General features: G+C 44.1%; 1 protein-coding gene across 1 annotated transcript; it reads right to left on the minus strand.

The window, feature by feature from the left end:
• Positions 1–12,403: 12,403 nt before the first annotated feature.
• SLC5A7 (solute carrier family 5 member 7) lies at positions 12,404–405,525 on the minus strand. The gene is made up of 8 exons (XM_078656154.1): positions 405,348–405,525; positions 203,507–203,620; positions 180,710–180,865; positions 113,871–114,019; positions 82,998–83,141; positions 72,810–72,963; positions 19,320–19,537; positions 12,404–14,268 (listed from the first exon to the last, which is right to left on the minus strand). The coding sequence occupies exons 1-8, from the start codon at positions 405,523–405,525 to the stop codon at positions 13,645–13,647; spliced, it is 1,737 nt and encodes a 578-aa protein (XP_078512280.1). The 3' UTR covers positions 12,404–13,644.
• Between the last annotated feature and the right edge of the window lie 171,191 nt (positions 405,526–576,716).

The raw sequence follows: 576,716 nt of genomic DNA on the forward strand, positions 1-576,716 counted from the left end.
ATTCCACCTCTCTCCAAGTGTTGTGCTCCATGTCATTCCCCAACAGACAATCAACTGGCACGGCAGGGCTTACGGCAACTCGAAGTGAACCTGCAACCCCTTCCCACTCAAAGGGAACCTCAGCCACTGGATAGTGGCCCATTCTGCCGTCAGCCATCGCGGCGGGGTGGAGTACATTAGGAACAACCTGCTCTGGAGACACCAGTTGACTTCTCACCATAGTCATACTGGCTCCTGTATCTCTCAGAGCCTCCCCTCTCTGGCCATTGATGGTAACCCATTGCCCATACTTTGTAGTATTTGGGGCACCTGGATCTTTGGTACCATCTCCCGCTCTCCCAGGGACACTAAGGTGACACCCGCCCACTCACCCCCCTTATCTAAGGGCAACTCCTCCCCGAGCGCTACACTAGCTACTCCCGGTGACTTTCCTCCGGTGGGAGGGGGTGGTCTCTTTGGGCATTTGACATCTCCCTTATAATGTCCAACACCACCGCATTCAAAACAGTGGAGAACCCTTGGCTGCTGGCTTTGGCCAGGATTAGGGTTTCTGGGCGGGTTTGCCCTAGGGGTGAAACCTGCTCCCTTACCTTGGAAATTATTTTGGGGACCTTTGGAGAACTCCTTCTTTTTATCTCCTCCCTCTTTCTTCTGGGGGGCGCCCTGTCCGGCTTTTTGAGAATCCCCTCCAGTCCCCTTTGAGGACACCCGGGTACTTGCCCAAGTGTCCGCCTCCTCTGCAAGCTTCCGGGGATCGGTCAGCTTGCTGTCCACCAGGTGTTGGCGCAACTCGGGAAAACATTTCTCGAGGAGGTGTTCTTTCAAAAATAGATTGTACAGCCCCTCATAATCTTTCACCTCGCTGCCCTTGACCCAACCCTCCAAAGCTTTCTTGGCGTAGTCTAAAAAGTCTACCCAATTCTGGGTACTCATTTTGTGACTTCCCCTGAATTTCTGTCTGTACCTTTCAGGGGTAAGTCCAAACTTTTTCACCAGTGCCACCTCCATTGCAGGGTAGTGGGTTTGCTCATCCTGCTCCAGAGCCAACAAGGTGTCTCTGCCAGCAGGTGGCATGTATTTATACAGCCCACCTCCCCAGTGAGTTTCTAAGATCCCGTGAGCCCTTAAAGAAACATCGTAGGCGGCCAACCATTTGGCAATGTCATCACCTGGGGTGTAGCTAGCAATGACATCTTTGGGTAAATAGGGTCTGGATTCCCTGGTGTTCACTTTATTTTCGCTGCCACCATTATCAGGATTGGGAGACCTTCTTAGTACGGCTTGTAGGTCCATCTCCTTGATGGTTCGCTCATGAGCTAACCTCCTTTCCTCCCTTTCCATATCCATCCTAGCTAATTCCAACTTCATTCTCCTCTCCTCCCTCCTATCTTCTAGCTCGGCTTCAGTTAAACCCCTGTCTGAGACGCTGCTGCTTGCCCTTGAAGGTATCCTGGGACCTGTCAGCAGATTCCCACTTCCCACTTGGTTCAACAATGCAGCCGCAGTGACAGTGTCCCCGTCACCCTCTTCAGTTTCTGGTTCCTCCCTTAAATGAGCTTCCACCCATGCCCTTATGCTCGTCAGCAACTCTCCTTTCTTGGCACCTTTATTAAAAAATACCCCTTGATGCTGACACCAATCTCTGATTTGGGCCACAGTATTGGCTTCCAGCTCTTTAAAATTCAACTCCATCTTTTACTATGGGATAGAATCAACTCACAGGAGAAAACCAAGAAGTGACCTGAGGTTAACCTCCACCCACCACCAGAAATAAATTTAGAAAAAACAAAATTCAAATTAGGAGGGCCGCAAGGAGAAAACTCCTGGTGTAGGTTAGTGTATTGCGTTAAATTACTAGTGAGTAGCTGCAACCAAGTCAGTATCCCACCGCTAGGCACCAAATGTTAGAACCTGAGATGCCAGGTCACCTAGGGTAGCCTGGCCTAGGGGTAAGACATGCAATTTCTAGAGGCACAGTGTGAAGGTTGCAGACCACCCAAAAGTAAAACCCCGCAATAGCACTCAAAAAGAAAACGCTACACCAAAAATGTGGAAAAATAAGTACTGCTTTATAAAAATAATATTCTCTTTGTTCTCAAAATATATATAGCTTAGAACATTTCAGGTTTCTTTAGAATCAGCAGTTATACCTTTTAAATTACTAGCAAATTATCAATTAGCTTCTTCAGTACTTTACATTTAGTTGTCTTCAAATCAATATTCCACTTCCTGAGATGTTAACCTGTTCAAGAATACAGTACACTTGGCAATAAATTATTAATAACACTTCAGACTTGCTTTCTCAAGTCCATGACCAACATCAATGGTACTTTTCATAAGACTCCAGAATCAATTTCAATTGGTTACTGTACTGTGCACAATACTGGTCTCTCACAGCACCAACCACCCTCACTTTCTAGTACACAGTTGCTGATTATCCCCTCAAGTTACTCCCTCCTGTGTGTCACTCAGCTGTGGCAATTACTAGGATGTGGGTTATTCCCAGATAACCTCTAGTGCCGCTCTCCCCCTGCAGTACACCTCCTTACTTGAGTTCAGCTGATACTGCAGTTGTCCTGCGCCAAAAGGAGGGGTAAAGCGGAAGAGGAGGGGGCCAAGGAACCGAGGCTGAAGAGGCTCCCTCACCTCAGCAGACTCCTCAGCTCGGGCCGACTCTTTAGGGAGGTTTCCTCTTATCAGGCGTTAAGGGCAGAAACCACGATGCCCCCCAGGCCCCTACCGGGCCTCTCTACTCCCCCTCCCTGCTCGGGCCAGCTCCTCAGTGTGGCGCTCGAGCAGGAGGAGAAGGCAGGATCACACGGCAACCAGACGGAGCCTCACCGGCGCCTCTCTTTGACGAAGACACTCCTTCGGCGGGCATACGCGGAAGCGCTCGCTCTGGTTCCGCCTCTCCCGGCGGCCACTCTCAGGAAGGACACTACTCGTCTGAGCCTGCTCGATCCTAGGCCCCTCCTGTGGGGATCGCGTTCACGACTGGGGCATGCGCGAAGGCGCTTTTGAGCAGAGACTCGTCCTCCCCTTTCCAAGTGAGGAAGTACGTTGCAGGCAATGCGCCAGAAGCGCGGAAGGCGCCCCCGGGGTCCCGTCCACAGAGAGAAGCCTCACAAAGCCTCTCAGGCTCAGTGGATCCCGGGGCAGGCGCTGTCACAGAACGCGATCAGCACCCCAGGGGTCCCGCTCACAGTGGGGACGGCGCTGCCTCAAGAAACCGGCTCCCTTCACCAGGAACTCCAGGGACCGGCCAACTGCACGAACAACCAGGGCTTCCCAGGAAACCAGGGCACAACCCTTCCCCAGCACCCAGGAAGGTAGGAGAACAGTGCTAGTTTGATTCTTCACCTCAGCTCCCACTCTGCAAAGTCCTTCTTATTACTCAGGTTTGGATGGAGGTTGGGGTCTAGGGATGAGGGCTATTCTTCCTGAGTCTCTTTCTGCTGGGCAGAGGACTGCGTACCGCAGCACTGCAGTCTCCTTCTCCTTTGACTTCCCCTGTATGGTTTGGACAAGGGGCAAGCTAGGCGCCCAGGGTCTCCAGTAACCCTTAACAGCGGGGTCAGGACAAGTAACCCAAAAGGGGATAATGAGGTGATACACTAAGGCAGCTTCCCTATCTAGGAGGTCAACCCTATGTCTAACCTCTTCCCACCCTTAGCTACAGCCTGTCCTCCAACTGACTCTCTCAGGTAGACAAAATGGCTGCCCCGCATTCCGCCTTTTATAGGCTGCCCTTCAGTGGTCCAGAATGGACCAGAAGGTTCTGGAATGCCCTATGCTGGTCTATGGGTGAGTTCTGGACTTGGCAGTTAGGGCAGTTGGCAGCCACCATTTTGTGGCTCCAACTTTCCCTGTCAGAACAGGCCTCTGGGCCTGAGGTAAAAGATTATGGGGGGAAAAAGAACACCTATCCCCTTGACCAACACCTATAAAAAGTAGTAGACACAAAAATATTAAGGGTATGAGGGGCAAAAAGGGGACAAAAATAAAGAATAATGAGGAGGGACTACGCAAAAAATCCAGACAGGTCTAACAACCAACAAAACACAAACACCCACACTCACCCAAACAACATACACCTAGGAAAAAAAAAGACACCCAAACGTGCAAAACAATCACCAGACCCACATGCAACTGCAACCTCAATAGACACATGCACATCATCCACTACCACTCCCTCTACCTCCCAAACCCAACCTACTCCCAACAATCATACCCATTTTCCCCATGAAGATGAGTTATTTGCCCTTGCCATGAACCCTTCCAACCCCCAACCCACCCCTCCCAAACACCAAGCCACGCCTTCCAAAACCCAACCCACCCCTCCCAAATCTAAACCCACCACTCCCAAAGCTAAACCTACCCCTCCCAAAGCCAAACCTACCCCTACCAAACCAAAACCACCCCTCACGAACCCAACACCACCCCTCCCAAACCCAATCCCCATCCCCACTCCCACGAAACATCATTGAGGTACCTGCTCTGTGCCCACTGGATGATCCTTCTTGAGGAGGTTCCCATTGGTAGTTATATGAAAATGGGTTTCTCTGACTTTGCACCAAACCTACTCATACCAAATTTTCTGCAATTTACCTTTTGATTCCTCAGGACTCTTTAATGACAACTGATAACCCAAACCCCTGTGGATTGGTCCAATCATTTACAGATCCCTTTCAGGCAAGCTTTCACACACTGAAAACGGTGCACTGACATAATATCGACTCCAAAATATCGTTTCGACAGAATATCGAGTCAAAAATATCGTTTGGACAAAATATCGACAGGACAGAATATAGACAGCCAAAATATCGTTTTTAAGGTAAGTGAAGTAATATCGACTGTAAATAATATAGAAAGTGAAAATATGTAAGTATATAATATAGATAGTAAAAAAAATCGTTTTTATTTTTAGGGTTCAGGGTCAGTTTTGGGTTTTTGGGTAAAGGGGTATTTTTAGGGTTCAGGGTCAGTTTTGGGTTTTTGGGTAAAGGGGTATTTTTAGGGTTCAGGGTCAGTTTTCAGTTTTTGGGTAAAGGGGTATTTTTAGGGTTCAGGGTCAGTTTTTAGTTTTTGGGTAAAGGGGTATTTTTAGGGTTCAGGGTCAGTTTTGGGTTTTTGGGTAAAGGGGTATTTTTAGGGTTCAGGGTCAGTTTTCAGTTTTTGGGTATTATTTTATTATATTTTGTTACTATATATATATGTTTTAATAAATATGAAATAAAAAGATATTTATTTAACTTTCATTAATTATTTAATTATTATAAGTTAATTTAAGTAATTTTAAGTATATTTTAGTAATTAATTATTAATATTAATTTAATTTAACACTGTTTTTAGTAAATACGATATTTTTTACAACTATATTTTTGTAAACGATATTTTTAACTCGATATTTTTGTACTTACCTGTTTGTAGATAGAAACTCGATATTTTGACTGTCGATATTTTGTCAACGATATTTTTGATGGTCGACATTCTGTCCCTCGATATTATTTCAGTGATCCACTGAAAACATTTAGGACAAGTAAAAAGGACGCTTTGTGGTTTTGTAATAGAAGTCTCTCATATCAACCCTAAAATGCCAATGTCTCCACAGATAATTGCAATAATAACCTTAAGGACTTTCTTAATGACTGCACACACTGGAAATGCAACAATGAAATATTGAAGCGCTCCACTCAATGGTTCTGAAAGGACATTTTTCAGGAAAGAAAATCCCAGAGATTTGGCAAATATATTCAAACAATATCTTTCTAACTTCCTCAGATTAGAGCTGTAGAAGGAACTACAAACATTCTATATATATGTCAAAGGCCACCCATCTCTGTTAGACACCTCTAACAACTGTTCAAAATAATTTTTGATGTAGTAAGTTTGGCCAACAAACAATCAGCTTTTACTGTTGATAACCCAGAATCAAATATGAAAATGCTGTGCAAGTCTCTACTGAAAAAGTAAATACTATTGAACTCTCTCTACTGCCAGCATCTGCCACTGGCAAATCGTAACTTAAAGTGCAATGCTCAGATGATTGGATCTCATGTTACTGAAAGGTTGGAGTGTGATTTATTTAACACTATTGTCAAGTTGAAACCTTTAAACCACTTTTTTGATGCACTTCCTGGAAAAGCATGCAAGGAGTGCCAGGAAGATCTTATTCTACTAGAGAACTTTAGTTAATACATCACTTGTGCTTCCTGATTGCCTTAGGATTGGAAAAGTCTTTCTGCCGTCTGAGGAAACTCTCTACTGATGTCAACTGACAATGGGTGGCCCGACATCACATCAAAAGCTTATACTTGAATACCTGAAGGCTTATTGAATTGTCATTCAATTACCTACAGCGGTATGATCTCCACATGCTAAACTGATCCCGCAATGACTACCCTTGCCTATGAGTCCGACGGTCCTCTAATTGATTACAGCTGACCGCATTAGACTTCTCATATAAAATACTCACCAGCTTCCGTATTGATCTACTAAGATACAGCACTTTGGTGCATGGCATATCCTTGCCTAACCGGGCACCCACTGCGTCCTCTCGACATCATATGAATTGGTTCTATGCAGAGCATCATCACATGTGCACATCTCTATGCAACTTATGTCCCCAGCAGCCTTGTCCTAAAGAGACCCTGTATCACGAGAGGATCAAAACGTCATCGACTGCATAAAGAGAGAGCCTGAAAATAATGAAAAATACAATTCACTGTATTATAATTGCCAAAACTCCTCTTTTTTTATCTCCAATAACCACTTTCCTTGTCTTATGTCACCTTTAGAGATTTTTTCTCCATCACTGTTAGGTTATAGTCACACCACTGGGGCTCATTAAAATCACGTTTGTATGGTACATAATGTATATACATTAAAAGTCTTCTCCACTCTATACTACCCTCTGTGGTACTTATGATTTCTATGTCTAAGAAATAAAGTGCATTCCCTTCGGCTGAAGTGATTATGAATATGATATACTGTCTTGTGGGCTTTTATACCTATCTAATAGTGTCAGACTGAATTGAATTAAGGTTACTACTTATATATCCCTTTACCTCTGTTTTGTTTTGATTAGGTTCCAGCAAGTTACATTTTCTTGCATGAATTGTAATTGTTTTACTTAAAAGATCTCCTTGTGAACACTGTTTCTGCTTAGTTGTAGCATTCTAAAAGCAGCTGAAAACCCTCCACTTTCAAAGGAACTTTGATTTTGCTCATAAGTCATCTTTAGACTTTGAATATACTTCTCTGTTGTATCATGCACCTGCTCAGGACCCTATGCATTTGCTGCCTGCTAGGGTAAACCTCCCCATCGTTGCTTCTACTCACTACTTTCTTAGCTCTGCCAACCTTTAGTTCTACTTATTAAATACTTCCGTAAGACAATTTGATCTTTTTTTATTTTGTTTATTTTATTGCTTATTACTTGCTAACTGCCATACATTTATATGAACTGATTAGTGTTTCTGTTTGTTCAATTATAATTCACCCATGGGTCTGCTATATATTACTGGCTGTGTCTTTTGTCAACATTTTTACCTTTTTATACTTTGCACACTGAATGATTCATTGTACAGTGCTTGAGACCCCAGTGCCACATTATCTCTATGGAAAACACCACAGATACAAAAAAGGATTGTCCATGCCATCTAGACTAATGAAAGAGGTGTTGCTGCTTCAAGAATCAGGTATGGCCTGAATCATGCTGTATACTTTTCCAAGCTGAAGGTTCTGAGAAGGTAAAAGGAGCAATGCATACTAACAAAGAAAGCAGATTTGAATTTAGAATATATTAGGAATTAAAGTTGGACGCAGTGAATTACCACATTGTCAATCTGATGTATGCTTTGTCTGTGCAGGGCTGAATGAATATGTTTACTTGTCAACTTTGCTTGCAGTGCTTGGCTGTTAGGCTATTTTGCCAATATGAAAAACATTAATCAGATATATACAATTAGAAAGGCAAAGCATTCTAGACATTAGTCGATGATTAAATATGAGGCTTTATTTCAGTAATGCCACACAGTTGGCATGAAGACTAATTTACTGTGCTTGCTAGTACAATCAACATGTATTTGATGGAAAGACAAAACATAAGTTACAAATAAAACAATGCTCTTCTGATTACCATTGGCATACTTTGCTAGCGCTAAACTACTTACTGCAAAATAGACATGTTAGTTTCTATTTGATTATGCAGCATGAAGTTTTCATATTTTATTTTTAGGGCACATATGTTTGATAGTCGTAAATGATCACAAAATGAATGCTTGTTTCAACAGTCGGTTTACATTACATTTGTTCTGTCCATATAGTAGTTAAATCTACATACCTTTGTTTAACTGTTGATGGGAACAAATAAGAATGCTCTATTTGATTTATATTTTGGCAAACAAACTGCATTTTACCAACACAAATATTTTTTATAGCTTATGACAACACACAGAGCTTAACTCCACAGTTAAATGATTGTTCTTTCAAGTTTACATTTTTTGGTAAAATTCATACATATCTAACAGATGACCAGCAATGATAATAAGCACATAGGTTTAGGAAACATAAAAGTACACTAATATTCTTGCACTTTGTCAACATATTTGTTCTTATTGTATAGTACAAAATACTGGTTTATTTTTCCATTTTTCAGCACATCAGAACTAAAGGTATTTTTATTCAGGATAAATCTGATTCACAAATGAGACTCACACAGGGTTTGAAATGTAAAAAAATACATTGAAATAGCTGAGCCCAATTCACAATGTACACACCATGTGATTTGCGATGCTTGCACATATTATATTCTGCATTTGTATTTTGTACACAAGAGATGGGTGTATTGCTACCACGTAATTTCTTATCAAATATGTAAACATTAGCTTTCCAATGGAACTGTAAGAGGATTGGTAAAGGACATGCAATATACATTTTTTAAAACTCATCAAATTAACACAAAAAAGATGCTTGATGACTGCTAAAATTGATGCAAATAACTTCAAGGAACCCAAGCACACTAGTTTTTTCTTTCATCTGATCTGTGATAAGGTGATGAGGGCACTTTTTTCTTAAAATTCGGTTTAAACATTCAACTTTGATCTTTTGATTTAGAAATACATAACACATGTTATGGACACTCTATCACCTTATTGAGTTATATGAAGTTCCTTTCTTAATGTAGTTATATATTCCTAATATATTTTAAAGAATCAGTTTACGGGCAGTGGCTACTTGTCAGCAATATTGGGATTCTATGAATATCTGGTAAGATTAAACAAATCAATAAACATTTTGATACTCAACTTGGCCCAAAACGGTCTGGTATAAATTGGGCAAGTGTGTGGCAAAATGGAATGCAATTATTTTAAAAGAAACCGGAAAATGAACTACAATACAATTCATAGCTATGCATTTTTCCTAATCCTAGCCATGCGAGACATACACATTGACTACAGTAATCAAAAGTGTGTTTTGGAAATTAGATATATGTCATCAGTGCATGTGCCTGCCCTACAGATCCACAAGTGCATTATGGAATAGGCACTTTACACTTGTTACAATGGAATGTACCCAAATGAAAAGCAATAAAGTATTATTAGTGTATTAGTGAGTGTACATTATGCAATGTGTAGTTTGCACTTTTAAAATAAATTTTATTTAGACAATCCCTGTCTTCCATGTCTGGATTCCTATAATCAGAACTGTATTGTCCCATTTTAGATAGCTGTGAAAAGTCATAAAGAGGCTTAGAGCCGGACAGTATGTGGCCATTGAAACATCTTATATAGTGCACACACTTTGTTTTCAAAATAGTTATTGTACAGCCAAAAATAGGCCTTTTTCATACATGAGAATTCCTTGATTGTAGGGACTGGCAATTCAACACATTTGTATTGGATGCAGGTCCACTGGTACTTCATGTGTATGAAAATATATACCCTTTCCTTTCCTCTTAAATACCCATTAGATGATTACATATTTGATAAAACTAATAAAAAAACTGGAGAATATTTGTACAGTTTTAGACACAGTCAATCACAGAAGCAGACAACACAGAAACAGCAGCAGAGGGCAGACAGGGTTATCAGCATAAAATGGAGAGAGAGTCTGCTGAAAATGACACCCATTACTGAATTGTTGAAATTGCCCTAATACTGTGAGTGCAGGTTTTCCTAAATGAAAGTCATCTCTCAAAGGGGAAGAGTTTACTACTGGGCTCTATTTCATTGCCTACTATTTGAGATGGGTAAGTAGAAATATACTTGTTCTGGACTACCTAAAGCTTGAGTGCGCAATCAACATGGCTGTTTAATTATCACTTTCATGTAAATAATAGCAGGAGAATCCAACCAATGCCATACAACTATTAGAAAAATTGGTAAAAATAATTAAATTAAAAAAAAATTAATTAAATGTTTTACGTAAGGGAGGAATCAAATCATATTACCACATTTCTTTTCTACTCAATGTTTGTATTTCTTTACCAGACAATAGAGGTCTGAATTGTCTGATAGCCAATCCTCAAATCTAGAACTTATTTTATGCCCAAAGGGGAAACAATGCATGGACCTGTTCCATTTATGTTCTTTTCTCTGCAGTCTCTTCCACAGCCCTCTTAAATATCAGAGACACAACATTTACCAGCTTTTAAGTATACAGAATATTAATCTTAGAAATGAAAAACTAAAAATTAATTTAGAAATACGTATACAATTAAATAAATAAATAAATAAATAAAATTCCACAGGATGACCTCTTCAACATGGGCCTAATATATGAACTTGCTTAGTGTTCTGTTTTTCCCTATGACAGCATTTAGAAGCATCATCCTCTCAGCCTTTCGTTTAATAGATGCTGTAATGGGAGCATTCTAAAAGCAAGGGGCATTGGATACATTGAATTGCAACCATTTTTGAACATGTATAAATAATACATGCCTAAAACACATAAAAGAAAGGAGGATTAGGACTCAAAGATTAAATAACACCTAGATTACAATGGAAACACTCATTACATCGAGTTGTTATCCTAGATACCTTCCTTACTTAAGAGGTACACTTTTTGGACGGGCAGCTCCTCCTTTACATTGTACCCATACCCAGAGAACACCTGGTCCTACCAGTCATATTATTTACCTGCATATTTCATCTTTTCACCCACTTATTTCCGACAAATGGAGAGGGTGGGGTGTACATTTGCTACAGAAAAGACGAGTCACTGTAATTTTTATAATGCCTAGTCCATGGCTTCTTTGATGTTCTTCCTAGCTACCCTGCTTACTCATTAGGCTATGCCCAGACCATTCACTGCCTCTTGATTAAAGAGGACAATGCAAAAACTATTGCTTTAGTTTCTGCATTTTGAATGAAGGAAACTGAAAATCAGTGTACTAAACAGTGGAACAGTGGAACAAAGCTTTTCACTTCCACAATTTTCAGTTCTAGAAAGGCAACATGAAAGATTATTAGCTGTGACATAATGAACAATGTTTTACCATCAATGAGTATATAAGAAACAGAGCCAATATAATCACAGTTTCATTCAGCACATTTAATGGAATTTCTACAAATGAAAACTGTGGTAAAAGCACCTTATTTCTGCTCTGCAGTTTTATAACAATTATTTTCTATGATTATAATTCTACAATTATATATTATTATTCTTGTTGTTCAATATTGCACACTTGCTTCAATAGAGTAGCAGCTTCTTAGCACTGAGTAACATGCTCAGAACTTGATGTAGTAAATGGTCTTAGTGATTTGGCAATATTATGTAGTAATGGACATGCTGCTTGACATTTATTGAATTATTTCATTAAGAGTATTTATTTATTTTATACATTGGATGCTAGCTTTGAACCTGCAGAATTTTCTGAGCTATCTATGTTGAAAGATCCACTGTGTTGTTCTAAATCTCGAACTGAGGTTTTGGAAACCAACTTATAGTGCTCTGGGAGTTATTCAATTATCTCAGTGTCTACTGACATATCACAAAATAGGGAGAACATAGTGAGTTATTTGCTTATGTTCACACTGCCAAATCACATATGTATGTATACTCCATTACCCCATTGCTTGAATGAGCAAAGTCAATGAATGAGTATAATGTTTTGATACAAAGGGTCTGAATGCTTAGACGTGTACTGAATATATCTACTAAAGGTAGCCTGGTCAGACTAGAAACCAAAATTCATTGTTGCAAATATTTTCAATTCAGCCCCATACTGCTGGAAAATACAAGTGTAGCATAATGGCAAACAGAGGCAAAGACTTGAGGCGGCTGCTTAGGAATGGAGTTGTATCTGTAATGGCACTGAGTAACCACTAATGTACTCCTTCTGGACCACATTTGCATGGACAATGAGAACAGCGTTTCACTAATGTCATTGAGTTTGCAGTTGCTGGTAGAACTATGGTTGAAGTATATGAAGGAGTCTATTCACAAAGGCATTTTAGAGTACATTTAGTAGAACTCCAGTAGTACTTTTTTAAATACTATTACCAGCCTTTGTGAATCATACTCAGCGCTTGGACGCCCATTGGGCAGCAATCGCGCTATATAAATAAATATACAATACAATACTAAAAAAATCTAAAATGGGAATAAAGTTGGAATATTCATATACAGTTACTGCAAATCAAATGGACCTTAATCTCTTTGCACTTTTACTAACTGGAAGTTGGATATTCAGGGGTCCATTCACAAAGGCATTTAAAAGTAAATGAACGAATGCCCTTATAGTACAACCTCCCATAAATAAATGCTTTTGTTCAAACAGCGATTTTTATTTAATGAAAAATCTCAAATTGTTCCACACGTGACTTCAACTCTCAGCACACAAGTTTCCTATGAAAGGATGTGCTTCCCATAGGTAAAGTGAACCATTGTCCTCCCTTCTTCCCTTACATCAGGCGGGCGTTCTGTTTTGAGTTATTCTATTTATCTTTTTGAGTGGCTCCAGACATCTCAGAACAAGTAATGCTCAACATACTTGCATCTGCATAAAGGCCGAAAGAAGGGATGTAACGTTTTAGGTTACTTAAATGAATGCATTTGCTTCCTCTAAAATTTACAATTTGGCAATTATTAAAAAAATAATTAAAGTAGAAAAAATACAAATAAAAAAATACTTAGTTTAGCAATATCAATAAACTCTACAATATACAAAACATGTTTGACTTCTATCTCCATCTTTATTGCTAAAACTCTGCTTAATGAAGTATTATTGATAAATACATTGCATTCAGACTATAGGAATTGTTTATGGCTCCATAAGGGTGAAATAATAAATACACATATATATTTGAATCTTCAAGAATGAACACATAATGTATTGGTCCATCAGCATAATGGCCAGTCTCCTGGTCACTTTTCAGGTATCTTTTTTTTTTTTGCTTTAGCTTGTGTTCATTTCAGCCACACTCGTAGAAAAACTACAATGACCGCAAATGAAAACCGTAATAGCAAAATAACACCATATTTCAGTTAATTGCACATTGCCTGATTCCTTCCTCCATAAATTGTGCCACAAGGCATTTGGTTAGCAATAGTATTTTTCCACTGAAATGCTGCATATTGCGACATGTCCGGTAGCGCTCACGCTGATCCTTGGGGCAGCATTTTGACCATAACAGTTTCTTACTCAATGTGGTTATCTGGCCCCTCTGGGCTTGAATCAGAGTCACTGAAGGCCTCTGCTTTTGTGAAATTGGGGTTAAGCGTCACACTTTGCCTGGGCTTCACCGGCGCCAACTCTGATAAAAGTATATTGTCACTTTTCACAAGGGTTGCTTTGTCCATGTTTTCTTCACTGTGTTTAGCAACCACAGCATCCAGCATGTCTAATTTGGGTGTCACACGCCCGCTTAAAAACAGGTATTTCACCAAATAGGAGACGGCAATGTTAGTTAGGAGAGAAGTGACCATAGAGAGGAATTTGAATGGGAATCTCTGGATATATATGTTGTTTTCATCTGCGTAGCAGCCAGGATAGCAGATAAGAGGCTGGAGGTAAAGGTAGGGTTCGCCTCCACTTATTCGGAGCAGGAATCCCAGGACGTAACCTGCGATTGAGCCGTATGTGTTGGTTCCTTTGATGAATAGAACACAAAGCAACTGAGGGAAAATGATGATGTAGACAAGGTCAGAGCTGAGGTACCAGAGTCCATAAACTGACTTTGCAAGCAGTGCCATCGCTGTCGCGGCAGCTCCAAAAACAAAAACTGTGGCTCGCATGACCCAAATGATTTCCCTCTCTGAGGCCTGAAAAACAAAATCATATTTTAGCAGACAAAAACTGACTACAAGGGCAATAAAGTAGGATGAAGCAAGTCTACAATGCAACCTAGAGTGGACAACTAACAAAAAGTGGGTGTATGATTGCAGTTTGTACACTTAGCACTCATTGCATACAATATTTCATATGCTATTCAAAGTTGTTTAAAACGTTATTTAAAATGAGGTGATCTTTGGGAACTACTGTTGAATATATAAGAAGAGATGGATGTGGTGCAAGAAGAACTGCATGGTGGTGGTGCCAAACAGCTAAGGAAAATGACTTCTCTCCTTTGGGTCTTCTAACTACTCTATGTAATCAAACATAATTTCTGCACAACGTATTCAGTGCTGATATCTCAATAATTTACCAAGGTTACACTTTGGAGCAAAATATAAATAGTTCTCGGAAAAAGAGCTTTAATTCTGAATTCGTCCACCTGTGTTACATAAAAGCCACCTCTTTGTCTTAAGGTTCTGAAGCAACCATGAAATGATTAAATTCAGGTATATTTTGTGTAAGATAAATAATTTTTGAAGGAATCCATCAATGGCTGAGTGCACAAACTATTTAAAATGTGTGTTCTCAAAGACATGGATTTGATGCTGGAATTCATCTCCTCTGCTCCATTGAAGCCCTCGTAGAAAATGTAACCTTCTCCAACCCACCTGAACCTCCCTGCATGTCTCTTATGATATATGGACATCACAAGCTTGCTTCAGAAATATTCTAATCCTTTCCAGACTGGGTTGTGTGTAGGGCTAAGCGCTAAGCACAGAGCTTGCGGTTTTATCAATCCTTAATGACCGTAAGATGTAGGTGAATTGCATCAATCTTGGTGTACTAGTACAATTGTACACGCCTGTTACATTTAACACAGTCAACCATCTTGTCACCCAAGGATTTTCACAGTTAGACATTTGAAGCATCACTTTTGTATGGACTGAGTTCATATTAAAACAGGCTTCAACTGTTGATCACCCATAATATTATTCTATACCTCAATTAATCAAGTGTGGCGACCCTGTGTGACTGGTCATTTCATTGCTGTCCTTTAATTACTCTTTGAAAGCCCTGGTGGCTAAATTACATCGATGGAACACACATTTCTATGTATCCTATTGAATCCTGGATCATCATTAGTCTTAAGAACAACAATAAAATCTGTCAGAGACAGTGGTAGATGTCTAAGAGTTTTCTGAATCTCAATTCTGGTAAGGCTGAGTAGCTGTTGGCCATCCCTGACTCTCCTCTTTGTGATGCCAGATTATGTGCTTTAAAGAAACAGCATATCTGAGGACCACTTTTATAGTTCTCCTTTGCTGGTAGATGCTCCAGAATACATCAGCCAGGTTAGTAAATGGACTATGAAGGTGTGAGCATGTGCCATCAACACAGACAGCTTTATCTTCAGTGATAGTGACTAAAGGGATAGTATTTTAATCTATGCTAATTGTTTACAGAGTTGTCTATGCAATGTCACCAGCCTTTCAGGCCTTTATGTTTATGTGGAATCTTCCCTCACAGGGCTTTACATTTATTTGGAATCTTTCCGCCCAAGGGCTTTAATCCTCTGGATTGTTTCCGCTCATGATACCCCAAATTAGGGAAGCAAAGTCATGAAGAAAAATCCTCAGAGTTGAGGTTGCTAAATACTAAAACACATTACCAGTCTTCAGAGTAAAGAATATAGACTATTAAATATTCAGGAATCACCTGAATACCTGGCTGTTGAATAAGAATTGGGACCCTCTTGAGCAAGCTTACTTCAATTAACATGTTATGAAAGTAATTGTAATATAAAATATCTCTGCAAGTGACGAAACGTAGTGTCGGATTGATTATTTGGCAGTTGTCCTATCCTCTGCCCTGATGGAGGTGCCAAATTTTGAAACGTCAAGCCGGCCCACCTGACATTTCTAGCATTGGCAGAAACCGTCATCCTTGCAATTTCTGCCAATGCATTGTAATTTTGCCATATGGCTCTTCCAACATTACAGAGCTTTATGGCAAGCTTTACAGTTTTTATTTAAAATTTTCAGTAAGAAAATCCCAAAGCAAAATTTTCCTTTTGAAGATAAAAAAACAATGCCTTTCTCACCAAGGGAGTTCCTCACATTGCTAGGTTTTTCCTGACAGTGACGGGCAAAGAAAAACAGCTATATGTTCTCCCTTCTAAATTAGGTGAGGGACATATAGTCAAACCTCCAACAGCCCCTACTTTGTCAAGCTATCAGAGAAGTTTGACCACAGTAGAGACAGAGTAGTCTCTGCTGTCTTCTACTATGAACCACCCACATTTGAATAGTGCGGGTAAACCTTTTCCTTGGCAGGAGGCAATTCCAATGCCATTGAGACGGAGTTCCCTCCCTGCCAAGAAATACAATTGGCCCATTGACTTACAATGCTGTTTACTGAGAAGGGCACTATATATGTGTGGTCTGGACTCAAGCCTTTGCATCTCTTGATCCACTCCGGCTCCCCTACCGACCCCTTCCCACACCACATCTACAACAAAGCCGACTCCATCATCGCACCCCAACTCCGGAACATCATCAACAGCTCCTTCGCATCCGCCACCTTCCCGGAGAGTTGGAAACATGCTGAGCTGAGCGCCATCCTGAAGAAACCCACCACGGACCCCACGGACCTGAAGAACTTCCGCCCCATCTCGCTCCTCCCCTTTCTGGCGAAAGTCATTGAGAAGACCGTCAACAGACAACTCTCTGCCTTCCTTGAGACCAACGGATCCCACGACCCCTCACAGTCCGGCTTCCGAGCGAACCACAGCACCGAGACCGCCCTCATCGCAGCCACATCAGGTCCCTGCTCGACAACGGGGAAACGGCTGCCCTCATCCTCCTGGACCTCTCAGCAGCCTTCGACACCGTCTGCCACCGCACCCTGATACAGCGCCTCAGCAACACCGGAATCCAAGGAGCGGCCCTGGAGTGGATCATCTCATTCCTCACCGGAAGAACCCAGAGAGTCCGCCTCCCCCCGTTCCGATCCGCGGCCACCGAAGTCATCTGTGGCGTCCCGCAAGGATTCTCACTCAGCCCAACCCTCTTCAAAGTCTACATGAGCCCTCTCGCAGCCATCGCCCGCCAACACAACCACAACATCATCTCCTACGCCGACGACACCCAGCTGATCCTCTCCCTCACCAACGACCCCGCCACCGCCAAAGCCAACCTCCAGGAAGGAATGAGAGACGTCGCAGAATGGATGAAGATCAGCCATCTGAAACTGAACTCAGACAAGACGGAAGTCCTCATCCTCGGACCATCTCCCTCCGCGTGGGACGACTCCTGGTGGCCCCCTGCCCTGGGCAGCGCACCCAAACCAACGGACCACGCACGCAACCTGGGCTTCATCCTGGACTCCTCCCTCACGATGACCAAGCAAGTGAACGCAGTCTCATCATCCTGCTTCAACACCCTGCGCAGGCTCCAAAAGATCTTCCGATGGATCCCCACAGAAACCAGGAAGATGGTCACCCAGGCCCTTGTCACCAGCCGTCTGGACTACGGGAACACCCTCTACGCTGGAACCACAGCCAAACTCCAGAAAAGACTCCAGCGCATTCAGAACGCCTCAGCACGACTCATCCTGGACATCCCTCGCCGCAGCCACATCTCTGCCCACCTGAAAGACCTGCACTGGCTCCCCATCAACAAGAGGATCACGTTCAGACTCCTCACCCACGCAGACAAGGCTCTCCACGACATGGGCCCAAAGTACCTCAACAGCCGCCTCACTTTCTACACACCCACCCGCCAGCTTCGATCCGCCAGCCTCGCCCTCGCCTCCGTCCCACGAATTCGGAAATCCACCGTCGGAGGAAGATCCTTCTCCTACCTGGCAGCCAAGACATGGAACACCCTCCCCACTCACCTACGGCTGACCCTGGATCACCTCTCCTTCAGGAAACAACTCAAGACCTGGCTGTTCGAGCAATAGCGACCCCCCCCCCTCCTCCCTCAGCGCCTTGAGAACCTTACGGGTGAGTAGCGCGCTATACAAATTCTTGTGATTGATTGATCTTACATTTTGGAGCTGCTGCTGTGGACAGGGAATTTCAGATTTTTGTAAAAGATTTGCTGGGCATGGGAACTGGTACACAGGATAAAATTAGTTCCATCAGCTTGATCCCAGGTTAGTTTCTTCAGCAGTAAAAGAACCACTGCAAATTTAAATTTCAAGAGCACTATTCCTGCGGTGAACAAGTAGTCAAATAAACCCTACAATCAATACCAACTTTAGGAACTATTTGCTGCGTCAGTTTAGCAGGTCAAGAATCATGAGGTAATCGGGTGACTACATGTTATCAATAAGCAAGTGCTTCCTGAAATTCTGATCAGTGGGAGTAGATTTATATTTCATGTCAATCAATAAAAGCTCTAATGGAATGGAAAAATTCCCTTTCTTGATAACAGCTCTAATTCTGGCCACCTTTCCAATAATGAAACATCCCAACATAAAACAGCTGAGGGTTCTATTATGGGGTTTTCAACCAAATTAACAATGGAATCATGGAATCCCTGGGCCAAATGTGGTTCATCTCTTCAACAAATAGATGTCTCTGTTTCGAGCTCAAGTTTGGAACATTGATCCGTTAACCTTTTTCTAATTTCTACATGATTAGCTAATCGCTAACATGGGCCTTAGCCATGAAGTGTCAATGGGAGAATAAACAAAGCATGTAAGCAATCTATTCCAATTTGAAGAAAGAAACATTTATTCTGTTTGCACCAGCATTTTTGTAGCATGCATGTCCTGTGGCCTTTCTGGGATTTTGCCCCTTCTTGGCTTTTGTTAGTTTATAGTTAATTGGCCTTTCTGGTTTTTATATTCATTTTACTCAAACAATATCTCAATTTCAATATTAAATGCACCATAATGTAATTTGTCATGGACACACACTATAACATTCTGACCAACGCTAGACATACATATAAATTGAAAGTCAGACAGTGGGTCTACTGAATTAACTACTGAATTAAATGATCCAATCTGTAATGTAGAAGAGACTCACATTTTGTCTAAAAGCAAGCTGATAGATATTCCGAGCAAACATTGAGCTGGCTGACAATATTGAAGAGTCAGCTGAAGACATCACAGCAGCAGAGACAGCGCCAAGCCCAAAGAAGGAAATGTAAGGAGGACATAGATACTGAAGCACAATAGGTAAAATCATGTCCGCTTCCTTTCTGGTCTTGGGGTCTGGATAACCGTACATCGTCTGGTTCCAGTCTGTGACATTAAACAAAAAACAAAAAACTCATGATCTCAGCATGTGATTTATATCAGATAATGCAACAGATTTTAGTAAGTATTGGCACAGTAGGATGTCTTAGAACATTCAATTCACAAAGCAGCAGAGGCACACCAGAGCACGTAATAATGTTCTCTTTTTTAATTCATGTTTCCAAGGAACTTTTCAGTCCTAAATTCCAAAGCAGGTCCAAATATATAAGTCAATGACTTTGTAGCATTATAATATAGCAACAACGGGGCGACCCTGTGTCCCTCAGAACCTGTGTATGTATATAGTAGGCTATAATAGTTCTGTGCTTGGCAGCAGTCTAGACTGCAGCCGAACACAGTTAAATCGAGAGCTTCAATCCAGGAATGTTGCCTGGCCCCCCTGAAGGACCTCATTAACTCTGTGTCCTCCACATTCTGGAATTGATTACCATATCGTGCTAGGGGTTTCACTTTATGAAGCAATCTTCACTCCTTGAGCTTATCTGACACGTGCAGATCCTCTGACGGCATTCACCAAGCAAGGGATGCCACAGCGATTCACCCCACCTTTTGGGCTGTCAACGCTTCCACTTGGCCTGAAGAAGACCCGCCATGACATTCTAATAACGCTCTGTCAGGGTCGAAACGTCGACAAATATACATGGTTCAGATCAACCAAATCTCTGGGTGTCAAATCAATAAGCAAACCTGCCAGAGTTATTGCATACCCTCGTTCTGACCGCATTCTAATTCTTTGTGTAAATACATTGTGCATAATATCACCTTGTATATATGCACTGCACCACTATCCCTGAGCACTTAATGTCACCATACCACTTGTCACCTTTGTCAGTATTTTTTTTATTGCCAGGCTTCTGATTACTTGTAAATATTGACTTAAGCTTAAATTGATATAAAAGAAGAATCTTTTGCAAGCATATTCTAGTAGGAGTTTTGCTTTAACCTGTGTTCCAACGTCATTTGATATGCGTTCCAACGTCATTTGATATGCGTTTCATGATTTATCCAATGTATATGCTAGACTTGTCATAGGTTTTTAATAGGTATCAAGCAACTCTCCCTGGTTATCTTTAATTTCATTTTTTCAAAGCAATTGGGTTCTCCCCGACAGAACCATTGTAGCCTGCAATATTTGTCTCATTATGGGCACAAAGACAGTTAGGACCTTATTACGAGTTTGGTGGACAGGGTTAGTCCGTCACAAACATCCCTATGGAACTTGTAGTACCCATCCGCCAAACTCGTAATCAGACCCTTATCTTAAATCTTTATTGCTACTACTTAACAATTATTTCTATTTACAGCCACCCCGTTTTGCCCTGAACTCAACAGGCCTTCCTCAGGGCTGTTCATAAACAGATCAAAGAAAACAAATATATTTAAATATGCTGAAAACAAATAGATCTAGATTCTATACTTCCACTTTGATATAATTTCCAGTCACAAAAGGACACATAACGTGTATATGCTCTATGAAAAAACTCTAAAGTGTACAAAAAATGAATAAATGGAATGCTTGAATTAATCTCAGCCACTGGTAATTACTTGGGCCGCTTCTCAGTCCATCATAATTTTGCTCTAATGGGTACAGTTCAGACCGAACTGCCATTCCAGGTCTTCCCTGAGCCTTAATACAAGCAACCCAGGACTAGTTTTGCCCTAGTTAGGGCTCATCAGCCAGGATTAGCTTGATTCCAATACTACAGTGTGAGCAGGACCCACTTCTGGACATACCTTTCCCACTTAGGGTGGCACACTAAAGTTTACAAAAAGTGATGAATGCAGTGCATGAATTAATCTCAAACACTGGTGAGACAGATGCATCCCAGTTCATTGTTATTTTGCACACCATGCCACATCAGTTTGGGCCAAGCCATATGCAAATCAGTCTTGAACCTGCTCCAATGGGAACATGCGAGCCCAAACAGCCAGGCCAGATCTTACCTGAACCAGAGTGAAAGCAACCCCGGACCAGTTTCCTCCTAGTTAGGGCTCATCAGCCAGGTATAGCTTGATTCCAGTGACACAGTTTGCACGGGACCCACATCTGGACATACTCGTCCTACTAAGGACTCACATTGTAGATTTATTGCTTTACATCTCAGAAAAGAAAATCCAAAGCACCCTTTTTTAGAAGAACAACTGCATGTAATAGTCAATTACAACCAGCAAGTACACAACCGGCTAGTATCATGAAGGCAACACCTGTCGGAGAAGTGCTTCATATTCAGGGAAGTTGTAGTGAGGACGTGAATTTTCATGAGAACTGCGTATTATTAACCCCTTGCCTGCGCTGAACGTTCTGCGCTAGTGCGGAACGTTCTATTGTGCGGGCGGGGCCGCGACATTCAACGGACGTGCGCAGCACTACCGAGGTAGTGCACGCAACGTCCGCTGAACGTCGGCAGCAGCGGTGGGGCTAATTGACCAAATGATCCTAAGGAATTACAAACCTTAGATTTTGAGGAAGACTAAAAATAGAGAGGATGCTATCCCTAGAAAGAGCCTTGTAAGGGGTCAAAACTAGAAAGAGAAGGGAGAAGTTTGGTTGGCTTTTATCACAACATACACTAGATCTAGCAAAGAAGTATACAGAATTCTCAACAAACTTTGGGATATCCTATCCACTGTATCAGGGTTAGAACACTATTAAAAAAGAAAGTCATGGCACACAATGCATCGCAACACCCAAAGAGGCTGTGCTGCATTGCATGACAGGAAGGGAACTAGAGAGCACCATATCTACAGACAAATGGCTCTCTTCTCCCCTTTCCCTAGCACCAGTGCTAATTTCAGCTGTGGTGCGCCAGGCACACACCTTAGCACCATAGCCCGAGGGTGCGTGCATTAGTCTAGCATAGGTTTTGTACAGGCAGGTTGCCCTTCCTGTACAAAATACTATGCCTAGCAAGTTAAACCAATTTTTCCAATGTGTATGTGTTCTGGACAGTGCAGCATGCATGCATGCAAAGTTGGAAAACAGATTAGAAATCAAAACATTTCTCCTGTTCATGCCTCTTTTGAAGTGGCGTTCACTTTTAGCGCTGCACCCTGTTAACAATTGTTTGTAAGAAGGGTTTTGTAACAAAAGGCATGGGTGGCAGCAAGATAATGTCCATGTACCACCCATGTAATGTCCCCTTGGTGCTAAGTAAAGCAAAGCAGTACTTCCTGTTGCCTTCCATTACTTACAGGGTACTTTCCAGCTCAAAAAGAATTTTGCACTGGAAAGTAAATTCAGAAATAATATTTTGTACTGGTTAGTGTAACTTTTGTGACGCTAACCCAATGCAAAACATTTGTAAATCTACCCCTCTGTGATGTAGTAAGCTCCCTTTAGGGTCTACTTTGGTTCTCCCTTATTTTAGCCTAATTGCACAGCCACACATAACACATTTATTTTTGTGACATGATATTATTTTAGAAATACGCTGTGCATGTAATTATTCAGATTTTTCCTCTTGGGATTCACACTGAACATTTCCTACAAGGCTGAACAACATGGTGCCCCAATTTTCTCTCCTCTGTAAAACAACAGTTTCTAACATTTTAGACAAAACACAGAGGCAGAGCTGCTGTTTTTCAACAGAGCACTTCTTATCATATAAACCGAGACTCGCCCTCTGGAAAACAGAGAGGAAGATTCTAGCAGAGGAAAAGAGCCTTGTGCAACCTGAGATACTGACTACCTAACTGCAAATGCCAGATTGGAGTCTGGTGCTAATCCCAGAGATCACTGCTATATCACTGTGTTCATGTGATAAGGGTAGGCTTAGATAGATATATCATTTACCATGGTAGGGCTTTTCATTGTATACAGTTTGCTCGTAAAACTAATTACCCTGCATAGTTGTATATGTTTTTTAATCACAGCACAGTTGCTTCAGAATAGAGCACAATAGTTTCAATAACTATTGTAAGCTTTCCTTGTGTCTTTCTTTTATTATGGAGATGCAAGAGTAAGAGAACGAAAGGTGATGATCTGTTTCCAGGGTCCCCTGGGAACAAGAGAGTTGTGTTATAGGTTGCAAATTCACCTGTTACTCTGGAAAGGTTAGGAGGGCAGGTAAGGCACTGTGAGCTAGACGGATTTGGGCCCATATGTACTGTTGTGTTATGGTGACTTAGCCCTTACATACATACTGACGTTATGTGATCAGAGGTAAAGTTCTGTTTCCAAACAGAATACCTGCAACAGTGACATATAGAAGAGGGTATATGATTTAAAAAACTTGTTATCCCCAGTGTTATTCGACTGATTTGCAATTCCAAAAGTACATGGCTACAAAGTCAGTCCTCAGGTTTCCACACATGTAAATGGGGTATGAACAAGGTGACATCTTTTAAATTTACCACAGTCTGGGAATACATGATCAGATACTTCATCAATTGCCATACCAGATCTGTGGTATATGTCATTCTTTGTGGCTGTAATAAGATCTAGGTACTTTGGAACAGTATGGACCCAGAGCTTTGACTTATTGAAAATGAACTCTCTTTTAAAAAGAGACTCAAGACTTGGTTGTTCCCCTAAATTAATGTGTAAATATCTTTCTGTCCTGTTTCGTTTCAGCGCTGGGATGCCCAAGGGTAGCTATGCGCTTTATAAATCCCTAGACCTATGTAGGTAACCGCACTAGAGAGCTGAGATATCAGGTCCTTGGACATGCAAGGATATACAGAAATGGTGATGCCACAAATCCACTGGTGTCACAAAATTGTGACATTAGAGACAAGCAGTTATTTCTTTTTCAAAGGATTGATGGAATATCTGCTGATCCAAGACGTGGTGATTGAGAACTGCTGTTGAGACAGAGTGAGGCAAAATAGATTTGTAGCTTAAGAAATTTGAAATATGATCTGAATATGGATCAGGAATTTCATCATTTTTATAGTTCATTGTTGGAAAATGGATTGGTGCAAAATACAAAGGGCCTTTATACATGTCACTGTAATTTTTGGGACAATATATATGCTTGGAATATTGTTCTGTGACTATGGATTTCCTGAGTGATCGATTAACTGTCTAATGAAGGTTGCCAATTTGGTTTTGACCTGAATGGATCATAAGAGGGTGAGACACTATAAGGATTTGAAATGTTTGTTGCTTTGGTTGTGGGATTGCTGTTGGAAAGTGAGGATGGGAGGTGATTCAGTTACCTCCTTCTCTTACTGGACTACCTTGATACAGTATCAGCTTGACTAACTAATCATTTAAAGATGGTGGTTACTCTGAACATTAATTCATGAGATGTCTGCTATTACATTGCTGGTGGTTGGTTACGTTTTTATGCTTGTTTGCATTTGACAGGGCCCAAGATACAGTGGCATGACTTACCTTATACATCTAAGGAGATTGTAGGTGGATGAGGCAGTATTTATCTCTAATGAAGTGTAGAATTAGTATTTGGTTACTTTATGTAGGTCATTGTAAAATGGTCAGTGTTTTTTACATTGTTGACATGTAGATGGATGTGGATGAAAATTTTAAGGTGAAACGTTTCTGATTCATGAGGTATTATTAGCTGGTTCATGAGGTATTATTAGCTGGGGAACGCAATATGGCCTTTAACCAGTACACCATTGCAATGCAACGATGTCCTATTACTACTGCTAGTGCAGGCATGTAAGCCTCTATGACCATGATAGGTCTCTCTAGTAGAATATCTTTGATGGCCTTTTTAAGAGAGCAATAATGTGAACTTTCAGTTTTACTGTTGTACAGGTTGTGGTAGGCTCTAACAAGAACTGGTGTTTCAATCAGCACTGTGAACAACTTTACTAAGATGGCCACAACCAATGGAAGATTGTGGATTGAAATATGTAGAAGTATTTTTTTCAGGTGTATGAGGTACTAATAGTTGGGGAATCCAAGATTATGCTTAACCGGCACGCCATTATGACATGACGATGTCCTGCTATAACTGTGCAGGGAAGGATCCTGGTACTTCCCAGATAGGTTCCTCGAGTAGACTATCTTTGATGGCCTTTTTATTAGGGAGGTAATCTGAACTTAAGTTTTCTCTATGCAACAGTTTGAGGGAGGCTTCAATAAGTCTGACGTTGGATTGGCACTCTTATAGACTCCACTAAAATGGCCACCTCCAGAGGATGGGTGATGCTTTCTGATGGTATCGGAATACTATAATTTGCATATGCATTATGCTTTGTTTTAACTCTTCTTTGATCCTTTATTACATTAGCATTCTATAGGCTGTTGCATGCATTTCCCTGGATAGCCATTGCTATGGGAATAATGTTGATCCCTGAAATGATTACACTGTTGTGACTTCTCTTTGTATGAGTTAGGAAACGCTATGGATAAAGGGAAAATGTTATTCTTGAATACGTTTTGTTTAACAATGGTTTGAGTTGAACGTATGATGTTAATTAATGTGTAATCAAAGGGATATGCTGCTCATTTAAATATGTATTGTGTTAAGTTAGGTATGTTATCTCTCCATCAGTTTGAGTTCCAGTGTGCAATCAAACTTCATTGGCTTTGGCTAGAAAGAAGAGATCAGCGTTTACAGATAAACCACATTGGGAGTCATGTAACACCTTTCCAAGACTGCAGACAACATATAACGCTATATCATATACACATGAATCAATTTATAAAATCTTCCATTTTCTTTGTACATAAGAACATCTGTCATTGTGTATCATAATTTGTGAATTCTAGCTGATAATTTGATTTGATGTTCAATGCATCAGTTTTTGTTATATGCTATCGAACATATAGGTATTACATTTCAAAATGTAGTCACATTGTTCACAGGGGACTATGTGATTGTATATATATATATATATATAAATATATATATATGTATATATATATATATATATATATATATATATATATATATATATATATATATATATATATATATATTTTTTTTTTTTTTTCTCTCGCCGCAGCCCAGTCACGGATACCTTTGGCGCAGAAATGAAGAGGAGACCCAACTGCAGGTGAGCAGTTTTATTAAGTCGTGGGGAAGGCGCACCTCAGCATAACGTTTCGGCCTTCACAGAGGCCTTGGTCACATGACGCATGCAAAAAGGGAGGCATTATTTAAAGTGCTAGTGCTAATGGTCTTTGTTGTGTCATTGGTTAGATCTCACCACATGATATTATCAACAATTGATGGATATGGAAGACAGATTACGGCAAAGATGCCACTCATTCCGGGATAATCCCTTAAATTTCAATGAGTAATGTGCAAATTAGCTATGTGCAAAAATATGCGGCGAATACCTTAAATAAGATAATACCTTAAATAAGATAATACCTTAAATAAGAATAAACACTGTGCAAATTAGCTAAGTGCAAAATGCAAACAATGATGGATTTGTGCAAATACTAATATTTACACACTATTCAAACTTCAAAATGCATCAGCACATATATGTACATTACTAATTAATATATTTACAATATTTACACTTCTTCTCAGATGGCCATGAATTAGCTATGTGCAAAAAATGCGGCTCATTCCGGGATAATCCCTTGAATAAGAATAGACACTGTGCAAATTAACTATGTGCAAAATACAATCAATGATGGACTAGTGCAAAACATAATATTTACACACTATTCAAATTCAGAATGCATCAACAACTATATGCACATTACTAATTAATGTATTTACATCTTTTCTCAAATGGCCATGAATCCACAAGTACTGAACAATATTGGGTTACGAATACTAAAGTATTCCAAAATCCCTAATAAAAACAGTCATTAAAAATTTTTTTTTGTCTATTATACAGCTTGCTCATGTATCAAATAAGAGAGGGAAGAATCATATCTGTCTATATACATAAAGTTGGCTGGGGAGGAGATAGAATTTGCTTAATTAAATACATTATCGCAGCCTCCCCTACCTTTTAACCAAAATCTACACAACATTACATAAGACACTAGCTAGCAGTGATTTAAAAAAACCGTGATATGTGCACTAATACATCATGTTCTCTCTTATATCCTTTTGTTTTCCCTTGTGGAAACTATTTTCAATGCCACTTTGTTTTCATCTTATCAGTTGTATGATTCATAGTGAATAAATTCACACTCCCTGAATGCTATACACTCTTATAGCCCAAGCCTGGGCTATAATGAGCTATATGGTCATCAGGCATATTGGGCATTCTCAGGACCTGGTTAGACTAGAACGCTGTTTTTAACCAGCAACATTGACTTGTAAAGACTATCCTGTTCCCTCGCATACCAACACCACTCATTATCCAAAGTCTAAACCCCACCCCAAAGGTAATGTTTGAGTTCTAATCAAATAGTATTTAGAGACAGGTGTAGAAATCTTCAGTGGAGTTTAATCCTCCCGGAGCTCTACTGTCCATTTCCAGTATGTACCTAGTCTCCAATCTTCTTAGGGCACCTTCTCTATTGCCTCCTCTTCTCAGTGGGCTCACATCATCAATGGCATAATATCTTAGTAGGGCACTGTCATTATTATGGCATTCCTTAAAATGACGAGCTACAGGATATGCCGGGTCACTAGTATTGATAGCCCTTATGTGCTGAAGTATCCTTTTGTGCACCTGTAGTTTGGTACTACCTACATAACGCAGGGCACACGGACACTCCAGCACATACACCACAAACTCACTTTTGCAGGTCAGCTGTTTCTTAATCTTCCTAGCAACAGTGGAAAATGCGACAACGAACTCTGTCTTGTTTAGTCCGTGTTGACAGGCTTTACAAGTGGAACACTTCCTAAAACCCTTACTTTTGTCCAGCCAATTACTGCGTGACACAATTTCTGGACTAGATTTAACAAGGGCATCCTGCATAGAATATGCCTTTCTATAGGTGATACTAGGTGTGGCTGGAAGTTTCTCACCTATTATTGGGTCGCATTTAATAAGATCCCAATGCTTTGTGATGATTCTCCTAAGTGCTCCGTGTTGCCTATTATAAGGCCAAATCAGCCTGGCTGATTGATCTTGAGAGGTGTCTAGTCCAGAAGTGTTTTTGCGTTTGAGGGATATATATATATTCTTGTAGATATTAACTGTGACATCCAGGGACAATGTGTTATATGCCAACAGAGAGTGGTAATTGATCAGTAATTAGGGGTGAGTGTGACCTATGGTATGGTATGGTCCATAATGCTGTAAAACCGGGGTCTTCAGCGTTGAAAATTATGTTTTGTAGATATTACAAGGTATGTTATTATGATAATTTGGGATCTCCTCTTGAACTGCAACTTGATAAAGTGAGTAATAGAGACTTACTTGCTTTAACACTTAAATACACTGCAAATTGAACAGGTCCAGAAATTACATAACAATTGTTCGAAAAACTGAGCATTTTGATCATGTATGGTTTGTGCTGAATTCTTTTCATTTTGCACTTAATATAGACGTTATATGTCCTTTTGTAATTGGAAATTACATCAATGTGTCCATAGAGTCTTGCACCATTTGTTTTAAATACATTTGTTTCCGTTGAGCTATTTATTAACAGCCCAGAGGAAGTACAATGAGTTGAGGATGAAACACGTTTGTTATATATCAAAATAACTGTTAAGGTTCTATAAAGATTTTATTTTACAGGACTAACTGTCTTCGTGCCTTTGATGATACAAACACATCAATTTATATATTTGGACCTGTTTTAGAATTAAGGACTATAAAATTCCTTGGGAACATGAATTAAAAAAAGATAAATATGTTACATGCTCTGGTGGGCCGCTCTTGCTTTGTGTATTGAATGTAATACTATATCAGGGTGTTAGAATGGTTAATTCAGAGAGGTGGGCACCCAGGATTTGGAACAACATCAGAGTGCAGCAATATACACCACAAACATTCAAGCTTGTGTTAATTGCAGCAAGACAATTTGCTAATTGTTAACTTTGGTAAGACAATACATTATTATGCCCTCCTCTTCTCTCATCCATTTCCCTCAACCTACCTGTTCTCCTAGACACACCTTGTAGATTAGAAAGCTGAACACACCCCTCCACCAGGTGCACCCACTTGCTAGTTACTGGGCAACCACTTGGCTGGACCTACATGTGAGCCTAAGAGTCTGAGAGAGGGTCACCTAACTTCACCACCAGCCTTTACAAGACCTCCCCCCAGGGTGTCTCAATGTCGAGGCTATGGGCAGAGAGGGCAAGGCAATTGCCTGTATGGGCCTGTGTGGGCTGGTGAGGGCAGAGGAAGGCTAGAAATGCTCTACATTGAACAATCTACACACACTCAGCAGCAAACATCCACAAACACAACCATGCATGCAAACCCATAACAAACAAGGTCACTCCACCCAACACTCACTCACCAAATGCTATCTACTCATTTAACACACTCCTACATGCCCAGCTACCCCTACATTCACACACTCCTACACAAACCACAACTCTATACTTCAACAAAATCATAAACACTAACACTTGGCTACAATCTCACAATGTATGTATCCTCAATCTAACCAGCACCCTCAGTTTCCAAACAAAATCCTTTTGCTGCCCTCTGCCAACTCCTAATATTCTCCTTAAACCCCCTCTCAACCCCTTCTTTAACCCTCTATCATACCGCTTCACCACATAACTCTCCTCTTTTTGCCATACAAAAGCAATGACAACACTCTTTTAATACTCTGCTCCAACAATAAGGACAAATCTTACCCCTACCCAGCCATCAACCATCGCTTCAAACTAATGTTCATACACTCTCACAGTCCACACTCTCTTCTCACACCCAATCCACCCCATCAACATCCACAATTTACCAGTCCTTCACTTTCAAATCCTACACCTCAAGTCACTACCAACATATTAGATACAACTATCAAACGAAAATATACCCAAACACACTTAGAACATTTATCTTACCCATTCAAAAACATCAAACCATCACAAATACCTACATGCATCCACTCTGCTCCGAAATACCAACATAAATAGCACACATTCAAACACATCTCTACCTCACAGATTTAAAACAACAGACAATTAACATCAATCTACAAACACGCAACAACACTCACAGACATGTCTATCTAATATTGCATAATTCATAGCCATAAAGCATAACCCTCATGCTCCACCACCACCCCTCACCCATACACCTTCCACCTTCAATTTACGTAAAAGAAAGCAACTTCACAACACTTTTCATAAGATTGCATGCCCTTGTCTGTCACACAACAAGCTTACCTTTCTCACCACCACCCACATGCATCCCAAACAAATGTCTTTTAAGCCTTTTGGAAGAAGATGGCAATGAACAAGAACAACACTATTGCTGTCCTGCAACAGTTAACTCCATCACCAACATCACCAATAGCACAGCATTTACAACTTCAAAAACCAATACACACTCTCCTTAAGCACAAAATGACATCACCTCCCAAAAACATTATTTAGACAACTGTTCAGATAAATGCTTGTCCCATTTCAAAAACCAAATACCACATTTTTGACCTACTCACAGATACAGTACCTGAGCTACTTTTTATAACTGAATCATGGCAGTGGGAAGACATCAAACCAGTATTGCATGAAGCAGTTCAACCAAGCTATCACACTGTGAACCAAAATTTCACAGGAAAAAGCAGAGGCAGCTTAGCCATCATATTTAGGGAAATAACAAATCTCACCAAAGGTGAGGATGGTTGTTTACAAGGTTGCAAGACCCTCCTTTTCAGATGCAGCCCTACCCCAACCTTTTCATGTAACTTTCTTCTTCTTTAAAGATCACAACCTAGCAATGGAGCATTCCCAGACATATTTCTAGACACAATCTCCTATCTTTTTACAATATGTTCAAACCTATACATCCTTGGTGACCTGAACATAAGGTCTGACAAACCAATATGCCACACCCCAGAACTATTCTCATTGGCCTAAACATATACAGCCTACAATAGCTCATATCCAATCCCATACACATTGCAAGGCCACCATACATGTAATTGTCAGCAACCCTTACATAGTCATTTTCCAAAGGATTACTCCAGTCACGTGGTCAGACAACTATCTATTTGCCTTCCAACACAAGACACCACAATTCGCCCAAGCTAAACACACCTACATTGAAACAAGATGTCTTGGTAGGAACTAGAAAACAAGCTTACCTCCTAGGAATATGTGGTCACAATAAGTTCTGTACAAACACTGTATGGATGGCTCCATGAAGCTTTTGATCTCTTAGTGGTACAAAATACATCTACACATAACAAAAGAAAACTTGCCCCTTAAACTAATGCAGGATTAAAAATAATTTTAAAACAATGCTACGCTTCAATGCCATTGCCTCATACCAAACAGCTCTCCTAACAAAATGTGTCTACACAGACATAACAAAATAAACAAGTCAACAATCAAAAAAGATTAAACAAATATTATTCCAGTTGAATCCACAATGCACAATACACCAATAAAGAATGTAATAGACTACTCAGAGAATTCTGCTAGCCAGAATACAGAAGGAAGCAGTCCATGTCTCCATATTTTGTGTTAAACTAGCAAATCATTACACAAATAAATCAAACATGTTGTATTCCTACTTAACCAACAAAGGACTCCAACAGGCCCAACTCGTTTACAACAACTCCCCCCACCCCCTGGGAAGCTTAACACAGCCTCTACACCACTTCAAAGAACTATCATCAACTTAATTTCTGGATCTTGTCAAAGTGAACAAGCCGACCGGCCGCCCCTCTGACCCTTGTCCACCTCAATGATTCAAAAACATTATTTTAACGACTTCATCAGCAATAAAAGGCATACATATGCCCATTATTAAAGAAAATTAACCTGGATACTCAAAACCCTGAAAACCAGGAACACATAGCAATCAGACCATTCCTGGACAAGCTTATAGAAAGAGCAGCCATCATCCAGATGTCACAATGTTTGGAAGACTATTCCATAATTTCTGACTTCAAAACTGGATTCCATCCAGGAAGATGCACTGAATCAGCTCTAATCTCAATCTGGTATCACCTTAAAAACACAGCAGACCAGAATGGAGTTGCTGCCCTACTTTTGTTGGAGGTTTCAGTGGCCTTTGACACGCTCAATCATGAGACACAAGCCAAAGACTCAAGGAAGCCGGATTAGAGGGCAATGGTGGGTCATGTCCTACTTACACAATAGAACAAATATCTGTACTCTTTGTTTCACTTCAACATCATACTGTATAAAAGCAGAAGTCCCTTAAGGCTCAATCATCTCACTTATGCTTGTCAAAATCTATATTAATTCATTACCAGAACTGATCAATGGTTTTCAATCCACCTGCTATAACTATGCAGCTAACATTCAGATACTCCTGAGATTGGAAAGTCCCAAGGACATTGGAAAATCCAAAATCTTAATTTGCCTTTGAGTCATTGCCTAATAGATGACATGGAGCACCACAAGCTGAATGCATCCAAAACTGAAATTCTCACCTGTGGCAACAGGAATACCTATGCCCCTCTCTGCACCTGGCCTAACGATTTTGTTATACTGCCACAAATATCTAAGGAGGGAGTAAATCCTTGGATTACAATAGACACCAAGCTGTCAATGAATGCCCAACTGAATAATATAGCCAGATTAAGCATTTTTACAATGAAAATGCTGTGACACGTTTTCCAAAACCTAGGATTCTGCATCAAGGTCCAAGCAACAATCTTTCTTGTTCTATGAAAACTTGATTATTGTATATCACTGCTCACCTTTATCAACTATGAGAAGATTACAGACAATTCAGAACTCTGCTTCTAAAGTACTACTACATGCAAAGGCACAAGCATAAGCACACCTCTCCCTTGCTTTGGGTCCCTACACTGGTCATGAATAAACACATCTTGGATAATTCGTAGTTGTTCTTTCAAGAACAGGGAATGAAAATCCATTTAATTACTATATGTACGGGCTCCCCCGGCCGTCCTCATACCGCTATGCCAAGTCACAGGAGACTGGAGAACTCTTGGCAATTGCATATATGTGTGTGTGTGTGTGTGTCTGTGTGTATGTGCACAATGTGCATTCCTATTTACGACCTTACACAGCACACATATAGATGTTTATATAAATAGTATGGGTATGTACATATATGAAGAAATATGGGTCTATACTTTGTATAGTGATGGCACTTTTATTTGTATGAGAACATGACCATATATATGTATATATATGTTTGTTTCCTCTATATAGAAATGCATACATTAAAACAAAACTATATATTGAAAAACACACATAAAAATATAAAAAACTATTTTTCAAGCATGCCATATAGAACAATTCATTTATGTTTATAAATTACATCCTTAAGTATGTCATTGTAAATGGAAAATATATATTCAGATGAACCTCTTGATATATATTTCTGGTCCTTTTAGGATTCCTCAGAGTATGTACATATGATTAGGGATAAAAGTAACTATAACATGTATATAACAATATATTTTAAAAATTAAAACATAGACATGGGTATGTCTGAACATGTAACTATTATTATATACATGTACATATGGAGACAGATTTATAGGCATTTATTCCTTATACATCAATATTAATATGTATAATATTTATATGTGTGTTTTTTATATATTTTGGATACACATAGATCTAGATGTGTGGGTATTTTTTACATGTATATATTTATTTTATTTTTGTTACAGTAAAAAAGAAACAAAACACAAATTACATAAAAAAATGTTAACACCAAAATCAAGTAATTTTCTAAAATGAATCTACATATAACAATACATATTAACAATAAATGTATGTATTTTGCGTTGCATATATATATAATGCATAATAAATACATTCTATTTACATAACATTTAAGTGGATGAGTGCATGTATATGGCTTTATGCTTCAGTTCATGAAAATAAATATAGGTCACAGTATGTAAATCTGATTATAGGGAAGGTACCCGTAAGCGTATTAGAATATTTTTTGATATGAAAAAAATCAAAGGCATACATATTACCCAGTGGCAGTTGCCACTGAGTACTTCTGGTTAGGCCCATGTTTCAATACGAAACGCATTTTTTGGGATTCCTAAAAACTTTGGCACTGTTTGATGAATCTTCATGAAACTTTCTCACAAACAAAGTTCATCCACCTCAGCTCTTTCCTGGAAGGTTGTGGGTGGTTCATCATCTGGGGGTTGAGAAAAAGAGAAGGTCCCAAACATGTTTTCTCCATGCAATTTTCCGTAGTAAAATTGAGTAGCTATACCACAAAAATGGCTGAAGGTAAATTAACCTAGTCTGGTAAGCTAGATCTTAGTCCTGAAAGTGTGCGTTTTGTTATTTGGTGTGAATTGTTCAATAATTTTTGAGAAATGAAGGTTGAAAATGTATATATATAACACACTGCAGAGAATTCGCAGATTTAACAGATTCAAAATATAAGATCTAATAGGCTGCCACCACATTACCAAAGAAGAGTTGAGGCCCAGCTCTGCATCTTCTCCTCGGCCTCCTCAGTGGAAGGCAACTCCTCGGGGCTTGGGATCGCTGGACCACCCCACACCACCACACCGGCCGAGAGCTTCTGCCTACATCTGATCCCTTATGTGTAGTGCGTGGCTTTGGGAAGTGGACCACTGCTGAGCTTGCGTTGTCTGCGGCTCCCGTGGCGCTCTGAGGCATGCGCCTTGCCTGCGGCTCACCTCCTTGGACCCTGGCACTGCTGGGGCTGGGGAGCTGGTTGATGCCCGGTGCCGTGGAATCCTGGGCCTGGCTGCTGTACCAGCGCTGCCATGAGGTGCGCCTGACTCTTAGCTGAACTTTCAACCTTCGCAGTGAGTACCCACGGCGACCCCCACTCCCCTCTATAGTGCTTTGGGCACTCGTGGGACTCAACACAAGGTATCCTGTCCTCGCGCACCACAGCCATTACTGTTCCTGCGCTGTGGCATGGCCTCGCCTGACCTTTGGATTCCTGGCCCTACGACCTGCTTGACCTTGGTCTACATCTCCTGCTGGAAAGGCTACCGTGACTTCCTGCCCCCCCTTTTACCTTCCACATTGCTTGCAACTCAGATGGAGGTGAAGTAACTGCAGTGCCTGACCCCAAGATGGCGGCTGGGGCTAGTCTTGACTACCGCCGCGGGGGACTCCTTAGGCCCCGGGGCACTCCCAAACTGAGCTGTTGGGGCAATCTAGCTGATCCCCCCTTACGAAGGTGCTCTATTCTGAGGGCATTTCGAGACCGGGGTGTCCAGTGTAAGGATGGGCCAGGACAACGCCTGACTTTAAGATGGTGCCCGTGCCCTGACTTCGTACTGCCTGCAGTCTTCTTCGGTTTTTGCAATCATTTTACTGACTGCGAAGACCGAGCAATTATGGCTGATGCCCGGTGGAGCTGCCATATGCAGCTATAGCAAAGTCTGGCTCTGGGTCACCCCATCAGCCGTCACCTACCCAGCCAGACATCGGACATTGTTTTTCACGGTTCTTCATGGTTTTATTTGGCTCTCTCTTCAACTGCCTTGACTGCTTTATTCCCCCTGGAGCACTTTCCCCCTTCAGATCTATCTGACTCTGTCTGCTTTCCTCTCCCCTGTTTACCTTTCCCCCACTACCTTCCATTCCCCATATGACGTGTGTCTTGTATAAGCAGCACGCTAATATCTTATATTATTGTGTAAGCTCACGCTTTTCTCCCAAGCATATACTGATAATTGCAACTGTAACTGTAACTGATGTAACTATGTAACAATGTTCTAATGCAATGTCTTATCTCATGTAAAGTGCTCTGATACCTCTGGGTCTGGCCAGCGCTATAAAAAACTTTTAAAATAATAAATAAAATAAATAAATGTGATTGTGGCCCATTTTAGGACTCAGGGGCTTTGTCCCCTTTCCTGCAAAATGACAAGAAAACATATAGGGGTGGGGTAGACATACCCTAGCCCCCAGGCCTAGTGAGGGGACCAAACACGTTTTTTTATTTCTAAATTACACTACAGATCTGTGTAGAATTTTTCTATTTTGGGCCTTGGAGATTGGTAAAATTATTTCTTTCTGGGGAAGGAGGCATGTGGCCCCACTCCCCGAGCATCATAGGGGCCATGGGGACCCCATTCTTGCCCACCATTCATATTTAGGGGAGGAGATGTGTGTCCTCCAGCCTCACAGAGGCCCTGGAGACCCCAAACTATGGGATTGACTTTGACATTTTGAGGAGGTGGCAAGGGGCCCAGTCTGAAAACTGTTCTCCGACCCAGCGACCCCACCCCTAAGGGGTCTGTGAAAGCAGTGTCCTGGGGATCCCATCCCCAGAACTGTGTTGTTCCCTTCCCAACAGAATGTGGACATTCCCTGTTTGCACTCTCCAGGAAGGAGAGTGCAAACATGTTCCCGCGTGGCAGGGGCACAGAAAAAAGCTGTCCTACCCAGGCGGGAGCAAAGGTTTGAAACGGTCTCCTCAGCCAGCACCGAGGATGGGTGGTGGCAGGGGAGTCACAAGGGCCACTGCAGCCTCCAACAAGTAGACATACTGTGGGTGTTCTGAGTGGGCACGGGGCACCCACTGTAAAAAACTGAATTGTTGGCTCCTTCCTGCACCAAGTATGGATGCTGGCTTAGGAGGTGGCAGGTGCTGCGGGCCTGGGGGCTCACCCACCAGCCCCCAACATTTTTCCATGTTGTGGGTGCCCCGGCTGGGCACCCACAGGGGGTTAGGTGTAGGACCAGGCCTTGCAACTTACCCCATGCCTTGCATGGTGATGAACATCTTACTTTAAGTTAAAAAACATAGAAATTCACTGAAAAAACAATGGTTAAGGTACCATTATACTTAGGAAATGTAATAATATCTTACATTACATTAAAAAACACAATCTTGGAAATTTACTGAAAAAGCAAAGGATAAAGAGATGTTAAAGTTAAGTAAAAATGTATTCTAAAATATTCCATTTTAAATGAACTAAGCCACTGAAATTCACCATTTGTAGTTAAATTAAGTAACTGTAACTCATGCCCTAAAGTAACTATAACTTGAACCCTCGCTAAGCACTGCCAATTACCTCATATATTACATCATTTATGACATGTTCTATGACATCAATCATAACATTCCTGTAACATCCAAAATGACATCATTGATAAAAGCACTGTGCATGGCAGGGACAAAAGTTATAGGTACAGGTGTTTGGCCCTACGGCTAAGCCATGCTGAAGTTGTAGTGTGGCTAGCAAGTTCACAACACTGTCAACAGAGGTGCATGAGTTGTAAGATGTTTTAGAAGGGGCACAAGCTAAAACTGTAATTTAGAACTATAACTCCAGAATTTCAAAGGTTTGTGTTGTTTATGTTTTTGTATAGAAAGAATAAAAAAGGTTTTGCTAACTATACCTAAACATTAACCGTTGGTTTTTCATTGAATTTCTTTTTTTTTTTAGATGTATGAAAAATTTTTTGGGAACATAAAGAAAGTAAATCCGTCATTGTTTCTCCTAGCAGCCATACAGATTGAAATGTACCTGCTTTATGAAGAAACACACATACATGGATATGATGAGGTATAATTTTACATTTCTCTGTTATATATTTAAAGAATAAATAAAACTGTATTGATGTCCAACAGCTAGCACAATCTCTAAGGTTTTTTCTGGTATTGGGCTGTGTTTATAGCTCATTCGGTGTTACTTTCTAACAGTCACCATAGTCTCTATGGTTGTTGGGTGATATTTAGTAGTATTGGGGTGAGGTTATAGCCCACTTGCTACTATTAACCAATTACATAATGAGCTGCAGTTGTTTTTGATTCTAAAATGAGGTTACTTTTGAAAACAACACAAAGGCTGTTGCAACAGCCAGGCTATATTATATTTTTGTTCATTTTGTGAAATCCAATGTTTTGTATGTATTTTGTAAGTACCGTGGTACCTCCTTTGTATCATCGCACTAGTATCACTGTACTTTCACATTTTGTTAAACAGCATTTAATTGGCTTAGAACTCTGTCTATTGTAGGAAACAGAAGGTTTACACCCCTTTTCCCCACTTCCATTCAGATCCTGAAGAATTGATATGAATCTCCAAGAAACTTTCCAAAATGTGCTCTTCTATGCCTTGTTTATATATGGAAAGTTTCGGGTTGATCTGTCCAGCAAGGGCTGAGAAAAAAGAGAGGGTCCCAAAACGCCAGTTCCTCATGCATTTTCCATAAATTTAGTTAAGAAGCACTACCACAAAAACTACTGAACAGATTTACATCAAATTTGTCAGGAAGGAGGAGGAGCTACGCACGCATCCAGGATGGCCGCGTGAGCACAGGGCTCCCGAGTCCCTCGCTGCCCTCCGCATATATCCTGAAAGATATCCTGACTTTGACTCTGGGTTCTTGCAGATGAACCTCAGCTGACACCTTAGCTGTTTTCAAAATTTTATTTGGACTTCGGGAACCGCAGATACGCCGATCGGAGTTTTGGAGGCCCACCCCACGGTGACACCGGGAGCTGGCACGCCAAGACGCCGGGGAGTAATTGAACAACAGCGGCCTGAGGGGTTTCCCCTGTTGCCCTGAGTTGACTTTCGGTTTCGTTTCTGGGCCGCTGTCTTCTCTGATTGCGTGATTGCCTCGCTCCCCCATCGGGGTCCAGCCTAACTCTGCCGCCTGACTATACGGCAACTGTTCTAGGGTTTGGGTGTTGGGCTGAGCTGTTGCTTCTGCGCCCTTTTGGCCCACCTTCGCTATTTGCAGTGGTCTGGGGGTGAGCGGCCATTTTCACCAGGTCTCGCAGGCCCCCTCGGGGCTCACCATTCAACATGACCACCAGGCCTGACAACGAGAAGCGGAAGACTAAAATGCCTCTACGCGGGGGACCGATTCAAACCAACGTCATGGATCGCTATTCCCAACCCAAGGGGTCCCCCGGTGGTGCCAGTCGAGCTTTTGAGGGCCCCACTGATGATCCGACTGCGTTGGCCGAATTGACTTTGCAGGACGTTATGGGCGCCATAGCCAACATGCAGACTTCCATTGGTCAGCAATATGAGGCTCTCGCGCTCAAAATAGACACTGTAGCAGTTGATGTTATTTTGATCAGAGCTGACGTGTCGAAGACCAATGAAAGGGTCAAGTCTCTGGACCTGAAGACTTCTAGCCTCACGACCGATGTCTCTGATCTGCAAACGGAAGTTGGACGCTTGCGCTCCTCCAACGATCTCATGGTCCATCGCCTGGAGGATTTTGAAAATAGGGCCCGGCGCAACAACATACGCCTTATTGGGGTCCCTGAAACCTCTAGCGCCTTGGTGACTGATCTTCTTGTGGAGGACATCGTCTTGAATCACCTGGCCCCCAGAGGCCAAAGTAAATTCTTTGCTGTGGAGCGTGCCCATCGAGTGCCGGGCGGGAAGCCGAAGTCGGGCGCCATGCCGAGACCAATCATCGCCAGGATCTTCAATTTTAGGGACAGAGACACCATCCTACAGGCTTTGAGAGTAAGTGGCCCCGTAAAATTCGAGAACACAACGGTGAGTTTCTACACGGACTTCACGCAGCTTGTTCAGAGACAAAGGATGGGGTTTCAGGGAGTGAAACGACGGCTGAGGGACTTGGGCCTGAAATATGCAATGCTCTTTCCAACCAGGCTGCGTTTCGAATATGGAGACCGGACATTCTTCTTTGATCGCCCTGACGGAGTTAGTGACTGGCTGGATACCCTCCCCAAACAGACTGACTCAACCGGGCATCCGGGTGGAGCCGAGGGCGGCGTATCGGAACAAGAGTGACATTATGTTTCCTGATCTCTGAACATTCACATATTATTCGGCTGGGTTCGATATTTCTTCTATTACTGTGTCTTATTGCTAAGCACCCGAGGGTGGCGGGGGGGGGGTGGGGGGGGGACTCTTTCCTCCTCGGGGGTTTCTTTCCGTAGACTAGTTTAATGATGGGGCGACAGGCACACTGCAAGTAAAATGTAAATGTCGGAATTTGTAAAGCGCACAGCTACCTCCACCGGAGGTGTCCCGGCGCTGTCCGTATACCGCTTAGGAACCCTTCCTGGCTTTCCTGGGAAATGTCCACTCCTGGGTACCCCCCAGGTGCAGCCAGGCATCCCAGCGCTTTTGGGGCCGTTGTGGAGGCTAAGTAAGCTATTGCCCAGAGTTGCAGCGTGGGACCCATGATCAGAACAGGCACTGAGGCGAGAATATCCAGTCTGGGGAATTAATGAGCCAGAGACCCGCCGAGGCGGGAATCGAACCCTGGTCCCTGGCCAGAGCTCTGCATCAAGGTCTGCCTGCTCTAACCATTGAGCCACACTTCTCCAGTTGGGGTGGCTTCTGAGTCTAACGCACAGGTGCAGGGTGGGGGGCGTTGTAACGGGTTCTCTTTGGGGGGTTGTGGGGGGTTCTTGGGTGTTTGTGGGTTTCTTTCAAGGCAACGTATCGTATTTCTTCTTGATTAGGTCATTGTGTTCATTGCGGGGTGGACTCTGTACATTTTTCTGGGATGGGGGTTAGTGGGTTGAAACTAATGTGTTGGAATGTCAATGGATTGGGAGATAGGATAAAACGGGGTGTGGTGTTGCAGCTTCTGCAGCGGCTCTCCCCCGATATTGTGTTGTTGCAGGAAACGCATCTGGTTGGGAACACGTGCCATGCCATGAATCGGCGAGGGTATCGTTTGGTGGCACACTCTGGCTTCACCTCTGGTTCTAGGGGTGTGGGTATCCTCGTTAGGTCCTCCCTCCCCTTGGCAATCGATGATGTGCTTCTTGACGATAGGGGGCGCTATGCCGCTCTCACTGGTAGATGGGAGGGGAGAACGGTCTCCCTTGTCACTGTCTATGTCCTGCCGGGTCTACAGACCTCGACTTTCGCTGATCTTGGGCGTGTAGTACTGGGGCTCCCTGAGGGCATTTTGGTGATAGGCGGAGACTTCAATTCGGTTGTCTCCGGTGACATAGATCGCTACCCCCCCAGGGATCTCCCCAAGTCGCAGTCCTGGTTGAGTGGGTTTCTGGAGACACTGGTGGACTGTTGGAGGTTGCTGCACCCAGATCAGGCGCAATACACCTTTCACTCTGGAGCCCATGGCAGTCTGTCCAGACTCGACTATATTCTGTTGGCGGCGGCGCTGTCCTCCTCCGTTGGGGAGGTGAGGCACCTCGCTCGGGGCATATCCGACCACTCCCCAGTCTGGCTTCACATAGATATTACTATGAATAATGAGGGACGGGTCGCCCCTATAAACCCCTGGTTTCTTCGCAATCCCAAGACCCGTAAGAAAAGAAAAAAATTGTCAGGAAGCTAGATATTGGTCTATAAATTGTGCTTTTTGTGATTTGGTGTAAATCCGCTCATTATTTTTTGAACATTTAAGTTTCAAAAATATTTTTATATCTGGACAGTTGGGTTCGAGGGACTCTCATGAGAGTCCTGTGAACCCAAATAAAATAAAACCGAGCCTTCTGATTGGCCTAGGGAGCATTTTTTAACTTGGGCTATATCTGTCTCCATTTAAAAAAACGGAGTATGCAGTTCCTAAGGAGACAAAAAGTGACTAAAGTAGATTGTGCAGGTGACTGTCTATCAGAAAGGAGGAAGGCGAATTCCTCCTTTCGGATTTAGGGCCACTGTGGGCCACTATGCAATCTTGCTATCGCCATCAATGAACACTGGGTCCACACGCCCCAGGCTTCCTAACGTGGAAATTGATAACTGGTTTGTCATTTTTAAACCTTTAGGCCCTACCGTCCCCTTCCCGCCCTCCCTCCTCCCCTTCCCCCCTCCCCCACCCCGTCTTTTATTGGCTATTTTCTTGCAGGACCTATTGTAGGACGAACGTGTCCACTTGCTGTCACAATCCCGAAGGGGAAAATCTTTCACTTCATTTAGGTGAGTGCCTACTTCTGCAGCTCCGCTACCACCAGCCAACCTCTGAAGCTGTATATTGTTTTTACTTCACTACATCTTATAAGCTCCACATTTTACGTATATACTGCATTTATTTGCATGTAATAGCATGCAGTACTGTGCAAGATACTTATGAGCATACTTGTACACTTGTGGGGCTTTGGACAACCCCACCACGTTTGTCAGACTATCAGTGACTACTGTTTTTATACTACTGTTTTTTATATATTTGTGCTTTCCCCTGGATTGTCCCCCGCACCCACTGACACTGGACACCACAGGTGCGAAGAAGACTGGTAATATACAGATCACTTTACCACATTATCAGACATTTAGTGTAGAATACTAACTAGGTCCTGAAGAATTGCCGCTTGATCCCGGATGGGACATACAAGGCAAGAAACATGTTGACCGCATGAGTTTTTATGAGCAACTGACTATAACATTACTGTAGTCAGTCGCCACCACTTCTCTTTTAATCAAGGTGGGAGACAGGATCATTAAAATAGTTACCCTGATCCTCCCGTCCTTGTTTTAATCCCTTTTTTCACACAACACCCCACTGCACTTCTACACTATAGGGCCCCTTACACGCACTCACCCTCACAGCAAGGATTACAAGATCTTCGCCAAACAGCCCTCGGTGGGGTATTGCAGCGCTGACCCGACGAGGAGCATGCCCAATGATGAAACATGACACCCAGCTGGCTGGGTGTGTGAGGGCCCTAAATCCGAAAGGAGGAATTCCCCTTCCTCCTTCCTGATAGACAGTCAACTGCACAATCTACTCTAGTCACTTTCTGTCTCCTTAGGAACTGCATACTCCGTTTTTCGAAACTGTTACATTGGGCACGTATGCTGGACCTCTGTGAAAAAAAGCCCTCCACTCTTGTCTCTCCTTTTGATAACTATATCTGACTCCCTCAGGAGCAGCACTCTATATGGCTTCCATCAAGATGAGAAAAATGTTGCTGCCAGCCATTACAGAGCTTTGCGACTTAGTCCCCTGTCCTGAAGTTTAAAAGTAAAAATAATATAAGAGTGCAGGGTAGGGATACCGTGCCCCCTTAGTTCTTGTGGGAGAGACCCAGAGGAATGCCCTCTGGGTCTAAAATAAAAAGAAATTGGTGGGTGTTGCTGCAATCCCATGGAACTCCTGCAAGATTTCAGCAAAGAAAAAATAAAATTGTCTTGCCATTTAAAAAAAATATCTGAGGAGGGACGTGAGTAGGGCACCCCTCCCTAGCCGATTTTGGGCACTGTGAACCTATTCCCCACGGCCCAGTACCTTAAGTAAGGCGAGAGGGGCTTGCACACTGTACACATTTGTTGTACATGTTGTTCTCTGATTGAACACAGAGGAGGCAACATGAAATCACAAACTTTGGGTATCTTTCAACAATGTTTCTGCTGTCTGATTAGACTTTTACCTACGCATAGAGTGTCCAATGCAAGAGCATTTAGAAGGAAGCAAAGTAAGAGTATAGCTATTCATCCGACTTCATGTGGCTAATTGAAAAGTCAGGAAAGATGTGGTGCGTCAGAGAGAAGGAATTCACCATTCACTGCTCTTTGAATAGTTGAAATCTAACATATAATCTTACAATAAAAATGAGGAGGGCAAGTCCTGCATAAACACAGGCTAACACATTTTCTACAAAATTCCTGCTCACTGTGACTTTATACACCTAATGTAGAGACTCAATAAAGTATTTGGGTCTGACTGAAAACGTTGTATTATTACTGTAAACATGTGGGTTACAAAATGCCAACACATTAACTGGCACAAAATTCCACATCAGCACCACACTTTTACAGAACTTACCCAAGAGCAAATTAAATGAATGTGAAAGACTGACAACTAGTAACATTAATGACTCTGAAAGTCAACATATTTTTAATACACTCAAAGATTCCTATGAACTTCAACTGTCCTGACTGGCCATAGAGCCCTAAAGTGACTCATACAAATGTGTGGAGAAAATCCAAAGAAATTGAAGTGGACGATATCTTTGCAAAATTTAGACTTCACAGACAAATATAAACTTGGGAAGGGGCATGTCATTTTAAAATGGATTTCAATATTTGTTGATCTTAATAGGAGAAAAAGCAGAAACTAGATATGGTGTCATTTGCAAGCTGGAAATGGCAAGATTCATCTGTTTTGTTGTCATCCCAGGAAATAAATTGCTTTTCTGCATACTTATACTTAAACTTTACTGAGGTCCGAGGACAGGGAGCCCTTATCACAAAGGTTAGCTATGTTATGTAGATCTCCCTAAGCGTGGATGTACACTTATACCTAGGTGTAAGTGTCTATATGGATGTTTACCATTTCCATGTGTAGATTAACACCTACATTTACACTTATAAGTCTGAACCCACTGAAATGAGGTGGAGAAAACTCCTATACCTGAATTTACAAGTGTCTGACTGTTTGTGTAAAGCTCTGCTTCTGTGATGGAGATCTCTCTTAGAAAGTAAAAGGGAACAAAAAATATTTTAAATTAATGAAAAATAAAAAACACATTTTCCTAACTCCTATTCATCCAGGACTACCAAGGTAACAAGGGGAAGCACCCATGCACTAAGACTTACATATTAACACATTTTAAATATTGTATATTTTACATATATATATTTTAATAAAATAAATGTAAAAGTTTATTTTCCCTTTCCAGCATTTACTGTATCAGATATGTAGAATGGGTCACGATATTGGATGCAAGTGACTTATTTTTTTTTTTTGTGATTTATGTTTTTTTTAAAATACCATTTGCATTATATTGCTAAATGCCATTGTGAAAATTTAAAAAGTGTATTTAGAAATAATTTATTTAAATATATTTATTAAAAATGTAATTTAGAGAAAGCTTTATTTAAAATGCTATTTAATTTATTTAATTTGTTTTATTTTTTGTTTCATTATGTGTTAGTGTTATTCCCTGTGTCCAATGATTTCAGTAAGAGTATGTTGCAGTACCAGTGGTTGGTCATGCATGGTACTTGAATTATCCGAGGCTGGGCAGAAGTACATTTAAACTGGTTTTATAAGTAGTACTACTTACAGTAAACTTAAATATGTATTTTGTGAATTGCAATTGTCTTACCCTTATGTTGGTCTGTGCTTGATATTAGCATGCTTCTCCTCAAACCTTTAACTAGACTAATTTTATAGTCATTATTTAATACAAGTAAATTAAATGCACCAGGGCAGAGATCTCAATATACAAAACAGAGGTGAGACTGTGATGGAGATCTCTGGCCGGTGGTTTATGAATTGCATTTTTGAGTGCATAAATACATACTACTCCACAATGTCAGTCAATCATTCAAAAGTAGCTCCCGTGAAAAGGCCCAGATTACCTGATTCTGCACTTATGTTCTTCTGTTGAAATACCAAACTGATTCTGATTTGAACAGCACACAGGTCAGGTTCAATGCTATGTACACCTAATCTTTCATTTTTTATAAAGTGTTATGTTATTATTCTTATAAAGCGCTCAAATACGAAAAGGCGCCTTGGCTCTATCTGAATGCTTACCATAAAAAAAAAGATTCTCCACACTTTAAGGAATTATTTAAAAGCCAAGTTTTCAAAGCCTTATGAAAAGCTAGAAGATTGAGCATGATTTCAATGTCCGAAGGAGGCATATTTCAGGCCTTAGTCACTACCATCACAAAGCTTTTGCCACCCCAGGACATACAATGAAACCTAGGTACATTCACCAGTTTCGCAGAGGCTGAACGGGGGGACCTGCCTGGGGTATACCAGCTGAAACCATTCTTAAGGTAGGCAGGTCCTTGACCATGTAATGCTTTAAATGTGTTGCAAATTGCTTTGAAGACAATTCTATGTCAAATCGGAAGCCATTGCAATTTTTTAGCGAAGCTCGAGACAGACTGGTATTTGGAGATTTTTAACGAAAGACAAGCTGCTGCATTCTGCAGCACCTGCAGTTTATTTAGTACAGATTGATGAGCATGGAGCTATAGTCCATTGTAGTGATCAATCTTTGCCATTACTAAAGCAGTGACAGCTAATTTCTGCAAATGGGCAGGAATGTACGGCAAGATATCTTCAAGAGCCTATGTGTGTGAAAAGCCACAGATGCGATCGCATATGCCTGGTCAGAGAGAGTTAACGTATTGTTGAAAATCATTCCCAGATTTCTTGCTGTCCTTACAGGCACAGGGAGAGGGTCAAGCTCAGGTGGCCACCAAGAAGGAGACCAAAAGGATGGGTTGGCTCTAAAAATAATACCCTCAGTTTTGTGTGAGTTTAATTTGAGGTAGTTTTGGCCATTCATAAACTGACAGCCTGCAAACAGTCCTTATATCTGTAGTCACTGCCTGAGTGCCCTTACCCAGTGAAATGGCAATTTGTATATTGTCAGCATAAGAGTTGAGGGAGAAGTCAAAAGATCTTATAAGCTTTGCCAGAGGAGTAACATATATATTGAATTGGGTCGGACTAAGTGATGATTCCTGAGGAAATAGTTTAGTAGTTCCCAGGCTGCTCCAGATACTCCTGTTCCAGTAAGGCGATCTTTCACCAGCCCATGATTAACAGTATCAAAGGCTGCTGATAGATCGAGCAGGATAAGAGCAGCTCTACCTCCTTGGTCCAAAGTCAATACTAATATATTTGGTGGTTTTAATGAGAGCCGTTTCCATATTGTGCTCCGTACGGAAACCAAGTGCAATCCAAGAGGTTTTTCTTCTGGAGCTGTGCATCTAATTGCAAATTCATCACTTTTTTCACTGGGAGGGGCAAAAAAGAAATAGGACGATAGTTCATCGTAATTTGCGGATCTAGAGAAGACTTCTTTTTTATTAGGGGTAGCACCAGCAAGTAGGGAAGATACCAGTGGCACACATCTTCTGATAGATGTCAGTGAAGATGGGGGCAATAGTCCCTGCTGCCAAGCTAATAACCTTATGTGGATGGGGATTGCCAGGAGATCTTAATTTTGCCATTTTAATCAGTTTAGTAACCTCCTCACTGGTAGGGGGAGTGAAGCTTACAAACTTCTTGAACGTAACTTAAGAATTCAAATTTAAGACCTCTGAACCAGTAGCCGTAGTGATATTCTTAAAGCTACTTAAAATGTCCTACACTTTAAGGCGGAAAGAATCAGCCAGAGCATTACAAAAGGATTGAGAGAAGTCTTTAAGAGAGTTAGTGTTAATAGTGCTTAGTTTTTGCATGGTTGAGAACAGTTCTTTAGAAGAATTACTGGCTTCTTCAATCTTTGCTATAAAATAAGTTGTCTTTTCCATACGAATTTGCGCCTTGTAGATAGTTGGGCATTTTTTATATTTGACATTTTCTGATTCACAATATGCGGAACGCCATCTTTTTTCTTGCTTCCTAAAGTCCTGCTTAAGGGTCTTCAGAGCTTCCAAAAAGCAAGGAGTTGACAGATTTTTCCTCTTTATCTGAGATCTTTTTACAGGAGCCAACATTTGGGTCTCATCATCAATCCAATGAGCGTATTGTGCAACTGCTCTTTCTGGGTCATCTCAAAGAGTTGGGCGGGAACTGGTTAACCTTGAGATAAGTTCCTCAGAGGGAATATTTTGCCATGCTCGGGATTCTATCCAGAATGCCCGGGAAGGAAAATCATGACCAGTGTTCATATACAGAATCTCAAAGAGTACTGTTTTCTGGTCAGACTAAATTAACGGCATCATATTTAAATTTACTATGGAAGAATTGTTTGTAAAGATTCCGTTGAGAGGATGGCCCGCCAAATGAGTAGGGCCCTCAACCAGTTGGGATAAACCGAGAGCTGACACAGAGGATAGAAAGGAAGCAGTATCTGGGTCTCCTTCCATATTCAGATGGAAATTATAATGCCCTAAAACTATTAGATTATTACGCAAAATATCTGCCTCTAATAGACTACCTATTTCATGGGTAAAATTGGCTCGTGGACCGGGGCCCAATAAATAAGAATCCCTCTGAGGGCTTGCGTTTTAGATATTTCAACATGACAAGAGTCTGCTACACAAATAGAAGATGCTAATGGAGTGCAATGAATAATGAGGTCAGTCCCAGTCCGGCTCTCCTGGACTGTCTACTCTAAGAATAGAAAAGCCATGTGGAATCACTCTGTTAATTTCTGGGCTTGAAATGGCTTCCACACAAGTTTCAGTAATAAAAGTAAGCAAGGGTTTATGGGTTTCAACAAACAGATTTAAATCTAGGGCATGCTTCATCAAGGACCTCGCATTGACAAGTGCACAGGCTAGCCCTATACTCAATTGTGGTGGTGAGGAGGGGACATATGAATCAAGATTTGTCAGTACGGCATTGGAGAAAGTGCTAAGAATGCCAGGCTGAAAACCACAGGCAACACATCTCGAACTAGCCTCACTATCAAAACACTTGCACCCGGACTTCTTACCAGAGTGATTTAACCCCATAAAGGAGCTGTGTGAATAACAGTGTCTTGGTGCTGAGATCAGGGCTGTAACTAACAGCATGGCCGGCGCTGTTTGCGATCCGTGCACAGATGGGCTTGCCTTCGGTGCGCCTTTGGCTTGTCCGTGAAAGCGTGAAGAGCCAAAGAAAAAACATGGGGGCAAAATAAACTCTAACTGGGGTCCAGCAATCCCTGAATTCCTATCCCAGGCTCCCCTGGGAATGGGAAATCTACTGGTAACAAAGCACAAGCTAAAATAAAGATGAGAAAGACAAGCACATAAAAGGAACGAAATGAATATAAAACCTCTTCCAATACGGCCCCACCAGATTTGGGAGCCAGCCACCTCCCAGAAAGTGGCAGGAACCACCTACAAGGAAACAAAATTGTCGAACAAGGTGGGAGCTTCACTGGCAGCTATCAGCAGTGCGGACACACTGTGCGCTTCCGTAAATAGGCCACTACGACCGGAAGAGCGTGACCAGAGGAGTGGATTGTTCATGAAAGTGCGACAACCAAAAGTATAAACAGGGTCCAGCAACCCCTGAAATCCTATCCCAGCCTCCCCTGGGAATGGGAAATCCACTGGTAACAAAGCACAAGCTAAAAGAAAGATGAGAAAGACAAGTCCTCTGTGGCCTGATCACAAGCAGTCTGAGCGCGGGGATACCCCGTATTGGGTGATTCAAGCGCTATACAAGACACATAAAATAAAAAATAAATATAATGAATAAAACGAGGATAAAACTTCTTCCAACATAGCCCCACCAGATTAGGGAGGCAGGCACCTCCCAGAAAGTGGGGGGAACAGCTTACAAGGAAATACAATTGTTGAACAAGGTGGGAGCTTAACTGTCAGCCTTTTGTAACATGTCACGGTGCACAAGGGCTACAGCAGTGCCAAAGTATTGTTGTACTTTTAAAGGGAAACTAAAGAGAAATTACATCCTGCGACCATATCTGGTGTTGCACTGGCAAAATATAAACACAACTTTGCCAAGAATTCCTATGTGCTCACTTTCGAAATGTTGAATCATTATATCATTACATAAATGTTTTTAATATCCTGCTTAATGTTAATCCCCTGCTCACTGCGCTCATGTACATGTGTCTGAGCTGCCCTGGTCCTTCTATAGTGGTTTAAAAAAATGATCATGTGCTGGTAAATGTTCCTGAGAGCCCAAATTCAATTCAGAATCCAGTATTGGATTGTTTATTGAAATTGTGATGAAATCGGGGTGTTTCACATCATCCGGTGAGCATTTCAACCCACCCCTTTGGTAAAGTTTTGCTTCAGAAAAGTAATTTGGTGCATAAGCATCTGGGCATAGCCTAACATTCATAGATTTGACAAAGTACACGTGTGAGTTATATTGATTTCACCCAAAGATTCCTGAAAAGTATATTAAAAACAGTTATATTGCTACCATGTTATGACTTTCTTATAGAACTAATTGTTTCTTAAGGTACCAATGTAAAAGGTTGGTTCTTCAATTTCTTATTAAAGCCACTAACCCTCTTTTCCCAATGTTCTATAGGAAAAAAATTGAAAAGTAAGCCTTACAACTCAGGCTAAACTTATTGAACATGGCACATTTCTGCCTTTGCAAAATGTTGGGATCACCTTTGTTTAGTATGTTGCCGAATCTTCATTGTAACATGATCATCTTTGGTCAACTTTGTTGCTCTTTGCCTGGTGAATGGGTAATTACATTGGTCCTAAACAAACTTTGGGGAATAGAGAAAATGATTGTATTGCACAATCTGACATGGTATGCTTTGACAGAGGAAGCATTTTACAATCAGCTGCTTGGTTCTTTTCACATCCAAGCTACCAAGGCTAATTGAAGTAGACTTGCGGATGTTTGCTAACTTGGATAAAGGGCAATAGTTTCATGAAATATTAGCAGGCTTATGATACTACAGGGATGTTGATTGTAAATCCCGTTGATGGGGTACGCCATCATTTTACAATATTTAATCTATACAATATAACTGGTCCCCTAAACGATAAACTTCTCTACCCATAGAGCTTTAGCTGGCTTAAATCTAATTAAAGTTACACAAGGGTTTCAAAGACAGGCCCAATCTAGTTTATAGAAGGTGAGATCAACATGTTTCAGCTCCCATTGGAGATGATTAGAGAGTTAGCATGGCATTTGTCAACAAATCGTGCTACATAAAGTCGGAAAATATAGAATTTCAAAACCACTATAGGACATGATGCTGAGTTATGGATTCACAGCATCTAATGGAAGTTTTTAAACAACTAGGCCCATTGTTTTTACTGTTAAGAAAAGGGATTGTATGAGTAGGTTTGTGGATATTTTTCATTGGGGATAATATTCAGAATTTAAAGTTTGATACTTGTTTTGAGACTTACCATGGTCCCCTGATTTTAATCTTCTTTTTTGAACTCATATATGATCTAGGAGATGCTGCCTCCAAGCTGTTCTCGCAGTACCTACGGTAGACAGAAATAGATTTGTGACAAGTTCATGGTACCTAAGAGCACCATGATATTGAAAAGATGGTAACACATTTTAGGAACTAGGTGTCATTAAGGAGTCTGACTCCGACCCTAATGATTTATGAGATGCTTTTGGATCAATTGGAGTCTTAAACTGCAGAACTGTCAGCACCATGTAGGGAAGTTCAAAGCAAACTGACTTGTGCATAGCTTGAAAGTAAATGACTTGAGGCAAAGTATAGCCTTTTAAAAGTGATTATAGGTTTAGACCTAGACAGATCCCATACTGAGACTATCTGTACAACTAATTTCAAGAAATTGTCAACTGAAAGTGGCAGCTGATAAAAAGAGATTCTTTGTGCCACAATGTTGAGAGGAACTACCGGAGGCCGTTCCGGCTAACAATTAGCAACATTTATGGGTTATGGTCGGCAGAGTGTTGGGTGATATAATGAGAGCACCTACATTTTTCATTAGTGAAGTGGAATGGTAGGAATGTAAAGCTGGTGGTTCAAGTCGGACCATGAAATTTTGGAGCGTTCGGTGGCACCAATATTCAGCTGCATCCTCTCACTCCCGCTGAAGTTGAGATAGCACTTACAACCAAAAAGAGGGGTGAGCTCCAGTTCCTGATTTTGTACCACTAGATTTATTTTCCCATAATGCCTCTATTCAGGTTATCATAGTGCCAATAATATGAAATCATTTTTGTAGGAAGGTGGCTACCTGACTATGGTTACCCCAGATTTTTTGCCTGTGTTTAGCTGGTTTTTTGACTTAGTTGACCTGGTTCCCTGCTAATCAGGGCCCCAGGCCATCTGCTCTCTCTGTAAAATGGATTCCATGTACCCTAGGTACATACCACAATTGAAAATGGACTCCTTGTCAGCCCCTGTATAATGCACTATAGGTGCCCAGGGCATAGGAGCCACCAAGGCCTACCAGGGGCTGCAGCATATCTTTTGCCACCCCTGGCTGGTTCTTAAATTGACACAACTGGCTGATCACTCAGCTGGGGTAAGGTGGTGTAATCACCCGTTACTTAGATATAGTATACCTATATCTAAACCTATATCTGGACACATATTAACCTGTGAGCCACTCCTATGGAAGGCCTCATCAATCCTGGAGGCAGAGTGCGTGGTTTAATGTGAGATGGAGCTCTAGCATGAGCTGAGCCTGTCTGCAGCTGTCGGGAACAACTCCCTAAGCTGTTTCAGGATAATGCCATACCATATACTCTTAAGTGCCTTATAATCCTCGCGGTTATATAGCAACTCTGGTTTGGCTTTATCAAAACATGTCGTATAAGGTGTCATACGATTTGGAATACTATCCCCTCGCCAGTTCTGGCGACGGGGATAGCATTCCACCCCTCTAGAGGGGTAAGACATGTTACTTTACTTAAATGCGGTTAATTTCTAAAAAGACCTTAGATCCACAAAATGGATGCCTCTGCCACAGACAAGAGTCTGACCCCCTGAAGCTGACCGAAACTCAGCCAAATGGGGCCTGGACAAAGGGTTTCCTGTCGCAGGGGGGTGTTACCACCCCTCAGACAGGAGATAGTGGATTGTAGCAGGGAGGTTTGAAAGAAACCAGACACTGCCTGGGGAGCACAAGGCTGCCCCTTGCAGGATCCGGCCAAACCGGTTCTGGGGCACTCCAGCCCTCGTGCCAGGGCGGCCTGGATCAAAGGAAAGGGGTGTATCCACCCCCTTCCTGGGTCCCACCCATAGGAGGGGACCTAGCAGGTAATCCAGCCCCCCAGATTCGAATAAGAGTGGGAGCAGTGCCAATGCACTTCAGATTTCCTGATGAAACATAAGAAACGAAACTCTGGACCCTTCGACATCCTACTCAACGTAGAAGACTGAAGAATCTCCCTTGTGGTCAAGGAGTGACCACCCTGTGCAAACAGGCACCATCCAGCCATCGACGTCTGCTTTGTCGCAGTTCCCGCCGGAACTCGAGCGACAGAGATCAACGAGATCAAGCTTGCCTGCCTTCCTACAGCCCGATCCACAGTCCCTGCAGAGCTGAGACCCGTGGAGGCGACCGGAAGCGTGGGGCACGCCATCTTGAATTGACCACGAGACGCTGACCGTGCAGCCCACGAGTGACCCTCGAAGCTGTACACCGGGGTTTGAGAAGCCCCAACCCTGAGCCACTCTTGCACCGAAGTTCAGCCCTCCACACTTGACGAGTGCTGCGTGGGGCCCTTCTGCTCCATTTGGCTCAACGCGTTGGCCCGGTCACTTGCCAGCCGGCTAGTGGCCCCTGTACCGACGAACTTTGAAATTCGACCTGCAAATCTGGTTGCTCCAGATCTGCACCAGCTCCCCTGAAAAGGAGCCCCCACTCTGACGCTCCTGGTTCGAGTGAGAAGCAATCTCCCGGTTCCGCGTGGATTGCTCTTGCCAAGTGTTGTTTGCTCCAAACTTGAAGCCGACTGCGCCGACGGTGAGAGCCCTCGTGGGACAGATCGTGACCTGCTCCTGGACGTCGCAGATGCCCCAGAGCCCACGTGACAGCGGAGAGAAGCTCCTCGACGACCACCTGATTGCGCCCGACATTGCCTGGTTCCGTCCTGGTTCCACCCTGGTCACTGCTGAGTGACCCAGACTCTGTCCCCTCTGCTTTCAGGTACTTTTCGACTCGAGTCCACCCTTGGACTCCACCGGACACTTCTCTTTCACCCCGCCTGCAGCCCTTTCAGCTCCAAGCACCAAGAGCCTGCGTGACGAAACCCGACTCAACTTCGACCCTGTGCACCCGCTTCCTGTGGGTGAGGTAACTTTGCTCCGCCGGTGTTCCCACACTGGTACACATCTCTAGGGTCTGTGTCTTAAGTTTTGTTCCTCTAGGTTCAGCGGAAGTGTCCTTAAACTTTAACTTTACAACTTTTACGCACCATTGGTTAACATTGGTGCATGCGTGCGCTTTCCGCACTGCTCCCGAATCCCGTGGGCCTCTCCCGACTTCAGCATTGCTTGTCCCGACTGCTCCCAGCGATTCCCTAGGCCCCAGGCCTAACCACTGTTCGATTGGTATCTCTTATACCACTTGTTTAGTATATGGTTTGAGTGGCCACCCGCCCTCATCCATAATTGTGCAACTTTGTATGTTTAAACTGTGCTTTTGATTTAACGCTTGTGCCCCTTTATTCATAAAGAATACTGGGGATTGTTTTTAGTAATAAATACATATATTTTTATAATATATACTTGTGTGGTGTCCTTTCATTTGATATTACAGGATTGTATGTGGTAAAACAGCTCGCTTAACACGACCTCTTAAGTTAAGCCTTTAGGCTGCTTAGTCCATGCTACCCCTAGGATAGCTTGTCTAATAAGGTTGACTTACAACCAGACACCATAAGGGATTGTTTGGTCTGATAACAGGTGGTTCCAGAATTGGAAACATCACCTATCAGGCCAACTTCTCACAATTTTTTAAAATTAAGATCATCAGCCCAGCTTCATAATAGCATGCTGTCGGAAATCCTCCTCTCTGCATGGTCGACCCAGATTTTTTACCTTTTTCTGGACCCTATATTTGTTTTCTGCCTTTAGCAGTCTATGCATTTTACCCCTGCAAACCAGTAGTAAACTGCATGTGCTCCCCCTTTAAAACATGGTTGAAATGGGATAGTCCTAATTGTCTTATTAAACTTGTCTATAGGTCTATAGCATATGGTGCCCGGAAGTTAAATGCCGCTAGTAGACTGCAGACTGGTATGGCAGTTTGGGCTAGACTGCTCCCCTTGGAGCTAGGTCAAGACTGATTTGTATATGGCTGGGTCCAAACTGAGAAGGCATGGTGTACATAAAACTATGGACTGGAATGCGACCCGAAGTAATTACCAGAGGCTGAGATTAATTTAAGCATTCCATCCATCACTTTAGTGCATGTCCTGAGTATGCCCAGATGCAGAATCCGGGCACACTTTGCCACTGGAACCAGGCTATATACGACTGATGAGCCCTAAAAAGAGAAAAAAGGGTCTTGGGTTAATTGTGCTTCAGTTCAGTGGGGCCTGCCAGTTCGTACTGGACTGTTCCTATTGGAGCAGAGTCAAGACTGATTTTCCTGGATGGCATGATGTGCCCAATAATGATAGGATGGGATGCTGCCCTGGGTAATTACTAGTGGCTGAGATTAATTCAAGCATTCCATCCATGACCTCTTTGTAAAATTCATTGTGACGTCATAAGTGTGACAAGTTTGACCATTTGGGGGTCCAGTGCACACTGTTCTACTGGAATCAAGGTATATCTGACTGATGACCTCTTATAAGGGCAAAACCGGTCTTAGGCTGCTCATGTTCAGGTTCAGGAAGAAGCTGGCCTGGCAGTTCGATTGAACTATTCCTATTAGAGCAGGAACAAGACGGTTTTGCATGTGACTGAGGCCAAAGTAAGATGGCATGGTGTGCAAAATACTGATGGACTGTCCGACCAGTGACTGAGATTAATTTAAGCACTCCAGCCATCACTTTTTATGTAGTAGTAGACTGCAGCACCTATTGTGCCATCTGTTACAATGGCACTACAAACATGGCTTCAAGCCTACCATTATAGATTGGCTGTAGCGTTGTAAAAAACGCACTTTGCCTTGTCAAAATAAACCAGTTTTGACAGATAACAACCTTCCTTTTAAGTACTAATAAGTCACTCATATATAGGCATTGTAGCCGAGAAGGCAGGATGCATGGTGTCTAAAAGTAGGACATGTAGAAATGCAAGATAACCTTACAGTGAATAACACCCAAAAGCTGTTTTCACTGTGTCCTATGACAACCAGAGTTTATTAAAATACTAATAATGTAGCTCGGGTAAGGGACCAACTAGTAAAAATTATTATGCAACTATTTTTAATAGGTATTAAAAATCTAATTCCATGGTAACGTCTGATTTACAATAAATATTAGGACAAATGAACATTTAGAAGGTAACAGGTTCCCTGTCTGAAGTTCCTGGATGCTTATTTGCATCAATTCTCCAGCTTCTCCCAGCCTGTACTTGGCCAGAATACAATTCCTCCGAGGAGCTACATAATCGGTTGCTGTGATAGACAAGTTGGCCTGAATCTAAAGGGATAACTAACTAATTTGAGCTCAATGAAAGAGTGGGACTGTACCCATCCGGTTGGCACCCCACTGTCAAATCCTCCTTGACAGGTCTGTTGAGCCACACATAACACTTTAAGCACCCTTGAAGGTAGAGAGAATAGGATGCCAAGAGAATTCTAGTGGATCCACTATCTAGTTACTGGATTTAGTTAGATGTGGGAGGACACTTTGACTACCCATAGTACACTTCACACATGCACCCCATTCCTCAGAGCCTAGGTTTAATGTAGCAAAAACCTGAAAATGCCCAAAGTGGGTAGATTGGCCCTGTGAACATCTATCCTGTTGGTTAAGGTATGCCCAGGGGTCATTCCCACCCACTAGCTAGTACTCTGAATAAATTGAGCACCTTCACACACCCACTCTAGAACACTTCTGGACCTGCAGACGAACAGAAGATTACTGGACACGCTGTCTGTGACCTGTGAGGTTCCCTGAAGGACTGGACCTGCTCCATCTTGTATCCAGGTCAAAAAGGCAGGCCAAAGAAGTGGACTCCAAGGGTCATAAGGCTGACCTCCTATACATGCTACTGGGGTACAACAAACTACAAAAGGTATTTTCCTGGAAGTACCCAGCTGACCAGGGACTAGACTGAAGTACTATGAGGGCTATAGAAGTGTAATCCTGTGGTGGACTGGGATTTACAGAACTAAGTCAGAAACTAAAATCTTGGATCAGGAAAAGACTGTTTGGTGTATGCGACCTGTGCTCCATGCTGATCAGCTTCAAACTGAGCCTAGGTTCTGGTGTATCTCGCCCATATACTGTTATGAAAGTTTTGTGTTTTTTTGGTGCTATTTTCCAATAATTTGTTATAAACTCATATCTTTGGTTCCTATTATTGGATTTTCATAATTGTGGTGGCATTTTGTATATTATATTATTACATTATTTGTCTAGTTCGATTTGGGATTTTTATTGTTTTGCATTTTGACTTTATTACTGTTTTGGTACTGCATAAATACCTTAAACATCCCCCTAAGTTAAGCATGTCTCCTCTATACCACAGCTACAAGGGGGTTGTGATCAGTTTAATTTTACTAACATTGAGGGTTCACCATGACAAGGGTTGTTATCATTTATTGAGGTGGTGTTAGACCTGTCAGCCTTAGGGTGATCTTCCTCCAAACCTTTAGTCTCACCTCCTCCATTTTTGCTGCAATTATTTTTGTTCACCTTAGGATTCTGTGCACTTTGCAACTGCTACCCAGTGCTAAAGCGCTTGTGCTCCTCCCCCAAAACATGGTTACATTGGCTTATACCCAATTGGCATACATAATTTACCTGTTAGTCCCTTGTAGAGTGGTTTACCACATACCCATGCTGCGAGTGGGCCTGCAGCACATATTGTGCCGCCTACTTATGTAGAACTTTAAAACATGTCCTAGGTCTGCCACTGCAGCCTGAAGTTAGTTTGAAGCTGCCACATGGACTTGGCATGTAAAAAACCTTGCCAAGCTTTAAAATCTCCTTTTATTGCATATAGGTCATCCCTTAGCTATGCCCTAGGCAGCTCAGAAGGCAAGGCGCTGTGTAATTGAAAAGGTGGACAAGTACTTCTAAGTTTTACATGTCCTGGTAGAGAAAAACTCCAAAATATCTTTTTCACTACTTTAAGGCCTATCCCCCCTATAGGATAATATTGGGGATTCCTTATTACATTTTAAAATCATGTTGTCCCTTCATGCACAAAAAGAATCCTGCCTACACTGCAGGCACCCTTGCACTATGACGCAAGGGTGCTTGAATTGGCGCTAGGTAACCAAAAGTGCGCCACCGCTAGAAAAGGACAGGAATGCACTGTATAATGTTAAATACGGTGCATTCCTGCCCTTTACCTTTCACGCAGTCTGCACTATAAAAATACCATATAAATACAGGACGTTATAATGGGAGATTTTTCTTCTTTAGTGCACCAGCCACTTAAGGACTGGAATGCACAAAATGTACATTACAAATAGCACCAGCTGTGTACAGAAATCAAGTGAGCTTGAATAAAAAAAATGCAATCCCACATATGATCCCATTCCAAAAACATTATTGAATGAAGCCAAACCCAACCATGACCTCAAATGGGTTTTGAATGAATATCAGGGAATCATTGCCCCATGCCCAATAACCATGATCACAACCATAAACACCCTAATTTTCCCTGTATTGAAGCGAGATTGGAGATTCATTATTTGGAGATTAATTCTGGACTATCACATTTTGAACCAAAACTGATGGACAAAAAGCACACGGTACTGGAATAATGATGCGGCTCACACACAAAAAGTACAATACAAGAATAGACACAGCAAACAGGTTGCATACCTAGAGCATAGCTTTTGAATCATACTACTTAACCTCATTCAGGTTTGGGGGAACACGGTACATTCTTACGAGATTACTTCAGGAGTGTACGAATAACCCAAGAATTGTCTCTGCCTGACTAACTGATATGATTCAAGTGTGGTCTCCTATGCTGATGACATGTACATCCCAGGCAATAAATTAGATGAACACCTTCAACATGTAGAACATGTAGAGAGAATAGTTACGACACTAGCCGAGGTGGGGTAGAAACTGAAAAAGAAATTACAAAAGATGCTTTCAGAATGTAATATTACTGGGATATTAGTAATCCAGTGACGGAAAGGGACTCATATCGGAGTTTCTAGAGAAGTATCGAATATTAAAGCCCTCAAACATTCTTAGGAAAATACAAGCATTAAAGTAATTTCTGAATCTTGGGTGAACATATCTTCAACATAATGCAGACTATATAATACCTTGGTACCAGTTGACAATCCGTTCATTTACAGGGGAAAACTGAATAGAAGAACACACTCAAACTTAAGGACTTGCAAAGGGACACGATTGCAATGGCATATTTACTAGCATGAGACAAGAAGCAAAAACGTAATGCAAATAGTTCCAAACCAGTCAGGATATGCATAAATGAAGTACAATGAAACACCAATTGCCCTCCAATCTCAATTGTATTCTACACCAGAAGAGTATTTTGAGCTATTGGCTAATGTTCTCACAGTTATACAGACAGCACTCATTAAAGAAAGACCCACCACACAAAGTAAGAAAATAATCATGGTGATGCCAATACAATCTCTGGGACTGCCAATAAAATGATTGTATCAAATTCCAAAGCTTTATATGTGTCCTGGGTCGTATGACCCCAAATCAAGCCAGTTTGGCAGACCCGTTTGAGGATGATCTAACATAAAACAAAGGGAATGCCTCCAGGATCATCAAACAATTTCCAAGACATTGTCAGTAGAGCTGTTACATGAATATTGTCATGGTTTTTACTTAAGTGGGTCAGCGTAGCCTGTAGTGGGCACCAACCAGCGGTACTCCGCAGTATGTGCAGTTGAGTGAGCAGTTTTTGATGATTCAGAATTTAAAATAAAACATATACATGTGAAGCCCTCAAATGCATAAACAATAGCATTAAATGTTCTCCTCCTACCCTTGCAAAAAGCTAATGCTTCATTTCCCACATTAATAGCATACGATATTTCATTTTGTGTTCACAGATGCAATGTAGATTTAAAACAATGGTAATTCAATGGTTAGAAAGTTTCATGGAGGGAGGAGATAGGAGGTAAACTGTTCTAGGCATGGATAGCTGGCTTCAAAAGACAACTTTCATTGGTTGATGAAATCTGTTGTACAGGTGCAGAAATACAAAGTAGCTACTGGTTGCAAACTAGGATCAAATCAGAAATATCCTCAGCAGTAATCACATATTAAAATAAGGTTGTCTCTGGCTTCCCGGGGAAGTAAAACCACTTCCTAGGAAAAGATAGTCTCCATAAAGTAATGATTCTGCAAATTGGTGATCGAGAAATATGCAACCAATCAAGTCGACTTACATGATTAAATCAACTCATGAAAGGATAGGCTCCATTCGATGACGCACTGTTCTGTTCCTGGCCTGCGGCTTGGCCTAGTAGCGGGCGCCGACGCTGTACACACATTATTATCATGATAGGGCCGGGCTGGCAGGCTGGTGTTAAAGTTAAAGGCCCTACCCGGCCCCTGCCTTTGAATTTAGTAGTAATAGTATCATCCGTAGCTCCAGCTCCACAAGACTCAATGACGCACTGTGCCTGCCCTGGCCTAGTAGCGGCTGCCGGTGCCGGCCCACATACACATTTAATATATATCACAATAGATAGGGCCGGCCGGGGTTACGAAGTTAAAGGCCTGCCCCTGCCCTTGAAGTATCCTCCATTCCTTCCCAAACAGACCACACTTAATAAATGAGCCCATCATAGGCAAATACACTGGGAAAGGAGCTCTTTAAGCGTGCCATGGTTTTTGTGCTTGTAATGTAAAATAAGTTGTAATCGTGCCTTATATGCAGATTAAGAAGACGATGTGAAAAAACAACTGACAGGAGTGGGTCTGTCAACCACCTGCAATGTCCTCAATTAAATCAATTCGAAGCCAGTTATATTGCGTGACGAGTAGTGGCTTCCAACCCTAGTCCTGGTGGCGGGAGGGGCTGTGGGGGTGGGAGAGTATGCTGGGGGGCTAATGAATACCGCGTCTGCGTGCCACCTGAGCTTAATAGCAGCACTCTTTTTAAAAGACTATTTCTAATCTGCAGGCTGCAAGTTTAAAAACTGGCATGGCAAACGCTTTGTTTCTTTATACTTAGCAATAAGTATCATTATCAGAAGTTTACTGGAAAGGCTGCTCGATTTCTGTTTGATGTTGTGCGCTGCCTTTCCAATTGACAACCTTTTCACATGAATGTTGACTTTCAAGCAGTGGAGGCCTTTCTCATTTGGGCATCATTCTGCATTGGACGAGTTGTCAAGGGTGGGGTCTTTATGGCTTCTTTTGGCTGTCATTCCATGTAAATTTAGAACGCCCACCCCTAAATTTTGCATCTCTTTGCTACTCCTGTGGGGCTCTGTGTGTGCATCCTCAGCATGCTCTGTAGGATACCACAGGTTTACCCCGCCATCACTGCCTGGAATGATCATCAGTAGTACTAGCGGGCATAAATACCTGGGTGACTTTACAGGCATTGTATAAACCGGCATTGCCATGTCCGTGCACCCAAGGATAGAAACAGCAGAAACAGCAGTGCAGAAGAATTCACGTTAGCAACACATAATGTATGCTTTGGTGCAAGGTGAAGATGCTTAGTTACAGTGGAGTGGATAAGGGCGCAATGGGCCCTAACGCAATAAGAAAAATTATCCTCCTATCCCTGGTTTTAGTAGCCAATTGGCATAACTGAAGTTCAGTGGTTCGACAACTCCCTGGGCCCCGTTGTGACCCTACCTGCAGTGCTTATGATTGCTACGCCCCTAAGCATGTAATGTCCACACTCACTTTGATTGATGTTTTTCCCCTACTCCTTTTTAAATGTGTTTCTATCACATGTGCTCCTTGACTAATTAAGACGAAGATGAAGTTGGTGTCTTACTGCACATGTGTGGTTTTCGTGCACAGCACAGTTGTTTTGGTGGCTCTTATGGTAAATGGTTCTCGAGGGGGCACGTTATTGGCGCATTTGTGCATAATAAGCAACACTTCCCTCTCTCAGTGTGAGGGGAAAGGGTTTGGATAAACATGCATTTCAAAGGTTTAAAGGGCAGTGCACGTCAGGACAGTGAAAGGTACTGAAGAGTACAGATGCATCCGTACCTGTAACCCTTGTTGCGGCTCTGACACAGGAGGCTGTCAGAAAAATTGCACTGTGTCCAGGTGGAAGCTGTGTGTCACCTCCAATCTATGTGGAGATAGGCTGCCACTGGGACAATGTGACCTCTTTCACTTTAAACAAAGTATTCACAAACACATTGTGCTCCACCTCTCTCAGTACAGATGACCTTTATGAAAACAGGCCCCAGGGTGACATGCTGTATGTATAGCACAACCCAATGGTGCGTTTTTATTGGTTTCATAAGTATGCAAGTCTGAATCACCCTTGCTTGGATTTGAACTTGTCACATGATGATTTGGAGTTGGGGCGGGTGCATTGTCACACAAACTCAGCTGTTTTATCAAAAGACAGTCCCAGGAAGTAGAGGTCCCTTGCTGAAATTCATCTGACTTTTCGCAGTGCCAGTTGAGGATGTGGGTGGGGCTAATAGAGGAAGTGGGTGGAGCCATTGGAAGAAGTGGGTGGAGCCAGAGTAAAGTAGGTGCGGCCTCAGGCAAAGATTTGAGCACCTACACTTCATATTTGACAAATCGAGAGTGTAACATTTGCCAGCAAAGAATACATTCCACCATTCTGAGGCCACCACAAACTCCCTTGGTGCAATTAGCGCAACACTTGCTTTTTGTTTACCTGGATCATTTCATTTCATCAAAGCCAATAACAAAATTACAAATGTATACAGATGGAGCTAGTTTCTTGCACACAAAATATGTGAGTGTGGCAACAGTGCAAGACTATGTTCATGCAGTTACAAAAGGCTTGCTGTACTTATTAGCAATCAGTGGAGTTTGTATCTTTCACTTAGAACAAGTGCTAGCTTTTATGTATAAGTCATTAGTGAAATTACTTTCTGAAGTGCCACTAAGCCTGCAATTCTCACACCCCTTTAGGCCTAGGTCTTCCGGTGTCATTAAGAGAGCCAAACATTTGCTTAAGCAAGCATTGACAGTGAGGGCGTTAAGTATTGGTGCACTCTTGCTAAAGAACTTAAATATTGCACAGAGAGCTTTAAATAATATGCCACACATTTGGTTGAACTGACCACCGTATGTACTGGATCTTTCAGAAGCAGGGAACCCAGATGATCTGCCACATTGTGATCTGTTAAAGGATTTACAGCTTACTTGGCAAAGCATGAGTGAATCCGCCACAGCCCCATCATCGTGTACTCAGATTAGCTGGTTACCGAAGGTCAGAGTACATGTAACAGATGGACTGGAAAAGGAGATACAATTTGACCCTGCCTATCAGACACCTGTGCAAGTGCTAGTGACAAAGGAAACATAGTTGGTGACTTTACCATCATTACTTGGGACAGATGCCCATTGATTGAGTGAAATGGTATCATGTGGTCCATTCTCCCCTACAGCTTACAAGTGCTGCCTCTGCAATTACTGGAAATCATGCAATTAACAACAACATAGCCAAATGTGCCCCAGTTAGAACCCCCTCTAAATGAAGAGCAATCAGGTACAGGCAGAGAGCACCAAGCTGCAGCTTAACCACAAACGTTGACATTAAGTTCAGAAAATATTCAAAACGTATTCCAAGCATTAGGGAGCTGCATCAGGGAGCTGCAAGGTTCTGATTCAGAAGTATTAGAATGTGAGACTTTTGATATCAATGTTTTAGCTATAGATTAGCCAAATTATAGGTTTTAAATAATTTGCCATAAAGCATATGACAACGGAAAGAGGTAGAATCTAGAAGTGTTATGAAGATGTATGTGAAGCCACCTGGACCTATATTTGGATAGTATTGACGCTGGTCTCTTTTCTGAGTAGGATAATGATAGTGGAGTTCTTAGTAAAGATGGTGCAAGGCAATGTATCTTCCAGAAATTGAGGATCCTGATCTGGAAGCAGGAAGGATTGCATGCAGTTACAAGCAGAGTGACAAATAATTCTCAAGGTACCCTGAGAGCCACCCCACTGCTAGATGGTCACTACCAGGAGGACTTTGAGCATCTCGTCCTCGTTATGTAGAGATGTTTGAGTGACACACTCTGTCTGTTTGAACCTCAATGCCATCTAACCTCCAGGGCCATTCACTTGTGACTGGGATGGGAATACTACAAGGAATTTGCTTGCAGGTCTGCTATTTGATGCTTTCATATATGATGCAGAACCTTATCTCACAGTGAAAACTACAAACATGTGTACTGCTATAATCAATATGCTGATTGTTCTTTGCCTGTATCTAAGTCCACAAGGATGTGGCTCCTGAATTATCAGTGAGAGCATTGTACCATGTCAATGTGTGAAAGCAAGCCCTAATCTTTTGCCAAATTCACATATTTCAGACATCCGTCAAAGTATAGGTTTGACCCTGACACATATTGCCATTACCGAAAATACTCAAATCTTACATGTGTGTTTCTTTGTTTCTTTCTAGACACAAAATGGTTCCTTAACTTGCTTTTTTGATGAACATACTGAATGGATTTCAGTGCATTCATGTGGTTTGGAATAAACAATAGAAATGAAGTATGCCATTTCATTGGGGATCCTAGATAGTATATTCAATATCCATATTCTAATGTTCTCAAGAAGCATTTGCTTAGTGGAGCACACGCCCTTAGCTACCCAAGGGTGACATGTTTCATCATCGGGCCAGGCTTCTAATGGGGCCGGCACTGCAATGTCCAATGGGCCCCATAAGGGGGCTCTTTGCTGAAGATCTTTTTATCCCTAATCGGGTTGCAAACGTGCAACTTGACTGCCTCCAATGTTGGAGGACACTAATAGGAATATCTAGGAAGATTGGTATGGGGTGTTTAAAATTGACTACGGATCTCTACTCATTGCTTTTATTCTATCTAAAAGTTAAAAACAGATTGGAGAATAAATGGGAAAATGATGCTCCTGTATTCTCACTTGGTCATATTTAGATGATAGTTTGTCTGTGAATTCTGAAGTCAATGAATAGGTCTACATATTCCATGCCTTTATTGTCCAAGAGGATCTATTGCAATTCTGCAGGACCCTATATCTGTTACCTAATTTTTTCTAGTGATCAAGCCCCCTTTCTAATCAGGAGAAAATTGAATCCCCAGCTTGGTGAAGAAAAAACACTGATAGTTTTTGTCTACAAGACTTACACCCCATTCATTAGGATTGTAGTCGACTCAACTACACTAGTGACCTATTAAAACACAGAAATAACAAAAGAGGCACATGAAAAGAACATTGAATTAGCAAGAAGCAGATACACCAAACATCGTGATCGATTCATTTTTGGCAATATAACCAGCATGATAGGAATATATGTGACCAGGCTCATCCAGAGCACAGTGTTGTTGTGGGTGGCATGCCTTCTTTAGTATAGAGTGTCATGTGCATTACAGACATCAATATTTGCATGTTTTAAATCCTCACGCTAATTTCCTAATTAGAAAACCACATTGGGTACGTGGATGTTGGACTGCTCCCTGGTCCTTCATAAAAAAATTAGGAGATGCACCCATTACTATAAGATCCACTTCCTACTTTGTCATGGGATGGCTTTCCCGGTAGAATGCACTTACTTCCCCAGAGGTGTGTCCCAGCTATTGCGCCTATTTGTCTTCCACATGTCACAGCTCTCACCAAAAGATCTTCTGGTTTTAGGATCTGAAGGAAACCTGGGAATCATGTGAAAAATTTACCCCATCTTCACTTAGTTTGTCTTGCCAAAGTTATGCAAAGATTATTTCTTTGTACCTTTGATCAATTTGAACTACATGTTCTCTTGTGGAAGAATTGCTGTTAATTAACTCAGAATGTCCCTTTAATCATTCTGAGATTTGCATGTTAAACTGTGGGTAAAATGCAAATATTTGTGGGTCATGTCCGAATCTAGAATGTTGCTGTAGGAGAATATGGGGATCATAGCCAAATTTGCCTCTTTTCTAAGCCGTTTGTGGGATGGATACCCATACAGAAAACATTCTTAGTTTTAACAGCGTAAGGGAGAACAGGCCATACAGGACAGTGCAGATGCTTTCCTTCCATTGTAAGCCCTGTAGGAAAGGATTGGCCGCTGCCTTAATCTTCCTATTACTGTGAGGGAAGACAGAGTTATTCACTACAATAAGACATTTTTCAGACAGATTGGATATGGCTTGTATGCTGCATCATAGAGTAAGCAAACCTTTTCTTTAAAAATGGTATTGGCCTGACTTCCCCCGCGGGCTTTATAAATTGACTGATTCTGTGTCTCCTCCCCGAAAAATAAGGGTAAAGTTTATAAAAATCAGTCACGTTCTTATAACCCAAATCCCCCCCCCCCAAAAAATATTTATAGCAGAAATTTCTTCATTACCAATCTCTCCCCCTAGCATTTGTTTGCCTATTTAGCTCTCGAGATCCTTAGACATTATCCCATGTATTTCTTCATCGTCACAGTCGCTGATTCTTCCACTTTACCACGTTGATGCTTGTTTATATGTAATGGAAGCAGTAATATTAGTTCATGAGACCCTTTAATCTGAATTGTGATTTCTGTCAGTCTTTGGTGATGTAGATCAGGCACAGTTTGGATACTCTCCAGAAGTGGCTTGATTAAGGGACAACTTATTATCATTATCCAACCACAAACTATAATAAAGCAGCTATGGTTCTACAACCACGATATGAACATTTAAATAGCGACCTGCCAAAATAGCATGGCTACAATGTCAACCAGAAGAATATTATGATGGTAGTTATACATAGGTAAGTATAGATTTACTATGCCAAAACCCATATATACGTATCTTCAAGATATATATCTTCAAGGTAAATAGATGTGGAGATATGAGTGGTAAATCAATCCCTAACTATATGTACACCCACCTTAAACTTATTCCTGTAGTTGATATTTTTCCATGATATTTTGAAAGGTCAATATTTTTATCTTTGATAATTTGGCATACAATAACAGCCTTGCTCTGCAGGCCTTCTAGGAATTGTGATACTCCTTATTACTTTCTGATCACGTTTCATGTCAATTCCCCTTCCCAATTTTCGTGCTAGCTGGTCAAATATATTTGCTCATGATGTATTCTGAGACTGAGCTCATTGCAGTGAAACTTTATTAGAATTATCAATTTTCGACATCATCATTCTTGGATTTTAAAAAAAACATTACCTTGTGCATTTTTCTAGTGGTGGCATTGCCCTAAAATCCACTAGAAAGCAAGTACTGTGCAAAAGAGTGGTGCAAAATCTTCAAGGATTTCCTCTTCAACGTATTGTTTTTCTACAATGTTGCAATGTTCATGAACATTTTAATTAACTTTATGAAGTTTGGAGTGCTGATGAACTTTATGACGTTTGTGTTTTTTTTTAATTGGCAAATAACAAATAGCAGGTGAAAAAAACATTATCATGCAAACCCTTTTGAACACTCTCTTAAAATAAATAATTTTGTGCATTAAATATTCATACTCTGACACTACATCCTGCATTCCAAATCCTATTCTGCACTCTCCAATCTGCATCTCTACATACCAGTCTCATATCCACCTTATTTTTAGGTTTCGCCTAGTCAGCGCATGTACTGCCTCTGCAAAGCATGTAGTTTACAATACAATGGGCTTACATTCTGCCCACAGCTTACCATTTGCTTGTTTCAGTGTTGCTTTAATTTCCTTCATTCCCATTTGCCATGGCATGCGTGGGTCAAGTCCGCTTCTTGTGTTAAGCCATCCCCTGGAGCATGCCCTTAGCTTACCGTTTGCTAGTTTCAGTGTCGCTTTCATCTCCTTCATTCCCATTTGCCCTGGCATGCTTGGGTCATGTCCTCTTCCTGTGTTAGGCCATCCCCTGGAGCATGGACCAAGCACTTTTGCCCATTCACTGCTCCTGTTTTTGGAGCTACTTTTTTTGTGTGTGTTCAACCAATCCATATGAGTGCTTGTGTATTCAGTTCATCTTCCATACCCCTGTCCATGTAGTTTCTATTCATCCGACCCACTCCCCTTCAATGTTGCTTCTTTTCCCTCCCACCTCTATCTTGTACTCTGTGCCAATGCACTCTACGCCACTGTACTTTATGGACTGCACTCTACTCTACGCCACTGCACTCTATGCCACTGCACTATGTGCTACTCGTCTCTACTCTGCACCACTCTACTCTATGCCAGTGCACTCTACACCACTGCACTCTATGCCACTGCACTCTACTCTCCACTACTGTGCGCTATGCCACCGTACTCTATACCACTGCACTGTACTCTATGCCACTGCACTAATGCCACTCTACTCTGCACCACTAAACTCTGCGCCACTGCACTCTATGCCACTGCAACACTCTACTCTACACCAATGCACTCTACGCCACTGTACTTTGCTCTACCCTAATCTACACCACTAAACTCTACGCCTCTGCACGCCACGCCGCTATACTCTTTTCTGCGCCACTCTACTCTACGCAACTGCACTCTACATCACTGCACTCTACTCCACAACACTCTACGCCACTGTACTCTGCACCACTCTACTCTACTGGCCTTCCAGGATATTGCGGCACAAATGACAAAATCTTGCGACACAAAAATTTAAATTTTGCAGTACAAAAAAAGGAAATTATGTAGCATTATTGTGCCACTTTATCTTACTCGTAATCTTTTGTTTTCGGCCATAAATCAATTGAAACTCTTTCATCAGAATATTCCACTTTGCAATAGGCAGATTTAAAGTATCTGGGAGTGTTTGTTTGTAATACATTCCTTTGTAAAAACATTTTAGAGCACAGACAGGGCCACTGGAACTATGCTAATCTGTATCTGAGGAGATTTTGGCATAATTATGGATTTGCCGCATTTGTCACGTAATCCACCATTTGCGGCATAATTAGCCAGTGATATAAAAAAAATTGTTTATAGTTCAGACGGATTTAAAGTTACTAAAATTATAGTGGCACGTGTTCCTGTGAATTGGAAGGACTATCACAAAGATTGACTGGTCATCTTTCAGTTGCTTACTGCTTTGTTAGGGTGTTTACTTGGTACAAATAAAGTGAGATTTTTCAGAGACAGTGTTACCATGAGTAGAAATTACAAAATATTTAAGTAGTACTATCACAAAATTTGTCACATTGCGCCACATAATTTTCCTTTTCTTCTGCATAATTTTCTCATCCTATACTGCATAATTCCAGTGACATAGGGTAAGAAGCACAATACTGCAGGGTGGCTACTCATCCTGTTTTTGTGAGATTGAGCAGACTTAGGGCTGTTTATCCCATGTCCCAGATTCATCTGATGTAGGACACAGAGGGGGAGATTTACTAAGATTTTGCGCTGTCTTTGCGTCACAAAAGTGACTCAAAACAGCGCAAAACCTTTTTTTTTTTTTTTTTTTAATTAACTTTCCAGCGCTAAACTTGGCTGGAAGTAATGTAAACGTAATGTTATTGATTGTGTGTGATGTAAATTATATTTTTGTCAGTGGTAAGTGGTAGAGAAATTCACATGCATCAAGGATATTTTCACTATTGAAGTGAAAAAAAGAAAGATGAACTCGGAGGGAGTTTATGATCTAAGGTGAAGCGTTCCAATATTGAAATTATGTAATTTCCAGAGGCTAAGGGACAGAAAGGAATAAGGCATCACAATTTAGATAGCCTAGAAGGGACACAGAGCCCTCTCGCTCACACCTTGATGATGGTAGTTTTTTTGTCGTATTGCATCAAAAAGCTTTTATCTGACAATGGCAATGTCCCTGAAAATACATTTATTTTTTAAAGGGTGCTAAATGCTGCAGCCTTTGGCATTTCAATGAACTGTAAAAAATAGATACTCACTTTACTGAGTTTAGTTCAAATTAGTTTATCGACTTTGAAGGTTGAAAGCCTGAATTGATTTTAGTGGGACTCAAAAACATAACCTGTTGGTGATACTAAAATGAAAGCAGTGAGTGCTTAGCTCCTTGAGTCGTTTGGCCCTAAAGCGCCTGATAATATATCTGGCCCCATCTTCTAATTGCCACCTTTGAGCATTATGCTAGCACCCTGTGGAATAAAAAAAGCATAGCTCTATTTTAAGAGATCAGAACTTCACTATATCGATCCCCATTTTACTTTAACTCTGAGACAAATGCTTCCACTGGTGAAACAGTAAATGGCAATGACGTGTTTCAAAAAACAGAATGCAACAAAAAATACCAACAAGTGCGACGAGTCTACTGAAATAATTGGAACAGTACTGCATGCCTCAGTCACACCTCTCTCCCAGCAGACTGCTACCTTCCCGCAGTTTCCTCCTCACCACTTTGTTAACTTTCAGCTTTGAGACCTTAATTTGCGGAGGTTCCAAAAACGGATTTTGGAGCCTGAGCCGGGTCACAGGCCTCCCTGACCTGCTCCTGACTGCTCCAGTGAACTGTAGTGTAAATCTGTAAATACTACAGCATGAAGCAGCTATCACAGCCAGGGCTCGAGTCGGGGTACCACGTAGGTGGACGGCGTCCCCCCAATTATTTTACCAGGTGGACGCCGTTCCCCCTGCCCAAAAGCTGGATCAATGATGGCATAACTTGCCTGCACGGCCGCCCCGTCGATCTCCCAAGTACAGGGCTGGCTGCCAATCTTGTGTGCTGTTGTGGTGGTGGTGCCTGGCGGTTGGAGAACGGTTCTGTTTATATTGGAGCTCGTTGGCGTGTGATTCAGTGGAATTGTTTCCCAGTGCTTCCGTGTACTAGGATGCGTGGTGCGTACGTAGCTAGTTGGCAACGCGCATTTAGTAAGTGATGTCAGTCCCCTGGTAGCCTGTGAGAAATCCAAAACTGGATGGCATTGTATCGAAAGGGAAGGATGTTCTGTAAACTGCTGGTCTGCGCATCGAGACTGTTAGAGAATGCGTCTACATGCCACAGTGCATTAACGTGGCCCCCCAATTGAAGCGGGTCTCCCTGTAATAAGAGGGGACTACCTTTCATGATGTCACTTCCTGTTGTGACGTCACTTCCTCTGACACCACCTAACTTGGAGAGTCCCCCTACTTCTTATTGTAGGACTTGTGCCCTGATCACAGCTGTTACGGCGGCGCATAGAGACAATAATCAGCCAATATTCAGTCAAAACGTTTTAAACAAGGAAGCAAATGCCGTAAATAAATTGTGAGCCTGTGAACCTCTTACTTTTTTGCTGCGTCAATGGTACATATCACAGACATCGCAACCCTTTCTTGTTTTTCCAATTTTATAGCGAATCACAAAATCGTAACATTCTGGAGGCTCTGACTCTGCGTCACTGCACTCTACCTCACTGCACTCTATGGTACGGGCAATGGGTGGTGCAAGCTGCCGTAGGGCTTGGCGCTTATATTTTTTCAAATTAACCACTGCCCAGTACTGTTTCTCCAAATTATGCGATGCTTGGAGGGCTACATTGCACATCCGAATACAATCATTGCTTTTATACTCAGAATGAACCCAGTCACAACACCACAAACAAAGGGGCTTATTTACAAGCCTCATACGCCACTTTTGCGTCATTTTTAACATTGGAAAAGTGATGTACTAGTGGCGCAAGGGGCTTGTAAATCTGCCCCAAAGGATGCGACCAGTGCAGACAGCATCAGCTGACAACCCGGAGTGGTCCCTCATAGGTTACTTTGACTTTCTGAATAATTTGGTAACTCGTTACATGTCTGTTGGTACATTAGATGTTGAAAATGTGTTCATCACTGCTCTGACCCATTTGTATGTGGGGTAGGCTGTCACTGACTAATGATGTGCAATGAATTGATAAAGGTTTTAGCAAATCAGAAATCGTTTCTGCACTTGCCAGAGTTCTATATTAAATTCAACTTAGCTTTGTACCTGTTAGAACAAGCAACTTCATGCTTCAACTTTTTTAGAAAACGGCAAAGCTAAAAATACCAATGACTCTAAATCTCAGATTCAGTAGAGTCCACATGGAACATTTTATTTATTTATTTATTTAATGCGATTTTATATAGCGCGAACTTTACCCGAAGGTGTCAGAGCGCTTTACATAAGAACCAGTTGCAAAACATAAGGATTTAGGATTACATAAAAGATACACACAGAAAAAAAATTGCAAATGTACAAGATGTAAAGTCACACAAAGAAGAGACTGGTGATTATAATTATCTCTATATACATAGGGAAGGGATATGAATGGATATACTCTAAGAGTCACATAGGAATGGTAGAGAGTGCAATGGTCTACTGCATATACTAGTGATTAGAGTTATCTCTATATACATAGGGAAGGGATATGAATGGATATACTCTAAGAGTCACATAGGAATGGTAGAGAATACAAAGGTCTACTGCATATACTAGTGATTAGAGATGCATACAAGATCCAGTCTGGCACCCAGGTCTCATTCATTTGTTGCTGTAATGTCTTATAAGTTTGCACCCCTCAATCTGTTATTACCCCCAACCCTCTGTTGCCCTCCTCACATTTTAACAGGAGATTTTAGCAGGCACAATCATAAACTGTTACCAAAGTAGAGAGGGAGGCAGAGGTAGAGGCTAGGTTTATCCTCCTGACAGTTACATAGAGAGACAAAATACAAGTATTTCAATTATAAACTGTATCATGAAAATGTTTTTTGAATAACTAAGACAGGAACAACAATAGAAAGGTGTGCTGATAGCTCCTTTCCTGTCAAATCAATACAACAAGGCAGTCAGAAGCGTGCATTTCCCTTGGCAACACTAATTCTAAAGAAACCTTTGCTTACCTGTTGATGCTCCCACTGCACCAATCAGCACTGATGGAATAGCAATCACCAGGCAGCCAAATGCCGCTAAGAAGGAAAGCACTTGAGCGTAAGTCGCTGAAGAAGCAGAAAGAACTCGCTGAAAGTAAGCTTGCCAAGGGATTCCGCCAAATACCTGTTAATAAAACATATAGAGCACTCACATTTCTGAATATTCAAGGTTGTACATCGCTAACATAAGATCACCAGTTTGCAGCACGTTTTAGGGTTTGATTTGTATACAATGGGACAAGATATGCAAATAATGCCATGGCAATGAAGACTTATTGATGTGGGGTGTAACACAGGCCCGCATCCCTGCGGTGCGGGGGGGGGGACCCCCGAGCTGCAGGGGCCCCTTCAGCACAGTACTCAGGCCTGAGCGCTCCGGATTAAATCTGTAGCGGGCCCCTCCGTGTAAATTGCGGGGGGGGCTTAAACTTTTGTTATGCCAAAAGAAGAGCTGTATTGTGAACTTTGATGCATTTGAAATCCAGAATGGAATGATAACTCATTTGGGAATGCAGAAGTGTCCAAACAACATGACTGCAATGATGAGCTCAGATTCAGGTTGCAATCTGTTTTTTTTTTCAGCATGACCAATATTTTTATTTTCCAGCCAGCGCAAAAAGTAGGATTGTCACTTAAAGAATGCAATTTTTCCCATAATCAGTACATGCTTACAACAGTATACGGAAGAAAGCAGTGGGGCAATGCCCCCATGGCCCAATGGGGGAGCCGCCACTGACAAGGAGATGATGAACGGAGCGGTGAAACTTTTCAGACACTCACCCCAGTCACAGATCTGATTGAATCCATCATCATTCTTTAACTCACTTCGCTACCCCCGTTCAGACCCAACTATATGCAAATCAGTCTTGATCTTGTTCCTCATGGGAACAGTGCAGTCTGAACTGCCAAGCCAGGTCATTCCTGGATCGGGAACAAGCATCCTGGGACCGGTTTCAGAGTGACACCCCTCCTCAGCCAGGCTAGCTTGAATCCAGTGGCAAAGTGAGCACTTTTGAGTGGAAGTTTTAGGTATTTGGCAATTTGGTCCTCCAAATCATTGATTACTTTACCATAGTTGTGGGGAAGGATCTTCTCCATATTTAGGCTTCTTCAAATACACAAATATTTAAATAGGGGATTGCACAAATCCCCACAAAGTCCTCAGCCTGGACTCCACCCCCTCTGCCTGGGATGACTTCTGGTGGCCCACAGATCTTGGATCCCACACCCATAGACCAAGCAAGAAACCTTGGAATCCTCCAGGACTCCTCACTCACCATGAACTGCCAGATCAATGCTGTCTCATCATCCTCCTTCCACACGCTGCGCCTGCTCAGAAAGATCTTCAAGCCGATCCCCACCAAGTCCAGAAAGACAGTCACCCACACACTCATCAGCAGCAGAGTCGACTTTGGCAGCACACTCTACGCAGGCATCACCCAGAACCTTCTCAAGAACCTGCAGAACATTCAGAATGCCTCAGCCAGACTCATCCTCAATATCCCCCGCTGCAGCCACATCACCAGCCACCTGAGATACCTCCACTGGCTCCCAGTCAACAAAAGAATAACCTTCAAGCTCCTCACACATGCCTACAAAGTCCTACATACACCATGCGGGACCTGCGTAACTTAACAACCGCCTCTCATTCCATGCACTCACCAGAGACCTCCGCTCCGCCCATCTGTCCTTGGCCACCATCCCACATATTCGCAAGACCATGGCTGGAGGAAGGTCCTTCTCCTATCTCGCAGAAAAGAACTGGAACACCCTGCCTTTCCAAATCAGACAATCACCGTCATTGCTTCAATTCAGGAAGGACCTCAAGACCTGGCTCTTCGACTGAACCACAGTGCCCTTCAGTGGATCAGCAGCCCCCCCAATGCCTTCAGACCCTTACGGGTGAGTAGTTGCGCTTTACAAGTCCCCTTATTGATTGATTGAAATTCAAATCTAGCTATTCTGATCATGAATGGGAAGAGCGCGGACTTACTCCAATTAATGACTAGGGCAGAAAGACCACCAAAATTAGTGTACTCTCTGAGGGTAGGGTTAAGGCTAAGCTGTGGATTTCTGCTATAGAGGATTATGTTGTCTGAATAAAGTGATATCAGTAGGGAGCTGTCTCTGAACAGCAAAGTGTGCTGGGCATGATGTGTTTAAGTTTCGCCACCAGTGGTTCCACAGCATAGAGGATAGGGGGCAGCCTTACCTGGTGCCATTCAATACTACAAACAAAGCCGAGAAGGCAACATCCATGTAAAGCTTAGCTGCAAGTTGTGTACACAGCAGCTTGATCAAGAATAGAAATGGGGGTATTTCCTTGTCGCTTAGCACAGCCATAAGATAGCTCCACTCTAGTGAGTCAAATGCCTTTATGGCATCTACAAGAAGCACAATGGCGTGCTCCTCCAGATTAATTGTATGTACTATTTGGAATATAGTGCAAAGATAATGCATTGTTGATGTATCCGGGACAAATCTTTCTTGATCTGGTAGGACCAATACTAACATCATCAAAATGATTGTATTGTTGATGGTCTTAGCGATAATGTTTTCCTCACAATTGATTAGTGACATTGGTCTACATCACTTGCAGCTTTCTGCAAGTTTATTGGGTTTGAGCAGAGTTATAATAATGGCTTCCTGCACAGAAGGTGGTAGTTTGCTGGTTGTCACTGCTTCGCTGAAGACCTCTAGAAGTGGCTGTGCCAGGATATGTATGCTCGATATATGTATTTCAACTGGGAGTCCATCTGATCCAGTGCCCTTGCCATTAGGCAGGCTTTGGATAACATCTTTAATTTTCTCGATCATGAGTGTGTGTACTAAGAATTCACATCGTGCATCACTCAGTCTTATTATTGCTGTGTCAGCAAGCTATTCAGGAGTCCGCTCAGGTGCATTCATATGTTTAGAAGCACAGAAATCCGTGTAGGGTTTATTAAATGCCTTGTGTATCCATGTAGCTTCATAGTGTAACTGTCCATTATCATTCAATATTTGGATCACATCCTTAGTGGCCCAGTGATTCATTCTAATGGAGGCTAGTGTATACCCAGGTCTCTCACCTTACCTAGGTACTTAGTTTCATGGTCCCATATTTCATTATATTCAGCGATTCAGCCTCTGAGTTTTTTTTCTTTGCTACTATTTTTCATAGTTAGGTTTATTTAATGCCCCTTTCTAATGTTGCAATGTAATGGAATAGTGTTCTAAGCACCCCATGCTGCTTTGTTGTGCAGTAGCCTCTAAATACCATCTAAAGGCCTCCCAAAGAGTGGTCCCCTACTTGATCGAGTCTTTGTTCTCTTTAAAGTTATTTAAATATTCTGCATGCATGTCCTCCCAGAACCCCATGTCCGAAAGTATTATTGGTGACATCCGAACAAACTCTCTTCTGGAGACATGTCAACCAGTATAAGGTCAAGAACCACCTGGGAAGGGTCAAGCTAAGTTTTCTGTATTTGTCACCTTTATACTTAAGTCACTTGTTGGAAGTCAGTAGTCATTTCTAGACCACAGGTTCTGTTTGGCCCAGTAATATGTTCCCTCTCTTAAATAGGGGTGTCTGTTTTGCCATACTTGAAGAAGTTCACTGTCTTTTATAATGTTTTAACGGTGTAAGCTCCCTGATCAATGTGTGCAAACTATCGGTGTGTGGATCCAAAATGGTTTGTAAGACCTCGCCCCATAACACTGCCTTAGGAGTAATCTTTTGAAGATGTGCCCTTAAGTTGTAGACACATTCAGGATCATCTATCTTGGGGATCCTAAAACTTTACTAGGGTTATATGTTTAGTCACAAGTATACCCAGTGCTATGATGTATCTGCCCATGGTGTCACTTACTGATCTGATTAAGCGAAGTGGAGTGACACATCTGAAAAGAGTGGGGAAACCCCTGGCATTGGTTGATTATGATACTATAATACTCATTGTGGGCCATTAAAAAAAATGGTGTAAGGTGCATTTCTTGTAGAAAGGCTATATCTAAGCTCTGTCTCTGTATTATGCAGTTATTACCACTTCTTCCTGGGGTTAGTTAGACACCACAAGCTCCATGTGAGGAATGTATAATCCCTGCCTGTAAGTGTGTTAGGTTCCATTTCTATGTCTCCTCAGAGCTGGATAGAGCTTGTGATCCAATGCAGGGTTAGATGCACATCCAAATGCGATGACAAGGATGAGCAAATCTGACGAGACCTGGAAATTTAAGTAAGTTTCCAATAGTAAATACCCCCTGCATCTCCCCTTCCCACACCAACTACCCCAACAACTGTTGAATTGGATCCTTCCACCCAAAAGCTCGCCCTTTCATCCCATCTCTCAATTGTAGCTGTAATGAAATTAAAATATAGTTAAAAACTATGAAAGTCACCATGGATTTTACCATATATGAGGTAGGAAGTAGCTGGACCACGAGTTTTACTAGCCATGAATAACCGGCCAAGGAAAAAAAGATTTATTTGAATCCCCCAGCTGGGATTAGCAGGTTCTACCCCTGCTGAGAGAAAAATACTAGTTTACTGATGTTCAGGTACCTCCATGGCCATTGTCAGGTCATGGCCAACCTGCTCCAGCCTTCTTTTCAGTCCACTTTTCCTAAATACGAGAACACACTGGTCTCTCCAAGGGTGAGGGAGCCGGGTACCAACAGCTTTTACTCATCATCGTCAGGGTTTACATTTGAACGTTCATAATTTATTTACAGTGGCTCCGCATGTATGTTCTTTAGGCATTAAAGGATTGCATTCACTCATTTTGGTTCTGTAAATATTGTGTGCTTTCCTCAGGGTGTAATTTTTAATCGTGTTACAATAGCATGCTGTGTGTGATGTCTAGTTGCTAAAGTATTTTTCACTAGTAGGCATGCACATCTGTGCTCCTGGGCTGCCATCATAAAGTCAGGGTATTATGAGAGCTAGCTTCCACACTATTGTTGGTCTTGTTTTTCTTTTACAAGTAGGTGCGCAGTGTCTTTGTTCTTGAAATTCAGCAGTCCGGCAATGATTGGCCTGGCTGGGGCATCTGTAATCAATGAGCTCTTTCTACGATTAATTATTTAGAGAATTTATCAGCTCTAAACAGTGCCACTGGAATTTTCTTGAGAAAGGTGTCCATCTTCCCAACTGCTGTAAACTCTGTGACAGCTATTATTCGTAGGTTATTTCTGTGTGATTTTGCTTCCAAATCATCATTTTTTGCCTTGATTATGGACAGTACTTTGTCCATATAGAGGTGTTTTTCATTGTCTGTGTGCTGCTTGACTTCCATGGTGAAGATTCTCTTTCCCGCTTCTGTGATGCGACCTCTATGCTTGTTTAGGTGTTGAGCAATGGTGTCCATACGTACGTTCAGTGTATACATGTTTTGATCTATGAGCATGAGGCTAAGCTGCATACGTTGCATGATCATCTTCATGTCAAGTTTGGCCTCAGCATTACACTGCCAGTTTGTTTCTTGTGCATTTTCTGCAGCCTTGAGATCAGCTTTTTTGCCCATTTGCCTTGTCTCAAATTGGATGTTTAGCTGCTTTGCATCCATGGTATTCCCCTTTCCCTTTGCCAGCAAGAGTCACCCGCTGCTTCATTTCTGCCTCCTGGCCGCCACCAGACAGACTGGGAGACGGTCTATTATCGAAGCCCAAACAAGAGACGGCCACGCACCAATCCCAAAGTGCGTAGGCGGTGTCTACAGATCAGTTTTGGAGAACCCGCACACCCCCCCCATCTGGGGGGGTCACAAGCAGTCCTAGCCTCCTTCTGGTGTATGTAAATGTAGCTCTTTATGGCAAGGACCTAGGCCCCGGCGCACATTGTCCTACCTGATTAAGCGAGGCCAGTCTCACAGACTCAACATGGTATGAGGTTGCTAGGGATAAGAGTGGAATATCATGTTATGCATCCGATTGCTTTCTAGTATGATTGACTTTGCATATATTTTTCAACTGTTCCTACAGGCGGTCACATTTGCCTAGTGCATTGACATATTTTCAAATAAATTTCAGCCACCCTTGGTTATCATGTAGGCACTCTAAGTATTTGGGACAAGCAAGAATGATCAGCACCCGCGTCCACCCTCTGCACCTGGACTGTGCAATTTGTCAGTCTACCCAGCCAAGTGGACCCAATGGACTCCTGGACCCTTGGAAATGGGCTTAAGGAGTTTCCCAGTGGAACCGACACATCATCTCTGCTGAGCGACACATCCCTGAGCGGAACCAACACATCTCCTTGGCTGAGAGGCGCATCCCGATCAGAATCAATGCATCGCTATTGCTGCAATGATTGGACCTTTCACAAAAGACTCACATCGCAGCTGCAACCTGCATCTTGGGACCAATGCATCACCTTGGGAACCGCCACTGCGCAATGACTTCCCAGGTACAGGCCCTCGCATCTGCTGTCAATGGCAGCCTCGACGAAACAAATCGGAATTAATGCATTGCCTCAGCTGTGTATTGCAGCCTAGATGGGATCCTCAACGTCGATGCAACAGGACCTCGCACCGCAGCCTTGCTGCCTCTTGGAACTGATGCAACACCTCAGCTACATAACGCATATTCAACCTGGATCCACTCAACGCTCAGCAACCAGGATATAAGGATCTCTGTTTAGTGGGCATAACTGTGTCCCTGTAGCCGGCCCGTGCTCCATCGCAGTAAACCTGAACTTGTGACTTTGTCCTGGTCTGGCGCGATCAGTTATACCCGGTAGTACTTTGTGCGTTTTGGCGCTATTTCTCACTCCAAACTTTAAAATTCAAGTATCAACCAATTCTACTAATTTAATCGCTGTCATCTTGGTCTTGTTTTAGTTAAAACTTTCAGATCTATTGTTCTAACCAGGTGTTAGATGTTTTTATGGTGTTTTCACTGATTTACTGTTTGAAGTGTTAAACAAATACTTTACACATTGCCTCTAAGTTAAACGTTACTGCTCTGTACCAAGCTACCAGAGGGTCAGCACAGGTTAATTTAGGGTTTGCTTGTGACTTATCCTGACCAGAATTGTGGCCGCTGCTTGATCAGGGCTCACACCCCAGTCAACCAGTAACCAAATTTCTAACAAGAGCGCTCACACATGAATTGACATTTTGTGACATTACGTATTAGAATATGGATTGCATTTCAAAACAACACAAAGCTCAAAAAAGTAAATGCACAATTAGCAACCCTTCATTATGTACATCAAGCCCATGGCTCTGTGCGAAATTTGGTATCATGGCAGATTGTCACAGTACTCATTTCAAAGATGATGGTATAGAAAAGGTTGTGTGACAGGAGAGATGATCATGCAAACCATGGGCCTTATTTATGAAAGCCTTGCGCTACCGGTACGTCACTTTTTCCCATGTTAAAAGTGACGCACCAGCAGCGCAAGGCCTTCATAAATAAGGCCCCATGACTTTGCATGGAAGCCAAGGAAAAGGCAGACTTACAATGGATAAAATGCATACAAAGCAAAAGAAAAAGTGACTACTCACATGGCTTGTCCACAGGAGTAAGAAAAGATGAAAAGGCAAATAAATGCACGAAAGTCAAACATCAGAGTAAATTGTTGTAGCTCACCGTAGATAAATGACTTCCTCGTTTTTTCACTGAATTAGTTCTAAGGTAAATAGGCATGGTTTCAGAGCCCTCAGAAATCAATGGGGCCTTTTGAAAAACTGCATTTTGAATTACTTTTGAGTTCTACAATAGTACTACTAAACTACTACAAAATGCTATTCACAAACCTACAAGTGTAAATCTCCACCTCCATCGCCCCTGTCTGCTGTATGGGTAGACAATATTTAAATTTACTTTGATTTATTTAAATGTATTAAAGATTGATCCAAAACTAGGTTAATAGTTCTGTACCATTTTCTTTCTTTTGTTGTACATTTAAAATACATATTTAAAGTGAATTTACAATATTATTTAGCATACAAATATTTTTACTAAATTATCCTAAAGTTTGATGAACTTTTAAACTTTACCATAGGGAGATCTCCACTCCAATGTGTAGTGTCCCTACGGTAAAGTATAGGGAATTGTGAAAAACGTTTATTTAATTAAACAAAACAACACAAAATAGACAATATGTTTATATTAAACAGTACTGGAAATTAAGCCTATATATCTATTTTAAATGTAGATTTAGAACTAAATAAAATAATGCTACACAAGCATTAACTTCATTTTGAATTAAATCTTTAATTAATTTAAATTAATTTTAAAATAATGTTCTGAAATTTAAATTGAGAAATAAACTCCCATCCAGAGAAAAAAGTACGTTTCCTTATGCATTAAAAATGACTAAACGTGATGTATAGAATTAGTTAAAGTAGTTTAATTATATGTTAATGGAAACAAATGCTATATTCATTTATAAATTCAAAGAAAGTTTGGCAAAATATTTTATAATTAAATATTAAACGATCCATTTTTTATAGTCTTCTAACATTAAATTATATGTATCTATGAGTGTAAATATTTAAAATAATTTAATTTAACATGATTTCCTATGGGTTTTTATATTAAGTTCCTAGCTCCATTATTTTTTATGGGAAGGTATTTCAGTACCATTAGTTGGCCATATGTGATTCTGGACTTACTCCAGCTCTGAGGGGGGAGTAATTTACTACTCTTTTCTTTCTTTATTCGGATGTAGTAACTTTAGAGGTGCAGTTTTTGAATAGCAGTTGGCTTACTCATCTATGAGTGGGTAGATGCCCCTCGCTTAACCCCTCTCTAACCCCTCCAAACCTCTCTGCACTCCTCCCTAAAGCCTTCCCATTTAGTTGGAAGTGTACCCCTTTTTCCAGTCACTCCCCAGGTCTCTCCCTCATTTACTACTAAGGGCCCCATTACGATGTTGTCCGGAAATCAGTCCCACCGAATCGATTTGAGAATGCTTTCTGAACGACTCGGGTTTGGGGAGTCCAACCAACTGATTACGGTGTATCCGAACACTGTTCGGTTGGACTCCCATTGACTTCAATGGAAGCCTGTGTTCCGATCGAGAACACAGGCTCTCACTGAGAACAGGAGTGGTTGGGGAAAAGCATGCACCCTGTGGCAGGCACACACTGTGCATGCAGGGAAAGGGGGGACCCATGGGTACCCCCACAGGCCTGATTCAGAGGGCCCCGGGTTAAAGGGGGCATGCTACGGGCCCCCAAAGATTCCGTCAGCCGATCCATGTTGGATCGGCTAGTCAATTCGTGCGAGTTGGTTCCAAACTACACCCTTATTCTAAATGCCGTTCAGAACCAAGTTGGACTGTTCGGACGCTTTCAGGACATCATGCACCATCATCCAAAAATGTGTCCTACTCTGTCTGAAACAAGGCTTCCGAATCGGTTTTGACCATATCGGACTGCGTTCAGAGCCTCTCCGGACGGCATCGTAATGGGACCCTAAGTAGTAAACGCACATGTGTGAGGATCTCACAGATAGGAGAGCTTTAAGTGGAGTTGTAGGCTTGTCGCTTAGTGAATAACTTTTTGTAATACTTTAGTGCTTCTACGGTAGTGCTACCAAGTGTACTATGAAATCCAGTTTGTGGATATGCCCCATCATGTTTTCAGTAGATTTGCAAATGTAGCCTTCTTGACAAATAGTAATGGACCATATCAGCACCATTATAGTTTACCACACACAGCTCAACTGAAGAATTTGCTTAGCCAGCAGAACCCTGCTTTAGCCTTGACATTTCACACAATGACCCACCAAGATGGTACCAGCTGGTATTAAAATAATAGCACATTTTGACGAATTAGTAAGTACAATTGTGAGATACACTATTTTCAAAGACAGACCAAGCAATAAGAGTGTTAAAAGCTTACCATGAACGGATAAAACGTTCTGCCTCTAGAGTAATACAACCTGGTCTGTTTCCGTACAACTTACATGTATTAAAGAGTTTGCAATATTCCTAAAGAAACACATTCACGCACATATCTACAATAACATCATTTTTTATTATTGGCCGGCTGGCACGGTGCACTTGTTTGTCACTGACAGGCAAATCCTTTTAAATTCTGCACTGCACAGCACGCTGTTAATGAGCCTCTTCTCAAAAGTAATTTCACATTTATTATTTATACCTCTTCCAGTGACTGCACCAAATAACTCAAACAGAACTCAATTAAAAAAACAACCTGAACTCACCAGCAGAAGAAAGCTGTCAATCCAAGACCAGATGTCAGCGTTGTTAATATTCCCGAGCCAGGGTGCCTGGTAGACTTCACGTACAGCCGTGGTCCCAATGTCGCTGACAGCCTTATTCGACATGGCGAAAGGCACGCTAATCCACTGCACGCAAAAAAATACACAGAACAAATGCTTTATTAAACTTTTAAAGGCGTGTGCTTACCAGCTACTGAAACAGTAGATTAAGGGTTCATTTTTGCAGTTTGTGTGTTTCAACTACAGTGTGATTAATGAATTACTTGTTGCGTTTTGTACGTACTCCTGCCTGCTGCATGGAGTATGTGGGCAATAAAAGATGTAGAAGAAGTTGTCTGACGAAAGTAACTTCTAAACAGTAGGCCTTGTTTGAGAATAGTGCGTTATGTGCAATTTCAAACATGTCAATTGCTCTCTCTAATTAGGGCGTTAATAACTCGATGGGGGCTCTAAACCTCCAGAATGGGTTAACCCACATGTTGCTTCTTAAACTTCAGGATCATGAGTGACTTGAAAGCGCAACCCCCCCTGCTCTTTCCAGGGGTCACATTTCACAATCTTCTTTCAGGGCCTAGACATTAATTTCCCCCTCATCCCACATCATTGTCATCATAATTATTTATGAGGCCTGACTAGTGCTGACATTGTTTCGGATCCCACTTGGTTCTAGCAGTATTCTTAGCCTAGAGCCGGGTTCTAACGAACCTCACTGTGTGCCAGTGTGGTATGCCAACACTGGGGCGCATGCTCTGTGCACAAGCAGTGATCTTCATATTCCATTCTGACCGATACCGGAAGGGAGCTTATTTTGAGGTTGGAGAGTGGAGTTCGCAGAAAGGTAGCAGGCATCTACTTCTCAATTGTATTAACAGTCTTTATTACCATATTCAAGAGCACTTATTTTGACCTTAGAACACAGAGAACTGGGCTCGAAATAATCTTCAGCATGCAAAGATAAAGCATGTATTGACAATATAAATGTAAGGTTGATCAGAAAAGGCATATTTGGGCCAGAGCAATGCTTTGAACTGTATCCAGACCTGGCAAAAAATGTTTAACCAGCCCTACTTCCTTCCTCCCCTCTTTATATCTCTCACTTTCCATCCACCCACAGTCTCTCTCTCTCTCTCTCTGTCTCTCTCTCTCTCTTTCTCTCCCTCTCATTCTATGGTCCATCTCTGTTCTCTCTCTCACCTGAAGATCCTCCATGCCTGTTGCACGCTTTGCAGCTGGATAAAGTGAGAGGCTTCAGCCGTGGACCTGGGCCTTCAAACAATGTCCCCTAATGCCTTGGGCTAAGGGGGTCATTACGGGTTTGGCGGTCCGAATGGTGGCAGTGTGGCTTGTGCTGCACTGGCAGTCCGACTGCCGTATTATGAGTTTGGAGGTAGGACGGCCACTTCTGCCGGGGATTCATGAGATGGAGGCACACAATATGCTGGTGGTGCCTCCGCAGCACCACCAAGCATATTATGAGTTTCCTCACCACTAGAGTTTGCATGGAGGTGAGCCCGCCATGAAAACTGTGATGGTGAGGAAACTAAAGGGGCATGGACTTCACAGTCCATGCTATGCTGGTACTTGCGGTGACGGTCCCACGTTGCTGCCTTTCTAAGGCTCACATATGAGCCTTTGAAAGGCACAGCCGTAGGCCAGCCGTCGCAGCACCACATGATCTGTATTCCAGTTGGAATACGGCAGGCGGCCAGCCTATGGGTTTGGAGATCTTGGAGCAGGGAGCTGGCATGGAGGCCTGATTCAAGACCGCCAAACTCGTAATCAGCTACTAAGTAATCTGTATCATATTTTATACTGCTATTCTATTAACAGGAATATGCTAGCTTTCCACAAAGTAAGACATTTAGGGCCTGATTAGAAGTCGGTGGTCCTGCTGCCCTGATTACAATGCAAAGGGAGTTGCAATGTGTATATTTGGATGTACGACATTACAACGCATGCTTTTACATCGCATGCTTTTACAACGCAGTTTTTACATTGCATACCATTACAACGCATAGTGCTTTTGGGTGTTGGATAGTGAATAGTTTAATTTACTATTCCAACTCCAAGTCCCCGTGGATAGTAGGGAAGGTTATTGGATAGTAAATTAACCTATTCCCTATCCTAGAGCGCCCCCCAGCGCAATGCGTTGTAATGGTATGCGTTGTAACAGTTGAGATGTAAAGGCACTGCGTGGTAAAAGTTGCGTTGTAAGTGATGTTTCCCGTATATTTTCTATTGAGGCGTGTGTTGAGGGCTGCAGCTCACGCCCCAAAAGAAAATAAACACTCTAAAAACATCCCTGCACCATGTGGCAGGCACCATGCGGTGCCTAAAACATGGTGCAATGATGGTTAGGGGGGCATCTGAGGTGCCCCCCCAGGCTCCATAGCAGAGGGCCAGGGGAGAAAAGGGCCCCCTAAAGTCACATCTGCCTACCTTTTCATGGCGGGTGAACCGCCATGGAAAGGCGGGGGAAAGGGACATTGTAATTCTTACAGCGATGCCAGAGCAGGCACCGCCCTTATTGCAGGGATTACTGACCCTCCGACAAACCGACGGGCTCCTTGAGGCCGTAGGAAGCACAGCGGACAGTCCCTCCGCCCGCCACACCGTAATGTGATGGGCGCACCACAGGGGCAGATGTCTGTGGATCCGACACTGACGACCCGTCGGTGTAAGACCCACCAACATCATAATGAGCCCCTTGTGGTCTGTTTTTGACCCATAAAGTAATGCAAAACATATTTACTGAAGCAATTCTCTTTGTTTTCAATTTTATTGGGCACAACGTTTAAGAATGTTGCTAATGTACTGGCAGGCCAGTCTGACTGTCCTTGATTCTGCACCTACTGACTTTGCCATTGCTTTCTCCTTCCCAATTTATGAGGTTACAATATTTTTTCCATGTTCAGCACCATGTCCATACCTCAAGCAGACCTTTGAATGGAACACCAAAACCTCCAGTGGGGTATGTCTGAAGCGTATTCAAGGAAGGTGCATCAAAATCTGACACTTTTGCTTCGATGTCACTTGACTGCTCCAGGGGTCTTGGAAGTACAAAAGCCTTCTTAGTTCTCTCTTTTCAGGGTCAACTCCAAACCAGTTCTTGGACAGCTGCCTTACCACTAGGTTTAAAGCCACCCTGGCTAGTGTGAGCCCTGGGGACAAAGGCTTTCCATTCTCCAAGTCTCCCTTTACAATATATTAGGAATCGACAGGCCCCACCTCTGTCCCTTTGAAGTTAATTAAGTTCTTGGGTTCACCCCAAATGTCGTTCCTTGGATGATATGGATCGATGCCGCACACCCAGTCCATCCTGTCCCAGGACTAAGCCATTGTTCTGACTCAGGGAGCAGTTTCCACACCTCACAGAAGGCAAGCACTGGTTGGGCAGCAGCTACCAGGCTAACAAAAACTTAGCCTCTAGGAGCTTCAAGCAGGGAAAAAAGTAACTTTCTAAAGTCTACTACTCCTTAATATTTATTACAAGTGTAACTTCACTAATGCATTGGACTTTTAATAAACACGAAAAATTAAATAACTATTTTACTATCCTTTTGCTGTCAAAAGTTACAGATTAAAGTTTATAATCTGTAAATTGAAATATTTTAGGAGGCAGCTACTGCTCTGCCAATGAAAACGAACTATAAGAATTTGCGCTATTAGTTGAGGTGGCAGTGAGTACCCACCTCAAGTAAAAACCACAACCCATGTCAGGGTGAACCACTAGAGTCACTACATACATCTGTGGTAGCTATGGCACAGAGCAGACATGCTTAATTTACAGGCAATGTATAAAGTATTTATGCAGTGGCAAAACAGTAGCTAAGTCAAAACATTACATATGGAAACTCACAAATCAATTTAGAAAAACTTACAATAAATAAAATGACACCAAAATGACAAAAATTCTATAGTTACAACCTGAGATATGAATTTTTAAATGTTAAGCTTCAAAATAGCACCAAAAAGCAATAGCCAAGATCATCGGGTTGCACTTGACAGGATACTAGGCGTAAGTTAAGGCTGGCCATGATGGAGTGCAGGTCGGCTCATGGAACCAGATACAACCCGGCTGAACAATGTCCTATTGAATTTAGTCTCTGAATCAAAAGTAAACAATCTTCAGTGGGTCAAGGCAAAAGCTGCTGTCTTTTGGTGGGAAATCTCTGAGTGGGAGAAATTTTAATTTCACTCCCAGAGAAGGGCCCTAGCCTGCCAGACACTTTTGGGGCCTTCGGCCTGTGAAGATATTTGCCTTCAGACTTTCTCGCTGTTGAGAACTTGGAATCTTCCAGTGGGACAAGGCTAAACTCTGTAACTGAACAGGGCACACCAGGCTGAAAAATTTCTCTGCAAAGTCCAGTTGAATTACATTTTCTGTTGTGGAAAAGCACTGACCAGGAGCAACCTTAATCTTTGGCTTAGTGGCAATGAATCTTGTTGGATCTAAGTCCCAGGTTTCAGAAAATGTTTGGAGGAGTACACTTTCTCACCAGCCAAGGGTCCAAGACCTTTGGGACAACACTTGGGGGTCAATACTCACTCCGGGTCGAGGGCAGGTCTGGCTGGAAATGGACAACTGCCAGAATAGGCCTCTTGTAACTTGTGTCCCTGTAGCTTGAAGAGGAGGTCAGACATATGACCTATGGACTGCAATTCTTTGTCCTGGGTACAAGAGGTAAAGCAGGTCCAATCTTCCAGGCTCTTCTCATGTTACAGATAGCAAGTCTAGTCCTCTTCTGTTCTTCCACAGAAAGTGTTCTGAGGAGGGTAATGTGGGTACCACATGTATGCCTGGCACCAACTCGTGGGTGTGGGTGACTCTTGGCTCCTCCCTAACCAATAGGGTAAAGGTTCCCGGGGTAGCCCTACCCACTTTTGCTGCATTTCCTGTGTGCCTAGTGCAAAAAATCACACAGTGCCGTCTCTACACCCTATGGTGCAGTACCGTTGCTCCCATGCGCAGAGCTTGGATGCCCACCCCAGAGGTGTGACCAGGGAAATGAGGAACCCCTCCTCTGTGGTCACTTTAAATCAGTTCTGGAGCTGCTGCTCTCCTACTCAGATTAGTATCTGCATGACTGGGGGAACAAAGGAGAATCCTGCCAAGGTGTCAGCTAGCATTAGCCTGTGACAGGGTGGACCGCTTTGAAGTGAATCGACTTCCTGGGTAAAGTCTATGTGGTTAGCCTGCCAGAAGAACAGCTACACCTCCTCACACCCAAGGAGTTTGTCCTGCTATGGGAGCAGTTTTCACATCTCATCATGTAGGGTTATCAAATTGCCAGATGACAGAAGCTTTAGGAAGGGAGACTTCTGAAAAGTCCCTTTTTCAAAATATGTATTTAAATTCAAATTATCCATTAAATTGGGGTTTTAATATATAGTTCCAATAGCCCAAGACTGAAATTTCTAGCTATTTCCTAGCCAGAGATAACTTTATCACCCTTAATATTGTATCGGTTTTCACTAAAACAGCCAGCCTTGCTCCATTGAAAATATCTTTTGGGGCTTTTTCACTGTAAGGACATGTGTAACATTAAGCTTTTACAAGTCCTACTTTTACATTCCATGCACACTCCCATATGGGTAATAAGGCCTACTTTGTGGTGACATACTGATATTTAAAAGAAGGTTGTGACCTGTCAAAGGTGCTATTTTGATGGGTTGAATTTGTATTTTAAAACGGTGTGCACAGCCAGGCATCAACTGGTAGGCCTACAGTCATATTTGCACTGGTTCTGCAGTGGGTGGCACAATGGGTATTGCAACCCGCTCGCAAAATTTAACATATGGGCCCTGGGTACCTTGGCAACATATATTAATGACTTATGGCAAATTAAATATACCAATCAGGGGTATGCCAATTGTCCCTATGTTAAAAGGGGAACACAGTAGCTTTACCACTGACTGGTAGGGGTAAAGTGGATAGAGCTCTACAGGAAGCAAAAACTGTAGAGCATAAATCGGGAGGCACACCACACAAAAGATGGTCCTTTCCAACAGGGTCAAGGATTTCCCTCCATCAGGTCTATCCTTAAACTGAATTAGGAATGGGCAGGTCACACCTCAGTCCTTATCATGTTACTGAAGTCCTTAGTTCTACCCTAACTGTCCTTCCTGGACTGACAGGGATAAAATGTCCATACCCAGTCCATCCAGTCTCCAGATCTAAGCCATTGTTATGCTTAGAGAGCAGATGCCACACCTCATTGAGGCCAAGCCCTGGCTGGGCAGCTGCTACCGAGCTAATGCAATTTAGGCTATAGGAGCTACAAAAAGGGAAAAGATAACTTTCTCAAAGCTACTTTTGCTACAGATATATTACAAATCTAAAGTCACAAATAAATTGGACTTAATGAATTTGAAAAATGGTCTCGCTGTTTCCTTTCAAAAGATACATATTAAAGTTTATAATCTGTAATTTGTCATATTCTAGGCGCTAGCTACCACCCTGCCTGTGAAAATAGTTGGAGTCTAGTCAGTGGAGGAACATGCCAACTTTAATTTCACACATGTTTCTCTTTTAAATAAGGCAGTCTACCTAGCAGGTGACAAGGTGAAGTTAGGAGTGACTTATTGATATTTAAAAGTATTGATTTCCACCTATTAAAAATGGGTTCTTTTGACAGGTTTGACAGACGGCTTTTAGGCTGCTGCAGTCAGGCTACACATGGTAGGCCTGTAGCCATGTTTTACAGCTTGTCCTTATGAATGGCACCATAGGTGCCAAAGTCCACAAGTGGCATTAACTTTTAGGCCCGCGTGGGTTTTCTACACCATATATCAATGTATCAGGGAACTGTAGGCAAATTAATTATGCTAATCAGGCATAAGCCAATTTAACAATGTTTAAAGGGGGAGCACAGGCATGTTACTCCTGTTTAGCAGGAGTACAGTTCACAGAGAATACTAACGCAAATAGGATCCTGAAAAGGGTGAAAAATCTGCTTTGACTATGCGGAAAAGGCAATTTGCTACAGGCACAGGAAAGACCCTGTAAATAGTTTTTTTTAAAGAGTGGGTTAATTTGCTGGAAACAGGGAATGCAGTTGCAAAATATCTTTCCCCACTAAACAAAATGACATCCAACAATCTTTAGGGGTTGTGTGTGATGTTACAGTATTAGGCAGGGTCAGGGTTTTGAGATACCCATCAGATACCTGGCAATTTGACACGTGGTACGAAGAGCCACCAGGATGAAGAAATGTGCAGGTACAGGCCTTATAAGACTATACTATTTCTATTCAGGCATTGTAACATCAATGGCGTATGCTACTCTTGCAACTCTTGGAGTGAGCCATCAGCTAAGCAATGTCTTATATGAGGTAGACATCTAAATATATCAGAGGAAGATGCTCAAAACAATATCTCTGTCTAGAGATCTCTCACTTAAATGGTAGGCAAGGTCATTTAGCAAGGTACAGATAGTCTGAATTACACTGATCTGCCCTATTCCAGCTATTAATGTATGTTTTCCTTGAGAGGAATGATTCAGTATATAAAGCATGAAACATTGCAACCAATAATATGATGTACTATTCATTTTTTATGATATTTTCTGACGTCATAATATCCATAAGAAAGTTGTGTGTATATATGTTGTGAATATTTTGTTACTGCTGATATTCAAGGGATTGTGTTTACATAAAGCACATTATACAGAAAACAAACTTTCCCCATCTTATTTGGGTACTGTATTCGTTTGCACATAGAGAAGCTCTTGAAAAAATATGTATATTGATGATATATCAATTTGTTTTTTTTAGCCTAGCTCCCACCTTTTTTATATAAGGTTTTAAAGTATTAAAATACAGCCATCAAATGTTTTACTATACAAAACTACAAAACATGTTTTGTTTTTCCTATTCGGTTTGTGTGATTTCTTTTTTGGGTCTTAAGCTCTATGCATTTTGACCCAATGTAAGCTTTAAAAGGATTTTATTGAGACTGGTGAATTGATCAAATTAGGTGAAGTAGTAATGCAGCAAGTTCTTGTAAACATTTTAGGCAAAGTTCAGGTTGGATGCATCAGGCAACATTTGCAGTTTGTATTTTAATTTGATTGACTGGTCAGCAGAAGGAAGAATTATGTGTGTGCCTGCTGGTGTCATGAAACTCGATTTACCTGATTTCTAAGGCCTTTGTGTGGTTATAAACTCAGTGATTCAGAAAGTCATAGGGTTTGCGAATGCGAAATGTTTTTTTGGTACATAAGAAACCCACGTTACGAGTCAGAAAAGTATTTTCATTGTTCAAAATTGGCTTACTGACTCACACCGAATCACATTTAAAAAGAAATGTAAGAGGGGCTGTGCTTTCTAATTAAGATTTGGTAATGTATATATCAATGATTTGACTGCATTTGTGGTTGGTCACTATTGACCAGTGACCTCCACCTTTCCAAAAGGAAGGCGCTGAAAGGATGTGAATTGTGTTGCCAGCCTTTTGGTGACCAGGCAATGGTTCCTTATCAACAGCTTGCTCTCCTCCATGTTTTTATAAATGGGAAACTTTTTTTAAAAAAGGAGCACCAGTTTTTTTAAGGGAAGTGGTTTCTTTAAAAATATTTGTGAGTGTAAACGCAGGGATTGTATCCTCCTGTTCCTTGCACGCCACCATCCCTATGCTTGTAGTCAATCACAGGGAGTCAAAAAGAACAACATGCCAAATTAAAATTCATTAGATAGTTTGTTTTGTAAACCCTTGAGGCTGGAGATTTTGCAACATGGTCTACTAGCAGATCGGTTGCATCGCAAATTAGCAGAAATGCTGTAAATAGTCAGTGTGAAATTTCCTAGCACTATTTGTGATCTGTCTCTTTGTAGATCAAATCCAAAATGTTTAGAGCAAAGGATAAACATTGGTATTTGATATACACTAGAGCTTTCCTGGTCTGAACTGGGTATGTGGTGGTGAGCTCAGACACCAATCAGGAGATCCCACTCTTCCCAGTGCCATGAGAGAGAAAATCCATAGCTCTTTATCAGCTTCATTTTTCAGTGGGAAATGATTGCCTTGTTGGTGGTTCCTGGACTGCTCCAATGTTTATGTTTCAGGGTGGAATAGGGGGCAATTGGCCAGAGGTAGTGGGCCTGGGTCATCAGTTGACATCACTCCAACAGACATGTGAGTGGCACGATTGACTGGTAACATGGATGAGCCAGACTACAGTGGGTGATATAGAAGGAAAACATTGCTTTCAGACTGGGAGGTGATATCGTTTCTTTCAAGGACTCCAGTTGAGAGCTTTCGCTAGAATGTAATGTAGGGCAGACCCCTGAACCTCATTTTACTATTTGTGGCAGGGTTGAATGTCTGTCCCTCAAATACATAAGTTTTTTTTCTCCTTATATTTTGGTAAGTTATTACTTGATAAAATCTAGGAAATGTGTTTTGGGTTTGACAGGTTTTAAAACGAATACATACACTTATTATGGAAGAAGCTAATGTCCTGAAGAAGGGGATGAGGGTTTACCACACCACTTAGAAGTATCACTTTTGTGCTATCAAAAGATGGTACTGGTCACCAGAAATACAGTGAAATGCAGGACACCAACAGTCTTCAAATATCTTTGAACTCTCTAAAGGTTTTCTGACAAACTATGAGTCCCATTATCTTTAATATTATAGACTTTGAGCCTAAGGTAAATGATTCTATGGTTATATTTGGTACATCTAGTTATAATGTAAGTCTTTACTCTTATGGAAGGAATATATGGTTTTAAATGTTGCTACCAACACTCCAAAATTCTCTAAGCTGTGGATCAAACAGACACCACCAAGGTTATTGACTGGGTAAATCCTGTGTGCTGGTGGCAGGTACTCGCCCTAAAAAACTCCCAATGTTTCATTTAGTGCAGCGCAGACTGACAGTGGTTGATACTTTTACTTATCTGGGGGGTTGTATTTGATAGAAAAAGCACTTGATTCAATATGATGCACAATAGAGCCCTTGCCATGGAGAAAAGAGTGAGGGGCATCTCTTCCTGTATTAAGAAGTTGGGTGCTAAGAGGATTGATTTGATTTAAAAAAGGTGTATGCCCCAAAAGCTGTTACTGCAGCATGTTATGGGGCTGAGGTCTGGGGGATGGTGGCAATTGACCAACTGCAAAGAATATGAGATTCTATAAAAGACTATTGGCACTCCCAAGCAACTGTGCTAATTACATCTGCCACAATGAGCTAGAGGCCCCATATATCACAGATATATTAAGACTTGCCCCGATAATGCTATGGCTCTTGATTTGGACGAGAGATACGGTCACTGTGACTCAAAACATCATTAAGGACTGTCTGGCCCTAGACAATGAACACAAGGTCCCTTGGTTGCAATATGTGAAATCAGTGATGGAGAGTCTGGGGCTGGGTGACATATTTTCTAATCTGTCTAGCTGCAGAACTATGTCCAAAGATAGAGTTAAACAAATATTCTTGGACAAATCTGCAAGTGAATGTGCTGATGATAGTCACACTAAAAACTCAGTAAAGCTATATCTAACATGTCCTCTTTCCACTTGGGTGAATTACATATTTGATATTCATGACAAACCCCCAACATCGTTTTATCTTAGCAAGATTCTGTATGAATTTTATTCCTGCTAATGATGGGCTTTCCAAAGAATACCTTTTCAAGAAATGATCTTCCAGTATGCCCCTGTGATAAAAGGTCTTTCTAATCTGATTTGCATATACCATTCTTCTGTGGATTTTATACCCCTTATAGAAAGAGGTACGTTCTCCTCCTTTCATGAAAGTTCCAATTTAAACAATGCCGTCTTGCACTTTACTGTATTAAACAACTATCTAATCCTTTCATCTGTAATAGTACGGCATCGTTTTTATGGTCCTCGTGGACTAAAAGGAAGGCTTTGACAGGATGGGACAGTGGAGGAGAAAAGGGAAATGCTGGACATTAAGGCTGATGGCATAATGTGGGTTTGCCATTTTAAGTATATGTTTTTATATCTATTTTGTTTAAATCCGTTCTTAATGATGTTTGTGATATGATATTTATGTATATCTGATGATAATATCAAATTATTGGTTAGATTTGATAGTTTAGACTAGCGATGTAAAAAGAGAATGATTGAAACTAATCAATGAGGGTGCAATGCACTTTCTATTATTAGGATGTTTAAGATCAAAGCAACAATGTACTTCAAAGTGGCGGTGTGGTGTTCATATATGTCGTTGATTTTTTAATGGATTTTTATTGTTACCCATGTGTTATTTTATTAGCGATTTTTTTCAATTATGTACTTTATATGCTTTGGAAGCAATGCAAAATAAAGAATATTGATTGATTGACTGGTGGGGGGCTTTAAAGTGTATGATATAGACATATATCACTCACGAAAACTGTTACAACAATAGTCCCCATATGTTAAAATGCTTGTGTTCAATTCAAGGGTTGGTTCGATATTCAGATAAAAGGAAAACTGAATGTATTCTTTTCCCACAATCAGAGGGACAAAATGGTCATAAATAGGGTACCTTCCCTAAAGTTGGAAGAAATGTTCCTAAGAACTGTAACTAGCACCAATTCTTTTTCTTTCTTCCAACTTAAAATCGATTCAGGTATTAAAACCTAGCCAAAGTGGCCATTAATACTGTGCCTACTATATTAAATTAAGCTTTCGCTCCCTTAACAAGAATTCTTACAGTTGGGACAGGTTCATGACATCTCCCACCAAGACTACAGGACTGCCTTGCAAGGAGGATTACTCAAAGCTTCCACCTCCCATTTTAGCAAAATACATTGGTATATACTGCTACCAATCTCATCTACAGCAATTGGAACATCACCTACGCCATCCAATCCTCCATTAAAATGGCTTCCCTTAGAAGCCTACTGCAGTACAATATTACTTATCTCACATAAAAAGCTGTACGGAGAAATACATCAAGGTACCTGCCTCAGAAACTGAACATGCTATGGGACAAATCAGCATACGTAAAATCCATCATTATGAATGCCCATTTCTTGCACAAGCTCCTGGCAGCCTTAATGACATCTGTTTTCTAAATAAGCTACCCTGAAAATCTGAAATAGTAAAGTCATTTAATACATGCCTACAGATGCTATAGCTGTGATGGACTTGTTTTTCGCCTTGTTGATCTTTTCTGATGAAATATTCATAAACTGTGCAGTACTGCATATAACTAAGCCTCAGCCTGATTGAAGCCTCCTTTTTTATTATTATTATTATTATTATTATTATTGTTATCATTACTATTATTTTGTTTTTTAAAGTCTTTCTTTAGTTCCTTCTTTTTTCTTTTTACTTTTTCTTTCTTTCCTTCTTTCTCTTTCTTTTCTTTGATTCTTTAATCGTTTGATTGCTTCTATCTTTTATTATTTGATCTCTGAGTGATTATTTTATTGTTTTTTGTTTTTTTCTTAGTTGCTTTTGTGGCAACTGACTTCTTAATTCTTGATCCTTTGATTATTTGCTTTCTTTATTCTTTTGTTGGCTATTTAATTCTATGGTTTTTTGATTTGTTCTTTAATTAATTCATTAATTTCTTCCTTATTTGATTTTCTGAGTCTTCTTTTTATTCTTTCTTTTGTTCTGCTAATCCTTGATCCTTTGTGTTCATTTTTTTCTGGCTTTCTTTCCTTACTTCTCTGCTTCTTTTTATCTTTTTTTAATTACCTTTTTTCTCATCTCCTCTTTTTACCTATTCCATCCATCATCTTTTCATTTCTCCCAAATCTTACACTCTCAAACACATTCTACACCTCATTTAAACCCTCCAAATCATACTTGTTCCCCAGGCTCCTATGACATGTCTTGAGTCAAATGATGTGTATCGCAGTAACATATTTTTATCACAGGGTATGTGAGTAAACTGCATGGATTGCTCTTTGTCGTCCACCAAGGTGTGGTTGATTATATATCAGTTTCAGTTTCAGTTTAAGTTTATTGTTTGATTAATTAAAATCATTACAATACCCCCCTACATAAATATATGAACTTCATCTAGACAAACAGCTGAGAGTGACGTTATGCAAGCTATTATAATTGCATCTGTGCTCTGATTCCCGTACATTTCGAGTATGTAAAATTGTATTATAAAAACATTCTAAAACTAATCATCAATCAAGTTACATCAGAAATGATAAAAAATTGTGTACCATCAAATAAAAGTATGGGGATGCGTTACATGCAATATAAATTAGAGATCTTTCGCTTGCAATAAGCAGCTGTTCACTAGTCTCATGAATTTGACTCCTCGGCAAGACAAGATACTTGACGAGCCCTCCAGCCATCTTATTACTGCTTGTCTGCTTAAGCGAATGTTCTGGTTGATAAAATTCGCTTTTAGATATTGTCTCCTTTGGGTTAGCATGGCTGGACAGGCACACAGCAAATGGGCCAAGGTTTCCCTTTGGAATCCGCATAAGCGACAACGTTCTGAGTTAAAATCTGTCGCCCATGAGGGGGATAAATCCTTGGCGACGTGCACCCCCATCCTGAACATTAGAAAGCACGTCTTTAAAAAGGAACTGAAATGGGCAAATAAATAGGCTTGTGGCTTTAGAGACCTGTATGAATTCATGACTGTCCATCCATGCCGTCTCTTTGTGAGCGCAAGTTTATCTTCCAATAAAGATTTCTTTTTACTTGCAGCGTTCACGGTTTTATTAAAGGATGCTCGATCCATCTTGTTATCCCAAACTGGTTGGAGTTCCAAAGTGGCCAAGGATGTGCTCAGATAACTCCCCCAAGAATTTGGGGATTCTTGCTTGTACTGCAACCTTACTTCATCCCAGCAGAGTCTATTTAGAGTATCCTCTTCGGATAACCGGAGGGTGTGGCAGAATTTAATGAAGTTGCTCATAGCCCTGTATTTAAGATCCATAAGCCCAAATTCCAGTCGTACCTGGGCGGGCGAGGCAGATTTTGGCAAGTCAAAAACTGATTTGTAGATTTTTGACTGCAATTCATTCAGGAAATGCGAATCTTTGCCACACCAGGGGACAAGACCGTATGACAAACTTGGTTGGATTTGGGCAGCCATTACTTTTAACAAGTGCAAATGATTAGGGCAGTCCAATTTTCTGCGCAAGGATCTGTAAGCGTAGATCAGGGACTGAGACTTTGCTTTGAGGGGCATTTTGTGTTCTTTGTGACTTGTGCCCTGCCTGATTGTCACACCCAGGTATTTGTATGCACTTTTTTCTTCCACGTGGGCCCCCTTTACCCTCCATTTGAATTTTAATTTCCTTCTGTCAACTAGACGAACAATTTTTGTTTTGTCTTTGTTTATCTCTAGCTGTTCCGAGTCCAGATAGGATGCCAGGTTGTTTATTGATCTTTGTAATCCCACTGGGGTTTGGCTTAACAAGACTATGTCGTCTGCATATTGGAGAATTGCGACTGGCTTGCTAGCCAGTTTTGGGGGGTGACAATCTGGGTTATCAATGTGCCGGGCATTATATATCATTTGTAGGAAGATTGAAACTATGTTGCAACATTTTAACTCTGTGGATCAGACATTGTTGTAAGCGCTTCTATTTAAATAAATAAAAAACTTAACACAAAATGTTCAATATGCATCAGCCAGTAAGAAAAATAATCCCTCAATTTCACACATCATTTTCTGACATACATGAATATAGACATATGGAGAAATAACATTTCACGCTGGAGGGTCTGTGCTGTGAAACAGTCTACCACCAGATATTTGGTAAGAAACTAGTTTGAAGATTTGAAAAACATTTATATATGTAATTTTGTTTCTAGAGAGGGTGCATATCCAGAGTTTTCTTTTAGTGCTATAATTATTACAGTTATTACTTGTTTACACGTCTGACTACAGACAGCCTTAATTGTTTCCCAGAGCCCTTATTGTTACTTTTTTCAGGCAATTTATCAACCACCATCATGTTTTTTTGGTATCAAATGTATCATTCCTCCTTCTGAAGTGCTTTCATTGCACTGTTTGAGATACGCTGATTTCAGGAGCAGCACCTGCCAGGGACGATTTGGTGAAGGCGGAGCCCAAACTAAAGACCCCTCCCCTACAAACAGTACATCCTGCTTGAAAAGCGAATGCCTACGTGAAGTCTGATGTTAAAAAGTTTATAAATGCACTGTAATATTTGTTAAAGTTATTGTTCATATACATACTAATTGTTTGTGGAAAAAACACAACATAAAAATAGCAAATTATTTTATTCCAGAGCACATCAAACAAGTACCATACAGTCTGTACAAGCTTATTTATAAATTACCTAGAGTAAACATGTTTTATTATGCAGCTTGTATTAGCATCTTTTCGTTATGGTTACACAGACTCATGGAATGCTTCTACAAGCATGGGGTAGTCAAAGATGACCTCACATGGTAAGGTGTTTGTCAATCTTGGAATGGGAAGTGCATTTTATTGTACTTCGTTGTTAAGTGCTATTCCATTGTATTCTGTCCCACCATTAAAAAAGCAGTAACATACTCTCTCCACAGAAGTTCTCTTGGTATTAGTTCAAAATTAGAGATCATTACAGCAAGAAGCATGGAACTAAAGCACAACATTTTCAATTTCTTTAGCAAAAAATATCAGTTACTGTTTCTTTTTACCTAACCATGGAAGAAGGGTTTTTCCTCTTAATGAGCAGGGAAGAGAGTTCCACAATTTGACTCATAAACAACTTGAAACAGTGCCTACCCACTTAGGCTTGCAAACGTTCTATGGTATGAACAGGAAGGAAGATAAAAAGTGGAGGGCACTTTATGGAAAACAATGCTGAAGCCTCCCACCCAGGAAAGGAAGAGATGCATATTGGAAACTTTTGAACATTGGACATGTAAATCAAAACAAGCATCTTATGTGCAATTGCTGCCAACACAGCCTCTTAATCATTCCAAAACCTGATTTATCTGTGTAGGACCAAAGATAAGTTGAGCTGCGGAGTTTTGAATGAGCGGACGTATATTTGCATCTGTCGATGATAAGCCTAAATGTATTTCAGAAATCCAATCAAGAGTACATGAGTGCATTCATAATCAGTTTATGAGACAAAGACAAAAGAGGCAGTAAGAGGTAAACATGGACAGATGGAAAAAAAACAAATGCTTACAAATGAAGAAATATTGGTCTCTAAAGATAGGTTAGAGTTGAACAGCCTACTACGATTTCTGTCTTAATTGATCGTCATAAGGTAAAGAACCATAAAAGGAGGACACCGAGAACTCCAAATTGTAAGGAGCGTTGTCAGATAGGAAGGTTTCAGATTTTAATTCACCTGGAGGATAAACCACCAACAATAGTTTGACTTCACTGGCAGATGTGTTGCCAAGTGTGATCTACATTTAAATTGAATACTCATATATGTAATTTGACTGTTAATGCCAAATTTAAAGTTTTTAGCAGCATAAAGCTCAGGCCTGAAGGAAATTTCAATTAAGCCAGAGTAATCGGAGTAATTTCAGTAATTACGCATTACTCTTGTTGTGAAAAATTACAAAAATTAAGTGATTATGCCGTCTTGAGTAATTACAAGTAATTTGGGACAGCAAGTAAATCTGAGTATGTACACTAGTAAGAATTACACCAGTTACACCAACCCCTAAAAAAGTTTTCTGATTTCTTTATGAAGCACTGAACTTCCGCTCGATTCCACCTATGGAATTTTATCCATTATAAGGGCAGTGTTTTGAAGGAAATTCCCTGAGGATTTGCATTTACACAGATAGAATCATTTTCTTTTACCATCAAAATGTACATCATGACCATTAATATTTATCTAATGTCTTCTTCACTGAAGTATGTGGTGGGTCTGTCAAAGTCACGTGGTAATCATTACATTAGATGGTGATATGACTGTTTTGAAGCCTCATTCTACTGTTGTGCATGTTGAACTGATACTTAGTAACATGTGGTGATCAATGTGGAGAAGTGTGGCTCACTGGTTAGAGGAGGCAGACCCGGACGCTGAGATCAGACCCGGGACCAGGGTTCAATTCTCGACGCGGCAGGGTCTTGAGCCCAAAACGTCCACGGACTCGGTAATTCTCGCTTCGGTGCCTACTCGAATCACAGGTTCACACTCTGCAACTCTGGGCAATAGCTTGCTTAATCTCCACTACGGCCCCCCGCGGCGGAATGCCTGGCTTTCACCTTGGGGATACCCAGTAGGGGCTATCTCACAGGGAAAAACCAGGACGGGTTCCCAATGCAAAGCGCTTTGAGACCTGGCGGTGATATTGCGCTATAAAAACCTATCCATCCATCCATCCATCCATCCATCCATCCAATGCCTGATATTTCCTGGAGCAACTGTTCCTTCACTGACCCAAAGCAAATTCAGGAGAAGTGCATGTCAATGATGCCTCATCAGGGCACAAGAAAGCCCCTTGAGGGTGTAGGCTATGTATAATCACATGAACAGATGCAGGGTTGAGGAAGAGATATGAGTACCTTTCTGCAAGAGAGGAATGGTGTATGACATGGCACTGATGTCACCGGAGAATGAAGAGCATTGCCGATGGATGGGCATGGCATAGGTGGTATTCCATTGTGAGGCAAGGTGAGGAGCTGATGGCGGTGGCATATTTGATGTCTGGGAGAGGGATTGTGTTTCGGCTATTTACCAGACAGAGTCACAGGAGGCGAAGTGTTCTGCATTTCAGAGGCTAGATGAGAGGTGGGAAAGTTGGAAAAAGCATGTGGTGGCAATGTGGTGCCAATAAGCTTCATTCCAGCTCCCACCCGCACCCTTTCTAATTTATAAATAGGTTCATGCAGCCTAGTAGTTTTGCAATGAAGTTCTTAAAACAGGTCTTATTCCGCTATCTTGGCATGGGAGTGTTATTCAGCCAATATATAAGAGTGGCCCACAGGATAATCTGGCTAATTATCATTCAATTACGCTCACTGATGTAGAGGCAAAAATTTTTGCTAGTTGCCTGTTGGAAGAGCTAGAGGCTTGGGCCACAAAGGAGGATCTTATCCCTAATTTTCAAACTGGGTTTAGAAAGGGAGACTCTACCCATACCAATTTGATTTTATTAACATTATTAGGTGAGAGAGCCAAGACCAGGATGCAAAGATTATATGTGTGCTTTATTGATCTAAAAGCCGCTTTTGATTCTGTGCCGCGAAATACTCTCTGGGGTAACTTAAGGAATTGGGGTATTTCGGAATCTCTCTTAAAGATGATTATACTTTTATACACCCACGCCTGGGTGCAGATCAAAATTGGCGATGGAAAGCATATGACCCGTCGATTGGATACAAATGTGGGATTGAAACAAGGCTGTGTATTGACTCCTTGCCTTTTTAATCTTTTTATGGCCGATTTGCCAGCTCATTTTAAACATAGTAATTCACATTCGTCTTTTATTCATGGTCAATAAATTAAATACCTGCAATATGCAGATGATACCATTCTATTGAGCCAAACAGAAATAGGGTTAAAAAGGTTAATTGACTCTTTTAATGGCTATTTCACTCAAAATGGACTAACAATTAATACAAAAAAAACAAAAATATTGACTATGGGAAAAGGGAAACAGCGGATTAAGGAGTGGGATATCAATGGCCTGGTAATCGAAAATGTGAAATCATATAAATATCTTGGGATCACGTATGACGAGGGACTGATATTTAGACAACATTTTAATAACCTGGAAGCCAGGGGCTGCTCTCTTGCATTTGCCTTTAGGAAATTAAGAGACAAATTATTATGCCCTAATTATGATCATCTGATGAAAGTGATGAGAGCAAAGTTAATTCCATCTTTGGACTATTGCTCACTCATCTTTCGGGGCAAAGACGCGAAAGTGCTCGACGATATAGAAATTGGAACTTATAAAGCTGTTTTTAAAATCCCTAAATATATCAGTCGAGCAAACATAAGATTGGAATTTGGATTGAAAAACCAAATTGTGGCGCGTCAATCAGTATTTCTGAAGTCCTTAATATCATTAGCCCACTCGGGGGAAGGATCTTTAGCAAAGCTTTGTTGGCTCGAAATTTCAGAAGGGGAATATTAAAAAAACTGGCAGCTGTACCTAACTGAATGCCTATGTAACTTTGATTGCTCTAATTTAGAAGATGAAATGAGGAGTAAAGTAGTTTTTACATAATAAATTAATCAAATGGCCGCACTACTAATGATTATAGCTGACAAGGAAGAATTAGGGAAAATAAATAATTTCTGGTCAATTGCTAATTCCTTTGGTAAGCTGACGCCTTAACCCTATTTAGCATATCATTTAAAACCAAGGTTTAAGAATAAATTCATGCACTTAAGGTTGGGAAGATATCCGACAAAGGATGGCATACCAAAATGGGAGAATCAATGGTCATCGAGCATCTGCAGGCTTTGTAGGCAAAGGGATGAAACAATAATTCATATAGTAACCTTATGCCGAGCTTTGGAAGATGCTCGGAAGTCCATCCTAAAACCGATCTTTAATGAATTAGGAATTAGAACATGTAGACAAGCAATTATCACCTGTTTGAGTGGGGCGATTGTTAAACTTACTTATCTTTTTGTTAAGTTTATCATTATTGCACAGAAGAAACTCAAAGGAGTAGAACGGGTAAATAACTGTATTGCGATATAAACTACGTAAGAAACATAATTTAATGTTCATTGGATGCAAAGTGTTAAGCTAGCTTAAGGGACCTGGAGGATATTTTAATATAGTTGCGCACATCGCACTTTATTATCGCTTGCACATGGAATACAGCTAAAATTTATATTTGTAACTGCAACTGCCAACAAAAGTCTTTTTTTGTAAATGCAGCTATAATATTTCCTGGGGCAATTATAAGGCATTTTAGTAAGTTTTATGTATTTTAATTATTGCATAATATATTAATGTTGCACTTTAGTATTGTTTGTACATGAAATACAGCTAAAAACTGCCAACACAAGTCACTTTATGTAAATGCTGCTATAATAGTTTTTGGGGGAATTATAAGGCACTTTAGTAAGTTTTATGGATTTTTAAATATTGCGTAATGTTTGAACGTTTTGATGGAATGGTCATCTATTAATGTATTTTTGGAGGATCACTTTAATAGGCTAATAACGCTGTGTATAGTATATGCTTGTTTTATTCGGTTGTTTTTATTTTTCCTTGCTTGTAATGATTTTAATTAATCAACAAATAAATACTTACTTACTTACTTACTTATGTATAATGAACTTACTTAAAGGGGCTTTCAGTCAAAGCTTTTCATCCATTGACCTGTTGTTGTGTCATTCATATTTTGCTTCCGTCCGCTACAGCATACAGCATGTGTTAGTTTCTCTTTGAGTGACTGCATTTTGCTCCGTCATGATGAGCACATCCACAGACAAGATAGTTCCTTTCAGTGGCAGTGTGTTTGTTTTTACTGTATAATTACTTTAGTGCTGCCTTTGTGTTTAGAACCTGATGCAATAGAAGGATGCTTTCTATCAGATGTGAGCACAGGGCATATTCCAACTATATCAGTTCCTATCTCCTGCCAATGCACTTGTAAATTCCTTTGAGACTGTCCTTTGTCTTTCTGACTGCTTCTGTTTCACAGAAAAACAGATTTCGTCTATTTAAAACTGTTCTGTCTTACGTTATCCTCGTTTTACTATGTATGAGACACACAAACTGAAAGCTTCAATATTATAGGAAGTGAGCTCATAGTGGACAATGCTTTAGAACACATTTATTCTGGACTCAGTTTCACCAATGGTTCTTTTTTTTTTTTTGATTTCAAGAAGATTTTATTAAGAGAAACAGTGATTCAAATAATAGCAAACAAAATACAAAGAGGCGATACATTCCAATATGAGAGGAACGCGAAACCATGGGCATCATTTGATCAATAACTAAGCTCAATGTAAGTAAAAGTGGAAAACAGGCAAACAATATGAAGGTAATGAAATGAGCCAATAAGGGAGTACATTGTTCAGAACTTAGAACGTATCAATCCCTAATATGGGGATAGGGGGAGGGGAAGAGAAAAAGAACCATAGGAAGAAGGAAGGAGAGAAAGGAAAAAAGCAACAGAAAGAAAGAACGGGATGAGAGGACAGGAAAGAGGAAGAAAGAAAGAAAGAAGGAAGGAATCCCACAGGAAGAACCCAGTACCGCAACTACCAGACAAAAATTAGGTAGACATAACAACAGGAAATTGAGGGACTAAACCTTTCGCAGAGAGTTCCATATATTCATCCAGAGTTGCCCAAACCCCCTTAGAGATGGAAGGCGACAGGTGTGCTAGATCTACTGAGGTGTGAGCACTGCGTAAAAAGGAAACCCATGCCCACCAAGTATGATATGAGACAGACGAGAAAGATTTCCATTCCATAAGGATAACTTTGACCACTACAGATAGAAGAAGGTCTAAGAGTTGTAATTGTAATGGATCAAGGGGAAGAGGCGTAGGAGCCGCCCAGGGGCCTAATAGAACTAAAGGAAAAGAGAGCTGGAGCTCAATGTCAAAGATAAGAGACAAATGTTGCTGAATAAGGACCCAGAAAGGTTTAAGTAAGGAACAGTTAAAGAACATATGTGGAAAGTCACCCGCCTCAACGCCACAACTCCAACAGAGGTCATCCTCTTTAAGGTTGAGGGAATGAAGACGTACCGGAGTCCAGTGGAGTAGATTGATCGAGAAAAACTTGGACTGTATTAAGGAGGGAGCTATTTTATTACGTAACGCTAATTTGCCAATGGATTGCCAAGCTTCGGTGGAAATATGATCCGTAATATTGTGATCAAAATGACGCAACCATTTTTGTTGTGCAACCGTCTGATCAGGAAGCAAAGTAGAGGATAGAAACCTATATATGTGGGAAGCAACATGACCCGCTTTGAGCCAAACAGAGAACAGCGAGACGGTGGAAGAGGAGGGGTGAAGACGAGTTTTCGAGATCGCAACCTTGATTTTAAGAAAAGTGTAAAAGTCTAGATTTGTTAGAGAATGTTTGAGCGCTAAAGTAGAGAAAGGTAAGGGCTCACCAGAATCATCATACAGATGTTGTACAAGAGAGATACCTTTCGTCGCCCAGTACGACATAAGTGTGGGAGTGATATTGAGTTTAATTTTGGAGTTGCGCCAAATGGAAGACCATCTAGTTTTGTGCAGAGGAAATGCCATCTTTCTATCCACTTTCTTAAGTGCGACAATTGTATCAATAATGATAGATCGGGAGAACAGAATATGGAAAGTGGAAGTAGTACAAAAAGAGGCAAGCGGTAGAGGAGCAGCTAAATCCTGTTCTATGAGTAGCCATAGAGGAATATGACGGGTTGGTGGAGAAAACCATAGGGCACCTTGGGAGGCCAAAAAAGCAGTCTGGTATTTTTCCCAGTCCGGGAAATTACAACCCCCCATATCACAAGGTCTACGTAAATATTTATATGCTAACCGAGCACGTTTGCCGCTCCATAAAAATTTGGAGGTGATACCATCAATTTCCCGAAAAAAAGAGTCAGATAATTTAATCGGAATCATGGAAGAGACAAAATTGATAATCGGAGTTATCATCATTTTAAGGGTTTGTAGGCGACCCCACCAAGAAATATGTTTTGGAGACCATGTGTCCAGAAGACGACGAACTTTAGCAAGAGTTTGAGATTCATTATAAGTAACCGTGGTATGGAGCGTAGAACAAAAATAAATGCCTAGATATTTGAGATGGGTAGCTTGCCATTTAAAGCCAGCCGAACCCATATGAGCAGGAAAGCAGTAGGCATTTAAGGGGAACAGTTCTGTCTTATCTTTATTTAGGGTATATCCCGAGACCTTAGAAAACAAAGAAATGGTGTCAGAGATAGCAGGAATGGCTAACGCGATGTCATCCGAGAAAATGAGAACATCGTCAGCGTAGGCTGCAGTTTTAAGACAATGAGGGCCAAAAGAAAACCCTTTGATATCAGGATGTAAATCAATCAACCGAAGGAGAGGATCAATAGATAACAAAAACAAAAGAGGGGATAAGGGACATCCCTGTCTCGTGCCCTGGCAAAGATTAAAAAAAGAGGATGTAGAACCATTAACTCGAATATTAGCTTTAGGTTGGGAGTATAAAGACATTACCATGTTGATAAAAGAGTCCCCAAGGTTATGTGCATGTAAGACAGCTCGAAGAAAAGGCCAAGAGACCTTATCGAAGGCCTTCTCCGCATCGAGGGCCAAGGCCGCGGCAGGTAGTTGGGATCGCTTAGCCGCCCCAATAATATGGCAAAAAGTGCGAATATTGTCTCTTGCCAGCCTACCTTTAACAAAACCAGTTTGGGAGGGATGGACTAGGTTGGGAATGAAAGATTCTAGACGTTTAGCCAGAATTTTAGCAAAGATCTTCGCTTCCATATTGAGAAGCGAAATAGGGCGGAAATTCTTAGGGTCCGAATGATCCTTCCCCTCCTTTGGAATCACTACTATGGTGGCTTCAGCAGCCGTACCCGAAACAGAACCATTACGAACAAACGCGTCAAAGACAGCCTGCAACTTAGGCACAAGCAACGGGAGAAAGGTTTTATAAAATAATATCGGGTATCCATCTGGGCCAGGTGCTTTCCCCGAACGGGTGGCCTTGATAGCAGAAACTATTTCCTCAGGTGAGATAGGTTCATTCAGAGTGGAGCGATCTTCTTCTGATACTGATTGAATCGGAATCGATTTTAGAAAATCTTGGCAGTTGTCAAAAGAAGCTTGGTTAGAGGGGGTATACAATTTATTATAGAAATCACGAAAAACTTCAAGAATGTCCTCAGTTTGAAATTTTTTAGAGCCAGTATGATCTGTAATAGAAGAGATCTGAGAGGATTTATAGGAGGAATCTTGGAATTTTAATGTAGCAGCCAAAAGTTTACCAGCCCGATTCTTTAAGAGTAATTTTTTGGACTTTTGTGCCTGGAAACCAATATGAGCTCTTTTAGTGACAATTGTATTATATTTGTATTTTAGAAGCTTAATTTGTTGCAGGATAGTCGGGTCTTTAGTATGTCTAAAGGAAGCCTCCAGAGTTTTAATCTCAGACGATAAATCAGTAAGTTCTTTTTTAATCGCTAAATTGCGTTTGGACATGCATGCAATAACTTGGCCCCGGAAAGTACATTTAAAAGAGTCCCATAAAACTATCGGAGAAGATACAGAATCCTCATTCTCACGGAAAAAATTGTTTATATCCGTTGAAAAATCTTCCACTTGGGCAGAGTCATGTAACACTTCTGTATTAAGTCTCCAAGAACGACCGCGCGGTTTCGGAGCAAAGGACGAAAGCGTAAAAGTGACCGCAGCATGGTCCGAGATAACAATGGGATGTATGAGTGGGGAAGAAGAAGCTGAGACAAGAGAAGAGTGAACTAAGAGATAATCAATACGAGAGAATGAGGAATGAGGGGAGGAAAAGAAAGAAAAGTCACTAGCAGTGGGATTATGGAGACGCCAAATATCATGCAATTGAGCAATGGAACACATGTTAAGCATCTGTTTGTGTGCTTTAGGTGGACGAAACTGAAATGCAGAATTCCTGTCCAATAAAGGATCCATAGGTAAGTTAAAATCACCACCAACAATAAGATTTCCAGCATGTGGGGTGTCATGCAATTTTTTAGAGATGGATTTCCAAAAAGCAGGGTTATCAACATTCGGAGCATAGATATTCATAACAAACAAATCATGTTGTCCATCCGATAATTTAGATAAGAGCCAGCGACCCTCAGAATCATGCTCAGAGGAGAGAATCGATAAACCTGAATTCCTCGAAACTAATGTAACCACACCATTGCGTTTACCAAGAGCATCCGAACAAGACACATCCAACACCCACTCTTTCTTTAAAAATAACGCTTCTCTACTAGCGATCTTAGATTCCTGAAATAGAACCAAGTCCGCCGAGAGAGATTTACAATAATCTAAGATTTTAGATCGTTTCACCGGGTGATTCAAACCCTTAACATTAAGGGATAATACATTTAAACCTGGCATATAACGGAAAGGGATACAAACGAAGACAACATTGATAACAAAGAAGGGGCGGAGCTCAAAAATATAGAAGACCAACCCCTAAGCAAAATAGACGGTACGGGAGCATCCATGTGGGAGAACCAGGAAAAAAGAAAAGCTAGAAGAGGAGAAGAAAGACTAGAAAAGAGAAAGAAACGAGGCAGAGGGGGAGGTCTAAAAGAGACCCATATCATGCAAGGGGGAACGTGGAAAAGGCGAGTAGGAGACCCGTACTAGGAGCAAAAGTTGGTAAAGACGAATAGCCCAATATTAAAAGACAACTGTCAGTGAGCTAAAAAGCAATAGAAAAACCATACTCATATAAATACATTTGATAACGAAGTACTAAATTGCTATTAGAAGACTAAAACCACTCAAAGTAGATCAACAATACCACACCGAGAGCAAGTTCGTGAAGTAAATAACAATAATATAAAATGTAAGCAAAGCGTAATTATGTACGAAACATTTTGAAAAAACATATATCAATTTGTGAATACAAGAACAGACATGTATTGAATCCGCATATGAATAATACAAAAACACCTAATTGTAACTATACTATATAGTGGAATGACATAAGAAAGAGAAAAAGGTGCATGAAAGCAGTATATAGAAACGAGGAAGAGACAGAGAGGGAAGATGCAGAAGAGCAGAAAGAAGAAGGAGAAATCTACACACCCATACTACAATGAACCATAGAATAATGCAAATGTAATACAAAAAGCTAGTGAAAGAAGCAACAATACTTAATTGATAGACAATAAATCTGCCACCAATATCTATAAAAATGCAGGTAGTCTGTAAATGGTAACAGCAACAATATAAGTGAGACACACCGTAAGAAAAATAGATAGGAGCAATAAAAAGGGAACAGAAAAAGAGGTACAAAAACTAAAGAGAGCAGAGAAGACGGGTAAAAGAAAAAGAAGAAAAAATTTAAAGGATCTAAAAAAGTTTTTTCGAAAGAAAAAGAAGAGAAAAAGAAAAAGACGGAAAGGCAGGATACGAGAAAGAAGGAGCACTTACAGAATAGTATGGAAAGGAGAAAAGAAATAGGACGAACAATAGCAGAGGATTAGATTAACATGGAAACATGGCTGGAGAAAAAAGAGGAGGTAACCATCCAGAAAAAAAGATACAACCAGAAGTAGAGAAAACAACAAATCAGGTCCCTGAGGCACCATGAGCCTGTGAAGTTGATCTTTGAATTTCCATCTCTATTTCCTCCTGGTTATCCAAGAACGTTGCCAAGTCCGCCGGTTCGTCGAAGATTCTGGAACGCCCTTTATATGTAATGCGAAACTTGGATGGACCAGAAAAGGAAAAAGGGATACCCAAGTCAGTGAGACGTTTTCGAAGATTCAAGAAACCTTTCCGTCGTATGACCGTGTCTCTAGCAAAGTCTTGGGAAATAGATATGCGATGGCCCTCCCAAATGAGTTGCTTAATCTTGCGCATATGAGACAAAATCAGCTCAGTGTGTTGATGCCGTAAAGGCTTAAAAATAATTGCTCTTGGCTGGGTAGCTGCTTTAGAACGGAACGTTGGAACACGGTGTGCTCTCTCAATCTCAAAATCTCTGAGGAAAGATAATTGAAGCGTATCCGGAATCCACTTAGATAAGAACTCAATCATGGAGGAGGATGTTTTCTCTGAGTCCTCCGGCATACCAAAAATACGCAGATTAGATCTCCTGTTACGGTCCTCCTGCTCCGTGAGGTCTCTGCGCAGCGCCGCCATAGAGCGCTCCATTTGAGAGAGGGACCTAGATTGCTTGTGGATACCATCCTCTGCAGAGCTAATCCGTGTTTCAGCCGTTGATACACGTAGAGAAAGGGCTTTAAACTCATTCCTGATAGCAGACACTTCCACTTGAAGTAAGTCAGTGTTAGTTTTAGTGGACTGCGCAATATCGTGAACCTCATTGAGGCGCGCCAAAATGGTGTCCAATGTGGAAGAATTGTCCGCCTGTGGAGATTCAGGAGACGGAGAGACTGACTTAAGTCTTTTCAAAGATGCGCCCTGGTCCTTAGAGTCTTTGGTGTTCATGGATCTATTCATATTGACAGAGTGGTAGCAGAAGGCTATCAAAAGACCCCTGGAGTAGAGAATAGCACTAAAGACACTCAAAATATTCAGGTACAGTGGAGAAAAAAACAAAAAAAGAGGCAGTTCACGCTCAAAACACGCTACGCAAATCTAGCGGATCAGGTATGAGCAGAGATAGGCGTGAGACCCCTTCAAGGAAGCAATAGAAACCTCTCACTGAGCCAATGAAGAAAAAAATAAAATAATAAAATAATAAAAAAACTGTGAGCAGCTTCAAACCCAGCCAAGCAGCAATAGAGTAACATTAGAAAAAAGAAAAAGCCTAAATGTTACCATAATAGACAGCGTGTGAAGAAACCTTCATTCAGACACTGAAGACTGCTAACTTGTATCCGCGGCGGCGCCTCAGAAGCCAGCTGTCCAGAACATCAGACGCCCGGAACATCAGACGCGGTAAAATGGCGGCCGCTCCTCAGGAATGCGGGCGCCTGTGAGGAATGAAGCCAAAGTCATAGTTCCGAGATTACAAACCGTGGAAAAACAGCGTCATGGAGGTCCGCACACGTTCCGCTTTTGTTGTGTGGTTTTCCCGGTCAGGAGGGCAAGAAGAGACGGAGATAAGCGCTCGACGGGACCAACTCTCCCCGGAGCTCAAGCGCGACCCGCCATATCACAGCGGCGCGCAAGCCACGCCCCCTTCACCAATGGTTCTTTAAAAAACTTTGACCAAATAGAAAACTGACCTTTATTGTGTTTAATTTGTAACACATGTAAAACTTGTTTTCGCTCTCTTTCTTTCTTTCTTAGATTGTTGAAAGCCCTGCAGCTTCTTAAACAATAACCGTTTACAAAACCATATCAACACAAAACAAATATTTCCAAAAGGCTGTTGGCCAGTGCTCGACCTACTGGCTTTGCCAATGCTTATATACACCTGTTATCTTGAACTATAGATACCTGCACTGACAGGGGAATGTGGTCGTTAGCATAAATCCACTCCCTTTTTTCCAACTTCTTTGTGTCTGTGGCCTACAATTTACATAAGGGATTTATTCTGCCATTATTAATTTTCTTATAAGCATATTGCAAACTGCTGGCTGGAACTGTGCTATTGAAAAAGAACAATAGGCACCCCAATACTGTAAAAGAACTGCTCTAGCAGCAGAGGTGGGGAGAGTGGGGGAGCGTTTGCTGAGGTCTGCCCTCCACTACAGGGCACTGAATTTAAACATTATTTAAAAAAAATGATGAGGAAACACAACCTAACAAACTTTTGAAAAGGTTGGCATGCTCCTGAACCCTGTATTCACCTGAAAATTCCGGTGATTCTGCGTTTGGGGGAAGAAGTTCACCATGGATTCATATTTATTGTTATTCGTAAAGGATTGTATTAAAATTATTAGGAAATCGTGAGGAATTGCAAGAGGAAAATCCCAGCACAAGGACACTAAAGGAGATTCTTGCAAATAATGTATGTAGAAATGGGGCTGGCAACATCCAAAATTAACTTGGAGCAGGAAACCCAATTTTGTTATGCAATCTAAACAAGTATAAACCCTTTGAAGGTAAGGGATTGAAGGAATGAATCGATACTGTTAACTGAAAAAAGGCATTAGTTTTATGCAGTGATATCCAATTGCCAACTTGACTACAATGTACAATTGTTAAAGTGTTGACAATCAAGGTTGCAGACACTTGAAAGCTATTAAGCTGTTTACAAGTTATTAAGTGACTCCTCCTTCTCCATTAGGTAAGGTACGTTTATTATGCATAGTTAATTAAAACCAGTACACAGCATTTTGCAGTAAAAAGATTTTTCTTTTAAAATTAAGTAAAAGAGTTTGGTAATTAAAATGGGTTCCTCTTTTCCATTAGGACACAGTTGCTTGAAAATTACCCTGTTAAATTGAGAGGAATATTCCTATACCTGCTCAAAAATTAGCACAGATTTGCTCAGCGTTTGGAATTGTGAGTAGTGAGATAAATATGTACCTGCAGTTTTCCTCTAACATATTTCACCAGCAAAAACTTGGTACACTTTATCAGGAGAAAAGTGGACGAGGAAAGAACCAAAATATGGAATTTGAAGCAGTCAATACCAAGGCCCAGATTTACAAAGTGCGTGTGTTGCCCTTGCATCACGCAAGGGGACACAAGACAATGCAACCCCTTTAGTGGGATTTACAAAGCCACGCAAAGCCACCTTGCATGGCTTTGTGTAGCTTAGTTGAACCAGAATAATGCAAGGTAGCTCAAATCACTGCCTTTCTTACACTGCATTGGGAAGGTGTTCCATGGGTGGAGCATGGGCGTTCCTATGCATCCATCCATGTTTTTGACGCAATCCCTGATTTACTAGGGTTAGTAAACCTGGGATTGTGTCAGCATGGTACACCTTCTGAATAGAGGCATATCGAGGAGAAATATCTGTATTTCTCCTCATTATTTTCTCTTTCTACGAGTGCTGCACTGTGCAGCACATGTAGAAAGAGGAAAATGCCGCTAAGGATTGTTTTTGTGCAGGAAGGTGTCTCTTCCTGCGCAAAAACAATCCTGCCTGTAACAAGGACAGCCTTTCATGATGGGGCAGGGGTGGCTGGGTTAGCACAAGGCTGCACTCAGTGCACCAGCTCAGGGATAGAGCTGGATTGTATCATATCATAGTTGATATGGATCATTTCTGCTCCCTCCCTGTCATGCAGTGCAGACAGTTGTCTTGCTGCATTACTGTGCGTGACTGTTTAATAAACCTGCCCCCAAGTTTTCTTGTTATGCCTCATTTCTTCCTAGAAAACCTAGGATATTGTGTATTTGTGTTAGCGGGTGCATGTCCACCCTAAGGTATTCGTTTTTAACAGGCGTTGCAAATGCCCTCTCATGATTCATAATTGTAAACAGATTGCTGCAAATACACACCTTGATCTGAAATCAGTAGAAGAATGTTGGAACAGATGTCCAATATGCTGGTCGCAAAATGTTGGTTGCATATTGCGTTCAGAGTGGAATTTGGCAAACCGACTTATGTATTAATAAGTCAGTTCACCAAACTACAAGTTATAGTGGGTCACAAGCTGAACTATCTTATCAAAAACGTTTTAAAAGTTTGAGTGTAGGCAGGAGACTCCATGACCACTGTATCCTCCACAACAAATTTCAAACATTATAACATTCATATAGGGAAAGAGGTCCCAAGTGATTCCCTGCCCTTTTACAAATGGGTTTAAATCCCAACTTGGGTATCGGTAACTTTTCAAGGGCTGAGACCGCCATTTCGTCCCTAAAGCATTTATACATATGGCTAAAAATCACTATTTGAAAGGGACTCATACCAGCCACGGCTCGTGCAGGGCGTTACACCGGGCAGTGACATCAGGCAAAGGAGGGGCAGGGTGGGGGGGTTGTAAAATTTGGGATATAGTCGATGTCAGGTAAGTACCGAAAAAAATAAAGAAAACAAATTTTGTTGCGCGCGCTGCAACTCCAGCGGGGGAGGGGGGGGCTTTATGTACTTTGCAGGGGGGCGCCCTCAAGTTTCGTTACTCCACTGCCCTGACCGTGGTGTGGTGATGATAGGTGATGCTGCATTGGACTTGCAGTAATACCCCAAATTGTCCCTTTCTGAAACAGGGTTTACAGAATTGGAATTTCATTACACTTCTAGTATATCAAAGCTGCAATAGTATGAACTGCCATTACACATTACACATACCAACCAGAAAGAGCCTTAAGTCAGCTGACAGGGGCTTCTCTTTGTGAACGCCCTCTCAAAGCCTGTGTGCACCGGTACAGTAGTGTAAGAAGTAGTGTAAAAATGCTCACATTTTGTATTCTTTACTTACTAGTCCAAAGAAGATGCAGAAGAGCTGAACCACGTCTGTGTAAGCAACAGAGTAAAGGCCGCCCACCAGCGTGTACAAAGTGGCGATCAATGCAGAAACAATAACGGCCATGGTGATGTTGATATCAACTATCACACTGATTGTGGCCCCTAGAAAAGAAAATATATGTTTATATACATCAAAACGTGTTTGGATTTAAACATACTTCACAGAACAGGCAAAAAACATAATTACTTAGTATGTATTTCCAATTAAAAGTCTGCAATATTGTAATGCTGCTGTATTTCTGCATGGTAATAGTGCCAAATGAATTGCATTTATTTCTGTATAACACTTACAAAGATGTAACATACACAGCCCTTGGATTCTCCATCTATTCGCCTAACAAATCAGGTTAATATTCTAGCATAAAATGTCCGACCAGATCATGTGAAGTGCATCAGTGCCAGCACTGCTGTTGGTCAATTTGGCAGGTGTATCGGGAAATTCTGCAATTGTGTAGGGCAATTTTACATTGATGACAGTCCATTTTCAACCAGCCTTGAAACAATATTTACATAGACATACCGGTATGACATTTTTTTTTGCATGTCTTTCAATGCAAATATGGTTTAGCCTTTACACTAACAACCAACGCTGGAGGAAATGTAATTACAGAATTAACTAGAACAATGGGAAAATATCCATTAGCTAGTGCAAATTGCTTCGCTCTGGTGCAATGTGCATATTTGTAAAGCCTGGGTGGAGTTCGCGGAGTTCCCTTATGAGGAACTCTGCGAAGTGACAAAAAAACTACACCGCGCTACGCGTAGTGCGGTTCGCGGTGTTTTACAGCAAGGGTGTTAGTCCCATCCTGGAAAATCATCGCAAATGGCACCATGCGTAGTGCAAGAAGGCTCTGCTGTCTTTCTGCTGCTCGGGTAGATTTTCGACCTGAGTGGAGGTTTCTCAACGCAAACAGAAGGTTTCTCCAACACGAGCGGTCATGAGCATACGCACCCACTCGCATTGCGAAATTCGAACGCCCGTATTGAGAAATCTCACCGGGAGGTCGATTTTCCTCACTCGCACACGTTAACTAGACCTTGACGAGCACGAGCGAGGAAAAATCTTGCCGGAAGGTCTATTTTCCTGGCTTGCGCTCACCAACTTGACGTTGACGATAACGAGCAGGGAAAAACACTCTGCTCCACGAGTTGTTCAGAAGTCTGCGAACTCTGCTTAATGCGGAGTGCGAAAAACTCTGCAAACTCCCTGAGCGGAGTGGAGTTCACTGCCCAGGCTTAATATTATGTGATCTGGGGCTTTGTTTCTGAATATCCAAAGGGAACAACCATTTTTTTAAATTTCAATTCTTTAATGTATGGGTGCTTTCAGTCATCACAACATAAACACCACACGAGTCTCCACCCCACCAATGAGAGGGTGCAGCCTCAAATGACTGAATTTACAGCCACAATTTATGTTCTTCATGGTTGACAAAGATGTCTGTGACTGGCTTGGAGACTTCAACTACATAGGTGCAGACCTTCTGATTGGAAGGTAATAGGCAAAGAGTATACACACCTTCTGAATAGAAGGTAATAGGCAAAGAGCATACATATGACCCAAATCGAACTCTAACCAGACACCCTTTCACTTAAAAAGCATAAATATTGCCCACCCCTATGCTCTGCCCTCCTCCCCTCTGACTACATGACCCTGCAGCCAAAAGGACCTACATCTAGTCTCCAGGCAAAAACACTGAAAAGGTAAACACATTTTATGAGTCGGCAACAGTCCTTGTAGTTGAATTTGTGGTAAACAAAATTACAAGCAACTACATGCTCTGCCTCCATAAAACGTCAGTAGAGCAAATAATTCAGCCTTGTGGAAGATGGTTACATGCTCTGTAAATGCACTGGGAAGGAGGCAAGCACCATGGGAGCATTACAAAGAAATAGCAGGATGAGAGGAGGCTAGTAAAGAAGTTTTCTAGGAATCAGATGGAAAGGTTATTCATGGAGGCAGACTTAGACACTCTCTCTTTCTCACACCCCTTGAGAAGAGTGTACTCTCCATAATACACACTGATGTGTTATATGGCCTGCCTATCGCAGACAACTGTAAGTTAAGGCCAGGTAATAACTAAACCAATATTCTGGCCATACAAGTTGTCCTAAAACCACTCAAAGAACTGTGTCCTCCACCCTTTACTGTTATGTGGACACAACACACATATACCTCATACACAGTCTCTAACACATACTTCCATCTAATACAATATTACTTAAATTAATTTCCTTTTACTCTTCCTTCATCTCTTACAGTCACCATTACAAGTAATTTGGTTGCTACAACTGGGACAGGATTACTTCCTAAAGTGGCAGGACAAACCACAGGGCCTTTCTCATATTCAACCTTACCATACACACAGGTATGTCGCTATGCTATCAAGTTCACTGACAACTTATAGTGATTTTCTACATTATTGAATGATGAACTAATTTTCTCAATTATACCTTATAGTTATGTTTTTAACTAACAACTGTGAGAAGTTGGCCTGGTATATGATGTCCACTATTCTAGTGGGCATCTTGCACCAGTCCAAACGACCCTTATTGATGGTAGGTTGTAAAATCAACCTTAAAGAAAGCTATACTAGTGGTATCTGTGGAGAGCAGCCTTCAGGCTAAGACTTAGAGGCGAGTTAAGCAAGTTGTTTTACCAATTATAATCTCTTGAAAGACCAAATAAAAGCACACCACACAAGGTATATATCAAATATATATGTATTTAATCTAAACACAACCCCTCTGGACTCTTTATGAGGTCAGAGGTAAAAGTACAATACAAGGAACTTAATTAGCATACGATAAGTTCCACAGTATACGTTATGCCCTAGGCGTCTCACAAACCATATATTAAATAGTGGTATAAGAACCATGTGAGGGTTAGAGAGCAGGCCTAGGGCCTGTAGAACCACTGGGGCTACCTAGAATCACTAAAGGTTAGGATGCAGGAGGCCCACAGGGGACGCGTGCAGTGTCTAAACACAGCCACGGATCACCATGGACTTTTTATGGAGAACGAACAAGTTACAATTTTAGAGGTTAAGGGCACTTCTAGGTGAACCACGATGGAACCCTTTTAGACTAGGACACTCAAGAGACAAGACCCACGGGAGCACCGGAATACTCTTGTTACCTTACCCAGGGAAGCCGGGTGCATAGGTGTCTTTTGGTGTTGGGTTTCGTCATCCATTCCTATGGAGAGCTGCAAAGAAATGCTGCAGGCGACCAGAGGAAAAGTGTCCGGGTGGATCCAAGGGTGGATCGGAGATGTAAAGAACTAGGAAGTAGAGGAGACAGAGTATGGGTCACCAGCCAGTGACCAGGATGGTGAGGAGAAGATTCCAGCCGATGTCGGGTGATTTCAGGTGAAAGAGGTGAAGCTTGCCTCATCTGCCACGAGGACGAGGAGGTGTCGACAACAACCAGGAGCTGGATTCAAACTGTCCCATGAAGGATCTAGTTGACTGCGGTGTCGGAACCCAGATTGAACCCAACAAGCCTTGGCAACGGCAACCCACGCAAGACGTCAAGATTGGCTTTGGTGCAGACCAGCAAGGTCTGAGGGACTCCTCCTTTGGAGAGGAGTGAGAGCACATCTGGAGCAACAAGAAAAGCTCAAGAAATCAAAGATGGCACTTCGTGGGGGCTCGCTAGCCAACGGACTAGGAACCGTGAAGGGGCCTCAAGCGGAAATGCACAAAGCAGGCCCACGGGAGTGTAGGCCTCTGTGCTTCGGTGCAAAAGGTGCTCGGGCAGGGGCTTCAAATACCCCAATGCACAACTTTAGGTTACCTCAGGAAGTAGGTGCAGTTGCAAAAATGCAAGATGTCCAGGAGTTCTGGTCCCACGTCTCTCGTATCCTCTACAGGTCTCAGCTTTGCTGGGAGCGCAGGTCAGCATCAGAGATGTCTGGAAGTCCATGTCCTGTGTCACAGATTCTTCAGGATCCAGCGGGAGCCTCGAAAATGCAGACCGGCAAAGATGCTGTTAGTGCGTGTTTGGACAGGGTGGTGGAAATGGTGAAGGCGTTTAGCAACATACCAGAAGAAATAAAAAGCTCTAACATGTAAAAAAACTAGGAAAAAGAGCCTGGAAAGGGGATGGTTTAATTCACCCTGTACAAAAGCAAGGAAAGCTTTGCTAAATGCCCTAAAAAGATAGCCCAGAAACCCGAATGAAATCAGGGAACTGCGGAGTTCATATAAACTCAACAGAAAACATAGAGAAAAGGCCATAAAAGAAGAGGATCTTAATAAAGCAGCAAAAATGGGCAATAGCCGCGACTTTTGGGGAATCGTAAATGCACCACATTTTAAAAATTTGGTAGATCCTTCATTAGATAATAACGTGGCCGAAGAGGCATGGATTGCTCATTTTGAGGATATCTTTGCGGCAACAATAGATCCCAAAATACTACTTGTTAATATGGAAACAGGCGAACAGGTTCCTCTTTCATTCTCACTGGGTGAAATTAAAGAAAGTCTAATGTCATGTAGTGCAGGTAAGGCCCCAGGACCCAATTGATTTTTTTCAAGGAGTACCAGAGCTTTGGGCGCCTCTGTTAACCAACGTTATGAATAGTATAGCCCGAGTTGCCTCCCCACAGTCCTGGTCAGCAGGCGTCATCGTTCCGATATATAAGAAAGGAGACAGATCTGATCCGAAAAATTACAGACCAATTTCCCTGCTGGATACAACAGCAAAACTTATGGGCCGGCTCCTCCTTTCTAAGTTAGAGGGTTGGGCGAAGGAAAATAATATCTTAATCCAGGCCCAATATGGTTTCCAGTCAGGAAGGGGTACTATAGATCAGTGTCTGAACATGGCGCTTATAACAGAAAAATATACCAGGATGAAGGGGGGTAAAATATATATGGCTTTCATGGACTTGTCTGCAGCCTTTGACTGCGTGGCCCATGAAAAGCTATGGGCAATAATGAGGGAGATGGGGGTCGACCCAGCCATATTAAACTTTATTAGACAACTGTACTCCAACGCGACGGCCTTGGTCAGATACACTAAAAATGGGGACTGCACACGCTCGTTCAAAATCGCCTGAGGAGTGAGGCAGGGATGTGTCCTTGCCCCGTTCCTCTTTGCCATCTACACAAATGGAGTAGAAAACGCTCTCTCTAAGGTTACGAGAGACGTTCCCATATTCAACTCACAACTCATACCAATTTTAGCATATGCAGATGACGCGATGCTGATCGCAAGGACAGGCCACGGACTACAACATCTGATAACTTCATATGTAGCCTTTATGGATTCAATAGATCTAAGAGTAAACCACACTAAGACCTTTGTAGTAATAGTGGGAGCGAGAAAAAGAGATAGAACTCTCTATTTACATGTGGAGAAGGAGAGACTAGAGGTGGTTGACTCCTTCCCTTACTTGGGGGTATTATTTGATAAAGATTTATCATGGTCAAGGCTAGTTGAAGGACGAAGGGGGGTAATGGAAAGAACCCTATCTGCCGTAAAATCATTTGCCAAAAAACTAGGGGATAGGCCGCTTGTGCTGATAAGAAATATTTACCAGGCGAAAGTCAAAGCAGCAGTTACTTACGGGGCAGGGGTGTGGGGCATTGCAAATACTAGCGTATTACAACCCATTGAAAATAAGTTTTTTAAATCTTTAGTGGGCCTCCCAGCCTCTGCCTCAAATTATCTTTTACACACAGAATTGGGTCTCCCTTATATATCAGATACACTGCAGCTGGCTCCTATCCTTCTGTGGCACTCAATATGGAGGAGAGACACGGTGCCACTGACTCAAACTATAATAAAGAGCTGTTTAAACATGGACAACTCAAGGATGTCGAGATGGTTGGGCTATGTTGAAACACAATTGAACAAAATTGGTCTTCCACAACTGTTCAATGATCCTCCTACATGTAATATAGTCTCCAAACAAAAGATTAAAGGCATGTTTCAAGAAATGGTGGAGAACGAGAGAATGGAGCAACATAGAAAGAAGCAGGCAGTCGTAATATACGGGTTAAACCCCCTAATCTCTGAGAGAGGCTTTTTTATTTGGCAGATATCCCCAATCATCAGCATAGATTTATATTGCTAAGGTTTCAACTAAACATGATTCCATTCATGCTAGGTTATCCTAATAAAACATATAAGCATGCAGATTTAATCCAGTGTCCATGTGACAAACTGTCTAGACAAACGGATTTGCATTTAATTTTGTTCCGTAGCCTCTATAAGAAGGAAAGGGATATGTATTTAAAGCCTTTGCTAAAGAAAATGAATTTTAACCAGTGCCGGGTGGCACTACACTTTGTAAAAAGTCTATCAGATCCACTGACATGTTTTTCACTAGCCTCATTTCTGTGGGCCAGTGTAAAAAAAAGAAATACGAGGACGAGGTTAATAATAAATGGCCCTGTATTCTAAAAATTGCTAAGACCTTTTTGGGGTTTGATAATGATAAAATAGATCAGCTGAAAAGAATTATATTAGGTGTCGTAAAAAAAGTAAATATTGTAATTAGGTTTATTTTAACATATATATGCATATGTATATTATCTACTGGCAATAACCAGTAGGTATATATAGTTAGGACCTAGCTACCATAGGAAATCTGCAACATTCTATTGGGAATAACTTTGGCGCCGGTTGAGGAACTTGCGTGTAATTTTCAAAAATTTTGGCCAGCACCGCTGCGCTCCTTCCCTGAAAGTTTCGGGGGGATTCGTGAAGTGGGGGCTGAGAAAAAAGGGGGGTCCCAAAACATGTTTTCCCCATGTTAATTTCCATAGGACGTTCTGACAAGGCTACAGCCCGAACCACTGAACGGAATTACACCAAACTTGGCAAAATTGTAGGGACTGGTACGCAGAAGTGCCTTTGCTATATTTGGTGAAAATTGCTCCAGTGGTTTTTATGAAAATTAACTTCAAAAACACATATATATCTCTGCGGAGCCTAACCACACATCTCATCGTAAGATCTGATTGGCTGTCAGCACTTCATCCAAGAAGTGTTGGCAGCCATCTTGGGACCAATATACATGATAGCACCTCATTAAAAAGCATTTTAGTTAATAGAGGGTTTTAGGACTTTAGTTACATTATAAATCATTTGTTGATGGTACCATACTCATTTTAGGAATTGTGGTGTGTTCTAAGGTGATTTTATCATGTGAAAAAACCTTCTGCTGGGATATCATGAATCATGTTTGAAAGAAAACTATTATCTCATGCTTTTCCCACAGTGGTTTGGAAGGGGATCTATAAGCTAAACTGAAAGCATATTTTCTGTAAATTCACATTATCTTTCTCAGTCATGTGAGAATGAAGTCTGACATTCTCAGTAAAACATGTACATCCAACAAGGACAGAGACTGTCAGTTGATTCCTTTGTGTTCTACTGCAGCCTCCTAGAGTGTTCTAAAGAACAACTAGAGCGCTAACAGTCCTACTTATTACAAAGGTATGGCACACCTGAAGCCATCTTGATTGGAATAAAGTGGTAACTCTTAAAACATTTAATTTGAAAAGGAACAAAATGAGGGGGTATATTTTGCCATAGAAAGTATGATTAGTGCTGCAGAAAGAAAAAGTAGGGCACATTTTGAGTGACTTCTCAAATCCTCTTCTATTTCATTAAATAATTCTGACATGCAGTCTCCCAAAATGGCCACCAGAGACAAAAGAGCCCAAATGTAGCCTAAATATCACCCAGATGTAGCCCAAGTATAGCCCAATGACAGAATGTCCCAGAGTGCTCTAAAGAACAACTAGAGCGCTAACAGTCTTACTTATGACAAAAGTATGGCACACCAGAAGCCATCTTGATTGAAATGAAGTGGTAAGTCTGAAAACATTTAATTTAAAAAAGGACAACATGAGGGGGTTCATTTTGCCATAGAAAGTATGATTAGCAGCAGACTTCCCTGGTGAGCAAGCAGTAGCTTTACTACAGTGATTTAATGAGCAACTAGAGTGCTAACATTCAGAATTTATGGCAAATGTGTGACACATCTGAATGCCTTCTTGATGGAACCAAAGTAAACAAGCATTGAAAATGCAATATATCTCGCCCTCGTTTAAGTTAAAATCATTCTGTTTGTAATGAGGTGGCTTTTTAGCTTTGCTTTTATTAGTGTTTTTATAACTTTCATGAAAATAACATGCATATGTACGCATATATGTATATGTATGCATGCATTTATATTTGTATTTATATAGATATGCAGATTAGATATGTTTATATATGTAAGTATATATATATATATACAAATACATAAATGCATATGCATATATATATGTGTATATGTGTGCGTGTAGAGAGAGGTAGAGAGGTAGAGGTGTAAAGGTAGAGAGGTAGAGGTAAAGAGGTAGAGGTAGAGAGGTAGAGACTAGTAGAGAGAAGTAGAGAGAGGTAGAGAGGTAGAGAGAAGAGAGTGAGTAATAGAGAGTAGAGAGTGAGTAGTAGAGAGTAGTAGAGAGCAGCAGAGAGAGTAGCAGAGAGTGAGTAGTAGAGAGTAGTAGAGTGAATAGTAGAGTGAGTAGTAGAGAGTAGTAGAGAGTGAGTTGTAGAGAGTGAGTAGTAGAGAGTAGTAGAGAGTAAGTAGTAGAGTGAGTAGTAGAGAGCAGTAGAGAGTGAGTAGTAGAGAGTAGTAAAGAGTGAGTAATAGAGAGTAGTAGAGAGTGAGTAGCAGAGAGAGAGAATAGTAGAGAGTAGTAGAGAGTGAGTAGTAGAGTGAGTAGTAGAGAGTAGTAGAGAGAGAGTAGTAGAGAGTGAGTAGTAGAGAGTAGTAGAGAGTGAGTAGTAGAGAGTGAGTAGTAGAGAGTAGTAGAGAGTGAGAAGTAGAGAGTGAGTAGTAGAGAGTAGTAGATAGTGAGTAGTAAAGAGTGAGTAGTAGAGACAGAGTAGTAGCGAGTGAGTAGTAGAGAGTAGAGAGTAGTAGAGAGTGAGTAGTAGAGAGTAGTAGATAGTGAGTAGTAGGGAGTGAGTAGTAGAGAGAGAGTAGTAGAGAGTAGTAGAATAGTAGAGAATGAGTAGTAGAGAGTGAGTATTAGAGAGTAGTGGAGTAGTAGAGAGTAAGTAGTAGAGAGTAGTGGAGAATATTCCAAAGTTTGGCACAGCACCACTTGCACAATAAGTCCAATCAAATCATATCTCTTAGAGTCCTTATTGAAGCGCTGAATCTTGGTGTATATTCAAATGCTTTTATTTTCCTTAAGTTTATGTTCCACAGCCAGCTGACGCGTTTCGTTCTGTACAACAGAACTTCTTCAGGGCGTTCTTATTTCCTTCAAGTTATGTCGGTATCCTGTTGTCATATAACTAGATATTTCTTCCAAATGTTAGACGAGACGTAAGTACATTCTTATTCAAAGTGACTAGGTATCAATTTTACCCACACACTTCGGGCACACTTGAGTAATTTATAGCATCCTCAAAGTCAGTCTTTCAAAAATTCCAAAGTATAGGGCATGATAATCCAAATCCAAATGTTTCTCAAGAAAAAGTCATTTTCAATCGTTCGGAATTTCAGCATTTGGGCAGATATGACCCAGGGACCCCCAGTATGCAAGGGGAATTAGTCCCCCCTCTGCAAACGCACCAGTGGCCTGCGTTGCAGAGAGGTGTAAAAAGAGGCATAGCCTCATTACACCTCTGTGCAATGCAGCCCCCTGGCGCATACTGGAGGTTCCAGGTGGGCTAGTTGGCCCCCCGGGACCCCAGTATGCAAGGGGAATTAGTTCCCCCTCTTCAAACATGCACGGGGGCTGCGTTGCAGAGAGGTGTAAAAAAGGGTGTGGCCTAATTACACCTCTCTGCAATGCAGCCCCCTGGCGCATACTGGAGGCTCCTGGTGGGCTAGTTGGCCCCCAGGGACCCCCAGTAGGCAAGGGGAATTAGTTCCCCCTCTGCAAACGCGCCAGGGGGCTGCGTTGCAGAGAGGTGTAACAAGGGGCATAGCCTCATTACACCTCTGCAATGCAGCACCCTGGCGCATACTGGAGGTTCAAGGTGGGCTAGTTGGCCCCCAGGGGCCCCCAGTATGCAAGGGGAATTAGTTCCCCCTCTTCAAACATGCACGATGGCTGCGTTGCAGAGAGGTGTAAAAAGGGGCGTGGCTTCATTACACCTTTCTGCAATGCAGTCCCCTGGCGCATACTGGAGATTCCTGGTGGGCTTTCAGGTCTTATATAGTTAGGAATTAGTATTAAAAAAAACCTTTGAAATTCACTGAAAAAAACATAGGTTTCAGGCCTTATATAGTTAGGAATTAGCATTTAAAAAACCTTGCAAATTCACTGAAAAAAACATAGGTTTCAGGCCTTATATAGTTAGGAATTAGCATTTAAAAAACCTTTGAAATTCACTGAAAAAAACATAGGTTTCAGGCCTTATATAGTTAGGAATTAGCATTTAAAAAACCTTTAAAATTCACTCAAAAAACTATAAGTTTTAGGGGTGTTATAGTTAGCTGGACATTTCACTCATACAAAACCATTGAAATTGCTCCTATATAGTTAGTTGTACTAACTATATTTCGCGCACCCGCTTAAGTTTTAAAACATTTGATTGGACAGCGGCGTCAATAAGAAAACACCATAGAAGACATACTTGTCAAGGCACATATTGGGATAATCCCAATAAATGAGCACATCATTCCAATTTATGTGACACATGCCTAGTTAGTTAAATCCGTTTTAACTCACATCATTAACAATTTAAGATATAAAAAGTTGCGATTTGGAGGCTCATTCCATAATAATATTTACAAGGTAAATACAAGTAACACAGTTTACAGATAAATCCATATACCGTAAATGAACAATCAGCTGACACCAGCTAATTCACTCCTTCTGGCATATGGTTAGCATGCTATCATCAGATGTGTAAGCACAAAGGGGAGGAAGATAATGAGAAAAAATAAATATAATATTCTTTCTCCTCCCCGCCCTCCAATAACTGTATAAATACAAACAATATATTTGCCTTTTTCCTGATGTGCCTAAGTGTTCTAAATAATCTAATAAACACACTTACTATGTCCAATTTCATGCGTGATAAGTGAATAAATGAAAATTCACAAGTTAAAAAACATTCAAATGATTTATGGTCTTGTTGTAGGCTGCTCCCAACCTACACATTTGATGTTGGTGACATAAGACAATACCAGGAACCGGACTAACTATATATATATATATATTTCTCTTTTATTTGTATTGTATTTTATGCTGTAAATTTGATCTTGTACTTTTATGATCAATTTGTATTTGATCGAATAAAGTTTATGACTATGACTATGACAGGGTGGTCAATCCTTGACCACAAGGGAGATTTCTTCCATCTTCCAGTCGAAATGGAATGTCGAAGGTCCAAGATTTATGTATCAGAGTTTCGTCCAGGGTAATCCTAGGGACTGGGGTTCTATACTTATAGTATGTGTAGGGGTTGGACTAACTCTAAGGTCCGTCCTATGGGTGGACCTGGGGAGGGGGCGGTTACACCCCTTCCCCTTTGTCCAGTTTTGAGCCAGAGCTGGGGCTGAGCGCCCCAGTAACCGGTTTGAACTGGGAAATGCATGGAGCACCTTGTGTGGCCCAGGCAGTGTCTGAAAAGCATTCACTGAATGCAACCTACCCTGCCCCAATACACTAAAGCCTGTCTGGGGAGGTGCCAGCACCTCCCTGGACAGGAAACCTACTGTCCAGGCCTTCCCTGCTGGAGTTTCGCCAGGAGGGCAGACTCGTGTCTGTGGCAGCAGAATCTATTTTGTGATGCTGGGGCTCTGTTTAACTTTAACCTGGTTTACCAGTAACTACATGTCTTCTCCCTCTAGAAGGGTGGAATGCTACCTCCACCGCCAGAACTGGCGGGGGGGGGATTATTCCAAAGTGTTTGACACCTTACACAATATGTTTTGATAAAGCCAAACCAAAATTAGCATTAACCGCAAGGATTATAATGCACTTAAGAGTATATGGTATGGCTATATCATAGAACAGCTATAAGGAGATGGTTCCGAAATCTGCAGAGGGGCTCAGCTCATGCTAGGGCACCCTCTCACACAAATCCAAGCACTTTGCCTCCAGGATTGTCAAGGCCTGCCTTAGGAGTGACTTATAGATTACTATGTGTCTATATATAAGGTAGATATAGATATGCTATATCTAAGTAAGGGGTGCTTACACCACCTTACCCAGGCTGTAAGTACAGACCTGTGGTGTTAGTTTGGAAGGCTAACCAGGGGTGGCACAATACATGCTGAAGCCCCTGGTAGGCCTAGGGTGCACCTATGCCCTGGGTACCTAAGGTACAGGGGCTCACAAGGGTGACCCAGTATTCAATCTGGTATGTACCTAAAGTACATGGTATCAATTTAGAGAGAGAACAGCCAGGCTTTGGGCCTGATTAGCAGGGCCACAGCCATACTAAAGTCGAAAAACCAGTGAAACACAGCAAAAAGTGGGGGTAATCATAGGAAGAAGACCCTACTCTCCTTCACAACCTCCCCCCCCCAATGCAGGGACATTAAACAAACCTTGACCAGTTGAGTCTTCATGCTCTAAGTGGAAATATCTGGAGAGACCATCTGCATTGGCATGGTTACTCCCAGGTCTATGTTCCACTGTATAGTCCATCCCCTGTAGGGAAATGGACAACCTGAGCAATTTGGAATTTTCACCCTTCATCTGTTTTCTCCACAAAAGGGGATTATGGTCTGTCTGAACTGTGAAGTGAGTACCAAACAAGTATGGCCTTAGCTTCTTCAGGGCCCAAACCACAGCAAAGGCCTCCCTCTCAAAAGCTGACCAGCGTTTCTCTCTAGTGGTCAGCCTTCTGCTAATAAAAGCTACTGGCCGGTCCTGACCTTCTTCATTCAATTGTGATAGCACAGCCCCTACCCCCAATTCAGAAGCATCTGTTTGAACAATTAATTCTTTGGAGTAGTTAGGACTTTGCAGAATTGGTGCAGTGCACATGGCCTGTTTCAGGTAATCAAATGCCTTTTGACAGCTGACTGTCCACTGAACGTTCTTAGGTATTCTTTTAGAAGTTAAGTCATTCCGGGGTTTCACAATGAAACCATACCCCTTGACAAATCTCCTATAGTACCGAGTCAGGCCCAAGAAAGCTCTGACCTGAGTCTGGGTGGTTGTAGCAATCCAGTCCATTATGACCTGGATTTTGCTCTGCAATGCTTGAACCTGGCCTCCACCTACAAGGTAGCCCAGGTACACAACCTGACTCTGCCCTATCTGGCACTTAGTAGCCTTGATAGGCCTGCTTTCTTCAGGGCCTCCAAACCATTTTTCAGGTGGATCAGGTGATCTTCCCAGGTGGAACTAAAGACAGCAATATCATCGAGATAAGCTGCACAGTAGTCTTCCAGGCCTGTGAGGAATTTATTCACCAACCTTTGAAATGTGGCAGGTGCATTTTGCAGACCAAAGGGCATCGCCACAAATTGATAATGCCCACTAGGGGTTGTAAATGCTGTCTTTGGCGTTGCATCATCAGCTAGTCTGATCTGCCAGTAGCCAGCTGTTAGATCAAATGTGCTCAGAAAGTTGGCAGAGGCCAACTTATCTATGATCTCATCTGCTCTGGGTATTGGATGGGCATCTGTCTTAGTGACAGCATTGGGACCTCTGTAGTTTACACAAAACTTCATCTCTCTCTTACCACCCTGGGTGTGAGGTTTTGGCACGAGGGCTACTGGACTAGCCCAAGGGCTATCTGAAGGTTCAATTACTCCCAATTCCAACATTTTCTGGACTTCAGTCCTGATACAGTCCCTGACATTATCAGGTTGCCTGTAAATCTTATTTTTAACAGGCAGACTGTCCCCAGTTTCCACTTCATGAGTGCACCAGGTAGTCTGACTTGGAGTCAGTGAAAACTTATGTCTGTACTGTTGCAGAACTTGTCTGTAGTCACTTTGCTGCTGGTCAGCGAGGCTGCCTACCAAGGCTACACCATCAACTGACCCATCATCAGGGTTCTGAGACAGCAGGTTTGGGAGAGGGTCACTCTCTTCCTCCTGTCCTTCATCAGTAGCCATGAGCAAGCCCATGTCTGCCCTGTCAACAAATGGTTTCAGTTTGTTGACATGAAGCACCCTATGGGGGCTCCTGGGAGTTCTAAGATCTACCAAATAGGTAACATCTCCCTTCTGTTAAACAATAGTGTGGGGTCCACTCCACTTGTCATGGAGAACTGCTGGGGTCACAGGCTCCAACACCCACACTTTCTGTCCTGGCTGGTAAACAGTCAGCACAGCCTTTTGGTCATGCCAGGCCTTCTGTAATTGCTGACTGGCCCCAGGTTTTTGGTTGCCTTTTTCATGTACTCAGCCATCCGGGAGCGGAGACCAAGTACATAGTCCACAATGTCATGTTTAGGGGGTTTGAGAGGTAACTCCCATCCCTCCTTCACTAGACAAAGTGGGCCTCTGACAGGGGGCTCAAACAGAAGTTCAAATGGGCTGTAGCCAACCCCCTTCTGAGGAACCTCCCTGTATGCAAACAAAAGGCAGGGTAGCAGGATATTCATCTCCGCTTGAGCTTTTCTGGGAGACCCTTAATCATACCCTTTAAGGTCTTGTTAAATCTTTCAACTAGACCATTGCACTGTGGGCGATAGGGTGTGGTGAACTTGTAGTTCACTCCACACTCCTTCCACATTGCAGTTAAGTAACTAGACATAAAGTTTGCACCTCTGTCTGATACAACCTCCTTCGGGAAACACACCCTTGAGAAAACTCCCAAGAGGGCTCTTGCCACAACAGGTGCTGTAGTGGTCCTAAGAGGTATAGCTTCTGGGTACCTGGTGGCATGATCCACTACCACCAGGATAAACCTGTGTCCAGAGGCTGTCTGAGGATCCATTGGTCCAACAATATCAATCCCCACTCTTTCAAAGGGAACCCCCACCACAGGTAGTGGTATAAGGGGGGCCTTTGTAGTGCCACCTGCTTTGCCACTGGCTTGGCAGGTTACACAGGAGTTACAAAACTCCTTTGTGTCTTCTGACATGTGGGGCCAGTGAAAGTGAGGGACAAGCCTGTCCCAAGTCTTGTTCTGGCCAAGATGTCCTGCAAGAGGAATATCATGGGCTAGTGTCAAAAGGAAGCCCCTGAATTCCAAAGGAATGACCAACCTCCTGGAAGCACCAGGCATGGGGTCTCTACACTCTAAATGCAGGAGCCCTTCATCCTAATAAACGTTATGAGTGCCACTAGCATTCCCTGCAGCCTCACCCCGCAGCTTGCTGTCTGAGGTGTTCAAGAGAAGGGCAGTCCAACTGCGCCTGCCTCAGATCTGCCCTGGGAGGGCCCCTGTCCCAAGAAACTCAACCTGATCAGGTTCAAGTTCTTCTAGGACAGTTCCTTCTTCAGGCTCACAATCAGCTTCCTCAGAAGGCTGATCCTCACTCTGAGGCAGGGGGAAGGCACTGCGTTAACCCTACTGCTCCTTTTCCTTGTAGGCAACTGGTCCATTCTTCCAGAATCCAGTGCCTGTTCAGTGTTAGACTTTTTGACCTGTGACCTAGTCACTGCAAGGACAGGTGCTAAGATTCCTAACATTTCTGCATGAGTCCTAAACTCCACTTCAGACCAGGGTGAAGTCTCTAGGTAATTGACAACAAACATTCTACAGGGAGGTCTGAACTAACAACAACCTTCTTAAGGCCAGTTACCCAATCCCAGGAGAAATTAACAACTGCCATGCTATGTGTGGTAGTGACATTGCTAGCATTGGTCACTTGGTAGGTTCCACCAAGTATGTACTGTCCAGGGTCCACAAAGGCAGGTATCACCATTGGTACACTGGCACCTGTGTCTCTGTAGGCCTGAACCTTTTTCTCATTGACTAAAGGAGTTTGTCAGTACTTGCCCAGGTTACTGGGACTCACAGAGGAGGACATATCCATGCCTCCATCACAGATCAAAACAACTTGAGTTGCTATTCTGACTAGGCCAGAATCAATCTCAGTTCCCAGGGTTAACCCTATTACACCCTTCTGTTGAGAACCACCACTTGAAGCTGAATTAGGGGGAACAGTTGCCTTAGGGGCAATGGTGGCTGGAGCTGTCTCCTTTTTGGTGCAAACACTAATCCAGTGACTATTATTCTTACACACTTTGCATCATGGTTTCTTAGGACTTTCTTTCTTTTCGGACAGGAAACCTATTGTCCAGGCCTCCCCTGCTGGAGTTTCGTCCAGCAGCAGGAGGGCAGACTCGTGTCTGTGGCAGCAGCATCCTTTTTGTGATGCTGGGGCTCTGTTTAACTTTAACCGGGTTTACCAGTAACTACATGTCTTCTCCCTCTAGAACGGTGGAATGCTACCCCGCCGCCAGAACTGGTGGGGGGGGGGTAGTATTCCAAAGTGTTTGACACCTTACAGGACATGTTTTGATAAATCCAAACCAAAGTTAGCATTAACCACAAGGATTATAATGCACTTAAGAGTATATGTTATGGCTATATCATAGAACAGCTATAAGGAGATGGTTCCAAAAGCTGCAGAGGGGCTCAGCTCATGCTAGGGCACCCTCTCACACAAAACCAAGCACTCTGCCTCCAGGATTGTCAAGGCCTGCCATAGGAGTGACTTATAGGTTACTATGTGTCTATATGTAAGGTAGATATAGGTATGCTATATCTAAGTAAGGGGTGCTTACACCACCTTACCCAAGCTGTAAGTACAGACCTGTGGTGCCAGTTTGGAAGGCTAACCAGGGGTGGCACAATACATGCTGCAGCCCCTGGTAGGCCTAGGGTGCACCTATGCCCTGGGTACCTAAAGTACCATGTACAGGGGCTCACAAGGGTGACCCAGTAACAAATCTGGTATGTACCTAAATTACATGGTATCAATTTAGAGAGAGAACAGCCAGGCTGTGGGCCTGATTAGCAGGGCCACAGCCATCCTAAAGTCAAAAAAACTGTGAAACACAGCAAAAAGTGTGGGTAACCATAGGAAGCAGACCCTACTCTCCTACAACAAATATACATTTTCACTTCTTGTGTTAAAGCACTTTTAAGGACCTGTATTCATGTTCCATCCACCACCTGCCATCACTTTTACTTCTGCTTCTAATAATAATAATAATAATAAGTAAATTTATAAAGCGCGTGGTTACACTCACAAATGTGTCCCTGCGCTGCGGCTAATAAAGACTCATTTGGGGCAGTATTGTACCCATCTTAGAGGGGAACCTACAGGCGGAAGAGCCATGTTTTCAGTCTTTTGCGAAAGAACGATTCCGATGGTTCCATCCGGAGGTCGAGAGGGAGGTCATTCCAGTTCTTAGCCGCCAGATATCGGAAGGATCGGCCACCCATTCTTGCTCTTTTAATATTCAGAATTTTGACCTGTCCCGTCCCCCGGGATCTTAAATGTGGGGTTGGAGTATACGGGGATAGCAGGTTATGCAGATAGGTTGGTCCTTTTACCTGCAGAGTTCGATGAGTGACACACAGGGCCTTAAAGAGGATTCTCTCCTTAATAGGGAGCCAGTGAAGAGTCGCAAGGGCATTCTTAGAGTAAGCGCACCTGGGCAGCATCAGCACAAGGCCGGTTGCCACGTTCTGAGTGCATTGAAGTCTCTTCAGACACTTGCTACTTGCTCCCAGGTACAGAACATTTCCGTAGTCTAGGTGTGAAGTCACTAGCGCATGAACTAAGGTTTTTCTGGCTGCCACAGGAAGTACATCTAAGGTCTTCCGAAGCCCTTTTATTACTCCAAAGCACTTCCCGGCCACTGATCTGGTGTGATTCTCAAACGAGAGCTTGGTATCCAGCCACATCCCTAAGTTTTTGACCTGATCGCTGGGGGAATGGAGTGGGGCCCGGGGTCTGCGGCCACGAAGAAGAGGACCATATCGAGGGAGCTTTGCCCACCACTAGTACCTCCGTTTTATGTCCATTAAGTTTTAAACAGTTACTCATCATCCAGTAGACAAGTAGAGAAATTGGTGGCTGCCTCTTCGTGGGATTGTGTCAGTGAACCCACCAATTGCATGTCATCCGCGTATGACACAACACTGATGCCATATTTGACAATAATCTCTGCCAATGGGGCGATATAGAGATTAAAGAGAGTGGAGCTTAGTATAGAGCCCTGGGGGACCCCTTGGGTCAGCTCGATGCTTTTGGAATAGCGTGGCTGCTGAGACACCTGAAAGCTATGCTCCTGTAACAAGGACCCCAGCCAGTCTAGGTTCTAGCTTCTAGAACTAGCAAAACACAGCAGACAGATGGTAGAAAGTAGTCAGTATACATCTGTTCTGTGGGATTTTGGTCAAACATATCTCTATCATCCTAAGTGACAGGATACATGTATGTCTACTGTCCTATGGCCGTGTATCCATCAGTGCTTTTTTTTATTGTCTGTCATATCCTTTGTCCTTTTTGTTAATGCTTTGACATGGCATGTTAATGACAGCACTATAAAATTCTCTCTAGCCCAGCTAAAAAAAACAGGGGAAGAACCTGTGTACTTTTTTTTACTGTGTGTCCAACACGTCACTGTAGCATCAGAATGTATGTCTTTGGATGTCTTACTACTCTGTATCTGCCTCTCTTGTCAGCTATAGTCAGACAACAGTCCCTGGTTTCCGCATTCTGGCCAACACCACAGATGACATCAGGGGGACATTCTGGCACCAGCAATTCGATCATCTATCATCCGTCAATTGGATAAGTCTGGGAACATCTGACGTCTAATACTACATCTCATTTGCACTTTATCAGTATAATTTATATGTAATTTCAAATGTCTGTTTTTTATTTGTATATATTTTCTATGGATTATTGCTTATCTTACATGTATATCTTGTTGCATTGACATCATTTGTTTCAAATGAATGCCACTGCTATGATTTGATTCATAACTCATTATTTTACTTCTCAAATGAATCTTCACTCTAGCTGTTTGATTCAGGGGATTTGTAACCACCACAATCTTCGAGGACATTGGCTTACATGGTGATATCAAGAGGTCCAACCACTAAGGAAGTTCCTGTGGGAGGGGTAGGTGTTTTACCATTACAAATATAAATATTCATTCTATGCATGGAGGAAGCCTTACAATCATATGCTTAGTACTCTCTCATGTCACTAACTGTTAGTATGATTTATTTTATTTATTGTGAGACATGTGTGGTGAAGTATTGAGCACAAACTTTATTATTTCATGCATTTCAACTTTTAACATCTTCCTCTTGCAGGAAATGGGAACACACTGAGCCTGACAATTATGTTGCACTATCCATAATGGAAGAATGACAGCAAGTCTAAGGCAAAAATTCAAATTACCTACAACCAGCTATCTCAGCATCTATCACTGCAAAAGAAGAGAAGGAGGAGGTGGAGGAGGAGGACACTGCTGGCCCCACACTGAAACCACCAGCCAAGATCAGTGGAGGGGCAGGACATTTTTGGCCCCACACAGATACCATTAGTCTAGACCACCAGATGGCAAACCAGCAGTCTTCCTCTACGATTTCTCCTGAAGATTGCTAGACCCCAGACATATGCTAAGAAGCCATGAAAGCTTGTCGGAGCTATGTAGGATCACCTCCATACAGATAAAGTTATCTCAGTTGCCTCCTCAACACATTCGTCCCATGCGTGTGCATCTCCGGCCTTCTCCCAACCATCTGAGGGAGAGGACACGTCTAGTGAAAAGTGCCCTCCTTCATCAGTCTCCCCAACAACCTCCCAGGCGGCAATCATCTTTATGACGTATAACCTTCTGGCCTTGTCGGATGACCATGCATAAGAATGGGGTACGTTTGGAAGGCCAAATCCTCTCCCCTAGAAAGATCAATGTTCCCAGCAGCATTTCACTTTGCAGGGGATGTTAATGGCTTGGGGCAATCTGACTGAAATTGGAGACCATCTTAAATGACTCCCTCAGATGGCTGACAAGCAGACCCATACCTGAATAACCTTTGGGAAATGTTACCTAACCATGGCAAAGACGCACTGTAAATATCTTTGTTTGCTAGGGAAGAGAATGAAAGGTAATGCGCTTTGACCATGAAAATGGTAGAGGCAATAACACGTATGTCTCAATGTCAGTCTATAGGGTCAAGGCATGGACGGGAGTCAACTGCAGCACCGCAACCTATGAGGCCCACACCACCCACAAACCCTTATGTAAAATTCCCTAAAATACCTACAAATCTACCACCTAAACTTCAAACTGCACATACATAAGCACCATCACAAGCACAGGCTCAAGCACCACCAACAGAATCACAACCATTACTGAGTAGCTGGAGACATGGACGACACCATCCCTAGGGATATTAAAATATTTACTGATTCCCTGCACAACTCTCTGATCCCCTCAACCTATGAAACACCAATTTAAACATATTTTCTCTGCCCTATTCAATATGCATTTGCATTGCAAACGGTCTTGCATTTGTGAAAGTTAGAGCTATTGGCACTGTAAATGACAATGTTTTACTTATTTTGTTTGTTTGCAGTGGAGTGAGCCTGTAGAAAAAATGTGCACTCTATACCATATTATAGTAAAAAAAAAGAAGACACACAAGTTTCACGAAAACTGTCAATGACATAGGGTTGACTTTCTCCTATATAATACTTCATTGGTAAATCTAACCAGGGATTTAAGAGCTATATAATTGCTCCACACTAGGTTAAGGCGGTGCTGATTTCGGCCATTATGCAGAATGCACCAGATGTGAAAGGTAAGCTTTTAATTTGCTGAGCCACCTTGCTGCTTAACTTGCTGAGCCACCTTACAGCTTAACTCATTGACTGGGCTGCAGCTTTTCCCCACTTTAGAACACTGGTGCTTCGTGCACGAATCTTGTTCTGCTGTGGAGGTCTCTCAATTGCTACCTTCCACAAGTAGCTTAGAGCACCGATACCCAATATGTTTGTGCGCTTTACAAAAAGTGTGCTTTCTTAATCAGGTAGAAAACATCGACCTTTTGAGAAAATAAACAGCATTTAACGAGACATGATTATTTTTGCCTCACGGAAGAACATTTGCCGGAGACGGGAAACGGCCTTTACAACGAAGCCGTTTCCCCGAAATCTTTAACCACGCATGCAGTACAACGCATGCGTGGTTACCACTAATGCCTTTACCACGCATACCTTTACTACGATGTTTGTAGTAAAGGCATATGTGGTAAAGGTAAAAAGAAAAAAAGGGGTGCTTGGGGGGGTTTCCCCCCCAAATAAAACAACTCACCATAAGTCACGTCGGCGTCAGCGTCGTTAATGAGAAATCGGAAAAAAATGCCATTTCTCTTAACGACGTATGACGTCACCACGCAATTATTCGAGGTAATGTTTATCCGTGGTAAACGAATTCCGTTGTAACGCATGCGTGGTAAAGGCATGCGTTGCAACGGAATTCGTTGTATCATCATATATTCCCGGAGACAGATGAAAACGTGAATAGAAACACGAATATTCATAAAACGAATTGTATGGCTTTATAAAACAAGAAATGTGGTGGGAGGGGTGAGGGACTGGGACAGGCGTAGTGGGAGAGGCTGAATGTGGTGCAAAATACAGAGCTGCCAACTTAGGGACTGCGGACCCGGGTTCGGGTCTCAGCATCGGCTCTCATCGATCGTAATAACTAAAATTAAAAACACGGAAGGAGGGGGGACAGACCTGCTCTCCTCAATCGTAATAAATGAAATCAAAAAATGTGGGGCAACATACAGAGCTGCCAACAAATAAAATAAGAACAGTAACACAGAATTTCCAAAATTACTCTGATTACTCCATTGTAATTAAAATTACTCCCAGGCCTACTCTCAATACAAGACGAAGAGGGGAAAATTGTATGAGCAGATGGATCTACTCTGAAGTAACCATGAGCTATAGATTCAAGCCAATCCACTTAAAATACATGCAACAATATATATTGCAACCCGAGGAAGCAGCGCAGAGTTGAGCCATCATTTTCTAGTAATTCAAATGACGTGTTGGGCCACGTTCAAGCTGATGTCAGGTCAGACATACCAAATGTGTTGTGATTTATTTTTTAGAATAGCCTGCAGTAGGAAATAAATCAGTTAACACTATCACCTTGGTACTTTGTGACCAATATTAGATTTGGCACTGTGGGTAATCTGATCACAATCGAATGTCTTCGAATTTGGGCTCATAACTCACCTAGTGTGAACTTTTTTTTTTTTTTACCAGAGTTTGCTTTTTCGCCATTAACAATTGGATGCAAATAAATAAAGTCAAATAAACCCACGAAAAATGAAGCCATCAATATTTAGAAAGAAACAAAGCAAATATATTCACTTAGGCTTGATTATCACATTGCAGAACATAATAAAAATCAAACATGTGACATATGAATCATGTGTGTTCAGAATTTTGATTAATTGTTTAGCACATGTAACTCAAGCAGGAGAATGCCAAGGATAGAAAAGACACAAGGCCTTATTTATGAAGGCCTGTGTCACTTTTGTGCCGCGTTACGTCACGTTTAGTGATGCAGCGGCAGCATAAATGATGCGCCATGTTGCGTCACTTTGCAAACCCATGCGCTATATTATACTTGCGTCAGGTATAACGTATGCAGGGTGGGCGTTCCCCCGCAAAAAAGGGTCACAGGAGGGGCGCAGGGAAATCTATGAGATTTAGCTGCATCACTTCTAGGATGCCAATGTGCCAAAACCTTACGCCTACCTCATGGCTGGTGTAAGGGTGACGCAGGCCCTTTCACATGGAGCTTGCCCCCATGTGAAAGGAACATTGCTGGAGTTGCATCATGCTTCCGACATAACACCAGCAATGCGCCACTTTTGCGACCACAGACATTCCTTGTGACATGATGCGTCATACTGTAGTCATAGTCATAGTCAAATCCTTTATTCGATCAAATACAAATGATCATAAAAGTACACGATAAACATACTATTTTCAGTATTCATTATCATTTTAAGCAATAAAATAGTTCATATCATCCATAATTAAAAATTAAAAACAATCAAGGCTTTGCCATATTATAAAACCAGTCATTACCCTATCAGGTCCCAAATGTTCTAAAATAATTATCAAGTGGCAAACCCAGTGATTAATGATATCTCCCTCTTTTTTCTTTTTTTCATGCAGGCCCATAGGAACAAAGCTAGCGAAAAACATATCAAGGGGTCAGATAAGATTTTAAAAAAATATAGTGCCACCCCCCATTGATTAAAATTAATTTTCCTTAATAGCGGTTTTAGGTAGTCATTCCTTTCCTTCTGATATAGCCTGCAAAAAAAAAACTATGTGCAAATCAGTTTGTTTTGACAATTTGTCACATTGGCACAAAATTAGATCAGCATGATTATATGTTTTATCAGGGTAACCTAACATGAGTGGGAGTATGTTCAATCGAAACCTCAACAGTATAAATCTATGTTGTGCGTTAGTGACATCTGCCAAATAAAAAATACCTCTCTCTGTCACTGGGGGGTTTGAGCGAAAGGTTACAACTGCATGCTTCTCTCTACGGTGTTCCCTTCTCTCATAATTCACCGACTTCAGAAACATGCATTTAATCTTTTTCTTTGAAACCTTTCTACATGAAGATGGATCCTTAAACAGTTGAGAAAGGCCAATTTTATTCAAGAGTGTTTCTACATAACCCAACCATCTGGACATCCTGCAATTATCCATGTTGAAACAATTCTTTATTATTGTTTGCGTCAGTGGCTCTGTATCCCTCAGCCAGATTGAGTGCCCCAGGAGGTTGGGGGGCCAGTTGATTTGTATCTGAGGTGTGAGGGAGGCCCAATTCTAAATGTAAAATAACATAGTTAGAGGCAGAGACGGGGAGGCCCACTAAGGATATAAAAAACAACTAATTTTCAATAGTTTGGAGTGCGCCCTTGTCTACAGTGCCCCACCCTCCAACCCCATACGTTCCTGCTGCCTTAACTTTGGCCTGATAAATATTTCTTATCGGTAAGAGAGGTCTAGCACCTAATTTTTTAGCGAATGATTTTACAGCAGAAAGGCTTCTTTCCATTACACCCTTTCTTCCTTCTACTAACCTTGACGACGATAAGTCCTTGTCAAAGAGAACCCCCAAATAGGGGAAGGAGTCAACCACCTCTATTCTCTCCTCCACATGTAAGTAGGGAGTTCTAAATCTTTTCCTTGCTCCCACTATAACTGCAAAGGACTTAGTGTGATTTACCCTCAGATCTATTGAGTCCATGAAGGATACATAGAAGGAAGTTGAAGAACGCGCCCCATCCTGGCGATCAACACCGCATCATCTGCATATGCCAGAATAGGTAGGAGTGGCAAATTAAATATGGCAACGTCTCTTGTAATTTTGGTGAGAGCATTTTCTACTCCATTTGTATAAATGGAGAAGAGAAATGGAGCAAGGACGCATCCCTGCCTTACTCCTCTGGCGATTTTAAAAAAGCATGTGCAATCCCCGTTTTTAGTGTATCGGACCGAAGCCGTGGCATTGGAGTACAGCTGTCTAATAAAATGTAATATGTCTGGGTCAACCCCCATTTCCCCCATTATAGTCTATAGCTTTTCATGAACCACACAGTCGAACGCTGCCGACAGATCCATGAAAGACATGTATATTTTCCCCTCCTTCATCCTGGTATATTTTTCTGTTATAAGTGCCAGATTCAAGCACTGGTCTCCGGTGCCCCTTCCCCGTTGGAATCCATATTGGGTCTGGATTAAGATGTTGTTTTCCTTGGCCCATCCCTCTAACTTAGAAAGGAGGAGCCGGCCCATACGTTTTGCTGTTGTGTCCAGCAGGGAAATTGGCCTATAGTTTTTTGGATCTGCTCTGTCCCCTTTTTTAGGTCTCCTGGCGTTTAACAGCGCGTCAGCGCTGTGCCTGCCAGGAGATCTTTTGTTACTGACTCTGCTTCCCAGGAGACAGCACCTGCCGCGCGCATTTCGCAAAAGGCGATCGGCGCAGGCCACGCGCGCGCGAACGCGCTCGCCGTGGCTGTCTCCTGGGAAGCGCAAGCATACCCAGGCACACCTCCCCCTGCACGCATGCGCAAACACGCACACATACACGCACGGAGAGACATCCCCCCCCTCCCCCCCGCCGTTGCACACACAGACACACACACACGCACACATACAGGCATCCCCCCCTTCCCCGCTCACCGGCACTCCGGACAGTTGCAGCCTCCGACCGCGGGGCTCTCCCATCGCGTCACCACTGCTCCTCGGCTCCAGGCACTCCGTGGGCGCGGGCTTCACAAAACGGAAGTCCCGCCCCCACCATAGGTTTCGTTTTTGGGAGTGCGCGCGCAGTAGCGTCCTCCGCCGTGTCAGCTGCTCAGCGTTTTCAGTAAAAGGTGCACTTTTTTGCAATTTATAAACTGCAGATTATATCAATTTTGTTAAATGAAACATTAAAGATTGCAGCCCAGTTTTTAAATTACCACTTTGTAAGCTTTGAAAAGTTCTTATCTGTGTTTATTTCTTAATTAGGATTTTGGCGTGCATGGAACAGAAAACCGAAAAGTAGCTTCAGAGCGATGTTTTTTTGTAGCAAGAAATGCAGTGCATTAGTCTGCTATTTAGTGCGTAGCGTGTTGACTTTGCGGGTGGGTGGAGTGGGAGGTGGAGGGGAGGGATCACAGTTCTGGCGCTTTGAAAAAGGCCATAAATATATAAAGTAAACAAGAAAACAGCCAACAAGTGTTCCGCTCTGCGGTCTGGAAGCTTTGTAGAGCTTTTTCAAGGGTTGAAATGTTTCTGGTGGTTTTATGTCTGTGCCAGTAATAAGTCCAAATTTGGAGAGACGGTTTTGTGTGGCAAGTCTGGTTATTAGCCTCGACAACCGTACATGGGGGATCTCTGGCTTGACAGTGTTAGTTAGTATTCGAAAGACTACTGCAGGAAAAGCTATTAAAACATGTCAATCATGTCTGCTGAATAGAAAGACGGCAGTGTCCTGTGCATTCATTGTGTGTGCGAGTAATACAAGCCACAATGCTACCATGACGGTAAAGTAATCCCCAGTGTCCACCCATGAGAGGTGAGCTGCCGTATGGCTTCGTGTGGCTGCTTGTTGCTTTTACTGTTGTAAGTGTGGTCCATGCTTTTTCAAGTGACCCTACCACCTGCTAGAAGCCACCTGTCAGATCTTGGAGCATGCCTGTATCTGACCCTCTTCTACAATAGAAGGCTTTGGCTAACATCACTTCGAGTGAGGCCGTTTTTCAAGGAGGACTTACACATTCAAAGTAGTTTCCTTCAGTGCCAGGGAGTACAATGGAAATATTTTCTTTTTTAGACGAAAAATGTTTTTAGCCTATATATGTATTTGTGTGTGTTTGTGTGTGTGTGTGTGCGTGCGCGTGTGTGTGTGTGTGTGTGTATGACAAGGGCCCCTCCAGGTTCTCCAACAATTGTTTTAAAAAAAAAAAGTCAAAACAAGCCTAGACAAAGCCAAAAGACTGGCAGCCAACACCAGGTCTGTTTGCTTTGCCGATGCTTGTTTATATTTTCAAAGTCCTTCCTTCAAGGGGCTGTTTGTTTTGCGGTTCAGTGGCCCGGAAGCTGTGAAAACTGCAGAGTGCAATACAGCATAAATCTCTTAACCCGTAATGTGTATGCGAAAGAAGAGTATCTCGCGCTCGTCCGTTGGTTACTTGAGTGATTGGTGACCGGCTGAACTCATTTCCCATTGAGTAGCTGCTCGGAAGCTCCTCGGCTGTTGCTGATGTCATGAGGGACTGTAGTGTCTTGTGCACGGCTTGCAGAAGCGACTGGTGTCTGCTTTGTTCTGCAAACGTACCGAAGGCATTCTAGTAAACTGTTCTCTGCAAGCCAAATTCGTCATGTTCTAATGTCACGTTGATAAATGGCTCTAAAACACGCATTTTTTTTTTTTGCACCAAAACTCTTCACGGATTTCTCCCTCCAAGCGTGTAAATATGACAATAGTTCCATTTAGTTTTTTGGGACATTTCCCCCTGACACCATAATCAGCAGTACGTTTAGCTAAAATTGGTAAAGTCTAAATGCATTCATTATTTGTCGCAATAAAAATTGGTCATTACCGTTTAGTTTACTTCTGCATCAGACTGCCTAAGCTATTAATTGCTGCTCATGTTATCAATAGAAATGGGCAGTGGGTCGGCCTCATCAACCCATGGGGCTCTTTTGCGTAAGCCCCCTTCAGCCATTGCGCCAGGAAAGTGTCTGACAAATGTACATAAGCTATTGCCATTATAAATTACAATAACTTTTATTTAAGTATTAATTATTAAAAAAAAATAAAAACCATTGTTATTTGTAATATCAATACATGTAAGTCACGTAAATACAACACATATTGCATTACAAATGCTATAGGTGTCACATTTGCGAAAGTGAGAACTATTGGCATGGTAAATGACAAAGCTATTAATTTCGCTATTTTCAAAAACAAAACTTAAATAAAAAATTTGCCATTTACAATACCAATAGCTCAAACTTTCCTAATAGGAGACCTATTGCATTCCGCCGTGTCTGTCTCCTGGGAAGCGCCAACATTTACAGGCACACCTCTCCCTGCACGCATGCGCACACAGAGACACACACGAGCACACCTACACACACGCACGCACACACACATACAGAGACCCCTCGCCGTCGCATACATACATACAAGCGCACCCCCCCAAACCCCACTTACCGCCAATTCTACACTTCTGCAGCCTCCGCGGGGCTCCCCCTCGGCCAGGGGAGCCCCGTGTCACCAGCACTGCTTCCTCTCCATGGGTGCGTGCGCGGGCTTCCGAGGACGGAAGTCTCGCCCCACGTAAGTCACGCCCCATGCAAGGTTTCTGTTTCGCGCTATAGCCTGATCCGACCCAGGGGAGGGCTCAAGCAGCGTGGAGAAGTATGTCGTCGTGACACAGCAAGGCAGGATTCACCTGCCGTGCCTCCAGAAGGGGGGTGGGGGGGCATATGGCAGCGGGCAGGGCCAGCTAGATCTGCCAGTGGCAGCTTCTCCTGGTGAATTGCATTGGAAATCTGCCTTTATTGTAAATGCCACTGACTGGCACAGGATTCGCAATCCAAAGACGTGGAAATACATTCAGAATATTGTTTAATTGAAATCCGCTCCGTGTGTTATGTTTTTTGGAGCACGTCTCCTTCTGAGGTTATCAGAATTTTGTCAGTGGAAATTCTAGCAACAGTTTTCTTTTAATCAGTAGGCCACAGATAAAGGCAGACCGTCTGTCCATTTGACCTGACATCTGTAACCCTAGGTGACATTGATCCGGTGCTGCCCTGTGAAATTTCGAGTTTTGGTCGGATGATGTTGCTTGATATTTGTGGAGGTTCCTGCGGCGACGTTGTGCAGCTTCTGTGAATCTAGGTCAAATTGGATAAGTGCTGCCAGGTTGTAGATGTGCATGCAGGCCGGGTGCTCCTATGTAGTACTTCTGGATGTTAGCTGGGTGCTCCCAAGTGTTAGTTGTTGATAAATCCAAGTGCTAGTTGTGTACATTGCGGGTACTTCCATGTAGTAGCTGTGACTTAGTGCGGTGATGCTATGTGATAGTTATGTATATTGGCAGGGTAGGCCATGTTGTGAATGTTGGTCCGTTGCTACCATGTGATTGCTGTGGATATTGACAACTGCTGTGGCATTCATAGTTGTGGCTATTGGCCTAGTGGTTACGTATGCTAGTTGGGGTTGTTTGAGTGGTAATTCTATGTAGTTTGAATGTTGGTCTGTTGCTACCATGTGACTGCTGTGGATATTGACAGCTGCTGTGCATCCGTAGTTGTGGATATATTGGCCAGGTGATTACATGTGGTAGCTGTGGTTGTTTAAGGGGAGATGCCATGCAGTTCTGATTGTTGGTCTGATGTTACCATGTTGTTGTGAATGTTGTCAAGTGCTTTCATGTGAGTGTTTGCGGAACAATGCCATGTGATAGTTGTTGAAGTTAGCAGGGAGATTTCATGTTGCTGTGGATGTTGGGCGGGTGCTACATTTGAGTTTTTTTGTGTATATTGATTGGTGCTGCCACATCGTATTTGTGGAAATTGACTTTGTTACTTTGTGAATACCAGGACAATGGGGAAGAGTGCCTGTATTTCTGGATGCTGGTTGTGTACTACCATATGAGTGTGAATGTTGGCAGGATCTTCCATGTATTATTTGTGGATGTTAGCGGGATGGTGTCAAAAGGTAGCTGTGGATGTTGGATCAGTACATCCAAGTGGTACATTTTTATGTTTGATGGGTAATCTCATGTAGTAGTTGTGGATGTTGGCTGGAACACCATGAGTAGTAATTTTGATATTTGTTAGGTGACCGCTTTGTTTTTTTAAATATAGATATTGGTCATAAATCCAAGCATGCCTGTCCTTTTAAGGCCTCATTATTTTTTTTACCTGTGAGAGGTAAAGGGGAGCCCCCAGAGCCGCTCACATTCCCCAGCGCGGCTCGCTGTCAGGAGCGGGGACGGTGGGGCAGGAAAATGCACCCAAGCAAAACTCTATTGCTCGGTGCAGAGCTGTTCTCAGGCTCACTGGTAAGTGGGGATCATTCCCATGGCCTTTGGCAAAATGGCAGGCGGGATCGTCTCAACGCGAGTTTAAGCTATTGGCATTGGAAATGACAATGCCTTTCATTTATGTTTTAAAAACCAAAACATAAATAAAAGGCCTTGTCATTTGCAAATCATCTTTATACAACAATTCAGAGTTTGATAAAAAATTAATGTAACACATTGTAATATACAATGCCAATAGCTTAAACTTTAAAGCTGGGAGACCTATTGCATTGTAAATGCTTGTTTATAAATTGGGACGATTACACCTGTGGACCAAGACTGTGGGGGACCTACTCGGACTATACTATTCATAACATTCATCAATAGGGGTGCCCATAGCTCTTTAGTTCCTTGAAAAAAATCTACTGGGCCACCATTTGGTCCTTACTTCCATGAGTGAGAAGGAAAGGGGAGCCTGATGGCTTGTTTCCATATTAACAGGTGGTGTTTGGGGCTCTATACTTAAGTCAAAGATGTTCTCAAAATGGGCTACCCATGCTTTCTCATCTATGTTGTTATCTGATTTAGGATCTACAGGATTTTTAAATGCGGTGCATTTACTAATCTACAGAAGTCACAGGTATTGCACATTTTTGCTGCTTTGTTGTGATCCTCCCACATTTCTTCTTTTATAGCCTTCTCTCTATTTCTCCTAGTGAGTTTATATGTAGCCCGCAGTCCCCTGATTTCGGCTGGGATTCTGGGTCTGCCTTTCAAGGCGTGCAGTAAGGCTCTCCTTGCTTTTGTACAAGGGGAATCAAACCAGCCCCTATCGGGTCTCTTGTTTGTTTCTTTTATACGTATAAGAGACAGTTTTACCTTCTGTAGGAGATCACTAAAGGCCTTCACAGTTTCTCCTGCTTCAGCCTCTGAGTCTACGCAAATTACTATCTTGCTCAGTGTAATTAATATTGTTTCTGCAGTCAGTTTAGGTTGATCAACGTAGGCCCATTTTAATTGTATGCCATTCCTTCTTGCCACTATTGGAGTATCAACATTTTAAATATGTAGGGGTACCCCTATAGATACTTTTATCCGTAGTGATAAAATGGCATGATCGCTAAAGGTTGTAAATTGATTTGGCGACCTGCTGGCTCTAGAGCTAATAGGAGCAGTAATCAACATATAGTCAATAGTTGACTCTAGGCCATTTCTTTGGAAGGTTCCTGCCATGTTACCTGATGATAGTTCTAGATCACCCATCATTACCATATTTCGCGATGTTAGCATCTTGTTTAAACAATTAACATATTCGTTGTGCGCAAAGTGATTTATAATGTTGCCCCCCAAATCCTCTAAGCCCCATATAGGGGCTACATTGTATTTGCAGGGATATATATTAAGGTCTCAAACCCAAACAACATTAAAAGCATAGTTTCTACTATTGCCCGTGAAGTGTTCTAAAGCCTTATCAACCTCACCAACAATAGCATGTCTATTTGGCCCGAACTCATTGTGATAGGTATTAATGGGAATTTGCCTAGCCTAGGTGCTGGTAAGTTCCGATTCTATTAAGAAATCGGAGGCGAGGATTATGCCTTATTTCTCCGCTTTTATTTTTACAGCAGCGAAAATAACAACAAACCACATTTCCCATGAACACTTGGGAAAGGTAAAAGGAAGTCCAACAGCAATAGTCCTTCTTCGCTGACAGCACCCCTGTCAGTCCTGATAGTACTACTTCAGTCATTCCTCATCCTCTTTCTTCGCGCGATGCACCTGTGGCGAATTTTCAGGCATTTTGCTTGGAACCATCATTTCCTGCAAAAGAGGTAGTGTCAGAGGCTGAGCTCGACCGAATGGTGTCACACAACACTAGGCACACCAACTGTGACCAGAGTTAACCAATCACCAGAACAAATAATCGCCATGAAAAGATTACTTACAACAATACGGGGAGGGTCCACTTCACCGAAGTCATTGGGAGAGATAATCCTCGCCTCCGAGTCCTTAATAGAATTGGAACTTACCAGCACCTAGGCTAGGCAAATTCCCATTCTATGGCAGGACCGGAGGCTTCGGATTATGCCAGTTCAAAGCTTGTCAACAACTAGCCTTGCCACCTCAACTACTGGCTTAAAATAGTACCTCTTAAAAGTCAATTCCGAGGACCAATCAGTGGCCCGCATCAGATCCTCCAACCGTGCCCCTAGGGCAAAAGCTTGAGAAGCCATTGCACCCCTTGCTGATTGCGCACCAAACTGCTTTGTGTCTATACCAGCTTCCTGCATCAGCCAACGTACCCATCTGCCGATCGTTGGGGAGGAAACTGCCTTGTACGGCTTGCGTAGCGCAATGTGTAGTTGCCTTTCGCCCGGAGGGCAAGACACATCAGTCATTTCTTGTAAGCACGGAGGCACTGAACTAAACACAGCTTAGGGGAGTCAGGAAACGCTGGGTATGAAATTACCCTTGTGTTAGACTTCGTCCTTCTGCTCACTGTGAAGGATACCCCATCCAGGGAAAAAACTCTGGCAGAAAAGTCCAAGGCACTTACGTCCGAGACCCATCTGCAGGAGACTAAACACAACAACATCGCCAACTTGGCCGTTAACTCCTTACGGGAGAGGAACCTATTTGGTTGCCAAGAGAGCAACAGGTTTAAAACTCTGTTCACGTCCCATAGGACAGAATATTGCGGCTCCGGTGGAAGCGATAGACGGATTCCCCTAAGGAGACGGCACACCAAGGGGTGTTTGCCAATGGGTGAACCCTGCACTGTCGCATATCCAGCCGAGATTGCGGATCGGAAGATATTAATTGACCAATAGGCCAGCCCGTACTTCGCCAAACTCGCCAAGAAATTAAGGACATGGACTACATCTGCCCCCACGGAATCGACACCCCGTCGCAAACACCAACGATGCCATCGGTGCCAGGCTGATCTGTATCTCTTTGTCGTGCTATCCGACCATGCCTTGGAGAGCAAGTTCTCAGCCTTTCCCAAAAGACCCAGGAGCGTCCAGCGACGCCGGAGATCCTCCAGGCCATTAGTCTTAACGTTCCGTCTTGGACTAGACGATGAGGAACGAGATCCAGATTGAGAAGGATGTGAGGAGAGTGGGGGAGTGGGATTGGAGAATCCCAGGAAAGTTCCAGTAGAACCCGAAACCAAACTTGAGACCTCCACAGCGGGGTGATCAACACCACCTCCGCTTGTTGGCGACGCAGGAGCGCCGATACCCTTGTGATCATAGAGCATGGGGGAAGGCATAGCCCTGTTCCCCCTGCCAGTCCTGGAGGAACGCATCCAGCGCCTCCACCAGAGGGTCCGGCCGCCAACTGAAAAATCTCGGTAGCTGATAATCTAGTCTTGATGCAAACAGGTCCACTGAGAATGGAGACCTGGGGATCCAGTTTCCACACGCTAGCATCCAGAAGATGATGGGAGTGGCAATTTGCCACCTCGTTCTCCCAACCCAGCAAGTACTCTGCTGTAACCGAAGTCTGGATGTCGAGACAAAAATGCAAGAAATCCCCGTTTAGGTTCGCTAACATTCTGGACCTGGTCCGGGAAGATGATTGATGTAGCAGACTGCAGAAACGTATCCATCCTTAGTAGGACACACAACTGCACTCTGTCCTTCGTCCAACACTGAACTGCGATGGAACCCGCCAGCAACTCCAAGCAGTTGATGTGTAATGACTGCTCTTAAGTGGACCAGGCGCCACCGGTGGAAAACTCCCCGCACCGGGCCTCCCACCCGGAGCGACTGGCGTCGGACTCGATAACCATATCTGGGGCGGACCTGAAAATCGCACGGCTGTTCCAGGCTTCCATGGGCGTAAGCCACCACCTTATTTCATCCCGTACTTCGTCCGACAAGGGGATCAACTGAGAATAGGTCATTCCGCGTCTGAGGTGATAGGCCTTCAGGGCGTTGCATGGCTCGGTAATGTAAGGGACCGCGAAAAAGCACCTGAATGGAAGAGGCGAGCAGCCCCAGCAGGCCCGCTAGCTGGCACAAAGAAATCTGACTCTTCACCAAAGTCTGATGTAACTCGTGTCTGATCTTCGCCATCTTCCTGGCGGGAAGACTCAGATTAGATGCCACCGAGTTGATGTTGAAACCCAAAAATGTTGGGCACTAGACGGGGGACAGCAGGGACTTCCGTTCGTTGATTACGAAACCCAAACCTTGAAGGATGCTGACTGTGGTCTGCAACTGGGACATCAACCTCTGAGGACATTGATCCAAAAGCAGCATTTCGTCCAAGTAGACGATCATTCTCACTCCCCTCACCCTGAGGAACTCCACCATAGGCCGAAGGACTTTTGTGAAGCACCACGGCGCGGAGGATAGACCGAAAGGGAGTGTGGTGAACTCGTAAACCTGACCTTCCCACCTGAACAGCAAATAACGGTGATGAGAGGGAAATATAGGCACCGTCCGGTACACGTGCTTCAGGTCTAGCCTGACCATCCAATCATTCGGTCCCAAAACGCCCTGGAGGAGGTGAATGCCTTCCATTTTAAAATGGCGGTACACCACCCACACGTTGAATTCCTTCAAGTTGATAACCGGGCGCTTGCCATCGTCGACTTTGTCGACCAAATAAAGATTGCTGACAAAACCTTTGGGATGCTCGGCTGAAACGCAAATCACCTCTTTTTGCAGGAGGGCGCAAACCTCCTCGCGCACCAACTCTGTGTCGGGCTTCGAAAAGGAAATGGGCCGGTGGCGATGTAGATGACAAGGACTGCCATGGAACTCAAGCCGGAAGCCCTGGACCGTCTGTAGCACCCACGCATCACTGGTGAGGGTAACCCAAGCTGGGAAGAACTGCACCAATCGCCCCCCCCACATGCAAGCTCGCCAAAGGCAGCACACTCACCTCGTCCAGCACCCTGATGCTGTCCTCTTTGATGGCCACGGCCATGGAACTTCTGGGCTCTTGTTGGATAGAAGTTATTGAACCTGGCGTTGTCCTGGGCCTGAACGCAGCCGGAGCCTCGCCCCCTGTCGGAGCTGTTGAAGCGACCGAACGAGCAGCCCCTGCCACGTACGGCCCTATCGAAAACCTGAGGGGTGAACACCTTCCGGATGTTGGCTTGCGCCCTGCCAAGGGAGGTGAAAGTAGCCACGAATTTCCCCAACTCCTTGACGAAGGGGTCACCGAACAACCCCCTTGGGCCACCGCTCCAGCCATGGATGAGGCGAGATCCCCCAGCTTGGGATCCACCTTGATCAGGAGTAACCTTCTCCGTTCTATCGAAAGTGAGCAGTTCGCATTTCCGATGAAGACTACTGCGCGCTGCGTCCAATTGTCAGGACCTTTGGGGAAATCACATCCCCGTCACTTTGGCCTCCTTAGCCATGTCTAGGATTTTAGTGACTGGCCCAACTGCATCAAGCAGTTTTTCCTGTCATGCACGCCAGGACCGGTCTATCCCCTTTTTCGGCTCCCTCACAAACTTGGCCAGGAATGTCGCCATCTTTTGATCTATCTCGGGCGTGAGAGCGACCTTCCCTTCCAGTGTAGGGCATCAACATTCCGCCCAAAAGCAGCTGCGGGCATTCTTATCTAAGGGCTTACGTAGGCGGGCCACCACATACTGGGCCACCTTATCCCCAGGAACCCAGTCTGAGGACCTCAGGTGGACTATATCATCCGGGTCCAGCATGTCAGAAGGCCCCGAAGGGGCAGGGACCGGGACCCAGGACCTAGAGGAGCATGCTTCCTCATCTGTATCTGGGGAATCTCCGTCGTCTAGGGTGTCAGGAGTTATGGGCCTGGGAGATGGAAGGGGCCCCTCTGCAGGAGCTGGTGGGGTGGGATTAGAAGGCGGTTGTGCCACAAATGCACTCTTAAAACGGGCAAAGGCCTCCGTATCAACCCCTTCAACACAAGGCTTCTTAGGAGGTGGAGGGGATGAAGCAGGAACTGGGGGAGGGGCAGGGGTAGTGGGAATGAAAGCAGCCAATTTTGTGTATGCCTCCTCCATTCGGGCTGACAGGCATTGTTCCACGGGCCCTATGGCCTGATCTACAGCCCTGTAGACAGAATCGTCCACCGCCTGGTAAAAATCATCATCCCAGGGGAGGTAGCTCAGTGGGTCCTCCTCCTGGTATTGATTCTGTTCCCGCTGCATGATGAGTTACAGTAGGCCCCGCAGGGACAGAAGGGCCAGGCAGCCTGTGTGCAGTAGCACAAGGTTTAAATATATATTGCCCTGAATAGGCGTAAATTTGGAGTTGGGAGGGAGCCCAGGCGAATGTAGGTGGCCAGAGGCGCACAATCAACGGGTAGAGCCCCAGGGACACTCCAGCCCTTCTTTATCCTAGGGCAAGCTACCCGGGACTGTGTCCCTGCAAACACACACACAGTACCAATTACGACCCCACAGGGTGTTTCAAGGGAAAAGCAGTTACTGAGCCAGAGGGTGTTCAGGCAAAAAATAAGGAAATTACAGACCTCACAGGGAGTAGAACCGAGTGGCTGGGAGCAGGCAACCTCAAGGGATCAGCGCCAGTGAGGAAATTCCGAAATTTTGCGCTCCCACTCGCTCTGCTCGCCGAGGTGAGAGTCTGCCCCCTGGTGGTGGGAGGACCACGCCGCACCTACAATGGGCCGAAATTTGCGTTAGGTACGCTTGCAGCGTTCCGCGATTTGTAGGGAATCTGTAAATGAACAAACATCACCGCGAGTCAAAACCTCAAGAAATATGCCCAATAAAACACTCCCCACCCAAGGAGATAAGTGAAAATGCGACTTAACTTGATGCTGGACAGCAAAGAAAGAGGATGAGGAATGACCGAAGTAGGACTATCAGGACTGGCTGGGGTGCCGTCAGTGAAGAAGGACTATTGCTGTTTGACTTTCTTTTTCCTTTCCCAAGTGTTCATGGGAAATGTGGTTTGTTTTTATTTTCGCGCTGCTGTAAAAATAATAGCGGAGAAAGAAGGCATAATCCAAAGCCTCCGGTCCTGCCATAGAATTAAAACCCATCTACCTTCTTGGTGTATCTCCAATGTACGAATATGGAAGTTAGCATTTGGGGATTCAAATTTTATTACCTTCCCTGGGAAATTGTTTGGGATCAAAGTCGAAATACCCCCCTTAGCCCTTCCTGAAGATGAAGGTTTAGCTGGGGTTTGATAAGAGAAATACCCATTTACATAAATTGGGTCAGTTGACCACGTCTCCTGAAAGCATGTGATGTCGTGACCTTGCCATATTTTTAACCAATTTTCCTCACTTCGGTTTTGGGTAGTGCCAGCCACATTCCATGAGGCCATCTGAAGGACCATTTTGGTAGCCCCCCTTTGTGGCTCGGGTGAGTAAGAGATCATTTCAATAGGACAAGCCAAATTAGCCTGGTTCTCACAGTTAGCTTGAGAGTTTTGTGGGGATGGATGCAGTCAATCACGCACTTCAAGGCCAGTCAGTGGGGCAAATCGATTCTCAAGGGTTAAGCTTTGCACCGTAGAAGAACCCTCTGGGGTCTTCCTAGCCTGATTCTCCCTCTGAGGTAAATTGCTCCTTTGGAGTAGCAGGGAAAATGGTTTATAAAAATAACCTAGCGGTAACACAACAATTTCAGAATTCTTTAGAGTGACATTACCTAGCTGTAAATATGATGCATCATTGGTGTCGCAAGGAGGGCGCACTGAGAAGTGTCACATCACTGCTTTCCTGCAGCAATGCGCCACTTCTCATAAATGAGATCCACAATATTCACGAATGCAGCTATTCAGCAAATTAAAGTAACACCCAATGGAAACATTTTCATATATATATATATATATTTTTATTTTTTATTTTTTATTTTATTTTATTATTTTTTTTTTTCAGGGCGCGATAACTGAGCATAGGAAGACTGATTGTCTATATATCACTTAAACTCTGAACTTTTCTTGAGGACTCATGAATGGAGTGTAATGAGTCGTGAGTTTTGAAGGCACTATAGGCGCCAACATACGACAATGTACGAGAATGTACATTATAAAGTACTGGGTAATTTCAATGATTGATTTTGTAAATAACAGGAGTATAATTCTCAATTGAACCCAAGCATCTGTACTATATACTTGTATTTAATGCAGCGTGAATATTGATTTACATTTTGTTTGGACCACTATAAGATAGCTGCCGTGTAAGCACATTTAAAATGACTAGTTTAGTGCCTTCTTTTATGTTGTTATGCATTGGATTGGGAACACGTGACAGATGGTCACCATGTTTTGTTTAAATAATGTTGAAAACAAACGCCAGTTTACACTGACGAAGGCGACAACGCCGAAACGCGTTTGTAAGCTGACCTTATCTGCAGAGAAATATCTATAATAAAATACTTGGCGAACCCACGATGTACTGGCTTTGAGTCCCCCCAATTGTGGAAAAACCCCGAGGACTGGGAGATTCCGGTGTTTTAAATATATATATATATATATATATCCCAAGACACACGGTCCTCGCTCCCGGAACCGTTCCACAATTAAGGGCACTCACAGCACTTTCACGTAGTTTATCAATGCCATAGTTTATTTTAGGCGCTGCACAATCGTATCAACAAACGCGTTTCGGCGTTGCCGCCTTCGTCAGTGTCACACTGACGAAGGCGGCAACGCCGAAACGCGTTTGTTGATACAATTGTGCAGCGCCTAAAATGGCATTGATAAACTACGTGAAAGTGCTGTGAGTGCCCTTAATTGTGGAACGGTTCCGGGAGTGAGGACCGTGTGTCTTGGGATATTTACGTACCTCACCGTGCGGTAAGGAGGCACCCGAGGCAAAGAGGAGCGACAGGTGGTGAAAAGGAGTAACTGAATATATATATATATATATATATATATATATATATATATATATATATATATATATATATATATATATATATATATACACTCTTCTTTCTACAAGACCGATTTGGATCTCCAACCCTCGTGGATAGAAAATATATCCTCAACTGTTAATCACTGAATATATAATTTAATGCAAAAAAAATCTGCATACTCAACTGTACATAATTATTAGTCAGCACACGCACATTAGGTCAGGACGCTTACCCTCAAACAAACTCACCTCTTACTGTTATACTAAAAAAACCTATACGGTTCCACTTTTAATAGTCAGTGCAAATGTGTTTAGTAAAGATGCCCACAAGCGTAAACTCACTTCAACCTACATCCAATAATATTTGCAGAATGGCATTTCTTTCGGGTGCTGCTACTGTTCCTCTTTATGCTTCCTGTTTGAACACATTCATTTAACACGTCCGGAGCCCTGTCTTTCGACTTAAATGAGCTTGGAGTTGCCGTCTTAAAATGAAAACATTCTTGCTAAAATGCTGACTGAGGCAATAACATAGACCACTTTGAGTAGACACAGCGAACTTTCGTCAACCAAAAAATTGTAAATAAGATGACCAAGAGAACGCAGACCTCACCTTTGTCATGAAGACCATTGAGTGTTAGAAGTAATTTGTGCCTCCACTGGCAGAAATCTCCCGGTAAAAAAATCTGTGTTGAGTTCAGTTGGTGTCATGGGCGACGAGTGAGTTGTTTCGCTGCGAGGCAGCAGGAGATTAGGATGTGTGTAGCCTAAGCGGCAGGGACTGTCATACTGCTATTCATGTGTGGGAACCATAACAAAGAGCATGGATGATTGCAGGAATAAACTTGCTCTATTTCTACCCAATGTTCCATTTGGCTGGACATCAACCATTCTGGAGAGCAGGCCTTAAAAGATGTGGAGTCATGACATAGAGTTCTATGTTGATGAATGGTGGTGTTCTTTCTTAGGGAGGCTCGGGTTCTCATCACCTACCAATCTAACCTAGCAAAAAAACGATGGATTTGGGCCCAGATCTTTTGACTGGGGGAGTGTGTGACATTGATCCACATTCAGTCCATCATTTGTTGTTTTTGCAATTGCCGCCCTAAGTGCGCTGGGGATGCCCAGACGTGGGTCCCAGGCACTCCACACCACTTGGAGTCAAGCTAGCCGGGCTGAAGAGAGGTGTTACCTCGAAACCGGTCCGGTCCTCGGATGCTTGATTCCGTTCTGGGAAGGACATGGCGTTTGTAGTTCGGACTGGACTGTTCCCATGGGGCAACAGGGTCAGAGCTGATTTGCATATCGCCATTGTCTAACCCAGGGTGGTGTGGAGTGCAAAAAAACGATGGATTTGGGCCCAGATCTTTTGACTGGGGGAGTGTGTGACATTGATCCACATTCAGTCCATCACTTGTTGTTTTTGCAATTGCCGCCCTAAGTGCGCTGGGGATGCCCAGACGTGGGTCCCAGGCACTCCACACCACTTGGAGTCAAGCTAGCCGGGCTGAAGAGAGGTGTTACCTCGAAACCGGTCCGGTCCTCGGATGCTTGATTCCGTTCTGGGAAGGACATGGCGTTTGTAGTTCGGACTGGACTGTTCCCATGGGGCAACAGGGTCAGAGCTGATTTGCATATCGCCATTGTCTAACCCAGGGTGGTGTGGAGTGCAAAAAAACGATGGATTTGGGCCCAGATCTTTTGACTGGGGGAGTGTGTGACATTGATCCACATTCAGTCCATCACTTGTTGTTTTTGCAATTGCCGCCCTAAGTGCGCTGGGGATGCCCAGACGTGGGTCCCAGGCACTCCACACCACTTGGAGTCAAGCTAGCCGGGCTGAAGAGAGGTGTTACCTCGAAACCGGTCCGGTCCTCGGATGCTTGATTCCGTTCTGGGAAGGACATGGCGTTTGTAGTGCGGACTGGACTGTTCCCATGGGGCAACAGGGTCAGAGCTGATTTGCATATCGCCATTGTCTAACCCAGGGTGGTGTGGAGTGCAAAAAAACGATGGATTTGGGCCCAGATCTTTTGACTGGGGGAGTGTGTGACATTGATCCACATTCAGTCCATCACTTGTTGTTTTTGCAATAGTTTATTTTAGGCGCTGCACAATCGTATCAACAAACGCGTTTCGGCGTTGCCGCCTTCGTCAGTGTCACACTGACGAAGGCGGCAACGCCGAAACGCGTTTGTTGATACAATTGTGCAGCGCCTAAAATGGCATTGATAAACTACGTGAAAGTGCTGTGAGTGCCCTTAATTGTGGAACGGTTCCGGGAGTGAGGACCGTGTGTCTTGGGATATTTACGTACCTCACCGTGCGGTAAGGAGGCACCCGAGGCAAAGAGGAGCGACAGGTGGTGAAAAGGAGTAACTGAATATATATATATATATATATATATATATATATATATATATATATATATATATATATATATATATATATATATATATATACACTCTTCTTTCTACAAGACCGATTTGGATCTCCAACCCTCGTGGATAGAAAATATATCCTCAACTGTTAATCACTGAATATATAATTTAATGCAAAAAAAATCTGCATACTCAACTGTACATAATTATTAGTCAGCACACGCACATTAGGTCAGGACGCTTACCCTCAAACAAACTCACCTCTTACTGTTATACTAAAAAAACCTATACGGTTCCACTTTTAATAGTCAGTGCAAATGTGTTTAGTAAAGATGCCCACAAGCGTAAACTCACTTCAACCTACATCCAATAATATTTGCAGAATGGCATTTCTTTCGGGTGCTGCTACTGTTCCTCTTTATGCTTCCTGTTTGAACACATTCATTTAACACGTCCGGAGCCCTGTCTTTCGACTTAAATGAGCTTGGAGTTGCCGTCTTAAAATGAAAACATTCTTGCTAAAATGCTGACTGAGGCAATAACATAGACCACTTTGAGTAGACACAGCGAACTTTCGTCAACCAAAAAATTGTAAATAAGATGACCAAGAGAACGCAGACCTCACCTTTGTCATGAAGACCATTGAGTGTTAGAAGTAATTTGTGCCTCCACTGGCAGAAATCTCCCGGTAAAAAAATCTGTGTTGAGTTCAGTTGGTGTCATGGGCGACGAGTGAGTTGTTTCGCTGGGAGGCAGCAGGAGATTAGGATGTGTGTAGCCTAAGCGGCAGGGACTGTCATACTGCTATTCATGTGTGGGAACCATAACAAAGAGCATGGATGATTGCAGGAATAAACTTGCTCTATTTCTACCCAATGTTCCATTTGGCTGGACATCAACCATTCTGGAGAGCAGGCCTTAAAAGATGTGGAGTCATGACATAGAGTTCTATGTTGATGAATGGTGGTGTTCTTTCTTAGGGAGGCTCGGGTTCTCATCACCTACCAATCTATAAGGAGTTGATCTGTCTGCTCATGGTTGTCTGTCATTTGTTTAAAAATCCCTCCAGTTTCTGTCTAATGGTTGTGAACTTGTGTCTGGATACTCAGAGAGGAATGGTTTGCACTACATATAGAAACCTTGGAAGAAAATTCACCATGACTCACACCATTCTGCCAAAGCAGGTCATTTCCAATTTTCCCTATCTGTAAAGATCTTTGAACATTATATCCAGCATATTGGGGAAATTGCAATCATAAATGTCTTTAGTATCACTAGTCAGATTGATGCTAAAATACCACAATGAGCCCTCTGTCCATTGATAAACATGGTTCTTAAATATATTGGCTCAGTGTTGAATTCTCAGTGTTTATTACCATTCTCTTAGATTTCCAATAGTTTATTTTGAATCTGGAGACCTCAGAGAAATCTCCTAAAGTGGACATGATCGCTGAAAGTGATGTCTTTTGATATTCTAAAAATAATGAGAATAGTAACAAAGAGAATGGACAATCTCCCTCCAGTGGGTTGAAAAGCTGCTACAGCAAGAACATGTTTAGGGAGTGCAAGTGGCTGCTTGCACTGCTATTTATATTCTGTTGTGTTTAGCACTATTTCCTTAGCGCAAAATGTGTACTGGTGTCCATTTTGGACTTGAGGGTATATTTTTTGCTTAGAGGGCTGCTAGTGCTGTTATTCATGTTCTGTTGCATTTAGCACTATTTCTTCACACAAAATGCATCCTTGCGTGAATGCAGAATTACTCTTCTCGTGTAATTCTGTGCAATCACCCTAAATGTTTAGGTAATGTCAAGTGATTTCCTCCGCTCCTCCTCTAAAAATCTTCTTCTAGTTCCCAGATTTGCAAAAGTTAGATGGGGAGGTAGAGCCTTTTCCACTCTGGCGCCCAAGCTCTGGAACTCCCTCCCTCCAGAATTGGTAGGACAACCCTCTCTGGTGCTTTTTCGGAAACAATTAAAAACCTGGCTCTTCTTGGAGGCGTACCCGTAGATCCTGGACCCGGTGTTTTGAGACTTTCTGTCTGTTCTGTCTGTCCATCTTGTTATGGCTGGCGCCTTGATGCCCTTGGGCTAAGTTGCGCGATATAAGTCCCCCCTCATTCATTCATTCATTCATTTTGCTATACGGAATTATGTTAGTTATGCCTGCCCCCTAATGAGACCTTTACACACACTTAGGGCCAGATGTACGACCGTATTTTGCGGTCGCAAACGGGAAATCGGCCCATTTGCGACCTCATAATTGGTCTGCCCCATGTACACACCCTATTTTGCGACTCAGTAACCTATTACTGACTCGCAAAATAGAGTTTGTGATTTGCTATTAGGGAGGGACGTGCCAAGGGAATTCCTTTCTAATAGCAACTCGCACTTCAATGTACAATTGATTTGCGACCAATATTGCGGTTGCAAAACACTCACGGTTTACCACCTACTTTAAGTAGGTGGTAAGCAACTCGCAAACAGGAAGGGGTCTCCAGGGGCCCCCTCGACTTTGTGAACAGATGCAAAAATATGTTTTAAGAGGAAGCAGTGGTCCCACGGACCACTGCCTATTCTTAAAAAATTAAACAGAAACGTTTCATTTTTCTTTTTTAAATGCATCCCATTTTCCTTTAAGGAAAATAGGCTGCATTTAAAAAAAGAAAAAACCTGCTTTATTTAAAAAGCAGTAATTGCAAACACAACAGTGATGGACAGAATGTGGATCAATGTCACACATTCACCCCAGTCCAAACATCTGGGCCCAAATCCATCGTTTTTCCACTCCACACCACCCTGGGTTAGACAATGGCGATATGCAAATCAGCGCTGACCCTGTGCCCCATGGGAACAGTCCAGTCCGAACTACAAAAGCCATGTCCTTCCCAGAACGGAATCAAGCATCCGAGGACCGGCCCGGTTTCGAGGTAACACCTCTCATCAGCCCGGCTAGCTTGACTCCAGTGGTGTGGAGTGCCTGGGACTCACGTCTGAGCATCCCCAGTACACTTAGAGCGGTAATTGCAAACACAACAGTGATGGACAGAATGTGGATCAATGTCACACATTCACCCCAGTCCAAAGATCTGGGCCCAAATCCATCGTTTTTCCACTCCACACCACCCTGGGTTAGACAATGGCGATATGCAAATCAGCGCTGACCCTGTGCCCCATGGGAACAGTCCAGTCCGAACTACAAAAGCCATGTCCTCAGACGTGAGTCCCAGGCACTCCACACCACTGGAATCAAGCTAGCCGGGCTGAAGAGAGGTGTTACCTCGAAACAGGGCCGGTCCTCGGATGCTTGTTTCCGTTCTGGGAAGGACATGGCTTTTGTAGTTCGGACTGGACTGTTCCCATGGGGCACAGGGTCAGCGCTGATTTGCATATCGCCATTGTCTAACCCAGGGTGGTGTGGAGTGGAAAAACGATGGATTTGGGCCCAGATCTTTGGACTGGGGTGAATGTGTGACATTGATCCACATTCTGTCCATCATTGTTGTGTTTGCAGTTATTTAAAAAGCAGTCACAGACATGGAGGTCTGCTGACCCCAGCAGGCCACCATCCCTGAGAGTGCTAGCTATTCACAATGGGGTTGCAAATTGCACCTGCCTCATGACTATCCATGAGGCATGCAATTTGCAACCCCATTAGGAATCCCAAACAGTGTCTGAGACACTGTTGTAAATTACATTTTGCGAGTTGCAAAACAACGCAATTTGCGAATCGCAAATTGTAAGGGTCGTACATCTGGCCCCAAAGCTCTGTTTGTTTGAGACTATGGGCCATATGTACAGAGCATTTTTAGGTTCTCAAATGGCCCAATTTCTGAATCGCCTGTTTGCAAAGGCAAAAATTGCATTTTTAAATATGAAAGGCCCAACTGCGAGCCGGTAACCTGCTACCAAATCGCAATTTGGGTTTGTGATTCAGTATTAGGAGGTAGTGTGTTTAGGGTGCCCCTTCCTAATTATGAATTTCAGTGGCATGTATGAATGTTTTGCAACTCAAATGCGGTCGCAAAACATTCACAAAGGGGAAGGGGACCCTGAAGGGACCCCTTCCTGAATGATTGTAACAACATTTTTTTGAGCAGGCAGTGGTCCAACAGACCACCGTCTACTCTTAAAAAATGAAAAGAAAACTTTACATTTTTTGGGGGGTAAAGTTTGCTGTACGGAAAAAGTACTGTATTTCAAAAAGAAACTGCTTTATTGGAAGGCAATCACAGACATGGTGGCTCGCTGACCACTGCAGGTCACCATCCCTGTAATTTTTGCAATTCCCAGTGGGTCGCAAACCGAGACCTACCTCAAATAATATTCATGAGGTAGGTCTGTTTGCGACCCACCGGGAATCGCAAAATGTGTGATACATGCATTTGTACATGGGTGTTTGCGATTTACAGATCTGGCCACTGCAGGTAAGAGTGGAGGAGCGGTGGGGACAAGTGAGGGAAGATTTCGAGAGACGACCATGAGGGAAAATTAAATAAATATTTAATTTTTCCTTGTGTTCGTCTCTCGAAATCCCCCCTAACCTAGCCCCACCGCCCAACCACTCTTACCTGCAGCGGCAGCGGCTTACAAATAGCCAATTGTAAAAATTCCCTATTTGATATTCACAAACAATTACCTAAGTACATCTGGGCCCCTAAATACCTACTTTCAACTAAGTAATTGGTATATTATATAACTCTAGAGGCTCGAAGGGGTAGGGTAAGCATGATAGCAAGAGTCAAAGATGTAGAGCAAAGGCATACCATTAATTGTTACACTTGGACTCTGAACTGCGATACAAATATGTATCATCTAGAGACAGAGCTCTATAACTCACAGTTTTGTGGAGTGAAGATTCTAATGTTACTCCTCTGCAAAGGCAAATGAGAGTTGTGCATTCACACTTTGCCACTATATCATTATTCCTTGCTGCCATTGTAGTGTACGTCCCCAGTCCTCCTTGCTGACCCTCCTGATAGAATTAATGATTAATGCATTCCAGGGTTTTGGGCAAGTCAGCATCTTTTCAATAAACAAACATGACCATTCTGAGTTGCGAATATGTATCATGTTGCTCTTGTTTCACAAGACAGTACCTTTACGGGCTCAAAAAATAATGATTTTATAGAAACGTTTAAACTGTTTATGTATGTAATGTTTTAGGGTACTTTCAAGCGCTTGAAGGTGTGTGTGCTTCAATGAAAATACATATATTTTGTGGTCGAAGAGTATCTAAATTGCTAGAGACATGCCTTTCTGGACCGAGAAATTTCAGGCCCTTTTGTGCATTTGTCCATGTCCAGAAGTAACCATGGGCCACATGTAGGAAGCCGATTGGGCCGTTTCTGACCACAAACATGCTTTTCCATATGAACAAAACTCAAATTGCGATTCGGTAATCACAATTTGTGTTTGCTATTCTGTATTTGGAAAGGGCGTGTTTAGGAGGTCTCTTCCAAATAACGAATCTGAATGGGATGTATGAATGTTTTGCGACTGAATTACGCTCCTAAAACATTCAGATTTTACTGACTCCTTGGAGGAGGTGGTAACCCATCCGCAAATGGAAAGGGGTCCCCTTGGGACCCTTCCCCTTTGAGAATGGAACACAAATATTTTTAAGAGCAGCAGTGGTTCCATGGATCACTGTCTACTCTTAAAAAAAGAAACTTTAAAGTTTCATTTTTTCTTTTAAAGCTCATACCATTATCCTTCAAGCAAAACGGACTGCATTTTAAAAAGAAAGATTGCTTTACTAAAAAGCAATCACAGACATGGTGATCTGCTGACCTCAGCAGGCCACCATCCCTGTGAGGGCGGCGATTCCTAAATTATGACCTATCTCATTAATATACATCAGGTAGGTCTATTTGTGACCCACTCGCAATCGCTAATCAAACTCAAAAGAGTTTCCTAGATTAGAAACACCGATTTGCTATTTGCTATTCAGAGAGATTTGAAATAGTTATACCTAATGTTAGTACATCAGGCCTCATATCATTATTGCTTCAAGAACCTTTACAGGAGCGCTCATATTTATATAAATACCATGATTTGGACATCGTCTCTGTAATAGGAATATCAGCTAACTGTGACTCTGATGAATGAACCTATCTCTCTATTTTTGCTTCGCCAGTTATAAAAGCTTTAAATATGTGATGTATTAGATTTAAGTGCCAATCACAGCCGGCATGACTCGTGGGTGGGGGGGCAGGAGTTGTGCGGGAAGGGGATCACATGGGGGTGTTAATTTTAATTTAAAATGAAAACTTACCTTTGGTGGTCCGGTCCCACGTCACCCTGGCAGGAAGCAGCCGCAGGCAGCCTCCCTCTCCTTCCCTAAGCCAATCACACTGCTGCAATGGCACAGGCATCTATGGGGAGGCCGTTTTCTCCATGGAGGCTGCATGCAGCCTACATGGAGAAAACAGGAGAATGTGCATGACTATTTGGCCGACCACACAGTCAGCGCCCACAACATTGGGCTAGCCATCCTCCCCGACCCGCCCACTCACCTGCCCCCAACCAAACCCTTCTTCTGCTTTCTCACAGTGCGAGAAACAGAAACTTAAAATGATATTTATACGATTTTATGTTTCTGCTTCTTGCACCAAGAGAAAGCAGTGGGGCTACGCTCCTCCACCCACATGGAGGAGCTGCCCATGTTAAGTGCTCCCTATTATAGATGCATCAACTAAAATATATTTATCATCGTAGACTACCTCAGCTGCATGGGTTTTCACTAGCTTTGATTAATCCACTGTCCAGCGTAGTTTCCAAAATCAACGACTGGCAGACTGGATCACCTATGCATAACATAAAATATCGTATTCTTCTAAGCATACCTATTCGTACTCCATTAGCATTTTGTTTTCGTTCAATGGTGCCAAAGGTTTGATAGTGCAAGGAAATAATAATCAAATAGGTGGACGCCTTTGTCTCGCCCTGACCTAGGGCCAATGGGTGCATTACAGTGTCATTAACATGGGTCAACAGACCAAAGTTGCACTGCGTGAGTACCACCCTTATTAAGCATCCATTTTTTCTAATTTTGTGTGGGTGAGAAATCCGGGTTGGAGAGTCCCGCGAAGTCAGAGGATTCTGAGCTCCAAATGTCCAAAGTGGGTCTTCCACATCTGGTGTCCTTTGGCCCCTGTCCTGGGTACCCCTAAACTGTGAATTAATTACGAATTTAGTACTTGACTTTCAGGTAGTAAGGCAGAGCAGTTCAATATTTATTCAGAAGAGGGGCTGTGGGGTAGAGACTTATAATGCAACAATAAAATAAAAACTCTTAAATCACTGTCCTGTCAGTGATTTTACTTTTAGAAAGAAATGACCACACATTAATCGGGGCTATTGCTGAAGAGAGGGTGGCACACCAGTCAAAGGCATTGGTCAAGGCTACAGGGACTCAGACTAAGGCACTTCAAGGGCAGGGTAGGAAGGCACTATAGGCACAGGAAGACGTCCGAGCGAGGAGAACTGTCAGGATAAAAATCCATGTCTCCTTGTTGCCTGGCAACAATGGTTGGTGGGTAATCCTACTATGCCCAGTTTTCACCAATATTGCTTACTTGCACCTTTTTTTTGCCCTGGAGCCATTTTGTAATTAGGGATTTTTGCTGTTTTTCCTCCTTCTACAGGTGTCTTTACTGGGCTTGTGTTCTGAAAGAAAGTTTTCTTCTTCACCTCATTGGTGGTATTGGAGACTGTGTTTCTATTCCACACTAATTAGTTTTAACAATGAGCCTTCTATACTCGATTCACTGATGATCTCCAGGTAGGCAGCAGACTAGGTATAGCAACTATCAGGTCTATAGCAAGTAAGCCCCTATTTCTATATATGCGGCCTGATTCACAAAGGTAAACGTACACTTTTAATACCAAGTTTATGAATGCGGTGACTCCACAGTCGGGGTGGAGAACTCTGCACATAAAAAGATGCAACACGCCTATCTTTTTATGTGCAGAGTTCTCTGCCACGACTGCCTTCATCTTCACATTCGTAAACTTCCTATAAAATTTAAATGCAGTTTGTCAATTCTAAAACAAATATAAACTTACACAAAAGTGTAAGTATACCTTTTTGATCGGGTCCATCATGTTTACTCTACCTGAATATTTTTATGGTATCTTTACAACTAATATGTGTCCATCTTTCATCAAATTAGATGGTATTGATGATCCTGCTTGTCCTGGCTGATTGTTTGCTTTTGCCACTCCTGACGCTGCCAGCAGTACCTACCTCTCTATAACTCTCTCTTCGTTAACCCTTTTTCCTCCCAAAGGGTCTTCTCATAGTCCTGCTTTGGTCATGCAACCATTGCAAAGAGGAGAGACTGGAATTCTTGTCTGCAGCTCGGAGTCACCCTCGGTCTAGCTTTGAACGTGTCCTACTTTTTAAATACATTGCACCCTGTCTTTGGGTTGTCCATGGCCTACCTTAGGGGGAACTTATATGCATTAAATCAGAAGGTTTGGGCCTGGCCAGAGGGTTAACTTGCCAGGTCGAGATGACAGTTTAAAACTGCATACACAGGCTCCATAATTGTAGGCCTGAGACTTGTTTAAAGGGGTACTGAGTGGGGGCACATTCAGTCCTGCAGGCCACTAGTAGCATTTAATTTACAGGCCCTAGGCATGAGTAGCGCACTTTGCTGGGGAAAGTAAATTTAATTTGCCAATTGTGAAGAAGCCAAATCTACTATGTTTAATGTAGAGAGCACATGCACTATATCCCTTGTTAGCAGTGGTAAAGTGCTCAGAGTCCTAACGCCAGCAAAATCAAACTCAACAAAACAGGACGTCAGAAGGCAAAAAAGTCAGTGGAAACCACACCAAGGATGCCAGGTCTAACAAGTCTCGATTACAGTACCAAAGATATTCACTTTCTTTTAGCTTCCAAAAGTTGCATACCATTCCTGCAAGTGTGAACAAATGAAAACAGTGAGCATTAAATTCAAGAGTCTTATTTGCACATTACATAGATTGGCTAACAACCATAAAGGACCAAACAGTAAAAGATATTGGAGTGGTAAAGCCAATGCTACTGGCTATGGTGGCAAAATCCAACAGAGTGCTGAGTTCCTCCACTCTAGACAGGGTTCATCAGTGAGCCAGTACATTATTCCTCTCCTGTAGTTCCACTCCTCTCAAAGTCTCAACATCACCTCTCCACCCCTGACATTTCCTAGAAGCAGTCCACAGGCTTGCCTAACCCCTGCACAGCCTTCTGAGATTCTTCAAGATGGCAGAATCAAGTGAGGGTCTATTAACTGACATCTTTTCACCCTCACCCAAAACTAGTTTTTTCACTCCAAGACGTCAAAGGGAAGACAAGGTGGCACTGGTGTCAGAGTTCTGCCTGTTCTTCTTTATTTTTGTTTGGAAAAGTCATGCCAAGGCTTGTTGGAGAGTTGCAGCTAATCATCCTATGCAGATTCCACCCCGCCCCATTCCTTCTCGAAGAAAAGCTCAGCTTCCCAAAATGGACTATTGTTCAGGGAGAGGCTTTGAACTGCGAGGTGGCCAGCAGAGTAAGGGAACTGACCCTGGAGGGTAGTTAAAAAAGTGGATCTCATTAGGGATGACTCAGGGAAATATTACAACAGCCAAAGTACTTATACAAATGCATATAGGTCAAAACTAATATCTTATATGCCTTTAGGACCTAGGGTGACACAGAAAAAATATGCCAATTGCTTTCCTTTATTATATTTTAACTGGTTTTACTCAACAAGTAAATAACAGTTAAGCATTATAATCATACACTTCAGCCAAAAAGAAAGGTGTTATTTCTTATTCCCAATTGAATGATAAGGTCTAATCAGGATATACAAAGTGTTCCTCATTCACATTCATGTGTAATCAGCACAGGGAGATGCTATCATTCCAAGCATGCTAACCTGCCACATCCCCTGTCTGGGTAATGAACATACAACCACCCTTCCAGCTATTCGTTACAAAACAAATAGTCTCACAGATGAACCACTGAGCCGTGCCAAGAAAGTGCTGCAAATGAACCACAGTAAAAATGATTTTATTTTTTTATACTTTTCCTCCTTAGGTCCTTATTTCAAAATTAAATAGTTCCATCGTTTAAAAAGTCTTGTGTCACCATCCACATTGCATTAGTCAGCTGCAGTGTTTCTGCTTCTATCAACTGAATACATTTCCAATGCATTTCAGACTAAACATTTCTTCTTCATCAGGGCGTGCACTGATGCATTCATTTCATAATTACTCATAGTTTATGCTTATTAAAATATGTGCCACTCGAGTGGTCATCTCCTCAGTTTCGTGATGTCCCCTGATGCCAAAAATTGAGCATTAGTGCGTGTGACCTTTACTGGCAGTAAACGTAAACGGCATCAAATCCCCCCATAAATGTACATTAATTAGGGAAGAGTTGTTACATCTATGCCCACATGTCTGTTTACAGGAGACTCATCTCTCTGGGTATGAAATCTCATTATTGGAAAATTTGCGTTAGCAAATGCTCTTCGAGGCTAATTTTTCTTCTGGTGGAAAGTGGAGTAGCTCTCTTGGCTTGCGACAAGAGCTTGTCTATTGGGGAGCAACATTCTGACCTGAAGGGTCGATGGCTTATTATGATAATTTTCCAGGAGAAAGTTACACTCAGGGTCTGTGTAGCATACAAGCATAACGAGGATGATTCTACTTTCCTCAGCCAGCTGCTGGCAGAACTGCATTTCTGTCCTGAACCAATTATACTTTGCATGGGCTTTAATGTTACTCCCCATCATGGTATGGACTCCTTCCAACTCGCCAGGCTGAGCGGAGCCCCCAAATCGAAAAAACATCTAATGGAAGGGTTGAGACAGGTCATCATGTCTTATGTACTGGTGGATGTATGGCAGAATTGTCATCCTAACAAACCTGGACATACCTTTTATTCTGTTCCTAATAAATCACTTTCTCAAACCGATATGTTTCTTGTGAGCCATTCATTATTTTCCTCTTGTAGGAGTCAACTGAATCGCTGATGACAATTCTCTATCCTTAATCCTTCTAACAGAGCAATCCGCTCTGCTCGGCTGGTCCAGTGATTGGACTTTTGATAGAAAATAGTTACAGATGAAGGATATAATAATTATATGAATAAAGAACTTAAGGAATACGTGCAGTTTAATGTAGGCTCCGCTTTCCCATCAGTTTCATGGGATGCACTTAAGGCTTGTTGTGGAGGCTGCACTTTGAAATATTCTGATCACCAACTAAAGGAGCAGATTAAGGAGGAGGTTCATATAATGTCTTCTTTTCGTGGCATGGATGGTTATCTAGCATGAAGTATGTTAAATCAGGACAGGGGAACCTTTACCGCTGTCTTGCAGCAACTTACAATTGCTCAGGCTACACTCAGGGAGAGACTTTGGGATAGGTTGATTAAGAAGATCCGAGCAAAGCAAATTAATGGCTTCGAGAATAATTAAGTGATGGGTTGTATACTGTCATTTAGGGTTAAGGTTAAAATTAGCATGAACAGCATCCAGGCAATCACTAATGAAAAGAGTGACCTGGTTACTGATCAAACCCATATTCACAAAGAATTCTGTGGGTATAATGGGGATGGGGCAGCTCCAACAAGCACTATAAACCGATTTATCCCCCAGCATTATCATACATCTACTCAGTCACAGTGGTCTTGATTGGAGGACCCAATCTCCTTGTTGGAAGTTGAAGATGCGGTAAGACAGCTAGCCAGGGGGAAAGCATCCGGCCTGGATCAAATTCCTCTCGCGTTCTCTGCAACCTTTTCAAAGGTTCTTGTGCTCCTCCTATGTCATCTTTTTAACTCTTTCAAGCAGTCTGGGCAGGTCCCCCAAACTTCGTCAGAAACTAATATCAGCATTTTTTCTGAGAAGAGGAAGAACCCTAAGTTATGTGGGTCAAATGAGCCAATTTCATTGATCAAAGCACATTCTAAAATGTACACTTGGATTCTGCAAATTGACTATTTTCTGTGATCATTGACTTGGTTGCCGAGAATCAACATGGCTTTATACCTGGGTGAGATACCACAGCCCCCGTGATCACATGCATTTCTGCCATAAAAGTTGTGTCGGCTGATGGGAACCAAGCCAGAATTAATATGCTAGATGCTGAAAAAGCATTTAACCAGGTTTCCTTGTCGTGTCTGTGGTCAATGAGGGGAGCAGCTCGCTTTAGTTCCCAGTTTATGAATTGAGTTAATCTGCTACATAATGGCATCAAGGCTTAGATTTTGTGCTCAGGTATTCTATTGTATCCTATTAGCATCACCAGGGGCCCCCAGCAGGGTTGCCCTCTTTCTCTCCAGTTATTCGCAATATATGTTGAGCCCCGTATCCAAGCCTTGAAAATGCCCAAGGATATCTCTCCGCCTCAGATACATAGGCTAGAGATCAAGGTTTTGGTCTACATGAATGATAATGCTATTTTGACGTCTGCTTCAACTACAATAGATACAATTGCCAGCATTTACAGTTCTGTCTCAGGGTACAAGCTTACCATCAATAAGACTCAAGTTTTGTCTAACGTTGCGGCACTGGGACAGGATCAACGTTGGGTACGCTCTACAACATATCTCGGGGTTGAGTTGCCGCTTGAAATGGAGGAGACAATACAATTAAATGATGGCCGATTGTTCATGAGAATGGAGGAGACATTTATTAAGTGGAATAGACTCCACTTGGGGTTAATTGGGAGGTGTTACCTCATTAAAATGATAATTTTACCTTGTTATCTATATTCGTTCAGATGCATACCTCTTTATCTCCCAAACAATTTTTTCAAAGGTGGAGGCGTCTTTGCAAAGATGTCTATAAAACTATTTGGAAACCTAGATATAATATACAGTTGTTTCACCTCTCACGGGAGAAGGGGGGGTCTCTCCTTACCAGGTTTGCAGGTCTATTATCGTGCTGTAGTTTTGTCTCGACTAAGGATGATGCTCGGTAGGGAACCTTGGCCATTGAGACATATGTTTTCTGGGTTTTTGCCATCATGCCCTGTGTGAGCATTATTGGCACAATTTATATCAAGCCGATTTGCTTTAAGACCCTACAGGTCTTTCACTTTATCTGGGCTTATCTTAAAACCAGATATTACCCTCTTTAATACCAATACATACTTGGGCTATAATCATAACTGGCCCTGGCAAATGAATGAGAGATTCCTGAGATTTTGGGAAGACTCTCAATTTTTTACACTATAGCAATTTTTTGAGGGAGGTGTTCTTCACTCTTTTGAGAGTTTGCAACAAAGGTTTTCTCTTTCCCGGGCCGGATTTATTTGGTATTTACAGCTGCCAAATGTTTTAATAGTGTTAGCCCAGAAGAAATATGCTGCACTTAGAGTCATTTTGTTGATTATTTTATTAAGGGTCCCTTTAAGGGAAATGTCACTCTGGCATAATGTATGATCTTTTCAAAAGAGGTTGTGGTAGGAGGGAGGACAGATTCCGTTCAGGTCAGAGTGGACATGTGGACCCGGCACGTCATGTCACAGATCACCGTGGATGATCTCAGGCTTAGTAATATCCTTGCACAGAGTGCCTTAAATGTTTCAAAAGTTAAGGTCGATAATTTCAAGCTTATTAACAATTTCTGTCTGACACCTTATCATTTCTAGATTATGAAGGTTAGACAAGATGCTAAAGGCTTTTAATCACTGCCGGAGCCAACAGAAGGGTTCAACATCTTCTCTACTTGCTCTTCAATTGAACCTTTTTGGAAGCCTGTCATGGAGAAGTTGAATCAAACCTTTTGGACCAATGTGTAATAGGCTTCTAAGTTAATATTATTAGGACATTCTTCAGTTATTCCATCACATTTAAAAGGTATATATTTTTGTGATATCACTGGTGAGATTAGTTTTGACCCAGTACAGTTTGTTAAAAGAAGCTCCCAATGCCAAGCTTTGGTAGCACACATTTGTGAATACTGGCTCTTTGAAAAATTATGGCGTACGGGCAGGTTGAGGAGCAACTGGGACCCAATGAGGGGGATGTTGAGCTGTTTTTGGACTGACTAGGTTTGGTCATGATTATTTTATCTTTTTAATCTAATAATAATTTTTTCTTCTTTTGACCTTGTTGCAGTTTTACATGAACAGTTGCACCCAGTATTGTATTATTTTAGTGTATCCCTTTGTTCCTCTATTTTTCTTTGTTTCTGTTATTATGTGTGACAAGATATGCATATCCTTCATAAAAAAGTAAAGATCTCAAAATGCATTATTAAGATCTACATGTTCTCAGCCTTTATGTGCCTTCAATTCTAACAACAACAGTGTAGACCTTGTCACACCTGCCAACACCCTTTTCAGTCTCCCTCGCTATACCATGTTGTTATGTTATCTGGATTTGTAAATCACAACTTATCAACCAAGGGGTAACCAGGTACTAGCTACCGGCTATCTGGCTACCTGGCTACTGGGTTACAAAACAACTTCAATCCCTCTTGATAATTCTGCAGAATTACCCTATGACCTCTTTGAATCTTGTCCAGTACTTAGCTGACACCAGTAATAACATATTATTCATTCTGGATTTAAGAGTATTATCAGCTATATTTTATACACGTCAAGATAGCCATTTTCTCCTCAGATGTACATGTATGTAAACTTAACACATGTCATACAATGCACCTTGGTTATAACAAATCAATTATTAACTTGATAACATGTCTATCTTTCTTCCAAAATACACCCTTGGGCCTCCTTTTTAAATCTCAGTTACTTTAGTATTCTAGTTATGTGTAGAATCTTGGCACAACACCGCTTCCAAAAAGCAATGTTGCAAGTATATACCAGTTGGTAGTACTCTACAACGGTCAACACAAATTGGATTTTAAAAGCAAATAATACAACCTAGAGCTTTTTTGTTTACTCATGTATTCACTTTTTATTATTCTTACAAGTTACAACACATCATCACTGAAATACCTGGGACTAGAAAAACCAGCTCCCAAACGATCCTGCCCATGGGAGAAATGTCCAATTAGATAAAAGGCCATTACGGCACTGGGTACAGATTCTTTCCACATGCAGCCAGTGCAGACAACTCTAACCATAACCACCAATGCTGGAGCAGACCCAGTGCGGCACCAATTCCTAATATCTTCTTCCCTTGTCTTCTTATTTGACAAACACAAACTTCAATTTCCGTATATAGACACCTTGAGGTAACTCAAAACAAAATAAACTGCAGAACGTAGAGTATAACCTTTTGCATATGTTGCATTGCTTAAAACTCCAAATTGTTTGAAACACTGGGGATACCCTGTCAAAGCATAACAATCTGTCTGAGTAGTGCTATGTGTAAACATAAAATCTCGCGTCAAACCTACCAACCTCTTACATCCACCAACTGTTAATGAAGCAAAACCTCCCAACCAACTAACAACCAAATAAATGAAGGCAAACACTGTAAGCTTTGCCTAGAAATCTGTGAAGGGCAAGAACACAACGACTTAGGTCTTCAGATTATAGTTTGGAAGTTAAGATCATATGGAAAACCTACATTAACTAAGCATTCTATTTATAAGGTTTACACTGGAAAAATTTGTTGTCTCAAACAGTTTAAGAGTTATCAAGACAGTTTAACAGTTAAAAGCTGGTACAACTGGTACTTAGCAGCTGATTCATAGTTATCATGTCATCTTACAGGCCTGCTCTTATTACTGTTTTGGGTTTTGTGGCCTTTGTTACAGAAAATAGGTATGGATTTGTAAACAATGTTTTACTGTTCATGCATTAGTATTAATTCAGCTGCAAACAACATAGAGTAATGTCTCACTTTTCCTTCTGCAGCAAGAACAGAAAGTGAATGGGGTTCTAAGAAGCAGCTTGCTTTCCAGAGTATTCACTTATTGGGGCACCTCTAGCCAAATGGGATGCTTTACAGCAGCTCCAGGTCCAACTGGGATACAATTCACCGATGAAATTGGTGACTAAATGATGTGTGATAACACTTGGGCTACTCTTGACTGTTTTCTGAATGGACATTTATGGTGTGTCCGCTCGATTATAAACAATTCTGAGAATGATGATTTATTTACACTCTCTCACATGGAATCGTCTAACAGTGTCTCTGTATGTCCTGAATGGTTTGAGCAAGGAATGACCACTATGCAGATATTTTTGCACAAAGACATCCAGTAAGTCTTACTTATTCTTCCAGATGTTTTGAGCATGGAAGGAAGAAGCATAAATCCTTGCTTTTCTTTGTCACACTTTACAATACATTTCTAGCATAATGGACATGCAAACAATAGCTCACACACCAAACGCAATACTCATGACCTCACTTTTGATGTGACAGATTTGATTGTAAATGCTACCCATATTCGTACAGATGAGATTACATACCACATTCCCATTCATACTATAAAAGATGTCTATAAATACAGTATTATGTATTGGTTGGAATATGTGCTGGTATTTAATTAAGTTGTGATTTTTGGTATTGTTATTTATAGGTATAAATATTGTGAGTTCTTAAGCATTGAATTGTCGTGCAAGTTATGGTTTGTATGGATGTTGTGCAATATTATATTGCAGAGCTAACTATAACTTTTCAGAAGTTTTTCAGTTTAAATTCATAACCATAACTGTACTTTAACTGTGGTGACTAAGTAAGTTTATGAGGTTTTTAAACATATATTGTGGTGAAATAACCAAAGCTAAACATAACTTCACTCAAAATTGTATTTTCTACTTGAATTTCAGTGGTTTGTTGATCATACAGGACATCTAACAGTTAGATGCAGGCTCTGCAGCCAACTTATCATGAGCAGACACACCTTACTGCCAGGGCCGGACTGGCAACCGGGCGATTTTGCTGGGGTGGCAGGGAGGGGTCCAGGTTCATTGCTGATGGGGCTGATTTTGTTGCTGCGGAGCTGCCGGCGCTTCTAAATGAACAATTCCAAACAAATAGCTTTAAAGAGTACTTTTTTAAACATTTGTTTTGCATTGTTTATTAAGAAAAGCCCGGTAGCCAGTCTGTCTCTGCCTGCTGCACACAGCTTTCATCGGTGTCCAGTTGGGCTTGGCCGCATGCTTTGCATGCAGCACACCGCTGATCACCAACTCCAACCATAGGCATACACAGTATGGGTTGGTCACAGGGCCTGGCACTCAGCAGTGTTTAGCAGGACCTGTGGTCATGAATCCTACCTCGAGGCCAATAAATCTGATCAAGATGAAACCTGGATCGAAGAGCTCATGTAATGTAAGGAGGATTTGTAGAGTGCTGCTTGTCACCTGCCAGGGTATCCAGGCACTGAGAAGTTGAGTGTAAGCATATGGTGAGGCTGGGGTCTGAATACAGGCAGTCTCAAAGGTCCCACAAGAAGATTAGTTGAATAGCTAGATCTTCAGCTTTTGAGGAATTCAAGAAGTGAGGAGGAGGCCCTGAAGTGTTGGGGGAGGTCGTTCCTAGATTTGGCAGCTTGGTAGGAAAATTATCGACATTCCATTCTGCTTCCGTGAATGTGGGGTGTGTGTGCGAGTGAAAGTGATATGAAGCGAAGTTGTCTTGTGGGTTGGTACAAGTGAAGTCGGTGATTGAGGTATGCTGGTCCGGCCTTGTGTAATGACTTGAATGCATGTGTGAGAAGTTTGAACTGACAGCACTTCTGAATGGTGAGCCAATGGTGCTCTTTGAGGAGTGGTGTGATGTGGGTTCGGGATGGGACGTCGAAGATAGATCTGGTGGCTGCATTTTAAATGGTTTGATGGTGGTGAAAGAGATGGGTTGGGATGTCAGTATAGTGTGTGTTTCCATAGTACAATCTGCTTGTGATTAAGGCATGCGTGATGTTAAATCTGGTGGTCAGTGGAAGGCACTTTAACATGTTACGTAACATTTGGAGTATGTGAAAGCATGAGGAGATGACGATGTTGACCTGAGACTTCATGGTGTGGTTGGTGTCCAGGATGAGGGCTAGGTTCTTAGCATGGTTGATTGGGGTGGGTGTGGGTCCCAGATGGATGGACCACCACATGAAGTCCCAAGGTGAGCTCTTAGTCCCAAATATGAACACTTCAGCTTGGTCAGGGTTAAACTTGAGGCAGTTTTCTTTCACCCAATTGGCCACACTGGTCATGCATTGTTTGAAGTTTGTCTTGGTGGGGATGGTGTCACCTGAGAGGAAACAAATGAGATTAGTGTCAATGGTGAAAAAGATGATGTTGATTCTGTGGGATCTGATGATGTCTGCCAGAGGAGTCATGCAGAGGCTAAAAAGTGTGGGTGTTGATTGATGATTCCTGTTGGACTCCATATATGAGGTCTTTGGTTTTTGATGTGAACAGCAAGAGCATGACTCCTTGTGCTCATCTGGAGAGGAAAGAAGGTATCCATTTGAGTGCTGGTCCTTGTATTTCCGCTGTGTGTAGTCTGGTGCTGAGTGTGTGGTGAGCGACAGTGTTGAAAACGGCAGAGAGGTTGAGGAAGATGGGGGCAGCGGTCTGCCCATGGACAAGGATGGAGCATGTGTTGCCTGTGGCAGCGATGAAGACTGTTTTCAGTGCTGTGTTTGTTTCAGAATCCTGATTGCCAGTCATCCAGGAGTTTGTGGAGTTCTAGATGGTCCGAGAGATGTCTGTTGATGGTCTTCTCGTGACTTTGGCTGTGAAGAGGAGCAGTGAAATGGGTTGGTTGTTGCTAAATACTTCCTGGTCGTCTGAGGGTTTTTTGAGAAGGACGGTGTTTCCAGCTATCAGAAAAGGTGACTGTTATGGGGAAGGTACCAATGATAAAAGTGAGTGCAGCGCTGATCATGGCCTTTCTCAGGTTGTAAATCTAGTGGCTGCAGGGGTCTGTGGACAGGTAAACAAATGTCTGCTCCCACTCGTTTGGGAGCATTTTTGCAGCTCCCGAACGGTGGGACCCGACAAGTTCCCAGGGTGGGCACCTTGGGACACCACAGTGAAGCCGGCCTGCGGAATGGAGTCCAAAGGGCCTTAAGAGACTCGGGGAGAGAGGTCACATGCACCTCCCCTTTACTATTTATGCTGGGCTCCAGGGAATGGGCTCCACAGGGCTATGATCAGCTCTGGGAGTGGTCCATGTACCCCCTCCCCTTTCTTAAAAATCCCGGGCCCTGGGGAACGGGGTCCCAGGACTATAATCAGCTCCGGGAAGAGGGGCCCCACACAAACCCGTCTCCAAATACTATCTAATACATTGACCGCCGGGTCCTGACCCACCTCAATAGTTATATTTAATTTTAAAAAAGGTGGCTGCCAGTTTGTTTTTTTCCCATGATCCCACTGGAGTACAGCAGGATTTCAGATTTTTTTTCAAATTCTATCCCCAGGGATCTCCCTCCACAAGAGGATTAGGGCCCACTTACATCTTTTTATAGAAACATTTTCAGAACAGGTGACTGAGTCCACGAATTCAGTAATGGCTGTAGCAATATTTTTGTTCATGTTGCTGTCAGCCAATCAGAGCGCTTGCTCCAGCTGGAGCCTCACTCCTGCGGGGCCGAGATGGCCCAAGGAGAAAAAAAGCCCCCTTGGTCAATCAGAATGTTCTATTGTTTTAAGTTGAGCTCGCGGTACTCTCGCAAGAGTCCCTTTAACTCAACGGTCCAGATAAACAAATATTTTTGCACCTTAATTTCTTCTAAACTACTGAACGGATTTACACTCAATCACAAATGCACGGTTCCTGGGCCAAGATCTAGCTTACTGCCAAATTTGGTGCATTTACATTAAAGCATTTCGGCTGTAGCCTTTTTAAAAAAAAGTCTATTAAAAATGCATAGAGAAATTTGGTTTTGGAACCCCTTTTTTCTTGGCCACCCGGTTGATGGATCACCCCAAAACGGAAGGAGCGAGATGGATGAACCTTTTTTTTTAAACGTTCGTGAAGATTCGTCAAATGGCATCAAAGCAATCAGCAAACTAAACAATGCTCTACCTATTGAAAAGCAAACCTAACTATTAATACCCACGGTCAAGTGCCCATGGGTAATATATTTATATAGAGACAGAGAAAGATACAATAGATATAGTATTTTGTTTGTAGCATGCTGTCACATTTGGATCACATTTGTCATGTGATCTACAACCACAAATGGTGTATCGAGCTGCAATCAACAGTGAGTGGAACTGACAGTCGCAGTAGTCATATCAAGGGCTGGACTGGACTGTGCTGGGAACCAAATTCATGTTGGGAAAAATATTCGTACTATTCCCACACTGCAGGATGCAGAACCTGGTGATGGGACATGGTACCATTGTTGGGCTGTGTGTGCTCATCCTGCTCTCAAAGCAGCTCCCTAGTCTGCAGGACATCAAGAAGATGCCAGAGGGGGTCAGTTTAACTTAGAGCAAGGAGGGGCAATGGACATCCTAAAGCATCTGTTGAAATCCACCCTCCATTCAGCAGATACTAAGGGGCAGATTTATAATAACGGGCGGATCCCTGCATATCAGCAGGGATGCGCAAGTTATTTTGCATCACGGCAGACACCTCTTGCGCCACCATGGATGCGCCGCATTTACAATGCGGAGCACTATGGCGCAAGAATAGACAGATGCGGGACGCATCTGATGCTTTAAAGGTGACGCAGTGCTGGAGTCGTGTCACAAGCGCAACACAACTCCAGCACTGCTTGACGGGGCCCTATACTAGCTGTGCTGCATCACTCCTTACGTCTGCTACAAGCAGGCGTAAGGTATTGACACAGCGGGGTCGCAAAAGTGACTGATTGAAATCTTGTAGATTTCACTCAGCCACTTTTCCGAGGCGTTCCTGCGCCGGAACGCCCCCCCCTGCGCCAACACGCCCACATGAAACCTGACGCAGGTTTCATGTGGCGCAGGGATTTACAACGTGACGCATCTTCCTAGATGCGTCACGTTGTAAATACCCCGCAGTATGGCGCTGGCTTTGCGCCGCCGCTGCATCACAAAAGTGACGCAACGGCGGCGCAAAAGTGGTGTACGGGGCATGTAAATCTGCCCCCTACATATTTTTCCCAAGGAGGTTTTAGCACCATCCTTTTTCAGGTACATCACCACGAACACACTGTACATAAGCGCATAGGACCCCTCGGTGAAGAGATGATAAACAAGCTCCCCCATGCTTTACAAGTAATCAGAGCACAGCTGGAAGAAATCTGTAAAAACAAATTTCGAAAATGAAGAATGCAGACCAGAGAGGTGGGAAATTAACAAGAAATATTAGCATTACCAACTCTGCCAGCAAACAAGACCGCTAATGATGAAAACCACGTGAATCCAGCCAAGTGCTTCTTTTATTTGAAGGGGAAAGCAGGCAGGAGGGTCTCTTGTTAGTTTCTAATTACAGGTGCTTGGTTGGGGGCTATTTGTTTCAGAAAAGTCTCTACGAAGAAACTGTAAACGTTTGTTTTAAAACAGTGGATCTTTTTTAGAGTTGTGCTTGAAGGTCTTGTGCAGTAGCCAGAGCTTACTTTGTTTGGGTGGTGAGCACCAGTACTTTTTTATGTGGTCAGGGCTTATTTTTCATCATCAGCCTTTGACAAAGAGGAAAAGAGACAAAATAGAGATAAAGGAGGTAGCGAAAAATAAAATAAGTGACGAAGGAAGAAAGCAGGGGTGAGAAAGAACTGAGTGAGATAAATAAAATAAAGTGTAATGTAGTCAAAAAATATGGGGTACAATCAAAACTAAGCAGCGTTGGAATTTGGAAACTGTGGCACTTGACGGAGCTGGGAGCAGGATCCTAACAAAAACTTAGGAACCCCGCACCTATATTTTGTAGGTCTTGTATTAGCCCTGACCTTTTAATTCTACTAAAAGTAAGACATAAAATATGCTCTTCATTGATTAGTCTATTATTGTACTATTCACATTTTTCTTCTGCTCACTGCAGCACACAGCATTAAGTTAGTCCACTCACTTTGCTGTGAGTGACTGCATTCTTCCATTTCACAATAGGCACATCCACAAATAAAGTACTTCCCATCAGTGCCTGCTTTTCGAGACCCCTCAAAAATATTTTTGCTTTTAGTCAGTTATAGTTTTAGCTTCACAAGGGCCCGGCAGCTGTTCGAACACTAAAGTTTTACAAAGACCATGACAAAACAAGCATTGACAAAATCAAAACTCTGGCAGCCAACAAAGGCCTATTCGTACTCCGTTAAATATCTGGGCTTTCATATACATCTGGACACAGCTCACATTATCCGCCTAAACTATGGCCAGGCTATCAACACCCTGGAGGCGCAGGTGGAGCGATGGTTGCGTTTACCGCTTTCGATTGCTTGTAGAGTGGCTCTCAGCAAGATGGTCGTGCTCCCTAAATTCTTATACCTCTTCAACAATATCCCCATTCCGCTGCCTAACAGTTTGTTCGTTACATTGCACTTGCATCTTATAAAATTGGTTTGGGGAGGTAAACAGCCCCGGGTGTGCTGGCAGATTTTGACCCTTCCATATGAGAGAGGGGGGTTCGGGTTGCCTGATCTACAGCTGTATTATATAGTGGCCCACTGTAGTTAGGCCTTCTCGTGGTTCCACCACAATGCTAGGATCCCATATATATGCCCTGAGGCAGATTTGGTACTGCCTGACACACTCTCAACAGTATTACCCTGAGCATTCCCAGAGACCCCAATGACATACAAACGGTTTCCACCACCAGCTGGGTATGGGAGAAGCTGAAGCGGATCACCGGCACACCTACTCCTTACTCCTCGATGCTCCTGCTTCCCAATGCCTGCTGGCTACCGATCACGGGAGAGAGACTGGTGCAGCGCACCTTGGCAACATTTTCCAACACCATACTTGGGGACTTATTCCCCGGTGGACACACCTTTTCTGTTATGGACGAAGACCGCTTCCATGATGCCACCTTCATGGATCGCTTTGTTCTGGCGCGAATCCGCTCGGTGCTTCGGGCATCTCTGCCTGGTTTTCCCATTGAACCACACTCATTTTCCCCTTTGTCCACAATCATTGAGAGCCCATGAGGGATACATCTTATATCCAAATTGTACAAGGCCTGCTCCGAGATCATTCCAGTACAGGATGACAACATTTGGACGGACTGGGAGGCAGATACATCTTATATCCAAATTGTACAAGGCCTGCTCCGAGATCATTCCAGTACAGGATGACAACATTTGCACGGACATCGGCCAAAGGTTGCACAGTAACAAGAGAAGTCTCTTTGAATAGTCGGCACAAACTGCTATATTTTAAGTTTCTGCTTAGAATATACATCACTCTGGCCAGATCCCATAGACTTGTTCCTTTCAGACCGCACAATTGTCGAAAGTGTAACGCCCCTCACGCGGACTTTGCCCACCTTTTGTGGACATGTCCCAAACTACTACCATTTTGGGAGGCGGTGCACGAAACACTGGGAGATATGATTGAGCTGACCCTCATCCCCACTCCTGAGATTGCATTATTGGGCTATTTAGTGAACTTTCCCAAGCGTACACGTAGGTTCGCCGCTCTTAGTTTGCTGCTTGCTAAAAGAGAAATTGCACTACACTGGGCCGGAAAACAGTTCCCACACTACAGGGATGGCTTCATAGCCTTGCCTTCTGCAACACCAATAGTGAACTTTACTCCACCACATTGCCACGTTCCTCTCCGCCCAAAGATATTTGGGGGCCTTTCAGGGCTTACAATCTGGCTAGCCGCCCGACTGCCGACTCTCAAGTTGAACAGGGCATTGTTCAAACCGGTGTAGGATAGCTACTCTTTGCACACTCACCTATTTCATAACGGCCTACACGGGTCACTCAAGAGTTGCTTTCTTGAATGCACGTATGTGCCTGGATTCGATCGCTTGGCGGGAGGGATATGCTGCGGACAGCTGGGGACAACCTATGTATTGATACATGCCATCTGGACTACACCTGCATACCTTAACGCTATTTCTTGTTTATAGAAGTATTGACATCATGACTACCATTACCTTACTCCTTTGTATTACTATACCAATGTAACAATGACAGTGAGCAATCATGTTTGTATTGCAGAATTGTGATACAACGGTAAATAAAGTAAACAAAAAAAAAACACACAAAAAAACCAAAGGCCTATTGGATGAGCTAGTACTTGTTACTAACTAAGAGCTGCCATTAACTGATTAAAGCTGCTTACAAAATTACTCGAAGGTCCTGATTATCTCTTGGTTTGGAAAATTCTGACCCCTGGACGAATCCCTATTTTCACAAACATCGGAATAACTGTGCAGAGTTTAACATACTCAGCAATAACAGGGAGCAGGAAAGAGCGTACAATAACAATTTTCACCAGGAACCAATCGCCAGATCAAATCTGTCAATCTATATCAGGGAAAATGCCCTCTAAGTTCGGGGACATGCATCACCACCCCCTTTTCTGAATCACGAATTTGGTGTTGAAAGCACCAGAATTTTCATGCAATTCCCATTTTGAAGGGGCTCCTCCTCTAAGGTGGAGGAGCATCGCCCCACTGCTTTTTTGTTTTTGCAGTGACACAAAGGGGAAATGAAATGATAACAACGTAAAATAACTCGCGTTATTATAATTGTATTTTCTTCTACTTCTGTCTTCTTTACGTTCGGGGGCGGGGGCAAGGGAGGAGTTGTAGCACACTCCTAAAGTGCGCAGTAACTGCTTGGCCGGCCCTCTCGGGCCGCCCAAAACAGTCTTGCGCACTACGCATGTTATCCATGCAGGCTGCATTACAGCCTACATGGAGAACATGCCCAGGCCCCCAGTCAGAGTCTGAGTGCCGAAATATGGTGCGCAGACCAGTCAAAATGCTGCTAAGGCAGCATTGTGGTTGGCTGACTGGTCGCATGGGTGTGCTTCCGGTAAGGCTGAGCGAGGGAGGACTACGGAGGTGAGGAAGCGGCGAGAAGGTAAGATTATTATTATTTTTTATCCCTGCTTCCTCCGCGTCCTCCCCCTTCCAGCTCCCGCCCCCTACCTCCAGCGTCCTCCTCTCATACTGCCCCTACCCCAAAACTCCAATCAGTGCAGGCCGCTGCTGAAACTCACACTAGAGGGTCTATTCATCGCACCTGTTAAATTCCAACCCATGGTATAGGTTTTTAACGATGTCATGAACAGCACACCACCCTATGAGGCCTTCGTAATCAGGACCCAAGGAGAGCAATTCACAACTTCACTGCTTTTAGGGTTAACACATTCCTTTTTCCGTCCATACCTGTCATTGGTTTCGGTAAACCACTTAGGTATAGATGCATCAACAATGCCATTTGCGATTCCTTATTAGCAAAAAATAAGGATTCGCTAATAAGGAATAGCAAAAGGCTATGCATGTAGGAATCGCAAAAATATTAGCGATTTCTAAACGTTCCTTAATTGCGACTCGCGACTCGCAATTTGCGAGTCGCAATTAAGGAATACCTCCCCAATTATTCCTATGGGCCTAGAGGCCCATAGGAATGAATGGGAAGACATTCTCAATTTGCGATTCTCAATTAGAGAATCGCAAATTGAGAATGCAATTTCAAGGGTGCCAGGGTGTCAAAAGGACACCCTGTTGCACCCCTGAAATCTGCATATGAGAACATCTTGCACACACACATGCCCTAAGGGCATGTGTGTGTGTAAAATGGAACTTTGAAAAATGCACTAACATTTTTCAAAGTTTTTGCAAATTACCATGAAGTTCAACTTCATGGTAATTTGCTCCCCCTAATAGCGAAATCGCATTTTTTTTTTACTTTGATGCATTCCATTTAAGGAATCTCAATTTACGATTCCTTAAATGCAATCGCAATTTAAGTAATCGCAATTTTGCGATTTCTTAAATTGCGATTTTTGCATTTGGGATGATGCATCCCAAATGCAAAAATACTGGTCGCAAAGGGGCAGATTCTGAGAATCTGCCCGTTTGCGACCGGTTATTCCTTTGATGCATCTATACCTTAGTAGTGAAAAATATGCGAGTATGAAAATAGTCAATTGATAAGTAGGTCGGTGTCTGAAATATATTTGTGGTTAATCTCCTTCAAATAATAGATGCCCGACTCTCTGACAGAGGAGAAAAATGCATATCTGGCCTCATTCTATTTCTCAGGATCTTTGTTGACTCACCTAGTGCAGAAAGGATCGCGGCAGCCCAAAACATTTCTCCCATCAGAGCAGGTATGAAGAGTAACCCTCCCATGCGCTTTCCGTAGATCTGCTGGAAAGGGTCGAGCATTGTTACGTAACCCCTGGAGCGCATGGGCTTGGCAAAAAACAGGCCGCCTGTGAACACACAATAACAAATGGAAAATGCAACAGGTGAACGGCATGAATTGTTTTTTAGGATAAGTAAAAAAACATATGCACAATAAAGGTGAGTTTGACAGACAATTCACTTGGGTCCTTATGTTTTAAAGCATTTCCCGTAGATACAGAAAGGGTCAATCCCTTTGATATATCAGGCCCTGCTTGGCACAGTAGGTGGTAGCAAAGCATATGCTCCTCCTGGCTAATACAATTAAGTAATATACAAAAAGTTTAAAACAAGCCTTATGTTCATTCCAGTTTGTGTTACGAAGCTGAAGACTTAAGGTTAAGACCGTATGTTATAATGATGATAAACTTCACACTGACTAATGGGAGCTCGTCTTGGAAAATTCATTTTCTGTTCAAAAAGCAGTCCTGGGTAACTCATTCTTTCATTCCATGCACACACTCATCTTCCTTTCATTTTAAGCGTAGTAGAAAGCACCTTCTACGATATATATTTTCGAAGTATATTCATATTTCCTTCGTCGGTCGGTTAACTTTGACCATCCAGGCCTTCTCTTTCTCCCTTGCATCCGTTTTTATTCTATTTTTTTCATCTGGGTACTCCTTCCACCAATACATGCACTTTATATACAGGCCACAATTCCTACTTCTTCTTCTCTCTTTTTTTTCTCTCTCCTCTTCCATACCCTGGACAAGTCCCAATCTTTTCCAACATGGGTCATGATAAATAAAGAAGACAGACTACAATAATAATTTTTTTAAATCTTAACCCCTATATCCATTTTTAGGGCTCGGCCTCCGCCCACGAAGGGGGTGGAGCTTCGAGCTCCTAATGCTAAAGAAGAAAGAAAGGATCTCTAGGGGTCTGAACAGACACATTCCTTAGTGTATTTTTCATCTGCCTAGTGATTCGTCTTCGCTGTGCTGTGTATGTATTAGCGTTGCCGTGATAGGATGTAAGTAATTTACGCGTGCCCGATGTGGCATATTGTGTGTGAGAACGAGCACGGCAGAGTGATTAATCTTAATTACGAGCTGTCAGAGTGCCCGTGTAATGCAATCCAGATGGTGCGCGCGCGTACACCATTGCATGCAACAGAACAGTGACACGGGAATCTTGCCCTTTATCTTTGCCCCCCCCCCCCCACTTCCTCCTTTTCAAATTCCTTTCGAGCTGAGCGGAGCCTGCGACTACGGACTGCGAGCCTGAGCTGCTCCTCCCGGCCCCAGCCCCTCCTCTCCTGTGAACTCTGCAGTCTGCAGATTGCACCGGCGGCCGTCCCCAGCAACTTTAAAGGTGAGTGTTGTGTCCTCATGTAACGTAACTGGTGCTCTGTAAAGCGCTCCGATACCCGATTCGGGTAAAGTTTGCGCTATATAAAACTCGGCAAAAAAATAAACGGACCTCAGTGATTTCTTGTTTATATTGAAATACACAGTGTTCAGCGCTGGGTTTTCTCAGATGCACTGGGATCCTTTCCAGCCATTTGCTCTTTCATTTCTCGGGCCTCCTCCCGCCTCACACATCGGTCCTTTGTGACCTCTGACCTAAGAAGCCCTCCAAAGATAGATGTGTGGAGATCGTCTCCTTCCAGAGCCTGATTTACCTCTGCTGCTAATTAACTGTAGAGCAATGGCCCTCAGCCATCCATTGAGAGATAAGCTTTGGCCGGTGAAAGGGATAATCTTGCACGTCCTCTTATTAAAGACTGCCCAGCTTATGTCCAATTTATTACGCACGAAATACCTTCCAGCATCGGGAGGTAGGCACTGCGCAGGCCACCGAGGCCACGGTGAGAGGCATAACCCGCCCCCTATTTCGACTGACAGTTGTGATGGCAAGTTCAGGTCTCTCAATTGCACCCTGAAGAGTAGGCCCTCCAGCTGGACACCACGAGGACCAGGAGGCACCGATCCTGTAGGGCTGCCCTGCCTATCATTCATCTAAGGTCGATAACATGACGCTCGTTGAAATGGGTAACAAGAAACTCCATTGCACAGCGCCAAGATAAATAATGTAATACTTGGGGCAGCCTCCGACATGGCCGGAAGGCGGAAGGGTTGCTAGCGGCCTCCGTAGTAAAAAAGCACAAGACAAATTCAAGACTAGGCAGCCTTGGTGTTGGGCTTGCGGATATTTAAATGCAACAGCCCCTAGTTTCTCAGTAGCGCTTTGGGTACTCTCTTGCAAATGAAACTCTCGGTGGAGTTAAACAAGAGGGAGACATGCTACTGTTGAAAGAATAATAAGCTTTTCAGTTCAAGAACTTACATTAAAGGATACGAAGTTCCCTTTCTTTGAGAACGGGATAAAGCATAGGGCCCGCGATTGAATTTAGACCTAAAAAATGGAGGGCATTCAATTAACTGTGGCCTTGTTTATCTAAGTGGCGCTTTATACCGATAGCCGGGTTTCAAGCACTTTATAAGGGAGTAATCCTTTCTCTCGTTACTCAGCCCCGGTGCTAATTACGGAGAGGCTTGTGACGGTGCCACACATTTCCGATTACACGGGATACGGAGGCGGAGAGTAGGCCGCACAAATGGGTTTTGAAAACCACAAGATGCTCCCCGCATGCCGCTTTTATAGCGGAGAGGAGGTGGCCTAACGGCTAGGGCGCTCGACCTCGGACCGAGAGGACCCGGGTTCGAGTCTCGGTCACACGACCCTAAGCAGAAATTGAGGGAAACGACAGAAATCGGGGGAAACGATCCAATTTTGCGTTCTTTCGCGTTCCACTTTCTTCGTATTGCGCACATGCTTACTGTCTCACGGGCTGCCTGATAAGATAATTGTTTTGCACAGGGGAACGACTTTGCTTTTAGGAGGCCTCTGCGATTCTGTATCTCAGCAAAAGAGTAACCCTTACCTCACACCATGTACAAAAAGTGCCACTGGTGATTCTGAAGAGGCAGAAATACTTGGCTGGTACCTCAGAAGTGGCTTAAAACCTTTGTGGAATGTTCGACTTCTCATAGTATTCTATGCAAGTGTAGTGCTGGTTATCTATACCCGTGACCGTGTAAGTGGAGCATCATTTACACATATGCTGGACAGTACGAATGTCCATACATTAAGGCTGAATCTTCGCAATGGTGCAGAGTAGTGAGTGCAGAGTGCAGAGTGCAGAGTAGTGAGTGCAGAGTGCAGAGTAGTGAGTGCAGAGTAGTGAGTGCAGAGTGCAGAGTAGTGAGTGCAGAGTGGTGAGTGCAGAGTGCAGAGTGCAGAGTAGTGAGTGCAGAGTGCAGAGTAGTGAGTGCAGAGTGCAGAGTAGTGAGTGCAGAGTGCAGAGTAGTGAGTGCAGAGTGCAGAGTAGTGAGTGCAGAGTAGTGAATGCAGAGTGCAGAGTAGTGAGTGCAGAGTGCAGAGTAGTGAGTGCAGAGTAGTGAGTGCAGAGTAGTGAGTGCAGAGTGCAGAGTGCAGAGTAGTGAGTGCAGAGTGCAGAGTGCAGAGTAGTGAGTGCAGAGTAGTGAGTGCAGAGTGCAGAGTGCAGAGTAGTGAGTGCAGAGTGCAGAGTAGTGAGTGCAGAGTGCAGAGTGCAGAGTAGTGAGTGCAGAGTGCAGAGTAGTGAGTGCAGAGTAGTGAGTGCAGAGTGCAGAGTGCAGAGTAGTGAGTGCAGAGTAGTGAGTGCAGAGTGCAGAGTGCAGAGTAGTGAGTGCAGAGTGCAGAGTAGTGAGTGCAGAGTGCAGAGTGCAGAGTAGTGAGTGCAGAGTGCAGAGTGCAGAGTAGTGAGTGCAGAGTAGTGAGTGCAGAGTGCAGAGTGCAGAGTAGTGAGTGCAGAGTGCAGAGTAGTGAGTGCAGAGTGCAGAGTAGTGAGTGCAGAGTGCAGAGTGCAGAGTAGTGAGTGCAGAGTAGTGAGTGCAGAGTGCAGAGTAGTGAGTGCAGAGTAGTGAGTGCAGAGTGCAGAGTGCAGAGTAGTGAGTGCAGAGTGCAGAGTGCAGAGTAGTGAGTGCAGAGTGCAGAGTAGTGAGTGCAGAGTGCAGAGTGCAGAGTAGTGAGTGCAGAGTGCAGAGTAGTGAGTGCAGAGTGCAGAGTGCAGAGTAGTGAGTGCAGAGTGCAGAGTAGTGAGTGCAGAGTGCAGAGTAGTGAGTGCAGAGTGCAGAGTAGTGAGTGCAGAGTAGTGAGTGCAGAGTGCAGAGTGCAGAGTAGTGAGTGCAGAGTGCAGAGTGCAGAGTAGTGAGTGCAGAGTTGTGAGTGCAGAGTGCAGAGTAGTGAGTGCAGAGTGCAGAGTGCAGAGTAGTGAGTGCAGAGTGCAGAGTGCAGAGTAGTGAGTGCAGAGTGCAGAGTAGTGAGTGCAGAGTGCAGAGTGCAGAGTAGTGAGTGCAGAGTGCAGAGTGCAGAGTAGTGAGTGCAGAGTGCAGAGTAGTGAGTGCAGAGTGCAGAGTAGTGAGTGCAGAGTGCAGAGTAGTGAGTGCAGAGTGCAGAGTGCAGAGTAGTGAGTGCAGAGTGCAGAGTAGTGAGTGCAGAGTGCAGAGTAGTGAGTGCAGAGTGCAGAGTAGTGAGTGCAGAGTAGTGAGTGCAGAGTGCAGAGTGCAGAGTAGTGAGTGCAGAGTAGTGAGTGCAGAGTGCAGAGTGCAGAGTAGTGAGTGCAGAGTGCAGAGTAGTGAGTGCAGAGTAGTGAGTGCAGAGTAGTGAGTGCAGAGTGCAGAGTAGTGAGTGCAGAGTAGTGAGTGCAGAGTAGTGAGTGCAGAGTAGTGAGTGCAGAGTGCAGAGTGCAGAGTAGTGAGTGCAGAGTGCAGAGTAGTGAGTGCAGAGTGCAGAGTGCAGAGTAGTGAGTGCAGAGTGCAGAGTGCAGAGTAGTGAGTGCAGAGTAGTGAGTGCAGAGTGCAGAGTAGTGAGTGCAGAGTGCAGAGTAGTGAGTGCAGAGTGCAGAGTAGTGAGTGCGCAGAGCAGTGAGTGCGCAGAGCAGTGAGTGTGCAGAGCAGTGAGTGCGCAGAGCAGTGAGTGCTGTTATTTATGATTTAAGGAAAAAAAAAGAAATGTCATGAGCAATGCCAATAGCTCTACTTTTAATGATGCCGAGACCATTGCATTGTAAATGCTTGTTAGTTTAAGGAAATGTTTTTTTTACAACTCTTTTAATTTTGGGGATAAGGACCTGCATGTGGGTATTTATTTGCAGTGATCCTGTGATTCCAGACTGGGTTTGGTGTTTTCTTGCCAAAAATGATCAGAAACGATCTACTTCAACTGGGGTGTTCCCCAAATAATTAATTAATACTATTTACTAATAGGTTCATAATTATATCTGATGTAATTTAGATCGCCAGATTTATCTCTTCTGTCCAGATTTAATAGCATATAAAGAAGAGACAAGCATACAATGCTCAAAACTGATCTGAAAATGAAGGTCGACATTTGTATCCTTAAGTACATTTCTGGGGAGAGTTTTCCAAGGGGGAAGTATGAGCATGAACTAAATGGTGTACATTTGTGGGTACAGATGTCTTTGGGGAAAGTATGAACATGCCAACAGCTGTGTGGCACTAGGAACGAGGCTGCGTTACTGTTTGTCCTCATACAGGGAGGGCAAATTGTGATGTGCTTACTTTTTTCGGTGACCCACTGGTAAGAGGAGTACACCGAGGAAGAAAAAAACACGTTTAGGGGGCTTGCAAATGCACACAAAGATAGTGGTGTAGTTACAGTGTTTAATTTGAAAAATAATAGGTGCCATGTTGCCCAAAGATTTTTCTCAGAAACCCATAGCTGGCACTGATGAATTTCACGATTGTTGAATACTAACGCTGCATGGTCTTGCCCCTGTTACTTGTGTGACTGTATTTTTGGCTGCCTCTGTTTATTTTCTGTACCCGTCCTGCCGTGAGTGCTGAGTGTTGCGTTTGTCTCCCCGCTGCTGCCCTTGCGGCCCTGCCCACCAATCCAGTCCACCCCCTACCTCTGCTCCTGCCCCCCTCCCCTTCTTATGAGGACCGCTGCGGGGAGCGCGTGTGAGACCTAGACTCCGGTCCAGGCCAGCAGTCTCCCCAGCAGCGCTGCCTCTACGCTCCAGCCTCTGAGCCTCCTCTGAGAAGGGTTTGTGCCTCCAGCCTGCCGGCAGCCCCCTACCTCCAGCGTCCCCACCGCGCCTCCTCTATCCCCGCACTGCATAATAGGTGCCATGTTGCCCAAAGATTTTTCTCGGAAACCCATAGCTGGCACTGATGAATTTCACGATTGTTGAATACTAACGCTGCATGGCCTTGCCCCTGTTACTTGTGTGATTGTATTTTTGGCTGCCTCTGTTTATTTTCTGTACCTGTCCTGCCATGAGTGCTGAGTGTTGTGTTTGTCCTGCCGCTGCTGCCCTTGCGGCACTGCCCACCAATCCAGCCCACCCCCTACCTCTGCTCGTGCCCCATCCCCTTCTTATGGGGACCGCTGCGGGGAGCGCGTGTGAGACCTAGACTCCGGTCCAGGCCAGCAGTCTCCCCAGCAGCGCCGCTTCTACGCTCCAGCCTCTGAGCCTCCTCTGAGATGGGTTTGTGCCTCCAGCCTGCCGGCAGCCCCCTACCTCCAGGGTCCCCACTGCGCCTCCTCTATCCCCGCACTGCATCTGTATCTGTCTGGGTGATTGTCTTTATCGTGGTCTTGGCCCTGTTACTTGTGTGATTGTATTTTTGGCTGCCCCTGTTTATTTTCTGTACCCGTCCTGCCGTGATTGCTGAGTGTTGCGTTTGTCCCGCCGCTGTTGCTCCTGCGTCCCTGCCCACCAATCCAGCCTGCTCTCGCCCCCTACCTCTGCTCCCACCCCCCTCCACTGGTTATGGCGACCGATGCATGGTGGCACAGCGGACGCGTCGCTAGCACGATGAAGGTGCACCTAAGGCAAGCCTGTCTGCGCCCGTCCGCGCCTGGATCACGCCCAGCGCCAGACCATTTGGCCCCCGCGGGCGCCACAACACCTGACGCCGCTACACCGCCACAACCTTCCACGTGCTCAACGCCGGCAGATCCCCCACCTCCTACCAGGCCACCCCGAAACTCACCCACGGACCCTTCACCACCGAAAGTGCAGCTACACCTGCCTGCGCACACCTGCACGTCCGGCCCACCCCAACACTGCTGGCCACAACCACCTCAGCTGTGTACTAATCAACACCCCCTGAGTCCACAAGCATGCTGTTGAATTCTGGGACCTGCTCAACTCCTTTGCCCGGACGGCGCCTTCCTGACAGGGACCTGGATGAACACCTCCTCAGCGCCCGACATAGCCATAAGCATCCCAGATGGCTACAAGATCACCCGCAGGGATTGCAAAAACAACAGACCAGGAGGAGGAATCGCCATCGTCCACAAGAACACCATCAGCATTTCAACTGACACGGAGACTCCCTCAGCACGGCCGAACACCTAAACTTCCAGATCCACGTCAATCACAACACCGCCCTCAGAGGAACACTCGTCTTCAGGCCCCCGGGACCCAGACTACAGTTCAGCGAATCCATTGCCGACCTCATGAACACGCACACCCTCGCTTCCACAGACTACTTCCTCCTCGGAGACCTGAACTTCCACCTCGAGAACGTCAACGACAGCAACACCACAATGTTGATCGAGAACCTTGCCCACCTCAGACTCAAACAACTCATCACGACACCCACCCACTCCGCCGGTCACATGCTCTAACCCATCTTCTCTGCCAGTGGCCACGTCACCTTCAGCCACACCACCGGACTCCACTGGACTGACCACCACTGCATCCATTTCTCCTTGGAGAAACACAGCGCACACAACCAACCACAACGTATCCCACACCGCAGCTGGAAAAAAGTCACAGAAGACCAGCTCACCACCACTCTCTCCCGATACTCCCCACCCAAGCCCTCCGATATCGACGCAGCAGCCAACAACTTCAGACAATGGATCGACGACTGCGCCAACACCCTCACCCTGATAAGGAAACCCTCCAAGAGGTGCACCGACACAAGAGCCATCTGGTTCAATGCCGACCTCCAAAACTCCAAGCACACCTGCAGAAGACTCGAGAAACACTGGCGCACTAACCAGACACCAGACAACCACGCAGCCTCATAAACGTAAGAAGCAAAGACCACCAACTCATCCGATCCACCAAAAGAACCTCCTTCAAAGAACGCATCGACAACAAGGTACACAACAGCAAAAAGCTCTTCAACATCGTGAAAGAACTCGCCACCCCCAGCTCCTGCTCCAATGACATACCGCCATCACAAGAACTCTGCAACTCCCTGGCTACCTTCTTCCACCGCAAGATCGCAGACATCCACAACAGTTTCGACACCGACGACAGACGCCATCACCCCTGGCTCCACACCCACCAAGCACATCGGCCCTCTACTCTCCTGGCACAACGTCAACGATGAAGATACTATCAAAATCATGACCACCATCCACTCCGGCTCACCCTCCGACCCCTGCCTCCACCACATCTTCAACAAAGCAAGCTCCATAATCGCACCCCAACTCAGGAAGATCATCAACAGATCCTTAGAGACCACCACCTTCCCAGAAAGCTGATAACACGCTGAGATTGATGCCGTTCTCAAATAACCCAAGTCAGACCCAAAGGACCTCAAGAACTTCTGACCCATCTCCCTGCTCCCGTTCCTGGTGAAAGTCATTGAGAAGACCGCCAACAGACAACTAGCCCACTTCCTGGAGGAGAACAACGTCTTGGACTCCTCCCAATCTGGCTTTCGCAGCAATCACAGCACAGAAACCGCCCTCATCTGTCGTAATTTGGCAGTATTGGGTTAGCATTTAGCTAAGCTGGTAGGTTTGAAGCGAGAGGTCGTGGTCAGGCTGATCATAATACTTTTGATTGTCAGAATCAGTATCAGATAGCTGAAGGAGAGTATACTGAGTCTCAGGATAACACGTATGCATAGGATTGCGTAGGATGGGGTGTGGAATCGGTTGAAGTACCAGTAGATCAAAGGGGACCATATATATCAGCACATGTTTTGGGTTCTACTGATCAGTTTCTGGTTGATACAGGAGCTACTCATAGCGCTCTGTCCAAACACTTGGTTCCAAGGGCTCCCCTGTCTGGCGGGATCGGGTTCGATGGAACACCTTCTCTTAGCCCATTGTCTCAACCTCTTACATTTCACATTGATAAGTTTACTGCCCCATGCCCGTTTTTGTTATCTCCAAATACACCAGATAATATTGTGGGACTTGATATGCTTAAACATTTTTGAGCAACCATACGCTGTGCCCCTGAAGGGGTACAGGTTATTTTGAATGAGAACTATCCGGAGGTTGAGAGATTGTGCCTCATGCAGGAGGCCGATGCGTTAGCCTCTCTTCCTAATACTTTGTGGGCTACTTCTGATACTGATGTGGGACAGATGATTATCCCTCCCGTACGTATTACTGTAAAGGAGGGAGTGTCTTTGCCCCGCGTACCACAGTATAAAATCTCCAGAGAAGGGGAAGTTACCTTGACACACATCGTAATGAGTTGATTGTGGCAGGGGTGGTGGAGGAAGTCCCCTATAATGTTTGTAACAGTCCAATTCTTCCGATCCTAAAGAAAGATACAGACACTAAAATCTATTGTTTTATTATTGATTTGAGGGAAATTAACAAGATAGTAGTACCCCAGTTTCCGGTGGTGTCTGATATTACCACTTTACTTACTTTGATTCCTTTTACTGCCACTACGTTTACAGTAATAGACTTGAAAAATGCTTTCTTTTCGATTCCCATTGATCCCGATAGCCGATATTTGTTCGGCTTTACATTAAATAACAAATCTTATAGATTTTGTAGAGTTCCTCAAGGCTACACTGAAAGCCCTAGCATTTATAGCCAGGCTTCAAAGAGACAGCTTGATTCTTTCGACTTACAGTCTGGGGTGGCTCTCATTCAATATGTTGATGACATTCTGTTAGCAGCAGACACGCAGGAACAATGTGAGGAGAGTACTCTTTCCCTGCTTTCTTTTCTTGCCAAGAATAATCACAAGGTTTCGAGGAAGAAGTTACAATATTGTAGACCAAAGGTGACCTACCTCGGTCAGCTTTTGTCTAAGGAGGGGCGTGCATTGACATCAGACCGAATTCAAGCAATTTTAGATACACCAGTCCCTTGCACTCAGAAAGATGTTCGTGCTTTCATAGGTTTGACGTCCTTTTGTAGACAGTGGATACTAGGATTTTCACACTTTATAAAACCTTTGTTAGCATTGTTGTCTAAAACTACACCGATTTCCATTGAAGGGACAGATGAATGTCAGAATGCTTTTGAACAACTGAGGCAAGCTCTTTGTTCTGCACCAGTGTTAGGTACACCGGATTATACAAAGATGTTTACATTATATGTTCATGAGAAGGATGGGTGTGCATTGTCAGTTTTAGTGCAGAAACACGGAGACAAACAGAGACCTTGTGCGTACTTCTCAGCAGTACTCGACGCTGTGGCTCGAGGACTGCCTGGTTGCTTTTGAGCAGTTGCAGCAACAGCAGTGGCTATACGACAGAGTGAAGGAATAGTTTTGTCACACAAATTGTTGGTGTTAGTTCCCCATGCGGTAGATGCTTTATTGAACCAAACGAAAACACAGCATCTAACTAGTGCTCGTCTAACAGGATACGAGCTAACGCTGTTGGCGCCACACATTACTCTGAAGAGGTGCGCCACTTTGAACCCCGCTACTTTATTGCCATATCCTGTTACAGAGACCCAGAAGGAAGAACATCATGACTGTGTTTTTCTGACTGAAGAACAAACAAAGGGTCGTATCGACTTACAGGATACGCCGCTTCCAGATGTAGATGGGGAACTGTGGGTTGATGGGTCGTGCTTAAAGTTGCCAGATGGTACGACTTCCGCAGCTTATGCAATCACGACGCTTAAGACAGTGGTAGAAGCAGCACGAATACTGCAAAAATCGGCACAAGCAGCCGAATTGATAGCCTTAACGAAAGCATGCGAGTTAAGTGCTGGATTATGTGTGAATATCTACACTGATAGTCGTTACGCTTTTGGAGTAGTGAACGATTTCGGCCTACTCTGGAAGGAACGAGGGTTTTTGACCTCGCATGGAGGGCACATTATGCATGGAGAATTGGTACGTGATCTCCTGAATGCGCTATTGTGTCCAAAGAAAGTGGCGATAGTCAAATGTAGTGCACATAAGAAGGTGACAGACAAAATAGGACAAGGAAACGCTTTTGCAGATCGCATAGCGAGAGAGACTGCAATGTTACAGAATGTCTCTCCTATGTATGTGGTGAAATCACAGGCCGAGCGATGGCATGATGCTAGAGAGGAAATATTAGACATACAGAAATCAGCATCTGAAGCAGAACTTGCAACCTGGGCAACAGAAGGAGTGTTGGATGATGAGGGTTGTTGGCGTAGCAAAGATATGGAGAGATGGAAATTGCCTGCCGCTTATTTGCAAGCAATGGTTCAAATGACACATGGGTTGGCACATGTTGGAGCTCTTGCAATTACTCAATTGCTTACACAAGTTTGGGAGCATCCTGAGATTGCCAGCACGGCTAAGAGAGTAGTGCAAACCTGTCTGATATGCTTACAGCACAATCCTGCAAAAGGGACTTATACTCCTAAAGGAGGGTTCGTTCCGCCTACTGCACCATTCGAAGTACTGCAAATGGATTACATCCAGCTGGAGCGCTGTAACAATCTCAAGTATGTCTTAGTGGTGGTATGTGCCTTTAGTAAATGGATTGAGGCCTACCCCACGAAGGATAATACAGCATTGACAACAGCTAAGGTGTTACTCAAAGAGTACTTCCCACGCTTTGGTGTTTGTAAATTTTTGTGGAATGACAATGGTCCTCATTTTGTTGGGAAAATAGTGGAGTATGTTCTAAAAGGATTGGGAATTAAAGAAAAGTTCCATGCTGTATTTCACCCGCAGTCAGCAGGTTTGGTAGAAAGGTATAATGCAACCTTGAAGTTGAAGCTAGCAAAGATCGTGGCATCCACGTCTTTGAAGTGGCCGGACCCCTTGCCCTTGGCATTATTGTCTGTTAGATCAGTGCCACATTCCCGATCTGGCCTCACACCTTATGAAGTGGTGTTTGGAAGGCCCATGAATATCTGGGGAGTTCCTAAGCCTCGCTTAATACATGATGTGCCTTGTATAATGATGAATGATTATTTGGCACGATTAACAAATGATTTACTTTCTATTCATCAACAAGTTCGAGAAGCGCTCCCCGATAACTCCACTGGAGAGGCTCACGATCTCCGTCCTGGGGACCATGTCATGGTCCGAGTGTTCGAGAGAAACAGCAGTCTAGAGCCGAGGTGGCGTGGCCCTGAACAAGTATTGCTGGCAACTCGAACGGCTGTGCGAGTCACGAACAAGAAGCGGTGGATACATTCCACTCACTGTCGTCGTGTCTCTCCGGACCTGGTGAATCCTGTGGTGCTATCTGATTATCGAGATATCCTGGATGCAGAGAAGAGCCCAGCTACTACGCCTCACGAATCGGAGGGAGCCTTCCCGGACCACACTGTTTCTGGTGGAGCGAAGTATAACCTACGTCCAAGAAAGTAGTCCTTTTTTTTGTGCGAGACTGGTTGAGTTACCGTTCTGAGGTTTGTGAAAACGGAAGCCGAGAATATCAAGGGGGGGGGATCAGTTCTGTCCAGTGTAGCGACACCCGTCTTGAATCTCAGAGAAGAAACCAGCGGCTACCTCGGATCTCAGCACTCATTTTTATTTTTTATTTTTTGTTTTGAAAAGGTTTGGTTTTTGAACTATGGCACCTACTACGATGAAAAGTAGAAGAATTCTGGGTGCAGTGTTTTTGTTATGACTATAGTGGTAATAGCAGTAATAGCTTGGATCACAGAACGATTGCTTCCTGCACGAGAATATTTACTGCCTACCACTCCAATTCCATCTGAACATTTTCATTTCACTCTGCCTTATCATGAAGAGAGACATAGACAGACTTATTTAAATAACAGCTTCATTCAAATTCTACATCATACCCATAATATGACGAACACTTCGAACTGTTGGGTATGTGGAATGTTGCCTGGACATCAGAAGAAAGGAGGAACTCCACTTATTCCTCTTCCGTTCTCTCATAATGGTTCTTGTAATGCTTGGTACACTCTTCTCTTTACTTTGAGATGGCCAACGAAAGGTGGACACTCTTTCGACTTAACAAAGTGTGTTACAACGACAGAGATGGCTACCCACAGGCAGAAGGAACTAAATTTGAGTGGGAAGAATATCGACCGGACAATGTATCTACACCTCGTATTTTCACTAATCAAAGAATTATAAATATGTCCAGTTTACATGTGATTACTGTTATTGATACCAAAGCTGACTTGTGCGTGCGTAATAAAGGAACTATTCCAGTAGGGAGAAGTGAATGTAATATCACTCTTACATTTGATACACCATATGGTATTGCCATTGTAGCCTCACAAAATACTTATTTTATTTGTGGAAATAAAGGATATCATCGTCTTCCCATTGGGTGGTTAGGAACTTGTTACATATCTTTTTTGCTACCCTCTGTATTCATTGCACCACCTATGTATCACAATGATTTTGTATTATATCATGATTTTATATTAAATAGGGTTAAGAGAACATTAGAAACTGAAAATGTCGATCAGACCGACACCTCCTTACAGCAATATGTAGATTTTAATTTAGGCCTGTTTCCCTTTGTTTGTGCTGCTCTAAACAGCAGGAAAATAAGACGGCTAACACGTGTTGTGGAAGCTGTTGCTAATGAGACTGCTTCTGCATTAGGGAACTTGACTGAGGAACTCCAAATTACGAGGATTGTAACTCTTCAGAACCGCATGGTTCTGGACGTAGTATTAGCTGATCGTGGGGGTGCATGCCGCATTATCGGTAGTAGTTGTTGTGTGTACGTTCCTGATAATTCACCTTCTGTGTATGATGCCATTTCTAAATTGCACAAAATTGCCGCTGAAATTCACCCTGACAATGGTACATGGACATTCTCTAATTGGTTCTGGACTTTGCTTAGTACCTGGGGTTGGAAATATTAACTATTCTGTGTATGATTATTGGAATACTTTTCTTTCTTTGTGTATGTATTCAATGTGGCCCTACCTTGTGTTCTGTATGTATTACAGCCTGCATTCCGTCCAAACGAATTATTGCCAAAAATGAGCAAATGATTAGTAAAGAGATAACGAATATAATGTTGATTAATATCGATGATGAATATCCTGATTACTTCCGTTATGAGGTAGCTTCAGCTAAATGCTAAAAGGGCCGTCTGTCGTAATTTGGCAGTATTGGGTTAGCATTTAGCTAAGCTACACGAACTTTCGTGTTTAACTTGACCAAACTTGCGGGGGCCATTTTGTATTCCCTGGCTTCCATTTTGTATGAACATGCGCCCTCGTGGTCAGCATGCCCTTTTGTCCTTTCTCTGTACCAATGACCATTTACCTTGCCCGGCAACAGGCTATTTTTAGCACTGGTCAAGCTCACGCATGCGTACTTGAACATTTAGATTAATGAGTGGTCACCTCTTAGGAATGTTCTTCAAACTGACCAGTGGTATTAAACTCCTCCCACATGTTGGCTGTGTTCCAAAAATGCCCTTATATGTACTCAAACTGTTTCAAAAGTATACCGCCTACTCTTTTTATTGCCATTAAACTGTATAAAAGAGGTCGCGCACCAATGTTCGGTGTGATACTTCTTGCATTACCGAAGGGTGCTGTAGGAATGTACCACCACCCCATGGGGTCTTAATAAACTTGTCTTTTGCATTTCCAGTTTCCGTGCCAACTTCTATTTCTATGGTGTTCGAGAGTTTTTGCAGAGTATGTAGACCTGACTAAATCCGATACCACACATCGCCGCCACTGACAACATCAGAACCATACTGGACAACAGCGAAACTGCGGCCCTCATCCTCTTGGACCTATCGGCCGCCTTCGACACTGTCTGCCACAACACCCTGCACACACTCCTCCATGATGCAGGGATCCAAGACAAAGCCCTGCACTGGATCACCTCCTTCCTCACCGACAGAACGCAGAGAGTTTGCCTCCCCCTTCAGGTCCGAAGCCACCACAATCACCTGCGGCGTACCCAAAGTTCATCCCTCAGCCCGACCCTTTTTAGCATCTAAATGGCACCGCTCGCTAACATCGTCCGAGCACACCACCTCAACATCGTCTCATACGCTAATGACACCTAGCTGATACACTCCCTCACCAAGAACCCGGCCAACACCAAATCCAACCGCCACAAGGGAATGAAGGCCGTCGCTCAGTGGATGAAGACTAGCCAGCTGAAACTGACTTGGACAAGACGGAGGTCCTCATCCTTGGCTCCACCCCCTCCACATGGGACGACTCCTGGTGGGTGGCCACGCTGGGTGTCGCCCTGACACCTACCAACCACGCACCCAACCTGGGAGTCATCCTGGACTCAACGTTATCTATGACCCAGCAAGTCAACACAGTCTCCTGCTTCAACACCTTCTGCATGCTCCGCAAGATCTACAGATGGATCCCTATGGAAACCAGAAAGATGGTCACCCAAGCCCTCGTCAGCAGCAGGATGGACTACGGCAACGCCCTCTACGCAGGAACCACGACCACACTCCAGAAGAGACTCCAACGCACACAAAATGCTTCCGCTCGCTTCATCCTTGGACTCCCTCGCCACTGCCAAATCACCCGCCACCTGAGAGATCTGAACTGGCTCCTGGTCAACAAGAGGATCACCTTCAAGCTCCTCACCCACACAAACAAAGCACTCCACAACACTGGACCAGCATGCCTCAATGAACGACTGTCCTCCTACACCCCGAACTGCCAGCTCCGTTCAGCCTACCTCGCACTTGCCACCGTCCCACGCATCCACCAAACGACCTCTGGCTGAAGATCATTCTCCCACCTTGTCGCCAAAACATGGAACACCCTCCCCATCCACCTGTGACAGACCCAGGACCTGCTGACTTTCAGGAGACTTCTCAAGACCTGCCTGTTCGACATGTAGCTGCTCCCCCCCTCCCTCAACACCTTGAGACCCTCAAGGGTGAGTAGCACGCTCTACAAATGTATTGATTGATTGATTGATTGCAATGCATGTCTCTTCCTTCCACTACCATACACCCGCTGCCTCTTTAGATTACACTTCCAGGTTCTTTTTCACCCTTGCTTCCTCCCAATGACACTGTTTTTCTGATTTTCTCGTCCTCCTCCCTTTGTTTTTCTCTCTACTGCTCTGGGTCAAAGTCTTATGAGCAAAGCAAGTGCCAGTTTCCAATAATGAGTGCGGCTTGTACCACCTGCAACCCCCAGCTCAATTAAAGCAAAGGAAGTAGGATGATAAAACAGAAGCAGGCAAGCTAAATGTAGCCCAAGCACTTCTAAATGAAACCTAAAGAAAAACCTAGATTAAGGATGTTAGTTCCATTTTCTACAATTGTGTCTTCATTTTTGTACTCTCATAGTTCCTATGCTGAGGCATCTATACACAATTTTACATTGTTGGATGTATGTTAACTATGAATTAGATACCTTGAAGTACATCTGCTGCCACCATTTCTTCTTGCTTTCGCCTCCTCCCACTTTTCTCTAGCATGTTCTAACTTCTTCTCTTCCACAGCTATGGAAGCAAACTGAGCCTCAAGCTCTTGCCTTCTGATGGCTCTATCTGGGTCATCTGTTGAGGAACCTACCCTCCCCCTATTAGCTGGAAGTATGAACCTGGTACTAGAAGAAATGGATGAGGTGTCATCATCCACCTCCTGGAGCCATCTCTTCCCTCCTCTCTTGATCCCTTGGAGCTGTCTGTGCTCAGGACTTAAGGTTCCTAATCAATTCGGCCTTCCTGATCATATTATTATTAGGTAGCCTGCTGAGCTGGCACTATACCCTAAGCTCAGCCACTGTGAATTTAGACGCATTAGGTAGCCTTATCTAGCTCCATGGTTTCCCTAGTTTTGGATCACAAAAGCTTACCAAATCGGAAATAGAACAAATTTAGAAAAATCAAAAATATGGATAAAAAGTCAGTTTAGTCCAAATTAAAACAATTCTAAAATCAAAAATGCTGTTCTAAGTCAATTGAGCCGATTTTTTTAAAGATCTTAATTTACTGTATGGTGTTATTTAAACACAGGTACGCATCCTCATCGCTGAACACCAAATGTTGGACAGTGTATTATTAGTAGTGGCAAGTCACTACTAATAATCCACTTTCCAACACGCATCATAAGACATGCTGCCTCTGAGTTTGGACTTTCTTTTCAAGAGGCGTACATTCCAAACCAGTGCGTCTAGGCCTAAAGTTCAATGACTAGGTTGGTGAAAGGTTTAAGAGCAAGGTGGACACTTTATGTAGTAATATGAGCCTTCTTACTTTTCTAGGGCTCCTATAGGTTGGCTCATACTTTTTCTCTTTCATATTCCCTGAGTATTTATTCTTGGTAAATTATTATTGACATAAGAAAAACTAAATCAATGAGCTTCGTAGTTTATTCATGCTGCTTCTGATTTTGTCAGCAATATTTAAATATTCCTGACAGTTTCTGGGACTGTTTGCACACATGCGCTTTCCTGATGTCCTAATGAGTGTTTCCTCTCACAATAAAGGAAAATATCACGTTTGCTCGGGAGTATGTAATCTTATTAGTGATCCCTCCTGGACATCACGTCAATCTTGCAGAGCTACATTCCCAGCCTCATTAGTAGAAGTGCTTCTAATCCACTTGCTATGTCCAGCAATGCAAAGCAGACTTGCCAATTTCAGTTATCTTGGCACAGTGTAAAGGTCTGCAGAAGATACTTTCTGTTATTAAATGAAGGGCCTTCATTATTTCAGACTACCAATTTTACGATTGGTTGGAATGTATATAAATGAATGCATTTATCTGAATGCCAAGTTAGTTGTGCTTTACACTTCTTAAGTCTATTTCTCATGTTATTGTTTAAATCATTGAATCAGAATTTTTAATGCAGGATGCATGTTATTTAAAGATTCACAGTGATCATTATGATACGAATATTATCCTGGAAAGCTATTCAACATTCACTTCCTTTATCAATATTATCCTTCTTCCCAATATGCACCTGTATGAGTTTGTAAATGCGGGAACTGAAAAGGGAGAATAAAAAGAATAAAAAGTGGAATCAGATAAAAGGGGTATAAAATCTCCATTAAGGCACAGATCTATCTCGTACCAATAATTTTGAAAGGAAAAAAAACATTTAAACTCAATCCCCAATATACTGCTGGATCAGAAAATCCAAACTCATAGGTCGAGCACCTACCAACAGCTGCAATCCCTGAAGCCACTCTCTTCTGTGGGCTGACTCAGAATGTCTCATTTTTCACCTCCTGCATATACTTCTCTCCTGTGATTTCTCTGCTCCAGCAGTGGGCTTTCACTCCAGAGACTCATGACCAAAGTTTCCCACTCAGTTATTGCTTCTGTTGTCTGGTCTAGTAACACATCCACTTTAGGTATGCTAGGCCTCCAAAATGTATTTCTGCCCGCCCATGAGCACTAGGGTATTCTGAAGTGTTGACTTGAGCATTAGCCATCTAGTTTTCTGGTGGGGGTATTAACCTAACCCAAATGCATCTCAGTATTAATATCAGGTATCCTAACCAGTTTTTAATTTGAGCCGGTGGTTTCCAGTGCTCGGCACCAGGACTTAATTGTCAACACCAGAACGTATGACTGTCTGCCACATGGTGGTGTTGTATATCTAATTTATAGATTAACCCAACAGCAGTTGTTTATTTATTCAATATACAGTAACATGACTAATATCTGCCACCTAAGACATTCATATAGCATTTGGGGCCTGGAATAGTCTTAATTGTCACTCTTGTAGGAGCGTAATGGTTAGTAGTTGTGTTGGTGCTGTCATTGGCAGCACTGGCAGTGGCAATACGTGTCACAAACTGCATTTGCCTCGTGACGAGGGCCCTGTCAGTTATTTTTTTTAAATCAAATCAAAAGAGACTTTATTCGGTTTCATTCAACCATAGAAATGCATCACATACAGTACATACATAAAATGACATTGTTAAAATATGATTACAGATTTTAGTTCGGGTGTCCGCATTAGATCCACGGAGCTCACACTCATTATAAAACATCATTCATTGGTCCAGACAGATTCGCATTTTAAGAGTCAACTTTAAAAATTCAAGAACTTGGAGGACACTGTCGCTGTGCAGCAATTGTAAGTATAAAAAGGCTGGTCGTATCTGATTAAAATTAAGTTTCTTTAAAAGAGCAATTAAAAAGCGTTTACGTGGGTATTCGTAAAATCTGCATAAAAACATAAAATGCAACATGTCCTGTGGAGACTTTCCGTCGCAGCCACAGGATATTGAATTTTTGCTAAAACTCTCCTTTTTGGGTCTGATGAGCAGATGCTGAAACAGGTTAAGTCTGAATCTCGTTAGTAAAAACTTTTCGTGAGTACTTAGAGTGCCAAGTAGGTAAGGCTCCGTTGTCAGACAGGTTTTGACCTTATACATTTCCTTACACTTGTTTTTTGTAACTCAGCACCCTCCCTCACAGCCTTCTTTCGCAGAAGAAAGGTCTGCTTGATTAGATCAACGTCCCCCCTCATAATTCCAGTTGGATGTTCGAACAAGTCGGGACGACCCAACTCCAAAAAACAGGTTTTTAAGTACTTCATCCAAGGGGTACCCAACGCCTTATCGTGAGCCATAAAATCATTCACAATTAAATGTGTTAAGGGGATATCTTTACACAGCCACATGTTCAACCAGCAGGTCAACGGTCGCAGGGATAGGATATCGCTCAAATATCCCACTCCTAACTCCTCGTGAACTGCAAAGTTAGAAGTGGCGGCCGGGACACACAGAAGCCGTTTGTAAAATACGTTTTCTGTGATCTGAAGTTGTCCTCCCGCCAAGTAACCCCAGAGCTCACTGCCGTACGCTGCAGTCGCTACGGATTTTGCATCGTATAATTTTAACATTGCGCTCGTGGGCTTTTTGCCTAGTTTTGAGGCAAAGTTAAAAATAGAGGCGTTAACCCTAGTGACAGCACATCTTTTCTTTGCAAGTTGAGGGCCCCACGACAGTTTAGAGTCAAAGAGTACACCTAGATAGGAGAATGTATTGGAGAACGGTATTACCGCCTCGTCTAATCTAAAGGTGTATTGTCTCTTTGGTTGTTTCCCAACTTGCATAATGAACGATTTGGAGTTCTTAACTAACAAATCTCTATCTTCCATGAATTTTTTAAAAGCATTAAGTAATAGTTGAAGGCCTTTTGCAGTTCTGGATAACAAAAACGCATCGTCTGCGTATAACAAGACAGGGATACTTCTTCTCCCTGCTCTCGGGCTATCGGCTTTCACCTCCTGTAAAACATCATCCAGCTCATTTATATAAAAATTAAAAAAGAAGGGAGCAAGTATGCAACCTTGGCGCACACCCTTCCCAGTTCTAAATTCATCTGTTACGCACAGGTCTTGGGAATACCTTATATTTGCGCTTGTGTTAATATGAAGGTCAACTAAAAAGTTTATAATCCCGTTGTCTACTCCCTTGTCCCACATGGACCCCCACAGCTTCCCCCTGTTCACACAGTTGAAAGCTGAGGATTGGTCCATGTAGGCAAGGTGGACTGTACCTTTTTGGGCAATGGTATATTTGCTAAGTATAAGGAAGAGGTTTAAACATTGTGTTGTGGTCGATCGGCCACTGCAGAAACCATATTGTGTAATAGACATGATGTTGTTATCCCGTGCCCACTCTGAAAGTCTCTGTAGTACAATTCTCCCCACCAATTTAGCCATGGAATTAATTAGGGAGATAGGCCTATAACAAACCGGGCTATCCCTATCCCCTTTTTTGAATATAGGCACAATAGTGGAAAGCCCCCAGGACAATGGGCAACCGACTCTTGCGGCTGCGTTAATAACCGCCACAATAATCGGCGCCCAGAAATTGGGATCAGATTTAAAAAGATCGGGAGGTATCCCATCGGGGCCTGGGGATTTTCCCACTGTGAGTCCCTCTATCCCCACTAGCACCTCTCCTCTACTAACATTAAAACATGTGCCCCCTTTAGTGGGCTCAAAATGTACAGTGTTAGCCTCGGTGCCCCCATACAGTTCTTTAAAATGAGCAACCCACTCTTCCTTTGTTATAACACCTTCTAATCCCTCTCCCGGATCTTGCACCAGGAAGGGTTTTTTAAGGACCGCCCAAAATCTAGCGCTATTTTTCAGAGTTTGCGGTTCCAGGATCTCAGGCCAAGCCTCATTCTTCAGAGCCTCCTTCCATGAGGCAATGACTGATTTATACTCTTTACGTGACCTTTGAACTATTTCTTTATTTCTTGGTTTTACTGATAGAGCAGCTCTGAGGTCACGGGCAGCTTTAGAGCATTCCTTATTGAACCACCTCGGGCCCTCCCTCCCCCGACTCTTTGCTGGTTCTGTCATTAAGGTAGCTATTTTAGCTGTTATGCTCTGAAAATCCGACAGAACCAGTGTTGGATCGGAGTCAGCCCGTGCGCATCTATTAATTGCATCACTACAGGTATCTTTAATGTTCTGATATATAAGGTTCGGGGTACACATAGACCATTTTAGACGACGTCTGCCATCAGTATCCGTTACCCTACCCCTGGACAGATTACAGTTTGCACTAACCACCCATTGTATTTTTTTTTACAAATTTAACACTGATCTTACCTGACACAGCAGAAGTGATGCCTTTATTGGAAACTCTTTAATCGGCCATCAGTCTCCTTGAATATGCTACCTGTTTTGCAGACCTCTGATCTTGGTTTTCCCCAACACCTCATCTGAGCTCATTGGTTTGCACACCATTGCGAAAGTACTCCAATTTAGCAGTCAACATGCCAACAATCATTATCCTTCACTATATCTTGCTCCCCACTAATTTTCTGGGAAAACACTACTCTAGCCTAGGGTGCCCTTGAACGGTCTGTTTTTACAGACAGCCCACTCAGTGGGTTTTCACTGACTCCTGTGTGTGCACATCAGCTACTTAAGGAAGAAGCTGGACTGGGCACTACAATGGTCACCACCTTCGCTTACCTCTGCCAGTTGAGGAGAGATAGTCTATGAGAACGAATTCTGAAAGGGTCCTTCTACCATGCACTTCATTTTTAAATATCCTGGTGCTGTCACTTTTTCTGAAGGCTTCCGATGTCTCCAGTATGTCTCCTGCATCTACTCCTACTGAGGCACATGTAAGAAAACCCAAGAAGTGGAACTGGCCAGGAGCCCCTCCAAGGTACATTCGCCATTTGAGGGTGGTTTGTTCTGCCCCACCCATTTATTGTTTTTGAAACCTACGTGATGGATGATACATTTATTTTCCTAAGGAAAATACATTATATTTTCCATTAGTTAATAACCAATGGTTTGATGAATGGTTGTTGCCTTTGCACAAATTTTGTTTAAAATTGTTACTATACACCTTCACAAAATTAGAAATGTAATGCTGACACATGATTGAGTCATGACAAATATATTTAGATGCTTTGTTGTGCTCGCAAACAATTGTGGTACATCATTGAGTGTGTCATAATTGAGTTTGTTCAATGGCAGTAAGTTACAAGAACAACTGTCCATGTATAATTTGGTACAGGGTGTTAAAGTAACTATGCATATTTCACATTTCTTACCTACAACCAGACTGAGAGAATAACCAAAAGGCGCTTGAGCCCATGCAAGTCCATTTCCTGGAAAATACACCGCCTCTGCTGTCCCATTGATGTATCCTCCACCAACCCAAGTAGCTGAAAGGGATTAAAAGAGCAGAAAAAGAAAACAGTAAATACGCAGGAAACGGGAAATATTGCGTATTTGTTCTGATGTACTCAAACATATTTGGGATAGATCAGAGACAAGAAAAATCCAATATTTTGGACTGAACAAAAAGGTTTGACATTTGATGTTTTGGAGCTACAGGGCAGTGGTGGAAGTGTGAGATTTCGTATCAAAGATTTAAAACATCAAAAGGGCATATACATATTAGGAAGGCAGATGTGTCAAAGACCAGACTGAATCTTTGACCTTGCGTTACTTCCTGCCAGGCTTTGCAAATATAGCTGAATAACGTAGAGTAAAATTGTGAACCAAAAGGCATCTAAAGCATTAAATTCAAAAGCCCTTTTGAAAACACTCCTACCCTATTAGACCCCAAACCCAATAGCTGAACTTCTAATACTTTGCAAAGAAATTGAAGTTGAGACAAACCTCTATTTTTTTCAAAATTGGATGAGGACTAGTGAAATTAGGTCATTGATGTAGACCTCGCACCACTGTGGAAAAAATAAAATATTTTCCAGATAGGATTGAAGAATGAATCTAGTGGGACACTACGTCCGTTTCTAACTTGGGAGGCCATCCTGACTATTTTTCTTCAAGTTGTAATGATTTAAAGTTCTACTTTTGAGGTTTATAACACAAAATAATACTATTAGTTGATACTGCATTATAAATGAACAGGTTCCGAACAGTGCTTCATTTGTAAAAGAACGTAAAACAACACTAGGTGGCTACTTGATTTTAACACATTTTTACTTTTGTATAAAGATCAATAAACATGACCTCTACCTTTTTTTAACACATGTGTATAACACTTTTCAAAGCTTGCATCTCATTTCAAAGAAGGGAGTGTTCCCAACTATCGATTCTGAAATATGCAAATTCTAAAGGGACATTGTGCTCAATAAAAAAATAACCAACACAAATTGAAATATATACAAAAGATAAATTAAAGCATGTGGTAATCAGTGTGAGAGCCAGAGCATAACATCAACAATAGATGCGCTTGGTACACAGTATGAGGTCCAGATTTTTCTAATATGGACTTGAAGAAATTGTGTTTCACTACAACTTAATTATATTGATCCATATTGATGTGTGTTGTACAAGAATACCCCATTGTTAATTGTCTACCCGTTTCAACCCCGACTTCCCTTATGGGTACTCCTCAGGACAAGGGCTGGGTGATTTCTTAAACACCAAAACTGGAAGTATATTTGGTGGTGTCTCAGTGATGTTTGAACCAGATTTCTACTAGCAAGACTTTGTTATATGCCTTTGAACTTTGTGGCTGCAGCATCTGAAATGAACAATCCTCTTAACAGGCTTTCATTCAAATCTTTTGAACTGTTGATTAGTTTCCAGCCGCAGTGTCTAAAATAAGCCAGTCCCCTTCTGTCGCTTGTTATTTTGAAAGATGCTTGCAAACACGGTGTCATTAGGACAGGCCTCTTTCAGGTTTTCGCATCCAAAAACGTATTAAAGAAGGCGTGCCGGTGCCCAAAGCTTTGCTTTGGTGTTGCTATTAAAAATCGGTAAGTTAAATACCAAGGCTGAGTAGTGTTGAATCCATCTCAGGTCTTTAATCCACTTCCAGACACCCCTGCCCCTGAATCTCACTCTTTCCGGCCCCTGCTCTTTCTCTTTATAACTGTTTTTCCCTCTCTCTCTTCCTCCTTTCCCGCCTGTTTTCTTTTCTCTCTCTTACTTGCAATGTATTGCGATGAAAAATAAATACCAGTCCCCAAATTTGAGGTCGAGTTGGCCCCACCAGCAACTACCGGCACAAATTAAACGTTGGCACAGAGTCAGGGGGAGATTTGCTAAGATTATACACCATATTTGTGTCACAAAAGTGACAAAAATCGGTGCAAAATCCTTTTTTTCTGATTTACTTTCCAGCGCTATACAAGTCAACGTGAAAGTAAAGCAAAGCAGTGCATAGCACTGTTTTTCATTACTTAGCGCCACAGGTGCGTACCTTAGGGGGAGCATGGGTGTTCCCATGCAGCCACCCAACTTTTCTGACACTACACCCAATTTACTAAATAAAGTAGGCAGGGTTCAGCATCATAAAACTGTGCCCTATTGAAGTAGGTACAAGGAAGGAGTAATGCTTTTATTTCTCCTTCCTTTCCCAACTTTGCATGTGTGCGGCACTGTACAGATCACATACGAAGTGGGATTTGTTTTTTAATGAGTCTATGCAAAGTAGTTTGTACTGAAAGGATACCCTTCCAGTACAAAACCTATGCTAGACTCACAGAGACACCTTTGCACCATGGCGCAAAGGTGTCGCTGTGGCGCATGGCAGCTGATTTCAGCGCTGGCGCTAGGTAAAAGGGAGGAGAGTGCCTTATTTTAGTAAACGTGGCACTCTCCTCCTCGTTCCTTTTCACACAGCACAGCATTTGTAGCTGCTGCACTGTGTGAAAAAGTGGTCAATCTGCCCAAAGTGTTCTACTGATATATGAAACATGAGTTGGCCTTACAGTTTTTTACATAGTACTAATTCATTGGATGGCACAAAAATGTGTAATGAAGACAAAAGTCATTTTAAAAGTTTTTGAATGAGTGTGTATGCATCTGGAATACATGATTCAAGGATCTCTTCACAAGATTTAGGTAAAATATCTCTGATTAGTTAAGTTAGTAGACGTAGAGGATGCATAGCAGCTTTCAGCAAATGTTTGCCATTACTTATATATTAAAGTAATCTGTATATGTTCACTAGTAACTGTTAATTGGAAACCAAATTCAATGTTTGCAGGAGAGGCACTAATTCAAGCATTTTGATTGACAATACATTTCTAGAACTAGTTCCCTTTACCCTGACATGCAAAAGACAGAAGTAAATATACACCAGTATAGTAAATGCAGTAGAAGCAGCGAATTACCATTGAGAGATACTAATTATCAGCCTGTGCTTAACATAACCGACTCAGGTAACTGACTGGCCGCTTAAGAAGCTGACCTAACGATCATGTTCAGGGCAGAAACACTAATTAATAGCCCATATAGATTTTGTTTTAAACATTAAACACGAGCCACAATTTAGTATTTACCGTTCATTAGAGGACAGGATGTGGCCTAACGGCTAGGGGGGTAGACTTCTGGGGAACCGCGTTCGAGTCTCGGCAACCACGCTCAACATCCTATGATTCAGGGCAAATCACTTAATCTCACTGTGCCTGACAAAAAAGTGAAAGTGACCTTCTGTAACACAACTTGTGCTTATGTAAAGGGCTCGGGTCAAGTTGGCGGTATATAAAACTCCTAAGAAAAAAAAACAAATTCAGTCTGTTTTAAGGCAATGCTCTTTCACGAGACACGGTTGTGTGATAGTTGCTTGTCTTCTGTTCATGCTCATCCACTTATGGTATTATTCAGGGGTGATTAAAGCACTGGGAAGGGCAACATAATAAAAGAACTGGACTCTCGTCTAAATGCCCAGCTGTCGGTTGCGAAGTCAGCAGCAGCCTCGTCCTTAGTCCTTGTAGGTGATTTTAACTGTCATATGTGCGCGAACTTAAGACCATTTAACAAGGATTGGTCCTGTTGCACAGTGGAGAAAGGGCCACACTTCCTACATTCACCTGAAGGGGTAGACCTAGATAGGGTGCTGAAAGGTCACAATTTGGTCCACACCATGGATCTGGTAGGACTGGGTAGCGGTGGGGAGCTTAATCCGACCTTTAAGGGGAGAGGTTGTCGATCCTATATTGATTACATTATGGTCTCTCCTGTACGTAAAGCTTGGGTCAACAGGGCAGATATTTAGGGACCATAACCCCCTGGTGTTAGAGCTAAAAGGCCGACTATTAAAAATGTGTCACAAGGGGTAGGTTCTGTAGAGAACATAACAGACCAGGGGAGGAGACTTAGATGGTCTAAAGTAGATGGGGACACCTTTTATAAAACTCTAATAATCACAGGGGCAGACGCATTTAATGTATGCCTCGACCCCACTATTGAGGGGGCTGCTGTTGTAAAGGCATTTGAAGAGATGGCGCACCTCATTGAAGGACTATTAAAGACCACTAAGACTGGGATTTTAACTACCACCCCCAGATGGTTTGATAAAGATTGTTCACAGGCACATAAAGTGCTCAAATCTAGCCTAAAATTGCTCCCTAGGGATAAGTTATATATTGCCCAATGCAGGCTCGCATATAGGAAGGCATTAAAAAAACGTAAATCTAGCCTCCAAACGCAAGCCTGGGAGGACCTTAGGGAGGCGGCGGACAGAAGAGACTTGACTGAGTTCTGGAAAATCATAAATAAACCGTGTTTCCAGGACTCAAACGCCCCACAGATTTTAAACACTATTTTGCCTGAGCAGTGGTATTCCCATTTTAAAAACTTATATAATCACACGGGCGAAAACAATAATGATGAAGGGCAGGGGCCAAAATGGATTGCAAGGTTAGAGATCACCCTGGCAGAAGTAGAAGGGGCCATCTCGGGACTAACTAAAAATATGGCGCCCAGCCCTGATGACATACCTCCCGATCTCTATCTTAGTAAAGTGGAGTTGTGGGCCCCCATTCTTACGAGGGTCCTGAACGCGGCAATGGAAGCTGGTCTGCCGTGCTCTTGGTCCTCTGCAACAATAGTCCTGATATTTAAAAAAGGAAACCGGGACGACCCCCAATGCTACCGCTCGATGTCCTTGATTGATGTCACGGCGAAGGTGCTGGGTCGTGTTGTCCTAAATCGCCTCACGGAATGGGCGGATACCCACCAGATAATAACGGACACACAATATGGGTTCAGGGAGGGAAGGTCAACTACGGACCAATGCTTGAACCTCTACTTATTGGTCGCTAAGTACACCATAGCCAGCAAGGAGGCGGTCTACTTGGGGTTCATGGATCTCTGTGCGGCCTTTGACCATGTGAACAGAGAGAAGCTATGGGCCCTGATGATAGGCCTAGGGGTGGACCAGGACCTAGTTGACATTCTCAAAGCTTTGTACTGGAATACCACTGCTTCTGTCCGTTTTAACCAAGACGGAAGCAGGACTTCACCATTTCCATGTACCAGTGGCGTGCGGCAGGGATGCATTTTGGCTCCTTATCTATTTTCACTTTACATTAATAACCTAGGTAGTGAATTAAGCAAACTAGGAGTAGATTCCCCTCAAGTAGGCACCCGCCCAGTCCCCGTCCTGCTTTACGCGGACGACGTGGTGTTGTTAGCCCGGACGTCGCGGGGGCTACAGAGGCTGATTAATGGATTTGTAAGCTTTATGAACACTCTTGACCTATCAGCAAATCTGGAAAAATCCTATGTCATGGTGGCGGGGGCTAGACCAGACAAAAAATGTTCCTCCAATATAGGCACCCACAAAATAGGACAAGTTCAGTCCTTCTCCTATTTGGGTTTATTATTTGATGGGTTTCTAAAGTTTAGACTCATTGTGGATAAACACTGTTCAAAATTGGTGGCCTCAACCGGGGCAATAATGAATTATGGTCGTAGGCTGGGAAGATGGTTCCCTGAGCAAGTGATGAATTTGTATAGATCAATCTGCTGCGCCAAAGTAGCCTACGGGGCTGAAGTTTGGGGCTTCGTAAATATTCATCAGGTTCAGGCAGAGGAAAACAAATTTTTTAGAAGGATACTTAAAATCCCTCAGAGCACACCTGCCTATATTACACATGAAGAATTGGGAGAACCCTATATTGAAGACCAAATCAAGGTCAGGCCACTTTTGGCCTGGGTGAAGATCTGGTCTAACCCTGAGCCAGGACTCAGTAGACAAATTATCACGGATTGTCTGAATAGAGATAAAGGGAGATTCACCCCCTTGTGGAAAAGTAAATTTTGCCATGTTCTGTGTCCCTACGTGTTCCCCATCCTATGTTGTATGTGCATGATTAATATGCATATGTATTCTCCGTGATCGATTAAAGATGCAATTACGGTTGTGTCCATCTCTAGTATGCCAGTTTCCAGTTCTCGTGAAAGCTACGAGTATTAGGCCTATGTAAAGTTACGTTGCCACGTTTCTCAGTGTGCACGTTATTTCATTGTAAAATCCCCGTTTCTAGGCCTCAAAAGGGCCCGGACACCAGATTCAGCTCCTGTCTCCTGAGCCCTCGCTGAGGAGCGATACAGCCCCCACCTGTATTCCTGACCCTTCACTTACTTCCTGCCTCACAGTGCCCGGCTCGGCCTGGCTCTCTGCCTGCTAGTCTGCCAAAAGTATGTTATGATTCTAGTTATCAGTCCAGCCCTCCTTCTCTGCATTCCTAAGCTACTGAATCGCATCAATAGTTTCCGTCATGGTCTAGCCTTTACGTCTCCATGTAAGAGAAATACTGTATTTATGGTCATTTAATATTCTTCAACACGCACTACATGTAGAATAATGCATGCACCAGTCTTAGTGTCTGTTAGCCTTTACCCCGATAACTTTTGGATTCTATCAACATGTTCTCTAAACATCAGATACTAGATAGTGTTTAGGTACATGTCGCCCTGACTCTCCAGACTTCAGTTTCTGCTCCTAGCGCAGAAGTCATAGCCCCCAGCTTCTCCTAGTAACACGTCATTGTCAGTTTGCGCGCACCACTAGGTTAGAGGTTCCAGCTCCTTAGGAAGCCCCCTCCATGTTTCCGCCCCATTTTATGACATATTCTGTTACGTTTACATCACATGTCTATGTTCACGCCTCTTGTTACACCTACTTTCACCCTTATCTTTCGCGACTGCTATTGACCACACCCACTGCTCCGCCTATTGTATGTACTGTAATGCAATTGTTTTAGTATATATACTTGTGCACTGTTATTAAATGTTACGCCGACTCCGATCCTGCCCCCGGCAGCGCTGCCATCCTAGTCCTGTGCAGGTTGTCCTGTTCCTGTCCTTATGCTGTATTAAACCTGCAAACTCCTACTACCTCGAATCTTGACTCTTATTTATTGAGCTATCTGTTATTACTATATCCAGTCAAAAATAGATCCGGTATTATTTATTTATATACCACATAATGGCGCCCGAACAGGAACTTGCCCTTTCCCCACGCGCCGGTGAAGCCACGCAAGCCCCCTGATCCTCTGCAGCCGTGACGGAACCATACCGGCCATGTGCAGATATTTCTGCTTCAAGTATCCCTCAGGCCCACGGAGGAGACGGAGGTTGCGGTCCAGCATCCAGACGAGGCGGTGGAGGAACGCGGCGAGTCCCGACCAGAGCCCAAGCCGAGAGTCCAAGGTCCGAGGTATCCGGAGGCCCACCCGTAACAGAAGTCCGAAGTGTGTCCGTCCGGCGTCGTAGCAGTCCAGTCCAGTCCGAGGCCTTCCGTTCTTGCTGCCCGGTGAGTACCGTTGCTGGGGTAGTATCTAGACAGGGTCAATCTAATTGACTCTGGTCCGTGGGTTTGGTGGTACACAGATCCAACACGAAGTGTCCACTTAGGTGGATGCGGGTCCTGACGCGTCTCTTTATGAGACCGGTAAGTTTCGTACTGTTTCAGCAGTGCATCTAGTTTCTGTTCTAGTCAGTTCTGTTCTCGAGAAAATTCATGTATTCTGTTTTCAGTATTCCAGGTAGTATTTTGTCAAGACTGTTATTTTAAAATGTCATTCATGTATTTTAATGTCGTGGAATGAAAGTGGTGTAATTATCGTGTTCATTGTGTATTGTATTGTGTCTAGATTACAGTCCAGTCATGCCTTTGTTTTCCAAACTACGTCAGTTAAAAACTAGAAAAGGTCTGTTAGAAGAAGCAGTTCCTGTCCCGCCTAGGGACAGTCCAGGTCATTTTATGTATCAAAAGCATGGCATAAGTGCCATATTGTATCTAGATTTATGGGTGGAGTACACCAAAGAGTTAGAGGAAAAGTATAGATGGCCCGTATCAGGTACGTGGGATGCCGAGTGCATCATGCGAGTAGAAGAAGCATTATGGAAAAAGAAAGCCAGACAGTCACAGAAAGATGCCATCGAGTTATGGCGCAAAGAATCTCATAAAAGAACCGAAAAAGAAATCAGGAAGTCAGAATTAAGTAGGGAATCCTTAGAAAGAGCCCAAGAAAGGGAATTAATCGAAATAGGTGAACGAGTTAAAACCGAACAGTCAGACAGACAGAGGAATGCCCTCATTAAGGGTATGTATCCTCTTCTTGCCGAGGGCTTGCCAAAAGCGACCCCGGAGGCATCCAGTAATTTTCCGCCACCATTAGTTCCGACCAAGCTACGTCACAAACCGACCGCAGCTGATATTTTTATCTCGTCCTATTTGGACGACACAGTCCCAGAATATGCAAATCCTGTTCCGTCAGTTCCTGTAAATGATGAAATTCCTGCTCCTCCAGTCACCAGGGCACCTGTTGCAGTACCTGCTACGGTACCCCCGGTCCAGCCCGTAGTACAACTTCCCGCCACATCAGTCACTCTGCCAGCACGAAGAGTATCAGTCGACGATTCCAGCTTAGGGGCCGCAGGAGGAGGTCCTCCTGGTACCCCGCCGCCATACCAACGTGTAACGTTAGTCGAGTTACATGAACGTGCGTTACAGCGTACGCCCAAATATAAGTCCGTTGCAGAAATCCGACGAGCTCTTACTGAATGCCGCTATGATCCAGTCACAGGCGATGATAGTACGGTTATATATTCTATACGTGTAAGACGGGTGACCGGGTATTTGGACACCCTACCGGATATGAAAGAAGATCTAGACAGAATATATCGTTTCATCCGTACAGGGGATGATCCAGAAAGTATTGGCGAAGCCATGTCTCAAAGGAAAGCTGAGATCCAGCTCATGATATTAAAATTTCTGATTAATTGTTTAATAAGGGAACAAGATTATCCGACCAAAGATCCGGCCGAAATGAGAACCCTGACCAGGTGGAGTGATAATATAGCCGAGGGTAAGCACAGAACCATCAGTAGTATAGAGAGTATGTACAAGAAAATTCGTAAGGAAATAATAAGGTTACACGAACAACGTAAAACAGCACAAGTAAGTGAGAAAGAGAATGACTCTCCTACCGAAGAGGTAGAGGACGAGAATCCCGCCAGAATAGCGTATGTAGGTAAATCTAGATTTCCAGGCCGACATTTACGCCTAGAACACAAGAAAGTCTTTCATCATCCAGCACCAGAACAAGGCTCTCTAGAACAAGTGTTTCAAGCTACCGATCACATTCTGAAATCACGAATCGGTTATAGTGAGTTAAGTACTATGCATAAACAAGAACTAGTCCGATCAGCAGTCCGATGGGTTACTGATTCTACCACTTTTCCAGACGAAATAGTGGCACAAATGTTTCTGAAACTGCCCCCAGCCGAGCAGCGACTGGTGGGTATGTATATGATTCAGCACCTCATTACATTGTATGAGGGACAACATTCTGATCCAGGTCCGTTACATGATGTCCTGAACGAGTTACTCCAGTATAGATGGAAAGGTTTAGGTACCGATTTAATTAGTGTCATTCTAGAACAGCGTCATAAATATAGTATGTTTTTGAACCCGCATTTTGTTCACGTCTCACCTCCAGAAAGTAAACCGTTTTACATAGATAGACAGAATCCGTTACGAGAAGTACACCCAGTCAGGACAGCAGATGGTGAAATGCAACGAGTATTTGTTTACACCCCGATTACAAAGATGGAACTCTTAGAGATGAAGAAATGAATCCCCTGTCACGACAAAGATCCAGCAGGGTTCCACCGAGAGTTAAAGGACATGCTCCGTATGGGAGAATATACGTATCCAGATATTATTAAAATGCTAAAGGTCCTGTTACCCGCAGGGGTATACGAAAAACTCAAGGAAAAAGAATGGGAGGTGGGAGAGAAAAAGATCGATTGGGCAGTTCTAGAAGCTGAAGATAAGATACGAGTACCAGGTACCGGTCTTGGAGAGAAATGTAAAGAATTACCAGAACTGTTAATACAAGTTTTGCCCAGATTGTTAGCCACTAAAAAGGAAGACTGGGATGCAATCTCAGCCTGTAAACAGAAACAAGATGAAGACACTAGTGATTTTTATTCTAGATTTGAAAAATGTTTCATTATAAACAGTGGATTGAAGACGAGTAGCGAGTCATACCCTCATCTTTTTGTTACTAAACTAGTCGAGAATTCAAGTCCACAAGTTAAGAATCGAGTTTTGAAAGTCGAAAGTACATGGCAAGCTAGTACCCCGTCCCAGATGTTACAGATGCTCCAGTATCACCAGAATAGAATCAGAGAAGAGCAAGAACACGAGAGAAGACGTATGAAAGACACGAAAATGAAAGTACTAGTTGCACAATCTGTGCCACAAGACAGTCAGAAGAGGGGTCCGAATCAAGGCAGTCATCCTGCAGCTCCCGTTAAAGGGACATGCAATTATTGTAAACAGCCAGGTCATTTTATAAACGAGTGTGCAGTTCTGAAACATAATATAGCCACTGGTAAGACTAAAGAAAGACCACGTCCGCCTAGACAAGAACAAGTTTCACAGACTTCTCAGCCACAGAATGCACAACAGACAGTTCCAGCGCCGCAGCCTATCGCTGCAACACAGCATGTTACACAGCAGATGTACCAGTATGCTCAGACAGAGTATCCAGAGTACCAACAATACTCATGAAACAGCCTAGAGAGGGAGGTAGGCTTGCCTCTCATCGAGATTCCTGTAGATCAAGAAGGTCCCTATATTCATAGTCAAGTATTAGGAAAAGACAGAAAGTTTCTGATTGATACAGGGGCAAGTAGGACTACCATAAGTCATGACGAGGTTCCAGGGGCTCCGCTCTCAGGCTCTAGAAATGTTTCCCTTGGATTTTCAGGAAAGCCTATTGTAAACGAGATTTCAAAGCCAGTTATTCTAGAAGTAGGTCCATTGTCCCGCACTACTGATCTATTACTTACAAAATCATGTCCAGAAAATCTGTTAGGCATTAAGACACTGAAAGAACTAGGTGCAGTTATTTGCTGTTCCCCAGAGGGAATACGTTTGTTTTTACGTGACTTCAAGGGTCACTATGTATTACGAGATTTTGATCCGAGATTGTCTAATGTCCCGCAGCATCTATGGGCGCAAGGTCCAACTGATGTAGGTTACATGCAAATCACACCCCATCGTGTGACTCTCAAGCACGGTGTAGTGTTACCACGAATCAGACAGTACAGATTACCACCTGAGGCTGTAGCGGCCTTATCTAAAATAATTGACGAGCTCATGGCTCAAGGAGTAGTTGTAGAAACTGACTCCAATGTATGTAATTCTTTGATCATTCCAGTCATGAAACGTACTGATCCAAATGGACCCCCAGTATATCGATTAGTGATTGACCTTCGAGAACTCAATAAATGTATTATTCCCCAGTACCCAGTTGTTCCAGATATTTCATCCCTGTTGACAGCCATTGATTCTGAGGCAATATTCTTTACCGTAATTGACCTCAAGAACGCGTTTTTCAGTGTCCCCATTCATCCGGACAGCCAGTACCTTTTTGGTTTTTGTTTAAATGGAAGGAGCTATAAATTCACACGAGCTCCTCAAGGTTTCACAGAAAGTCCTAGCATTTACAGTCAAGCACTTAAGAGACAACTAGACAACATTCACATGCCAACTGACACTGCCCTGCTCCAGTATGTCGATGATCTACTGATCACAGCCCGTTCTGAACGTGCTTGCGAGCGAGCATCACTTACAGTCTTGTATTTCCTTGCCGAGATGGGGCACAAGGTGTCCCCTTCAAAGCTTCAATTCTGTGTCCAGCAAGTGATCTACTTAGGCCACGTACTGTCCAAGTGGGGTAGACAGTTGACACCCGATCGTATCCAGTTAATAGCGAGTCTTCCTCAGCCCAAGACACAGAAGGAGGTACGTGCTTTTATCGGCCTTACTTCTTATTGCAGACAATGGATTCCTCAGTATGCATTTCTAGCCAAGCCACTGATACAGTTAACGACACAGGAGGCAGCCGTATCGACTGTCCTCCCTTGGACATCTGAACATACACTTAGCTTCAATGAGTTAAAGAAAGCTCTATGTCAAGCTCCTGTTCTAGCTACACCAAACTACAGTAAGCCTTTTACACTTTTTGTTACAGAACGTGATGGTACAGCATTATCTGTTCTCACACAAGATCAAGCAGGACAATACAAGCCCTGTGCTTATTTTTCGAGCACATTAGATCCAGTAGCCCAGGCTCTGCCTGCGTGCCTCAAGTCAGTTGCAGCCACAGCACTAGCTATCAGACAAAGTGATTCCATAGTATTAGGACACTCCTTGACAGTACAAGTTCCACATTCCGTGGAAGTTCTTTTAAACCGAACACAGACTCAGCACTTGACAGTTGCACGTTTAACAGGTTATGAACTGACACTGTTCCAGCCACACATAGAAATCAGACGCTGCAACGTTCTAAATCCCGCTACACTGTTACCGTCAGTTAATTCGAATCCTGCCACACACGACTGTGTGGAAGTAGTTAACACTATGACTAAGCCAAGACAAGATCTGACAGATATTCCATTACCAGATCCTGACCTGACACTTTATGTGGATGGTTCATGTATGAGAACAAGTACAGGAGAACTAGTAGCCGCGTATGCAGTGACTACTGACACTGAAGTTATAGAAACACACCGTATTGACACCCTGTCTGCTCAAGCAGCAGAGCTAGTTGCTCTGACACAAGCCTGCATACACGCCAAGAACCTGAAAGTCAATGTTTACACAGATTCACGCTACGCATTCGGAGTCGTACACGACTTTGGAGTGCTCTGGCAGGAGAGAGGTTTCATGACTTCTCATGGAACCAAGATTCAGCATGGTCTCCTTATTCAAGCTCTGTTAGATGCCATACATTTACCGACATCCATTGCCATCATGAAATGCAAAGCACACACGAAAGTTACAGACATTATTTCCCAAGGTAATGATCTAGCAGATCGAACAGCCAAGCTTACAGCACAGACTCCAGACATGTCAGTTAATCCGACACAGACACATACTCCAGATCCGACTACTAGTATGACAGTTAAGGACCCCACTCAAGATGTCATAGATATCCAGTTACATGCTACTCCCGATGAAATCAAGAAATGGTCCGAACAAGGAGGGGTCCAGACAGATCAGGGATGGGTAACGAAGGGAAAAGCCACATGGTTTCTCCCCGACTCAATGGTTCAAGTCATTATCAATACCGCACATAGTCCAGCACACTTAGGAGAAAAAGCCATGTTAGACAGTATCCAGAACATTTGGTTTAACAAGCATTTACGAGCTGCAGCCAAGCAGAAAGTCCGTACCTGTATGATATGTTGCCAGTTTAATCCAGGTAAAAGTGTCCCGGTGGAACAAGGTGGATTCCAGCCCCCTGACCACCCTTTTGAAGCCCTCCAGATGGATTATATTCAGATGGAGCGATGTCGAGGTTTCAAGTATGTCCTTGTAGTTGTATGCGCTTTGTCCAGGTGGACAGAAGCATATCCAGTCCCAGATTACACAGCCGCGACCACTGCCAAGCAGTTGGTTCGTGAATTCTTCCCCCGCTATGGACTCCCTAGGGTCGTATATTCTGATAACGGCCAGCCATTCTCATCTGAACTGATGAAACACGTTTCCCTGTTGTTAGGATACCAGTGGAAGTTCCATTGTGTACGCCATCCTGAAGCAGCCGGTCTAGTAGAGAGACATAACCAGACCCTGAAAATCCGCATTGCTAAAGTTTGTAAAGAGAAAGGTGTGGACTGGCTAGTAGCTCTGCCAGTCGCTCTGTTTTATATGCGCATGGTCGCACATTCCAGATCAGGTCTGTCCCCGTACGAGGTCATTTTTGGCCGCCCCCCGAATATGTGGGGTACACCTAGACCCCGAAGTATTACAGATGTTTCAAGTAATATGCTGACAGATTACCTAGCTTCCTTGATGTCTGCCCTACACTCTTGTCGTTCACAGGTTGCCGCCGCATTTCCAGACAATACCGAGGTGGCACCGCATGAAATCGTTCCCGGAAGTCTGGTTCTCGTAAGGAACTTTGATCGTTCAAGTCCGCTGGAGCCCCGCTGGAAGGAGCCCAAGCAAGTCCTCCTGGCCACCCGTACTGCCGTCAAGCTGGAAGGCAGGAAGGGCTGGGTGCATTTGTCGCATGTAAAGAAGTTTTATGGACTAAAGACTGTTTCCAAGAACATTTCCGAGGATTTTAAAGACTGCCAAAGTACTATTCTCAAGGACTGTCCCGCAAAAGACACTGATTCAAAACCCTCCCTGTTAGAGAAAACTCCGCAGCAGGAGTATAAGTTGAAATTAAGGTCTAGTAAAATAAGTCAGCCAGTTTGATTGTCTAAGTCCTCCCCTAGGTGAAACGGTTAGACCGGTTTCTGACATGTATAAAATAGACCCCCATAGAGAGAGAGTTAGTGAGAACTCTAAAAGTTGCATTATTATTTTATGTTTCCTGCTATATCTCAGCCTTATGATTACCTGCACGAGTTATGCATTGCATTTATGTTTTCCAATTTCTCATGTAAATAAGTCTTCTAATACTACAGTAGAGCATACGTTTAGTGATCTGCCTCCTCATGAACTATCTTATCGTCTTGCTATGCGAAATAATTCCTTTATCCGCATGTTACATTATTCACACCAGACCAGCAATGCCACTAATTGTTGGGTGTGTGGTCGACTCCCCCCTTTCCAGACACCGAAGGGAGTTCTGCCACTCTTTCCTTATCCATTTTCACATACTGGTTCGTGTGGAGCATGGTCCACGTTAACGTCATCCTCAACTGATATGTCCTTCCTGAACAGTACATGTTTTCCAGACAAGCAAGGTCTTCCCCGCAGAACAGGGTTAGATCTAGAAAATGAAGTTTATAATTTGGGTAATTATTCTTCGAATTTTATGGTCCTGAATGTTCAGTCTGATTCTACTCCAGACTTACCTGCTATGTCAGTACTACCAGTCAAAGGCGAATTATGTGTCAGAAATAATGGTTCCGTACATGTAGGACATAGTGATTGTACTACTATTGTCAAGTATAGTGACAGTGGGAAATCTATTTTCAAAGCTTCACGTCATTCTTATTTTGTTTGTGGTCAGACCGCATATGTTCGTCTGCCCCTCGATTGGGAGGGAACTTGTTACATTGCCTTCCTACTGCCACCAGTTTTTCTAGCCCCACCTGACTATCATAGGAACTCCCACCTAGTACATACTAGACACAAGAGAGACCTCCCGATTGTCGATTATACTGAAACTGCTCTAGAACAATACATAGATATCAATAAAGGTGTCTTTCCCTACTTAGGTACTGTCGTGAATAGTAAATTGATACGTAGATTGACCAGAACACTTGAAGCAGTAGTGATTGAGACTACCTCTGCTCTAGGTAACTTAACCGAAGAGCAATCTTTTATGAGAATTGTCGTGCTCCAGAATCGTCTCGTCCTTGACGTCATACTGGCCGATAGGGGCGGGGCATGTAGAGTCATCGGATCTAGTTGCTGCATTTTCATTCCTAATAACGCGCCGTCCGTTTATTCAGCTATAACCAGACTGCATAAAATTGCCCATCTGTTACACCAAACTCCAGGCACCTGGACATGGTCCGGTTGGTTCTGGAGTATAATTTCTACCTGGGGATGGAAAGTGTTGTCCTTTCTAGGTATTGCAGTGGCGATCACATTCAGTTGCTGCCTCTGTATACAATGTGGCCCTGCGATTTGCGGCATTTGTGCTACCTCTTGTATTCCTAGTCCCAAGTCCCGTCCTAAATCCCGTTCCAAGACAATTCGAGATGAGCAAATGATACTTTATGAGATGATAGATGGTATCATGAATATTGATGTTTCCTGATGGAAACGTAGTGACAAGGAGGGAATGTGGAAAAGTAAATTTTGCCATGTTCTGTGTCCCTACGTGTTCCCCATCCTATGTTGTATGTGCATGATTAATATGCATATGTATTCTCCGTGATCGATTAAAGACGCAATTACGGTTGTGGAGAAGCGTGGCTCAGTGGTTAGAGGCGGCAGACCCGGAAGCTGAGATCGGCCGTGGACCAGGGTTCGATTCCCCGCCTCGGCGGGTCTTGGGCTCAAAATTCCACGGACTCGACAATTCTCGCTCTGGTGCCTACTCGACTCACGGGGTCACACTCTGCGACTCTGGGCAATAGCTTGCTTAATCTCCACTACGGCCCCTCGCGGCGGGATGCCTGGCTTTCACCTTGTGGATACCCTGCCGGGGTATCTCACAGGGGAATACCAGGACGGGTTCCCTAAGCAAGCGCCTTGAGACCCCTGGGTGATTCGTGCGCTATATAAATCGAAATACATTTACATTTACATTTACATTTACATTTACATTTACATTTACATTTACATTTGTGTCCATCTCTAGTATGCCAGTTTCCAGTTCTCGTGAAAGCTACGAGTATTAGGCCTATGTAAAGTTACGTTGCCACGTTTCTCAGTGTGCACGTTATTTCATTGTAAAATCCCCGTTTCTAGGCCTCAAAAGGGCCCGGACACCAGATTCAGCTCCTGTCTCCTGAGCCCTCGCTGAGGAGCGATACAGCCCCCACCTGTATTCCTGACCCTTCACTTACTTCCTGCCTCACAGTGCCCGGCTCGGCCTGGCTCTCTGCCTGCTAGTCTGCCAAAAGTATGTTATGATTCTAGTTATCAGTCCAGCCCTCCTTCTCTGCATTCCTAAGCTACTGAATCGCATCAATAGTTTCCGTCATGGTCTAGCCTTTACGTCTCCATGTAAGAGAAATACTGTATTTATGGTCATTTAATATTCTTCAACACGCACTACATGTAGAATAATGCATGCACCAGTCTTAGTGTCTGTTAGCCTTTACCCCGATAACTTTTGGATTCTATCAACATGTTCTCTAAACATCAGATACTAGATAGTGTTTAGGTACATGTCGCCCTGACTCTCCAGACTTCAGTTTCTGCTCCTAGCGCAGAAGTCATAGCCCCCAGCTTCTCCTAGTAACACGTCATTGTCAGTTTGCGCGCACCACTAGGTTAGAGGTTCCAGCTCCTTAGGAAGCCCCCTCCATGTTTCCGCCCCATTTTATGACATATTCTGGTACGTTTACATCACATGTCTATGTTCACGCCTCTTGTTACACCTACTTTCACCCTTATCTTTCGCGACTGCTATTGACCACACCCACTGCTCCGCCTATTGTATGTACTGTAATGCAATTGTTTTAGTATATATACTTGTGCACTGTTATTAAATGTTACGCCGACTCCGATCCTGCCCCCGGCAGCGCTGCCATCCTAGTCCTGTGCAGGTTGTCCTGTTCCTGTCCTTATGCTGTATTAAACCTGCAAACTCCTACTACCTCGAATCTTGACTCTTATTTATTGAGCTATCTGTTATTACTATATCCAGTCAAAAATAGATCCGGTATTATTTATTTATATACCACACCCTGGCTAAAATATGTAAAGTGTACTCTAGAGGACATTGTTTGCAAGAATCTCTTCACTAATCCTGAAGCTGTTACTCCCCACGATAAAAGGAGAGTCAAGAAAATGTTTGGGGAATGGATAACTTCAAGCAGGGCGGCCATTGAAGAACGCAAATCCATAGCTGTTGCTTACAGACTATTGAAAACAGAGAGTGGAATGGAACCCTATCTCTCTCTGACCCACAACGAACAGGACAGATTTTTTTATGACCTGTTTTCGGTTTAACCTCCTGCATCACTTATTGGCCGACCCCCCAGGTTTTACTTTAACGGTTGAGCAGAAGGGTACCTGCGGCTGCGACAATAGGTCTCCGCAGGATACCCTTCATTTTGTTTTACTATGCTCATTTTATACATTACCTAGGTGCAAGTTCCTGGTGGGAATCTTGAAAAGAGCTAAGTTCAAACACGCCAAAGTAGCTTTATTGTTCTTGCAAAAGGCCAATGACGCATATACCCTGTCTTGTATTACGAGTTTTATCAAGATGGCGGTGAGGATAAGGTACTCGAGAGGGATGATTTGATTGCAATGTCCGTTAACCGAGAGATTCTCGACAAATGAAATGCTATGAACTGGATTGTTTTTTTAATGTTTTTAATTGGTTTTATGTACTTTTATGGTATCTTTTTAAGTGCCGAATAAAGAAATATTTTGATTTGATTTGATTAAAGCACTCCCAGAACAGCTCTTATAAACCCTAAGACATGAGTCACTGGATGTTCCCTGACACCACATTTAGCGCTATTTCTCTGTACTGAGCCCTGCTAAAGACAGAAGCAAATAGGTCAAAGATTTCATTTGAAGCAGAAACACCTTATTGCCACATACTCAGAGGAAAGAGATAAATCATCAGAATTTGCTAAAAAAAAAAAGGCAACACAACCTACTCTGAGCAAGCCAAATCAGCAGCAGCCCACACAGTAGAGCACAGGTGGCCGAAGACACTTGTACTGAATTTTCTGGGGTAAAACACTAACCACCAACCCATGTTTACAGAAGACTAAGCAACTGGACATAAATAGTTCCTGAGCATTTGCAGGTAGTTTAAATATGCCTTGTGTCCATGATCTGTCATGAAAGTATGCAAAAATGTGATTATGGAATGCTTGAATTAATGTCAACCACTTGTAATCACTGTGGGCCACTTCCCAGTCCATCGTTGTCACTCGCCATGCCACCTCAGTTTGGGCCCAGCCATATGTAAATCAGTCTTCACCTTTATCCAATAGGAACAGTCCAGGCTGAACTGACAGAGTAGTCACCAGTGGCTGAAATTAATTTAAGCATTCTATTCATCACTTTTTTGTATACTTTAGTGCGTCTCACTAAGTGACACAGATATGCCCAGAAGTGGGTCCGTGCACACTGTCACTGGAACCAAGCTATACCTGGACGATTAGCCCGAACTGGAGTGAAACAGGTCCTAGGTTGCTTGTGTTCTGATTCAGGGAGGACCTGGCCTGGCAGTTCAGACTAAAGTATTCCCATTGGAGCAGGGTCAAGACTAATTTGCGTATGGCTCGGCCCAAAGAAAGTGGCATGGTGTGCAAAATACCGGGATGTGACCAGAGTAATTACCAGGGGCTGAGATTGATTCAAGCATTCCATCATCACCGTTTTGTGTACTTTAGCATGATCTCTCATGAGATATCCTTTTGTGCTCAATGTATATCTCCTGTTCACGCTCATTCACTCCTGGCATTTGTTATATGTATGTATAGGTGGACGTATTTATTGTAGACAAGGCTCAAGGGGGTAGAGGAACGGTTTTGTATAGTAAAATACTAAACAATAATTAGGAAGAAATAATAATGCATTACAGTTACAGAATGGGAGAACAAGGATTTCAAGATGTTTATAAGTCAGAGATGGACACAGAGGGCATAGGTATGCATAGATTATAAAGAAGTAATTGAGTGCATATCAGTGGCGGCTCCTCGAGGGAGTGCTGCGGGCGGTGGGGTGGGGCGGGTGGCAGAGGGGCAGGATGGGGGGTAGTGAAATCCGGAATTCGGCCGAACGGAGTTGAGTAAAGAAATAAATAAATAAAACGAATTACATTGCACGCTGCATCGCTGATTTGGCATTGCAGCGCGCGCAATGTAATTCGTTTTGCTTATTTATTTCTTTACTCAATTTTGTTCGGCCCAATTCTGGAGTTTATGAACCCCCACCATGCCCCTCCACCCCTCCCCACCGCCCCGCAGCACTCCCTTGAGGAGACGCACTGGTGCATATGTAAATGCAGAAGAGCTGGAGGACAGAAAAGATCTCTGTATTTGAGAAAATGTCCCTCAATAAAGCTAGTTTCATTTAAATCTAATACGTTAAATAAAACACAACAGTTCAATTGCAAGGTATTTCTTGAACTATAGACATGAAGGGTCTGTTCTTTAACAGCTTATATGTGATTTCTAAGATGGATTGAGCTTTTATTACATTTTTTGCAGATGGGTGCTCAAGCATGAGAGTGCATCTTCATAGCTGGTATACCCTTCCTGGAACAACCAGTGTATTTCTTAAGTAATTTGGGGAGTCAAAGTGGGTAAATGTGTGATTAGTAGAGGCAAGTTTGAGAGGGCATCTGGCCTTGATCGGGAGTCAGTTAAAAAAAATAAGGATTGCTGTGACATGGTCCAAATTCTTAGTCCTAGATACCAGTCTGACTGTAGTAGTGGGGTGAGGTGAAGTTTTGGTAATCAACAGATTTTATTGTGCAGTCTAGATGATACTAGAGACTGGGTCTGATTCACAAAATACACTTTGTAATACTCTTTGTAATACCACAGTAGTACCACAAAACTTACCACAATGTGCAATTCGCAAAATGTACTTTTGTTTTAACTTATACTTTTAACTAAGTTTACTACTTTTCGGTATTCACAAACTGCACTTTTGTTGTTGATGTGCACATTTGTAGTAATTTTATACCTCCATTATTTTCTATGGGGGTGACTTGCAGTATCAGTGGTTGCCCAAGTGTAGTTATGGACTCACTACAAAAGTGTAAATTACTACAAAAGTGCAGATTGTGAATACCAAACTGTAGTAAGTTTACTCAAAAATGTAAAATTACTCCAAAGTGTAAGTTACCTTTGTGAATCAGACCCTTAGTTACTTGTTTCAATTATTCAACTGGAAGGAAGAGTTGGATTCACCACATGTATGATTTAAATAGCACCCTTTTTGCGAATATGGATTGAAGGCTCACGGCCAGATTCATCAAGCCAAAATCGGCTCGCAAAGGGCCAGATTCTGAGAATCTGGCCCTTTGCGAGCGCTATTTTTGCATTTGGGATTCATCATCCTAAATGCAAAAATCGCAAATCTAGAAATCGCTAAATTGCGAATAATTGCATTTAAGGAATCTCAATTAGAGATTCCTTAAATGCAATTCATGTACCATTTTAAAATTGCGAATTCGCAATCTGGGGCCGCTATTTACCGCGAAGTCTAACTACGTGGTAAATAGCGAAAACTTAGAAAAATGCACTTTAGTGCATTTTTCTAAGTTGTATGTTACACGCACACATGTCCTTTGGACATGTGTTTGCGCAACACCAGTGTACATTACCATTTCAGGGGTGCTACAGGGTGTCCTTTGGACACCCTGGCACCCTTGAAATCGCTTCCTTATTTGCGATTTGCTAATTGTTAATCGCAAATAAGGAATGACTCCCTATTCATTCCTATGGGCCTTTAGGCCCATAGGAATGAATGGGAAAGTCATTCCTTATTTGCGATTTGCAATTAGCGAATTGCAAATAAGGAAGCAGTAGAAATCGCAAAAAATGTTGCGATTTCTACATGCATCCCGTTTTGCGAGTCTTTAATAGCGATTAAGGACTCGCAAAACAGGACTTTGATGATTCTGGGGGTAAGTTTCTTATTCAATATGAAGGCCAGGGGTTTGATGCATTCTAGTATACTGACAGTGCTAAACCACAATTGAACTATTATAGTGCAGTTACGGTGCAGGATCAGAAAAAAGTCCATTTTTGAAGGATGAAGTTTGAAATGTAGTCGAATCATCCAGGACTGAATTGTTGTGAGAATATTAGACAGCATGGATATATCCTGTGTGATAAACTACTTTCAAATTAAGCTTTGCATCTTCATACTAAAAGCAGTAGGAGATGTACACTTTTTTAGATGGGAGCCAAGTAGTTCTATGTATAAATTAAAGAGAGGTGGAGAAGAAATTGAGCCTGGCAGCATTCCCTGTTGGACAAGAAGCAGGTTGGAGCATAAGTTCTCACCGCCAGTGCAATGTTAATTCATTGGCATTAGTTGTTGAGGTAAGAATGAAACCATCTAAAGAACACACAACTAAAGCATATTCTCTCTTCAAGAATCTTTAATACTGAAGCACGATTGACTGTTGTGAATGCTGTAGAGGGTCCATGAATAGTGCATCATCAATAGTGTGTAAGGTTCCAGTCTCACTGCTGCTTCCTAGTCTAAAATCAGATCAGAAGTCATCAAGCATGTTGTCTTTGACTTTGAACTGCTTGGGATGGTTTTTCACACAGCTTTCTGGAACTGTAGGCAGGAAGAGTAAGTTTAAAATTAGTCAATAGTTATTCTGATTTTCAGGATCCACTCCAGGGTAGTTCTACAGGATACAGGCAGACTACAGGCAGCTTTTGGCTATCCATTGTCAAACACCTACTTTTCACACTACCAATTTTTAGACTGGACTTTGGGCCTTTTCCACTGCTGATCATTGGTTGGCTTGCGTATCCATCTTTTTTCATTGCTTCGTATTTGATAGCTTTCCTTCCTCTTTCTGTGTTTATCCTGAATCACCATACTTATCATCATTTTAATTCGATCATTCGCCTCCATCCACTGCCTAAATTCTAGGAACTACTTTTTATGTTTTCATTCAGCAATCCATGAGAGTGCATATGTTTTATTGCTGCCTCCATCATTTGCTGCTTTCCCACTCAAATCCATGCTCTCTTTCTCTCATTGTTGTACCCTTAACTCCAAGATACAAAAGGGGATGATGGACGGAGCGTTTGAGCAAATCAAACACTCACCCCCAGTCAACTGATCTGGGTTTAATCCATCACCATTCTTTAGCCCACTTAGCCACCCCATTTCAGACATGGCTATATGCAAATCAGTCTGACCCTGTGCCTCATGGGAACAGTCCAGCCCGAACTGCCAAGCCATGTCTTCCATGGACCGGAAACAAGCATCCTGGGACCGGTTTCGGATTCATAATCCTCATCAGCCAGGCTATCTTGAATCCAGTGGCCAAGTGAGCAAGGGACTCACGTCTGAGCATACCCTGCCACACTTAGGGCGAACAAAAAGATACAAAAGGGGATGATGGACGGAGCGTTTGAGCAAATCAAACACTCACCCCCAGTCAACTGATCTGGGTTTAATCCATCACCATTCTTTAGCCCACTTAGCCACCCCATTTCAGACATGGCCGTATGCAAATCAGTCTGACCCTGTGCCTCATGGGAACAGTCCAGCCCGAACTGCCAAGCCATGTCTTCCATGGACCGGAAACAAGCATCCTGGGACCGGTTTCGGATTCATAATCCTCATCAGCCAGGCTATCTTGAACCCAGTGGCCAAGTGAGCAAGGGACTCACGTCTGAGCATACCCTGCCACACTTAGGGCGAACAAAAAGATACAAAAGGGGATGATGGACGGAGCGTTTGAGCAAATCAAACACTCACCCCCAGTCAACTGATCTGGGTTTAATCCATCACCATTCTTTAGCCCACTTAGCCACCCCATTTCAGACATTACTATATGCAAATCAGTCTGACCCTGTGCCTCATGAGAACAGTCCAGCCCGAACTGCTTCCATGGACCGGAAACAAGCATCCTGGGACCGGTTTCGGATTCATAATCCTCATCAGCCAGGCTATCTTGAATCCAGTGGCCAAGTGAGCAAGGGATTCACGTCTGAGCACACCCTGCCACACTTAGGGCGAACAAAAAGATACAAAAGGGGATGATGGACCGAGCGTTTGAGCAAATCAAACTGATCTGGGTTTAATCGGTCCTCGGAATCTTGTTTCCGGTCCAGGGAAGGCATGGCTTGGCAGTTCGGGCTGGACTGTTCCCATGAGGCACAGTGTCAGACTGATTTGCATATAGCCATGTCTGAACTGGGGTGGCAGAGTGGGCTAAAGAACGGTGATGGATCAAACCCAGATCTTTTGACTGGGTGTGAGTGTTTGATTGGTTCTGATGCTCCGTCCATCACCACCCCCTTTTGTACCCTTAACTCCAGCTCATTCTTGATTTCCCCTGCTCCTCTCCCTGTATGGCTTCATTTTTGTCTCTCTTCTTATATATGTAGCACCCCACCCTCACCATTTGCTGCTGGGTTGCTCCTTCCTTAACAAAATGTGCTGTGTTGCACTTTTTAAAAATGTTACCACTCCAAAGTGGATGTCCCGCCATCTTGGAATGGTAAATGAAAGCAAAAAAATATAGCAGCCATGTTATGGTGCATGCTCATTAATACATGGTGATGTTGGCCCCCATAGCTTCATGACATAGTTGTGTTCCTGTGTGATGATGCATGCATATCATAACACTGTATCCCCCAATGCTTTTCTTTTTGTCAATGCAAACGGCACTGGCAAAGTTAATAGGTCTGCATGTGCCAATGATTTTGTTTTCAGAAAATGAGTGACTGGCCAATTTTCTGCTAGCCTAGAACATCCTTCAGCTAGTGAAGCATTTATCAGATTGATTTAGGATGAATAAAAGAAGTGCTGGTTTGTTTGATGAGTAAAGCAGGTATGGGACCAGACCAATGTGAAGCGTGTCTTAGTATAGCATGGTTTTGTGCAATACTGCTTATGAGACTTCTCTAAATTCAGGCCAAGTCGAGGCTGAATGTGACTGGCAAGAGAGGGTTTGATTTTGTGTCTTTTCTTTTTGATGAAAAGAACAACGTTTTTGCAGTTTTCAAGAGTCGAAAATGGAGCTGGGATAACGGGAAACGATTCATTACCTGTTTGACTATGTCAAATCGATTTTTGGGACTATTTGTAGCGTGGTTCAGTTCTAGCTGAAAGAATGATGTTTTGGACTCGAAAATATTTTTTTTATACTTCTGTCTCTTACAATTGAGTTTTTTAATTAGGTTTTCAACATGTAGGGTATATTGCCATGTCAATTGCATCATTTTTTGATTTGCCTGTTTTCCCACAACTAAGCATTCACTTAGCATTCTCTTGTGAGTGTTAGTTGATGCTGGTAACTCACAAGCACTTTGAATGTGTGCACATACCTTGCTCAGCTTTTTAAAAACTTTGCAACTTTACACTCCTCAAAATAATGTGAGTATGCCAAGGCCTGTTCAAGTCTCTCTAGCAAAGCTTTTATTTAGAGCGTGGTTTGTTGATGTGCTACAATTTAGCCTAAACAGACGGCATTTCTAATGGAGTTGATGTTTTCTTGTCAAGGTACTGTGTTTAATAAGGCTGCTCACTTTTGCCTTTCCGTTGTTGCTCAATGCTTGTTTCAAAGAAGTTGGCTCACTGGATGGAGAGTCATGTGGAGCTAGGTTTGCAGGGATCCATGCCTTATCCATCTTCTACTTCCTGCATGTGCTTAGAGAGGTGCAGAGGAATGATCCTGAAGGATATCTGTCGGAGATGTCTGGCACAGATTCGTTGCAGCATGTACACACACTCGCTCTACCATTCATGTGCTTCTTTCCTCCGTTTCACCTTCCACCTCTGTTCTGTACAGTTATGCAGTTCCTTTGTGTCCTGACATGGATTTTGTATGCTTATTTATTTATTTAGAGTTTTTGTTTGTTTTTTTTCAGGTTTTTTTTAATCCTCATTTGCCGATACCCTAGTGCAAGAAACCACCGACCACCACTGTATGCCTCTATGTCAAGCCCCACGATCTAATATCGTGGCTCAGACACATGCACAAGAAACTTAATTGGCAGTAGAAGGAGACCAAAGCACAACAGGGAGACCTGCATCACTCCATCTAGGCGTATTATCACCTATTGGACCAAGATGAAACTGGAAAGACCCTTGCTACAAGTCCATGGAGCAGGAAAAAGGCATAATCATAGGACCCGGGAAAAAAAAAACGGAATTCCTACGTCCAATTTACCAGAAAGTCCCAGAAGGCAAGCCTTTTCCTACTACAGGATCTGGCAAAGTCCACTCTAGAAACTTCATATAGTGACGTCAACCATCCCACATAGGTTGGAGGCGCTGCATCCACCCAGAACCTACAAATCTGTCTCCTAGCCAGGAGAATTGCATAGAACAAAAAGGATCTGGCTTGCCCGGAGATGTTGTCATCTACTCCAAAGACGATCAAAGGAAGAGAAATGCACAGTGTGGTATTTAGAATAGAAGACAGGGCAACCATCACCTTCTCCCAGAAATGACTGATGGCGGGACAATCTTTGAACATATGCACATCCGAGGCCTCAGGCATGTCGCATTTATTTCATTTTTTACCAGGCTGGTATTTGGGTAGCTTATGGGGGGAGAGGTATGCTCGGTGTAGCGTGAACAGGTGGTTTCGTCTCAGCCATGTTGGTTTCACGATCTTGTATAAAAGACTAAATGAATTCAGACACTTCTGCTCACACTGATCTCCCACCTCCCCTTCCCATAGCACCTCAGGGAGTTTAAAGTCGCCATCTATTTCTTCTAGGATCACCCAGTACTAACAAGAGACCTCCTTGCCCCCCCTGGCCTTGTTACCAGTAGATGTTCCAGTTTGCTATATTTACCAAGGGGAACCTTTTCCTAAACAGTGCCTGAGCCCAGCTAGTCAGTTGCAGATACTTAAATCTAGAAAGACACAGCCCAACTCTCTCTCGCAGCTCCTCCCAGGTTATCAATGAGCCACCTGCCACCAAATCTCCCCAGGTCAGAATTCCAGCGTCCCTTATTGGACACGCCAGTCTGTCTTTGAGACACGATGGAGTGCCTGGCGAGTCCCACAATGGTGCTGTGTTAGAGAAGTAGCTGGACCCCAATCGCTTTCTGATTATAGACCAGCTTCTGGCCAATGATTGTAGAGATTTTAGTTTAACTTTTTTGAACAATTTTTGATCTCCAAACTTGAAGAGAAAGCCGACAGGTGGAAGACCGGCACCCTCTAGCATGGCTCGAAACATCCTTCCCCTAGCGCTATCTAGTGGTGTTTTAGTGGCATTCTAGTAGGGTTTTTGTTATGCACTACTAGCTGCCCAATTGGTGGCCACAGAGCACTCCTGAGGCGGCAGCAAAAGGTAAGCAGGAAGTAACTTCATATCATTGGGTCCCGTTTTGGCCTTCTGCTACATAGTCGTTTATTAGTCCCACCAAGAGTTCACAATGACATCAAAGCATTCAATGTTCAGGTGTCGAGAGCCCAGGTGTAAAGATTGGGACTAGTGCTTAATTTGAGCCGGTGGTTTCCGGAGCTCGGCACCGGCACTCAAGTGTCAATACCGGCCCTTATGACAGTCTGCCACACGGTGGCACTGTGTATCTATAGTTTTATAGCATTGGGGACTGGAACAATCTAAAATGTCACACTTGTAGTAGTGTGATGGTTAGTAGCAGTGTTGATACTGTCGTTGGCAGAGCTGGCAGGGGTAATGGGTGGTGCAAGTTGCTGTGGCTTCCTGACAAGTGCCCTGGCACTTATTTATTTACAAATTAAGCACTGTTTGGGACGATGTTAGTTGTCTGACTGGACTAGAATATATCTACGATAGGCTACTTCTGGAATGATGATACTATCAAATGTCAAGGTGAAGAGCTCTGTCTTCAGGAATTTCCTAAATTTGACATAGTCACTTTAAGTATCAAGTGGTTGGTTAGCGAATTCCAGAGGGAGGTTACCTGGTAGAGAAGAAAGGAACCATCCCATGTTTTGTGTCCCAATTAATGAAGTGAACAGGCCTCTTTTAGCTGATCTAAGACTCATTTGGTAGGGAACAAAGAGGCTAGCAAAGTAACTTAGAGTACGATCATGTATTCTGTTATGGGACTGAAAGAGTATTTTAGCCATGCCTGATCCATACCCTAATACTCTGTGCTTGGTGAGCGAAGCGAAGGGGATGCAAGTGTAGACAGTAATACAGGCAGGACACAACTACTATGAGGATCAAAGCAATTTTCTGCAAGGACCCTAACATCAGCAGATCATTTTAAGTTGAAGACAGAAAAATGCAGATGTGCAAACTGAATTTATGTGTGGGGAGAATGTTTGATTCACACCTAGATTGTGTGCTTGATTCACAAGGGTAGGGGGCAAACCCTCAAGCCAAAAAATGGGGAATAGTGATTGTTTTACCAAGCCATAGACACAATTTCAGACCATTCCCATGAAGTCAAAGGGAATTCTTTTGCATCCTGTGGATGTGAGATAGAATTAGATACCATGAGAAGATTGGCAGGGTTATCTTTGAGCTTTAACTGTAGCTGGGAATCATGTATATACATCTGATATGCAATCTTTTACAATTAAAGGATCATTAACAAGGGTGGCAGATAGGAATGGGAAACATACATTACAACAAATTCATTACAATGCATGCTATTAGATAGCATGCCGTTACAACGCAAGTGGCATTACATCACATGCTATCACAACACATGCCATTACAACGAATATGCTTTTACCATGCATGACTTTACAACAAAATTTGTTGCAAAGGGTTTAGAGTGGGTTTGGGTTCTGGGGTGGGAAGGGTCATTTTAGGGTTCAGGGTGTGGCATGGGTTTTGGGGTGGGAAGGTTAATTTTAGGGTTTAGATGTGGGTTTGGGTTTTGGGGTGGCAAGGGTAATTTTAGGATTTAGAGTGGATATGGGTTTTGGGATGGCAAGAGTAATTTTAGGGTTCAGGGTGGGTTTGAGTTTTGGCGTGCAACAGTATTTTTAGGGTTCATGGTAGGTATGGGTTTTGGGGTACAAGGTACTCTTGGGTTTCAGGGTGGGTATGGGTTATGGGGTGGTATGGGTATTTTTAGGGTTTAGGGTGGGTATGGGTTTTGGGGTGGCAAGGGTGATTTTTGGGCTTAGGGGGTATGGGTTTTGGGGTGGAAAGGGTATTTTTAGAGTTGAGTAAGGTATGGGTTTTGGGGTGGCAAACCTTTAGGGTTCAAGGTGGGTATGGTCTATGCGGTGGTAAGGATATTTTTAGGGGTTAGAGTTGAGGAAGGTATGGGTTTTGGGGTGGCAAACCTTTAGGGTTCAAGGTGGGTATGGTCTATGCGGTGGTAAGGATATTTTTAGAGGTTAGGGTGGGTATGGGTTTTGGGGTGGCAAGGGTAATTTTGGGGTTTGGGGTTATGGGTATTTTCCTGTAGTAAAGGTCATTTTAGGGTTTTAGGGGGTATTAAAATAAATATATATATATTTTTTTCTATGTTCATTATCAGCCTGATCAAATGAGTGTTTTTTACATCAGAATGTTGTCATGTGAGCAAGGCTCCTCGGAGCCGAAACGTCATGCGGCTGAGTTTGCACGAATAAATAATCCTCAGCACTAACTTGGTCCGTGTCCGTGTAGTTTCTATCGCGGTGGGAGAGTGTGCCACCAGTTGGAGACGCGGTTTACCGGATATATATATATATATATATATATATATATATATATATATATCAGTTCCACAGTCCTGAAGATACGCCAGCACAGAGGCAAAACGTCAAAGCAGGTACAGACCACAACGAGGGATGGTGAAAAAATAAGTGCTTTATTCCATGATGGGCAGCAGCATGACGCGTTTCGTCCAGGGAACCATGATCACATATATATATATATATATATATATATATATATATATATATATATATATATATATATATATATACTCTGAACTAGGTTTAGTGCCAAGAGGACTCAGAATCTTCACGTTGCCCAATCACCCCGACACGAGCCCGGAAATGCTCGAGGAATGGGGGCAAAATAATATAGATTGTTCAAAAAAATTATTTGAATCGTTATAAAACATGCTAAAAAGAATGTGGATGAATTATATATTACAATTAACGAACTGGAAAAACAGATACAAACTTTGGGTGAAAGAGAAGATACAATTAAAAGCCTGGGAACAACAATGGATAAAAATCTTGACAAGCACGATACCGTGATACAAGAGAGAAAACAACGCAAATTCCGGCGTGATGAAGCGGACTTTGAAAACGGCACGATCTTCACTTTTGCCAAAAGGTTTGAGGTCCTAAAAAACAAAAACAGGTATGGCCACAAACCTCAGACAGTGCAACATCACAGAGTGAGCCTGAATCAGAAGTTAGTTATGGAGAGCAAGCTGCAGTCGGAACTAGGAAGTTTTCTTTTTTAGAAGAGATGCAAATCCTCTACAAGGACCAACAGACCCCAAAAGCAGGTGGAAGAGGCAGAGGAAACCCGTCAACACGAGGAGGAGGAAGAGGACAAACGGCGAATACAGGCCAAGGCGGAAAACTAGGAGAAGCAACAAGCCGAAGATATCCGCTGCGCAACAGAGCAGCACCCAAAAAATACTAAAAACTAAAGTTCAAAAAGAGGATCCCAAGGTAATTGTCAATCAATCCGATTACCAACTAACAGAACCAGAAATAGCTGTTCTAAGTAAAGGACTCACGTTCTGTCCTGATAAACATCAGGATGAAGTTGAAACGCGAATTGACGTATATAAATATATACGCAAATTGAAATTGAAGAAGTTGTTCGCAAAAAAGAAATGAGAGGCAATGATAAATCCAACGATAGAAGGAACGACATTACAATCGGAAGTCGAGCCTTTCACAGTGGCGGATGCTGCAAGCCTACAAACTGCATATCAACTAATACATCAGATAGATGAGACAGATCTGACTAATACTCAAGTAATAACTGACATGGGAATCCCTATTGCATCACATTCCAAAACCAACTTTAAAAGAAAATCAAAATTCTGCCCCATAATACATCCTGGGAATCGAATAGATGTATATCATGACCTAGTATTATTATTATTATTATTTGGGTTTTGTAAAGCGCGTAGTAACCCGTAAGCATCCCAGCGCTAATAGTAGTGGCGGAACTTGAAACTATGAGCAATGTAAACAACAGTAAAGAAAATGTGAGTGAACAGGAACGAGCAGCTCTTAAAGCCCTTCAAGTTAACCCCCTAATTGAAATCAAACCAGCGGATAAGGGGGGTAACATAGTCGTCCAGAACAAAACAGACTATGTAAAGGAAGCCAACCGGCAACTTAATGATGTAGCTAATTACAAACTACTGCAGAACAATCCAACTGCCAAAATGATGCAAACACTACACAAACAAATCAGTGAATGGTATGAAAAGGGTTTACTAACAAAAGAAGAAAAAGACTTTCTGACAGTTTTATACCCAATAACACCCACAATATATTTTCTACCGAAAATTCACAAGACTTTACATAATCCACCAGCCAGACCAATCATTTCTAGCTGTGGCTCTCTATGTGAGAACGTAGCATCCTATGTAGACTATTTCCTGGCACCCCTTGTCCCATCGCTCAGTTCATTTATAAAGAACACTGGGGATTTCCTCAGAAATATAATGAACACGGAGTGGCACCCGGAATACTGGCTGGCAACAATAGACGTCGTGTCTCTGTACACGTCGATACAACATTACATAGGGCTGAAAGCAATCAAATACTTCTTGCAACAACGTCCAATCTCAGAAATTAGACATACGAACATGTTGATGGACATGATAACATTTTGCCTGACCAATAACATCTTTCTATTTCATAAAAACATGTATGCCCAAACATGTGGCTGTGCAATGGGCGTTTCTTTTTCCCCAAGCTATGCCAATCTCACCATGGGTTGGTGGGAGAAAAACATAGCTTGGGGAGAGGAAAATGAGCAATATACCACGGACGTGGTATTATGGCTTAGATTCATCGACGACCTCTTCCTCCTTTGGAAAGGTCCTAAGCAGAAACTAATCGAATACATTGACGCTTTAAATAAGAATAAAGTAGGACTTAAATTTACCTACAACATTCAGAAGAAATAAATAGACTTCTTAGACACCAAGGTTTACATAAAAAATAACAAACTTGAGACAACTGTCTGCAGAAAAAAGACTTCTACAAACAGTGTTTTGTACGGGACAAGCTTTCACCCCACTTCCTTGAAGCGAAGCATTCCGTACGGAGATTTCCTCCGTATTAGACAAAACTGTTCTGAGGATGAAGAGATGGAAAATAAATTTAAAGAAACCAAAGAACGATTCACTGCCCGTGGATACAAACACTCAGACATTGCCCATAGGGAACAAAGAGCAAGAACCAAAACGAGAACTGAAACACTAATACCCAAAAATAAAGAACTAAATGCGGATGATGATAAACCACGAATGTTTCTCACGTACTCCAAAGAAAGCTTTAAGATAAGACACATTTTGACCAAATACTGGAGCGTGCTGAAAAAAGACATTGAAATTGGACCAGTAATAGGAGAAAGACCGCTGATAGTCTTTCGTAAAGTTCCATCAATACAAGACACGGTGGTCAACAGCCACTTCCAAATAACTAAGCCTCTGACTTGGCTAGAAAAACGACAGCATGGATTTGCAAAATGCCAAACATGTAAAGCGTGCAAAATTGGTCAGAATTTGAAAAGCCTAAAAGACCCCAAAGGGCGGAAGTTTGAAATCAAAGAAAAAATAACGTGTGAGTCACAATTTGTCGTATACCAACTCCAATGCTCAATTACTAACAATGACTATAGATATGCGATTGCCAAATACCTAAAAACACACCCTGGCAAAACCTGGAAGGATGTCACATATGCAGGCATAGCTATGATAAAGGAGAATGAACGAGGCGGTGACCGAGTTACCAAACTACGACGTCTAGAATATAAACTAATAATCAGATTTAAAACCAGAACTCCGATGGGACTGAATGGGGATGATGAAATGTATGTGCACTTATAAATCCAGTGCACATTTGACATGAAAGCACACAATGGGCTATAATGTTGATTAATCTGTTTGAAAAGTAATAAGATGTGGTATAAACAAGTGTCGAAATGAAGTATGAGATAGACATGTAATTGAAGGAAATTAGTTTAAATCTTGAAAAAACTTTTCTTATCAAAGTGTGGATGGCCTGCAAGTAAAGCACATGCACAATTGGGGTAGTAGAATTAAGGCACTCAGCCATAAATCACCCAATGACCCTGTAGTCATTGGCGAGGGCATATTGCTAATTCCAGATGTTATTGTGAATTAACAATGTTTGTGACATACCATATGTCAACATTATATGCCTCATGTCACCCTGGCGAATCACCAGTGATATTCACCCAATAAATCTAAGTTGCAAAGTGCGCAGCTTGCAAGCCACCAACACATAGATAAAGCTAGAATAAATAGCATATAACTGCAATTGCCTACTGATCCCACAATGCATCTTAATCTGCTGAGTGAGACTTTCAGTATAAGTATGCAACACAAACGAGGGACTATTGTTTGTAAACCGTGACCAGGGACTTGTATAGTCCGAAACGTGTAGGTGGGGAAAACCTACAGGAGAATAAATACAACTAAACAGAATTGAAGTGGTGTGCGGTGTCTTCTTGAATGAAGAAAACTTGTTATAATGATATGTAGCGAGGTTGTCCCGATCCTCGCCGCCAGCGCCAGCTAAAGGACGCTCCCCCTGCTTGGGACATTTGCTCGTCAATATATATATATACGAGACGAGAGGTCTCATGTTATTATACTGGGACTTTCATTTCGGGGAAGGAGGCTGCAGCGTGTCTGCAGGGGCCCCATCAGGTATTGCAAATCCCTCTCCTAGTGTGCAGGAAACGGAGGAGTGCAACGCAGTGAGACAAGCCCCTGTGCAGTTGTCAGCCATTCACTGGATGGGCTGACACATTGGACTCGCTGTACCAGCATTCCTCTTGTTACATCACGTGCACAGGAGGCAGCACAACATCGAACAGAGGCGGGGAGGAACCAACAAAGGAGTGGCCAGAGACTGCTCAGGACACTTTAATTACCCCCAGGTGCAAGGCTCTGGAAAAAAGGAAACGGGAACCGGCACTGATGAAAGCGCACATCTCCGCTAGAAACGCGTCTGCCTGGCGTTTCCTGAACTCTGCTATATTTTTTTGCTCAAATAAATCCTGTTGGCAAGTCAGCACATGCCGGGCTCATTCCTAATTGAGTGGGCGTTGGGTGCAAGTTAATAGCCAGTATGCTGTTTCACTGGCTTTACCGGCATGCCCTCCTGGTCTGGTGTGAGGCGCCAAGTCATCAAAACTTTGGATTTGGTACGAAAATACAGCGCTCTCACCCCCCCCCCCCGAGAGGTCTCTTGTTATTATACTAGGACTTTCATTTCGGGGAAGGAGGCTGCAGCGTGTCTGCAGGGGCTCCATCAGGTATTGCAAATCCCTCTCCTAGTGTGCAGGAAACGGAGGAGTGCAACGCAGTGAGACAAGCCACTGTGCATTTGTCAGCCATTCACTGGATGGGCTGACACATTGGACTCGCTGTACCAGCATTCCTCTGGTTACATCACGTGCACAGGAGGCAGCACAACATCGAACAGAGGCGGGGAGGAACCAACAAAGGAGTGGCCAGAGACTGCTCAGGACACTTTAATTACCCCCAGGTGCAAGGCTCTGGAAAAAAGGAAACGGGAACCGGCACTGATGAAAGCGCACATATCCGCTAGAAACGCGTCTGCCTGGCGTTTCCTGAACTCTGCTATATATTTTTTGCTCAAATAAATCCTGTTGGCAAGTCAGCACATGTCGGGCTCATTCCTAATTGAGTGGGCGTTGGGTGCAAGTTAATAGCCAGTATGCTGTTTCACTGGCTTTACCGACATGCCCTCCTGGTCTGGTGTGAGGCGCCAAGTCAGCAAAACTTTGGATTTGGTACAAAAATACAGCGCTCTCACCCCCCCCCCCCCCGAGAGGTCTCATGTTATTATCCTGGGACTTTCATTTCGGGGAAGGAGGCTGCAGCGTGTCTGCAGGGGCCCCATCAGGTATTGCAAATCCCTCTCCTAGTGTGCAGGAAACGGAGGAGTGCAACGCAGTGAGACAAGCCACTGTGCATTTGTCAGCCATTCACTGGATGTGCTGACACATTGGACTCGCTGTACCAGCATTCCTCTGGTTACATCACGTGCACAGGAGGCAGCACAACATCGAACAGAGGCGGGGAGGAACCAACAAAGGAGTGGCCAGAGACTGCTCAGGACACTTTAATTACCCCCAGGTGCAAGGCCCTGGAAAAAATGAAACGGGAACCGGCACTGATGAAAGCGCACATCTCCGCTAGAAACGCGTCTGCCTGGCGTTTCCTGAACTCTGCTATATTTTTTTGCTCAAATAAATCCTGTTGGCAAGTCAGCACATGTCGGGCTCATTCCTAATTGAGTGGGCGTTGGGTGCAAGTTAATAGCCAGTATGCTGTTTCACTGGCTTTACCGACATGCCCTCCTGGTCTGGTGTGAGGCGCCAAGTCAGCAAAACTTTGGATTTGGTACGAAAATACAGCGCTCTCACCCCCCCCCCCCCCCTCCCGAGAGGTCTCATGTTATTATACTGGGACTTTCATTTCGGGGAAGGAGGCTGCAGCGTGTCTGCAGGGGCCCCATCAGGTATTGCAAATCCCTCTCCTAGTGTGCAGGAAACGGAGGAGTGCAACGCAGTGAGACAAGCCACTGTGCATTTGTCAGCCATTCACTGGATGGGCTGACACATTGGACTCGCTGTACCAGCATTCCTCTGGTTACATCACGTGCACAGGAGGCAGCACAACATCGAACAGAGGCGGGGAGGAACCAACAAAGGAGTGGCCAGAGACTGCTCAGGACACTTTAATTACCCCCAGGTGCAAGGCTCTGGAAAAAAGGAAACGGGAACCGGCACTGATGAAAGCGCACATCTCCGCTAGAAACGCATCTGCCTGGCGTTTCCTGAACTCTGCTATATTTTTTTGCTCAAATAAATCCTGTTGGCAAGTCAGCACATGTCAGGCTCATTCCTAATTGAGTGGGCGTTGGGTGCAAGTTAATAGCCAGTATGCTGTTTCACTGGCTTTACCGACATGCCCTCCTGGTCTGGTGTGAGGCGCCAAGTCAGCAAAACTTTGGATTTGGTACGAAAATACAGCGCACTCACCCCCTCGAGAGGTCTCATGTTATTATACTGGGACTTTCATTTCGGGGAAGGAGGCTGCAGCGTGTCTGCAGGGGCCCCATCAGGTATTGCAAATCCCTCTCCTAGTGTGCAGGAAACGGAGGAGTGCAACGCAGTGAGACAAGCCACTGTGCATTTGTCAGCCATTCACTGGATGGGCTGACACATTGGACTCGCTGTACCAGCATTCCTCTGGTTACATCACGTGCACAGGAGGCAGCACAACATCGAACAGAGGCGGGGAGGAACCAACAAAGGAGTGGCCAGAGACTGCTCAGGACACTTTAATTACCCCCAGGTGCAAGGCTCTGGAAAAAAGGAAACGGGAACCGGCACTGATGAAAGCGCACATCTCCGCTAGAAACGCGTCTGCCTGGCGTTTCCTGAACTCTGCTATATTTTTTGGCTCAAATAAATCCTGTTGGCAAGTCAGCACATGTCGGGCTCATTCCTAATTGAGTGGGCGTTGGGTGCAAGTTAATAGCCAGTATGCTGTTTCACTGGCTTTACCGACATGCCCTCCTGGTCTGGTGTGAGGCGCCAAGTCAGCAAAACTTTGGATTTGGTACGAAAATACAGCGCTCTCACCCCCCGAGTGAGGAAAAACAGCCCAATTTACAACCGATGCCCAGGCTGCTGGCACAAGACGCCTCTTAGTTCCCATCTTGATCAGTTACCAAATAAAGAGACGGGTGCTGGAAGCGGGAGTGCAAGAACAGAGTTTTTATTTCTCATGAGGAGAGCCTGTCATTTCGGACATACGCACAATGTCTTCAGGAGGTGCTCTAACAAGTTTTTCTGAGGCTCCGTCTTTTATACACAGGTTTATGATGCACAAACATTCCTTATTGCAATAAAGAAACTTTGAAGTACGAAAAGGCATGTTTGGAATACCAGCTTCAGGCCTATTCCCACACCCGTAGCTCGGATGTCATTTCCCCTCCCAAATGTAACATGTGATTGTAATCTTGCAGCCGGACATTCCAACAGGACACGAGGGCAAAAAGGGGGGTGGTCAGATATAAGGTTGGGCAGGCGATAAGATCGGGCACTTCGGTTGGTGTAACACGTTTTTCTATGCGGGGCCAGGGGGGGTACATCCATGAGGCTTTGTTTTATGACTTGGGACCGGGTCGAGAGGCCAGGTGTAGCCGGAGGGGGGGGTCATCAGAAGAGGGGAAGGGTGTTCCTGGGAGGAATGCAGGGGGTGTCGGTCAAGCAGGGGTGTCACTTTTAGAGCGGGGTCGCGCAGAGGGAGAGGGTTTTATGGCCTATGCATGAGAGACCGGGGGCTGTCGGGGATGCTTGCGAGGCTGGGGAGTGAGGGGGAGAGAGAGACGCTGGCTATCGGGAGTGGGCAGAGAGGTCTTGGTGCCTAAAATGGCTGTCGTGTACGTGCGTGCATGGGCCTATATTGGCGAGATGATGCGGTCAATGCTTCGTGGTATTCGTTCTGCTTACAGCGAGGGGTATGGTGAACACAAATAAACGCCGCTTATGTACATATACATTGTCATTTTCCACACGAGAGGTCTCATGTTATTATACTGGGACTTTCATTTCGGGGAAGGAGGCTGCAGCGTGTCTGCAGGGGCCCCATCAGGTATTGCAAATCCCTCTCCTAGTGTGCAGGAAATGGAGGAGTGCAACGCAGTGAGACAAGCCACTGTGCATTTGTCAGCCATTCACTGGATGGGCTGACACATTGGACTCGCTGTACCAGCATTCCTCTGGTTACATCACGTGCACAGGAGGCAGCACAACATCGAACAGAGGCGGGGAGGAACCAACAAAGGAGTGGCCAGAGACTTCTCAGGACACTTTAATTACCCCCAGGTGCAAGGCTCTGGAAAAAAGGAAACGGGAACCGGCACTGATGAAAGCGCACATCTCCGCTAGAAACGCGTCTGCCTGGCGTTTCCTGAACTCTGCTATATTTTTTTGCTCAAATAAATCCTGTTGACAAGTCAGCACATGTCAGGCTCATTCCTAATTGAGTGGCCGTTGGGTGCAAGTTAATAGCCAGTATGCTGTTTCACTGGCTTTCCCGACATGCCCTCCTGGTCTGGTGTGAGGCGCCAAGTCAGCAAACCTTTGGATTTGGTACGAAAATACAGCGCTCTCACCCCCTCGAGAGGTCTCATGTTATTATACTGGGACTTTCATTTCGGGGAAGGAGGCTGCAGCGTGTCTGCAGGGGCCCCATCAGGTATTGCAAATCCCTCTCCTAGTGTGCAGGAAACGGAGGAGTGCAACGCAGTGAGACAAGCCACTGTGCATTTGTCAGCCATTCACTGGATGGGCTGACACATTGGACTCGCTGTACCAGCATTCCTCTGGTTACATCACGTGCACAGGAGGCAGCACAACATCGAACAGAGGCGGGGAGGAACCAACAAAGGAGTGGCCAGAGACTGCTCAGGACACTTTAATTACCCCCAGGTGCAAGGCTCTGGAAAAAAGGAAACGGGAACCGGCACTGATGAAAGCGCACATCTCCGCTAGAAACGCGTCTGCCTGGCGTTTCCTGAACTCTGCTATATTTTTTTGCTCAAATAAATCCTGTTGGAAAGTCAGCACATGTCGGGCTCATTCCTAATTGCGTGGGCGTTGGGTGCAAGTTAATAGCCAGTATGCTGTTTCCCTGGCTTTACCGACATGCCCTCCTGGTCTGGTGTGAGGCGCCAAGTCAGCAAAACTTTGGATTTGGTACGAAAATACAGCGCTCTCACCCACCGAGTGAGGAAAAACAGCCCAATTTACGACCGATGCCCAGGCTGCTGGCACAAGACGCCTCTTAGTTCCCATCTTGATCAGTTACCAAATAAAGAGACGGGTGCTGGAAGCGGGAGTGCAAGAACAGAGTTTTTATTTCTCATGAGGAGAGCCTGTCATTTCGGACATACGCACAATGTCTTCAGGAGGTGCTCTAACAAGTTTTTCTGAGGCTCCGTCTTTTATACACAGGTTTATCATGCACAAACATTCCTTATTGCAATAAAGAAACTTTGAAGTACGAAAAGGCATGTTTGGAATCCCAGCTTCAGGCCTATTCCCACACCCGTAGCTCGGATGTCGTTTCCCCTCCCAAATGTAACATGTGATTGTAATCTTGCAGCCGGACATTCCAACAGGACACGAGGGCAAAAAGGGGGGTGGTCAGATCTAAGGTTGGGCAGGCGATAAGATCGGGCACTTCGGTTGGTGTAACACGTTTTGCTATGCGGGGCCAGGGGGGGTACATCCATGAGGCTTTGTTTTATGACTTGGGACCGGGTCGAGAGGCCAGGTGTAGCCGGAGGGGGGGGTCATCAGAAGAGGGGAAGGGTGTTCCTGGGAGGAATGCAGGGGGTGTCGGTCAAGCAGGGGTGTCACTTTTAGAGCGGGGTCGCGCAGAGGGAGAGGGTTTTATGGCCTATGCATGAGAGATCGGGGGCTGTCGGGGATGCTTGCGAGGCTGGGGAGTGAGGGGGGGAGAGAGAGACGCTGGCTATCGGGAGTGGGCAGAGAGGCCTTGGTGCCTAAAATGGCTGTCGTGTACGTGCGTGCATGGGTCTATATTGGCGAGATGATGCGGTCAATGCTTCGTGGTATTCGTTCTGCTTACAGCGAGGGGTATGGTGAACACAAATGAATGCCGCTTATGTACATATACATTGTCATTTTCCACAGTCGCCGCTTTTTAACATAAGTTAGTTCATTTCCGTGTTTATCATAACTGACGGGGTGTACATATAGCCATGTGTGGTCAATGAAATAGCGTTTGTCAATACTGGCAGATTGCATATAACCATGTGCAGTTGATGCGATAGACGAGGTGCAATACAGATGAATTTACATTTGTCGTGTTATATACACATTATGGAACCATGTTCTGACTCTTTCTCCGGCGGCATCAATGTACAGTTAAAAGTGACCGATGAAACATTTTGAAGGCAATACAAAGTGGTTGAGGGAGGAATTCAGTTCAATACAAGCAAGTAGTCAGGGGGGGCTAGAAAGTTCAGAAAGGGGAGGGGGTGGTCTTCGTCACAGTGTCTTTTTAGCAGTGAGCCATCACTGGTAGGCTCTAGTAGTTCGTTTTCTTCCGTTGGCGCTGTTGAGCACCGGCGGTGGAGCTATAGGTCCAGCTCGGATCCATCCTTACACGTCGCAGGGTGCGATCTGTCTTCTGCTGTTAGACCACAGTCCTGTTTCCTAACTAATCTTTTTAAGGGTGCCTCATGCTGGGCACCTGCATTTCTTTCTCCTTTCGTGGCAAACCCTATTTTACCTAAATGCTGTTCTTCTCAGAGTCAAAATCCATGTGAAAAAAAGGGGGTGTTGTCGGATAATCGAGGGAAGAGAGGGCGGAGTGGGATCAGATCTTTGAGACAAACCAAGGGAGCAAAGGATAACGAGCAGGCAGGCCCATCAATCGGGCTCAAAGGGGCGGGGACTTCTGGCACGCGTGGGTCAGCAAGCAGAGGGCTTCAAGGCAGCCCTCCATCCTTTCATTTTCCGTGTTTGAGAGTGGTGCCTCGTCCCGCGTCTCGTTGCTCTGCGGCTCCACCTTTGGTCGAGGTCACATGTGCTTCATGATCTGCAGCTAGGCTGTGCGTCACGTCCGGCCCCTCTCCTCCGGTGATTGTGTATCTTTGAATGGATACAAAACAAGCTTTAGAGAACTGGCAGGAGAAGACATTTATACATTTCAATTCCGCCCCCAATCTTAAGTAGTTGGGGATACGTTCATCGGTCACGGTCAGAAGTTATCACTATGGAGTATGTATGCGGGCATTTCTACTGAGTTTGTACTAAGTCTATTTGGCGTTCATTCATGACGTATATGGCGAGAAGTCAGACTCCTATCAACTGCGTATTTCCATCAAACTCGAAATCGGATCCTACGGTAGAGACTCGTCTTTCTAACCCAAGCCCTGGCAATCTTCTATTATCATGAGAGAGGGACAGAGGCTAAACATTCTTTTCTCGGGGAGCAACGGTTAATAAGGGTCATCAGTTATACTTCGGGATATGGAGCTGGGGTCAATCGGGAGAAACGAGGACGCTTTGGACATCCGTACTTGGGTGCAGAGAGGTGGGGCAATCTGGGCATTGGGGATTGTGTTTCTAACGAACTGAGAACAGAAGGCCACTGACATATAGTCCCTCTATAAAAAAGGGCCAGATTAGGGGACATCAGTCGTCTTACCTGTCCTTTCCTTCTTAGCCAATTCAAGTTCCATCATTTTACAGAAAGGAGAGGTAGTAATATGGCAAATTACAATTGTTTTAGTTTCTGTCAATTTTGCCGAACACCTTTGTGTTCAAAAACCAATTAGGCTTGTGCCGGCGGGGCACAATGTTACCACACAAAGGAAGAGGGAACAGGGGGACCCTCAGAGAGAGAGAGAGTCGTCCCCATTCTAAACGAACTATTCGGTACACGTACGACATGGAGAGAGAGAGAAAGAGAGAGAGAGAGACGTGTACCATAATAGGCCATTTAGTGCGCACACAACACAGAACAGCAGGGGTCAAGTTATATAGAAACACAGGCTGAGGGACGACGTAGATCCATACATTACGTACACATGAATTCAGGCGGGGGGGAATAGTACATGTATTATATACAAGAATCCAAGACAAAACATAGAACAGTACTTGGCCAAAAAGATTTCTTCCTGCATGCTGCGCATCCTTAGTATCCTACTTAATTCATCTGGCTGCCTTTGCTGGTGGCCTCGGTTGCAAATACTTACACCTTTGTCAATTGTTCGGGAACTAACCTGGTCGGGCTAATACTCACGGTGGGATCTCCGAATCATTTTTAGCGAATGGGTATCCAGGCTGAGGCAACGGAGGGTGTCAGTCGGGAGAACAATGGGGCAGCTTTAAGTTTCATGTCTATGAGGGTGCAAGAAGGAGGTGGTAAATCTTAAACATTGACAATATTCCTAGTCTTCCAGGAGGAGGGTACTTGGGTAAACCTCACCCCGGAATATTCCTGAACCTTTCCCTATTTAGTTACCGTATGAATTTACTCATGGGTGCACGTCATTCTTGGTTGCTTATTTGGGGTGCCGGTTGTAGTCATATTTTGTCATACTGCAATAACCCGCCAAGTTTCTGCTTCAGGCCACCCTCCCAGTCGCTGGGTTCAGAGAGAGAGACAGTCGTTTCTAAGTAAGGGAGTGCTATATCTTTGTTTGCTCGTCGTGTATAGGCACCATGTTCAGACCCCTTTTCCCCATTCCATCGGCCGTTCGATCATCACTTAAGTCATACATAAAACATTTCTCTCATCAATCCAAACGTGTGCAACGTATATTCAGTCGAGCTATACATATCAGGGCATACACGCGTGCATTCATATCACACAAATTCGTCACATTCTCAGGGGCAGTCCCCATAGACAATATGCAATTTTTCCGTGCGGAACCATGGCGTGTTGCTTAGGTCTTCTCCATACTCTAGTCGACGTTCCGATGTGACCTGCAGAAAAGAAGGGAAAAAAGAAGGGGTGGGGGCAGCGTTTTAAAACACATCAGCGCGCATAAACCCGAAAATGCTTTTACTTACCACATACTCGACCTATCTCCGCGGGATGCAGTCCCTTTCATCTCGGCGTTTAAGCCCAGAGGGACCGGTAGTGCGGGAGAGATAATCATTGATGGACTGTGTATTTGCATAGATCGCCCAAGTGTGGTATTACGGATCGTGTGTAGGGAAGGGTCAAAACGAAGGGCAGTCAGTGTAAAGTGGGGGGTGAACTCGTGCTCTCCTTCGAGGAGGAGGGAAGGTCTACAGTGGTACAGGGTCGTTTTTGTTCATCAGGCACGGAAACTAGAGGGGCTAGGTGGCATTCCTTCGGAGTGGCTTAGGGGCATCTGAAACAACTTCCCTGATACATGTGGCACATAAAGTAAAGGCTAAATACCGGGACCTTTATCGATTGCTTTACGTTGCACAAAAATAAAAATATAATAAAAAAAAACACACACACACAACAAACCTGGACCATTCATATTTGCAATATTTCTGTGTACTTTGCTTTTTAACCTTTAAGTAATCGAGTTGCTTCATTTCACCTGTATTTTACTTATATCGGAAACAGTGGTCATTTATTCGAAACTTACCAATCTAAGCGCTACAACTATGTTTGCTTTTCAAAAACCTTTATTTAAAAATGTTGGCGCACAAATACGGGTCTACAACCACGTGGGCCAGCCACGGAGCAGACTGGAACTGTACATGAGGGGATATTTATATGAGGAAAACGTAACGGAGTCGGTGGTCGTTGATTTCACAAAGGTGCGACAAGTGCAATAAAAATCATATCGAAAATTCATTGTGGGCAAGTACCATAAGTGTCGAAAATTCGAACTTTCAATAATACGGTAAACAGTGACGCGTCAGAACTTAATATCAATTCATTGTCCGAATGTTCGATCAGTACCCATCCCCTCCCGCCATGTGCTTCAAAAACTGCATACATATCTCATGATCTCAAGGCTGAGCACCCGGAACACAACAGGGAGTTGCGAGTTTCATTTGTACCGGCGCCATTTTGGGTGAGGTCAGGCAGGTCCAAGTATAGTCAAAATGTCTCCACTAACTCGTGGTTGGACCAGAGCCTCTTTCGGAAGTCCAAAAGTTTCGTTAAAGGGCAACAGAAGGGGCCGTCGATAAGAACCATCAGTCAAAGGGGGGAAGGAGGCAACAATCTTTCCTACCGGGTCATACTGGTGTTCCACCGGAACTGATCAAATTGGCAGTCTGCAGGATTTTGGTCATTCAAACTGAGGCTGGCGCCAGCATGAGAGCGCCGACGTCTCGTGGCTACGTCTTGGTCGTTCCGCGGGCAATCATGGCAGTCATTCCCCATCGGGGGGCCCGCGGGGGTCGGGGGCCCCTGCGGCTCTCATAGAATCTTCAAAGCTGAGGAGAACGCTTCTGGACGGGGGACTCATTTTCTAGCTGGCAAGCGACCTGGCCATCTTTACACGCCAGGTCCAATCTTGCAGAGTCGACCGTCATTTTACGAGTTCTGCGGCAACCGGCATTCGTTGCATCGCAAGGGCAGACGGACTCCAGCCTGTCGGGCGTGGCGTTGCACCGCAACAGTGGACAAACCCTTGTCGGGTGAGTGGAGCGTTGGGGGTGCAGCTGAGGGGCCTCCACCTGGGGAGGTGGGAGAGGCTCGTCCGCGCCGCCTCTCCCTCCCAGTGCACCCCACGCCGTCTTCTGGCGCTTGACATTCGTGATGGCCGGACCAGGCGATGAGAGAGGGGGGGGGTCGGAGGCATAAGCAAGACATCCCCCCCGTGGCCTGCAAGGCGCCAGAAGAGGAGGATGGGAATACCAGTACATTCCGGCCCATCCACCCCACGACCTCTCCGGCCGCTGACATTCGTGATGGCCGGACCAGGGCATGAGAGAGGGGGGGGGTCGGAGGCATAAGCAAGACATTCCCCCCCCCCCGTGGCCTGCAAGGCGCTAGAAGAAGAGGATGGAAAGACCAGTACATTCCGGGCCATCCACCCCACGACCTCTCCGGCCGATGGCGGCCAGCCGGGCCCCGCCCTGCACGTGTCGAGGCCTCGTCTTCCGGATGGGCGTGACCGTGGACCTGTTGCACTTCGGGAGCTTCCGGAATGGGGGTAGGTATCTGCTGACTTGTATCTATCTTATGTTACCGTTATTGGGCGTGGCGGGCGGTGGGACAGACATGTTTGGAGCAGTGAGGGGCGGCGGAGCCTAGCTACCTCGTGGCTGCCGTGATGTCAAGCTTGGCTTCTCTCACCACTTTCATGTTTCTTATTGCGGGCTATTTCTAACGTTTCTTATTTCTAGCGAAGTCAAAAAACTCATCAGTGGCCTACTGATTTTGCTCGATTTCTTTTTTCTTCCTTTTCTAGTGTGTTTTTGCGCTAAAGTTTCTGTTAACAGGATACGGTGGTTACTTCGTATTTTACATATGTCCTTTTTATTAGGGGCGCCCTCCGGTTGAGCCAGATGATCTACCTCTAATAAATGGTCCGGGTGGAACTAGTTTACCAATCAGTGGGGAGTAGATAGGCATGACAGATTACAACGGGGGACAAAGGTCCGCATTACCTACCCTTCACTACTTGCAAAGACTAGACAGAATATTTTTATTCCACGTTATTTGCAAACAGAGAATACCTCAAAAGAACTATTCCTTGAACAATAAATGTCCAGACAATCAATCAATCAGTGGGGAGAAAAACAGGCATGACGGATTACAACGGGGGACAAAAGTCCGCATTACCTATCCTTCGCTATCTGCAAAGGGAGACAGAATATTCCTATTCTTCTCTGTTTGTAGACAGGGAATATCTCAAAAGAGCGATATTCGATAAAAAATCGATAACAAACAATCAGTGGGGAGAAAGATAGGCATGACGGATTACAATGGGGGACAAAAGTCTGCATTACCTATCCTTCACTATCTGCAAAGGGAGACAGAATATTCCTATTCTTCCCCGTTTGTAGATAGCGAATGTCTCAAAGAGCAACAGAGCAACCAATCAATCAGTGGGGAGAAAAATAGGCATGACGGATTACAACGGGGGACAAAAGTCCGCATTACCTATCCTTCACTATTTGCAAAGAGAGAGGAACGTTCCTATTCGTCGCTGTTTGCAAACAGAGAATGTCTCAAAGAGAACCAGTACTTCAAGTATCAACCAAGGCTAAATGAACCAATCAATGAACAATACCAGTATTTAAATACCGATCCTAATATAAACAATCAATCAGACGTAAAGACGTCCTACTTAACCTTACCCGGACCGGACCGTGTGGACAGTTCTTCGCCTTCCCTTTCCAGCGCCCGATCGTTCTCTTACTCCATGTTTTTACCGCAGCATTCCTGTGGGATCCCAGTCAGGACAGTAGGTCACTTGAGAGAGGTCCGTTCGGAATCGGTGAAGTTCATTCAATCGGCAGCCGGACGAGGGCCCTCTCAAGGCAGGTATACTCCAATCGTTCAGATGTTCACCCCATCGTCTGGACCTCTCTTACCGGACCTTATGTCGCTGATGGGCCCCGCGTTGGGACACCAATTGAGGAAAAACAGCCCAATTTACAACCGATGCCCAGGCTGCTGGCACAAGACGCCTCTTAGTTCCCATCTTGATCAGTTACCAAATAAAGAGACGGGTGCTGGAAGCGGGAGTGCAAGAACAGAGTTTTTATTTCTCATGAGGAGAGCCTGTCATTTCGGACATACGCACAATGTCTTCAGGAGGTGCTCTAACAAGTTTTTCTGAGGCTCCGTCTTTTATACACAGGTTTATGATGCACAAACATTCCTTATTGCAATAAAGAAACTTTGAAGTACGAAAAGGCATGTTTGGAATCCCAGCTTCAGGCCTATTCCCACAAAAACCGTAGCTCGGATGTCGTTTCCCCTCCCAAATGTAACATGTGATTGTAATCTTGCAGTCGGACATTCCAACAGGACACGAGGGCAAAAAGGGGGGTGGTCAGATCTAAGGTTGGGCAGGCGATAAGATCGGGCACTTCGGTTGGTGTAACACGTTTTGCTATGCAGGGCCAGGGGGGGTACATCCATGAGGCTTTGTTTTATGACTTGGGACCGGGTCGAGAGGCCAGGTGTAGCCGGAGGGGGGGGTCATCAGAAGAGGGGAAGGGTGTTCCTGGGAGGAATGCAGGGGGTGTCGGTCAAGCAGGGGTGTCACTTTTAGAGCGGGGTCGCACAGAGGTAGAGGGTTTTATGGCCTATGCATGAGAGACCGGGGGCTGTCGGGGATGCTTGCGAGGCTGGGGAGTGAGGGGGAGAGAGAGACGCTGGCTATCGGGAGTGGGCAGAGAGGTCTTGGTGCCTAAAATGGCTGTCGTGTACGTGCGTGCATGGGCCTATATTGGCGAGATGATGCGGTCAATGCTTCGTGGTATTCGTTCTGCTTACAGGGAGGGGTATGGGGAACACAAATGAACGCCGCTTATGTACATATACATTGTCATTTTCCACACTAGAGGTCTCATGTTATTATACTGGGACTTTCATTTCGGGGAAGGAGGCTGCAGCGTGTCTGCAGGGGCCCCATCAGGTATTGCAAATCCCTCTACTAGTGTGCAAGAAACGGAGGAGTGCAACGCAGTGAGACAAGCCACTGTGCATTTGTCAGCCATTCACTGGATGGGCTGACACATTGGAATCGCTGTACCAGCATTCCTCTGGTTACATCACGTGCACAGGAGGCAGCACAACATCGAACAGAAGCGTGGAGGAACCAACAAAGGAGTGGCCAGAGACTGCTCAGGACACTTTAATTACCCCCAGGTGCAAGGCTCTGGAAAAAAGGAAACGGGAACCGGCACTGATGAAAGCGCACATCTCCGCTAGAAACGCGTCTGCCTGGCGTTTCCTGAACTCTGCTATATTTTTTTGCTCAAATAAATCCTGTTGGCAAGTCAGCACATGTCGGGCTCATTCCTAATTGAGTGGGCGTTGGGTGCATATATATATTACCTACTGGCGGTCGCCAGTAGGTATATAAAGTTAGGATTGATTTCCATAGGGAAATCGCAACATTCTATTGGGAATAACTTTGGCGCCGGTTGAGGAATCTGCCTGAAATTTTCCTCAACTTTGCCTCGCGGTGCTCCGGTCCTTCCCTGACAGTTTGGGGGGGATTCGTCAAGCGGGGGCTGAGATAAAAGGGGGGTCCAAAAACGTGTTTTCCCCATGTTAATTTCCATAGGGCGGTCGGTCGCACTTTTAGCTCGAACGGCTGAATGGATTTTCACCAAACTTGGCAAAATTGTAGGGACTGGTAGCCCGATGTGCCTTTGCTATGTCTCAAGATATGTGCTTCAGTGGATTTTGAGTAATTTAGGTTCCAAAAAATGTATATATCTATGGCAGCTTACCGGTGAGCTTACCGGTACGCTTATGGTACGCGTACGTGCGCGTACGGTACGCGTACCTCTAGTGCGAGAGCTGCATTCTGATTGGCTGCCAATGTCTGTCAACACTCCAAAACAGAAACTGTTGGCAGCCATCTTGTGCCTCGGTAGACTGAGGCACAGGAAAGCAGAAAAACAAATGTGTAGAACTCAAAAAGGGGGAAGGGTAGAAGCATCCTGACCCCCTAGGCCTGCTCAGGGGGTCCCACAAGGACCCCCAAGGCCCCAAAAAAAAAAAAAAAAATTCACGGTGCGCGTACCTCATTTTTTTACAAGAAAAAAAAAAAAGATTTGGGGGCCTTGTAGAAACACTCTGACCCCCCTAGGGCTGTTCAGGTGGTCCCATACGAATATTAACATATATAAAATGTTATCCGCTAATAGAATTAGCATTTAAAAAACCTTGCGAGTTCACTGAAAAAAACAAAGGTTTCAGGCCTTAGATAGTTAGGAATCAGCATTTAAAAAACCTTTGAAATTCACTGAAAAAACCATAGGTTTCACACCAGTTATAGTTAGGAATTAGCATTGAAAAACCTATGAAATTCTCTGAAAAAACCATAGGTTTCACACCAGTTATAGTTCGGAATTAGCATTTAAAAAACCTATTAAATTCACTGAGAAAACCATAGGTTTGACACCAGTTATAGTTAGCTGAACATTTTACTCATACATACACACACCCCACACACATACCCCCACATACACACACCCCACACCCACCCCTCCCACACACCACCCACACATACCTCACACACCTACACCTACACCCACACCCAAACACCCCACACATCCACACCCACGAACACACCTTACACACCCACACCCCCACCTATACCCACACACCCCACACATCCCTACCCACACACACCTCACTCCCCCCCACACACACACACCTCACAGACACACCCCACACATCCCCCACACACACCTCACCCCTCCCCCACACACACACCTCTGACACACACCCCCCCACACCCCCCACACACACACCACACACACCACACACACACCTCTCACACACACCCACACACCCCCCTACACACACACCGACACACACACCCCCCACACACACCCACACATCCTACACACACACACCCCACACACATACCCCCCCACACACACCCCACACCCACCCCCCTACATACACCCCCCACACATACCTCATACACCCACACCTCCACCCACACCCAAACACCCCACACACCCACACCCACACACACACCTTACACACCCACACCCCCACCTACACCCACACACCCCACACCCCCCCACCCACACACACCTCACTCCCCCCCCCCCACACACACACCTCACAGACACACCCCACACATCCCCCACACACACCTCACCCCTTCCCCACACACACACACCTCTGACACACACCTCTCACACACACACACACACCACACACACCTCACACACACACACACACACTCCTCTCACACACACACACTCACACACACCCCCACACCCCCCCACACACACACCCCACACACACACCCACACATTCTACACACACACACCCCACACACATACCCCCCACACACACACCCCACACTCACCCAGCCCCACACACACACACACCACACACACACACACTCATTATTTTTTTATTTTTTTGAGGGGGTGCCCCAAACACATACCCCCACACACACACCCCCTCACACACACACCCCACACCCACCCCCCACACACACCCCCCACCATACCTCATACACCCACACCTCCAACTACACCCAAACACCCCACACACCCACAACCACACACACCATACACCCCCACACCCCCACCTACACCCACACACCCCACACACCTCCCCCCACACACACACACACCTCACAGACACACCCCACATATCCCCCACACACACCTCACCCCCCCACACACACACACCTCTGACACCCCCCCCCCACACACACACACACCTCACACACACACACACCCACACATTCCTCACCCCCACACACACCCCCACACACCCACACACACACCACACACACACACACATCCTACACACACACACACCCCACACACATACCCCCCACACACACACCCCACACCCACCCCCCCAACACACACACCACACACACACACACTCATTATTTATTTATTTTTTTTGTTTTTGAGGGGGTGCGCGCCCCGGTACACGTATCGGTACACGTACCGGTACGCGTACCCTGGAGAAAAAGAGAAAGACAGTTTTTTTTAAATGTAGCATTTTTATATAAATTGGAGGTAGTTCTGAAAAGAACTGTTTTTTATTCTTATTGTTGTTTTATATTTTTTTATTGTTTTTTTGTACCCCGCGACTTTAAAAAAAATATATATATATTTTTTTGCCTTGGGGGTCCTTGTGGGACCCCCTGAGCAGGCCTAGGGGGTCAGGGTGTTTCTACTCTGGCCCCTTTGCGAGTTTCACACCTTTGTTTCACTGCTGTCTTGTGCCTTGGTTCTAACAAGGCACAAGATGGCTGCCAGGGACACCCAGTATGCAAGGGGAATTAGTTCCCCCTCTTCAAACATGCACGGGGGCTGCGTTGCAGAGAGGTGTAAAAAAGGGTGTGGCCTCATTACACCTCTATGCAATGCAGCCATCTGGTGCATACTGGAGGCTCCTGGTGGGCTAGTTGGCCCCCATTATGCAAGGGGAATTAGTTCCCCCTCTGCAAACACGCCAGGCGGCTGCGTTGCAGAGAGGTGTAACAAGGGGCATAGCCTCATTACACCTCTGCAATGCAGCCCCGTGGCGTATACTGGAGGTTCCAGGTGGGCTAGTTGGCCCCCAGGGGCCCCCAGTATGCAGGGGGAATGAGTTCCCCCTCTTCAAACATGCACGGGGGCTGCGTTGCAGAGAGGTATAAAAAGGGCTGTGGCTTAATTACACCTCTCTGCAATGCAGTCCCCTGGTGCATACTGGAGATTCCTGGTGGGCTTTCAGGTCTTATATAGTTAGGAATTAGCATTTAAAAAAACTTTGAAATCCACTGAAAAAAACATAGGTTTCAGGCCTTATATAGTTAGGAATTAGCATTTAAAAAACCTTTGAAATTCACTGAAAAAACCATAGGTTTCAGGCCTTATATAGTTAGGAATTAGCATTTAAAAAACCTTTGAAATTCACTGGAAAAACCATAGGTTTCAGGAGTTATATAGTTAGGAATTAGCTTTTACAAAACCTTTGAAATAGTGTATGAAAAGGTGTATGTGATTGTCACGTGGATGATGTCATCAGTGATGTCAATAGTGATGTCATTTGAGATGTCATCAGTGATGTCACTGACCATGTCATGAATGATCTAATATGTGACATCATCAGCAGTGGATTGCGGGTGCGCGATATATACTTAGTACAACTAACTATATAGGAGCAATTTCAATGGTTTTGTATGAGTAAAATGTCCAGCTAACTATAACACCACTAAAACTTATAGTTTTTTGAGTGAATTTCAAAGGTTTTGTAAAAGCTAATTCCTAACTATATAACTCCTGAAACCTATGGTTTTTTCAGTGAATTTCAAAGGTTTTTTTAAATGCTAATTCCTAACTATATAAGGCCTGAAACCTATGGTTTTTTCAGTGAATATATATATATATATATATATATATATATATATATATATATATAATTTGAACCTACTGTAATCACTTTTACCATGTGTATGCCTTTACCACGCATGCCTTTGCGTTGTAATGGCTTGCATGGTAAAGGTATATTCATGATAAAAGTTTGCGTTGTGATGCTAGGTTGTGGTAAATGTATTCGCATAGTAATACTCGCGTTGTTATGGCATGTGTGGTATTAGTACGAGTCATAATGTGCCCTATTTGATGGGAATCAAAGAAGATGGGACTCAAGGTGGAGCATTTAGAAACACCCCAGTGGATGTTGGCTATTCTTGAAAGGAAAGAGCCCACTTGATGCTTACAGTTATTTAAGAAGCACCGCATATGCATCTAAGGTGAATAGTTTATCATTGAGCGCCTGATGTTAGACAAGCAACAACTCACTCAGCACACTGATAAAATAATTTTGTTTTACATGAGTTTGAGTAAATCTTTAACAGTGTTAAATGGAATTCATTATAAGGGTGTAGGAAAAACTGTTAAATGTCTGTTGCTTTAGGAAAAAAATACTGTAACGTAAATGATTTGGAAACATATTAGGAACCATTTTAAATGTAAAACCTTATTGAGTGTTTCAAAGTGTACATTACATCACAGGTTTCTCTACAGATAATTCCTCCCACTTCACCTAACAGATACTGATAACAGTCCCTTATATATACCCTACATGCAATCCCCAGACCAGATGTAATGCTCAAACAATGTTCCCACTTCCTGTTTCCTGGCTAGAAGTCCTCCTCCTCTCAGATGTGGAGGTCACAGTTTAACACCCATCCTGGCTCCCTTAAAGGGTTTGATATCATTTAAAAAATGTAAGGTTGTTTCTAAGAAATCAGTTAAAGAGGAGATAAAAGTGAGCAGAATTGGAGTGAAGCTGTAAGAGTGCGAAAGATCGTAGGCAGGCCAGGATATGATGAAATGTATATACCTTAGCACATGGAGTGTGTTGTGTTATAATGTTATCTAGCAAAGTTAGAATGTAGAATGTGTAGAGGTCTCACTGGTGGGAACCTTCTCGGGCTGTTGGAGATGGAGACCTGACAGGGTTGGTCGCTTGTAAAATACTGAAATAATCTTTGCTTTATCCATGAATGGACTTGTATTGGAAGTATGTTCTTTTAGTGGGGACAAAGTTTGTACCGAGCCCTTAAGAAGACCAACCCTACCTATGTGTGTTTACTGGCAAATGTAACACTCAAAATGAGACAGACAAATTGGAGCATAGAATGGTCATGGTTCAAGCAGATAACCTGTTTGAAACTGAAGAGTGGGTGCGATGAGGTCTTTAAGGTGGATTTCGGGGATATTTCCTTCTTTTTTCCTCATAGTGTGAGAAGCGCCCCTCTTCAGCGATTGAACCCATAGGCCTGCACTCTAGGCAGTTGTGTCTCGTAACCTGGATGAGTCACAGAGCTGTGTGCCTCGTGCTCCACGTCAGTGGGAAACACCCATCACAACGAATGCATCGCATCGCGGTGCTATCTCAACGCGACTGTTACATCGCGGGCGGCTCCACACCGCATGCTATTACGTTGCTATTACATATACATCACCAGCGATTACATCACTAGCGATGGCAACGCGTGCAAATCGTCTGCCTGATCCCGTGTCTAAGCATTTTGAGTGTTCCTGCCAGCATTACTAGTGTGTAAACGGCGAACGTGTTCACGTTTGTGGCCTAATTAATAACCATTCCCAGCTGCCTCACAGTTTGCCAAAAGTCCCATTACCGGGTAAGACACTCAAAGGAAGCAAAAAAGCTGCATTTCTAAAAATGATCCCTTTTTGCCACCCCCTTCCTCAGCAGCGGTGAGTGGTTTGCCCTACCATTCACACCTGACATGCTTGACCCCTCCCCCCGTAAGGCTGTCACAGTGACCTTGTGCCAAGATCTATCAACCTTCCTCTTCCAGGCCTAACCCCATCAGGACATACGTAAATAGAAAAAAGAGATGCAAGGCTTCCTTCTTTCTTGCTTTGTTTTTTCTTTCTGCCTTCTTTCTTTCTCTCTTTCATAAATTTTAACTTCTTGTCTTTATTAATTCTTTCTTGCTTTATTTCCTTCTCTTGTACCTTCTTTCTTTTCTTTTTTCTCTGTTGTTTCTCTTCATTCTTTCCAGCTTTCATTCATTCTTTCCTTCTTTTTTGCTTTTATTCTGTCTTTCTTTCTCTTGTTTTCTGCATTTTTACAGCCTTTCTTTCCATCCTTCTTTCTGTACTTCTATCCTTTGTTCTCCTTCTTGCCTTTTCTTTCAATCTTTCTAGTCTTCCTTCTTTAGTTTTATCTTTCTTGCCTTTCTTTTATCTTTCCCCCATTTTTATCTCCTTTCATTCTTGCCCTCTTTCTTTTGTTCTTTCTTTCTCAAAAGCAAGAGGCCCTGAGCCAAGGAGACAAAAATTGGGTTTTTTAGTTCTGTGTGAGCCAATACCTTTTGATTTTACTACAATCATGTGAATGACTTAGTTACCTATAGGGGTTTTTAGCCGCACTTCATCAATTTGTCTGTGACCTTTCACAAGGAGCACATACACACAAAGTAGTTCCCTTCGGTGCCATAGAGTACTATGGGACTGGGTGCTTTTCTGAGACCAAAATAAATGTTTGCCTTTAAATTATTTTTTTAAAGATTTACAAACAGCCAGCAGCTTTCCACACAATCAACGTTTGGAAAATACATGGCAAAACAAAATAAGTATTGCCAAAAGGCTTACAGATGACACCAGAACTATTAGCATTGCCACTGCTTGTTATGGCTTTCATTTATCTTACAACAGGATTGCAGTGCCTTAAAAGTGCAGAGTCCGGGACAAAAGAAACCTGGTGGCTTCTCCTGGGAGCAGCAATGCCCGAAAGCGTCTGAAGGAAGACTGCCTGCATCTCTGCATGACTGCTAATGTCCAGTCTTGTTAGGTCACCCCCACTGCAGACTCACATAACTGTGGTACCACTAAAACTGCAGCGATGAGGAGAAAATCCAAGTTCTGCAAGGATTTCAACATTAAATGACAGTAGTGTGTGGACTAATTAACTTGTATATGGCACACCAATGAATGGCTGAAGAGACAGGGCTTTTTACCTATAGTCTAAATTCACATAATATAAGCTCCAGTGAAAAATACTTAAAGCTATCTCTAGCCAGACTTAAAACACGACTGAGCACAGTACAGGAGCACATACAAACAGATTGAACACGGGTACCTTTTAAAATGTTCCAATTTGCACACTTTGTGAAGCTCTCCATTTGTGCCTCTTGTACCCTGCACTTGCACAGGTGGTAATAGTTTGAAGAAAATCGTGCCCTGAGCTGTTTTCCTTCACATGCGGCAGTGCTCGAGAAAACGAGGCTTCCAGAGGAATCACAGTATCACCCTGGAGTGACAGAACACTTAACTGCTGTAATTTACCCTGTCCGATCCACCGTCCATTGCACTTTTCTGATTTCCATTACCAGTTACAATGCTCACTCCGGTGCTCGCCTAAGATCAGGCCTGAAGCTCAAGTAAAATCAATACCTCTTTTCCTCATGTTAAAACATCGTAGGGACGGAGGGGGTGGGGGCAATGGGGGCCAAGGGTTAGTGGCGGGAAAATGCATTTGGAGAACGAAAAGGCAAAGCACGCGTTGTCGTGACGTGCGATCTAGGCGCCTGCGATTTTTTAGCCTTGCCAATAGGAATGAACGCATTGCCGATGTAAATGCGTGCGATGTAACAGAGGGCGAAGTGTTGCCCTTTGTGATGTATTCGCCGCGGGGTTAAAGCCCGCGATGTGTTGGTGCGCGATGTAGGATCATACATCCACGTCCGCTATCCCATGCGAGAGGTGGTTTTGCGAACAACTCCTCCTCTCTCAAGGGGCTGTGAGCATGCATGTTCCTGATTGCTATACGAAGGGGAAGAGGTGGTGTTGAGTACCTTATACCATGGTAGTCCCTGAAACCATATGTGGTTTACAACCACATACCAGTCCCTGAAACCATGTGTGCTCAGTGGTGAAAGTAAAAACTATTGTCGCAATGTTTCCTATGGGATGTTTGTATGACAGTTCACTTTGGGTGTTGTGATCTGTGTGGGGATTGGGCAGTGCATTTGGTGCAGGAACTAAGCAGTGCAGAGGATTCACAGACTTGCATAAGAAGGGAGATTTCTCGATACTTAAAAAGCAAACTCCTTTAGAAGAGGAGTATATACGTAGATAGACAATGGAGTATGTCCAAAGGTGGTGAAGAGTGACAACAGAGACGACTTTTATTGTGTAAGTATTATTTTTCAGTGACAACAGTGACTACTTTCATTAATTTAGGTTATTTAAGGTGAAGATAGATTGTTGAGTGGGGTGTGAGTTGAGCCTGATAATTGTTTGGGTGTTAGTGAAATTTTGAAAATGCAATCTGTTATAGCACAGTTTAGGTGTAGAGGGTAGAAAAGGTTTAAAAACCTTACCTAGTAGTGAAAGACGAGCTGAGGGTGATAACAATGAGACCGATATGGATGAGTAAATGGACGATGAGTATGTGTCAGTGATAAAAGTGCTTGAAGAAAACTATGGAAAAAAGTTGAGTATTATGGTGGAGTGCAACACATTTTTTTCTCGGGCGCAATTACCAAATGAGACAGTGTATCGGTATGTGGTGGCATTGCAAGCCTTAGCTGCCACATGTAAATTTAAAGATCAACATGAGGAGATTATTAGGGATCAGTTGATTAATCACAATTCTAATGTGAAAATATTGGGAAAATTGTTGAGTTTGAAGGAGCCATCGTTAGAAAAATCTATTATTGTTGCGCAACGTACTGAAGACACCTCACGTTATGTTGAAGAATGAAAGAAAAAAGAAATTATGCACTACTATAAAAATGATCAAACTTTGCAGGTATCAGACAAGTCTATAAAAAGGAGTGTGGTTAAGTGGGGGAAAGTGTCAGAATACAATAAGACATGTTATAGGTATGGAAGCACAAAGGATGTTGCAACTAAAAGTAATTGTCCTGCTGTGAAAAGGACATTTTTCAAGTGCCAGAAAGTGGGACATTGCTCTAGGGTGTGTAATCAGGGAGTTGTGGATTCTAGGCACAGTGTGAATTTGTTAGAGCAAAGTGGGACCGAGGAGGAGGGCTGTCAGGAGGAGATTGTATAGGATGATGAAGTGTTGGTAATGTGTGATATTACGGAAAATGGTATTACGGATAAAGTAAATGATGGAGAGTGTAATTGGTCCATATCGCCCACTCAAATGTGTGGTAAATGTTGGTGGTATGGAGGTTGCCATGTGGACAGACTCGTATTCACCATATACCTTAATTGATAAGGACTGGTGCAGGCTGGGAAGAAAAGAACTATTACGAATGGATGTTGAGCCAGTAGCGTATTGTGGTACAAAGTAACCGGTGTTGTAGTATTTTCCAGCAAAATTGTTCTTCAAAGACAGGTGTGCTCTGAGTGAGTCGGGTGTATATAAGGGAGTAAGGGAATATTCATTTGGGTTGGCATGAACAGCAGGCATTAAGTAATGTGTTAGAACTTAATAGGGATAAACAAATTCTGGTGATGGATTGTAAAGATGCCGAAATGTGGCTGAGATTTTCTGTTTTGTTTGGGAAAAAACTAGGATGTTTGAAAAGGTTTATGCACAAAATAATTTTAAAAAATGAGCAAGGGCAATTGTGCACAAGGTTGGCTGAGTCCAGTTGGAATTGCTCACAAATCCAATGACAGATTTAGGATATGTGTGGACCTCAGGGATCGCAATAACAATATATGGGTGGATCGTCATTCCATACCCAATATTGGTGAAATGTTGTCTGGGGTCAAGGGTGGACAGTATAACTCCACTCTTGGTTTGTCTAGTGCGTATCACCAGATTCTGCTGCACCCACACTCTAGGCATGTGACATTGTTTTTAATGCCCGAAGGTGCTTTCCATTTTGACCCAATGCCTTTTGAGCTGGCCTCAGCTGTATCCCCAGCGTGTCATGTAGCATTTGGTAGGACGACTAGCCAATGTGATTTTTTTTCAGGGCAACATTGTTTTGTGGGCAGCTAGGAAGGAAGCTCATGATAGGTTACTGAGAACACTGTGTGTCATTTTGGAAAAGGCTGCCTCACTGTGGACAAGTGCAAGCTTACATTCAAGAAGTGGAGTATTTGAGTCATAGCATTTCTTATGGGGGCAGACGACTCAAGGCTAAGTTAATAAAGGTCATTGAAAAGGATGTATGATGATACAACGAGGGCCATTTCAACGCGGTCTGTTAGATCGCGGTTTTCACAATGCAATTCGTAACATCGACTTGCGCTGGAAGGGCGCTTAACTTAGGAATAGTGTGAATTACTATTCCAACTCCAGTCTACATACAGTAGGGAAGGTGTTGGAAACAGTGATTTACCTTATTCCTTAGTCAACAGTGCCCTCCAGTGCAAGTCGGTGTAACGACTTACGTAGTGAAAACCATGATGTAATAGTACCACGTTGAAATGGAAGCGTGGTAAACAATGTCTCCCCATTGAAAATAGCTCCTAGGCCACTGAATGAGGACCAGTTAAGATCTTTTCTAGGACTACTGCCATGGTTGTTGACCATTTTTCTGATAGAGTACAACACACAAGGGATCTCATGAAGAAAGGGCAAACGTTTGAATGGGTGTTGGAGTGTCAACTTGCATTTGATATTAAGAGGTGTGTAATGAATGCGTGGAATTGAAGTTAGTATGAATGTCGTAGGAGCTGTGTTAATGCAGACTTGCAAAACTAAAGAAAGAGAGGTGACATTTGCTTCTAGGACATTGAGGGATGTTGAGGTGTGTTACTCCACTATAGAAAAGGAGTTGGTGGGCCATTCAGCATTTCAGGTATTATTTATGGGGTGCTGAGTTTGAATTAAACACAGATCACAAGCCATTGGTGGATGTGTTTACCACGAAGGCAGCTGGTAAGGCATCACTGAGCATTGCTAAATGTTTGTATTGACTGCAGGAATTTTCCTTCAGTGTAAAGTATGTCCTGGGCATGAGCAATGTGAATGCCAATTATTTATTCAGGCTACTGAATATACAAGGTGTGGAACAAGAGGATTCGGAAGAATGGATGGTACCGGATATAGAGACTAATGTGAATGCGATTTCTGAAATCAAGAGGAAAGAGGCTGTGATTAAAGTTGTGGAGTTGCAAAGAATAATTAAGAGGTTGCCAGAGGAGTGAGTGGTCATCATTATGCAAAGATATGTATGTATGTTAACTAATTACAAAGAATGTGGTCGCAATTATCCATTCAGGACAGAGTGGTAAGAAGGGGTGAATCCTTGTTAGTACCTTTGGAATCGAAAGGAAGATTATTGGCGACATTTCACAAGGGACATGTTGGAATGTCTTTTATGAGAGGGAAGGGTTTTTGGTAGCCTGGAGTGAATCAGGATGTAGAAAGGTTTGTAAGACATTGTGTGAACTTCACTTTTGGTGAAAGTGTCATGTAGCTAAAGAGAATCCAGTGGTACCTATAACCTTTCCTCATACAGCACTGCAAAAACTAGTAATAGATGTGTGTGGGCTATTTGAATTGGCTATTGTAGGGAAAATATTTGCTATTTTTCCTATGGATTATTACTCAAAATGGCCTTAAGTGATTTTGGTGAGTAAGGTAAAATCTAGAGCTATAATTAAATGTTGTGAACTGATATGCTGTAGGGAAGGTTATCCCGAATAATTAACCGCTGACAATGATCCACAGTATGTGTCAGAAGAGTTTGAATCGTATCTGGTCCAGTGTGGAGTGAAACATAATAACACAGCTGTGGGACATCCACATTAAAATGGTTTGGTGGCGAGGTTCAACAGTGGCGAGGTTCAACAGAGTGTTGGGTGAAAATTCATATTTGTTTCAAAGATTGCAAGGAGATAAAAAAAATTGCTGTGGATTTATCATATTGCACAACTCCACATTCCACTGTGGGTAAATCAGTGTTTGTGCCAATGAAGAGTCGGACACCATGCCCTAAGGCACTTCTTGGATGTATGGGTAAGAGTAATAAAAGGAGTAATGATGAGAACGAGTTAAGAAAGAGGGAACAAAATAAGCAAATTTAGGGCCTCATTACAATGTTGGTCGGAAAGCATTCTGACCTAGTCCATGTCGGAATCGGTTCCAACCGACTTGGGTTCAGTGATTCCGACTGACCAATGATGATGTTTCCGAACACCATTCAGTTGGACTACCATTGAATTAAATGGGAGCCTGGGTTCCGACCGACAACACAGGCTTCCATTGAAAAATAGGGGTGTTGCAGAAAACCTTGCATCCTGTCGCAGGCACACTGTGCATGGTTGGAAAGAGGGTGCCCGTGGGTACCCCCGCAGGCCCCAACTGGATGCCTATGGGTGAAGGGGGGTCTGTCACTGGCCCCAAAAGTCAGTTTCCGACAGCTGTTTCATGTCAGAAAGACCAATTTGGAAAAGCTGTCTGAATCCGACATCGTAATACTTTGGCCAGAAATGCGGTCCATTGACGTGTATGATTCGCTTCCAACCAACTTGGAGTCTCTGAATGCCGGTCGGAACCGAGTTGGAAAGACCAAACGGTTACCTTCTATCGTAATCAGTCGGTCTGAAATGTTTCAGAGTTGGTTGGTAACATGGGTTCGGAAAATCTGAATGCCGTTTGGAGCCTTTCCGACCATCATTGTAATGAGGCCCTAAATATTCTGAGATGGAGTGTGACAAATTTAAAAGAAAGAGGTGCGGTTTGTAGTTGGAGATAATGTACATGTACGATTGGTTGTCGGTGTAAGGAACAGAATGTCAAGATGCTCAGGGCCTAAACGATCACTGAAAGTGGGACAACCTACATCTTCATTGGAGGATGCAAAGAAGTGGAATATGAGGCATGTGTTGAGGTGTAATGAAATTGAGGTGAGAAAATGGAAAAATCAGAATATGATAAGCAGTGGATTGGGTCAAGCTTCATCCTCACTGAGGATCTTTCACCAGTTTGAAAAAGTATACAATATAAGAGTATACGTGGAAATTGTCTGATTAGGTATTGTCAGTTGACATATTTGAATAAGGATAGGCTGATTGGATTGATCACCATACATTTAATGGTGCACACATTTTTGTTTTTATTATGTGGGAAATATATGTTGCATAGTAATGTTATCTGGCGAAGTTTGAATGTAGAATGTGTAGACGTCTGACTAGAGGGAATCTTCTAAGGCTGTTGGAGATGGAGAGTTGCCAGGGTTGGTCACTTGTACAATACTAAAATTAACTTTTATCCAAGAATTGACTTGTACTGGAAACTTGTTCTTTCAATAATAAACCCTGTCGTTTTGTAACTTGTCTCATTATTTATTCCTAGGGTGCAGATGTTTATGTGAAGAAAGATTATTTTATTTTGTCCTGTAATTCTTTTGTCTTGCAGGTTATGAGGAAGGGCTGCCACAAGAAAATTAAACCCATTAGCATATGCAGAAAGTAAAATGTTCTATTTGGTAATTCTGGATCCCACATAGTGCATATCACGTTTCCTGACTTATAGTGTGTTGGCACCTCCACCACATCTGCTTCTTGTCTTCACTGCACTGTTGGGGCAAAGGACACTGTCCTCCTTCTCTGATGCTCTTTAATTCACCCCTCAGCAATTACAATTCTTTCATTTTCCTGTCTCTTTTTGACAATACTTTTAACCCTCAATGATGGCCTTCTCCCCCTTTTTTTGTGTGATCGTCAATGGGAATTCCATGACATTTTTGTTATGCTGCTCTGCTTAGTAGGCTGCATTCAGCTTCTCATCTCTGCCGCTTCCCTAATGCGACATTTTCGCCTGAAAGAAACTCAGTTCAATATAATGAAAAATAATAAGTTAATCTAATTTTTCTGCTGGGCATCATTCATACAGGTCCAAGTAAATTGTGGAGAAAATATGAGACATTCATTTAAAAACTTAAATTGATTATTATTCATTGATTTAAACATTCTGCAGGTTTTACAAAAGATAATTACATTCCCTGATAAATATTAGTTAAAGTGAAGCTGAAGTTTGAAGCAAAACTCATTAAAGTTAAAGATAGAGCTGGGCAAGTGAATTAAACAACATCTCTCTTCAACAGTGCACGTACATACAGACACACAAAAACAAGTATAAATGCGCGTTTACATGCAAACACATCTACAAACCACAAAAAAAAACGATTTGCACCATTTGCGCCATTTTCAACCACTTAAACCGGAACCCTTCGCGCAATGCACCATTTGCGCCATTTTCAACCACTTAAACCGGAACCCTTCGTTGACTCTATACTGGGTTATGGTTAGCAGTCCAAGTGAGTTTTCTCTAGGCCTAGCCTCTTATTCAGTAAATGAGACAGAGAAAGATCATTCCCTGTGGGAATTGCCCACTAGTGGCTGAAGGTAGCTTAGATCAGACAAATCGGTTCTTTGGGACCCTAAGGGTCCACTCACTTCAAAAATGGAATATGTCTCACCTTGTATATAGCTTTTCAGAAAATAAATCATTCCTGTGAATGCAGATCCTGCGGACTTTCTCTTTGTTGTTTCAGAGATAACATTGCTCTTCCTACTTCATTCTGTCATCCTTCCTTGAGACAGAGTAAAAATTAATCCTGGGCGAAGTTTGTGTAGTAGCGATACGCGTAGCTACGCAAAGTGCACTTCGCACTACGCAAGCTATGCGAACTGCGTAGTGCGGTGGGGAAAATGCTGTTCGCACTGATTGCACAGTGGAGGATGCTTGTTCGCACTGTCCAATCATTGCAAACCGCATCCTGCACAGTGAAAGTGTCATTTTCTGCGGATCGAGTAGATTTGTACTCAAGCTGCAGCTATCTCAACGTGGACTGGTATTTTCTCATCGCGAGCATACTTGACCACTCGCAATGTGAAACCTGACCTCCCCGTGTTGAGAATCTCGCCGGGAGGTTTATTTTCCCGGCTCGCAATTGGCAACTTGATGTTGCTGATCACGAATGAGGAAAAAGTCTCGCCGGGATGGTGTTTGTACGCTCGCGGTCGCCAACTTGACGTTGAGGACCACGAGCAAGCAAGAAATGCCCGCTACGCCAAGGGACGCTATGCGTTTTTGCACTGTGCTAAGTGCAATACGTGTAGCGCGTAGTTGCCCAAACTATGCACGCTCTGCAAGAGTAGCGAAGTTCTACGCCTAGGGTTAGTACAAATAACAGACCGGACAGCTTCGAGAAACCTGAGACCTGGTCTCCAGACATCCACCGGCCTTTACTAGGCCCCTACAAGGGAAGTCATTTCTGCACAGGCCATGCCAATACAATTTACTGCCACAAACCAGGTAAATGATCACAGTAACACTGTTGGTAATGTCAAGGTAAAATGTTGCTACTTATGAAATCAAGCAGGGCCTTCAAAATACTATAAAAATGTAAAGTGTCAAATTCATTGGTATAGAGCAGGAGGGTCAGCAAGGTTTTGTGTAGGCTGATTCCATATAATTTCTGGGGCAGGTGGTATTACTATATGCCACTACTAATTTATAATATAATTTACAACATCAAAACAGTGGACAAGTAACACTGATGAGAGCTTGTTGAGAGGTGCAAGTAACTTTTCAATTTGTACATGTACATTATCACATAACCAATGATCATATGATCACAATAATAGATATTACACACATACATACACACACTTACACAGGAGGATAGGCAGGGAGCCCAATTCTGGGTAACTCAAAGGAGGGCCAGTTGGCAACATCCCCACCAGAGGTGCAGGTTAAAGGTTTTGTGCTCCATAACGTCCAATGAGTGACTCCCACAGCCAATCGTCTCATAGTCTCACACGAGGATTCCGTAGACATCCTCACTTCAGGGCGACCAGAATAATGCAACTGCACAGCTGGAGTGTTTTCTCACAATTATGGATATGCTACATTTGCCACATAATCCATCATCTGCTGCACAATTTCAGGGTTTTAGAAATATATGTTTCTAGCTCAAGTGGATCAAACGTTACCAAAACTGTGGCAACACGTGTCACCATGCATTAGAAGGCCATTCACAAAAGTTGACTGGTCAACTTTCAGTTACTTATTTTTGTATCTGAGTATTAAACTGGTACTTATGGGGAAGCCAGATATCCATTGACTTACTGACACAGCGCAGGGGCATCCTGTTGCTGCAACGAGTGCCGTGAGGGGAACGGCTTGCTACTTTGGAAACTCTCTGGGCAGACCGAGAGCGCCGGGAGACTCCCGGACCACATTTCCCAGCAGCCCCAGGGGCGTCGCGCCTTCCACACGCCACCAGAGCGCCCGGAGGCGCTTCAAAGGGGAGAGCGCCCTCTCGCCCCGCGAGTCGCGCGCGGGAGAAGCCCGGGACAAGGGCGGGGCCGTCTGTGGCCTTCTGGGGCAGGAGGAGGCTGGGCTGGGCCACCCCCCTAAGTATGCAAAATGGGCAAAAGGAAAAGTATGGCGCACACTGATCAGGGAGGTAAGAAAGCGAAAATTACTAATCATTCCGAATCCATAATATCATACCTCTCTTTAGCGGTGGGGGTCCTCTCTAAAGAAATAGCGCATGCCGATTTCGAACTGGGCATGCCATCTACCCCACTATCGCCACAGACATTTTCACCAGCCACGGCGCCACCAGTCCCTCTGGACCCAGAGGGGCTGATTGTAAGGCCCACTACAGTTGCGACATCAGTGGGGCCCACCTTACCCACCAGTACTCAGGTCCCTTCTGCACCAGAGCCGTCCCGGCCACGAGCAAAAGGCCAAAATCACATTGCGAAAAACAGGAAGAAAACGGGGGGCAAACTTTCTACACCTTCATTGTCTGAAAGCCCACTTGGTGATCAACTAGAAACTCTGTTTACCTCACGCATCGAACCATTAGTTCTGGGTATCGCTAAGGACATTGTGGAGACTCTTAACACCTGCCTTTCTGGCCTATTGGCTAAATGTTCCCTAGTCGATAAGTTGGTCAAAGACCTTGCTGCTATATCCTCACAGTTAACTGGGGGAACTGGTTTAAGGGACTTGGGATCATCTGACGCTATGGACACGGCGAACCCCTTACCATCTAGCAGCAGGAGCACCAATGACTCGAATGGGGCTTGCCGACAAACAGTCAATAGAACTCTCTTAATCTCAGCCAACCCTAAGCAAGCACCTCAGTCAAACGAAAGCAAAACCACAGTGACAGATGTTCATCGGGAGCAAAAGACTGGTTACCCAACTACTGAACTACCCCCAGAAGCAGCCCCGCTAGTAGCGGTTTTTGTGGGTGTTCCTCCGCTGATAGAAGGGGCGGTTGAATCTTCATCTCCCCTTGTGAATAAGGCAAAATCATGGTGTGATGGGGCATGCAGTGGTGGGTCTGACATAGCTAACAATGTGATTTTTGCTCGCAGGGTAAGATGGATTGGGAAAAGGCATGAACATATCAAGGGCGATTGTGTCATTGTAAATGTTAACATCCCCAATGTGGCCCATAGATTGTTCTGGGACGGTTCCAATATTACCAGCAAGGACTATCTGAGACCTATCCCCTTAGGGTACTTCTACCCGCCCTCACCACCGGTTCTGGGACCGAGGTATTTCCGCCCTGCCAACCGCAGGGAGACTAGTCGCCCTATGGTAGGCGGGCTTAGGCCCATGACACAGTCACACCTCATCCCTGGGAGCATCCCGTCCCCTACTACCACGCCGTTTGAGGCGCTACAGCCTACGGGGAAGGAGGCATCACCAGTGACCCAGACCAACCGTTTTGCCCCCCTCTCGAATATAGAGGAAATTGACTGACAACCAGCTCACATACAAAATACATGCCCTATGCCCAACACATTTATAGAAGCAGAGGTCTGCAAACTTATTAGTTGGAACATCGCAGGCTCAAGAGATAAGAGGACAGATATATCCTGGATGGAGTTTATTAAGGCACACGATATTATTGCATGCCAGGAAACGTGGGATAGCTCCCCTGAATTCTGAGTTGATGGATTCATTACCTTTACCACACCTGTAGTCCCAAGTCGGTCAGGTAGAGCTAAGGGGGGTTTAATGTCCCTGTTTTCCCTTAAACTGAAGGGTAGTTTTAGGCAGATTCATTGCGATTCGCCAAACCTTTTAGTTGTAGAATGGGTAGTTTCACCAGTTTGTACTATCCTTGTTATACATTTTTATAACGCTTGGGAGAGAATTAACGAAAGAGAACATCTGGTTGGGCTGGATAATTTCCTCTCACTGTTTAGTCTGAATAAATACACCAATTTCGAGTTGGTTTTATTAGGTGATTTTAATGTACATCCTTGTAATGAATTGTGTATAAGAGATGATATGGAAGATTTGCAGATCAACCAGGTGCCACATTTTGAACATTCTAAAGGGGGGGAGGCTCTCGAGGAGTTAATGGCATCTTATAATTTGTTTGAAGCCAATATTACGGAGAGGGGCGACAGGACAGTTACCTTTAAGGGTACATCCCCTGGTTCCATAGTAGATTACATTTTTGTGTCGTCGGGCATATTAGCCAGAGTTAAGATATATAATGCACTCTTTGCAGTTATGTTATGTTATGTTATGCACATTTATATTGCGCACAGCTGCCCCAGCTAAGGGGCGTCCTGGCGCATGGCAGGAAATGTGCAACAATTACCAAAACACAACACATAAAAACGGGAAGGGCATTTAAAAAAGAAAGGTTTTCAAAGCTTTGCGAAAAGCTAAAAGATCGTCTAATAGCCGCAGGTCCGCTGGGAGGGAGTTCCAAAGCTCGGCTGCCCTAACCCGGAAGGATCGGCCACCAACCCGACACAGCCTGTATCGAGGGATCATGGCAAGAGCTTGGCCTCCAGATCTCAGAGAGCGGGAAGGAACATACCAAGACAGAAGATCTGCAAGAATTGGCGGACCTACTCCCCTCAAGATCTTAAACGCCAGACACAGCACTTTAAACTGGATGCGTGACTTGATGGGGAGCCAGTGCAGTGATCTCAGGACACCAGAGACGGAGCTCGTACGAGGTAAGCCAACAATGGCTCTCGCCGCAGCGTTCTGCACGCGTTGGAGGCGGGTAGTCTCAGCCACATTGGTCCCTACCAGGAGAGAGATTGCGTAGTCCAGGCGAGATAACACAGTGGCCTGGACTATCAGCTGCCTGGTGCCACGGTCAAAGAACTTCAAAATGGGACGCAGCGACCGCAAGATACCAAAACAGCAGGCCGCGATTTTCTTCGAATGGCCCACAAAACTAAGAGCAGGGTCCATCCATACTCCCAAGTTCTTTAGTTCAGTGACCGGGCGAGGGACCGGCCCCAGTTCAACGGGCCACCACTTGTCCCCCCACAGTTCCGCCCTCCTGCCGACGATCATGATCTCTGTTTTCTTTGCGTTGAGCTGGAGACAGTTGTTCTTCATCCAGCTTGCCACCGCCCTAAGACCACTCAGAAACCTGGGGGCGTCCCGGTCCGCATCCCCGCTGATCGTAACCGCTAGCTGAGTGTCGTCAGCATACGAGACCATGGTCATGTCCCATTGCTTGACGATCTCAGCCAGCGGTCTCACGTATAGATTGAACAACGTGGGGCTCAGCGAGGAGCCTTGCGGGACCCCCTGTCTCAGCGGATGGAATTGGGACTGGAACAGTGGCAGGGCAACGCTAAAGAAACGATCGTTCAGGAAGGAGCGAAACCACTGGAGGGCAGTGCCACCCAGCCCGATCTCCTCCAGGCGATGCAACAGGATAGGATGGGACACAGTATCAAACGCGGCGCTCAGGTCTAATAAAACGAGCGCCGCTGTCTGCCCCGCATCCATCACTGTGCGAAGGTTTTCCGCCATGGAGAGAAGGGCGGTCTCCGTGCTGTGGCCAGCACGGAAGCCATTCTGGGTGGGGTCCAAGATGTTAACCTGGGTGAGGTGGGCCGAAAGAACTTTGTTGACATGGGCCTCCAATACTTTGGTAGGCCAAGGGAGCAGAGAGATAGGCCGATAATTTTCGGGCTTATCTGGGTCTAGTGAGGGTTTCTTTAAGATGGGAGAAACCACCGCCCGCTTCCAGCTAAGGGGAACCGTGCCAGACTCCAACGAGATGTTGATCAGGGAGTGCACCACGGTCCGACCCACGAACGACTGATCTCTGAAAAGAGTCGAACTAAGCGGGTCAGCGGGGGACCCAGATTTGACCTGCTTCGCCAAGATGTCGAACCCTTCAGATGTCAACAGGGGCAGCGCGTGCAAGGCAATATCCCCATAGATGTTGGTCGGAGACTCCACTGGGGGCCCTGTAGATGGAAAGGTCTTGTAGATGTTTTGGACCTTGTCCTGGAAGAACACAGCAAGGGCCTCACAGTGCGCGGTGGAGCCGATCGTCGGGGCACCAGGGCGTTTAGCTAAAAGATCCTTCATCAGTTTAAAAATAGTTTTCGAGGGGTTAGAGCTGTTGACAACTTCGGCGGTGTAGTAAATTGCCCGAGCTCGGCAAACAGCCCGGTGGTAAGATTTGACGGAGGCGAGATAAATAGCTTTTTTCTCCATATCGTACGCCTTCCGCCAAGCCCTCTCTGCACGCCTACAATTGCCCTTGAGTGCACGTAGGGCGCCATCGTACCACGGGCTAGAGTCTCTAGAACTGATCTTGCAGGCAGTAAGAGGAATAAGCGCGTCTAGCGCCTTGGAGACCCAAGCGCAGAACCCATCGTAACCTGAATCAACAGTTACAAACGGATCTAATGGCTCTGCAGCGAGGACACGGTGCAAATCTTCCAGCCGTAATTTACTCCAATGCCGCCTTACGACCAGTTTTGCAGGGGGGATAATAATCCTTCCCGGCAAGGGGGTACTGATGGCAACCAAAGAATGGTCTGTCCAGCCAAGGGGTGAGACGGCAGTGACAGAAGCATCTGCCAAGTTGGTAAAGAAGGGATCTAGCGTATGACCACCGGTGTGGGTGAACTGTTGAACAAGTTGCGTCAGCTGAAGGGCCTCCAAGTCCGCGAGAATGCCACTGACCGCGGGGATGTTAGGTCTATCGAAATGGAGGTTGAGGTCCCCCAAGATAGAGAAATTGGGACAGCCTACCACCAAGGAGCTAACCACATCAGGGAAAGCAGCACGAAACGCCACCTCACTCCCTGGGGGGCGATAAACCACCATCCCTGAGAGTGAAAAATGGGGGGTGACAAGAATCTTGAACACCGCACTTTCACATCCCGCAATGGTCAATGCAGACCAGCTGCAGGTGAAGCTGGATCGAGTAGCAAGGGCAATTCCCCCTCCCCTGGTAGACCGATTAAGGGTGAAGACTGTATAGTCAGAGGGGAATGCCAGATTGATGATGGCCGCATCGTCATCTTTCAGCCATGTCTCAGTGATGGCCACAATGCCTTCTTCCTGTAACAGGTCAAATACGGCCTGATAATGAGACACCAGAGACCTGGCATTGAGACTGAAGATGCGGAGGGCATGCTCAGGATGGTTGCTACAGACGTCCGCCACCGAGTGCATAGATACGATGGAGGTAGGTCGCTCCAGAGACCACTGGCAGCCGGCACAGTGGTAGGGGCCAGCTAAAGGATGTACAGGAGGAGGACTGCAACTTGCAGTCCGTCGTCCCAAGTCCCGCAGAATGTCACTGGAGTACACCAGCATGGCTGGAACAGGCAGCCCACAAACCACACTAGCAGGGCCTGGCCCGAGTCCTGCGCGTCCTAAGCGCGGACGGGCGCAGACGGGCAGGACTCAGGCACGACTCCGGCTAAGCGACGGCGTCCCACTGCGCGTTCCCGCTGCGCGGAGAGGACGACTTTAAATAGGCGTCCCCTGGACCGAAGCGAGCGTCAGTACGCTCAAAGATGGCGCCCGCCAAAAGCGCCGAAGCCCCAATCTAAGATGGCGCCTGAAGCTGATGAGATGAGCCACCCTCGGGACCCGGACCCGCCAAAGCGGCGGTGCGATAATCTTTTAAGTGCAGGTAAGAGGAAGGTGGGACCCCTATCCCCAGGTAAAGCAGAAGTCCAAAGAAAAAATTACACGCTGGCAAGCGCCAACAGGAAAGCAAATATTAAAACACAGCGCTGAAATGCGACGCGCTAAAAGCAAAAGTCACAGCAGAACCTGACCGCCGTCAGAGTGAACAAGTCCGCCTTAAATAGGCGTCCCCTGGACCGAAGCGAGCGTCAGTACGCTCAAAGATGGCGCCCACCAAAAGCGCCGAAGCCCCAATCTAAGATGGCGCCTGAAGCTGATGAGATGAGCCACCCTCGGGACCCGGACCCGCCAAAGCGGCGGTGCGATAATCTTTTAAGTGCAGGTAAGAGGAAGGTGGGACCCCTATCCCCAGGTAAAGCAGAAGTCCAAAGAAAAAATTACACGCTGGCAAGCGCCAACAGGAAAGCAGTCTATAGTGATCCTAACCCTGTTCTGCTTGTGGTACAGGGGGAGGATTGGCTGTATACAAAGCAACGGGGGGACGTCCCGGGTCCAGCAGTACGCCCCACAGATCAAGGACGCAGACTAAAATGGGCGAACGTGGTACTCGAGAACTTTATGCAGGAACTTTTACCAAAGATTGGGCCCCAAATAGCGACCTGCCAGGAGTTAGGCACACCTGTACAAACCAAACATGAGAAGCTTTGAATTAATTTGCTCAGAGGTTTCAACTGCCCTAACTGTTAAATGCACCCAAGGTTCCCCTAAACTCCATAGGTGGTTCGACGAAAGGTGCTCAAAAGCACACAGGTTATTAATGAGGGCACTGAAAAGCAGCCCGAGAGATAGGGGTAAAATCTTAGAAGCCAGAAGGGTGCACAAGGCAACCATTATGGGGAGAAAGAAAGCGCTCAAAGAAGCAGCTTGGGATAATTTAACTTCCTCAGCAGTAGTACGGGATAGCTCACAGTTCTGGGCCACTGTGAATCAACCTTTTCTTTCAGAATCAGATAACTGCATCATGGACTGCGTGATACCTGATGACAAGTGGTTAATCCACTTTGGCACAATTTACTGTCTCGGCGAGATGGCCAACCAAATTGAACCCTGTGAAGCTTTAGTGTGTGCACCATTGGTCTTTACTGCAGATGAGGTGGAAAGGACTATCCTAGAAACATCTAAAAGGAAAGCTCCTGGCCCGGACGGGGTGCCTGGCGATTTTTATTTGTTCGCACCAAAACTTTGGGCTGGGGTCTTAAGTCAGGTCTTCACAGCGGCCAATAGCAATATTTTCCCTAGAAGTTGGGCAACCGCGGTCATCGTGCCAATTTTTAAAAAAGGCCAGCGCGATGACCCAGGCTGCTACAGGCCCATCTCCCTTCTGGACTCTGCCATCAAGATCTTAGGCAGAGTCCTACTGTCCCAATTGAGAGAAAACATCAAGAAGGGGGAAACTTACAGTACGGGTTCAGGGACAAGAGGGGACCTGTGGACCAATGTCTCAACCTGCAACTGTTAATCTCCAAGTATACAGTCGCCAAGGAGGGGTCCCTGTTTCTTGCATTCATGGACCTCTCCTCGGCCTTTGACATGGTTAACAGGGCCAAATTGTGGCCAGCCATGCTGGAGATGGGGGTGGATGGCTCTCTGGTGAATTTCATAGCCTCATTACACCAGGATCTGTTTGCCAAAGTGAGAGTGACAAAAGAGGGCAGGTGTACTAGCTGTTTCAGATCGGAGAGAGGGGTGCGGCAGGGCTGCATCTTGGCCCCCCTCCTTTTTACGATCTATATAAATGGGCTTGAAAAACACCTGGTGGCCGTGGAGGGGGATGTTCTGCGTGTAGGAGAGAGAAAAATACCAGCTCTCCTGTACGCGGACTATGCTGTCCTGATAGCTCGCACTGGGGTGGGCCTTCAACGCCTGTTAGACTCATTTGGCACCATCATGGACCAGTTAGATCTTAAAATCAACACCAAGAAGTCCCACACCATGGTGGTGGCCCGAAAGAAGTATAAAACTATTTCATTGCACTGTAAAGGAGAGGTTGTGTCCCGAGTAACATCGTTCCCTTACTTGGGCGTTACTTTCGATGAGAAGGGCACCTGGGGTCCACAGATCAACCTAAAAAAGCTAGCCATGACTAGAGCCGCTTCAGCTCTTGTGGGGTTCGCGAACAGGCTGGGATCAAGACCCATGGAGGCTCTTCTAAAAATATATAACGCAAAATGCGTCGCAATAGCTACATATGGCGCACCTTTATGGGGGTACTTGTCCCACGATCTTCTACAAAGGGCAGAAAACAAATTTCTTCGACAACTTCTCTCTGTCCCTCAATCCACCCCTACTTTTTCGATGCACGCAGAGTTGGGTCTAGATTACATCACAGACAAATTGAGACTGGCTCCCCTAACGTGCTGGTTGAAGTTATGGATTAACGAGGAACTCTCTCTTAATCATGTCATCCTGGAGGACGTCATGTCTCTTGATCACAGGAAGAAAATCCCCTGGTTAGAATATGTACGACTAGCTTTTGAAAAACTAGGTCGCCCAGGATTATTTAATTTGTCATCTTCTATCAGGGTTGAGGATATCAAATGGGTCAAAAAACATTTCATGGAGAATGTAAGGCTGGCTCGGGAGGAACTCGAGCTGACAAAAACATCAGTAAGATCACACTACATGCTGTTATCCTCCCCATCTTTAGAGCCCTACTTCACCTTTGTAACTAAACCCTTACACAGACACCTCCTAATTAAATTTAGATTTAATCAAATTCCTTATGTGTTGGGCTGTTTCCAGCAATGGAGCACGCCGGAATCAGGAGTTCCATGTAAATGTGACGATTTTTCTACTCAGGACACGTTGCACTTTATGATGTTTTGCAGTGCATTTAGGGAGTCAAGAATTAAATATTTATTACCCATTTTAAAAGAAGCTGGATTTATACAAGTCAGGCCTGCCCTGTTATACTTACAGTCTTTAGGCAATATTTTTACTACATATTCTGTGGCTAGCTTTTTAGTTGCAGCATTTAGATCAAAATCAAGGCTCAATAAGGGTAATGCTGTAACATGATTGTTGATATATATGTCCTGTTATTTATGACTGTTTAATGCGTCGCTAAAACTGAAGATCTGTATGTATTCTTTTTAATCTGTATATATTATCGTGTTTTTATTGGCTTTTATGATTTTAATCAAATCGAATAAAGTGTATTTTGACTTTGACTTTGACTTTGGTACTTATGAGGATAAACATTTGCCAAGACCGTGACAACATGAGTAAAAAATGACAAAATAAGGAAGTAATACTATCACAGATTGTGCTCTGTTTTGCCATAGAATTTCCTTTTTTTGCCACATTATTTAGTCAACCCTGCAGCATAATTTGGTCCTCCTGTTCTGTCTATTCCATGGACCTAGGTAAAATATAGACAGTGGATGCGCTCCATCACCACAGAGTGAGGCTGTCTTGTGGAACATCACTTGATAGCTGGAGGTTCTCTCGGAGGATCGCAGATTGTAGAATCCTCAGGAGAAAAACATGTAGCTGGTTAGAAAAAGTTTCAGAGTCGAGCAGCACAAAGACACAAAAAGAACTTGTGAGCCAACAGGATAATTATAAATATATATTAACAATGTTTATTTTACATATATTGAGAAATATTCAAAGAAGGAGGGTGAAAATATGTTTGCAAGGGGGTATGTTGGCAAAATATTGAGTTGTAAATATCGGAATACAGAAATATCGAGAAAAAATAATGTGATGCAGAAATACTGCTGTCAAGAATATCGTAATTTTAGGTAAGTAATATCGTTAAGAAGATCATTGTTGTAAATATCTTTTTCAATTATATAGTTGTAAAGATTATTGTTTTTTAATTAATGTATTGTGTTTAGTTTAGATATGGATTTTATGTGTATAGTTTGTATAATTGACATTCATTTTTTTTAAATATCGTTTGTCATTTTAAGTGATTTTGGATTTTTAATTGGGTTGTTGGGTTTGTAGAGGGATAGGGTGGGAAGTTTATTAGGTAATAATTCATTATTAATTAATTAATAATTTTCAAGTAGCATGTGATTGATATTCATTATGTATATTATGCAATATTGATTTATTATACTTATATCTTAGCTGGGGGTTGGTACGTTTGTATGGCTATATGTTGGGAAGTTAATTAGATAATGATAATTAATAGGTAATCTATTATAAAACAATTGTAATTTATCACTAATTATTTAAATTGTGTAATAATCATATATGTTTGTTATATTTTAGGTGCGCCCCCCAGGTTTTTAGGGGTATAGGGTGCAAAGTTAATCAAGTAATAATTAAGTAACAATTATTTAATAATTTATTATTAATTATTTAATAGATTTTTAACTATGTATATTATTTAATATTGATTTATGTTATTTATAATTTAGTTATGGGTTGCTAAGTTTGCAGGAGTATATACAGTGGGAAGCAAATCAAAATATAATAAAAAAATATTAATGTATAATTGAATATTGAATTGATTCATAATAATGTGAATTGTGTAATAGTTATATATTTTAGTTATATTTTGGGTGCGGGCTGCTGGGTTTATAGGGTTGTAGGGTTGAAAGTAAATGGTCTAATATTTAAATAAGCATTATCTTTAAATTGAAAATTAGTTATTACATTGTTTATTAATTTTGTAAATTAGATAATTGTTTATTTATTTCTTATATATACATTTGTTGTATTACTAATGTTCTAGTTTTATATTTTTTCCAAATTAATAGTGCTATTGAATTTGTTTGCGCTGAAGAAAGTTACTGTTGCTTAAACTGGAGTGGGAATAGTGAATTGTACGCCTCCTAAGTCCAATGCTTTCTCTACTGTTGCACAGAGTAGGGTGGGAATAGTAAATGTAACCCCTCCCCAGTACAATGCTTTCCCTACTGATGCACAGAGTGGATTGGGAATAGTAAATGTATCTCCTCCACAGTACAATGCTTTCTCTACTGTTGCAGACTTGAGTGGGATCAATAAATCTTACCTCTCTAGAGTCCAATGCTTTCCCTACTGATGGACAGACTGGAGTGGGAATAGTAAATCTTACTCCTCCGAAGTCCAACACTTTCCCTACCTTTGTACAGATTGTAGTGGGTATAGCAAATCTTACCCCTCAGAAGTCCAGTGCTTTCCATAATGTTGCCTAGACTCGTTTGAGAATAGTACATTTAACCCTTCAAAAGACCATCGCTTCCCCTACTGTTGCTTAGACTGGAGTAGGAATAGTAAATTTAACACCTCTGCAGTCCAATGCTTTCCATACTGTTGCACAGACTGGAGTGGGAATAGTACATTTCAAATGTAATAGGGTTATTCATGTATGTAATGTGTTTGAAGTGAAGTAGGTTACCTACTGTTGCTCAGGCTGGAGTGGAAATAGTAAATCTTACCCCTCTAGAGTCCAACGCTTTGCCTACTGTCGCACAGACTGGAGTGGGAATAGTAAATGTAACCCTTACGAAGTACAACGCTTTCCCTACTGTTGCACAGACTGGAGTGGGACTAGTAAATCTTACCCCTCTGAAATCCAATGCTTTCCCTACTGTTGTACAGATTGGAGTGGAGCTAGCAAAACGTGCCCCTCTGAAGTACAATGCTTTCCTTACTGTTGCACTGAATCGAGTGGGAATAGTAAATTTAACCCTTCCCTACGATTGCTTAGACTGTAGTGGGAACAGTAAATGTAACCCCTTCAAAATCCAACGCTTTCCCTGCTGTTGCACACACTGGATTGGAAACAGTACATTTAAGAACTCTAGAGTCCAATGTTTTCCCTTCTGTTGCACAGAGTAGAGTGGGAACAGTAAATGCAACCCCTCTGAAGTCCAACACTTTCCTTATTGTTGGGTTGTTTCGAGTAGTAATAATCAGTCAGTCAGTAAAATACTTTATTCGATAAATCAATGCCATAAAAAGACATCGGTACAATTAAAAATATAATACACAATATATACAACAATATTATACAAGAATCATTAAAATGACAATAAAAATGGCAATCGACTATTTTGGCTACGTTGCTACATCACTGTCATTGTCTAAAATAAGTTCATTTTAATTAGAATCAACCAAGTTTATTGGGACACGATTATTCTTGTTCCTGATCCGGGCAGCGGCTACTGAAAAGGTAGCAACATGAAAAATTATATGGTGGGTATTTAATAATTGTAAGTACAGGAGAGCTGACCTTACTTGAAGAAACCCTGCCTCGCTCAGTATAGGAAGCAGGAACTTCTTCCTGATATCCGCATAATATTCACAGAACATTAAAAAATGTGTTGTGTCCTGTGTGGAAAAGTTGTCACAGTTACATGGGCTAGCCTTTTCCGGATTACACCATTTGGGAAAGTAGCCTAAAGTCAAATGAATCAAATTAAAACGAAAACGAGTTAAGAGGTGCCTATGGTAGGGGCGGTTCACCAAACTGAGATAGAATTCGGGTCCAGGTGAATTAACTAAGATAAAATTAGCTCTGACTGACTGACTGACTGAAACATTTATAGAGCGCTCGAATGCCGCGGCGTCTTGGCGCTAAGATGCAGAGAGAATGGTGTGAACGGGAGTCTACTGCAGAGAGAAAAGCCAGGTTTTCAGTGCCTTTCTGAAACACATTTTGGATTTTTGTGAGCGCAGTACGGGGGGCAGAGAGTTCCACAATCTAGAGGCTTGGTAGGAAAAGGATTTCCCGCCCCAACGAGCTCTCCTTACTCTGGGTTGGCAGATTAAGTCCTGGTTGGCTGATCTCAAGGTACGAGCCGGCGAGTACCGAGGAAGGAGTTTGATAAGGTCAACAGGTCCCTTGCCATACAAGGACCTGTGAACCAGGCAGAGGGCTTTGAACTTTATTCTGCTTCTAATTGGTAGCCAGTGAAGCTCGCGTATGGCTTTAGAAGTTGGATGGCGACGCGGTAGGTTCAACAGGACCCTGGCTGCGGCATTTTGGATTGCCTGTAATTTGGTCAGCTGCTTTTCTCCAGTGCCCAGGTAGAGTGCGTTGCAATAGTCCACTCGGGACATTACCAGGGCCCCCATCACCGTCTTTTTTAGTGCTGACGGAATGTATGGTAGCACTTTCCTGAGGATCTTGATGGTATAAAAGCAGGTGGAAGTCACCTGATTAATTTGCGCCTTGCAAGAAAGATCTTTGTCCAGCAAAAAACCGAGGTTCCTGACCTTCTCTGCAGGGTTAGGACAAGAGCCCGCCTCTGGGGGCCACCAAAGGTCACTCCAAATGGAAGGTTTTTGGCCGAACTCAATTATCTCGGTTTTATCCGTGTTTAATTTTAGGAAATTTCCGCTCATCCAGTTTTTTACACTACTGAGGCAAGTCTTAAAGCGCTCGGCTGTTGCTTCGATTGATTGGGATATTGACACTACAATTTGAGTGTCGTCTGCGTACGACACTAATTGTAGGCCATGAGCTTGGATTAGAGCGGCAAGAGGAGTGACATACAAATTAAATAGTGTAGGTGACAGTGCAGAGCCCTGGGGAACCCCACCCGGCAATGTGAATTCATCGGATTGTAGACCGTCCCAGTGAACCTGCTGGATTCGAGAATCCAAGAAAGATTTTAAAAGGGTGAACGCGGTGCCGGTAAAGCCAAGAGTTCTCAATCTGCTTATAAGGACCAGATGATTCACGGTGTCGAAAGCCGCTGTGAGGTCCAATAGAATCAAGGCCGTTCTGCCGCCTTCATCCATTGTCCTACGTATGTTTTCCGTTGCCATTATCAGGGCAGACTCAGTTGAGTGACAAGGACGAAACCCATGTTGTGATGGATCCAGTAGCTTGTTAGAGTCTACGAATCTCATCATTTCGTTATTCATAGCTTTCTCCAGCCTATACTAATTATCCCAGAATGTGTACAATAGAACAATGGATGATAACAAATAATTGCATCTAGTTTCACAAAAACTGATATTGATCGTATACAAAGAATGAGTCCACAATTTGATTATGATTATGCCAAAAAATGATGTAATTCAGAATCAATATTCAAACCATATTTCATCGTTCGGCATTTAATTATCCAACGTGCTTCAGTTTGGCGAATTCGTAAGTCCCAATCCCCACCCCTCACATGTTGAGAAACTCTCTCTATTCCATGAAATTTGAAGTCTGTGTTGGAACCATGTTCCTTCTCCATGTGTGCATACAGTGGGGATTTCGTATCATGATTTATGATCGCCCGCCTGTGCTCTTGTATCCTTATTTTAAGGGGTCTTTTGGTGCTCCCTATATTTACTTTGTTACAACTACAAATAATGGCATAGACAATTCCAAAATTATAGATCTATATGTATGTTTCTTGACGATTAAATGCTTGATTGTTTCTGAGATAAGCTAGCACTCCCAGCTCATTTTTTGGTTTACTTGAATTGAGATAACTTTAACATGGTTATTATTTGTAAAAAGGCCATCCAGAGTATGTCCTGCGATATGAGTGGGCTTTGAAATTAATTGAGTCATGCCAAAGCTCTGGAAATTATCAATTAGTGCAGTTGAATCGGGGTCCTTAATTGCTTCCAAGTGGAAGTTAAAATCACCCAGAATTGTATGAGTAATCGAGTCCGAGGTAGTTTCTAGGTAGGTATGTAATGCTCTGATAAATGGAGCTCTCGGGCCTGGTGGCCGGTAGATCAGCAGGCCATCGAAGATCAGGCAGTTATTGTTTTTAATTTTAAAGCTCATAGCTTCGGCTTCTAGGTCTTGTTGGGAGCATGCAAAAACTTTTAAGTGGGATTTATAGATTATCCCAATTCTACCTCCCACTGCTCCTCCTCTATTTACATATTCCACCGAATAACCTTCCGGGGTGGCCACATTCCAGTCCGGGCCTAAAACATCGGATGCCCATGTTTCTGTTAGAAACATTAGGTCAGCAGCATGGTCTGAGATCAGTGCTTCAATTTCATATTTATGTTTGACCATGGATCTGGTATTTAGCAAGATACATTTTAAAAATCTGTTCCCACTACCTGTGCACCCTGCCCCGGGTTTCTGATTGTTGTTTCGCCCCTGATGAGCAGTAGGGCATTCGTTTGTAGCTAGCGACAGGATGGGCAGTTTATATGTTAAGCAGGGGGAGTTATTAATCACCTGCAAACCACAGGTAGCACACTTGAGGGTAGAGGAAATATCTACCGGGTTTAATCTTCGCGGAGGTTTACAGGAATGCGTATCCAATTTGATCAGCTCCGCTCTGGAGTAGTGTCTATTTAACAAATGGGCATAGTCTCCTGCGCTAGGCGCGGGCTCGGCGCGGACGGGCGCAGACGGGCTTGCCTTTGGCGCGCCGCCGGCGCGCCCGCTGCGCCCGTCCGCTGCGCCTACGGAATGGAGGCTCCATTTTATAGTGGCCGAGGGCGGGTGGGCGGGAGGGGCGAAGCACAAGAGTGCTGAGTCTGATCCCGGTCCTCACCCAAGATGGCGGCCCCCCGAGCAGCGTCCAATCAGCTGCAAGAGGTGGATTCTGACGTGGATTTGCAGCCAGGAGAGCCCCTGTTCCAGGTAGCGAGTCTGTAATAAGGGGTTCTGCCACAAGTGCTGGGGTACAACTAAAATATCACGTGGGTAAAGTGCAAAGTACAATTTTTAACAGGTTTTAAAAGATAGTTGCTTTTAAAAAATCGGCGATTTTAAAATGATGCAGAATACAGGAAGTGCACAAACAGTCCCGGCTTTCCGCCTCAGGACGTGGTAAACTAACTCACACACACACAATCGCAATCATTAGTGGTGTGGAGGAAGCGGGCTTTTTGTAGTGGCCGAGGGCGGGTGGGCGGGAGGGGCGAAGCACAAGAGTGCTGAGTCTGATCCCGGTCCTCACCCAAGATGGCGGCCCCCCGAGCAGCGTCCAATCAGCTGCAAGAGGTGGAATCTGACGTGGATTTGCAGCCAGGAGAGCCCCTGTTCCAGGTAGCGAGTCTGTAATAAGGGGTTCTGCCACAAGTGCTGGGGTACAACTAAAATATCACGTGGGTAAAGTGCAAAGTACAATTTTTAACAGGTTTTAAAAGATAGTTGCTTTTAAAAAATCGGCGATTTTAAAATGATGCAGAATACAGGAAGTGCACAAACAGTCCCGGCTTTCCTCCTCAGGACGTGGTAAACTAACTCACACACACACAATCGCAATCATTAGTGGTGTGGAGGAAGCGGGCTTTTTGTAGTGGCCGAGGGCGGGTGGGCGGGAGGGGCGAAGCACAAGAGTGCTGAGTCTGATCCCGGTCCTCACCCAAGATGGCGGCCCCCCGAGCAGCGTCCAATCAGCTGCAAGAGGTGGAATCTGACGTGGATTTGCAGCCAGGAGAGCCTAACAGTTGGTTTCCTTAATTCTACCTCCTCTCTCTCTAGTGACAACAACTGCGACATAGCGTTTTTAGTTAAAGAGATGTCTTTAGGCGTGATGGACTCAGGGGAAGAAAAAAGCTCGGGTCGCCCTATTTTATGAAGACTGGTCTTAATATATGTCAGCCAAGGGATTTTGCTAACATTTTCCAGCAGAAGACAATCTTTCAGGATAATATGGTTCAGGGAAATTTCCTGATTTAGCCAGGTCTTCATCCAGCAGGTTAGGGGGGCTATTTTTATTATATCAGAAACGTACCTCACCCCCAGCTCAGTATGGATAGTATAGGTAGGTGTGGACTGCGGCACTGTTAAAACTGATCTCAGGAATTTATTTTCAGTCACCTGAATTCTGTCTTGGGGGCAGTAACCCCATATTGAGCTGCCATAAGTGGCAACTGCAAGACATTTGGCTGTATACACCTTCAATATTGCTTCTACTGGTCTAGCCCCTAATTGTTTGGTAAAACCCAAGAGTGCAGAGGTTGTTCTTGTAAATGCAATATTTCAGTTTTTTTGTTGCGGGCCCCAATTTCCCCTATCGTCAAAAAGAACTCCCAGATAGGGAAATGTGGGCACTCTACTAACTTCTTCTCCACAGCAGAAGAACATTTTAACTTTATTTTTCCTGCTGCACTTCCTCGTAATCATAATTTGGGATTTTTTGGCATTCGTTTTTAGATCCAAGGTCTTTATAAAACTCCCAAAAGCGTCTAACAACCTTTGAAGTCCTACCCCCGTGCGGGCCAAGAGAACAGCGTCATCCACGTACAAGAGAACCGGTATAACCAGGTCCCCTATACGCGGTATGTCCTGTGACGCCCCCCTCAATGCAGGCTCCAGGGCGTTAATGTATAAAGTAAAAAGAAGGGGGGCCAGAATGCACCCCTGTCTGACCCCCCTCTCTGAGTTAAAATGCCTAGTACAGCGTCCCTCAGAAGTAACCCTTACGGAGGCTAGAAGACCAGAGTGCAAATCAGCCAAAAGGTTAACTAGGGCCTGGTCAAAACCCATTTTTAGTAAAATTTGCCATTACTTTGACCTGTTCACTAGGTCAAATGCCGAGGAGAGGTCCATGAACGCCAGGTACATCGACCCCTCCTTAGCTTTGGTGTATTTATCAATTAAAAGTTGAAGATTAAGGCATTGGTCTAGGGTACTCCTTTTGGCTCTAAAGACGTATTGTACATTCGACAAGACCCCTCTACCGTCCAGCCACTCCGTTAGTTTATGTAGGATAACACGACCCAGTATTTTGACTGAGGAGTCTATCAGGGAGATAGGCTTATAGCATGAGGGGTCCTGCCTATCCCCCTTTTTAAAAACTGGGATAATGGTTGATTTCTTCCATGATACTGGGATGTTATTTGGGTCCAAACCATTAAACACGTTAGTCAAAAATTTTGACCGAAATTTCGGGGCGTATTTAAACATGTCAGCGGGGACCCCGTCAGGGCCTGGTGCCTTGTTCTTTAACGTCTGCTCTATCGCTTTTTCCACCTCTATTACCTCGAAGACCACAGGAGAAACCACAATTCCAGGAAAATTAATAACTGTGGAATTCTCGATGCCTGGGGAAGAGTATATTTTTTCAAAGTGAGCTATCCAATCATCGTCTGTTATGTTAGACTCGAGTGGCGAGTTCTCATCGTTCGAGAACAGTGGTTGGTTTATGGTTGCCCAAAATTTCCCACTGTCTCTCAGAACCTCAGGGGCTAAAAGTTGAGTCCAAGCCTCCTCTTTCAGCTCATGTTTCCTCGCTTGTATAGCTTGTTTATATGCTGTCCTTGTTCTTGCTATTTGTGCCCTATCTTTAGGGCTGGCCTTCAGAGCCTTAAGTAGGGCAGAGTGTGCCTTTGAGCAACTTCTGTTGAACCATCTTTTGCCTACTTGCCTAATCTGCTCTTTCCCTGCCAATAGACTATGATTAATTTGTAGGCAAATAGTATCAAAGGCGTCGACCACCTGAGAACCCAGGGATTCATTATTTAAGCATATAGCTACCTCAGGTTCAACGCTGGATAAAACATCCTGCAAGAAGGTTTCAGAAACCACTTTGGACCATTTTAATCTTTGGCCCTGATCTTTCAGTATCACATCCTTGCCGCCCTTGTGTGATACAATCTTAAAACCAAAAATGTCCCCTGACACCATCTCTATTATAACAGGATTATGATCACTGAAAACAGATACATCAGTCTTATATCTTAAAACCTTAGATAAAGTAAAATAAGTTAAAAAAATATAATCAATAATTGTACCCGCGTCTATCCCTTTAAACGTGGGGGCCCTAGGACCACCTTCCCCGCAACCTGACTCATAAAGGTTCCAGGACGCCAAGAAATTTTCGAGTACCTCCCCCTGCTTTGAGTGTTCAAAATATATGGGGATCGAATATAGGGGGCCCTCATCCACTGTATTGGCACAAAGTTGATTGCAGGGGTGAGTATTGAAATCCCCCATGAATATAATCTCAAAAGCATTTGCAGTTATGCTATATACTGACAGAAATTTCTCCACTAAATCCAAATTATGATTAGTGTTATCAATGGCACATGAGTTATAAAAATTCCTAAATAAAATGTTAGGAGTGTCAGGGCAAGACAGTTCCACTATTAAACAGTTTTGGCATCCTGAGTCACATTGTTTTAAGGAGCCCTTCAGATCTAATTTAAATAGGCTGATTAAGCCCCCTTTGGCTCTACCTGCCTTATTGCGTGTTGCTGGGATACAAAAAAAGACTATAACCATCCAGGGAAAAGCTGTTTATGGAATCCCAGGTCTCTTGGAGGGCTATTATATCAAAAGTTTTTAACATGTTTACCCAATTTACGTTTCCAGTTTTTGCCTTAACACCAGCAACATTCCAGCTCATGATCCTACAAGTAGAGGCCTGAGACTGTATATCAGGCTCTGGGTTGTCTTTTAGTCAGTCGTTCTCCTCCAATGTCATTAATGGGTTAAAACGATTAGACATCAAGGGTGTATCCCGTACCTAGTGTACTCTGTGTGTGGAGGGAGACATTCTGACGATGAGTAGACAATTTCCTTGTCCGAGCAGCAGGATACTATTGTTTTATGGTAGGAGGGGGATAAAAATACCCCAAAGGAAGTGGCCTTATACCAGGGTTTTGTAGATCGGACCCATCCCAAAATAGGTAGTCCGCAACATTATATTTGTCAAAATTTAAGACAATGCAATACCCTTCCAAATTCTTATGAGACGGTCCTACCCATCCTACTCTTCTCGCCATGTTGATACTGTTAGATATGTCTAAGCCCCCACTAGAGTACTGTCTGCATCACTTTTTAGATTTTTCCATGAGTTCCTGGGTACTCTCCCTGATATCCAGCCCCAGTGGTGGAACCCCTGTTAATACTGCCACTAGAGGGGCTGCATTGGGAGGGAGATGTAACTTAGTTTGGCATAAGACATAGGCCGGCTTGTTAGTAGACTGAGCAGTTTGAGCCGGTATTTGTGATTTTACCTTTACTAATGGGTTATCCAAACAGACGGGGGGCCTAAGAGTTATCTCCAAGATGACGGTAGTAGGAGATAAATCAGCAGTAGGTTGTGTGTTACTAATTGTAGCATTTGGGCCCTTGCTCACATTGTGCCCCACATTATTTGGATGTAATATCTGAGGGGATATCTCTGTCGCAGGCAACCCACGGTACTCTTGTATAAAGGCGTCAATAGTCTCACATCTCTTAAGTAGTCCTGCAACACAGGTGTTTAAAGTGTCTATAATATCCTTTGTGGTGGCTACCAAAGCAGGTTCTAAGAGAGAAATAAACATATCCTCGATTTTAGCACTATGTTTGTTCATAATTAGGTCTTCCATGTTAACCAATTGATTCATCACATTTTTGGTCTTTCTCAGGCACTTCTTGGTTGGACGACCCCCTCTCTCCTGTTGGTCCGTGATTTTAGAATTAAATTCTTGAAGAGAGTACAGTGTCACCAAAGTTTCTGACCCTACTACAGGGACTGATGATGTAACACAACTTAAACCTCCACTGAGCAATGAATGGGAGTGATCGGTAACTTGTTTCCCTCCTTCCACAACAGCATCAGGTGGACACGGATCAGCCGACAAAGCCACCATGGGTGGCATACCCAGCTCTTTTTCAGCGTCGTCATTTCTTTGATAATGGCACCCACAGCTGAAGTCAAATATGAAATAATTGAGTCTGCTTTCCTTGGTACTTTGGCTTTCTTACCCCCTTGGCCCTGGTTACCCAGTTGTTTTCTCTTACCCATTTCGTAGTTTTCAGGGGGAAGCCCGCCCTGGCCCCGGACGACCACAGACGGCCCGCCCTTTGCCCGGGCTTAGCCCGGCGCCGCCAATGCGCATCCGCGACGCGGAGGAAGCTGCCGATCTTTAAGCGCCTCCGGGCGTGCTACAGGGTGGAAGTGGGCGGTGCTGCCGCAAAGCAGCCTGGGAGCTGTAGTCTCCCCCCTCTGTGGCCGTGATGTGGTGATAGCGGCGGCAGGGGAGACCAACAGCGTCGGGGCCCCAGGAGCGGCTGTTATGGCAGGTGTGGCAGTGTGGCAGTCTCCTTCACAGTGGTGAGTCCGTTTTGCCCCCTTGCAGCGTCAGAGTAGTAATAATCTATTTAACCCCTCCAAAGTCCTACAATTTCGCAACTGTTGCATAAAGTGGAGTGGGAATAGTGTATCTGTTATTACCAGAATTTAATACATTTCCTAATATTGATCAAATATATTTTTTAGATATTTGTTTATGATTTTAACTTTATAGTATTTGTTTATATTTGTCTTAGTTTTTAAAAATATATATATTTTTCATAAATGTGTATTTTTGTTTTTTTATTTTATTTGTTTGGTAATTTAATGTTTTGTGATTGAATTGTTCATATATTTATATATATCCCTATGGTGGTGCCTGAGCAGGCACCGTATTCATTTCAGGGATCCGACTAATGCCCCAATGTGCTCCTTTAGCCTGTCGGAAGTGTTGGTCGGTCCCTTCGACTTCTGCGGTCCGACCGACTGCTATGCTGGACGGCCTGTCGTTGCGGTCCCAGTGACATTATAATCAGTTCCTATATCTTTGACATGATATTTCTGTTACACAATATTGTTGATTCTGATATTATGTTAGTGGTCATTGCATGGGTATGTTTGCTGTTTCTGCTGTTGGATAAGGTCTCAGTCACCATGGAATGCGGATAAAGCCATTGTGGTTCCTTCTGTGCTAAGGGAACTCTAACCGAAGAGCCGAAAACTCTTTTAACTCACGTCAGCTGCTCTCTAGCAATAAATTATTGTCTACTTCTCAAGTGGGTGTAAAAGCTCCTAGTATTTATTTAAAATTTTAAACAAGCTAAACAAAAAATATAAAAGGCCAAACGTTTGTTTGTCCTCAAGTAGCATGTCATTCTTTTCTTGTAGCTTGTCTGTGCTTGAATTAGACTTAAATATGGAACATATTCTGGCAGTTCATGAGATTCATGTCTCTTCTATCTCCATTTAATGACAGGAGTCAAACCTTTCTGTGGCTACTATCAACCACCTTCCAAACAGTACACTAGTCCCTAGCACTCATTTAGTATTACTTGCTTGTTGTTTTTACAAGTAGTAAAAAGGAAACACCTCTGGAACCTCACTGCTAAATAAGATGAACTTGATGTTTCACCTCGGCACTAATTAGCAACAGATTCACCTCTCAGTCTGCATTTCTAAAACTGAGAAAGTGAGGGTTGGTTACTAAAAATGTTTATGGTATCAGAAAAGCTGTGGCTTTTTCCTGGATAAAACAGAGAAACCATGGGGAATACTGTGAAACTAAAAGCTGCACATGGGTTACCTGTGCAAAGGTATCTTCAGGGTCCCTAGCATCAAACTGCAGCTCCTGGCCTCCACCCCTTCTCTCTTCCAAGTTATAGATTGGTTTAACTCTTGTCGGACCAATTCTCAACTGACTAACATGCTGCATCACTGCTGCACCAGCTCCGACTTCCTATGATGCTTTAGCTGGCACTAAAACATTTAGCAAAGCATCATTCAGACATACACATGTTTTACAGATAAATAAATGTTGAACACCTTGGTAAATAGGTACCCAATCAGTAAAACACAAGGTATGATGCTTGAATGCTGTTCAGGCTACACTACACCAAAACATATTGGAGTGCACCAGCATCACTCCTGCTAAATAAGGATTCCATTAAAGCAACTGAATTTTAGACCTCACAGAAGCTATATTTTCTCTCAGGCTGATATAAAAAAACATTGATGCCATGGTAAAGGCTTTTTGTGCCTACATTTATTCATGCGAGAGCATGAGTTAACACATTGCATTCAACCTGTACATTCATTTACACATACAATTCATGCAAATTTCAGAGGGCTCTAAAGAAAAACACGTTTTTCTTATTATTTAATTCACCCTATCTGAGTAACTATCCCACTTGAGCACTCTTTTGTACGAAAACATACATAACAGTACTCTCACTGGGGTATAACCCACGACCTTCTGTAATGACTGCTTATCAGATCATACTTACTTCTGTTATATGTACTCTCAAAAAATAAAAGGAAACTTTAGCCTTATTTAATAAAAGATGTGCAGGGACATACAATAGTAAGTGTGATCAGTGCCTTTGTAGTATGGGCTATTGCATGCTATTGTGCCTGAGCATATGCTTTATATTTATATATTGTATTACTTGTTCACCGCAAAGCAACACCATGTCCACTCCAATGCAGACATGGTTAACACTCTGACTTTACAAAGGCATCAGTAAAAGCTATTCTAAAGCGCTTGACCATCAGACCACAATCAACAGATGTATTACATCAACCACATCAATTAGGAGGACTAAGGGAGGGTTTCGAGTAGAGCGAGCCACCCGACGCCGATCATGTGTAGGACCTACAAGTGATTCAGGAGTGCAGTCGGAGAGAATCGCGAAAGCAGCCAGGTTCAGTCTGCTTGAGCACGGGCACATATTGGTGAGCTGGCGTGAATCCTACACATGACCCTGCATCGCGTGCTCGCTCCACTCAAATCCTCCCTTATGCCTCCCCTCTGTTTTTCTTCCAGAACGAAACGCAGCTTCCCCTGCTGTCACTGCGGTCCATGATTACCTCGTGTTGACCGATGCTTGGCTTTCTGCCAATTCAGGCCCGCACCAGCCCAATTCAGTAAGTGCCTGCTTCGTGCAAACGTGCACCCAGCCCCACTACCTCACCTTCCTTAACCTTTTCCCCCTTTTCCCCCCACTGTTTATTGTGATTCGAGCGACTCGCCATATGTCTCATAGGCACGCTGCCCCTCTTGGATTCGCACAGTGATAACTACCCTGTGAGTGTCCACCTTCCCACACGTGCTGTAGTTCACGTGTACCCAGTTTTTCTCATTCACCGCTGAGGGTTAAGCACAGGTTAATTAGGGACTAGTAGTTCAATCTGACAGGGATTGTGGCTGCTGCTTGAGCAGGGTTTACACCCTACTCAACCAACGACTGCCCAAACAAAACCCAAATGCCCCTGTATTTCTCCAGTCACCGTTATCTTTGTAGTGCATAACCTGCAATACAGCCATGAACATCATAATGCACCCATCAAATGTACCTCACCCTTGATCTGATAGATGTTGTTAGAAATGCCATAGATAATCTTACAAAGCAGATCACATATCTGAAACCTTAGAGAGTCCTGTCACCTTGGTGGAGCTCATGTGTGGGTCATGAACCCAGTCTTGGGACTTCAACCTAATCGAGGGGCTCAACAAGATTCCACAGCCTTTGCTGTGGAGTTTGCAGTGCCTCGTGAAATGTTCCCAGCCCTTAGAGCCTGTGTGTGTGTTTGTATATGTGTGTGAATGTAAATTGCGTCAGAATCCAAGAACATCTCTAACTTTTTTTAATTTACAGAAATAAGCATAACAAAAAATAAATAAAATGAACAGACATTTTGTGCATCTCTTGCAGGAGGTTCACAGTAAATCAAATGGGTTCAACATATATTTTCAATGAATGCAAGATTTCCATAAAACTTGAGCAGGAGCATGCCGTTTGTACCTCATGCCACTACCCGTCACCTTTAGTTAGATGTAACAGACTATTTGAGGCCACAGCCAGTTACAGTGTTCAACGTACCACACCACTATTCTCAGGGACATTTCTTATGAACTGTATATGTACCTACTGCAACAGATTCCATGGGGAAGTCCACTCTTCTGGTGCTTCAGGCTTTACAGAGAATACATAGTTTCGAAGTGGGCCCTCTAGGTATTCACTGTGGGATTTGCAGTTGTGCAAAGCCTGTCACTGTCATTACACTGGTGGAAGAATCCTTTTGCCAATCTGCCACCCTAGGCGCTGGTCTCCTCATCCATAACCTCAGCAACCTAGGTTGAGCCAGCAGAATGATCACTGCCTCCAGTCTTCTTGTTAGGTGAGGTTGGACTTTTTTAAATAATCTAAAAGCATAATCCTGAGGGTGCTCTCTACTGTTCTCCCCACTAGCTCTAGTCCAGGCAACCTCTGACCAGTACATCAGACAGCTCAAATTTGTAACCCTTTCAAGGTCACCCTAACACATTTTTGTAAAGTTATGTTTTTTCAAACTACTGAATGGATTTACACCAAACTAAGGTAAAGGTACTTCCTTGAGTAAAACTCTAATTTCATGCAACTCTGTTCAGTGTTTTCTTTTTCAGTGGAGAAGAGCATATAATGCTACAGAAGATTAAATTGGAAAAATCATTCCATTGGCACTCCCTTTATTCCAGCCGCTTCATGGATTTGCACAAAACTAGTCATGTCGAACCCAAATTGCATGAACATTTTTGGAATGTTCGGAGCAGATTCATTGGATGGCCCCAGAGCTGTTAAGAAAACATTAAACATACAGTTATATAGAGCAGAGTCTGAAATAATGCCTCTGTAGTAATGGTTAGGCTAGGGATTAAATTTAAAAGCCATCTCTTTGGCAACTTTTGATCACTCTGTAATCTGTATGAAACTTTATTAGAAAATACATCTGGTTTCGGTTCAGCATGTCAGCTTTGGTATAGTCCCATACGGGGGGGGGGGAATTAATTGTAGGGCTCTTTGCTATCCTCTACAGAAATTACATCTAACTTAGCATGCAAGTAGAACTTTACTCAGATGAGTGCCTTTGATTGGTTTGGTGTAAACCAATTTAGTAGTATTTGAGAAATTACTGGTAGAAGAATGTGTAGATGGGCTTCAAAGGTCTGCATTATAGAGGCATCTATACCATTAGTACACAGACAGTCCGCAAACTTGAGTCAAAGCCAAAGCTATGTCCATTGACAAGGTGCTTTGATTAGCTGGCTGCTACAAAATCATTTATGCACAGCTGCCATGTCATGACATGGGGCATCATTCCCACATCCTTAAAAAAAGAGGAGACCATATAGGGAATCAAGCTGGGGACACCCTGACTCTCAGGCACCTTGTGGGGGATTCAAAGGGCCCCCAATATGCATTTCTTTGGAATAATACATTTCAGTGCAGGATTCCCAAACACTGGATCAACGTCCAGGGAGCTGGAATGGAGTGGAACTCTGTGTTTGTAAAAACTAATTCTGAATACCAGGAGAACACTTGTGTACTCTTGTTGGTCTCCATTTGAAGTCTGCAGATCAAGGAGCCACGTTTATGAACTCAAGAGTATTTGTGGATTCATTCTGGTTTTCCTTCTAGCGTTCTTGGACTCAAAGGCCAACTCCATGAACACTGAAAGTACTCATGGACCATTGTTGAGCCATTCAAACTCTTCCAGGTTCAAAAACACTAATGAATAGTCCACAAACTTTCCCCCAGAAACAATAAAGCATTTAGGGACACAGCTATTTAGTAAAGGAGAGTTGGGAGCAGAGGTTGGGTCTTGTGCAAATGTTAGCTACCCACTGTAATGTGGGTGCAGAGCATTGTTAACGGACATGACCCATTTACCAACCCCTTCAGCAGACAGCCAAATGTACATTGAAGTAACAAATGTCATTACAATGCCATAAATTATTTCATATCTCAGATGGCATATCACATTACTTTTAACACTTGACCTGATTCAAAAACTGCATGATTTAGTAGGTTTACACTTTTGAGTACGTTTAATACTTTTCTGTATTCACTGCACTTTTGTAGTAACTTACACTTTTGTAGAAACATACACTTTTGTAGTACATCCGGTACTACAAATAGCCAAGCAATGGTACTGCAACACCCTCCCACAGAAAATATTGGAGGTAGGGACTTAAAATGAAACCCAATAGTTCAAAATATATGTAAATCAATGTTAAAGCTACAAAAAGAGCCCATATTAACTATTTACTTATAATATATCTATTTTTTTTAAATTAAATTATAAATATGAAAGCGGTAAGGATGTTTGGAGGCAGATGGGTGTGTTTTTAAACTGAGAGATACTGGCAGGCTAATGCTCATTGACAAAATATTTCCACTAATTAACAAATACCAAATGCACTTAGTGCATTACCGAAAACTTCATTTTCAGAAAATGACAAGTTTATATTTGAAGACAAGAATAGCTTATTTACTCAACATGTAAACTCATTTGGAAGTAAAATGTGTGTATTTTCTATAACTGGCATGCAGGCATCTGTTTTCTAAAAAATCTACACACTATTATTTTGGAACATTTTCAAAGCATTTTAATTGCATTTCAGTAACAATTCATGATGAATTATGTACTCGTTAAGTTATGATATAAATTCCTGACTGTCGTAGAGAACTTCCTTACTATAACATAGTTGTTTCATACTTCATGTGGAGTCATTCATTGATTTACATTAATTGCTTTATCATTATTTATAGAACTGATGTGTGAGGCTGTAGGATCAGTGTAATGGATTGGTCTGCTATCTGACCCTTGAATATCTGTTCGCTGATTGGTAGCTCTGCTGTCAGAATTTGCAAAGTCTGACCATCACAAGCGATTGCTCTGCTGTCTAATGCTTGTGATTGTGAGGTTTGTCAATCAATCAATTAACTTGGGTTTGTAGAGCGCGGCTTATCACCTGTGAGTGTATCCAGGCGCTGTGTGATTTATTTATTTTTCCTGTTAGATTATCAGTTTTATTATATGACATAAACCTTATTTAGAAGGGCCACAATATGGAAATTAAAGGAAGTGAAAAATAGACAGTACTTTTGAAAAAATTATGGGAGGTTGTGTCAAAATGAGTCACGAATAGTCACAATCTGTCTTACGACTGCAAAACAGGGTGTTGTTGATATACAAAGAATCAGTAATGGTGTGTTTCTTAAGATTTCATATGATGCCGAATACTCAATTGTTAATTGTGGTTGTCAAATAGCAAATCACTATTTTGATGTACCAAGCAGATGGTAACCAGGTGCAAAGTATAAATAGAGGCCCAAAATGCATTGCAGTCTTTCCGAATGGCTGCATTCTATGCTGTATTAAGGAGCATGCTGATTATTTGAGCTCAACAGAGGAGAGGGAGGAGGAGTAGAGGGAAGGGGGGAGAGAGAGAGGCTTTCCTGACAGGGGTGACCTCATTTGACCAAGCAGATGAGGTAGTTTATTGTAGGAACAAATTTAGCAAATTGGCCATTCTTAGCATAATCAATTTTTTGGACCCAGTACTATGCAGGCCAACACAATACAGTGGAGCAATTCTTTCCCATATTTGGATTTTTGTGTAGCTTAAACGTTTTTGATCTGGAATGTTCCAACACACATTTGCAAATTCTAGAGGACTATCCAAAAGTGCCAAATGCATGGTTTTTAGGATTTTTCCTGATACTATATTGTCAAGAATCAATTCTCATATTGCATTTCCAAGTCCCCCCACTGAGTTGGAACCTACAAAAATAAAGTTCTTTACTATAGCTCATTTTCCACAAGTTATGTGCTCTGTAGATGATACACGTGTTCTAATATATCAATCGACCGAAACAGAGAATGTGCATCCCAATAGAAAGAGTCACCACTTTTTATATATAAAAGCAGTTTGCAATGCCACATGCCTGATCACACACCTAGTTGCTCAATACCCAGTGAGCACTCATGACTCTTACATCTTTAGAAATAATGAACTATGAGTGACTCGCAAGAGGAGAGTTTGGAGATGAATGATTGTTAGGTAAAAGTTATTTTAATTTAACATTTGTGTTACATTGTGGATCTTTTAAATATTTCTACAACAAGTCTGTTACATTTCAGGTGACAGTGCATGTACGTTACTACCATGGCTCATGACTTTAATCTCTGAGCACCTAGGGAAAGGAGACACAATGCTGCTCATAAACAAACAAGGACCATTATAGAGTAGACATTTGATTAACTCCAAGGCAGATTTCAATGTCTGCACAAAAGTGAGGGTGCCCTAGAGAATGAGCCTGCAATGTGCTGTGAAATGAAAGCCTCCCGTGCCATGGAACATAAATTAGGCATAAAGAGACTTCCAATGTACCCTACAAGTGAGGGATGAGGTAAAGAGTATGGAGAAACCCCCTCAAATACCACCTCTGGGATATGACGGGTATAGAGCTACAGAGGGGCATACACACAGGGAAGATGTCAGTCAGTCAAAATCACTTTATTTGGTTAATTTAAAAACATAAAAGTACACTACAATAAAAATCTTAGAAAAACATTCAAAACATATACATATTTCTTTTAAGACATGATCTTATGCACCAAAAACATCAGCATAAAATCATTTACCATCTTTACAATGTAAAAGTAAAGTATGTACATATTTCTTTTAAAACATGATCTTATGCACCAAAGCATCAAGATAAAATCATTTACAACCATTACTATGTAAAAGTCAAGTATGTACCAAATCACAAAAAAACTCTTTTTCCTTTCTCTAACCGCCGCAACTAAAAAACTGGCAATATCAAAACATTCCCATGGGTTATTGAGCATCTGTAAGTATATTATTGCAGGCCTTGCCTGCGTAAAGCCTTTATTGTTCAGTGTAGTAAAAAAAGATATGTTTGCGAATGTGATGATAGTAGTCGCAGAACATTATAAAGTGCAAAAAACCTTGGGTAGAGAAGTTATCACAAGAGCAAAAGCCCCAGCTTTTCACCTTACACTACGCCTGAGGTTCTGCCAATACAAAGTGCAAAAGGTTCAATCTGAATCTTGCTAAAAGGAAGCAGTGATAAGGCTTTGTTATTTCATTTAGGCATGTTTCTATCCCTGGTGATGTTTTCAATAGTATATAGGCTCGTGCTGTGGGTTTCAAGAGCTCTCTAGCCTCTCTTTCTGTTTGCATCACACACACAAATGTTTTTTAACCTCCAGGCTAATTTTTAAAGAATGCTTATGCTTGGGCAAAATCAGTGATATACCATGGCTAAATTATGTTAAGCAGATGTTCAGACAATAAGGTATCATGTAACTTTTTTCTAACCTAGAGTCGATTAATGTAACTTCTAAAGAACGAGTGAAAACCTTGTATGATTACCGATCAAATATACAGACATGGAAGGCCTTGTACTTTGTTGTTAACTACTCTAAGTTGACTATTACTCTGTGATGGAGCCTTATTTTCCATTAATTAGCCTGCACCACAGATTATACCTTTCATAGCTGTGATTGAACACTGTTCACTTTTTGCTAGCAATTCACGTACAGGACACTTATTTGAGGTCTCTTTCTAAATTTCCTTGTGATACCTTTTCTTATCAAAGCATCCTTCTAGATTTTTGCTCCCAATTTTATGGGATACGAATATTAGACATTACTTGACTGTTGAGGTCTACTTACGACAGCTTGGCCTGCCGGAAATTTGTTAAGGCAGCTTAATTGTATTAGGAGTGCTTTAGCAGGTAGGAAAAGTTATGGTGCGACAATCATACTTATTTATGACATGTATTTTATAATGTTTAAATATTTTTTCATCACTGACTTTTATGATTGTAATGGATTGTGACTTTTTTTATTGATTTTATTGTGAATAGTTCTTAAGTTCAATGTATCATATATATTTTTGTGTGTGTTTTTATGGCTATTTTAGACAAATTATCTATCTTTCTATGTATCTATCTATGTATCTATGTATCTATCTATCTGTCTATCTATCTATAAGTAATAACAAGAACTATAAAACATTTTATATTTAATTACATAAAACAAATACAGTTAAAAAAATAAAACATATAAACTATATTGTATACATGCTATCATCAAAAACATTTTTAATTAATTAAAAATGAATAAAAACAAAATAATTTACGTAATGAATAATCAATTTACAACATACATAATTATTTACCAATTAAACATAAATGGAATTAACATACAAAATTGTTCTGTTCAAAATATGAATTAAAATAATTTCTCACCACAATCCCCTAAATTCCCAACAACCCAGAACTAAAATATAAATTACTTAGCTAAGGATATAAAAAATATATATATACAACAAAAATAACATGCTACACTTAAATAATTCCATCTTATTCCCTATACACCCAACAACTCAGTAGTAAATTGAAAATGTACACATCAGAAATTACAAAACAAGTAAAACAATTACATTGATAATATTACCACTTGAAATTGATATAACAAATGAGATATATTAAATTAATTTGAAAAACTAATTGAATTCAACTATATTAACATAATTAACACTATACATGACCATATTTTCAAAAACAATATAATATATGTAAAAAACAACGTTTTTCCTCCTATATGGTAATCCATGATATTTTTGTAGAGACAATATTTTAGTGTTTGGACCGAATATTGTAAAAACAAATATTGGATATCGGGACACCAAAATACCCATCGGAATGAAAATCGACGGTCAAAATAGTGGGCCTCATTACGATGGCACTCGGTCATTGCTGCGGGCAGGAACAGTCCGACAATGAGTCGGCAGTCCCGCCCGCCATATTAGCATACAAGCGATGTGCAGGCGGTTGTAAAATGCTGTTTTCTAGTGTGGCTTCTGCTGCGGCCCAAGAAAAGGGCTGCAGCCAAGGCCGCACTAGCCAAAAGCATTTTGTGCACATCTATGCATTTTGTGCCAGGCACCATGTGGTGCCTGAATATGTGGGGCACTATATGTGCCCCTGAGGTCTCAAAGCTGTGGCCTACGGGGAGGGGGCCCTGCTTGGGGCCCCAAAGTCCCTTTCTGTCTGGCTTTTTATAGCGGTGGCGCTGCCATGAACAGGCAGTCAGAAAAGAATATCCTAATCTCTACAGCACCACCTCCATAGTAGGGTTAGGAATCGTATAACTGTCCCGACAGAATGATTGATCATGTTGGAGGCGGCAGTCTTCCCCCGACATTATCACTCCGACTGCCTGCATCATAATCGTCAGACCAATGCCCTGGATGTCGGGTGGACCATCACTGATGGCCTCTCGGTGGCAGCCTGCCAGACATCATGATGAAGGCCACTGCAGTAGTATTGTTTTTAATATTGTTTCAAAAACTATTGATAAAGAAAATATAGTTGTTTGTAATATCGTTTGTAAGAATGAATTTGTATGTAATTTATTGTAGTACATTTGATTATATCCATTTTTATTTTTTTGTGTTTTTAGAATATTTTAGGAGCCAATTACGATGACGGTGGGACCACCACCATCACAGCCGGTCGTTGACAGCCATCAGAAACATGTAATCAGCGCACCATATACAATGGCAGGCAGATGGTTGGCGACTGCCACGCATCAGATGGGCTCCTTGAGCCTGCTGGTGCATTGTAGGGACGTCCAATACCGACAATGCTGGCGGTACCTGCCAGGCACTGGCGTAGGGACTATGATGTCCCTTTCAGACCTACCTTTTCAGGGCAGTCAACCCGCCATGAAAAGGGAGGCGGAAAGGGACTTAAGTGGCCTGTAGCGGGCTCCCTTCCCCCTTGGCCCTAAGTTGTGGGTTGTGGGGGGCATGGTGCCTGCCACGTAGTGCAGGGATATGTAATGTGTCCCCTTTTTGCATTGCGGCATGTGTTCCAGCCAGCAGCACACGCCACAATGCAAAAGATAGGCATTGCGACTGCCGTGGTGGGCGTTGGTATGTAATGGCTCTGTCGGGACTGCCAACAGTCTGTTGGGACTGCCGAATGCCTGTTGGGTGGTCCCACTTACAATAGGGTGGCGGGTAGATGAAAGTCCGCCCATCATCCTAATCAGCCCTTTAGTTATGAAATTGTTTAAATGTGTATATTTAATTGTATTATTGTAGATAAATAATTGTTTAACACCTTTTTTTAGCAGTGATATATTAGGTTGTTAGGGGAAAGGAGTGGGATACATTTTTTAAGAGTGTAGGGCATGTTTTAAATTAAAATGTATGTTAATCTGCAAATTATCAATTTAGATTATTTATATTTTTTAACTTAATATTTGTGATATATTTTATATTCATATTCATTAATGTATTATAAATTACACCAAATAAAAAGAGTTGTGTTTAGTGAATCCACTTTAAAAATATATATTAAACTTTTTGATAAATTACAATATTAAGAAATATGTTTTATTTAAAATTGAAAAAAATTGTACATATTTCTATAAAAATATATATTGTACAATTGTAATTTTTATTTGGAAATATATTTTAAATGTAAAAAAACACAATTAAGTAAACATGTTTATAATTTATAATTGTTAATTTTGGAATCATAGTTTATTTTTAATTTTGGTATTAGGTTTAGGAGTGGTAGAAAACAGTTTCAAAAATATTTTAATTAAATTATATATTTTTTATTTTAATATTTAAAATTGTATATATAGGTTTGTAATTTAGATGAGTTTCCTTTTACTGTATAGAGTTTTGATTGTATTTTTAAATTGCTTAATTTATATTACCTTGTATAAAATGTTTTATATTGAAGTCGATACTGAAATTTCACCACTTTAGCCGCATTCACCTTTTCGAAATAGCCTTAGGGCCTTATAATGATTTTGGCAGTCCTTCTGCGGCACCACCACGGCTCCATCCACAGGAGGACCAGCAATGCGATGGTGCATCCACTCGCCGGATTCAGAGTTGAATCCAGGTCGGTCAGGCAGTGCTGCAGTGGTCTCACAGTGGCCACTATTTAAGGTTCATAGGAAAGCCTTAACAGCAGATGCCACCGTGACTGCACCTGCAGCATGTTCCAGCATGCTGTGGCATGCACCATGTTGTGCATGCAATACCATGCGCCATACCATACAGGAACAGGGGTGCAATTCCAGGGGGCACAACATGTGCCCCCCTGCATGCACCCCCATGGCCAGGACCTCCTTAATTACCGCTCTGCCACCCTTTTCATGGTGGGCTCACTGCCATGAAATGAGAGTTGGACAGGCAACTCCTAATATTCTTGGCAGTGCCGCAGCTGCACCGCCATGATATTAGTGCTCCTGACTGCTATGCCACTGTTGTGGGATCCTGTATCCCAGCAGACGCGGTGGTCCTGTGGTGCTCCGACCACCACACTCAGTTACTGCAGGCGGGTACGCAGTGGGGCAGTGGTCAGATCGCCACCTGTGTACTGCCATACTCATAATAAGGCCCTTAAATTGGAATGATATTATCAAATGTCACCCCTTTAGTGCCCAATACCTTCCACAAAATGGTCCAGATTGGAGTAGGAATAGTAAATGCTACCCCTTTGGTGTCCATCACCTTCCCTTCCCCAAGTTGGTTTAGTTTGGAGTGGGAATAGTAAATGTCACCCCTTTAATGTCCAACACCTTCCCCAAACATGGTTGGATTGGAGTTGGAATAGTAAATGTCAACCCTTTGGTATCTAAGAAGTTTTTGTTAAATGATTTATGTTGTAGTGTGATTATTCAATTTGATAATTTTAAACTAAAATCTTTTATTTGACTTTTATTTTTATGTAGTAGAAATACTTAGGGGCCCATTAGGATGTAGGGCGGATCGCCACCGTCCACATGGCGGTGGCGCTCCGCCCTACATCCAAGCCTGCCCGCCACCCATTTCCCCCGCCCCAAAAATGCAGGATGCGCCCGCCACAGTGGCGGGCGCATCCTAATGTCACCCACAGGACCCCCGCGCATATGGCGGGCGGTCCCTTTTACCTGCAGGATGGCGGGCGGAGAAAGTCCGGACGCCATCCTAATGATGCCCTTAATGTTATTTTTTTAGGTGTAGTGAATAGAAATATAATTAAAAATAGTTTGTTGTATTTTTGCTAACAATAATATTATTAATTACATTGTTTTGTATAATAAATGTCCCACATTTTTCTAATTTAAGTAATGCTTTCAAAGTTTATTTATTGTATATTGCAATTGTTTTATATACATATTTTCAACTTCATCATAACATGTTTTTTAGGATATGCTTAACAATTGTATATATTTTATACTATTATTTAAGTTGTGCTTTATAAAAGTGTAACACTTTATAACATGTTTTGACATGTTTTACATGTTAAATATATATATATTTAATTTGCATAAATTTGTTCAACATTTTGATAATATTTCCCATTTATTTCTAAGGGGAGAGAGTTTTTTAAGTTTAATTTAGCCAGAATCTTCTTTACCACTCCCAACTATTTTGTAATCTATTTGTATTATTTTTAAGCTGTTTTCCCGGAACCAGGTCGCCATAGGGGGCTGTTGTTTGTCAGAACAAGTATGTCCTTTATAAGGATATTATATGGGTTTTGAGGGGGAGTTAGGGGGCAGTCTAGAAGATAGTTACTGTGTTGTTCCTGGGGTTTTTGTATAGTTAGTATTAGTATTTTTCACTAGTTTGCAGTTTTGCGTTTGTGTACACTATTTTAGTGATGTGTCACTATGGGCCTGGATACTATGGCGGCCGGACGAGCGTCCAACTGCCATCGCCACGTGAATGGAATTGCCCGACATGTAGTCAACAGTTCCACCTGCCAAATTACGATGAACCACCACATAGGCAATCAGAAAAATACCTTTTTCCATTACGGTTTGTGGTGCGGCCCAGAAAAGGACCACAGCACAAGCTGCAATGAAAAAACGCATTTTACAAACATTCATGCACTGTGTACCAGGCACCATTGGGGGGAGGGGCCCTGCTAGTGGACCCCAAAGTCCATTTCTGACAGCATTTTCATGGTGTCATGAAAAAGCTGTCGGAAAAGAACATCATAATCTCTATGACGGTGCCAGCCTCTGCACCACTCCCGTTGTAGGGATTATGGTCTGACCGACGTTCCTGCTGGTTCCTTGAACCTGTCGGTGGTGTCGGTCTGTACCTCCAACCAATGCGCTCCGATCGCCGGCATCCTAATTCAGCCTCAGATGTTGGACGGACTGCCACTGAGGGCCTGTGTGTGGCGATCCGCTCGACATTATAATGAGGCCCCATGGTATGTTAAATTACATTATGTTAGTTATATTTTGATGATTAACAGTTATGTATACATATTTTGGAGAGTGTAATATGTTTTGTGGGTGTGTTTTTAAATCTACTTTACAGGTTTTTGTCTACAAACATGTCCTTTGAGCATTTGGAGTATACGTTTTTTTTATTAAATCATTTTAGGTTTATTATAAACCAATGCATATTACTTGGATTTACTTTTTTCGGTTTTCCTGGATAATTACTTTTTTATAACATTTTTTAGTTTTTTTGTGGTTCCCAGATACTTTGGTTCGCTTTGAGGGAATTCTATCGGATGCGTTGTATTTTTAGCATTTTCTGGGCTTTTTGGACAATATTGTTCCATATTTGATTGTTTCATGTTTTTTATTAAATGGATACAGAGAAAGATCTGCAGCTGCAGAATAGTAAGTTTAATTACGTGTATTTCTTTTGGTTAGGAAATTTATCTTTGTAATGTTTGTGTAAATATTCTGTGATTGTTGTGTGGAACTCTTTGGTTTAGCTGTTGTAATTCATTTATGTGATGGATTGAGTTCAGGCTTTACTTTCTTTGTTGGTGACGGTTACATTTAAAAAAAAATTATATAGATTTATTATATCAGTTTTCCTTAACATTGGAATTTAAATTCATTTTTTGACTGATGTATCAAACTATTATATTTATTATTTAAAATAAAGAAGATTTGGTATGGTGGTTTAGAATTAGTTGTAATTTGTGAGGACTTTGGTAGGTTGCTATTTATTTTATAATGATGCTTTTGGCTATAATTTTTAAGTAATGTACTCCTTTGTTATTTATGAAGAGTTTGACTTTAAATTGCAGCAGATCATAATGTATCTGGTTTATTTGTTAAGTTTAGAGACAATTGGCTAACAGATTGCTACATTCTTAGTTGTTGGTAGGTTTGCTCTTTTTGTAATGCTTCGATAAATTTGTACAGTGTAGGTTGGGTTTTGGCTACTGTGAATTGGAAACTATTGTGCCTTTCCACCATAGTTTTCATGTCAGTGAGCCCAACATAAAAAAGTGGCAGAGAGAAAGCAAAGGGGGCCCTGGTGCCTCATGCCATGTGGTGCACACCGAGGGGCATGTGTACATGCACCCTAGTACCTGCACAGCATGGACTGAAGCAGTCCATGACGTGCAGGTCCTGCCTTTAAAGTTCCCATTGCGGGTGCCTATTTCAAGGGCAGCGCCCTCGGAACGCCAAAGAACTGCCTGCCAGACCAAGATAAAACTCCTGATCTAGCGGGCAGTTTGTACAAAGGTTTGGCGGTGTGGGAGCAGGGCTCTCCCCCTCCCACACCGCCAAACTCGTAATGAGGCCCAAGGTGTTGTCATAGATATTCGACCATTGTAATTGTAATTTAGGTTGGAGTCTGTGTCTTGAGCGATGCAGTCTGCCAACCTAAATATCTTTGAAATTGTCCATTAGGGGGCTAAGTGTGTGTTTATTTCGTTGGTAGAAGGTGCTTTCTACAATTAAATTGTTGTGGTTGTCTACCTCTGTGACAGGAACATAGGCTAGTGCTATCATTTTTTTTATTTCATTGTTAAATTGGCTGTTTGTAGACTATTCTACGCTTAGGGGTGATTTCGAGTTTGGTGGTCTAACCATCGGACCAACATTGCGGCAGTGTGGAGAGCGCTGCCAAGCTGGTGGCTTACTGATTGATATATTATAACAACATCACCAGACTGGTGGTGCTGTATTGGCAGTGCAACCGTAGCAGCATACTTCAGCTCAAAGAGAACCTGAAGCATTTGCTTTTGCAGTGGCAGCATCGCTTGCATGTCGGTGCACTGTGTGAAATTCTCCATATCGTTCATGGCACACAGTGCAGGCATGACAGGGCAAACAGTAAGTGGGGCTCGACAGGTGCACACACATCCCATGAGCCGAAACACCCTGGGGCCCTGTTTGGGGCCCGCGTTTCTGGACTTTCCCCTGACCTGTTCATGACGGGGTCCCCACCATGATCAGTGCATCAGAAAGGCAGATCGTAATCACAGTGGTGCTGCCATCGGCACCGCTGCTGCAGACCACCACTTTCCCCACTTGCGCACCATCGGGATCCAGAATCCTGGCAGTGGCAGGGGTCTTGTGTCGGGCTTGTGGCGGTCCGACTGCCAAACTTGTAATTGGGCGGTTGGATCACCGAGGTTGTTGCAGTCGGACCGCCGGCACAGGTATGCGGTCTTCAGACCACCGTACTGATAATCAAACCCTTAGAGCAGATTTTTGGAGGTGCCTCCATATACTTTGATTGAAATAACAGTAACAGTGTTGTATGGCTGTGTGAGTGTAAACATTTAGAATGGTTTGAATCATGGTTTGTTCACAGTCTATGATAATCTTTTGGTGGTGGTAATTATTTGCTTTATGTTTGATATGGTTTAACAGGTCATAGTAAGTTCTCCTTTGTTTCTTTGGAAGTGGGCATATACAAAAAGGATATTTGTGTTTTGCTATTCACCATGCATGGTGTATATATGACTGAATCATTTTTGACACATTTTGAAGCTCACATCCATTGTCCATGATTCACCTTGCCATTGGCTCAGGTATCTACTGTAGAAAATATTATGATTCATTTTTCATTATTTCGTTTTTCAAATAAAAGGAAAGGCTCCTCGTTATGTGCAATTGTTAAATGTTCAGGTATGTGCATGTATGGGTGTCTTCTAGGGGCACAGAGGGTATCGCTGGTGGTGTTTTAGTGCCCCCTGGATTTGCACCCCTGCTTCCTGCTCATTGTTGCACTTTTGCCACACTGTGCAAGAAGGTGCAGTCAGTGCTCTGACAGTGGCGATCTGCATGTTAGGCTCTTCTATGAGCCTAACAGACTGCCGCAGCACCACACCACGGCTTTAGTGGTCCTACAGCAGACAATGTGTTGGCGCTGCTGTAGGACCAACAAAAACGTAGTAAGGCCCTCAGAGTCAAATCTTAGAAAAATAGAGTTCTAAAGTTGGAAGTTTTGTTTTGAAAAGTGAAGGTCGAATACAGAGTCCCATAGAACGCTGTGTGCTAAGTTCAAAAGTCATTCTTGTTGTTTGGAGAAAACATCAAATCTTCCAAGCTGATAAAGAATTTGTCTACCACAGTAGGTGAAAGTTGGACCACTTTGTTAAGTAAACCTATTGCACAAAAATGTGAAGCATGGCCATCAGAGTTAGCAGCATTAGCAATGTTCAAAGGAGATGGAGATGGTACCTGTGTGACTGTCGATCCACGTATCTCACCGTCAGCAGATTGTGTCTGTGAGACCTCAATGAATGACGTCATCAGGATTGGCAGCCGACGGGGACAACACAATGCATGGGCCGTTAGTGAACCAAGCAAAGTATCAACATCCGTTAGCAGTGCTGATGGAATTGTTAGACAGATGTCCAATATGCATTCTTCTCCACATAGCAGGCATCGTAGATTAGGTAAGATGCAATCTTGCCAGATTGGTCGGAATGATAGAAACCATGTGGTATTCAGATCTCTTAAACGAGCCAAGCACAGAATCTGTATCATGCGCTCACGACACTTCATTGCCAGGAGAGTGTTCTCTATGGTAATCTGGGTGTCGCTGGTGACCGGACTTGCCATATCGGAGCAGAATGAATAGGAATAGTATTCCTGCTACGAGTCCCAAAATGAGAGGCAGGCCGCCGAACACAGAGTGCACGAAGTTTGGAAATATGCTGAGGACTGCTTCAAAAGGTGCTAACAGTCTCGAAAAAAACTGTCTTAAATACATGTACAATACCACTAGTATTAGACATGTTTAAGATACGACCTAACATTTCTATGAAATGTACAGGGCAGTTTGTCGATAAAAGGGCATGTATCTCTGCAGAGGACCTTGCAACTTGTAGTTCATACGTCTCTTTGAACAAGGTCAGTGGCACAGTTTTTTGTAAAATAATGGCTTTCATTCTGCTTAAAGTATCAATTTGTATAGAAGAGATGTTCAGTGAAGGCCATAGTGGCGACTCCCCGTCTGTCTTAGTTTTAGGAAACAATACTTGCATACAACAAGTGACCCTGGCTGACACAGTTACGAGATAGGCTATTCCTGGCAACATGCCACAGCAGCTATGATCATTCAACATTATATAGCTTCCGTTAGAAAGCTGCCTGAAAATTGGATCTATCACTGCAGGTGGAGAACCTTGCAGGTGGCAGGAAAAGTTTATTTATTTATTTATTTTGGATTTGCAATGCGCATGGCTGCCCCAGCGCAAGTTGGTCGAAGAACCATCGCAGGCTCCATGTAAATTACTACCCTGTCATAAAAGTGTACCGCTTAGTGCGCTCTTGCAATGTGTACCAATAAGAAATACTTCTTTTACCCCACTCCAACATCTGTGTGTATATGGTAATTTCCAGGTTGACTTAATGTATTCTTTACCCAACCATTCATACACGCCAGCTGGTATATGTTTCAAACAATATTGAAAATGGAAAATTGTGACAGGCAGAGTGATTTTTCTGTGTATTAGGCATTCTGTTGCAGTTTTTTCCGAAACAGTTAATGGTAATCTTTCCAGTTTCTCAATGCTCAGCACCGTATAGTCTGCTCCTCTTTGTGCCAGGGTGATTTGTTTATATGTAAGGTTAAATACAGAAAACAATGATATGGTGTTGATTAGACGATACGGCACATATCCAGAAAAAAGATTTTGTAACGTCTAGCCTATTAGCATTATAGAATGCAATTGCGACTGTCCATGCTGTAGCATGAGCAAGTCCTGTTCCATTATGTCTATGGCAGAGGATACTATGCTGTCCAAAGAATAAATTCTTGATGACAGAGTCGTTAACCCATTGTCAACTACAGAGAGAGCTTTCTCTAAATTAATACAATCAATTTCTCATATTCATTCTGCAGTCTCTGCTTGTGTTGCTTTCAAAGCTTCATTATAAATGGCATATATACCAGCGTATATAAAACGTTTATGACGTCGCTTCGCAGGACCTTGTAAGAAGTCCCTTAAATCAACGTTAAGTAAAGATAAGTGTTGTTTTACCTCTGTTAGTGTGGACTTTTTTAGCCTATCAAGGCACAGTTTTCCTACACTCTATGTTGTTACTATCCCCGGATGTTGTTTCTGGACATATCTTGGTTCTGGTCTAGAGAATGTAAATACATGTGTCCTATTCAGGAATCTATCTTGACAGTGGTTTGTGTCTGTGGGCCAGATTAACCATTTCTTCCAATCAGGATCAGTTCTGTTTTTAAGAAAAATTGTTTTCACGTCGACCCCTCCTTCTGTAGTGTTCTTACTATCAGGTGTAGGTGCAAGTATGGACGGTTTGTTCAAATCTCTTATGTTGGCTAAACCAAGAAAGGATGTCTGTTGCACAGTGTTGTTCAAAAACATTATTTCTTCAGGGATAATTCAGGCTAAAAAAAGCTTCTATTCCTGTACTTGCCAGTCTTTTGAACCCCAGACAGTTTTTGTTTCTATGTAGTCACTCCAAAAGTCAAAACCCAACGAGGACAGCTGGGCATAAAAGGCTGCAGAATAAATTTGCTTTGTATTAGTCAACATACTTTTTATTCCTGTCTTATTAACATTTTTAAAGAAAAACGTTTCCGGATTTGAGGTATCAAAACCTGAGAAGTATGGACATTTATCAAAGAATGTTTTTGAGCTACCTTTTGGTGGCGTTGGACAATGTTCCCATTGATTGAAAGTATAAACATTTCTAGGGTTTGCAGATTTGTGCAAATAATGATGACCATAGTGATTATAACAGTACATTTGTTCATAATCTGATGAACCTTCCAAGTATTCATGTTTTGTAAATTTTGCAGACATCTCTAAGTCTGACATCATATTATTAACAGTCTCAAAGTCCCAATCATCAGAAAATGTGCTGGGTGAAACAAAGTCACTCAAGGAAACCTTGAATTGATGTAGAATATTCAACAGCTCTGCTGGGCCAAAGATGTTATAATCAGTTCTGTCCCATTTGTTTACCACCAGGTATAGGAATGGTGTGATGTTCACTGATGTCAAGTCTCTTTGTTCACGATGAGATGATTTGTGTGGCTTGAGGAGTAAGTTGATGTTCTTACTTGCTGTGTTCATTTTACTATATTTTCCATTTATCAGCATTCCCAAACTTAATACAAGAATTAGCCAAAGTAGGAGAAAAGGGACGCCTAGCACAATCCAAAGTTCAACCCATGGTGAAACCAGATACATTTTTTCAAGTTGTTAAAAAAATTCTGTTACTTGTTTTTTGAAAGTTCTTTTTGCTGGTGTCGTTTCAGGCTCACTGGGATCCTCTGAAAACATATCAAAGTTAATGAAATAGCCAGAAGCAGTTCTGTCGATGGTAGGAATTGCATCAGGATTACTTGAAATCATTGGAGTTACCGGATCCTTTGTCATATTAGTATAGTCAGATGCTACATCATTGTAGACAGTAGTGTCTTGACTAACAGTAATTTGGGTCTCAAGAGGCACAAGTTCCATGGCTTTATTGCTTAGTCTTTCTTTTCGCACTGCAGATTCCTCAAATGTGATGAGTCTCTCAGTTTGAACCTCTTGTATAGTAGCAAGATTTGGTTGTCTGCTACATCTTTGGAGTCCACTGGGCCTACTACTTATTATTGGCCACATGATGTGGTTTTACCAGGTCGATAGATACAAACCTGTTCTCCTTTCTTCCAGCAAGGGGCGGCAGTAACACTGTTCTTGATCTGTGGATTGCTATCACAGGTACTGGTTTTCTGTAAGAAGGCCCAAATTCCTTCTTATCCGTGATCTTTTCTCTGACTAGATCCCCAATCTTAGGAATCCAGGCAGGCCTTGCTGGGATGGGTGATTCTCCTTCAGTGGTCGTTGGCTTCTGTAATGTGTTGCTTTGACTTCTCCTTGTTTCATTTAAGTCCTGCAAAACAGCCAAACGGTCTTTGATATCAAAAGGTTTTTGTTCTACCACTGAAGTGTGACGATCAAGGTCCTGGACAAGCATTCTAGTACCAAAAAGGATTTCGTATAGAGTGATTCCACCCAGAGAATTTCTTGGCAGATTATTTAGACTACGTTGGACTCTTATTAGATGTTTGACCCACCCGTCACCCGAGCCTAATACCCTAGCTGTTATATATTGCTTCATGTCCCGGTTTTTTCTTCCCACTACAGAATTTCCCTCAGGATAGAATGGACTAGAATACCGCAATGCAACGCCCAGATTGGCCATGGCCTCCTTGTAAGCTTTGGAGCTAAATGCAGGACCCTGGTCAGAATGTAGTGTGCCGACTGCGTATGTGCCGATAAAGACTTGCAAATCTTTTATAACAGTTCGAGCGTCAGCTGAGCGCTGAGGCCACATCCAAATGAATCTGTCCTAATAGTTGTGGGACCGCATTTGTCCATAGGGACGTCTGCGTGTAGATAGTCTAATGCTGTCTAACAATGGTCTGTACTGGGCTGGCTACACTGTAGTCAGGTATCTGGTGGTGTTCTTTGCTGCGATCTCTGTTGCAGTAATGGCAATTAATTGCAAATTCATGAATATGGGCATTCATCCCTGGCCACCAGTATGTCTCCTTTAATTCTAGTATAGATTTAGAGATCCCTTGATGTATCAGACCCTCTCCCTAATGTGCTTCGTGTATCAAAGCTACTCTACGTTTCCTGTTTGGAATTACTCTCTCCCCCACTCCAGGGGTTCCAGCAAAAGGAACGGAGTTGGCATCAATTATGTATGAATATTTGAGTGGATATTTTTGAGGTAATGCTGCACCGCTGCCTTTGCTTGTGGCATTGACAGCCAGTATTATTTAGCTGTCTATTTTTGTTTTAGAACGAGTGATTGCAGCCACGGAAGCCGTTTGCACAGCTGCCTTCGTGGCTTCATCAGCCAATGAATTCCCTGCAACGTGAACGCCATCACGCTGTTGACTTAGTGTATGAATCACGTGAGTCTTTTGTATTTCTTTCTGTAATTGAACTACTTGTTCCCAAAGCACCTTATGCTTGATTGTGCCACCCTTTGCATCTTTGTAACCGTTTTGAATCCAGTTCTGCAAGTATTCATTGTAAGAGTGAACGCAGTAATATGAATCGCACACTATGAGTGTGGGGAATTCGCGATCGGTATTTTCAAGCGCCATCTTGAATGCTTGGAGTTCATCTTGCTGAGCTGTACAATCTCCGAGAGATTGCGTTTTTGTTACCATAGGTCGGAATTTACCATCGCGCCTGCGACCTTTAACAATCGCACACGGAGCACTAAAAGCTTGTTTACCCTCAATTGCGGGCTGTGCTGATCCATCTGAATAAATTATACAGAGGACATTCTTGTTCGTATTGTAGAAATTCTTGTGTTTTCAAATAGGGGTCTAAAACGTATTCTAAATCGTATTTAACGTCTGTTGCAGCAAGGGAGTTAACCCATTGTATCCATCTCAGATGTAAAGCCTTTGCATTCGGAATGCTTGCTTTTGTCACTGCCTCTAAGGCAGGTACAGGAGTAACGACCATTATGCGTTTACCCTGAGCTAGAGCTCTTCCTTTTGCTACTGCAGTTTAAACCGCTGTCAGAATTTTTTTGAAGTGAATTTCATTTCAGCTTGTGTGTACAAGTGTGATTTGTAAGCAATTAATACTTTTTCAGCTTCATTAAAGGTTAAGTATGTGAATCTGCATCTTCCTGGGATTATTCTGATTACAAGGTTGCGTATGTTTATGCGTGTCTGTAAATGTGTTGTTGCTAACATGTCTGTTTGCACTGAACGCAAAATTTCTGTGTGTTTTTGAGTCCAATTAGTAGTTTTGAAATAAGGTTTGATTAATTTGTAGAGAGGTTTAACCCTTTCTGCGTAATTTAGAATGTAAGTTCTTCCGAAATTTAGGAAACCTACACTTGACTATAGGTTTTTCAGCGTTTTTGGAGGTTGGAGCAGCGCATACTTTTCTAAAAAGTTGGTTGCCAGGCTTTTGCCTTCACTTGATAACTCGTACCCTAGAAATAGGACATTGAGGTGGACAATTCTTGATTTCTTAAAGTTGAATTTATACCCTTCAGAGGCGAATGCAAATATAATGGTATTCACTCTGTTCAAGTGCCTGTCCAAGTCATCGTCTGTTAGATAGATGTCATTGACATAAGATAATGACACATCATCATACGTTTGTAGTAACTCTATTACTCTAGCTGAAAATAACCCCGCACTATTTTTGAATCCCTGGGGGAGATGACAGAAGTGACGCTGTGTCCCCATAATTGAAAATTCGATCAAGTGCCTGCTTTCAGGTGCAATGTTTTGACAGAAGAAACCATTAGAAATATTTAATGTGGTTTTATATTTTTTATGCACAATGTTATACATTAGTGCTGCACTGTGTGCATTTTGTACTGCAAAGGTTTTGCAACAAGAGTTTAAATGTCTGTAGTCCAAAACTAGACAATATGTATTGTCTGGTTTGGAGACAGGAAACAAAGCATTGTTCATTGACGAGGTGCATGTTTCAATCACCCCTTGATATTCAAGTTGATCTAATATCTCCCTGGCCTGTCTTTTAGCTTCTTGCTTAACTGGATACTGCCTCTGTGCAGCTGGATTGTGTTTTAACTGGATTTTATGGTAAGGGGAATCCACATCCCATCCTACATGATTTTTATATAATGCTGGAGCCTGGGCTACAGCCCATTTTTTGGCATAGGTGTATTTTAAGTGAATTGGAATATGATTGGAGAAGGCTGGCATAATGATGTCTTTGCCATGTGGGCTCTCCCTGACAAATTTTGGTGGCCAGTCTTTTTCAGCTAGAAGAATGTCATAACCATTAGAGAGCTTCTCCCAAAAGAGTGCTCTTACTTTCCTAGTTATGTCCCCCTCTATCCGGAGCATTACTTCATATAACTTATGGGGTACACTAACCCTGATATCGGCAGTTTCAACTTGAATATACTCATTCAAGTCCACTGTCTCCAGATGATCCTTCAAGATCTTGCGAGCTATGGTGACTTCTGCTGTGCTGTCCAGGCATTGTCTGGGCCCACTCCCTGTTCTTGAGTTGTGTCCTCAAGATCCTCGGCATGTCTGATTTTTAGATCTGCTACCTTCTTTTTGGTGAATTGAGTTTTCTTATTTTTTGGAACGTGTTGATCGTCTTTGGACTTCACATGTACCTCCTTGTATTCTGACCGTCCTCTTCTTTCCGATTTCTGTGAGGAAGTCTGAAAGATACGAGAGGAAAGTGTATCAGCATCTTGATATCTATCAGGTTTTTTTAAATTATCCTTATCCCTGAGGTTATACCTCTTTTCAGAGGGCTCCTTTTGAGGAGACCTTCCTCGGGACTGAGAACGCTTCTTGTTAGAAGTTTCTTTAGTATTTTCTCACTTCTTTTTAGGAGTAGTGAGAGTGTTTTTAATAAATACCTTTTCAGGACTTTCTGTTAGTTGGGGCTTTACTGGTTTCCCACCCAAACTATCTCTACCTAGTTCTTCATAGGATTTTTTAATTATTCTGGCCAGTTCATAGGGTTGCTCAGTTATATCAAATTCTCTTAATTTTTGGCGGATCACCACAGATGCTGCCTCACCGTTAATATTAGCTAATATTATAGCTGAGACATGTTTGAAATCTCTCAGTAATTTCATACCCAGATTCAAAGCAGGCTCTGCCCCGTATTCATTTTGAATCTGTTTCGGGACATCTGGTATAACCGCCATAGATGGAACACCATGCGTTTTTGTGTAGATTTCAGCAAAGACTGTACCCCAAGTGTCGCAGTCCTCCAGGTGGGATGCGATCCTCATTGGTAAACAGATTGTTAAATTCTGTGTTTCTCATGAGGGGTAGTATTGGAAAATACTGCCTCGATTTGAGTAATTTTCTGACCTATCCAGAATGGAATTTGTTTCCTTTTTGCGGGCAATTTACCAATGACTGATTGTATAGTCTGTGGTGTGATTTTATTTGTGTTGCCCTGGTTAGGGGTTTGCTGTGGAATCCTTATAGGATTTTGGACTGTTAGAGTCCGCATGACATATTGAACCAATTGTCTATGTATTTTGATTAGTTGTTTTAGTTGAACTAATAGTTCTGTGTCTGACATTTCTTCAATTGCAGGATGTGGTGTATAGCTGGCTAGTACCAGCCATGTTGCTCCTGGTCTACCTAGTGGACCGAGCCTGGTAATGTGATTTTGATGTTGTAGGGTGCCTTTAAACCAGAGCGTATACTCTTGGTATGTTAGTGGAATTTCAACATCCTCTAAAGGAGTGTATTCTGTTGGATGTTCCTCTACTTTGTAATAGTGAAACACATGTGATACTGTATTTGCTTCAGGGAAGAAAATCCATGAACAGAATACCTCTGTCTGCCGATATTCATGTGCCTCTATGCCAAAAATTACCCTACCACCTCTTGGTGATAGGCCATTTGTTATAAGCTTTATAGTGATGGTTTTCCTTAAGTTTTCCGGGATGATTAAAGCATCCGGGTTGGTGTCTTGGAAGCCTGTAACGTCTAAGCCCGGTTGGGCTGTAGTTGTTGCAGCTCCACCGTCTCGGTGTTGTTACCGTTATTCGACATTGTTTAATGAAAGTTGCAGAGCAAGTTTCAAGGAAACAAAGATAAGGTGTACAATATTTTGGAACACCTTAGCCTTCAACGTTGAACACACCAAAAACTAATACAATAGATTTTCATCCTACTCAGTTATGGCGGACATTTTATCCTTCTACCCACTCCAGACGTCTATTGGAGTATTTTAACGGAAAAGGGGGTCTCTTTGAAAAGCATGACTGAGTTACTCTAGTATCTAGCCTTGAATTAGTGCCTTACCAAACGTTGGGCGCCATGTAGTGTAGTTCCTATATTCCCAATAGGCTCTGCGCATTGGAATAATATATCCTAAAGATTTGACATAGAACTTAGGTCTACGAGGTCTCTATTGAATATATTAGACTTAATTGCGAGTGCCAGCTAGCTCAGAGGTCACTAGAAACTTTCTCGAATAAACAAGAAGGGATTAGTTTCTGACAACCGCATAAACATGACAACTTTGTTTCCCCAAGAATAAACGTATCTTCAGAGTTGTGGAAACAGTAGATAGATATTTTACTCAGTCAATCGTGCATGCTTCATTTCATCAGAGGTGCAGAGAAATAGAGAGATGGGCGTTTTCAATAAAAGGGATTTATTGAACAGTCTTCTTTCTCATGCAAGTAAAGTGAACTGCTACAATCGTAGTACAGGCTGCAAAGTACAATGCATTCAGCGAGAAGAGTATTATGAAATAATACTGTAAAATCATTGTATGGTTTCTAAACCATAGATGAATACATACATAAATAACAAAGGTTAAAGTACTCAACTGGTGCTTCTAAAATACGCCTACCCCGATGTACCTAACCTAAGTCTAGTACGAGGGAAGAAGTAAGTAATGTATAGCATAGGTTTAGTTTCTTGGCCGAGAATCTATCCAAGATTTCTCTTTAGGGTCTAATCAGCTCTGTACCTTAGTTTTAGAATGAAGAAGGTCTGGTATCTCTGTCTCGGGACTCGATTTCCCAACACCCCAAGGGGGGAGCTTGAAAACACTGGAGCTGGATTCTCAGTGAGAGAAAGGACAGCTTCTCGATCAGTGCATCAGCTGGAGGGTCTGCTTTCTTCGGCACTTGCTGTAGCGAGCTGCGTTGGGAAAATAGATAGTCAAGCTGCTCCGAACCACCGTGTGTTTGCTAGAGCAAGTGTAGGTATATTTATACCTTGAAGGTGCCTAGTTTCACGTAAAGTCGGGCATAATAACATCACCAAAGAACCCCAAGGGAATGGTAGTTCTTTGAAAACTCCATGAATTCTTGGACAAATCAATATTCAAGCAAGGGGATGTCCCTGACTGCTTAAGCTGATTTTTCCAAGAAATCATTGGGGCTTTTTGGAATGGGTGGAAGTAGCCATGCCTGTATTTGGACTGCATGGTCTATGTCTAAATAAGGTTATGATTTCTATGCCTATATAAGGGCAATGTTAATTCTACCTATATAAGGGCATGAATCTGTACATTTCGCTCAGATCCTAAAACGCCATACAACAAAGGTGCAGGGATGTTTAGGGGGTACCATAGGTGCCCTGCAGGACTCATAGCGGAGGGCCAGGCCCCCCCCCGGGACTCCCAAAGTAACTTTGCACTTGCCTTTTCATGGCAGCGAACCACTATGAAAGGACAGGTGGAAAGGGATATTGTAATCCTTAGGGCGGTCCCTGAGCAGGCACTGTCCTTATTGTAGGGATTGCTGACTGTTTGAGGGGCTCCAGTCCCTCCGCCTGCTACCTCCGACTGCACGCACTGCAATGAACCGATGCGATCTGACCACCATTAGAAAGAATCCCAAGGGCTGGATGTAAAAGAAGAAATAAAAGAAGAAAATAAATGAGAGATTGGATCATTAATTAGTTAAGATTTTGACTCATGCATGAGCAAGAAAAACTGAAGTAGGCATTTCTACCCAAAAGCAAAACAAGAACACACATCAATGACTGCTTTAAGGAAATAAATGTTAGTTTTAAAAAAGGACAAATATATGTTGAAGAAACTGCAAATTCAATTTTGCACATCTTTTATTCCAAAAATAGACATAAATACATGTGAAAATGTCTTAGCATACCCACGATCATCTATTTCAGTGAAAGAACCACATTTCTTACAATCTCCTTTTGAAGAATAAGAATTTTCGGAAGTCTCAAAAGAGGCATTAACACAATCTTCTCCAAGGTAACAAGCATTGCGGTGAGGATTTTATGTCCCCTCATTTCATTGCAAAGTCTACACAAAGAGTCCAATTACGAGTTTGGCGGTGTGGGAGTGGACCACAATCCTGACGTCCTACTTCCACACCGCTAAACCCAAATAAGGAGTTTCCTCCTGTCTGGCAGGCTGTCTTTTGTATTCCCAGGTCAGCGCCTCAGAAAATGGGCACCGCAATGGGAACACCAGAAACAGTTCCTACACGGCACTGACTGTAAAGTCCATGCTGTGCAGGAACTGGGGCACATGCATACAGAGGGGCACATGTTGCTCCCCCCGCATGAATCCAAGTGGCCCTGTAGTGCCCCCTTTGTTTCCTCTTAGCCATGTTTTTCATGGAGATGGAACCCCCATGAAAACTGTGGCAGAGAGGAAACCCAGTCAGTCAGTCAGTCAAATTGGCTTTATTTCGATATGCAAAATAACTTTAAAAGCAGTGCATACATATTACAGTAATAATAAAAGAATAAAAGCCTAGCCATACATTACATTTAAGCAGAATACAAGTAAGATACAATTAAAATGGCGGCAATAGCTTATCTAAAACGGTCAGGCAAAGTGACCTAAATTAAACAATGTACAAAAGCCTTTTTGACCTAATTAACCATGCCCAACTTAAAAACTTCGCTATACCACAAACAAACAGGGGCCGCGTATCAGATTTCAAAATTCGCAAAGCCACACTGTAGTGTCTGGTACCCAACTCTTTACACGGTGGTTTTAACCATCTGTTTCGAGGCGCTTTATAAGCAGGGCATTCGAACAGAAAATGGGGCACTGACTCAATCCTGGAAGGGCAGAAACGACAGTAAGGAACAGTTTGCGCCGGAATCTTCCAGCGTGCCGTCAGTTCTCCCACAGGGAGGACACCTAATCTGAATTTAAAATATAAGGCCCTATCTCTAGATTTTGAAATAATGTCGAGATAGGGTTCCCGGAGGGCTACATCCTTTACCATTAAAAAATCGCTAGAGGATTTGCATAGATTGGGGTCATTATTTCTCTTATTCATTACCCAGTTCCAGTACACTCTTTTCAGAACCACCTTAGGGGGTGCGGACCTAGAGTACCACGCCTCTCCGAGGCCCAGCTCTTCTAGCAAGTTTTTTCCGTCCACTAACCACCTTATTTTTGGCCAACCGGACATGGATAATATTTCCTTCAGCCCCTCTGCATAATTACCAAGTTCAGGGACCCTCCATATGCGAGCCCAAAGGAGAAGGGGTCTTAGTCGGGCCAAGTCTTTAATGGGGCGACAACCCATATCCAAGAGCAAAGGAAGGGTGGGAGTGCTATTGGGGAGGGACATCAAATCCTTCAGGAATTTGTTTTCAGAGCAGGATAGCTGATCTACGTTCTGGGCTCCCCAAAGCTCTGCCCCGTGTAGCGCCGCACTAACGCCTCTTGCCGTGTAAATATCTAGCACCGGGGCAATAGGTTTAAGGGTAGATAGCCTCTGTTCCTTAAGGAGAGCCCCCACCACCCTTTTATGGCTTAATAGCATTTTATGGAGGTGACTATTCCACCTCATGGTATCGGAGAGACGAATACCAAGGTAGTCAAACTCCTTGACTCTATCCAGGGGTACCATGTTTAATGCAGGTGGCCGGCCAAGGTTTTGGGGAGGATTCAGGACCAAGTATTTTGTTTTTTCTGTGTTGATCTTTAGCCCCCTAATCTCACAAAAAGATTGGAAATTGTCAAGTAGGCTCCGTAGACCAACCAGGGATTTGGAAATTAGAAGGGTGTCATCTGCAAATAATAAAGTGGGTATTCTCCTCCCTGCCAGGGATGGTGCATCAGCAGGATTTTTTAAAAGATGCTCGGCCACTCCGTTCACATATAATGAGAACAGAGTGGGGGCAAGAACGCACCCCTGGCGAACTCCTCTATTTACAAGTATCCGAGCAGTCTTTTGGCCCTGATTGCCCCACCGCACCTGGGCAAAATTCCCAGAGTGGAGCTTCATTATTAGTGATAGTAGATACGGAGGCATTCCCAAATCGAACAATACCCTCCATAGGCGGCCCCGGGGTACTAGGTCAAAGGCAGTTCACAAATCGATTAATGCAAGATGCAGACTGCCTTTGCCCAGTACAACCCCTTTCCAATATAACATCAGCAGTTGGAATGACTGCTCAATGGTCCCCATGCCGGACCTAAAACCCGCTTGGAAGTCGGACAGGATCTTATTTTCTTCCGCCCACTGGAGCACCCTTCCAAGGACCACCTTCCCTGCGACTTTCTGAGATGAATCAATTAAGCTTATAGGGCGGTAGTTTGCTGGGTCGACCCGCCCCCCTTTTTTAAAGATTGGGACGACCTCAGCGCCCATCCATGATTCATGGAGAGTGGCACCGTGGTAGGTTGCATTAAGCAAGGCGGCGATAAGGGTCCCCCATTCCAACAAGTTGAGGCGAAGCAGATCCCCTGGTAAGCCATCCGACCCTGCAGCTTTATTAGGTACAAGAGTTTTGATGGCATTCTCCACCTCTTTAGCAGTGAATGCCATACCCTCCCTTAACCCAGGGGGACCCGACGCTGAAAGATCAATGGTGGCTGACCCATCTTCCACAATAGTAGTATAGAGGCGAGAAAAATGCTCAAACCATGACCCCTCAGTGATATTACATGTTATAAGTGAGTCAGTGGGCCTATTCTTAGATCTCACTAAATCCCAAAAGCCCCTAGAGTCTCTCCCTGCACTTGCTGCTTTCAAGTCGCACCAAAACTGATTTTCCCACCCCTTCCTTGCTTCACTAATTGCAGCCCTATACCTCTTCCTTGCAATACCAATCAACCCGATTTCCTTGGCTTTAACAGCGTTGATTAGATCCCTTTTTGCCTTCCTGCAAGGGGTAGAATACCATCCTGGGTTGTCCTTAGGGCACCCCCGCTTGCCTGCTCTGCCACCTCGACTATCTATAATAAAAAGATCGCCTAGGGTTTTAGTAGTAAGGCAAAAAAGAGATGATATCTCCTGGGGGTTCATGCTAGTGAGCTTCAACCTGTTTAAGGTCTCAGACATAGTTAACCCTATTCCTAGAACCTTCTCCTCATCAATGGCAACCTTTGCCCATTTCAGGCGTCTCCCACAATTATCTGGGCAGACTTGGCTTGTCGACCTCGAAACGTGGGGTGCCCGATGGGCTTTGTTTGCCTTCCATAAGGGGGTTAGGGATAGAATAAGTGGGTTATGGTCACTGTCCACAGATGGTTGAACTACCATATCCAACAGGTAGACCCAGAGCTTAAAGTCCAGCAAGATGTAATCGATTCTGGACGAATGGCCAACCCTGTTGAACGTGTGAGCACCATCAGGGTCAGAGACTGTTCTCCCATTAGTCGCCCTTAGCCCAAATTCCAATGTAAGGGCATTTAGTTGCACCACCCGATTGGACCACCTCTTAACTGGTGCTATGGTTAGAGGTGGGATTTATCTCCTGGTATCCTCGTCTAAAATTCCCAGAGTGTCATCTGCTGCCAGGGGCTCATAAGAGCAGTTGAAGTCACCAGCAAGCAAAAAATAGGCATTAGGGCTGCAAGTTCTAAGTTCGTCCTCGAGCACCACTAGAGTCGGAGATGCCAAGCCCCCATTGGGGCCTCTTACATATTAGTTAAAGATTTCTAGGGAGCGGCCGCTATGAAGCCCTCTCACAGCAATTCTCTGTAAGTCAGGGGACCTGGTTTCTATATGCCTAATCTGACAACCCAGTGAGATACTGACCGAAACGAGTAGGCCACCAGAAGGGTGACCCCTTCCTGAGGAAGAAACAATGGCGGGCACAAAGTAGGTTGTATACCCGACCTTATGACGTGGCTCCAAACACCAAGTCTCCTGGAAAATACATATCCCAAAGGACTCGATGAAGGTATTCCACTCTGGTGATTCTAGGTTACGGGAAAGGTCTGCTATGTTCCAACTGATAATCTTAAACTCATTGACAGTTACTACATGCTCATCTAGGTGTCGGGGCATAATCGAGTTGGAGTCGGAATCAGGTTCCTTTGTTACGGCCTCCGCCACTACCACTACACTAGAATTAGTCAAGCTTAGGCGACCCAGATCAGTCGTGTGTGGAAGACCAGGGAAAAGAGGAGTGGAGGGGAGGGCTTGTATGGGCCAAAAGAGTCCATGTCCACAAAACGTCTCTTACCGCTACTCGTGGCAGGTTTAGTGTAAGCAGGTGGAATTCTAATCAATTTATGGCTAGCTGGTCAGCAACCCCACCATGGCCAGTGAGAGCTAGGACCTATGTTCTGGCGCATCAGGCTAAAAGGAGCTGGGTCATGGGGGGGTACCTACTTCGCCTTCCCTCCCCATGAAACCAGTCACTTGGCCAAGGGGTTACTGGACGCGAGTTAAAGTAACTGAGGTCACGAGTACTAATACCAGAGGGACAACCACTAGATTCCTGATTACAAATGAGTCTAACTACCCTAGGGTCTTTAGAAATTAACCAGGATACAGTCCCCTCTTAGCTCTTTAGGCCTAGTGCCTACCCAGCTAACCCTTCTCACATGCACGACCCGACCATCCACGAAGTTAGGTAAGGATCTATTTTCCCTAAGCCAAAAAAGTGTTTTATTTTTGAGTTCGTTATAAGACTCCTGCTTGCCTGATGCGAGCGGAGGTACCCCCGTTAAGACAACAACAAAAGGCTGGCAGTCAGGTGGTAGGTTGGCGTGTAGAACAGAAATTACAGCCTTCTCGCCTTCCTGCTGGCCTTTTGGAGCTGCGATCGAATTACCAGGCCCAGTCATTTTGTTTCTTTTACTATGGGCAGGGGTCCTATTCTTGGCTGGGCACCCGATGGTAGTGTGGGCGGGCTCTTTGGCCTTGTTGGCCACTTTGTTGCTTTTCCAAGGGGCTTCAGGATGCACTAAGACATCCGCGGCCTCCATCCCTTCACCTAGCTGAACTCCCAAGGAGACACCCAAGTGTGCCGTCACTGTGTTTGTGTTTGCCTCAATTGGTCCTTGCACTATCCCTACTGGGTTATGATGACCGGTAGCATCCGGAGCTGTTGCCCTAGGGGCTGGGTTCCCTGCCATCCCATCCTCCCTTATTTTTGCATGTAATTTAATTAAGGATTTCAGGGAGAAAAAGTTGTCCAGGGAGACCTGTTCAAATCTGTCCAGTCGTTCACTCAGGCCTTTTATTCTCTCTAGCACAGGGAGGATTAAGGTTCTCATTAATTGCTCGATCTGGGCAATCAATGTGGTTCCTGCTAAGGCACCTACAATGGGGGCAGTTTGTAAATCTACGCCCAGTTGTTCAAGCGAGGGACAAGGAGTCTCACCTCCCGAAAAGCCACGCGGTTGTTTGCCTCCGGCCCCCATACCCTTCGTGGCTCCACCCCCCCTACTACAGTTCTTCCTTAGTTTTTTGTAGGGTTTTGAACAGCTACCTTTGCGGGGACTAACTATGCGTTTCCTTTTGGTGGGTACAACTCCATCTCCTACCGGCAGTGCTAGCACAGGCTGGGAAGTGGTGACCTCATGACTAATGGGTGAAGACAGATCAACTAAGGGACGAGGAGGCTCAACAAGCCCTGGAGATGGCAAGGAGGTTCTAGCCCCACCCTGAGCTATTGAATATAATCTATCCAGGCAAGCCCTAACGATACTAGCCCGTTGATCATCAGAGCCGGGACAGTCATTGAGCAAAGGGACAGCAACATGCAGAGGGGAGGGGATCAATGCCAGAGGCCCCAGGGAGGAACGTTTATGGGCAAGCGACTCACGAGAGAGGCAACGTTCCGTCAAAGCAATCTCATTCTCTACAAGCGTGACTGCGCGAGTGAGAAACTGGTCCATAGTTCCACTCACACATCCGCCTCCCCCCCTCAGGCTCTTCCCTGATCGCGTTGACATTGATATATGGGACAGAGACCTACAAGTAGAAGGCAGTATATATGGTGACTCAACGACTACCACTGAACAAAGTTAATAGGGGTGACAGTCCACATACCCAAAACCACTGGGGAGAGGTTCTTAGGGGGGTGGCCCAGCCCAGCCCCTCTCGTCCCCGGACGGCCACAGACGGCCCGCCCTTTGCCCAGGCTTAGCCCGATGTGCTCCCGCACGCTCCCGCGCAGCGGTAGACTGCGACCAAGAAATAGCGCGTGTGACGTGTGGTGGGCAGGGAGCGCAGACCAGGTGTGCAGGGTCAACAGGGACTCCTGGGAGAGCGATTCCCTGCAGCGCTTCTCTACCTGCCTGCGGTCCCCTCAAGGTGCAAGTCCAGGGCAATTCTGCGAAGCGGCACCCACGGAGTGGGTGCGGCGAGCAGTCTCCGAAGTTCTCCAACTCCTCACGAGCAAAAGCGGTAAGAAAAGTGTCCCACTCCTGGGAGGGAAAGGCGGTATTTTAAAGGCCTCAGTGTGCCGTGGGTGTGGCGGGCAGGGAGCGCAGACCAGGTGCGCAGGGTCAAGCAGGGACTCCTGGGAGAGCGAGTCCCTGCAGCGCTTCTCTACCTGCCTGCCTGGCGTCATGCACACGCAGCTCCTCCGGTCCCCTCAAGGTGCAAGTCCAGGGCAATTCTGCAAAGCGGCACCCGCGGAGCGGGTGCGGCGAGCAGTCTCCGAAGTTCTCCAACTCCTCACGAGCAAAAGCGGCAAGAAAAGTGTCATAATATGGAAACTCATAATATGCTTAGTGAGACTGTGGTGGTCCTGCCAAGCATATTTCGGCCTCAAGACCGCCGCACCACTGCCAGGAAACTGGAGTTCCATGGCGGTGGTGGTAGTCCCAGGGCGGTCATAATGGAGTGGTCAGACTGCTGGTGCAGCGGTGACTGGACCGCCACTGCTGTGCCTTCACAAATCTGGCAACCCTCAGACCTCCAGACTCGTAATTAGGTCCAAAGTGCTGAAGGGTCTTATTTACCAGCCTCTTTATACCAGGGAACAATCACTCTGATACACAAAAAAGCAAGGAAAATTTGTCAAACTATGATCATTCACATTCTTAATGTGTTTAACAAAATATTAGTCGTGATACTCACACATTGAATAGAAAAGGTCTTGGTTTTAGTTATCTTGGAGGAATGCCCAGACTCAGACCCCATGCTCACTCTGCCACTGAAGCCAAGCTATACCTGACTGAAAAGCCCCAATCAGGGTGAAATCGGTCTTGGGTTGCTTGTGTGTTGGTTCAGGGAGATCCTGTCCTGGCAATTCAGGCTGGTCTTTACCTACTGGAGCAGAGTCATGACTTATTTGCATATGGCTGTACCAAACTGGGGTGCATGATGGGCAAAAGAATAATGAGTTTGAATGCTTCACTGAGCAACTGCATTGATTAGACAAATTGCAAGCATTTCTCCCATCAGCTTTTGTGTGTTTGATATTCAAGAGGAACAAAGAAATACATTACTGGGAAGGAAGGCTTGGGTCAGGCACCTTCTTCTAAGAGAAAGCCTGACCCAAAAGGGACAATGATTCCACATTAGAGTATAATTACAAATTTGATAATGTAGCGTGTGAACAATTCTTTAATTTGCTATGCACCGTAGATTTGTAATGAGCTTCCATCAAAGCAACTGGATTCTTAAATGCACAAGCTACAAGACACACCATGAAAATGGCTGCCTATCAGAAGAATTTATGTCATTCCAAGTTTAAGAAAAGGAAGTCCAAACTCTACAGCCTTATTACATGGTGCAAACAACCCATTATTAAAATAAATAAAAAATAATAAAGTGCTTTCTAAACCCAGGTGCAAATAGTAGACCATTAAAATATAATTCATATATGACTGATGTAACCATTTTCTTTACAAATACAAGATTGATAAGGAGAACAAAACATAAACATTTCATATAAATCAAATGTACATGTCTTATTGTTGGACCATGGGATCACATTGCATACCTACCTGCAAATAAATCTACAGGCAGAGGTAAAACTTGGAGAGTGCCTTGCCAAGGATATAACAGGGAAACATAACTGAGATTTCTTTTAAAGAAAAACTTTGAAAAAACATTAACTTAAGGAAATCAGGAAACCTTTCATTAGATGGAAACATCTTGGTGATTAAAGCTACTACTGAGTTTGTTTTCCATCCATCTACCAAAATGGTATAAGAAATCCAAAAAATGATTTTATTTTTATTTTTTCCTCTTTAAAGATGAAACAATTGGATGCAGCACTCCTTAGCAAACTCAAGAAAAAGGGTGAAAATTAATGTCAAATACACTATTTTATCAGTATTCAAATTAACTGGCTCTTGTATAACAATGTTTAGAGACAGAGTTCACTAAAAGCTAGCTACAATTACAATTTACTTAGATAAATTCCTTTATGTATAATATTTACAAATATTACTTATATTACATATATGTATATTGTACTTGCACCTATTATCTACTAATTGACTGTCCAGAAATAACCTTTCTGGCTTTTTTTATTACGACGCACATAACAGAATATCAAATCTTTCATAGTCATGATAGTCATGATCTAGCAAGTATAATTCTAGCCCTCAAAATGGACTACCATTAATGATTTTGAATGTGATCAGTGCAGTGAATATTAAGGGGCTCATTATGATAATGGGAGGTCGGATCGCCGCCCACTATCATGTCTGTCAGGCGTCCAAACGACAAGCAGGCGATGATTCAACCACACCAATTAGGATAAGACCTCCTTGCTAGCGGTCAAAGAGGGTTATTTTACATTGTGGCTTGCGCTGTAGCCCAGGAAAAGGGCCACAGCGCACGCTGCAGTGTTAAACAGCACTTTGTGCACATCCATGCACTAGGGTGAGAGGAGGTCTGCCACTCTTTCACAAGGATGATGTCATCAGTGATGTCATCAGTGATGCCGTTTGAGATGCCATCAGTGATGTCATGAGTGATGTCACTGACCATGTCATGAGTGATGTAGTATCTGATGTCATCCGCAGTGCATTGCGGGCGCGCGAGTTACAGTTAGCTGAACTAACTATAAAGGGGGAATTTCAATGGTTTTGTATGAGTGAAATCTCCAGCTAACTATAACGTGTGAAACCTACGTTTTTTTCAGTGAATTTGCAAGGTTTTTTAAATGTTAATTCCTAACTATAACAGTGAATTTCAAAGGTTTAGTAAATGATAATTTTTAAATGTATAAATCATTACATTTCTTTCTTTTTATACTAATTTCTTACATTTTTATTAAAAATATGTATAGTTATTTTATTTTTTAAATTATATTTCATATTCTTAATGTAAAATAATAACAAAACTAAATCCCACATTTTTTTTATATAAAACTGTTTTTTCCCATTTTTTACAATTAAAATCTGTATAATTCCTTTTTCATATTTTTTTGGGTAATCGCACCGTACGCGTACAGTGATCGCACCACACTTTGTACTGCAAATGGTCCTGTGCGCGTAGCCGCGCACTCGTTATGGATACGCTTTGATCTTGCACATCGCATCAACGCTTCTGCGTGACGTCATATACGGCGCCTCGTAAGCGTAAGGCGCTAAAGTTTCTAATTGTTCAAAAACATATATTTATGTATTTAATGTACATATTAAGGAAAGACAGTATCTAAGACAATCATGAAAATAGTTTTTTTAACTTATAATATGCGATTATTACTTTTAAAAGCAATTACGCAAATTGCAGAGGTACGTCGTACGTACTCGCATCTTAAGAGCACTGTAAGCGTACGCAAAGTCATGTGACCATAAAAGGAGAGTTTTGATTGGTTCATAATACTTCCTATTCCAACTGTTGAAAGACTTCTCTCATTTTGATCATCCTACTTCGACTTTCCCAGGAAAAACATCTATTCTGTGTAGCTGTAGTCGTTTACAACCAAACTCTACAATGGCTGCTCTTTTTGAGACTTCATCAGTACATTCCTCTAAGGAAGATTTTGTTACTGAGCCACCTCAGAAAAAGAGAAAAGAAGCTTTCATTTGTAAGTTTTCTTCATTTCCGGAGGGACAGAAAAAGGTGAATGTACCGAAAGTAACATGCAAGATCTGTGAGGTTACACTTTCCAGGGCTGACCCCACTAAAAAGTACTCTTTCGGGACAGCCTCAATAGTTTGCCATGTCAAAAATTTGTATCCAAATAATTATGGAAGGATGGCAACACAAAGGTTCCAGGAGAACCCTCAACCTGTAGTTCCTTCTACCTCAACTTCACCACCACCTCCTCCGAGCAGTCCGCATCCTATTATTGTGCCTCAGTTTGCAGATCTTACAATTCATTGTAAATTTTGCAGAGAACTCCTTTGCTTTGTTACGGTGAGCAGTCTATTCACCTCATTGTGAAGAGCAAAGAAGAGCAACGTTGCCCAAAACAATAATATCTTTTTTTCTTTTTTCTTCCTGTTCCACAGTTTTTTTGTTTCCAGTTTCGTTTTTTTGGTTGAAAAAAAAAACAACTAAAAACTTGCTGAAACAATAACAAAAAATAGAAAACTAAAAAGAAAACCCCCACTTCTTTTCAAAACTACCTCCACTGGCTAAAAAAGAACTATATTCCTATATTAGTGTGTAAAACATTGTCAGAAAGAATGTGTAGTGCATAAATGAACGAATGAATTAGTACTGTATGGTGAATGTGAAAGTGCAAAACTATAAGAGAGTGCTACAGCATAAATGTATAAGGTGTTTACCTATACTATACTGTAGTACCTCCAAAGCACTTCAATGTAACACATCCATATAAATATGCTAGAAGTCTATACTTCAATTTGCACTGCTATTGAAACTGCCCGGGTGAATTTGTATGTTTTAGGAGCAAATTTACAACCCTCTTGTACCTCTTTTACACATCTTTTCCGGCACTATTGTGATGCAGCGGTGTTGCAAAAGATGTACCATAGTACCTGATATTTACAATGTAATGCATATGTAAGGTGCATCACATTCTAAAGCCATGTGCCAGAAAGAGACTTTCCTGCACAGAGGGGGGGTGGGGGGAGTGGAGGTGTTCTAGCATAGGAACAACTCCTAAAAGTGACTGAGTGAAATCTATAATATTTCATTCAGTCACTTTTAGACCTATGCTACGTCGAAACCCTGCACCTGCTTGAAACAGGTGTAAGGATTGACACAGCTTTGTGAGCATAGAACCCCAAGAGCATTGCTGGAGCTGCGTTGCACTTGGAACGCAAGTCAAGCAATGCACCATCTTCACAACACAAATACTTCACATATCTGTGCCGTTTTTTTCTCCATAATACACTACATTGTAAATACGGTGCATCCATTGTGCTGATATCACAGTGCACAACAACTTCCATATCGCTGGGAATGTACAACTTATTGTACTTCTGCTGATTACTGTTTCAATGTAGTGAATGCATTACTACACACTAATCAATGGGTCACTATAAAACTATAACAGGAATGACAGAGTGTTTGGTGGAAGTGTAAGGATAGAGACTGGGGAATTCAAAATATAAAAGGTAAATTTGCAGGTGCATAGAACAGTACATGAATAGTAAATATGAGTTTGAAGCAGTCCATACTAAGGCCTACTTTGCTCCATAATTACTTGGGTATTGACTGCATGATTACAGTTCTGCAAAGAGAGTGCATGACTGAATTTATAAAAGCTTCAGTTTTACCACAGTACATATATAAGGAAATACTACTGAATGGCTCACTACAATATTGAAACAGTAGAGTGAGAGTGATTGTGAAAGTCTAATGATACAGACTGGACAATTGAATGTATAAAAAACAAATGTGTAGCTACATAGAAGAGTGCATGCATACTCTATACAGGTTTAAAGCAGTACATGGCCTTAGTCCTACTTTGCACCATGATTACTTGAGTACTGACTGGATAATTACAGTTCTGCAAGGAGAGTGTCTGTCTGAATTTAGAAGAGCTTTATTTTTAGCACAGTGCATACATAAGGGCATTCTGCTGAATACTTCACTACAATACTGAATCAGCAATCACAAAGAGTTTGCTGGAAGTGTAAGAATATAGACTGGATAATAAAAGCTATAAAATACAAGTTTCCCATTCATAGAAGTCTGGTTGCATAGTGTATAGTAGTTTGAAGCAGTCCATGCCCTAAAGCCCACTTTGCAGCATGACTAGTTTGGTACTGGCTGAATTATTACAATTCTGCAAGGAGAGTGTCTGGCAAAATGTACAGCAGCTTCACTTTTAGAATAGTCTATACATAAACACATACTACTGAATGGCTCACTACAATACTAAAATAGCAGTACCAAAATGTTTGGAGGAAGTGTAAATATACAGACTAGGCAATTTAAAGTTTAAAAGCCAAGTCTACAGGTGCATAGAAAAGGGCATTTATTATTTAATAACCTTCCCAAAGCCCCAAGCGCCAGCACACCTTTCCGAGGGTAGGATTACGATTTACAAATGCTAGCATTTTTTAAATTAAGAACCATAAAAATAACAAATATTAAACCTTTTTTTTTTCTTCTAATGATAACGATATTTTTTTATACGTCTTCTATTTAGATGCTTTTAATCATGAAAATTCAAAGAACACATTTTACCGAGTAACACTTTTTAAACTCTCCAACGTATGTAGATCATAATACCTTATATGTGTTACTATCAAAATCGAAACCTTTACAGCTTCACAGTTTGAAACTTTTCGAACATGTGCAGATGAAAAACAGTTAAAATGTGAGCACGTGTAAACTGCAAAACGTGCCATCTACATAGGCGGAGCCACATCTTCCTTCCTTAGACTACTAAGCAACAAAAAACTATATAAACCACACCTACTGTGCAATTAGTTTTGTTTTCCCCAGTTATTTCTGACTCACCAATCTCTGTTGCAGGTTCCGTTCTCTAGCATCGGATTCTCTTTTTGCGTCAACAAACATATTCCGGAGTTGTAACATGTTTCAAGATGGCATAGGCATAGTACTTAGTTATAAATTGTGACTATTTGTCAATATTTAAAAATGTATATCTAGAAAAAAAATGTTATTGCATGTCTTTTGCTTTTTCTCTGTAAAGTCAGCAGCTTGTTTTTAGAAACAGATAGATTACAAAAAACATTGCTCCTTTTCTGGCTCCTTTCAGCTTAAATATTGTGACTTTTTATATTATAATATTGACACTGTACTTCGCTTGAGAGGTGTTGGTGACCCGTTGACGCAAACCCTAAACATTTACAATCAACTTCACCATCTTCCATTTGTTATTGTGTTTTCCCCTAGAGATCACATACTGTTTATATGTATATTATAATATAAACAGTCTTGGTGATCTTAGTGGAGTTCACGATCCGTCGTCACAAAGAGTAACGATAAGTAAGCAACGTTACCGACTTGCGGCTTTCAGTCTATTTTCCCCTTGTGATCATATGCTGTGAGAATATATACGTATTATTATTCTCACCATCATGATCTCAGAGGAGTTTATGACCCGTCGCCACGAAGATCTAATTTTTTCACCTCCCGGAGAAAAGAAGTTCAGTAAATAATTACCGCTCGAAACTATTTCAATATGGATGTTCTATTAAATACATAAATGTATTTTCCTTTTCTTTTTACTGTAACAATGGTATCAATTGTTATATTATAATAGATTGTCCTATTGCTACAGAAGAGAAATGGGAGATTTTTCAGCGCCATCTGTAATATAATTATCAAATATTTATAAAAACTTGATCAGATGTTTTTATATATATTAAAATATAGCTATCATGCATACTTTGTTACTTTAAATATTTAATAAACCCTACATTTCTGAATTTTATTTTTAATTTCTATTCTTATTTGCGATTCCTATTCACCTTCTCCCTAAAGAACATATAGGACCTGTACTTTATATAATAAGAGTAACATATATATTCTTTGGTGAGTATGTGATTTATTAGCGGAACAGTCTGCAACTTGTAAACACTACGATAGCACGTTTCTGAATTGTACAGAATACAAATTTTTAAAATAATAATGCATGCATTTCTATGTAATATGAAACAATTTAGATTTTACTGTTTTACTTATTCTCTTGATCTGAGATAATGTAGTGCGGGAGTGTTTGCTGTAGCACTTCTATTCTACTTTATCTAAAAGTAACTGAGTAATGTGGAGCAACAGTTTTACAAACTGTAGCACAAAAATTAACTATATAGCCACGCTTAACTGATATTTTATGAAATTCCATTTTTAATTGTCAACCCTTTCATATATACTGCGACAGTTTCTGAAGAAAGTTTATTTGTATTTGCTTAATAAAAACTGTTTCAAACCTAGACTGAATTTTTTGCTGCGCAACCACACCTCCCCATCATGAAAGTAAACACCACATTATAAGTAAATAGTACTACTAAGAAGTATGTCACCTACAAACTTGATAAAAGAAAACAGCGCAAGACACTGTTATTTTTCAGCCATGATTTATACACCACATGGCAATTATATAAATGGCCCTTGAAACATATATAAAAAATTGTTTACCTCATAATTCCTCTCCACCACCTGATGGGTACTGTACACAGTTAATAGTTTTCCTAACCTGCCCTCTACTACTTTCTTTCCCCATACTCCTTTGCAAAATGCATCACAATATCACTGACAACAATGAACCGTTCCCACCCAATAAGGAGCAAACTTGTGTTCGGAACACTTTAGCCAATAAAATGTCCATCTTGTTCCAAAGACGAGCAAGGAAGGACTGCTAAGCCTTCTACTTTTAATACTTTACAGCCAATGAACATTAACCTTCGAAAGTCCGCCTTGGAGCACGTTACCCTAATACTACCCGAACAGGAAGGAATCCTTAATAAAACTTTCACACGAACTTCTTCTACGACTAACGGTTCCTATGAAAAGAATAAATATAAATCTCCAGCCCAGTAAGTATTTCAATTAGCAACATATTGTGATGAACTTCTAACCTCTGTACTCACGCAAGTGATCCATGAACTGTTACTATGGTAACAGGCAGAAAAGTAGTGGCTGTACAAAAAACCGTTATATTTACCTTGGATCCTCTACAAGACAGAAACGAAACCAAAATACCACATTTGCAACCCCTTTGCACAGCACAGTTTTTTTTTATAAAAACAGGCCCGGGGGTGGGTGGGGGGGGTCGTGTGTGTAAGGATTGCAGGCTGGTTCCACAGGAGCGTCAGGAATCCGAAGAGTAATCCGCAGCCTTCCCCTACGGTCTTCCGACTCTATCAAGCACTAGAGTACGAGAGACACGCCAGGGGAAAACAGGGAAACAAAACAAGGAAAGATGGGGGAAGACAATGATGATTGATGGTACTCTCCAGTAGTGAATGCGATGGTGTCTCTACGGAAGGAACCGGAACAAACAGGTAGGCTGTAATGACAAGAGGAAGTCAACAACTCTAGCTCTAATCCAGTAACTAGAATATACCAATGTACAAATACAACCATATCACATACCCCATGTTCTTATTATGTAGCAGAGGTAACATGTGAAGGTGAAGACAATGGCACAGCGTCTGGAGCTATAACAGGGATGACACAATAGGCTGTTGAGCACCTGCAGGTGAGATGGTGTTAGGTACAATAACGGCCAATATAACTCCCTTCTTACATCAACTATAATGGACCAGCCTTCGAAGACACTTTCACTACTGTGTGGCATATAATGAACTTTCCGCCCAACACTTCTGGAGATATCTTACACAGTGTATCACCATCTAGAAGAACCAAAGCAGAACATATAATCCATATACATGTATCTATTGTACTAATAAAAGACTGGTAGCGCATGTGCGCTCTTACCGCGATTCTTGGTAGTGTGGAATATGCACCCACCCTGATCCACGCAAGAGTGCCACCAAATATCAAGGAAATAGGATTCCAGTATTATCTCAGCGATAATGGCTGATGTTCTGGAAATAGGGGATAATAGGGACTAGGTGGAAACAGGATAGGGACAGGTAAATAGTGAGGGAGCAAAACTAACTAACTAGCTAAGAAAATAATAACCGGGGAATTTACTGACACCGGACAGCGGAGCTAAGCCCGGCCGCCGGGTGCAGTACACAAGTAGTTGAAAACCAATAGGGAAAACAATCCCCACCGGATGGCGGAGCAAAGCCCGGCCGCCGGGTGGAGAATGCAGCCTGCGGACAATTAGAGAAGAACCCTCTGAAATGAATCCCACCGGACGGCGGAGCAAAGCCCGGCCGCCGGGTGGAGAACACAACCAGTGGATGACAAGGAAGTACACTCCGGCGCTGTGTACAGGCTCTCTATCAACACCGGAGAATGCTGTGCCCGGCCGGATGGCGGAGCTAAGCCCGGCCGCCGGGCGAGGCACACGGAAAGGGGAAGAGGGGGATAGGCGTTCTCGAGGTACGCCGAAGGCAGCGGAACACTGCCGACCAATGTTGCGTAAGCGTCTCCCGAGATAGGAGAAGGCAGGGGACGCATACGCTCTACCAGCAACGGAACAGGAAAGCGAATCAGGAACTGCTAGGTCAGGCAACAGGGAATAGACGGAACCGGAAACAAGGGAAGCTTGACGCTAGAACGTGAAGCGTCGTTCCCTGTTTCCTGGTTCTTTAAATATCCCGTGTCTTAAAGGGACAGCGTAGGGGAGACCCGAGGCATGACAGTACACTCCCCCCACGATGCTCCCCACCTGGATTGGGCTTATCAGGGTGTCTGCGATGGAATTCTCTTAATAATCGGGGAGCATGTATATTGTCCGCAGGCTCCCACGTGCGTTCCTCAACACCATACCCTTTCCAATGTACCAGGTATTGCAACGTGCCTCTAACTCTCCGGGAATCCAAAATGGCCCCAACCTCATACTCCTCTGAATCCTGCAAAAGCACAGGAGCAGGCCTCACCGGAACCATAGTCCCCGGTTCAACCGGTTTGAGTAGCGACACATGGAAGACCGGATGGATCTTAAAGGAGGGAGGCAGGATGATCTTGATGGCGACAGGATTGATCACCCTCTCCACCTTGTAAGGTCCTATGTATTTGGGGCTAAACTTGCGTGGACCCCCCAAAGTGATGTACTTAGTGGAGAGCCAGACCTCATCTCCTGGTGTATAAATGGGTTCCAATCTCCTGTGTAGGTTTGCCCCTTCGGTGTATCGCACCTTTGCCATTTCTAGATTCTCTAGAGCTCTCCTCTGTACTTCGTGTAGGTGTTCAACTCTGTCAGAGGCAGCTGGGGTTGGACAATCGGTGGGGACACCGGAGGGCAACAACCTGGGGTGATAGCCATAGGAACAATAGAAAGGAGAGGTCTTGGTGGAGGAGTGTGAGCTTTGGTTGTAAGAGATTTCAGCTAACCAGACTAACTCATCCCATTCATCCAAGGTTTGTAACGTTTGATTCCGGATATACTGCTCGAAACACTGGTTAACCCTTTCAGTTTGCCCGTCAGACTGGGGATGGTGACTGGAAGACAGACGGACATCAATATGGAGAAGGGAACATAAACTTCTCCAGAATCGTGACACAAATTGCGCCCCTCTATCGGACACTAGAGCAGAAGGGAAACCATGTAGTCGGACTATGTGCTGCATGAAAATGGATGCCAACTCTACAGCGGTGGGCAAGCCCTTTAAGGGCACAAAATGAGCCATTTTAGTGAATAAGTCTACTACCACTAGCAGTGTATTGTTCTTCAGTTTTGTGAGTGGTAGTTCAACTATAAAATCAAGTGACACAGTATGCCATGGACCTGCAGGTGAAGGTAAAGGCATAAGAAGGCCCACTGGATTGAGACGTGACACCTTGGTTTGAGCACACACTATGTCTTCACGTAGTGTTCGATGTCTTTCAACATATTAGGCCACCAGAAACGGTCACGCACAGCCTCTATTGTTCTCTTGACGCCGGGATGGCCTGCTACTGGATGGGAATGATACCACCTTAGGACCTGTTCCTGTAGTTCTCTTGATGGCAGCACCACTCCCCCTTGTACCTGTACCAGTCCTCTTCGCAGCGACATTTCCTGTGGCCCTACCACCTGCATCATGTCTGCTGCAACTTGACTAGTTCTGACCAGGGTTAGGAATTCATCCTCGTTCTGTACAAGTCCTATGATGTTAGCTCTGGGGATGATGTTGACTTGCTCTATGGGGTCTGAAGGGATATCAAAACCCAACCGGGACAAGGCATCCGCCTTACCGTTTTTTCTCCCTGGTCTGTATTGAACGGTGAAGTCAAACTCGCTAAAATATTGGGACCAGCGCAACTGTCTCATGGATAGGGCCTTAGCTGATTTGAGGTACTGGAGGTTTCTGTGATCTGTATATACAACAGCAGGATATCTAGCCCCCAATAGATACTGCCTCCGCTCCTCAAACGCCTTCTTAATGGCTAATAGTTCCTTATCTCCTACAGCATAATTGTACTCAGCAGGAGTGAACTTATGCGAGAAGAAAGCGACCGGATGGCACTCTCCAGTCACCGCATCCGCCTGGGACAGCACACCACCCACGGCCACTTGGGAGGCATCCACTTCCACCACAAAGGGCAATGCAGGGTCCGGATAACGCAGGACAGGAGCACTAGTGAACGCCTTCTTCAGAAGTCGGAAGGAACGATCTGCTTCACCAGACCACACAAAGGGGACGCCTTTACGCAATAGCGAAGTGACCGGCGATATCAAGGTGGAGAAATCACGGATAAACCGTCGATAAAAGTTCGCTAGGCCTAGAAAGCTTTGAATTTCCTTCACCGAACGAGGAGCTGGCCAAGCCAACACAGCCTCTACCTTGGATGTATCCATACTAAGACCCCTAGGGGATACGACATATCCCAGAAATGGTACTTCCTTGGTGTGAAAGGTACACTTGTCCAGCTTGCAATACAAACGGTTATCATACAAACGTTCCAATACATTACGGACATGATGTTTGTGTTCAGTCAGGGTATTGGAAAAAATCAATAAATCATCTATGTAAGCAATCACATAGATCTCAAGCATGTCCTTCAATACCTCGTTAATAAAAAATTGAAACGCCGCAGGGGCATTGCATAGCCCGAAGGGCATCACGAGATATTCAAAAAGTCCATACTTGGTGCAAAAGGCAGTTTTCCATTCGTCACCCTCCTTGACACGCACAAGATGGTAAGCCCCACGCAAGTCCAGCTTAGTGAAAAACTGGGCATTGCGTATTCTGTCAAGGAGGGAGGCGATGAGAGGCAGGGGGTAACGATTCTTGATGGTAACATCGTTCAACTTTCGATAATCAATGCAGCATCGCAAACCCCCTTCTCGTTTTGGTATGAAAAATAAAGAAGAAGAAGCCGGGGACCGAGATTGTCTAATAAACCCTTTCTGAAGCATGGAATCCAGATAGTCCCTTAAATAAACGTTCTCCTTTTCGGTAAGGGCATAGACTCTACTGCAAGGGATTCTAGCTCCTGCCTCCAACTCTATACGGCAGTCATACACTCTGTGTGGGGGAAGAACCTCAGCTTCCTTGGCATCAAAGACTGCCTGTAGATCTTGGTAGCAGGGTGGTAAGGACGTATTAGACTCTTGGCTGTCACGGTTCATGCTTAAGCCTTCCACAGCTGCTCCCACTATGGAAGATGACACGACAGAAGGAAAGGTAACCGTAGACGTTTCCCAATTGATAACCGGATTTTGAGATCTCAACCATGGGATACCCAGTAATACAGGAAATTGTGGTGAACTTATTATATCAAACACCACTTCCTCCTGATGGTCTGAATCTATAGTCATGCGAAGAGGACTGGTACATTGAGTTACGGGGCCAGAAATAAGAGGACTGCCGTCGATAGTTGTAACAGTACTGGGAGTCTCCTTTGTAGTACAGGCTATCAGGTTTTCTCTAGCCCACTCTTGGTCCATATAATTTCCAGATGCCCCAGAATCAACCATAACTAATACATGTAAACCCAGCGCCCCCTGAGTCATATGTACTGAAACATATAAATGGTTCGTGGGAGCGGTGTTAACACCAGAAGAAGAGACTGTAAGACCAGATCTACCTGGGTTCCTTGTCTCACAAGAACCCAGGCTTGCTAGTTTCCCTGTAATTTGGTTTGTGTGGACTTAGGTTTCACAGGGCACTCCCGCAAAAAATGACCTGCTTTACCACAATAAAGACATAGTCTAAGTGCTCTTCTCCTCTGTCTCTCTTCTGCAGTCAAAGGACCTCTAACAACACCTATCTGCATAGGTTCACTGTCATCACTAGATTTCTCAGGAGTGGTCTTCTTCTCCTTCGTGCCTGTGTAACGGTAATCGTGTTTCCCTCTCTCTTTCCTTCGTTCTTGGCAGCGATGATCTATCTTAACAACTAAATCGATTAATGCAGGACAGGAAGAGGGAAGGTCGACTATTTGAGAGAGAGCGTCTTTCAATTCTTCACGTAAACCCCTATAAAACATAGTACTCTGTTTGGATTCAGGCCAGTCAGATTCAACCACCAAGCTGCGAAATTTGGTTATGTATGCTACCAGATCTTGGGTACCCTGTTTAAGGTCTAGCAGCTCAGTATCAGCTGAATGAGTATACGTATGCCTATCGAACAATTTGCGAAACTCTCGCCTGAAGGCCGAGTAGCTGTGTAATAAAGGATCATCCCGGTCTACCAACGGAATTGCCCAGTCGGCCGCTGACCCACTAAGATACGAGATTACAAATGCTACCTTAGCCTGATCCGAAGGAAAACAGGCTGCTTTACAAGAAAAGTGTAATTGACACTGGCTTAGGAAAGCTGCGCATCGCGCTGTATCCCCTGCAAATCTCTCAGGGGGTGCCAGCGGAATGATAGGGGGAGTAGTTACTTGTACCACTGATGTACCCCCACCTGAAGCCCCCGAGGGCTGCTGTCTCTGGAAGGTATCCATCCTAGCCATTAGAGTTTGCGTTTCTACCTGGAGATTACCTAACATTCCAGCTAGGTCTGCCAGGGTCACTGCTTCGAGATCCATGACGCTCGGGCAGAACGTACCACTTGGGCTTCACGTTCTGTAAGGATTGCAGGCTGGTTCCACAGGAGCGTCAGGAATCCGAAGAGTAATCCGCAGCCTTCCCCTACGGTCTTCCGACTCTATCAAGCACTAGAGTACGAGAGACACGCCAGGGGAAAACAGGGAAACAAAACAAGGAAAGATGGGGGAAGACAATGATGATTGATGGTACTCTCCAGTAGTGAATGCGATGGTGTCTCTACGGAAGGAACCGGAACAAACAGGTAGGCTGTAATGACAAGAGGAAGTCAACAACTCTAGCTCTAATCCAGTAACTAGAATATACCAATGTACAAATACAACCATATCACATACCCCATGTTCTTATTATGTAGCAGAGGTAACATGTGAAGGTGAAGACAATGGCACAGCGTCTGGAGCTATAACAGGGATGACACAATAGGCTGTTGAGCACCTGCAGGTGAGATGGTGTTAGGTACAATAACGGCCAATATAACTCCCTTCTTACATCAACTATAATGGACCAGCCTTCGAAGACACTTTCACTACTGTGTGGCATATAATGAACTTTCCGCCCAACACTTCTGGAGATATCTTACACAGTGTATCACCATCTAGAAGAACCAAAGCAGAACATATAATCCATATACATGTATCTATTGTACTAATAAAAGACTGGTAGCGCATGTGCGCTCTTACCGCGATTCTTGGTAGTGTGGAATATGCACCCACCCTGATCCACGCAAGAGTGCCACCAAATATCAAGGAAATAGGATTCCAGTATTATCTCAGCGATAATGGCTGATGTTCTGGAAATAGGGGATAATAGGGACTAGGTGGAAACAGGATAGGGACAGGTAAATAGTGAGGGAGCAAAACTAACTAACTAGCTAAGAAAATAATAACCGGGGAATTTACTGACACCGGACAGCGGAGCTAAGCCTGGCCGCCGGGTGCAGTACACAAGTAGTTGAAAACCAATAGGGAAAACAATCCCCACCGGATGGCGGAGCAAAGCCCGGCCGCCGGGTGGAGAATGCAGCCTGCGGACAATTAGAGAAGAACCCTCTGAAATGAATCCCACCGGACGGCGGAGCAAAGCCCGGCCGCCGGGTGGAGAACACAACCAGTGGATGACAAGGAAGTACACTCCGGCGCTGTGTACAGGCTCTCTATCAACACCGGAGAATGCTGTGCCCGGCCGGATGGCGGAGCTAAGCCCGGCCGCCGGGCGAGGCACACGGAAAGGGGAAGAGGGGGATAGGCGTTCTCGAGGTACGCCGAAGGCAGCGGAACACTGCCGACCAATGTTGCGTAAGCGTCTCCCGAGATAGGAGAAGGCAGGGGACGCATACGCTCTACCAGCAACGGAACAGGAAAGCGAATCAGGAACTGCTAGGTCAGGCAACAGGGAATAGACGGAACCGGAAACAAGGGAAGCTTGACGCTAGAACGTGAAGCGTCGTTCCCTGTTTCCTGGTTCTTTAAATATCCCGTGTCTTAAAGGGACAGCGTAGGGGAGACCCGAGGCATGACAGTGTGGAGGAGAAAGAGGTCCCCGGAACTCCGGGGGGCCATGAGCCCCCCGCATACATATAGTTAAAAATCCGGGAGGTAGCCATCCCCGCGCAGGGGAGACCCTCTAGGCCCCCATTATGAAAAACAAATTGCCCCAGAGATTTGACCCCCCCGGAGGCTAATTAACAATAAAACGGGCTTCGCGTTTTTTCTTTTTCACCCAAAACGAGTACCCTGGGTTTTAAAAAAATATATATATATATCCCGCATGACGTCATATACGGCACCCCGCACACGTACACCACGTAAGATTCTAATTGTTGAAAAACATATATTTATGTATTTAATGTACATATTAAGAGAAGACATTATCTGAGATAATCATAAAAATAGTTTTTTAAAACTTTTAAAAAGCGAATATTACTTTTAAAACCAATTACGGAAATATCGCACGTACGTCGTAAGAGTAAAGATAGTTTGAAGACTTATACATTTTATAAAACAATATAGCACTGCACACTAAAGAAGAAAAGTCAGCACAATTATTGACTCCTCTCCCAACATTTAAAAGCCCCTGGGGGTGGTGGTAAATTAATCAAGACTGAATACGTTAGTACAGCCTACTGTGCTTACGCTACCAGGAAAACACGACAACAGTACAAAGCCCAGATTTCCATTGTAGTGATTTCTTAGTTGCAGTTCTAGTTGTCAGATCGACACATACTCTCTCATGGCTGGTATACACCCACACCACACCTACCCAGCACATCCGTGACTACACACGTGACCCTATGTATAAAAAAGACGGGGCGCACGTGTTCTACGCCATTTTAGGGTTGTTCCCAAAGTACCGAACAAGGGGCCCACTACTACATGCGTTGCCTCTATGCTCACTGAGTTAGTGGTGCCCAAAGCACTGAGCGGGAGAACAACCTGAAATGATAATGATGGGAGCACGAGTATGTCGTTAGCCATATACATTTACCACCCATGATAAAGCCATAAGCATAATAATGGCTTTCTGGTGATGGACACGCGTCGTAATGGCTGTGGCTTACGTGCTTCAAATTACTTTTTACGTATACGTGTGACCAAGTCTGATAACATCGGAGGCCAAAGACAAACACAGGACATCTCATCAATCACAGACAAGATAGGCGGAGGGTAAAATGAAAGTAACAGGGGTATAAAAAAAAACGGAGGAAACTACTAAAATAGCGGAGGACGGAGTATGTAATCAACGTTTGGCGCCTCCGCAATATGATTATTAATATATTACAAAAGTATAGCAGAGATTGACACACAAGGCCCGGGAAAAGTGATCGGCAAATTTAATACCTGAAATGAGGACAGCATTGCTTGGCGAACTTAAAGAAAAAGAAAGAAACATGGTCTTGGAAACAAGGCTGCTCATGCATAGAGAGTAAAACTGGTGCACAAAAAAAACGGAAAGTTCCACATACTATCATAGAAATATAGGGGCATATTATCAAGGACCGGTGTTAAAATTATCGCTGTTTTATCGGCAGGAAACTCCAGATAAAACGGCGATAATGGGCTTGATAATACGCCCTTGTTAATTCCCACAGAAGCTCATGTTAACATCAGAACATGGGCTTGTATGGGAATTAACAAGGGTGTATTATCAAGCCCATTATCGCCATTTTATCTGCAGTTTTCTGCCGATAAAACAGCGATAATTTTAATACCGATCCTTGATAATATGGCCCATAGCTCTTTTTTTCACCAGTAAAGTTAGTTCTCAAAAAGAACTGTGGGGCATATTATCAAGCCTGGGTGATAAAATTATCGCCGAAAAAGTGGCGAAAATGGGCTTCATAATATGCATTATGGAATTCCAATCAAAGCTCATGTTAGATGTCCTTCACATCTAACATGAGCTTCGATTGGAATTCCATAGAGCATATTATCAAGCCCATTATCGCCACTTTATCTGCAGTTTCCTGTCGATAAAGCGGCGATAAGTTTACAGCCCAGGTTTGATAATATGGCCCTGTTTTTTTAGCCCCAATGCCCCCACGATCCTACCCGCGTCCTTCGAGAGCCGGCATTGCTTTGTCAGAGAGAGCAGCTATCGAAAACCAATCTGCTTTCCTAGTTGAAAGATAGAGCAGATTAACTTGCTCTCTCTTTCAAATAGGAAAGCGTTTTCCTTTGGTAAAGTGGGAACAGCAACGCTCCTGCCCTACCACAGCAAACAGCAGTGTCTAGGGGGTAGGCACCCCGAGACACTGCAGGAGCCGGCCCTGGGAAGTGGTGGTCCCCATGGCCATCAAGGGCTCCAGGAGGGGGGCCGTGTGACCCCCTCCCAACATTAAAAAGCCCCGGGGGGTGCAGGTCCCCGGGACTGAAAGGTCATTTTACATATTACTGCCCCAGGAAGGTAGCGGTCCCTTACAAGCCCCCCTTTATGGATAAAAATTGCCCCCGAGATTTGGCCCCCCAGGAGGCTAATTAAGAATAAGATGTATTTCTAGTTTTTTTTACCTATACGCGTGCCCCGTGATTTATTTTTATGTTTTTTAATTGGGAGCCTAAAGATCCATGTGGGACCCCCTGAGCAGGCCTAGAAGGTCAGGATCTTTCTACACTGCCCCCTTTCCTTTTTTTTCAACTTTGTTGTACTGTATTCTTGTGTCTCGGTTCTACCGAGGCACAAGATGGCTGCCAACACTTCCTGATTTGGAGTGTTGACAGACATCAGCAAGCAGCTCGTGCTCATAATTGTACGGATTTCGGTACGCGTGCTGTACTTCGTCTCTAGATATCGCTATGATTTTACTTTTGAATTTCTCAGGAACTAATGAACGGATTTACACCATTTAACAAAAAGCACAATCTGCGAACCGAACTCTACCTTGCTGCCAAATTTGGTGTATTTCCGTTCAGCTGTTCGGTCTATAACCCTATAACCCTGGCTAAAGGTCCCTATGGAATATTGCATGGGGAAAGCACGTTTTGGGACCCCCCTTTTTTTCTCGGCCCCCACTTCACGAATCACCCCCAAACTTTCAGGAACCGAGCAGGCAATTTTCTTGGAGAAATTCGCGAAGATACGTTCACCAGCACCAAAGTTATTCCAAATAGAATGTTGTGGATTTCCTATGGAAAGTAGGTCCTAACTATAACTACCTACTGGCGACCGCCATTAGTTAATATATATATATATATATATATATATACATATTTATATATATATATATATATATATATATATATATATATATATCCAACACAATCTTTCTCTTGAACAGAAAAATACATTGAGCCATGATTTAGTGGAGTTTCCAGTGCTTTATTAAACAAACAAAGTTAATCAGTTGCTTGGAATTGTTCTCTGTCCCAACACGGTTCAACTCCTTTCTTGAGTCTTGTTCATGGGAAAATAATCACATCACTTGCTTTTCTGAAAGGACCATGTTTTATAGCCCCCCTGATTACATAATTCAGGCTCCGTGAATTATGTAACCAGCATACAACGGTTCAGCCAATAGTACACCATGCATACACATGGAGTACTCTCCCTGATGGGCTACTTCGCTGAAACACTGTAATAATGATATAATGGCTTATGATCCCGGCAACACTGAACTGGTAATCTAGACATTAAAAGCTATTTTTTGTGATAGAGTGGAATTCAATCGACATACCAGCCCTGAAGAAGCCGAGGTATCACATGCCTACAAAAAACGTGTTGGCTAAACCGTGCAATTGGCTGACCCGTTGCATGCTGGTTGTACAATGCTACTATTGATTGAATTTTTCACTGGCTGTATAAAACTCAACTAGCCTTGTTTGTGAAGATTTATGGACTACACCTCTTTTGACCCGAAAAGATGAACTGGATTAAAGTGGACTTTACATCATTTACTGCTGGAATCAACATTGACTATGTATTAAAACCAGAGTGCTGAGATTAGTTTGTTGATACAGTTTGTCTCTGTTTTCTGAGGGAAATATTTAGGTTGTTTTGGTCGCCAACCCTTTTTCTTTTGAGCACCCTTTACGGTAATTGTGTTTTTCTACTTTCTACTCTCCTCATACAGGTGTAGAGCGCCTAATATTGCTTTTTTGACCTGGTTACCAAAGTGTTTGTACGTTTTTTAAAGACTGCCTGTATACCCATTGAATCCAGTAGCCTTATTAACTTTAAGCGTCTTGATAGCTTGTTTGACCTTGTGGTATGTAATAAGGTTTGAGAGCTTTGCAGCTCTGTAAATCTTGGGTGTTGCCCTTTTGTCGATATTCAGTTTGAGCTTCTGTACTGGGTTACAACTTCTTGTATATTGGACATGATAAGAGCAGAAAGCCACCGACGTGTCTCCCTCCTTTGTGAGCTTGGTACCATCATCTAAGATATATTTAACACAGTGGCATTCTTGTTGTAAGCACAGTAGACAGGCCGAGTGGGGACCTATCTTGTTGCGATGTAAGTAATATGTGTTTCAGTTTCAGAAGGGTAAATTCAGCAATATTAGTGTCTATAGTGCATTTCTGGCCTTGGAGCAGTATAAGTTGCTGAGAGAATGTGGGGGCTAGTTTGTAGTATCTTTCTAGATCTTTAATCTCCCTCTACAGAGCCTCCTGTTGTTGCTGTTTGAGTCTTCTAAGATAGGATAATTTACTTATGCAAATCCCTCCCAGTACGGTCTTAAAGATGTCCCATAGCTGTGCCACCAACAAGTCTGGGGTTTCTTTATGTTGGATATAGGCCTTTATGGACTCTGTCAGCTCGGTATGGACGACTGAGTCACTAATTAGGCCAAGATTCAATATCCATATGGGGAATATCTGAGAGAGGCTTCCCAGTTCCAGCATCACTGTCACCATGGAATGATCAAATATGAAGATCTTGACAATCTCAGAGGCCCCTTATTAGAGCAGCTAGAGGGGAGCTAACAAATGTATAGTCTATTCTTGAGTGAAAAGCGCACATCTTATGTACATGGGAGAAGAAATTATGTCCATGAGGCGTTGTTCCCACCAAATATCATGGAGCCCTAATTCTCACAGCTTTCCTTTCAGTGTGGAGGAGAATCCCCAAGAGTGTAGCATTCACTCTCCTGTCCTATTTCTCTGGGTTTTCAGACTAAGCGCCTAATTGCATGTTTGGCGGTCTTGGGACTGCCGTCGCAGTGGCATTGGATTCACTGCTGCACCATTGGCAGTCAGACTGCCGTTTTACGATGTTGGCGGTCCCATAGATGAAAGACCACATGTGAACTGCAGCCACTACCAGGATTTCTTTCCCGCATCAACAGTGGTCACAGGCTACAACGGCATATGCCTAGAGTGCAGCCCCTGTTCCTGCTGTCCAGATTACGATGTGCATTACTGCCAAGCCACCTGTGGCGGGAAGACTGCCCCAATCGCCCTGGCAGAAAAGCAAATTATACGGGCAAAACCTACCTTTTTTTCAGTTTCAACTAAATAATAAAAATATATATTATGTACAACCATACTTACAAAACAATGTGCAAGACTTACATTAAAAAATGTTATTCTACCTTATATATTCTGTCCCACAATATTTATGACATTACGATATTTGTGTCCCATTATATTCTTGAAACAATATTTTGGTGGGATGCCCTTTTTAATCCTGCCTTTTTGAAAAAAAACGGTATTCATGCTGCATCTTGTGTGTTTTGCTTTATACAGATCAACAACAGAAGGTCCCTTTAATGGGTTAATCTATACTTTAACTTTGTTATCACTAAGATAATTTCTAAAGTAATTTCACATATCACCAATATATTAAAGTCTGAGCCCTCTGATTTGCAGAACTTAACTTATCCAGATTTTAGTAAATGATTATTGCAAGTTGACAGAGAGACAAATTCATGGGTGATTCAAGATTGATTCATGTAACAACAGAAGTGTATAGTTTAAAAAGATTGGAAGAAATACACATTTGAAATCTAGTATGTGTTTAAAGGAACGTAATAGTAATATGAGTCTTCAATGCGTGTTTTACATATGAAAACAGAGGTTCAATAGTTTGAGGCAAATTGGGTTAGCCTGAATGAAACACTTGACGCAAATGATTCTATTATACTTTAAAATCTTATTATTTGGGGTTCTAAGAATGTCTCTTTTCAGATACAATCATACTTGCCAGCAGAAACATGAGCTGCTTTTCCTCTAGCACAGTATCTTATCTACACATATATGAAATATAACATATTTCTCCAATTTCTTGCACAACACCAAATACAAGATGATGACAGAACACACACAATAAAATACAAACTTACATCTCTTTTTCAAAAGTAGGGATACATTGTTCTGGAAAATGTTGAGAAAATGCCTTGAAACCTTTTTTTTTTTTTTTTTTTTATTGAACAAGCAAATAGGAAAAAACATTGGTACATTAATTAATTCATAATTAGATAAAAAATTTCCAGACAATATACAAGAGGCAACACTAGACAAAAGAATACCACCAAAAATGTACACAAGCTGCAAAAGCGTACGAATAAGCGCTTTGCCTTTCTTAAAGTGCTAGTACAAAGCCGTGCTCAGTTAAGAAATATAAAAACTACTGGTAACAATAATCATCAAGATTACAATACTGTTTATAAAGTGCTAGTGCTATGAGGTTTGAGAGCCGCTGATTAAAACAGCGAAGTTTTATTGCAATTTATTATTATTTTTTTTTTTTTAAAGTGCTAGTGCAGTACCGTGCAAAGTTGGCATATATAAAGTGACTAGTGCAGCAAAGTGCAGAATCCGCCGATATGTAACAGCGAAGATATTGTTGCATTTCTTTAAAGTGCAAATGCAAAATCGCGCCAAATATATACAATAAGGTGCACAAATAGCTGATATAATTATAACTGAGCAAATATATACCTGCAATTCTTTAAAATGCAAAAGCAATACCATCTAAGAATTAACTTAAATAAAACAATCAACTTCCTTTTATCAATTCAAGCGTCTCAAAATATTTCCAATTCCTTTCAAATCTTGCAGTCGCACCCACTCTACCTGCATAAGCTCTCTCAAAATTACATGTCCTTCTCATTTTATTAATCCATTTTAAATGACATGGGGTTACCATAGATTTCCAATTTTGTAGGATCAAAGACCGTGCTACAACCGTGGAAATAAAGATAAACACTTCTTCTGATTTGTTGAACCTATTTCTTTCTTTGCAGATACCAAAAAGGGCCACCTCTGCCTCTGGTAGTAGAGTTTTCCCAATTGCCATCTCCAAGTCTGCAAAAATACCCTTCCAGAAGGATTCTAGCTTTGGGCAAGAGAAGAAGATATGATACCAGCCACCCTGTCCCCTCGTTTTACATCTGAAACATTTGTTCTCGCATTCAGGGAACATTCTCTGCAAGGCTTCAGGGGTATAATATAACAGCCAGCGAGAAAAGAAGGACATTCGTTTATAATTAGCTGCTCGGAGTGCCTTATTCCCCAAATGGCATATAACTTCCCAGTCTTTATCTGATATAACACACTGTGACATGAGGCTTATTTTTTCTAAGTGACTAGCAATTATAGGAGATGGTCCAGAAGGGAATAACTTTTTATACCAAAATCCAATACCCGTATGTTTCTCCCCTTATAGAGCTGTTAACAAAACATTGGGTGTTGTGTCTAACCCTCCTATTTCTTTTCTTATAAAATTATTCAATTGTAAATATTCAAAAAGCCTAAGCCGTCTCGGATGTGCTCTATCTGATAACGTTTGCCAGCCAATTACCGTATTTTGGATAAGTAGGTGCCTTATTTCACGAAATCCAGCAGATTCCCATTCTAACAGGTGACTCAAAGATATCTTAAGACCCATCTTAGCACATTCTGCCAGTTTCAAATAAATAGATCCATCTGAGCCGTATTTTTTAAACAAAAGCCGTAATCTTGATGAATACGCCACCAGTGTCTTATATCTTGCTTTCTTAGGAAGCTTTGCAGTTTTTAAAAAGAAGAAAATTTGAGAGCCTGATTCCTCAAGCATTTTATCCCAAAAAAAATTGTCTCTTGTCTGTCTAGTCCTTAATAATCCTGCCACTAAGTCAAAAAAAGCTGCTTCATAATATGTTTTAAAATGGGGAAGAGCGAGCCCACCTTGGTCTACAGAAAGTTGTATCACCGAGAGCTTAGCTCTGGAGGCCTTTTTATTCCAAATAAATCTTCTCATCATGGATTCAAGTTCATTAAAAAAGGCCAAATTGATTTTAATTGGAATATTACTAAACAGGAATAAAAGCAAAGGCAATACGTTCATCTTTATCAAAGACACTCTGCCAACCAAAGACGAGGGCAGCAGGTCCCATTGTTCAAGCAAGCTCTTGATTTTGTTCTTCATTTTATAATAATTCAATCGAAAGAGTTCTTGATACTCCCTGGTCACATAAATCCCTAGGTATCTTATTGGATCCTGTTTTTCTGCTTGAGACTGAAGTTCTACTGGAAGAAAATTTAGATTTGAATTTAAAACAAGAACTTCCGTTTTCTTCTCATTGATCTTATAGCCCCCAATCTTTTCATATTCTTTAAGATCTTTCAGAAGATGTAAAATATTTTCTTTATCGGGAGCCATATATAAAATAATATCGTCCGCGAACAATTTTAATTTTGACATTCCAGCGATTGGGGGAAATATTGCTACGTTATTCCTTATTTTTATTACTAGAGGTTCGATAAAAAAGGTAAAAAGCAGGGTAGATAAGGGGCAACCCTGTCTAGTGCCGCGATTTATTTTTATCTTCCCTGCTTGCCTAGCATTGATTATCACCTGGGCTGATGCCCCTTCGTAAATCTTCTGAAGCATGTTAATAATTGGGGCAGGGAACCCAAAATAACCAAGGGAAGTAAATAACACTGACCAGTTGACTAGATCAAATGCCTTTTCTGCATCAATCATTAAGATGCATGCAGAGATTGAATTAGTATCAAAATAATCTAGCGCCTGTATCAAATATTCTGTGTTAGCTGCCATATATCGGCCGGCTATGAACCCCGTCTGGTCTTGATGTATCACCTCCTGGGCTGCGAATACAAATCTTTGAGCCCAGATTTTCATAAAGACCTTATAGTCCGAATTCAATAGACTAATTGGTCTAAAGGAATTCACATCCTCCGGATTCTTATCTTTTTTAACAAAACTAATAATTGTGGACTCTTTGAACTCAGAAGGAACCTTACCGCCTATTCTAATATAGTTAAATAAATTTTTTAAGGGTTCTTCTAATTCCTTCAAGAGCACCTTGTAGAATTTGATCGGGAACCCATCCATACCTGAAGCTTTCGCTCCTGCTGTTTCTTTTATACCATTTTGAATTTCCAGGGAACTTATTTTGCCGCTTATCTGAATACGCCTAGAGTCAGAGATTTTGGGTATATCCAGATTATCAAAATATTCCCTGATCAGTATTTCTTCAACTTGGATATCTGAAAAGTAAATTCTCTCGTAATGATCAAGGAATATTTTCGCGATCCCCTCGCTCCGAGTAACTGTACCACCGAGGGGATCCTGAATTTTCAAAATAATAGAAGACTCTTGTTTTTTTCGAATTGAGTTAGCCAGAAGCTTCCCCATCAGTTGGCTATCTTCGTACAGCTTTTGCTGAAAGGCCTTTGAGCTGTTTATCTCTTCCAGTGTAAAGAAGTCCCTGAGCGATGCTTTAGCTTGTTCCCATTTGTTAGGCATATGATGCAGTTTTAATACATACTCTTTCTCAGCAGTATACTGAAGGGCGGATATTTTTCCTTTTCGGACTTTTGCCTTGTTGCTGGAAAAAGCTATAATCTGCCCCCGGGCAGCAGCTTTAAATGCACCCCATACCGCAAAAGGCTCTGCTGAATCCTTATTTACTACAAAAAAATCTTTAATCCACTCTTTGAAACCCTCTACCCATATTGTATTCTGAAAAAGGGTGCGATCCAGCTGCCACCTAGGACGTTCCCCCTCTATACCTTTCAGAATCAATTCAATTCCAACTCTCCCATGGTCTGAAAAAGGATTACAACCTATCAATGCGCTGGAGATTTGAAGAGATCTGGAAGATAAAAAAAAATCTATTCTGGAGGCTGTATGAAATCTATTAGAATAACATGTATAGGACTCAGTATTGGGATTCAGGGAGCGCCAGGAGTCACGCAGTTGGTATTCTGACATAAAGGCCTCCATCACCCCTTTCGTCTTTGGTTTTAGTTGTTTCTTGTTCTTATTAGAGGTATCCCTCTTTAAATCCTGAATGTAATTAAAATCACCACCTATAATAATTTGTCCCAGGGTACCCCTCAATATTTCACTAATTTCAGTCAGGGCCGAGGTGTCATCAGAAATTGGGCCATAGTAATTTACGAAGTTGAAGGTCTTTCCCAGCAATTTTACTACAACCCAAAGCCATCTACCTTTAGAGTCTCTTTGCAACTGCACAATTTCCCAAGGTAGATTTCTTGAGAAATAGATAGCGACACCCCTCTGTGCAACCCCAGCTGAGGAAAAAAACCCGTGGGAGAAATATCTTGGCAGGAACAACTTTGGAAAATTTGTTTTTAGGTGTGTCTCCTGGAGGAAGACCACCTGTGGCTTAAGGGCTGTAGCCCATTTCAGGAGGGCACCGTACTTCTGTTTGTTGAGCAGCCCATTTGCATTAATGGACAGGATATTGCATGGATCAAATCTCATCTATGAAATTAAAAAATCTTAAACATATACTGTACCAACTAGTTTTAAAAATATCAAACCTACTGTGCTTGTGTTTTATACTGCATTTACCCCCCCGCCCTGAACCCCCCCAGGAATGTGGGAAACCCCTCCCCGTCCACGCAGCCCACATCCCTTCCTCCATTTGCTTCTTCGGGTGTCTTCTTGTTACACCCTGATGTGACCCATTAACCCGGGCACCCGCCGTAGATTATTCCCTTTTTTTTTTTGCTAGCACAAAACTCAATTTTCTTATATTTAGTCACTTCTAAGCTTTTAAGCCTAGGCCTTTGTGGATATCTCATTGAGAAGAGACTGAGCCTCCTCTATATCGGTAAACAGAAAGAATTTTCCCTTTACAAGCACCTTCAGCTTTGATTGCTGCGCAATCGAAGCCTGGGCACCATTGGCTTTGAACAGCTGCAGCAATTTTACAAATTCTTTCCTTCTTTTGGCTGCAGCCGCTGTCATGTCCGAAAAAATCCTGCATTTAGTAGTTTCAGAAATAGCGAACTGGCGTTGTTGATAGGCTTTCGAAAGAATCCGCTCCTTAATCCTAAAATCCGCGAAATTCAATAGGATAGTTCTTGGAAATGGGGAGTTCGCGAAACGCTGAGCCGGTACTCTGTGGGCCCTTGTTATCGTTAAGTCCCCCTCAAAGTCTGGTAGAACTACTTTCTGGATAAAGGAGTTGACCCATTGTACTGTGTCGGAGCCTTCTGTTCCTTCCGGAACCCCCACAATCCTCAGGTTAGATCTACGAGAATGGTTCTCCAACTCCTCGAGTTTATTTTCCATAGAGATCCTCTTCTTTATAGCCTCTTTGGTTGCTCCTGAGACCATATTCATTTGGTCTTCCAAGCTTGTTATCCTTGACGCAGCTTCCTGAACCCTTACAGGGTGTGCCAAAGTTATTTCCTCCAACTTGTCTATTCTGGCGTGGATGGCAGCTAGCTCTGTTCGCTGGTTATTTTTAATTTCGCGGATCTCGTCCAGGATTAAATTGAGCATCTCACGAATGTCTAGCTGGAATTTCGCTTCAGATCTCCCTTCAGAGTCCTGTGTACTTAAGTCGAGCCCTGTTGCTCCTTCATTCCCGGGAGTTATAACTTGCACAATTTCCCCATCGCTTGTTTCTTCATTTGCTATTGTAAACTGGGTTTGAGGTGCAGATACTGTCTTGTCGGGGCCTTTAGAAAAGGAACTAGGAGCTGATGTGCCCACAGTGTTAGAAACCAAAGAAGGCTGTAAGGAAAGGGAGAGGATCGATTTTGGAGTTGTTTTTTTCGCGAAGAGTGGAAAGTCTCTCACTTCCTTCCCTCCAGTACCACTCTTTCCTTTTTCTTCTTCTGACTGAGCTGCTGGCAAGGCCGAAATAGGGAGAGGATTAGAAGTTTGAGGATGAACTTCCACCTGTAATAGAGGAGATGGATCTACGGTATTAACATTAATATCGTCCATGATGCCCTCCTCTGTCACTTTTCGCTGTTCTTCATGCTGCTGGGGGGTAGAGGAGAGGGGCTGTTCACCATCTGAAGACTCGGGTGTTGTATCTTCGGCTGCAGGGCTTTGCTCTCTGTTGCCATCTTTATTTTTATCTTTGGCAGCCTTTCGTGCCGCCTTTCTGGCCAGAGCGAGACGTGTTTTAGCCTTCTGTCGGGCAGCCGCTTCCACTTTACTAAGTTTGACCGCATCGTCCCCCTCCTTTTGTGGTTTGCCCATTTTTAGAGGCGCACCCCCTCCCTTTTTTGAAAACTTTAGCTGTAAAAATCCGTTACAGGTTTTGTATGACCACCAAGAATTTTTCTATTTACTTCTCGCCGATCCTTGCAGGGTCCAGATGCTGAGAGATCCCACAGTTCCTTTACTAATGCAGCAAAATCGCCTATCATCTGGCAGCAAGCCAATTTTTCAGCCAATTTTTCAGAGTTTAACTCTATTAGGCGCTAAGCTCAGCCTCAGGTGTCTTTCTTTTCCCACTTCTGTTTTTTGCTGAGCTAGCCCCAATCCTCGAGTTCCAAAGCAGACCCCCTCTGACCCTGTAGAGCCGTTTTTTTGAAACGTGCTCACCTCGGGCAGCCCACGATCGTGTCAATGTGAAGAAGTCAAAAAGCGGACCCGCGAGGCAAAAGCTTTAGACGGCTCCTCCGTTTTAATCTTCAGAGACTTTTCAGCCGCGGGTCACTATTCACCCGCATTTCCTCGCTTCGCGGCTCCCTGCTCCCAGGCAATCTCCGGCAAACAGCTAACATCACGGTATCTCGAACGCCATTCCGAAGGCGGGGCCACGGGTAGCAGGTCACGGGAGGCTACGCAGAGGTGTGGAACTCTGCAGCCTCCATCCGGCCGCCACTCACGGCCTTGAAACCTTGACAGAAGAAATTTAAATCCTTTCATTTTGCTATGTGGGATTTAAAAATAGTTTAGAGATTACAGAGTAACGATTTTGCTTGCAGTGTATTACTACCAAATATTTCATCTTGAGAAAGTTATCCATATTTCAGAGCTTTCTCGGCTTAGAGGAGGTCTTGGGCACTCTCACCAAAATAGTAAAGTATGACACTGACCCCTAGATGTTTTGTGAATTTCTGAGTGAAATTCACTCTGATGATTTCACTCATATCAGATCTGGCCTGAATTGCTAAGTAATTGAAAGAACCTAGTTACCAGAAGGGTACAGCAAGGGTGAATGTTGGCACTATTTATTTTTTATCTTTTCCAAAATAATTTAATTAAGAACATTAGGTTTAAGCAACTATAACGTTTTTGGGCCTACATATGCTGGCACTGCAGTTCTTATATCATGTTAAAAAAACTCCCATAAAATATTTGGTGCAACAATTTGAAAATTACTCCATTTGAAAACCAGAAAGAATTGTGACTAAATTAGTGATTATAAAACGTGGCTGCAGAAAGCAGCTACTTTTGACTTTTTAGGTACTTGTTTTTGTAACACCTGCAATTGCTCAAACATTTGTCACAAGGTAAGCAAACGATTCCCCAAACATTCTGCTTCTTCTGAAAGTGTTTATTAGAATGTTTGGCAAATGCATGATTTCAGCACCACTTAAAAAATGTTCAATGCTTATGGTGTATGTTGAAAGTAAATCATTGATGCAAATTGTAAATATGTATATTCAATTTTACAGCTGCCATTGATGACCCTAAAGTAGCCTTTAAAGCTATACCTTAAGTTTCTTGACAATTATAGGTATGCTGACTGTCCATCTTGTAATTTTTTGTAATGTTTACATATTAGTGCCCATGCTGAAGCATTCTTGACTGCACATTGAGCATCTTATCTCATCCCAGATTTTTAATGGTGTGACGTGAGGCTCTAGAATTGTCTGTCCTGCGGAAGCATCCAACAAAAATGACAGAAAAAGGTGATGACATCTATACAGCAGGATAAAAAGTGATATTTATCAGTCACAACGAATACGAGAACTATGTTGCTCTCTTAAATTTATACATGACATTCTGCCCCAGGGTTGTTATTTGTGAAGAAGACATTTTCTGCTGCATATATCTACCTCAGTGTTTTGTTCTTAAGACAGTATAGGTAAAGACAATAAGGTGCATTTACTATTTTTTTCTAAACGTCTCCTCCAGGTCAGATATATATGAATTTCGGGTATGAAACCTCATAAAATAACTAGCAGTCATATTGCACATTTTTAGTTAAGCTAGTGCTACCTTTATTATGCTGTATGAGGGCCTAAGTTTATTTACAAAGCATAGAGTATACATAATAAGCATTTGAAATCTGTTACCTAATTAGAACATTCCAATTAATCATTTCGGGGAAATAATGTCTATCAGGTGTTTTAATTTGCTTGGGAATTGTTGTATTACATTTTCGTTTGTATTTTCAGTATTATTTTCACACCTGTAATTTGAAACTAGTTTTCATGTTGCACACGGGGCCCGCGGTGTGGCTGCAGCAGTCTTGCTGTAGTGGAAGATGTATCTCTATATATATTGATGAAAGCGTGTACATTTTGACTGCATATGTGTTGAATGCACACATATGCTTGATATATATGGAAAAACACTACCTACCCATTTCCAGAGTCCAACCCATATGTAGGCAATCCTGGCAATGGCTATATGGTATAAAGAGCACTTACCAGTATATCGCCGCAGATGGGGTCCTATTCCTTGGCATGAAGATCTTCTTGTGTAGGGGGGACTAAGAGAAAGGGATCCTTGTTAACATCTGCTGGGAAGATCCAGAAAGGGGTGAGTATGCACCCCAAATCATTTGTTTCTGCTGACCTTTAGGCGGTGGTCCAACCACTACGGTCGGCTCGTCGGAAAGCCAACTCGTAATATGGATGGTGGTGTTGCTCCACTGTACTGCCCTATGGAGGCTTCCTTCCCCCGACCACGGTCCTGTTGGTCTGCAGTGTGCTGGTGGTGCTGACAGTCCAGCTGCAGTATCTGCATAGGCAACACTCCCAACTTGTATCACGGTGGTCGGACCGCTGGTCTCGCGGCTGTCGGACAGCAACCGCAGGTACCCGCGGTCCACGTACTGCCAAACTCATAATAAGACCCTAAAGTTATTTTATAGTGATTTAAGAAGTTAAAAACATGTTTAAATGTTTAAAATTGAAATGTGTTGTTTTGCTGCACATATTCATAGAGATTTATCGTATTATCAAAGGGATATACACACAACTATGATTTATATAGAACTGTGTGGAAAATGTAATGCACAATGTCACAAAACTTTAAAATACTACCCAAAGGTGTGGATTCAGTAGTAGGTGTGAGTCGAGATGTTTTGGTGTTTGCTGGAGATATTTTGGTTTATTTGGAGGAGTGTTTGGAGTTTGTCCATACTACTTATGATTGTAAGATTGTAATTGTGATATTACTGTCTCTTATGGTGTCTACTTTGAGTATGCTTAATTTAATATATGTTTAAATAAATCATTAGTTTGACTAGTTTTGTGAAGTTTTAGGACATGTTTGCTTGTGAAATCTTTGTTTTGTGTTCATTGTTTTTGGTAGTTTATGTGGGATGTTAGCAGGGTACTACTTTGGGTAGAAATAGGACACGTGCTTCAAGCTAATTTTGAAGAAAAGCAATTAGTGGCATTTTACTGGTAAGTGTTGCATTACCTGCAATGTATATTAGGGAAGTGCTACTCGTTGCAGGAACAATGGCATAGATGGGAGAGTGGGTCACCATATTGATGTCAGTAGTATAGAGAGATCAATTTAACAGGTACAGCATTGTTGGGCTGACATCGTCTATCTTGAGGGTGAACTGCTACATCTCGACAGTGAAAGTGTAGGAAAAGTTGGCAATTCTTTTATTTCTAAAATAGAATGTTTATTTTTTATTTAAGAAAAGATTAAATAAATATGTTCTGTACATTTAAATGTCAACATGTTTACTTTATTGAGCAGTTTTAATATTTTGTTTAAAAATATGACTTTATCATAAATACTAAATAATTATAAATAGTTTTAGCAATGTTTTGTTTTCTGTGGATCACTTCCTTAAAACCAGAAATCGATTTTTTCAATGATCAAGCCAGGATCTGTAAGTTTAAAAACATTTTTACAATTATGTAACATGTATACATGGCAACAGTCTTTTGGGTGACTACAGGACAATCTGGGGTTACTTCACAAAGACATGGGGCTGGAATCATGTGCCTCTAATGTCATGTGGAACATCCTATAATGGTGATGCAAAGTAGGCCACATAAACCACTTTGTGCAATTGACTATCACTATTAGGGACGATAAGCAAACACATGTGTCTCAGAGTGGTATTGTGTTTGAGGATGATTTTAGGCATTACATATTCAACCTGCAAAATGACAAAACCTATCTATTGTTTAAAAAGTAATTAATTAAATGTATTAAGTAATATGGTAAGTATAAAAAATATCAGCAGAAATCTACGACTATCTCAACAATGGTAGAATCTAATTTACCATACTCAATACAATAGTTCACTTTTGGAAATTCTCATGCAGCAGGATGACACAACTCTTTAACCCCTTCCATGCTCATGATGGAACGGTTCCGTCATGAGCGTCGGTTGGCCTGTGCTCATGACGGAACCGTTCCGTCATGAGCCCGTTGGCTCATTACAACGCTCAGCACAGCGCGAAAATTCGCGCCGCGCTGAAGCGGTTAAAATATGAGAGATTATTGGTCAATTTGTATGCACATTGTTAATAGTTAGAGTTGCTCAGTCTGCTCAGGCAGGCTTTAGCACATTGTCACAGCCACTTGCATTCAAGATAAAAGGCACTGGTTAATGACAAAGGTGGTCCATCACTCTTGAATCTATTTAGAGAAGATTGACTAGCAGCTCTATTGTCATCAAATTCTTAATTGCCCTGATAGTTGACACATCCAACAACGTATACACACTTCTTCTATCTACTTCTTCGGCAGGTCAACGTCCAGGCACTTAATAAAAGGGATAACAATCATTACTCAAGATCAGAATTCCATTGCTGTCCTTCCACCTTTGGTAACGTTTGCTGTCAGGTAGGCACCAGCTCTGGTGGCCCAAGAGTAACCTGAGTATTCTTGAGAACACACCCTTCCTTTGACAAAAAGATCTTTGTATCAGATGTTTTTTTTGCCCATCCAGTATCATAAAATGTATGTAAACTGGCACGCAGTGTTCCAGCACAAAACGTGTTTTGCATTTTAATGTAACCCACACATATTTTGTATTTTGCTTTCCCCATTTTACACAATTTTGCAGAAAAGGAGCTTTACATGGGGTGGGTACTTGGTTATTGCCATGTAACCACCACCCCTGGTTTTTGGCACAATGCCCTATCTACTAGCAGGTTTTAACTGGGATTGGCACAAAATAGTTATGCTTCCTTTATGTAGGCATAATGTTTTAGAACAGTTTTAAATAATTAAGGGCCACACGTACGACCATTTCATTTTGCAACTCGCAAATTGCAATATTTAGCAACTTGCATTTAGCTAGTCGCAAAATGGAATGTACTAATGTGTCTCAGACACATTTTGCAATTGCCACTGGGGTTACAAATGACCTACCGCAAATTGCACTCTATTGGGAATGGACAGTAATCATAGGGAGGGTGGCCTGGTGGGGACAGTAGGCCACCATGTCTGTGATTGCTTTTTAAAAAAAGCAATTTTTTCAAATGTATCCCTTGTTCCTTAAAAGTGGATTCATTTAGAAAATATAAATGAAAAGTTTCCTTTTCGTTTTTAAGAGTAAGCAGTGGTCCATGGGACCATTGTTTGCTCGTAAAATTTGTTGACACCTACATTCACAAGTCTCTTGGAGACGTCTTCCCATTCGCAAAGGGGTTACCACCTCCTTCACAAGCTGGTAAAGTATGAAAAACGCATTCCGGTCGAAAAACATTCATACATGCCCCTGCGACTTGCTATTAGGAAGAGATGCACTTGGCACGCCCCTTCATATTAACTTCTCGCAAACCCGATTTTGCATGTCAGTAGTTACCGACTCACAAAATAGACTTTCATGCCAGAAGCAGTTTAGTGGTTGCAAATGGCCTGATTCTCCTTTTTGCGACCACTAAAAAACAGTGGTACATCTGGCCCCATAACTATTAACCGCATCGCTGCTAGAGCGATTCCCCTGCTGTGCTGGACAGCAATAAAAACAGGTGTGGTCATGACGAGCTCAGCTCGTCATGAGCACAGGAGCACTGTACTGCATGACGAGCTGAGCTCGTCATGAGCATGGAAGGGGTTAAGACTGGGCTTGTTTGAACACTTTAAAGCACAATTAAATTTTTGGAAACATGTTATGTTTGTCTAAGCATAATAATTTGTACTGAAGAGTACTCTTCAAAAGCCAAATCTATGTTAGACTGATGCAGACACCTTTGCACAATGTTGCAAAAATGTCTCGGTGGTGCTAGGCAGCCAGAAGGAACACAAGGAGAGGGGATAAGAGGAGAAGCCCCATATCTTAAAAATATGGCACAGTCCTGCACATGGGTGTGCATGCATGCGAGCACATGTTGTGCCCCCGGTAGTTTTTCAGCCCTAGTTGCTGCATGCGAAGGAATGCGCAACATGGTGCATTCATTCCCATGCAAGAACACTCACTGGTGGTCCCGCGGCGGTGCTGTTTAAGGCTCATAATGGGTCATTAAACAGCACCGCCTCTGGACCACCACATCACCCACCCACCAGACCACAAAATGCCTTGTAATCTGACGGGCAGGCAGCAATGAGTTTCCTTGGTCCTGGAGCGGAGTGGTGGTGTGCCACCCGACCCATAACTGTCAAAACTCATAATCAGGCCCTGAAGTAGTGTTGGAACTTTATTTTACATTGAAGTATAGGTTTAATGTGTGGGGATTATTGAGGCATTTTTTGTATATATTAGATTTTAATATCGATTTTACAACAGTTTTAGTTTAGATTTATATGATTAGATATATGTTTTAATAATATTTGCAAAGAACCTTTGACAGTTGTAGTATTTTAGGGGGTGTTTGTTGATCAAATAAAAATCCAAATTGTGTGAAAACAGCCATTTTCAAAAAAAAAAAACTAGAATTCACATAACAATGTATATATATATGATTCATTTAAATCATAGAATAGGTTTAGAATTTTCTGTGATTACATTAAATGAAAAGTTAAAAATAATGTAGACATTTAAAAAATATAAAGATGTATGAATTAAAAAACATTTGTTTTGGGGGCATGGCCTAGCGGGCTAACATGGCAGACGTGGCTTAGAATAGCTCCGTCCCGCCCACCGAATATCTGCCGAATTATCCTGCTCCCCCACGCCGCTGTACAGTCCAGAAGCGGGGCGCAGGTGCATAGATTGAAGGCGAGGCTCCGGTGCGGTCCTGTGAATCCCGGGAAAGTCTGGACGGCCGATTGTGAGGGATATTGGATTGAGGCCTGGTTCGCACTGCGGCAGCCGGGGCCTCGATTTTCAGGTCCCCGGCCGCGGTGCACAGGAAGCAGCAGTCAGAGGAGGGGTCGCGATGGTCGAGCTGGCGTCCCGACCCTTGCAGGCAGAGACCCGCGGCCTTCCCTGGGGACCCTCCGGAGGTGCGTGGACTGCCACGGGGGGGCTAGATCCTTCCTGGGCATTGTTTTGGGCCGGAAGAAGGCCACGAAGCCGGGACCCACAGTTTGGAGCTCCTTTGGCTGTCTCCTGGTGGAGCGGGGCTTTGTGAGGGCTCAGGGGGCAGGTCGTCCCTTGAACACTGGTGCTGTGCCGGGACACGTGAGGACGGGAGAGGCACTGGACACTTTGGCAGCACGCGGATGGGGGGATCTCCAGACAGATGGTGAGCCGGGGCTGCAGGACGCCCTCATAGTCGGTGGTGGCCTCGGGGACATTGGAATGGATGTGCCCCAGGAAGCGCCTACAGCACCAAAAATAGCGAGCACTGGACATCCTGCTCGTGCTTTTTGCCAGGGGTGTGTGGCCCCTCGGGGTGGCGGCGGGGCACCCCCCCAAAGAAAACTTTCTGACCGGAGGCGGAGTGACCCAAGGGGCTGGGGCCTGCAGTGTGGGCCGGAACTGAGTGGCCGGGGGCGCAGTTTGGTGGCTGGGCCTGGCACATTTGCCCTGGAGACGGTCGGCTCCTGAGAGGTGCCTATAAACACGGTGGCAACCCGGACAGTGGAGGAGTGAGGCACGAAGTGTTGGCCCCTGGTATCTGAAAAGGACCCGGCAATAAATACAGAGGGGTGATCCTACGCTCCGACACATCCGGAAGTGAGCAGTGGGGGCCCTGGTTGGCGGACTATCTGTGCTGTTGAGTGCCCCAGAGTGCTGGCCGTGAAGACACAAAGCATGGGCCCATCGACAAGTATACGGAGCCCAATGGAGGTGCGGGCCGCAGGGGGCCCCCAAACCTCGGACCTGATAATGCGACGCTGCTAGCCGCTATAACCCAATCCCGAGACGCTCTAGATGCAAAAATTGGGGCTGTGGGAGCAGACGTTACCCTGCTACGTCAAGATCTGCGCAACGCAGTGGCCCGCATCACGGAAGCCGAAACGAGGATATCGGAGGTAGAGGACGACGTGGCGACCCTGAAACGTAAAGTCGCCAACATGGAGAGTGTGCAGAAGAATCTGGGGCTTCGGGCCGAGGATGCGGAAGGGCGGGCCCAACAGAACAACCTGCGCTTTGTGCGGCTCCCGGAGGGTTGTGAAAAGGGCAATATGGAGGCATTTCTGACGCAATGGCTGACGAGCTGGCTCCCTCCGGACTCTCTCTCAACCTGCTTTATCATTGAGCCGGCACACAGGGCTCTGATTCAGAAGCTGCCGGTTGGGTCCTGCCCCAGACCGGTGATTGCTAAATTATTAAACTATCATGATCGGGACAGCATCCTGCAACAGGCACAGGCAAAGGAACCTCTCCATTATGAGAATCAGCGGATTCTTATCTTTCCTGACTATACGAAGATGGTGCAACAGTAGCGGCAATCGTTTATGGGGGCCAAAGCTCGACTACGGGACCTCAAACTTCCATACGCTCTACTGTATCCGGTCCGTCTGAGAGTGGTGTTTCAGTCTCACACGCATTTTCTTGATACTCCTGAGGAGGTTTTTCAATGGACCGATGAGACAGTGAAGGTGCGGCCGCATACCCCACCGGGTCTAGACTCCGATGCCCCGCAGGGTGGAGAACAGCCACGGACTGCCCGAGGGTCGCGGTGTAGGGGAACTGGCGCTCCAGGTCCCGGAAGCGCTCCGAATCGGGGGGGACGGAGGGGGGCTCTAAGAGTGCTGCTGATCCTCCTATAGTTGTACCCTGACTGCAGGTCCAGTAGATACAGAAGCCGTAACAGGGTGTATTCTTCTGCCGGGGCCAAGCTAATGTTTCTTTGGTGGACTACCTCGCCAACAAGGACTGTGAAAGTATGTTGTGGAGTGTTATTTGTGGTTTGCGGGGTGGGGGGGGTTGTGTGGGAGGCGGGTGTTACCCCTGGTTGGGTTTTGTATGGGGGGAGGTTAGATGGTGGGTAGCGTGGGGAGGATCCATTGGTGGGGCTGGGCTTGGGTCCTCTGTTTTGGGCCTTGGGCTACCTACACCGGGATAGGTACTTAAGTGTTCTTGAGGTATGGGGTTGGGAATTGGGAGGGGACAGTTTGTTGTTGCACAAGGGGGGAGGGGCGGGGGGGTCACACGACACTAAAGGCGTCTCCTTAGCTGTTTTGTCTGCACACATGGGGCTCAGTGCGAGGGCGTTCCCCTTTGTGGTTCATTCATGGGGGTGAAGAAGCTAATGTGAGTGGTGACAGAGTATCCCTTCGAATCCTCAACAGGAATGTACGGGGTATGTTGGATCAAATTAAGAGGGGCGCTGTGTTGTGACAGGCCAAACAAGAGCTCGCAGATTTTTTACTGCTGCAGGAGACGCACCTAATGGGCAATAAAACCCTCTGTTTGCAGCGCTTTGGCTATCAACATGTCTTTCATGCAGGTTTTACTAGAGGCTCCCGGGGGGTGGCCATATTAGTACACCGCAGGCTCATGTACGTCCACCTCAACCAGTGGGTAGACCCACAGGGCAGATACATATTTATTAGGGGTACGATTGGGGACGAGACCTTTGTGTTTGGTAGTGTGTATGCCCCCCCTCCTTTGCAGTGGTCATTGATAGAGAAGCTGTTTACACTCTGGGCCGACATCCCCGAGTCATTAGCAGTGGTGGGAGGGGACTGGAATGATGTCATGGATGGTTTGGTGGACAGGTGCAGGCTGGGAGGTGGTCGGGGGCCGGTAGCAGCTACTAGATTGGGTGGCATGGTTACACATTTAGACTGGGTGGACACATGGCGGTATCTGCACGCAACTCGGCGGGAATACTCTTATGTTTCAGCAGTCCGTAACTCCTTCTCCAGATTGGATTATATATTTGTCCCTAGAACAGTTATTGGCAGAGTGGGTTCGGCGGCCATCTTGCCGCGGGGCTTTCAGACAACTCACCGGTAAGCATAGAGTTACAGCTGGGTAGGGCGAGGCAGCCGTTTCGGTGGCGCCTGTCCACATGGCACCTGCACAACGAAGATTATCGGAAGCGCATAGGGGAGGCCATTACTCAGTTCTTGGCAGAAAACATTGGATCGGTCCCGGCGGCCGAGACGGTGTGGGAGGCCCTGAAGCCCACGTCGCGGGAAGTGGACATTGCGTGGTGTGCGGCTGCGCGTAGACAGCATAAGGCAGACTTGCTGCGCGTTGAGGCAGAGGTAGAGAGCCTGGAGCGGCGCTGTAGTGTGGTTGGAGAGAGTCAGATGGTGGGACAACTTCTATTAGCTCAGCAATCCTACTTGTCGCTGCTCACGGCTGAGGCTCTCCAGGCTTGGCTGGCGACGCGCAGTAGAATTTATCAGTGGGGGACAAATCTGGAACGATGCTGCACTGGCTTTGTCAGGGCGCGTCTCAAGCTCAGACTTTGCTAGGGCTCCTGGATGCCGCTGGGGACCCGCTCACAGACTCAAAGCTGCTGTCCGAAAGCTTTGCACTATACTATGCGGATCAATATGCCCCAAACGAATGTCTCCCGGCGGAGAAGGTGGACAAGTTCATAGCGGACCTACCGCCCCGGGCAGTGACAGACGAGGTCCGTGAGGATCTCGAGCTACCGCTGACGCTAGAGGAGTTGGGGAAGGCCCTAAGTGAATTGAATACAGGAAAAGCCCCAGGACCCAATGGGTTTCCCAGTGAGTTCTTCCAGAAATACCACACTCAGTTGGGGGTACATTACAGGGCTGCACTGGAGGAGGCACGCGACCGTGGCCGCCTACCCGCAGATTGGAAACATGCCGAAATAGTGGTGTTTCAGAAACCGGGCAGGCAGCCAGACCAACATGCGCCTTATAGGCCGATCTCCTTATTAAATGTTGAGGCAAAAATGTTGGCGTTGGCCAATCGTCTTCTGCCCCATATCGCGGGCCTTGTACACCCTGACCAGGCCGGGTTCATGCCCCACAGGGCTGCTAGGCATAACATTCGTAGGGCGCATGTGGCAGTGGCGGCAGTCCGGGAACGTGGGGTGCAGTCGGCTCTTCTCCTAGCCCATATCGATAGGGCCTTTGACTCCCTAAGTTGGGTGTATTTATTTGCGCCTCGTTTCCTGTCATACCTGCGGCTACTGTACACAGATCTGACGGCTTCAGTAAGGATAGCGGGTGCCATTTCTACTAAATTCGCAATCGAGCGGGGAACCAGTCAGGGCTGTCCCCTCTCGCCCTATCTGTTTGCTTTGGCAATGGAGCCGTTGGCGGCCTGGGTCCGCATGGACGCACAACTCAGCGGCTTTGAGTGGGAGTTGGGTCCATCTGACAGGATAGCTTTATACGCAGATGACGTCCTGTTCTTTCTGACCAACCTTAATAGGTCGGGCCCCATATTTTGGAGATAATGCAAACCTTTGGTGAAACCTCTGGCCTGTACCTAAACCCCCGTAAATCGACGCTGTGGGGGCTGGGAGATCGGGCCGGAGTGGGAGACTGGGCCTCAGCGCTGCAGGTGGCGGTTGGAGGTATCAAATATCTGGGAGTGTTTCTCTTAGGGGCTCCTCCTGTCTCATGGGAGCGCAACTTGGTGCCAGTCTGGGTTCGGGTCCGGACCGACATGAAGACATGGTCCCGTATGCCTCTCACTATCTATAGCAGATCGGCCTTTTTTTAAATGGTGGCACTCCCCCGATTACTTTACCAACTACAAAATCATCCATATCCTATACCTCCCCAGTGGTCAAGTAAATTTTGCTTTGGGGCGATTCCTTTGGGAGGGAGGTGTGGTGCGGGTGGCGCTGCGGACGTGTTTTCTTTCAATGTACTGTGGGGGTCTCGCGTCCACGGATGTCCTTTCGTACTATCAGGCCTCTCATCTCCTTGTTTTAAATGAATGGTGGTACGGGGACAGGAGCGATCCAGCATATGCCCTGGAGCGCCATCTGATGGGAACCAACTCTCTATATCAGATACTATACGCGGCACTCCTTCACAGGAGGCTGCCGCCGGCAACTCAACAAGTCTTTCAAATTTGGAGACAGGCATTGCGTCGTATGGGATGGTGGGGCAAACTGACTGCGAAGACCCCCTTGTGGTAGAATGGACGACTTCCGGCTCTGGAGTCCCTTCAGGGATTCAGGGGATGGGACAGTATAGAGATCTCGAGATTAGGGGATGTCATGTCGGGTACTACCCTTAAATCCTTTCAGGACCTTCAAACGGAATACGGTATGCCCCGGTCCCAATTTTTCCAATATTTGCAGTTTCGTCACGCCATTATACCAAGCCTGGTGGGTCGGATTTCCTCCCAGAGTTTAGCCCCGTGGAGGCCAAGGTCTTCATGGGAGACTTGGGTGAAAAAATAGATACCAAAATAGGTCTACTTTCGGTCCCTAGGGTCAGAAGGGCCCGCATGGGTGGACGCTCTTTTCGCCTTTTGGCAGCGAAGAGCTGGAACGCCCTGCCTCTTAATCTCCGCCTAGACCCATCGGAATCCATCTTCCGGAAGAACTTAAAAACTCATCTATTTTCAAGATAAATCGGGCTCACTCCTTACTACTGCTCTGAGTTTTTCAGTTGTAGCGCGGGGACACGCTTCCTAGCGTAACCAAGCGCTCTATAAGCCTCCCTTAATGATAAGATATCATGTATCTATCAGACTCTCACCACACACTGTTCCTCGACATTACAGAAGCTAAGGGAGTCATGGGAAGGGGATGTTGGAACACTAGAGGAGGAGGATTGGCGGGAGGCACTGGAGGCCCCTAGAGGTGCGGCGATAGCAATGAGATTGCGACTGATTCAATTTAAATATCTTCACAGAATTTACTACACTAGGGAGAGGTTGTGGAAGGCGGGTCTCATTGCTAGCCCGAACTGTCTGAGATGTGATGGGGAGGTGGGGACACTGTTTCACACGGTATGGGATTGCACCTCTTTGGCTAGATCCTGGAGTGGGGTGTGGGGCTGTCTGGCTGAGGTTCTGATGTGGGAACTCCCACGCACGGCACAACTGGGTTTGCTACATGTGATGGAGGGGGTTGGGGGGAACAGGTACAAGAGACACCTCTTGGTCTTGGGCTTGACCCTTGCCAAGAGGGATATTGCACAAGCTTGGAAGGATCCCCAAGCTCCTTCTGTCTCTGTGTGGAAGAGGGGGTTGGACCTTTGCATGGGATTGGATCAGCCAATTTATGTGGCCTGAGGCTGCCGAAGTAAACACTATCGGATTTGGAAGAGGTGGGCCGACTACAGGGGCTTGTGGCTGGAACCTCCGGTAGAGCAAGAGGCCATGGTGGGGACTGTGTGCTGAGCCATAATTACGGATATATATACATTGCTGGCCTGAGATACCATGTGCTGAATAAGGGAGACGGGGTTGTGTGACCAGGGGGGGGGTTCCGGGGGGGGGGTGGGGGGGACTTTCACAATGTTCAGTTTGATATTGTTGCCTAATAAAATGATGTAAAGATTGCTTTGACAATGATGCCTTGTACCGATTGGCGGCCTCCCCCGAAATGCGGGGTGTTGCATTATATGTGCAATCTATCAAATAAAATTTGTTCTTAAAAAAAAAACATTTGTTTAAGTATGCTTAATTCAAAGTAAATTAAAAAATATATGAAAAACACTTTCTTGTGGACTATAGAAATTACTTTGTTATAATAAATGATTGAAAATGTCATTTCTTCTTTTTTGCCACTCTGGTGTATATGATTTTCTGTGAGAAGAACTGTGCACAGAAATTTCCTCATTAACATTGTCCATTACTTTATTTACAAGGGATGGGAGCACAGACAACTGTGTTGTAAAGAGTTGAAACAACAATCATTTTGCACACCATCTCTACCATCATCCTCCAGATTGGTCCGAACAAACAAAATCTTGATTAAAATATTCAATAAGTCGTTCATCACAGATAAGTTATGGGCTGTGTGCTGAGACCAAACCCTGATGGTCCCACCAAACCATGAGGCCACCAAGGACGAATTGTTAATTCTGATGTGCCACTGATAAGGCCCCGATGGTCATGCCACTGGCATTTAAAAACTTAAAAATGTGAATTAATGCTACCTTTGGGGTGAATGGATTAAAACTGGATGACATTTGAATAATTAATGAACTGAGATATGTATCAAACATGGAGTATGCAATGAATTTTGGTTTATTGAGAGGAAAAAGTTTCTCTGCTAAGGCTGTGCAACTGAGTGATGCCCAAGGACGTGCCACAAAAACTGAGTATAGTTTATCTGTGATATTATGGGACAGACCACAGCTTCAGTCTGCACGCCACAACTTAACTAAGAGAAGTCAGAAGTATTACATATATGAGGAGGTGTGCATTCAACCATTTTGTTCATTGTACTCCACAAACCATCGTCACAAACTTCTTCATTTCAAATTTCTGCAGCATGCCTACATAACCCCTAATGATCAAACCAAATATGACCAGTCATGATCTTTAGACTGTCCTAAATGCCACTTCTCTGGAGCAGACTGTCTCCACATGACGTGGACCTTTCAGTACATAGGACATTACTGGGGTGAGATTTTTTCCAGTCAAATCCTAATGTTGGAGATTCAGCTAGACACTGATCCCCTAATCACCTTGTTGGGCTATGTACAGAATCTCCACTAAAACACTATATGGGTCACTGATATGGTGCAACTCCTGGCCAAACGTGAAATTGTAATACACTGGGGTAGTCACCAAACTCCAACCGCTGCCAACTGCCTCACCAGCATGACGTATTGTGACACTACTAGTAAGCTGTATGCCCCGCTCCAATCCCCAACCTCTAGGATGAAGGATATTTGGCCAATCTTACGCAATTATTTATTGCTGATCAGTCCCTAGAAGCCCACACTGTCATAGTGAAGCTTTCCCATTCTAATTAGTAATTCACTTTCGAGTTTTCACCTACCCAGTGACCCCTATGCACCCCCTCACAGACGCCACACCTGGGATAAAACAGGGTGACCCCACTAACTGGCCCACTCCCCTCCCCCCCACCGATTTTCCTACTCCCGCACCATTCCCACTTTTCCCAGACCCTCTTTTCCAAGAGTGAAAATGCTGACTCTTCCATCCTATAGTTTACTTACGGCATGCAACCCCTTCTATCTGCTACTGAGGAAATAGCCGGATTTCTTGATTGTTTCTCTTGGTTAAGTTTGATCACCTGTTGTAGACCATATGGCATGCACTGATTACAATGTATCTTTCTCAGACACTTACGCTTCTTTGTACAAATGGCATCTGACTCCTTGCTCCTTTGTTTTTTATATAATGCTGCACCACTGTGACAGTATGATAGCCCTTGCAGCAGTACATATGTATGTTAGTACATGATTGTCTTATCTTTGATGGCTATTTCACTGCCTATATGCTCATGTCATGTCAAATTCTTTAAAATAAAGAAAAACAGTTTCATAAAAATATTTTTAAATTCCTTTCAATTGCACTTCTGTTTTTATTGCAGTAAAATGTTTTTTTTCCTGCTAAACCTTGTGGGTTGACTAATGGTGTTATCAATATTGGCAAAATAATATACCCTTGGTTACCTAAAATTATACAATGTATTTTAATAAATGTTTCTAAAATATAAATAATATAAGCTGGAAATAACAATTTTAAAAAACAATTTCAATATTTTTATAAAATTCTGTAGAAAGAATAGGATCACTTCTAAATTGCATTATTGTTTCCTTAATATTTCTTACATTCAAATAAACATTTAAAACACAATATTATGTTTAACAATAAAAAATATATTATACAACTTTTGAACAAATAGAAAAACCCTATACATAATTTACAATCTTTTTCTAGAAAAGAACCTCTTAGTTACCAACTAAAAGCCAATTTCCAAATAGGCTGATCTCAAACCAATGATTAACTGTATGCCAAAATACATTAGTGTCATGGGCACTTCCTTGATATGTATCCACAATGTTGGTTAAACAGTAGGTTGAATCAAAAATTTCTTGGACATTGAGGGAGTTTGTGTTTGGTTGTCATATATGGGCCTTATTATGGTTTTGGAGGTCTTGGAGCGTGGCCGCCACACCTCCGCCCCCTCTAAGATTGCCAATGCCATAAGAAACCGCCTGCCATATAACAAGTTTTTTTGTCTCTGGAGGACAGTTCTTTAGTGGTCCCACTGCGGTTCCTATGAAAAAGGCACCAGAATGGGATTGTTAAAGGCAGTTTCAACAGTCCATGCCCTGCAGGAAGTGGGGGTGCATGCATTCGGGGGGGCACACCGTGTGCCCCCCTGCATTCATCCCCTGGTGCAGAGGCAGCAGGGGGCTTCCCCTTTGTTTCCTCACTGCCATACTTTTCATGACGTGCTCACCGTCATGAAAACTGTGGCAGTGAGAAAACTCCTAATATGCTTGGCGGTGCCGCATGAGTTTCCGTGAAAATAACACTGTGATGTTTTTGTGATTCATTTGCATGATTTCATCCACCTTGTGTGGAGCAAAAATGTGTAGTACGACACAGCATAGATTTTGTGCCATGAAAGTGATACAAAATGATGCAAATCCTAAACTGTGGAGCTCAGTGAACACTACCATTGCTCAGGGATGCACAATACAGATACAATGCAAAACCTTGATAAATTTGTCCCATAGTCTGCTCCCATTATATCTAAGGTACAATGTGACACTTTATGCACCAAGAGTCTCTAATCTTAAAAACAACAAAGTCCCTGTCTGCTGTATGTGCCCTGGGTCTGCATTAACAATGTCACTATCAGTTATAAGATAAGCAAAGGAACTATTTCATAGATGGACTAACATAACTACTTTTCAATCAAATGCTGTTGTGAACAAGATCAATGTAAGAAATTGGGCTGTTGGTTGTGTGGGTTGTTTACCGTGTTCAAGCAACAGACACAATCCCTCTGAAGGTGAACCACAAAAGTCACTAAATTAACCTGTGCTTAACCCTCTGGTAGCTTGGCACAAAGCAGTCAGACTTAACTTAGAGGAAATTTGTTAAGTATGTAAGCAGCACACAAACAGTAATAAAGTGGAACCACAAGACAAGAAAAATCCCATACAAATGTGGTAAAATAGAGTAAATTCTAATAAAGTATTTGACTCCAAAATGACAAGAATCCAATTAGTAGAACGGGAGTTATGAATTCTTCAAGTTCAAGATAAAAAGTAGTGCCTAAAAGATCAACGAGCCAACTACACACATCTAGTCACGCGAGACCGGGTCAAAGTCAAAGAATATGGCCAACTTCGGTGGAGCGAGAATCAGATACAAGAAGTGGATTGGGCCAGGTTGGTGCTTACCTTCAGACTTAGAAGAAATTTTGAGGGAAAATATTCTGAGAAAGTAAAGTTCCGCGGGGCAAGGCTGCAGGCGGTGTCAGAGAAGAGAGCGTTATTGTCAGGGACCCGCTTGACAAAGTTGTGGTGATGATTTCTTCGTTCAGACTTAGTCACATTTTTGGAAGACCGAAACCTCCAGTGGGACACGGCTGGAGGTTGTAGGACTAGAGTTCCACAAGGCCGTATATGGCTTTGCAAAGGTCTGCTGAACAGGATTCTTTACTGTGGAGAAGAACATAGTGGGAGCTCCTTTGAAGTCAGGAGAACTGGTGATGCACCTTGGACAAATAGACAAGCAGGTTAGTTCCGGTCTCCTCTTGGTTCTGAGACCAGTTTTTAACCAAGAATGACCTAAGTTGCAAGTTTCGGATTTTGGCTATCTGTGCACCTTTAGCACCACCACCAAGACTCCAGAACTAGACTGGCAACACTTCAGCATTAGGACTCACTCAGTCTGGGTGCAGGGGAAGGTTGTAGATGGTTGTAGCCTTTTCTCTCCCTAAGGTTCTGATCAGTAGGCCAACCACCTAGTCCTTGGAGTCACACTGGCAGTCCGGGGTTTACATTGAGGGTTTAGGGCAGACATCAGGCAGCTAAGCAGTCCTTGTAGATGCAGCAAGTCAGTCTTCTGATGCACACAGCAGGACACAGCTGCATGCAGTTGTCTGAGTGTCCTTCCACAGGTCAAGGAAGCAAACTGAAGAGTGAATCTCAGAGTCCTATTTTTATACCTGGTGCTTTCTTAGAAATATGAGACGTTTACCAGGAATTCCCTCTGAGGTTCTTGAGGTTTACTGCCTCCCATGCCCCCATACTGGCTGCATGAACAATGCAGAGGTGACAAGTCCTTTGTGTGAAGGCAGGGCACAGCCTACTCAGTTGCAGCTGGGGCTGTGCCCAGCTCCGCCCACCATCCTGGCACATCTAATTTGTCTATTGTGTCGCTATCTGGGAAAAATAAACAAAGTATAACTGCCAACTACAACCAGTCATGTTGCCCATGCACAGGCTGCAGGCACCAAATATAGAAGGCAGGAAAATGCTACTTTTATAAAAGTAACAAGAGTACAAATGCAACACTGGTGAACCCAGTAGTAGTCTAATTTAAACACAGTAATCTCTATAAAAAACGTAAGCATTTAAGTGTGCACCCTGTAAGGGGCTCTGTCAACCTCCTGGGTACAATAATGAAAAAAATCAGTCCGGAAACATGTCCAAGAACTCAGGGTGCACTACTCTGATATCACTTTTTCCAAAGTGTACTTTAAGGGATTGGCAACGTTTAGGCGATTAATCAAGTTTCTTACTAGTGATCCAAGAATGAATATTTATCTACAATTACTTTATATACCAAAAAAACATTAGGGCATTACAAACAGACAATATAATCAGTATTTGCTTTTATTCGATGCGTAGCAGTGTTTCTTCAAACCAAAAATCAATGCTTTTGCTCAGCATAGTTGCTTTGTTACCAGTGGTGTTTTTTCATTTCCCAATGCATTTCGTGCAGAAATGTATTACTACTATTACCGTTCTAGATTCCCCTGACGAAGGGTCAATTTCTGCCCGAAATGCACTATGAATTTGGTGGTCCATCGGACTGCAGAACAAGTGGTGGCAGTCCAGCCCCTGCCATATTGAGGCACAGCCTGCCCCATTTTTAATGTGGGGGTCAGACTGCGACAGGACCGCTACAACCACCAATGATCAGTGATCTTGAGGCAGAAGTGCAGCGGTAGAGGCAGCAATATACTGGTGGTGCCGCTGCGGTACTGCCGAGCATATTACAAGGTAATCCACCGCCATTCCTTCTATGGCAGTAAGCCCACCATGGAAAGGGTGGTGTTGAGGCGCTCAGTGCTTCTGTGCCTGTGGGTGCATAAAGGGGGGCACATGCTGCACCCTGTCTTCCCCCCCCCCAGTTCCTGCCCAGGATGGAATGTACAACATGTTGCATTTCTTCCAGGGCAAGAACATGTTGCAGTGGTCCCATGGCGGCGCCTGTCTAAGGCTCTCCTATGAGCCTTTAGACAGGCAGCACTGTGGGACTACAGCAGCATGTCTGCCCACCAAGGATGAAACTGGAAATCCGGCAGGGGTGTCAGTCCGACTTTGGCGGTCCTCCTGCAGAGTGCTGGAGTGGCGCTCCATAGGATAGACGCCAAAGTCGCAATCAGGCGCTATATCTGGCACAAACACAAAATAGATTTTTATGAATTATCATAGACCTATAGCTTGCTCAGAGATCTCGATCGGATGGCATTATATTGATTTTTATAAGTAGCAAGTCCTTCCTCAATGACCTACATTCTTTAGTAATTCAAGCTTTTCATACAAATTGCATAGCAACATTTATTTTGTTAGACACAACATTCACAAATGATTAGTACACCTGGACTATGAATGTGCAAAATAATTGTAAGGATTTAAAATGATCTGGCTTAGTTTCCTGCAGAACAATTCCAGAATATCTAACACTTTAAGAAGAAAGTTAAAAAGTAAATCATACTGATATCTTTGATTAGACGTTAACGATAGTTAAATAAATTCACATTTGCAAACTAGGCAACCACTTTGGTCTACTTAGAAAAGCAGAAACAAAGACTTTAATTGGGTTTCAATCAAACAAAACACTGAAAATCAATGACTATACCTGAATGGGCAATATCCACTTTAATGAGCTTATGTCTACCCTGTTTGTGCCCTTGCCTGGCAGACCTTGTGAAAGTCCGAGTATTGAGGCAAATATACTAAAAACCCTTGGCAAAATAATTAAATCAACTTTTGTGCTTCTGTTCAGGTATTCTGCAGCAACACGGGTGATATTAAACCATGGTGAACATTTTAGTGTGTTTGTTGGATTCTTAAAGAAACCTGGATGGACCAGATTTTGGGGAAGATTCCTGCATTGAGCTACAGGGATGAATGTGAAGGTTTAAAGTAACTATAATTTTCCTTACACATATTCCCCTAATTCCATTCTTATGAGAAATGCCTTACAGTAAAATCACTCAGAATAAATCTATTACTGCACCTTTTGATTTTAGTCTGAGGAGCTTTTAATGTGAGACTCATTGTTTAAATTAGGGAATTATGTGCATAGGATGTTTTACTGCAACAGAAATCCACACATTGAACCTAAGAATGGCCTGTTTTTCCTTATGCAAATTCCTCTAATCAGACTTGGAGGAACTTGTGTGAGGAATAACCCCAGTCCTGGAGAAAGTTTGCAAATCTCACAATTCAAGATCAGGGACAACTTTAGGTGCATTCTTGGGGCACTCATACCGTAGTGTCAATTAAAGAAACACAGTAGGCAAGTGAGGTTTGTAGACAAATTATTAAACTAAATGATGGTCACACTCTGAAAAAATAGCAGTTCTATGTTATATTTAATATAAACAATTTTTAAGAGTGATGTTATGGTGGAAGCCTTCTGTGAACAAATAAATTTGTAATTTTCTGTGTCTTCTGGAATAAAATGACTGTGCTCTATGAGTAATTTGGTATCCTGTGAAACTGTCATCATCCCAAATATATTAATTTTTTTTTAAACAAATCTATTGTGTGACAGTGTTGTGTGATAGAGAATGGATTTGAGATGTATCATGTTGGATACTTCCATTGCATAATCCAAATCCTTCAGTGTTATTTCAATGATATAGAATAATGTCTTTGGAGCTATCTTGGATCGGCAGGTTGAAATTATATTACTGAACCAACCCTATTTGGTGTGGTATCAGAATATAAATTTGTTAGGCTCATGCTATCATAATATCCTAGTAAAAATTGAAACACAAAATATTGACAAAGTAAATATATAGGGAAGCATAGCTTAACTCCAGAGCTATGTATCATGATGATATATACATCTTTCATTTACATAGCTGTGGAGTTAAGAAAAGAGAATATCAACTTACATACATATACTTACCTTGTCAATAATAATCTTTATTTGGCAGTAGGCACAGCCATAAAACAAACCACATTTAAAATCAACATCAGATACAGTTGTTAGCAGCATATCACTCAAGAGTGCATAGTCACAAAATGTCCTTCTAATCATCGGTGACATATAATATTTCCTGGCCTCGGTGCAAATCTTAAACCGTAAGTGACACTAACAGTCCTGCAAACATTAGTCAGAGGTTACAGATACAATCGACCTTCACAAGCCTACTGTAATTACTACCATAAAGTAAATCCCAATTAGGATTGACATCAAGGTTGTTTATGGGAGCAAATCTATGAGAAATATACAAAATCGCAAATATAATTGTCTTCTTTAGTGACATTTAGAATTTTGTGACTTTAGTGCAGCTCTTAAAAAATTAATAACACTAAAAGTGTTCAAACATTGGGCAGAAGCTGCAGATGCAGTAGTGCTACACAGGTATGCCTAAATCTCAGTTATTTTAAAAGCAATTTAAGAAACAATCACCTACGGTGAAGGGGTTATATAAAAGATAAGCTATTGGACAACGCATCAATAGATTTTCTTTTTAATGTTACCTTTGGAGTTGATTTTCCTAAAGGTTTTTCAATACAAATGTTTGGACAAATCTGAAATTGCGGTAAATAAATCCAATTTAACCATTTACACAAGTACATGTCGAAGATACCTATGGCTCAAATTTCCACCAGCCTTTCAGTTTCACTAGGGAGCAAGAGGAGAAGTGAGTTTATAGAAAAATGTTGTGGAAATGGAGGATTCATGCTACTGGAAAGTAGCCAGGCTGGATACTGCAAACTGACATTACCTTTCAATGCACATGTGGCCATTGGCACGTTAAACTTCATCTAGGATGTGAGGAGAATACCTAATAAAGTTATGCGTAAACAGTACTACTTTTGATTAACATACCATGAATAATAATAAAAAACCATTCACTGTGTTTTAGTCCTCTTTAGTGGGAGAAAGTGCCCCCATGAAGGTTGAGGCAGGAAGGATGCAAGAACTGTGATTAGTAGTTTTGTGACAGGAATGCCCCCTCTAAGGTATACAGGTGTGTACCCGCACACAGATTAACCAAGCTGCATGTGAAACTGATATCCTGACTTTTTCTGGCTCTGTCGGCATGCTATTGCAGTGAGTGTGCATGGTAGTTTTGGAGCAAGATTGTCACATGCATGGTATACAGGTGTGTACGCCCTCCCAGATTAACCTAATTGCATATGAAATTGTTTTTTGTTGACCTTGTTGTTATGCTATTTTAGTGTGTGGTGTGGCACAGACCTCTCCGTGATAATGCCCAGGTCCAGAACATGTTCTTTTTAGCTGGAGGGGAAACAAGTATGCAATCATTAAAAAAGTACAGATGATGAACGGAATGCTGAACAATGCAAGCATCCACCCTCAGTAAACAGATCTGGGTTTAATCCATTGTTTTTGTTTGCCCACCATGCCATCCTAGTTTGGAACCAGCCATATGCAAATCAATCTTGACCCTGTTCCTCATGGGAACAGTCCAGCCCAAACTGCCAAGTCAGATCTTCCCTGGACTGGAAACAAGCATCCTGTGACCTGTACAAGGGTCATTGCCCCTCATCAGCCAGGCTAGCTTGAATCCAGTGGTGCAGTGAGCATGGGACCCATGTCTGGGCATACCCTACCCACTTAGGGCGACAAACTGTGACTAGTAGGTTTGTGACAGGAATGCCCCCTGTAAGGTATACAGGTGTGTACTTGCACACAGATTAACCAAGCTGCATGTGAAACTGATATCCTGACTTTTTCTGGCTCTGTCGGCATGCTATTGCAGTGAGTGTGCATGGTAGTATTGGGGCGAGAATGTCCCATGCGTGGTATAGAGGTGTGTACGCCCTCCCAGATTACCCTAACTGCATATGAAATTGTTTTTTGTTGACCTTGTTGGTGTGCTATTTTACTGTGTGGTGTGGCATCGACCTTTCGGTGACAATGCCCAGGTCCAGAACCTGTTCTGTGAGCTGGAGGGGAAATAAGTATGCTGTCATGCAAATAGAACAGATGATGGACAGAATGCGGAACAACACAAACATTTACTCCCAGTCAAAAGATCTAGGTTTTATCAATCGCTTTTTTTGTGCACCACGCCACCCCTGTTTGCACCTGCCATATGCAAATCAGTCTTGACCTTGTTCCTCATGGGAACAGTCCAGCCTGAACTGCAAAGCCAGGTCCTCCCTAGACTGAAAACAAGCATCCTGGGATAGGTTTCTCAGCATCACCACTCTTCAGCCAGGCTAGCTTGAATCCATTGGTGCAATGAGCACTTAGGGTGACAAATGCAAAATGAACAGATGATGGACAGAATACTGAACAATGCAAACATTCAAACCCAGTCAACAGATCTGTGTTTCTGTTTCCATGAGAAACAGGGTCAAGGCTGATTTGCATATGGATGGGTCCCAACTGGGGTGGCGTGGTGAGCAAAAGAACAATGGCTTAAACCCAGATCTGTGACTGGGGGTGAATGTTTGCATTGTTCAGAATTCCATCCATCAATTGTTCCTTTCAATCATAACAATCATGGCTATTCTATCGCTGTAGTTAATCGATCACATAAAGTGGTGGTGGCAGTGTACCGCATTTTTTGAAATATTAGTCCTGATCAGACATTTTTCCTTTGTTAGAAAGAAGTGAAGTTTACTGATGCCACTCATGTAAAGTTCTGCTTTAGTGTGATGCCCAGGCCATTGAACTGACATTCCATGTGTGTGTCAAGTGCATGAAAGTAAGGTGAATATGTACCCATGCATGGTAACCAGATTCTATGCATGGAAAGAGTCTGAGTGCTGGGACCAGTGTGGTCAAGTTTGGATTGCCCTTGGTTTTGCATGGTGCAAGATAGAGACTATATACACCTTCCCTAGAAACTGGAAGTACATCAGCGGCCTTCCTTTGGCTGGAGATCCAGTCACTGAATTGAGGAGGATGGAAACTGAGCTACTGTTGGAAATTCCATGAGGTCCTTGAAGCAAGGAGCTGCTGATTAGTTCTTTCTGGACACTGTCATTTGGTAGATTGTAGGGAAGGGGATGGATGAGCAGTTGTCTGTTGTTAAAAAAGAGGGAGGACCGAATTAACAAGCCCATTCCACAGTCAGTGCATCACTTTTTTTGACACACCCGTTACATAATTGGCTTGCCAATATTTACAAGGCCACGTAAAGTCACTCTGGGTGTCTTTTCATTGCCTTGTAAATATGGCCCCATTTCACGCATTACTCTGGGTGAAAGGGGCATTTCATAAGTGTTGTTGTGGGTGTTCCCATGCAACATCCAGGGAACCTAACACATTCCCTGATTCACAATGTTTTGTAAAGCTGGGAATGCTTCAGAATCCTAAGAGGAGTGATGCAACGAGGAGAAATACTTTTTTTTCTCCTCGGTTTTTCATCTTTCTATGTGTACTGCATTCTGCAGCATGCACAGAAAGAGGAAAATGCCATCAGTTGTTGTTTTTGTGCAGGGAGGTGTTCCTTCCTGCATAAAAACAATTATCCCAGCAACGCACACACCCTTGTAAAATGCTGCAAGGGTGCCTGTGTTGGCACATGGCAGCCAATTGTGCACCAGCACAGGGGAAAGCAAATGGATTAGTTGAATTGTTGTTAATATGACCCATCCGTGTGCTTTGAAAATGACGCAGCTCTGCGCAGCAAAATGGCTTGTGGTGCCAATCTTCTTCATTTTCTTGTAAATGAGGCTAGAAGTTTCTAGGCAGGACCTGCCCTTTTTGTGCTTTCCTGATTGCTGCATCAGGAAGGCTGACAGCCAGGTGCAGGCAGTTCATGCTTGACTGTGTTCTTGTTTCGAATATTCCAGGTTGGAGCCATCCTTATCACTACCTGCTGTGGGAGCCATCTCCTTACAAAATGCTGTGTCTGCACTACAGCTGGATAATGCCATGTGAAATGAAACATCCCAAACCAATTCCAAAATCTTAGTCACTGATTCACATCCCATGTCTGCACAAGTGTTATAAAAGTGGGACCTATACCACCCCTCTTTGTTTCAGTTATATGTTCTTCTTGACAAAACGTGGGAGTGATCCATACAGTACTCAAAGAGATGCTTTGTAGCCAGGGCTAGTGTCTGTATGACAGGTGGACTCCCAGAGGTGAGAGGATATCACCTGAAATACATGCAACTTACTGGCTTCAAAGAACCATACCTGTCTGCTAAGAGAAAAAAAGGAGAGTGACTGGCCCTGCAAGAAGACTGTTGAGAAGGAGAAGGCAAGCTGCGTTCCCAATGCGGAACACCCAGAAGCAGCTGGGTGCCACTGGGAGCAAATCTAGAGCTGACGTGGGAATTACGGTGCCTCCCAGTCCCCCACTGCAGTTCCTGTAGCAGACAACATCAATAAATCAAGCCTGAAAGTAACATTGCGCATTACAGGTCCCTTGCAGTGTGCACAAAAAAGTGGTGCAGATGCAGCCCTGCAATGGTGTACCGTGTGAAAACTTGAATCCTGCCTGCATCATGTTAATATACTCCTATGCAGTACAGTGTTAATTACCACGTACTTAAGCAAGAATGTACTAATATTTTATAATTATTATTTTTTTTTAATTATAATGCGCAAAACAATAACCCGCAGGTATCAAGGCGCCTAACAATAACATCTAAAGAGTAAACGTGCATCCTTACACATAGGCTTGCAGGAAGAGGCGAGTTTTAAGGGCACTTCGGAATTTCTGTAGGGAGGGTAGGGACCTAAGATCCAGAGGGAGATCACTCCACCACTTAGGGGCCAGGGTGGAGAAGGCCCTACCACCCCACTTGGCTCTTCGTATGCGGGGAACTGAGAGGAGCAGTTTCCTGGAAGAGCGCAAGTCCCTTCCAGGAGTGTAGTGGGAGATGATAGAACCAATACCCGTGTCGCTGTTCTTTGCAATGGCTCTATAGGTCATGCATAGGACCTTAAACCGTACTCGGTGCTCTACCGGTAGCCAATGCAACGCTTTCCTAGCCAACGTGGCCGAGGAGCGTCTGGGAACATCCAGAACAAATCTGGCCGCAGCATTCTGGACTACCTGCAAGCGCTGCAGCAGGCTCCTGTTTAGCCCTGCATACAGCGCATTACAGTAGTCCAGTCGCGAGCCAATAAATGCAACCGCTATTTGCTTTCTGGATTGCTGAGAGAGATATTTCCTAATTCTTCGCAGGGTGTGAATTAAGCCCCAGCAGGTAGAGATGGTTCTACTAACCTGTCTGCCCATATCCAGGGCAGGGTCTATCATCACCCCGAGATTCTTAGCAGATGTCGTGGGGGAAGGACATTCTCCTAACGAGTCAGGCCACCAACTGGCTGACCAGATGTTCTCTTTCCCTCCAAACACCATCACCTCAGTCTTCTCCCCATTCAGTTTGAGTGAATTCTGGATCATCCACTGACCAACCGCCTCCATGCAAGATCTAAAGTTGGAGGCAGTTGGTACATCTGAATGGGAAAGAGAGACGAGGATTTGGGTGTCATCTGCATAGGAAACTACCTCCATCCCGAAAGTTCTGATTAGTCTGGCTAGTGGGGTCACGTAGATGTTGAATAAGGTCGGACTAAGAGCCGACCCTTGCGGGACCCCACACAGCACCGATCGGGATGGAGATAGAAACTCCCCCAGCTTGACTCGTTGTACCCTTCCGTCAAGGAAGGAAGTCAGTAGATCTAGAGCTGCGTCCTTCACCCCCACTTCCCTCAGACAAGCTGCAAGTACTGAGGGGGAGAGGGTATCAAAGGCCGCAGTTAGGTCTAACAGGACCAGGAGGGTGGTCTGGCCCCCATCCACTTTCGTGCGGATCTTGTCAAGCACAATAGTGAGGGCCGACTCAGTGCTGTGTTCCCTCCTGAATCCGTGCTGGGAGAAGTCCAGACATCCCGAGTCTTCCACGAAGGCAGCGAGATGCTTGTTTAGATGTGCCTCAAGCATCTTTGCAGGGGCTGGAAGCAGTGAGATCGGACGGAAGTTTTTTAGGACCTCCGGATCAAGGGAGGCCTTCTTTAGCAGGGGTTTCACTACTGCACTCTTCCACTCCGAGGGGAAGACACCGTCTCTCATAGCTAGATTCATAATTTCTAGCAGAGGCGGTAAGAAGGTTTCCCTACACTGCTTGATGATTTTCAGTGGGCAGGTATCTAGGGGAGAACCAGATTTGGTCTTATTAATTAAATATGGATACCATTCTATAGCAGTCCAAACATTATTATGGCATTGAATACATTAGCTATTGTTCATGGTTCAAGTAGACCCTGAAGCAGAAGGCTCAGATTTGTACATCTGCAATTTCCAAATTGCCAAAAATATACTTGTACAAAATATCGTTTTTTTTATATTTTTTATATAAATATATACAAAATAAAATAATAAATATTTAAAAAGTTAAATAGAAAAAGCTTTATATGAAAAATAAAGTAGATTTAACCAACCATTTCCAAGCTTTATTTCGGTCAATATAGACCATAAAAGCAGAAAGTATAATACATACATCACTGGATTTGGGTGATAAAAACATCAATAAACATCCAAAAATATATAACCAGAATGCAGTTAAATTGATCAGGTTTCATTACAGTTAAAAAGATGTTTAGAATTTAAAAAGAAGTAAAAACAGCGATTGTATAAATTAAAAGTGTTATTACAGTAGAAAATACAAAGAGGGCGTTTAACAGGTGCGGGGGGAGTTTAAAAACTTACGGTGCCTAAGTCACATAGGATTAAGGAAACGGTACACAGCAAAACAATTGGAGGATGGGTGTCAGTTCTCAAAATGCTAAAGGCCTCCAGACACTGCTTAAACCCCCAAGTAGATGTAATATACATTTTAACAGATATAACAAATAAACTTAATTTAAAAAAGTTAAACACACATACATATATATATATTTACTTAAAAGCAATTAATAAACTATTAATTGCAATTTATTTTATAATTTTAAAATTAAATAAAAATGTACAAATATATATATATATATATATATATATATATATATATATATATATATATATATATATATATATACCAATAGCATAAAATCTAATTAAAAATATTCTATTATTAAATAAAACATTAAACTATCTAAAAATCTTTCAACTTAAATTTACCACTCCAGTCAGAGCAATGTGGGTAAAGTGTTGGATAGCAGAGGGGTAAAAATTACTATTCCCACTCCAGTGAGTGCAACAGAAGGGAAAGTGTTGGATAGTGGAAGGATAAAGTTTACTATTCCCACTCCAATCAGTGCAACAGTAGAGAAAGTGTTGGATAGCGGAGGGGTTAAAATGTATATTCCCACTCCAGTGAGTACAACTGTAGGGAAATTGTTGGATTGCGGAGGGGTAAAAATTACTATTCCCACTACAATAATAATAACAGTAGGGAAAGTGTTGGATAGCAGAGGGGTAAAAATTACTATTTCCATACCAATGAGTGCAACAGTAGGGAAAGTGTTGGATAGCGGAGGGGTAAAATGTACTATTCCCACTCCAGTAAGTGCAACAGTAGGAAAAGTGTTGGAAAATGGCGAGATAAAATAGACTATTCCCACTCCAATGAGTGCAACAGTAGGGCAAGTGTTGGATTGCGGAGGGGTAACAATTAATATTCTCACTACAGTCAGTTGAAAATTAAAAACAAACAAAATATTAACAACAAAAATATTTCAAAAACAAAATAAATCAAAAATATATAAATATGTTAAAAATGTAAATACAAATATATTGAATGTTAAATAAAATTAAAAACATATTATAATGTTAAATATATATGACAAATATTACCTACACATATTATATGAAATAAAAGAAAAAATAATTTTCAAAAAAATAAATAATTTTAATTACAAATTATTTAGAAACAAAAACATTAACTATTAAATAAATTAACTTTGTATTATTTCCTACCCTATACCACCAAACAATTCACAAACCACATCTAAATAAAAAAAAACAAATGTACTTCCATAATTAACATAATTAATTGCCAATTAAAGAAATATTATTAATAAAAAAACAAATGAAAACTCATAAAAATTAATTAATGTTCCACACTTTATCTCCATAATCCCCACAACCCACAGATAAAATTTAACTGTAAAAAATTAATTACACAATTAAAATGTATTTCCAATTAAAAAACGAATAGAATTTAACAACTAATAATAAAGTAAGTAATATTAATTTACTCCTCACCCTTTACCCCTATAAAAGTAAAATCCACAAAGAAAAAAATAAACAAATACCCTAATTAAATATCAATTAATTAATCAATATTCATGATCAACTAATTATTAATTAATTAAACATAAACTACTTCCCAACATTTAACCCTCTAAACCCCACAACCCACACCTAAAATTAATTACACAATTTCCATATTTAATTTTCAATTAATTAATTAATATAAATTAACAGCTAATTAATAATTAATCAAACATTACTTCCCACCCTTTACCCCTATAAACCCCACAACCCGCACCTAAAATAAATTACACAATTACCATAATTAATTACCAATTAATTAATTCGTATTAATTAACATCCAATTAATAATTCATTACAAATTAATTACTTCCCACAATTAACACTATAAAATCGCAATTAAATGAATATTGATAAATAAAAATAATCATTAATTTATTATAATTAAATTACTTCCCACCTTAGTTCCCTATAAACCCACAACCTGCTACAGAACTAAAAAACGCAAAACGTAATTAAAATAAAATTAATAACTATTAAATATTTAACACATATATTAAAAAACACAAACACTACTTATACAAAAAAAACATATATCACATATACATTTAAAACATAAACTAAAATACATAACACTAAAGAAAAAATCGATATTTTAAACAACTATATTTTTGCAAACAATATTAATGACTTCAATATTTTTGGAAACAATATTCCTAACCTCAAATTCGACATTCTTGACCACAATATTCTTACTGTTGATATTTCTGTGTCACGATATTTTCAACTTGACATTTGTGTAAGTCGACATTTCTAACTTGATTTTCTGTCTGCATACCGGCCAGTTGAAATGACAATAGGCACTGATCTGCTGCTGTTCTGCCTGCAATTTCACATTAAAGCTAGCTGGACTTTAGAATTCCTGACTTTTTGTGTTTTATTTTTAACAACCTGGTGAGGGAACTGTAATTGCTGCCAAAGTAGAAGCTCTGTTATTGACACATAGGATGCATGTGCTGAAGTTGAGCATCTGTTGAGCAGGCCTGCCGCACTGTTCAACGCCCAGCAGTCTGAGTCCAGAGCAAAGCCACCTCCACAGACTTGTATCACTGAAGCTGATGCTGAAAGTGCAGGCTTACTAAGCACACACACCACTCTCGCACCAGTGAATAGTTAACGCAAAATGAAAGACTGGCCAGAACTTATGGGTAAATCTAATGTATGAACACAAACTGTTTCCAGGATGATTGCTTTAGCCAAGACGTTTTAAACTGATCAAAAAATTGGATGTCAGAGCTGTTAAGGGCACAACTATGATTCCATAGTTTGACATAAAGTTTCTATAATACCATTGAGCCTTAAAAAACTGGTTGCATTGTGGAGGCCTCCCACACTATAACAAACTGGTCCTGGCATTCACCAATAGAATTGTCCTGTTGCTGACCTGATGCTCAAAAAAAACTATAGCAAGATGCAGCATCTGGCACTTGGTGGGCTTGGTCAGATTAGCTCCATGTATCCTAACCAGCATATTGTGCAGGTAACTAAGCTGGTCCTGCTAAATTGCTAAAGATGGCCATGCAATTTTCACTGGAGAGAATGTATGCAGACTTGAGATAACATCCTCACAACCATGGTTTTCGAAGCACCAGCATTATTGAGGGCAGCCATACAGAACTCTTCAATCCCTGAGAGAACACAGTTTAACAGGCGCTGAAAAGTGTCCAAAGTATTCCTGTGCCTAAAGGGCATGACGTTACACAAGTACAGGCCTTACCGTGCTGAAAACACAGTATTCTTCTTGGCACTAAGCACCAATGCAATCTGCCAATAAACCCTGATCATATCAAAGGTGCCCAAAATCCAGCTAGTTAACTAGCTTGTCTGTGCAGGGGATCAGGTGTACGTCTATCTTGGTCACCTCACTGAGAGCCCCTTAGTCAAAAATTGAAAAGCCCATTAACATTTGTTTTTGAAGCAACACCACTGGACAACTGGAACTTAATTCACTCCCTGCTCCAACATCTTAGCAATATCTGCTATATTGCACTCTTGAACCAAGTCTGACATCCTATATGTATTTCTTTTCACTGGCAAGTACCCCTCACTATGACTCTGTCATCAACACATATAGGTGTTAACTCTAGAGCCCATGAGATAAGATGGAAAAATAATTCCTGTACCTCCCTACACTCTTCTTGCTATTTATGAATTAGGTCATTGGGAAGCTTTACTCCGTTCAACAGAGCCTTCCTTCTCATCACTGTGCAACAGCACAGGAAATCATTCACTGTCTTCCTCAACCTCCTCCGCCATTGTTAGCGTGTTCAGTGTAAAGTCTCTCCAGGGGTGTGTCCTCAGACCTTTTTCCATGGAGTACTTACCTGGTATCCTGTGTGATGCCAGTATCAGTCAGCTTGTTCTCTTCAGTAGCTTTTGCACCACCTTGTATGGCTCACAGCACTTATCTTCTAAAGCTCCCCAAAAATGGGCTTACTCACCAACACCTTGTTACCCTCCTGGAACCCAGTCTGCATCTCTATCTGGACATAACACTCCTTCAACACATCTTGGCTAGCCTGATAGTTTCTCTTTACCTGATTCATGTATTGTACCATCAGCTTCCTAAGCCCAATCATGCAGTCCACCACATCCTTCGCAGGTGACTCTGGAGTTCCTTCTCAACCTTATCTGACTATGGTGAGTGAGACATAAACTGGGTGCCCATACAGATGTTCAGCAGGACTGAACCCCACAGCCCTCTATAAATGTTATCGGTAGTCAAACAAGAGACAATTCTCTGTTAGAGTTAAAATTATCGTCTTTAGGGTCTTGTTAAAATGTTAACATCAGCTCATTGGTCTGTAGGTGGTATACTGTGGAAAAGTGGTAGGTCGCACTAGCTGTTCTCACATCTCCCTCATACAGGAAGAGATTAAATTAGCTTCTCTGTCAGAAATCAGTCTTCGGAAATGCGACTTATGAAAATATTCCTAGGCCTTCTCTTGAACTTAACTTAGAGGTTGCAGTCCTCAGTGGTGCTGTCTCTGTTTCAAACAAACTAACTAGGCCAATAAATGATGGACATACCAGAGGTAAAGGCATTCAAAGGCCTTGTAGTCTTACATTCTGTTTTACCTCTCAAAATGGCAAGTTGCTCCATAGATCTTCAGGTGGCTCCCAATTGACACCAGAAAGACAGTCACTCAAGCCCTTGTCACAAGCAGGCTGGACTTTCGTAACACTCTTTACGTAGGAATCCCTGCACAACTCCTGAAGAGTCTACAGACAATATAAAACGCAGTGGCAAGACTCATCATTGACCTCCCCAGACAGACTCACATCCCCCCACACCTCAAGAAGCTACACTGGCTCCCAATACAGAAGAGGTCACAGTTCAAGATGCTGACCCACACATTTAAAGCCCTGCACAATGAAGGACCATCATACATCAAGAAATTAATGATCTTCCACCAACCGACCAGACACCTGTGATCTGCCTCACTTTTCCTCGCAGACACCCTCCGGATCCGCCGATCCAACAGAAGAGGACGCTCCTTCTATCACATGGTGACCAAAGTCTGCAACAACCTTCCCTTGCACCTCTGTTGCGGGAATTCAGAAACGGATTCAAGACATGGCTGTTCGAATAAACACAGCACAGTGAAGCAGCTAGCAACTCCAGTGCCTTGAGACCTTCACAAGTGAATTGGCGAGCTTTATAAATCCTGATTGATTGAACAAGTCCTACATAATCTCTCTGTGTCTGACTCATTCATGTCCTATAAAACAAAGGATTCAAACTGTCCTGGCTCTTTTTATGCTCATTTGTCCATCTAATAAAACCTCATGACCTAGTGGCAGCAGGAAATTCCTGTGCCCTAGAGGAACCACTTGCCTTTTGCTGGTGCCTGGCTCGGCAATCATGGACTCACTGTAGAGCAGTCTATCCTCTCACTCAACATAATGTTTCCCGACCACTCCCTTGCGGGCCTGTTCACAGACTTCCTTCTGAATTTTCACAAGTGTAGTCCTCACCTTGTGTCTGGGTGAATTCTTCCCAGGTTGGTGTTCAAGCAGCTAAAATCCTTTGAGTTTTGGTAGCAATCCAGACACCAACCTGTGGTCTGCTTTGGATGCCTCATTTGCTTCTCTGTCTGAAACAGGGGCAAAGCGCACCACACATGTAACTTCTCGGATTCACCTCTGGTGTGCCCATTACACTTCCATGGTGTTTGCAACACTGGAGTGATCAGAGCCTACTCCAAAGACAGGTATGTGTCCCCTGCTGTGGCCAACACTCCTTACAGTGTCCAAGTCGTGTAGGCTCATGGTCCTGGTACAAACCTGGGTGTAATGAGGTAATTTCCCAAAAGATATCCAACATCCAGTTTTACTTTCATCCCATCACTGACCATAGCCATCTTCCTATTGACCGAAACCTCAACTTTGGCAGGTAAAGACTTCATGTTGCTTTTTTTGCCCACCAGGCTTATGCCATTGTCACTGGAGAGAATTTCTTCAGGTTTGAGACAACTTCATCTCAACCAGCGTTTGATAAGTAGCAGTATTCCTCTGGGTAAGCACCCACCTCCCATTGATACCCGTCTGTGAAACAAACTCCATGGTATTTGTGTGAATGTGCTTAAAAGTGCCTGTGTCCCTCTGACAGATGTCCATCACAACTACATTGAGTGTCACAGGACCTTCTTCACATTAAAAAACACACTACCAATCAAGGGAGTTGCTGGTACCAGACCCTTAATTTCTCTCAAGCTCCTCCTCCCTTTGGCACTTGTAGGCACTCACTACCTTGGGTGTGGGCGAAGGCTCTTTGATGCTACTTTTGGCACTTTCTCCATGTGCTCCTGACTAGGAACCCTCCACCGAAATGTAGGTCCCTTAACTGTCTTCCCTTTCATTTTCCTACCTCTTTCTTTCCTTCTCCCTCTCCTCCCACACACATTCCTCCTGCCTCTATTTCCTCTTCTCTTGTTCTTGCTGAGTCATACTCAGCTTCTTCCACTCAAACCCTCTGGCCTTAACATCTTCATCAAACTCAGCTTTGCAACAAGCAAACTTTCAGCTAACTTATCCATCCCAAGAGGATGACTCCTGGAGTTGGTGATGGTATAACCCTTGAAATTAGGGAAGTGGGGTGCCTTGGGTAAATTAATAGTGATGATGCACAAGGCATTGCATGTGGAAAACTTGTATTAATGGGGGAAGCGAGCCTTACATCCCAACACTCTTTCCTTGGATTCTGATCATAGTACTTTTCCCAGAGTCCATCACAGTGTCTTCCCTCTTCTCCAGTTTCTAATAACTTGTCCTTAGCAAAACCCACTAGGATTCCCCATTCCTTATTCCTGCAAGCCCTTCACTCTCTCAGTAAACACAGGTCCCTTAACTGTTATCAGAACTGTGTGTGAGATTTACTTCCACTAACCATGTAACTGCAATGTCGTTGTGCAGGTAACTTTATGTTCATGTTGAAGACAGAAGGAACTGGAATCTACAGAGGCAGCCACTGTCAATTGTCCAGCCCGATCCCAGGTCATAGGGGTACTACAAGGGATCATACTGGCAGCTTACTGGGCCACAGCCCTTGGGGTTCGGGCCTTTGGACACTAATATATTGGTATCTCTGCCCTGACCTACTATAGCATTGCAAAGTGGGAGCTAAGTGCACCTGTTCGATATTTGACTCTTGGGAGAGCCAGAGCTAGAAGTCCAAGGCTTCTCAAGGAGTCAATGTGCAGATAGAGAGTCAAACAACATACACAATAAGTACTATCCAATCCAGTAATTTTCCCTGTAAAAAAGAGGCACACCAAAATGTGATTCTAGGCAGGAAATATGTCTATCACCTCGTGCTATGAGGATCTACACACAGACATATTCAGGTGTAAATCTTGCATAGGTCTATGCTCACTTTAATATGGCGCATATAACTTTCATGGTGCTGTGAGCCATAGGCCAGTCTGTATTAGTCTCACTATTAAGATTTGTTAGGGAGATTGATTATCATTGAGTTAAAAAACCGATTGCAGTTTCAGAAGAGGGAGACAGTCAATGTTCAAGTTCATGCAGCTTAAGTTTCTGGTGAATCGGGTACTTGGAACACACAATTACTAACAGCTGATAACCAGATCATTGGTAAGAGGACATGCTTCGGGCTCCCAATAGAGAGGTGGTGCCTCTGCCTCCTTCGACTCACCACATTAGTGTGTGGCTCTGGACGGGAGCAGCGGAGGCTCAGCAGCACCACGAGATTCTTTGGCAAAAGAATCCTCCCACCGAGGTGGTCTGGGTGTTTGATTGCAAGGGCCAATGTCAAAACAAAGACTGGTTATAAACGTCGATCATAAGGGTCAGAGTCAGCACTAGTTCCCCAGCCTCTGAAAGCTGACAGGCAGGCTGCTCTAGTACTGTCTGACAAGTACTGGGGTCGTTGGATGATTTGGCTCATTTGGCTTGTTGCAAAGACTTGTAAGGAGGCCTGGACATCTCAGACTCAGTTCAGCACATCGGTTACCAGTGGCGGCTGGTGACATTTGAAAGTGGTGAGACGTACCATTATTGTCGTACTGCACTGCTGTGAGCGAACGTACCGAGCATGGGCGAACAACCTACCGGGGGTTTGGGGGGTTTACTCCCCACGAAAATTTTGAAAAGAGTGGACAAACTGTGCATTTTTAAGTAAATTTGAGGAAGCACAAAGGTTAATATAGCAATTAGTGCTGGGCCTAAACTGCCCTCATAGGCTTATCTACAAGTTCCTCATCTCAGCACATCTTAGTAGACACTGATAGGCTGGCCACCCAACCTTACTTGCAGATCTCACCTAAGTCTTGTTTGATGGTAAAGCCAAAGAGTGGATCTCCTATTTCACTGATTGATCTTTCTTGGCCTTCTGCTGCTCCTCCACTTGCCACCTGCTCTCCTACCTGTTAGTGAGCCCCATGGTTCTGTCCTGGATCTGTCTTTTTTACCCTTTACATGATGGTGATCTCAGTGATGTTCTTCTTTCTTCCTACTCTGCCTGGAACTTAAGGACCCTATTTAATATGACCTACTAGCACATGACAAAACAATGACCACACAGGGCACCGTAGATTAATGGCCCAAGCCACCAAACTCAAAGAACAGACTCAATGCATACACACGCACACACACACGCACATTCACATACATACACGCTCAGCCACACACGTCACCACTCCGTTAAAAACAGGTAATTTCTCCACTTTCCATAAGAACTCTAGCAATGACGGGATGCAAAACATATGCCTTCTCTGGGGTAATTCTTCAGTGCATTTGTTTTCAGATGACCTTGTAGCACGTTATGCCCCCCAACAGCCTATTGGGGGGCATAACGTTCTACAAACATAACACTGTTTGCAACTGCAAAAAGAGAGAATTCCACTCTCGGAATGCCGGACATTAAGACAACACATCAGCAATACTCTTTACAGGACCCTCTGCCGAACCTACCCAGCAAGAAATGCATTTCTCAAGTCTGCGAACTCCCGGAGGAGTCCTAAAATATGCTCAAAAACAGCCCAGCTGCGCAAAATGTGCTTCAGTGATAAACAGCATCAAGAACCAGAAAACCGGATGACGTGAAAAGAAGAACACACATTACATCTGATCCGCGCAGTGTTAGTCTTAATTATGGCACAGTAGCAAACTCTTTAATTACCAGTAGACTATTTAATCTCACCAATGTTTAGAGCAACAACAACATATATTTAAAATATAGAGATATGTTGCTGCTCATCCGCCGAATTATAAATGTATTCATGATTTCAGTTTTTATATAGCGCGAACTCGACCCGAAGGTATAGGAACGCTTTACATGAGCACCAGTTACTTTACACAGGGTCACTTTGTAGGCACGGGGAGACTGATGATTTGCCCAGAATCACGGGATGTTGAGCCGACGCCGAGACCCAGTTGTAAAGTCGGCAGCTCTGGCTCTAACACCACATCCTCGCCAATACTTAAACTGATACAATCGGCTACTGACATTGAGACTGTGTAAAAGTGTATATGTGTAAAATCGATGTTTGTAAGGTTCAGTGTTAGTGTGAGAATATGAGCATGTGCACAAGAGGAAATGTGTGGGTGAGTATGGGGTATACTGATAGTGTGTGGAGTGTGCCACTGAAGCAGTCTTTAAAATTGTGTGTGTGTGTGTTTGCATAAGTGTTGGTATAAGAGAGGCAGCGTGTGCGCGCAGATGCGTGGATTTGCATGAATGTCTAAAAGTGTGTGCATGCCGGTATGTGAGTCTTACAGAAATCGCCTGCATCGGACAGAGAATGCATTTGCGTGACAGTGTGTTTGGGTATGAGTGAGAGAATGCATGAAAATGACAGTGTGTTTCATTGGGAGAATGAGTTTCAGATTGTGTAGGAGAAGATATGTCTGCGTGTTTCGTATGCATGTAAGAATCTGCTTGTGCGCCTGCACAATGTATTAGTAGGAATGGACTCACAAAATAAAAACAAGCATTTACAATGCAATGGTTTCGCCTTTGCAAAAGTTAGAGCTATTGGCATTGCTCATGACATTATTTTTATTTATGTATTTTTTTAAAAAAAACATAAATAAATGGCATTGTCATTTACAATGCCAATAGCAGGGTAGGAGAGCAAGCACAAGCAACGAGGGGGCAGGACAGCAAGCACAAGCAATGAGGAGGGGGGTGGGCAGAAAGCACGAGCAACGGGGGGCAGGGGAGCAAGCACAAGCAACGGCAGGACAGCAAGGGGGCAGGACAGCGAGCACAAGCAATGGGGGACAGGGGAACAAGCACTGAGGGGGGAGGACCGAAAGCACGAGCAACGGGGGGCAGGGGAGCAAGCACAAGCAACGACAGGACTGCAAGGGGGGCAGGACAGCGAGCACAAGCAACGGGGGCAGGGGAGCAAGCACAAGCAACAAGGGGGGAGGACAGCAAGGGGGGCAGGACAGCGAGCACAAGCAACGGGGAGGCAGGACAGCAAGCACAAGCAATGAGGGGGGGCAGGACAGCAAGCACAAGCAACTTTTTGTGGACCTGTGAGATTGTCAGGTGGACAGGGTCATTGTCTCCCTTGGTCCCCGACACACACAGAGCCCCAGACACACACACAGAGCCCCCCCCACACACACAGAGCCCCACACGCACACACAGAGCCCCACACACACACACAGAGCCCCACACACACACACAGAGCCCCACACACACACACACACACACACAGAGCCCCACACACACAGAGCCCCCCACACACACAGAGCCCCACACACACACACAGAGCCCCCCCCACACACACACAGAGCCCCACACACACACAGAGCCCCCCACACACACACAGAGCCCCACACTACACACAAAAAAAATCAAATGGCACACTTTTTTGCTTACATTTTCAATAAACATTTCCCCGTTTAAAAAAAAATAAAGCTGTTGAAACTGTCCTCAAATAAACTTATAATACATACAAACCACTCAGCTGCCTGCCTTGTGGTTTAACCCAGCTGTAGACCAAGAGCTTTATGTCGTCACACCATAAACATGCATAATAGACGTTAATGCCTTACACTTATCCTCATTTCAGTGACCACCATTCCCTACTAAAGAAAGTGTTACCAGGGATTTATAAATTAAGCGAGCGACCCAAAAACGAATAAAAAGGCCAAAACTTTTCTACAGCGCGCTCAAAAGGAGCAAAGTCATCTTTCCGACCTTCCTGCCTTCTGAACGTGTTAAATCATTTTGAAAAAAAAAACCACATCATTGCCCAATTCATACCCAAAGGCATCTGGATGACTTGCTCACTTAGTTCAGGAGACAAAAATAACTTTCTGTGACTAATGCAAGTACCAACAGAGCTTGCACACATCAACTGTTGCAACACCCAGTAACTGGCAATTTTTTTTCCTTAGTCAAGATTTGAAGACATTAAAACAGTTTATGTAGCAATTTTACGGAACCTTTGCACAACACACATAAATTAAAAATAAAACGTATGAGAGCAAGGCTTGAGACAAGGATTCAATCAAGAACACACGAGCAGGCTATATGAATCACTCTGCAACTTCACTAACCCAAAAGTTCAACACTTTTCAGCGGCTGGGGGCACCGCAAAACTGCATGTAAAGGTAAAACTCCACCTAAAGTAGCCAGGGGCTCACGAAATATGCATATATTCTAAAGAGAAACTGGGATTTCCTCACTCCAACTTATAGCTAGATATGTTTTCATCAAGGCGACGTCACAGAACCCCGTCCTTCGAAATTAAGGTTAATTATCTTCATCAGTGCTGCACTTTAACAGAGCTGGGTCTCCCTGCAGAGGGTGAACTGGCAGGTGGGAGCAGGTGTGACAACGTGAGGGTGCAAACAAATACAAACAATGTGAACATCTTTAAAAGGGAGGAGGGGCTAAAGGGGGTCATGGCAGAGGGTGGCAGTGGTGTAGCAAATAGTGCGGTCGAGTGATGAAAATTGGTAGAAGGGATGGGTGCAAGGTCACAAAGGGAATGACGGCTGGGTGGATTGACAGGTTGCAGGGTGGAACAGATGGTAGAGCAGGGTCATATGGCCAAGAATTGTGGCACAAGTAACAGGCGGGCATATAGTGCGAATGAAGGGTGGCACAAGTAAGAGACAGGGGTTTATAGTAGGTATGAAGGCTGGCACAAGCACTAGAGGTGGAGGTACTGCCAGGAGGGTGGTAAAGAGAAAATGTAAATGGCACAGACTGGAAAGAGGGTGGTGGCACAGGAGTGTGGGTGGCAGTGCGAGCAGAGTGAAATAGGCACGGAGGTAGACTAGACCACCAGGAGGGTGCTAGAGGAAGCTGGCCATGTACAGAGAGTGAAGCCGGAGGGTAGGTGGTGTAGGCAGGAAGGTGAACAGTACAGAGATGGTGGATGCAGACACAGAAGCAGGGTGAGAAGGAGGGGTGATATGGAGAAGGAGGGGTGATATGGAGAAGGAGGGGTGTATAGACAAGAGTGAGGCTGGTACAAGTAGCAGCAGAGTTGTTGGGAGGACAAAAAGCAATGCGGTGTGTGGGGATCGGACAGGCAGGAGGGGCAGTGATACGGGAAGAAAATCGACGGGTAAGGTGGTGCAGATCAGAGTCAGGCAGTAGAAAAGTGGGACAGGCCAAACGTAGGGTAAGGGGCACAGCAGGGGGGTGCGAGGGGATGGATAGGTGAGATCCTCCAGGCAGGGAGGCGAGTGCTGTACTTGTAACAGCTGTACGAGGAGATGGTGCAAAGGCTAGGCCAGCACAGACTCTCGAGGTCCTATCTCAACTAATGCCGCACAGGCGCCGAGCCGTATAACGTCCACTTTTTCCTGCATCCGTTTTTTTTGTAATTATATTCGAATATAGCTCCATTTCACAAGTTTAGTGTCCCCAAAGTGAGCCCAAGCTCATCTTCCGTCTGTGGAAAAAATGTGAAAACCAATGTGCCAAATTTGAAGGTCTTTAATAAACGATAGATTGGAAGCTCTTGTCCATGTATAATAAGCACATCTTCCCTTGGGTGTCCACTGGGTATGGCTGGGTGCCAGATTTCATAAAAGATCTGTCTGTGTGATTAGTGTCCCAGCCGCAGTCAGTGCTACATTGAGGTGAAAGTGCCAGTATTGCCATCTCGAGGCTAAGTAGTGGTCACTCTACAAAGCTTGCAAGTGCCTTTAACTTGCACTGTGTAGGCTACCACATTGACTAAGCACAGAGCATTATGGGAAATAGCCGTGCAATGACGCCTCTAGTGTTGGGGGTTTGTCTTTTTCTGTGCAAGGGGGGCAGGGGGCTGGGGTGGGCGCTCTGAGCCACGGGGTGGGCGGCAGGGGGCTGTGGTGGCCGCTATGAGCATCGGGTGGGCAGCAGGGGTGGGCGCTCTGAGCGGGAATGGCTGCCGCTCGCTTCGGGTGACTGGTCTCACAGGCAGTTCACTGCACCGAGGACTCCTCTGGGATTTGGAAAGCAGTCAGTCCCGCGTGCCTGTCTGCCTGGGAAGTTGTGCGGCCATCCAGGGCTGGGATCTCACCTGCCCCCAGAGCCAAGAGCAGCGATCCGGGTAGAAGAAGGGTGCAGGCGCCGAGGCTGGGGACATGGAGCTGAGCCAGAGCGAGCGTGCTCGCCGCATCGGTATCTGAGGAGAGACCACGACACAATACCCGAAGTCACCAGTCAAATGACCCCCGTACCTGCTTCAAATCCGGTCAGCGTGAGGTCTTCATCCGAGTTCTGACTCGCTTCCAGGCCGTCCGTGCATGTCGAGTATCCGGCCCTCCCAGTGAGACCTTGGAACATCGCTCTGCAGCGTGGGGCAGGACCAGTAAAATCCCACAGTCCATCCCGGCAACAGACACATTGGAAATGACAAAAACATGCGGTAAAAAAAAAAACACAACCGCATGACGTAAACAAAAGGGGCGGAGCGAGAAAAAATCACCGGAACGCCCACGAATCTGCTCCGAGAATTACTGACAGATCTCTCTTCCAATGGCTAGCCTCCATTTATGGAGCTAGCCAATGGAAGAGAGAGGCAGGTGAAAGCCCCTTACTGAAAAACATAAGATTTCGCCTGCGCGACACTGCTGCGCAGTGAACGCCAGGCGAAACCTAAAGAAACATATCCACTGGAGTACGGGGCTCTGAAGGGCGCACACGATGTGGGGCAGCTCTCGTGAGTGGGGCAGGTGCACTGACACCGGGGTCCACGAGTATACGTGGCCCACTCTGCATCACTTAAGATTTTGTTAGTTATTTACAGTTTGTTGTGGCGCGGACCAGCTCTTAGAGGCATCAAGGCGCTGTACAGAAGTTGACATTTATTTTACAGCTTTGTCAGTTGCTGCACAGAACTGGAAGGCACGAGCAGAGCAGAGGTGCCCATAAAACGGATGCAGTCTGTGAATCAAGCCTACACTGAGTCACGCGTTTCTAGCGCTATATCATCCACAGTATAGCGCCCCATGGCTAAGCGAGAAGAGTGAGGCTCCTTCAAGCGTCCACAGGTGCAGCATCACAGGGGGCAGCCAGTGGGAGAGCAGGCAGCAGTGGGACGTGTTCTCCCCTAAGGCAGCGTGGAGAGTGGTTTCGCAGTCGTGGCTCGCGGGGGGGGTGGCAGGGTCCAGGAATTATTCAATATAATATATAAAAAATAAAACTTACCTCAGCCGATCCACGCCACCTCTGCTGCTCCCCTTGGCGCCTTCACAAACCGCCCTGGAGTGGAGTGGCAGCCCCTCCCAGCCAATCCTGGCGCTGCTGGCAGTGCTAGGATGGGCTTAGGTCGCGGCTAATCTTCGCCCCCAGCACGCCCATTAGGAGGCCGAGGGGCTCCTAATGGACATGCGCAAACAAAGGAAAACACAAGTGCGCATAAGTGGGCATGGTGCGAAAATTCGCCCTCCGTCCCCACTCATGCGCACTTGTGTTGCTGCTGCCTGCCCCTGGTGACAATCATGTCAGTCAACATGACGCCAGACCGCCCACCCCCTTCAGTCTCTGGGCGGTCCGACGTCATGCTGACTGACATGATTGTCAGTTCTCCCTCGGCTCTTTGAACTTAAGTAAACTGATTCAGTTTACTTAAGTTCAAAGACGCCGAGGGAGCTGCGGGTGGGGGGGCTATGCCCCCACACCCCAATGGATGCACCGCGGCTGGGGGCATGTTCTCACCTAAGGCAGTGTGGAGAGTGGTTTCGCGACTGCAGGGGGGGTTCGCACGGGCATGGGTGGCAGGGTCCAGGAATTATTAAATATAATATATAAAAAATAAAACTTACCTCAGCCCCACCCAATGGACGCACCGCGGCTGTCGGTTACACTCCCCAGTTCATTACCATCTATCTGGACTCCCCCCCACTCAAGGTCCACACGCAGTCTTTTCATGCATGGTTTAGTCCTTCTCCCCTTCTCTTAGTAGGCCAGGCAACAGGCACACCCACACGTGTACAGTAAGATGTGCAGATTTCAGGTGATGTCCTCTCAACTCTGGGAGACTTTCTATCAAAAATACTAGCCCTGGACCTCAGCAGTCGGCAGGTACTCTGCAAACAATCCGTCCTTTGGTAAGAGAAGTACTTGGAACTGGAACCAAGTGGGATAGTTTGGTCCCCTGCTTAAAGTACATTGTTCAGACAGGGACTGTTGTTTCCACTGTCAATGTATGGGAACTAGTTTGAAGTGGTTCCTTTTCCTACTTCATTCGTCCTTCGGCTCCGATAAACACATTCTTTATCGAAGGTGATGCCTCTGACAGCACAAAGTCATAACACTGGCTCCAATAGAAGCATCCCAAGCATGAGAAAATGAAATGTGATGACTGCACCTGACTAGCACAAGCTTTCTAAGTAGCACTTTGGGGAGAGACAAATGATAGGTCCCAATGAGAAGCTTCCATTTCCTTAATGAACTTAATAGCATCTGTTGACTCACTTCCTTTTCGTCACTACCAATCCAAATGGCAATGCTCAAAAAGAGAACGTTTACAGAAACGTTCTAAGTGGCTACACCTGTTTAACTCAACTTAGGACATAGATCGGCTGAAAATCCCAATCCTCTCACCTTGTCTCGAACAAGTGGGTCTCATAGTAATAGTGTTGCCTTAAGAGAAGCGAGTAAAAAAGAAAGAAGGAGAGAGAGACTGAGCCACTTGTCAGCATGAACTGGTTCAGTCACAAGATCTTCTGGCACCGACTCAAACTCCAAGGGGGGGGGGGTGATATTGTGATGGTCTCTGAAGACATTCGGGGATTGGCAGAGAACCACAGGACAAGAAGTAGTGGTAAATCAGAGGCTTCATTTGACAGCAGCCAGCTCAAACACTTAAACAGAGAAGTAAGTACTGAATAACAAACAGGTGAACCCAAAGGAACCAAAGGAAGACAAAATACCAAAGCTGGAGGAACAAAGAGTGCGGCAACAAATGAGAAATGGAAAAGCCATACAAAGCCATACAACTATAGGATTTGTTGTCAGGTGATTATCTATATGGTTGAAGGGTTTATATGTTACAATTGCCATTATCATCCAGGAGGTGAAGGACCAGCCCAGAAATGAGTTAATCTCCATCAGTCTAGTCTTTCCTTTATATCCTCCATTGCTCAGTTCTCCACAGGCTCTGTCTCCTACCCCAACATTGCTAAGGATATAAAGAATGGAACAAAACGTATTTCTCTCTCACACTGTTTCTTACTGAGAGTCCAGACAGTAACTTCCCACCCCTCTGAAAATTCCCCCTTCCAAAACCTAATACGATATCTTGGTTTATCAGAATTTGGAGCAAAAAACATCTTAATCAAACTGGGGGCATGGACAAAAGATGCAGACTCACACAAGTGGTCAAATACATTGCACCTCTTCCAAGCAATCAAATATTGCAACTGCCCATGGTGAATTCCTGAGGCTAAGATGGGTTCTACTTTATGTTATGGTGACCCATCCACTAACGTAGGTGGTTGATGGTTCCTTCGCATTGACCTAGCAGCCTTCACGAGTGAGACTTATATTACAGCATGGATATTTCCCTTCTGAGGTAACTGCATGCTAATTGATGCTGCATCCACCATCTCTATGTCCTCAAAAGGCCCTACATTAGAAAGATTAAATTTAGGATGGGATCCAGGTATGCACAGATGATGTGTGGTGCGTCAAACTTGAGCCCTTGATTGTATGAAGGGGCTGTGTAATGACAAACTTCGACCGTCCTTTTATGTTCTGTTTTGGCCGGCTGCAAATGCTTGAACACTGAATGTCTGATGGTTTTCACCTGCATGAGTAGCTGAGAGATTGCAGGGACTATGGATGGTGGATGGTAGAATTTAAGGGTGGAAACCAAATTTCGGAAGAAAGGCGAAGTCTCCATGCAACTGTACAAATAATTGTTCTATGTGAACTGTGCTAAAGGAATCCATGTTCTCCCTTGTGGAGGATGACTCGTGGGGAATCACTTGAGATACTGATCTAAAGATTGGGTCAATCTTACAATATGACTGTTTGTCTACGGGTGGAAAGTGTTGGACTTCTAACAAACTGTTCTTACTTTCTCCATCCATTCTTTCCAAAATGTTGCCGAATGGGAATCCTTAGCCCATGATATCATGCTGTGACAATCCATGCACGCAAATGATGTTTTCCAGGAAAATGTATGTCAGTTCTACAGCAGTTGGTAAAATTCTTTAAAGGAATAAAATGCCCTTATTTGTTGAAATAACCAACAGCTAGTCCTGATGTAGCATATCCAAATGAACAGGGCAGTCCTGTATTGAATTCCAGTGAGATCATGGACCAGCACTGCTGTGTAGTGGGGAGTGGTTGTAATAAACCAGCAGGTTTGGACTGGGCTTGGCTTGAGCACAAATGGCACATTAGTACCATAGTTAGAAACAGTCTTTGTCACCCTTGACCACCAGTCGAACAAAATACTAATCCCTTAGTCTTCCTGTGTCCAGGATGTCACGGTCCCAGGAATAAACAGAACTGGCTTTTGAAATAATACAATGTTCCTTCTTTTTCTGTTGCTCGGATCTCCCTGTATCCATAACTCTGGGCCGCTTTGTTCTTGTCCTTGATAAATCATTTCTTAAAAAGAAAGCATGGGTGTAGTAAGGGCAAGTTTACTTGGAGATTGGTTCTTTATCCGCCTCCATGGTTCGAATCAGAGCATCTGCATTGCCATGTTGACTGCCTGGTCTGCCGCTAAGCTGACAATCAAAGTGTGAAATGAACAACCACCAGCAAATGTCTTGTGTTGAAACATTTGCATATGCCACACCTCCTGGTGGGTTTTCGGGATAGAGAAGCCTGCCGTGGAGATGGGTATCTCACACGTGGCTGGCATGCCTCCTCTGGTATGTGAAGATAACATGGCCTACCCTGATGACCTAGCGCCACCAGGGTGTGCTTCAACACCTGAACTACAGTGGAGCGGGTTGTCAGTGTGTGCAAAAAAATATATTAAAAATTGTCCTGGTTTAAACTTGTTGTAAAAAAGTATTTTATTGGCAAGTAACTGGACAATAATAAAAACAAAAGTGAGACACTGTGTGGGTAGTTAAGCCCCAAGGTGTCTATCTATGTGAGTGTGGTCTACATGTTTCAACCAAAAATTTAAAATTATCTGGTTTTCGTCAGGACCAAGGTACAAGGATGGTGGACGGTCTACGCCCCCTAAAAGGCGCACCCGATCCTACCGCCTGTTTTCATCAATGCAAAAAAATTTTTTTGCTATTGGTAGCGCTCCAACCCAAAAATCTGGGGAGCGTGAGGCTCAAAATACTCCAGATCGAAGAACTATGTGCATCATAGGGCGGGGTAGGGAGTCGCCGTGTTTCAGAAACGTATTAGTTTTGAAACGGACATCGGCTTTACCTACGCCTCGACCGTAGCAGGGCGGCGGTCGAGGCGTAGGTAAAGCCGATGTCCGTTTCAAAACTAATACGTTTCTGAAACACGGCGACTCCCTACCCCGCCCTATGATGCACATAGTTCTTCGATCTGGAGTATTTTGAGCCTCACGCTCCCCAGATTTTTGGGTTGGAGCGCTACCAATAGCAAAAAAAAAATGGTTGCATTGATGAAAACAGGCGGTAGGATCGGGTGCGCCTTTTAGGGGGCGTAGACCGTCCACCATCCTTGTACCTTGGTCCTGACGAAAACCAGATAATTTTAAATTTTTGGTTGAAACATGTAGACCACACTCACATAGATAGACACCTTGGGGCTTAACTACCCACACAGTGTCTCACTTTTGTTTTTATTATTGTCCAGTTACTTGCCAATAAAATACTTTTTTACAACAAGTTTAAACCAGGACAATTTTTAATATATTTTTTTGCACACACTGACAACCCGCTCCACTGTAGTTCAGGTGTTGAAGCACACCCTGGTGGCGCTAGGTCATCAGGGTGGGCCCCGATGATGAAGCATGTCACCACTAGGTTGGTGAGTGAGGGGTTTCCTAAAAAAGGATAAGCCTTTCCCAGTAATAAGGATAAGCCTTTCCTTTTGTCTTCCTCTGCCACCCACTATATTGGGATTTTCTTGCTACAATCCCTGAGGTGGTACTCCTCCATTTGTTTGCTTATACTTTACCCTGGGGTACAGGAGTACCCTCCGGTCGCTGCATGCGACCACCCTCCCTAGCTCTCTCCATTGTTTATATAAGATAACATGGCCTCCACTGACATAGTGTGCCGCTGGCCCACCGGCCAAAGACCAAATGAGCCCCCCTTGGTTTGCATCAGGAAGCAAAGGCATTAGGTAATTAAATGTAAATCAAACCATGAGGAACGACTATTATGGTTTTTTTCACTATATATACACAGTCCTGTTCCCATAACAAAGACTGTTCTCAAATCTTTAATTCATTTGAGAGGACATGCAAACATTAGAAGAATACCAAATATGATGCATCGTTTTAAAGGGCTTATGATCTGCCTACTGGGACAGGTAAATAATAAATATAACATATTTTATACTGCCCTCTGGGGCGGTACCCTAATGAAAGGATGTGCTTCAGGAAGCCCAGAAGTGTGAACACAAGATAAACCTTAAACTTGGGACAAGTATAACAGCATAACATGTTGCTGCATAACAAATGAGGCATATCTATTATTACATGAAGTGTCTACATGTAGGTTTTGTCTGTGGGTGCAACATTGTATATGTAAAAGACATTCTGTTTCATCCTGAGACGTACAAACTACTTTGTAGCTAACATTGCATTCTTGCACATCCTTGGAAGACAAATAATAGTTTGGGAATAGCATTTTGGGTAAGATAGAGGGAATGGGTATAGTTATATTTCGAAAGAAACCTGTGTATTTCTTTAGTATTGTTATCTATCCTTTATCAATGTGTTAGATGCCTCCATAACTAGATAGTTATCCAGAAAATGTCATGAAATGTGTATTTATTTGCATATGACGTAGGGTCTTCTTTTCTTTCTTTGCCATATAATTTGACTTTTCCTGTCTTGCAATTTTTTTCAATACTGTCATATCATTTGATTTGGTCATCTGGTGCCACAGAATTCCAGCATCTGTGAGGTTAACATTGCTTGTTCAAATTGGGCACAAAGTGGGAAATGTAAATCTCGCCCTGTTCATGGTTCTTAAACTGGCACAGACTGGTTCTTATTTAAAAGGGATTACAAACAATGTATGCGTTTAAGTAGACGGGACAGTACAACTTGGGGTTGTAAACAGTAGTCTGTCTCTCCTAACCAGGGCACAAGTCCTAAAAAAAGAAGTGGGGTGGGGGGGACTATCCAAGTTAGTTCATATCACAGGAAGTGACATCACGGTGCGTGATATTGCAGGAAGTGACATCACAGAAAGAGACATCACAGGAAGTGACATTACGGCGTGTGACAGGATTCTTTGCCCAAGTATTGACAAACTAACTCTGCTGCCTGCCTACCCCACCAGCGTAATATTCCATGTGCAGCACATTTCCATGTAGATGTGATTGCTTTAGGTGCCTGGTGGTTAGCACATTTGATGGAAAGATATGTTTTTGTCTAGTCCTAGATTTTACTTAAAGTAGAATACGGGGTTAATGCGCCTCCTGCAAAGCACATCATGTAACATGCAGATGACAGATCTTATTTTATGTAGATAGGGAAGTAGATTACTGCTTTGAACACAGAGATCCTTTTGTTACATGCCGTTGCATTGTAATCCTTCTAGTATAGCACAGTGAGCTATGAAGGATGATATGTGACTCCTACACCCAGTAACCCTCACTGTCTTATGTAACACATCCTGTACAATGGTTCACAAACTTGTGTGATTTATTGACAATATAATATGTATGTTTGCTGTAAAGTGATCTGGCACCCTACATTGGGATGAATAGCGCTGTAAAACAAAAAAAAATATTGGTATTTAAATTGTTATTTTGCACTAGGACAGAGTAACGCATCTGACATTCTTACAGTGCATGAATATCTGTTATATATGGGGGTCTGAACAAAGTCAAAATCGTGCCTTTCTTATGCGCCTTTGGAGTGTTAACAAGCTGCTGCTTTTGTTTCCCTTCCTCTGACTTTACATCTAGGTGTGAGGCTACAGGCAGCCCCCAGCCTGGATATTTGGACAAAGAAGGTCAAATGGCCCTAAAGTTCGGCCTTTGTTATGGCCCAACTGGAGTCTCAAATAACAAAACCCCCCTCCCAGTCTGCATGTTGCTGCTCGGAAGGAAAGCAGATAAGGAACAGGGGCTGCTGAATGAATCCTGGTGTCTCAAACTTACACCGGGATCAGTTCAGCATATTTTAGAGTGGGCTCAACTTCTTGGGAGGGTGGATGGCGTCCACACTGGGAAAAAAGTGGGCTGACGCCATCCACCCGCGTGTACCCCCGACTCGAGCCCTGCTCCTAGCCCAATAATATTTGAGGAGCCTCTGTGTGGATGGTTTTAAAATATGTCAACCCTATAATTGGATACATTCTGTATTTGCGTTTATGAGCAAGGCTTTGGAAATTAAAAAAAACCAAAAAACAAAACAATGTGATGTAATGTTACATTGCGTTAAAGTCTACATGTCTTGTTTTCCTGTCTACTCCAGGATTCCCTGTTTCCCAAATGTACCAGTGCCACCAACGTTTGCCCTTTCTTGAGATGTTGCCATTTATCAAGATGTTTTCAGGGCAACAAAATGGTATTCCATCTTTTTATTCAATGGCAGAGATAGAAGTGCATGAAATAGGGGAAAGAAGTGGAGAAAGGTCAAGAAAAGGCGCAACTGCAGCCACGTAAAAGAACAACTATAGACAAAGCATTGGAATTATGTGACTTTACGGTTGTGGCCTTTTCTGCAAAAGTATGGATTTGCCGCATTTGCCACATAATCCATCTGCTGCTGCATAATCTGCAAATTTTAACCCCAAAAATTTGCTTTGAACTAAAATGGATGGAATGTTACTAAAACATGCTGACGTGTTCCTGCGCAGCAGAAGTCCCTTCTCAAAGGCTGACTAGTCATTTGATGAATGATGTATTTGGGTGTTAATCTCGCACTATTAAGGTTATAGCTTTACCCAGACAATGTTATCGTATGCAAAAACAACCAAATAATAAAGTAAAACCATCACAAAATCTGTTGCATTATGCTGCATATTATGCTTTTTCTTGCTACATAATTCAGTCAACCCTGCTGCATGATTTGGAACTCCCCTGCTGCATAATTCTTGTGGCCCTAAATGTAGACAAGGGAGTGCAGAAAAGCAGACAATGTGTTGTCATTATGTTTACTGTTTCATACACCCATTGGAAACAGTGCTCTGTGGACCCTTTGACTGATCTCCAAAGAGTGAAAGCCTGAGAAGGTTCTGGTTGCCCTAGATCTGGTGATTCCAGGGTATGTCTGTATGGGGTGAGTAAGCCCCTTAAGTAGCCCAATCTCGGTTGAAAAAGATCAGTACCAGACTGACATGAAAATAAAACGATAAATCTGTTTACTCACAAACTCCTAGCCCACAGGGATGCCCAAAATCACAACCTTCACCTTCCGAAGTAGCGTGCTACCCACCAAACAGTACTTCAACACCTCATCAGGGGTACATGCACTATATAAATGCAATTCCTTCCCACTTCTATCCCTTCACTATCCTTTTCAATCCAAATAACAGACTAACGGGTCCACCGCTCAAATTAATTTCTTATTTCCCTATACTAATTCACCACTAATCCTTTTTGGGTTCCAGGGTAGCGTGCTACTCCCTGAAAAAGCACTTTGATTTCTTGTCCGTGGTAGTAAGTGCTATATAAATGCAATTTCAATTACAATACAAAATTCAGGCGAAGCCCTAGGTCTGTTGGTTAAAACGCATGCTGCAGAGGTGCATGTAAAACCAGCAATAATACAGTTAAAGTGCAAGAGAGGCAATGAGCTAAGTGGGCTGGCCCACTGCCCCTTGATGTATGCAGAGGTGGGTGGAAGAAAAATGTGAATGACAGTTTAACAGACCAATAGATGAAGAGGCATGACTCAACCCCCCTCTATGAATATATTTTAATTTATGATTTTTTTTAATATATGAGGCTTGAAAAGCAGCGAAAGCTGTTTTTAAGCTAGACCTAAAATTATGTTGTACGTATGATGTGTGGATGCTGGATGCTCACTCATGTAAAATCAGCTTCTGGAAACCTCTCCTTTTTCATAAATACACTTTGTAAAAAAATGTTTACAAAGCTCTCTGAATTCCTGAACCAGGGTGCAGTTCAACAACAAAGCAAGGTCTCATAAAATTATATGTAAGATTAGAAAGGAAGGGCGTGGTTGAGAAGAAAACACACCAAAAAAGATAGGAAAGTGGGGAAAGGCGTGATTGCTGTGAAAATCACGGGATATGAGAAAAGGGAACATGGTAAATAAGATGAAGGTGAAAGTGACAGAGGTGAACGAGTTTATGAAAAATGTAATTTTTGTTCTATTGCACTATGGATTTATGTTTCTGCTTTGTAAGAAGAGGTTGGGTGCATAGAGCAAAACGGTAGTGACTTGGTAGACAGTATTATTTCAATCAAAAAAGCGTTAACAATGTGGCATGTGTTAAATGGAAGACATTAAATGGTCCGTATTTTTAGTACAGAAGGAAAAAGGCGCAGCCTTTGTTTTTTATGTATCACTAGAACATGCAATTGAACGGCTAGGCTGTGCTGGCCAATCAGCTTGCTCATAGAGAAGGCGTAACCTGCCAATAACGGGCGGATTTCTATGACATTGGACAAAGTGATCTCATAATGCTCCACCAGCTAATCAGAATGGTTGGACACATCTTGTTCTGCCGTTGATTTGCCCATGTAAGGGAGGTGATTGTGATGTCACAAGACAATCAACTGCCTTTAGCACAGTTTGCAGATGGGGTATGGAAACCATCAGCAAACAGTTCATGTTTGTTTCTATTCATTGAGACAAAACCTTGAAAGTCTTCTAAGCTCTTATTGGCCATTGATCAGGTATAATTAATTAACAATCTAGGGGCTATTATCATGAGATAATTACCTTTCACGTGTGATATTCACCTATACCTTTTCCTTGTCTGTCGTAGGTTGAATGATCAGCAGTTACCTGAAGCATGCTCCTCTCAAACCTGACTTCTGTGATATTGATTAATGCAATAATAAAAAAAAATGTGTTTGTCGATATAAACTACCGAGCACTTTGTGCTGGGAGTGCCCTGACACTTTTCAAGTGAGATTGCAAGATTTTGTTTTATATAATATGAACAGCTCAACGTGCACCTATTAATAAAAACAAATCTGAATTTTATTTGTTACAGAATTTCACTTCTGTGCCCTCATAAAACAAGCTGAAATGCAGTGTGTTGTGACGTCATTCCACTCCGCGTGATGCCGTGGAATGTTGGCGATGCGGAACGTTCTAAGTCAAGCGCCACAGTGCCACAGTCAAATGCTGTGCTGTCAAGCTAGGGGTCGGTTGTGAGACCTGGAAAGATGCAGTGCGAGCATCAGTCACCACCTCCTCCAATCCGAACACAGCACCAGCCCTCTCATGGACATATTTCTTCAATAAACAGATGGACCCCACCGAAACCTACTGGCACAGAACCCTTCAAATAAGTGCATACACTTTCATATTATAAATACACCCTTAGCACACACCGAAGGGCATGCTTAGTCCCTGCTCCACAAGGGGGGAATCCGAGTGATACTAGGGTGAAATTACCTTAAAAGTAATGCTTTCCAATGCCGCATAATCTTGTGACATCTGAGGTTCCTCTTCCTCTAATTTGACAGGTCCAAGGAAGGGCCGAACCGGGGAACCAAAAGCTACCCTGGCCTAAATGGGCAAACCAGCCCTGCTACCAGTACCTTCGTACTGCCGCCCTGCCGCGCTCTTTCCTTCCAGGTATTCTCGCTCTGCTTTTCTTCCCCCTTTCTGATCGATTTTTCTCTACATCGAATCCCCCCCACCCCTCCTTCCCCACACCCACCCTCCACTCTTTCAGGAAGCTTCCCCGTGCCTTCTTCAATTAACCTCGGGCGAAATTGTCAGAGGCACAAGGTCCGCCCCTGGGCTTTTGAAACCGGCCTTCAGCTCCAGCCCACCGGGGAAATGCCCGGAATGCCCAGTGGAATAAAAGGACCGTCCGGTCCTGACAAGTCCGTCCGCTGACTACAGTAGAAGAACTCAAGTAGAGCGTGAAAACCAGAGAGAGGGCTGCCCGGTGCTATCCCGTTTAGATGTACCGAAGAACATTTCTTTTTTAAATTTACATACATACATTTTTTAACAAAACATTTTGTAACGTCATTACATTTGTAAAGAACATTGGATGGAAACGCGGCGCCCAGTGACAGAGGACGTGGGAAGTTGTGCCATGCCAGGTGTTTCCCTCAGTCCAGAGAGCCCCAGCCCGGACCCCACCTACCGGTCATGGTGAAGGCACCGACCACCAGCCCGATGTCCCGGCCGCCCACGATGATGGAGTCGCGCGGGTCCCCGTCCGAGCGGGAGTTCTTGGTGCGCCAGGCGGCCCAGATGCCCACGCCGAGGATGGCCAGGTAGAAGATGATGATGGCGATCAGCCCCTCCACGTGGAAAGCCATCTTCAGCGACGGGCGGGAAGGCGATCTGCTCGGCTACTTCATAGAGGTCCCTGAGGAAGCAACAGAGAGGTGGTCAGGGAGCGCCACCCACGAGCTGCCGAGAGGGGGCGCTTCTGGGCGCGGGGCAGCGCCAAACACTCTCCCTGCTAAGGAGCTCACCAGAGTCCGCACTACAGAGAGCGCCTAGGGCAGGCGGAGGGTGCTGCTAGCAGCCGCCAGGGGGAGCCTTTGAGCTCTGGGTGGGGCGGACATACACCCTGAACCTGAGCTCACCTGAGGCCACGCCCCGGCGGAAGCAGGGGATCGAGGTGAGCAGCAATCTACAAACAGCTGTAGGGGGAGAGGGCAAACGCCTCTCCAAAAAACAGCTGCCCTGCATAGGAAATCACTAAAGACCCCCCAGCGCCACACACAGACTCGAGCAGGATGCTGCCTGCCAGTAAACCGAGCATCTGTCAGGGGACGAGTAAACACAAACAGTGGCACCGAACTCTCCAAGACCCCCCCCCTCCACTCCCCCTGGGATACTGAGATTTTGAGAGAACAGCGCCAGAGGCGCCGGGACCCCCTCCCACCCTAAATCATCCAGGATGTATGCTATAAGAACTAGTCGCTGTTCATGTCTGCCAGCGACGGGGGTGTGGTGGTGCTGAGGAGGCGCGTGGGGATGCTGGACCATGCAACAAGCCTAAACCAACGGACACCTGCGCCTGTATCCCTCGGGCTCGTCTCTGCATCAGCAACGATTAACCTGCCGCTACCCTCTCTGCACCCGAAGATTTTAGCGTTTAGAGAAAGGGCAGCCTGCAGGGAGACGGTCGACATCTCCCCCCATGCTGCTCACCCACAGATGCCCCCAGACACTGTCCAACTACAGGTGCGCCCACCTGTGCCATAGAGAATGGAAGTACATTGAGCGCCCCGGCACATCACTTACCAAAGAGGGGTAACTTATTCAGCACTAAATCAATCGAGAAAAGCAGCGCACTGACATTCAGCCATCAGCGGGGCTGGCCAGCGCACACTTCTGTTACATTAAAGTGATTGGAATTATCCAGCCACTCGCGCAGTGGATTAATACAACTGTGGAGAGCTCTGAGTGCCATCGACGCTTGGTTAATTATCACGAAAATGCCACGACTGGATAAAAGAGGGGCACCGGGGAACATCCTGCACACTCCCCAGCCCCACCCCCGCCATCCAATATTGATGGTTCGTACGCTCCGTGGAAAGTTCAGACAGGTTGCCGGGGATTATCGCCGGAGTTGCAGACAGGCTAAAGTCGCGCCCCCGCGGGGACATCAGCAGAAAGTGCGAATTATGCATTACTCACAGCCCAGGAACGGACGGCTTCAGACACCGAGCCCCAGCCTTCAAATGCCCCCTCTGGCTGGGAGGCAGCCCGCGCGCGCTGCCCTGGTCTTTGAGGAGACGCGGCTTCGCTGAGGGGACCCGGCGCAGCGCCCACCCCCAGCAGCTGGCGCCAGCGGCGCTCTACGGATCTCTGTCACAGGCGGCCGGGCGCGCAGGTCAGAGGCGCGGGGGCAGATGCAGAGAGATCCCGGTGCGCACTGGACGAACTCCTGCAGAACCCTCCCTTCCAGAGCAACCTTACATACAGCAGAGCAGTGCCCTCTGCCAAAGATGCTCTCAGCCAAGCGACGTGCGCCCTGAGGACAGACGTTTCTCAACCACGTGTCCGTACAGTGCACAGGACAGGGTGAACATTGAGCTTTAGTTTCTAAAATGCACTGGAAGTCGCCCATTTCTAAGAATCTCCTGACCGCTCCTAGGGACTTGAGCTCAATGCACAGATATCAGCTAATGTAATACAAAATCATATTAAATAAGTGTGCACAGCGCGCGCCCTCGCTGCGCACAGGCACGCTACAACGCGGACATGGCAGCAAATGCCAGATATAATATTAAGAACGCGTTATACATTAGAACCAGACAGCTCTATGTGCACTAGGTGAGAAGGTCAGAAATTGTTTTTTTCTGTGATCAAGTCCAGATATTATGTGTTTTGGTTTTCAGCATTTTCACTCATTACCTGCTGCCTGTCCCTAGTTTATCCGTCCTTCCCCATTTAGCTTATAAAATGATCATTTGAAACACAGGGTGGTGCCCCGCGCACATTCCATGGAGTGCTTCAGTGTCTGGAGTCAAAAGGCGAGCGGGGCCCGGTGCTGATGCCAATTGGGGAAGTTGCCACACCCTGTTCACATCACCCCCTCCTCTGAGACTTATGGTAAATCAAGCCCTGCTGCCCACCCACCACACCCCTGCAGTGCTGACAGACCCCTCCCTCTCACCTTGGGACTGCGGCCTCCGCCTCTCCAAGCTCCGGGTCCCTTGCCTCCGCCCCCTTCTTTACACAGGGGCTGAATGGTGCCGGCTCAGGGGAGAAGTGTGCCACAGAAGTCACGGGTATCCGTCGCTCTAGCGCCTCTGCCGCCCGGTGCTCGACGCGCGCCCCATAGCCCTTACAAGAATCCCTTTTAAAGCCGGCTGATGTCAGAGATCCGCGGGATGGACGTCAGGAGAATGGTGCCGGTGAATGGAGAGCGGCCGAGGAGGGGTGGGGCCCTCAGAGGAGACATCAGCAGCCCAAAAATAGCATTCTTATGCCCCTCTGTCCCGACCCTAATCACGTAAATGGTCCACGGTGACGCACAAGGTGTGGGATGGGTGGGCGGCTGCTGTGATCACCCGACGTCGATTCACGCAGTCACAGAGCACACTGTGTACTCTTGGACCTGCTCTGACCCCTAGTCCTCCTTCAGCGTCGACATCACACCCCCAACCCAAGCACACCTTGCACAACCCTCGTCAGTGTCGCGAGCCTTGGGTTTCAACAAGGCCACAAAAGGAACCTCGAAACCCCAGCGCCAGATCTCGAAAGGACCACCTGACAGGGTCAAATGTATATATTGTTTTTATCAAATGCCTCGGTGCTAAAGGCACTGTCAGCAAAGATAGTAACATGGCAATCAGTTTGCTTTTCTTATGGAAAGTACTGCCAGTCCGCTTCGATGTAAGATTGAGACTATACAGCCTGCCACCCAAAAATTCGCATTTCACCTGTGACGTAAACAAGGATTTTCTTTGAATATAACAATATGCAACGCAATAATGAGATTGTTCTACGTAAAATCACAAATTTTAACGAAACATTTTTTTTAATTCGACACAGGGGGTAATTTATTATTTCCCTTTCTTGTCTTGAAACATTTTGCTCCCAAGCATTCCTTCTTTGCAACCTGCCGTTCCGGTCCAGCAGCAAACCATTTTAGGGCTTTCATCAGCAAATCTGCCTCCTGCACGTGATTGCTCAACTGTCCCGCGCAAGCTGTTTCTACTGGCTGTCGATCAATCACACAGTATAAATAGTCCCTCTTTGCCTCCCATGGAGGCTACCTCAGAAAAGTGAATGCATACATACTTTGAGAAATATTTTTTTAAAAGCGAAGAATGAATGGCAAACCAGACGAAAAAAGAAAATCTTACACAAGTGCAAGAAGCCCAATAAAAGCAGCGAGTATTGCCAAACAATTGTGGTGGTTTCACTATTTTTTTTGTAAGGGAATGTGGCCTAGGCCTCCGTCTTGTGCTCCTAAGTAAAGTAATATGATGTGAGGGTTTCTGTTATTTTGTTCACATTATGACACCTTTTTGTGGTTCGTGTTGTTTGCATGCTCGCAGAGATGACATTTAGATGTCATCAACCAACAATGCTTTATTATAATTTAGCATTTGAATGTATTGATTTAAATGGGCTTTGCCTTCCAGCCCAATCAGAAGATGGGTCGGGTTTTGAGGACGGTCACCTTTTCATCAACCGCATCCCCCCACCCCCACCGGCCCCCCTCCCCCCTCACTCCCTATTGGCCTATGTGGCTTCTAGTTTTGCAGTGCAGGCCTCATGCTTCACTGGCTCCTATTTCCAGGGCTGCATTCCCGTCTTGTGGCTGCTATTCAGGGATACTCAACCTCACCCATCCCAAATACAATAAATATAATGTATGCAATTAATCAGTCTCTTGGCAGTCGAAGGTTCAATAATAATGGGAACAATAATACTATTATAAACACAAGCCCGGCGTAATTCCTAGAGACAGCTGGGCATCCATGTTGCCCAGAGGGTCAAACTACGCAAAAAACAAACAGTATCCAAAATGGTACTCAATCAATCAATCAAAGCTTTATTACGACAATTAAGTCTTAAAGCACATACATACATATAATAGCAAAAGAAGGTCAATATACATTAAAAAGACTTACATTTATAAATTGTTAAAAATTACAATGTATACATACAAAATAGAGAATAAATATAAAAATATTTTAAAAGATACGGTCATAATACAGAGTAATAAATTGGGGCTGTTTAATATGTGCAAAAGGATTTGGATATTACTAATTAATTGGGGCTGATTAATATGTGCAAAAGGATTTAGATATTACTCAGCTTGAAAGTCCACCAACATGGCGCATAAGTATGCTTCATAACCAATTAAGGAATTTGGCCATTGCTATGGCGATGAATGGTGTGGAATCAGAGCAGAGTACTCTCATTGCCGGGGCACAGTTTCTAAGACCCAGTGATTTACATATCGGTCTTAACCAAGCACGCCGAGGGATGGTATATGTGGGGCAAACTAGTAGGACATGTACACAATGGTACTCACTCTACCTACTAGTGATTTTAGAACACTTGGCATTTTAGAATGAATTTTAAACTGTACACACAATGTCAATTTTATTCATTGTGTATATGTTTTATGAAATTACCATATGTAAGGTTTTTGTGATGGTATTTATTAACTTACAACAATAAAGAAGGATCAATTGATTAATTGATTGATTGGTTGATCGTGTCCCAAACCTAAATTTTCATTTAAGGCCTGTCAACCTAACCGAAACATTTTACCATGAATTTCAAGTTACAAAGATTCGTTAGGAAACTACCATCACAGATATCCAATGAAGGTAAGAATTAGAGGAAATCATACTGAGAGGGACAGACTCCCTCAGTCAGGAACAAAGATCCATTTGTTTCAATATCAATAAAGCTAAAAGAGAAGCACTGAGAAGTCTTAGCCAAAACAACCATATAACAATAGAACTCATATACAAAGGAGGAGGCACCATGAAAACCATTATTCCAACAGAGGAATACTTTTATTCCTATTTATTACTACTTTTTTTATTCATAAACACTACAGTGTAATCCCATGTCACCCTGCCACTGTTGTTACAAAGAATTAAAAAATGACATACCAGAAAAATATTTTCTGTGTCAAAATGAATACATGTGCCAGAATAAGGGGACTGAGGGAGGAGGTGTGGGAGAATCTGCGGTCCTCAGCAGAAAGAAAAAATAGTCAGGATTTCTTGCGAGTGATAAATGCCCCCTTCCTGAAAGATGAAAGTGATCAGACCTGGGATACACATGTGGAAGAGGAAACATGGGAGGCTCACTTTGTGAAAATATTTGGGTTAGTGGAAAAGGCGGTGGTCCCACCCAAAACAGCTGCGCAGGTAATTCCCAAAGGTAGCTTGGTTTTTAATCCAGCAGAGGCAAGGCATGAGATGACCCAATGCAGTAGAGCAAAGGCCTTTGGCCCGGATGGGGTTTCCATAGATTTCTTTTTGAAACGCTTGGATCTTTAGGCCTCAATATTGACAAATGTCATAGCGAAGATGGTACTTCCAGACTCCTGGACAAAAACAATAATATTACAAATTTACAAACAAGCATTTGCAATGCAACAGGTCTCGCATCAGTTAGAGTTAGAGTTCTTGGCATTGTAATTACAATGTTGCTTAATGTTTTTTTTTAAGTGTAGTGCATGTATTTCACAGATAAGGAGTTGTATGTATGTGTGTAGTAAGTATGTGGATGTATAACTTATGTTCCAGCTAGTGATGGTGGCAAGAGGAGTAGGTAGTAGTACTGTGTAGTGTTTGAGTATTGCAATGAATAATTGCTGGGTATAAAAGCATTTGTAGAATTAGCAAGGTAGCAATAATGTGAATGACAGTTGTGTTAGAGTATCAGTTGTAGTACTGTGTAGGTGTAACAAGTAGTAATGTGTTTGTCTATAGCAGTATACAGTGTAGTATATGTTTTTGTGAGTTGTAGGCATGAGGTGTGTGTATATGAACAGATGCCGTACAATTGTTGATGTTTTAACATTGTTTTATTAGACATTTTTTGTATGTGGCGCCCAAAACAATTTGCAGTAAATAGTTAGCAAATTACGTCTAGATACAGTTTTTATTGCATTTGCAATGCAAAAGGTCTCGCAATTGCCAGATTTTGAGCCATTGGCATTGTAACTGATAATGCCTGTTATGTGTTTAAAGAAGAACACATTAAAGGCATTGTCATTTACATTAACAATAGGTCAAAGTAAAAAAAATGCAAGACTTATTGCATTGCAAACACTTGTTGTTTACAAGCACCCCATGCTGCACTTTCACTACGGACGACAATACTAAATACAAGACATACATGCAAATGTGACTTACATTTAGTTGGGTTCTCTGGGTCGAGCATGTAGCGCACCATTTTTAGAGATTAACAAAAAAAAATGTAAATATGCGAAGCAGGCAGTTTGCTATACTTTTCAATAGGCTTAAGATTCAGTAGTTTTCGCTGCTCAGAATTCAAATAAAGTTCATAATGTATTCAAAGGTGTCCTCGAATCATCATTATCGTAGCAACATGCTAGCCCGTTTTCGCATCATTGTACAGTGCTCTGTTTTTTTTTTTAAATAACGGGAGATGTACAAAAAGCGATGCTGAGAATAAACAACCAAACCAATCAGAGCAATGGCGATAGCAAATAGGCAAATAGGCACGGGCACTGAAGCCACCTTAATACGGACAGCCATAGCCCTGTTACACTCCAAAGTCCTGCAGAACCAAAACCCAAACCAGTTAGTCAACATGGAAGGTCCTGGCTGGGAGAATGATCTTGTTCTCGTGGAAAAACGCAAACGGAGGCTTTCTAGACAGGATGGCGAAAACATTTCGAATTGCTCCCAAGTTTGTTTGAAAAGGGAAAATGCAAAGGAAGATTGAGAGGTTAGCGACTGTTGGAAAACGAGGCAGCCTCTGTGAGACCTGCACAAATAACATGACTACATTTATCCTTCACTGGGAACCAAACACCCAATTGTAGCGCCTGACTCTCAGAGGGTAGCGTTGCCGAGCAGTCTGAGGCTTACTCAAGGGAGGTGGTGTGGGCTAGTAATCGCCATTGGCAGGTGCGTAGAAATAACACTCAATAATTGATTGCCAGTCTGTACTTTGCTGTATAAAAGTAAGAGTACATTTATTAAACACACACACTACTCCATACTATGCACCAATTTACAAATTTACATAAACTGTTGGAATTACTTTGTGACATTGCATAACATCTCCACCCCTCCCGCAGGGGGTTGGGGTCTAGTACCACCACTCCCATGTATGAACACCATCTTGCCCCTAATGCAGTTAGTTGAACATAACCTGGTGCGAGGGCCCTACGCAGTGGCACCATCCCAGTGGCACCCCCCCCCCCCAGTATCTTAACAAGCATTTAAAATAGATAACACTGCCTTGGTGACACACAACCCTGGCTGAGCATTTCCTACTGACTATGAAGTATACACCCCTACATCTTAAGGGCTAGCAGTCTGGGTTCTTCACCTGGTTAAGCATCACTTTAGAATGATAGTACTCATCAAATTTGGGTATCATTAGAATGCATTGCAATTCCAGCCCCTAAAGGCATCACAGATGAAATGACAGGATTATGCATATACAGCCAGACACCCTAGTAGGAATGTCTGACAACATAACTCCCCTTTGCTTATGACAGCACTTTGATCCCGTACTTCACATTAAACGCTGTGAACTTCAGTCCCTCTAAACGAAATAACCATTTGTAAATGTATTTTGGTGCAATTACACCTCTTCACCTCCAGGGGATGCCCTTCTCCAGACATCCCTAACTCAGCCCTTCACTCTATGATGAACTTCTCAATACTCAATATGCAACCCTCATTGAGGGGTGTCCCCCTGCGCACCGCTTCAGTGTTACCAAATAGGTATTCCAACTAATAATCCAATAAATTCCAATGGTGTTCATTCAAATTTTTATGGGTTTACACCATTATTATATTTCTTCATGGAATTACAATCTTCATTCCAATAGACATCATGTTATGCTTGAATCCAATCATATATCATTCCCATGATCAGTCCCAATGCATTTCGGACTTTAATAGTCCTTCGTCAGGGGAATTATCTAGACAAAAGAAATATGAGGTCTGAATTGTGGGGACACATCTCTAAATCATACATAACTTTCAGACGTTTGTAATTACACACCTATAAACCTTGCAGGGTCATGTCAGTGGTCATGCACATTAATCTACGTTCAAATACAAACCAAAAAATCCATGCAAAGAGTGTCAGAAGTGAGAAAATAAACAAACCTGCACCATTAGATATCAAGGGACTAAGAAACGATGAGCAGATATAAAATCATACCAATGTGAAGAGTGATCTTTCAGCAAAAAACGGAATAAAAAAAACCGCATGTAGCGTTGACGTGTAGTTTAATTTTGAATCATCTCATAGGGTGAATAATGTAATTTCCTGTGATGGCGTTATTGCAGCTGTTGCAGTTGTGGCATGGGCGGATGATAGAATACGCCAATGTTTGCAAAACTTACAAAAACATAATTTTGAAACATTGGCGTATTCTATCATCTATCATCCAAACCTGATTTTGGTAATCTATTTAAAGACCCTCCAATATTTGCATATACCAGATCTGAAAACTTGAAAGAAATCTTGTCCAAAGAACCAATACCACAAGTTTCCCATGTTGGCACACGCCCATGCCACAACTGCAACAGCTGCAATAACACCATCACAGGAAATTACATTAATCACCCTATGAGAGGATTCAAAATTAAACTACACGTCAACGCTACATGAGACTCAAGTAACCTGATTTACCTACTGAAATGCCCATGTGGCAAAATATACGTGGGCAAAACCACCAGAAAAATCAAAGTTCGTCTTAACGAACATAAATCAAACATACGCACAAAAAACCAAAAATCAAGCATCGCCACACACTTCAACGAATCTAACCATAACGTGGCACAATTAAAATTTCTGGTGCTAGAAATTGTTTGCAAGAAAGAAGGTAAGGAGAACAACAAAACGCTTCTCCAACGTGAGACAGCCTGGATTTATAGACAACAGGCGATGAAGCCTTACGGCCTCAATGACCGGATCGAACTCAGTTGCTTCTTATAGCATCTTTGTTGATATGTTTGTTTTACCTTGTATCTTTTTGTTGCTAAACTCGAGTACTGACCTTTGCATTTGCATTTGTTTACATTTCAACATTATCCCCTTTATTACACACTCCATTCAAACATGGCCGCCTTATTCTTTCTGATCCCAGTCCTTCCTCCCTTTCCTTGAGCCTCCCATGTGAAAGCCCTCCAGTCCCGCTGACGTTTTTTCTAATATCGCCAAACTCCGCACCCACTCCGTGAGTCCTTCGAGACCTTCACGGAATATCCGAACCCATTCACCGACCATTCCCAAGTAAGTTGGAGCTCCAACCTAAACCTTTTTCGCAGCAGCGCTTGCCATGCTGAGCCGGCACTGTTTTTTACAGTTTGCCTTAAATTTCTTTTTCAGTTCACGAGTCAATCCTGCCTCGAAACGAATATGTAAGTGTTCCGTCCCCCCACCCCGCATTTTTCGCCCCGACCACCTTTGTCCCTGACAGGACCCCCACCCCTCCACTTCAATCACTCCCATTACCCCCAATCTTACACTTTGGGCCATAAGGTATACAGCCACTTTTTGCAAGTTTGGGTAATAAGGCACACAGTTATTTTTGTAACATCAAATGTACCTATTGCAATGTGTTCAAACGTCTTGAGTTGGATGGTAAAAGCATATTATTTTGCGTTCACAGAGCTCCTTGAAAAAGGGCATCCATTGCCCGAAATGCATTGGAGCACCGTTCCCCGAAATCTGTTTGTATTGATTCTTATGATTTGAATGAAAAATCGGAATTTATGAACTTATCAAAACTTTGAAAACTAATGAAAGAAAAACCTTTGAACCAATAAATCAAATGTTGTAATCTATTTTGGAGTCTGTCCCTTTCGTGACGAACCCAAGGAGTGTGCTCAATTCCAAGGATGCGTTTACTCCCCTTGTAACGCACTCAACCAAGTGCTTCCCGTCTTTGGCCATTTTGGCAGGGGCCAGGGTGGGCTCCTTGTGCCCCGCCTGGGGGCATCTTCATGGGGAGTGCGATGGCGCTCCCCAACTTTGCTTCGTGGCCCGGGGATGGGGTACTAGGCCCCTCAAGACCTCTTCGCGGGAGGCGCAATGGCGCTCCCTGCCCCTCAGCTCCTCCTCTTCTTCGGGGTCCGGGGATGGGGTCCCGGGCCCCCCAGGCACATTTTCACTGGGGGCCCGACGGCGCTCCCCGACCTCTTGTTCGGTGGGGGCCCGGGTGGGCTCCTGGCATCCCGCGAGGGAACCTTCACAGGGTGCGCAATGGCGCACCCTGACTTTACTTCTCCTGGGGGCAGCCCCCGGGACCTGACCCACCCCGGGGGCATCTCTGAGACCGGCGGCGGAGCCCCACGTGCTTCGTCCTCAGTCTTCTTAGGGATCAAATGTCACATACCTTCCGGGGGCCATATCTCAATCCTTGGGGGTCCGATCTGCCCCGATTTTGCGTCTTCTTGCTCCTGGTGGCACCCCCCAGCCCTTGTCTCCAATAGGGTGCATTCTGCAGGGAACAGCCTTCACTGGGGCTCTCTTCTCCCTGCTCAGAAGCCCCTGCTTCTGCACACCGGTCCTGGACTCTTCTTCTGGCACTCTTTAGGGCCCTGGGGGGCAGTCAGGGGGTTCTTCCTTACAACTTCCCATTGCCAGGTGTAATGCCTAGCTTTGTATTCTTCTGCTAGTTATGCCTATATTCTATGTAGAATGTAGAATTAGGTGTGTATAACATTCTTATGCTTGGAATGTCCTTCGAAGATTCCTGGCAGTTGAGCTGGAGCTGTTCTTGGCTGAGGTTCAATAAATTATACCTCGTTTAACTTCATCCTTCGGACGTATTTGTTTAAGTGGTAAACACCACACCAGGCTCCAGCACCTTCCGCCTCAGCAGACCACACCCCAGAGAGAGCTTCTCTTCCTGTGCAAGCACTTTTTAAAAGTTGAGTAGGGGGCTGGCAGGAAGTCTCTGTTGGTCCCATCACCATCACTTCCCTGCCCCTGCTCCCTCCTTCTAGTCCAGCCTCTGGGTTTGTTCAAAATGTTGTCATCCAGGGTCTCTGGCCACATGGTCTCTGAAGCAAAACCCCTTCCCCCCTCGCTGCCTTCTCTCCTTGGTGCAGCCTGGTGTCTGGTACCCACTGATAGCTGCTGATGGATGTACAAGTAACCCAACAATTTGGTGCTCAAAAAGCAAAAAAATCAGGGTGGCCCATAGTGTCAGAACCACCTTCTAACAGCGACCAAAGTGGACCTGCTGCGACAAGAGCGTTAAAGTTCATAGCCCCACAGTAACAAACTGAGTCACTAGGCCACACCTGGCATTAGACAGGCACATAGGCTTCCGCGCCAGCTGAGGTGTCCCTGACCTGAAGGGAACACCCTCTGGTCTGACGGAGGCCCTGCAGGCTCTGGAAGTAGTAGCGGATTATCCACAAGTCACCTCAGGGAAGCAAAACAACACTCAGTGGCATGACTGAGTGCCAGTGTGAACACCTCATGCAAGCTTTTCCAGCACAGAAGCCAAGTTACACAAGGCGCCTGTGCTGTGCCAGTCCGCACATTTTTACCGAGCCTGCCTTACGCGCACGCTGCTAACATATTCCAAATTGGTGCGTTGGCACCACCGCTGAGAGATGGACTTGTACATGATGTCCTCCCCGGAAAATAAAGAGTGCAACATAATGTGCTGTAGACACTGTGACTGCCCCTGGAGATTCTTGCATCCAACTTCTCATCATGCATGCGCGTGCACAATCTCCTGGCCGGACAGGCACGGCAAACAGGAGACAAGGAGGGAACAAACATGCCTCCCTTGCAATCAAAAGCGAGCATTTTTGAAGCGCGCCAATGGAAAGCATGGGTGGAGCTTCCACCCCGATTCCGAACCAAAACCGACAACAATAGATCTCGCAAGCGAGCAGCGCATGCGCTGCGTCGCTAGGCGAGTCCTAAAAAGGGTATAAGGTTTTCCCCAAAATTACAGACCAATTTCTCTGATAGATGGTGATCCAGCGGGCTATAGAAAATATATCATAAACAACGCTACCCAACTTCATAACCTATAAACAAAATTCTATACTAAATATGGACCCATTTATAAACCTGATATATTTTAGGCCTACTGAATCAGGTGGTCAGAATAAATCTATATATACATTATCTACAAACTATATACAATTTTATACATTTGCAGAAAGAATATTATCATTATAATAAAACCCAACCATTTAAACGACCACCATAGGCGACGTGATCTAGCTAATAGTAACCTACACTTCTGAATAACCAAGACCAGCTTGTTTGTCAAAAGTAAGATTTTATTTTCTAAATTATGGTATGTAAATTGATAGTTTTATAAATGAATTTTATTTGCAATAAAGCAAGCATGATTATAAAGAAATATGGAAAAACACAATTTAAGCAAGTGAATCAATTTTAAGGTAAATTTATAAAATTTAACATTTTTAAAACCTAATTCCCTAACTGAGCTAAATAGATAGAAATTAAAGTAAAGTTCTTTGAGGATTCTTACGTGCTCCACGCAAAGTCCAGCAGTACTTCACCCTCATCGGAAAGTCAGAAAGCAGCAGCCAGCCCAACCCTAAGGGCATGACTTTTTATACCTTTCTACGCTAACTAAACTAGCAAAGGAAAGTTTTCAGAAATCCTCGACGTCCCATTGGCTGAGAGTGACAAGTGACATGTCACCCGTTTCTCAAAAAGTTCCATTAAATCATGTCTCATAAAGACCATTGTCTCTTCCACGTGAAGCCAGAAGCTTCCTGCGTTTGCAACTATGTATTAAGTCATCCTCGCAGCTTCCATAGACTTTCAATACAACTTCCGCGGATGCCAAGTTAAGGACTGACAAAATGTTCACTTTCGACCTTGGCCATGTCCGACAGAATGATGTCAGCTCATCAGTTTTTGCTTTGTGAATGCAGCTTCAATAAACGCTTTAATTCAGAATGGACGTCTCGTGACTTCTGCAGAATTACAATTCAGCTCTTTTCTCTGCGACTCAAATGACTAGGCCCAAAAGCAGGCAACTTATGCTTTCTAGTATAAAACAAACACAAGAAAAGTATTATTGTAAGAAATAATGTAGATTCTGTATCCACCCCATGGTTTACTAATTAATTAACCCACCCGATTAATCAAAATGTTACCTAGCCATTGCAAACAAATAAAGCAGCGTTTATATTTACCAGTCTCCGTTTTTCTATGAGACCCATATGCACCTAGAATAGTAGAAATGACATCACATAGACAAGGAAAAGCAAAACAAGCACATGCTTCTTTTAAGTTTGCAGCAGTTAGTAATGACAAAAACGAAAACAATATTTTATTTTATTATTTTGCACGAACAAAAGATGCAACAAATATGCACGTTTATGAGCACACATGTTAGTCCCCCCACGTGTAAAGTTTAATCTAAGTTGTATTAGCACAACATATCACAAATCATTAATATTATTATTCATGTTATGGAAATGTGACTTTGCGAGTTTATACAAAATTTTGTTTTCTATCTCGCTCCATCAACTCCCTCATCTGGTGATTAACAAATCACCACACCAGCACTCAAAATTTTGTTAAATTAATTTCTAAGAAATCGATTCAAATTCATTTGTGTTAGTAAACCTAAAAGTCTGTTTCTGCATAATCTTTGCAATTAACATGACGCTCTCTATGTAACTCCTGTAACTCGATCTCCCTTTCTTCTTCTTTTCTGAGTTTATAGATTCTCTTCTTTTCTTTTAACTGTTTCTTTCTCTTATGTAACAAACAACCTACTTTAGTCAAAATAAAAATGAATACTATTATAATCAAAGGTGCCAGAATCTTGCCAAGAATTGAACTTCCGATATTATGAAACCAGTTTTTAATTGCTTGAAACCTTTTTGAAAGTTTCCCTGTAAAATCATCTTCTTCTAAAGGAATTATCTCTGAATGCATTTGTGTAATATTCTTAATATACATTTCAATATTCTTACTTTCATCAGGTATATATGTACAGCAATGTTGAACATGTAAAATGCCACAGACTCCTCCCTCTTTTGCTAGGAGTATGTCTAAAGCAAGGCGGTCTTGTATTACCATAGATCTAATTGCAATAACTTCAACATTCACTAATTGAAATCCATCAGCTGTGTCAGTTGATAATCTATCAACTATAGTGGACAATTTTCTGATTCTCCCTGCATTTAGGGTTATACCAACAAAAGGTATTACAGCTTGAAAAATATCTCCCAGAACTTCAGTAAAAGTTTCTCTTTTAGCTCTATTTACATAATTATGAATTTTAAACAATCCTTCTGAATCTCTGTCAACATGAAACACTTTAGGAAAAACAATTCCCACATAACAAGTTCCATACCAGTGGTCTGGAAGGTTGTAGTAGGCTTTGTCACCACAAACAAAATAAATCCCAGGAAAGATAGGATCTTTTCCACCCTTGAATCCCCAACCTCCCATAATCTGATAAGTATCTTCACAGTTACTTGCACCTACAAAATAATTATCAAAAAGTGTGTTATCTCTTCTAATGCAAAGTTTTCCACTAACTGGTTTGTCTATATGAATTGCAATATTTTCAAGCATTTTGCCATTTAACTTCTCATCCTCTTTCTGCCAGAAAGCAGTCTTAGTCTGCTTGACTAATTCATTCCTCTTATAAATTGCTCTTCTCTCCTCAACCATGTTCAAGAATTTCTTTCCTTCAGCACTTAATTTACATGTTAGATTATTCTTGTAAGCATACTCATATGTGAGTTCATTAGTAACAAGGAAATATTCTCTCATTTGTTTTACTTTCTTATGCTTATTTAAAGCATTATCAATCTTAACATTAGCAAAAATCTCATCATAATTTGAATAGTAATATTCTAAACGTCCAGTTTGATAAAATAAACTAGTTAATACACTACATGTTACAGCATAAGTGAGAGGAAGCATATTATATGTTACTCCCTCAGAAACAGAAGCAGGTAACTTAACACAGACATAGCAGTCTTTTGCATCCATTACCTTAACATATTCACTCAAAAGCTTTGTGAATGTATTGCTTGAAAAATCACCTATTGATTTATCTTGATGAAAGTTAGGCTGATGATCAATAACTTTTGCAGATGCACTATGTTTAGTTTGGCTAACCAGAGCTTTGCTTGTTAAGTTAACTTTGTGTAATTCTCTATTCATTTCTAAAGGTATAATCACAGCTAGTACTAACCAGAGCAGAACTAAAATGAGCAGACATACCAGAGTCATCTTACAGCATCTTTTAAAAACAGAACATTTTGAAGTGTTCTCCTTAACATATGGCATTTTTGGTTAGTTTTAGCCTCAAAAATAAAAATAAATTTTAAAATTCTAAATTTATTTACACCCCCCTTTTAAAATATTTTTATTTTAAAACCCTAAACAAGATTTCTTCGACCTTATGTCATACATAAGTTTTCTTCAACTAAACAGTTTTTCTTCGACCTTGTGTCAACTAACAAGATTTCTTCTGCCTTATGCCAATTTAATATCTTTGTACTTCAATCATTGTCACTAATTTCTTGGATTTCGTTTTCTTCTTCACTACTATCATATATGTCAATAACAGGTGGAATTACTAAGTAAGTCCACTCAGGAGACTTGTATTTTTGATTTGGTCTTATTATTCTCTTCCCTTTTCTCGATATCACTTCAATTTTTCTTCCAACTCCAACTTCTTTTCCAGGACTCTTTTGACTATTAATTTCTTCAACTTGTTCTATTGGCTTTTTGATCAGTCTGACTCTCAATCTTCCACCTGGCCAGTAGTCTGCTTTTCTCACGTACTTCTTCTTTGGTTCAGAATTATTTGATTCTGACTTCCAAGTCCTTTTCTTACTGTTTTCACTTTCACCTTCAAAGTCACTTTCTTCAGTTTCGTAGTCTGAAATTTCAATTGACTCAGGAACTTCTCTATTCGGCAATTTCACTCCTTCAGGAACTTCACTTAGTCTTCCATCACTGGTACTCGGTAATTCGTTTTCCTCTTCTTCCTCAATTACCTCTAACTTCCCAGATTTCGGATTTCTGTTCCTTACTTCAGAGCTTGTTCTCTGCCTTTCGATACTCTCCTGGTCTGAAACTTCTTTTTGTTCAGCTTCTTTGTCTTCAATGGAGACAACTGAATCCTCAGTTATCTTTCCTTTTAACAGATTCTCTTCACCTTCAGAATCTATTTCAATGATTTCCAAGTCTTTTCTTGTCAGATTTCCATTCACAGGCACAGTTTCCAGATGTCGACTTTCTTGTCGATCTTCAGAATCTGGAATTATTTCACCTTCTGATTTGTCTTCTGCTTCAGAATCAGAATCATCTGTAGTATCACTTTCAACATCAGAACTTTCAGGAGTTGGTACTGGAATAGTGTGACTAGGATGAATCCAACGTTTTAATCCTCTGCACTTTACAGCATTAGTAGTGATCAAAATTATCTGTCTAGGTTTCTGCCATCTAGGAGATAGACAATTCCTTCTCCGATGTACTTTTGTTCTGACCCAATCGCCTGGTCTCAGATCATGTGTCAAAACTTTTTCATTTGATTGAGCTTCAGTTCCCACCTGATTAGACACAGAAGTTACCATATCAGATAACCTTTTACAGTAATCAAAAATTGCACTGTCATTTATGCTCAACAGTTTACCTACAGGTACAAAAGCTTGCCTCATAACTCTTCCCATTAAAATTTCATGAGGACTCAAACCTGTCTTTTTATCTGGTGTACTTCTTATTGACATCAAAACAAGTGGAAGAGCATCAGTCCACTTAATACCTGTCTCAAGACACATTTTTCCAATTCTGTTTTTGATTGTCCCATTTATTTGTTCAACTACACCTGATGCCTCTGGTCTGTATGCACAATGTATTTTCTGCTCAATGCTCAAAGCTTCGCAAATTAGTTTCATTAGTTTGTTATCAAAATGGCTTCCTCCATCACTCTCAATAGTGACTGGAAAACCGTACCTTGGGATGATTTCTCTGAGCATTAGTTTTGCTACTGTAATTGAATCACAATGTCGTGTAGGGAAAGCCTCTACCCATCTTGAGAATAAGCATACAATTACAAGCACATATTTCAAACAGTTATGTAAGGGCATTTCAATGAAATCCATTTGTAACCTGGTAAAGGGACCACCTTCTCGACCAATTATTCCTGTCCCCACCACTGATTTTCTGTTTGGATTCATTTGTTGGCATGACAAACACCTTTGACAAAAAGATTCAGCAATAGTTCTAAATTTTGTATTGAACCATGTTTCTCTAAAAAGTCTGACCATAGAATCTCTTCCTAGATGTGCTGGACCATGATATAATCTGGCCATGTCAGCAATCAAGCAATTTGGTAGGACTACTCTGCCATCTTTGTAAACCCACACTCCATCTTCTTCTCGTGGTCTACAATCTGATCTTAACCATAAGTCTTTTTCTTCATCATCTGCTTCATTTTGTAAATCTCTAATCTCATGCCATGTTTCTACAACAGTTGTTAGCATCAATGAATTTGAATCAGTTTCTTTACTCCTATTCCGATTGTATGAATAATTTTTTCTTGCGCAGTACTTTGCTGTTTCGTCTGCGAAGGCATTTCCTTTGGAAATATAATCAGTTCCTCTAGTGTGTGCTGCACATTTAACTATGGCAATTTCTTTTGGTAATTGTATTGCTTCAATTAATCTCCTAATGAAAACTGCATTTTTAATTGGTGATCCTGCTGATGTCATGTATCCTCTCTGTGACCAGAGTTGTCCATAATCATGTACAACTCCGTACCCATACTGACTATCAGTAATGATGGTAACTCTTATATCCTTTGATATTTCGCATGCACGAATTAAAGCAATCAATTCAGCTACTTGTGCTGAACGAACTCCTTCAAGACATGATGCTTCTTCAACATCTACCACTGTACAAACTGAATATGCAGATTTTAAGACACCTCCTTCGGATCTTAAGCATGACCCATCTACAAAGTAGACAAAATCCGATTCAGACAAAGGTCTGTCTTTGATGTCTTTTCTTGGTTTTGTACAGAATTCCATGACATCTAAACATTCATGTTCTGTTTCAATGTCATCAACAATTTCAGAATCAGGCAGTAATGTCGAAGGATTCAGATTCAAACATCTTGAAATCGAAACATTATCTGCTCCCAGTATGATTTTCTCATACTTTGTCAATCTGCTACTTGTTAAATGTTGAGTCTTACCTCTTGTCAGTAATATTTCAACTGAATGAGGCACAAAAACTTTCACTGGAAATCCCATTATGATCCCTTCACTTTGTTCAAGGCTGATACTTGTAGCTGCAACTGCTTTTAAACAACCTGGTAATGCTTTTGCAATTGGATCAAGAACTGCAGAGAAGTATGCAATAGGTTTCTTTAGATTTCCATGTCTCTGAATTAACACAGATAATGCACATCCTTCTCTCTCACTGCAATACAGTTCAAAATCTTTCTCATAATTTGGCATACCTAAAGCAGGAGCTTGGCATAAGCTCTTTTTCAGGTTTTCAAAAGATTCCATCTCAGCATCATTGAGAATAATTGGATCTTTTACATCTGATTTGGTCAGTCTTTGTAGTGGTTTTGCAATTACTGAAAATCCACTTATCCATTGTCGACAGTAACCTACCATTCCCAAGAACATTCTGACCTGTCTTTGTGTTCTCGGTGGTAACATTGCTTGAATCATTTTTATTCTCTCTATTGTTACTTGTCTTTTTCCTTTTGCAATTCTGTGACCAAGATATTTTACTTCTTGTTTGCAAAACTGTAGTTTTGCTGGGGACACTTTATGTCCTTCTTCAGCAAGGCGATTTAACAGAATTATTGTGTCTGTTACACAATTTTCTCTTGTCTTTGCAGCTATTAGCAAATCATCAATATACTGTACTAGCGTAGACCTACCTGGTAAGTCTAAGTCTTCTATTGATCTTTTTAACAGCTCATTAAAGATTGAAGGACTTTCTGTATAGCCCTGAGGGATTCTTGTCCATCCAAGGGTCTTACCTTGGAATCTGAAAGCAAATATTTCATAACTGTCTGGGTGTAAGGGAACAGTAAAGAATGCATTGCAAAGGTCAATGACTGTATACCATTCAGCATCATGTGGAATCTGAAATAGAATTACTGCTGGATTTGGAACCACAGGACAACATGGAACGACAATTTGATTAACCTTTCTCAAATCTTGTACGATCCTAAATGTCCCATTAGACTTTTTAACTCCCATAATTGGTGAATTACAAGAGCTACTCTTCATTTCCTTTAATACACCTTGTTTGATTAATTTTTCAATTATAGGTGTAATACCTTCAATTGTCTCTGTTTTCATTTTATACTGTGGAGTGTTTGGAAATTCTATTCCCTGTTTCATTGTAATTTTTACTGGATCTACGTTTTTCATCAGACCCATCTCATTCCCAGTAAAATCCCATATTTCAGATTTCACTGTTTCTTTTAACTCTTCAGGTAAATCCTTTTCTTCAAAAGCAGGAAACAATTTTGTTTCTTCTGCTTCCATCATCATCATTGTCATTCTGTACAAACCATCTTCCTCTATTGTTTGTAACTCAACTCCTTCTGGAGAACAATATATTCTACAATTCATTTTACATAGGATGTCTCTACCTAATAGATTTACTGGACTACTATTACAAACCACAAATCTGTGTTTATCTCTATAGTTTCCAATTTCAACTGGTACTGGATCAGTTAAGTCAGTTTTAATTTGCTGATTACTTACTCCGACAACTTGGATGGTATCCCCAGAGAGAGGTAGGTTTTCAATTTCCACTGATCTAACAGTAGAACGGGTAGCACCAGTGTCCACTAGAAAAGTGATGTCTACATCATTAACTTTCCCGTTTACATAAGGACCAGACTGGTCAACCTCAAGAGTGGCTCCAACAACACACTCTTCCTCCTCTCTCGGGCACCGTCAGCAATAATCATCAGAATCGCTGTCTTGACTTTCTGTTAATAAAAATTGTTGTGAAGCATTTTGCATTTGAACCCTTTGCTGTTTGTGCTGTTTTTGTTGCTTTATTACCTGTTCACTTCCCTGAAATCCCACGTTTGGATTATATTTTTGAACTCCCCCACAATTCGGAAAAGGTGGTTGTGGCAATTGGTCTTGACGATTATTCACCTGTTGTTGCTGCTGTTGCTGTAACTGTCGTTGAATATTAAATTCATTTAACCCCTGTTGCATCTGTAGCTGTCGCTGCAGGTCAACACCATTCTGCATCTGTGGATTCAATAAGGGATTCTTTGAGTTTTTAGGAGGATGAGGACACTCGTCTCTCCAATGTCCAATTTCGCCACAATTAAAACAAGGTAATCTTTGCTTTAATTCTTCAATCTTTGGGCTAAATTTCTTTGGGAAATTATTACCTTTAAACTTTCCTTGTATCTGGTTTGTATTTCCAGTTTGAACAAAATTAGTGTTCTTATTTCCCATGCTGGCAATCTGTTGCTCAGCTACCTTTACCTGAGCCCACATGGCTTTCTCCTTCAGCTTCTTCTGTTTTACTTCTATTTCATCGCTGCAATACTTTGCTTTTCTTAGAATATCATCTACAGATAGTGATTGCCATCCGACAATACTAGTTCTGATCATTTCTCCGATTTCAGGTTTTAGTCCATAAACAAATCTATAGACAAAATGACTCATGTCTTTTTCATCCAATTTTTCATAACCACTGTATTGTTTAAAGATTAACAGTAGTCTTTCATAGAAGGAATGAACTGATTCTTTTGTTTCCTGTTCTGTTCTCTCTATTTTAACCCAATCGACTTCTTTAGGTGGAATTTTGTTTTTCATCCAGACAATTACTTTTTCATAAAAATCCATTACAAGTGGATTTGGGGCACCTGTTTCTTTAATTCGCTCAGGTTCTGTTTTTGGCCAACTAATCGATATTTTGCATTCTGTCCAAAGATCAGATGGAACAACAATGTCAAAAAATCCATCCAAATCAATCCACAGAACTTTTGACACTTTGATAAATCTATCGACTTGCCTGTACCACTCAACTGGTTTTTCCCTCAATTTTGGAAAGTCATTTGTGAATAACAGAATGTCCTGTCTCGACCAAGGGACATGAACATATCCTCCTCCTGCAACTTCTCTCATTGGAAATTGTTTTGACAATTTTTCCAATCTTTCATCTTCCTTCCTTTTGGTCCATTTCACTCTCCATTTGTTCAGTTCTCCTAGCTTTTTGATATAGACAATCAAATCTTTAATATGAACTATTCTTCCCATTGAGTTCAAACTCTCAATGTCACTTTCTGAAAAGTCTAATCTGTAATGTTTTGCAAAGTTCTTTTGTTTACTCACATCGATTTCAAGTTCTGCTGCTACATCCTCTAGTTGATCATATTTATTTTTCGTTTTCCACTGGATGCTTTTGCAGATGAACAGTAGTTCATCATCTCGATAGTAATTTAAACTATCAGGACCAATCGTTCCAATTATTAATTCTTCGATATTCGCTTTTAATTTGGCCACATCAAGTTTTGGTGTGGTTACCCTGACTTCAGGACTCCCTACATCTGACATAGCACCCATTGGTGTTTTCGGAGATAAATCCTCATTAAAGGTTAAATCAGGCATTCTCGATCTAGAAGTGTTTAATTCAGTTAAGTCTGAATAAAATTTTTCAGTAGCCTTTTGAGTTTCTGTATTTAAAGGAATAGTTAATCCATTTTTGTTTGTATCTCTTTGGTCAAATACAGGCTGAACAGGACCTATTGTTACTGGAACTGTGACAGCTTCCATGCCTTTTGTCATTCTTTTAATTAATTCTTCTTTAGACCTTAAATATTCATTATAATCAACATCCTCAACATTTCTTGTCTCTCTTGTATAATCTTTTGGAGGTTCCCTTGCTCTTGGAGTCATTGAAAAATGTCTACCTTCATTTCGAGCATTCTCAAATTCTGGTCTTCTAGGAGTTTCAATAATTTCACAATTATTTGGATAAAGTTTAGGAGCTTCACTAATTGGAGGTGCACTCGGTGAAGTTTCAGTAGAAACCACCGGAGTAGACCATGACCTAGGAGGTCTCAAAGGCTGATTAGGCTGATTCTTTCTAGTAGTTGTATATATTTCTTCCATAACTGCATCCTCAGATTCACTTTCCATAGATTTCCCTGTAGGAGAACCCATTACCATTTCATGAATTAAATATAATCCTTCACTCATGTTTTCCTGTCTCCACATTCTCAATCTATCTTCATGAGTTTCTCTTTTCCAAGATGGATTTTTAGAAGGTCTTTTAATTCCACTAGCTTCTCTTTGTAATTGATACATCTCGTCTTCCCACTCAACTAAAGCTTCAAATTGAGTTGGTCTCGGTTTTGGGACAAGAGCATTCATTTTCTCTCGTAAATTCCTTAAGACTCTTACATTAAAAGAACCATCATCAGGCCAAGCTAAAACACCGTCATTTTTAGTATAACGTTTCCAACTGTCGAACCATAAGACAGTATGATATCCATATTCACCTTCCATATACGCTGCAGGTGTTTTATACTTATGAAGTAGTTTACCACCTCGCGTTTCGATTTTCTTGTCAGGTGAAAATAAATTCTTAAATTTCTGAAATAATGTTGTCTTTTTCTCAACATGTTTAAAATGATAACTCATTTTTAAGAGTTAAATCTAATTTACAAAATCGTTCGTAAAATATTTCCGGGATGTTCCGTAAAACAACCAATCCGTGCGCGAAACACACCAACAAGCCAATAGTAGTTGAGCTACGTCACTTTTCTGCTCAACCAATAAATTTGGAGTTTTTCTGAACGACCAATCAGCTCACAGGTCGTCAGAGACTCAAGAGCCAATCAGAATACAGCTTGTGACGTAGGTCACCCAATCCCAGCGCGGCTCTGTGACGTACACAGCAGCTGCGGTTTCTCGTTTCTCACTCCTGGCGCTTACCCCTCCTTCACAAAATCTTTTCACAGCGCCATTTTAAGAACACTTTTCAGTGTAAATTAATTCTTAACAATGACTATAAAGACAACATCTGTTCGTTTCACTAATTAGGATAGTTTACACTCATTCAAGTATCCACACTTCGGAATAGACGGCGCTATTCACATTAAGGATAATATTCAATTGTCAGTAGAGTAACCTTACCCCACCCTTCTAACACGTATAATTATGAACTCGCTTAGCTCTGAACCCACCGCGAAGTGAAAGTTCTAAGAGTTCCACTTGAACATAAAATACAATTCAAACTCGCACTTTCACACGGAAAATTCCCTAAATTCAAACACACATGAAATCCGTACAGGACTCTCACCTGTTTATAGAAATCATGCACCGTTAGCAAAATAACGACGTTATCCGTACAGGGCTCTCACCTGTTTATAGATATGAAACATGTACCCGTACAGGACTCTAACCTGTTTATAGATAATCATGCATCGACGTTAATTTACCCTTCACTCAAGCTCGGATATAACTAATACTCTCATCACAGTGAGTTTTATGGAAGGCGCTTTGTCCCTATTCTCATGCTGCTTTGATTTCTTAGAAAACCCTCACTATACAAGATTCAGACCTAGCCCTAACACTGTGCTGCTCGGCGACAACACTATGGTACACGGCGATACCTCTTGTGATACTCGGCGATATCACTACAAACAGAACAGATGGCTTGCGTGACTAATTTCTCGCCACACAATCTATACCGGTATAGCTTACAGATAGCACGAAAAACGAACTCAACATGTGTTAAAACATCGATCCTATTTCCATACCATGACGTAACCCTTAGCAACCAACATTTTACCTTGGTTACCTCTTAGCAACCATCAATTTCTGCTACCAGAGAATTGATCCAGCGGGCTATAGAAAATATATCATAAACAACGCTACCCAACTTCATAACCTATAAACAAAATTCTATACTAAATATGGACCCATTTATAAACCTGATATATTTTAGGCCTACTGAATCAGGTGGTCAGAATAAATCTATATATACATTATCTACAAACTATATACAATTTTATACATTTGCAGAAAGAATATTATCATTATAATAAAACCCAACCATTTAAACGACCACCATAGGCGACGTGATCTAGCTAATAGTAACCTACACTTCTGAATAACCAAGACCAGCTTGTTTGTCAAAAGTAAGATTTTATTTTCTAAATTATGGTATGTAAATTGATAGTTTTATAAATGAATTTTATTTGCAATAAAGCAAGCATGATTATAAAGAAATATGGAAAAACACAATTTAAGCAAGTGAATCAATTTTAAGGTAAATTTATAAAATTTAACATTTTTAAAACCTAATTCCCTAACTGAGCTAAATAGATAGAAATTAAAGTAAAGTTCTTTGAGGATTCTTACGTGCTCCACGCAAAGTCCAGCAGTACTTCACCCTCATCGGAAAGTCAGAAAGCAGCAGCCAGCCCAACCCTAAGGGCATGACTTTTTATACCTTTCTACGCTAACTAAACTAGCAAAGGAAAGTTTTCAGAAATCCTCGACGTCCCATTGGCTGAGAGTGACAAGTGACATGTCACCCGTTTCTCAAAAAGTTCCATTAAATCATGTCTCATAAAGACCATTGTCTCTTCCACGTGAAGCCAGAAGCTTCCTGCGTTTGCAACTATGTATTAAGTCATCCTCGCAGCTTCCATAGACTTTCAATACAACTTCCGCGGATGCCAAGTTAAGGACTGACAAAATGTTCACTTTCGACCTTGGCCATGTCCGACAGAATGATGTCAGCTCATCAGTTTTTGCTTTGTGAATGCAGCTTCAATAAACGCTTTAATTCAGAATGGACGTCTCGTGACTTCTGCAGAATTACAATTCAGCTCTTTTCTCTGCGACTCAAATGACTAGGCCCAAAAGCAGGCAACTTATGCTTTCTAGTATAAAACAAACACAAGAAAAGTATTATTGTAAGAAATAATGTAGATTCTGTATCCACCCCATGGTTTACTAATTAATTAACCCACCCGATTAATCAAAATGTTACCTAGCCATTGCAAACAAATAAAGCAGCGTTTATATTTACCAGTCTCCGTTTTTCTATGAGACCCATATGCACCTAGAATAGTAGAAATGACATCACATAGACAAGGAAAAGCAAAACAAGCACATGCTTCTTTTAAGTTTGCAGCAGTTAGTAATGACAAAAACGAAAACAATATTTTATTTTATTATTTTGCACGAACAAAAGATGCAACAAATATGCACGTTTATGAGCACACATGTTAGTCCCCCCACGTGTAAAGTTTAATCTAAGTTGTATTAGCACAACATATCACAAATCATTAATATTATTATTCATGTTATGGAAATGTGACTTTGCGAGTTTATACAAAATTTTGTTTTCTATCTCGCTCCATCAATGGCACAGCCAAACGAATGGGGCGTCTTTTATTGAATAGATTAGAGGATTGGGCCAGTGAGAGAAATACCCTGATAGCAGCACTGTATGTTTTAAAAAAAATTCAGAGGGACTATAGATCAGTGCCTTAATTTGAGTATCATAATTGACAAATATACAGTGGCCAAGATTTGCCAAATATATTAGGCCTTTCTGGATCTCTCAACTGCCTTCGATTGTGTCACTCATTCGAAACTATGGTCAGTTATGGAAGACATGGGCATTGATTTATCTATTATAGTCTTTATACGCCAGATGTACTCACAGGCCTTGGTCCAAGTTCAGTATGGAACGGATGGGGAGTGTACAAGGGCCTTTGAGATTCAGGGGGCATTAGGCAAGGAAGCGTCCTGGCCCCTTTTATGTTTTCAATCTATACTAATGGGGTGGAGGCTGCCCTGTCTGGATCTACTAAAGATGTGCCTTGTTTTAATTCAATTCCCTTATCAGTTCTCCTATATGCTGATCATGCCGTGCTAATAGCGAGAACTGGACAGGAGCTTCAAAAATGAATAAAGGCTTACACAACACTTATGAAAAGCTTACATCTTTGTGTAAACGTAGCAAAGTTTTTGTATTGGTCGCTGGGGACCGTCCGAGGAAACTCCCAGTTTTCCATATTGATACTAATACTGCAGAGGTGGTGGGCACATTCTCTTTTTTAAGGATTTTGTTTGATGGTAAACACAATATGATAAATAACAGAACCTTTTTATTAGAAAAAAGTATTAGGGCTATTTTTAGTTTCATCAAGAAACTTGGGTCTAAAGCTATCTTGGTTAAAAAAAAGGGGGGTAAGCGGCTAAAGCTACCTCAATTGCCACTTATGGGGCAGGGTTTGGGGATGGTGGATATAGACTCTTTGCAGCGCATGTAGGATGGTTTTACAAAAGGTTGTTAGCTCTCCCACACAGCTGCTCTAATTTTAATTGCCACATTGAACTCAACACCCCTTAACTGTTAGACATAGTGCTTTTAGCCTCCATCATATTGTGGCATTCCATATGGAGGAACAAGACTGTTACTCTGAATCAGATCATCCTGAGAGGTTGTCTAAAGCAGGATTTCGCACATAAAACTAAGTGGTTGGAATACATAAAGTGCACAGTAAGGTCCTTTGCCTTACAGGAATTGTGCTCTATTGTCTAAGGCGAGAATTACGGAAGCTTTTTTATTAAAGGCAGCCAAAAAGCGAAGGAAGATTAACTACACTAAAGCTTCTGTGAAGTTGTATCAATTGGCCCCTTCCATGACTCAGGGTGAACACTCCTACTTAGCCACATTGCCTAACCTCCAATATCGTTTCATTTTAGGGAGGTTTCACATAAATTACATTTCACTGATGTTGGGTTATCCAAGTAACATTCACTCTGTTGAAGATCTGACGTTATGCCCCTGTGATGGGTTGTCTACCTAACTGATCTACATATATTATTCTTCTGTAGTTTTTACAAGGTGCAAAGGCAACAATTTATTGTCCTTCTTCTGCCTAAATATAATTTTAGGCAATGTCAGCCAGAGTTATATTTTATCCAATTACTCACTGATCCATTTGTTTGTTACTCTCTGTTTGTTGTTTGTTACTCTCTAGCGTCATTCCTTTGGTCATCCCTGAAGTGTAGATCTCTTTTAAACAGAGCGGTGAGTTGAGTGCAACATTCTTAATCATTTTAGTGATTTTTATCGTGAATTACAAAATGTTTTTGAGGCATGTTTTATTTAATAATGTTATTATCTTTTATATTATATATTTTTTAATTTATGTTTTTTAATTATTTTAAAGTATAAATCTACAATGTATTATGTATCATGTATCTTCTTGCATTTTATTTGCTATGTACACATAGCGAAATAAAGAACTTTGAGTGACTGACTGAATACATGATCCTTAACAAAAACGGACCCACAACAGTTGTAGTGCCCTCCATAACCCTATACTGTAAGTGTCTTGGCGGCCAATTGTGTCTGGCTGTAGCTGAGTCTTGAAGCCAATCTGTCAATATACTGACTTTATTCATTAATAATTAATTCCCTCAAGAGCAGCATTTATTCATGACAGCACATACTACTGAAAATCTCCACTTCCACCCAATCTCTCAAATCCTAGATATTGTGAACATACAATCTCTCTGTACTAATAACCCACAGTGAAATGCCATGAAGGTGATACACCTCCCCATACAAATACCACCCAAGTTCATTGTACATCTCTTAAAAGTGACTTTGACAGAAATATTTTCCCATCCTCAAAGATATCTATTTCTAGACTAAGGACATGGAGATGGGTGTTGCTTTTGCCCCAAATGTAGCAAATCTTTGCAATGATGATTTTCAGTTTATCTTTGCAATATCAATCCTTGCAAAGAACAGCTTTATGTCTGGTGAAGATATATTGATAACATGATCCTTCTCTGAACAGGGAACAACTCCAAATTATATGACTATGTGGAATGGCATAATAACTGCAATTCAGGTATCCAAACCTATTGAAAAAACTTTCCCAGACATGCTCCGGCCATCATACTGTAGTTTGTAAGACAACCTTCGCCATGGACAATTTCAGCATCTATTGATAAACTCTTCCATCCAAGAAGATTTATTTAGGCAATCTGAAATTTTTTAAGACAGACTCACAGAGAGAGTCTATCCAAATACACGATTCAAATAACATATCTGGTGTTGGCCCCAGAGTAATACCCTTATTGCTACAGAGAATGAACATTTGGTCAGACAGACTGACGAGTGTCCTTGCATTTAACACAGGCATCATTATTGTAAAGATGAACATTGATAGATATTGATCTATTCTAATATCCTTGGCTAACTCGTTAAGATGTCCACTGTTCACATTTAGGGAAGGCAAAAGCATAAGAGATCCAGTGGTTAGAGCTCTGCCCCAGAAACCTACACCCTGTGCATTACTTTGCAATTGTGTCTGTCATATATTGTTGGGCATTACTACTGTCTTTTTTGCAAAGCATGCACCAACACAATGAATTGTAAATTTCGTGCACATATCATCTTTGTTTTTACCTTTAAAGATAAAGCTAAATGCAAATCTTGCAATGTTACCTATGCTATCCTGTACCCTTTTCAAAAAGTACATATTGCACAAACTATTCAAAAGGTCTAGAAACGTGTCCTTCAACTTATGAGCAGGTTCTGTTGCAATACTCCATAAAATAATTGGCGTGACTTACTTGGATGGCACCATTGCAGCACCAGCTCTTTCACCCTATCTAGTGCATTTTGCCTCCATGTTATAGCTCCAGTCCCAGAGTCCATTAAAATACCTTTCCCTGGACTGCTATGCATCTACCCCTTGGTCCCTGTATGAATGTGTCTATATTGTGATGTCTGAGGTTATGAATGTGAACATATGCTGTGGATGCCTGTGGGAGTGAGTGGAATATTAAGAATTGTTTGAGATGTATTAATCCTTATGACATTTTGTACAGTTAAAATTTATTCTGAATCGCTAATAAAACATATTTATTTTTCCTAGAGAATTGTATGGATCTATATTATTCCTTGTTGTCCCTGATATGTAAACTTTGGTCACCTCTCGTTCTTATATAAGGATCCCCCAGTGGGACCTTAAAACTGACCCTGGCAGGGTTTCCCCTTTCTATTTTGCCAATACTCCATAATCCCCCTAGGTGCAGCATTTTAAAGAACAAAGCAAACACAAGGAGATGATGGAGAGAGCGCTGAAATGTTTCAGAAACTCGCCCCACAGTCACAGATCTGAGTTGAATCCATCATTGTTCTTTAGCTCACTTCTCCAACCCAGTTCAGACCCAGCCATATACAAATCAGTCTTGACCCTGTTGCTCATGGGAACAGTCCAGCCCGAATTGCCAAGCCAGGTCTTCCCTGGACCGGAAATAAGCATCCTGGGACTGGTTTCGTAGGTCACACCCCTCATCAGCCAGGCTGGCTTGAATCCAATGGCAAAGTGAGCAAGGGACCCACATTTGGGCATACCCTACCAACTTAGGGCAAACAAAGCAAACACAAAGAGATAATGGATGGAGACACTCACCCCCAGTCACAGAACTAGGTTGAATCCATCATCGTTCTTTAGCTCACTTCGCCACCCCAGTTCAGACCCAGCCATATGCAAATCAGTCTTGACCCATTTTGAAGAACTAGAACGTGCAGCATAAAATCTTCCCTGGCAAGTGACAGAATTATTGTGAAAGGACTCCAGGGAGGCAATTACATGATGCAAGTAACCTTTAGCAAATATAATTGGATAGGCTGCCTACAATCAATTCAATGGGACGGAACAAGTCCGATAAGTGGATATTACTCATCAATATGATTTCATATATTTGTGATAATCTGAATGAGTTATGTCACAACTTGTCTTTCACAGATGTAGCCATTTGGTTTAGGATACACCCCCAAGTGATGCAATCTAAGCATAAGCAATTGCAATGCACAACCCTATTAATACTCACACTGCTACCAGTAGAATTCCATCAATCCTTCGAATAAACCACAGGATTTTGGGGTTTGGACTGGGCTTGGGCAATTTCTAGATAGGACACACTACCTCCCTCACATCAGCGGAAAACCATTCGACGTGCTACTTGATTTGATTTAGCATTTTCTGGGCTCACATGCTTACCATTGGTCCTCTGATAGACCTTTTTGTCCAACGAAGAGATGCTGGCAGTTAGCATTGACAGACTTATGCATGCAAGTGGCATACAGTGTACCTGTTTATACTCTTGTTCCGAAGATAAGTGCCTCATAATCAACACTGAAATCCTGCCAACTCTTGATCAACATCTATGTTGATGTAGATCCCATGAGAAACATATCTCAACACTAATGCTTGCATTCTATAACTTGGAACCAGCACTAATTGTTACAACAGCCTTCAATTGTTGCCAGTGTGTGACTCAACTAATGAGTTATACTGGTTTGAATGGCAGTGAAGCTCTGTCTTTCAATATATATTTGCTAGTGTCTTCGAGCGAAATTCATCATGAAGAATGTGAGGTTTTCAACTTGCCTGACTTCCCAGCAGCTACCTTTGCGACTATCATTTTAATGTTGGCTATGTTTACTATATCATTGCAAAGTCTATATTTTTTCAGTATCACCACGCTCATCAATAAAAGACAATATCATCCCACTGCTGTGCATTCTCCAAGCTTCCTCGCCACTCTCAATCTACAAGAACCTTATTCAATGTGTATTATAGTTCTCTTGACAAAGAGAATACTTTCTCTCTCATGATGCTTCTATCCATATCAGTCACTTAATTTTCATTTCTGCTGGACCCTGACATTTATTGCAGATAATTGCTCTTTTTTGCTATTTGGGCACACTTTGCAAAGACTATGTTCCAATAGTAATTCAATGAATTTTATAAAAACATCAACATAAACAACATATCAACTCTTTCCTCCTCGAGTTTGCCCTCTTTGCTAAGAGTATACACATATGTTATACTCAAGGTTCAAGCATGATGAATGTCTTCCTGAGACGAGCCCTCCAACTTAGGTGATCCATTCAAATGCTCTTCATCTTTCATCTCTGAGCAATGGGTGAATGAGTGGCTGAATGGGTCTGTGAGTGAACAAGTGAAGGTCTGTATCAGTGACTAAGTGGCTGTGTGAGTCAATGTATGAGTGAGTGACTATGTGTGTAAGTGGCAGTATGGGTGACTGAGTGGGTGTTTAATGAACTGATTGGTTGTCTGAGTGGCTGTATTGGAGAGTGAGTGTCCATGTGAGTGGCTGTATGGGTGAGTGAGTGACTCTGTTGAGAGGCTGTATAGTTGAGTGACTGGGTGTGTGAGTGGTTGTATGGGTGGATAAGTGGGTGTATGAGTAGCTGTATGGGTGAGTGAGTGGCTGTGTGAGTGACTGTATGGGTGATTAGGTGGCTGTGTGAGTAGGTTTATGGGAAGGGAGTGGCTGTGTGAGTGGCTGTATGGGTGAGTGTTTTGATGTATGAATGGCCCTATAGATCAGTGAGTGGGTATGTGAGTGGTTGTATAGGTGTTTGAGTGGGTGTATGAACTGTGTGGGTGTTTGAGTAGATGTGTGAATAGTTCTCTGGATGATGTAAGCAGTAATATCATTAGTGATGTCATTAGTGATGTCATTTGAGTTGTCATCAGTGGTGTCATGAGTGATGCCACTGACCATGTCATGAGTGATGTAATATGTGAGGTCATATGCAGTGCATTGCGGGGGCATAAGTTATAGTTAGCTCGGGTAACTATAACTACTGGATTTCAATGGTTTTCATGAGTGAAATCTGACCCTAACTATAATGTCACTGTAACCTTTGCTTTTTTTAGTAAATTTCAAAGGTTTTTTTATTGTATTTCCTAACTCTAACCTCTAACTTTTCAGAGTGGGTGTGCGAGTGGCTGTAGAGGTCAGTGTGTGGGTTTCTGAGTGGCTGTATGGGTCTGTGACTTGGCGTGTGAGTGGCTACGTGGGTGTCTGAGTGGGTGTGTGAGTACCTATGTGGGTGTATGAGTGGGTTTATGAGTGGCCGTATGGGTTTGTGAGTGGGTATGTGGGTGGCTGTATGGATCTGTGAGTGTGTGTGAGTAGGTTTGTGAGTGGCTCTATGGGTGTGTGAGTGGCTGTATGGGTCTGTACAGTGGGTGGATAAAGGGCAGGATCTCCAATGAGCTCTCAGCAATCCCTCTATATGGGACTTACAGGTGGTAACAGGAGAGGTTTCTTGACCCCAACAAACCTCAGCATCCATGGAGACTTCCTCCTTCAACCAGCAGGGCACCAGGATGTGTGCTTGCAGAGTATTGGACAAAGGGGGTGGGGCCTCCGATGACCTCTCAGCAATCCCTCTTTGTGGGACATACTAGTGGTAATAGGAGAGGTTCTTGGCCCCAAAGGACCCTCATCATCCAAGGACACTTCCTCCACCAACCAGTAGTGCACCAGGAGGTAGGTGCATTTGGTGACTAAAGGGGGCAGGGCATCGGATAAACTCAGCAATCCTGTTGTGTGTGACTCACTAATAGTATCAGGAGGGTTTCCTGGCCCCTGAGTATCATCAGCATCCAAGGAGATTTCATTCACCAACAAGTAGTGCACCAGGAGGCGAGTTTGCAGAGTGGTGGAGAAAGGGATATGGCCTCCAATGACCCCTCAGCAATCCCGATGTGTTAGATTTACTAGAGGCAACATGAGGGGGTCGTGAGCCTGGAGGTGCATCTCTAGAGTGATGGAGAAAGGGGGCCTCCGACAACCTCTGAGCAATCCTGCTGTGAGGGACTTACTAAAGGTAACAGGGGATTCTTGGCCCCCATGGCCCCTCAGCATCCAAGAGTATTTCATCCCCCAACTAGTAATGTGCCAAGAGGCGCATTTGCAGAGTGGGGGAGAAAGAGGGCAGAGCCTCTGACAAGCTCTCAGTAACCCCACTGTGTGCGACTTACTGCAGGTAATAGGAGGGATATTGTCCCACAAGGACCCTCAGCATCCAAGGGGACTTCATCCCCCAACAAGTAGTGGGTCAGGAGGCACACTTGCAGAGTGATGGAGAAAGGGGGCGGGAACTTCCACATCTGGCTGTAGGGGACTTAGTTACTGCAACAATGGGGGTTCTTGGCCCCAAACGACCTTCTGCAGCCAAGGGAAGTTCATCCCCAACCAGTAGTAGGCTAGGAGGCCCCTGTGCAGAGTGGGTGAGAAAGGGGGCAGTACCTCCTACGACATCTCAGCAATATGGCTGTGGGGGACTTAGTTATCATAACAATAGGGGTTATTAGCCCCAACGACCCTCAGCAGCCAAGGGGAGTTCATCCCCCAACCAGTTGCTCTTTAGGAGGCCCATATGCAGAGTGGTTGAGAAAGGGGGCAGGGCCTCCGATAAGGTCTCAGCAATTTTCAGCAAGCCAGTTTCTGATCTTTATTATGCCTCTTTCTACTCACTTCAGACCTTTACTCTGCCTCTTTCTGTTCATTTCTGAACATTATTTTTCCTGCTTATTTCTGGTCTCTATTTTGCCTCTTTCTGCTCATTTCTGACCTCTATTCTGCGTTTTTTGCTCATTTCTGACCCTGCCTCTTGCTGCTCATTTCTGTCTTTTATTTTCCCTCTTTCTACTTGTTTCTGACCTTTATTTTGACTCTTGCTGCTCATTTCTGACCTTTATTTTGTAACTTTCTGCTCATTTCTGACCTGTATTCTGCCTCTTGCTGCTCCTTTCTGACCTTTATTCTCCCTTTTTCTGCTCATATTCAGACCTCTATTCTGCTTCTTGCTGCTCGTTTCTGACCTCTATTAAGCCTCTTTCTGCTAGTTTTTGCCCCCTTACTGCTTGTTACTCGCCTTTATTTAGCCTCTTTCCGCCAGTTGCTGACCTTCATTCTCCCTCTTTCTGCTCCTTTCTGACCTTTATTCTGCCTCTTGCTGCTCATTTATGTCATTTATTTTGTCTTTCTGTGCATTTCTCATCTTTGTCTTGCCTCTTTCTGACCTTTATTCCGTCTCTTTCTGCTAATTTCTGACATTTATTTCTCTTCTGCTCTTCACTCAGACCTCGGATGACCCTTAAGGCTCCTGCGCCCCTTGCAGCTCCCAGTCTCCTGCGAGAGTGGGCATTGCTTTCACACACAGGGAGCTGCTAAACATGCAGCTACCTGTGTCTGAAAGCAATTCATCTGCTTCCTTGCTCGCTTGACAGCAGGCAGGGAAACAGACAAATGCTCCGCTTCCAGAAGCGAGAGCATTTTCACTGCTCGCGCTTGCTAGAAGCGGTGTGTTTGCTGTGGCATGGAGGAGTCGGGTAAAGCAGGGACATAGCAGGAGCCAGCCTTGGAGGATGGCGGCACCCAGGGCCATCTATAAACTCCAGAAGGGAGGCTGTGTGGACCCCCTCATTTCACTCAGTAGGGCATGCCCTCTCGGAGGTGGCGGTACCTACTGCCAAGAAGGGCCCAGGAGGGGGGCCATGTGGCTCCCTTCCCACTTTTAATGTTACTTTGGCACCGGGGAGGTAGAGGTCTCAAGGGCCTGAGGGGGGTCCTAGGGGCCTCCCTGTCATATCTAATTTAACTCTGGGAGGTGATGGTCCCTTAGACCAGGAGGATCAGCGCAGCCCCCCAGGTCATTATTTCTATGTGGCCAGGGGATGTGGTTGTCTTTGCGGCCCAGGGGGGTCCGAGCGCCTCCTTTTTATTACACATAAGGAGGTGGTGGTCCCCAGGGCATTTATAAGTCCCAAGAGGGGTGGCTGTGCCTCCTCCTTTAATTTTGCCATGCCCAAAGGGGCCTATTAGTAAAGAAGTGTGGGAGTCCGGTGCCCTTTTTTTTTCAACATTGCTCCTGCCAAATCCTTTTTTTAAAAAAAACATTTTTTTGCTGCCCTGGTGGGGTCCCCCTGGGAACCAAACTGTAGGGGGCAGCATTTCTGCCCCACGCCTGCTCGCACAGCTTTAGTGGTGGAGCTACCACATTGCTCCATATTTATAGTCTTTTTGACTCCATTTAACCCATGTACTCCTACATGTGTTCAACTTTAACATGTGATCACATATATTCCACAGGTTGGGATGTTATGCCATGTACAAAGTTTCTTGTGCTCGAGCTGTGCCCATCCGGACCTCTTGTCAAGAACACGAACTGACGCATGATTCGTCCTAAAGCAGTGTTTATTTAAAAACCCAAAGCATTTCGGGCTATGACGAGCCCTTCTTCAGGGGTTACTACAAATAACAATAAAAACATTTGCTGTTACACCATAATTCACTGTTGTGCATATAAAAAATCAATACTGCCATTCATTATATCTATGCAACAAATTGTCTTTATCCTTTTAAATATCCATGACAATGAGAAAAACCTTTTATGGTGCCTTGCCGCATAACCACTTCCAACATCTGGTGCAACCTAATTTAATCACCCATCTTTCCTTGAGTTTATGGTGCACGATAATCTCCTAAACTCGCACGCTCAGCGCTCAACTCATTTAACCAAGCACAACCTGCTCGTAACCAACCAGCCACGTTCTCCCCTCTTATGACCTGTGTTTTTCTCTGTGCAATCCTTCTCACAATTATTCCCCCATGTTTAGGTATTCCTTCCTATATACAAAGTCACATGCTATTGTAATCCCCTTATCTTGCCATACATTCCCCACTCGTCATTTATTTATTTATTTATTTATTTATTTATTTCATTTCTAAAGCGCTACAGCTACCCAACAAAGGGTTTCCCGGCGCTGATGATTCCGTGCATTGAGAAAATCAGGATTTTAGATGTTAAACAGCCAGGTTTTTAGGGCTTTCCTGAATTTCAGGTGATTCATTTCCTGCCTAAGAATCAATGGAAGAGTATTCCAAAGGGAAGGTCCCAGATATGAAAAAGATTTGCCACCCATTCTCGCCAGCCTGATTTTAGGGATCACAAATTGGTTGGCTGTAGCTGAGCGAAGGGTGCGGGATGGACGGTAGGGCTGAATAAGATTTTGAAGATATTTGGGTGCCTTGTTGGTTGAGATCTTATGCATAAGACATAAGGATTTAAATTTTACCCGATTCTCGATTTTCAGCCAGTGCAATTCGCGAATATACTTGGTGGTAGGTGTGGAGATGGGAATTGTCCACAGCAGTCTTGCGGCGGCATTCTGCACTGTCTGTAGTCGTCGGGTTATGGCCTTGTTGGCCCCTAGATAAAGCACGTTGGCGTAATCAAGCCTGGAGGTTATCAAAGCATTGATGACCGATTTTTGGGTGTTATTGGGCAACATCCAACAGATTTTCTTCAGCCACTTTAGAATCGCAAAGCAAGTGGATGATGTCTTAGTAGCTTGCTGATTAAGACTTAATGATTCATCAATGATGACTCCGAGATTGCGTGCTGATTTGACTGGGACCGGGGGTGCGCCCATCACATCAGGCCAGTGCTGGGGGCCCCAGAGTTCTTTGTTTTTGCCCAAAACCCATCACCCATGTTTGTTTTTGCCCATCACAAACATGCTCCCAGTTCCGCATGCAAACATACAATCAATATGTTCATATTCACGCTCCCTCTCACTCGCCCTGCTAAACACACTGCAAAAATATCCTATTTCATTCCAAACTTACTCGCATTATTAACAACCATTCCCCAATGCGTACCACATTCATGCTAAATTATTCTCCCTATCCTGCAACCCCATTCTAAAGAATTCCACATACCTGCCACAAACTGCCTAGAACCTCCGTCCTGGCCTCTTATTTCAGAAAAACGTTGCTTCTATGTTCAAACAACCCGTTTTTTAAACCTGATTAAACCGCTAAAAAGGCTCTCCCTCATTAGTATTAACTAATTGGTCACGTGTTCTTCCCTCTCACTACAGACTCTACCACTATTGCACACAACAAAACTCCCATACTGCTATATGTGCGTCATTCAGAACATAATAAATTGATACAGGTCTTAAAATTATATGCAACTCAGATACATCATAGTGAAACGGTGCAACGAATAATAAAACAACATGTTTGAAAATTTAGCACTGTGAATGCCTCAAGCCGAGTCCCAAGATGGCTGCCAAGACTTCCTGGTTTGAAGTGTTGGCAGACAATCAGATATCAGCACGAGATCAGGAGGGTATCCGGAGCCTATAATTACATTTAAATTTAGGTTATTATCTCTAAAACTACTTAATTAATTTTCACCAAATCACAAAAAGGCACTTCCCTGCACCAATATCTACCTCTCTGACAAATTTGGTGTAATTCCGTTCTGCAGTTTGGGCTGTAGCTGTGTCTAAGGTTTTTATGGAAATTAATATGGGTAAAACACTTTTTGGGCCTACTCTTTTTCATGGCACCTGCTTGATGGATCTTCACAAAAGTTTTACGACAGCAGCTGAAGTGCGCATCATACTAGTTTTAAAAATTTCACGAGGATTTGCCAAACGATGTCAACGTTATTGCAAGTGAAAAATGGAAACCAGGTCCTATCTATAAGTACCTACTTGCGACCGCCAGTAAGATACAGACACACACACACACATGTATATATATATATATATATATATATATATATATATATATATATATGAACACTCAAAGCAATCCAGGCAAAGAAGCGGATACGGACCCCAAATTCGTGCAAGGGAGATTTTTTATTTAGTGCAGTTAGTCGCCATGACGCATTTCACGCTACCCAGAGCGCTTGATCACATGACACAGAAGATCGCTAGGATGTTGGTTTAAATATACACATTACCAGTCACATGATTTGGCTTACAAGTTGCATAGATATAGAAAAGTTACTATTTGTAACATAAAACTAAAGCATTTCAATATGTACAAAAATAAACAACATGTGTAATACATATATTTTTTTCAAACCACAGGCAAAAATCACATTTCATTAAAAACTAGTATGTGTCAAACCAACAAACCTAATAAATATGTGTTGATAGTGCAAAATTTAGTGCAAATAAGTTTAAAATCGATTTTCCTTGTAGGAAATAGCAGCATTTATATTTTTACATGGTTTCTGTTACAATTTTTCTTTGTTTTTGTTATTACATTATTTTACGTTTCTTGCAGGCCAGAGGAGAAAAAATCAAAGCAATAGCATCGGAGCCCCGATGCTAATCCGTTATTAAGGTGCCACATTAAGTCTAAAGTGCAAGTGCTGTCAGCGTTGCCCACACCAAACCCTCTGACTTGCCAGACGCGTTTCGGGCGTAGGTTCCGCCCTTTATCAATGGCTGCAGAAAAGGAGGACAAGGCTTCATTAAACGCACTTTTTTTATTGCATGTTAACAAGTCCCGCCCATGTGGGCTGTGGCAAGGCATGCTGGTAGTTGAAGTGCCTGCCCACGAACATTGCATGGTGCCAAACCGCTGCTTTTGGTGGATCGACACTGCTCAGCAACTAGAGTGGTGTTTTGAGGGAGGGGGGCCTGAGCTGCAGGTATATATTGGACGTGTGGCAATGCTGTGATCATACCATCCCACCCACTGGGGTAGACATTTAGACATTGAGAGAATAAAGATACCCACTGCGGTCTGGCACCGTGCAATGTTCGCGGGCAGGCACTTCAACTACCAGCATGACGTGCCACAGCCCACATTAACATGCAATAAAAACAGGTGCGTGTAATGAAGCCTTGTCCTCCTTTTGTGCAGCCATTGATAAAGGGCGGAACCTACGCCCAAAATGCGTCTGGCAAGTCAGAGGGTTTGGTGTGGGCCACGCTGTCACACTACCACCAGCAGCAAGTGTGTATTAACCCTCTCGAGTGTGGCTTCCTAATTTGGGCAATCTTTTCTGGATATATATATATATATATATATATATATATATATATATATATATATATATATATATCTACTAGCAGCCCGTCCTGACGTTGTCCGGGTATGAAATAGAATGTGTGTAATGTGTGTTTTTGGCAAGGGCAATTTATTTTAAAATCTCGCGGTAGACAACATTTTTTGTTTCATTAGAATAGGGACGGAGAAGGGCCAGCTGCAGCCCTGGTTGATGTTAGCAGGTGCGTGTAATTGGTGGTAGTGATCCACCGCCTGAGCCCGGCTACAGCCCTGGTTGATGTTAGCAGGCGCGTGTAATGTCGTTGAATGAGAGAGTTATCAGCTACGGGTAAATCCGTTTAATGAGAGGGTTCAGTGACAGCGAGTAGGAGAGGCTGCAGTAATTGTCCCTGCAGACACGCTCATTTGCGTGTTTCCCCGCTTGAGGCCCAGGTGCAGGCCTGTTTGATGTTAGCAGGCGCGTGTTCCCCCGCTTGAGGCCCAGCTGCAGCCCTGGTTGATGTTATCAGGCGCGTGTAATTAGTGTACTGATCCGCCGCCTGAGCCCGGCTAGAGCCCTGGTTGATGGTAGCAGGCGCGTCTACTTTCGTTGAATGAGAGAGTTCAGTAACAGCGCGCAGGAGAGGCTACAGTAATGTTACTTACCAGGCTTCCAGCTGAACGCGTTTGTCATGCCCCCAGCACACGGCCACAGCAGACGATCTTCTGATTAATGTACGATCCACATGGCATGAAGGGCGGAACGTAGCACATGCCCCCAGCATTTCTCACGCCCCCAGCGTGCCCCTTGATGCGGCGCAATTGCCTTCACATGGCATGAAGGCCGGACACACGCCCCCAGCGTTTCTCACGCCCCCAGCGTGTAACGCCCCCAGCGTGTTACGCCCCCAGCGTGCCCCTTGATGCTGCGCAGCAATGTAATTGGCGCTTGTATGTACAACTCACATGGCATGAAGGGCGGACACACGCCCCAAGCGTTTGTCATTCCCCCAGTGTTTGTCATGCCCCCAGCACACGCCCACAGCCCACGATGTGATGGCCGTACCACACGCCCCCAGAGTTAGTCACGCCCCCAGCCCACGCCCACAGCACAACGAAGACTCGCCCACAAGGGACTACTTTGCTGGCACGGTTCTTTTACCTTTTAAATGTATATGGTGTCCTACGGTACAATTGTATGTCTTGCACTGTATGATTGTGATGAACAAGGACGAGGCAGAATCGCGGTTTCAAAGGAATTGAGAACATATCAAGTTCCCTTACGGCACGGAATTATGCTGAGATATGCCCGTCCATAAGAATTTTCACGTAATTTTAAGATTTATATACAGATTTGGAAAGAAGAGTGGAAACGTCTCCATACACATACAGGGAATTGGAAAAGGCCCTCATAAACTCAAGCGGTAGAGGTTAAAAAAAGGAAGAACTCTACCCCAAGAGAAAAAAATCTAACTGAGGAGATAGACCAAATATACACCAGCGGGTGTGCGTCTACCTACACCGAATGGAGAGGGTGTAAAGCATTAGCCTTTGAAGCCGGTGACCCCAAAGAAACGGCAGTCTTGAAGAAGGTGCTACAATATCAAGTGTCCACAGCACCGAAACGCGTCAACGCATTTATGTTCATATGTAGAATCCAAGTAGGGTCTGGGGAGCGATAGATATTCATACATGAATGATACTATTGACTGTACCATTGATATATAAGGAGAGGACCATTGGATCTAAACAACTAGTGTGGCGAAGGAATTCGAAGGCCATATTGTACAGGGGGTTGTTTTTTATACTTTTGTCTGTTATATTAGTTTTTTAATATGTTTTTGTTTTTGATGTATTAAGTTTGATAAATGGTACAGTATTTGTCTATTTGCTTACAACAATCACTTATTAATTTTCATGAAATTCTGTTTTTCTATTGTATTTGTTCAAAGATCATTCTTTGAAATTTTAATTCATTCTATGTATATTTTATAATTTTTATTAAAAAGATTGTGAACGTTCAATTTTAGTGTGGAAATTAACTATTTACGAATATTGGGAGTGATTGGCCTGTAACTACAGGAGATAGAATGTATGAATGCTTAGACTGATAGGGTTTGAAAACACAGTGCATCTCCACGACAGTGTTTTACCCAGGGATTTCTCTCTGACTGGTTGTCACTGTACCCTGTTCCCTGGTGATAGTGGGGTACTCTCTCTCTTGATTTCTGATTGTGATGAACACCACTGTTTCTTGAAAAGTTAATAAAAACAATTAAAAAAAAAAATGTATATGGTGGCCGTCTGCATAGCCTATGTCCTTCTGCTGCAACTGCCCTTTCCAACGCTGTCTTGGGTGTTGTGATTGGTGCTGTGGCTACTGAGACTACCTGCCCCAAAGGTTTGGGCTCTCTCTTTATAATATTAGTATGGATATATATATATATATATATATATATATATATATATATATATATATACATATATATATATATATATATCTCCAACACGACCTCCCTCCTTTGAGAAAGACGAGACCACCACAGGGGAACCGTTAGGAGCCAGCTTTTATTAAGGAACACCTCCGTACAGACGAATGCATTTCGGCATAATGACAGCCTTCTTCAGCGTCTGAGGTATTCTGCAACAGAGAAGGAGTTCATATGTCGGTATAAATACCCGCCTCCCCCTCGCTGTTCTGTGCTTGCTCCACCCCTTCCAGGTACAGTCCATAAGCCTATGCCTCCCGTTTTGGCGCTAAATTGTTATCGCCTACAGGTCCCAGAATGCAATTGAAGAGTGGGTAGGCATTGCGGGGATAGGAGCAAGTACGGGCTATGATGTTGTGAAGTATACCCCAAAGTACGAGTGTCCCAAGATTCAGCGAGCTCCTCTGGTCCCCTAAATCGCAGCGCCCCTCAGGCCAATGGGGTGCTTATCTATATATATATATAACCTACTGGCGATCGGCAATAGGTAGTTATAGTTAGGACTTAGTTTCCATAGGAAGATTTTTTTTGGTTTTGCTTATAACTTTGGCGTTGTTTGATGAATCTTCATGACATTTTCCAAACTAATTCATTGTTCATATCAACTCCTATGTTGAAAGTTTGGGGGTGATTTGTCAAGGGGGGGCTGAGAAAAAAGGGGGGTCCCAAAACATGTTTTCTCCATGTTAATTTCCATAGGAAACTTTAGACAAGGTTACAGGTCGAACGGGTGAACGGAATTACCCCAAATTTGGAAGGGAGAAGGGTCCTGGTCTAGAAAGCACGCTTTTGTTTATTTGGTGTAAATCCATTCAGTAGTTTTTGAGAAATATCAAAATTCACAGATATCGATATTTGGGAACTCTGCCATCTGATTGGCTGGGGCGTTACGAGCACGAGCTTGCTGCTTATTGGTTGCGAGCCCTGCGAGCGGTTGCAACTAGGAAGGATTGGCTGACATTTTGGGATTCCGTTGAAGCGAGTAAGGTGAAAAAAGGGCAAAAAAGTAGGAAAGGAGGGTAGGAGAACTGTGAGCTCTGTGGGGGAGTGTGAAGTGAAGTAGTCACTCCTACTGGTCTGAAAGTGCGGTGTTGCTCAGAGTGACATGGTGCTGAGATGATATGCTGCGGATGTACGTTGTTACGACGCGTGGTATTACAACGCGTACCGTTACAACGCATATTTTACAACGCAAGTCGTTACAACGACTTGCGCTGTAGGGGTGCGGACTTAGGAATAGTTTAATTTACTATTCCAACACCAGCCTACGTACAGTAGGGAAGGTGTTGGAATAGTAAATCTACTATTCCTTGTCCTTTAGCGCCCTCCAGCGCAAGTTGTGGTTACAACTTGCGTTCTAAAATACGCGTTGTAACGGTACTGCGGGGTAACATCCGCGTCGTAAAGGATGTTCCCCTATGCTGCTACACTCAGGTATGAAACAGAGAGCCTAAACCGTAAGCTCATTGTTGTAAAGTGATGTGCTCTGGTCTTTGTAGCCTATGTGTGCAAGTAGTGTTAGTAGGCATTTACACTATACAGCGAGTGGGATGTGAACTACTGACCGCTACTGTGTGTTTACACTATACCAGAAGGAAAGTATTCACACCTACCAGTGTGAAGACTCGGGGATCAAACCAAGCTGATTGCTATAAAGAGATGGGCTTTGGGCACTGTAGGATACTAGCCCCTGTAGTATAGTGTAAGTAGTGTTAGTATGCGTTTACAGTATATAGGGAGTGGGTAGCGAACTACTTTCTTCTACTGGTCTGAAGACTCGGGGATTAAACCGTGAGCCTAAATCGGGAGCTCATTGCTGTAAAGTGATGTGCTCTGGGCCCTGTAGTATACCTGTGGAAGTAGTTTTAGTTTGCGTACATATATTACAGGGAGTGGGAAGCAAACTACTCACCCCTAGCGGTCTTAAGACTCCTGGATAAAACCATGAGCTCATTGCTGTAAAGCCATGTGCTCTGTGTAGTATTGGCAATGTAAGACATAGTAGAATGTTAGTATGTAATTCTACTAGAATGTAAGTATGTAATGTTAGAATGTAGGGCTGTCATGAGGGGAACCTTGGTGGATTTGGACACGGTGCTGGAGAAGATGGTTGCCTTGCTGTCTGCTCCTGTCGGTGGGTGTTTAAGGTGTCTTATTTTACTGCAATAAATCTACTTATCGGATCCACTGCTGTCTGCCTCTTCACTACATAAATTTGGTAACGAGCAGGAGAAGGTAAAAAGAAGGCAGCACTCACCAATACAAAGTTGCTCGTGTTGTGCTGAAGACCCGTTTTCTTCGTGTAGCTGTTTCTACTCATCCCAGGGTCGTCGGCTCATTGAACTATGTCATCCGACCTCTGGTAGGATTTATATTTTTAGATTTTGCGCTTCCTAGGCCTCTTCACTACACTCTGGTCGCTGTACTACACCTGTGTAAGTAGTGTTAGTATGCGTTTATACTAAGCAATGCATCATGATCCTAGGGAGCGCGACCTCCCAGCCGAAGCTCATACAATGTCCTGGGGAGTGCATCCGTGGGACATTCATGTTTGCTATTAGAGGGTGGGTGCATGGTTTTCACCCTGTGATAGAAAATCCTTATTTGACTAGTTGAAGCAAGAGGAGGAAAACCTCGTATCTCTTTAATAGAGGGGATCCGGATGGTAAAAATGGAGAAAAAAAAAGCGGGGTCTCACTCGTTGATTTAAATTAGGCTCCTGGTGGGTAATGTTCCGTGGCTAATCCTAATATTACATTGTGGGGTCTCTATAGGACTGGGGATCTTAATGACATATGTAAATTAGGCACGGAAGGGCACAGAGACGTTTCGTAGCCTGGGGGATCGCCACGTCTTGGGTATTGTATACTAATTGTTCGGGGGGCTTCGAGGCCAACAGAAGTCCGGGGATCGCCACCCTCTGGGACTTTACTTAAATATGCAGGGTGGGCCTCGGCAGTCCCTGAAGTCGCGGTGGTCCAAACAGTGCCTTATTGGTTCTGTAATCACACGGGCAGTACTCATGGTGTTATAAAATGATACAGGCATAGAACTCTTGCAGTTGTACAATTACGCAGGCTTCATTTATGTAATAGTCTATTGGTTTATATTTGGTAGATGCACCACAAAATTACAAATGTTTCCTCTCAAAACCTCCTATAAACAGACGATTTTCACAATAAATTAAAGACAAGCGTTGTCAGAAAAAGAAGACCTATACACTCACTTATTTATTGGAAAAAAAATAATCTTTATTAAAACAACACAAATAAATGGAAACGCAAGTTTATTAGAACAAACAACAGTATAACATGAAATACGTGGGCAGGACTACTCCGGAAGCAGCATACAAAACCTGAAAGACAAAAATTAAACATAAGTATGTGTGCCATGTGGAAGAGGAAAAGAAAGGTAGTCCGAATGAAAGGAAGATAGTGCGAATGGGAGGGAGAGGGAGTGGGTGGAAGGGGGGAGGGAGAGTCAAAAGAACAGAGGGAAGAGCCTATTGCACCCAGCCCTCAGGGTTTACGTACCGTCATCCGTTTGTCTAAGATGCTGGGGTCCGCGAGAAAGAGCCTTGTCAAGCAAGTCCTTAAAATGAAACATATGAATGAGGCCAGAGATTACATTATTAGCTACGGGAACACCGCTTGCCTGCACCTGTGCACCCAGGGTGTTGCACCCTAGCCCCTTCCCCCACACTGTGCTCAATTGTGGGTCCTGCGCACCGAGGCTTCACTGCTCACCTGCCACCATCGGTGTGTCCAACGACGTGTTGGTGCAAGCTCAGAGTCCGGGGTACCTTTGTAGGGTGGGAGAGCAGGTCTCCGGTAGGGGACAGTGTCTTGATAGCACGATGGAAGGCGTCAGAATGCCGAGGGCATCAGGACGGGGTGAGTACCCGCTCTGCCCATTTTGGTTCAATCAATTTAGTGTCTGAAAAGGAAGAAATAATTTAATGGTGGAAACGTCTAGAGGTAAATGAAGGTTTATTTCAAGCTTAATAGAAAACAGCAGTTGAGAGCATCCTTTGTTTTTGAAGTACGATCTACCAACTGTTAGTGGTAATCGTGGTTCAAAGAGGAGTTGGAGTGCACGAGAATACACAAGGTTAAATAATAATATATTATGCTAACGTTTACATACAAAGAAACAGAGCGCATGCTAGAAGCATAATGTGCGCGTGTAATGAAGTGGTGGAAGCCTGTGTGCATGTACACTTAGTAATGAGCTCACTACAGTGCCCTAAAAGCCAACGGCACATGTCTGTAGGGCAGCGCTGCCCGCTGGCTCAGGCCTACAGTATGGTCCAGCACGTCCTAAAAATGAGACAGAGATGAAACTGAATCAGGTCAGAGATCACATCATTACGCACGGCAATATAGCTTTTTTGCACCTGCGCACCCAGGCTGATGCACCCTACTCCTCCCGCAGCACCGCGCTCTACACGTGTCTGTAGGGTAGCGCTCCAACAGTGGGGAACACCCTTGTTGTTTTTGGTCCCCTCACACACCAACAGGCCCCTTGGTGTCATGCTTCATCATCGGGGTCATCGTACCCCTCTGCGGGGTACGGCGTGCTGCGACCTACGAATACGCGGGAGCACTTAAGATGACTATGTGTGGTGTGGATGGGGTATTCAAATGTGAGTGTAAAGTGGGGTTTAGATCTAAGTGAGTGAAGTTTAAAAAGGAACCTGGCCTGTGGGGTAACAAAAAACTTTTAATGGGCCCCCAGGCTGGTACTATTAAAATAGAGTGTGGGAGGTTGATAATGCAAACAATGTGCACTACCTCCTCTCTGTGTGCGTCGACATGTTTCGGTGAAAACACCTTCTTCAGGACGGGGTACATAAATCCCCACCTTACTCACGTTTCTCTATCTTATATCAGGATTTCTAATAAAAGTGAGATTATAAAGTGCAGGTAATAATGTACCTAACAAAAACGTCGCTTATTGGTCGACCTGTTGGGAAAAAATAGACAAAATATTTTTTGTGGTGGTCTACTTTTCACAACCATAGGTAAAGTGACCGGTGGTTACAGGTGACTTGATAGCGGTAAAAGTATCAGACTATAGGTGTCCATTGTGCCTCTAGTGGAAAAAAGGACAAACTAGACTCACTAACATATAACATAAAACACACACTTTTTCTTAGTGAATATGGCATTATAGCGACATTCTGAACATTGTATCCTAGGTGGTTAAGGGTTGTCAAATCTAATGTTGAGTGCTCCTGTGAATAAAAAGGAGAGACACTACATGCCCATATACACTGGTAACATACTGTTTTCTTAGTGAATACAACATTATAGCGATATTCTGAACATTGCACCCTTGGTCATTGGGGGTTGTCAAATATAGTGCTGGGTGCTCCTGTGAATAAAAAAGAGAGACTATGCAAGCCCATATACACTTGTAACATACTGTTTTATAGGGGTAGAAGTGCCTCATGAGCGCATCGTCAGGGTCTTTTTATGCTAGTTAGCACCTGTCAAAAGAATGGAGTATCAGATTGCCATTTTTACTTACATTGGCGTCGTGGAGATAACCTTGCTCTCTACCCATATTACTCACGATTTCAGCGAGGAAATTCCTCCCGACCGACCCCTCCGTGGCTCCGGTGATTGTGTCAAGGGAGGTGCCGAGTACCGGTATTTGTACTTTTTCTCAGGCTCCGATCATTGTAAGATTGGATAATTGGCGTTTCCTGCCTGCCCTTGTAAGGGCTTGGTGCTGGTTCTGTTCGCGTCCCCAGGCATTAGTGTTGTAAGATTGGATAATTGGCGTTTCCTGCCTGCCCTTGTAAGGGCTTGGTGCCGGTTCTGTTCGCGTCCCCAGGCATTAGTGTTGCGTTACCGCCCATGCGTGCTGCCATCCTGCACAGATGTAAATGTCTGTGGAGCCGCGCATGCGTTCTGCTCACCCTCACGTGTCTCGCGCACGTTGGATGGAAGTGGGCAGCCCAGGCGTGTATGTCTGTGGAGCCGCGCATGCGTGGTGCTCATTCTCATGAGTGTTTCGCTAGGATTGCTGCGGGCGAGCGCATGCGAGTACTATTCTTATCGCCCTACTTCTTTCATGCAAACATTATTCTGGCTAATTATTAAAAAAAGCAGAGGCGGGGGGGGAAGGTGTGATCCACCGGGGAGATCGAATACATCTAGACTGTGTTCAATGTTAGACATATTGATGCAATAACTCAGTCTATTCGCTCATTGTTCTATAGTACATTGGAACCGGTCGGATGGGGTCCTTTCTAGGCTTAGTGAGTATTACAATGTCATCCCTTAGGGTATAGGTGGGGACGCTCAGGTAGACCAACCCTAGGTCAATTGTCCCCACGGACAGTTACAGCACCAACGAAGTGTCCAAATTAATGAACAAACACTGGCGCATTTTGAATAGTGGGACCCTGAATATTGAAAAGCCAATGTTTGCTCATAGAAGAGGTAAAAACCTCAAAGACATGTTGGTACACATGCGCCCAAAACCACAAAAGCAAGTCCACCTCTCACAACATGGCCTGGGTGGCCACTACCCTTGTGGAAACTGCGCAAGCTGCCATCTCACAAAGAAAAGTAAACATTTGACCTTCAGCAATGGTACCAAGTGGGAACAACGTAAACTGACTAACTGTAATAGCAGAAATGTTATTTACATGATCACCTGCCCGTGTAATTTAGAGTACATTGGCATGACAACGAGACCTGTGAAGGTACGAATAGGTGAGCACTAGAGCAACATACGTTGCAGAAAAATCACGACAAAAATGGCAACCCATTTCTTGGAGAACGAACATTGTGTCAACGACATAAGGTGGACAGTGGTGAAACAACTACAATCAGAACAAGGACTCTTTGAAAAAGAGAAAAGGTGGGTTTTTTTGCCTGGGGACCAGTACCCAAGGCCTGAACGATGACATCCCGTGGGGACAATTGACCTAGGGTTGGTCTACCTGAGCGTCCCCACCTATACCCTAAGGGATGACATTGTAATACTCACTTAGCCTAGAAAGGACCCCATCCGACCGGTTCCAATGTACTATAGAACAATGAGCGAATAGACTGAGTTATTGCATCAATATGTCTAACATTGAACACAGTCTAGATGTATTCGATCTCCCCGGTGGATCACACCTTTCCATAAAGCAATAGGGTCCCCCCTGGATGGCATATGTTTTATCGGTAATACCAAGTGGGTTTTATCAACTCCCACTAATGGTCAGGTAACATATCTAGACACATTAGCGTTTAATCCTCCCCCCCCCCGCCTCTGCTTTTTTTAATAATTAGCCAGAATAATGTTTGCATGAAAGAAGTAGGGCGATAAGAATAGTACTCGCATGCGCTCGCCCGCAGCAAACCTAGCGAAACACTCATGAGAATGAGCACCACGCATGCGCGGCTCCACAGACATACACGCCTGGGCTGCCCACTTCAATCCAACGTGCGCAAGACACGTGAGGGTGAGCAGAACGCATGCGCGGCTCCACAGACATTTACATCTGTGCAGGATGGCAGCACGCATGGGCGGTAACGCAACACTAATGCCTGGGGACGCGAGCAGAACCGGCACCAAGCCCTTACAAGGGCAGGCAGGAAACGCCAATTATCCAATCTTACAATGATCGGAGCCTCAGAAAAAGTACAAATACCGGTACTCGGCACCTCCCTTGAAACAATCACCGGAGCCACGGAGGGGTCGGTCGGGAGGAATTTCCTCGCTGAAATCGTGAGTAATATGGGTAGAGAGCAAGGTTATCTCCACGACGCCAATGTTAGTAAAAATGGCAATCTGATACTCCATTCTTTTGACAGGTGCTAACTAGCATAAAAAGACCCTGACGATGCGCTCATGAGGCACTTCTACCCCTACAAAACAGAATGTTACAAGTGTATATGGGCTTGCATAGTCTCTCTTTTTTATTCACAGGAGCACCCAGCACTATATTTGACAGCCCCCAACCACCAAGGGTGCAATGTTCAGAATATTGCTATAATGTCGTATTCACTAAGAAAACAGTATGTTACCAGTGTATATGGGCATGTAGTGTCTCTCCTTTTTATTCACAGGAGCACTCAACATTAGATTTGACAACCCCTAACCACCTAGGATACAATGTTCAGAATGTCGCTATAATGCCATATTCACTAAGAAAAAGTGTGTGTTTTATGTTATATGTTAGTGAGTCTAGTTTGTCCTTTTTTCCACTATAGGCACAATGGACACCTATAGTCTGATACTTTTACCGCTATCAAGTCACCTGTAACCACCGGTCACTTTACCTATGGTTGTGAAAAGTAGACCACCACAAAAAAAAATTGTCTATTTTTTCCCAACAGGTCGACCAATAAGCGACGTTTTTGTTAGGTACATTATTACCTGCACTTTATAATCTCACTTTTATTAGAAATCCTGATATAAGATAGAGAAACGTGAGTAAGGTGGGGATTTGTGTACCCCGTCCTGAAGAAGGTGTTTTCACCGAAACATGTTGACGCACACAGAGAGGAGGTAGTGCACATTGTTTGCATTATCAACCTCCCACACTCTATTTTAATAGTACCAGCCTGGGGGCCCGTTAAAAGTTTTTTGTTACCCCACAGGCCAGGTTCCTTTTTAAACTTCACTCACTTAGATCTAAACCCCACTTTACACTCACATTTGAATACCCCATCCACACCACACATAGTCATCTTAAGTGCTCCCGCGTATTCGTAGGTCGCAGCACGCCGTACCCCGCAGAGGGGTACGATGACCCCGATGATGAAGCATGACACCAAGGGGCCTGTTGGTGTGTGAGGGGACCAAAAACAACAAGGGTGTTCCCCACTGTTGGAGGATACACCCAAGGAGTGGATTCTTTTTGTTTATGTACATTTGACCAGGGAGAACGAATCCATTTCGATATATATCTCTCTCTCCCCCCCTTGTTAGTAATAATGTAGGGTAGCGCTGCCTGCTGGTTCAGGCCTACAGTGCGGTCCAGCAGGTCGTTAAAATGAGACAGAGATGTGACTGAATAAGATCAGATCACATCATTACGGATGGCCACATCGCTTGTTCGCACTTGCGCACCCAGGCTGATGCACCCCAGCCCCATCCCCTGCACTGTGTTCAATTGTAGGTCTTGCGCACCGCGGCTTCACTGCTCGCCTGCCACCATCGGTGTGTCCAACGACGTGCCGGTGCAAGCTCCGAGTCCGGGGTACTTTTGTATGGTGGGAGAGCAGGTCTCTGGTCAGGTACGGTGTCTTGATACCACGATGGAAGGCGCCAGAATGCTGAGGGCATCATCACGGGTGAGCACCCGCTCCGCCCATTTTCAGTCAATTCAGTGTCTGAAAAGGGAGAAATAATTTAATGGTGGAAATGTCTGGAGGTAAATGAAGGTGTAGTTCAAGCTTAATAGAAAATACCAGTTGAGTGCATCCTTCGTTTTTGAAGTAGGATCTACCAACTGTTAGTGGTAATCGTGGTTCAAAGAGGAGTTGGTGTGCATGACAATACACAAGGTTAAATAATATTATGTTATAACTGTAGTGTAGTTCCTATATTCCCAATAGGCACTGCGCATTGGAATAACATAAACGATAGTTTAGACGTAGGCCTGAGGTCATCTAGGTCTCTATTGAATATGTTAGACTTAATTATGAATGCCAGCTAGCTCAGAGGTCACTAGAAACTTTCTCAAGTAAACAGGAAGGAGTTAACTTTCCTGAATAGACAAGAAGGGATTAGTTTCTGACAACCGCATAAACATGACAACTTTGCTCCCCTAGAACAAGGAGTATATCTCCAGAGTCGCGGAAACAATAGACAGCTATTTCACTCAGTCAATCGTGCATGCTTAGTTTCACCAGGAGTGCAGAGAAATAGAGAGACGGGCGTTTTCAATAAAAGTTGTTATTTATTGAGCAGTCCTCTTTCTCATGCAAGAGAAGTGAATTGCCATAATTGCAATACTTGTCATAAAGTAAAGTGCGTACAGTAAATGGAGTATTATGAAATAATACTGTAAAATCATTGATATGGTTTCTGAGCCATATGATACTTAAAATGGATAAAATACATACAATGATAAAAGTTGACTAAACGTGCTCAACTGGTGTTTCTAAAATACGCCTACCCCGGTGTACCTGACCTAAGCCTAATACGTGGGAAGGAGTAAGTGAGTTAAGATAGTTTTGCCAAGAATCTGTATCAAGAATTCTCTAAGGATCTATTCAGCTCCGTACCTTGGTTATAGAATGAAGGAGGTCTTGTATCTCTCTCAGGACTCGATCTCCCAGCAACCCGCAAGGGTGACTGGAAACACTGGAGCTGGATTTCTCGGCAGGAGAAAAGACAGCGTCTCTCTCAGTGCGTCAATGGGAGGGTTGGCTTCCTTCGGCTCTCGTTACAGCTGGGCTTCGGGTAAGTAGATAGTCGATCTGCTCCAAACCACCGTGTGTTTGCTTAAGGCAAATGCTGGTATATTTACACCTGGAAGGTGCCGAGTTTGACGTAAGGTTGGACATAAGACGTCACTAAGAACTTACAGTTCTTTCTGGACTCCAGGAGTTCTTGGACAGATCAAAACAAAAGCAGGGGGAATTCCCGGGCTGCTGGAGGCTTGGTTTGTTTAAAGAACGCGTTGTACTTTATAGGAGTCTATGGGAGTAGCCTTGCCGTATTTGGACTACATTGGCTATGACTAAATATGGATATGATTCTTATGCCTTTATAAGGATATGATTTGTTATAACCACATAAGGGCATGAATCGGGAATATTTAATAAGGGTCCTAGATACGTTTACAACACCCACTCCACGTATAATGTCCATCATTACTAAATACTAAGCAATACTAAACATATAACGATGCATGTGTTTTCCAACCCACCCCAAAATACATAAAATGCATTTGAAATGGTATATGGCAAATACACGAAAAATGAGTATTTATACTGTACGTTTTTCAAGCAGTGGTATCATTCAGATAATGCATATATAAATATCGGCTGAATGAATTGAGAAAATTACATTATGAAATGGCTCTTAATACAGAAGAGAAGGTCGAGACCATTTCATCACATATTTATAAAATACTGTACATGTGCTGAAGGCTAAGTCAAAATATTGTCTCTAGAGTCTCTAAAAATAGAAGTTCTGTTCTCTAAGAATAGTTCTACTTTAAGCAGAGTACCATGTGCCAAAAAAAAGTAAATATTTTGGGAATGGAAAAATAATTTCGCTTTCAGGGGAAAAAATAGTTCCAATTGTTTTCAGTAGTGTTGTTTATCAAAAAACTGAAAGCCGAATTCAGAGTTCAGGGAACGCTGTGTGGTCGTTGTTTCAAAAGTTATTCAAAAATTATTCTCGTTGCTGGGAGAGAACATTAATTCAGATAGGCTGGCAAAGAATTCATCTACAACAGTAGGGGAAAGTTCCACCAAGTTCGAAAAAGCTGAAATAGCGCATATGTGAGAATCATTGCCATCATCGATTTCTACATCAGCAATGCTCACAGAAGGTTGTACCTGTGTGGTGCTGCTTTCATCTCGTACTCCACCGCCACCTAATCATAATGGTGAAGTCTCCACGAATGCCGTCATCAGAATAGGTAGCGGCTGGGGACAACACGTTGCATGAGCCGTTACCGAACCAAGCAAAGTATCGATATCCATTGGTACTGCTGATGGTAGTGTAAGACAGACGTCCAACACGCATTCTTCTCCGCATAGCAGACATCGAAGCACAGGTAAGATGCAATCTTGCCAGATTGGTCTGAATGAAAGAAACCAGGTAGTACTCAGATCTCTTAGCCAGGCAAAGCCGAGGACTTTAGTGATCCGTTCTCGGTATCGTATAGCCAGGATCGTTTCTTCAATTGTAGCCTGAGTTTTGTCTGTGGCTTGGCTTGCCATATCAGAGCAGAAGGAACAAAAATAAAATTCCTGCTACGAGTCCCAAAATTAGAGGCAGGCCGCCGAATACAGAATGCACGAAATTCGGGAAGATATTCAGGACTGCTTCAAAGGGTGCTAATAGTCCCGAAAAAATTGTCTTAAATACATGTGCGATGCCACTGGTATCTGACATGTTTAAGATTTGGCTTAACATTTCTATGAAATGCACGGGCAATTTGTCGATAATAGGGTATGTATCTCTGCCGCTGTCCTTGCAACTTGCAGATCATACGTTGTTGGACCCGGCCTCATGGCGTGGTCCTACCCCTCCCGCATGGCAGGCCCAGGATGACATCAGCCCTCCTCCGGACCTCGGGCGGCCCCTTCTGCCCGACCCTGCACCCCCCAACACCACAGATCCGGCTACCATCCCGGATCCCCCATCATCGGCTGGGCCCCAGCGTAGGCCCATCACGACCTAAGCACGAGGCCGTGCCCGACTCCATCTTGGGCCCACCACGTCACGACCACGTGGCCTCGGCCCCAGCCTCGGCCCCAGCGAAGCCCAGACATCGATGCACCAAGATCCACCCAGGTGGTCGAGTGGCCACTCGACAGATCCCGGAGGGAGAGGAACGCTCGGCTACTTCTCGACGGAGGGGTGGACCTAGGGGTGGTCAGTCAGCCATCTTCTGTCTCCCCCGGGTCGCCTTTCTAACAGTGGTGGCAAGCGCTGGGATCCGAGCCCACACAGATCGTACAGAGAGTGATTCACTCGCTACCCAGAAAAACCCACTGCGACCATGAGCACAGAATTCCAGAAGGAGAAGATGGAAGAATACAGTCACAAGGAGCTGAAGCAATTCTGCAAAGATCTAGGCATCGCTACCACTGGCTTAAGCACCAAAGAAGATTTCAAATCGGCCCTGCAGGCCTGGGTGGACGCCGGTGAGGCGCCACCTCCGAGGGAAGATAACCCGGGCCCGAACGGAGGCCCGGAGGCCCAGCCGAACCCAGCGGGAGAAAGACCCGCAAACCCAAACACGGGCCTCTCCCACGAAGACGCCCGAGAACGAGAGAGGAACCGGCTCCACGAGTTGGAGCTTGCTCGACTCAAACAAGAAGGAGAGATCCAACTGGCAGAAAGGAAGCTAGCCCTCGAGCAGCTACGGCTAGAAGGAGACCTAGAAGAAAAGCGAAGACAAAGAGACCTCGAGGAGAAGAAACTCCTGCTCGAGCACAAGCGCGTCCTCAAAGAACTAGAATTCAAAGCCAAGGCAAACGAGACTGCCACCTCCGGGGGTAAGACCTCACCTCCCCCGGTGGACACGAAGGTGCACATACCCAAGGATGTCGTCAAAGAGTACTATAAGAACGACGACATCCAGCAGTGGTTCAAAGCTTACGAGGTCGCCATGGCCGCCCATCGAGTACCCCTCAAGGACTGGGGCGCCGGCCTGTGGGGGAAGTTTATCAACGAAGGGAGAGACGCCCTGCTGGAGCTCCCTGATACCGAGAGGACCTCGTACGAGCACATGAAGACCGCCCTCCTCACTCGCTATGGACTCACCCCCGAGATGTACCGGCAGCGATTCCGAGACTGTAAAAAAATCCCCGGTACCACGTGGGTGGAATACGTGAACTATTACAGTAGAGCCTTCGAGGGGTGGACTCGGGGCTGCCAGGTCACCACCTACCAGCAGTTGGTTGACCTCATTTTATGGGAACACCTGTCCAATAACTGTTTCGTCGAACTCCGGCAGCACCTCCTCGACAGCAAATTGACTGAGCCACGAAAACTCGCTGTCGAGGCAGACCGATGGGCCAGCACCCGAGTTCCCCAGAACACGATGGGAGATTACGGCCGGGGGTCCCCGGGAAACCACCGACCACGAGGTGGCGGAGTAGGCCAGAGCCGGGGTCGAGACGCCCCCCAGGGGTCATCCCCTACCTCCACGTCGCCACCCCTGGGCCGGAGAGGGGGCCCCCCAGCCAGGCCGGGGCCCCGCCCAAACGTTACGTGCCACAGATGCCAGCAACAGGGTCATTACGCAAATGACCCCCTCTGCCCGATGAACCAGCGACCCGGCACCACCGGGCCCCCAGCCCGCCAGATCGCGGCAGCTGCCCTAGGTGAAGAAAGAAGTGAGGAAGAAGACGACGACCACGAGCAGGCCGAGTGGGAGCCCGCCGCCATGACCTTAGCCTGCCTGGGTGCTCAAGACATGATCCCCCGAGGGCCGATCCCCGGCAACACCCAGAAGTACCGCCAGTGGGTCACCATCAATGGTCGCCGGACCGAAGCCCTCCGTGACACTGGGGCCAGCGTGACAGCGGTCCGCTGCCATCTGGTGACCCCGGAACAGATCCTTCCCAACGTCCTGTGCCCAGTCCGATCCGCAGATAACTCCGAAACTTTGTGTCAGATGGCCCGCATCCCCTTCGAGTGGGGGGGAGTGTCGGGCGTGCTGAAAGTGACTGTCCACGACGATGCCCCCGTGGACTGCCTCCTTGGGAACGACCTGGAAAGTTCCCCATGGGCTGGCGTCGAGAGGAGAGAGCATCTGGGGATGCTAGGCCTTCCCGAGTGGGTCTGTGCGACCACCCGCTCCATGTCCGCCCGAGCCTCCGCCCCAGCGGGGAAAGCTCCAACGGAGGAGCCAGAATGGCCCGCACCTCCGCCATCCGTCGTCCCCGAGGACGCCGGCCCCGAGCCCGGCCCCCAAGGGCCCGACCAAGAAGATCTCACCGAGCTCAACCACCTCCCAGAACTCGCTCAATGGCGCCAAGAAGGTGGCCCCACCCGCAAACAGTTCCGGCAGGAACAGAAAACCTGCCCCTCCCTCGAGGGGATGCGACAGCAAGCCGCTACGCAAGCCGCTGGAGACCCCGCGGGGTCCCACTGGGTCTACTGGGACAACGACCTCCTTTACAGTGAGCAGAAGATTGCCGAGCTAGGGGCCGGCCGGGTGCTGGTTGTACCCCTCCGGTTCAGAGACTTCCTCCTGAACTTAGCACATGATGTGCCCCTCGCCGGGCACCTGGGGCAGGACAAAACTTACAGCCGCCTGGTGACCCATTTCTACTGGCCAAAAATGCGCACTGATATCCAGAACCACTGCAGGACCTGCCCGACCTGCCAAGCCAGCGGGAAGAGCGGGGGGAAAGTCAAAGCCCGGCTCCAGCCGTTCCCTGTGGTAACCACCCCCTTCGAGCGAGTGGGAATAGACATCATAGGGCCCCTGGACCCTCGCACCTCGCAGGGGCACCGCTTCATCCTCGTCCTGGTGGACCACGCCACCCGCTATCCTGAGGCCATCCCTCTCCGAACCATCACGGCCCCCGTGGTGGGCCGAGCTCTCATGAGCACCTTCTCCTGAGTCGGCTTCCCCCGAGAAGTCGTGAGTGATCGGGGGTCCAACTTCATCTCGAAGCATATGCGGTCCCTATGGCAACAGTGCGGGGTCGCATATAAGTTCACCACCCCGTATCATCCCCAGGGAAATGGGCTCGTGGAACGCTTTAACAGGACACTGAAGGGAATGATCAAGGGCCTCGAAGAGCCCCTCCGCCGCAAATGGGATGTCCTGCTGCCCTGCCTCCTGTTCGCCTACCGCGAGGTACCCCAGAAATCCCTGGGGTTCAGCCCGTTCGAACTCTTGTACGGACACCCAGTTCGAGGCCCCCTTAGCCTGATCAAGGAAGGCTGGGAGACAGTAGTTCGAGATGCCCCACCGGATGTCTACCGGTACCTCCTGACACTCCGCAATCAGACTCGGAAGTTCAGGGAACTTGCCGAGGCCAACCTGGAGGCCAGCCAAGAGGACATGAAACGCTGGTATGACCAGAACGCATCGCCCTGGCAACGACCATGCCAATGCCGACGGCCTGTCCAGATCCTTCCGCCTCGGCGAGGAGAATCCCCAAGAAAGTGGGTGACTCTCCCCTGCCTTCAGCTGGGAGAGACGCGTGTTGGACCCGGCCTCATGGCGTGGTCCTACCCCTCCCGCATGGCAGGCCCAGGACGACATCAGCCCTCCTCCAGACCTCGGGCGGCCCCTTCTTCCCGACCCTGCACGCCCCAACACCACAGATCCGGCTACCATCCCGGATCCCCCATCATCGGCCGGGCCCCAGCGTAGGCCCATCACGACCTAAGCACGAGGCCGTGCCCGACTCCATCTTGGGCCCACCACGTCACGACCACGTGGCCTCGGCCCCAGCCTCGGCCCCAGCGAAGCCCAGACATCGAGGCACCAAGATCCACCCAGGTGGTCGAGTGGCCACTCGACAGATCCCGGAGGGAGAGGAGTTTCGATGGCCCTCCAGCCGTCCCCGGACGCCTGGTATCGATCGCCCTCCGGCCTCCCTGGGCGCTGGCTCCACCCCCCTGCTGGGTGTCTGGACACCTTCATCCCGGCCCCTCTGACCCCCAGGCGCGAGGGTCCGGACTTCAAAGACCTCCAGACCTATATCTGGGCCAGCCCTGGATCAGGTCTTCAGTTGTATCCTGGACTGGGAGCCCTGCTGACGCTGTCACGGCCGACACCAGACGAACTCATCCTTCCGGTAACCTGAACCATCTGAGAGCCTGCTGGCGCTGCCGCGGCCTACCTTGCTGAACCATCGGAGAGCCTGCTGGCGCTGCCGCGGCCTACCTTGCTGAGCCATCTGAGAGCCTGCTGGCGCTGCCGCGGCCTACCTTGCTGAACCATCTGAGAGCCTGCTGGCGCTGCCGCGGCCTACCTTGCTAAACCATCTGAGAGCCTGCTGGCGCTGCCGCGGCCTACCTTGCTGAACCATCTGAGAGCCTGCTGGCGCTGCCGCGGCCTACCTTGCTGAACCATCGGAGAGCCTGCTGGCGCTGCCGCGGCCTACCTTGCTGAACCCTCTTGTTAGCCTGCTGGCGCTGCCGCGGCTCGACCCGCTCGGAACCCCCCAGCTTGAGGATTGAGAGCTGTGCGCAGGGTATCCCTTCCTCCGCCCAGAGTAAGACAGTCCCGCTACCTTACCCCCCTTTACGAGACTTTCCAGATCCCTCGATCTGCTTGTACATACTGCCAAGAACCAGCAACCGTTTACTACTTATAAAGTTTGAGAACTTGACCTCCTGTGTGGTGTCCGTTTGTAGTGTTGTGTTTACTCTGTTGTACGATCCTAGGAGAGGACCCTCAGTCAGGAGGCCTCTCGGTAAACGCTCGGCTACTTCTCGACGGAGGGGTAGACCTAGGGGTGGTCAGTCAGACATCTTCTGTCTCCCCCGGGTCGCCTTTCTAACATACGTCTCTTTGGACGAGGTTAAAGGCACAGTTGTCTGCAAAAGAATAGACTTCATTCTGCTTAAAGTATCAATTCGAATAGAAGAGATATTCAGAGAAGGCCATATTGCTGCCTCCTTGTCTGGTTTGCTGTTTGGATACAATACTTGCATACAGCAAATGACCCTGGAAGTAACGCTCTCGAGATAGGCTATTCCTGGCACCATGCCACAACAGCTGTGGTCACTTATTATAACGTAGCTGCCGTTGGAAAGCTGTCTGAAAAAAGGCTCTATCTGTGTTGCAGGAGTGCCGTGCAGGTGACATGAAAGGTTGTTTGATGAACCTTCGCAGGCTCCATGCAAGTTAATACCTTGACACAGAAGTGTACCGCTTAGTGAATGTTTACAGTTGTTACCACTAAGAAATACCTCTTTTTTCCCTTCACTATAACATCTATGTGTATAAGGTAAATTCCAGGTTGACTTGATGTATCCTTTACCCAACCTTTCATACAGGCCTGCTGGTATATACTTTTGGTAATATTGAAACTGAAAAGTTGTTATAGGAATTGTAATTGTACCATGTATTATCCATTCAATGACAGGTCTCTCTGACATTGTCAATGGTAATCTCTCAAGTTTTTCAATGCTCAGTACCGTATAGTCTGCTCCTTTTTGTGCCAACGAGATTTGTTTATCTGTAAGGTTAAAGATAGAAAATAATGACGTTGTGTTGATTAGACGCTATGGCACGTAGCCTGAACGCAGGTTTTGCAACGTCCAGCCTAGCTGTACAATAGAACGCAATTGGGACTGGCCATGTGGTAACATTAGTAAGTCCTATTCTATTATATCAATAGCAGATGATACAATGCTGTCCAGTGAATAAATTCTGGAGGACAGAGTCGTTAACCCATTGTCCACTACAGACAGTGATTTTTCCAAATTAATATGATCAATTTCTCGTATTTTTTCAGCAGTTTCAATTTGAGCCACTTTCCAAGCTTCGTTGTAAGCAGCGTATATACCGGCGTATATGAAACGTTTTTGACGCTGTTTGCAAGGTCCCAATATGAAATCTCGCAAGTCAGCACCTTCTTTAAGTAAAGTTAAGTGTTGCTTAATTTCAGGCAGTGTGGATTTCTGTAGCCACTCAAGGCATAGTTTCCCTACACTGAGGGGTCGATTCCGATTCGGTAAAAAGAGCTCCGACTAGCTGTACAGAGACTTTTTCCCATACGAATCTTACACCTACAATGTCCCCGTACCAACTAGCAAGTACAATCCTAACCCAAAGCGCCACTCCGTACGACTCGTACCAAACACCGTACAACAACAAAGTACATACGGATTCACTCCGGCCGACGCAGTACACCACATCCGTACGTAAATAGGTAGCCATTTCCGAACCAGGAAGTACGATCCGTGTTGACGACACTCCATACGGCCCTTTTGCTACGAGAGCTGTAAACTGCCGTAAAACCAGAGTCCGCCACGAACTGCACCCCGGTACGCGACATACACGACATGAACCCCATCGACCGTGTCATCCGAGCCCTGTACGCCTACGACCTCGTACATAGAAACCGACGACGGCGCAGACGGTGAGTACAACCCACCGCGACAACGGAAGTATACCTGTACGGTGCGCAATACGCCAGCGCGTATCACCATTGAAATAGGGATACATGCCGCACACACGTCATAAATCTCGGGGTACGGTGCGTCACACGCTAGCGCATATCACCATTGCAATAGTGATACGTGCCGCACACACGTCATAAATCTCGGGGTACGGTGTGTCACACGCTAGCGCATATCACCATTGCAATAGTGATACGTGCCGCACACACGTCAGAAAGCTCGGGGTACGGTGCGTCACACGGTAGCGCATATCACCATTGCAATAGTGATACGTGCCACACACACGTTAGAAAGCTCGGGGTACGGTGCGTCACACGTAGCGCATATCACCATTGCAATAGTGATACGTGCCGCACACACGCCTAAATATGGGGGTACGGTTCGTCACATCTGAGTGGTGGTTGGAAAAGACCCCCAGCAGTGCCCAGCAGTGCCCAACAGTGGCGGGAGTGGGTGCAGAGGACCCCCAGCAGTGCCCAACAGTGCCCAACAGTAGAGGGGGTGGGTGCAGAGGACCCCCAGCAGTGCCCAACAGTATAGGGGGTGGGTGCAGAGGACCCCCCAGCAGTGCCCAACAGTGGAGGGGGTGGGTGCAGAGGACCCCCAGCAGTGCCCAACAGTATAGGGGTTGGGTGCAGGCGACTCCCAGCAGTGCCCAACAGTAGAGGGGGTGGGTGCACAGGACCCCCAGCAGTGCCCAACAGTGCCCAACAGTAGAGGGGGTGGGTGCAGAGGACCCCCAGCAGTGCCCAACAGTAGAGGGGGTGGGTGCAGAGGACCCCCAGCAGTGCCCAACAGTAGAGGGGGTGGGTGCAGAGGACCCCCAGCAGTGCCCAACAGTAGAGGGGGCGGGTGCAGAGGACCCCCAGCAGTGCCCAACAGTAGAGGGGGTGGGTGCAGAGGACTCCCAGCAGTGCCCAACAGTAGAGGGGGTGGGTGCAGAGGACTCCCAGCAGTGCCCAACAGTATAGGGGGCGGGTGCAGAGGACCCCCAGCAGTGCCCAACAGTAGAGGGGGTGGGTGCAGAGGACCCCCAGCAGTGCCCAACAGTAGAGGGGGTGGGTGCAGAGGACTCCCATCAGTGCCCAACAGTGCCCAACAGTAGAGGGGGTGGGTGCAGAGGACCCCAGCAGTGCCCAACAGTAGAGGGGTGGGTGCAGAGGACTCCCAGCAGTGCCCAACAGTGCCCAACAGTAGAGGAGGTGGGTGCAGAGGACTCCCAGCAGTGCCCAACAGTATAGGGGGTGGGTGCAGAGGACCCCCAGCAGTGCCCAACAGTAGAGGGGGTGGGTGCACAGGACCCCCAGCAGTGCCCAACAGTATAGAGGGGTGCAGAGGACCACCAGCAGTGCCCAACAGTGCCCAACAGTATAGGGGGTGGGTGCAGAGGACCCCCAGCAGTGCCCAACGGAAGAGGGGGTGGGTGCAGAGGACCCCCAGCAGTGCCCAACAGTATAGGGGTGGGTGCAGAGGACCCCCAGCAGTGCCCAACAGTGCCCAACAGTAGAGGGGGTGGGTTCAGAGGACCCCCAACAGTGCCCAGACATAGGGGTGTGCATTTCCTACATCATACAACAACTACCTGCCTGTATGTGTACATCCCTAACTTGTGACACTCATGATAGTTGCATATCAACACATCACTCACAGCAGTGATCTACTCCACGGAGAATGGTCTCCTGTCACACACTGAGTGACACACCACATGTGGTTGTTTTGGTAGATCCTACAGCCATATCCACCCATGTAGTTTGCTTGCACATCCCCCCCCCCCCAGCCCACCTCCAGCATGACTCAATAGTGTGTAGTCATGCAACAGACCACTCAACAAATGAAGCACAAATTGAATTAGGAAGAGTCATGTTCATCCCGGACATGATGTGACTGTCCATGTGGTGAAACATGTACTCCCTCATGGAAGGAACAGGGTAGGAAAGCCCTAGATACAAAGCACCCAAATGTGTATTTTTAACACATATCTTAAATGTGACTATCAGAATCATGAGGTCAAGGCGGATTACATCGTCATGCATAGTGTGGAAAAATATGATGGACTCCCTGAAGGCATTAATACACACCACAAACCCAAGCACAGTGAGTAGCATGGATGGCTCAGACCAATTGTCAGATAGCATTTGTGAGCAGGCATGGCCATTGCACAAGTGAATGCACTAATCAATGGGAAATCTATACTGAAGTCACCACAACAATTGTGCAACTGTCTGCAGTGAATATCTCATGTGTCACAGAGGAAGGGCCACTCTTTTGGATAATGTCTGTATGCAAACTTCACACACACAATTCTAGATAATTATCAGAAACATTGGGATAGCATAGAGATACCATGGTCCACCTCATTCGCATCTGAGAAATAGACATCTTTCACAATACCAAAACATTAACATTACACAAACTTGTAGGCACACACCACCTAAAGCAATTCCCTGAAATGCAATAGTTCAGACAGAAAAATAAAATGCTTTATTCAGCGCCAATATGTAAAAAAAAAAAAAAATGAGTCCAGGCTCACAGAAGGCCAATGGCCAGTCCAAAATACAGTCCATAACAGTGGTGACTTTGTGGAGGCTGTCACCCCAAAACTTGCCTGCACATGTTGGACTTAGAGGTCCGTGGACCCATGGGGGGCATCATCTGAGTCTGGGTCTGGCACCACGGGGACAGGAGAGGGAAGGGTATGTGTAGTGGGCGCAGGTGGGGAGGATTCCTCCACAGTGGCAGGTTCAGCGCAAAAGGTTGCAACATATTCAGCGCGGCACACTGCTGCCAGTTCAGACAGGCTACCACCTGAACCCGGGGACACAATGGGAGTGGAGGTAGAGGGCTGTGAGTCAGGTGTATGGTGCCTGTGGTTGGGTGGGTGATGTGTGTCCCCTGTCCCTGTGAGTGTGCGTACATCCCCCTGAGATTGGGTGAATGGAGGTCTGCGCTTAGACTTACGTGTGGGTGTGCTGGGTGTCTCTGTTGAGGTGTGTGATCTTGTGCGTCTGCGTGTATGGTGGACAGGGATGGGAGAGGGGGATGTGGATGGGTCAGAAGGAGTGGGGGGGATTGACGCTGCAGGATGGCAAGTGCTGCCGTCAGTGTTGAGTCCATGGACGCCAAACTCCGACGTTGATCAGACATGTCAGCTGACATGCCCTCCATGAATGACAACAACTGTGTCATTATTTGTGTTTGTCCATGGAGGACAGTCAGCATTGACGCCTGACCAACTTGAATCAGCCGGAATAGGTCAACAGACTCAGCACTGAGGGCAGCAGGGGAGACAGGGGCAGGGGCTGCGGTGCCGGGGACAAAGGAGACACGGGGGGTAGAACGGACTCTAGGGCCCCTAACAACTGGGAGGGTGGAAATGGGTCTGGAGGAGGAGGGGACAGACATAGTTGCAGTCGATGGCATTGCTGCATATTCCCCCTCCTCCTGGGAGTCAGAATCCGAGCCGTCTGCATGGTAGGAGGTGTCGTGCTCATGAGGTCCGGCTGCCTGACTCCCCTCACCCTCTGTGCCACTGCCTCCCTCCGACTCCTCGAAGCTGGTTGCACTGTTGCTGGGTCCCTCTGTCCGTTCTGTGTCTGTGTCTCCTCCAGGTTGTGGTGATGATGCTGTTGGCAACAAGAAAAAGAACAATATATCAGTCACCTGTCCACATCATACATATCAGCATTGAAAAATTTGGGGGCATTTCTAATCATGGCATGCATCATGAGTCACATGCCACATAACTCTGCACATATAAGTCTAGTATTGCGCAATTGTAAGAGACACAACGCTCATTGTATACAAAGATCAAAGTCACAGACCAGCCCACAACTTGGATTACCGTCACAATGATGAGCCACTGCCTGTCAACAGGAGCGGTGTTAAGCAATCATCTCTGGGAGCCAATAACATTTCCTGTAAATCCTACAATTACTAAATTCTCCAGCAGCACAGCCTAAGTGCATAGTGACAAGTCCACATCAGATATGACATCCTCAGCACACCGCTGACAAGGCTAAACAGTTGGTCCCATCACACCTCCCATGCACAACATCCCAAGCACTCCGTCAATGTGAGTAATACTGCCCAAGTAGTAGAAAATATGAATCTGGCTCCCAATAACTGGGAAGCTATATAAAGTAAGCCAAGGTCACATTGTTTTGCTGCACATGAATATTAGTCCCAAAGAACCTGCAACATTTCTTGTGAATATGCACACACACACTGCCCAGTGTGAGTATGCACAAGCCAAAATTTGGATACATGGACAGTGTGCACATGTAGCTAACACATGAGAAATACAAAGCATACCAAGGACAAAGGCCACTGATGCAGACCCGTGCAGAACTCCTTGTTGAGACTCATGATCAGTGCCAAGCTATCATGAAGGGCAACCACAGTGCACAGGTTGTTGAACAGTTAAGGTACCAACAAGTGTCACAGACCCCCCTCCAACATGATGATGTGCTAATCTATCTGCATACCAATACCTTTCTTCCCTAGGAGGACATGCACAAATATGAAATAGACAAATCAGGGGCCAAATGTGGAGGAGTGATAGGGATGTAAAAGAGCATTTGCTTCAAAAGGGGCATTTAAATGACAATGCATTAATTGCCTGTCTGACCAGACCACCCCAACTGTGGGAATGTTACTAGCCTTCCAAACACTGCAGGTAGCATGTGACACACATGACAGCAAACAGACATGTACCTACCCCCTCCTTGCTGCTGTCCCTCCTGCATCTGCCTATGGAGGTCAGGGAAAACGACGGCCAGGACCCGGAGCAGGTTGGGGGTGAGGTGACGTGTGCCTCCATGTCGGCGTGGAGCCTCAAGCTTGAGCTGCACCCGGGCGATACGGCGGGTCCAGCACCGGATGTCCTGCCACCTCTTGCGGATGTTCTGGACCCTGCGGTAAGGTCCCCCCTCACACCTGACATCCCTGACAGCCCTGGCAATGTCCAGCCAGATGTCCTCCTTCTCCTGGGCAGATACATGTCAGGAATAAATAGTGAAAGTACATCAGTACACCTGCTCCATGTCCCAAAGACACACAATTGCCACACATTGATGATAACAACAGGGCAGAGGATGCAGACAGGACTAGTATGATTTTTCATGTGAATATGGCCTGTGAGCAACAACAATGCACTACATGCCTGTGAAAGGCAACAGATGCCCTAGGGCTTTAAAGCCACTCAATGAGCATGGCTAACACTGAAGAAGGTATGCTTTTGCAGGGTGTTATACAGCACGTGACATGCTGGCACATATCCCACTACACCTAAGAACTCTAAGCAGACCACACATTCTCAAGTGAATGTACTTATCACAATGCCGGTAAGCAGTAAACACTATTTAGATACATCATTCACTGCATGGTAGATATTTTAATGTACACACCAGGCACTGTATCAAAACCACATTTCATCTCTCTGTCCCATAAATACACAATGACTGCAGTGACACTCACACATTCATCACTCACCTGATCCCCTGGTTTCCCATACAGATTGCTGTAGTTGGGTAGGAGGGCATCCAGCAGGGCCTGGTTCTCCTCCTCAGTGAATGCAGGTGCCCTCTCCATGCTCAGCAAAAACTGGGTCCAGGTGAAGTACCGACAATTATATTACCACCCAACTAGAGCCATACTTACAAACAGCCCATATACCAGTTACCAATAAACAGTCAGTTGGCAGTGTAGAAGTTCCAATCGTTTATTATAACAAACAAACTCTGCCAGAGGAGCTCCTTGCGACCTAACCCCACGAGGTCCGCCAAGAAGACTGCTTGCACATTATCAGCAAACCACATATATACTGTTGCATTTCGAAACCGTTACCTAAGATGGAAAACTACAGGCTGGTACAGGTTGGTGCAAAGGAAAGACCATATATGGAACACAAAAACCTCCTCAGTATAGTTCAGCTCATTATAGCAAGGTCGAGAGGGCGACTCCCTCCTGTTAGCTCCGAGAGAGTCCGCACAGCGCTCCCCTGGAATGTGCTTACCCAACCTACCCCCTCCTATAACCTTGACAGGCCTAACGTGCAGAAGCAGTAGGTTGCTACAGTTGTACTATTTCACAGGGGAACGCAGTTCGGCTACAGAAGAGGAAGATTTTCGTGGGTGCTGGAGGCTGGCTAGGTCACAAAATGGCGCTGGTCAAGTCAAGCTGTGTTTGCATATAACAAGTAATAACGTGCAATAAGGTGTACGTGAATCCCTAAACGGTTATGTGTGCAGACTTATTAGTGTTCGAATCCCTATATCTGTATGATAGCTACACCACGCTAATTACTAAAAATAACTACATGTTTTACTAGGCCCAGATCGAATTCTGGTTCCTCAAACCCTCCTTTTAGCGTGATGTAGCTAACTAATAGGAAGTACTAATCCTGGAAGACTTCCTCATCAATTGCCATCAATTCTCAAATCTCCTGTTGGAGCATCTGAGTTTTAGAGGGAACAGGAGATGGGGTGAACATGGCTGTCAATCTTGTGGCACAGTAAGAGCAACAAGCTGGTCCGCACTGCATACAGAGGCAGCAAGTGAAAAGGATACCGGCTGCTCCAGCAACTACCATCAATAATTTCCAACCCCAAGTCGACAGGAGTCCCCAGAACCAACCGGAGAGTGACCATGACCCATTCTCAGTGTGCATTTCTGCCGCTATGCGATGTAACTTTTGGATAGCCAAATGGACCGTGGGGGCGGAGTCAGGAATGTAAACACAGAAGGAGCTGCCGATCACTCGACATGCTCCTCCTCGATCAGCCAAGATAACGTCAAGAATCATCCGGTTCTGGAGCGAAACGAGTCTTGTGGCCTGAAGCTCTACGGTGATATTGGTCATTATATCAGTGGTGATATTAATGACGTTTTCCACTATCCCAGACAAACCTCTTATTTCCCTACTATTGAAGATCGGCCCCCAGAAAGGGACCAAGTCTTTCGTGAAGTCTGTAAACTGTTGCAGGGACGTATCGGTCTGATCAACCTCAGTCATGTCAAGCTGTCTGCGCTGTCTATTGGGAACTGATCTTGCACTATGAAGCTGGTGTGTTTTATGATAGTCTGATGGTGCTATGTAGACAGGGGGGTACAAGAATGATAGGTAGCACTGCCCCGCCCATCCACGCGGTAACCAAGTATAAGCATTTTCTCCACAAACAAAATACACATTTGGTGGTGTCAACAGGGGGGGCTGCTGAAAATCTTCATCCTATAAGTATAATTACAGATGCTATTTCCAACCTGTACATGTCCCATACCCTGTACACAAAAATCGGAGGAAGTATTTGTAAGGAAGTTCAAACGTGGATAGTAGATGAAATAAGTATTTATTATAGAATAGGATCCCATCCACAGGATATAGAGTTATCAGTAGCAAGGTCCAAGTTCAACTGTCTAGCTAGTCTAATCATCACAGCTACAGAATCTGTGCAGAGCATTCTAATGCATGTGGCAACCTGGCAACAGGCTGCATAACCAAGATGCTCAAGATGCCACACATCTCCCTCCTTATAACAGATAAAATTTAAACAGAAAACATTATCTTACAAAGTCATTCAAACGAGTAGGTATACGTGTAATCCTTGAAGATTTTCTTGTGATGACAGGACCAGCCATAGTCCGATGAGATGAGGTAGTTGTAGAAGGTCCAATCACAGGGTGATGAGATGAGATACCTGTAGGTGAAGAACTTGACATAGTAGGTTTGGAATTGTCAACAAAATCTTTCTTGATCACCACAACTCTGTTCAAGTTCCAGATGCGATGATCAGTTGTTTTGACAGCATTACCTAAAACCTTGATGACCTGAATGGGCTTCAAAAATGAAGTAGATAACATCTTGTTCTTCTTACATGGATTTCTTATAAGCACCCAATCACCCACATGCACTACCGTGTGTTTTACAGAATGTTTTACATCATGAATTCTTTTCCTAGCTTGTAACTTTTTCTCCTGACCTACTCTCCAATCTTCACTTTCACTAGGAATCTTGAGATGTAAATCATTCACTCAAGGTGGGGAAACCAAAGTATTTGGACATCTATTTCTGAAAAGCTCAAAGGGTGTTTTGTTTGTGGTGGCATGCGGTGATAATCTGTAAAGCTTAACTTTATCAAAAACATCAGATCTCCAATCTGAACCTGCAGATTTAGACATTCTAATTGTCTCCTTGAGCACACGGTTAAATCTCTCCACGGTGCCATTCGTCTCTGGGTGATAGAGAGACGATTTTTTATGTTTAACACCATGTTTAGACAAGAATGATTCCATCTCCCTAGAGACAAGTTGACTTCCATTGTCCGTCAAAATGATGTTGGGAATGCCCTCCCTAGCGAAAAGTTTTTCTAAAAAGAGTATAACATGTCTGGACTCTATGCCACGAGTGATAGCTATCTCTGGCCACCTTGAAAAGAAGTCTATTAAAACTAAGACATACCATTCAGACCCAGCTGAGTATATAGGTCCAAGGATATCCAGGCCAACTTCTTCCCAAGGTCCATTTGGAAGTGTTCTGATAATCATGGGTTGGACCTTGGGCTTCGCTACTTTCTCACTCAAAGCACATTCCATACAGTCCCTAATTTTCCTCTCAATTTCTAAATCCATGTTGGGCCACCAGTATGACATTCTCAAATTCCCTTTTGTCTTTGAAATGCCCATATGCCCATCATGAGCTAATGAAATGAGCTCACTTCTAATAGATATTGGAGGAACTAGTCTAGTACCTCTGACAAGTAATCCATCATGTTCAGATAACTGATCTTTAACATGCCAATATTTCTCTAGTAAGTCTCCATCTTTTGGTTTGATCTTCCATCCAACCTTGATCAATTTCAAAATTTCCATAAGAGTCAAATCTTTCTGTGAGGCTTCTAACCATTTACACTTATCAATAATACCCTCACCAACTGAACAAACCATTTCATCTTCACCTTCCAAATCTTCCTCTAGATCTAAATCTTCTTGAGAGACAAGGCGAGATAAGGCATCTGCTACCTTATTTTCAACACCTGGTAGGTATTTAACCTTAAAATCATAATCTTGTAATCCTACAACCCATCTTGTAATCCTACTGGAAACAGCATCAATCCCTTTCGTTTTTAGGATTTCACATAACGGTTTGTGATCAGTTCTCACTTCAAAAGTACTTCCCCACAAGAAGTTTTTCAATTTCTTTATGGCCCAATATACTGCTAACGCTTCACGTTCTACTACAGAATATCTTAATTCTGGACCCCTCAAACTTCTTGACAGAAACAAAATGACTTCCTCACTTCTTTCATTCTTTTGTGTTAAAACTGCCCCTAATCCTTTTAAACTTGCATCGGTTATTAGAATAGATTTCTTCTCTGGGTCAAAGCTATTCAATTTGGGGGCATTGTTCAATTTACTCTTCAAGGCAGTGAATTCTTTTTCACATTCATCACTCCATATAAATTCAGTTCCCTTTTTTAGCAACGATCTCATGCATACACATAAAGAAGCAAAATTACAAATAAACTTGTTATAGTACTCTGCCATACCTAGAAAACTAATCAATTCTTCCTTGTTCTTGGGGGAGGACATTTTCACCATGGTGTTAATCAGACCAGCTTTCGGTGAAATACCATCTCCTGAGATTGTGTGTCCAAGATAGTCTATGGAGTTTTTCTTAAATTTACATTTTTCCAATTTTACTGTTAGACCAGATTCACACAAACGTTGTAACACACCAAGTAATCTTTGATCATGCTCTTCATCACAGTTCCCAAAAATTAGAATATCATCTTGGTACACTCTCACCCCTTCCAAACTTTTTAAGACACCTTCTAAAGCTCTTTGAAAAACTGAGGCAGCTGATACCAGCCCAAAAGGAAGCCTCACAAAGCGAAAAGTGCCAAATGGTGTTACAAAGGCAGTCAGGTCTTTTGATTCTTCATGGAGTATTATTTGATGATATGCGGATTTTAAATCCACTGTGCTAAAAACTTTTGCTCCTTTCAACAACATTAACATGTCTGTAATTTTTGGTAAAGGGTAGTGATCTACTATTACGTTCTTATTCAACTCTCTAAGGTCTATGCATAAACGAAGAGAGTCATCGGATTTTTTGGCGGCTACAATTAGAGCGACCCATTGAGTTGCTTCAACTTCTTCTATGATACCTTCCTTGACTAATTTCTCCAATTCTGTTTTTACTTGATCTCTAACATTAATGGGGACATTACGTACTTTACAACAAACTGGTACAACATCTTTCTTTAATTTGATGTGGTGATCATAGTTTTTCAAACAACCCAATTTCTCAGTAAAGACAGTAGGGAATTTCTTTTTTAAGTTATCTGAGAAGGGGTTATCACTAACTTGGTTTGTATTGACAGAGTTTGCGTTGACAAAGGGTAACTCCTTTAAGATGATGGGAGGAGAGGAATTTGGATCTAACATTACACCCAAATGTTTTTGAACAAACCAACTCAAAATATTGTTTCCTTTTTGTGAGATATAGATTTTTGAATCAGCGAGTCTCTCTTTGTAATTAATGTTTCCTTGAAAGTATCCTAAAATTTCTATGGGTTTCCTACCATATGCAAGTGGTTTTATATCTGGACGAAATATCTTGATTTTGCCTTGTAAGTATTTTAGATAAAATTCTTTTGCTACAATGGTGATTTTTGCTCCTGAATCAAATAATACTTTGACAGGATGACCATTGACTAAGATTTCATCAACAGGACAGTTTTTAGGCTGAGGACCGAAAATTACTTGAACTAGAATTTGACCACACTCAGCATTCTCATCATATTCATTTGTATCGTCAAAATCATAATAAATCTCATTAACTTTGCCTTTATATTCCTTTCCCTTGCAAACATTGGTAAAATGCCCCTTTCTTTTGCACTTTCCACAGGTAGCTTTCCATCCTGGGCATTGTCTATCATTAGCAAAATGTCCCATTTTGCCACATCTAAAACATTTCACTTGTGTAAAATCAAATTTCTTATCAGATTTAACATTGAGAGGTTTGTTACTAGTTGCATCTCACATACTACTTCTCTGGTTAGTATTTTCCTTATTAGCATTTGAGGTCCTTACAAAATTAACAGTGCTATTGGTTTTACTTTCACCATTCTTTTTTATGACATCCACACACTTAATAGAGTGTTCAATCCTCTTTGCTATGGTAATCACATCATCTAAATCAGGTTCATCTTTTTGCCATAATTCCTCTCTAACACGTTCTATGCTACAACCTAGCATAAACTGATCCCTTATTCTTTCGTCAGAAGAGGCAGCAAACTTACAAGATGATGCCAATTTTCTTAGTGCAGTTATATAATTTTCTATGCTTTCTTCTTCTTGTTGTAATCTGCGGCCAAAATGATACCTTTCTAAGATAGTAGAAACTTTCGGAAGATAGTGTTTATCTAACATAGCAATACAGATTTCATATTCATTAAGATTCCTATCTTGTATCTCTGGCAAATGATCAAATACCTCCTGGCCCTCTGTTCCCAAACAGTGTAATAACAGAGCTGTTTTCCTTTCCGCACTAAGGTTGGCCCCACACACTTTTGCATACCTTTCAAATACCTTACACCACTTTTTCCATTTAATGGGGGGATCTCCAGGAGTTTGTAGGAAAAATGGAGGAGCTGTGACGTTCTGCATTTTGTGTACTTGACCAAAGCTACCCCGAATGGGAGAAAGTGAAACTTTTTAGAATTAACAACAATGAATCATTACAGTACTTTTAAATCTGAAATAAAATTTCTGTTGTGAATACAGTTAGAAGGTTGAAAATTAACTTGAGTGTCTCTGTTCTTCTTTTTTTTTTTAAATAAATAAATGCAGTCTCAGTGTCTCATTTCTTTTCTTTTTTTTTTTTTTTTTAAATTAAGAAATAATTAGTTCAATACCTGTTGTTGTGTGAATCTTCTATGAGGAAAACCATTTAAAACGTTTTAAAATGAAAATATTAAAGTGGTGATGAATCTGCTGTTCAACAAATTAAATTCGTGCCATTTGCGAAGAATCAGTGGTTTTCAACAAGAAAATGGCTGCTGCGTCATGGAAAACGCGTCATGACGCTCCTTCGTGGTGAACACAGCTGCTGGAGATCGTTAATGGAGGCGCGCTGGAGCGTGAGAGAACGAGCGTAGTCCTCGAGCAGCAAACAGTACGGTAAGCTTTTAAAAGATGCTGCCGATGTGATGTTGCTTGAGGTGGTTTAACACCCACACGAGACTTTTGCCAAGTTGAAGATGAGTGCAAGCAGGCGGCCCGTTACGGTGACAGGCCGTCAGAGTGATGTGAGGCAAACACACGGGCTGTAACACGCTGCAGATTAGGGCTGTAAAGCTGCTAGGGTGAAGCGATGCGTGCGTTTCGCTTTAAACGCGCTGGCAGATCGGGGCTGTCAGGTTGTGAGAGTGATGTGATGCGTGTAGACACACGGGCAGAAGCGCTGGAAGCTGCGCTTAAACTCACACCGTAAACAAGCACTATGCCAGCAATCAATTATCAGAATGAGCACTGCGTGTGCTAGAGAAAAGTATCAAATAGCGCAGCGCTGTGAAGAGGCAGTCTTTTAGGTGTGCACACAGTAAACTGGCAAGCAGTCTTGTTAATAAGTTCATTCCACACAATGAGTACAAAGGTGTTTTGGAGTAAGGTTTCCTTAGTCCATGAAGGTTGAAAGTTTCAAGTAAGATTGAAGTAAAAATTAACAGTACCTTTGATAAAGTTCAAAATGAGGTAAAAGAAGATTTCTTTGTATCCTTGTTGAGATCCTTTCTTCTTTTCTTCATAAATCCCGTCCCGTCGCCAATGTAAGGAAGTTCAAACGTGGATAGTAGATGAAATAAGTATTTATTATAGAATAGGATCCCATCCACAGGATATAGAGTTATCAGTAGCAAGGTCCAAGTTCAACTGTCTAGCTAGTCTAATCATCACAGCTACAGAATCTGTGCAGAGCATTCTAATGCATGTGGCAACCTGGCAACAGGCTGCATAACCAAGATGCTCAAGATGCCACAGTATTCAAAATAGGGACCGGCATAATGCGTTCGCTGGTGACATTTCCGGCAACGAAATGCTGGAAGTATTGGGAATGGTTGAAATTAGCAAAATCATACAACTCATCCTGTAACCAAGTACTGTTTTCATTAGCAGTATACAAATCCATACAGGCATCTGGATCCAGTGATCCCTCCCCTCCATTTCCAGCTGGGTCAAATCCCTGGTGTGTTTCAATGTATGCTAGGATCATACTATAATCCTTCTCTGTGTGTTGTTTGGGGTTTTCCACATAATGATTATACATAGCGGAAAACATTTGAAACCAGGCTTCACAGCTACCTAAGTAGGACAATGGAAGAGAAAGAAATAAGTCGTATTTATGCATAACCGATGGCAAGAGCCCACAGACCCAACAATCAGTCATGTTGGTAGTGCTGTGGGTTTGGTGGAGCATTTCTACGAACACATTCTTGGCATAAGTCTGGCGGTGTCTCTCCTTATGCAGTGCTAAGGTGAGCAGGAAGTGCTCAGGCGGGGCAATGGTAGAGGGTATCATAGCTTGCATGGGGTACTTATACTCTAAATATATAAAAATACCCATAAAAATGGCTAGTATAACAGTTATTACTAATACAAAGACTATTTTCACACGCAGGGTCCAAGTAGAAAACATTGGCTCATAAAAAGGCAAATATCGGGGTGCAATGGGACGTTCTTCTTCAAGTACAATGCGACCAAAAGGGTACATTCCTAACTAAAAGTCCAAAACTAAACTCGGGCACAGCAGTCCGTCCTGCCAGAGGGTTCTTCTCCCTGTGTCCGTCAGAGTCTCACAGGCAGACTCCTTTTGTTCATCAAAGAAAATCACTTCCGAGGGAATCTGATGTACAACCTGGCCGTATTCAAGTGTAAGTCTTTCTTTCTGAACAGAGCACAATAACAAAGTTCCAGCTCTCAACGGGTTCAGTCCAATGTCTCGCTCAGTACCTCAGACTTAGAATCTAGCAAACCCTTTTTACTCCAGTCTTCCTTATCTCCTAGCAGTGTTGTCTGAGGCACCGTGATGTTTTCTTGGCCGCAGGTTGTACCGCATATGACCCGGAGTTTCCTGATTGGAAAATAGCAAAGAAGGCACTTCTCTTTCATCGGAGCCTCCGCTCGCTGGGATATCAACAACAGAATTAAGGGCACTTGCGGATTCAACTGAGAACGGTTTTCCCGATCCTGTCACTCCTTCTTCTGGCCTTTGCTCTGTTTCACAGGCGTCGGAAAAAGGGACAAATGCAGTGGCTCTCTCTGTTTCCTGGGTCAATATTTCACCAGATTGCAGCTGATCATAAGGAAGCGGGAGCGGCAGTCTCTTCAGGTGAGAAGCATGTATCCAATGCTTCCTCCCATCCACCTTTACCGCCGTCCGCGTCGCCAGCAAGATCTGGTGTGGCTCAGACCACCTCGGGGCCAAGCTGGTATCCCGCTCGTACTTCTTTATCAGGACCCACTGGCCAGGTTCCAATCGATGTCCGGGGCCCTCTGGCGGAGGCTGCAGTACAGATGCTACCTGCTGGTGAATAGAACGGAGGTCTTCAGTCAAGGTGTACAGATAATCGATCAACATAGGATACTCAACATCAGAAAAGGATCGTGGCCTGGGTACCCCCCATATGTTAGCCGGTCGCCCAAAGATAATCTCATAGGGAAAGAGACCGGAACGGGAATGAGGGGTAACTCTCAATGACATGATAGCTAAGGATAGGGTGTCAGGCCACTTTAAACCAGTACTCTCTTGGATTTTAGCCATCTTAAGTTTCAAAATCCCATTATATTTCTCCACCAACCCTGCTGACTGGGGGTGCCGTGCTGCATGGAATTTCTGTTGTATTTGTAAGCCATTGCAGATGTGTTTAACAAGGGCCCCATGGAAGTGCCCCTCATTGTCCGACCAGATCAAACGGGGCAAACCGAAACGTGGTATTAACTCTTTGATAAGGGCCTTCGCTGTAGCCAAAGCAGTGTTTTCTTTAGTTGGGTAGGCCTCAACCCATTTACTAAAAGCACATACCACTACTAAAACATATTTTAAGTTGTTGACGCGCTCCATGTGGATATAATCCATCTGGTGTACTTCGAACGGTAAGGTTGGGGGTGCAAAGCTTCCACTCAAAACACTTTCTGCTTTCCCTGGGTTGTGCTGCAAACAAACCATACAATATTGGACCAAACGGACAGCCGTCCTTTGTATGTTAGGATTGTTCCATACTGGGTCTAATATGGCACAAATTCCTTTAGCTCCTACATGGGCCGGGCCATGAGCCATAGTTACGACGGCTTGCACCAGGGCATTGGGCAATAGCCATCTTTGTTTCTCTGGTAAATCAACCCAACAGTTATTCTCATCCAATCTTCCCACTTCCTTTTCCCACCATTCCAATTCAGCTGGGGTAGCCTCCTTCTGTAATTCTTTCACGCTTTCTATGGTATTATCGAACAGATCAGACTCTTCCACCCATCTTGCGGAAGACGTTACAAACATAGTAGACATCATGGACTGAGCCGTTTGCTTAGCAATCTGATCTGCAAAAGCGTTCCCCTCGCCCACTTCGTCCACCACTGCCTTATGGGCACTACATTTTATTATGGCTAGCTTTTTAGGCAAGGTTAAGGCATCTAACAATCATAGCACCAGTGGGCCATTCTGTATTTTCTGACCATGAGAGGTGAGGAAACCCCGCTCCCGCCACAGCCGCCCAAAGCTATGGGCTACGCCAAAGGCGTATTGGCTGTCTGTGTAAATGTTGACCTCTAGTCCTTCACTCAATTCACAGGCTCGTAATAATGCCACCAGTTCAGCAGCTTGAGCTGATCGATAGGGAACTCGAGAAGTCTCAACTACCGTCTTCAGTGTGGTGATTGCATATGCAGCTGTTGTTGTGCCATCTGCTAACTTGAAACAGGACCCATCTACATATAACTCCCCCTGAGGGTCAGGTAAAGGAATGTCTGTGAGGTCAATCCTACCCTTCGTTTCTTCTTCAGTTCGAAATATGCAATCATGTACATCATTTATATTTTCATTCGAAGGGAGTGGTAGCAATGTGGCAGGATTTAATGTGGCACATCGCGTAATCGTAATGTGAGGAGCAAATAGTGTGAATTCGTAACCAGTAAGGCGGGCACTTGTAAGATGCTGTGTCTTAGTCCTATTTAGCAATACATCCACAGCATGTGGCACCATCACTGCTAGATTAGAATTTAAAACGAGTCCTTCAGAATGTCGGATGGCCATCGCGACAGCTGCTGTGGCCCTCAGACAGCTAGGAAGTGCTCTGGCCACATTATCCAATGTGGCCGACAAATAAGCACAAGGTCTCTGCTTACCACCAAATTCCTGTGTTAACACTGAAAGCGAGCAACCGTCGACCTCATGCGCATATAGTACAAAAGGTTTACGGTAGTCAGGAGTACCCAAGATGGGTGCAGAACAAAGAGCAGATTTCAAAGAGTCAAAAGACTGCTGACATTCATCCGTCCAAGGGAGAGGTTCATGCACATCTTTAGTGGTTAAATGCAACAAAGGTTTAGCAAGAAGAGAAAAATTAGGTATCCATTGGCGACAGCAAGAGGAGATGCCAAGAAAAGCACGAACTTCACGCTGGGTGCAAGGGACAGACATGTTAGAGATAGTAGTAATACGTTCAGGAGTCAAACGCCTACCCTCGTTCGACAGTAGATGACCTAAGTTGGTCACCTCCTGTCGACAGTATTGAAACTTGGACAAGGACACCTTATTACTTTTGCTGCTAAATGGTGTAACAATTTAACCGTGGCATCCTTACAGCCTTCCTCAGTGTCAGACATTATTAACAAGTCGTCCACGTACTGCAAGAGCACGTTACCTGTCGGCAGGGCCAGATCATCCAGCAAGGCCTTAAGGGCCTGACTATAGATGCTCGGGCTTTCAGTATAGCCTTGAGGAGCACGACAGAGTCTAAAGCTTCGTCCAGATAACGAGAATCCGAAGATCTGCCTGCTATCAGGATGGATAGGGATGCTGAAGAAGGCATTCTTCAGATCGATTACTGAAAAATATTGGGCAGGGGGCGGGATCATAGTGAGTATAGTGGTGATGTCCGTCACCACTGGGTACTGTGGTACTACAATTTTATTGAACTCCTGCAAATCAATCACAAAACGATATGCATCGCCATTCCCCTGGGGTCCTGACTCGGGTGACTTCTTCAAGATCGGGAGAATCGGACTGTTACAAACATTTGCAGCTGTTTCTTCCACCACCCCTTTGTCAATTATGTCCTGAATGATCGAGAGCAAAGCTCGTTCACCAGCTGGTGAAATTTTATACTGGGGTACACGGGGCAATTTCGCACCTGTTTTCAACGTAATATGGACGGGTGGGATGTCCAACTTATCGACATCCGCATCCCCTGTGGCCCATAATGTGGCGGGGATGGAATAAAATTCAGGCGGGAGGGCTTCATTCTTAGCAAAACATTGTCTCATACTGTCAGCATAGGGTTGTATCGTTAAATAAACACCGTCCGGGGAGCAATAGATTTTTGCATTTAACTTCTTCAACATATCCAAACCCAATACATTTTCACCACAATGCGAAGTTAACAGGAAAGGTGTATTAATAGTAGCAGGACCGATCGTGAAGGGGAGAGGTTTGGAGATGGGGCTCACAGCCACATGCAGCCTTAAATCTGTGCTGCTGAGGGGCTGTCATTCTCAGGAAGACAGTGTGATAGGGCAAATTACTTTGCATCCTATGTTTCATCCAATCCCATTCCACATAAGGCCCTGACACACATTTGCATGGTTTGAAATTTTAGCTCTAGCTACACAACAAACATTGCAACATTGTATAGTTTTGGCCAACTGAATTTTGCAGGACACCTGTAGCACACTCAAATCTCTGTTTCCTTGACAACCAGCCTGCATTCAGTGCATCCAACTCGTCCCCTAGGTGTTCCCTATGTATTTTCAGGCATCCACACACAAGTACGGTGCGTGAATCGTTGCAAACGCCATGTTTCGATAGTGATACGACCCGTACACCCGCACGCACCAGTGGGGTACGCTCCAGACTTGTATCGCGTATGGGCACAATGCATTGGTGACACGACCCGTACACCCGCACGCACCAGTGGGGTATGCTCCACACGCGTATGGGCACAATGCATTGGTGAGACAACCCATACACACGCACCAGTGGGGTACGCTCCAGACTTGTATCGTGTATGGGCACAATGCATTTGCGAGACGACCCTTACACCCGCACGCACCAGTGGGGTACGCTCCACACGCGTATGGGCACAATGCATTGGTGAGACGACCCGTACACCCGCACGCACCAGTGGGGTACGCTCCACACGCGTATGGGCACAATGCATTGGTGAGACGACCCGTACACCCGCACGCACCAGTGGGGTACGCTCCAGACTTGTATCGTGTATGGGCACAATGCATTGGTGAGACGACCCGTACACCCACACGCACCAGTGGGGTACGCTCCACACGCGTATGGGCACAATGCATTGGTGAGACGACCCGTACACCCGCACGCACCAGTGGGGTACGCACCAGACTTGTGTCGCGTATGGGCACAATGCATTGGTGAGACGACCCGTACACCCGCACGCACCAGTGGGGTACTGGGCGTATCACAAGCTCCAGTGAATGCATGTGTACAGTGCGTTCCACAAGCTCATGCATGGCACCATTACTATAGTGACAACAGGAAAACACATGGCAGGGATGTAGGTGTGAGTTCATCATGAGGATGTCCATGTATGTATTTGCATGGCAGATCTACATGAGCAGGCCCCCGGTGTGGCACACAGTCATATAGCAGAGGGCATGTGAACTAGTGGCACTGTTGATGTGTGATGGGCTGTGGAGACATGACATTTGTGATGGGCCACTATGTGGTTTACATTACCTTGACACTTGTCACATGAGTAACATAATGGACATGTAGTTATTCACATGAACACTGTGATGGCACACTCTTCATTACGGACATCTGTCACATGATGCCAGGGACAGGGGCACTGTCTCACTGTACCAATTGACACTATGCATGACCCTGTGTGACAATGTAATGTGTGTGCCATGTAATAGATTGGACATGCTGTTTGTATTGGGTAAACGTCATCCTCTATAGGTGCATCTATGATGGGTCTGTGTCGTGATAGCAAGTGTCTCACATGTACGCACACCATGCCACAGGCAGCTCATGTGTGTGATGGCATCATAGAGCATTTGGCCACAGACATACAGATCTGCATTGAGAGGATGGGTGTGTATTGTAAAATGCAAAACTCATGCACAATATCACTGAAATGTGAAATATAGAGCACATGTGACGTGGGTGTGTTCCGTGCAGTCAGCTGTCTGGATGTGTTGGCCACCTTCTCATGCAGGTCACGTGACGTGTGTCACTGACGCAATACATTGGTCTGCCATCTCTGACATGCCCAGATTATCTTTTGTGTGCATGTCATGTCCATGTCACAGACAACAGGGGAATCAGTTTTGTGGTAAGAGTGCCAAATAGCTTGCATAACTGTCCATGATGTATAACCCACGGCAGGTTCATTAGTGATTTCATGTGTGTAAGCAGTGTTGATTGTGCTATGTACATTGTAAAAATTGTTGGCTGATAGTTGTACACATTTGTACCCACACATGTCGTGCAGGGCACCCCCTCTGCCAAGGCCGTTGCCTGACTTGGATGCCATGAGGGAATGGGATTGCATCCGCCGCTACAGATTTCCGCAGGAGTTGACTCAGAATCTGACGGACAGGCTGGAACCACATCTACAACCGCGACACAGGTATCCAACTGCGCTGACACCCAAGGTAAAGGTGATGGCAGCCCTACATTTCTTTGCCACAGGTACGTTCCAATTCACCATAGGTGATGTGGGGGGGATGTCCCAGACCATGTTCAGCCGTGTCCTCCGTGATGTCTTAGCTGCTATGTTGCAGCACATTGATGAATTCATTAAGTTCCCCACTCCACAAGAGTAGAACAATGTCAAGGGTGCATTCTATGCCCTGGGACACATGCCACATGTAATTAGGTCCATTGATGGGACACATGTTGGACTGGTGCCACCACAGGCTCAGGAGCAGGCCTTCCGCAACCGGAAACATTACCACTCCATAAATGCCCTGGCGGTGTGTCTTGCTAACATGATGATTTCCCATGTTTGTGCACGTTTTCCAGGATCATGCCACGATGCATTCATCATGGGGCGGAGCAGGGTACCACAGATGATGCTGCAGCTGCGCAACCATCGGGCATGTCTTGTTGGTGGGTATACACTGTTACTCATGTATGTGTCAATGTAAATTAGCTCTCTCATGGCTACTCATTGCACACTCATTGACATGATGTATTGTTGTAGGAGACGCCACTACGCAACCCCAGACCTGCCGCAGACCAGCGTTACAATAATGCACATGGCCAGACCCGGCGTGTGATCGAGCGTACGCTTGGACTCCTGAAGAGACGGTTCAGGTATCTCGACAAGACAGGCGGATCCCTACCATACTCCCCGCTCAAGGTGTGTGACATCTTCACCGTGTGCTGCATGCTGCACAACATGGCAGTGGAGGGGGAGGTGCCACTCATCCTGGATCCTGATGAAGAGGACCATCCGCCCGTTGAGGACGAAGGCCTTGGCCAGGATGCTAGCGATGAGGAGGAGGAGGATGATATCCGGAGTCAACTCATACGCAACTTCTTCTCATAACGGTGAGTACCTGTATAATAGTGTGCAATCTACCACCATAGAGTGACATGTGTAGCATAATGTGTGTCCATCAGACTGTACACAATATCACTTTGATGTTTGTGGTGCTGTGTCACACAAGTGACAATGTCATGCCACACACATGAGCACAATGATTGAAGTTGGAATGTACAAGTGTACTACGTTGTTAGTGTATTGTACGTGACCATGTCTAAATGAATCTATACAGTATGTAACCCCTTGTGTGCCTGTCCTTTCCAGGTTGCCCGGGCCGTTGTCTGTTTGTGTCATCTTGGTCCTCCTGCAATTCCTCTTGATGATAGCAACGTCGGATGAATCTGCGTACCCTGCACAGACATGTGGAAATGTCAGTTTGGGTAAGGATTCCAAACAGGCAGTTCATTGTTGGTATGGTTTTTTTTATTGTGTAGAAACTGTTCGTGCGCATGTTGTAGGCCCATACATACATGTCACATTGCCATGTATCTAATTGCATGTAGCGCCACTCCCATGACAAGACAGTCACCTTACTTGACAGTCATCTGTAGTAGAGTTTTGGATTTGGTGAATGCATCAATGTGTGTTAACATTGACCCTGACACATTGCGGATGGCACATGTTGCCATTGTGTGTGACATCACAAACACCGGCACTGTGGAGAATTGCTGCCTCACTGTGTGCAGCAGGATGTGTCAGAATCATCCACTCAACCTTGTGGGCCAGTACAGTTTGATTTCCTGTGAACCATGTTGTGCCGGTGTGGGCCAGTGTATGTCCCACATGTTCTGTCAATTGTCCTCTGAGTCTGTTTGCATGGATGCATTGCCCCTTGTGGCAGTATGTCATGTCACTGTCACATCATTACCTCAGTGCCGGTGGACAACAGTGCTTCGCTAGCCTTCTCAGTAAGTTGATGTTAACTTTCCTTTCTCATGATGCCAGGTATGTTGCGCTGATTACATCACAACGTTGGCCTGTAGCTAATGTACACACTTACGTGGCAACAGTCCGTTGACTTCATTGTCAGAAATATCTTCTGCCATGCAGCATATCCTGGTCACGGTAGGGTTGTATCTTTTAGCATTGCTCCTATGTACTCGGAGTTGAGTTTGTTTACACATGCTTGTCCTGTCTAGCATAGTAAGGCACAGTTGCAAGAGGTAATGACTGGCCCCTATGGGGCTTCCTGGTGTTTAGGTTATTTCCTTCCTCATTTGTGGAGCTGCTTACGGCTCTTGCGGGTGATGTCTACTTTCCCTTCGTGACCCTCACTGATTCACAGGGCTGAGTACGGATAGTTGGCTTTGTGTCATTTGCACTGCTATACGTCACAATTATTGAGATAGCAAGCATCAATCATACACTGTGACGTCGTTCATGACTGCATGGAACTAATTGCATTGTAGCAGCCTAGTGAGCCTCATACATGCTCCATTTTGGTGACAACCTCTACTAACTCTCATGTGTCCGTGTTGAAGGATCAGATCTTGTCTCATTGCAAGATCTGTGATCAGTAATAGGACACAGTGGCAGTGGTGACACTACACAGGTGTGAGTGGTACAGTGTAGGTGCCAAGGTAATCTGTGAATCTGTAACTGAAAGTATGGAATCCTTATGCTTGTTTTGCTTTTTTTCAGATCTCCCTCCCGGCAGTTCCCTTCCTCACCTTCCCTCGCCTGATCGCCCTAATGTGTCTGTCATTAGTAGTCAGACCAAGGTGATATTGGGAGATGGAAACCTTCCATCATCACACCACTCTGATGGTCACAGGTACGGACAGTCCCTGGCAGTTGTGTGGAGAATGTATCACCAGCATTACAGGTAACATCATTGCATGAGTGTTATAGTCGTCAGAGCAATGCCACTGGCCATGTAAATTGGCTGATGCAGCATGGCCTTGCAACTAAGTTCATACAATTGAGTAGGAACTGTGTTTCACACTGCACATTGTGCCTCATTGCTCTCACCGCCGGTATCTTTCCAGACTGCATGCGTTCAATATGGCATTCTTTACAATGATACTTCATATGTGGTTATGTGTGCACTGACAACAAGCATGCTGTTTGTAATGGCTAATGGACCATATTGTGCATGATGTACATGGTTGTGTATGTGTTCTGTTGCTTGCTACACACAACGTGCAGGCTACAGCTGCTGACGCAGTGTGTCCTGTGCCCCGCTTGGCATTATGGTGACTGGTCCTGTGGCCGTGATGTTTATTCAATGTTCACACATTTGCTGGGACTGACCCATGGTTAACCAGCCACTCCAGGCTCACATACACATATCAATTTTTGCCTAGCAAGAATCCTTGGGTTGTGTGGCTGTTTGGCAAGTTCTATCGCCCCTTCTGCCGTCATGTGTTCACTCCTCCCGGTTGCAGCATCCCCAGCCACGACGCTGCACCGCATGCCCCAATCCAGCCACACACACCTATGAGATACTCATCCATACATCCATCCATCCATCTATCATTTGAAGCATGCCGCAGCTTGTCTGTGCCACTGTTGCACAACCGCCATGACAAAGGCAGGTCCGTCAGCACCTGCAACATGCACACTGCTAGACACTTAGCTCATTTGATGACACATGTGACCACATCAGTAGGAAGTTGTTTAGCTAGCAAGTCCATCCCCTTGTTAATAGTGGTGGACGATTGTCCTTGCCTCTCATAGGGGTACCAGGTGCACACACACATTAGTGTCACCATAATTGACATGAGGGGACATAGTGGTTGTTTATTGTTGCACCATATTATTCTTAGTTAGGGAATCACTGTTTGTATTTTCCTCTTTGTTCTTCACTCAGACGAAGACAGAGTTGCCGATGATGAGAAGTGGGTAAACTGGCAATTGTCTGTCAGGAACCCCCTCGGGTGTTGCTACCGTGAGGCACTCTCTCTTAGCTCTCTTAATTTTTAATTTTGTGAGTGGTATCAGACCATGGTGTAAATTTGATGTAAACGTGAAACACACCATGACCCTATGGATTAGTGTAAAGGTACACCTCTGAGGGAGCATTTTGATTTGGCCATGTAACTCTGCCATTGTTTGTAAGGAATTTGTTGAGAGTTGTGTTAGGCCTTTTTGTTGTTGAACAGTGTCTGAATGTGGTGCGGCATTTTCCCTTGGTATCCACTGAGACTCCTTTTAATTGAATGACAGATGTGACACAACAGACTCATGCCCCAGACAACCTCCACACAGTGAACAGCAGACAATCATCCACCTGGTAACACGCTACCACAAACACACCCATGACAGCCTCTCAGGCTGTTTGTGCAACTCATACTGACAACACGACACAGCCACACTTAACAGTGCGTGTACGTACAACCAGGTCATGTGCCTCGTACTGCACACACACTACTTCCAGCAGCACCACATTGTGGTGTATTACCTCGTTGACACAACACCACCACACATCGCCTCAAATGCTGTAACGTGGTAGTACGCAACCTGAGAACACCACTTATGCCGGGACATCACAGATGGATTGTCCAAATCCCACAGGGATCACACACCCAATCCTGGATTATGATTGGTCAGACTTAACGGCCTACACCCTCAGAGTCACATCCAACACCATGGACACACTCTGCATTGTCAAAAATCTGCACAGCCTGTTTCACAACAGCATCCTGACCAGCATAATTGTAACTATCATCTACAGCTCTCCTACACTACACACAAAATTTGCCTAAGCCATCTATCAATCAGTTGATTCATTAGTTTAACGCACTACCTACCCGTGACGGTCTCAATGCGCTGGGGGTGCTGGTACTGATCTAAACACACTGGGCTTGAGAAGTATTGTGAAGGGCAGCAGGTCCTGGGTCTGTAGTTGACTTGTAGGGAGGGTGTTCCAGGTCTTGGAGTCGAGGTAGGAGAATGATCTGTCACTGTCTGTGTTATTCCGGATGTGAGGGACAGTGGCGAGAGCATGGTTGGTAGAGCTGAGGATGCGGTGGGTGTGTAGAAGGTGAGTCTGTGGTTGTGGTATGCTGGTCCTGGGTGGTGTAGAGATTTGTGTGCGTGGATATGGAGTTGGAAGCTCATTCTGTTGTTGACAGGGAGCCAGTGCAGGCCTCTTGGGTGTTGTGTGATGTGGCCGGGTTGTGGCAAATGAGGATCAGACGAGCCGATGTGTCCCAGATGCGTTGCAGCAGGCTCAGGAGTTTGGTTGTTGTAGCTGCGTAGATGGCGTTCACTTACTCAAGTCAGCTTTGGAGAGGGGCAGGGTGACTGTATTTTGTGTATTGGAGCTGATCCATTATAAGATCCTGCGGGCCATTCAGAGGGTGTTGAAGCTGAAAGCAGAGGTGGCGTTGTCCTGCTTGGTCATGGGGAGTGAGTAGTCCAGGATGGCCCCCAGGTAGTGTGCGTGTTTGGTGGGTTATGGTGCTGTTCCTAGCGATGTTGGCCCCCAGGACTCGTCACAGGCTGAGCTGGTTGGGCCGAGGATGTGTTCCTCAGATTTGTCTTGATTCTGCATGAACCTGCTGTCCTTACTCCATTTTGCTACAGCCGTGATTCCTCTGTGGAGGTAGATGTTGCCAGTGTGTGGGTCCTTGGTGAGGGATATGATCAAATGGGTGTAATTGGCATAGTAGATGATATTGAGGCTCTGTTGTTGTGCCACATGGGTGAGTTGTGCCATGTGGATATTTAAGTCAGTTGGGCTGTGGGATGATCCCTGTGTGACGCTGCGGATGGTGTTAGTGGTATTAGAACAGTACTGTGGGAGGCAGATGCTCTAGGTTGTGCCGGTGGGAAAGGATGTGGGCCAGCCAGGGCACTCGCTTTGATTCCTGCGTCATGGATGTGTACTGTTAGGGTGTCGTGGGCGACCGTGTGGAAGTCTGCTGATAGGTCCTGATGGATGTGGGCGTCTGTTTCTCCTTTGTCCATGAGGATGCAGATGTTGTTGGTGTTGGCTATGAGGGCGGTGTCCGTGCTCTGGTTGATGTAGGATCCAGACTGTGTTGGTTCTATGATGTTTTTGTCTTTGAAGTTGTGGGTCAGCTGTCTGTTGATGATCTTCAACGTGACTTGTTCGGGGAAGGGGTGCAGGGAGATGTGCAGGAATTTTGAGATGTATTTGTGGTCCACCTTAGGTTTATTCAGTAAGGCGGTGAACACAACATTCTCCAAACTGCCTGTGAAGGTTGTTGTCTTGAATGAGAAGTAGGATATTTTTACGGAGAAGGGGTGAGATGGCTTATCTGGCTTGTTAGGAAATGTGGATATGCCATGGGTCAGATGGGGATCCATAGAGAATGTAGTCCTTGCTCATGATGGTGTCTTCAGTGCGGACGATGTAGCAGGCAATAAGGTGAATTTTGTGGGTGTTTGTCGCAGGGGTGGTGGTCTCGGTTGTGGATGTGGAGCTAGTGGGGTAGAAGCTTTTGTGGATGTAGTTGATCTTACCGCGAGCGGAGTTGGCCAGTGAGTCACACAGGTCTTGTGATGGTGGAATGTAGTTGGCGCTATATTTGGCTTTAGAGAGTTGAATAGGGATGTTGATGTGCTATTTGCTGGTGTGTGCGTTGCTGTCTAGCCGGTCCTTGATGGGTGTCCTGTTGTCGGTCATGAAGTGTTGGTAGTGTCTGCTGGTGGCACTCTTGTGTACGTTGTAGCTTTCTGGTGATTGTTTGCAGTGCGTGCTCCTCTACAACTTCCAACAGGTGCACTTGGAGGTCCTGGGTTCTTTGGTGAACCATGTGGTAATGTGGTTGTTGTGTTAGGTGGTGGAGGACTTGATTGGGATGAAGGTGTCTGCACAGTCGGTGATCCACTGTTTGAGGAAGATGGCAGCGGTGTGGGGGTTGGTGGGGTAGGCTTGTGGGCCCAGGGTAAGGGTGGCTGTCAGTTAGTCCTTGTTGAGCTTGCACCAGCAGCTGCGTGGCATGGTCTGTGTGCCGGGATATTGTGTTGGGTTTCCTGAAGGTGAAGTGTAGGCTTCTGTGGTCTCTCCAGTGTTGTGAGGTGTTGTTGTTGGATGAGACGTGTGGAGTTTCTGCAAGGATGGGGTCCTGTGTGTGTCTAGCGGTGTGGGTGTGGGTTGTCACGAGTTGTTGTAATCTAAGGTTGGCAAGGTTGTCCATCAGGGCGGTGGAGTTTACGTCATTGTTGTAATTACAGTGAAAGTAAATTTCCCCAAGGAGGATGTAGTCCGTGTATGCGAGGGCATGCGTGCTGATGAGGTGAGCGATGGAGTTGATGAATAGTGTTGGGACTCCAGGTGGTCTGTAGATGAGTGTTCCTCAGAGGGTGGTGTTGGTGTGGATCTGTAAATGCATGTGTTTGGCGATGTGGAGGGTGTCGTTGTTGTTGGTAGTGACTCTGGGAGTGTGAATGTGGATGATGGCAACTCCTCCTACCACTCTGTCGGTGTGGTGTTAGCGGAATTTGTCATTTCCTTCTGGTATGTCTATGGTGATGTCTGTTGGCAAGGTGGTGTTCAGCCTGGTTACCGCCCACAACACCAGCCAGCCCTACTACGGCAACTACCTCTACACAGGAACGAGAACGTGACTTACGGAGTAATTGTGGAAATCCAGGGTGCATGCACACACCTCATACTCAACATCCCCTGCTGCTACCACATGACCATCCGCCTGAGATACCTACAATGGTCCCACAGTCAAATGCAAGTTCACCTTCATACTCATCAGCCACACTCATTCGGCACTCCACAGACCCAGGCTAAATAAATGATATTGACGTGTAACATCTAACACCCTATTGCCCACCGTCCCTGTTGGCACCCTCGGCCAGGCCATCAATCTTCACATCCACAGTACAACAGCATGTGGCTGCTAGTTCTCATACCTCATTACACAGATCCTGCTGCTCCCTCCGTGGACACCTAGCATATTTGCCATGCTCTTGACATCTCACACACTCTTGTATGACTGTCTGTCATTGCATTATTTCAAGCAAACCCCATTTTCTGCAGTTAGTAACCATGACGGGTGAGTATTGCTATCCGTGTATGTAATTTAGGCTATCTTGTGAGCTATGTGTTTCCACTGCCGGACTAAAATCCCTGTCTGTAGATGGCTAGAGTTTGCAGGAGACGGTGGCATTTGAAGACATTTCACCTCACAAATGTATTAGACTCTGGGTACATACAAATACATCAATGCTTTTTGTGCAAGTTAGATTTATTTTTTACTCTTGTGCTTGTAACGTGAGTAGGTGCTGTACAACAAGGGGGGAATCCAAAGTTCACAGCGGGAGATGTGATGCCTTAAAGTATGAGTCAACAGAGTCCAGGCCACAGTGCTTGGCATCATTGGGCACATTGCGACCAGGAAGTCCATGTGGGAGAGTCTGAAAGTCAATATGGTGATGCTGTTGCCCACAAAGGCAAGATGCCAGACCAGGTGACCTGGGAGTTGTTCATGGCCCTATGCCTCTCAACGTCTTGACCGTGGACGACCCACCTTCCTTAGGGGACCCTCACGTGCAGGCCTTGACGATGCATGGGATTCTCCGTCTGACAATTCTGCCTCCTCCTCCCTCCCTGTGCCTGTTGTTGGTCTTTGCCTAGATGTTTCTGGCCTCGTGACACAGGGAGGGTGCTGCATGTTGACAGCGATCAGACGGAGCGATTGGTTAGTTTCCCGATGCACCGTCATGAGCTCATCCAGTCTTGCCTCCATCCGTTCCTGGTGTCGTACTTGACTGGCATGTAGCTGGGCCTGCTGATCTGTCATTTTGTTGAGGGCCTCCACTACCAGGCTGAACTCCCTGGTGTCCCGCCGGTATTCATCCATGATGTCTCAGGGTTCGGACATACCGGGCCCTGCAGCTGGCTGGTCAGGTTCTCGCCTCCGCCTTGCGCCACTCCCACCACCCCTGCCCACACGAGCCGGGCCTATGTTTGTGGGCACATCATGTTGACGGGACACATGAGTGCTGGCAGTGGAGGTGTCGTCTGCCACCTCATGGGTGCCCGGCGAACGATGTCCCTCATTGTCAGACAGGCTCTGTTGTGTATTATGGGCAGGGCTCCGAGCTGTCTGCTGGGATGTGGCGGGAATGGGTGTGGCGGTTGGCACAGATGTATCTGTTCCAGCTGCTGCAGGGGTTTGGGATCCAGAGGGGCCTGGTTGGTTGGGGTCATCCACAGTGTGTTGAGAGGCTTTGGTTACAGTGGGGTCACTGCCGTGCTGAGACTGGGACTGGGATACTTCTCCCCCCTGGTTGGGGGTAGTTTCCACACGTTCCCCTGTGGGTGTGGGAGACAAACACTGTTAATGCACTATCATGCAACATCCAAATGTAATATACATAGTCGTTAGCAATGTTCCCCCTGCTTTGTATTTTTGAAATTGTTCACTTGTGTATGTGTATGTTAAGGGCTGAGATTGACATGTGCTCAGGGGTGCTTGACATGTTGGGTACTGTTTTCGATGAATGTCACAGCCATTGCTGTGGCTTGTGTGGCCAGCACCACACAGATCCAGATGTGCTCCTTGTGGCCCAATCTGCACAATGCAGTCTGAATAATTATTGCTGGTTCAAGCATGCACAGGGTTTTTATGCTGCATGTTTATGATGGCGACTGAGTGGAATTTAGCTGATTTGATCCAGCTACTTTAGAGAGGGGTTGCAGGGCCGTGACGGCCACCCACTGCCAAACCCCCCAGGAGCAGTACACCCTCTGCAGGCACAGGGCTTTAGGACGTGGCACTTCTCTAAGATGCATTACCTTTTCAATACCCATGTCCATGGTGCTACTTTAGTGCATCCACAGCATCACAAAGCTGTGGCAACAGCACTGTGTGAGAGGCACAATGGGCTTGTGATTCTGCACTATGCTTTATTTGTTAGCATACGTCATCAGATCAGTATTTGAGAGGTTTTGTTACATGACGATTGTGACAGTGGTGCACTCCATTGTCTGTCCCCAGGGGCTGAGTTTCTGTAAGGGGTGTGTGTGACAGGCCATGGTAGTAGTTTGAGTGTGATTGGCAAGTGGGCGTCCCTCGTGGTGTGTCTGTCCCCCCATGAAGCATGCTGCCATGATAGTGGTTGTGAGTTTCTGTGCAAGATATCTGCACTTGTCCTGGTGTTAGTGTTTGCACTGGTCACAGGAGGTCCATGTGCTGCCTACACCAGGGCCCAGTGTCAGCTATCTTGTCAGTACTTTCACACTCCCTGTGCATTGAACATGGTGCATGGGTGTGTACCTGGCCCATATGGGTTGAGTGCTGCCTCCTACCATACACCTTGCACCCTCTCACCCTCCCCCTTGCAGCCTTCTGCCACTCCCCTTGCACCCCCCATGCTGTTGGGCACTGCTGGGAGTCATGGCCACACACCCCACACCCGCCTACTGTTGGGCACTGCAGGGAGTCATGGCCACACACCCCCATACCCCCGACACCCCCCCTACTGTTGGGCACTGCAGGGAGTCATGGCCACCCCCCCCACACCACCCCCTACTGTTGGGCACTGCAGGGAGTCATGGCCACCCAACACACCACCCCCTATTGTTGGGCACTGCAGGGAGTCATGGCCACACACCCCACCCTCACACCACCCCCTACTGTTGGGCACTGCAGGGAGTCATGGCCACACACACCCACACCCCCCATACTGTTGGGCACTGCTGGGAGTCATGGCCACATACCCCACACCCCCATCCCCCCCTACTGTTGGCCACTGCAGGGAGTCATGGCCACACACCCCACACCCCCCACACCCCCCACACCAGCCCCTACTGTTGGGCACTGCTTGGAGTAATGGCCACACACCCCACCCTCCCTACTGTTGGGCACTGCAGGGAGTCATGGCCATACACCCCCACACCCCCCTACTGTTGGGCACTGCAGGGAGTCATTATTATTATTATTATTATTATTTAATTTTATAGAGCGCGTAGTCACCCGTAGGTATCCCAGCGCTAGGATCAATACGACTGGGGGGTCAGCGGGGGCAGGGAGGACAGTTTAGGGAAAGAGGTGAGTTTTCAGTTGCTTCCTGAACCTTAGGTAGTTGGGTTCAGTTCTCAGGTAGTGAGGTAGGGCGTTCCAAAGGCGTGCGATATGGACCGAGAAGCGCCTACCTCCTGTACGGGCCTTCTTAACTCTGGGAGTGACAATGAGATGTTCTTGGTCGGAGCGTAGGGATCTAGGGGCTTTGTATGGTTTGATAACATTTTTTAGGCTTGGGGGGCCATTGTTTTGGAGCAGTCTGTGTGCCAGGCAGAGGGCTTTGAACATCACCCGTTCTCTCACCGGAAGCCAGTGGAGACGCTTCATAGCTGGTTTGGCCGAGGCTCTGGCAGGGGTATTAGTGAGGATCCGGGCAGCTGCGTTTTGGACCCTTTGTAGTTTGTTCAGGGTTGCCTCTGGGGCCCCTAAGTAGATGGAATTACTAAAGTCAAGCCTAGAGAGAATCAGGCCTTGAACCAGCAGTTTTTGGGAGTTGTGGGGGAGTAGGGGCAGGTTCTTTCGAATTGACCTGAGCAGCCCAAAGCACATCCAGGCTACCTTATTTGCCTGTGTTGTAAATGATAGTTCCTTATCGAGCCAAACGCCCAGGCTTTTTACCTCAGGTTTCGGATCTGGGAGCGGGCCTAAACAAGGAGGCCAGATGTTATGAAGTGAAGTGGGCCCCTTCTGACCGAGGAGGAGAATGTCAGTCTTTGACCCGTTGAGTTTCAGAGACGATCTGTTCATCCACCCTTGTATCTGTGTCAGACAGTTGTAAAGGTCCGCAGGTTGCTGTTTAGGATGAGAAAGGGACACCACTAACTGTGTGTCGTCAGCATAGCTGACGATGCTCACTCCGAACGGGATAACAACCTCCTCCAATGGGGACATGTAGATGTTAAATAATGTGGGGCTCAGGGAGGAGCCCTGAGGCACACCACATTGGAGGGGAGACCACATGGCCACACCCCCCACACCACCCCCTACTGTTGGGCACTGCAGGGAGACATGGCCACACACCCCACCCCCCACACACCACCCCCTACTATTGGGCACTGCAGGGAGTCATGGCCACACACCACACCCCTCCCACACCACCCCCTACTGTTGGGCACTGCTGGGAGTCATGGCCACACACCCCACACCCCCCTACTGTTGGGCACTGCAGGGAGTCATGGCCACACACCCCCACACCCCCCTACTGTTGGGCACTGTAGGGAGTCATGGCCACACACCCCACCCCCCACACCACCCCCTACTGTTGGGCACTGCAGGGAGTCATGGCCACACACCCCACCCCCACCCACACCACCCCCTACTGTTGGGCACTGCAGGGAGTCATGGCCACATACCCCCCCCCACAACCCCCTACTGTTGGGCACTGCTGGGAGTCATGGCCACACACCCCACACCCCCCTCTACTGTTGGGCACTGCAGGGAGTCATGGCCACACACCCCCACACCCCCCTACTGTTGGGCACTGCAGGGAGTCATGGCCACCCCCCCCCACACACCACCCCCTACTGTTGGGCACTGCAGGGAGTCATGGCCACACCCCCCCCCCCCTACTGTTGGGCACTGTAGGGAGTCATGGCCACACACCCACACCCCCCTACTGTTGGGCACTGCAGGGAGTCATGGCCACACACCCCACACCCCCCCTACTGTTGGGCACTGCAGGGAGTCATGGCCACACCCCCCCACACCCCTCCCCCCTACTGTTGGGCACTGCTGGGAGTCCCCACATATACATGAGTTGTTTCTATACTCACCAGGCTCAACGGCTCCTTCGATTCCGTGAACTCCCACCGGTGGTAGCAGGGCCATGACTTTCTCCTCCCAGGGATGGTATTGTGCAGGTCTGCGCGGAGGTCCACCTCCAGTGTGATGAGCATTGGCGTAGTCCTCATCCATCTTGCGCTTGACCATCCTCCGCAGATCGTACCACCTGTTCTGGCAAACCGCCCTGGTGCGCCTGATGGATGCAACAGCATTGACCTTCTCGACGATCCTCTCGCACAGGCGTGTCTTTTGAGCTATGCTGATCTGTCTGACCAATGCACCAAACAGCTGTGGAAAGACTCTGATGACTTCATCTGTATGGATCTCCATCTCCGGGTTAGTGAACTTTGGATTCTTTGTTGTGGTCATGGTGTGGGGTGTATTTTATGGGGGGGGTGATGGTGTGTATGGATGAGGGTGTGGGTCTGAATGTGAAGTGGGTGGTGTGTGTGAATGAGATAGGGTGTATGTGTGAAGGTGTATGGCTGCAGTTGTTGGTGTGATGTCAGTGTCTTAGCAAGAATAGGTATGTTGCAAAGCATGATGGGTTGTATGTGTGGGCCCTTTTATTGGTCCATTTGTGGGTGTGGCTTTTTTTAAATTTTTTGTGGGTGTGTCATAAGGGGTGGTTGTGACTTGGGCCCTCTGTTTGTATGTTTGTATGTGGCAAAGACATTGTTTTCCTATGCTGTGTAGACTGTAGCCTTGTTTAGTGGGGTGTGTGCGTCGTATTTGTTTGTGCAGCTGGCAGTTAGGGTCGTTTATCGGGCATGGGGTACATGTATGCTTGATTGTGGGTTGTGCGCGTCATATTTTTTGGTGCGGCTGGCAGTTAGGGTCGTTTATCGGGCCCGGGGTATGTGTACGCTTGATTGTGGGGTGTGCGCGTCGTATTTGTTTGTGCGACTGGCAGTTAGGGTCATTTATGGGGCACGGGGTACGTGTACGCTTGATTGTGGGGTGTGCGCGTCGTATTTGTTGGTGCGGCTGGCAGTTAGGGTCGTTTATCGGGCCCGGGGTACGTGTAAGCTTGATTGTGGGGTGTGCGCATCGTATTTGTTTGTGCGGCTGGCAGTTAGGGCCGTTTAACGGGCCCGGGGTACGTGTACGCTTGATTGTGGGGTGCGCGCGTCGTATTTGTTTGTGCGGCTGGCAGTTAGGGTCGTTTATCGGGCCCGGGGTACGTGTACTCTTGATAGTGGGGTGTGCGCGTCATATTTGTTGGTGCGGCTGGCAGTTAGGGCCGTTTATCGTGCCTGGGGTACGTGTACGCTTGATTGTGGGGTATGCGCGTTGTATTTGTTTGTGCGGCTGGCAGTAAGGGTCGTTTATCGGGCACGGGGTACGTGTACACTTGATTGTGGGGTGTGCGCGTCATATTTGTTGGTGCGGCTGGCAGTCAGGGTCGTTTATCGGGCCCGGGGTACGTGTACGCTTGATTGTGGGGTGTGCACGTCGTATTTGTTTGTGCAGCTGGCAGTTAGGGTCGTTTGTCTGGCATGGGGTACGTGTACGCTTGATTGTGGGGTATGCCCGTCATATTTGTTGGTGCGGCTGGCAGTGAGGGTCGTTTATCGGGCCCGGGGTACGTGTACGCTTGATTGTGGGGTGTGCGCGTCGTATTTGTTTGTGCGGCTGGCAGTTAGGGTCGTTTATCGGGCACAGGGTACGTGTACGCCTGATTGTGGGGTGTGTGCGTCGTATTTGTTGGTGCAGCTCGCTCATACGCGATGCTTTCCGTACGAATCGTGCTTCATGCAGGACAACGTTTGCCCGTACAAATCGCATACTTGGTCCCCGGTCAGGATCGTACTTGTTAGTTCGTACGGCATGTTTACAAATCGTCCGGTTGGAGTTCCGACGACATTTCATACGGGTCTTCGATTGTGATTCGTACGGTTCACTGATATTCATATGTATTTTCGGAAATTGGATCATACTACGCTATTCGGACGGTCTTTTCTAAATTGTATGGAAACGGCTACGAATACGAATCGTACGACGGATTTTTCTCCTGAATCGGAATCGGCCCCTATATGTTGTAATTATCCCAGGATGTTGTCTCTGGGAATATCTTGGGTCTGGCCTGTTCTGTTTGAACCCCTGTGTTTTGTTCAGGAATCTATCTTGACAGTTATTAGTGTCTGTGGGCCAGATCAACCATTTTTTCCAATCAGCATTTGTTCTGTTTTGGTGAAAAATATGGGATAGGTCTATCTCCACATCTGTAGTGCTATTACTATCAGGTATGGGCTTTGGAATAGACGGTTTGTTTAAGTCTTTTATCTAGGCTAGGCCAAAACAGGTTGTTTGTTGAATGGTGTCATTCAGGAATATTATCTGTTCTGGGATCATGCAGCCTCTAAATAATGATTCTAAACCTTGTACCTGCCAGTCTTTTGTACCCCAGATGGTTTTTGTCTCAATGTTGTTTTTCCAAAAATCAAAACCAAATGTAGAAATTTTTTCATAAAATTTTTCAGAATAAATCAATTTAGTGTTTGTCAACATGTTTTTCATTCCTGTCTTATTTAACATTTTAAAATAAAACGTTTCTGGATCTGTGTTGTTAAACCCTGAGAAGTATGGGTATTTCTCATAAAATGTTTTTGAACTGCCTTTTGGAGGTGTTGGACAGTGTTCCCATTGATTATAAGTAAACACATTTCTAGGATTAGCTGATTTATGCAAATAGTGATGACCATAATGATTAAAACAGTACATTTCTTCATATTTTGATGAACCCTGTAAATAATCTTGTTCTTTAAATTGTGCTGACATTTCTAAATCTCTAATAAAAGAGAGGGACCCCAGCAGCCAAAGGGATGGAGTACCACAATAGACTTTCGTCAAGAAAATATTCCCTTTGGGACACCTTAATGTAGGAACAAGTTTCTCAAAAACATATAAACATAAACCAACAATACCATGACACTATACTTGTGAAGCAATATAAACAAAAACTAAATTATGAGAAAATACTGCACAGTTTATTCATTTATAATACAATATTTTAAAAAAAGGGGGGACAGACAATTAAAATAAGGAAACAATAAAATTCCTATTTGTAAAAAGGAGGTAACACACAGAAAATCAATTCAGCGAAAGCGTCAGAATTATTCTCCAATTAATGTAGGACAAAATCCTCCTTTGTTTCTTGCGACGCGTTTCGGCGGACCTTCTAATAAAGCCACCTTCATCAGGAATACATATAATGTCTTCCCAGTTAGTTCTCGTATTATTACAAAGGACACCACCGGGCAGATACCTCCTATGTCCTTGATAAGACTCTTGTGATATTGTGGAAATTCTTCTTATTGCCAGCAATCTTTCTTGATAATCAGGGCTGCAATATCAATGTAACCCATGATCGATATCTCTGGTTCAAATGGGCTGATAGGAATACGAATAAAAAATCAATAAAATGTAATAGCTCCTAGACACGCGGTAACCAAGCGCTCTTCGGTATACTTATAAATCTCATCCACACTCCTAAATAGTGGCGTAACTCAAAATATCGTAGCGGTTCATGTGTAAGAGATACCGCCGGTTTCGTAGGATATACGGCATCCCGCGTGTCATCCAGATCCAGCCTGCTTTTTTTTTAATTATTGTATTATAAATGAATAAACTGTGCAGTATTTTCTCATAATTTAGTTGTTGTTTATATTGCTTCACAAGTATAGTGTCATGGTATTGTTGGTTTATGTTTATATGTTTTTGAGAAACTTGTTCCTACATTAAGGTGTCCCAAAGACATTTCTAAATTTGACATCATTTTATTTATATTTTCAAAGTCCCAATCATCAGAGAAAGTACTTGGTAATACAAAGTCACTTAATAAAACCTTGAACTGGTGTGGATATTCCAAGAGCTCAATCGGGCCATAGATTTCGTAATCAGTTTTGTCCCATGCTACCCCACCGGGTATAGGATTGGCTGTGATGTTCACTGATGATAGTTCTCTTTTTTCGATGTGAGAAGATCTGTGTGGCTTTAGGACCAAGTTGATGTTCTGACTTGCTGTGTCCATTGTACTATATTTTCCATCGATAAATCTACCCAAACATAAAACCAAAATCAGCCAGAGCAGGAGGAAAAGTACACCTAACACAATCCATAATTCAATCCATGGTGAAATAAGATATGTTTCTTTGAGTTGATGAAAGAGTTCAGTCATTTTTTCTTTGAAAGTTTTAGTTGCTGGCGTTTCTTCATGCTCGCTTGGATCATCAGAAAAGTCATTGAAATTGATGAAGTAGCCAGATGCAGTTCTGTCAATTGTTGGAATTGCTTCCAGATTTCCATTAGTCTTTGGATCTTTCTTTGTTATGTTCGTATAGTCTGAGGCTACATCGTTGTAGACAGGTGTTTCTTGACGAACTGTTGCAATTTGGGTTTCAAGAGGCACAAGTTCCATGGCTTTGTTGCATAGTCCTTTTTTATTCACTGCAGGTTTATCAAATGTGATTAGTCTTTCAGTTTGAACCTCTTGTATTGTAGCAAGATTTGGTCTTCTGCTATTTCTTGGGAGTCCACTGGGCCTACTACTTATTATTTGCCACATGATTGTGGTTTTACCAGGTCGATTGATACAACTCTGTTCCCCTTTTTACCAGCAAGGGGCGGTAGTACTACTGATCTTGTTCCGCTGACAGCTAAGACAGGTACTGCTTTTCTGTAAAAAGGCCCAAATTCCTTCTTCACCACGATCTTTTCTCTGACAAGATCCCCAATCTTTGGAATCCAGACAGGTCTTGCTGGGACAGGTGTTTTTTTTTCAGTGGCCGTTTGCTTTAGCTTTGTGTTGCTTAGACTTCTTCTTTTTTCATTTAAGTCCTGTAAAATGGCCAAACAATCTTTGATATCAAAGGTTTTTTGTTTCACCACTGAAGTCTGACAATCCAGATCCTGTATGATCATGCTAGTACCAAACAAAAGTTTGTACGAAGTGATACCTCCTAGAGAATTTCTTGGCAGATTATTAAGACTACGTTGGACACTTATTAGATGTTTGACCCACCCGTCACCCGAACCTAATACCCTCGCTGTTATAGATTGCTTTATGTCACGGTTTTTCTCTCCACTACCGCATTTCCCTCGGGATGGAATGGACTAGAGTACCGCAATGCAATGCCCATGCTGGCCATGGCCTCCTTGTAAGCTCGAGAGCTAAACGCAGGACCCTGGTCAGAATGTAGCATGCCAATTGCGTATGTGCCGATAAAGATTCGCAAATCTTTTATAACAGTTCTGGCGTCAGCCGAGCGCTGGGGCCACATCTAATTGAATCTCATCTTAATAATTATGGGATCGCATTTCTCCGTCTGGATTTCTGCGTATAGATATCCTAATGCTTTCTAATAAAGGTGTCCTGGCAATTGTCTGGTCCGGTTCACAACTGCAATCTCTATTGCAGTTCTGACAATCCATTGCAAAGTTATAAATGTGCACGCTCATCCCCGGCCACCAGTGTTGTGATTGTAGTTCTATTAGAGATTTCAAGATCTCTTGGTGCCTCAGACCCATTCCCATGTGTGCTTCTTGTATCAAGTAAGCCCTCCGGTTCGTGTTTGGAATTACTCTATCCCCCACTCCAGGGATTTGAGCAAAAAGGAACGGAGTTTGCATCAATTATGTATGTATTATTGAGTGGATAGTTGAGAGGTAATGCTGCATAGTTGCCTTTTGATGAGGCTTTTACCGCCAGCATTGTTTCTCCATCTATTTGTTTTTTACAACGCTTTTTTGTAGCTACGGAAGCCGGTTGAACAGCTGCCGCTGAGGCTGTGTTAGCCAATGAATTCCCTGCAACGTGAACGCCATCACGTTGATGACTCAGTGTATGTATCACGTGAGTCTTTCGTAGTTCTTTCTGTAAAAGAACTACTTGTTCCCGTAGCTTTTTATGCTTTATTGTGGCCCCTGTCTCATCTTTGTAACCATTTTGAATCCAGGTCTGCATGGAATTATTGTAAGACTGGACGCAGTAATGCGAATCACACACTATTAGTGTGGGGAATTCGCGATCGGCATTTTCAAGCGCCATCTTTAAAGATCTTATTTCAGCTCGCTGAGCTGTACAGTTTCTGAGTGATTCAGTTTTGGTGATTATCGGTCTGAATTTACCTATGTGCCAGCGACCTTTAACAATCACGCACGCTGCATTGTAAGTTTGTTTTCCCACAACGTAGTGTTGTGCAAATCTGTCTGTGTAGATTACACAGGTGTATTGTTCTAGAGGCAGATTTTCGATGGGCAGAGGATATTCATGTTCGTATTCTAGATCTTCTAGTTTTTTCATTTTCGGATCAAACGCGTGTTTCACGTCTTCTGCAGCAAGAGAATTTTCCCATTGTATCCATTTTGGATCTAATGCCACAGTATTTGGAATGCGTGGTCTTGTTACTGCCTCAAGGGCTGATACTGCTGTTAAAACAGATATGCTCTTGCCTTGGGCTAGGGCTCTTTCTTTTGCTACAGCAGTTTAAACCGCAGTCAGAATTTTTTCAGTTGAACTGAATTTCATTTCAGCTTGTGTGTACAAGTGTGATTTATAAGCTATTGATACCGTTTCTCCCTCATTAGAGGTCAGGTATGTTAATCCGCATCTTCCTGGGATGACTCGGATTACAAAGTTGCGTTCATTTGCGCGTGTCTGCAGTTTTGTTTTAGCTAACATGTCTGTTTGTAATGATCTTAAAATTTCTGTGTGTTTCTGAGTCCAATTGATTGGTTTGAAATCAGGTTTTATTAATTCGTATAGAGGTTTAACACTCTCTGCATAATTTAGAATGTATGTTCTTCCGAAATTCAGGAAACCTAGTATTGATTGTAAGTTCTTCAGCGTTTTTGGAGCTTGGAGTACTGCACACTTCTCTAGGAAGTTGTCTGCTAGGCTTTTGCCTTCACTTGATAATTCATATCCTAAAAACACGACAGTTAGGTGGACAATTCGTGACTTTTTAAAGTTGAATTTGTACCCTTCAGCTGCGAACCCAAGTATTATGGTGTTCGCTCTTTTCAAGTGTGTCTCCAGGTCATCGTCTGTAAGATAAAATGTAATCGACATAAGATAATGCCTCATCATCATACATTTGTAGTAACTCTGTTACCCTGGCTGAGAATAATCCTGGGCTATTCTTGAATCCCCGTGGGAGACGACAAAATTGTTTATGGGCCCCCATTGTTAAGAAAGCGGTCAAATACCTGCTTTCAGGTGCTATGTTTTGACAAAAGAAACCATTTGAAATATCTAATGTCGTTTTATATTTTTTGCGCACAATGTTATTCATTAGTGCTGCACTGTGTGAGTTTTGTACTGCAAATGTTTTGCAGCAGGAGTTTAGGTGTCTGTAGCCCAAAACTAGACGATATGAATCGTCTGGCTTGGAGACAGGAAACAAAGGATTTGTTCATTTGTGAGGTGCATGTTTCAATCACCCCCTGATATTCAAGTTGATCTAAGATCTCCCTGACTTGCTTTTTAGCTTCTTGCTTAACAGGATACTGCCTCTGTGCAGTAGGTTGATTTTTTAACTGAATTTTATGGTGAGGAGAATCCTCATCCCATCCTACATGATTTTTATATAATGCAGGGGCTTGGGCTACTGACCATTTTCTTGCAAATGTATATTTTTTATGAATTGGAATGTGCTTTGGGAAGGCAGGCATAATCATTTCTTCGCCATGTGGGCACTCCCTGACAAACTCTGGTGGCCAGTATTTTTCTGCTAGAAGGATATCATAGCCTTTAGATAGGTTCTCCCAAAAGAGACCTCTTATTTTCCTAGTTTTGTCCCCCTCTATACGCAATGTTATTTCGTATAATTTATGGGGCATGCTAACTCTGGTGTCTGCAGTGTCCACCTGAATGTTTGTTGCTCAATCGTCGTGGGTGCTGCAGAATCCGGAATCTCTCCCTGTTCTTCATGCGGCCGGGCTTGGCTCTGCCCCCCTTCGCCCCTTTGTTGCTTCTGCTACCGGGGATTTTGTAAGGTTACTGACCGGCCAGGCTTGGCTCCGCCGGTCAGGCTGTTCCAGACCACAACCCCCAGGATTCCACGGGGCGCAACGAACTTGAGTGCGCCCCAGGAGGCGCATAAAGCCCCGCCTGGGGCTAAGTCCCCTGTTGTTGCTCAATCGTCGTGGGTGCTGCAGAATCCAGAATCTTTCCCTGTTCTTCCTGCGGCTGGGCTTGGCTCCGCCCCCCTTCACCCCTTTGTTGCTTCTGCTACCGGGGATTTTATACGGTAACTGACCGGCTGGGCTTGGCTCCGCCGGTCAGGCTGTTCCAGACCACAACCCCCAGGATTCCACGGGGCGCAACGAACTTGAGTGCGCGCCAGGAGGCGCATAAAGCCCCGCCTGGTCCCTCGTCCCGTGAGGACGCGCGCGGAAAGCGCCGGGCGAAGCCCGGGCCAAGGGCGGGCCCGTCCTAGCCCGTCACAGCCCGAAGCAGGCTGGGCTGGGCCACCCCACTTCCATCTGTGACCTGGACATTAATGTAAGACTCTATAACTTACACTACCCTTTTGAACTGTCTGTGATTAACCCGTGTCATATGACTTGGTTATACAGTTTAGCCTAGATTGGAGTGAAAATATTTGCCGGCTGAGGACAGGGCTAAAATGACACGTAAAGGGGGTAACGCTACTGGTACCCTGGACCAGCTCCTAACCAGGGCCAGAACAGCGCTGGAAAAGGAAATTGCCATTGCTGAGCATCGTCTCTCTATGGAATCCCTTTTTAACAAACGTTCCTCCTTGGGTCTCATAGCAACAGCTACCTAACATCTAATATTGGGACCACTGGGGGAATTAGAACTGACCGTTCAATTGAGGCGTCCCCAAACTTAAATATCATCAGGGAGAATAGCAATACTGACGCTAGTCTGGAATTACTCCTTGATATTACATCAAATGAGTCACTAATGCTTCTTCCAACAGAATCTATAGCAAATGTAAAATCAGTCACGACAGCCCAGGGGCAAGGCTCTGTTAATAAAAGGAAACGCGGTGGGACCGTACAGAGGGTAAAATACCCTAAAATCGCAAAAATAGATAAAGCCCCTAAAATACCCAAAGGTGGAGTCAACCAGTTAGATTATCCCTTACCCTCGACTCCCATACCGACTAGTATCCCCTCACCAAACCTCTTACCAGCAGAAAAACCAGTTTCCCCGTTACCATTTTCCACTTACAATGAGGGACTCATGGATAAAGTTGAACATCTCATGAAATCCTTAATGGCCCCACTTTTTGAAAGGGTAAAGCGGATCTCAGAAAAGATCGATCATTTAGAGCAAATAATGATATCTAGCTCCAATACTCTAAGGCAATTTGCGGATGGTATCCATAATAAGGCCATGGCATCTCAAACATGTCCCAGAGCTCAAACCAGTGTTCCTAATAATATAACACAGTCACCAACTGCCCCCAGACCTTTAGCTGCCCAACGAATAAATCACACTGAGAAGCATGGAAGGAACTCCTTGAGGGATTTGAGAGAGGTTGAAGGCGAGGGTGTGCAAACAGGTGGGAGTGGCTTGCCCAAGGTCACAGAGCACGTGGGACAGGAGAATATAAATATTAATGTAGCCAAGGACCTATCTATAGCCCCTAAAGCAAAGAGGATATTTCCTCATATTGATCTACCTCCACAATCAGTTCCATACACTGTAGTGCTGACTGGTGTTCTGGAACTAGGCCTAGAGAAATCAGAAACTTATTCCGAGCTAAGAAACAAAGTTGCCTACTGGCTAAACAACAACAGGCCTCTTCCCTTAAATGTCAGCGGGGAAATCTTATTTGCCAGGAGACTAAGTTGGGTGGGTCACCGAAGAAAAGATCTCCCGGGGAACTGCATTGTTATAAACTTTAGGGACAGAGGGGTGGTTCACCACATATGCAACTGGCCTATTCACTTTCTTGAAAGTGGTATTGATACTAAAGATCTGAGTTTCTTCTATCCCCAAGACCCCTGCCTTCCCCCAACAGTCGTGCGCCACGGGAGTGTATCAAATATAGAACTGATGGAGGGGACTAGATCGAGATATAACATCCCGACTTTCAATTACTTTGACAAGCTCTCTGCCTCTGGGTTGAATAATAATGATTGACGTACATCAGACCTGATCCAAGGCAGTTGTGGCAATATGTCGGCCATCCTTGGGGAGGGAGTGATAGGGGCAGTATTGACAGCCGGTAACGAAACTATGGGTGCTGACTACCCTCCAAAATCTAATATAAATACAAGTGAGGAAAGTAGGGAGAATCCCCCAGCTTATATCAATTTAAGAACTAGTGGTGAGGTAGCGAGGGTGCCATCTATTATCCCTGCCATTACCACCTCCTCAACTCCAAGTACCAGCAATAGGGTTGGCGTGGGTACGTTAATCTCATGGAATATTGCAGGCTTGCGCTCTAGACAGCAGTCTCCAGATTGGATAACATTTATTAACGAATTTGATGTGTGAATTTTCCAGGAGACTTGGCTGTGCGAACCTCATTTTGCCCAAGGTTATTTAAATTACTTTGTACCGGCAACCAAAGGTCCCAAGGGGCGACCAATGGGTGGCTTGGTCATATGGGTCCGGCAGAGTTTATCACTCCATATCAAAGAGGTAACCACCAAAAGTAAAGACATCCAACTCATTAGAGTTGATTTGGGTCCCCTGGGATGGCTTGATGTTTACAATGTTTATGTTAGGGGTAACAAGGGAGGGAGGTCAGAAGTGATAGCGGCTCTGGATTCCCTCATAGAAACTAACTCCAAAGTTAACAACATTGTTATAGCTGGTGATTTAAATCGTACGTTCGAGCCTTTGGTTACTTATGATGACTCTCCTGGTGACGAGGAGGATAGGCAATGGGGTGTTCCCAAATTAGACTTGAAACCTGTTATTCGCTGGTCTGAGGATGTTATTTGTTTAAATGCGATCTGTTATGAAAGGGGATTAAGGGCATTGAACGGGAGGACTGAGGGAGATAAGATAGGGGCAAATACTTTTGACAATGGGCGACATAGCAGTAGAATTGATTATGTCCTCTGTAGCATGAAATTGTGGAATCAGGTTGGCGATATGGAGGTTAAATGGCGAATTGAAAGTGATCATAATCCGCTGTGTGTAGTGCATAAATGGTGGAAATCTGATCAGGGAGAACCAAACATGGATGTGGAACGCACACCCACAATTGTCCCGACAAATAATAAGCGCAGGCTAAAATGGGTGCATGTAATGGCCAATCAACAGGTTTTGGATAGTATTGTCGAAGAGGCTGATAAAGCCATATTGGCCATTGAACAAATTAATATATCTGCTCTAGGTTCGGATGATGTAACCAAAACTCATGAAAGCCTTTTTCTAAGCATTAGGGATCACTTTTTAAAACCAGCTAAGAAGAATATTGGTGTAACCCCCAAGCCGGCTAAGTGGTACAATGGTGAATGCACGAATGCTAGGTTTGCCCTTGGCTCAGCTATCAAGGGTAGACAATTGGAGATCATTCGTACCGCCAGAAAGGAGTATAGGAAGTGTATAACAAAAGCCAAGAAACTGTGGGACGAGCTCCATTGGCAAGATCTAAAGGAAGCCAGTGACAGAAAAGATTCCAGGAAATTCTGGAATATCGTCAAGTGGGGGGGTGTATCTGACCCTCCCAGTAACAACGTATCACAGGAGGACTGGGTAAATTACTTCAAACCACAGTACGCCCAAAACCAGCTTGATAACATGATGGATGGCTTCAGGCCTGTCTTTTACAAAGGAAATGTTTTCAGTAACAATGAAGTCACAATGGCTTTTAGCACAGTGGCTAGTGGTAGAGCACCGGGTTTAGACTGGGTGCCGGTGGACGTCTTTATCTATGATAAAGAGCGCTGGAGCAAGTATATTGTTCTCCTTGCCAATGCAGTGGCTCAGGGTGCTGCTGTCCCGACATCATGGCAGGGCGCAGTGATAATCCCTGTATTTAAGAAAGGAGATAAATCACAACCTGGAACATATAGGCCCATAAGCCTTATCGATACAATCCAAAAGGTGGTTGGGAGGATGATAGTCAACAGGTTACTTGATTGGGCAAAGGAGAATAATGCTTTGTCCCCCTTCCAGGCGGGGTTTCGGAAGTTCACCAGCACGGTAGACCAGGTCTTCCGCTTTACCCTACTGCAATGGAAGACTGTGTTACTGGGCAAAGGCAGCCTGTACGCGGCATTTGTCGATCTGCGGGCTGCCTTTGACCTAGTTCCTAGGTTCCAGTTGTGGTTAGTCCTGAAGAACCTGGGCCTGCCCCTAGAATTGCTAACAATGCTGATGAGGCTCCATGAAGCAAACTTCGCAAAGATACAGTGGGGAGGGCAGGGAATGGGTACCCCAGAATTTCCAGTGCAGCGCGGTGTTCGACAAGGGTGCGCGATGGCTCCCACGCTTTTTACGTTGTATATTAATGGTGTTGTTGCCCGCATCCTCTCTGCAAATGTGGATGCTCCTTCCTTGGCTGGCATCAAGACACCTATTTTAATGTTTGCAGACGATACTTTGATTTTATAGAAGACCCCGAGTGGTCTGCAGCATGCCCTATCCATTTTTGAAAAATGTTGTGGGGACCAGAGCTTAGAAGTTAATGTGGCTAAAACTAAGCTCATGGTTTTTAAAATAAACTCACCATGAATGGTCGCCCTTTAGAGGGGGTTAATGCTTTGCGTACTAAGGGATTCATGTGTCAAAGGACTCTAGATGGGCCCAACATATAGATACGGCGGTATTAAGGCATAGGCAAACAGCAGGAGCACTTGGTATAGAACACAGAAAATCTTTAACCAAACCAATAAAGTCAGCACTCCAGGTCTATGAGGCTAAAGTCCTCAGCTCGGCGCTGTACGGCGCTGAACTGTGCGGTTTTGAGAAACTACAGCCACTGCAAGTTTCTGAAAACAAATTTATTCGATCTATTACAGGTCTTCCCACAAGTACTCCCCTGCTGCCACTCAGGTACGATCTTGGCAGGAAGGCTATTGTAGATTTAGCTAGGCTTCGTCCAATCTTACATTGGCATAGGATCTGGACTACTCCAGAACTTTCCCACTACGCGGTTGGATTCCTAAACATCATCACGTCTGACGTTTTCCATAAAGTTAGTTGGTTAAATGAACTTAGAGGAACGTTGGGTGTTCTAGGTCTCCAAATGCTGTGGGAACATCCAGAGACAGCAATATTTCCATCCAAAAAAGTCTTAAAAGATACTTATTGGGAGAAGGTGGCCTATCGAAACTGGAGTGATACCAGCTCCTCGACTATGGCTGGAGGCTTCTTAGAAGCAAAGCTCAACCCTAGCTTAGAGCTTTATTGGGATGCTATAACTATACCAAGAGACAGGAAGCTCCTCTTCCAACTCAGAGCAGGTGCCCTACCCCTTAGAATTCTTACAGGAAGGTGGGGTGGTCCGTCTACCAGCAATTGTCCGGCATGTGGAGTACATAAAGAAACAACTGGCCATTTTTTATTTGTCTGTTCGGCCTATGTAATGCCAAGCCGCATCTGGTTAACTCTACTGTGCAAGTCTTTAGGTACTACTAGTAGTACTGAAGCCTTAAGAATCATTCGCACTAGCACTTTACTTCCTATATCAATACCTACTGCTAAATATTTAGGTTGGGCATGGATTGTTAGACAGAAGTTCGTCGATCGCTGAATATGTCTTCTTTTTGTAAAGTATCATTGATCTGATAAAACAATATATTAAATGAGTATCTGCAATCCATATTGTAATTTTATGATGTAACTATATTATGTTTTTTAAATCATTTGTTTGTACATCAAATTTTAACTAGTTTTATCCTTTCTGTAATGCAATGGAATTTTTTATGCTTTTATGAGTGAACCTCGAATAAAGCAAATTTGAAATTGAAATTGAAAATTTCCACCTGAATGTACTCATTCGTGTCCACTGTCTCCAGAAGATTCATCAGGATATTGCGAGCTATGGTCACTTCTGCTGCGCTGTCTAGCATTGTCTGGGCCCACTCTCAGTTTTTCAGTTGTGTCCTCAGTATCCTCGGCATGTTTTATTTTAATACTAGCTACCTTCTTTTTTGTATATCGTAATTTTTTACTTTGATGAGCAGGTTCCTTGTCTTTGGACTTGACGTGCTCTTCCTTGTGTTCTGACCGTCCTCTTCTTTCCGATTTCTGTGAGGAATTCTGAAAAGATCGAGAGGGACGTGTATCAATATCTTGATATCTGTCAGGTTTCCTCAAATTATCCCTATTTCTAAGGTTGTATCTTTTTTCAGAGGGTTCCCTGTGGGGAGACTTGCCTCCTCGTTCTGGAGATCTACCTCTCCGTTGAGGAGACCTTCCTCTGGACTCAAATTCTTTTTCTCTGGGAGTGGTCTGTTTATTACCCTCCCACCTCTTTTTTGGAGTGTTGAGATTATTTTTAATAAAGGTTTTTTTCAGGATTTTCAGTTAGTTGTGGTTTTAGTGGTTTCCCACCCAAACTATCTCTATCTAGTTCTTCATAGGATTTTTCTATCATTCTGGCAAGTTCAAAAGGTTCTTCTGCTATATCTGTTTCTTTCAATTTCTGGCGGATCGCCACAGATGCTGCTTCTCCTTTTATGTTGGCGAGTAGTATAGCCGAGACTTGCTTAAAGTCTTTCAGTAATTTTATACCTAGAGTTAAAGCAGGTTCTGGACCATATTCATTTTGAATCTGTCTTAGTACGTCTGGTATAACCGCCATGGACGGAACCATTTGTTTTTGTGTATATCGAAGCAAAGACTGTGCCCCAAGTGTCACAGTCCTCCACATGTGGTGCGATCCCCATTGGAAGACAGATAGTCAGAATTCTGTGTTTCTCATTAGGAGTAGTATCAGGAAATACTGCCTCTGAGTGATTTTTTGAGCTAGCCAGAACGGAATTTGTTCCCGTTTTGCGGGTATTTTGCCAATGACTGATTGTATAGTCTGTGGTGTGATTTTATTTGTATTCCCCTGGTGAGGGGTGTGTTGTGGAATTCGTATTGCAGGTTGGACTGTTGAAGTCCACATGACATATTGGACCAATTGTCTATGTATTTTAATTAGTTGTTTTAGCTGAGCTAAAAGTTCTCGATCTGACATTTTTTCAATGTCGGGATGTGGTGTATAGCTGGCTAGAACCGGCCATGTGGCTCCTGGTCTACCTAGTGGACCGAGCCTGCTGATGTGATTTTGATGTTTTAGGGCGCCATTAAACCAGAGCAAGTGCTCTTGGTATGTTAGTGGAATTTCAACATCCTCGAAAGGGGCGTATTCCTCTGGAGATTCCTCTATTTTGTAATAGTGGAAATCGTGTGTTATTGGATTTGCTTCAGGAAAATGTATCCATGAATAGAATACCTCTGTCTGCCGATATTCATGGGCCTCTACCACAAATATGACTGTACCACCTCTTGAGGATAGTCAGTTTTCTATAAGTTTAATAGTTATAGTTTTTCTTACATTTACCGGAATGATTATAACATTCGGGTCTTCATTTTGGAGACTTGTGTCATCTGCTAAAAGTTGAGCTGCTATTCTAGCTCTCTCCCTTTCATCGTCAATTACCACCATTTTACTGACAGAAAGTTTTGTTGCAGAGCAAGTTTCAAGGAAACAAAGATTAGGTGCACAATATTTTGGAACACTGTATCCTTCAACGTTGACTAAACCAAAAACTAATACATAGGAATCTCTTCCTACTAAGTTCCGGCGGATATTAACCTTTTACCCACTCCAGACGTCTATTGGAGTTTTTACGGGAAAAGGGGTCTGTGTGAAAAGCACGACTGAGTTACTCTAGTATCTAGCGTTAAATTATCGCCTTACCAAACCTTGGGCGCCATGTAGTGTAGTTCCTATATTCCCAATAGGCTCTGCGCATTGGAATAACATAAACAATAGTTTAGACGTAGGACTGAGGTCATCTAGGTCTCTATTGAATATGTTAGACTTAATAATGAATGCCAGCTAGCTCAGAGGTCACTAGAAACTTTCTCGAGTAAACAGGAAGGAGTTAACTTTCCTAAATAGACAAGAAGGGATTAGTTTCTGACAACCGCATAAACATGACAACTTTGCTCCCCTAGAAGAAGGAGTATATCTCCAGAGTCGCGAAAACAATAGACAGCTATTTCACTCAGTCAATCGTGCATGCTTAGTTTCACCAGGAGTGCAGAGAAATAGAGAGATGGGCGTTTTCAATAAAAGTTGTTATTTATTGAGCAGTCCTCTTTCTCATGCAAGAGAAGTGAATTGCCACAATTGCAATACATGTCATAAAGTAAAGTGCGTACAGTAAAAGGAGTATTATGAAATAATACTGTAAAAGCATTGATATGGTTTCTGAGCCATATGATACTTAAAATGGATAAAATACATACAATGATAAAAGTTGACTAAACGTGCTCAACTGGTGTTTCTAAAATACGCCTACCCCGGTGTACCTGACCTAAGCCTAATACGTGGGAAGGAGTAAGTGAGTTAAGATAGTTTTGCCAAGAATCTGTATCAAGAATTCTCTAAGGATCTATTCAGCTCCATACCTTGGGTATAGAATAAAGGAGGTCTTGTATCTCTCTCAGGACTCGATCTTCCAGCAACCCGCAAGGGTGACTGGAAACACTGGAGCTGGATTTCTCGGCAGGAGAAAAGACAGCGTCTCTCTCAGTGCGTCAATGGGAGGGTCGGCTTCCTTCAGCTCTCGTTACAGCTGGGCTTCGGGTAAGTAGATAGTCGATCTGCTCCAAACCACTGTGTGTTTGCTTAAGGCAAATTCTGGTATATTTATACCTGGAAGGTGCCGAGTTTGACGTAAGGTTGGACATAAGACGTCACTAAGAACTTACAGTTCTTTCTGGACTCCAGAGTTCTTGGACAAATCAAAACAAAAGCAGGGGGAATTCCCGGGCTGCTGGAAGCTTGGTTTGTTTAAAGAACGCGTTGTACTTTCTAGGAGTCTATGGGAGTAGCCTTGCCGTATTTGGACTGCATTGGCTATGACTAAATATGGATATGATTTTTATGCCTTTATAAGGATATGATTTGTTACAACCACATAAGGGCATGAATCGGGAATATTTAATTAGGGTCCTAGATACGTTTACAACACAACAAGGATTCACATACAAAGGAACAGAGCTCATGCTAGAAGCATATTGTGCGCGTGTAATGCAGTGGCGGAAGCCTGTGTGCATGTACACTTAGTAAGGAGCTCACTATAGTGCCCTAAAAGCCAATGCCACGTGTCTGTAGGGCAGTGCTGCCCGCTGGCTCAGGCCTACAGTACGGTCCAGCAGGTCCATAAAATGAGACAGACATGTGACTGAACGAGGTGAGAGATCACATCATTATGCACAGCAACATCGCTTTTTCGCACCTGCGCACCCAGGCTGATGCAGCCCACCCCTCCCGCAGCACTGTGCTCAACAAGTGTCTGTAGAGCAGGCTGCCCGCTGGCTCAGGCCTAGAGTACTGTCCAGCAGGTCTTTAAAATGAGACAGAGGTGTGACTGAATGAGGTCAGAGATCACATCATTACGCAGGGAACTTCGCTTGTTCGCACCTGCACACTCAGGCTGATGCAGCCCACCCCTCCAGCAGAACCGGGCTAATTTGGAGCCGCTGTGCACCCAGGCCCCACTGCTCACCTGCTGTCATTGTGTGTGCAAACACTACAGGAAGCAGTGTTCACAATTCAGTTGCAGTGTTGATTGCAGGATGGTGTATACGTCATGGATCGCTTTTTTTTATTGCGCATTGTGATATGCGAGGTGAATGCAGCCATATCACCTGGGACACGTGGCGTCGTCATTATCCTATTTATACGTACACAAAGTGGGCTGGGCTTGCATATGCCAGGCCTGTGTAGGGGTGTGAATAATTGTTCCAGGGATCTGGGAGTTGGTCAGGTCCTGTCTGGACAGGAAGTGTAGTTATGTGTGTTTCTTTTGCAGTTTTGACATCGCAGAATACACAATTTATATTATTGTAGCATGTATCAGGAGGGCGGCAACTATCGCTAATGAGATGCTGTTCAAAAATATTGAATAGCGAACATTACATGTCGTTGTCAAGGTTGTGGATATGCGCAGACATGCATGTCAATGGTGTGCAGTATTATTGAAAGTGTTACTACTGCGAAGCGTACACATGTGAATGTGCTCGGATGGAGGGAGGATCAGCAGTGAAGCTACGTCATACACAGTGATAACGCTCATTACAGTCAAGCAATGTATGTCAAACGTGAATCTGAACGTCTCACATCTGACACACATTACTGTTTACTGTATGTCACATGTGATCTAGGATGTACACTCTGCCCGTGGCCGATGATAGTCCTTAGAGCCACCAATACCCAGGCCAAAAGGCAGCACAATAATGTGCACACACACACACCTGGGGCATCTTGTAACACACATTTGTTTTTTGATGTAACGTTTGAGATGCATGGCCATCACGTATGGAAGGCTTAATGTACAGACCATGAATATTGATCAAGATGATCGTTGCATGTTGTGTGTAGTATAAGATATGTGTACACACAACAAAACTTTTCAAAAAAGCTGTGTAAGGTGAAGCTCTCATCAAACGCTGTAGAGAGAATGACGAAAATGGGTAAGGTCGTCCAACTGTTACAATGGGAAATGTTATGAAGCAATCAAATGCTTTTTTTAAAGATCACATGGCAATCGCACACCGAGCGTGCAAGGAGGCCGCACCCGACGCCATTTTGAGTAAGTATATTTATCATAATATAAGATATACTGTTTAAAGTTATTTAGATATGCTTTTTAGACAAAAGAAAGGAGGGAATGGCGTACCCGGCGCGACACCATACGTCTGTGACGTAACACAGGGCCTGGCGGCTTGCACTCGTCGCATACACAACGTGCATGCGTATATGATGTTCCGCGGGATGCGGTGTCACGAACCCGTCGGATACGAAATGCGCATCATTTACGAGTTTAGCAATATGGTGGATCAGGTTCGAGTGGTGATGGAACTTGGTACTCTACCGGTATGGGAGTGCAGTATTCACAAAAAGAAAAACAAAATATAGTTTTGGGGGAAGATATAAAACATTACATCATTTTTAATGTTAAAAAAAAGAATTAAAATAAAATTCCAAAATATTAAAAAATATAATAGAAAAACTATAGTTTTATAAACATTAAAATATGAAATTAACATTTAAAAAACCTTTGAAATTCACTGAAAAAAACATAGGTTTTGCGTTACAGTTAGGAATTAGCATTTAAAAAAACCTTAGAAATTCACTAAAAAAACATAGGTTTCAAGGACCATGATGTCAAGAGTGATGTAATATGTGACGTCATCACCAGTGCATTGCGGGCGCGTGAGTTATAGTTAGCTCAACTAACTATAACAGGTGAATTTCCCTGGTTTTATATGAGTTAAATGTTCAACTAACTATAACGTCCCTGAAACCTAAGGGTTTTTTAGTGAATATATGTATATATATATATATATATTACCTATTGGCAGTCGCCAGTAGGTAGTTAAAGTTAGGACCTTGTTTCTATTCAAAAAGCATTTTTTCTTTTGCAAATATCTTTGGTGCCGTTTGATGAATCTTCTCGAAATTTTCAAAACTAATGGTGCACTCAGGCAGCTCCTGTCTTGAAAGTTTCGGGGTGATTCTTCAAGTGGGGGCTGAGAAAAAGGGGGGTACCAAAATGCTTTTTCCCTATGTTAATTTCCATAGGAACTTTAAACACGGCTACAGCCCGAACTGCTGAAGGGAATTACACAACATTATGCAAAAAGGTAGCTCTTGGTTCAGAAAGCGACCTTTTTTTAAATGGTGTAAATCCGTTCAGTAGTTGTTGAGAAATTAAACAAATAAAAATATTGATATCTGAGTGCCAAGAAGGATTCGCGAACCCTCCCGAGCATGAGCTTGATTCTGACTGGCTGTCAACACTCCAAACCAGGAAGTGTTGGCAGCCATCTTGTGACTCTGTAAAACCGAGCCATAATACAGTTAAAAAAAGCATAAGAAACAGGAAAAGGGGGAGGGTAGAAACACCTTGACCCCCTAGGTCTGCTCAGGGGGCCCCACAAGGACCCCCAGGGCCAAAAAAGCATTTTTCTGAAAATAATAATAGCCAAATTTGTGCTGGGTGCATAAATCCGGCTGAAAGATTTTTAAAAGCCCGAGTCGGCCAGGTCTGGGGGCAATGTTTCATTAATGAGTGGGGGCCTCGTGGGCCCCTGCAGCTCCGGGGACTGCCACCTCACTGGGGCTTTGTTTATTTTGCGTGGGGGCACGCGGCCCCCACAGCCCCAGGGACCACCTCCTCCCCGGAGCATTAGTAATTATGATCGGGGGCGTTACTGGCCCACCAAGTCCTGGGGACTGCCACCTACCCGGGGCTTCAATTTAAAGAAAAAGAAGTGTGGGGGTCCCTTGCCCCCCCCCCCCACAGTGCCCCAGGAACCACCACCTCCCCGGGGCACACTGAATTTCAAGGCGGGGGTCTCGTGGGCCCCTCCAAGCCCTGGGGAAAACTACCTCACTGGGGCTTCATTAATTTGAATTAGTGTGTGGGGGCTCCTGCTCCTCACCACACTGCCTTGGGGACCACCACCTCCCCAGGGCACACTTTATTTAAATGGTGCGGTCTGTTGCGGACCCCCAGCCCAGGGGACACCACCTTCCCGGGGCTTTATTCAATTGGGAGGGGGGCTGCCTGGCCCCATCCTGCAGCCCTAGATGGCCCTGGGATCTGCCACCTCCTGCAATGTCCCGGGGTGCCCACCCCAGGGACATTGCCGTTTGCTATGGCAAGGGTGGGAGCAAAAACTGCTTTGCTTCTTGGAAGCGAGAGCAGGAAACCTGCTCTCACTTCCAAGAAGTAAAGCAGAATTGCTTTTGGAAAAGGGGATCTGCATGTTAGCAGAGCCCCTTGCAGGAGGTGGGGAGCTGTCTGGGACTGCTGGGGCATTGGGGCTCCTCCCATGGTCCCCAACTTAAGGCCAGGCCCTTGTGGATAGGGTCCCTGGTGGGCTAGTTGGCCCCCAGGGGACCTCAGGATTCAAGGGCACTTAATCCCGCAACTTAAAACACGCCACAGGACGTGTTTGCAAACATGTCACCTCACTCACACACAAAATCGGAATGAGTTCTTAAATAATGGCAGGGAGGGTGGGTTTGTTGGGGGGTTGTTGGGTTTTTCAATCAATACAGATAAAAAACTGAGATGAGCCTGAATTAGTTTGACTACAAGTTGAAGCATTTGCATGAACATGACACTTTCGACGCTGCCGTGCCTCCGGGATGTCGGCTTGATAGCTGTGTTGTACATGTTGACACTATCTGGAGATTGCCGCCGGCCTTTGGGTTGTAGGTGAATGGCTGTGGACATAAGCTATGTGTTATGTGTTGTAGTACTTTATTCGATGAAAGCATTTATCATAAAAGTAAAGAACAATTTCAAGTACAAACAACCCTTAAAAATTCATACAAAACCAGATGCAGATATAAAATTCCTTAAAATACAAATATACAATTAAAATTGAGTGAACCCAGTGAGCAATTAAGAATAGTAAAGCAGCAGAGTCAGTCACAGTTAGCCCGTGATATCATTTAGCACCCTCCTTTGAGGACCTCTTTTGCTGGTTAGATCTTATGTGCCAGGCTCTTCCCAAATATTTCGCAACCCCACATACCAGGGCCAATGATGTTACGTCTGTTGTAAGAATGCGTAGGGCATTAAGATGCTGTCTAAAGCCCAGCTCCCTACAAATTGGCCTAAGCCACCGTCTTCTTGGTCCCCTGTAGGCTCTACACGCAAATATAAAATGGGCTAGAGACTCATTGGGGCAAGGGCAACATGGGCATGCGGTATGGGCAGATAGGGCGGATCTCCACTTTACAGTAAAAGAGTTCAAAGGTAGGTTTCCATACCTGAACTTTAGGAAAAGGTTTCTGTCGCCGGATGATTGGATAATATCCAGAAATGGTTCGAGCTTTCTGGCAGGCTTATTGTTCAGAAATTGATCGGTCAGAGGTCCACACCTTTGCCCCTCTAGTTCCTCCTTCAAAACCCAGTCTCAATAGAGTTTCTTAACAACATTTTTAGTTGGGGGGGACTGAGTCAGCCAAAGCTCACCCATTCCTAACCGCGTGACCAGGTCTTTCAGCTTACTCAACCATCGGATCTTGACGCAGCCGCCCAGGCTAATAAGTTCGTCAAATGCTGCAGCGTAGTTGGCTAGATCCGTTGATCTTCGTAAGCGCACCCAGAACAACAATGGGCGCAGGTGGACTATATCCTTGATTGGGCGTCTGCCCAAGTCAAGAAATAGTGGTTTTAGAGGTGTTGAGACTGGGAGCGAGAGTAAGTCTCGGAAAAACGTATTCTCTGCCCTAACTAGATCCGGGATATACTCGAACCCCCAAAGTTCAGAGCCATATACTGCTGAGGCCAGTGCCTTCCCTTCATAAACTGCCAAGGCCGGGGCTATGGGTCTGCTGGACGACCCTCGCTGGTCTCGAGCAATAGCTCCTGCCACTCTCTTAAGGTTGAGGAGCATTTTCGAGACGTGGGAATTCCAGGACATTTTATTATTAATTCTTATTCCCAGATAATCGAAAGCCTCGACAACCTCTAGGGGCGCCCCATTAAGTGAGATATTTAACCTTTTTACTTTTTTGGATAGGGACAGTGCCATCAGCTTTGTTTTGGAGGTGTTGATGGATAAGCCACGCTCTACACAAAACAGGCTGAATTTGTCCAGGAGTTTCTGAAGGCCCATGGGTGTCTTAGAAATCAGGAGGGTGTCATCTGCAAAAAGAAGGGTTGGTGTTTTCTCTCCCGCCACGACTGGGGCGTCGGCCGGGTCCTCTCTCAGATAGTCCACCACCCCGTTCACAAAGATGTAGAACAGGGTCGGCGCCATCACACAGCTCTGGCGTACCCCTCTATTCACAGCTACCCCCTCTGTCAGATCACCCTGTTTACCCCATCTAATCCTGGCATAGTTGCCCTTGTGAAGTCTCTTTATTAATTCAAGCAGATAGATCGGGAAACCCATATCATGAAGCACTTGCCACAGTTTATTGCGGTGTACCAGGTCAAATGAGGTTTTCAGGTCAATGAAGGCCAGGTAAAGGGAACCCCTCCCGATGGACACAGATTTCCAGAAAACCGCAAAGAATCTGAAAACCTGGTCCATCGTACCCACCCCCCGCCTAAAACCTGCCTGGAAGTGTGACAAAATGCTTCCTGCCTCCAACCAAGCTTCCATTCTAGAGACAATGACCCTGCCAACTACCTTCTGAACCACGTCGATTAAGCTAATCGGCCTGTAGTTGGCAGGGTCCTCTTTAACCCCCTTCTTGTATACTGTCACCACCTCGGCCGTCTGCCACGACTCCGGGACATCCTGGCCTTGGACAATTAGGTTTAACAGGAGACTTATGCATGCAGCCCAGGTCGCTGGGTCATGTAAGAGTAGGTCACCATGGAGGCCATCCGGGCCGGCAGCCTTGCCTGGGGCCATGTTTTTAATGGCTCGCTCAACCTCTTTAGAGGTGAAGGGGTCAGGGTCAGGAAGGCTTCCCAAGCTAGGTTACTGGTAGGGCACCGTTAAAAGCTCTGGGTCCAACTCCAGAGCCTCTTCACCACCGTATAAGTTCGAGAAATGGGCATGCCATTGTTGTGCAGTGATGTGGTTTACAATGGGATCCGAGCCTTTCCTACTAGTGATGTTGATTAAGTCCCAAAACTTATGAGTCTTTTGCTTGAGCTGCAAGTTTTAAATTTTGCCAGTGGTCTTCCTCCCATTCCCGCTTTGCCACCCTTAAGGTATTATTATAGTCCTTCCTGGCCTTTCTTACTGCTTCCATATTTTTTGACCGTAGGGCTAGGGATATTACCTGTCTCTTTGTCCTACACAAGGGGGTATACCATAGGTTTCCTTGCTTTGGGCCATTACTATTTTTGCTTTTAGGGAAATTTGCAGAGAAAAACGACCCCAACTTCTCCACCATTTCCCTGTAGAGATTACTAGCCTGGGAACTCTGTTTAATTTCTGGAGAAGCATTGAGAGTGTCAAGATCTATATTACCTCAGTCTACTGTTTCTTTAATACGATCTAGTGTGTCTACTTGGCATACAATCCTATTCCACTTAAGTCTCCGATTGCAATTAGAAGGGACTGCTTCTTTTGTTGACAAAGGTGGGGCTTTAAGAGCAACCCAGGAGGCTCCCCATCTAATTTCCATGCATAAAGGATTATGGTCACTGTCCTGTGACTGCTTGATCTCCAGATCCACAAGATCCCCCCCATGAAAGCATATCCAATAATAGTTAATCAATCCGCGATGGACAGCCAATTCTGTTATAAGTATTGGCCCCTTCTTGGTCAGATAGTGTTCTTCCATTTAGAGCTCGTAGATTAAACTCAGTGGTCAGGGCATTGATTTGGATCGCCCTGGGTGACCACTTTTTTATTGGGGGCAGGGACAGCAGGGGTATAGAATGTTTTACATCCTCCTCGTTGGTACCCAGAAGATCGCCCTCACTCAGGGGCTCAAAGGTAATGTTTAGGTCTCCTCCCACCAACACTTTAGCTCGTGGCTGGATACCTGCAAGTGCTGATTCTAGGAGCGAAATGGTACCCGATATTTGGGCCCCCGGCGTGCCACGGGCGTACACATTAAAAAGCTCCACCTTGAACTTGTTCTTGGGCCCTTTAATTGTTAAGTGTAAAATATCTACAGAGCCAGAATCATTCATTTTAATGGACCAATTAAGTGCCACTTTAACCCAAATAATAAGGCCACCTGCTGGCCGGCCTTTGCCTGAGCTCGCCGCCGAGATAAAAAAGGTAGTATAGCCTGACTTATATAACGGGGACATGCTCCATGTTTCCTGAAACATGCAAACATCGTATTTGGAAATGAAATCCTTCCATTCCGGGATTACCATCTTTTTCTCAAGGCCTGCAATATTCCAGGAGAGGAGTTTGATGACTTTAGCAGTCCCCCTCCCCACAGGAGGGGTGCCCCTGGGAACTTTATCGTAGGAAACCTCACCCAAGGTACCTGGGATCCACTGCACTATGGGGGGCAAGGTGTCTTGCCTCTCAGGTACAGGTGTTTCTGCAGCGGGGGACGGGACAGTATCGCTATCACTAACTAGTCAATCGACACTATTGAGGCCAGAATCGGCCTGTTCCCCAATAAAAGACCAGAGTGGCATGTGTCTAATTTGAATGTTTGAATGGTTGGGTGGGCAGGACCGAAACTCGAGGGCCAGCAGATTCTCCGCGATTTCCCTGTTGTGTAACTCAATTTTAATACAATCAGTCCAAGAACTGGGGAGGGTCATTCTTTCCACCTTGGCCATATCTTCTCTAATGATAGAGCGACACCCCCTCACATACCGCAGCCAGTGTATTGCTTTGTTGTTAACCGCTTCCCTATCCTCTTTAATCGCACCTACACCCAACTTTGGCACTTTAGTCATGTAAACGACTAAAGGGTTGTTTCTAGAGGGAGGGTAATGGTTTGGTGGGATAACCTGTCTGGTTCCTACGTTCAATCCTCCTAAGGTACTTCCTTTGATTAAATTGGGACCCCTGCACATGTCTTCTCCCGGTCTTGGTTTCACCATTCCCTCATAAGTACTCGATTTGGGATGCTTTGTTACCCTGTTTTCATTATGGAGTTTCTGCACCAAACTCCCTCCCGCTCTAACCTCCCCACTTTGTGGTTGTATAGTGGGAGCAGTAAACCCCTTTTTAACAACCCTTGTTGGAGGTAAGGGTGCTTTAACCTGGGGGACATTAATCATGGTCGAATTCTGGGTGTCAACAACCCCCTTTAAGGTGTCTTTAATAAACTCCATATCATTCTCTAATTTCTCTAATTTCTTCATTAGTAACCTGATGAGGTGGGAGCAATTCACACAGTCCCCCCCAGCAATAGTAAGCTCCCGGGCCTTAGTACCAACTATTGGGACTTCAGCGTGGTCACCCGAAAGGCCTTCTAGGACTGCAAATCTATTAGAACAGTCGATGCCCAAACTGTGAGATAACTCAGCCTCCTCCCCTTCGGGCCTGAGCTCTAGTGGAGCATTCGCGGTAGGTTGAGTGGCCGGGGGGTTTAGTGGCCCTTCCAAGGGGTTATGTACTTCACAGGTGGGGGGCGTGTAGGGAGATTTTTTGTTAAAAATTGCAGGAATTACTTTTTTGCGGTGTAAAATTAAGGCATCAGAAAGAGGGTCAGATGGTCCCGCAAGAATCATATTTGGACCCCCAGCCAGAATCTCCTCACAGTCACTAGCAATGCCTTGAATTCTGGTAATGGCACAGTTAGTGGCCGCAAGAGCGGATTTTGGGGATTTTTTTCCTTGTTTTGCCTGAACTTGGGATAGGCCCCCCTCAGTTGCCTTCCTCTTTCCCATTTTCCACTACGGAAGATAGTCACTCTTCAGCAGTATGTTACAGCAGTGATATAGCTCCGGCTGGCAGTGTCTTAAGGACCGCTTCCCCCTTAGGAGCCCTACAGTACCTTGATCTCAGCAGTTATGTTGTCTTTTGTCAGCACTTGGGGAGGGGGCCCTGCCCTGCCTTGTCCTGCCACGGACGGCCACAGACGGCCCGCCCTTTGCCCAGCACGTCCCGCGCGGGTCCCGCGCAGCGAGGGGCGAAGATGTCTTATAGGGCGTGAGCTTGTGGTCGAGTGGGTGGGCCGCAGCACAGGTGATGGTCGCAGCATGGACTCCTGGTCGCTGGAGTCCCGTGCGTCGGGCTCGAGTTTCCCCCACAGCAGGTCTTGGCTGCACAGCCCTTGACGCTTGGACCCCTCCTGGGGCAGCAACAGCTCCGGCGTGAAGAAGCCCTGAGCAGCGAAGCTATGTGTTAATAAACATTTTTTTTTTTAAAAACATTGTAATTGTACAGTGCATTATATCTAGGAATGAACCACCCAAAAGCAAAGATAGTAACCATCAACTGTGGTAGCAGCAGAGTGGATAGGGGCGTGATCCCCCATGGCAGTCGGGCCAAAATAAAGAAAGAACAAAATCTGGGGTCCCGGGTCTTCAAGAGGGGCCGGCTGCGTCCCCCAGACTGGGGGCAATTGTGGAGGGGTGAGCAGAGAGACAGGTGACATAAAGCCCAACCCATTCGTAGATGGCTGTTACTCATCTGGAATCCAGTAGTTTCAGCAGCCACAGGGAGCCAACCCGTCATAGGTAGGCCCCCCGAACATCCACACGGAGTGCAGCTCTTTCCCACCTATTTTGTCTTTGTGGGTGGCCTCTATCCCCACATACATCCTATGCTTGCAGACTCTTCTATCTAACATTCTGACATTTGAGGAATTGATCTCAAGTGGTATCGGGTGTAGTGGACCCTGTAGTCTGAGAAAGAACAGATAGCGCAACCCATGACTCTTAATCTGTTACCAGCCTTTCCAACATATCTCCCCAGATCTCTAAGTCACAATTTGCATTCCCATTAGTAAGGACAAGGTTTAGCTGTCACTCCTTGGCTACTCCCCATTCACTCAAATTAGCCCTCCTTTTATCAAGTCGAGGCGGGGTGTGTCTAATGTATTGCAATGAGGTGCTTGGCCAATACAAGCCCCAGTAGGGCAAAGCTATGTCGCAATTGAGACCCTGTTTTTTGGGTCAGGAGAATGACCAATAAACAGTGCTTAACTGAGTGCTCAATATGGATTCCTGTAACGTCCCTCAGTTCTCTTAATACCTCTGCCCAATAAACCTGCAACCTCGCACAATTCCAAGCCATATGAAGGAATGCTCCTGGTACCAGACCACACCGGGGACATGCCAGAGAGTGTGTCGCATTGAAACAAGAACTTGGCTGAGGTGTCAGATCGGTGCAATGTAAATAATGGAACTGTATGAGTTTAAAGTGGGTGTTGCTGGCAATCTCTCAGACCTGCACAATTGCCCGCCACCATTCCCCCTCTGTGAGGAGCAATGGCAGGTCTGCCAACCATCTGTCCTGTACCGTTGTCACGTCAATCTTCAGATTCACCTTCAGGGCTTTATATATGTGCAAAATCAGTCCCTAGAGGAGCCAGAGTCAAACAATATTTGTAATGTCTACGATTCCTCCAGCTCATCCACAATTCGTAGGCAGTGTGTACGATTTTCGCATGTTGCCGAAACTGACCATGTGGCAGTTGATAGGATTCCCTTACATTCTCAAGTGAGAGGAAGGCTCCATTTAAAGACCTCCTGGGTTTCTGCTCTCCCAGCATGCAGCTCTGCCACAGCTCAGCCTGTTAGTGCCCTGCCTCCCAGTGCAGCTGATGCGGTTCGAGATCCACAAAACTCTCTTGCCTAAGCCGGCCTCTGCTTCTCCTCTCCTTGTTCATCCTTTTTTGAGTATCCTCTTTTACTTGCCTTTTTTTGCCTTTTGTATTTACCTTTCTATTTGCCTTTTTTTATCCTTTTGATTTGCCTTTTTCTTCGCTTCTCTCCTTGTTTTTCCCTCTCTTTTTGATCATTTCATGTTTCTCCTTTCCTCTTCTTTTCTGCCCTTCCCATTTCCTTCTTCCCCATTTTTACTGCTTTGTTCTCCTCCCGCCACTGCTGCCCCTGCGGCTTCTCCCGCTCCCACCTCCCAGCTGTCCTACCCTAACCCTACCCCTATACTTAATGGCCCCTGTTGTGCGCTGAGATAGAGCAAGACCCCCTGGGTTTCTGCTCTCCCAGCACGCAGCTCCGTCACAGCTTAGCCTTCTATTGACCTGCTTCCCAGTGCAGCTGATCGCGGTTTGAAACTGGAGACCCACTTGCCTAAGCCGCCCTCCCTGCTCTGCTTTTTCTCTCCTCTCCTTGTGCATCCTTTTTTTGGTATCCTCTTTTACTTGTCTTTATTTGCCTTTTGTATTTGCCTTTTTTTATTATCCTTATGATCTACCTTTTTCTTCGCTTCTTGCCTTGTTTTCCCCCTCTTTTTCCTCATTTTGTTTTCCCCTTTTTCCTGCTTCATTCTCCTCCCGAGGCTGCTGCTCCTGCGGCCCCTCCGACTTCTGTGTCCCAGCTGTCCCACCCTCCCCCTAGCCCTAGATAATGTTGGACGCTGCACGGCCACACTGCTGGCACACCAGAGGCAAGCCTGTCTGCACCCATCCTTTACCTGCCCGCGACCAGCGCCAGGAACCCTGGTTTTCCGACCCACCAGCGCTAAAACTCAACAAACCTCCACCCACTCAACCCCGGAAGAAATAACAACTGCTAGTTGTCAACACCAAACACCACCCAAGGCCAGTTCTCCTGCCAACACTGCCACCACACCTTCACCCACCTCCGGACCCCCACTGCCACCACCAACCCACCGGACGCCTGCCCACCCAAACCCCTAAGATGCATCCTCCTCAATAAAAGCTCCCTGCACAGACATGCAGTAGAAATCTGGGACTGCCGCAACACCCTCTCACCCGACATCGCCTTCCTCACAAAGACTGGGACCAACCCCATCTCTGCACCTGACATCGCAACTGCCGTTCCGACTGTTGCAATATACAGAGGAAAGACCGCCCTAACCACCCTGGAGGCGAACTCGCCATTGTACACAAAAATTCCCTCCGACTCACCACATCCAGCACGAACAACTCCTTATCCCCCATGGAACACCTCCATTTCCAGATCCAGATCAACCGCAGAACGACCCTATGCGGCACCCTCACCTACAGACATCCCGGACCGCATACCACATTCACCACTACCATCGCAGCTCTCATCCCACCAGGTACCTCTAGTAAGCGCCACGGAGCTGCGTTGCAAAGGGACGAGGCCTCTGAACACCTCTCTTCAACGCAGCCCCCTGGCACATACTAGAGGTACCTTGAGGGCTAGTTGGCCCCCAAGGGGACCTCAGGATTTAAGAGCACTTAATCCTGAAACTTAAAACGCACCACAGGGCGTGTTTTCACACATGTCACCTCAGGCCCGCCCCCTTCCTTCACCATTGTAAAAATATTCCTGTAAAATCAGCCGAACTACAAATTCCGATTTACTCACCTGTGATCATGAGAGAACCCAGTGCTGCATCTTTTAGCTAAGCACTGACCCTGAAAAGTAATTCTAAGCATACTTACCAGTAACTTGTATTTCCTTCCACAGGAATCCATTGTGTGGTTTTCAGCAGAAAAGTTTGTGTTGATTTTTGAAACATACAAATATTCCTCTATAATCAGCTGAACTACGAATTCCGATTTACTCACCTGTTATCAGGAGAGACGTCAGTGCTGCATCTTTGAGCCCAGTACTGATCATGAAAAGTAATTCTAACACGAGAGTCGAGGAGCAGAGGTGTAGCTCGAGAGGGGGAGCAGGGAGCAAGCGAGAACATCTCTCCCGCCACCCGCCACTACCCAGCCGCAACCGCACACCGTCATCACCGCCGCATCACCGCCGCAAGCAAGGGGAAGGCCTGCGCGGCGGAAGGCAGCTGGGAAACGAGCCGCGAGCTGCAAGCCGCGAGGGAGAAGCGCGCAAAAGTGCGGTGCAGGGCGGGGTACTGGTGGAGGCTGCCGCGATCGGCGTTTGTGAGCAGTGCCGCCGCCGCAACGAGACACACCAGGACCGCTGCAGACGGGCCCTCTAGCCACCCCTGCCACCTCCGCTACCATTACTGGAACGCCGACGCTGCAGGGAGAGTGATTGCGGCTGGAGGTGAGGCGAGTTGGGGGGCGCGCTGTGGGATAACTGCAGGCTGAAGACAACTTGCAAAGTGGAGTTGAAAGTGGAGTTGGAAGCATAGAGGTGGTCATGAAGAGGGATTGAAGAGGGATTGAGCAGGGCCCATTGCACAGGATAGTGCCTGCTCTCCCACCCGACCCCCCTCCACCCACACCACCACACCACCAAAAAAAACAAAAAACAATAAACAACAAATAAGAACAACAAAACAAGTAGACCCCTACATTACAATGCGGTCTGGTAGGCTTAAAAAAGAAACAACAAAAACGCGCAAGAAGACGAATAAAGACCTCATAGAATCACCCAGGGAGCCGGAGACGGTGCAATCACCCCCCCAGGTGCTATCTCCACCTTCTTCACAGCATTATGGCCATGAACCTGGCCCCTCTGGCCACACTACTAAGACGGAAACTTCAATCTCTCCAGCGCCCCCTATCAAACATCTCAACACGCAGGAAGAAATTACTAATGACGCAAGAAAGAGGACCCTCAGAGACTTTTTTAAGAAAACGGGATCTAAAGTCCAAACCCTAACAAACCATAAAGAATCATCGCCCCTACCCGCCCAGTCCTCTCAAAAACTCCTTGATACTACCCCAGTCCAGATTGAAGTACAGGCCTTGATCCATGAACAGTCTTATACTCCGGTTACCATCACATCCCCAGATAGTCACCACCCAGGAGACGAACCCTGGATGTCAGAACAAAAGGGGCTAACATCAGCCACTCAGCCTGGTGACATGTCCCCCACTTTACAACAAGCTCATCAATTAAATAAGGATCGATGCTTATCGCCGATATCAATTTCAAGCGAAGATACCTCATTTAACACCGGATCACCTCTGCAGCAGGAAACCAATCCTTACGTAGATAATTCAATATCTTCAAGAAACAAAATACAATTCACTCCACAAGCAGCACTGTGGACCAGGACTACTCCGGGTACTATCAAACCGTTAACACCAACGACGCCACCAGTCTTGGTTCACCAAGAATCACCTGTAGCCAAGAAAGGAGAACCTAATGATCGCTCCCTGTTAGACCTATCCTTTTTCAAAACAGAAACAAACAATACAAAAATTGAGACTGAAGGTCACGAGTCTACAGTGTTTGACTCCATTACCGTCTGGCCTCAGCTTTTGCAAACCTTACAATCTACAGTATCCGCATTAAATTACCACTCAGATAAACTCGATTTACAAGTCGACCTTCTAAATACACTAGCTGTTTACACAGCAGGGATCGACAACAAATTGGAAGGCCTGAATGCCCTAATTACAAACGCACAATCCAAAGTCAACTTGACCCAAGCGATATGCTGCTGCTCTCCAATCATAGATAGCCTGTCTGCGCTTCCCCAGTTCCTCACCATGGTATTGACAGAAATAAGGAAACTACCATTAGGTTCCCACGAGACACCACATCGGGCACGTTTGCCCACAAATAATGTAACCAGTCAGAAAATTATCGATCAGAGCACAAGCCAGAATAAAACAAGTAATGGTATCAAGGTCTTACCAGTAAAATCCGATACTCAACCAACCCACGCCTCAGCTTCAGTAACTCCTCCAGATAAGCAATTGGCTCCTAAAGAGTTCAGCATTTTTCACACCATCAAATCAAACAATAAAAACAATATCACACTAAAAACAGAAACAGCGTCTATGTCTGAGATAAAGCTAGACAAGGACACTGGCGACCCAGTGGCGGCTGGTGACATTTGAAAGTGGTGAGGCGTAAAAATGTTGCCATACTACATGGCTGCGAGCAAGCGTAGGGAGCGAGCCTGAACCACCAACAGGGGATTCAGGGGTTCCTAACCAAGAAAATTTTGAAAAAAGAGTGGATAAATGGAGCGGTTTCAAGCAAATTTGAAGAAGCAGGTAGGTTAATAAAGCAATACGATTGAATAATTTATCATTTAAGAAATTGCCAATATTGCCTTGTTAGACCTGTCTGGATTTTTTGCGCAGTCCCTCCTCATTATTATTTATTTTGTCCCCTTTTTGCCCCTCATCCCCTTAATATTTTTGTGTCTACTGACTTTTTGTAGGTGTTGGCCAGGGGGATAGGTGTTCTTTCTCCCCCTCATAGTCTTTTACCTCAGGCCCAGAGGCCTGTTCTGACAGGAAAGTTAGCACCACCTAAAATGGTGGCCACCAACTGCCCCAACTGTCACATCCAGAACTTGGCCATAGCCTAACATAGGGCATTCCAGAACCTTCTGGTCCATTCTGGACCACTGAAGGGCAGCCTATATAAGGCGGAATGCGGAGAAGCCATTTTGTGCTGACCAGAGAGTGGAGGAGTGAGGCAGTGGTGAGAGGAGGAGGACGCACTGGGAGCAGTTAGTTTGTCCCTGTGACAGAAAGCCACTACAAGGAGACGTTCCCCCTTCAACCCCTGACCAATCCCTCCCAACCATCTTCTTCTGCTGAAGAGATCAATCTGATTGAGGTGGAAGCCCCCCTCTAAGCCTTGGCCCCCTTGATCCCTAGTGGAACGCCCTTGCTGGGAGACTTTCCTAATTTCCCTGGATAAGAGCTTCACCTACCAGTGTTGAGCAGGGAGCAGATTCCAGCCAGGTGTGGACTCTGGGATGTCCCCGAAGCTTTGTGGAAGAGGCAAGCGGCTGCGGAGCCTTTGTGACCCTGAGGAGAGAGCGTTCCTCTCTGTGTAGCGTTTTCCCCCGAAGCCAGGTGAGGGGAGGAACTGTGGGCGAAAGAGCGGTGACAGCGCGGCGCCAAGCGGGAACACTGGTCCCTCGCGCCCGCGCTGCCTTAATCTGCCTCTGTGAGACGAAGTGAGTCGGCCCCTGCAAGAGACGCTTCCAGCGTCAGGCTCGCGCATGCCCCGTCATCTGCGGATGTCCCCGGAAGGAGGGGCAACGACGTGAGCAGGCCCGGAGCAGTGTCCGACGTTGGGGAGAGCCGGGTGAGGCGGAAACGGCAGGAGCGCTACTGCGCATGCCCGCCGGAGGAGTGTATCCCTAGCGCAGCGCTGAGGAGAGGCGCCGGAGGGTTCTGCAGCTGGCCGTGTAAACCGGTCGCTTCCTCCTGCTCGTGCGCCGCGTTGAGGAGCCGGCCTGAGCAGGGAGGGAGAGTGAGGAGGCCCGGCAGCAGTGAAGGGGTTTGGTGTCTGTCCTAAGTGAATTTCAGTGCGAGGATAGCGCGGAGGAGCAGGCTCGAGCCGAGGAGTCTGGTGAGGCGTGGGAGCCTCTCTAGCCTCGTTTCCCCAGCCCCTCACGCCGGATAATCCAAGTCCCCTAGCGCAGAACAATCTACACATCAGCCACAAGTAAGGAGGTAGCTACGTGGGGGATTGTCTTCCCCAGGGTTAAGTGGTTATAAATTGAGACTCTGACTCTGGGAGTACAGCGTCTATGAGAAATCCCTGACAGGGTTCATTCTACTGACAACAGTTCTATATAAAGGTGACTTAAGTGGTGTTTAAAGAATTTCTTCCTGAACAGGATTAGAGAGAGGACTGTGATGTCATCCCTGTAAAAGAAAGTGTTGTTCTAATCTGTGTTGAGTGCTGATCTTGCCAAGAATGAAGTAACACGGTGATAAGTAATGATGCAGTAAATAGAGTACAGTAGATGCCTAAGTGAACTAAAACAAGTGTCGGAGTTACCTACCAGTTTTGGTTAAGTGATCTATCTATCCTATAATTGCTGGTGGTTATTACTGATTTAATGACAGATGTACTGTAATGTTGTAAATAGGTGCTAAATTGTGTTGCAGTTTAAAAGAAGTACGTGCTAATTCCAAGACAATCTGAAATGTATTAAGTGGTATATTCTGAACACAAAAGAGCCAAGATATATATATTATTTTTATAAAGCCGTGCGTATTTTCACACATTTTTGGTGTAGTGTTTTCATTTTGAGTGCTATTGCGTGGAATTACTTTTGGGTGGTCTGCAACCTTTACACTGTGCCTCTGATATGCTAGTCTTGCCCTAGGCCAGGCTACCCAGTTCCAACATTTGGTGCCTAGCGGTGGGATCACTGACTTGGTTGCAGCTACTCACTAGTAATTCAACGTAATACACTAAACCTACACCAGGAGTTTTCTCCTTGCGGCCCTCCTAATTTACATTTTTGTTTTTCTAAATTTATTTCTGGTGGTGGGTGGAGGTTGACCCTAGGACACTTTCGGTTTCCTCCTGTGTGAAAAGTTTATACTCTAGCAAAAAATGGAGATAAATGTGGAAGAGCTGGATAACTATACTGTGACCCAACTAAAGGACTGGTGTCAGCAGCAAGGTGTGTTTTTCAACAAGGGTGCCAAGAAAGGTGAGCTGCAGACAAGCATACAGGCATGGGTGGAGGCTCATTCCGGGGAGGTACCAGTGTCAGAGGGGAGTGACAGGGACACTGTCGTTGAGACTGCAATGCTGTACCAAGGGGAGGGGGGAAATCTACTGACAGGTTCCAAGACACCTCCCAGGGCGGGCACAAGCGTCTCGGAGAAGGGTTTAACTGAAGCCGAGCTAGAAGATAGGAGGGAGGAGAGGAGAATGAGGCTGGAGTTAGCTAGGATGGATATGCAAAGGGAGGAAAGGAGGTTAGCTCATGAGCGAACCCTCAAGGAGATGGACCTACAGGTCCTAATACGAAGGCCTCCCACTCCAGACAATGGTGGCAGCGAAAAGAAAATAGACACCAGGGAATCTAGACCCTACCTACCCAAGGATGTCATTGCTAGTTACACCCCAGGTGATGACATCGCCAAATGGTTGGCCGCCTATGAGGTTTCTTTAAGGGCTCACGGGATCCTAGAAACTCACTGGGGAGGTGGGCTGTATAAATACATGCCACCTGCTGGCAGAGACACTTTGTTGGCTCTGGAGCAGAATGAGCAAACCCACTACCCTGCCATGAAGGTGGCACTGGTGAAAAAGTTTGGACTTACCCCTGAAAGGTACAGACAAAAATTCAGGGGAAGTCACAAAATGAGTAACCAGAATTGGGTAGACTTTCTAGACTACGCCAAGAAAGCTTTAGAGGGTTGGGTCAAGGGCAGCGAGGTAAAAGATTATGAGGGGCTGTACAATCTATTTTTGAAAGAACACCTCCTCGAGAAATGTTTTCCCGAGTTACGCCAACTCCTGGTGGACAGCAAGCTGACCGATCCCCGGAAGCTTGCAGAGGAGGCGGACACTTGGGCAAGTACCCGGTTGTCCTCCAAGGGGACTGGAGGGGATTCTCAAAAAGCCGGACAGGGCGCCCCCCAGAAGAAAGAGGGAGGAGATAAAAAGGAGTTCTCCAAAGGTCCCCAAAATAATTTCCAAGGTAAGGGAGCAGGTTTCACCCCTAGGGCAAACCCGCCCAGAAACCCTAATCCTGGCCAAAGCCAGCAGCCAAGGGTTCTCCACTGTTTTGAATGCGGTGGTGTTGGACATTATAAGGGAGATGTCAAATGCCCGAAGAGACCACCCCCTCCCACCGGAGGAAAGTCACCGGGAGTAGCTAGTGTAGCGCTCGGGGAGGAGTTGCCCTTAGATAAGGGGGGTGAGTGGGCGGGTGTCACCTTAGTGTCCCTGGGAGAGCGGGAGATGGTGCCAAAGATCCAGGTGCCCCCAAATACTATCAAGTATGGGCGATGGGTTACCATCAATGGCCAAAGAGGGGAGGCTCTGAGAGATACAGGAGCCAGTATGACTATGGTGAGAAGTCAACTGGTGTCTCCAGAGCAGGTTGTTCCTAATGTACTCCACCCCGCCGCGATGGCTGACGGCAGAATGGGCCACTATCCAGTGGCTGAGGTTCCCTTTGAGTGGGAAGGGGTTGCAGGTTCACTTCGAGTTGCCGTAAGCCCTGCCGTGCCAGTTGATTGTCTGTTGGGGAATGACATGGAGCACAACACTTGGAGAGAGGTGGAATACCGGACGCATTCTGCGATGCTGGGTACACCTGACTGGGCCTGTGTAAGCACACGGTCTGCGACTGCCCGGAGAGGGAGTTCGCCTGGGTTGGAGCCTGGAACAATGGCCCAACCCGCTGCCAAAAAGGGTCAGAAACGGAGACAGGGACAGCCTGCTCCGGCTTCCACGCCCCATGTGACAGATCGGCCACCTGCGGTGGTAGGCCAGGAGTCCGTGGAGGGGGGAGTAGACTCTCTGGAGGATTTACCCATTCCTGCTGAATGGCATGTGGAGGGAGGTCCTACCAGAGAGGAATTCTGTAGGGGGCAGAGGGAGTGCCCTACCCTTGAGGGACTGAGGCGTCAGGCTGAAGCCCAGGCAGCAGGTGATGTTACGGGACACTACCATCTTTACTGGGAGGATGGACTCCTCTACAGTGAACCTAAGGTACCTCTACCTGGCTCATCAAGGGCCTTGGTGGTCCCGCAGCAATAACGAGCCTTTCTGCTGGAATTGGCTCATGCGATACCACTGGCAGGACACTTAGGCCAGGACAAGACCTTTGCACGGCTTGTCCTCCACTTTTACTGGCCTCAGATGAAAGTGGCGTCCAACACATACTGTAGGACATGTGTATCCTGCCAGGCCAGTGGGAAGACAGGGGTGAAGCTAAAGGCTCCCCTGGAACCACTTCCTGTCGTTAGCACCCCCTTTGAAAGGGTGGGCATCGACATTGTAGGGCCATTGGATCCACCAACAACAGCTGGTCACAGGTTCATCCTGGTTCTGGTGGATCATGCCACACGGTACCCAGAGGCCATCCCTCTGAGGACTGTTACTGCACCTGTGGTAGCTAGGGCCCTGATGGGAATCTTTACTAGGGTAGGATTCCCGAAGGAGGTTGTGTCTGACAGGGGGACTAACTTCCTGTCCGCTTACATGCGGACCATGTGGAAGGAGTGTGGGGTGACCTACCGGTTCACCACTCCCTATCACCCCCAGTCCAATGGACTGGTTGAGAGGTTCAATAAGACCCTGAAGGGCATGATAAGAAGTCTGCCAGAGAGCTTACGGAGGAAGTGGGACGTCCTCCTACCTTGCTTACTGTTCTCCTACAGAGAGGTGCCACAGAAAGGAGTGGGCTTCAGCCCGTTCGAGTTGTTGTATGGGCACCCGGTGCGTGGGCCTCTCAGCCTGGTGAAGGAAGGATGGGAGAAGTCTCCCAGAAAACTTCCCCAGGATGTGGTGAGCTACATGTTGGCCTTCAGAAGCCAGATGGCCAAGTTGTGGAAGCAGGCTGCTGACAACTTGGAGGCCAGTCAGGCAGTCATGAAGGAATGGTATGATCAGAATGCTCACCCGGTGGAGTTGGAGCCTGGCCAGAAAGTCTGGGTGATGGAACCTGGAGAGCTAAGTGCCCTTCAGGATCGTTGGACAGGCCCCTTTGAGGTGTTGGAGAAAAAGGGTAAGGCCACTTACTTGGTGGATCTTAAGACCCCGAGGCAGCCCCTACGGGTGCTGCATGCCAATCGCCTCAAACCCCACCATGAGAGGCCAGAGGTCATCCTGATGTTGGTGACTGATGGTGCTGAGGAAGCAGAAAGCGAGCCTCTCCCAGACCTCTTTTCATGTCAAGAGAAGGATGGGTCGGTGGAGGGAGTGATTCTCTCCCCGTCTCTCACTCCTGAGCAACGAGAGGATTGCCAACAGGTATTGGGGCAGTACTCTTCACTGTTTTCCCTTGTCCCGGGAAGAACCCACCTGTGTACCCATGATGTGGACACAGGAGACAGCCCCCCAGTGAAATCCAAGACCTATAGGCTGTCGGACAAGGTGAAGGCTAGCATCCATGGCGAAGTTGCCAAGATGTTAGAGCTAGGAGTGATAGAACCGTCCAGCAGCCCTTGGTCCAGTCCGGTGGTGCTAGTCCCAAAAGCCGCCCCACCAGGCACCACACCAGAACTGAGGTTCTGTGTGGATTACCGAGGACTGAACTCAGTTACCAAAACTGATGCTCATCCAATCCCCAGGGCGGATGAGTTAATTGACCGGCTAGGAGCTGCCCAATACCTGAGTACCTTTGACCTCACTTCAGGGTACTGGCAGATCTCCTTGACAGATGGAGCAAAGGAAAGGTCAGCCTTCTCCACGCCTGAGGGACACTTCCAGTTCTGTGTGATGCCCTTTGGGCTCAAGAACGCCCCTGCCACATTTCAGCGACTGGTGAACCAGGTCCTCTCTGGAATGGAGGGTTTCTCGGCTGCTTACCTGGATGACATTGCTGTCTTCAGTAGCAGTTGGGAGGACCACTTGCAACATTTGCAAGCAGTTCTCCAGGCGCTGAAACAAGCTGGATTGACCATCAAAGCCAGCAAATGCCAGATTGGACAGGGGTCGGTTGTGTACCTGGGACACTTGGTGGGTAGGGGGTCAGTGCAACCCCTGCAGGCAAAGATTGAGGCAATCATGGCCTGGGAACCCCCCAAGACACAGACTGAGGTCCGAGCTTTCCTGGGCCTCACAGGTTACTACCGTCGCTTTGTGAAGGGGTATGGCACTATTGTAGCGCCCCTCACAGAGCTCACTTCAAGGAAACAACCTCGACGGGTAGTTTGGACAAAGGCTTGTCAGCAAGCCTTTGAAAAGTTGAAGCAGGCAATGTGTGAAGCACCGGTCCTGAAGGCTCCCAATTTCTCCAAGGAGTTTATTGTGCAAACAGATGCATCCGAACATGGCATTGGGGCAGTGTTATCGCAACTAAATGAAGAGGGCCTGGATCAGCCTGTAGTCTTCTTATCCAGGAGACTGCTTCCCCGGGAACAGAAGTGGAGTGCAATTGAGAGGGAAGCTTTTGCGGTGGTGTGGGCTCTGAAGAAGCTGCGGCCATACCTCTTTGGCTCGCACTTCCTGGTTCAGACTGACCACCGCCCCCTTCGTTGGCTGATGCAAATGAAGGGGGAAAATCCCAAGCTGTTGAGGTGGTCCATCTCCCTACAGGGAATGGACTTCCGGGTGGAACATCGGCCTGGAGTGGACCACGCCAATGCAGACGGTCTCTCCAGGTATTTCCGCCTTAGTGAAGAGGACTCCCAAGGGGTTGGGTAGTTCTCCCCACTTTCAGCTGGGGGGGACGCGTGTTAGACCTGTCTGGATTTTTTGCGCAGTCCCTCCTCATTATTATTTATTTTGTCCCCTTTTTGCCCCTCATCCCCTTAATATTTTTGTGTCTACTGACTTTTTGTAGGTGTTGGCCAGGGGGATAGGTGTTCTTTCTCCCCCTCATAGTCTTTTACCTCAGGCCCAGAGGCCTGTTCTGACAGGAAAGTTGGCACCACCTAAAATGGTGGCCACCAACTGCCCCAACTGTCACATCCAGAACTTGGCCATAGCCTAACATAGGGCATTCCAGAACCTTCTGGTCCATTCTGGACCACTGAAGGGCAGCCTATATAAGGCGGAATGCGGAGAAGCCATTTTGTGCTGACCAGAGAGTGGAGGAGTGAGGCAGTGGTGAGAGGAGGAGGACGCACTGGGAGCAGTTAGTTTGTCCCTGTGACAGACAGCCACTACAGGGAGACGTTCCCCCTTCAACCCCTGACCAATCCCTCCCAACCATCTTCTTCTGCTGAAGAGATCAATCTGATTGAGGTGGAAGCCCCCCTCTAAGCCTTGGCCCCCTTGATCCCTAGTGGAACGCCCTTGCTGGGAGACTTTCCTAATTTCCCTGGATAAGAGCTTCACCTACCAGTGTTGAGCAGGGAGCAGATTCCAGCCAGGTGTGAACTCTGGGATGTCCCCGAAGCTTTGTGGAAGAGGCAAGCGGCTGCGGAGCCTTTGTGACCCTGAGGAGAGAGCGTTCCTCTCTGTGTAGCGTTTTCCCCCGAAGCCAGGTGAGGGGAGGAACTGTGGGCGAAAGAGCGGTGACAGCGCGGCGCCAAGCGGGAACACTGGTCCCTCGCGCCCGCGCTGCCTTAATCTGCCTCTGTGAGACGAAGTGAGTCGGCCCCTGCAAGAGACGCTTCCAGCGCCAGGCTCGCGCATGCCCCATCATCTGCGGATGTCCCCGGAAGGAGGGGCAACGAGGTGAGCAGGCCCGGAGCAGTGTCCGACGTTGGGGAGAGCCGGGTGAGGCGGAAACGGCAGGAGCGCTACTGCGCATGCCCGCCGGAGGAGTGTATCCCTAGCGCAGCGCTGAGGAGAGGCGCCGGAGGGTTCTGCAGCTGGCCGTGTAAACCGGTCGCTTCCTCCTGCTCGTGCGCCGCGTTGAGGAGCCGGCCTGAGCAGGGAGGGAGAGTGAGGAGGCCCGGCAGCAGTGAAGGGGTTTGGTGTCTGTCCTAAGTGAATTTCAGCGCGAGGGTAGCGCGGAGGAGCAGGCTCGAGCCGAGGAGTCTGGTGAGGCTTGGGAGCCTCTCTAGCCTCATTTCCCCAGCCCCTCACACCAGATAATCCAAGTCCCCTGGCGCAGAACAATCTACACATCGGCCACAAGTAAGGAGGTAGCTACGTGGGGGATTGTCTTCCCCAGGGTTAAGTGGTTATAAATTGAGACTCTGACTCTGGGAGTACAGCGTCTATGAGAAATCCCTGACAGGGTTCATTCTACTGACAACAGTTCTATATAAAGGTGACTTAAGTGGTGTTTAAAGAATTTCTTCCTGAACAGGATTAGAGAGAGGACTGTAATGTCATCCCTGTAAAAGAAAGTGTTGTTCTAATCTGTGTTGAGTGCTGATCTTGCCAAGAATGAAGTAACACGGTGATAAGTAATGATGCAGTAAATAGAGTACAGTAGATGCCTAAGTGAACTAAAACAAGTGTCGGAGTTACCTACCAGTTTTGGTTAAGTGATCTATCTATCCTATAATTGCTGGTGGTTATTACTGATTTAATGACAGATGTACTGTAATGTTGTAAATAGGTGCTAAATTGCGTTGCAGTTTAAAAGAAGTACGTGCTAATTCCAAGACAATCTGAAATGTATTAAGTGGTATATTCTGAACACAAAAGAGCCAAGATATATATATTATTTTTATAAAGCCGTGCGTATTTTCACACATTTTTGGTGTAGTGTTTTCATTTTGAGTGCTATTGCGTGGAATTACTTTTGGGTGGTCTGCAACCTTTACACTGTGCCTCTGATATGCTAGTCTTGCCCTAGGCCAGGCTACCCAGTTCCAACATGCCTGTATACATTTTTTTCCCTGCTTGGTACATACATTGGATAAACAATTTTCGCAAACAGAAGACGGTGTAATATCGTACTTATTTTATTCGTGATGAAGCAGTTTGTTCAATAACCTATTACAGTGCAACTTTCGAGCCACGTCTCTTGTGAATGAATAGTGAGGTGTGCATGCAGTAAAACCACATATTTATAAAGTATTTACACATTCATACACTTGTATTATATAGATATAAAATTAATAAATAACGATTTCAAGAAACCACCACAAGGGCCAGGGAAGACATGTATGTGACCTCAGAATCAACAGCTCAGTAGTACCTCACATTACTGGTATGTCTCTCCTGCACCTTCCTCCCTTCACACCTAGCAGAGTAGTCACAATGACCCCCAGATCCTCTGTCCGCTATAAAGCTCAGCTGGCCAAATAAAGACTGGTGCAGTCTCACCGCCACAAGCTGTTGACACCATTGTGTTTTCCTTAATATTTAACCGCTCCCTCACAACTCGCTCTGCTGGGGATGACCCGAGATGCAACAACTACAACTTAAACCGAAGAGGCGCAGAATGAAAAGAAAGTGAGGTGAGAGAAGTCAAAGTGATTACGGCAGAGGACCAGGTCGATAGAAATCAGACAGAATTACGATGGGACAAGGCACAGTGAGAGGAAAGAAAAATGAAAGATGGAGCAAGAATTAGATTGAGACAATGTCTGGAAGACGTGGAAAACACGCTGATAGAAATGGGAGACAGGAGAGACAGGCATGGGATTTAGTTGGAAAATTCGCAAAAACAAAGAGAGAAACAAGAGGATAGAGGCGGAATGGCTAACTGTCGAAGGGAGAAATAGAGGAAGAGAAAAGAAGGGAGAGGTGCAGATGTGGAAAGAGAGAGAAGGGGGTTGCATTAATAAAGAGAGCAGAGAGACCAGGGCAGTGGGTTCAATGTAGGGAGAGTGCTCCAGACTCAGGTGCACTTCTGAGAGGTATTGTCCTATGGTTAAAAAGAAGAATGAGGTGGGAGAGATGTTGTAAGCGCACATAGGAGGAGTGACAGAGAAGGAGGATAGACGAGGGGCGAAGAAAGGGAATGTGGCAAAAGAGCTGAAGGAGATTTATTGGGTGTGGGAATGTGTGAGAGAGAAGGTATGCGGCAGAGGGTGAGGACATGTGGCAAATAAACCGAGCGTCCCTGGGAACTAAAATTATTACTAACTGTATATGTTCACGAGCACATCAACTCTTTACGATCAAAAACTAAGTTCAGGGGAATAGAACATCCAAATGGTTGAATCGTTTGTGAAAAGTCTAATTGTCTACCTTATAGCAAAAGGACATCAAACTGCTTTAAGGGCTCGCCCGAGGAACTCACTGAAAATAGGTTTAACATGCCAAACTGCAAAGCTTTCCAATTAAACACTCCTACTTGACAGCTACATTTTCCAAGCCTGTGCCTAAAAATATTTTAATCACTAATTCTTCCCGGTCATGTCTTATAGTGCTGACACAGTGAGCTAATAATCTAGTGGAAAAGTATTCATCTGGATGCGATTTGGATACAATGTAGGCTAACGTTTCACCCTTTTACAGACAGACACAAGGAAAGAAAAGACAAACCAACTTGCCTTCTTAAACAAGACCCCATGCATACAAATATTGCCATGTGCCGCCTTTAAAGCATAATATACACAGTTAAGGTGAAACAAGCAAACCAGCTTGAAAAAACAATTAACGCTCGAGCCTTCTTTGTTGAAACTGGGCAGGACGTCAATCTGTCTTCTCCTTAAACCTGTTTAAGTAACACCCTGTCCTCTGATCCCTGCGCTGGTCCCCCCTTTGCTGCAGCGCTGGCCAGGCTCACTGGAAGCCTCAGCTTTAAACACACGACTTGAGAGAAAGGATTATTTGCGCATTTGGGTCGGAATTACGGAAGGACTCAGGCAAGTGCGTGCATCTTCATGCTATTTACATTTTTTTTTTTATCGATAGTGTACTGTAAATGCCAGGAGTAGGCCACTCACGCCATCTGCTGCTTTCCTGAACCTGGCCACATTAGCAATAAACGCCGGGCAGTTGGGATACCGGGGAAGTTTAAAATGAAAAGATAATCAAAGAAAATTTACCCGGTCCGTCCTGCCTCTGCTCGAGTCGACTGCTGATGGGCCGGGGTCCCGTCCAGCGCGCGCTCCTCTTCAACAGACAGGAACAGCCGGGACGTCACTGCCAACCTCTGACACGGCTCCAGCAGCTCCCGGATTGGTTCAGGGCAGAGATACTGCTGCCCATTGGAAGACCGAGGGCTGCCACCTGAAGCAACCCTCGGTCTCTTAACCCCTTCCATGCTTATGACAGAACGGTTCCGTCATGAGCGACGGTTGAGCTGTGCTCATGACAGAATCGTTCCGTCATCGTTCCATTGGCTCAATGGAACATTCAGCACAGCGCAGGAATCTGCGCCGCGCTGAAGCGGTTAAGGGGCAGGCTGGTGCGCATGTTCGGGCTGAACATTAAAAGGATTAGCCCGAAAACGAACATGCGCACAGCACTATTACTGTGACTGTAGTGAGCCGCTGCCTGTCACTCAACTCCATGAGTGCTGCCGCAGCCCCGCCTCCTCCCACCCCCTTCAGCGTCCCTCGATCTACTTCTCCAACGCTAATTCCAATCAGGAGTCCTGATTGGAATTTCCTGATTGGAATTAGCGTCTGAGAAGTAGAATGAAGAATTTGAATGCCATGGCATTAGTGGGGCAACGCCCCAGCGCCCTCAATGGACGCACCGCCACTGTGGAGACGTGGTCCCAAGATCGAGACCAAAGACTAAACACCCTCAAAACCAACATCTAAGCAAAAGGGAAAGAAAGAGACTAAGGAAAAAACATAATAGACACAGCATAGAGGTTCCCTGCCATGTTGAAAAGGACATTACACGTCGCAGTTCAACCAACCCCGTGAGCTCAGACAGCACTTTTTTATCATCACAAAATTCCCCTCCGCAAGCAAGTATAGAGGCAATCAGTAAGACGTTATTGTCCCCCATCCTCAGCAAAACCCACAAGGATTTACCGGCGGCTAGGGGCGAGGTCCCAGCAAAGTCTCTACACCACCCAACTTTAGATAACCTCGAAAGAACTATCAAACCTGAAACACTGCCCTATACGGCTACAATTAAATTAGAAGACATGACAGCTACAACAAACACGGCCAATATATCAAGGGAAAACAAAAATAGGGCAATGATAGACCAGCACGAGGATGAGCATAGGTAAAGACGCAAGGAGAACTTCCAAATAACACTATTCAAGAATTGGGACACAATACAAACAGGTAAACATCCCTTGAGAATCGAGGACCCACAACCCCAAGTAGAACAAGTGGGTCAGAAGCTACAGTTACTCCATACCCAAAGGAGAGTTGATTTACCACTGGTAATGGACAAAATGGATCATAAGGTCAGGTCTTTACAACTATAATTCCAAAAACGAAATTGCTATTTATTCCTGAATACTACACCAAAGGACCTCATGATATCTTGAATAGAGGGAACATCTTGAAACTTTTTAAAAATATTCCCGAACTTCGCCACATTGAATCCAATGACATAATCTCAATCGAATTCACACCTACCGAAGGTAACCAACTCTCCGAATCAACGTTAATCACTTTTTCATCTGCAGCAGTCATGGAGCAAGTTTTAATAATGTCTGACCTATTCAACACATGGGGAATCAAAATAGCCCAACAACCCATCAGTCCTTGCAAAACCACCGGCCTTATTAGACCAACCAGGCCCATCAACCCTCTCAATACTAAGATCTGCAAAAAGCCGATCCCCAGGAAAGGCAATATGCACCAGAACAGAGGAGGTTAAAACGACGGTGCCTGACTGGGCATGGCTGCCACGGGCCCTGAACAGGGGTACCCAAAATTGAACCAGTATTCAGTCCGGTCTCTCAGTATGCTCATGGGATATGAATGGTCTCATCCCAAAACTCCAATCCATCGACGTGATAAAGTTCTTAAAAACCCATGAGATCATACTACTGCAGGAAACATGGTCCATGGTCAGTCTCCCAATAGAAGGATACCTGGAATACAGAGTCCCAGCCCAGAAGTTGCATAAATCCGGTCGACCCAGTGGCGGTCTTACCATCTACACTTCAGTCAAGCTTAACATCAATATCGTAAAAATGACATTTAAGGAAGATTGGATCTCTGGGATAAGGATAGATAATACCAAATACACTGATAAACTGTTCCTGATCAAAGTTTACATCTCACCAAGCACCAAGAATAAAAAACCGAAGTTCAGTCACCTAATTCAGACCTTGTGCAATCTGGAAAGTAATTACAACAACCTAGCCTGTCTAGTATCCTGCGACTACAATACAAATCTTTTTCAAGAACTCCCAGAAGATCTTGTGGCCCGTGGCCTGACATCCTTGAACAAATAAAACCTTCCGGCACCAAATATAGCAAAATTGGTGAATACATGGTTCTCCAATTCAGTGCTGTAGGCTACACAGTCTTGAACGGTCGCTTCCCTAAGGATAATCCACCGAACTGGACAAGGTCAAACGTCCGCATTCATTCCTTTCTAGACTCCACAGTTTGTTACAAGGGAATCCGCCCCCTGATCGAGAATTACACCATCGTCGCTCGAGGGGACAGTGATCATCGTCCCCAAGTGATCACAATGTCATCTAATCTAGCCTATCATGCCGTAACCAGCCAAACTTCAGGAGGAGACTACACCGAAAACCTCAAAAGGTTGAAATGGTCAGATCCAATAATACCGGCAATAATTACTAAATGTAGAGACTTGCAAAACCAAAGGAGCACTAACGAATTATCACCAGTTATGGCATGGGCCTACTTTTTCTGAGGAGCTGCTTAAAAAGTTTCCCCGCACCTCGGGAAACACAAAAAATATGCAATCCAGCAATAATAACAGATGAAATCAAGGAATTAAAAACAAAACATAGCAGCACGTTAAGACAAGTCCGTAGCTATCCTGGGGAAGTTCATAAATTCAATAAGTACAAGGTCGCCCAGAAAGCACTTCGACAAGCAATATTTCACGAAAAAAAAAAAACGCGCTGACCAGTTCTGATCAAAACTGATGCACGCGAACAAAAGTCATAACCCAAAAGCCTTCTGGTCAATCCTCGATTCCAAAATACACAAGCAAGGAGGACTAAGCAGCGCCAACATCTCTGAAGCAGAATGGGTACTATATTTAACAGCGCACTTTGAGGAACAAGAGAAAAAAGCTGGCTCATCCGTCAACCCACCGGCAATGGCCCAACAACCTAATCGCTACCGAACGCTGGGCATTACGGAAGCAGTCCAATCAAATAAAAAAGTTGAATGTAACCCAAGGACACCACTGGCAATCAATACTAAATCCTCGTTTCAGACTTTAGAACCACTGGACAATGCATTTACAAACTTGAGAATCACCATGGATGAAATAGCCCGAACTATAACCGAGGGTCGCGCTGACGGAGCCCCAGGGCCGAATGGTCTACCACAGGCGTTGTTTAAGAGAGATACAGAATTCTGGGTCCATCAACTGGCACCTCTCCTTTCCCACTGCTGGTTTAACTCTGAACTACCTGAATCAGTTAATCAGTTAAAAAAAAGCATAAGAAACAGGAAAAGGGGGGAGGGTAGAAACACCTTGACCCCCTAGGTCTGCTCAGGGGGTCCCACAAGGACCCCCAGGGCCAAAAAAGCATGTTTCTGAAAATAATACCAGCCAAATTTGCGCTGGGTGCGTAAATCCGGCTGAAAGATTTTTAAAAGCCTGAGTCGGCCAGGTCTGGGGGCAATGTTTCATTAATGTTTGGGGGCCTCGCGGGCCCCTGCAGCTCCAGGGACTGCCACCTCACTGGGGCTTTGATTATTTTGCGCGGGGGCACGTGGCCCCCCACATCCCCAGGGACCACCACCTCCCCGGTGCATTGGTAATTATGATCGGGGGCCTTACTGGCAACCCAAGCCCTGGGGACCGCCACCTACCCGGGGCTTCTATTTAAAGAAAAATAAGTGTGGGGGCCCCTTGCCCCCCCACAGTGCCCCAGGAACCACCACCTCCCCGGGGCACACTGAATTTCAAGGCCCGGGCCTCGCGGGCCCCTCTAAGCCCCGGGGACCACCACCTCCCTGGGGCTTCATTAATTTGAATTAGTGTGTGGGGGCTTCTGCTCCTCACCACACTGCCCCGGGGACCACCACCTCCCCAGGGCACACTTTATTTAAATGGTGGGGTCTGTTGTAGACCCCCAGCCCAGGGGATACCACCTTCCCGGGGCTTTAATCAATTGGGAGAGGGGCTGCCTGGCCCCATCCTGCAGCCCTAGATGGCCCTCGGATATGCCACCTCCTGCAATGTCCCGGGGTGCCCACCCCAGGGACATTGCCGTTTGCTGTGGCAAGGGTGGGAGCAAAAACTGCTTTGCTTCTTGGAAGCGAGAGCAGGAAACCTGCTCTCACTTCCAAGAAGCAAAGCAGAATTGCTTTTGGAAAAGGGGATTTGCATGTTAGCAGATCCCCTTGCCCAAAAACAATGCCGGCTCTTGCAGGAGGTGGGGAGCTGTCTGGGACTGCTGGGGCATTGGGGCTCCTCCCATGGTCCCCAACTTAAGGCCAGGCCCTGGTGGGCTAGTTGGCCCCCAGGGGACCTCAGGATTCAAGGGCCCTTAATCCAGCAACCTAAATGAGCCACAGGACGTGTTTGCACACATGTCACCTCACTCACACACAAAATCGGAACGAGTTCTTAAATAATGGCAGGGAGGGGGGGTTTGTTGGGGGTTGTTGGGTTTTTCAATCAATACAGATATAAAACTGAGATGAGCCTCAATTAGTTTGACTACAAGTTGAAGCATTTGCATGAACATGACACTTTCAACGCTGCCGTGCCTCCGGGATGTTGGCTTGATAGCTGTGTTGTACATGTTGACACTATCTGAAGATTGCCGCCGGCCACCGGGTTGTAGGTGAATGGCTGTGGACATAAGCTATGTGTTAATAAACATTTTTTAAAAAAAACATTGTAATTGTACAGTGCATTATATCTAGGAATGAACCACCCAAAAACAAACATAGTAACCATCAACTGTGGTAGCAGCAGAGTGGATAGGGGTGTGATCCCCCATGGCAGTCGGGCCAAAATAGAGAAAGAACAAAATCTGGGGTCCCGGGTCTTCAAGAGGGGCCGGGAGCGGTGAGCAGAGAGACAGGTGACATATAGCCCAACCCATTCGTAGATGGCTGTTACTCATCTGGAATCTAGTAGTCTCAGCAGCCACAGGGAGCCAACCCGTCATAGGTAGGCCCCCCGAACATCCACAAGGAGTGCAGCTCTTTCCCACCTATTCTGTCCTTGTGGGTGGCCCCTATCCCCACATACATCCTATGCTTGCAGACTCTTCTATTTAACATTCAGACATTTGAGGAATTGATCTCAAGTGGTATCGGGTGTAGTGGACCCTGAAGTCTGAGAAAGAACAGATGGCGCAACCCATGACTCTTAATCTGTTACCAGCCTTTCCAACATATCTCCCCAGATCTCTAAGTCACAATTTGCATTCCCATTAGTAAGGACAAGGTTTAGCTGTCACTACTTGGCTACTCCCCATTCACTTAAATTAGCCCTTCTTTTATCAAGTCGAGGCGGGGTGTGTCTAATGTATTGCAATGAGGTGCTTGGCCAATACAAGCCCCAGTAGGGCAAATCTATGTCGCAATTGAGACCCTGTTTTTCGGGTCAGGAGAATGACCAATAAACAGTGCTTAACTGAGTGCTCAATATGAATTCCTGTAACATCCCTCAGTACTCGTAATACTTCTGCCCAATAAACCTGCAACCTCGCACAATTCCTAGTCATATGAACGAATGCTCCTAGTACCAGACCACACCGGGGACAAGCCAAAGAGTGTGTCGCATTGAAACAAGAACTTCGCTGAGGTGTCAGATCGGTGCAATGTAAATAATGGAACTGTATGAGTTTAAAGTGGGTGTTACTTGCAATCTCTCAGACCTGCACAAATGCCCGCCACCATTCCCCCTGTGTGAGGAGCAATGGCAGGTCTGCCAATCATCTGTCCTGTACCGTTGTCACGTCAATCTTCAGATCCACCTTCAGGGCTTTATATATGTGCAAAATCGGTAAGCATGGGCGGATCTAGCGAATCTCGCGTACGCGAACTTGCGGATTTACGGATTCGCAATCCGCGAAGATCCGCGAACTCTAGCGGATTTGCGGATTTTCCCATTTTTTGTGTTGGCGCGCGTTCGCGCCGATTTTGGGACAAGTTCGCAATTGCGAACTTACTTTTCGGCTCACAACGGCCGCGACTATGTTGTTTCTACGTCTGGTTTATCATCACAGGTTCACAGCACCCTCTGTTTCACCACTGCCACCCTCTGGGACACCCATGCCACCCTCTGGTACATCCTCACTGCCACCCATTAGGTTTATTTATCACTGTAGATTATGGTGGTTGAAAAAAGCAAGCACACCTGCCCTTCTTCAACTGCCATCAATTAATTTGTGGGTCATTAATGTGTCAGTAATTTTGAAACTTCCAGTCTGGCTGGCACCTGCTTCCTTCCTTATCTGTAATTTGCTTTTTGTTGCAGTGAAATTTTTTTTCACAGGACCTTTATGGTCTACTTGTAGCTATTCTATGAGCCTGCTGTTTGGGTCATAGCAGGGTCATAGAATAGTTGCAAACTCTGGAGGGGCCCCTCAGGAAGCACTACCTTGAATGTTACTAATGTTAAGTTTGAACTTTTGCACCTGCTCATTGCTTTCAGTTTAGCTAAAATCGTTTTTTCTGCAATTTCGCGCGTTTTTTGGGGCTCGAATCCGTGCGAGATCGATTTCGGAAGCCGCGAATACGTGCGAATACAAAATTGTTTTTTGTGCGACGTGTATGTTCGCGTGATCTTGCGCGTGTTCGCGAGGCGCTTCTAGCTATACGTTTGCCAAGTTACCCTATCGGTCGTACACGGGCGCGGCCATCTTGTTTGCGTGACGTAATTCCGTTTCCGGCCACTATGTGTAATCTCGCAAAGTGTGCTGCTCACTAGTACAATTTCGCGCGTACTCGCAAGGAAAATCTCGCGCGAACTTACCCACGCGGTCGTGAACGGGCGCGGCCATCTTGTTTTTCATTCATTGCTATGGTTCTGGGCATGCTTTCTCTATCCTCTCTCAATCTCTGCCATCCTTTGCTTGTTTGAAGTTTTTTTGATCTAATTTTACTTATTATCTATCCCTCTATTTTTCTAGCTCTATATTTTTGTGTTTTCTGCAGCTTTTAGTTACTTTTAAACTACTTTTTTAAACTCTTTTCTTTTCTTCTTCACTATTCTATTTCTTGTTTATCATTTAACTCTATTTCTGCCCAGACCATGGTAAAGGGAGCCGGGAAGCACCCTGAGAAGGGGAAGGGTCCCGCACCCCGTGCCCGGCTCCCGTGCGGGCGTTTAAGGGGGGAGCAAGTGGTCCCGCGGGAGATCTTCAGCGCGGAGGAAGTGGCGGCACTGATCTTCCACGTCCAGCGCCGCCTCCCCAAGACGATCCTGGGAGGCGGCAAGATCGCGACTGGCTATGGCATCCGGGAGCGTCGCAAGCGGTGGGAGAAGGTGTGCCGGGCCATGTACAAGATCTCTGGGGTCCGGCGCACATATAACCAGGCCACCCACCGCTGGACCGATGTCATGGACCGGGAGCGGGACTTGCTGGACGCGCTCGGCGTAGAGGTCCCCGGGCTTGGTGAGTAGTAGTAGTAGTACATTTACTACTCTGTTTTATCCTGCTCTGTTATTTGCAAATCTTTGTTCTTTACCAAGAGCAATAATGCTGCCGATTACATTGAGGTAAATTATATTTCAAAATCTTCTATGCATTTCAGGTGCACTGCTCTCCTTCTCAGTAGCCTTGCTTGCTACTATGCTTCTTTGTTTTGTATGTTGTGTTCAGAAGCATTTCATTGGCCTGAGAAATTATGTATGAGTGTAGTGTAAAGATAAGAACTGCGTAATGCTAGACAGTAAGGGTCATATTTTCAATTACCGGCGCATCCCTGCAAAGTAGCAGGGATGCGGCAGTAATTGTGTGCCATGCCACCACCACCCATTGGCCCAAAACGTCACAGAAGCCTTACGCATCTGTGCCGTAAAGGCAGCGCATTGCTGGAGTTGCGTGCCAACGATGGCGCAGCTCCAGCAATGCTCTGGGGTACCCTATCTCCCCAATGCTGCATCAAGCCGTACGTCGGCTTCAAGCGCGCAGGGTTTGAGTCATGCATCATTGTCCTAAAAGTGACTGATTGACATCTTGTAGATTTCCCTCAGCCACTTTTAGGATTCGTTCCTGCGCAGGTACGCCCTCCCTTGCGCCGGAACGCCCCCTGATGGCGCAGGGCTTTACAACGTGATGCATCGCCCATATGCCCATATGTGTTTTTTTTTTAATATATACGCCGCACCAACACCATGGCGAGTCTTTTGTTCTGCCGCTGCGTCACAAAAGGCACGCAACAATGGAGGAAAATGAGCCGCAACTTCCGCAAGGGACTTCTAAATCAGCCCCAACAGACTGAAGTCCAGTCCTTCCTTTAGACACATGGCTATAAGAAGAAATAGTGGCGGTGGTGGCGGGTGGATTGATAGTTTGAGTATTCACTGATCTGCAAGCAGGATGGACTTTGTCTGTCACTTCGCGTGCTGCGCACTGCTGCCTGCAGTGCCAGGCCTAGGCAAACCTCTTTAGTAGTCTGTTTATTGAGTTACATAGGAACTTTCTAAGTCAACGTTCCGCAAATCAGGCAATACGAATAACGTAGTATACCACATGAGATAGATCCCGTGGAATAGTTGTCTATCTATTTGCTATTTTTCCAAAATATTTTGTTATTGTTCTTTTGAAATGTTTGATTTGGTTGAAAAATCTCATCCATGTTTTCTGGTTTTTCTTTCTTTCATGTTGTACATCAGCTCCCCCCAAGGGCAAGAGGACACAGGAGGAGGGTGCTGAGGATGCAGGCCAGGATCGGGCAGGCGAGGGCTCCTTTGCTGGCCCCACTAAGTTTACATTTTAATAAACAGTACCTATTTTTTCCTAGCATTCCTCATTCGATTTTTTCTAAATCGTCTTTGATCTTCTTGTAGACTGGATATAAATTCTTATCCTGCCTCGAATATGACTCCCTGTGGTATTACTAGACTATTCTTATTAGTCTGTCTGTGTAGCTAACTAAGATTGGACATTTGGCAATTCCATTGGACTCCCATTATATTCAGCAATACCTCTATGCACTGTCTCCTTACTGACTAGATAGTGTGGCAGATTCATTCAGCTCCCGAAGTCACCGATTATAGATCCCCAATGATCTCTAGATTATCGTACGCAGGACAAGAGAGTAGTACGGAGTCACAGCACAGTCAAGAAGTGTCAGAGGCACTCATGCTTGCAAAAATTCCAAAACCTTTAGCTCATCCACTCTAGTCTGGAGGAACAAAAACCACAGAGTCTATTTAAGTTTAAAAGCTTTATTAAAAGTAAACACATTTATTAAAATCTACTTTGTCATAAAACTATTTAACTGAAAACGGAAAAGTGGTTAGTGCTGACGATTAATTGGACACATTTCTTGTGGTCGAGCCGAGCTCTCACCTGGTTTGAACTTGATCCTGGTCGTGTTCTTAGGAGTCAAGCTTCTGTCTGTTAGGAGAAAAAGTGGTGCGTGTTAAAAATCAAAAGCAAGCATTCATCAGTTGTGCATAAAAGTGCAGCAAGACAACAGCCTTCCCTGGAAAATGGGACATTTTTACTATGGAGTAGACAGTCACAAATTATTACATTGTATTCAGTTTTTTTAACATTTCTCCTAGACCAAATATTATATAGTAGTGAGTGGTGTATTCTAACATTCTTAAATGTACTTTGTAGGTGTAACATCTGGTGACGGGGCCAGCGCGGAGGTGGCTGTGTTGGGCGAGGACTCGGAGTACTCTGGGGAGGAGGCGGTGCAAGAGCCGGCGGACGGTCCTGTGGGGGTTCAAACGGTGGTGGCGGAAACAGGTAAGCTATATATTCCTTACTTATTGAGATTGAAGACTGCATAGTGTGCTTTCTGCACGGGTGTATTACAATTACAAATCAACCAGGTAGTAGCCTCCTCGAAATGTACTTCAACTTAGCTGTGAAGTTTTTGGTGAGAAGAATCCCAATAAGTTCTTAGACGAACGTGATGGATGGGATGAACGAAAAGCGAAAGAAGGGTGTAAGTAAGTGGGACGCGAACTTGTATGATGGCTGGCAAAGAAGAACGATATGTGTTTGCTTGGCCCCCGAGGTGGCTGGGAAGGAAAGAATATGGTATGGTGCATGGCTAGGTCAATGATGAAGAAAGGATGGGTGGAAGGACAGCAGCCTGGGTGGGTGAAACAGAAACTGTATGTGTGCGTATACTTTGACTGAATGGATGCCCGGAGCATGGTATTCTCTGACTCTTAGATAGCACATGTGTATCTAGAGAGAGTAGATGGTCGCCAGGTGAAGTAAGTGTTACCTTGAAGAGCATGTACCACCGCACCCGCACGTCCGTTCCAGTGCAGGGAAGGCAAGGAAAAGAAATTGTAAATGTGTCCAATACTACCATGAATAGTAGCAGTACTTTGTATTGCGTTTGCAATCACAGCATATATCTGGTTATTACGGTGGACACTCCGTACCTCTCTTAATAACTTTAGTTTACTTGTAGTACGTCATTCATGTGTGGGTGTATCACTGTTCACTCAATATTAAGCAAAGCACCTAAAGTCATCTCATATGTCATCAAATACGTCCCATGTGAAGTGATAGATAATCAAATTAGTTAGCTTCTTCATTTTCCTTTTCTAGTACTCATTTGCACTGTAGGGTGAAAGGTAAATTAATTAAGCAGTAGCCCTTGTAACAGAGTATTCTCAGTGCCACCCGTAATAGAAAAGTAATAGCTTCACCACCTGCATGTACTGGACCGGTACAGTAACGCAAGTCTGTCTCACTCATCATGGTGTGCAACTTTTTTTCTCGGGTGCAAGTTCACTGTGCTGTCCATGTCATTCTGCCGGCTTGCATAAGATAACGTACCAATTTCCCTAAACAAGAGAGAAGAAGAAGAATAAGACTGGTGTACTGTCATAGTCGACTGTAATGGAAGTCCATAGTGGTCGTAGAATTTGTTCATTAAACTACCACTAATGTTAGAGCAAGGATGCAGAAGTGGGAGGTTACATAGATACTGTCCTCAATAGTTATGTACTGTGCTTTCAATTTGCTACTTGTACTCTGTGACCCAACTTTCGGCTCAATCACTTTGTGTTATTAATAAGGAGCATTGGTTACAGACTATGTCTTTCTTTCTTCATATAGTTGCTCCTTCCAAATCAACAACAAGGAGGGAGCAGGCTAGATTGGCCCGGCAACGGAGGCTGGAGGCCACTGTCGCCGAATATCGGCGGCTGGTGGCCCTGGAGGAGGAGGAGGACACGCAGTCGAGCGGGGCAACAACGACATCCTCGACTGTGACCACTGCATCCTCCTCCGTGACTAAGCCAGCGGGACCGAGCCGGGCTAAGAAAGACGACCGCCACCGCCAAGCAACCGAAATACCAGCTGCCCCCCACAGGAGCTGCAAGGAACGCCAACGCCGCCTACGAGTCCGCATGTCCAACCTGGAGCAGGAGGTCCTGAAGTATAAGAACTTGGTTAAGGGCCTCCGCTCCGAGCTTGCCACCCTCCGCAAGGAGTATGATGCCCATGCCGCATCATGCACCAGCACCAGCACCCTCCAGTAGTGGAGTGTCCCTTGCCCTTTTTTTATAGACTTTTGGGGGGTGGGATTTGGGAGTTGGGATCGTTTTGGGACGTTTCAAAGACAATCGTTGGGGTTAGGGTGGGTGAGGGAGATTATTTTGTTAGGGCTAAATAAATATATTTTTAAACTTTATCTGACCATACCTGTTTTTTACTGCTTTTCAGTCTGGTGGGTGGGGGGCGGGGGTGTAACAGTAACTTTGTTTTCCTGAACAGTCGTAGGACTTTAGTAGTACAACCGTCAATCTCTTGTCTACTCCGAAATAATACTCCATTATACTACCTCCCACCAAACGCTTATCTTACCTGTAATTTGTGTTAGAAATTAGGGCTAGGCCCAGGGCTGGCTCCAGGTGAAATGGGGATTAACGTTGTCAATCCTGGGAGGGTGACATTTCCTCATTGCGGTGGTACTAGTGGTGTGACACAGTGGCAGTTGCATGCCTATGGAAAAAAAGAAAACGAAACCTTGTTTGTCCTCCTTACTGTAGCATTACAACGGTTACGGTACGATCGAGAAAATAGCAGGTGACAGTACACTAGAACAGTGCCATAATGTAGCCTAACAAATGGTAAAGTATTTGCTTGCAAGTATAACTAGTACTTGCGTTGAATTTATTTGACATTGGCTACTACTACTAGAAGATATAGTACTGAAGCTGAGTAAGTCTAGAAGATATCCTCGTATTCCTTCACCAGCCTGTTGCTATGACCTTATCCTGCCCAGCAAGTGTGTGGAATTATTGATGTCATTTTAGTCAGACATCAAGCAAAACAACACAGCCCGGGGGAAGAGGGTTAGGGTTTGTAAAATGGATGGGAATGGGGGTTTCTTTTTGGGTAGGTTTTGTTGAGAGAAGAAAAAAAAAGCAGAGCATGGACAAACAATAATTGAAGATACAGACAATCTTTGGTTACAAACTAAAGGTAAGCACATGCAGTCACACTCATAGAATAAAAGACAACAATGGATACTGTATCTGTATTGCGTATGTTGTTGGAGTTGTCCTGTTGAATTTGGTAAGTAAGTTGCATGCAGCAAACAATTCCTCTTATTGGCGGCACTCCTCCATTCCAGCTGACGCTTCGTCCATCAATGTGGTGACCACTGACAGAAGACACCCTGTCCACTGCCTGCCTGGCGGATGTTGACTGAAACCCGGCCTGTAATTATTGAACGGAAAACAGGAAGTGCTATTACAATACCACTGATAAATAAATAAAAGGTATGTACGCTGTGTGGTTCAAAAAGTGACACTTTGATTTCCCTAATAGACAGTACAATATTTTTGAAATTGCGTGCTCTGTCTGAGTCACCTTTTTAAGGATCAATAAGTATGGCCAAAATATTACAGCGGATCTTTCCCCTCAAGGTAGGTGTACTACTGTGTTTTAGAACAAAATTTGACCTTCCCAGCAATGCTCCCACCAAGACCCTTACTAAAGCCAGTCGCAAAAATGTAGAAGAACCCCAATCAGATCTCCAAAAACGATGCCTAGCAGAAAAATGGTTACAAAACGTACTTTGAAAGTAACAGTAGGCCCAAATACAGACCGTGGATTGTATTCAAACCACTTGCAAGCAAGCAAAAGTATCCATAGCCAGCATCGCTCCAACAGTGCTCTACAACAACAGAACTGCGTTGCAATAGAACCCCCCGAAACACATGCAATCCTGCTGCTAGGGCTAACCCTAACGAACCCTAACTTACAAAAAGTGCCAAAACTGGTGTTTCCTTATGGATTTTGTCCAACAAACTTCTAGCCGGTATTAGACCTTCCCAGGAATGCCCCAGGCAAGACCCACCAACCCACCCGCAAAAAAACACCCGACAACACCCCCAAACAGCGAAAAAGCGAAATCTCATACTTACAATGTCTCTCGGCCTTCGGTCCAAACGCGGCGCTGTGCAGCTAGGTCATCATCATCATCATCAATCATCATAACTCCTGTTTTCCACCACGGATTTCCTGAAAAGCAAATGCAATCAAGATTAGACTGTCGCAGCAGTGCTTCGACAGAGACCCCGGCCGCAACCCACCCACGAACAGCAGGAAGCCCCCCAAAACGCTACATTGAGCAAGATGTCAGAAGAAATAGCAAAAAAAGGCTGTTCCTTATGGATTTTGTCCAAAACACTTCTATCCGGTATTAGACCTTCCCAGGAATGCCCCAGGCAAGACCCGCCAACCCACCCGCAAAAAAACACCCGACAACACCCCCAAACAGCGAAAAAGCTAAATCTCATACTTACAATGTCTCTCGGCCTTCGGTCCAAACGCGGCGCTGTGCAGCTAGGTCATCATCATCATCATCAATCATCATAACTCCTGTTTTCCACCACGGATTTCCTGAAAAGCAAATGCAATCAAGATTAGACTGTCGCAGGCTCGCAGCAGTGCTTCGACAGACAACAAAAATTACCCACAAACACCCGGAACCCCGCCAAAGAGCACCTCAAAGGCAAGCAAGTCAGCAAAAACGGCAAGAAATTTCCACCTCATATTTGGTCCAAAACACTTTTGTCCATTATTAGAGCTTCACAGCAATGGGCCCAAATCCGTCAACTCACCCACAAAGAAGTACAACACCCCCACAAGTGCTGAGTCTTTCTTCATTGGGCGTAATCCAGCACTCTGCTTGGAGGGAAATCGCAGTCTGGAGGAGGAGGATAGAGGAGCATGTTCTTCAGAACTTGTGAACCTGAGGAATGTAGACTGCGGCACCTTCAAATCAATAAGCAAACAAGTGAAGACAGTTCTGATGATGGTCTTGTTTTTGGGATTAGGTGATTAAAGTTTGAATTAAATTAACTGTGCAAAACAAAGAAAGAGAGACACAAAGCACACAGGAATAAAAGTGAATAAGGACGAAAAAGAAAGTTCTTGATTGATTGTCTCATTTTCAGGGCTCGGTGTCAGGGAATAAGATCAAGATTTCGTCATCATACTCTGCGAATTCAGGCTGGATGAGGTCAGTGCCACCGAACAGAGAAAAAATCCCCTCATCTACGTTGTCGTCCTCCTCATCTTCATGCGGCGTGCTTTCTCGTACTTTGTAATCTGGTGGTATGAGGTGCTGATTCATCTTGATCATTGTCAGCCGCTCCACATTTTTGGGCGAGAGGCGGCTCCGTTTGGGAGTTACAATGCCACCAGCAGCACTGAAAACACGTTCAGAAGACACACTTGCGAGTGGGCAAGACAAATAGTTTATAGCCAGGTTGGAGAGCTGTGGCCACAATTGTTTTTTGCCATGCCAATACTGCAATGGCTCCTCATTAAGAAAGACCTCTGTTGAGTCATTCAGATAGTCCTGCACCATCGACTCAAGGTCATCAACTGTTCCTCCACTTTGCTTACTTTTTGCTGTGCCTGTGACATTTTTTCGAGAACCATACCCCATCAAACTTAGCCAATCCTCCTCCGCAGCCACTGTTAGTGTTGTCATTGTGTGTGGTGCAGATGATCCAGTTGCCGGTGTCTTTAACGGCTGAGAGGTCACTTGTGCCCCAGCCACAGGTGCAGAAGTGGATTCTTGTGACTGGGGATGGCCTGCTGATGCTGATGCTGATGTACTGGCTTCTCCTTCAATAACCTGCCGTTCTTTTTCAAACCTCTTGGCTGACCAGGCTAACCAATGTTTGTACTTTTGAACATCTGCATCAGCAAAAGGAAAGAATGCTTCGTCTGCCAGCGCCTTTTTGTAGCGTGGATCCAGAATAGTAGCACAAATGTAATGCTGTTCTGAGTTGATCATTTTAAGACGTTCATCACCACGTAGGCGCTCTAATAATTTCTGAGACAAAATAAAATGGTCTTTTTTTTTTTCATCTTTTTCAAACTCAGAAGACACCGCCATCAGTTGGTGCTCCAGCATGCACAACAATGGGATAGCTTTTCCCAAATTACAGTCCTCCTGGCTGACTGCACGCATGAAGAACTCAAAAGGACGAAGCATGTCTGTCAGGCTTTTAACTATGTCCCATTGCGCCGCACTCATCCGCAGGTCCTCCTTCTGAGATGTACCCTCTGTGAAGAAATAGTGATCGAGTACCGTATACTGCTCATACAGACGCTCAAGCATGTAGAAGGTTGAGTTCCAACGTGTTGCCACCTCCTGGATGAGTGCTTTCACTGGCATTCCACGTTGAAGAAGCAGTCTCCTCAGATGCTTCCGGGCCTTAAAAGAATGGCTGAAATGGTTGCACATTTTGCGGCAGGTGGCCATTACCTCGAACGCTGTACTGTCTTTATCACTCAAGAATTTTTGAACTACCAGGTTGATACAGTGCGCCAAACACGGCACTCTAAAATGGTCACCCTTCAACATGGCCTTAACTACATTGGCGCCATTATCCGTGGAAACATAACCAATCTTGCGTTTTAGGGGGGATAGAATTTGCAAGACCTTTTTGTTAAACTCTTCCAAAAGGTTTTCTGCTGTGTGACTTTTCTCCAAGCCAAACATGGCTAGTGTTGCATGTTTCCGAGCAGCTTTGAAAACTTTGTCCGGGTCAACACCTGCGTTTAGCTTTGCTTTAACACCTGAAAAAGAGACCCAGTGTGCAGTGATGCACATGTAATCAGCGCCTGCGCCACTGGTCCACATGTCTGTTGTCAGATGTATTGTGTGAACAGCACTCTTCTGCAAAGCTACCCCAATCGCCTCCAGCACATCTTCATGTAGTGCTGGAACCGCAACTCTGGCAAAATAGAACCGGCTCGGAACCTCCCATTTAGGGCAGAGCGTTGCCACTAATTCAAGAAAACCTACCGCTTCTACAAAAGAAAAAGGTAGAAGGTCCACAGCTAGCATTTTAGCCAGCTTAGTGTTATACAGACGCGTCAGTGGGTGGTTGCGTTCATATGGCACGTCTGAAGTAAGCATTGTTCTAATGTTGCCCTGGACCAAGCATTTACGGGCTGATAATGACTTCGTTGACCCAATTTTGCTCGCTGGTGAACTTTTGTGCGTTGGTGTCTCACTCGCTCCAACACTCTTAGTGTGCCTCACATTGGGTGTGCTGCTGACAGGGGTACTGGGTGTAAGGGAAGTGTTTGACACGTCTTCTTCCTGCTCGTCATCATCAGATGAAACATCAACGTTTCCTTGAATTTGGCCTTTCTTGATCGCATCTAGGTGCGCAAACCATTTGACAGTGTGCTGTCTCCTAAGATGACCTCTCTGGCCTCGGGTACCATAGTTGGTACCTGGCTTACCTCGACTAACTGCTTGCTTACAAATGGTACAAATGGCAAACTTTGGATTTTTTGGACAAACAGTAAAGAAGTCCCAAACTGGGGACTTGAAGTGTCTGTGGGACATGGAGGAGGCGGCGATACTGGTGGTGGTGGTCATGAAGCTAATGCCAGATGAAGTGGAGGATCTGGATTGCCCAACTTTTCTACGTTTTGCACTTTCACCGCCACTAATTAAGGTCGAGGTTGACGGAGGTCTCTTCTTGCCAGAAAGAAATATGGAAGCGGGACGAGTTGGTGTACTACTTAACTCCAATGATTGTGGTGTTTCCACTGCCTCCTCATCGACAACATCATCATCATCATCATCACACTCAGCAGCTCTTCGGGCTAGGGTCAAAATGTCTGTTTGCTGCATGCCCGCTGGGGCTGCAGTGACCTTTATGATGACTGGGTCGTCGTTGGCAGAGTCTTCATCAGCAGCAGTATCCGCCACTTCTTGTTGAGACTCATCACACTCCATAACTCTGAGACTTTGGACGAGCTTCCTTTTACGCTTAACTACCTTTGTCGGATCATGGTGTGCCTCACTCTCAGACGGCTGTGGTGCTGGTTCCCAAGTTTGATCCGTATCATCAGAAGGAGGTGTGCTTGAAGAGGATGTAGACACCACCCTTGATCTCTTCCTTGCTAGGGGTGTGGAAGACAATGAAGGATCATCAGGAGGAGTGGCTTCCTCAAATGATACCTCGCCTTGATTGTCGATTTCCTGATGTGCCCCTACTTCGGGAGGAACAACTATTGTGGGCACTTGTGACCCTCCATGCACCTCTGCTTGCGCATCTCCTTGCGCTGCCTCTCCTTCCACATGTACTTGGGCTTGTACTTGCACATGTGATTGTTGTTGCGGCTGTGGTTGTTCAACACTCGTCAGATGAGCTACAACAACCTGTGTTGATTGAGGGACATTGCTGCTGCTTTCTTGCGATGAGCCAACATCACTGGTCGATGGTGATTGAAGAACTATACTGGCTGCCTCTGCAGCACTCAAGGGCTTGGACTTAAGTTGGCGTGGTGGTGGTGGTGGCACTGAGCCCAATGGAGCGGGGTGCTGCTGCCAGCTTGGTCCCCAGCAGATCCCGCTGCTGCTGCTGCAGGCATACTTTTTTTTTTACTCCCAAAAAAAGGGGCGGGCGGCACACCAGTGTCCTTGGTAACTTGCTTCTTCTGCTCCTTACTGGCACCTTTCTTGCTAGAGGAGCTACGGGTTACTTTTTTTGGGGCCATCTTCTTCAGAGCAGGTCAGCGGGCAGCAGTTGCACGAGTTGCAGAGGGTTCTGTGTCCAGACGTGACGTCGCGTGACGTTATGCTGCACACACCGCTGCAGGACTTCTTCCTGGCACTGGTGGTTCTCTTGAGTCTTCTTGTGCACCTAAAAGCAATGGAAGACAGAGGAACATCAGTTCAGTTATACACCCCAAAAAATCGACAAAACACAGAAAAATGAGCACAATCCCATGCCATCCATGATGTTTACATTGAAGACACCCCACAGAAAGACTAGGGACATGCAAGTATGCAACACTCACTACCCCTGGGCATAATGGATGAAAAGTAGGCAAAATAAGTGCAGGCCTCAGACACTGCCTCTCCTCAAAATGGCCCCTTACACCCCAAGCACATGTTGCCTGTTCCAGCCAGCACTCAAGATGGCCACCACCACCACCCACATGGCCAGTCCACATCAACAGTACACCCCCAAAAAACAGAAAAACAGCCAGAAATCACCACAATCCAATGCCATCCATGATGTTTACATTAAAGAGAGTGAGACCACACCACAGGCACACTCAGTCCATGCACCACCACCCCTGGGCAAAAGGCCACACCAGCAGCCCCCCAAAAACGACAAAAAACAATACAATAAGCACAATCCCAGCCCATCCATGGCCTCAATTATGTTTAAATTCAAGAAGACACCCCACAGAAAGACTAGGCCCATGCAACACTCACCACCCCTGGGCAAAGGGCCCCACCAGCAGGCCCAAAAAACGACAAAAAACAATAAAATCAGCACAATCCCACGCCATCCATGGCCTCAATGGTGTTTAAATTCAAGAAGACACCCCTCAGAAACACTAGGCCCATGCAACACTCACTACCCCTGGGCATAATGGATGAAAAGTAGGCAAAATAAGTGCAGGCCTCAGACACTGCCTCTCCTCAAAATGGCCCCTTACACCCCAAGCACATGTTGCCTGTACCAGCCAGCACTCAAGATGGCCACCACCACCACCCACATGGCCAGTCCACATCAACAGTACACCCCCAAAAAACAGAAAAACAGCCAGAAATCACCACAATCCAATGCCATCCATGATGTTTACATTAAAGAGAGTGAGACCACACCACAGGCACACTCAGTCCATGCACCACCACCCCTGGGCAAAAGGCCACACCAGCAGCCCCCCAAAACCGACAAAAAACAATACAATAAGCACAATCCCAGCCCATCCATGGCCTCAATTATGTTTAAATTCAAGAAGACACCCCACAGAAAGACTAGGCCCATGCAACACTCACCACCCCTGGGCAAAGGGCCCCACCAGCAGGCCCAAAAAAAGGACAAAAATCAGCACAATCCCAGCCCATCCATGGCCTAAATGGTGTTTAAATTCAACAAAACAGTTGTATCATGCACCCCTAACCAACCCTGGTCCTACTGGATACTGTGGCTACCCACAATATAATTTATTTAATGTTCTGAAAAAGTTCCAAAATTTTACTTGCAGCAACTGTAATGCCCCAAACAAACTTACTTGTGAAAGTTGATTTCTAATCCAAAAGTGATCCAAAGACAGTCAAAAAGGCCTCAAATCCAAATATCCAGCAGCACCCACAAAAAGTAATCCTTCCAGCTCCAGATCCAAATGAAAGTGACCAGGAGATGGACAAAGCACTGGGAGGAGCCTGCTGGACAGGAACAGGAAGTTGGAGACTGTGGGGCACTTCCTTCCTCCCCCCCCCCCCAAAATGGACTCCTTGCAAAAAAAAAGGCCATGCAAATGTCAACCTGAGGAGTGATTTTGATAAAAATCATAATTTTCTGAAGGTTTATCCTGTTTGCTGGTGATTTTCTTGTGCGAAATTGCAAAATCTCTATTTCGCAAGTGCGAGATTGTTCCTTTCCGCCGCAACTACGTGTTCGCAATTGCGAACTCTCGCGAGGTGTGCTGTGCAAGGTGGCAAGCCGCGATTACGTATTCGCGGGCGCCAAACTCCCGCGGGAACACGCAGCAAGATCTAAAATGGCGCGTCACTCGCAAAGAAAAACAACTCGGCAAACGCTAAATGACGGAAAGTGAACGCCGTGCACCACGCCGCGCGCCGCAACCAAGCAAAAAATCCGCCGCGAGCGGATTCACGGATTTTCGACAAATTCGCGAGCGTTCGCGGGTTGCGAATTTGCCGAAAATCCGAAAAATCCGCGAGCGGAGCGGATTTTACGCCCATGCTTAAAAATCGGTCCCTAGAGGAGCCAGAGTCAAACAATATTTGTAATGTTTACGATTCCTCCAGCTCATCCAGAAAATTCACCCACAATTCGTAGGCAGTGTGTACGATTTTCGCATGTTGCCGAAACTGACCATGTGGCAGTTGATAGGATTCCCTTGCATTCTCAAGTGAGAGGAAGGCTCCATTTAAAGACCTCCTGGGTTTCTGCGCTCCCAGCATGCAGCTCTGCCACAGCTCAGCCTGTTAGTGCCCTGCCTCCCAGTGCAGCTGATGCGGTTCGAGATCCACAAAACTCTCTTGCCTAAGCCGGCCTCTGCTTCTCCTCTCCTTGTTCATCCTTTTTTGAGTATCCTCTTTTACTTGCCTTTTTTTGCCTTTTGTATTTACCTTTCTATTTGCCTTTTTTTATCCTTTTGATTTGCCTTTTTCTTCGCTTCTCTCCTTGTTTTTCCCCCTCTTTTTGATCATTTCATGTTTCTCCTTTTCTCTTCTTTTCTGCCCTTCCCATTTCCTTCTTCCCCATTTTTCCTGCTCTGTTCTCCTCCCGCCACTGCTGCCCCTGTGGCTCCTCCCGCTCCCACCTCCCAGCTGTCCCACCCTAAGCCTACCCCTATACTTAATGGCCCCTGTTTTGCGCTGAGATAGAGCAAGACCCCCTGGGTTTCTGCTCTCCCAGCACGCAGCTCCGTCACATCTCAGCCTTCTATTGACCTGCTTCCCAGTGCAGCTGATCGCGGTTTGAAACTCGAGACCCACTTGCCTAAGCCGCCCTCCCTGCTCTGCTTTTTCACTCCTCTCCTTGTGCATCCTTTTTTTGGTATCCTCTTTTACTTGTCTTTATTTGCCTCTTGTTTTTGCCTTTTTTTATTATCCTTATGATCTACCTTTTTCTTCGCTTCTTGCCTTGTTTTTCCCCCTCTTTTTCCTCATTTTGTTTTCCACTTTTTCCTGCTTCATTCTCCTCCCGAGGCTGCTGCTCCTACGGCCCCTCCCACTTCTGTGTCCCACCTTCCCCCTAGCCCTAGATAATGTTGGACGCTGCACGGCCACACTGCTGGCACACCAGAGGCAAGCCTGTCTGCACCCATCCTTTACCTGCCCGCGACCAGCGCCAGGAACCCTGGTTTTCCGACCCACCAGCGCTACAACTCAACAAACCTCCACGCACTCAACCCCGGAAGAAATAACAACTGCTAGTTGTCAACACCAAACACCACCCAAGGCCAGTTCTCCTGCCAACACTGCCACCACACCTTCACCCACCTCCGGACCCCCACTGCCACCACCAACCCACCGGACGCCTGCCCACCCAAACCCCTAAGATGCATCCTCCTCAATAAAAGCTCCCTGCACAGACATGCAGTAGAAATCTGGGACTACCGCAACACCCTCTCACCCGACATCGCCTTCCTCACAAAGACTGGGACCAACCCCATCTCTGCACCTGACATCGCAACTGCTGTTCCGACTGTTGCAATATACAGAGGAAGGACCACCCTAACCACCCTGGAGGCGAACTCGCCATTGTACACAAAAATTCCCTCCGACTCACCACATCCAGCACGAACAACTCCTTGTCCCCCATGGAACACCTCCATTTCCAGATCCAGATCAACCGCAGAACGACCCTATGCGGCACCCTCACCTACAGACATCCCGGACCGCATACCACATTCACCACTACCATCGCAGCTCTCATCCCACCAGGTACCTCTAGTAAGCACCACGGAGCTGCGTTGCAAAGGGACAAGGCCTCTGAACACCTCTCTTCAACGCAGCCCCCTGGCACATAATAGAGGTACCTTGAGGGCTAGTTGGCCCCCAAGGGGACCTCAGGATTTAAGGGCATTTAATCCTGAAACTTAAAACGCACCACAGGGCGTGTTTTCACACATGTCACCTCAGGCCCGCCCCCTTCCTTCACCATTGTACAAATATTCCTGTAAAATCAGCCGAACTACAAATTCCGATTTACTCACCTGTGATCATGAGAGAACCCAGTGCTGCATCTTTTAGCTAAGCACTGACCCTGAAAAGTAATTCTAAGCATACTTACCAGTAACTTGTATTTCCTTCCATAGGAATCCATTGTGTGGTTTTCAGCAGAAAAGTTTGTGTTGATTTTTGAAACGTACAAATATTCCTCTATAATCAGCTGAACTACGACTTCCGATTTACTCACCTGTTATCAGGAGAGACGTCAGTGCTGCATCTTTGAGCCCAGTACTGATAATGAAAAGTAATTTTAACACGAGAGTCGAGGAGCAGAGGTGTAGCTCGAGCGGGGGAGCAGGGAGCAAGCGAGAACATCTCTCCCGCCACCCGCCACCCGCCACTACCCAGCCGCAACCGCAAACCGGCATCACCGCCGCATCACCGCCGCAAGCAAGAGGAAGGCCTGCGCGGCGGAAGGCAGCTGGGAAACGAGCCTCGAGCTGCAAGCCGCGAGGGAGAAGCGCACAAAAGTGCGGTGCAGGGCGGGGCACTGGTGGAGGCTGCCGCGATCGGCGTTTGTGAGCAGAGCCGCCGCCGCAACGAGACACACCAGGACTGCTGCAGACGGGCCCTGTAGCCACCCCTGCCACCTCCGCTACCATTACTGGAACGCCGACGCTGCAGGGAGAGTGATTGCGGCTGGAGGTGAGGCGAGGTGGGGGGCGCGCTGTGGGATAACTGCAGGCTGAAGACAACTTGCAAAGTGGAGTTGAAAGTGGAGTTGGAAGTATAGAAGTGGTCTTGAAGAGGGATTGAAGAGGGATTGAGCAGGGCCCATTGCACAGGATAGTGCCTGCTCTCCCACCCGACCCCCCCTCCACCCACACCACCACACCACCAAAAAAAACCAAAAAACAATAAACAACAAATAAGAACAACAAAACAAGTAGAGCACTACATTACAATGCGGTCTGGTAGGCTTAAAAAAGAAACAACAAAAACGCGCAAGAAGACGAATAAAGACCTCATAGAATCACCCAGGGAGCAGGAGACGGTGCAATCACACCCCCAGGTGCTATCTCCACCTTCTTCACAGCATTATGGCCACAAACCTGGCCCCTCTGGCCACACTACTAAGACGGAAACTTCAATCTCTCCAGCGCCCCCTATCAAACATCTGAGCACGCAGGAAGAAATTACTAATGACGCAAGAAAGAGGACCCTCAGAGACTTTTTTAAGAAAACGGGATCTAAAGTCCAAACCCTAACAAACCATAAAGAATCATCGCCCCTACCAGCCCAGTGCTCTAAAAAACTCCTTGATACTACCCCAGTCCAGATTGAAGTACAGGCCTTGATCCATGAACAGTCTTATACTCCGGTTACCATCACATCCGCAGATAGTCACCACCCAAGAGACGAACCCTGGATGTCAGAACAAAAGGGGCTAACATCAGCCACTCAGCCTGGTGACATGTCCCCCACTTTACAACAAGCCCATCAATTAAATAAGGATCGATGCTTATCGCCGATATCAATTTCAAGCGAAGATACCTCATTTAACACCGGATCGCCTCTGCAGCAGGAAACCAATCCTTACGTAGATAATTCAATATCTTCAAGAAACAAAGTACAATTCACTCCACAAGCAGCACAGTGGACCAGGACTACTCCGGGTACTATCAAACCGTTAACACCAACGACGCCACCAGTCTTGGTTCACCAAGAATCACCTGTAGCCAAGAAAGGAGAACCTAATGATCGCTCCCTGTTAGACCTATCCTTTTTCAAAACAGAAACAAACAATACAAAAATTGAGACTGAAGGTCACGAGTCTACAGTGTTTGACTCCATTACCGTCTGGCCTCAGCTTTTGCAAACCTTACAATCTACAGTATCCGCATTAAATTACCACTCAGATAAACTCGATTTACAAGTCGACCTTCTAAATACACTAGCTGTTTACACAGCAGGGATCGACAACAAATTGGAAGGCCTGAATGCCCTAATTACAAAAGCACAATCCAAAGTCAACTTGACCCAAGCGATATGCTGCTGCTCTCCAATCATAGATAGCCTGTCTACGCTTCCCCAGTTCCTCACCATGGTATTGACAGAAATAAGGAAACTACCATCAGGTTCCCACGAGACACCACATCGGACACGTTTGCCCACAAATAATGTAATCAGTCAGAAAATTATCGATCAGAGCACAAGCCAGAATAAAACAAGTAATGGTATCAAGGTCTTACCAGTAAAATCCGATACTCAACCAACCCACGCCTCAGCTTCAGTAACATCTCCAGATAAGCAATTGACTCCTAAAGAGTTCAGCATTTTTCACACCATCAAATCAAACAATAAAAACAACATCACGCTAAAAACAGAAACAGCGTCTATGTCTGAGATAAAGCTAGACAACGACACTGGAGACGTGGTCCCAAGATCGAGACCAAAGACTAAACCCCCTCAAAACCAACATCTAAGCAAAAGGGAAAGGAAGAGACTAAGGAAAAAACATAATAGACACAGCATAGAGGTTCCCCGCCATGTTGAAAAGGACATTACACGTCGCAGTTCAACCAACCCCGTGAGCTCAGACAGCACTTTTTTATCATCACAAAATTCCCCTCCGTAAGCAAGTATAGAGGCAATCAGTAAGACGTTATTGTCACCCATCCTCAGCAAAACCCACAAGGATTTACCGGCGGCTAGGGGCGAGGTCCCAGCAAAGTCTCTACACCACCCGACTTTAGATAACCTCAAAAGAACTATCAAACCAGAAACACTGCCCTATACGGCTACAATTAAATTAGAAGACATGACAGCTACAACAAACACGGCCAATATATCAAGGGAAAACAAAAATAGGGCAATGATAGACCAGCACGAGGATGAGCATAGGTAAAGACGCAAGGAGAACTTCCAAATAACACTATTCAAGAATTGGGACACAATACAAACAGGTAAACATCCCTCGAGAATCGAGGACCCACAACCACAAGTAGAACAAGTGGGTCAGAAGCTACAGTTACTCCATACCCAAAGGAGAGTTGATTTACCACTGGTAACGGACAAAAAGGATCATAGGACCCCAGGTCAGGTCTTTACAACTATAATTCCAAAAGCGAAATTGCTAGTTATTCCTGATTACTACACCAAAGGACCTCATGATATCTTGAATAGAGGGAACATCTTGAAACTTTTTAAAAATATTCCCGAACTTCGCCACATTGAATCCAATGACATAATCTCAATCGAATTCACACCTACCGAAGGTAACCAACTCTCCGAATCAACGGTAATCCCTTTTTCATCTGCAGCAGTCATGGAGCAAGTTTTAATAATGTCTGACCTATTCAACACATGGGGAATCAAAATAGCCCAACAACCCGAACCGCGGTACCCATCAGTCCTTGCAAAACCACCGGCCTTATTAGACCAACCAGGCTCATCAACGATCTCAATACTAAGATCTGCAAAAAGCCGATCCCCAGGAAAGGCAATATGCGCCCGAACAGAGGTGGTTAAAATGACGGTGCCTGACTGGGCATGGCTGCCAGGGGCCCTGAACAGGGGTAACCAAAATTGAACCAGTATTCAGTCCGGTCTCTCAGTATGCTCATGGAATATCAGTGGTCTCATCCCAAAACTCCAATCCATCGACGTGATAAAGTTCTTAAAAACCCATGAGATCATACTACTGCAGGAAACATGGTCCATGGTCAGTCTCCCAATAGAAGGATACCTGGAAGACAGAGTCGCAGCCCAGAAGTTTCATAAATCCGGTCGACCCAGTGGCGGTCTTACCATCTACACTTCAGTCAAGCTTAACATCAATATCGTAAAAATGACATTTAAGGAAGAATGGATCTCTGGGATAAAGATAGATAATACCAAATACACTGATAAACTGTTCCTGATCAACGTTTACATCTCACCAAGCACCAAGGATAAAAAACCGAAGTTCAATCACCCAATTCAGACCTTGTGCAATCGGGAAAGTAATTACAACAGCCCAGCCTGTCTAATATCCGGCGACTACAATACAAATCTTTTTCAAGAACTCCCAGAAGATCTTGTGGCCCTGTGACCTGACATCCTTGAACAAATAAAACCCTCTGGCACCAAATATAGCAAAATTGGTGAATACATGGTTCTCCAATTCGGTGCCGTAGGCTACACAGTCTTGAACGGTCGCTTCCCTAAGGATAATCCACCGAACTGGACAAGGTCAAACGTCCGCATTCATTCCTTTCTAGCCTCCACAGTTTGTTACAAGGGAATCCTCCCCCTGATCGAGAAGTACACCATCGTCGCTCGAGGTGACAGTGATCATCGTCCCCAAGTGATCACAATGTCATCTAATCTAGCATATCATGCCGTAACCAGCCAAACTTCAGGAGGAGACTACACAGAAAACCTCAAAAGGTTGAAATGGTCAGATCCAATAATACCGACAATATTTACTAAATGTAGAGACGTGCAAAACCAAAGGAGCACTAACGAATTATCACCAGTTATGGCATGGGCCTACTTCTTCCGAGGAACTGCTTAAAAAGTTTCCCCGCACCTCGGAAAACACTAAAAAATGCAATCCAGCAATAATAACAGATGAAATCAAGGAATTAAAATCAAAACATAGCAGCACGTTAAGACAAGTCCGTAGGTATCCTGGGGAAGTTCATAAATTCAATAAGTACAAGGTCGCCCAGAAGCACTTCGACAAGCAATATTTCACAAAAAAAACAAACGCTCTGGCCAGTTCTGTTCAAAACTGATGCACGTGAACAAACGTCATAACCCAAAAGCCTTCTGGTCAATCCTCGATTCCAAAATACACAAGCAAGGATGACTAAGCAGCGCCAACATCTCTGAAGCAGAATGGGTACTCTATTTAACAGCGCACTTTGAGGAACAAGAGAAAAAAGCTGGCTCACCCGTCAACCCACCGGCAATGGCCCAACAACCTAGTCGCTACCGAACGCTGGGCATTACGGAAGCAGTCCAATCAAATAAAAAAGTTGAATGTAACCCAAGGACACCACTGGCAATCAATACTAAATCCTCGTTTCAGACTTTAGAACCACTGGACAATGCATTTACAAACTTGGGAATCACCATGGATAAAATAGCCCGAACTATAACCGAGGGTCGCGCTGACGGAGCCCCAGGGCGGAATGGTCTACCACAGGCATTGTTTAAGCAAGATACAGAATTCTGGGTCCATCAACTGGCACTCCTCTTTTCCCACTGCTGGTTTAACTCTGAACTACCTGAATCATGGTGCGGCGCCATCATACATCCAATCTTCAAGTGAGGTAAGAGTTCAGATCCGAAAAACTACAGGATGATCACCGTATTGGATGTAGAATCGAAATACTACGCCAAACTGCTCCTTCATGACCTGGCATCCTGGGCAACAAAAAAACACTGAATACGTTTTAACCAGACAGGATTTGTGCAAAAATCAGGCACTATAACCAACTTGCTCGCAATATCGATCCTGATGGACAAAACGGCTGCCTCTGAAATTTTCATGCATGGCTGCTTCCTGGACTCCAAGGCCGCTTTTGATCGTGTGCCTCGAAGCCTACTATGGCTCAAACTACAGAAATGGGGGATCCCACCAACGCTTCTACGAGCCATAATTGCGCACCACACCGATACCTGGATCTGCATAAAACTTGGGGATGGATCACACACCTCAAGGAAAGTATCAACATCATGCGGAGTGGAACAAGGCTGCGTGTTAGCGCCCCTTCTTTTTAACCTCTTTATTTCTGACCTGTCAGAGTCACTCGACGAAGTTAACTCTCATCCACCAAAACTCGCCGGGGTAAGAGTTATCAATCTATTGTACGCAGACGATCTGGTACTGCTGAGCCACACCAGGGTTGGCTTGCTGAGACTCCTCGATCAATTGTCCCTTTATACCATCAGAAACAAACTAGAACTGAATCTAAAAAAGACAAGGGCAATTACCTTTGGGTCAAGGAATTACAGAGGTGGCGGTTGGTTATACAATGGTAAGAGCGTAGATAAAGCAACCTCCTACAAGTACCTGGGGGTCCACATGGACAGAAGGGGCTCCTTCTCTAAACACAGAGATGAGGTAGAAGCCAAAGCTCTCTCAATCCAGGTTGCATTTAAGACTCTTGCCAGACAACTTTCCGGGCCATCCCTGATCCCGCTCATAACCGTCATGAAGGCAAAAATCACCAGCGTCCTCACCTACGGCCAGGAGATTATGCAAGGGAAGGACAACAGTCTTGTGAATAAAATAACAACTAGAACATTCAAACAAGCGTTGAACCTACCGAAATCCTCATCCCCTGCTCAAATACGTCTTGAGTTCGGCCTTCAAGATCACCATGCGGTAGGGGCTGAAGCATTCATCAGGCTGTGTAACAAGTTGCTTAGTTCAAGAAAAGGAAGCCTGGAGGCACTCCTGTGGCAAGAAATCTCAGTCGGTCAGCTTGGTAGAACATACCGGCGCCATCTACAAGATTCGTTAAAACTTCTGGATTCCGAGGAAATCTGGAATTTGAATCCATCGCAGCAGGCACTCAAAATTTACATGAAAAGAAATGTTCGCCTCTGTTCCTTTCACTCGGACAGAGCTCAACTTGCTGAATATAAGCATGCTTGGACAATCGTATCATGGTTCAAGCCAGGGATCATGGCCCCATACCTGTCATGTACCTACTCCGTGTTATGGAAAAAAAGATTCATGGCCCTTAGAATGGGCGAATCGCCACTCCTGTACCACCTGCCAAGCTGGCAACGTGTAAACACCAAAGTAGCGTGCAGGGGGTGTGGGAGTGACAAGGAATCAATCGAGCATGTGGCATGTCTCTGTCCAGCACTTTTCGACGACCGGAAGATCATGTTAAAAAGGGAATGGAACAAACTCGGCATACATACATGCAGACAAGCCATACTCGCATCAATGAATCCGGACAACCCAATGCTCAACATTCGGTTTACCAAGTTCATGACAAGAGCAGTAAGAAGATTTACAACCGGAGATGCCAACAAGTAAACAATGGTCAACAATAAATGGGATGTTCTACCCCTTTGCACCATGGAATAGCAGCTGACCAAGGCCGCATTCTTTATATAGACAATTTATGGACTCCGCGTGTTTCAGGACCATTAAGTCACCATATGTAGTGTTCTTACTGTATTAGCAGATTTTCGCTTCCAGCAGTACCTATTATGTATCTTCATAACCCTGGTTTTCGCCCTGTGTTCTTTTTTAGCAGATGTTAACTCATATGGGACAACAATGGCTCCCAAGTGTCCTTTTTAATATGACCAATAAGTTGTTCAACCATGCGAACTAATTCTTTTATTCTTAAACAATTTTAGATGAATGCCACTTTTTATTTTACTGTGATGATACAAACGGATGGAAAAATAGGCACTCACAGGAACGTTTTTTAAAGGGGAATTAATACTTTTTTTTACAGAATTGACAAGTGTTTTGTTGTTGGTGTTTTTTTTTAATGCTTTCTATTGTGATGATTTTAATTAATGAAACAATAAAGTTTTACTACACTGCTTCTAAAAAAAAAATTCTAACAGTACTTACCAGTTACTTGAATTTCCTTCCATAGGAATCCATTGTGTGGTTTTTACCAGAAAAGTTTCTAAGTGTCTATTTTCAAAAACTGAAAATATTCCTTAAAAATTGCCTGTATGACTTTAACGCATTCTTTCAACTGTTTACAGGAGATGCACCCATGCTGGAACCAGGATCCACCACTGAGTAAGAAAAAGTAACGTTACCAGTACTTACCTGGAGTTTTTGAACTTTAAAAAATTCCTATAAAATCAGCAGAACTACGAATTCTGATTTACTCACCTGTTATCAGGAGTGACCTCAGTGCTGCTTCTTTGAGTCCAGTACTGATCCTGAAAAGTAATTCTAACCATACTTACTATGAACTTGTATTTCCTTCCATAGGAATCCATTGTGTGGTTTTCACCAGAAAAGTTTCTAAGTGTCTATTTTCAAAAACTAACAATATTACTTAGAAATTGCCTGTATGACTTAAACGCATTCTTTCAACTGTTTACAGGAGAAGCACCCGTGCTGGAACCAGGATCCACCACTGAGTAGGAAAAAGTAATGCTAACAGTACTTACCTGATAGGTGAATTTCCTCCCATAGGATAACATTGGTGATTCTATGTGAAAAAGTTTCTAAGAGTCATCTTTTAAAATACAATAACATTTGTTAAAAATCACTACTGTAACCAAAACGCTTTTACTCAACTGTTTACAGGTGTTGTCTCAGGACTGAATTTAGGATCCAGTCCTGTGGTTAGAAAAGTAATCCAAAAAGTAATTACTTACATTTAACTAGAAATTCAAATTGACCTCAATGTTGCATTGTGTTTGAAATTGAGTTGCCCATTGCAACAACTGTAACTACTGTACTTAAAAGTCTATTGCCTATTTGTGAAGTATTTAAACTAAAGTAATTCATTCTGAGAAAGTATATTTTGTAATGTAATGTGTAATGTCATTATAATGTAATTTAAAAAATAAAATATCTAAAAATAAACTGTTTAAAAAATGTAGAAGATCAGTATAAAAAATAAATAACAATAAATACATTTAAAAATTGTCATTTACAAAACCTTTGAAATGCACTGAAAAAACCATAGGTTTCAGATATGTTATATTTAGGATTTACCCTTTAAAAAACCTCAGAAATTTACTGGAAAAACCATAGGTTTTAGGGGTGTTATAGTTAGCTAAACATTTCACTCATACAAAACCATTGAAATTCCCCTGTTATAGTTAGTAGTACTAAGTATAACTCACGCACCTGCAATCCACTGCTGATGATGTCATTTGAGATGGCATCAGTGATGTCATCAGTGATGTCACTGACCATGTCATGAATGATGTAATATGTGACATCATCAGCAGTGGATTGCAGGCACGCGAGCTATACTTAGTACAACTAACTAAAACGGGGGTATTTCAATGGTTTTGTATGAGTGAACTGTCTAGCTAACTATAACACCCCTAAAACAAATGGTTTTTTCAGTGAATATATATATAACCAAAACAGTTTTCGCCACATGCCGCTCGCCTGCCTTTCAAGGAGCTGGTGCCTGCCGTGGAAGCGAAGGTCACAAATATCATCAAAGGATTCAAACTGCAAAGGAATGAGGTGGCACACCATCCGAATCCGTGAGGAGTTTATTGCTCAAAAACAACGCGTTACAGCTGTAGAGGCCTTTGTCAAGTTACCCGGAAGCGTGTGATGCAGCATTTGGTAAACATTAAAAAACGTCACCATAGACATGGTAGAGTTACTCTCAAGAAAGTCCCAAACATGGTGCTATACAGTGGTTAACAAAAAAGTTAATTATCGACATCTCATGTGCCTAATTCATACAAAACGGTCGTATTTAATATTTGGCACAAAGCAATTAATTAAAGCCGTCAAATGAACTTAATAATGATTCACTGTTAGATTTGGGGGTTTCTGGTTGGCACAGGTAGGTACTTGTGACAAACAATGACCCTCTCCTCTAGTCAGGGATATGGGATTACACACCTAAAATAACCTCTGCTCACCCTCTAGGTTGCGTGGCGTGAGCAGGGCTTATTTCGGAGGCGTTGTAAGTTAAGCAATTGTGACCACATACAGTAACCCAGTGACAACACTACAAACTACAAATGGACACCACACAGGTTTTATATAAAAAATAAGTAGACTTTATATAGAGTTACCACAAGACCATAAATGACAAAAATACACACTATGATTACTTTAAGATGGTAGATTAAGCTTAGTTCAGTTCAGTTCTTAGATGCGACACTCTGCGTCAATGTACCTTAAGTTGCGTTGCGCTTCCACGACAAGCAATGTCGCAGTAAGGGGAAATGCAGCAAAGCTCAGATACAAAGAAATAAAGACGTGAAGATCTTCCAGATGCGGCACGCTTCTCGGGGATGCGAGAAGTTGTCGGTCTGATACGTGGACTACAGCGGTGACATCCAAGATGTGATGGCAGCAGCTCCAGCGGCGCCGCTCTTCTCCCACGATGCGTGAAGCTTCCGCTTGATGCAACAACTACAGCGGCTACATTCAAGATGCGACGGCAGCAGCTACGATGGCGGGGTGCTTCTCGAGGATGCGAGGTGCTCTTGGTCGATGCGGTGCAATGCGACAGTTCCAGCGGCGACACCCTCCTTCTCCGGAGTTGCCATGGCAGGCACAGCGACGTTGCGAGAGTCTTCTCCTAATGCGGTGCAGTGCGACAACCACAGCAGCGACACCCTCCTTCTTCGGAGGTGCGACAGCAGCTGCAGCGACAGCGACATGCTTTCTCTTTGTTGCAGCACGCTTCTCTCCGATGCGGTGCAGTGCGACAGTTCCAGCAGCAATACCCTCCTTTCTCCGAAGTTGCGACAGCAGGCACAGCGACGACGACACGCTTCTTCTCGTTGAGTCGTGCTTCCAGCTCCTGTACATGAGTCACAAATGCAAATTCGAAATCCCTTCCGCTGCCTCCAATGTTAGATTTGAGGGTCTCTGGTCAGCACAGGTAGATACTTGTGACAAACAGGGACCCTCTCCTCTAGTCAGGGAAAGGGGATTACACACCTAAAATAACCCCTGCTCACCCTCTAGGTTGCGTGGCGGTTGTGACCACATACAGTAACCCAGTGACAACACTACAAATGGACACCACACAGGTTTTATATAAAAAATAAGTAGACTTTATATAGAGTTACCACAAGACCATAAATGGCAAAAATACACACTATGATTACTTTAAGATAGTAGATTAAGCTTAGTTCAATTCAGTTCTTAGATGCGACACTCTGCGTCAATGTACCTTAAGTTGCGTTGCGCTTCCACGACAAGCAATGTCGCAGCGAGGGGAAATGTGGCAAAGTTCAGATACAAAAAAATAAAGACGTGAAGATCTTCCAGATGCGGCACGCTTCTCGGGGATGCGAGAGGTTCGCGGTCTGATGCATGGACTACAGCGGCGACATCCAAGATGCGACGGCAGCAGCTCCGACAGCGGCACGCTTCTCTGGGAAGCGAGGTGCTCTTGGTCGATGTGGTGCAATGCGACAGTTCCAGCGGCGACACCCTCCTTCTCCGGAGTTGCGACGGTGACATGCTCTGACCTCGTTGCGAGATTCTTCTCGTGATACAGTGCAGTGCGACAACCACAGCGGCTACACCCTCCTTTCTCCGGAGTTGCGACGGCAGGCACAGCGACGGCGACACGCTTCTGGTTGAGTCGCGCTTCCAGCTCCTTGCGACACGCAGTTCCTCAGAAGGCCCAAAACAGCAGCAGGCACTTCCAAAAGAACTCTGGGGAGCTGGGGGGTGAAGTCTGTTGTCCCTGAGACTTCAGCAGGAGGCAAGCTCTTTTCCAAGCCCTTGGAGATCCTTCACAAGCTGAAAGCAAAGTACACAAAGTTCCTTTCTCCTTCCTTTGGCAGTAAGGCAACCACTGCAGGCCAATCCACCAAGCAGCACTTCAGCTTGGGAATAGTCTCTCCTCAGTTTCTTCAGGTTCCGCTCCTCAGTAAAGGTTTCTTCTTGTAGTCCAAAAGTGATCTAATTTCATGGGATCAGGGTCCCAATATTTATACCCAGAAATCCTTTGTTCTCTGAGGGGAGAGGGGCCTTTGCCCAGTCCAAACCAGTTCTGAAGCACTCTGTTTACTAGACATCTCCTTTCCTTTCACAGTGCAGGGCATGCACATCAGACGCCCCACAGGAGGTGGAGCCAGCATTGTGGAAGGCAAGTACAGTACTGGAGCACTCTGTTGACAGGACTCCTTCTTCTTATTTCAGTGTGCAGGGCAGAGACATCAGCTGCTCCCCAGGGGGTGCGGCCAGCATTGTGGAAGGCAGGCACAGCCCTATTCAGGGTTCAGGTGCACTCCTCCCTCTCATCAAGATGCAGATCTCTCTATTCACCACTGGGTGAC

The sequence above is a fragment of the Lissotriton helveticus genome, chromosome 8, assembly GCF_964261635.1.
Source record: "Lissotriton helveticus chromosome 8, aLisHel1.1, whole genome shotgun sequence".
NCBI classification, from domain to species: Eukaryota; Metazoa; Chordata; class Amphibia; order Caudata; family Salamandridae; genus Lissotriton; species Lissotriton helveticus.

Excerpts from the sequence above, each read along its gene's own strand:
- SLC5A7 (XM_078656154.1), bottom strand. The coding sequence starts at position 405,525 with ATGGCTTTCCACGTGGAGGGGCTGATCGCCATCATCATCTTCTACCTG. Across the intron at positions 83,142-113,870 it reads TCTGCATCTTCTTTGGACTA|TGGATTAGCGTGCCTTTCGC; the intron begins GTAAGTAAAGAA and ends TTTTGCGTGCAG. Across the intron at positions 19,538-72,809 it reads TGCAGTGGGAGCATCAACAG|ACTGGAACCAGACGATGTAC; the intron begins GTAAGCAAAGGT and ends TTAATGTCACAG.